This window comes from Erpetoichthys calabaricus, chromosome 7 (genome assembly GCF_900747795.2).
Source record: "Erpetoichthys calabaricus chromosome 7, fErpCal1.3, whole genome shotgun sequence".
Lineage (NCBI taxonomy): Eukaryota > Metazoa > Chordata > Cladistia > Polypteriformes > Polypteridae > Erpetoichthys > Erpetoichthys calabaricus.
Genome location: NC_041400.2, coordinates 151,258,648 through 151,835,363, shown reverse-complemented (window position 1 = coordinate 151,835,363; position 576,716 = coordinate 151,258,648). Strand labels below are relative to the sequence as shown.

At 38.1% G+C, this 576,716-nt stretch overlaps 1 protein-coding gene across 1 annotated transcript; it reads right to left on the bottom strand.

Annotated features, from left to right (window-relative positions):
- Positions 1–207,020: 207,020 nt before the first annotated feature.
- Positions 207,021–531,682, bottom strand: adamts3 (ADAM metallopeptidase with thrombospondin type 1 motif, 3). The gene is given in 23 exon segments (XM_028805559.2): positions 207,021–209,601; positions 209,603–209,631; positions 211,636–211,753; positions 215,761–215,968; positions 225,710–225,842; positions 237,512–237,677; positions 238,553–238,716; positions 262,836–262,916; positions 271,377–271,500; positions 291,831–291,964; positions 294,743–294,918; positions 296,888–297,033; positions 297,120–297,233; positions 311,038–311,170; positions 311,344–311,487; positions 321,384–321,489; positions 336,067–336,223; positions 337,011–337,094; positions 355,400–355,587; positions 423,992–424,148; positions 525,433–525,851; positions 530,906–530,930; positions 531,548–531,682. Coding segments are annotated over 23 exon segments (3,597 nt in total). The 5' UTR covers positions 531,617–531,682; the 3' UTR covers positions 207,021–209,079.
- Positions 531,683–576,716: the final 45,034 nt, after the last annotated feature.

The window sequence follows — 576,716 nt, the reverse complement described above, 5'->3', positions numbered from 1 at the left end:
CATTCAAAGATTTTTGTCCAGAGTGATGTTAATTTGGTGCACACTTGAGTGGCCCTGAACAATATCTTTCAATCGAAAGCAAAAAACGAGTGGCTGACACCACCTATCTTCGGTTGGTGTGGGCATGGGCACCTACCAACGTTATGTAACTCCTAATGGGTAAAAACTGTAACAGTGCTGGGACAAAGCAACCAAAATAAAACAGAACAATAATAACAAAGAAGAAAAAGTACAACGTGCAAGTGCACAAACTAAAAGTAAAGAAAAATTACCATTAAATTGCTTACCAAAGTGACTGGTGTTTCCCAAACTGAAATAGAAGAGTTGACATCTTCAAAGCCTGCTTCCACATAGAGGAAAATGTCTGACATGATTTGATAAAATAATTTATGTGATGAGGCCCCTGTGAGACTGAAAGAGAGGAGATTATCCTAAAACAGCTTTTTGTAATTTGTACAAAATGGAGGGTCTTTATAATCAAAATCACAACAGAACTTTAAATGCAGAACTTTCTTTTTGCATTTTTACTAAAATGTACTGTTCAGGACTTTTGTGAAAAAGCCTGTTGTACAATGAAAGCAGAAGAGAGATGTTATAAGGTTGGGGCACCAGAGAGAAGACCCATCTAGTTGGCGGTGAGAAAAATATGCCTTGACTGGATAGTCAAAGGTGGTGCCAGTTACCACCAGTAACAAGATAGGCAAACAATACAGCCATAGGAGGGTTGTCTGCTCGCTGTTGGGTCTGTTGGTCAAATAACAAACGTCTTCTTCATTGCAGGCTTTTTATTCTTTCTGTCCAGTGGGGTGGAGCCAGAGGTGGAGTGGAAGTGACATCAGTGTTCTTCTGGTTGCTGCTCCTGTTCCTTCGTTTTAAAAGGGAAACAGAAACTGCACGAATAATCCTTCAACTCAAGGTTTTCTCCCTTTCATAGCCCTCATCAGACCCCATAAGTGACTCACCAACCTTATATGTTCAACACTGTCAAACTAAATCAGTTGAGTATGTCAGGACTCATTGCCTCAGGCTGTGTGCCATTTGAGTGTGTATGAATGAAGGTGTTAGCCATGCTCAGAAATGGACAATTTGTTCTACACCTCTTAATGTTTGTAGTCTTTTCTGCATTGCAAATTTATGTAAATCTCTGAGTCTGGAGAGTGGGGGAGCTTTACTACAGTTTTTATAAACTTGTGGATGCATAGTACATTCAATGTTTCATATTTAACACTGTCTGATGAAATGTTTGAGTGAAAATTATATGTAGTGTGTAAAGCTATTGTATTTTTTCAAGAACTAGATTACTGTCAACATCTAAGATTTCCTTACACAGCCAGGATTGCAGGGTACATAAATTTAAAACCATAGTTACAAGAGAAAGAATGGCATACATGACATAGATGCACTATCTTTGCTACTTTTAAGATATTTTTATTTTTATTTTTTAATTTTATTTTTTATTTAGTTTTAGTTTTTCATCATTTTCTAATTTTTAGTTTTTATATGGTTTCTTTTTTTATTGTTTTTACTGAGTTTTAATTTTTCAGTAATTAACTTCCAGTTTTGGTAACATTTTATTAGTTTTGCATTATTCACCATCATGTTCACACAAATACATTTTTGCAAGCGTTAAAACACAGTTTTCTTTATAGTTTTCAAGTTGTGTACCATTCCTGCTATACCTGTCAAATCAACACATATAATTTTACTGCCTATGACAGAACTCCATTTTCTCATGATAATGTGACAGTTTAAGGCTTCCATTTTAATCAAAAAATGCAAGAATCAAATAACAGCTGTGCTCTGATGCCATTTTTTTACTTTAACTTGCAACAAGTTAAAGTAAATGGTTATTTAATTTCAATACATTCTTTTTCATTTTTAAGATTCCCTTTTTGAACAACACACACTTATACTCTTATTTTATATTTATTTGTGATATTTCCTAATGCTGTCTATATGTCATCTGCACATTTAGAAATATTGAAAGTGTGTTTTTTTCATGGAATTCCTAATACTTGACTCGTTATTAATAGCAATAACAGAAATAAAGTAGATATGAAAGTTTTCCATGCATATACTGCATTTCTACAAGCATACTGTATATATTATTTAAATTAAATACAGAACATCTGTTTTAGCAACATTTCAGATGATTCACTTAATAAGCAATATGCAAAACCTGGGTAGCTCCTTCTGAGACTAAACTGGGAGGATGTAATTTAACAACAAATGTAGGAATAAACATATTTTGGCAACTGAGAAAGCTTAATGATACACTTTCAGTACAGCTACGAAACAATAGTTGAAGTTATGCACACTCAGTCCACATAAACATGGGGAGAACATGCAAACACTATACAGACATAGACCAGGTTAGCATTCAAACCCCCCTCCTCGAACCGCCACCTTATCATGGTGGAGGGTTTTGCGTGTTCCAATGATCCTAGGAGTTCTGTTGTCCGGGGCTTTATGCCCCTGGTAGGGCCACCCAAGGCAAACTGGTCCTAGGTGAGGGATGAGACAAAGTGCGGTTCAACAAAACCTCCATGATGAATACAAAATTTGGACAGCGTTTTCCCTCGCCCGGACGCGGGTCACCGGGGCCCCCCTCTGGAGCCAGGCCTGGAGGTGGGGCTCGATGGCGTGCGCCTGGTGGCCGGGCTTGCACCCATGGGGCTCGGCCGGGCACAGCCCGAAGAGGCAACGTGGGTCCCCCTTCCCATGGGCTCACCACCTATGAGAGGGGCCATGGAGGTCGGGTACAGTGTGAGTTGGGTAGTGGCCGAAGGCGGGGACCTTGGCGGTCCGATCCTCGGCTACAGAAGCTGGCTCTTGGGACGTGGAATGTCACCTCTCTGAAGGGGAAGGAGCCTGAGCTAGTGCGCGAGGTGGAGAGGTTCCGGCTAGATATAGTCGGGCTCACCTCGACGCACAGCTTGGACTCTGGAACCAATCTCCTTGAGAGGGGCTGGATTCTCTACCACTCTGGAGTTGCCCCCGGTGAGAGGCGTCGAGCGGGTGTGGGCATACTTATTGCCTCCCGACTTGGAGCCTGTACATTGGGGTTTACCCCGGTGGACGAGAGGGTAGCCTCCCTCCGCCTTCGGGTGGGGGGACGGGTCCTAACTGTTTGTAGGTATGCACCAAACAGCAGTTCGGAGTACCCGCCCTTTTTGGAGTCCCTGGAGGGGGTGCTGGAGGGCACACCTTCTGGGGACTCCCTTGTACTGCTGGGAGACTTTAATGCTCACATGGGCAATGACAGTGAGACCTGGAAGGGCGTGATTAGGAGGAATGGCCCCCCGATCTGAACCCGAGTGGTGTTTTGTTATTGGACTTCTGTGCTCGTCACGGATTGTCCATAACGAACACCATGTTCAAGCATAGGGGTGTTCATATGTGCATTTGGCACCAGGACACCCTAGGCCTCAGTTCGATGATCGACTTTATGGTCGTGTCGTCGGACTTGCGGCCACATGTCTTGGACACTCGGGTGAAGAGAGGGGCGGAGCTGTCAACTGATCACCACCTGGTGGTGAGTTGGCTTCGATGGTGGGGGAGGATGCCGGTCAGGCCTGGTAGGCCCAAACGTGTTGTGAGGGTCTGCTGGGAATGTCTGGCAGAGCCCCCTGTCAGAAGTAGCTTCAACTCCCACCTCCGGCAGAACTTCGACCATGTCCTGAGGGAGGTGGGGGACATTGAGTCCGAATGGGCCATGTTCCGTGCCTCTATTGTTGAGGTGGCTGACCGGAGCTGTGGCCGTAAGGTAGTCGGTGCCTGTTGTGGCGGCAATCCCCGAACCCGTTGGTGGACACCAGCGGTGAAGGATGCCATCAAGCTGAAGAAGGAGTCCTACCGGTCCCTTTTGTCCTGTGGGACTCTGGAGGCAGCTGATAGGTACCGGCAGGCCAAGCGGAATGCGGCTTCGGTGGTTGCTGAGGCAAAAACTTGGGCATGGGAGGAGTTTGGGGAGGCCATGGAGAACGACTTTCGGACGGCTTCGAGGAGATTCTGGTCCACTGTCCGGCGTCTCAGGAGGGGGAAGCAGTGCAGTGTCAACACTGTGTATGGTGGGGATGGTGCGCTGCTGACCTCGACTCGGGACGTTGTGGGTCGGTGGGGGAAGTACTTCGAAGACCTCCTCAGTCCCACTAACATGCCTTCCAATGAGGAAGCAGAGCCTGGGCACTCGGAGGTGGGCTCCCCCATCTCTGGGACTGAGGTCACCGAGGTGATCAAAAAACTCCTTGGTGGCAGGGCCCCGGGGATGGATGAGATACGCCCGGAGTTCCTCAAGGCTCTGGATGTTGTAGGGCTGTCTTGGTTGACACGTCTCTGCAACATCGCATGGACATCAGGGACAGTGCCTCTGGATTGGCAGACTGGGGTGGTGTTCCCCCTCTTTAAGAAGGGGGACCGGAGGGTGTGTTCCAACTACAGAGGGATCACACTCCTCAGCCTCCCTGGAAAAGTCTATTTGGGGGTTCTGGAGAGGAGGGTCCGTCGGATAGTCGAACCTCGGATTCAGGAGGAACAGTGTGGTTTTCGTCCTGGTCGCGGAACAGTGGACCAGCTCTACACCCTTAGCAGGGTCCTGGAGGGTGCATGGGAGTTCGCCCAACCAGTCTACATGTGTTTTGTGGACTTGGAAAAGGCATTCGACCATGTCCCTCGGGGAATCCTGTGGGGGGTGCTCCGAGAGTATAGGGTACCGGACCCCCTGATAAGAGCTGTTCGGTCCCTGTACGATCGGTGTCAGAGCTTGGTCCGCATTGCCGGCAGTAAGTCGAACCCGTTTCCAGTGAGAGTTGGACTCCGCCAGGGCTGCCCTTTGTCACCAATTCTGTTCATAACTTTTATGGACAGAATTTCTAGGCGCAGCCAGGGTGTTGAGGGGGTCCGGCTTGGTGGACTCAGGATTGGGTCACTGCTTTTTGCAGATGATGTTGTCCTGTTTGCTTCATCAGGCCGTGATCTTCAGCTCTCTCTGGATCGGTTCGCAGCTGAGTGTGAAGCGGCTGGGATGGGAATCAGCACCTCCAAATCCGAAACCATGGTCCTCAGCCGGAAAAGGGTGGAGTGCCCTTTCAGGGTTGGGAGCGAGATCCTGCCCCAAGTGGAGGAGTTCAAGTATCTCAGGGTCTTGTTCACGAGTGAGGGAAGAATGGAGCGTGAGATCGACAGGCGGATCGGTGCGGCGTCTGCAGTGATGCGGGCTCTGCATCTGTCTGTCGTGGTGAAAAAGGAGCTGAGCCATAAGGCAAAGCTCTCAATTTACCAGTCGATCTATTTTCCTACCCTCACCTATGGTCATGAGCTATGGGTAGTGACCGAAAGAACGAGATTGCGAATACAAGCGGCTCAAATGAGTTTCCTCCGCAGGGTGTCTGGGCTTTCCCTTAAAGATAGGGTGAGAAGCTCAGTCATCCGGGAGGGGCTCAGAGTAGAGCCGCTGCTCCTCCGCATCGAGAGGAGTCAGATGAGGTGGCTCGGGCATCTGATCAGGATGCCTCCTGGATGCCTCCCTGGTGAGGTGTTCCGGGCACGTCCAACTGGGAGGAGGCCCCGGGGAAGACCCAGGACACGCTGGAGGGACTATGTCTCCTGGCTGGCCTGGGAACGCCTTGGGATTCTCCCAGAAGAGCTAGAAGAAGTGGCCAGGGAGATGGAAGTCTGGGCATCTCTGCTCAAGCTGCTGCCCCCGTGACCCGACCTCGGATAAGCGGAAGAGGATGGATGGATGGATGGATAGCATTCAAACCTGAACTCATGACATTGCAATCATAATCATAAAAAGAAAAATAATAATATAATACATTTTATTTATCTAATACCTTTCCTAAGCTCAAAGTGCTCCACAAATATTCAGAAATAGGAATAAAAGCGAAGAAGACATTATTAACATAGGATACAAACTAATATCAAAATTAAACACAATATAATAGGTAAATATTTGATTGTCAAATATCTGAATTAGATTATGAAGAAAGCAGGAAAGAAAGAAGAGAACCATGAATAAAATAACACAAGCTGTGTACATTTACATGTAGGGTTATAAATGTAGATGTTACAGCCACTCCCAGTGATAAATAACAATGAATAGGATTAAAGTGGATTTCAGTATTGGTGTTATAGACAAAGGATGGAAGGACATTGAGTATTCAATGGTTATTCATTTGCTGTTCAGTGCAAACAAGTTTAGCCAGACCTCCATGTCATCACAATAAAATACTTAGATAGAGTCACCTCATTTAGAGATGCAAACTTCTCAAATTCAAATTTTTTATTTCATTTTCACCTGACACACAGTATCAAGATTGCAGTCTGCAATGAATCCATAGTTGTAGAGCCTCACCAGTGATAAGCCATATGATGTGATAATGTTAGATAAAGTTTTTTACACACAGATCCATTGCCTGACTTAATTTCAATACAGAGCAGATTTGGTACATTAGTCTTGTTAAAATAAACCCAGAGTGGGATGGCTCCCAAGCACAGTCTGGTGTCTATTAAAAAAATTTGCAATGCTGTGCAATTCTAAATATATTAAGATAACTGTAGTCGAACCATTTCCTGTTGATGCAGCATTTAACATAGAGAAGATCATCACAATAGAGTGACAGGAACTCTATTTGAGTTGAAACATCAGTACCTGATTGAAACTGAATGAATACATGCATTGTCAGCTTGGTTGATAACACTGATTGCATGTTATACATCCATTTAACCTGTAACTGCACTGATAACATCAAGAGACAAGCAATATCAAAATTGCAGAAATTCATGCCTTCTTTGGCACATAAAGTCTAAATACAGATTGAATTTAAAGCATGGTTGTGGATTTTCAAGCTTAACAAATCCTCCATGACCCTAATTTTCAAATAACCTAGAACTGCCACCAATAAGCCTCCTCTGCATTGGGCTGCCTCTGCAAGCGAGGCATCTCTAAACAGAACCTCTGTACAGCAACCAGGGTCGTGGTCTGTCACACAGTGTGTGTATAAACACTTCTGTATGAATGTGAATCCTAGACTCCCTATCATAAGCAAATCCACATCCTAGAAGTGTTTCACATGTGCTGCCACCAGACGATCCTGGGCATCACTTAGGAGGACAGGATCCCAAACACTAAAATTTATCAACCAGAATTGAAACCGTGCTGCACAGCCTTGTCTTCAGCTGAATTGGGCTCAGTAAGCACATGAATGAGTCTTGGCTTTCCCAGAAGGTCCTGTAGGGTGAACTCCCCAAAGGATCCCAAGCTTGGGATGGCCCGAACAAATGCTGGATGTACCACTTGAAGTGTTCTCTCAAGGCCACATGCTGTAAATTGCACATAGGCAGCTCAAAACATTTGTTGGGAATTGTGCACACTGAAGATGGACCATCATTGAAGGAGTCTGTCATGTCAAACAGCCATGGACACATTAACAAGAGGAAAAGAAAGCAGCAACACATCTCTATCAACTCCAACCTACTGCGCCTGGGGGTGCAATTCCCCTTCCCATCAGTGGCGCAGTGGTAGTGCTGCTGCTTTGCAGTAAGGAAACTGTGGAAGATTGTGGGTTTGCTTCCCGGTTCCTCCCTGTGTGGATAGCGCTTTGAGTACTGAGAAAAGCGCTATATAAATGTAATGAATTATTATTAAGCCACAGGGTCTGCCTTTCCTGAATTGGGCTGCTTTCCCACCAAGGTATACACAGGAGAGGGAGTGTCAGAGATGGACAAATGGATGGACAGTGTCATCATCTGCTCAACAGGCAGCCATGATTGATGACTGATTATTGTTGTTTTTTATAATATTTTTAGACTTAATGACCTTCTATGAATGCTACATTTCCCCTTGAAACAAATAAAGATCTAACATTTCTGCTTGTTCTTTACACTAATTTGGAATCTATCTATCTATCTATCTATCTATCTATCTATCTATCTATCTATCTATCTATCTATCTATCTATCTATCTATCTATCTATCTATCTATCTATCTATCTATCTATCTATCTATCTATCTATCTATCTATCTATAAAATTTGTGCTCTGAGGCTGAAATAGCGTTTTGCTACAACTGCAACATAATAAGTTCAGGACATGACAACTAAATAGTTAAAAATCCATAAAACCGCTTGAGCAACTATTGCTTCAGCCTGCATCATTAAAACCTTTGCAGAGGAGATATCGCCTGCATTCACAGGTACTTTCAGCTTCTCACTTGCCTTATCTGTACTTCAAGGCTGCTTTATACCCAAGACTGTTCTGCCAAATACAGCATGAGATTTGCTGATAATAGCACAGTGATTGAGCTGATCAGCAATAAAGATTACAGGGCACTGGTTCAAACATGCATCATAGACCCAATTTTAAACCTCAGAACAGGCATGGTACTTTTCAAAAGTTATAAAAACTGTTTCAATTAAGATCATACTTTCTTTTCACAAATTAATGCATACAATAATTGAGAAAAATAACTTTGATTTGGAAAACACCAAAATGATCCTTCAAGTATCATGAGAAAAAGCATGTGCATACTGTATGTCCTTCTTTTGAAGAGTCTGAAGGAATAACATCTGCACTGTACAAACTGGGTTTACCAAAACTAGAAATGTGTGGAATAATAAAAGAAGTTACAAATAATTCATTCAGAGGAAGGCATCTGCCCAGATGTAAAAATCTACACAAAAGGCTGTGATAATAAAATAAAGTCACACCTTCATTTTTTTGCCTTTACTAAATGGGTCCACTTTGTATGCTCTCTTTTACCTAAATGTATTAATGGCAAATAATGCATTTCTACTGCAATACACAGGCTTTTCTATTCATTTTATTCCGGAAGATGCAATAAGGCAGTGCGCGTCTCCTGACTGCAAGAGCAATTTTACTGCAAGTCATTATCAATTGTAAAAGATGCTTTGAGGCCGCAGCTATCCTTTATTTTCAGAATTTTCATGTGCCTTTTTATTAAAGTTTTTGCATTTGGTAAACCAAGTCCTCAGCAAAATATAAGTTACATTGGTAGTTAGTATAACTTTTGCATCAATATATATTTTTACAGACCAATATTTAAACACTTGAAATTACTTGTTTAGTGTTATTTATTCATTACAGTATTGTGACACGTGAGTAGCTGTCTTGCACTCCAAAACACGAGACTGAGTCTCAGTACTTTACCAAAACCAGCTTTATTCAGCTTGTAACGGGAACAGCATGGTTATTTATTGTAGTGGAAACTACCACTCTCCTATACACAGACACAGCAGTCAGGCAGGGTCGTGGCATGTAATACTATTCCCTGCCTTTATAATGTTCCTTGCATCACCCATCAACGACAGGCACTTATAGCATGACAACGATTGGCTCGGATTTGCTTGGAGCCACTGCAGCGCTGTGAGCCTGCGGTTGCCCCGGTAACAGATAAGGAGTCTTTCACAGACATGCTGATCGTGCTTTGGGACACTCTTTGGTATGTTGGGGGAGTCCCAAAAGAGTTCAGGAATCTCACAGTATGCATCAATCATAAACAAATAGGATTTTTTTTTTATCTCATTGTTGACATTTATGCTTCAAAAATTATAACATGACCACATAGTTTTGTTTTTAAAAAGTGAATATAATATTTAGCTCTTAACAGTAAATCAAAAAGCCACTTTTAATGGATTTTTGTTCCCTGCAGAATGGTGCCTCTTGACATTAGTTTAATAAGTGCACAAATATATTGACTTCAGTGACATTAGAAGTGTATGGTGGACCAATCTATTATCTCAGATCAATAGCAATTCATTAGATTTGAAGTATGCTTATATAGAGGTATTTAGCAGTTATGCAGGAAAAGGAACACTCAAACTTAAAGTTTGCTCTCATGAAAAAATTGCCCAACATGAGTTGGGGGACATCTTTAATAAGGAAATTATTTTTAAAAAATCCACTTGCATATACTGTATATCCTTCTTCCTTAATATCAGACTGTGGCCACTATTTATTTTTAGGTTTGGATGTTTATTCTGTAAATTGATAGGTTTTGTCATTAATCATACATCTGGTTATCATCCAGATTCTAATGAACAGACAGAAAGGGTTAATAAGGACTTGGGGAAATTTTCCCATTGTGTGGTTGAGCCTTGCATTGAAGCTTATTCCTCCACTGAAAAAAAAATATATTGCATTATTTCGCAAAAGAATTGTGTTATTTTGCAAAAGCATTGTATTATTTCACAATAATGATTGTGTTAGTTCATAAAAGTATTGCATAATTGTGCAAAAGATATTGTCTAATGTGGTCAGCATCATCATGCACGTATGTGCTCTGAGACCTCTTTACAGAACGACAAAGTCATCACAGGTATTTAAAGCCATCAGTCACTAGAATATAATGAGCCAATTTTAGAAGACTGTGGCCTAAGGCTCAACCAAGGAGGTAAAGGACAGAGTTTAGAAATGACCTAACAACATGGCCTGTCCTTGTGTATTTTTGCAGCAAGACTGCTCGATTCTATTTCTAAGGCTTCAATGCTAGTCAACTTACTGCTTTATTTTTTATTAAAAGCAATGTGACATACAGTCAGGTTGGTAGATCAGTCACTGTTTCACGTATGACTCTAATCGAGACAATTAGCCTAAAGTGGTAAGTCTGAAGAATTGGATACAAAACAACTTCAGATTTTGAAGTTGCATTAGACAAAAGCATCAGCTGAAGAAGTTAACAAGGACAGACTACATTGGAATCATTCTACTTTGGTATAAGTGTTACTTTTTTGTATTTTTTCAAATTATTTCTTTTTTTCCTGTATTTCAAACACGTCTTGATACAATTAGAAATTTCTATATGCACCATCAAAATGAATTCTATGGGCCAAAATCACTGAGACTGCGGACAGCATAAAATGGTGAAATTATTAAATAAAATGTGTGGTTCAAATAAGACCAAAGGGCATAATGGTAGCAAAGTGGTTATAAATGATTTCTCATTAATCCACTGACCTGAGATTCAACTCTCTGCTTGGATTTCTAAAGTCTTTTGGATTCCACTCCTAGAACTTGCATCTTATATTATTTCATGGCTCTCCATTGTTCTGGTGTGGCAGTGTAACTGTTACTGACAAAGTCAATGTTATTGGGATATTTGTTTTGAACAACTGAATTGAAAAGGCAGTATGATGAGAGGGGTTCATGGTGTTCCAAATTTAAAAAAAATAATCTTGAGTCCCGGACCATGCAGGCTCCAAGAAGGTGCGGGTGTACATGTGAATATGCACAGATCGCTCCAAGGTTGATTGGGGTGCTTTGTTGATTACTCATTTACGTGCAAATGTTAGCTGGTTGGTCAAGTGCTTAATTTACACCTTGGAACAGGTGTAGGACAGTACCTGCACCCAACTGGGGCTATAAAGGGAAATCAGGAGGGAAGAACAAGAGAGAAAACAGAAATGGAGGTCATAGGAAAGAAGGACAGAGATAGCAGGATCAAGAGATGTCAGGGAACAGTAGAAAATGGGCATGGAGCCGGGTAGAGATCCTTGAGAAGGAGCATGTGGCCAAAGCTTGAGGGGTCTGAAGAGGGTCACTTCAGCTGAGCATTTTGTTGGAGCAGGAGTGATATGTTGCTAAGGTGGGCTCAAGTGTAAAGCTGGGGAATAGTAGTGGGAGTTGGAGGAGCGAGGCCCCCTTTGAGCCCAGTTAAGAGGTTGGCTGTGCCTATTGGAAAGGTGTTTCCTCTGACTGCAGGATCCCATCTGGGGTAACCAGAGGAGCCATTGACTTTTTAGAAGGTGGCACCTGGAATTGTGAGTTTTTCAAAGTGTTTCCTGCCTTGTGTTTTAACCTTGTTTTTGTGGATATGTTTACTGATATTAACCTCCGCCACAAACTTGATTTTTTTGGATTCCTTATTGAAGATTTGAAGCACTGCACTTTTGGACACTTTCTTGTTTTAAATAAAAGAAATTAATCACTTTGCACCAACACCTTTCTGACTGTATGCATCCTCATTTGCCCAGTTCATCTTCGGACACATTGACAGCTCCGGGTTCTAGAGGCTCCTGGAAACAACCCTACAGCATGGAACCAGCCTGGACCATCACAGATAGGATCAGACAATTTTATCTGTAATGCTTTAAACACATTTAAGATTTTCCAGAAATGCTCCAATGTTCTATTTATGTGTTATTTGTGTAATGCATTTTAGTAAGAGTGAAAGGAATGATTTCAGTGCTTTTTTTCGGCTCATTAAAATATTAAAAAATGATTTTTTAGTCAAAAGCCACTTCAAATCTCAAAGTATTACATCAAATGCTGTAGTTAATTATCTCTAAAGACTGCTGAATTATTGCTCTAATCTGTAATAAAATAGCAAGCTAGTAATCAAGTACATTTCCAACCTCTTGCTTTGCACTTTCCTGGAAACCTGAGGAGCATTGTTTTTTAAAATGTAGTTTTTACAGCTCTTATGAATGTTAACAAGTGATGTGGAGCTCTATGGTGCTATTTATTCAGCAATAGTTATAACCAGTTAGGTACTTTTCCAGTGTCAGTAATGCAGGTTCTGTTTAGTGGGAGCCAAAAAAAAATTCTGTTACTTTTCCCAAACTTATGAATGATTAGAAAGCCTGATGTCTGATTAGTCCTTGCCTCTTGTACAGGAGCACTTGAAAGAAGAACAGTTTTTACAATATATTCTTAATAGAGTTATACTCATTATAATACAGTATTTTTCATTGGGGTCAGGTTGCTTTACTTAATTTTTTAGTGCCATGTCAAGAGTACCCCATGGCTGCCACCAGTTCAATAATTTAAATGTATCATAAGCCTATCAAGTCAAATAAGTATGTATGTACTGTATATATATATATATATATATATATATATATATATATATATATATATATATATATATATATATATATATAGGCAAATACTGTTTCCTTGTATATATTGTCACAATAATTACAAAAAGACATTAAAGAAAGGTTTGGGACAGCCACCTGTATATTATGTCCTGGCTGCAAAAGGTTAATATATTGCACAGATCTTTACAGATCGGAGTCCACAACTGAACTGCTGGTATGAACACAAGATGGCCTCTTTAAAGGCCACTGTAGAAAATGATGTCATCGAGGCCGGAACCAGAAGTGACTTCATCAAAAGCGGGGACCAGAAGTGACATCATCGGAGGTGGGGGACTGGAACTGACATCATCAGAAGCGCTAGAACCCTGCAGGATTTCCTGAGAATGGTCTGCAAAGGATCGAGAAAGACAGTTAGTGCACCCCACCGCCCCCTGGTCGGATGTGGAATTACCATTATTCAGGCCCTTTAGTTGTCTTCTACTCACACGTGTGTGACAATATGTACCAGTACATGTGTGTTCTGTCTTAAAATATGTAAACAAAAAAAATGTTAAATATAGGTGCTAAACTGACACAAACAGAAAGCAGCTGTTTATACTGTACTACAATGAAACTGTTGTTTATGTTAAATGATTACGCCACTATATCTGGTTAAGATAAATGTGTTTTTAAAGTAGTGGAACACTTACTTTATACCAAAAGTACACTCATGACAGAATAAAGAAAAATGTACATGGTAACACTACCTTAAGGCTATTACTTTCCTTTTCATTTGTTTCATTTGCTTCATTTACCCCATTAATGGTCTGAGTGCAAGGCTGTTCCCTACGCACATTTTCCTGCGTCGCTTCTTGATAAAACAGAAGCACCATTATATATGCCAATAGGTTCCAAAATGCGATGTTATGCTGTTTAGGCAAAATATATAGAAAGGAGTGTGGCATTCAATAAAATATGTAATACCTGTAGTACTTACCTATACTTACGTGTGGCAAACTACAGTAAAGCAACAAGTGATTGTGGAAGTTAAAATTAGAGCCTAAATGTTACCGTGTTCACCAGAGGACAAGGTAAAGAAATGACAGTAGCCTCAGTCGTTTGCTAAGGCATTCCGTTTGCGTCTCAAATTACTTTGAGGTTTTGTTCTCTGGTTTTCTGTTCTAGATGTGTGGTTTTGTTGTTTAGGTTAGTGTGTTGGAATACTGATTTGTTTTTGATGTTTAGATTTACAGTTTTGTGCAAACCGACAGGAGCAGATTTTAATTAAAATTGGAATTGAGAGATGAATCGTAATCAAAATAACAAGCTGTGAGTCTGAGAAACAAGTAAACAAGGCTTGATATGTGTAACAAAAATCATAGTCAAGTAGCAGAGCAGAAATTCAAAAAACAGTAAACACACACATTATCAAATCCTAAACTTTATTCTTAATCGTATTCAAGAAGTGGAACCATAATTCATTAACCAGAATGTTTTTAAACAAGAAAGGGATAAATGTTTTAAGGTTTCAAGAGAAATTAATTTTGGACAACCAGGTAATGCACAACAGCATAACAAATATATTATAGTATATTATACATCATATTGATTGAAACAACAGGAGTTAAAGAGAATCAAAGGCTACAGCCTAGCAGAATTATTTTAGAATAATGTTAAATAAATCTTGCCAGATTTTAAAGAAGCTCTGCATAGATCCAAGGAAAGAAAACTAGATTTTTTCATTTTCCCATTGAATTTTATGAGGGTGCATTAGTCAATGTGCTAAAAACATCACGAGTTTATTGCTAGACAGTTTACTCCAGTATTTCTGAACCACTAGGTTGCGACTGTTGGTTGATGGTTCGCCATGTTTGGGTATGCGAATGGACACTCACTGTGGGTTGCCTGAGCAATCAACAGCACTGCATGGTTTTTGTCCATATTTGTAACTATGAAGGGGAACCCCCCCTCCACACACTTCTACAATATTCACTCTTATTTCACCAAGGGGACAAATGTTCTGATGTTCATAAAGATTAAGAAATACCGGTCTAATCCCACCTGACTTTACAGTAAACACTATTGTAAGATAATTTGGTAGATAAGGAAATATATTTCCCCTGAAAGCAATCAATTTAAGACATTAACAAAACAACATAATAAAGCCAAAGCTACATGGCACTATTCAACAATCAGGGAGTAATCCCTGACATATTTTTTATATTTTAATGGACAAATGTATCTGATGTATATTTTAAGATAAATTACAGCATGTTTGGCACAGATTGAAGAATATATGTTAATTGATTTCCACTTCATTACTTCTTTATTTATTTATCTGGTTTGTACAACGCTATATACTGTATACCCTGCCGTTCTTTCTTATATTCTGTAAGTGCCTTGAGCATGGGAAAGGTGCTATAAAAAATAAAATGTATTATTATTATTATTACTGGGATATTGATAGATAGGTGTGTTTCCCAGCACTGCTTCAGATCATCTAAGGGTGAGCACCATTACATTAATTCGTAAACTTGTGAAATACTACAAATATTCTCCTTATTAATATCTAAAATATTTCCAGGTGTGGACTTTTGTGGAGAATTAGGGATATTAGACAGATTCTTTTTAACATAGTTCCAGACATGTAAATAAAAATATAAGTGTTTTGAGTGAATTCCATATTTACAACCATGTTGATAACAAAGTGCAAGCACATTATCAAAATAAAGATCTTTGAAAGTCCACATATCTACCACAACACACTAATAAGGTTGTAACTTAAGTAGCACCATGCACTGGGGACCATGTTCTGTATGGTGAACTTAGTGTTAGCAGTACATCTGTATGTAATTATCAGGTAGCTGATGTTACTTGCCCAGCAAAAGTGTTTATTTGAGTTTTGATATACTGCTTAAAAACTTCACAACTGGTGCAGAAAAACACATCATCAAAAATTGAGTAAATATTTGCTTTAATGACCTCATGGGCACAACCATCAGCAGTGTGTCTGTCTGCGGAGAGAGTGTCGACCTTGTCGAGAGGTACTTACCTTGGCAGTGACATTCATGTCTCTGATGACTCTTCCTATGAAGACAGTAGACGGATTGGGAGAGCATGGGGGGTCATGAGGTCACTGGAAAGGGGTGAGTGGCACTCCCGATATCTATGCAAAAGGATGAGGGTCCAAGTCTTTAGAATCCTGGTGCTTCCTGTCTTGGTATAGGGTTGCGAGACATGGACGCTATCCAGTGACCTGAGACGAAGACTGGACTCCTTTGGTACTGCGTCTCTCCGGAAAATCCTTGGGTACCGTTGGTTTGACTTTGTGTCGAATGAGCGGTTGCTCATGGAGTCCCGAATGAGACCCATTATCTGCATTGTGAGGGAGCGTCAGTTATGGCACTATGGCCATGTGGTGCATTTACCTGTGGGTGATCCAGCTCATAAGATCCTCATTGTTGGGGACCCGAGTGGCTGGACCAGGCCAAGGGGTCACCAACGTAACACCTGGTTGTGGCAGATAGAGGGTAATTTCCGTAGGGTGGGACTGGACCGCGTGTCTGCCAGGGTGGTTGCCAACCGGGATCCCAAATTGTTTCATCATGTAGTGGGTGTGGCAATGCACTGTACCAGTGCATGCTCCCCGACTTGACTTGACTTGATAAACTACCGTATAATGCTGAAATATGTGCTTCCAAACTGCTGTGTAATTGTCTTTTTATGCTCCTTAAAACAGACATCAAAGCAAAGTAAAATGGCTAATGTTGCTATGAGAGGCACATTTTATCGACCACAGTTGAAAATTTCAGATAGATGTAAATTGAAATTTTACTTGAAATTTTTTAATTGTTTTTATTTATCTGTTTTCTCATGTGCGGTACAGGAAGACAGTCTGCAGTATCCTTTGTCACTATACATTACATGCGTGGAGAATCCAGCTTTTGTGAAGGGCTGTGGTTTCAAGTGTCATATTGGTTTGAGGACTGTAGTTTTCACCTATATCTTTTAGGCAGCTATACAGAACTTCATGCTTTGTAGACACACCATAAGCAAAAAAATACAAATATTAACAATAAAATATGTGTATCACCCAGAATATTTAACCTATCTATGAACATTTACATTTTAATTTTTGGCTAATTTGGCAGCCTATGTTAAAGCAAATAACTGTACACTAATAATGTTTGTGAGAAGTAGGCACATGACAAACTAGCAGTTCGCTTTAATGCCAGTTTTTAAAGGTTTTGTCAAGGGCTTTTCTAAATTCCATGTTTTAATAGATGATTTCTGGGAGGTATGAGGATTTCTTTGGAAAGTTGGTGTTATGATTGCAGGTATTTGTAATTGTTTTTTGTATATATATGTATATAGTCTATCGTTTTTATGACGCAGGAGTCACATGCTTACAATTTCAAGGACACATGTGTAACATTATCCTTAGTTCACTCATTCACTATCCGAGATTGTGAATATATTAAATAGTAATTTATGAAAGCTGCTGCTATTTTTTTTTCCTGATCACTTTTTCTGATTCTTAAGATTTCCATACTTTTTTTAGTGTTTTGTTACTTTTGAAGGACAGGACAGACTTTTGGTTTTTATCTTTGTGTGTCTCCTTGCATTTCCCTTTTGGTCACCTCCATTATTTTTTGCAGTTAATTCCTCTAATAAACTGTAACAGTTCGGGGTGGGATGATTTCTTGAGTTAGCTCTATACTGTCATGCATCAGTCTACATTTACAGTATACATTACAGTCTACATTTATATATTTAATTGTTGTTGTTTTTGAGATATTGTGCCTAATGTTTTTATGTATTTTCTATTATGTACTTTCCTCATAAATGTGCATCCATTCCTTGTGTTTTGTTGGTGGAACCCCCAGGAGTCAGGGCCATCCTGATATCACCATTGCTGTTTTTTAATGTTCTATGAGTGTTGATATTTTTCTTTGGATGTTTCTGGTGCTGCTGGCTTTCTTCTGTTTTACAGATTTTGTATTAGGACTTATTTACTGCATGACTACCTTTTAGGCAACTCCTTTTGTATTTTTTTATAATTGTGAATAATCCTTTATTTATAAAGATCATTTCTTTGCGGTTTTGTGCAAAAGCCAGAAGTTTAATGCCATCCTTCTCCTTGTGGAGCTATTTGCTATGTTTTGACTTTTCTAGCTATTTTGCCAACTCCCTTGGTGGTTGCCTGCTAGGCTGGAAGTCTCAGCTAGCAGTTGTGAGGCTAGTTGGATTTGGGATGAATCTCCTCGGGTAGTCTGGTTAGGTTGTTGCTCTTGCCTTATGTTCCTTTTAGGAGGCCTCACAGCCATGTTGTTATGTTTGAGACTTCACATTACAACATATGCATGCTAATGGAAAATGTTGTTAACACTCTCACACATGTGCACCTTTGAGGAAAAAGTGCCTCTGCTACTCTACTTCTCTTCTACTTTTCAAATTTACTACTGCTGTAGATGGAAGGAGACTAAACATGTACTGTCTCAATGAAAGATCTTAAACTTGAGAGTTTTTGTAATTGCACAGTTTAGCATGCAGTTATGAAATTATAAATTGAGACTGAAGAAGAATGTGTTGACTTGGCAAGCAAAAATGTGACGATGCATTTTACAAAATAACTGTGGATACTAAGGTGTTTATTTCCTGTAGGAAAGTTTTGAAATTGAGCTCTTGTTGCCGATTGACCACATCTCGATTATAACATTAACAGGAGCATATACTCACATGACTTTGTATTTTATGTAAATACCAAGACTGATTTTTGTTTTACTTTTTGTTTACCTTGATAAGAGTGTATATGCATGTAAAAGCTGTTTATATTTTTGAATTTGTGGAAATACTTTGAGTCTGTACTCAATGAAACGTGCTATGCAAAAATGAACTGATTTCAATATTTTGTTGGCAGCATAATGGCACAGTGGGTAGCTGCTACCTCACTGGATCCAGCCTCCTGAGTTTGAATCACACACTTCTTGTTATCTGTGTAGGGTTTGTACAGTCTCCCCAGTTTTCTCCAAATTTCCAAAAATACGCATTTTAGGTGAAGTCTTTTTTCTAAATTGGACCTGTGTGAGAAAGGATATCTGCATGAGTGCAAAATGCAATTGACTGGTCCGTCCAGAGGTGTTTCCTACCTTATATCAAGGGATGCTGGGATATGCTATAGCCCCCTAAGACTCTGAATTATACTAATTGGATTTAAGAATATTGTACTGTGTTTTGATATAGCAACTATTTCAACTATAGATAGGCAGAACCACAAAAGATGCTCAAAGCAAAGAAAAGGTGCTAAAAACAAATAAAGGGTGTAAAACAGAGACTAATAACAATAACAGAATAACAGCTAGTTTATAAAGGGCTTTAGTGCCTCAGCTGCCATAACTTACAGGTTGATAGATTTTGGAGACACTTTATTGATTCTAGAAGTGAACTTTTTTAAATTCTCATTTTCTAAATGGATTAAATTAAAAAAAAAAATGAAACAACCCAGTGTTGAGCAGTCCTCGGCTATAGGGATTTCCATTTAGATACAACAATGATTTTAGCAGCTACAGTGCCTAGTAAGTATACTCTCTCTTGATAATAATTGAAAGAAAGAGAAGAAGGAGAAAGACTGAAAGAAAAAAGGGAATTTTACTGTTTAGAATACAGGAAAGCAAATGGGTAACTGCAGACTAGAAGGCCGAGATACCTGGCCATTCCCAGAATACATGACATACAGTAAAGTACTAAGAATATCTAGTGAGCAGTAACATAACGGATCAGAAACAAAAGATTCTTGAGACATAAGACCAAATGAGTATTCCTCATTTTTATTGGCAGCTTTTTCCAAAAACTAAGGTTGGTTAATTCCAAAATGAATTGTGTATATTTTTGGAATTATACAACATGCTGTCCTAACCAATACAATTATATCCACAATTGCGTCAGTAATTCCCATTTAAATCCAATTTATCTACTAGTGGTTTTTGCATTACTTCCTTTCAGTTATTCACAACAGCTCGCTGCAATCACTCCACTATCCTTTCAGACTTATCTTTGGACATTTTGGATACCCTAGCTGAACAGCTTTCCCATGACAGATGGCTGATCTCCGCAGTAACCTCCCTATCCATCACAGTTCTCCAAACTGCCAAAACTGCTTGTACTGTGTCTCTGGGCTGCCTAACAGGGCTGTGTGTTTTTCTGCTGACTGGAACATAGCACATTTTTCTTAGTGTGGCATCACGCCTCAGTTATGATCTTATGATTTTTTTTTTACTCTGTACGATTAAACTGCAGAAAACACTGATAATTATTTTAAAGCCTTTAGTATTTATATGTGTACAAGTGGCAGAGCACATTATTTAACTAATTTCTTTATGAAATGAGGAAATGTTTTTAAAAATGCACAGATAACTGTATATTTAATAGGCCCACATTAGGCATGTCATAGTTCTGGTTAAGACAGTGTAAGAAGACACAATCACCACAAGAAAGAGTTGGGGATCCGCCCCATATAATGTAGTGCAGGAAAAAAGAAAAAACATTTGAAACAAACAAAAAAGAGTAATCTTTTCAGACAGAGCCAATACAAAATGTATTTTGATGCCGTAAGTGAGGTCATGAACAGAGGCGGAAGTAGTGCAGTCAGGTGGTTTTCCGTTCTGAAGGTCTGTGGGAAGAGAAGAAGAGGCATTAGTGCTCACCCAACACTCCGTCCATCTTGTCAACACCCCTATTTGAGCCTTTGACTGCCTCCCAAGTGCACATGCGTGGCAACAGGAACCAGAGCTCTCCAAAGAGGTACAGTGAGTTATACCTGAAGTGGAACAACAGAAAAGTATTAGTTACATTACAACTGCTAACATGTGAGGGATCATAAAAAGATTTTTAATCCTGTACCTTACAGGGGTATTCCACAGTGCTGATTCTACAGTATAAAGAAACCACAGATTAGTTCTGTGTACTAAAATGTGTGATTTGATAGAGGGTTACTTTGGAGGGCCTTCAAAAGTGCTGCACACTATTTCACTTTTCTGAACATCATTAAAATTCAATTTATAAATGTACATAATTAATAATCCCAAAGGACATACTATAGGTTTTTTTGTTTTCATAACTTCAAGTAAAGAATTTTTGAAGCCTAGCGCTTAATCATGTAAGTTTTCTTGTACATGGGGCTTTTAAGAGATATAACAAATGTCTGACTCTGTTTCTGTCTTCCTGGAATTAAAAGAATTAAAATATATCTAGCAAGTATCGGAGTCCCGGTGTCCACGTTTTGTTCAGTTTTGTGCATTTGTTGAGTAAATGAGCTATGAAAGGTCTGCAAGACACAAGAACCCCAGGAAGAACTGCTTGCATTAGTCAATCAATCACTCATAAAGGCTTTTATTACCGTGAGATCTGAGACTTATGTATGGCAACACCAATTCAGCATTTCTCTGACTACTGTCTATGTGAATAGGCGTTTTCTCTTTATCTGAACTAGCTCTAGAACGTGAAAGCACTGTTTTTTTTGCCTGAAACTTCACACCTTTCCCCTCAGCTCCGTTCACTTGTTTAATGAAGTTAATCTCTATCACCAGCTCCGAAAGTTAGAAAAAGATGTCTGTGTTATCTGGTTGTTTTCCATAATGGTGTTGAGCAGAAACAGGCTGCAATTGAATAAACCATCTAGTGACTCTTGAATTTGTGTCTGTTTGCCTATAAAGCCATGGCAGGGGCACATGATCGGATACCAATGTAAACCTGTAACCCCAAAGGTAAAAACAGAATCTCTCAATCTCCCACTTATCAGTGTACTTTCCTTGTTAATAGTGAAATAATTATGTTCTCTAGGTGCAATGTATGGCTTAAATACTGTTTTGTCTTGGTAGAGTATTATATTGCTCTGCTTTCCCCTTTTGTATTATTAATATGTAGCCTTTGTCAGAATGCCTCAAATCTCACAGACTTACCACTGTTTATAAGGTATTGTACCATATAACTCCCCACCTTCCCTTCTACATCTATAACCTCAGGCAATTAGGTGTAGTAAAAGACAAGCAGGAGTTAAGTTACAATGTAAACAATGTATTATTGATATTATTCATAATAATAACAATATGCAATGTACATTTGAATATTGGCAACCATACAACCTGATAAATGCTGATGTGTAGTTTCAGGCAGCACACAGACTTGTTAGTTACTTAAAATGTCTCTAGTTAAGGCATCTTTTGTGGTCAGCTTTCTTCAGAACAGGCCACATGCCTGTCTCAATATGGCTGCCGAGCTGTGCTCTTCATTGTGTTGTCCGTTCCAGTTCATGATGTGTGATGGTCTTTCATCAGTTTGGTAAGAGAGAGAGAGAGAGGTAAAGCAAGCAAATTTATAGGTTTTCTGTCCCACCCCTAGAGCCAATAGGGCGTCATGGTACTTAAAGGCTTTTGATACAAGTCAGTTCCAAACAGCCATACTTCAGACCAATTGGGGAATAGAACACCTTCACACCTGCCCTGCAAACTATATGTTAAGGTAAAGCTTGGCAGTTAGGCAGCCTGGCTTTCCTGTGGGGGTTGACTGAGAGTCCTGCAGAGAAATATTAGCTAAATTTGTTTGAGGCACTTCCCCCAACCCTTTCGTGAAATTACAAAGAGACTCAGTCTTAAAAGGGGGGAAGGGGTCCTTAAACCATCAAATCATTGCTGTTATTATCTATAATGTAACACTAATATTACATTGCTTTGTCTAAGTTACAAATAAAGACATATAAAAATATTTATCAACTTGTATGCAAAATTTCACATCACATTTTCGCAAGTATCAGTTCAAACATGCATGTTTGATTATTACGATCAGTTAAAGGGGGCAATGTGATTAATTAGACATAAACCCTCTGTAGTAGCCAGCCAATCCCAAAAATGCATATACTTGTTTCTGTGATTCTGGCTGAGGATATGCAAGTACTTCACCAATCGTTTTCATTTGTGGTTTTGACTAGATCCTTACCCTTGGAATAACTTTCTTTGAGTTAGCAGTTAAGCAAGCATCTTTCAAACTCTCTATTAGCAGCTGAAGGCATGTCAAATGGGAATTGAAGTCATTGCCGAAAACTACAACACTATTAAAATATGTAACTGAATGTTCACAATGAGAGTGAAAAATTTGATTCATATGTTGAAATGTTAGGGATGTACAATGAAGCCCAACGGGAGACTTACAAATTCAAACAACCCTTACAGGCTCCAATATGCTGTTTTGTCGCAGCTAGATTCTTCAAGAGGTACTTAGTTACAGTAGTTAGTCCCTTACTAAGATCCAAATTAGAGATATATGATGCTTGACCCAATTTTTCCAAAAGTTCATCTACACAGGGCATCGGGTATGCATCAAATTTAGAAACTTTATTCAGACATCTAAGATATATGCAGAACTGCATGGATCCATTTGGTTTTGGGACTAGTGTTTTTGGACTACTCCATTTGCTCTTGTTTTCACAAAGTACATCTAATTCTAGCATTTGTTTCGTCTCCTGACCACTGGCTGTTATTCTAGCTTCAGGAGTTCTGTTCAAACACATCTGAATCTTAACACTAGGCTCTGTTATTATTTTGTGTTCTGCCAGAGTTGTTTTCTCAGGTAAGGTTGAATATACACCCTGGTTCTTTTGTATTAGTAACACTAACTGACTTTATTTTACATCAGCTTAATCAATGCTTACTGAAACTCCAGAGTAATCAGAAACACTAGTTACTGCAACAAATGTCTCTTTCAGGTCATGCCATTCTTTTAACAGATTATCACGTAGTATTTGAACTGGGTTTGGATATCTTGATATCATAAATTTATAAATTACAGGATTTATTCATTCCTCAACAATGGCAGGCTTTTGCCACTTTGCCAAAAGCCTGTGAAGATCAGTCAGAATAAGAGCAAGTACATAGTCTCCTTTAAAGAATTCACAATTTACTCTCTTTTTAATACAAAGGTTTTTGCATTTCCTGCTCCCCCTCCAGATGCCGTTTTGTGATCTAATCATTTTTAATGTTTTATCTTGTGAACTGATGACTCGATTAGCTAATATAAACTTGCAATGATTTATATGACTGACTTCCAAGTCTTCTTTTAAACGATCTAATAGCCCCTGGGGCTATTGATTTTTTTTTAATTCAGTTTACAGGATTACTGTACAGGTATAACATTTGCTATGTGTTGATTTACACTCACAAAGCAAATTACTAGAAATGCTTGTAGATAGATAGATAGATAGATAGATAGATAGATAGATAGATAGATAGATAGATAGATAGATAGATAGATAGATAGATAGATAGATAGATAGATAGATAGATAGATACTTTATTAATCCCAAGGGGAAATTCACATAAGCACATGCTTATCCTTTTAATTATCTAAATCAGCCAATCATGTGGTTGTAGCACAATGCATTAAAATAATGCATTTATAGATCCGTTGTTTCAGTTGATATTAACATCAAACACCAAAACAGAGAAAAAATGTGATCTTGGAGATTTTGACTGTGGCATGATAGTTGGTGCCAGATGGGCATGAGTATTTCTCCTAGGATTTTCACGCTCAACATTCTCTAGAGTTTCTTCCAAAAGATGCAACAAGAAAAAAGCTCTAGTGAGCAGCATTTCTGAGAATTGAAGCACATTGTGGGTGAAAGAGGTCAGAGGAGAATGGCCAGACTGGTTTGAGCTGACAGAAAGGCTACGGTAACTTAGATAACCATTCTGTACAACTAAGGTGAGCAGAACAGCATTTCAGAATGTAAAACCGTCTGAACCTTGAGGAGTATGGGCTACAACAGCAGAAGACTACGTCAGGTTCCACTCCTGTCAGCGAAGAGCATAAATTTGAGCTGCAGTGGTCACGGGGTCAACAAAACTGGACAGTTGAAGACTGGAAAAATGTAGCCTGGTGTGATGAATCTTTATTTCTGCTGAGGTACACATATTGTTGGGTCAGAATTTGGTGTCAAAAGCAACAGCCTGAACCCATCCTGCCTTGTGTCAATGGTCCAAGCTGGTGGTTGTAGTGTATTGGTATGGGGAATGTTTACTTGGAACACTTGGCCCAATGAATACCAATGAATCATCACTTATATGCCACAGCCCATTTGAGTATTGTTGCCGACCACGTGTAACCCTTCATGTCCATGATTTACCCATTGTCTAATGGCTATTTCCAGCATGATAATGCATAATATCATAAGCAAAGGTTGTCTCAAACTGATTTCATGAACATTGCAATGAGTTCAGTGTTTTTCAGTGCCCTTCCCAGTCACCAGATCTGAATCTAATAGAACATCTTTGGGATGTGGTTGAATCGGAAGGACACGTGCAGCTGACAAATCTGCCAAAAGTACATGATGCAATAATGTCAACATGAACCAGAAGTTCAAAGGAATGTTTCCAACATTTTGTGGAACCCATGCCATGAAGAACTGAGGCTGTCTTGAGAGCAAAAGAAGGCCCTACCCTGTACTGCAGTGTTCCTAAGAATTTGCACAGTGAGAGAACATGTCAATTGTTTTTGTTTAAAAAATGTATAGCTATGGCATGTATGTAACATCCATTAAAAAGGAAGCACAAGGCATGATCAGACTACTAAAGGTACTGACACCTGATATTACCATATGTGCTGAGTGCTTCAGAAGGAGTCACCAATTTTATTAGGACAACCCAAAGCCTGGAAGGAGTATTTTGTACTGAAACATTAAACAATTCAATAATAAATCCTGCATGCTTGTTTCTTAATAAAATCCTGTTTCTTTGGGGGGGTTACACTTCATCAAGATCCCAGTTAGTCACATTGTTTATCCAAATCCTTCTCAACGACTGTCTATCTACTGAGAATTTTCTCATTAATCTGTAAGTAGCTGGATATCCGGCTTTTATTAATACTGCTCAAATATCATTACAGTAGGTAAATATTATGTTAACTGACTAAAAAGGATTTTAAGCAGTTTTATTCTAAATGCTAGTTTCAACTTAGTAGATACACATTTTAACACAAAACTGCATAATTTTGTTAAGATTATTTAGGTATAAAAAAGAACACTTAAACCAATGTGTCTTATCATTCAAAAGGTTACAGAGCTTATTTTCCTATGTGTTTACTAATCATCTCTATGAATCTTAAAATTGTGTTATGCTCAGTCCTATTTCAATCTTTGTTGGCACCCCTTATTTATATGCAAAGCCTGTTTAAAATGCTGGGGATTTTAAGATTTTCTGTTGCAAGCTTCTGACTTGCCAATAGTTAGGACAGATTTTCATGGATCAGTAAAGTGCCATCATTTATTCTATAGCATGATTTTACTTATTTATTATTTGTTTATTGTAATCCATTTTTATTGATGTCAAAAACAAATAATAAGGCAACAAAAAAGGAAAAGAAATTTTCCTATATAGTTTTTGAAAAAAAACCCAACTCCGGCACCAACCCCAAACCCACCCCAACCTGAAGCTAATTAAGAAGTGGATTAAATTTAGAAATGATGGAACACACAAGTCACTGACAGGTCCCGGAGGCACACATACCTTGTTGAGGAAAGAAATCTAATAGAGTAGTGTCTAATTTGAAATCAGGGGTTCGCTGTCAGCCATGACTTGATCAGGGAGATAGTGTTTTTCCATTTACTAATAGTATGTGCAGGTACTTTGATAATCTATGCAGTTGACAGTTCTAAAACCTGGAAAAAAGGTATTCCAGACTGAGAAAGTGACAAGTTCAGGATTCTTCCATTAAGAAACCATTAGACTGGCTGCTATGGTGGCCAATGAGATAATACTCTGGTAGTGGAGAGAATGAGAGAGACTAAAGAAATCTAACAGAAGTATATTGGAGAAAGAGCAAATAATAGAGATAGATAAGATGGAGACGAGGTCCATAGCCATTGAAGCACAAAGAACAGCCACAGTGAGACATTCCCAGAAAATGGGGAGAAAGGTGACCTGTACATAAAGGTGCACTGAGAGCAGATTGAATCAGGGAGAAAGTCCTTCAGGAAATGATGTCTAGGGTGATAATAAACTCTATGGACAATTTTATATTGGATGTGTTGGTGGTTAGAGTTCCTAGAGGAATTTTTAATGTTTTTAAAAATTGTGTTTCCAACGCAATGGGGTTGAAAGGGAAAGATCGCTGAACCATTTTTGAGTGACTGGGATAGGTGTAGTTATAGAATCACGAAGGTGGGCATACAAAGAAGAAATGTTTTTAGCAGAACATAAGGAAACGAAAGGAAAAAAAATGTAGTCAAATAATGGGTGGTTGGGAACGGGGGCAGAAAAAAATGGATTTAACCTGTAAATAGAAAAAAGGGGAAAAAGGAAGTATAGAATATTTGTCTTTCAGAAACTGAAAAGAGGCAAGCCCAGTTCCATCAAACAAACTGCCAATTGTGCTGACATCACACGAAGCCCAAAGTGGGTAAAGGATGGGTCGCCAACCAATGTAGAGAGAGCTATTGTGAAACAAGGGTGTGAGTGTAGTGTGCTTTTCTACTTTGTGCTAAACATGGAAAACATAATTTATAAGAGGATTATATTTGTTCATTCTCTTTTTTGGTATTGAATTTAATAAAGGGTAGGTGTTGCAGGTGTTGGGGGGAAGCAAGGTTTGTTTCTATAAGTAGCGAAGATGGAGGGGAAAGTGGGGGATTCAGCCATAAGGATAATGGGCGAAGAATATATGCCCAATGGTACATTTCAAAATCTGGAAGGGAGATACCTCCACCCGTCCTGGCTAGAATCAAAAAGGAGTGTTTGATAGCAGGGCTTTTACCGCTCCATAAAACATAGCTGATAGCTGACCTGACCTGGATCCAAATGGAGGAAGGTGGGAAGAGGGAGTATTGAGCTGACAAAGTTAAAGAAGGGACAATATTCATTTTAATGACTGCCAAATGAGTCTGAAAGGAGAGACAGAGGTTATTACGAGTGTGCATTGACCTTTTTACTTCATTAAAGATGGCATGGAAGTTTGCCTGTACTACAGTATATTAGTAATGGAAAGAGTGATGGTTATTCCTATGTATTTGAAAGATTTAACAACCAGAATGAAGGAAGGAAAAGAGAGAGATTAACAGGAATGATTTATAGGGAGCAGTGCAGATTGCTCCAATTGATTTTAAAGCTTGATAAGGATCGTAAGTACAAAATAATGTTAACATTTGAGGAATTTTGGAAGGGGTGTTTCCTAGAAACAGAATGTTGTCAGCATATAAAGATACCTTGTGGACTATGTTATGAGCTAGAATAGGCACACGAGCATCTAATGCAGGCAGAGCAACAGCTAGAGGCTCAAACAAGATAATGAAAGCAGCGGCAGACAGCCTTGCCTACCAACTCTGAACACAGGAAAGGAGCATGACAGAACAATTTAATCATGAAATAAAGTAATAAACCCCATTTCACTCATGACTCTCCACAAAAACTTCCAGTCCATCCTGTGAAAGGCCTTTTCCACGTCAAGTGAGAAGAGCACTTCAGGGGCAGAGAGTGAAGGAGCCACACTTAAAATGTACAAAACCTGGCACAAGCTGTCAGCTGCGTAACGAGATACCACAAATCCAGTCTGGTCGGAGCAAATCAGTTTTGGAATTATGGATTTGAGTCGGAGAGCCAAAACTTTAACTAACAGCTTAGCATCTGAGTTCATAAGTGACAAATGGACAAGTTTTGGAGCACAGTGTGGGATCTTTACCCTGTTTGAGGAGAAGCAATAAAAAGGAGGAATTTATATTAGAGTGTAGGTTAGATGAGTACAGAGATATGTTGATCATTTGAAACAGCAAGCTTGAATCTTGTAGCCAAAATGTGGAATATACTGTACGTCTGGGTGTGTAGCTTCTGGACCTGGAGCTTTGTTTTTTGCAAATGAACTTAAGGAAATGTATCTGAGGGGGTTCAGTGGAAGTGAAAAGTTCATAATAAAAGTCAAGGAAAGTGTTAATAATTTACTAAAAGGTGGTTAGTAATATTACCAGATTTTTGACTTAACTTGGGAAATAGAGGCTTATGAGTCACATCTGTGTAATCTAAGTGCTAACAACTTTCTTAGCTTTGCAATGGAGAGAAAGTAACGGGTGAATATGTTATGAATTTTAAACTCTGCATGCCTCATAAGGAGGACATTTAACTCAGCTCTGATTTTTATAATTTTAAGCTTGAGTAGAGAATCAGAAATATGCAGTCAGGCATTTTCCAAATTGTTCAGACTTTTCTCAAGATCGTCAATACTCCTGCAAGCCGTGCAGGATAAATTGGATGCAAAAGCAATAGTCAGGTCTCAAATGTGCCCCTTAATAGCCAGCCAAACATAAGTCGTATCCTGAACAGAGTCTTTGTTTAGAGCAAAAAACTCCTCAAGTTTAGTGGAGGTTTGTCCAATAAAGTTGGCATTTTGCAGTAGAGAGGTGTTAAAATGGGAAAGAAGGAAGGGGAAGAAAAAAACTAGGATTAATGCAGCAATGCCCAATTCATCATGCAGGGGCGAGAGATTTTGAAATTAGGATATAATCTATTCTAGAAAAAGACTTGTAACAGGGAGAGAAGGAAAATTCTTCTGTGGGGGGATTTAATAACCTAAAAGAGTCAACAAGGTTTAGAACCATAACAAATTTGGCAATGTATTTAGCCATTATATGGCCAATGTTTTATAGAGATGCTTAAACAGAAGTGGAGTAGCGTACATATAGCAAAGTGGCCAAGTACTAGTGGAAGAAAATAAGTCTAGGGCATTAAGCGCTTATTGATGGTCGTTGTACATCTGGTGCCCACCTGGAAAGGAGATCTGAAGCTTGATGGCATAAATCAGGAAAATGGAGAGGCCGAGTTGGAGAAAAGGCCTTGCATGCTTGTGTGGTGTGGGTCAAATAATTAACATAGAAATATATCTTCTGATCTTCATAGGTTCAACGTGAATAATGGAGCAGCATCACTATAACTGGACATGAACACGTAGTGTTGCTGTCTCTTGAATATAATTTAGGATAGATGGCAACCACAGAGGCCATTGCTTTTCCAGGAAATCAAACATATTCTCCTTCTTGGCATTTTCCAGGATTCCAATAATTCTATTGTTGTCTCTCCTAGCTCTGTATTCTTATTTGGAGAGTTTGTCTGGGGAGCTTGGGTTTCTGTACTTAGGGAGTGAATCTCAACAGCATGCTGCTTGACTTGAGCAGAAACCTACATAAAGATGGACAATATTTTCTGTTGCTCATTTCTGATTTGAACAATGTCTGCATGAAGATTCGAAAAAAAATGTTTGTATTGTCACATTCAAGGTAGCACTCAAAAGGACATTTTGCTCTGAGATATACGACCTCAATTGGTCGAAAACAGAAACTGCCCAGGTTTCTGCCGCCAATCCTGCCTGCATCGAAGTCCTCTGGGCTTTCTTCACTGGACTTAAGTATGAAGAATCAGAGTGATTCTTTCATTCTAAATGATTCATATCAAACAGCAACAAAGAAGAATGGTATGTAGAGGCTTAGGTAGAAACTTTTTTGAGGTTAATTCGGAGAAAAGAGTAACTGCGGTATTGGGATGTGGAGCTCGTCTAGAACACAACCATACTCCACCGAGAGCTATGTGATCTCTAAAGCCTGATTTTAAATAAGTCTTGCCTAATATTTTCAAACAGATTCCATTCGATGGAATTTGTTTCAGCGACATAATAAAAAAACAAAACAGATTTAGGCTTTGGAGTAAACACCTTAATCAAAATATACAGAATGAAACTAATTTAACACTGAAATATACACTGAAAGAAACATGAGCTTTAAGTAAATGTTTCTGGATTCCCTTGTTTACCTGTGTCTACTTTAATAAATTTGCTGATGATACCAACATTGTAGACCTGATCACCCACAATGATAAGATGCTTATGCTTTCTAAAAGGGTGGTGTCAATACAGCAGTTCCTCCTGTAGCCTCCTTAGCGTTAGACCTGAGTGTTACTTGGGCTGCAAAAACCATGCTAAAAGCGTTAGTCCCGAGTGTCACTCGGACAACTATACAGATGCATCTTGCGTAAGCGTTAGAACCGAGAATCACTCGGGCTGGAAAAGTACTGTCAGTGCTGCCATTCTTTGGAGAAATTATGTCTGAGTGTAGGTTTTCACTAATTATGAAATATCTGCACTTTACCAACAATGAAGACTTTGATCGGGAGCTGTGCCTCTAGAGTGGCAGACTGAGGTGGTGGTCCCCATTTTTAAAATAGGGGAGAGGAGGGTGTGTTCCAAGTATCGGGGGATCACACTTCTGGAAAAACAAATGCCAGAAGACTCTGCCCAGTTGTGGAATCTTAGATCCAGGAGGAGCAATGTGAACTCCTTCTGGGTCTTGGAACACTAGACCAGCTCTTTTCCCTCATTAGGTTTCTGGAGGGGGCATGGGAGTACACCCAATCAGTCTACATGTGTTTAGTGGACTTAGAAAAGGCGTATGTCTCTGTTCCTTGTGGGATTCTGTGAGGGGTGGTGGGAGAGTATGGGGTTCAGGGGTCCAAGGCGCACCCATGGAGGGGAGGCCTTAAAATCGCATCACTGCTTTTTTCAGATGACATGATCCTGCTGGCTTTATCGGGCTATGAACTCCAGCACGCATTGGAATGGTTTGCAACTGAGTGTGAAGTGGCAGGGATGAGGATCAGCACCCCCAGATCTGAGGCCATGGTCCTCAGTAGGAAAAAGATGGACTGTCCTCATCGAGTGGGAAGTGACTTACTGCTTCAAGTGGAGGAGTTTAAGTACCTTGGGGTCTTATTCTCGAGTGAGGGGAAAAGGAATGGTGAGATCAACAGACGGACTGGGGCAGCAAGCACAGCTATGCAGTTGCTATACCAATCTGTACTGGTGAAGAAGGAGCTGAGTCAGAAGAAGAGGCTCTAGATTTACCAGTCAATCTATGTCCCCACCCTCACCTATGGTCATGAGCTTTGACTAATGGCCGAAAGAATGAGATCATGGGTACAAGCGGGCAAAATGAGCTTTCTCTGCAAGGTGGTTGGGCTCTCCCCTAGAGATAGGGTGAAAAGTATAGACATCCAGGAGAGGCTCAGAGTAGAGTCACTTTCCCTCCACATCAAGAGGAACCAATTGAGGTTGTTCAGGCATCTGATATTGATGCCTCCTGAATACCTACCTCCCTGTGGAGCTTTTACAGAAATGACTAGCTGGGTGGTGACCCCAGGGAAGACCCAGAACTCACTTGGAGAATTATATATCCTAAATGGCCTGGGAGCAATCTGGGATCTCACAATATGAGTTGGCAAATGTGGCTAGGGAAAGGAACATATGGGCCTTACTGCTAAGATTGTTGCCCACGCGACCTAGCTTTGGATAAGCAGTGAAAAATGAATGAATGAATAATTCACCAAGGCTGTCTTTAGAGACTTTTATAGCCTAAATTACCACCAACCTGCCCACCATGATGGATGGACGTTTTTAATGCAAAAAGTACAGGCTAAATCTTCTGTATTTAAAAATTTAAAGTTGGAAAACACTATGTAAATAAAGTCTATTATTATTACTGTTATTCAAAGCAATATTTGGCATAGTCCAGTTGCCACTGCTTGTATGGGGCCTGGCCAAGACATTGGCATTTTTATATGGTGTGTATACGTGTATATGTTTTAGGAGATTTTATATGTGGTAAAATGGCTGCTTTCATGTATATGTCTTGGTTTATGTTATGTCTGTAGGCGTCTGTGTAGTGTATGTGGGATGAAGAGAGTAATGGATACATTAACAGACACATCTTGTTTGTAGTATGTGTCTACTAGTTTGTATTGTAGTGCACTTGTTGATGTCTATTTTTTCCCACCTGATTGTGTCTGTGCTTGTAATCTGTCTGTATCAGTAGTTTACAACCTGCTGTGATGTGTTGGACTATTCCTTGTGGCAGTATCTGTGCCATTTGTGTCTGTGTCTTGTTTTTTATTGATGTGTCTGTAGAATAATTTTTCATTGTTTTGGAATTGTGACTAGTATTGTTTCTATGCAATGTTGTGTGCTTTTTGTTTCCATAAATAATTGATCAATGTTTTTTTGCAGTTTTCCTGATGTGCTGTTCTTCTTGTGCTGTGTTAATCAGCCTAATTCATGTCTAATGAACTTAATCTGTGTTTGTAGTCAGTGTTCCCAGGCTGGTTTCTTGGACTGGTGTGAGGTTGTCGTGTTTAGTCTATTTTGTGTTTTCATTCCAATGTGGGTGATGGTGTTGAGTGCAGATAGTAGTATATACACATTTGTTAGTGTTTTATGTGAGATAAGGCAGTAGACAACAAAAAGGTTTGGGGATGACCACCCTGTATACTTGAAAAATGGAAAAAAAAGGAACAAGTCTTTACAGATCTATGACTCAGGTGCCACCGAGAGTGGCAGCCTTTTCAGCAGCTCCATGTACGACTTTATTTTTCTACCTTTTATTTTTCTCTTTATTATTTTTTTATTGATCACTCAAAGTTATTGTCTGTTTTTTACCTACATTTTTAATTTAATATTGCTTTTTTGTATCAGTATGCTGCTGCTGGAGTATGTGAATTTCCCCTTGGGATTAATAAAGTATCTATCTATCTATCTATCTATCTATCTATCTATCTATCTATCTATCTATCTATCTATCTATCTATCTATCTATCTATCTATCTATCTATCTATCTATCTATCTATCTATCTATCTATCTATCTATCTATCTATCTATCTATCTATCTATCTATCTAAAACAGAACTGAGCTAAAAGGATGAGTCTGGTCTATAAATATAGCTGAAAGAACAGGTGTGATCATAGGAATCTGGAACAGGAAGTGATGTTGTCTTAGTGGGTTCTGGATACCGGATGTGATGTCATCAGTGGGTGGGCCGGAGGTGATATCATTGAGGAGCTTGGTCTTTGGCTGGTCTGCAGAGGGACAGGAGGAGAAAGAATCAGACCAACCCCTGGTCCAACTGAGAAGCAACACTATTTGAGCCCATAAAATGACTCCCTTGTGCACGTATGTGACACTATATACTGAGGAAGTATGTTTTCATTAAAGAGGTTTGCTGTTACTGACAGTTTCTTTGTGTTCAGTGGTTTTAATATAAGGGGGCACTGAACGGGATCTGTTCCTCTGTATTTTATGTATGTTCTCTGAATGTCCTCTGTCAGTCTGTGTCCTCTTCCTCCTCTTCACCTTTTCCCACTTATATGTGAGGTAAATGTGCTTGATCAAAAAACGTTCTCCAAAAAGCTTGGCCCTGCACCTGCTTGCCAGTCACGTCCTTTTCCTTCAGATTTTCTTTTACTTTTTTCAGCCACCTCCACTTTGATCCCATGCACTTCCATTCCCATCACTCTTTTATCCACATATTCAGAGTCTCTCCTTATCACTTGTCTTTACTACTTCAACTTATTTTCTTCTGTACTTTCTTAGATATCTGTCCCACTTTTTGTTTTTCTTCTGATTGTCTTATTTCTTACACTGTCCTTTTTTGTAACTCCACACATCCTTCTCAACATTTTAATTTCTGCAACATTTACCTTATTTTCCTGTGCTCCCTTTACTGCCTATGTCTCAGCTCCATTCATCATTGCTGATATTGCTGGTCTTAAAAATCTTTAACCTTTGCCTACTCCTGATACCTTCTTCCAATTGTTCCATCTGCACTGCACTCTATGGGTTATATCTGCATCTAATTTTCCATCTCGGGCAACCACTGATCTTAGATATTTAAATTTATCCACTCTTTTAATAACTCTCCCTGCAGGCTAACTTCTGAATCCAGATTCAGGCGAGGTTTGTTGGGCTGAAAGGCCTGTTCTCATCTAGACTGTTCTAATGTTCTAAAATATTCTAATGATCACCATTAAACCTCATATATTATGTCTTTTTCATATTTACAGTATCTTCAACGTTCTGTCTTCCAAAGCCCTTCTCCATTCTTCCAGCTTCCTTTCCATTTTGCCCTTCTGGCACTGCACAACACAATGTCAACAGCAAAAAACATGCACCAGGGGGATTGGTCTTTTATCCCAAGAGTCAACACATCCATAACCAGATCAAAGAGGTAAGGACTTAAAGAAGATCCCTGGTGCAGACCTTTTCTAACTGGGATCTTGTCTGCTTTTAACCCAAGTGGTCATTCCCTCTTATTTATCCTGGACAATCCTGATATACTTCTCTGGTACACCAATCTCTCTCATGAACCTTCCAGATCCCTTGACATGGCACTTTATCATAAGCCTTCTCCAAATCAATAAACACCATATGCAAACCTTTCTGTATTTCTTACTGCTTCTCTTTCAGCTGTCTCAATTCAAGGACTGCATCAGTTGTTCCTCTCTCTGGCCTAAAACCAAACTGTCCCTTCCCTCAGGCAGTCTGCTTCCCTAAGCCTTCTCTCTAGATCCCTTTCCCAAATTACCATTATGTGTGATATCTGCTTTATCCATTGATAGTTTCCACAATCCTGAATATCACCCTTCTCCTTATAAGTGGTACAATCACAGTATTTCTCCAATCCTTGGTTATTCTCTCCTATACATAGATCTTATGTATTAGATCCCAAAGCACATCTACTGTCTTCTCCTAAACTCTTCCACACTTCTGCTGGTGCTTCATTCGATTCTTGTTGTCTTTTTCATTGTCAGTTTGTACAGTAGTATATAATCCTCAATGGACAGTGTCTTTGTGGGTTCATTGGTAACAATATCAGTTGTTTTAGTGTCCACTGTTCTTGGGTTGCATTGTTGAATGTGTTATCTGTCTGTGTGTCATATAAGAGTGTGTTGTCATTGGTATTTCGTGTTTGTTTCTATAAGTTGCCAGCAACTTCCTTTTTATTTCAAGCCTTGTTTGTAGGATAAGGTTATGTGTGAGGATGATTCATCGCTGATCTGTGATTCTTTGTCCTGTGATTTGTATTTTCAGGTATTTCTGTATAAGCACTATGTGTAATGTGTGTCTGTGATGTGCTCTGTCTATTCCTAATTCAGTAATTGTTTAATATCTATGTATCATGAACTCATTATTAATATCTTTTGTCCATTTTATTCCCTGTCTCATCTAATCTGCTTTGGTGGAGCGCAGCCCTTTTTATCCAGGATGAAGTCTGAACCACTATGAATTCCATTTTTTGTTACAACCATTTTTCATTTGATATTTAATATCACTGCTGAAGTGGGTGATGGTCTACCTTTAGTCTGGCCCCTTCCCCTTGACATTACTGGCATACAGTAGATGGTCCTTCCACCAGCATCACTCTAAAGATCATAAGGACTTGCAAGCCCTCCTACCACAACAAGGTGGTAGACCTTTATTTTTATTATTTCACAAGTTTAAAATAGTGCGACAGATTTCACAGAAAGTACTGATTCACATATAATTATTCAACTTAATAATGAACCGATTGAGTAATGTATCCACTGTTGAAAAATCTATAAATTGTTGTAATTAAGCAGGTTAACCGTGTTTGATTTGCAATTGACAATGCTTATTTTCTTTACATTCTCCCAAAACTGCTCTTTTGAATCCACCAGTGGTTTTATATTTCAGACATTGGCTCCAGTTCTGCATCCCTTCCAATATCCGAAATGACAGATGAAGGAAAATCTGTTTAAGTAGCTCTATAACAAACAACTGTGTTTCAGTTTTTGTGCCATACAATAGAAATTATGCATTTTCATTTTTTGAAAAGAAGCTACTTCTAGCATTTGTGTATTTTTAAATATAATTGTTAACTAGTATTTTAGAAAGCTGATTTATGTTTGTGCAAGTATTTAGTGTCTTTAATACCAATGTAGATTTCTTTAATCTTACTGAATAACAAATCCTACATTGAAAATTTATTCTCTGGGATACTTTTATTTCAAAACAAGGAAATGGAAAACTATTACTACTATTTTTAATGTTATGTTGATTTATGTTACTGCGGTGGGTTGGCACCCTGCCCGGGATTGGTTCCTGCCTTGTGCCCTGTGTTGGCTGGGATTGGCTCCAGCAGACCCCCGTGACCCTGTGTTCGGATTAAGTGGGTTGGAAAATGGATGGATGGATGGATGGTTTATGTTAGAACAGGGGTTCCCAACCTTTTTCTTCCCATTTACCCCGCTGCAAGTTTTCGAAAATAAACTTACACATATCCTGTTTTGGGCGGCACGGTGGCGCAGTGGGTAGCGCTGCTGCCTCGCAGTTGGGAGAACTGGGGACCCGGGTTCACTTCCCGGATCCTCCCTGCGTGGAGTTTGCATGTTCTCCCCGTGTCTGCATGGGTTTCCTCCGGGCGCTCCGGTTTCCTCCCACAGTCCAAAGACATGCAGGTTAGGTGGATTGGCGATTCTAAATTGGCCCTAGTGTGTGCTTGGTGTGTGGGTGTGTTTGTGTGTGTCCTGCGGTGGGTTGGCACCCTGCCCGGGATTGGTTCCTGCCTTGTGCCCTGTGTTGGCTGGGATTGGCTCCAGCAGACCCCCGTGACCTTGTGTTCGGATTCAGCGGGTTGGAAAATGGATGGATGGATATCCTGTTTTGTTCAGTACATTGAATGTATACTTCATATTATAATAAAGCAATCAACAAAGGGGAATTTTTATGATACTGTTTTAACATTTTTATTTTAAGTTCAAATAACAATAATTACAGCACATAATAATGCAATTTCACTTATTTAAAAACAACTAATGATGGACATATACCATAACTAAAATAACTGAATGGATGAGAACACATCAATCAATGAGATGGAGGTTTTTGCTCATCATATATGATTAAATGTATGAAAGAACAAGCCTCATGTTGTCTTTACTTCAACCTTTTATCTCAACCTCAAATAATTTGAGCAAAATTACCTACTGAGTAGGCAAAATTTACCTACGGTTGGGAAACCTCTATATTAGAATAAAATTTTTAGGAAAAGGGAGACTTTATCAGACTTTTTTGCAAGGCGCTGTATAAATCAACACAAAATCAACAAACAGATTTACAAGCATCCTTTGCCTGTGTATTTTCATCTACATCTTTAATTTTATATGTCTAGTCAAACACCTGCGTAATCTATTGTTCTGCCACCTATTGCTCCTTCTCCTCTTCTTGTTGATGGCGAACATTAATATTTAATAAAAAACGTTATTGACTTGCGGCGTGTTGGTTCTCAGGTTTAGCATCATCTGGAGATGACACTGGTGACATGACTCTCCCAAGGTGTGTGCACAATCTCTCCCTGCTATGTCTGTTTCATTAGAAGGTTCCTGCAAAACCTAATCGATTCATACAGTCTTCACCTTAGAAGGGAAGTTTAGTCAGAAATGAAAAGGAAACGTTAGCCTTTGCTTATAATTTTTTATTAAAATTACATTACATCGTGAAAAATAGTTTATTCAGTATTTTTATTTTCATAATTATTTTTGATTATCTTCATTTGAGGTGTAGAGTTATGATTTCATCAAATACTTCTATTTGGAAGCTTGGCTGCTATAATGCCATGTGTGGGTGATTTGTATACATGATGTCACTAGGGTGTGGCGACCTTATACAGTATAAAGGCAAGCCATATGTTCAATAATTACCTTCACTTTTGGAAAATAAATGAAAGTCTTGTTGGTGATAGAATATTATATTCTTAAGTAATTTCTTTTTGGTGCCATGTTTTATTAGTTTGGCTTCTAAATTTTATTTTGTACTGATTTTAAGTTTAATTATCTATCTTAGACCCCTTAGTCGTTTTTGAATTCTCAAATGTGAAATAATCTTGAACATGCACTGTAGCTGCATTTCTCCCAAATTATAAAAGTTTTGTAGGTTTTAGTTTGCTTCATAAGATGGTTCTGGCAAGAGTGTGACGCGTGTTCAATTAATTCCACAGACCAAGTATCTCTGTTTTAAAAGTTTTAGTAAAAATTCAAGGCAAAACAATTTATACAAAAATACAGAAAAAATTGGTATTAAAAAAAGATAAGTTCTTGTCTAAGAAAAGTTCTTTTTAAGGCTTATATATCTTGTTTCAATTATCTAAGTTTGATCATCTGCGGTGGGTTGGCACCCTGCCCAGGATTGGTTCCTGCCTTGTGCCCTGTGTTGGCTGGGATTGGCTCCAGCAGACCCCCGTGACCCTGTGTTCGGATTCAGCGGGTTGGAAAATGGATGGATGGAAGTTTGGTCATATAGTCATTAAGCACACTAAGCACGATCAGAAAACTGTATGCCATCTCCCATTTGCAAACATATCTAACAGTCTATGCTAGCAGTAAGTCTATTTCCTAACTGGCTTAATTAACACTCTGCTTTACAGATATAGCTAAGAAAGTTCTATTTCATTTTAATTTACAGAGAGTAAAAGGCTCTACCATATTCTAAGTAACTATGAGAAAATTATAATCAAAATTAAGCACTTATATGAATTTAACTTTAAATATTAACTTTCTAGGATTGGCTCTTACATGCATTAAACACTCAATATTTTCATGTATACTGTATGTATTTTAATTTCAGTGTTCGGGAATACTCTGATAAAAAGGACATATACAATCATGCAACCTCCTTCCTCCACGTGTGTTCATGTTTCTTTGCAATTATTACATCCCCAATATAACTCTCTCTTCTTATTTTTTACAGTATTGTTCTTCATCGTGAAGAGTGCAGCATTATGCCCATGGATATTAAAAATGCAACACTCCTGGGTTAGTTTAGCCTGAGTGTCACCTCAGTACTGGATTGGGAGTCTGTTGACACTAACATGGAACCAATAAGAATGGGACTAATGGGAACAGATTACTAAGGGTAAAATATATTCCATAAAAACTTAATTCATTACACAATAATAAGAACATGAACTGAATGTACATATTATTATATTTTAATATGCTGTTGAGCAATATTAAAAACTATTCGCTGCACTAACAATGGAAATGGAAAGCTATGGGAGTTGTCAGCTTGCTGTAAGGTTTGACAAGATTGGGTGAAATCTGAATTATACTTCTATTAGTTACTTTGCAAGATTTTTGCACATAAGTACAATGATAGAAACTTTAAAACATATGGATTACCAATCTGTGCCTTTTCAAATGATATTATATTATTTTTTCAAAATTTACTGATTTAGACAAAAAAAATGTAACTTGTCACATTATTCAGTTACAGCTTTGTTTGCAGCACTGCCATCCATTGCATTTACAAGCAGCTCACTCCACATTAACGATACAATAATTGACCTCATTCACAGGGGAGTAGTGATGCCATATTGGAGACTGCCTGCTGCGATCATGGCAAAATGTCATCCAGGTTAATGTATAATTCATTCAGTTTTATTGTAGGTTTTTTATTTCAAAAGATGGCAGACCAAACAGATGCAGGGAAGGCACTTATGAAAATGACATGCTGTAGTATGGTGATGTTTATGTGAACAAGTCAGCGGGTCCTGATGAGTTGTTTCCTTTTGAGCAATAAATTAAACCATCTGAGGATTAACTTGTTGGTGTTATTTATGTATATTCATTATGATCATACTGAGTGTTATGTATACTTTGTATGCAGATTCCAGATGTGTTTTCTCACAGATTTGCAGATGTGCTAATGTAATCAATTCACAAAGCGTTTGTCTCTCTCTCTCTCATTTTAGATGCTAATAACAATGATAGTTTAGTCTGTGTGTATGCAATTCATACATGACTGTTGCTATTTTGCAAGTTGGGTAATGTAAGTAAGCTCTCTAAAGCAGGAATCTCACTTTGATTTAACAGTGTTTATGTACACTTCACATAGGATTTTTTTTTTTTGGTTTGCTAAAGTAAAGACCTATCTGATTATGAGTATGTACAGTGAACCCTTGTTTATCACGGTTAATCTGTTCCAGACTCTACCGCGATAAATGAATTTTCGCGAAGTAGGATTCTTTATTTATAAATCGAATATTTTCGCAGTTAGAGTACAGAAAACCTGTTTACGACCTTCTAAACACGTTTTTTTAACATTATTAGAGCCCTCTAGACATGAAATAACACCCTTTAGTCACCATTACACTCGTATTACCCAATATATTAGACAAAATAACAGAAAATAAGACATATTAGACGTTACAAATATCATATTATTATTATTGTACTGTACATTTAATTACACACACACACAGTTCTTACACACAACCACTAACCTATGAAGGCACAAGCTCAGTAGGAGAGTCTTCAGGTGGTGCAGTATCTTCAGCAGGTGCGTCGTTGTCTTCTTCCACTGAAGGAGTACTAGGAGTAGGCAGTGGGTGTCTGGGTGCGCGGCTGAAGAACATCTTGATAGGCAGTTGCTGGCGCTGTCTTTTCATATGCATGAGGAGCCTTTTGTAGGGTATTGCCATCTTTGATCATATCCAAGAGTTTCACCTTTTCCTGGATGGTAAGCATCTTCCTCCGGTGCTTAGTTTCATTGTCAGAAGGCTTAGAAAAAGCAGCACATTTAGGAGCCATCGTGGGGCTTAGATAAAACTTCTCAGAAAGCGCATGTGTAGTGACGTAAGTGTGTATGAGAAAAAATTGCGATAGAGTGAAGCCGCGAAGGTCAAAGTGTGACATAGCGAGGGATCACTGTAGTCTGCAAATCAAGTGACTTGATCACTTTTGTGTGAGGTTGGTCTGTTTGTACCACTTGTCAATATGTGGCTGAATATTGCCTACAACCACAGGTGTTTGGAGAAACGGCAAAAACATAGGTAATACTGCAGGGCCGGCCTATTCAAATGGTGGCCCAGCCCGTGGTTCCATCAGAAACGCAGTGAAAAAGTGAGAAAAACACATTTCGCAAGCCTTCAGAAATCCCTACCTAAATTCCTATAGTAGTACAGACTGTGAATGTAACACTCCATATAGCCGAGCAACATTCAACCCGCAATGCAGCACATTGGTGTATGTCTGGAAGTGGTGGTAGTGTGTCATTGATACACTGATTTTTTTTTTTTTACCTTGGCCGTGACATCTGTTCACGGCATCTACTACTTACTAAATGATTCTATAATTAATTGTGTGCTGAGTCTTAGTTATATTCTGGTTTCATTGAGTGAGTGCAAACATGAGTTTTTGCAGTTTGCTACTCCAATGAGAGCCTTGTTACTGACAAGCACTGTCTCCGCACTTCTCTTCATACTACTGGTTGGCCCTTCACTCACACACTTCAATCCACGATTTACGACTCTTACAAGGACAACGATCGGCCATTGACACTCAAAGCAAGAAACGAATTAGAAAGACTGCATTTGATGAAAACGTACAAAAAGTTTGGAATTTTCTTTAAAACTCAACTAAATTAAGCACTCATAAACTTTTTTGTAGAATGCAGAGCTATTTATTATTATGCAGTTAATTTTCTTTGATTTCGGAAATTCTATGTTTGTAATTTTAAACTGTACAATATTATGTAACATGGTGGCGCAATGATAGTGTGGCTGCCTTGCATTAAGGAGATGTTGGGTTCATGTCCCAGATCCTCCCTGCACGAAATCGCTAAGTTGTTTGAGTAAAGTGCTATATAAATGTGAAGAATTGTTGTTATCATACTTGACGAATTTCAAATTTCAAAACGTTATGTTTTTCCATTAAATAAACAAAACGTGTGTGGGTGTGTGTGTGTGTGTGTGTGTGCCCTGCCTGGGGTTTTGTTTCCTGCCTTGCGCCCTGTGTTGGCTGGGATTGACTCCAGCAGACCCCCGTGACCCTGTAGTTAGAATATAGCAGATTGGATAATGGATGGATGGATGGATATAGCGCTAGAACTCTAGGCCTCTATATACCTTCACAGCACCTCAAACTTGATCCACATGCAAAGTATGTGTACCGCACTGCTGATCACACATGTGGTGACTTAAGACAAATCTATGTTACCTCAGTGTGCAGTAGACTTATATTCTTGTGAGTTAGCTATTGTTATCACTTGTTATGGGTTTGTAAACTGATAGCTTTGATAGTATTGATAGTTTCTTTTTTTATTCTGCTAAATGCATTTTGTGATGTGCTTGGGTCACATATGACCAAAATATTTATTTTATTTCAAAAAATTAACAAATGTTATTACCTTACAGTGCACTATTTTGGTTTTATGCACTTTGAGATGTGCCTAGATCAAATATGACCAAAATGTTTATTTTTCTATTTCAAAAGTGGAAAAAAAGTATTGCTGCTACCTCAGATTCTGTTTAGTTATAGCTTTTATATTGTTTTTTTATGCACTTTTCGATGTGCCGGTGTCAAAGCTGACCAAGTTTAAAAGGGAAACAATGAATAAACATTACTTGTTTTTCAATACATTCATTACATTCAATACATTTCGACTGGAAAAATAGTAGCTATCCAACTTCACACCCACTTATGTCATAATAATCTATATGAAAAGTTCCAGTCTGGTTTTCGCCCTCTTCATAGTACAGAAACGGCACTTGTTAAAATTACCAATGACCTCCTTATGGCTGCTGACTCCGGTCTAATTACTATTCTCGTCCTCCTTGATCTGAGTGCGGCCTTTGACACTATTTGTCACACTACTCTTCTCAATAGATTATCTTCGATTGGCATTACCCACACTCCACTAGATTGGTTCAGATCCTACCTCTCAGGCTGCACTCAGTTTGTTCAGCTTAAAACCTTCACATCCCAACCCACCGCTGTTACTGCAGGTGTGTCCCAGGGCTCTATACTGGGGCCTCTTCTTTTTGTTATTTGCCTTCTTCCCCTTGGCAATATTTTTCATAAATATAACATTAATTTTCAGTGTTATGCTGATGACACCCAGCTCTACCTTGCTAGTAAACCCACCTCCTCTTTTCTACCACCTTCGCTTATTGACTGCATTGCTGAAATTAAATCCTGGTTTTCTTCGAATTTTCTTAAATTAAACAGTGACAAAACTGAGGTTCTTCTCATTGGTTCAAAATCATCATTATCCAAAACCAATAGTCTTTCTCTTATTATTGATAACTCTGTTGTTTTCCCATCATCTCAGGTCAAGAATCTGGGTGTCATCCTCGACAGTACTCTATCTTTCCAATCTCACATTAATAACATCACCCAGTCTGCTTACTTCCACCTACGTAATATTAATCGCATTCGCCCCTCCCTCACTCCTCATACCACGTCCATTCTTGTTCATAGTCTTGTCACTTCTCGGCTGGACTGCTGCAATTCACTCCTTTTTGGTCTCCCTAATAAATCTCTTCATAAGCTTCAGTTAGTCCAGGATTCTGCAGCATGCATCATTACTCAAACCCCATCTATTCACCATATTACTCCGGTCTTGCAGCAGCTTCATTGGCTCCCGATTAAGTTTCGAACTGATTTTAAGATTCTGTTATTAACATTTAAGGCCATTCATAACCTTGCCCCTCCATATCTGTCTGACCTTCTTCATGTTGCCATTCCCTCCCGTAACCTTAGATCCTCTTCCTCCACCCATCTGACCGTCCCTCTCGCCCGTCTAACCACCATGGGGAGCAGAGCATTCAGCCGTTCTGCTCCCAAGCTCTGGAATTCATTACCTACTGAGTTCAGAAACATCAAATCATATTCATTCTTCAAATGTAAACTTAAAATGCATCTGTTTAAAATGGCTTTTTCTTTATGATTACAGTGGTTTTGTTTGGTTTTATTTTTTAGATTTTCTGATGTTTTAAGTTGTTTATAATGTGTCTTTTATTTATTTATTATTTGTTCGGTGTCCTTGAGTTCTCTGAAAGGCGCCTTGTATAAATAAAATGTATTATTATTATTATTATTATTATTTGTGTTGGTTTATGATTTGTCATTACCTGCTGCTTACCGGACACTGAAAATGTCTGACCCAGCTAAATTGCTTAGTTTGAAAATCTGGCCTAACTGAATTTGTAATTGAATAGCCTTACCAGGGGTACTCAATCACGGTCCTGGAGGTCCGCAGTGGCTGCAGGTTTTTGTTCTAACCCGGTTGCTTAATTAGAAAGCAATTCTTGCCAATAATTTAATTTCATGGCTCGTTAGTGCTTTAACTCTACTATGTCAGGTCATTCTCATATCCTGGATTTTCTTCCTCTTTCTAAGGATATCATCCGAATGATCTGAACGCTAAAATGGACAAGTGATTCTTAGTCCTTCACTTTTTTCTCTTCACTTTCCTTCCAAATATTTAATTAAACCAATTAGTGTATGATAAATACAGAGGTGTAAATGGTAACAAGCTAAATGGAGAAATGCTGGTCTCTTTTGTCATTTGCATGTTACTGCTAATAAGGAGCAAATAAAAACAAAGGCTACAGCTGTTTAAGACTAAAATAAGCAATAAGGGTTCAAAATCTTAATGAGCGAGACAACTAAAGTGAAGCAGAAGTGTTACTTGAGCAGTAAGTGCTTCTTATTAAGCAACTGGGTTGGAGCAAAAACCTGCAGCCACTGCGGACCTCCAGGACCGTGATTGAGTACCCCTGCTTGTAGGCTTTAAATCACATAAAATGTGATAGTGTCTGATAAAAAAAACCCTCTTAAGGTCTTGTGTAAATTGCATCTTCTGTTTATATAGCCTGCGGTGGGTTGGCACCCTGCCCAGGATTGGTTCCTGCCTTGTGCCCTGTGTTGGCTGGGATTGGCTCCAGCAGACCCCCGTGACCCTGTGTTAGGATTCAGCGGGTTGGAAAATGGATGGATGGATGGATGTTTATATAGCTAATATAGTATTTTCAATAAGCCGTCCAAAACAAACATAAAAAGTAGCTCCTCTTTCTTTTCTTTCCTCTCTAAACATGTCTAAGGTATTGTCCTGAACCTGGAGAGGTGTTGAAGTTAGACTGATACCTGGGCTCAGAGGTGAATAGTTTATGTGTAACCGTGGCTTAGAATAGCACATAAATATTAATAGGAGAAAGGACATCTCTGAAGAAAATAGTGACATAAATAGGCTTATAGCCATTTATTTATGCATTTGATTCGATTTGTTGAAATAGTTTGTCATCTTTTCATATCAAAGGCCTTTGCAAACAAGTTTCATTGACCAAAACAACTCATCACCTTTGATCAGTTTGCATTTCCATAATATTCCTGCACATTTCCAAAAAAAAGTTGATCCTGACCCCCCTGTCACTTTCATATTATTATATCTGAGTTTGTTCTGAAAACAAAAATATGAAACACTTTGAAATCACTGCACATGAAGTTGATGATATCTGCACAGATTTTAAAGACTGGTTTAGAGACAGTTTCTCAGCTCAGGCAGAGACCCCTAAGGTGTTAACTTTGTTTATTTTGGCTGTTCAATCATCACAAGATGATAGGTGTTCATGCTTGTGTGTAATTTTAGAGCAACCATTTCATTTACACTGAGGCACTTGCTTTTGTACTGTCAAACATTTTTGTCAAAAGGAAGCTAATTGTTGTCAAAAAGAAAGCTAATTTTTCTGGCAATTTCTTTCCAACGGTTTTTGCTTTGGTTTTGACTGTTGTTTGTTTCGGTCAGAGTGATTCTGTTCCATTGTTTTGACTGGAAATCTTAGAAAGCACAATTGAAGCACAAGGATTATTGAGTGTGAACTATTTACATTAAACAATTATAAAATTAAACACTTATAAATATGAAATTAAATATTTGTAATTAATTTAAACCAGTTTACAGAGATCTGTTTTTATTTTGAAATTAAAGTCTTTTTCCTGGAAGCAACTGTTTCAAGTGTATTGCATTTCAATCCGAGACCACGCACTAATTATTCTAAAACTGAATGCAATCAAATGACCAGGTGGGCAAGGAGCATCAACAGTCGGGGTAAGAAGCGTTCCCCTTCTAAACATTTCCATTTCTGGCGAAGAGGATAAGTTTCATCAATGTGCAGTGATTGACCAAAACAGTAAGAAGTAAATTTAAGAAACTGTCAAAATAATGTGTTATCCTTGCCTTATATCATATTATTCCATTCTTTTTCTGACCGATATGTAAAGAAGTTCAGCAATAGTCAGTACAGACATCTCTATCTACAGGCATTTACAAACCATATTTAGGAGAATATTGGTGTACGGAGGTCCTGTAATCTAATTATCTACATAATCATTTGCTGCAGCTCTTATGGACATTAACTCTTGAATGCATTCTAAGGATATTACTGTAGCAGTTGGAAATTGTTCTCCTGTTGCTGCTTCTATTACACTGGCCCTTTCCATCAACCATGTACACGGAAGAGAATAAAATCATCATTTACATCAAACAACTTCCACCTGTTCAGTGAGAACTCCCATTCTCCATCTTTAGCTATGCAGGAACACATTTGTGATTCAGATATCTCCTACTTCAACTGGTTGACTTGCTTTTGATGTTATTAGTCATTTGATAGATAGATAGATAGATAGATAGATACTTTATTAATCCCAATGGGAAATTTGATTGAGTTTTACACATTCAGTTTTGGCATGGTTAACATGGGGTCTTGAATTGAAATGTAATACCTTCAGAGACGCCACTAAGTGAAATGCAATAAGTTCACTTTTTTTTATGACCTACCATCAATGGACATGAATTAAAACCCAATATGCTTTTGAATTGCATTTTAAACTGGCACAAAAACTGTGTGGCAAAATGACACGCACCATATGTATATATGCATTGCATTGAAATCTAGTTAACACGTTTGATTCCATTTAATTTTGGCACAAATAATCTTCCATAATTAGCACATGCAAGTAAAAATTTTACTGTAGTCTGTATATTGATAATAATGGCCATATAAACCTATACTGTTTTGCACCTGGTACTGCCAAGGTACTCTGCAGTCCACAGTGGTTGTTTGTAATGCGGGGCGCCACCCCCCAAATATTTTCAAAACTCTTCTTAAATTAATTAGGTAATGTGAAATAATCATGAAATAAATTTGCTTATTTGCACAACATGCCTTGTGTTGGCATATGTCAAAAATTCTGTGTGAATACCTATATTTCCAGAGTGAAGGACGCTGGCCAAATGAGACTGTATGTCAGTCTTTGAACTTCTGGCAAGCAGATGACCTGAGGCTGCCCTTTAATTGGTTGCTTTCAGATTTTTCCAGGGATGCAGCTCTCTGTGCTCTGAACACTCCCACATTTATTGGCAGTGAATTAGTATTGTTTTAGGTTTTTTTAAATCTAATGTGATTAGACAATTGTCACTGCACTATGTCATGTTGATGTCAATGGTTCACAATTCACATCCTCCTTTAAACATTACATAACTACAGATGAGCATACACGACTTTGATGGCAACTTCAAGTGTAACTTCAGAAATTGAAGAAAAATTACAAAACATCCCTTCATAAATCATTCACTTGAAGAAAAAAAGAAGATAAAGGAGTTTGGACTGGACCGACCTGACTTAAGGACTTTTTCCAGCTCTTGTTATGACAAACAGAGTTGGCTAATGGGGTGTGGTGAAAGTAATGCCTTTTTTTTCTTGCTCTGTTTGCTGTTTCAAAGTGTTAGTACTGAAGTGTTGTGGACAGCAACAGGGATACAACTTCTAAAACATCTTGCAGAAAAATGCAAAGCTGTATGAAAGTAGCCGCAGTCATCTATAGTGAGACTAAATTTTTTTGTCAGGTTTAGTATTGCTGAACAGATAGAGATGTGCATTGACACTATGATGAGAACTACGAAATGTCCAGACAGATAAATAGATAGATATGAAAGGCACTATATGATAAATAGATGTGAAAAGCACTATATAATAGATAGATAGATAGATAGATAGATAGATAGATAGATAGATAGATAGATAGATAGATAGATAGATAGATAGATAGATAGATAGATAGATAGATAGATGTGAAATGCACTATATAATAGATAAGTGTTGCTACAGTTTGTTCCCCCAAATGCTGCACCCCCCCACTCAAACGTTTTTCACCAGCCACCACTGGTTCTATATTTGGTTTACGGTAAGCCGGTTTCAGAATAATGTATGGTAATTCAACTGAAGCATATTTTAACAATCTAGCTTTCACTACATGAAATGTCATAAGTTGTTTTTTTTTTCGAAAATAGTTTTAATGTGAAACCTTTCGTTATACAGTAGCACTTAATGTATGTCATGATATCTGTGGTTTAAGCAAGCTTATTCTTGCATGTGCATAAGCAACTAAACTGCCTTACATGGTTTGCTTATTGCTTCTAAAGTTTGATATATCTGACAAATTATAGATTTTATCATGTACCGGTATTTATTATCATAATATACCTGAACTTCTATTGTGTTGTTTTTTTTTTTTTTAAACGGCAGATTCACAGGGGGCCTACTTGCATTTAAAATGCCACTTTTCTACATTTGGCATGATTAGTATTCTGAGATTATTATTGGAGCTGAACGCAGCACTGATTTCAGAACAGTATAGTGAGTCATTAGACATGGTGACATGAACAGAGTAAGAACCTAAAATGAAAGGCTGCTTCTTTTTTAATGTAAAGCAGACTTCATCCTCCATTTAGCAGTGATTTTCTCCAGTAACAGATGGTGTTCCAGGTGTTATTGAAAAAGTGTTTGTCAAATGCTAGTTGTAAAATATTTCCAGTTGAGGTAAACACCCAGGTTATTAACACAGCACAAAGAATTCTTTCTCAAGATCAATAGTTTGTCTAAGCGACAACTAAAATAACTTGCTTGTTATGTATGTGCTGTATTGTAGAATGAATTACTTATACTATTTAAAAATGTGCTTAACGTTTTGATCCAGTATAAGACATTAATGTTAATCTAGCACATTCAGACTTGTATTTACAGTAACAGTAATACTTAAAACATACTTTTTTAATTATAAAAATGTTAAAATGTTGATGACAGGATCACCCATATATAGGTGAATCCCATGGTGTTCTTCTTTATTTCCATATTTGGTTTAATTTACTTCTTATTTCCTGGAGTTTCCTTATTTATTAAAATACTATTATTTATTTGTTTAGGTGACATGGTGCCCTCTGTGGCAGATGTGTTTGCTCGCTCCACTACATGCCATTTTTTGTTTTGCTTTGTGTTTTTGTTTTTCGCCTTCTCTACAGCGCACAAATGCCTTGCACTACTATCGTACAGCAGACAGGCATTGCTGGACATTGCTAACTCACACCGTCTCCTGGAATTTACTGGTTTTATACCATCTGAGCTACAGTTCATTGTTTGCTCCCGCAGTCGACACCACAACCACACCCAGGAAGACCCCATAGCACCAAGCTCAAGTGATCAAGCTGACCCCAGGTGAGTGCTCCGGAGATGGCGAAGCAAGCAAGGCAAGAGGAGAGGGCTCCATGCTAGGCTGAAAGCCCGCGCTAGCCGACCACCGCTACCCAGCCTCTTGGTAGCCAACGTGCGGTCTCTGGAAAAAAAACTGGATGAGCTAAGAGCCAGGATTACAGCGCAGTGGCAAATAAGAGTGCTGCACTCTAATTTTCACCGAGACCTGGCTTTCGGACAAAGTCCCAGAATGTGCTGTTCAGCTACAGACTCACTCCGTGCACTGAGAAGATCGTACCGCAGCCTCCGGTAAGGCTAAAAGGGTGTGTGTGTGTGTGTTTATTAACAACTCGTGGTGTGGAGATGTACGGACTGTTTATAAGCACTGCTCACAAGATGGGGAGTTTTTACTGCTGAAATGCCGAACCCTATTATCTACCAAGGGAATTCACTGCTGTGTTTTTGGCCGCTGTTTACATCCCCCCACGAGCTAACTCTGCGTCAGCGCTCAGCAAACTCCATGATGTCATCAGCGCCTTAGAGACAGATCATCCCGATGCTGTTTTTATTGCAGCTGGTGACTTTAATCAGAGCAATTTACAGACTGTACTTCCTAAATACCACCAACACGTGAACATTCCCACCTGTGAGAAGAACACACTGGATCATGTTTACAGCAACATACGTGGTGCATACAGGGCTGCACCGCACCCCCACTTCGGACACTTGGACCACATCTCTCTGTTCCTGTACCCAGCCTACAGACAAAGGCTGAAACAAACAAACTCTATCATTAAGCAAGTTAAACTTTGGACCCCAGAGACTGAGAGCACCCCACAGGACTGTTTTGCTCAGGCAGACTGGGATGTGTTTAGGGTTGCAGCCACTCTGGAGGATTCTTCTATCAGCATACAGGACTATGCTGAGTACGTGACTGGGTACATTAGCACCTATATTGACAACATCGTGCCCACAATACCAGTCAGGAAGTTCCCCAAACCGAAGCCCAGGATAAACAGTCAGGTACGCCACATGCTGCGTGCCTGCTCTCTTGCATTTAGATCAGGCACTGAGACGGAGTACAAAGCTGCAAAGTACAGACTAAGAAAAGCCATCACAGCAGCCAAGAGGCACTGCAGAGAGAAGCTGAAGGGCTTCTGTTCTACTGCTGACTCTGGACATATGTGGCAGGGCCTACAGCACATCACAGACTACAGGACCACCACCAGTACAATCAGCTCCACAGACAGTCTGCCGGATAATCTCAACACTTTCTACACCCACTTTGAGACATCCAGCAACAGCACAGAGTGGAGGCACACACACACCTGGACCACCCAACCCCCGCTCCTGTCCAACAATGGTCTCTTCAGGTCAGGTACACAGACAGCTGGACCAGACAACATCCCTGGGCGGGCTCTCAAAGCATGTGCCAACAAGCTGGCTGATGTTCTCTGCTCCATCTTCAATCTTTCCCCGAGTCAGCGCATCGTTCTGTCCTGCTTTAAGACTACGATCATCGTCCACCTTGCTAAAAAAAGCCCACCCACCTGTATGAATGATTACAGGCCAGTAGAACTCACTCCAATCATCATGAAGTTGTTTTGAGAGACTGGTGTTGGCCCACATTCAGAACAGCATAACAGACACTCTGGACCCCCTACAGTATGCCCACCGGCCCAACAGGTCCACCTCAGATGTCATCGCGGCCGTACTACATCATTCCCTCTCCCATCTGGAGAACAAAGACTCCTACATCAGGATGCTCTTTGTTGACTACAGCTCCGCCTTTAACACGGTTATCCCCCATAAACTCACCCGTAAACTGTCTGCACTTGGCCTGCACCCCACCCTCTGTGACTGGCTCCTAGACTTTCTGAATGGCAGGCCCCACTCTGTCAGGATTGGTAATAGGACTTCAGCCACCATTATCACAAACACAGGCACCCCAAAGGGATGCGTCCTCAGCCCCATCCTCTACACCCTGTTCACCCACAACTGTGTCGCCTCCCACAAAGACAACATCATCCTAATGTTTGCAGATGACACTGCAGTGATAGGATGCATCACTGGTGGGGATGAGGCAGCCTACAGGAGGGAGGTGGACAGTCTGGCGTCATGGTTTAAGTACAACAACCTCACCCTCAACACAGACAAGTCAAAGTTGATGATAGTGGACATGAGGAAGGAGAGGAGACCTCACCGGCCACTGTTCATCCGAGGGCTTGAAGTGGAGAGGGTGAGCAGCATTAAATACCTGGGCGTCTACATCAGTGAGGACCTCACTTGGACACTTAACACCACACAGCTGGTCAAGGGGGCTCAACAGCGGCTGTACTTTTTGAGGAGGCTGAGGAAGTTTGGTATGTCAACTAAAATCCTTGGCAACTTTTACACTGCATTGTTGAGAGCATCTTGAACAGCTGCATCACCGTGTGGTACGGCAACACTACTGCTATGGACTGCAAACGCCTGCAGAGAGTAGTAAAGACTGCTGAGAAGATCACCTGGACCCCACTGCTCTCTCTGCAGAGCATCTACAACTGCAGAGTCCACAGGAGAACTGCCTCGATCCTGTTCACACTGTTCACACTTCTACCCTCAGGCAGGAGGTATAGAAGTATGAAATGCAGGACTTCCAGACTAAAGAACTCTTTCTTTCCCAAGGCAATTGACTCCTAAATAACTGACTGGAGTTTATAACCATGGTTCATCTCATTCTGTCTACCTCACACAACTGTATTTGACTTGTCCATCACACACCTACCTGCACAATTACACTTTATACTTCTACTAGCAAAATACCCGCGCTTTGCAGCGGAGAAGTAGTGTGTTAAAGAGGTTATGTAAACATATATATATACATAAACATATATACATATATATACATATCTACATATACACATATCTACATATACAGTAATCCCTCGCTATATCGCGCTTCGCCTTTCGCGGCTTCACTCCATCGCGGATTTTATATGTAAGCATATTTAAATATATATCGCAGATTTTTTTGCTGGTTCACGGATTTCTGCGGACAATGGGTCTTTTAATTTCTGGTACATGCTTCCTCAGTTGGTTTGCCCAGTTGATTTCATACAAGGGACGCTATTGGCAGATGGCTGAGAAGCTACCCAGCTTACTTTTCTCTCTCTCTCTCTCTCTCTCTCTCTCTCTCTTGCGCTGACTTTTTCTGATCCTGACGTAGGGGGATTGAGCAGGGGGGCTGTTCGCACACCTAGACGATACGGACGCTCGTCTAAAAATGGTGAAAGATTATCTTCACGTTGCTGCCTTCTGTGCAGCTGCTTCCTGAAGTGACATGCTGCACGGTGCTTCACATACTTAAAAGCTCGAAGGGCACGTATTGATTTTTGATTGAAAAACAAACTCTGTCTCTCTCTCTCTCTTCTTTCTCTGCTCCTGACGGAGGGGGTGTGAGCTGCCGTCTTCAACAGCTTTGTGCCGCGGTGCTTCGCATACTTAAAAGCCAAACAGCCCTATTGATTTGTTTGCTTTCCTGTCTCTTTCTGACAGGCTTTGCTCCTGACGCGCACTCCTTTGAAGAGGAAGATATGTTTGCATTCTTTTAATTGTGAGACGGAACTGTCATCTCTGTCTTGTCATGGAGCACAGTTTAAACTTTTGAAAAAGAGACAAATGTTTGTTTGCAGTGTTTGAATAACGTTCCTGTCTCTCTACAACCTCCTGTGTTTCTGCGCAAATCTGTGACCCAAGCATGACAATATAAAAATAACCATATAAACATATGGTTTCTGCTTCGCGGATTTTCTTATTTCGCGGGTGGCTCTGGAACGCAACCCCCGCGATGGAGGAGGGATTACTGTATATACATATACACATCCACATATACATATATATATACATATACAAATTTACATATCTACATATATATATATACATATAAATATAGACATATATACATACATACATTCACATATATATATATATATATATATATATATATATATATATATATATATATATATATATATATATATACTGTATATATACATATCTACTTATTGGCTCCTGTATTTAGGATATAGCGGGTTGGATAATGGATGGATGGACATTTGTATGCATAGCCCTATTTGCCCGTTTTCGTTTTTTTTCTTTCTTCAGTAATATTTCAGCAAACCCGGAGCTTGTCAGTTCACATCCTGGTACTGACACCACTATGTGACCCTGAGGAAGTCACTTCACCTGCCTGTGCTGCAAAAAACAAAAGTAATGTAACAAATTGTACCTCAGATGTTGCAAGTTGCTGGAATAAAGGTATAAGTAAAATAGATAAATATGTATTATACACATAGGAAGTATTAATTTATTTTCAGTCAAGTCATCTGCAGCAAACCTTTATAAATGAGGGTTTCTCCTTTTTAGATAGTGCAAACTGTTTCTTCTTCATTGAGGTTTTCTCTTGGAGAGCTTTTTTCATTTCATTGAAAATTAAAGCCAGCAGCTGCCAAAATATGTAGCTTTCTTATTAATTTTTCAACATTGTGTAAAATAACTTTTTAAAGTAACATAAAAGGTTTAAGTACTGGTTATCCTTTATAAAAAAAAAGTAAAATGCATATGTTCTTTTTGTTTAAGGAGATTTAATATTACTGAAGAAAGAAAAAAAAAAACTAAAACAGCCAAATGGGGCTATGCATACAAACTTAAAAGGTTTAAATAAAACAGAAATATACACTTTTATTTTTACTTGCTTAACTTGTGGAGGGTGTATCCTGTAGCAAAGCCCTAACTTTTTTTGTGAAAGCCCGTTTCAGTCAATAAGTCTTAAAAACAGGTGTAAAGATATTGACAATAAGCTACGCAAACCCACCAAGACATGGAATCGTTTAAATCAAGTATCATTACATCTTCCTTTCTTAAAGAGAAGTAAGGCAGTACTTATAAGCTTACATATATATATATATATATATATATATATAGACATACATACATATACATATATAGATATATATATATATCTATATATATCTATATCTCTATATACATCTATATATATATATATATATATATATATATATATATATATATATATATATATATATATATACATACATAAATATATATATATATATATATATCTAAATCCCCGCGAAGTACTGCTTTTAAATTTTTATTAAGAAGAAAAGCTTTTTAAATTGAGGGAAAATATCCCAATAGCAATTTGTTAAGGATCTGTTTTTTTGTGAAGCAGCCTTAACACAGCTTTTCCGCTGTTTTATAAACGAACGCCATATAAGGTCTTCCTTTGAGCCTTTTTATTAAATCCAAGGGTTCTTCATTTTTTTTTTTTGTTTGTTTATTACAATTGTTATAGTTCTGTTTGTATACGACGTTGTCAGTTCAGCACTCAGGTTGTAATATGACCAAGCTGTGCAAGCTTACTGTTAAGAATGCAACGTATAGTTGTACATGAGTAAAGCAATCTTGCCTCAAATCAATGGCAACCTTTTGTAGGTCTATGAACTTAATTTAAAGTTTAGGTTTACACGGTGCTTTCTTTCTGAAGTACCTGCACTCATGAATATGTCTGTATGCGTCAGTCGCTCAAATCCCCACGCTTCGCACCGGCGAAGTACTGCTTTTAAATTTTTATTAAGAAGAAAAGAAAACCTTTTAAAATTGAGGGAAAATATACCAATAACAGTTTGTTAAGGATCTGTTTTTTTGTGAAGCTGCCTTCACTCGAGTGATCACTTCGAGCTGACTTGCTGGCTAACCATAAGCGTTACCTGGTAGGTAACCACCCATACAATCAGATTGTGAATCAGACTACGAATGCCGTGAATTTAATTACCCCGATGTACATGCTGTCAAATAAACGAACCACACGCCGTGGTGCAATTTTAGGGGCTTCGCCTCTAGCACTGACGTCCGAGGTTCGATTCCCGTAAGGGAGTGAAGTGAGTGGGTGGTTACCTACCAGGTAACGCTTATGGTTGGCCAGCAAGTCAGGTAACATCAGCCACGGTGCCTTCAGTTGTGAGAAGCAGATCATAGAATGGATGAAAATAGTTTATTGTCAAATAATGCAAAGAGTACGCGACACGTCTTTCCCCCTTATTCTTGGCTCATCAGGCGTACACACTCACTGCACTCGCTTACGGTAATCGAACCTTGGACGTCAGCGCTAGAAGGGCTTCGCAGCGGTGAAGTATTGCTTTTAAATTTTAATTAAGAAGAAAAGAAAACCTTTTTAAATTAAGTCTTAAAAAGAGGTGTAAAGATATTGACAATAAGCTACGCAAACCCACCAAGACATGCAATCGTTTAAATCAAGGCACGAGTCGAAAAACACCATCCCATAATATTAGTTAACGATTAACACATTTTATTATGTATTGTAAGCATACAATACAACTGATAATATGTTGCGCTTATTTATCTGGTGTACTGACATTTTTGCGCGTTTAACGGCTGAAATCCAGTTCCAGTTATGACCATTACATGTAGAATTTCGAAATGAAACCTGCCTAACTTTTGTAAGTAAGCTGTAAGGAATGAGCCTGCCAAATTTCAGCCTTCTACCTACACGGGAAGTTGGAGAATTAGTGATGAGTGAGTCAGTCAAACAGGTTCCAGTTATGACCATTACGCGTAGAATTTCGAAATGAAACCTGCCTAACTTTTGTAAGTAAGCTGTAAGGAATGAGCCTGCCAAATTTCAGCCTTCTACCTACACGGGAAGTTGGAGAATTAGTGATGAGTGAGTGAGTCAGTCAGTCAGTCAGTCAGTCAGTCAGTCAGTGAGTCAGTGAGGGCTTTGCCTTTTATTAGTATAGATTCTGTTTTTATACTTTATGCTGCCTCTGTTACTTATTATCTATCTGCTACTTATTATTTATGTTTATCTTTATACATTGGTTTTGTCATTTGGTGTGGACAGAAAAGAAAGAATTTCATTGTACAGGGAAAAATGTTTCCTTACTGTGCACATGACAATAAACTTTGAACTTGAACTTGTTTATTTATAAACATAACAGTAGGCGAGGGATCAGCATCATTAGAGTTGGAGTAGATCCATTGCTTTACAGCACCAAAGAACTGAGTAACTGTTGGGATGGGTCATCCAAACTTTTCATTTTGTAATTGTGCAATTGCCTGATCTTCATCTTCTTCTTCTTCCTCTTCATCTATTTCCACTTCTATGTGGGGTTCATGTGCTTGATCATCCTTCTGCATAAAGCTCATTCCTGCACCACCTCCCTAATCAGACCCTTTTTCTTTGTATCTTCTTTTACTTCTTCCATCTACCTCCACTTTGACCATCTTTGGTTTCTCTTCCCCTGTATTTCCAATTCCATCATTCTGTTGCCCACATACACATTATCTCTCTTCCTCACATATCTATAGTACTTCAACCTACTTTCCTGTACTTTCTTAGACATCTGTCCCACTTGTTGTACCCGTCATTGTCTCATTTCTTATTCTGTGCTTTTTTGTAACTCTACACATCCATCTCAACATGCTCATTTCTGCTACATGTAACTTATTCTCCTGGACTCCCTTTACTGTCCATGTCTCAGTTCCATAAATCATTACTGGCTGTACCACTGTCATAAAAACCTTACCTTTAACCTTCAACTTAATTATTCAATCTCACTGTTCATTAAGACTTATCATGCCATATTGCACTAGTAATAGTTCATGCCACTTTCCTCTTGATGTTTAATTCCTGTAGGCTTTTTAGTTTTCTTCTGTTTTAATGTATTTATTTTTTGTTGTTCTCATTAATTTGGATTTTTGCAGTAGAGTGCGGCACACAGAGTATCAGAAATTAAATTGGCCTTTTGAGACATCTATCTCAGTAAGAGTTAATTTTCAATAAATAGTAGTGGCAAAGAAGGATGGATCATACTGAGCAATTTAGCGTGGTGCTACAAAGGAATCATGACTTCAGTGAATAATTCCAGTTTTTTGTACAGCTCAAACAGAATAGCATTATATAGCCACATTGAAGAGTTTGACATAAAAAATCTGGCCCTAAGGGATTCTTCCTGGAAGCTAACAAATTAACAAACACTCACCAGAGCTGCTGAGTGTAATTTACAGTAAAACATTGAAAATCATGAGGCCGCTTTTCTCCCCTGCGAAACCCAGTGACTGCTCATATCAGGAAGTTGTAACATTGCCAAAGAAAATTGTGCATTCACCCTTTCAGAGAAGTTCAGCAATTTAATTTTAACGGAATGAATCAAAAGCCAGATGAAGCACTGCAGCTTACATCGCAGAACTGTGGATGCTATCTGAAAACTGAAATTATGCTAACAGTATGGATTCTCTACTGAGAGAGACATTTCTATGTGGGGTCAGATATGAGTCTGTAACAAAATCAAATTTAACCTTTGCCTTAACTCATGAAGAAGCACTTGCTTATGAGGCTGCGTCACTGTATTCAAATGAAGTATAGGAATCTTCTATTAAATTGTGCACATCAGACACCCATCAACTACAGAATAAAGATCCAAAAGCAAAATCTTATTCTTTGCACTCAGACACTACAGATCCTGCCTAAGGAAGTTGCGGCAGTTGTCAGGGAAATCATAAATGTGACAGTTGTCATTTTGGAGAGCGTGCCACCAAGAAGACTATCCAGTGAAGACAAGCCAGCAAAGGGAAGTTTATCTGACAAAGTTTAGCGGAGAAGTAATGCACCTATAAAGAGTTTTGTGTAAAGTACGTGCAGCCAAAGCAATTAATGCCACCACGTGTTACATCTTGAATCAGAAATTAACAGAGGTTTAACTGGGTTTTAAAAAGGTGTGCCTGAGTACAGGAGGGGATAGAGAGAGAGATGGGAAGAGATAAGATACAGTATAATTGAACGACTGAGGGACTGAAAGACGGATGCAAGTCAATTTAAAGGAGATCAGCATGAAAGCTTGCTGGTTGGGAGAAACACCCAATGTTAGAAGACAGAAAAGGAGCGTGGCTGAAGGGGTTGCATCTCTATTTAGACAGCTGTGCCTTTGGAGAGAGCACAGACAAATCTGGCCTGCTGCAGCAATAAGCAGGGATGACGGCAGGCTGTTATGCACATTTGAAGTGTCTAAGACCAACAGCTCATGAATTTGGGTTTGCTGGGGATGTCTTGGGTGCAAAGGAGGTGCAGGAAAGATAGGATGATGCCAGAGATGAATTTGAGAGCCAAGGAGGTTTGCTTGAAGAGAACTGCTCTGGAAAGAAGGACACGGATGTGTTTTGCAATTTGTTTTAAATAGTATTGTTTATTGCTTATGGCAGGCTGTCAGTGCCCTTGTCTGGCCAGGACACTTTCTTAATGGAAGGACAAGGGGAGAAAACATGCTTAGGGTATTATCTCTCCTGGATTGCTACATAGCAGTCCCCCTGGGTTGCTACAGTTCCCCGGATTTCCACAGGGCACAGTGGGTCTTAGAGTTTGGTGGCTCAGCTCTTTTGGGTTCTGGGGGTACCACCAGGGGATGCTGCAGATCCCTGCTTCATCAGGCTCCACCTTACCCAGAAGTGCTTCCAGACCATGTCTATAGGACACTGTAAGTGCTCCCAGTTATTACATAAAAGGAGCCAGCTGCTACTGCTCAGGGAGCCAGAATCAGGAGGGAGAACACAATGCCTCCTGGAGGAGGAGTGGAGCCGGAAAGAGAGAGAAGAATAAAAAAGACAAGTGCAGTGCGTTTATTGGGTCTTTATACTGTGTATTGCTGTTGTAGGAAACTATTGGGAAGAATTTCCCACAAAACAATAAAACCTGTGTATTGTGCTAGACTTGTGCCTATGTCTGTCTGTGTCAGGTTTGGGGAACTGGAGCGCCCCCTTCAGGCCACCAGCTTTTACATGAATGAACATTTATTTATTTGTTTGTTTGTATGTATTTATTTAATTATGGATTTTTCTATATGCACCTTTGCACAAAGACACTGTTGTGAATAAACACTGGCACTTATGTACAATCATATTCTCATGTGCCCTAGTCTGTCCTTGGTTTATGAACTTTCAGAGGAAGGAGGAAGGTACAGTGTTTGTGGGCAAGGTCCATGCCTTGTATTCTGGCTTCCAGTGTTGGGTGGAGCTTCTGTTGCGGCTGTGCAGCCATGTGCTGTGTGGGGATGTGTGTGACACTTCACATAGTGGTACTAGCTTTTATTTAAAAGGTGAGAGGCATAGTTACTAAGAGGGGATGAGAGCCGCGCTGAATATGAGAAGTAAAATGTGTAAGTAAGGCCATTGTTGCTGCCACACGTGTTATAGTTTGATTAGGGAATCAAGCATGGCTTAGCTGGGTTTTAAAACGGAGCACCTTATTTATTTATTATGAATTTTTCTTGCACAATGACACTGTTGTAAATAAACACTTGCACATATTTGCACACTTTAATCCTGTTTAATCTGTCAGTTTACAAACAACAGGTCCCCAACCAGAAATAGGAGCTGGTGGCCAAGGCTCCAGGCATCACATCTCTGTATGAAGATAGAAACAGAGCTCAATCACCTGGTGAAACAAGGTGCACTAGTTGAAGTAACACAACAAATTTGGATCAGTCCTTTTGTTTCTACTATATATTAAAACCCAATGTTAAGTTATTGATACGAGATAACTATTGCACAATTAAAAAGGCATTACAGATGCACCCATTCCATATTCCAACTATCAATCAGATACAGATCAGACCTAGCACAAGCGTATCAACAATTTCTGGGGCATGATACAGCTGCAGATGCACAGACAATCATTACACACAAATGAATGGACAGCCTTCTCTTAGGTCTCTTTGGATTATGCTATTATAATGATTTTTAAATTGGAGGAGATTACATTCAAGTGTTAGCTGAACAGCTGTGTGTAGTATTACAGTGATTTGCAGATGTGGGCTTCAGGCTGAAATAGACAAATGCATGTTCATTGTGCCAGTGTACAGTTCCTAGGATTCAACTTCAATGCAGATGTAATTCCTTCAACTGACACAAAGGTCAAAACTATTCATAAATATTCAAAACCAAAACAAAAACAGAAAAAACAAAAGCTGCAAGAATTCCTGCACCTGCTAAACTTTTATGATTCATTTCTGTAAAACAAAACCATGGCGAAAGAGACATTTCACAGTCTGCTGGATAAAAATGCCATCTGGAAATGGTCTGACATCCATTAATGAAGTAAAATTGCTATCATTAGACAGTATTTTAGTTCATTGTACGTTGGAGAAACCACTTAATTTTACTTGCAATGCACCCCCCCCCCCCCCCATTGAATAGTTGCAGTTTTGAATCACACAGTAAGCACTGCTCATGTCAACAACAACCTTTATTTATGTAGCGCATTTTCATATAACAATGTAGCTCAAAGTGCTTTACAAGTTGACAAAGAGAAATTTACAAGAAAAGAAAAACAATTAAGATTAGGCAATAATATTAAAGAATAAGTAACAAGAAAACAAAGAAAGGTCAGATGGCTGGGAGGACAGAAAAACAAAAAATCACTCCAGTTAGACTGGAGAAAAAAACAACATCTGCAGGGGTTCCAAGGCCATAAGGCTGCCCAGCTTCCACTGAGCATTCTACCTAACATACAGTAAATGTTCCTAAATCCAACCTCTTAGTTTTCATGCTTCACATGATATGATTTGATGAAGTTGGTCTTGAGGACAGCTGAGACACTCACCTTCATTCTATCATCTCAGGGGGCCGCATGGTGCCTTGATCAGGTGGTGGTGGTGCAGGTCACTATCACAGAAGAACCAGAAGAGACAGTAGAGAATAGTGGGGATTAGTACAAATTTTGGATCCTTGAAGAAAATCATATCAACTGTAAGAGCCAATCTTAGAGAGTTAAGGTTAATGTTAAATTTACAGTGTGTCTGCTTAATTTTAACAGACTATCAGTTTCTCATAGTTACTTAGAATATGGTATAGACTTTTACCTTCAGTAAGTTAACATTAAATAGAACTTTCTTTGCTATATCTGTATAACAGAGTGTTAATTAAGCCAGTTAGAAAATAGTCTCATTGCTAGCATGAACAGTTAAATAAGTTTGTAAATGGGAGATTGGCATACACTTTTTTCACTGTTTTTAATATGAACGAGCAAGATTATTTAAGGCTTTGTAAACCATTAGTAGTATCTGAAAGTCAGTTCTGAATGACGCAGGTAACCAATGTAATGACACTAAAACTGGTGACATGTGCTCAAATTTTCCTTTACTAGCTAAGATTCTGGCTGCTGCATTCTGCACTAATTTCCATTGATTTATGTCTTGCTTACTTAGTTAGTCCTGTTAGGAATGCATTACAGTAAGTAGTAAGTAAAAATAAAAGCATGAATTAATTTTTCAGTGTCTTGTAAAGTTATAAGAGGTCTAACTTTTGCTATGTTTCTTAAGTGAAAAAATGCAGTCCTCATAATCTGTCCCCCAGCACCATGTGTCATGCCACATTTTGAAATCATCACAGTGTCAGATATATACCTTGAGTTTTAATAGTGCATTCTAGCTAGCTATTCTCTTTTGTTGTACTGTAATGAATCTACTATACATTGTTATGGCAAATAAACGGAAGCATGTGGTGTTAGAATTTACACAAAAAACTGAAATTATTAAACTTTTTAGAAACAGTGATACACTGATTGCTTCAGTTTACGGAGTAGGAAGAACAACAGTGAACAAAATGAAGTGTGATGCTGACAAAATGGAAAAACATGATGAAAATGGAAAACACTGATGGTAATGTTAAAAATGACAAAACAATGAAACATACTAAAAATGAACAATTGGATATTGTCGTGCATCAGTGGTTTGTTCAAAAACAAAGCCAAGAAATTACATTATCGGGACCTATAATAATTGCAAAAGCTATTGAGATGAATAAAAAACATTTATTCAAAGCAGGCACTGGATGGGTGGAAAAATTTAAGTTCTACCATGGTATTCGACAAGTGTACTTTGAGGGAGAAAAGCTGAGTGCAGACAGTACAGTGATTGCTGATTACTGTGAGAAACTACCCAATGAAATAGCTAACTGAGGTCTGGTTAGAGACCAAGTTTATAACTGCAATAAGACTGGCCTTAATTGGAAGGCTCTTTGGCAAAAGACTTTGTCCTCAATGTCTGAAAAATTGGCACCTGGATTTAAGCTACGTAAAGATCGCATCACTGTAATGGAGTGTGCTGACACAAGGGGCAGTCATATATTTTCATTGCTTGTCATAAGAAAATCAGTAAAGCCTAGGTCATTTAAAAACTTAAACCTAAATGTCATTCCTGTAAGTACTATGCACAGAAAAACACATTAATGAGCCAAGAAATATTTCAAGATTTCAAGATTGGTTCCTTAAAATATTTGTACCAGGAGTAAAATCACACATGTTATCATTGGGTTTACTGCAAGACGTGGTGCTACTGATGAACACTGCTCATCCAGCCAATGGATCGAGGCATATATGAGAATATGAAATGCCATTATAGGAGAGGTTTTATTCAAAAACTCATTTTATTTGGACAATGAATCCAAAGATTTCTGGAAAAAGTACACCCTTAAAGGTGCACTTTTTAAAGTTGATGAAGCCTGGAACGAACTGCCAGTTAAAATTTTATAAAGAGGCTGGAATAAGTTATGGCCCATATCGGATTCAGCAGAAAGTGAACCAAAATGTGATTCGGTTAAAAATGAGACTGAAATGTTGAGTCTGTATTCAAAAGTTCCAGGTTGTGAAAACATTTCATTGGGTGTAGTGAACGATTGGTTCCAAATTGACAAAATGGATGCTGGTTGTGAAATCCTGGACAATAATGAAGTAATTTAAAATTCAACTGCCGTAGACTATGAATCCAAAGAAGAAGAAGAAGAAGAAGAAGAAGAGGAAGTTGCTACTGACGGAACATCAAAAATAATTAGCCACAGTGAAGCTGAAATGATTCTGTTAAAGTGTATAGAGCAGTTTGAGGTGCAAGAAGAAGCAGATGCCACACAAAATATTACTCTTAAAGAAAATCCAAAGCATTGATTTTTAAAAAAATAAATGTATATATTTAAATATCTATATATCATGTTTGTTATTTCTTTTTGTTTGCTTCTGTATTGTAATTTTCTTATTAAATTCTGTTATATTGTGTTTTGTTAATACAGTATATTATATGAATTAGTTTTGTTAATACTATGTTATATTTTGTTAATATAGTGATGCTTTGTAAATAAATATGACTATTCTATAAACTACTCTACTATATATACAGTATCATTATTAAAGTAGCTGTTCTGTTATCCGTCTTTTCTCTTATCCCTCACGGCCTCTGTCCCAATCCCTGATGGATAATAGAGGTTTTATTGTACATATTGTGTAATTACATGCAAACAATAAAAGAAAACCTATAGATATTTACAAAAGCAATTAAAAAATAACACACAGTTCCAACACCTTTATTTTACAGTCATAATGCCAGATAGATTTAGAATCCTTTAGAGAATCACAAGTTTAGTTTGAAAAGGGATACCAGAGGATACACACATGCTATAGTTTACCGACTTTAATCCTACCTCAGAGTATAAACTTCCATTTGTGTCCACAATAATGAACATTCAGAATGAAAGTATTCATCAAAGTGAAAGTAACCCCCAGTAGAAAAAGTATGATAGCACTTGGAACAAATCCCTAATGACTTTGACTCAAAGTTTCCAGCTGATTCAGTCCATGCCATATCAAGCCATTTTTCTTCCATTTCAAAAAGAAGCCTCTTCACTGTACTACTTATTCACTGTTTTATGCATTTTTTTCACGTAAAAGAAGCATAGCTGTTGAGGCCTCTTAGAGACATTCTTGGAGTCAAATGCCATTTTAATACTGTTTTATATTCTTCTATTTAAAAGCAGTATAAAATGAATATAGATGTAAACATTAGGGCAGGTCAGGTCAGGTCAGGTTGAGGAGCATGCACTGGTACAATGCATTGCTGCACCCACCACACAACAAAACAGCTCAAGATCTTGGTTGGCAACTCCCAAGGCAGACACGTAGTCCAGTCCTTCCCTCTGCAAATGACCATCTATGTATCTGCCGCAGCCAGGTGTTACGTGGGTGTCCCCTTGGCCTGGTCCAGCCACTTGGATCCTCAACAATGAGGATCCTGCGAGGCAAATCGTCCTTGGGGAATTGCGCCACATGGCTGTAGTGCTGTAACTGACGCTCCCTCACAATGCAGGTAATGTGCCTCATTCAGGACTCCATGAAGAACTGCTTGTTGAACACAAAGTCAAACCAACGGTACCTAAGGGTTCTCTGAAGAGACAAAGTACCTAAGGAGTCCAGTCTTCGTCTCAGGTCACTGCATAGCGTCCATATCTCACAGCCATATAGCAAAAGGGGAAACACCAGGGGCCTCATGCATAATGCCGTACGTAGAATTCACACTAAAACATGGTGTACGAACAAAAACAGAAATGTGTGTACGCACAAAAAAATCCAGGAGCATAAATCTGTGCGTACACCAACTTACACATTGTTCCACTCAATAAATCCCGGTTGACGTGAAATGTAACGCACATGTACGCACTTACCACCCCACCCCAACTCCTCCCAGAATTACACCTCTGAATATGGAAATCAATATTACCTTACATTCAGTATTTCAAGAAGACAGTGGCGAAAGCACGGGGAAAAAAAAACAACCTTAAGCGAAAGAGAAGTGGAGGTCATGCTAAGTGAAGTAGAGGCAAAGAAAAATGTACTATTTGTTGGCTTAGGCAGTAGAATAAGCAATAGAAGAAAATTGATGGAGTGGCATAGTGTGGTGGATGCACGCTGTCTTATGTGGCTGATCATTTGGTGAGTCAGGGTTAGGTTCATCATGCCGCATCTCTTCAGGTATGAGCAAGCCATGATTGTGTGCCATATTATGCAGAACGTTACATGCTTGCATGATGCAACATACTTTCTGTGGACTATAGAGCAGCACTCCACCAGTCTTATCCTGGCCCTTATGCTGCCTTATAGTATGTTCTACCAATGTCTGAGCCTGAGAGTGGAGGTCATTATAACGTTGCTCTTCTTCAGTCAATGGGTTGGCGAGCGGGGTGAGAAGCCACGTCTTCAGCGGGTACCCACTGTCACCTAAGTATTTGTGCTATATAGTTACATTGTACAGATAACATACAATTTTAACCAAAGGGGAAATATTAAATGTCTTATCTTACTGAGAAGCCAGCCATCACGCACAGCACCATTTTCAAGTTTGTTCCCCACACTCCTATTTCTCAGGATGAATGAATCATGAGTTGAGCCAGGCCATCTCGCAACAACATTAGTGAGGCACTTTTTCGCATCACAGATAATTTGCACATAAAAAAAATTAATTCTGTGAAAGCGCCTTTATAGCAATGTGTCTGCAGTCGACCGCTCCGATTACACTGGGAAAACCGGACGTTGCAGCAAATTGAGCTTTGATGTTTGCCTGTTCAACCACAGTGTATGGAAATCTTATATATCTGCTTGATAAGTGGATAATACCATCCCATACAGCTGGCATGGCACGACTCAGTGATGGCTGAGAAATACCTGATCGGTCAGCCAGTTCACACTGAAAAGCTCCTGTGGCTAAAAACCCGAGAATGGACAGAACTTGCAAAGAAGCAGATAGAGCACAATTCCTCACAGTTTGCCTTTGTACAGCCGGCGTCAGTTCAGCACAGAGCTCTAAGAGGATAGCTCTTGGAAATCTAAACCGACTTAGAAGCCAGTCATCATCATGTGCCAAGAAATCAGTATGATTTCTGAATCTCTTCTTTTTTTTTTTTTTTTTTTATATTTTTATTTTATTAATTTTCATTGTAATCATTCCATACAAACAGATCAATTTATAACCCAACAAATTTGAAAACAAATCAAACCCCACCCCTGAGAAGGAGAGCTTAGCTAAAGGAAAATTTCTTTAAGCTTTTTAATAAGGCAACATTAGACAAAAGAAGGGGAGAAGTAAATATCTATATAAATAAGAGATGGAGAAGGGAGTTAAATGCAATAATAGTTAATTCTCTTATTCTAAAATAATATTGATTAAATCCTGCCAAGTTTTGAAAAAATTTTGTACAGATCCTCTAACTGAAAATTTGATTTTTTCCAATTTCAAATAATATAAAACATCGGTTTCCCACTGACTTATAAGAGGAGAATTAGGATTCTTCCAATTTAACAAAATAAGTCTGCGTGCCAAGAGTGTAGTGAATGCAATCACCGTTTGTTTGTCCTTCTCCAATTCAAGTCCATCTGGAAGGACACCAAACACAGCTGTTAGTGGGTTAGGAGGAATTGTGATACCAAGGCTGTCTGAGAGGCACTTAAAAATTTTTGTCCAAAATGATGTTAGTTTGGTGCAGGCCCAGAACATGTGACCCAGTGAGGCAGGAGCTTGGTTGCAGCGCTCGCAGGTCGGATCCTGGCCTGGAAACATTTTGGACAGTTTTAAGCGAGACAGATGAGCTCGATATATAATTTTTAGTTGAATAATTCTATGCTTTGCGCATATAGAACTCGAGTGAATTCTCTGCTTTGCTATCTTCCACTCCTTTTCTGATATATTGATTAAGAGATCTTCTTCCCAATGTCCTCTTGGATCTTTGAAAGGTAGGGACTCTAATAAGATTTTATATATTGCGGAAATAGTGTTTGTTTCCTCGGAATTGAGCAGTATTTTTTCCAGCATTGTGGAGGGTGCAAGGTGGGCGAAATCGGGCAATTTCTGTTTAACAAAATTTCTAATTTGAAGATAGTAAAAGAAATGTGTAGCTGGGAGGTTAAATTTTGAACGTAATTGTTCAAAAGATGTAAATATGTTGTCTATATAAAGATCTCTGAGCATTTTAATCCCAAAACTTTTCCAGGTATTAAAAACTGGATATACTTGCGAAGGTTGAAAGAGGTGGTTCCCTTGCAGAGGTGCCACTGATAAAAGATTTTCCATCTTAAAATGCTTCCTAATTTGGTTCCATATTCTGAGTGAGTAAAGCACAATTGGGTTATTAGTATATTTGCGATAACTTTCATTTATTGTAGAGCAGAGCAGGGAATATAAAGAAGTACTACAGGATTTTACTTCTATTGCGGACCAAGCCTGTGTATGTGCATTTATTTGTGTCCAGGTTTTTATGGCTAGTATGTTTGCTGCCCAGTAATAAAACTGAAAATTAGGTAAAGCCATGCCACCTTCTGCCTGAGGTCTTTGTAGGGTCGCTCTTCGGATATGTGAGTGTTTTGAGTTCCAAATAAATGAGGTTATACTTGAATCTAATTGCTTAAAAAACGATTTATTGATATATATTGGAATGTTTTGAAATAAAAAAAGAAGTTTAGGAAGGATAGTCATCTTAACAACATTAATTCTTCCGGCTAGAGTGAGATGAAGGGTTGACCATCTATGCAAGTCTTGCTTAATTTTTTCCATACAGACGGCAAAATTTTGTTGATAAAGAGCTTTATGTTTACTTGTGATATTTACCCCTAGGTATTTAAACTGATCTGCTATGGTAAAAGGTAGGGTGTCCAATCTAATATTATATGCTTGTGAATTCACTGGAAAGAGTATACTTTTATTCAGATTAATTCTGAGACCAGATATCTTTTGAAATTCTGTTAGTGCTGTTAAAACAGTAGGGACAGTGTTTTCTGGGTCCGATATATATAAGACCATATCATCTGCATATAGAGAAATTTTCTGTTCCAGTCCTCTGATAATCCCCTTTATCTGATAAGAATTTCAACAGTGAACCGCCAGTGGTTCAATGGCGATTGCAAACAGCAGTGCTGACAAGGGGCATCCTTGTCTGGTGCCACATTCTAGCTTAAAGTAGTCTGAACAAATGTTGTTAATATAAACTAAAGCTTCTGGATTGGTATACAGTAGTTTGGTCCTTGCACAAATATTCGGGCCAAACCCAAATTTCTCCAATGCAGTGAAAAGGTAGTTCCATTCAATCATATCAAATGCTTTTTCTGCATCTAATGATAGTAATATCTCTGGGGTATTTGACTTTGCTGGTGAATATATAACATTAAACAAGCGTCGGAGATTGGAAGATAAGTGTCGGCCTTTAATAAATCCAGTTTGATCCTGTGATATTACCGAGGGCAGCACTTTCTCCATCCTTCTAGCTATAATTTTTGAGAGTATCTTAACCTTCATTATTCAGGAGTAAAATTGGTCTGTATGATGCACATTGTAACAAGTCCTTATTTTGTTTAGGAAAGACGGTGATTAATGCTTGACGAAAAGTTTGAGGTAGAATTTCATTGTCTCTAGCTTCTGTAAATGTTGCCAATAAGAGGGGAGCTAGCTGAGTGGAGAATTTCTTATAAAATTCTAAGGGGCCTGCTGATTTCCAAAATTCAATTTGGTACTAAATTTAACTTAATATTTCAGAAATATCCTAATTTTGAGTTAAAGACATGACAAATTCTAGAGATAAGATTAACTTCTTGTTCATCATTGTCACTGTCATCCCAAATTAAAGCCAATTAAATGCTCTCACCATCCATGAAAGATCTACAAATATATGTTAGCCACCTTGCATATTGGATCCTACAAAATTGTAAAAAAGGATGAATTGATTGCATATTAATTTTCTCTGCACATGCCTTTTTCATTTAATCCACTTTTCATGTTCTAAGCTTAAAACCTACTTATAAACATAATTTGCCAAATCCTTATTTACTTCTCAGTATACAAAGTGGAGTATTTCCAAGATTCGAGATATCCACTGTGGTCGTGTAAGGTGTGACAAGTCAAAAAGAATAAATGTTAGGGTGTCAACCCAGCCGTTCCCGTTTAATTCCAAAATTCTAAATGTAACCAAAAGGCACTGTATGGCGCAAACAAAGAAACAAAAGAATCAACAACAGCCTTTTTAGGGCTTAGGCGTAATGTTCTCTGAACTGTGATCAAAAGGGATGGGGCTCCATCCTGTGGGATGTACAGATCACAGAGTGACACCTCCTTCCAGTAGGCTTGAAAGGAGCAGGGCTAGTTGCCTTTGCTGGACACTGTCTCAGCACTGTGGAGGAAAAGGAAGCAGACATGATCAGTGCTAGTTCCACCTCTCATCCTGCAGTGGTATTGCGTACCTCAGATGAGCCCCAAAGGTGATTCTCTGATGTACATTCGTGACACCGTGCAATATTTATTATACTGAAAGTTATATGAACCCAAATAACAGTTTTGATTTTCTAATAAAAACTAACATATCTCCTGCATTATTTTGACTCACAGTTTCTTTGAAATCCAGATAGTCACGTACCCTAGTGACACTGAGTGCAAAGCAGAAAGCAACTTAAATAAGACTGCAGTACATCACAGGACATATTCACTCATACAGCCACACTCAGGTAGATGCAATTAAAATTCACAATTCAACTTAACATTTTTGTGATTTGATCCGAAATATGAGTACTGGACAAGAAAAAATAAAGATGTGGAAATGCACACAAATGGTTAGGGTTTGGATCCAGAAATCTAGAACTTATTAAAAGCACAATTGTAGGAAAATAAAATTGATTATCTTGCAAATAAAGAACAAAAATTTTGCTGTCTGTTGCATAAGCATGACAAATACCTAAATTGTAACATTCATACATATCCAGTACTTTTAAATCATAAAATCTACATGAAGAAGATAATAGCTTGTCATCATCTCATTTTAAAACAATGGATAGAAAGTGTAGAGACATTAGTACCACACACAGTCATTAATGTAATGTCCCTGCAATATCCTGATTTAAGCTACTTTGCATTCCCCCAGGCTTATTTGTGGTCTTGGAAAGCCTCCTTGTCAGATTTCAAGCTTCAATTTTATTTTCTTAATGCACAAGAAACAGCATGTTCATTGTGAATTCTGTATGTATCAGCTTGACACAGATACATCTCCAGCAATAATGCAACATCAACCCATTATCTCTATAGGAAATCAACTTTTCCAAAGGGATTTTAATGTCCCTGACATTTGAGACAAATCAACCGTGTCATAAATATTGAGAATGCAAGCAGAAAATGCCAAGTGTGACACAGTAAAATACTAATATGCCATTTTTGAGTAACAGTGCCTGCAATAGTGATAAAGTGACTGAACTAGCAAAATGATTTTTTTTATTAATTCCTGAAGTGAATCAATCTGTTAACTGTAACTAATGTGCCTTCCTTAGATTTCTTTATTATCAGTGTTATGATGTGGCCCATATAAAGTCATACTGTATATATGAAATAATTTCCCTTAAAAATAATGGAGAACTGGAATGGAAAATAAAAATATGTAACAACCAGAAAGCATAAAGGAAATTAAAAGTTATTTGTAGTGCCTAAAAGGAACAAGATATCCTTGGAAACAATTGAATCAGGCCATACTGATTCAGTTGCAGCTGTGCACTTTTCTAAGCGTGTTATGACTGTAATGCAAAAGATAAACTAAATGTCATTTGGTTCCAGCATGTTGAGATAACCTCCTTATGAAATTTCAGCCTATGCCATCACTTAATATTCACATTGTATGTGACAATAAACAAGTTTCCTGGACACTTGGATGACAATATCAAGGCACATCTTTTTTTTGTATTGTAGATTCTGTGAAATAGTACGGCCCGGACACACACAGGCAGACACGTTTTCAGCCATCACCACACGTTTATTCACACTATTATATTTACAAGTCACTAAGTGCACCGCCACCAAACACAAACCCCTACAGTCTCCCCAAAGTCCAGGCTTCAGTAAGCCACCTCTCTTTCTTCTTCTCTTTCAGTCTCTCTCTCTCAGGCCTCTCCTTGCCGCCTCCTCTTCGACCTCGTCCACCTCCTCACCCGACTCCAGCCTTGATTGCAGGGAGGCGGCCCCTTAAATAGGCAGGTGGCTGATGACCACACCCGGCCACCTGCCACAATACTCCCCCGCACGCTGAGACCCCACGGGGCCAGCAGCCCGTCCCGCGACGACAGATTTTCCTCGGCGGCAGGTCGATATATTTCATCCCAGGGCCCGGACCTATAAAATAAAAGGAAAAACACGGGTCAGAGACGTTGCCCTGATGCGGCGCCTCTGCGCGCTTTCTCTGTGCGTGGGCCAACGCTCTCTGCTCCGACCGGCACCCTGATGCTCTCATTCTCGGCCTCCCCATCTGAGATCTCCGTGGTCCCCGCCACGAGACTGCCAACTGGAGCACACTATCGTTTCGCCTCCCAGCCTGCGGGATCTCCCTCTACCTCAGCAGAGGGCGGCCCTTCGTGGGACGTGTGCACCCAGCAACACGTCCTCCCATATCGGAGGAGCCAGCTTTCTTTCTCCGACTCCTCCTCTTACTTTGGGACGCCGCGGCGGTTCGAGCCTGCCTAATGTAAAAGGACAGACCCTGCCCCACCGGCGTCCGTAGCTTTACGGGGGCGGTCCTACTCACCGTCCCCGCTGTGCTCCTCCGGTCAGAAGTTTCAGCACTGCACTGTTCCTCTCTCGCCAGCAGCACTGGTGCTGGCGCGCACGCCGTCCCTTCCTATCCTTGCGTCTCTGCCCGGAGGGAACATCGCTCGGGTGGCGGCAATCCGACCAGCAGAAGGCATTTCTCCAGCTGCTGCAGGATCGCTGCCAAGGAGAGAAAGTCAGTCGACAGTGTGCTTACCTGATCAGCAGCGCCACTCGCCGACTGCTTTCTATGGGCCCTTTCCTCCGGCCCATTCGTGTTTCTGGCTGGCACGGGATGGACATTCCCTGGTCCCGCCTCCATCCAATTGCTGGTGGGCACACAGGACACACTATCCAACCCCGTGCCTGTCGCAAGGAGGGACTTCCGGTTGGCGGCCATCTCGTCCTCCTTCCACACATGGAGACGAGATTCCGGGCATCTGCGTTCTTGAGCCGCCCCTGAAACATAAAGTCCAACAGCGGGCCACTAATGGTCCACAACATACTCTGTATCTGCGGGGTTGGGTGCACGCCGCCCCTGCGGCACGTGGGTGAGCTCCCCTGTTGTGCCGGGCCTTTCACAGACTTTTTCAACAATACAGGTCCCCACCTTGACCCAGGTGGAGCATCCTGCCGACTACGCCACTGTGAAATAGTACGACCTGGACACACACAGGCAGACACGTTTTCAGCCATCACCACACGTTTATTCACACTATTATATTTACAAGTCACTAAGTGCACCGCCACCAAACACAAACCCCACAGTCTCCCCAAAGTCCAGGCTTCAGTAAGCCACCTCTCTTTCTTCTTCTCTTTCAGTCTCTCTCTCCCTCAGGCCTCTCCTTGCCGCCTCCTCTTCGACCTCGTCCACCTCCTCACCCGACTCCAGCCTTGATTGCAGGGAGGCGGCCCCTTAAATAGGCAGGCGGCTGATGACCACACCCGGCCACCTGCCACAATTCTAAAGTGTCAAGGTCTCTCCAAGCTCCTACTCATTTATGAAATGACTGATACATAAAATTATAGTAATAAATAATAATAATTTATTACATTTATATAGCGCTTTTCTCAGTACTCAAAGCGCTATCCACACAGGGAGGAACCGGGAAGCGAACCCACAATCTTCCACAGTCTCCTTACTGCAAAGCAGCAGCACTACCACTGCGCCACCTGTGAGGACATAGTGATTAAGGAGTCTGGATTGTGAGAAACTGAGGACAGAGATTTGGCACCACTAAGTATGACAAAAGCAGACAATTTATGATAATCTATGACATTAATCAAATATACTTTGCAGAAATAACTAATATAAAATACTAATCTTAAATCAAACAGGTTTTGGGTGTATAGATTTATTGGTGTTGCTAAGCAACAATAGACATTGCTAAAATGAAAAGAGGCGTGGCTTTGGGGGAATCGCCATGAAAACATGAGAAGTCAGGACATCTGAAAACCTAGTTCAAGCTGTGATAAGACAATGATCTGGTTAGCATGTCATGTTCTATTTCCAATTGAAAATGCAGCCTCTGGGTGGGTTGCGCCTGTGATGCACAAACATATCTTATATATTTATACCCAGTTATGCTATCAGACAACCAAAAGTCTGTACCCAAATATCTAAAGAGGATGATTTTCGGAATTATGCAGGTTCTTTCTAGCAATTAATACCAACTGGAAGGTTACTCAGATCCTTCTTTTTAGTATTTTACATGAGCACCATCTCTAAGAATCCTGCTCTGTATAGTTAGTGTATTCTTCCTCTGGTTTGTGACACTTAAGCACGATCAGAATACCATCCACTATATGCCAGGTTAGGTAGCCGGGATTTTTGTAATTTCTCTAGTGTAATTTCTCTAGCTCTGTCAGGCTACAGACTAGCTTCCTTTTTCAATGCTAATTATTTACTAAATGCCTTGTTTGGTTATATGGTGATTAAGAACATATTTGGTTTTTAACGTGAAATGATCAATATAAGAACTTAGATCTGTATTTATTTTTAACAAGATTTTGCTGGGTTTGGTTAGCAGAATTCTTATAATAATATTTTAATACTCATGTTGATGCCATTGTATCTTTTTATTTAGTTGTAGAATATTAGTTCCACTATGAAGAAACTATAGAAATATGGTAACTCTAGAATAATGCCTATTTGACAAAATAATCCTCTCCACCCGGAAAAAGTTGTTAGCTAATGTAGTATTATTCTCATATCCACCCATTTTATGAAACCCACTTAGGCTAAATGGAGATCACAGGAAAAATTAATCCTGGCAGAAATTGACACAAGGAAGGCACCAACCCTAGACATGACACTAGCCCCTGACAGGGTATAATCAAGCACACTCCCAGTTTCACCTATGTATGTACAGGGGGTGCTACAGAGCCCTAAACCCCTGCCACAATTCTCAGACCACATTCAAACATTCAAAATACAAGGGTTTTTTTATTCACAGACTGTTTCTTTACAGACTTTTTCTTTTTAATACCACAATATCCTGCCATTCCTCCCAGGTGAGTGTTGTCCTGCTTCTGTCCCTGCTGTGACTCACCCAGATAAGGTTGAGTGGCTTCCTTTATGCCAGACATGGGAGAATTTCACTGTCACATGATTACACCTAGGAAGCACTTCCAGGTCAGGCATATAAGAGACCTCTCCCCACAACTCCCTCTGGTGGCATCCAAATACCCTAACAAGGCTATCCATCAGAACTACAGTCTCCAAGATACCCTGAGGATATCACCAGAAGGATGCTTCCACCTGGTGTACTGAGGAATTATATGGCCCCAAGATACAGTCCTTTCTTGTCTTTCTATGATCTTCTCCAACCAGGAAAGGTACGAGGAACCTGGCCGGGATGTCTGTTCATCCCACTCCTTCCATTTTGGCTTCCCGTCTGGGTAAAGGATCACCCTGGCACCTACAATATGTTTATCAAACTTGTATACCTTCAGAAACACAATATTTACACAGGTGCAAAAGGCAATGACAGGTCTCTAACTGGATGAAAACCCATGCAGATATGAGGAGAACATACAAACTCCATAAAGGCAGTCCCTGATCTAGAATTTGACACCAGAATTCTAAAACTCTGAACCAACAGTATTAACTACTCTGTCATTTTTTTCAGTGTGTTTGTTTCCAATTCAATATCAATCATCAACTTCAAAGGCTGTAGTCATTGCTAAAAGGGACGTTAAATATCACTATTTTTTACAGACCCCTTTCAAAGCAGTTTAATTCAGTTACAATGCACTTCTGTTACCTCTCATGACAACAGCTGGATGAATACCTGAAAAGCATCCTGTAGCACCTTTCTTCGGCCTCTATTGAATATATAGAAAGATCTTAAAAACACCAAAATGTCAACCATGAAGTGTACTTTTGAGATGAAAAAAAAAAAATTCTAAGGTGAAATATCTGGAGAGTATGCTGAATGTGGCAGTGCCATTTTTCCATACATTGGCAGCACCTGCTGAACAAAGACTAAGCAGTGTGTGAGGGTACTGCCATAGAGTAGCATTTGGGGCCCAGGTGACCTCAATGTCGTGGCTAAGTACTTGGAAACCATATGTCTGCTATAACATCTACATTGTTTCACTTTCATATTTACTAAGAAGATGGACAGACTTGGAGTTGGCTAGTTTGTAAAAAAAAAAGACTATTTTTGTGTTGCTGGTGTGCACCTTTCTTTCTTTCAACCTTAATAAAGAACTTCTGAGCATATGTGTGTGACAAAATCCTTGACACTAAAGATGTTATAGATAGATGTTATACCATTACATGGAACATGCATGTGCAGATGGTTTGCAACCTCAGAAGTGCCACAAAGTGGTCAGTGTTAGCACATATTTATTATCACAAATTAATTGAATTCCTTATATATAAACCATCACTTTTTCAAACTATTACAGTTTATTTAGGACCAGAGAAGGTAAAGTTTGAAAATCTAATTAATCTTTATCTTAATTTAAATACAGTTTCCCACATAGACTGTCAATGAGATCTTGACATCCATATGCCTTAACCTTGTGAGATAATACAGTGACCATTCTTAAATCATGTTTTATAATATGTAACTCCCTTTGTCAGTGCTCCTCATTAAAATGATGTAGCTGTCATGTGGTGTACCACATCTGTCTCACTTTCTCCTCTCCAGACACAACATAAAAAGAAGATGTGACCTGTGGATGTTCCTTCAGAATCAGGCCATGCCATTTAATGAACGTTTCTGTTAATTTTCTGAAATTCTATTATTTTTTGGTGAGATTTTTTTCTACAAGTAGCATTCAGGTTTTTTGTTTATGGCCTTCCATGGCAATATACAATTTTACTTTACTCACACACTTTCACCCATCCATTTTCTGGACATGCAAGTTATCTGAACTCGTGGGGAAACTGGAGGCTATTACAGCAGCAAAATAAGCAAGGTGGGGACATTTCATGGATGGGTTGCATTCTTTTATTTTTTATCGGATTATGTCAAAAATGCAACAAAAAGAGTGAGCACGAATGTTCCAGTAGTTCATAATGAATTGTATACTTACATGAAATTTAGATAGATGTGATTTGAATTTTAAGTATAACGTTGAATATCTGTTCTGTTACAAAAATGGCTTCTTTTGTAATTTAGTGCAGTGGGTGGTCTATATCCTTGTCCTTTTAAGATGCTGCCAAAGCTAAGTGATTCTTTAACTGATGATTACACTCATTTGCAAATTACTAAAAGTGATTTGTGAAATTCCAAATGTACTTTTGTGGCTGATCTCAGACTTTGTGCCGAGTACTAAAATTTTAAAAACGGAAGAGAAGTCTCGTTTTGCCTTTACATATACTCATCAGTTTGTGTAATGTCCCTTACACGGCACATTTCTACAACTAAAGAAAGAAGAGATTCTGTTCAAAAGAGAATTGTACATGTTACATTAGATTTCTTTTGGCTTTTATGATATTCCTTAAGAGTTAATTGTTTTATTATTTTATGGCAAATAAGCTACAGGCTTATTCAGTTTGCCTTGATAATTTCTTTACAGAACCATTATATATTGTGGCGAGCAGCTGGGAGCGGTACCCAACCGGGACGCCTGGAAGGACCGGAAAAGGGATTACGCCTCCTCCGGACAATGAGGGGGCAGCTGCCCTGGTTGGTATGGGGGCCACGGGAACAGAGCATGGAAGCTCAACCCTATAGGGGCCCGTGCTCAAGGCCAGGGGGCACCCGGATGTCTAAAGAGCCCTGAACGTCAGCACTTTCGCCACACCTGGAGGTGCTGGCGGAAGGAATACCAGGGACACCCGGAGTTCTTCCGGGTGCTCAACTGGCACTTCCACCACACCAGGAAGTGCTGGCGGAAGTTCATCAGGAGGCACTTGGAGCACATCTGGGTGAACATAAAAGGGGGCCGCCTCCCTTCATTCGATAGCTGGAGTCGGGTGGAAGAGAACAGAGCTCGGAGGAGAGGAGAGGAGTGTAGGCGGTCAGGAAAAGAGGCATTAGAGAGAGAGACCTGGACTGAGGGTGTTTGGTGCAGGGGCACTGAATTGTGTGCAACATTGTAAAGATGAATAAACGTGTGCTTGGGTGTAAACCATTGGTGTTTGCCTGTCTGTGTCCGGGCTGCTTTCCACAATATGTAGAATACAAGATATTAATTGAATGCAATGATTGGTACAAAGCATCTGACCCAGGGAATTTACTAACCAGATGTGAAGCATTAGGACTGCAAGTATTATTTATTGTTTGAAGGGCAGATTATTTCACATCATATTATAGGAACAGTTTCTAAAGCAACCTAACAGCAGTTGAGGAATAACAATTGATCTATTTTGTGCTCAGTGGAAATTCAATTTGCTAAAGTAGGTAAACATCAGACAATGAAGTGGTAGATGCACAAGAATCAGTTGAATAACAAATGTGTGTGCAGTAAGAGAGAACTGCATCTAATAAAATATTCTTATTACATACTCTTATGATAAGTGAAAGATAAAGCACTAGACCACTGAACTCCGAAATGCTAGTACTTCAGCAGCTTGTCAACTGCAGATTTATCCTCAATAGCCTACTACTCTCTTACAAAGCCTCGAAAATGAACAAACCGAAACACTATGCAATGTGTTAATCTTCTAGAAAAGTGGCGGCAACTGAGTTCTTGTGAAGTCAACCTGTCACTGTTTCAGAGTTTTGCTGTGTTACTTTCAGCCAATGGTCATTTCTTATCTATTGTCCAGAACTAATCATTCAGATGGTTTTCCAAACCCATCACTTTTCTGCTCCACTCCAGAAATATGGCACTTGTAGTTTCAGCCAGTGATGAACTTTATAATATTCTCCTTTCCTGTACAGTATGTATTCATGTTTCTTAGATTTTACTATTCTTTTACTCATTGTTTTATTGTATACTTAAACTGTGTTCCTGCATTTCATTGTTTCATTTTATTTTTTGTAATATCTTTAGATCATTTTCTCACTATGATGGACACTATATACTAAGTAAAGACCTCTTCATTAATGTCATAAATTGAATTAAGATGGAACATTGAATGGACCATCGCTATTCTCATGCAAAATTAGAATAAAAGGATTATGCCCGAAATACATAAATCAAAACTCCTCTACAAATGTTACTATTTCTGATATTTTTTTTTTAAAGAGAATTTTGAATGGTATAAATCAGTGAAGGAACAAGCCTTTGACTTTCATGATTTCTTTCCTACCGCAAAGCATAAAAATATTTTTTTTCTTCTACATTTTTCTTTCACCATAACAACATTAAACTTACTTGGAATGGTCTTCAAATTGACTTTTTCCTAACTTTCAATTAAAGGATTTATAAAATTTACAATGTTTTAAAATACAGGTACTGTGCAAGCAACGACCTTCAGGATGATGATTTCATAAATACAAAAATACTGCTTAAAAGCTATGGTGCTGTTAGTGTCCTTTGGTCCTTATTTTCCTCTGAATGCATAGCACTTATATACACAGACCACTGAAAATAAAACATTTTTAATTAATTAAATTCACCTTGGTCATATTTATGGTTGTGAATGCATTTTACATTGCCGTTACATTCTCTTTCACTGGATTCTGTCATATAGCGTCCACTTTTTGATCTAATAACTTCAGTTCTGTACATCTGATTGTGCACTTTCACCTCTTTAATATCAAACAGGCCCTCTTGTATTTTTCCTGTGATTTTCAGATGCTCTTAATCAACAGAATGAGGTAAAATACTGCTGTATGAGCAACAACTTGCTAATTTTATTTTGTGATTCTATGTAATTGGCAAGACTTAAAGAACTGTACAACATAAGTATTTAATGATTCATACAGTGTTTCTTCATGCCGGTCCCAAGCCCGGATAAATGGGGAGGGTTACGTCAGGAAAGGCATCTGGTGTAAAATTTTGCCAAATCAATATGCGGACAAGGTGATCCACTGTGGCAACCCCTAACAGGAGTAGCTGAAAGAAGAAGAAGAATAAGAAGATCATTGATAATACCTGTCAGGTTCTAAAAAAAAATCTTTCTTGTAGAGTGAATTTAAATCTTTCTAACTTTAAGTAAAAAATGAAATCCTTTTCCCATTGTATTTTGGTAGTTGCATTGGTATTTATCCAGTCAAGAAACATAAGACAGTGTGCAAAGACAGTGATGTAATTTCTCAGAGTGGATTATTCATTAATTAATAAAGCTCCATCGGGTGTTACTCCAAATACTGTACATTGTGATCCCAAGTCTGTCCAATAAATAAGTAAAGGTTTTATTCCAATAGGGTCTTGGCAAGGAATATTTCCAACAAGGCAGGTAATAGGTTAGAGGCAGTCTCACAAGAAGGATACTGACTGACTGTGAATAGTGAAAGTCCAGATAAGTAAGCAATGTACCATTTGTACCAGTTGAGTTAAACTGTATTTTTCACAGTTGGAGGAAAGGTAAGTTTTATTTATACTGTAGATATCTTTAGTTTGTGTTTTGTCTTGGTAGAGTTCTATATTACTATACTTTCCCCTTTTATAATATTAATGTGTAGCCTTTGTCAGAATGCCTCAAATCTCACAGACTTACCACTGTTTATAAGGTATTATAGTATATAACTTCTCCCCACCTTCCCTTTTACATTTATAACCTCAGGCAATTAGGTGTAGTAAAAGACAAACAGGAGTTAAGTTAGAACTTTAAATAATGTATTATTGGTAATATTCATAAAATAACAACAATAAGCAAAGTACAAGTGAACACTGGCAACCATACAACCTGATAAATACTGATGTGTAGCTTGAGGCAGCATATATTCCTTAATATATAAGGAATAATTTAAGTAACTTGTTTGTTACTTAAAATGTCTCTAGTTAAGGCATCATTTTTGGTCAGCTTTCTTCAAAACAGGACGCATGCCTGTCTCAATATGGCTGCCGAGTTGTGCTCCTCATGGCAATGGTGTGACAGAAAGATGCTTCTTCATTGTGATGTCTGTAAGAGAGATAGGGAAGAGTAAACCAACCAAATTTATGCATTCTTTCTCCAAACCTTTACACCAATAAGGAGTCGTGCTACAGAATGGCCTCTGATTCAAGCCAATCCCAAATAGCCATTCTTCAGACCAATGGGGCACACAATACCTTTCAAACCTGCCCCCAAAACCATTTGTTCAGCTGATGCTTGCCATCTCGGAAGATTGGCTTTCCTGTGGGGGTTGATTGAGAGAGTCCTGCAGAGAATCACTTGCCAAACTTGTTTTAGGCACTTTCCCCAACCCTGTCGTAAAATTACAAAGACTCAGTCCTAAAAGAGGGTGGGGGTTCTTAGCCATCAAACCATTGCTGTTCTTATCAGTGATCGACATTAGTGTTATAAATTACAAATAAAGACAAAATATTTATCAACTTATATGCAAAATTTCACACCACAACAGTTTGTTACCTTAAAATGTAACTAAAAGGTTCTTATCCCAGTGAATTCTGAGACTATTTAGAGGAGCACCCTAGTATAATTTAGAAATACTACCTGTATGTTTATAACAGCTATAAAGTGTAATTTCTACATTAGACTTTGGAAAATTAGAAACGTTAGCTTAGGATACATGAAGTAGAAAAAATCTTTGCAACAAGAGTTTTGATGAAAGGTTCAGTATTATTTGGGGCATACTGTATCTGTGTAAAGGATGCACATATATTGTCAATACAGAAATCTCTGTATTAATTGTAATACTATGTTTATTAACTATGCCGAATACTCTGTACTTTACCAACTGATGGCAGCAAAACAACCTTCATGTATTGCCTGTACTGGTGTCACATTCTACGTGAGTGCTCACCATCTGGATTTTAACTTTTTTTGGTGGAAATTAATAGCATTACATGTACATTTATTTACTTAGCAGACACTTTTATCCAAAGCAACCTACAAAATAGGTAGACAATCATAGTAACATTAGGCTAGGGCCTGTTTGTTCAGCAAGTGTAACAGGATGGCTAACAAAAGTTTATTGCCACAAGTGAAAAGCTTTAATAACTCATACATTTACAATTATAGATTATAGTCAACGTAATTAAACTTAAACAAATTAACCAAGACTATAAAGTATCGACAGATATTTACAGAACATATGGGTCTTCAATTGCTTCTTAAATACATTGAGAGAGTCAGCAGTATGAGTGGAGGTGGGTAGCCCCTTCCACCGACTTAGAACTACACAGACTTATTTTGTTATACTGGAAGAATCCTAATTCTCCTGTTTTAAGTCAGTGGGAAACCGATGTTTTATACTATTTGAATTTGGAAAAAAATCAAATATTCAGTTAGAGGATCTGTACAGAATTTTTTCAAAACCTGGCAAGATCTAATCAATAATATCTTAGAATAAGCTCTTAATGCACAGAGGAAGCAATTATCTCCACATTTCATTATCTTCTCCATTTACCTCTATTGCCCTATTAAACTCATCAATTTAGGAATGTCTACAAGCCTTAAGTTTTACTCTGTTGGCCATGCTCTCTCTCTCTCAGGGGTGGTGGGCGACTTGTTTTCAATCCTATCTTTTGTAAAAATTGATCTATTTGTATGGAATGATTACAATAACATTAATAAAATCAAAAAAAAAAGAACTACACAGGAAAAGAATCTGGATTGACACTTGATGCCACATAGAGGTGGCATCATCAGACACTATTCCCAGCAAACCTGAATGGGCAAGAAGGAGTATAGCCCTTCAACCATGTCTCCATATACTCTGTAGGCAAGCCTCAGGGTTTTAACTTAATGCATTTTTCTGCATGGAGCCAATATAGCGGCCTTAAGAGAGGAGTGACATGTACAGGTCTTGGCTGGTTAAATACAAAACAGGCCACTGCATTTTGGATCATCTGCAGCAGCTTGCTGGCACATGTGGGTACTTCTGCAAGACGTGAGTTGCAGCAGTCCAGACGCGACAAGACCAAAGACTGGACCAGATGTTGTGCTGCATACTCTTTCAGATAAGGTCTGATTTTGTGGATGTTGTGAATGAACATGAATGAAAAAGAAACAGTAGAGATGTGGTCAGAAAAAGGTAGCTGCTCATCAATTACCACCCCAAGGTTGCATACCGACTTGGTAGGTGTTAGCAACAGTAAGCCAAGCTGTACAGAGATGGGGAGATGAGCAGACTGGCTGGCTGGGATCACAAGAGGCACAGTTTTTCCAAGGTTGAGCTGTATATGATGGTTCTTCATATAGGTTCATATATCGGTAAGACATGCAAAGACTCTAGCTGATGCCGTATTGTCCTCCACAGGGAATGACAGGTACAGCTGTGTATCATCGGCATAGCACTGATAAGACAAACCTGGAAACACTTACCTCTTCCGAAACAGACGCCTAGAAACTCAGAAGTTACTCACCTGGCACACTACCTTGATGATATAGGCGTGTTTCTATCCAACTCCTTCCATAACCTCAGAATATACATTTAATCCAGTAGCAGCAGAACTAAATAACAGGGCAATGCCTAACTGCATTAGATCTCTGAAGGACTTGACTTCTTTGTAATGAAAATAAACAAATTTACAATTATGTCAAGTTGTTTAATGGGTAACTTGATATATATTGAAGTGCAATGAAAAAGACGACAGTTTTGGAAGAATATTAAGTTTAATAAAATTAAGTCTATCAGCTAATGCGAGGTGAAGACATAACTAATTAACAAGACCTAATTGAGAAGGTGTAAACTTGTTTCATCAGCCCGTCGAGGACATCCTTTTCCACAGCAATGTGAGTGCTAATGACCCTCAGAAGAATAGAACTGGTTTATGTGATTATCTTAATTTAACATTAAAATATACATGATCTGATTTAGTTGTACATATTTTAGCCTCTGATATATTATCTTATTTATATAGATGTATGCAGTTTATTTTAGTATATATACTTCAGAGCTATATTTCATTTAGTACAGCAAACAACAGAAACTGTACATGCCAAAGTGTGTCCTAATGCTATAAATGTGATAAAATAATTGAAAACAATAATACATGACATAGTTCTTGTTCATACCTGCAAAGTTTCAATTCATTCTGATTCCAATTACCAGCTCAGTGGTAGTTTCTGCAGAAGTGTTGTTATAAATTACACTTCTGAAGAATGGATTACATGGAACAAAGATCAATTTTCTCAGTAAAAAGTTTAAATCTTCTAGTACAGACTATCAGGGTGTGCTGCTGTAGAAGATGAAACACTTCTGCTTAGAACATCAGAAGGAAGGAGAAAATAAACAGCAGATGGCAAACAGAATCCACATTTCTATATGTGCACCAAAATCTGAAGAGATTTAAACCAAATGTTTTCATTTAGCATACAATTTAAAGCTTATTTATTGTTCAAACCTAATATAATAAGCCTTTTGTTCACCACTTTGTGCTTTTGTGGATGCTAATTTTTCCTGGCAACTCTATTAAAGCTGTAACAGCCTTAACACCACCAAATAACAGGAGTGAAAAGAAGACCTCATGGGCTTGTTTGATTCATCTGGCCAGGTGCGAGTAACCTGCCTCCACCAACCAGCCCCTAGTGAGTGCAATAAACACTACAGTTCTGGAAAAAGAAATGAAAATAAAACACACCAGAGTCACAAAATCTAAAGCACTGGTGATCTTCTGAGTCCTCCATTTATAAGGTGTGGCCCTCTAGGCGGGCACTGCCGCCTCAACCCAACACAGACAAGCGTGGGACATAAGTTCAAGGCACACATGGATTTTATTTTTGCCTTTTTCCCTCATGGGAAACACCTTCCACATTTCCCACAAGCCCAGCACAGTTCCCAAACACAGCACAACACAATTTTCTTTATTTTTTTACTTTCCTTTTTTTCTCCTCCATTCACCTTGGCAAGCTTCGTCTCCTTCCTCCTGAATCTGGCTCTCGGAGTAATGGCTGCTGTAGGACACCCCAGCAGCATACACTGATCCCAAACAGGGTTGTATCCAACTCCAAGTTCCATGGAGCCCTGCGGGAGTCTGAGGCACCACTGCAATCCAGGGGGACTGCCACCTAGCGTTCCGGGGGAGGTAATGCTCTGGATACACTCCCTCCCCTGGTCCTTGCAGCGTGGAGGCATCCCAGCTGGGCAAGGGTCCTGGCCGTCCACCACAAAGGATAAAGGGGAGCTGTGTTTTGCTCTCCTCTGTTGTCAACTGGCCACAGCTACACAATTATGTTAATGGACATATATTGTCAGATTCTGCTTATGTAAATCAAGCTTGGAATAGCTTTGTCCTAATATGTGTATTAATACATCATATGTTTATGTGCATGCATTAGTAATATGTAAATAGTAATTTTACTGGTGGACTTGTTACAGTGCTCTGAGCCTGCAGGCAGTAAAGAGTGCTATGCAAAAAATTAACTGAATTGAATTGGTGGTTCCATTTGTGTAACAATACAACTTGGCAGCCAGAGTGGAGACTGCCATGCAAATAAATTAACATAAAATCAATAATAAAAAATGCACAACAGTGCAGAAGAAAATTCTGTATTCACTCACCTGCATGCAGTGAAACTGCAGCACAATATTGTCTTAATCCTTAAACCGCCATATACTTGGGGGTCACAATTCACAAAGAAAATGTGAAATTTTAATGGAACACATTTTTTTTCATGCAAAGAGCATCAAAATGACTGCAACACTGATCATTTTACACACTGCCAATGAACTGTAAAAACTTAAAAAAAAAACTGTTGCAACAATCAATTATTACATGTACAAGGTGCAACTGACGCCATTGGTGAAATTCAGTAAATCACCGAGCCAACTGTGCTTGAACTGGCTGCACGCAAGCTCAAAGAGGTAAGCGCTGATGCTTGCAGGCTAGTCTACTGCAGCGGCTGAATACCGGGGACAGTGATGCTGCAGAGCTGCCGGAGCCGGCAGAGGTCATGAGCAGGCTGCTCAACGAATATACAGCACTGACTGATCAGCTCCGGCATGCTGGCAAATTGCTCTGTGAATCGACTATTGCTGGTTGCAGCGTTCAATGAATGTACGTCGCTGAATATACTCGGCTCCGGCATACTGGCAAATTGCATTGGGAACAGACTGTAGTCAGTTCCGGCAGTTTAAGGGTTAATATTAACAAAAAATTCATTTTTATATACCGCTCTTTAACACTAGAATTACCAAAGCATACAAAAAAACTTGAAAACAAGGCCTACCTTAAATCAGTTTGCACCTTTCTGTCAGCGTCTTTTGTGTTATAAATGTTGTGAAATAGGACGGCCCGGACACACACTGGAGGACACGTTTCCACTCATCACCACGTTTATTATACACAATTACTATTTACAGTCACTAAGTGCACCGCCACCAAGCCCCACAGTCTCCCAATGTCCAAGCTCTCACTAGCCTCTTCTCTTTCACTCTCTCATGTCAGGCCTCTCCTCGCCTCCTCTGCACCGACCTCGTCTTCCTCCTCACCCGACTCTGACCTTGATTGCAGAGAGGCGGCTCCTTAAATAGGCGGCTGATTGCTGACCGCACCCAGCCACCTGTGACAATGTGTCGATAAGTGCAAGCAGCCTACTATACCATCCCCCTACCACCGCAGAAACGGAAAAATCGCTCTCCCAGCACAAGCCTTGTTTATCTGTTAGTGAGGTACCGGGAGCTGTATAGTGTAAATAATATATCGTTATTTGGAACACATGCATTTCATGTGTGTTCTGTGACTACAAAGATCTATGTAAGTGTAGCATGACAGAAATGTTGAACACATACCTAAAAGCTTTTTTCATGTTTTAGTACTAATGACACCTTTTATTGGCTAACTAAAAAGATTACAATATGCAAGCTTTCATGGCAACTCAGGCCCCTTCTTCAGACAAGCCTGAAGAAGGGGCCTGAGTTGCCACGAAAGCTTGCATATTGTAATCTTTTTAGTTAGCCAATAAAAGGTGTCATATTGCTTGGCTTTTCTCTACATTCATAATGGCTAACACGGTACAACACCCTAGTACTACAGTACTAACGACTACATTTTGACATGAAGTGTATAATGTGTGAAGACTGATGTCCAAACATAAAATAAGCACTTTCTTTTCAAATAAGCTCCTGTCGCACTCTACGCAACTGTGTTTGATCTTATTCAGGAAAAGATCCCAGTTGCCCCACGGGAGAAAATGACTAAGGTCATAAAGCTTATGAAACCATTTCTGGACAAAGGCAGAACTATAACAACAGTTGCGTGGAGCTTCCACCTTCAGCTGAAGTCACTTCAGTACACGTGTACTTTGTGAGCATGCCCTTGTCGATCAAACACAGGAAGCTCTGCAGTCTACTTGTGACTTTACACTGTAGGAAGATTAGTAAATAAATCAAGGTAAATAACATTTGATCTGGCTTTTATACAGTATAAGTAACATATAAATGTTTTTATATAATGACCATCACAAAACATAATCAAAAACTGGACTTTGCTCCATACCTTGGCGAGCTCTGTAAGTCATGCTTTTTCTTTGAAGGACAGGTGTGGGGCAGACTGACTGGCAGGATGACACCGGACATCTTGCTGCATCCAAACGGTGCCATCATTTACCTTTATGCCTGGTGCAGCTGTGTTGTTGTTATATGAATGTACATTTCTTGCGGGGAGGGGAGGGCTTCTGCTCTCTTTCTCTGATGTAGAACCCTCATCCTCATCTGAGTTAACCTCTGTTATGCACGTCTTTATTTGAAAACTAACAGTGTCAGATTGGGGCGAGTGTGAACGCAAATGAAAGAATAAAACTGAATAAAAAAAAAAAACGCTAACCTTTACATGTACCATACATTTACACTGGCTGTTACAGACTCAAATCAAATGTATGTTTTTATTGTATAATAGTAACAATAAGAGCAGCTCACTACTCAAAATGTTTATTTAGTGATGCTGCAAGGCTCGAACCCACAACATGTTGATTATGAGTCAGTAGCTCTTACTACTGTACTACCAAAGCAGTCATAACAATGAACTACACTAACCTGATTTCTTTTTCTTCGGTTATAGTCTTGAATAAAAGCGTACTTGTTTTGTTATACTTGTACCTTTTGTGCTTATTTGATATTTGGACTTCAGTCTTCACACATTATATACACTTCATGTCAAATTTATGTTGTTAGTACTAAAACATGAAAAAGGTTGTCTTTTAGGTACAGCATGTGTTCAACATTTCTGTTTTGCTACACTTACATAGATATATGTAGACACGGAACACACATGAAATTAATGTGTTCCAAATAACGATTCTGTATATTATTTACACTATAGAGCTCCCGGTACCTCACTCCCAGATAAACAAGGCTTGAGCTGTGAGAGCTTTTTGCTGTTTCTGTGCTGGTGGGGGGGTGGAATAGTAGGCTGCTTGCACTTATTGACACATTCACAACACAAAAGACACTGACAGATAGGTGTGAACAGATTTAAGGTGAGCCGGGTGTATGAGTTTTTTCATAGGCTTTGGTAATTGTAGAGTTAATGAAGTTTGGCATGGACCACTGCAGCAGTCCAGTACAGAAACATCACTGAAGTTTAAAACTTCAGCTTGATATGAATTCTAAAGGACCCCAATTTTTTTGAATAATGTGAAATTTTGTTGGTTCTTCACTAGCTGATCTTGCAGTTTTTCTTGGTGCATATTAACAACAAAAACAAGTAACACTTTACAGACTACTATTCACAAGTATGGTGACATGAATAGCAAAAGAACAGACACTCCCTTGGATCAATATGTAATGATGCTTTTTCTCTGTTCTGCTCTGAAGGTGCTTGCAAAGGAAGGAACCAAAAATGTATAGGATAGCCATGTCTTTATACTAGACTTTTACACATGAAAAAATATCATAAACCAGGAGAGCTTATCAAAATCTAGTTGACTGGGAAAATAAAAAAGTTCTGGTCATTAGATGGTTTATTTTGTTTGGAGTGTGTGGGGAACAGCCCGGACACAGTCAGGCAGACAGCGATGGTTCTACAACCAACACATGTTTATTCATATTAACACCAATAAACAGCACACAACCCAGTGCCCCAGCACAAATCACCCACAAGTCCAGGCCTTTCCAACGCCTCTCTCTCTCTTCTGGTCCGCCTCCACTCCTCTCCTCCGAGCTCCATCCTCTTCCACCTGAGTCCAGCCATCGAATGGAGGGTGGTGGCCCCTTTTATACCCACCTGGATGTGCTCCACGTGGCTCTCAGGTCCGTGGTCTTCTTCCCCCAGCACTTCCGGGTGTGGTGGAAGTGCTGAGGGCCAGGGCTCCTCAGGCATCTGGGAACCCCCTGGCATTGACCACGGGCCCCTATAGGGTTGAGCTTCTAAGCTGTGTTCCTGTGGTCCTAAAAGCCACCAGGGCGGTTGTCCCTTCGTGGTTTGGAGGAGGCATAATCCTTCCTCCGGTCCTTCTGGGCATCCTGGTTGGGTACCACCCCCAGCTGCTGCCACAAGTGTTAGATGTTAAGCACCTAGGGAAGGCAAGGGCATGGCCAAAGGACAAAGCAATGCTTTTGACCAGTACATATTTCAAAAATACAAAGTAATACGGAAGAAACCAAAATTCATAATCAGGAATAGGTTAATGTGTTTCCAAAAACTCAAAATTCTTTAAGGGGAGAAATTCAGGAATGCCAAGCAGTCAGATTAGACATTTCTAATTTTCTGAAAACCATGTCATGTAAATTAATCAAGTAATGGTGATATCTCTTGTGCAATGTTTCTTTTTGATGCTTTGCACATCAAAGTTAACTTTGTGCTATACATGCTCAAACGTCTTTGTGACATATAAACCAATGCTGTATTTTTATTACCTCATAATTATAAGATTGTTGCTGGCCTGTGATTGCCAAATATACTGCTCTTGATAATCTGCCAATAGCCATAGCATCATAAGAACACCTTGGCACTGTGTTACAAGAGGACATCTGGGTGCTGAAGTGGCACAGTGTACAAGCACAATCTCATTCTTCCACTCCACAGTGAATGATCTGTGCAAGAATTTGAATTTCAAATGGGAATGATTGGCTATGGGCACTCGGCTTTATTATTACTCTAAACTGGTATGGCGTGTTCTTTTATCATTATTTTTACTATCAGTAGAGTTGTTTTCTTCACTAGTTCAAGGCAATACTTCAACAAGAGTAACTGGCGTATGGTAAATTAAATTATTACAAAAAAAAGTATTTACTCATCCTTTGGTTTGTGATTGCTATTAACCAGTAAACAGTATTTCATGTGCGAATGTATTCAATGAAAAAATACCCATGAATGTTTCTTTTTGGCTCCAGCAGACCCCCGTGACCCTGTGTTCAGATTCAGCTGGTTGGAAAATGGATGGATGGATAGATGTTTCTTTAGAAAAAGAGATCAATGTAACATTAACAAAGCATTTTATTGTAATGTTATGTCTGCTAAATAATAAAACACTAAGGTCTGTGTGTCCAGTCTCTCAGAGCAAACTGATTGGTCAGTCTTGCTTTGGTGACGTGAAAGAAGAGGATGTGTGAGCGTGAGACGCACAAGGAGGAATAAAGGTACATGTTCAGAGTGTTTACCTTCAAAGATGGAGATTATAAAAACAGACAGGAGGCAAGAAAAACACTTTGAAAGTAATGACAGTCTGAGAAACGGGAGTTATGGGAACATGCTCAAGAAAAGGCGTGCCGGTGAAGAGATGTTCAGACAAACATGAATGCAGAGGAAAGGCACTGAAAGTACACGTAGGGCAAGAGGTAGCAAATATTTTTAAATTATTCTATTACCTGTTTTTGACAGATACTGTGGATAGCAGGAAATCTCTATTATGTTAAAAATGTTTTCCATTGTGACAGCATTATTCAGCCTTGACCACTCCCCTCTACACCGCTCACCCAATCATTATTCCTACTGCGTACATCCTCTCTCCATTCCACCCCGTGACACTCTCAGTGCTAACTCCCCCTTCAACACAGTCGGTTATAATGGCAAGTTATCTATTCAAGAATGCTGATTTAAATAAAAAAAGAGCTAATATATAATAAAAATCAAGAACAAAGAGAATCATCCAATAAACAAAAAAGAGAAAAATATCTCGAACAATATGCAAATACAAATGAAAAAAGCAACATTTATAGAATGTAAGTTAGAGGATAAAGTAATTCATAATATTGTTTTTGACGAGGCATTAATGTAATTAAATTTTTTATTTACTTTTTATTACATTTTTGTTATGTTATACTTTTTTACTTCTACTTTTACTTTTATATTTTACTACATTTTATTATTCATTGGTATTTAAAGTAGACAGTTGTAGTGAAATACTCAAGTAACTGATTTTCTAAAAATCTATCTATAATAACCGTCTTCCTCCCCAGCACCTCATACTCTTCTATATACTATCTCTTTAAATACAATCGCTTTCTCTGACCCTTTGGCCAGCCCAGCCACAGGTACACGACCCCCCGGGGTTGGCGAGTGAAGCGAGCAGGGGCAGAGTCCCCCAGTAATTAATTACTTATAAATTCAGTTTATTCTCGCTATTGAATCTATAATCTATGAAAAGTCAGCTTACACATGTTTACACTAAAATATTTGATAAAAGAACAAAAAAACATCATAACATTTAACACTTATTTACTGTAAATGTTAATGAACAGTAAGGCAGATGTTAATCTCAGTGGTTAAATATTAACAAAGTGATGCTAATATAAATGTCTTCCATAAGGCTAGTTGACATTGATAAAGAAGAAAACAAAAACTGCAGTAATTGGCATTCCTAGATAAAAATAAACCTCTAGGATTTGCGTTTATTTGCAACAGGCGAAGTCACAATTTTGCTCACTAGGCCATCTTCTGCCACTTCGACCTTCATCCTCCAAGCATTCTATAATGTCTGACATCCACCACTGTGAAAGTGAAGGAAAACAACATGTACTGGGGTACTTGTTGAATCCTGTGTTTCCTCATAATTCTGATATCTTTTTTCTTGGATGGGCACAGTTGAATTAGACAAAACAGCAGTGGGCGCCAACTGGCATAACAGGATACCAAGAACACAAATCACTAAAAAATCCATAGTGATTTCCAAGTTGTTGTTTTTTTTTCTTATTGCTGAACAAATAAATGGCAAACATTGTTCCAGTATCAATGAGCCTAATTTGGGTGTGCTAGACAGGAATTCAATTTAGATTTTTAATGTTCTTATAGAAGGAGCATCGCTTACACTACAAGACAAATCATTTCCCAGTTAAAGGACAATATAGCTAAAGTTTCAGGCTCCTAAGGTTGTTTTAGTAAACTTTACAATTTTTAGATCATTTTTTATTAACCTTAGAATGTTATGAATGTAATGCCTGCTGTGGAAGGTATAAATGCATAATTTAGTACTCATCAGCATGAAAGCCTTTGGGTCCTTATTTTGCTTATTCGTTGATTTTTAAGGCAATGGATGTTTTTCCTGCTTTGTTTTTGTGGTGTTCGACCTGTGCTTATATTATTGACTTTATTTCCTGCTACTTATTTACGGTTTTCTTATTATAGGAATTATTTTTTACAGAAGCGTATTCCTGCCACTGAAAACAAATAAATAATATATTGTATTATTTTGCCAAAGTATTATTTTGCAAATATTATTAAATTATTTCTAAAATGTATTGTAATGTTTTGCAAAAAAGTATTGTGCAATTTCACAAAGATTGCCACTGCTGTCAGTAACATTGTGCACGCATGTGCTTTGATTGTCTAGTAGCAGCTATTGAGGAAAAGAATAAGCACTTATGCAGCGAAAAGTGTGACAAAAACTGAACAAAAGTTATAGGTATACTTCTAGTTTTAATCATTTTAAAGTTTAGTATACGTTTTTAAAACATTTAAAGTGGTAGTGCAGAGTTGTCATTTCTTTCTCATTGCACCAGAGTCTGCATGGACTTTGAATGCTTCTCCCCATGCATTGTTGATTGATTGGTATCATTGTGCTTAACTTCATATGATTAACTGTTTAAATACTGAATACTGGAAATGTGTTAGTAATATTTTTCAATTAACAAAATGTATTTAGTTCTTTATGTGCTGTGAAGAACATGCATTCCTTTTATCATTCCCCAACCCAAGCCCATAAAGGTTCAATGTATGAACACAAGCCACAGCGCAACCAGGTGACACTGTTTTTAAAATGTTTATAGTAAATAAGTGGATTAAATCTAAACAGATACTTTATTTATAAAGTTTCTGTTACTGGATTGCATGCAGCACACTCTGATTGGCTGTGCAATTGTGCCCTGCTAAGGACTGGCGTACCGTGCTTCATGTTTGCTTCTTGCCTTACACCTGGTTCTGCTGTGATAATCACTTGCTCCTTGTGATCCTAATCTGGACTGATTACATTTACCTCTCAGCACATACATTCTTCAGTTTATACCTATAAATTTTGTTCAGTTTTTTTATTTGATTGCATGCTATGCACATTCTTAATCTATCTCTCACTAACAGTCACAAGATGACCAGAGCATGACCATGCACAATGATGCCATCTACACCAGGCAATGTATTTATGAAATAATGCAAGACATTTGCAAAAAATGTATCATCATTGTGAAATAACATGATCCGTTTGTAAGATAATGTAATACTTTTGCAAAATAATGCAGTAATTTGAGTGGTGGGAATAACCTTCTGTAATTTTTTGCCTTTCTAAGTGCTTCATGTTTATGTTTTCCAGTATTTTTGGTTTATTAATAAACTGCTCACTCCATTAATGTATTTCATTTGGATTTAAAACATACAATTTACTGTGATTTCTAAATAAATGATGTACTACTTACATTAGTTTGATCCTCCATCCTTTTATTTTAAACCCATTTTATCCAGATGGGGAATGTGGGTGCCGGCAGCATCAGGATCAATTCAGAGACCAATCCCTAGACAGAGTGTTAGCTCATTACAGGCTATAAAAGAAAGTCAGTTCTACTTTATTTAATAAAAAATTGCAAATCATATATTAAAAAAAACCTGACATTTTTTAATACAAGTTCAAAAATGCTGTGATAAGGATTTCCAGTCCAGCAAACAACTCTTCATAAACAAACTTGGAAAACTGTTATTTGTCTCATTTCATAAATTTCACTGAACTTCACTCAATTTATGCTGCAGCACCTAAAGCTAGTTTCATTAAACTTGGTAGAATGAAGGATACTTCATAATCAGATTTGTGATATGCAGAGTTTGTCACATATCTGGGAATGCCTTTTGAAGTAATGGTATTGTTTTTGTATTTTTGCATTTGTGGCATAGTCCATTAATGACATTATCATTATCAGTTCACCACTGCAAAGTCACCAATTGTACTTCAGTTATTTATTTAATAGATTCTCTTACAATAAAATTTAAATGTTGACAAAAAGTATGAGGAATTCAGGAGTTAGCTAGAACATGGACTGTACTCAAATTTATAACAATTTATGAGAATGTAAGAAACTATAAAATTTAGCTCAAGCAACTAAAAGGAAAGTGTTCAGGAGAAAAGAAAAATATAGCATATCACTGCATAAATGTGTATGAAGCTGTGAAAAACCTAAGCCTTTGATGTTCTGTAAAAAAATAGGGACATATGTGTGATTTTTAGGAAAAGCTATTAACAATTTTTGGCATGTCTTAAAAGAGTTTTATATGTTTACATTGTGAGCCAAAAGACACTCAGCTTAAATGGTTTGACTGGAGAAGCTAAGCATTGCTGCAAATGCCCCTCCACCAGATAGTACAGAATTTTAATCAATATTTTTAATCAATACATGATATAACTTTACAATTTAATACAAGTATATAATTATATGAAGTTATAGCAATGAATTATTAAACATAAGGATAAGAATTGAATGTAACTAAAGAGTTAACTAAATATTGTTTTAACCTTTTGGCACATGAGGCTTTTGCCTCATCTTAGTGAAGCCACCATGATACTTGCTAAGGGTAAAATGAAGTAGGTGAGTAACAAACACCCCTCTAGAAAGAGGGAATAAACTAATAGGAAAGCTTAAACATCCCTCCTATGAAGCAAAGCTAAAATAAATAGAAGAGTCCACAGATCACCCCTATTACTAGGCAATATTCAGATTAATAGAAGAGTCAAAAGGAGTCAGAAAACACTGGTGGCACTCGTTGATTGGATGAAGCTATGCATATTTTGCATATTGAGAGTCAGATGATCTGTTGTATTGGATGAGGTAATGTCACAGAAAAACATAAAGACAGGTGTGCTGTTTTGTTGATTGTTCACTCCATGGACTGAGATATTTGTGCATACCTGTATACAAATAAAGAATTGTTCTGCATTTTCATCTGGTCTCCGTGAATGACTTCTTTGAAAACAGAAAACAAAGTTTTACCACTAAAGTAGTCCAATGCTTCTGCTAACGTATTTTTTATTAAAGCAGATATAGCTCTGATGTAGTCTATCATTTTGCATCTTCTAGCAGATCAAAAGTCACTGGAAAACATAAATTCTGTTAAAAGTTATGATTGGAAACAAAATGGCAGAGCAACAGAAACTTCTAGGCCTCTCCTCTCCAGAAGTAAAACCTTTAAGAGATGCTCCTTCATATTTTGAATAGCCCACCTTGTTGTGCCTAAGAAGTTTTAGGATCTCCTTAGAGACATTTTAATTTGTTTTACTTTCATTTTTTAAATTATTACTACGGTTATTTTTTAATTTTTATTTATATTTAATTGGTATTTTGGTGGTGCAATTGCATGACCGTTTTGAGATGTGTCATTATTTTGTGCATAGTTTTTATAGGTACCTGTTGTACTATAACCAGGATTCCATACCTTTCAAATATTTTGTAAATATTGTTCCTGAATGAGTTTTTTCTTTAAACTCACTATTTTATATTGTCCACAAACTCCAATATTTTCACTCTCCTTTGTTCATTGTTTGTCTGATTGTTGTTTTCTCATTTATTCCCTTTCCATTTCCGACTAGCCTTACTAGTCTAACAATGTGGTCTTTTGCTAGTAGTTAACATTTTTAATATTCTACTATAAAAAGAATAAATAATTTTTCAGCATTTCTTAGGCTAGTCAGATCTGGCAGAAAGAATACACCATTCACAAAAACACTAAAAGCATGCCAACAAAGGAGGCAAAGGAATCCATATGAGGTAATAACATACTGTAAACTGAGTAGGTGAATACCATGAATGGTAAGCCCAAATTCACTTATTACTTACTGGTTATTAATCTTTTCCTATGTTAACTATGTCTCTGTGTTCCCATATGTCCCATTCTCAAAAGATAGTTAATCATGAGTGCCGGAAAAAAGGTGCAATTGTATCACAGTATTCCCAATCACTCTAAAGTATTGTAAGTATTTTTGTGGGTATACGTATATTTGTATTATCATGGAGTCAGCAGCGAATATACCAAGTTCTTTATGGCTTAACATACATAGACACACACACACGTACATACACATACACACACAAAGACATACACTGACCTAATCCATTTAAGCACTGATTATCACTCCTCAGCACTCACTAGTTTTAGCATGAACAACACTTCAGTGCCCCTGGATATAACCAAGACCGAAAGGCTGAAAACAACCTAGACACTTGAAGCCTGATAAACCTTGGACAGTGCCACTTACCAATAAATGATGCCTTGCTCCCACAATGCTGTCCACTCTCCTGTCAACCCCTCCCCAACCTGCTAACCCTGGCCAGATGTACTATTTTACTAAAATAAATCTCAAATAAAAGGAAATTACAGTAAATAGACAAACAAGTTAAAGTAAAATCCTGTGTTCTGTTAATTATATATTAATGTACTTGTGTACTTTTTCATAGTTTGAAACTTTCACTTGTGTTAATATAAGTTTTACTTCATATTGTGAACTCTATATTTTGAACAAAGTATAACATTTAACTTGGCATCTGATGTAAATATGTAGCAGTATTGTTGTGATTGTAAATAATGCCATTATATTTTATATTTCATCTGCTCCCCCATACCTAAAATCAAACTCCATCCATATGAGAAAGAAAGATCTAATTTATTACTTCAGTCACTCAAGTTGTACAGACAAAGTCTACAATTTTAGACAGTTTTAAGATTCAGCAGTGGGCCTGATGCATGGAGGGCATCTTTAATGTCCAGGTGGATGGAGCATCTCTGATAGAATGGAGTCTGTCTCTTTGATGTCTCTGTTGTCTTCTCTCTCTCTTTCACACACACACTTGGATGGGCCGTTCTTTATGCCAAAAAACCTTGATATTGTACAAATATAACTGGTGAGCTACTATGGTGATTGACAGCTTGTCCCAGAGGCTTTGATCACAAAAAATCTATGCAAAACTTTCCTTTTCTCCCATCCAACATTTGAGTTATTGACTGACCAGTTATTCTAATCAAAGATTATAAAGTAAATTAAGCTCTTAGATGAAAAAGAAAGAAAATGTTTATAGACTAAGATGACACTAAAAGGAAAATATACAAAATACATAGGATTAAAATAGTGTTTTACACCATTCAACATTGCTTTTTATAGGATTTCACAGTGCTGCTCCTGATTGTCCAACTTTTTCAAATCATGTTAGACAAGATATCAACAAAAAAAAGAATAACAATAATAATAATAACATTAATACCATGAAATGTAAGCTATAGGTGTTGAAATTGCCTTTTAGGTTGAAATAATAAGCTACACTTTTACACTAACAATTCTATACAATCCTGGCAAAATGAAAAGTAATCTGAAGTGGTATGTCCAAAGACAATTCAATGGAAGAAAAGGTTGGCATCACACAGTTAACAGAAAGGTACAGTCTTTATGATATGTTCTTGCAGCAAACAAGTTAAAATGTTAAAAAATATAAATATTGTTATTAATGACAAAGTACGAGTGTATTATATTACCACAGTGTAAACCGAGTGGAGTGATGCTTGTTTTAATAACTGGGAAGGACAAAGTAAATGATGAGCCTTAAACAGAATAAACAGATCTAAGAAATCCAGTAATAGTGAAATTTTATATGCCAACATTGTCACATGAGAAAGATGATGTACGGGAAGTCTTCCAGGTAACTGAACAGTTAATTAACTCAGAAAAGGCAATTAAGCAGTTGGTGGTGATTAAGATTGGAATGCCATAGCTGGCAAAGGGAAACATGGCAAAAAATCAAGTGTTATGTTATTGCATGGTAGAATTCTTCAGGGAAAAAAATAATCAGTGACAATGAACTCTTGGAATTCTCCTTCTCAAAGAGAGAGAGAAGTACCAGTTTAGGCAGCAGGCGACAGCGAGAGTAGAAAATGTTTTTTCAGTTAATATACAATAAAAAAAAAACGCAATCATTATCATAACCTTATGCAGAATATACTAAAGCAGTTTGAGACAACAATGGAAAAATGTATACTTTAAAAATGTGTCAGTTTTTCTTATTTTTTAGTTTATTAAACTGAACTGTCTAAGTTTTGATCTTTATTAGTCAGGAGTCACAAAGTGTTACATTCAGTCAAGTCAACAGGTTTCTCTGTCTTTCCATCTTATTCTCCCTGTCAGTTTGTTTCCTTCTTAAACCAACTCTCCCTCCATGTTTAATGTGCTAGATAGATAGATAGATAGATAGATAGATAGATAGATAGATAGATAGATAGATAGATAGATAGATAGATAGATAGATAGATAGATAGATAGATAGATAGATAGATAGATAGATAGATAGATAGATAGAACTTTATTTGTCCCCATGGGGGAAGTTAGCTTTTTAAAGAAGCTCTTTAAATAAATAAATACATAAAATGATAAATAATTAAATATATATATATACACATGTACTCTGGTCTGAACACACACTAGAATGACTAAAAATGAAGAAAATTGAAAAAGAAAGAAAACTTCTGACTTGGTTGTCACAGTCATTGTGAGGTATTGTACAGACATATTGCTGTTGGTATAAAGGAGCCCCAGTAGTATTTCCTGACACTTGCTGAATAATTGGTTGATTGAGAGTAGACATGTTAGTGTGTCATAGAGAGGAAGTGCAGCATTGTTCATAATGGCACTCAGTTTTGTTTAAACTCTCTCCTTTGGTAGTACCTTCAGGGGGTCCAGAGTGCATCCTATAACTGAGCTTACCCTTTTAATTACAGTAATCCCTTGCTATATCGCGCTTCGACTTTCGCGGCTTCACTCCATCGCGGATTTTATATGTAAGCATATTTAAATATATACAGTAATCCCTTGCTATATCACGCTTCGCCTTTCGCGGCTTCACTCTATCGCGGATTTTATATGTAGGCATATTTAAATATATATCGCGGATTTTTTGCTGGTTCGCGGATTTCTGCGGACAATGGGTCTTTTAATTTCTGGTACATGCTTCCTCAGTTGGTTTGCCCAGTTGATTTCATACAAGGGACGCTATTGGCAGATGGCTGAGAAGCTACCCAACTTACTTTTCTCTCTCTCTCTCTTACGCTGACATTCTCTGATCCTGACGTAGGGGGATTGAGCAGGGGGGCTGTTCGCACACCTAGACGATACGGACGCTCGTCTAAAAATACTGAAAGATTATCTTCATGTTGCTCCCTTCTGTGCAGCTGCTTCGTGAAGTGACATGCTGAACGATGCTTTGCATACTTAAAAGCTCAAAGGGCACGTATCTATCTATTGATTTTTGATTGTTTGTTTTTCTCTCTCTCTCTCTCTCTCTCTCTCTCTTTCTCTGCTCCTGACGGAGGGGGTGTGAGCTGCCGCCTTCAACAGCTTTGTGCCGCGCAGTGCTTCGCATACTTAAAAGCCAAACAGCCCTATTGATTTGTTTGCTTTTCTCTCTCTGACATTCTGTGCCCCTGACGCGCACTCCTTTGAAGAGGAAGATATGTTTGCATTCTTTTAATTGTGAGACGGAACTGTCATCTCTGTCTTGTCATGGAGCACAGTTTAAACTTTTGAAAAAGAGACAAATGTTTGTTTGCAGTGTTTGAATAACGTTCCTGTCTCTCTACAACCTCCTGTGTTTCTGTGCAAATCTGTGACCCAAGCATGACAATATAAAAATAACCATATAAACATATGGTTTGTACTTTGCGGATTTTCACCTTTCGCGGGGGGTTCTGGAACGCAACCCCCGCGATGGAGGAGAGATTACTGTATCGCGGATATTTTGCTGGTTCGCGGATTTCTGCGAACAATGGGTCTTTCAATTTCTGGTACATGCTTCCTCAGTTGGTTTGCCCAGTTGATTTCATACAAGGGACGCTATTGGCAGATGGCTGAGAAGCTACCCAACCAGAGCGCGTATTACGTATTAAATAAAACTCCTCAAATATATTGTGAGCACGGGGGCTGTTAGCACCCCTAGAGGATACGGCTGCTCCTCAAAAAACGCTGAAAGATTACCTTCACTTTGCTAACATCCTTGCTGGGCTTACATGTGGCTGCTTTGTCAAGCGATATGCTTCCTGCAAGGTGCTTTGCATACCTAAAAGATCAAACAGCCCTATTGACTTTTGATTGTTTGCTTTTCTCTCTCTCTCTTGCTCTGACATTCTCTGCTCCTGACAGAGGGGGTGTGAGCAGGGGGGCTGTTCGCACCCCTAGACGATACGGACACTCGTCTAAAAATGCTGAAAGATTATCTTCACATTGCTCCCTTCCGGCTTTGTCAAGCGACATGCTTCCCGCACGGTGCTTCGCATACTTCAAAGCTCGAATGGCACGTATTGACATTTGATTGTTTGTTTTTCTCTCTCACTCTCTCTGACATTCTCTGCTCCTGACGGAGGGGGTGTGAGCAGAGGGGCTGTTCGCACACTGGCCTAGAGGATACGGACGCTCCTCTAAAAAATGCTGAAAGGCTACCTTCACATTGCTCTCTTCCTTGCAGCTGCTTTATACGGCGGTGCTTCGCATACTTAAAAGCCAAACAGCCCTATTGATTTTTGATTGTTTGCTTTTCTCTCTCTCTCTCTGACATTCTTTGATCCTGACATGCACTCCTTTGAAGAGGATGATATGTTTGCATTCTTTTAATTATGAGACGGAACTGTCATCTCGGTCATTTCATGGAGCACAGTTTAAACTTTTGAAAAAGAGACAAATGTTTGTTTGCAGTGTTTGAATAAAGTTTCTGTCTCTCTACAACCTCCTGTGTTTCTGTGCAAATCGGTGACCCAAGCATGACAATATAAAAATAACCATATATACATATGGTTTCTACTTCGCGGATTTTCACCTTTCGTGGGGGGTTCTGGAACGCAACCCCCGCGATCGAGGAGGGATTACTGTAGCTTGTTGTTTTGGTGGGCCTCTCAAGAAGTGATGTTACCAGCACAGAACACCACAGCGTATGAAAGAAAGGCCTGCTCTGCCCTTTCTTATATACAGTAGTTCCTCTGTGTTCCCAGGCCAGTCCAACCTGTCATTAATGTTGACCTTCAAGTACCTGTAGGAGCAGACTACCTCTACATCCACTCCTTGAATAGTGACTGCACACAGAGGGTCGTTGGTGCGGTGAAAGTCAATAACCAGTTCCTTGGTTTTGCTGATGTTAAGATGCAAACAATTCTCTTTGATGTGTTCAGTTAATGTCTTGAAACAGACAAACCCAAATACCTCTGCTATTAAAAAACAGTTTTCATGTGTTCATGCAGCAGGGATTGTTTCTCAAATCATTTGTCAGCCACGGTTTTGACTATTAGCATTACCTCTTTTGCACCATGTCTGCTATATTTGCTGATCTGAATGTCAACAGCTAACTACCTAAATTGCAGATTTTTGGTTCATTATTGTTGTTGATTTATATTTAAAATAAAAACATTAACATTCATTGGTGGACAGCACAGTTGCATAGTGGTAGTGCTGCTGCCTCGCAGTAATGAGACCAGGGTTTGCCTCCTGGGTCTTCCCTGCCTGTTGTCTGCATGGGTTTCCTCCCACTGTCTGAAGACATGCAGATTAGATGAATTGGGAATGCTACATTGACCCTAAATAGTGTGTGGGTGTGTGTGGTTGCTCTGTGAAGAACTGGCACCCTGTCCAAGGTTTGTTCCTGCCTTGTGCCCCACGGTAGCTGGGATAGGCACCTGCAACTCTAGTCTGGGTTAAGTGTGTTAGAAAATGTCATGTGTGAGAGCCAGCCCTACCACAGACAGACAGACAGACACCGTTCTTAAGTCCACCACACACGGTTTACTTACAATATTTACAGTGAAGCAAAGTCCCGCACAGCACACAGTGCTCCAGTACCAAACACCTTTTTCTTGGGCCTCTCTATGGTCCTCTTCGGGCCGCCTTCTCTTCCCACTCCAAAGCCTTGTCCTCTTCCTCCCAACTCTCACTCCTCGACTGCTGGAAGGTGGCCCCTTTTATGCTCACCCGGATATGCTCCAGGTGCCCCTTGATGAACCTCCGCCGGCACTTCCTGGTGTGGCAGAAGTGCCACATGAGCACCTGGAAGCATTCCGGGTGACCCTGGCTTCCAGGGCTCTAGGATCCACCGGGCGGCTTTCCTCTCTTGGGTCGGGTGAGGTATAATCCCTCTCCTGGTCCTTCCATGTGTCCCGGCTGGGTATGGCGCCCAGCCGCCTGCCACACATGATATGACTAACATTCATTTGTCCTCAAGGCTTACATCTGAAATGTGTTTAAGTTATTGGAAATATCTGACAAATTAATAGCAGACATTTTCTTTGTAACATTTACTTGTAACTACAGCATATTCAGATGAACAACACATTTTAATGATTATATTTTGTAATAACTAGCCCCCTACTCGCTTCGCTCACCAACTCCCCAGCCTGTGCTAAACGTGTCAGCCACTTCACGTCTCTGCCGCTCGTGTATGTGGATTTCACTTTCACCAGGTGGATAGGCCTCTTCATTGGGAAGAAACACTGCTTTTTCCTAATGGCAACACGAACTAGACGATCTACAAGTCTCTGACTTAAAGTTTGAAGCCAAACAATATCTACATACTTCTGTCATATCACCTATGTCCATATATTTGATCTCTTTTTGCTGTTTCATTATTTCACCGAGTAATAATTTCCATTTGTTAGCGCTAATGAGATCTTTACTAGCAGTTTTGTGAGCCTTTCAAATTTTAGTACTTTCATAATCTCTATCCTGCTCTGCATGTGTATCGCACCAACGTTTTTGAACCTCTTTACAACGTTCTACTTTGTCTTCTACTCTTTATCTTTTATTTCTGACCCCAGTTGGAGCTGAGAGCGCAGGAACTGTGTCTGACAATTGCATTCACACGAATGAGAAGTGATTGGACCATGGGCGTGGTTGTAAATTTTTGAGAGGAGGGCGGGGCTTGTCAAAATCTCTTGGTAAAAAGAGAGTTGAAATTATCTTGTGGGAGTTGAAATTATCTCCGAGAAAGTCTCGTCCCAGGATTTCCTTTTATAATAGAGAGATTTTATACTGTATCTCTATTCTGGCACACCTTATCTATTGTTAATACAGCCTTCACACCTTTAGTTAGTGCAAGGAAATCACTTGACTAACAAAGATCAGCCTTTTACTTCGAATAAGCAAACAGACAAAGAAGTCAGTAGAATTTCTTAGTACTATTAAGAGATCCATACAGTCTTCCTTCCAGGGAGTTAGGTGAAAGTTTGCTGGACTGGTTCTGGGCATTTAGTGATGAATGATGTGACAATCCTTCACTTACCATACCATTCTCCAACCTGCTGAATCTGAACACAGGGTCACGGGGGTCTGCTGGAGCCAATCGCAGCCAACACAGGGTGCAAGGCAGGAACCAATCCTGGGCAGGGGGCCAACTCACCGCAGGACACACACACACACACCCACACACCAAGCACACACACTAGGGACAATCGAGAATCGCCAATGCACCTTACCTGGATAGTGGGAGGAAACCGGAGCACCCGGAGGAAACCCACGCAGACACAGGATGAACATGCAAACTCCACGCAGGGAGGACCCGGGAAGTGAACAAATGTCTTCTTACTGCGAGGCAGCAGCGCTACCACTGCGCCACAGTGCCACCCCTTCACTTATGTCATGTAAATGAATATAACACAATTTGCATAAAATTCTGTTGACCTAGAGCAGAGGATTCTAGTGAGCGGCAAGATCATAAAAATCATACTTTAATATTTATTTCAGCAAATTCATCAACCAAATATGGACCAAGCAGAGGCTGATCAGAACAACTTACTATATGTTGATTGTGGCTGGGTGCAGGAATGACGGGTCAACCACATCATCCTTTTGATTGTCCATGGACAATGAAAAACAAAACAAAAGCAATACCACTGTCCAGTGTGCATCTCGTATGCAGAAATTTAGTAAAGAAGGGTAGAAGGTTGAAGTCGCTTCTAGCAGAGGTCTGTCCGGTGGGTTGCTCTAGCCAGGTCATTATGTTTAATGGCGGCTGGACCAGAAGAGTCAGGGTCATATGCCTTCACTGGGTGACTTCTCAGCACCGTGGGGAAAGAAAAAGATGACAAGGGTAATGGCAGCACCCCCTCTCGTCTTAGCGGTTTACAACATACCTCGACTGAGCCTGTGAGGAGGTCCTCCAACATGCATGCATGAAATGATATACGCTACTTCTGCAGAACCTGCTCCTGATATCCATCTATTATAAAATGTTCCTCATATTCATCTATCTATCCATACATTCTCAAGCTAGCTTCTGCAGTTCAGGGTTGAAGGTAACTTGTGTCTAATAAGTTCCTAACATTGGTGACATTAACGCAGGATATGATGTTGATGAAAAACTTTAACTTAATTCCACCCGTGTTTAACATCTAACGTGGTCTGAGAGAATAATTTTTCTTTGTTACAGCATTTGTACAATAAATTGTTTATACCAGCACCATTTTAGTAAAAGATGACAGGTTTTTAATTAGAATATTTAATTTTGTTTGAAACGTATGCAGTTTATCCAGTTGGCTGTGAATTGTGTCTTTATAATTGTAAAGGCATGGTGTATAAATTGTTGAAAACCTTCACAAACCACCAGGAAAAAAAAACTACAAATGTTTCTTTATATGCATTTGCCAGATGTTACTACTTTCTCAAAATCTGCTGAAGTATTCATGTTCTAAAAAAGGGGGTTACTTCTGAAAAAGAGGTGAAGGTCAGTTTTCAGTGGACTTGAGGAATGTGGAACCTTGACCCATATATGGTTGTGGCAAAATTGAAAGAACACAAAATAAGCTCTTTATGAATTTAAGCATTTCATGTTGTAAATACTGCATATTATACTTTAGTGTACAAACTGCCTTAATATTTATGATATCAAAACTTACTTTTAATTTAGTCAAGACTATAGAACCATTACAAGCTGAGATGCTGACAGAATATGTCTTAATAATCTGAAGAGAGTTACTATAACTGTAACAACTAATAAGACACAGCCCTTGTATTCCATGCATCAAGTTTCATAAGTTAGGCTGCTACATACTACACCTTAATAGATTCATCAGAAAGAACAATAATGTACAAATACTGTTTACTGTCAAAGCAGAACCCACTCAGCAAAAATCTATATCTTCTCTGGGCATGTAAATAGTGCACTCCCAAAATGCCTCAAAATAAATATCCACCTCTACAAAGGCAAAGTTAAATCCATTCTTTTGTATGGATGTGTGTGGTGATGGATCATCGACAATGATACAAAGACATTCACACCTTTCCACGGCAAATGCCTTAGGAGGATAGTCCTTCTCCAATTAAACAAGGACTTACAGTTAGAATATAACCTCACAATCGAAATATCATCCTTGTGCTTGCCAGACCATATACCTATTATTGGATTCTAAAAATGACTTAAGATGCACACTACCAGGTAAAAGAAAACCAGGAAGACCAAAAATCACTTTGAACAAAATATAGACTTAAATTTCAGCTAAGATAAATCTCTCTGGTGTGTTCTGTATGAGATGGAAAGGATTAAAGAAAAAGAAAAGAAAGATATTAAGAATAAAAGGGATACAGAAAACATTAAAGGGATAAAAAAGGTTTACATTGAGAATCTATACAAAAATGCAGGGCTGAAATTCTCAAGTCTAAACAAGAAGAATAGTAACGGTAGGTGGAATGTATACAATTTTGATGGAATTGATGAAGGTTTTGGGGGGAAAAGGCAGAAAGAAGCTGGTGGCTATGAAAAGAAATATATAAAATGAGGATTTTCCTAAATGTTTTGCCATAAGCAGCACTTGAAAAGAAATCAACTTAATTTCACACAAATCCAAGATTATGATCAAGATGGGACTGAAAAGGTCATAGAATAATACTATCAGTAAAGTACAATTGGAATTCAGTAAACACTTTCAAACATGACAAACAATGTCTGTATGAAGGATGTTGTGTATGTGAACCGTTATTTTTAATAAGGAGCTAAATGAAATGATGGGGATAAACTGAAAAAAAGAAGGATCAATGCTAGGCCATATGTAACACAGACACAGTGTTTAGACCATATGGAAAATGGCAGAAAAAATGAAAGATAAATTCCAGTTAACATTACTGGGGGAAGCAGAAGACAGCTGTATGTATTAATGCCCCTTCGGGTTGAACTTGTTCTTTTTTATGAATGGGCCAAGGTGACAGCAGGGATATTGGGAGCCACCAGGGGAGTTCTGGACAGACAAATCCAGCCTTTATGCAGTTACTCATGGCTTAGAAGTACTTCAAATGGGAGTGACTCTGGAAGTACTAAAGTGGAAAATTTTTTTTGTTTTCAAAGAAGTCATTCACGGAGACCAGATGAAAATGCAGAACAATTCTTTATTTGTACACAGGTGTGCACTAATTTCTCACTCCACTGACTGAGACATCAATAAAACAATTCATCTTTCTTTATGCTTTTCTGTTACATTACCTCATCCAATACATCACATCATTTGACTCTTAATATGCATAATATGCATAGCTTCATCCAATCAATGTGTGTCACCAGTGTTTTCTGACTCCTTTTGACTCTCCCATTAATCTGAATATTTCCTTGTAATAGGGGTGAGCTGTGGACTCTTCTATTGATTTTAGCACCGCTTAATAGGAGGGTTTTTTGAGCTTTACCATTAGTTTATTTCCGCTTTCTAGAGGGGTATTTGCTACTCACCTACTTCATTTTACCCTTCAGTTACATTCAATTCTTATCCTTATGTTTAATGATTGTTATAACTTCATATAAGTATATACTTGTATTAAACTGTAAAATGATATCATGTATTGATTAAAAATATTGATTAAAATTCTATATATTTCCCCTCCTTTGGGACATCTGAAGTCCCACTTAAGAACTGTAAAAAGGTCTAGTCTCCTACTTTAACTCTAATTCTGATCTGTATAGAACATGTGTGTATGCTAAATATGTTTTGCCCTTTGAGGCTAAAAGGAAGTACAGTAATCCCTCCTCGATCACGGGTGTTGCGTTCCAGAGCCCCCCCACGATAGGTGAAATTCCGCGAAGCAGAAACCATATGTTTAAATGGTTATTTCTATATTGTCACGCTTGGGTCACAGATTTGCACAGAAACACAGGAGGTTGTAGAGAGACAGGAACTTTATTTAAACACTGCAAACAAACATTTGTCTCTTTTTCAAAAGTTTAAACTGTGCTCCATGACAAGACAGAGATGACAGTTCTGTCTCACAATTAAAAGAATGCAAACATATCTTCCTCTTCAAAGGAGTGCGTGTCAGGAGCAGAGAATGTCAGAGAGAGAGAGAGAAAAAAAAGCAAACAATCAAAAATCAATAGGCGCTGTTTGAGCTTTTAAGTATGCGAAGCACCACCGGACAAAGCAGCTGCAAGGAAGGGAGCTATGTGAAGATAATCTTTCAGCATTTTTTAGTGGAGCGTCCGTATCCTCTAGGCCAGTGTGCGAACAGCCCCTCTGCTCACACCCCCTCCGTCAGGAGCAGAGAATGTCAGAGCAAGAGAGAGAAAAGCAAACAATCAAAAATCAATATGTGCTGTTTGATCTTTTAAGTATGCGAAGCACCGTGCGGGAAGCATATCGCTTGACAAAGCAACCATATGTAAGCCCAGCAAGGAAGGGAGTAATATGAAGATAGTCTTTCAGCGTTTTTTGAGGAGCGGCCATATCCTCTAGGGGTGTGAACAGCCCCCATGCTCACAATATATTTGAAGAGTTTTATTTAATACATAATACGCGCTCTGGTTGGGTAGCTTCTCAGCCATCTGCCAATAGCGTCCCTTGTATGAAATCAACTGGGCAAACCAACTGAGGAAGCATGTACCAGAAATTAAATGACCCATTGTCCACTGAAACCCACGAACCAGCGAAAAATCCGCAATATATATTTAAATATGCTTACATATAAAATCCGCGATAGAGTGAAGCCGCGAAAGTCGAAACGCGATATAGCGAGGGATTACTGTATAAGATCCCTGGCTAGCTAAATTCTGGGAATAATAGAAGTCAGTGTAAATCATTAATGCCTAATATAATCACATAAATCAATAAAAGCAAATAAAAGAAAAAACAATGAACAATGAAATTGAAAGTCAAACAGTAATATGTACCAAAGTTCTTTTTCTTCATTTGACTATGTTGGCATTACAGGCTCTCCTTTATAAATCTCAGACTTGTGTTACATTTTCTTATAACTTCTAAGTATGATGATAAATTATTGTCAACAACTGTTTGATCAAAGTCATACTGTCACTGTGTGTTAAGCATCTGTTTCATTTCCTTCCTATCCAACGAACATTAGCTATGTTAGTTCATAAAAATGTACCTAGTCTTGTATGTTCATTTATGATCAGATCATTTAATATTATCATTCGTGGCAACACAGACAGCACAAATATTTACTTCAAAAACTTTCAAAGTCTTTAGTTTATGGTGCAATGATGTGTACAACAATAACCAGAGATAGAATCCCTATACACACAACCATGCTCGCATCCTCATGCTGTCATCCGCAAAGTTGCCCCTAATTACCTACAGTTGTGGTCTTAAATAAGATGATCACCTTTGCACAACACAAACAGTATTTTGCTGACAAAATCGGACAACGTCAGCACTATTCTCATTAAAGCAAGCCATTGGTTATGTCAAGGTCACATTTAAATGGCAAGGGTTGTACCCAAGGTTCTTATTGATGTTAAAGTCTTCTGCCACCAGATGGGATCCTTGGTTTGTATCTGGACTTTCTGATTTCACAAACTGCACGTTCTCCACTCCATGCATAAGACACTCCATTTGTTTTGCTATCTTCTATAATACTTAGGCTCAAGAAGCCATTGCATTAATTATTTGTCTTATTTGTCTTGTATTGTCACCAACTATTTCTGTCTGTATGGCCTAAGTATCCTATTTCCTGAAAGCACTGTTAACACTATCCCACAACCTTAATTTCTCTTATACCTTGTTCTACAAACTTTAAAAGGTTTGTAATATACCCTGTATCTAATTTACCATGTTTTAGTCCAAATATTGTATCTAATCCTAATGCAAAATTCCTACTACATTAATATTAACATTTGTTCCGTCCTTCTGTTTCAATTGACATTCACCATAAAAAAGAATAGTTATTTAAATAAATGGTGCATTTTGCTTGTTTCAAGAGCAATTTACTTTAAACTGTATCTTCATCATATATTAATAGATTTGACCTTTTTTGTCCTGAGAGTCTCTATTTCCAAAACACTTGTTATTTAAGTTTACTAACATTCTTCATAGTTCACAAATTTAACTTTTTTATTCTATCATTAAAATCAATAACAAGAAAGCTTAAATTGGACTGATGTTTAACTTGTAATTCTACAAGTGCTAGCTAATTTGATAATTACTAATGTAATGTTATACATGCTAGTAATCACATGTTGAATTCTGATTAACAGTCCAAATTACATTTTCAAACACTTTCAAGATGTTCTAATCACCTGGAACATTTCACCCCAACATATCATAACTAAATCTTCATTTTTCAACTTTCATACATCCTCTCGATCACCCTTATTAACAAATCTCAGCCTCTCGCTTCAGATCTTTCCTCACTTGTGCAACTTCACAGTACATTTAATTCTTTTTACTTCAAGTATTTTAATCCATCCCCTCATTATAGTGTGTTAACTATATCTTCGATCTCGTCATGCTTCCTACTTCATTATCAGTCCACTTTCTCTCACGTTTTGAACACTTTCTGTCGCCATCGGTAACACCAGTCAAAAGAAAGACATCTTCTCCCTGTAGAACACCTTCACTTCCTAAACCTTCTTTTGGCCATTCCTTCCCAAATATAAGATCTGTCTTCTGTTCTGCATATTTATTATCAGTGTTAGACTTTTTACCATTTTTCCAGACCTACAACCTCAATTTACACACGCAATGTTATTTTCTTTCAATTCGCTGAACGTTAAGACATCTATGTATTTACAAATCAGTGCACCAAATCCTGGGTAAATGTTATTATAGCAGGTACCAAAATGTGCCAATTCACCGCAAGAATAATGGAACCCATCCTGAGTAACGGATTAATGCAAAATCCGTTACCAAAAGTACCTAAAGACTTCAGCAACTTTGATTGGAGCAGTATTCAATCGTATTTTTACCTGCTCTCCATTCACTCCACTGGAATTACCAAGTGTAATTAATTATGGTGGACTCCTGTTCAGCCAGCTCTGGGTCTATTCCAAAGTGATTGGTTCAACAATACCCTGCAGCTATGAACCAACGACCAAAGTAACCAACAAGGTCTTATAGCGTTGGCTTGGCATTGCTGGTGCATATATGATTACTTGATCATGTAGAAGGTTGTTCACCAATTCACCAATATCAACATTAAAAATAAAATGTAAATAATGACTAGTGTTGATCATTTAGTGTTGCTAAAGTATTTTTCATAGCGAATTTATTGGGTTTGCCTGTAACTTTCTTTGCCCAATTTTCTCCTGAAAATTCGGCATGCGGCCAGCTTAAGCAAACTTTTTTCTCAGCATCCTATTATGCCAGCTGTAGCAGCCAATGTTGGATTGAGATGTCACTACCTGATCTTCACTACCTGCCCAAATTGCATTGCACAACCACAGAATTTTCATACATGCATACTGTAAGTGTTCTCCACCTCACACTTTATAGCGCTGTCAGATCTGTTTTGCACATGCATTAGATGACCATAATGAGAGTATTATGAAAATACTTAGTTGTTCTGCATAGATGCATTGTACATTGTGTCTTCACTATGTAGCACAGATCGGGTGGTGACAGTGATAGCCACCTGTATATAAAATACTGAAGCCTTGCATCCCAGGCTCTGTGTGGTATTAGTTAGTTGTACCAATAGGAACTCAGGAAACACAGAGGCAGAGATATTCAAACTATAATTTTATGTCAGAGAGGCATAGTGGTACAATGGTTATCACTGCTGCTTTACAGCTCATGTAATACTTGTGACCACAATAATCAGCCCTGCATAGTTGACAGATGTATCCCTAGCATTTAGGGATGCTTAAAACACAATAGCATCATTATAATCCACTCAAAACTAGGTTATTTTCTCATTCCTCTTTAACTTCAATGCATTTTGCTGAGTTTGCTGAAATTCCCAAATTTTTTCATGTTTTTGACAAAGTCAATGCAGTGCGAATTCAGAAGGGTTCACACAATACTAATAATAATCATAATAACAGGATGTATATAATACAGAGTGTATCAATTTTCAAATCCTCCTAAATAACTATTAAACTATTCTCATCTAATCAGAAGAAAATTACTAGTGATATGCATTCATATTTTAGCTGTATACTTTCATTGAAGGAAATGTTCATTCCTTTGAGTTTTTTCTTTGAAACTCTGCCTCTTAGGCCAGGATCTCAGAGTTGTCTCTCTTTTTTGTTTCATTTTGACCATTTTTGAATCCTGAACTGAATTTTAGGAATGCCAACACCTTAAACACAAGTGAACAGAATATCAGGTTTCAGTGGTGCTATTGGCATCACAAAGGTTTCTCTAATAACCAAAGAGCATTTATGACTAATTAATGGCTGCTGAAAATGGGGCTTTGCAGTCATACTGTATATGAATTAGTCATTTCAAATAGCCATTAGCAACACTAGTAATGTCTTGAGGGCACTTTTAAAAAATGTTTAATGGTATCCTGATAAAAAAAGTATCAATTTGTATCAAAAAGATGAAAACGTCTGGCTGTGTCCAGATGTTTGGCTGGTACTGTATATACAAATAAACAAAAGCCCCGGAGTGTCCGTGCAGCCAAAATATTCTAATACATTCAACAAAATATCTGCTAACTAATGTCAATGAGAATGGTGTTATTTTGCTGTAAGTCCAATACTATTTTAGGAAACTTTGCAAGTTTCCTTGGAAACATATTTCTGTAGTTTCTTATGTGGGATTTACAGGATTAGTTTTATATAAAAATCGAGCTTATGTACAGTAGGTGTTTAATGATATGAGAAAAGTGTCTTAATAAATATATTTTTATTTGTACAAGAACAGCTTGTGCTAAAAATTCAGCTATACAAATCCAAACTATAAAAATAATCAATGAGTATTTTCTGGTCTAGCCTTTACTCATTCTGTATATTCACACAGGTGGGTATTCTAGTGAATAAGGCTAAAAGCAGATTTATAAAAATGACTATTGAACAAAATCTCCAGCTGAACAATATGCAATTAAACGCTAAGAATTATCACATTATATTCAGAAAAAAATCTTCAATATTTATGTCATTTTCTAAAACATACTATATACATGCAGAATAATTAAGGTTACATAAAATGAAATAACTAAACATCCATCTGGCACTAGTGTTCTTTTTTTAGTGAAGATTATTTGAAATCCTTGATCGTCATCCTTTTCAATTAAGGTCATTTAATATAGCTATGGTTCTGGGTGTCATAACTCTCTGGTTGCTAAGCAACAGCTGCCTCTTCTGGTACTTCCTGGTACTTTGATGTTGGTAGTTTAAAAACAGGCATTTTCTGTTTGAGCCTGCATCCTCAAAACTAATGAGACATGACAAGCCATTCAAAAATTATGATTCAGTGTGCAAAAGAAACATAGCATAAATCTAAATATGGAAAGGACTGGTATTATAATAAAAGTTACGCCATTTCTAAGAAATTATTCCAATATTAACATTTCACAGCAGAGATGCCAATGCAACAAATTGTGAATCATGAAATGTTTTCTTCACAGCACAGAAACATGCTGTCTCATGCATGACCTTCTTCAGTCTGTCGTCAGGCTGCTATAGATTTTTATATCCCTTTATGTGAGCATTGGGATTCAAATTTTCATGAACACCTGGGACTTTAGGTCTTTAGGAAGGATCTCAGAAGGTATCTAAAAACAGTTCTGACCTCAGAAATAGTTTGTTCCTACATTAATCCCTGAAGGAAGCATACAAGATTAACAAACATGGCGTTCAGTTTCGAGTGGTTGGCCAGGGCTCATATGGAAGGAAGAGTGGAGACAAGAGCAGTTATTAGAAGTAGAAGAGTAGGTAAGGAGTTTACTTTGAGATTAATAGTGTGCATAAGTAGGCCAGCCACCCACAGGACAGTAACCCAGTGTTTATTTTGTTACATTTGCTGTATGTATATATTTTTTTCTTAATATAATACCAACCCCTTGTGTATTTATTTTCATTAAACTCCAGGATCCTCCGTAATATTATTCTGGGTCAGGAATATCTCAAGTGTACCCCCTACACATCACAACAGAAAAAGTTAGAAAGTGCTTGATTACCCATTGTAGCTGATGATCTTGGACAGTTAGTGGTTTACCTTCACCCTGCAAAGTAAAATGTAAGATTAGAAAATGGACAGGGAAAGAACTTCTTGCATTATAATTTGCCAGTATACCAGGGTTGCCAGGCTCCCAAGAACAGCTGAAATATAGTGAATTTGCCCTAAAAAATAGCCCAATTCCTCAGGTAGACAAAATGACACACCGGCCAGTGTCAGAGTGAGAAGGTTAGGCACATACCCTCAGAGATATTATACAGGTGGGTGAATAGCAGGGGAAGGGGTGCTAGATGGATTAAAAACATGGTAAAATTTCATTGGGGGGGGGGGGTCAAAAATAGCCCAAAATATTATGTTGCTTTTTTAAAAAGTAGCCCCAAGAAACTGCAACCTGTGAAAGCCCTTTTTTTTCCCCGTGGACGATGATCAAAAATTGTCCAATTGGGCAAGAAAATTATGGACCTGGCAACACTGCACTACACTGTTATTTGACCTTGACTTAAATATGCAAAGCAAATGTGTTTTCTGAGGCAATAGTTAATCACTCCTAGACAAGACATATTTAATTAGAAAAAATCATTGTTTAATAAGTTTTATGTAAGCTTTAATTGAATGTATTTTCCTTCACTATGACAATTGAATGGAATTAAATTATTTTAACTAATACGTAATTTATGAAGCTGGGATGCAGTCACATTCTAAATTACTTTATCTGTGCATAGAAGTAATTATTTTCAAGGTTATACAATACTAATTTTCACAAAATGTGCATAACATGGGTGAATTAATTAATTACTTTAATACCCTTTCGTTAGCCAGTGCAGAAACAACCACTAAATGAGAAAATGGGAAATTGAATAATGTGTTTTTCCTGAAGATATAATTTGACCAATTGTTTTTGAGAACAAAATTATGTAGTTAAAATTATTTTTAGGATAGCATCCTTTGGAACTGAATATAGTAGTCATCACTGCTGAATAAGATCCAAAAAGTACATTATGTCATATACATAACAGAAAAAACAAGATTAGTGTCCTTCACTAAGTTTTCAAAATCAAATCAAATTTTATGTGGAACCATTAATTTTTGAATCTGCTTTTTCTCAGCTAACAAGAAGTCAGTCTATTGCAATGGTAATGGAGACCAACTTATGACATGGCACACTTGCAGAGATGCTTATTGTTTTAAAACAAGGTTATCGTACACATTCAACACTAAGAGAATTGATTTTTGTAATACTTTGTAATCTTACACTTTTAAGCTGTCCTTTGCTTTTCTGCCTTAATGTAAGCAGATACTCTTCTGGGATGTAGACCCCATTTTGCAGATTCTCCCTCTGGGTCAGCACCATCAATCTATTGCATGACTAAGCTTAAGCCAGTCCAAGTATTCCATATAAGGCTTGTATCTACCTACAGCAAATCTTGAACGATATACGTTATAGGTAAATGAAGTCTGTTTAATTAGAATATACTATAAAGCCTTTGCTTGCAGAAACATTGCTAGCACAGCAGCTATTGCAGCACAACACACATATTCATGTGTTCTGTGCTTCTGAGATGTGTCTTAATTAAATCAAATCTTTTACACATTGCTGGAGTCTGAAGAGAGCCTTTGTATTTTTTTTTACTTTTCAAAACTTTCTACTTGAAATTAATTTGTTCAGTGTAATGACACCATTAAGAAAATAGTGTAATAGATCAAATACATTTTAGTAATTAAATAATTAAATTAAGCTACAATTTTGATATGTAGTGTTAGATCAAGGGGTGGCATGGTGGTGTTTGTAGTTATATTGTGTGTGGATTTTCCATGTTCTCCCCATGCACTCCAGTTTTTATCTGTATATTCCAAAAATCTGGACATTGGGTTAATTGTCAGTCTTTTTCTAACCCACTTAGTCCTGAACAGGGTCATGGGGTGCAAGGCAGGTAAAGACCCTGGACAGGGCGCCAGACCATCACAGATATTGGGTTAATTGGTGACTCAAAATTTACCTGGAGTGCATGTGAGTGTGTTATGTGTCAGATAGTGGATGAAAGGATGGATGAAGGTCCAAAACAATTCCACTTTCTTGCTATGAAAACAGAATTATCAGTCAGTTGTGGATTTATGCCATACTCTGCTTTGAAAAGTCTGTTTCATACAGGTGGTTGTACACTAAAAATATTTTCTGATGCTCAGTCTTTTCTACACTCATCCTTCCATTAAGCTGCATGGTCAACTTTTTATTCTTCATGATGTTTAGCATCCAATTAATTTTAGGAAATTCTTTGGTCTTTCAGTAACAGAGACAAAAATGTAAAACAAATTCCAGTTGCATCTGTTCTCCAAGATTTCTATTTTTATTCTAGTTAGCAAAATAGATGTAATGTAACTTTAGGTTTTTGCCAATCAAATATAAAGCAAATCATTTGGATTTGTATGGCAGCTTGCCACAACAGTGGAACCTTCTGAGATATAGTTTGTCAGATTATAATGACACTAGGGGGTTCGCCCCCTGCTCGCTTTGCTTGCCAACTATTCGCCAGCCACTTTGTGTCTCTGCCGCTCACATTGTGAAGAGGGGGGCTGAACGTACCCTCTTAAACGGTGGTACAATGGGAAACAAATACAGTTTTTTTTACCTCCTTTTTGCTCGATCAACTGCTGGATCTGCATCTCACTCAGCGATTCAAACATTTAAAAGCCTGTATAGCAGCTGTCCTACTCTTTGTCTTTTATTTCCAGCCCCGAGCGTGGTTAATACTCTAGGCACAACGTCTCGTCTTGCGGGACATGAGTTTTTGATATTTTTTAGTTTATAATTTAAAAATGGAATAAGGATCTGAAAATCTAACAACATCACATTAAAGTTCAATAAATTCTGAAAAGAATGATACCAAACATATATATGTAGGTTTTAAAATAAGCCCAATTTAAAGCGTGACAGAAAACGTAACATAAAATCGTTACATAAAGTTGTTGCCTTTTTAGGCTTAGGATTTTATATATAGAGAGTAGATATTGTATGTATATTTTTAAGATATATTTTTTTATCTGTAGCTGCGTTTTTCCAAAATTACCAAAGTTCAGCAGCTCTAGCTTAAAAATGGGATTCAACAAAAGCCTGACGCGCCAAAATGATTTCACAGACAAATTATCTTTGTTTATAAAAGTTTTAGTTAAAATTCAAAGTAAAACAGTTCATACAAAAAAGAAAATTAAAATAGCAAAAAAAGGAAAAGTTCTTGTTAAGAAAAGTTCTGTTCAAAGCTTAAATCTTGTTACATTTCAAATCATTACAAATCACTTCAAAACGTTTCTGAACCATTTCTAGACGACAACGTTTCTGAACCATTTCTAGATGGTCAGAAAACTGTATGCCTATCCCATTTCTAAGCTGAAAATGGGTCTTTTAAGGTCCTGTGTCCTGGGACCTGTTCTAAACAACAACTGACTTAATTATCACACTGTATCTCAGTTATAGCAATCAGTATAGCTATCTCTTAACTAACTTATAGGGGGAAACGACTATACCATTGTCTATGACTATGGAAGAAATTCATATTCTATTCAAATTAGTCAAACATTAATATGAGTTTAACTCAAAACTTTAACTTTCTAAGATTGGCTCTTACATTATCATGTATTAATTAGTAGACCTTTCAAGATTAAATGAATTAAATCTCTTTAGTCTTTTATTTCACTACCAGTGAATTATAAAGCTCTGACTAGCTGGAAGTACGTTGCATCCAGTAGAAGCCTGGAAAAGCAAACTTTCTGCTCCTGGATATCTGTTGACAATACTTTTTAAAGTTCTTTAAATTGTCTACATTATTCTTTGAATGGTACATAAGAATTCTTCCATACTAAAAGAACAGACAGGCAAAGCAGCTTGTTAAGGGTCCCAGGTAATCACAAACAGCTGTTTGCACCTGCTACCATTTATTTTCAAGTCAGTTCCCTTAACATTCAATAAATATTTCCCTAATAGAACTAACATAAAGTGAAACATTTACACTATCCTGTGGCATGCCCTGAGTTTATGCCCAATGGATATCAGTTGAAAACATCAATGCACTATATAATAAAACACTGCTGTCTGTGCGTGTGTTTGTGTGTCTGGTCCTTCAGAGCAATCTAACTGGTCAGTTTGGTAGGGTTGATGATGTTATATATTAGGGGTATGTTATGGTGTATAAAATCTGTACATTTTTGTTTCCATTATATTTTGTTCGAGACAAGACAACAGATGAACTAAGACAGATCAAAGCAGGTTTCCTCACACCTCACTTTCAAACAGCTGTTTCCTACATTGAAAGGAAGACATTCTATTTTACAACCTGGGAAAGGATGCTGAGCTGACACCTCAAGCTATTGATTACTTTATGGATGGACATCTATGGCCTGGGAAAGGGAAACAGGCAATATCAAAGAACTTTATTATCTGGGAAAGAGTTTGAGCAAAATTCATCAATCACATTGACATCCAGCCAATCAGGTTCATGTGTTGTGTAACCAAGGCATGATATTTCATAATAAATATGCCTTGGTTTGGAAGAGGAGCAGAAGGAGGAGCAGGAGGGAGAAGGAGAACAGGAGGAGGAAGGAGAAGAAGCAAAGAGAAGGAGGAGAAGAAGAGGAACAGACGAAGACGACATTGGTCGTCAGAAAGGCATCATGAACATCCATTGCTAAATCAAACGCCTCCCTGGGACATTCATCCTTGTCATTTCAAACTTTTTCGTAAGCTTTTCCTAAAGACTATATATATTCAGACTTTCCTATCAGTACTTATTTTCTATTCTTTGTTCTAGTGGTATTATTATTACTCTTGTAATAAATACCATGCTGCTTTTAACTTTCTATGCTTTGTTTTAATGTGTAGAGTGATTGAAGTAATAAGGTAGATTTCTAAGCGCACCTGGCGTAGCTGGAGATTTTGCCATTAGCTCTGTGCTGCGGGGTTTTAAGGCTGAGAGTGAGGCGCCACTCAATAGTTAGGAACAGTATGAGAAGAAGGTATTCTTGGCTGATAAATGGCCTATAGTCAAGGATACTGAGTCTTTGTATGTTTTAATATTTTCTTGGAGACCAAAAGTAACATTTAGGTCTGAGGTCTATTTAAAACATCATATGTTGTCCGTGCCGATAATAAGTAAGTCTCTTGAAGTGCTGAGTGACAGGCTGATGTGTGGTATAAAGTGCAAAGGGTTAATCGGCGTGTGTGTGTCATTCATAGGGCACTGTTGTGGTTAGGGTCTGTGTGTGTGTTTATCTATGTGTGTGTGTGTTCATTTTAAAGTGCAACAGTAGACCAACCCGATAACGAACCTGATGAGAACATTTACCCTTGAGAAAACAGGTAAAGGGTAAATAGAGAGAAATACTACGATAATACAGGGTACAACTGCTAATTATGACCATGTTTTTTTCTTTTTTTTACAAAAATAAGATAAAATGGAACATTTCAATGACAACAAAGTGAATAACGTACTGCCCGACATTGGGTTGCTTTTCAAAGATGGGAAGTATTTGTATGAATGTGAATGATGTTTTCATAGTGGGTAATGTGGCCTGTCTGCGATTGGTGATAATCAACAAGTGGACAGAAGGCAAGCAAGGCACCTTGAAATGACATAGTATGAGATACAGGCTTTAAGGGAACTCACACAACAAAGGGTGCGCCAAGGAAGAAAGGTTCAGATACACGCTGATACCTAGGAAATGCATAAGAGGGTACACATGGGGCAAGAGTTAGCAAATATTTTAAAATTTATTCTATTACCAGTCTTTAACAAGTAATGTAGCTAGTTTTCAAATACATTTGAATATCACCTAGGTTGTGTGAGTAAAATATTAAGTCCACTATTTAAGACACAGTTATAGAAGTAGGTTGGTTAGAAAAAAAAACAAAACATGTTGCTGTATTGTAAAAGAGTTGCAGTTTATAGTTTTAGAAGCTACTCAGTATTGTCACATGTAAAGAGTACAATGAAATTCTTGCCTGCATGTGCTAATCAACATACAACATGTCACCACTCTCTGGCACCATTACTATGGCTTAGAACTACCTTACCTCATAATTCCTGTCTTCTATACCTCAATACCTTAGTCCTCCTTATTGAAAAAAACATTTGTTTACCTGAGTTTATGTGGCATATGACATTTAATATAAATAAATGTAAAGTATTATACATGGGAAGTAAATAAGGCTCATAGGATACTAAGTTAAAGAGCCCAATGTGTGGGGTGCAAATCAAGTCAAATTAGATTATGTTGAAGTTTTTCAACACACTTATAAGTCCTCATCTGGAGTACTGAGTGTAATTTTGGTCTCCACTTTGCAAAAAAGATATAGTAGTACTAGGAGAAGTCCATAGATGAGCAACTAGGCTGATTTCAGGAGCTAATAGTGAAGATTTAGATAGGTGAGCCTTTTCAGTTTAAGCAAATGGTAATTAAGATGTGATATGATAAAAAAAAAGTTTTCAAATTATAAAGAGAATTAGTATCGTTGATTGATCCTATTGCTTTAAAGTAACTTCTTAAACAAGGACACACTAACATAGATGGAAGCTATTCTGCCTAGAGGTAAAAAAAAAAGAAAAAAACTAATAGGTTATCTGAATGGGAACAGTGGAAAAATGGATCAGGAGATGACCTCGGGGAGAGTAACAAAAGGATTTTTAAATGAACAAATGTGAAAGGTTAGATGAATACTAGAATAAGTAGTAATTTACTGTGAACCTAGTTTAAGGAATGGAACCTTCAACTAGACATCTTTTGTTGGGAGACGCAACATCTGCCCAAACTTGTAATGCATTGCAATTCTCCGTTTGTGAAGATGAATCTTTACAGAGGCTCCTGCAATCAACAGGTTATCACTTATTAGTGACTGTTTCTTTTTCAAATCCCTTAAATAACGTACAAAGTTATATATAGCCAAAAAGGTGAGATTTCAGATTTTATTGGCATTCATCAGTTCATTAATCTGTCATTCATCCATCCATCCATTTCCCAACCCACTGAATCCGAACACAGGGTCACAGGGGTCTGCTGGAGCCAATCCCAGCCAGTACAGGGTGCAAGGCAGGAACAAATCCCGGGTAGGGCGCCAGCCCACCGCAGGGCACACACACCCCCACACACCAAGGACAATTTAGCATCGCCAGTGCACCTAACCTGCATGTGTTTGGACTGTGGGAGGAAACCAGAGCACCTGAAGGAAACCCACGCAGACACGGAGAGAACATGCAAACTCCACGCAGGGAGGACCCGGGAAGCGAACCCAGGTCTCCTTACTGCGAGGCAGCAGCGCCCCTGTCATTCAAGACATGATAAAAATTCTAATTAATCAGATTGAAAGGAGTTTCTTCCAAATACTGAGTTTTACTTTTACTCTTCCCAAAGCTTTTGGGATAGTAGCCAGATGTTAGATTTAGATGAGTGCTCAGATTTCCCCAAGATGATTTTAATAAACAAGATATGAAATATGGACTAAGATTTAAGTAAATCAATGAAAAGAAGGTAAGACTGTTCTGAAATCATCAGAGATTTCCTCTCAAGGATGGACAGATGGTAGTAGGGGCAGCAAAACACCCAAAGGATGCCCAGTGGGGATTGGATGTTTCACAAGCTGAATCATATTTAAAATATGTTGGTAAGAAAGGCCGTCAGAAGTATTTAAATATAAGTTGATTGAATTTTGTGAACTCAACATGGCAATGGGAAATTGTGGACACAATCTAGAATGTAGTTTTGAAGAAATTCTAGAAGAAAAGACACTCCTCCTGGAGTTTAAGGTGGGGTAGCACTGTACAAGAATGTCTAGCCCTTCCTCGAATCCCGTAAACGGCAAAAGTGACTCTACTTTGTTGGACCCTTGAGCAAGGCCCTTAACCTACAATTGTTCCATCCTGGGTATGACGTTAATCTGCATCCAGCTCTGCATGTAGGCCCTCCAACCTGCAGGGAAAAACCTTGGGGTTGGTGGCAGAATTGGCACTCCAGCCACCATAAAAAATCTCATACTGTTCCATTCCATCTGAACTTGTGTGGTGCTGAGGTGTCACCTGTCGCGTGGCTGACTTCGGGTCCTAATATGGGATCCTGAGTTGGTTTGTCATGTGATGGGTGCGGCAATGCGCTGTGTCTGTATTCTAACCTCCTCTTCCTCCTTCGAGATCAATAATATTATAAAATTTCATAATACATTTTTCACCAGGAGTAATTGTTCCAATATCTGACCATCATTACAGAGTTACAGGATATAACAATTACTTTTTGAATGTTGTTATCAGCCCTATTTGAGATTGCAGATCTACTTAAAAGCAAAGCCCAGTGTGATTGCCTGGCATTAAAGTGTTTCACCATTTTCAAGAAGATTAAGGTTTTATGATCCATGGAAATGATTAAATGTTGTTTAGTACTCCAACCAATATCACTATTCTTGAAGGGCAAGTTTTATGGCTAGCACTTCACCGTTACCCACATCACAAATCTTTGCTGTCAGAGTTAGCATTCAAGAAAAAAAGGAACAAGGATAGGAGTTTGTTGGTGTCTGGAAAGTGTTTATGCAGAATGACGCTAGCCCCAACATTTGACTTCTAATTTGATATCAAATTCTAATTTCATTTGTAGAAAACTATCAGGGTGTCTCAAAATAACTCTTAAGTTTTGTGAATCTGTCCTCAGTGTCTGGATTGCATTGACAATGCTTAGTATGTTTTTTAACGCAAGTAGAGCAATGAATGAAAATATTGAAAGTCTACAAGAGATTGTAAATCTATAAGGCACCATACCTGATATCCTGGCGAAAAATATTGTAACATTTATTTCTTTAGCATATTTTCATTTAAAGAATAAAGAACAAAAGTGTTTTACAAGATGTCAATGAAACAGTTATAACAATAAGAAAAACAAGCTAAATTATGCAAGAATAAAATGAAAATGAAGTAACAAAAAAATCAATACAGGCAATCATAATAAATCAGGAATACGACTGACATCTTATGAAACTCCTAGTTTTCAAGCTTGACAACTATACAGGTATATGATGCTTTCTTAGGCAGGTCAGTAATTCTTGGATGTGTGATATAAGTGATGGTAGATTTGGGAAAAAATCAAAATGTTATCAATACAGTATACAGAAAAACATCCATCCATCCATCCATTATCCAACCCGCTGAATCCGAATACAGGGTCACGGGGGTCTGCTGGAGCCAATCCCAGCCAACACAGGGCACAAGGCAGGGAACCAATCCTGGGCAGGGTGCCAACCCACCGCAGGACACACACAAACACACCAAGCACACACTAGGGCCAATTTAGAATCGCCAATCCATCTAACCTACATGTCTTTGGACTGTGGGAGGAAACCGGAGCGCCCGGAGGAAACCCACGCAGACACGGGGAGAACATGCAAACTCCACGCAGGGAGGACCCGGGAAGCGAACCCGGGTCTCCTAACTGCGAGGCAGCAGCGCTACGCACTGCACCACCGTGCCGCCCACAGAAAAACATACATTTTCAAAATATGTATAAAAACAGCTGGAGACTTAGCAAGCCCATATAGCAAAACAATAAATGTAAAGATTAGTACTACTATTAAAGGCTGTTTTCCATTTATTCCCCATTCTAATACAGGCAAGATTTGACAAATATTCTACCTCTAATTGTGTAGATATTGCCAAACTTGTATTTTGTATGATTGATTAGCAAGGGATGTAATTAAAGTAAAGGAATAATGTTTTTTAATGGTGACTTTATTTAACTCTTGACAATCAACACAGAGTGTTAAGGATCTGGCTTTCTCTTTTATGAAGCTTTCTTATAGAGTAATTCTAGCTACAATAGAGTTGGTTTAATAAACCCATCAGGTGAATTTTCTTTAATATAATTTATATCAGCAACTTTCAACCTGTGGTACAAGAGGGAACAAAGAAGAAAAAAGATGTAAAAAAGTGGACCTTAAAAGGCCACTTGGTAGCACAGCGGCCAATCCTGAGTCTGAACTTCACTTCCACTTCCATTTCACAGTGCTTCTACTGTAAGACCCCACTCCTAGCTTTTCCATTCAGCCTTGCTCTTCTCTTCCGTGAACATCACAAGCTACAATTTAAAGTCTCCCACTACTCACATGGGGTCAAAAGTAACAACTCCCTCTTGTTTCTCACTTCCTTGAGCCAATCCATGCCAGGATCAACTCTCCACACAAATTATTTGTAAAGGCCAATTAGTTTTTGTGAAAGAGAGCATCTTAACAGATAAGTGCCAATTTCCCTGACCACATGCTCTCTTTGTAATATCCAGTCCACCGACTTTGCAGTATTTTTAGTTTTGACAAACCTATTTGGTCTACCATTATTTTACAGTTCTAAAAATTAGCAGAACAATGCAGTAGAAACAAAGGAACAAAGATAAATCTTAATTTATTTTAAAATTTATTAATATTAATCAAAGTGAAGCTATTGAGTTGCTAAAGTTGGGTTACCATGGTCTTTAAAATAAAATAAAAAAAATACAGGAACATGGTGAACATAAAAGAAGAACTGCGCTTAAAGTTATCAAAACTGGAGCCTGACATAAAGACCATGAAGCAGGTTTAGTTTTCACATTAATTTGTAATAAGATTTATTTTCCTTTTTTTGCCAAAATTATAAGTAACATATTAGTTAATTTTCTCCTTCTTTTGATCAGAGTTTATATGTAAATAAACTTGTTGTAATACAAGTACTAAGGAAATGTAGGTTTTCTAATTTCTTTGTTATTTTGTATCTAATCAAACCTGTATTTTAAATGTTTTCTTACATTAAAGAATGTTTCACATATAAGAAAATTAAAAGATGTACACCAACACACACACAAAAAAAATTTAAATACCCAAACGCAATTTTTGGAGAAAAGAGAGTGGGTAGTAGCGTAAATAAAAATTATTTTTAGCTTTGCCTAATAAGTGTTCAGTACTTAACTTAAGACTGAAAAAAATGTTGTGTGGGGAACAGCCCGGACACAGGCAGGTAGACATGATGGTTTCACCACACACACATTTATTCATCGTAATATTTACAGTGGAAGTGCACAAACCCAGTGCCGCAGCACCAATCACCCCTCAAGTCCTTGGCCACACGCACAATGCCTTCTCTGTCTCTCTGGTCCGCTTCCCTTCCCTTCCCTTCCCCTCCCCTCCTCTCCTCTCCTCCAAGCTTCGTCCTTCTTCCACCCGACTCTCGCCCCTGACTGGAGGGAGGCGGCCCCTTTTATACACCCCGGAAGGACTCCAGGTGTATCCTAAGAGGCTTCCGTAGCCACACCCCTGTGCTCAATACTCTTCCCCCCAGCACTTCTGGGTATGGCGGAAGTGCTGAGGTCCAGGGCTCCCAAGGCATCGGGGAGCCCCCTGGCGGTGACCACGGGCTCCTACAGGGTAGAGCTTCAAAGCTCTGTACCCGTGGCCCCCAAAGCAACCAGGGCGGACGCCCCCTCGTGTTCTGGAGGAGGCATGAGCCCTCCTCCGGTCCTCCTGGGCATCCCGGCCGGGCGACAACCCCAGCCGGGTGCCACAGTTGCAACAGCAAAACCATATTCAAGTGGCTGACGATTTAACAAAATAATATTAAACAAGATGTTTGCCATTACATAGTAATTAATATTAGGCTGCATGTCAAAAATTCTCTTACACTGATTCAAAAACCACTGCAAGATGTGGGATCCACACTAAATCTTTCAGAGTAAGGGATCTAAAGTGGATCGTCCTGAAAAGGAGGGTAAAAATGGACTCGGGGATGACCCAAGAGAAAATACCAAAAGAATAGTCAAGATGCATATAACAAGATCATGAACAGAAGGTCAAGAGATTGTGTTGCAAAAACCAAAATTAGAAGCAATGGAGTTGGTCAGAAAACAGTGAATGAAACTGAAACCTGAGATTAAAATAAAATAAAAACACAAAATAACTGAATGGCTATGATTAAAAATTATCCAGATAAGCTGATACTAACTAAACAGCACCACCATTTTTATACTGGAAATGTCACTACTTCAGTCACCATGAAGGCACAGATTGCATGCTTAATAACATCTATTTCAGCAGTAAACAAGTAGCAACAAAAGAAAATTCAAAATTGTGACATGTAAAATGAGAGAATAATGATACATTAAATAAACAATATGTAAAAAATATGAAATTGATAAAAAAAAATAAGCTAAAGAGTCATGACAGGAACTTCTTAGGGATAAATTTTGCACAAATACAAGTCATTTTTTCCACACAGAGAACTATAGACATATGGAATAAGATTTGAACTTGTTTGGTGGAAATTACTACTTTAGACACCTGATTTGGGTCCCCTTGCACAATATGGTACACCTGTCATTACAAATCTGGGTTTTAGGATAGATGAGGATTTTAGACTGGACGGTCAGATCAGCGCGGTGGTGAAATCTTGTTTTTTTCAGCTGAGACGTTTGGCGAAGATAAAAAACATTCTTTCCAAAGATCAATTTACAACAGTAATCCACGCTTTCATTACAACCTGGTTGGACTATTGTAATTCGTTGTATGTTGGTGTTAGCCAGTCCACCCTGTCTCGGCTCCAGCTGGTGCAAAATGCTGCTGCATGCCTTTTAACTGGCACGCGGAAAAATGAGCACATTACACCTGTGTTATCCTCACTGCACTGGCTGCCTGTTCAGTTTAGAGTTCATTTTAAGATTCTTTTATTTGTTTTTAAGTCCTTAAATGGGCATGCTCCGCCCTACCTCGCTGAGCTGCTGCATATGCACTCTCCTTCCCGCTCACTCAGATCAGCTGGTCAGCTGCTTCTGGATGTGCCTAGGACTCAGCGAAAGCTCAGGGGGGATAGGGCTTTTTCCGTTGTGGCTCCAAGGCTCTGGAATTCACTGCCGATCCACATTAGACAGGCCTCCTCACTGCCCATTTTTAAGTCTGCTCTTAAGACTTACCTCTTTGGTTTGGCGTTTGATCCTGTGTGAGCAGTTGATTTTACTTTGTTTTAACTCTGTTTAGTTGTGTTTACTATGTTTTAATTAGTTTCATTTATTGTATTTTATTTTACTTATTTATTATTTTGTTTTTGTTTAAAATTTATTTTAGCCTATGTTCAGCACTTTGGTCAGCGGCTGTTGTATGTAAAGTGCTTTATAAATAAAGTTGACTTGACTTGACTTGACAGCTTGACTTGATGTTATTTTGCAGAGATTAGGTGAATAGAAGTGTTTTAATGTTCTAGCTAATTCCATTTACAGAGGTTTTGCTCTGTAAGATTTTGATGCTCTCTCTAGTATAAGCAAATTCAGAGTCTGTCTTTCATGCACGATGCACTATTCTATTGTCTTTATATGTACAGTAATACCATATTCCGCAGAGGCAAATCTAGGTGTTCTCCATTTGTTGATTCATTGCACAAATTCTGAAGTATTGCTCTGCTCTGCTATAAGAGTAATATTGGTAAGAAGATGAATAGGACAGATTTTTATTCTCAGCAGCAGTTCACATTTACTCTTCAGGAATCCCTAGCCCAGCTGACATTTATATTACCTTCAGCATCTGCCTATCTCCATCCAGCTGGCCATTCAAACTAAATTTCCAGTAGGAGAAAAGTTCATTAAAAGTGCTAAAATATCAAGTGACTCCTCTAACAACACTGTAAATGTAATTATTATTTATTTCCTTTATTGATTTTTTCTGAACCTGCTTATTTGAAACAAATACTTGTGGGAGGCCTGACAGTAGTGTCAAGTACAAGTTTTTTGTTTCTGTTAATATTTTTCCAACTAACAAACGTTTTAGTGTGGCATTGTGATATAGCTAATAGTCCAATAGCAATGTTACTTTACAGCTCCAGGAGGGTTTGAATCCTGATATCCATGTTTGCATATTCTTTTTGTGTCTCCAGGTTCTTTCCGCATTAGAAATTCGTTCAGGTTAAGTTGTTGTAATTTGATCTGAGATGTGTGAGTGTGGATGTGTCCACAGCAATTCCCTATGATGGACTGATATGTCATCCAGTGTTGATTATTGCATTGTGCTCCATGTTGCCATGACAATCTACACCACCTTATACCCTTAAAACTGGATCAAACAAGTGCAGTAATTACATTAATGGATAAATGTTTACTTGATTTCTCTTTCATCTAAAGCCCTTTTTAGCAAAAAGTATTTTTCTTTCCATTTTAAATTTTCCACAGATGGGCAGAACTTCACCTTGAATAAGCTGAACAAAGGCTGATGTATAAACTCAGCAAGGCACATGCTTTTATATGTAAATTTGAGTCTACGGTGCCACGAACTGGTCATGGTACTATTGGAACTATGAATAAGGTCACTGGATGATCTCATTGGTGCCAAACTCTGCAGATAATAAAATATAGACAAATCAAAGAAAATAGTCCAAGTTACCTTTTAAAATACCTAAAATGTTTGAGCATTAACCCAGAAACTCACAATACTTACACACATTCTGTGTTACTTTTGTATTGTTTTAGATTTTCAGCTGTTATCATTAACTTTACTAAATGTCAAAGAGCTTGATTTTGATTACATTCCTAATGCTTCACTCAATTTGACTTCTTCACCACGTGCTGTTTGAGCTTTTCCCTAATTTGTGTACTGGCCGCAGCTTATTCGATTATGTTAGTGCATCATTTAAGCGTTCCAATTCTATTACATATGGTTTCTTTTTTTCCTAACTATATTGTGAAAATGCTGAATAATTTATTACCTTGTGTTTGAGGATAAATGTATGTTTAGAGAGGAGTCATACAATGACTGTACATGCTGAGTCACAATGCTGACCATGGGATACTACATACATAATGCTCCTTAAACAGTTCAAGAATTCAAAATAATTCTTTGAGCAGTACATTTTCTCCTAGGTTTGAGTTTGTCTTAATATTAAAAGCAAAAAGAGTTTGAAGCAACTTTCATTGAAACGTGCATCCAAAATCTATGATAAATTCCTAACTGTATTTTGAAGCATCAATGAGCCATAAAAGAGAATGTGTGATAACTTTTAGTGAGAGCAAACCTACTCTGACTTTGAGGAAATGAACAAAAGTCATTCTTTTTATTAAGTATTCTACTGCTGTGTTGTCTCATACACACTTGGCCTAACTAAAAGGCTAAAAAAGTAAAATATCTGTATTGTAGAAAGTGGTGGGAACCAAAATAGTTGCTTTCTTAATTTTATAAAAAGTTATTTATATAGTACAGGTATAATTTATGAATTTGAAATTACTAAAAATAATACACAGAGATTGTTGCACAGAATCAGTTAAATGAGACAAATTAAAAATTATGTAATCTGCCAACACAATATTTAGGAATGGTTTGACATTATTATTATTGCCAAAATGTAATGTATGTAAACTATGGACAAGTAAACAATTTAAATAGCAAATTATACAGTTTGTTGACAAATAAAATTGTTGTAGGGTATTCTTAATTTGCAGTCATGTTAAATAACACTGGCATGCTATAAGCTTAAAATATACATTGTGAAAAAAAGTAAACCACATTAATTAATTATAAAACTACAGATGGTAGTCCTTACAACTCTGATTAAATAGCTATTATCTACAGTATCTTTCATACTTCCAGACCCTGGACTAGAATTGTAAACCGGACATTAGCTTGTCTCTTATAGGTGTTAAGAAAGTATGTTTCATCCTATGGTTGCAGTCTTTGAGATAATGGGTGAAATAACAAACCACAGAACGAATGATATTAATTAATATTATGAACTGCTAACCTAATCAAGCTCTACTTAAAAAGGGGCTAACATTTTAGAAATTAAAATATATATCTTGCATTAACTTTTAACCTGTAAAAATACATAGCTAAAGATAAAAGTATATTTCAGCACATCCTGTCCTCAAGATTCTAAACAAAATGCCTTGCAGGAACAGCTTTTTTGTCAATTTTCAGCTTATACAAATATTAATGTATAAAAAAAAAAATTCACAATATGCAGATACTGTATGTTGACAGCCTTGACCGCAAACAAACACACACCACACTAGACAGAAGAGACAAGCTCATTACTAGCAGAGCTTGTGCTCACAAAAAAAGTCAGAATAATTCAAAAGGTTCTGCTCAGTACTTAAAACCAAAGACAACACGGTTAATATGTGGTTCTTTTCTATCGAGTCCATTATTGTATCCCATTTTATGACCCAATTCTATGAACAACAACAACATTTATTTATATAGCACATTTTCATACAGATAATGTATCTCAAAGTGCTTTACATGATGAAGAAAAGAGAAACAAAAAGACAAAGCAAGAATTAAAATAAGACAACACTAATCAACATAGAATAAGAGTAAGGTTCGATGGCCAGGGAGGACAGAAAAAAACAAAAAACTCCAGACGGCTGGAGAAAAAAAATAAAATCTGCAGGGCTTCCAGACCATGAGACCACCCAGTCCCCTCTGGGCATTCTACCTAACATAAATGATCAGTTCTCTTTGTATTTAGGGTTCTCATGGAAGGACTTGATGATGATGGTCACGTAGACTTCTGGCTTTTGATCCATCAATGTAGAAACATCACGGTGCTTTGATTAGGTGGTGGAGGCGCAGGTCGCCACCACAGAAAACCAAGAAAAAAACAGAAGAGAGAGTTGGGGTTAGTACAGATTCTAGAGCCATCATGAATAGTTAAGAAAATTAATTGAATGTAGAGAGCATCAGGATTAAACTACAATGAAGTTATGAGAAAGCCATGTTAAAGTAATGTGTTTTCAGCAGTTTTTTTAAAGTGCTCCACTGTATTAGCCTGGCGAATTCCTATTGGCAGGCTATTCCAGATTTTAGGTGCATAACAGCAGAAGGCCGCCTCACCACTTCTTTTAAGTTTTGCTCTTGGAATTCTAAGGAGACACTCATTTGAGGATCTGAGGTTACGATTTGGAATATAGGAATATAGGGTGTCAGACATTCCGATATATAAGATGGAGCGAGATTATGTAAGGCTTTGTAAACCATAAGCAGTATTTTAAAGTCAATTCTGAATGACACAGGTAACCAGTGTAGTGACATCAAAACTGGAGAAATGTGCCGGATTTTCTTTTCCTAGTTAGGATTCTAGCAGCTGCATTCTGCACTAGTTGCAAACGATTTATGTCTTTTTTGGGTAGTCCATTACAGTAATCTGAAAACAAAAGAGTGAACTAATTTCTCAGCATCTTTCAATGATATACTGTAAGAGGTCTAACTTTTGCTAAGTTTCTTAAGTGAAAAAATGCTGTCCTAGTGATCTGATTTAATATGCGATTTAAAATTCAGGTTACAGTCAACAGTTACCCCTAAATTCTTTACCTCCGTCTTGACTTTTAATCCTAATGCATCAAGTTTGTTTCTAATAACCTCATTATATCCATTATTGACAATCACTAAAATTTCTGTTTTCTCTTTATTTAGCTTGAGAAAATTACTATTCATCCATTTAGAAACACAAGTAAGACATTGTGTTAGTGAAACAACAGTGTTGGGGTCGTCAGGCGCTATTGATAAAGAGAGCTGTGTGTCATCAGCATAGCTGTGGTAACTCACGTTATGCCCCAAGATAATCTGACCTAACGGAAGCATGTAGATTGAAAAGAGCAACGGACCCAGGATAGAGCCTTGAAGACTGAGAAAAAATGTGCAGATCATTATTTTCAAACATACATCTGAAAACATATGTTAGTTGAAAATATATTTTTATTATTGTAATTTCTGCAGTATATTAGTTTACTACTATAACTTCAAACCATGGAAGATGTGTTTGTAACATTGTGGGAAGCTCCATTGTCACTTTGACAAGCAGAGCTTAACAGGTGGACAGATAAATCATGCTACACAATACTGTAAATATACAGTAGTAGAAGTAGAAGAAAAGCCCAATAACAGGCTAAATTAGAGGGAAAGCTCAGTTATAGGATGTACTCTTGACCCCATGGAGGTCATAGCAAATGAGAGAACTAAAACAAAACTGAGTGACATTATGAACAATGCTGCACATCCATTCTCAGCCAACAAATTATTCAGCAGATGTGTGTCAAGAAATGCTACCGGGGCCCAATTATACCAACAGCAGTTCTACAGCAATACAATATATATAATACATACTACAGTAATCCCTCCTCCATCGCAGGGGTTGCGTTCCAGAGCCACCCGCGAAATAAGAAAATCCGCAAAGTAGAAACCATATGTTTATATGGTTATTTTTATATTGTCATGCTTGGGTCACAGATTTGCGCAGAAACACAGGAGGTTGTAGAGAGACAGGAACGTTATTCAAACACTGCAAACAAACATTTGTCTCTTTTTCAAAAGTTTAAACTGTGCTCCATGACAAGACAGAGATGACAGTTCTGTCTCACAATTAAAAGAATGCAAACATATCTTCCTCTTCAAAGGAAACAGAGAGGAAAGCAAACAAATCAATGGCTTTTAAGTATGCAAAGCACCGCCGGTACAAAGCTGTTGAAGGCGGTAGCTCACACCCCCTCCGTCAGGAGCAGAGAGAGAGAGAGAGAGAGACAAAGTCAAAAATCAATACGTGCCCTTTGAGCTTTTAAGTATGCGAAGCACCGTGCAGCATACTTAAAAGCTGCACACAGAAGGTAGCAACGTGAAGATAATCTTTCAGCATTTTTAGACGAGCATCCATATTGTCTAGGTGTGCGAACAGCCCCCCTGCTCACACCCCCTACGTCAGGATCACAGATAGTCAGCACAAGAGAGAGAGAAAGAAAAGTAAGTTGGGTAGCTTCTCAGCCATCTGCCAATAGCGTCCCTTGTATGAAATCAACTGGGCAAACCAACTGAGGAAGCATGTACCAGAAATTAAAAGACCCATTGTCCTCAGAAATCCGCGAACCAGCAAAAAATCCGCGATATATATTTAAATATGCTTACATATAAAATCCGCGATAGAGTGAAGCCGCGAAAGGCGAAGCGCGATATAGCGAGGGATCACTGTACTGCAGTGGCTCATCACGAAAGCAAATCCGAGGTGACCACAGTTGCGCTATAAACGCTGTCATCGATGGGTGATGCAAGTAACATTATAAATGCAAGGAACAGGATTCCTTGGCCAAAACCCTACCTGATTGCTGTGTCCGTGTATAGGAGAGCGGTAGATCCCGCTACAATAATTGACTGTGCTGTTCCTGTTTCAAGTTGAATAAAGTTGGTTTTGCTAAAGTACTGAGATTCAGCCTCATGTTGGGGTGCAAGACAGGGAGTCACACAGCATTCAGATGTGTGTTCAGACCATAGCATGTATACTGTATATATATATATATATATATATATATATATATATATATATATATATATATTGTAAGATGGGATGCTGTATATCGCCCAACCCGACACAGATTGGACACAGGAGGCACGTGTAAAATGAATAAACTGTTTATTATTCTTCAGCTGGAGGGCATGTCTTCCCCGTAATCCCTCCAGCCACAACACAGTCCCAAGCACAGTATACAAGTACCACCAAGCACTCTTCTTCTCTCTCTGGCACCACCACTCCTCCCAGGCAACCTTGTCCTCCACCACCCAACTTTGGCTGCAGAGTGGTGGTCACTGGCTCCTTTTTTAGTTCACCAGGAAGATCTCCAGGTGCTTGATCACGAGTTCCGGCTGCACTTCTGGGTGTGATGGATATGCTGCCCACACGGGCTTGGGAGTCCCAAGAACAGTACCCCCTGTGGGACCCAACAGTGCTGCACCCAACTCCAATTCCCATGGATCCCTGTGGGAAACCGAGGCATCGCTCCAACCCAGGGGGGCGGCCATCTAGCGTCCAGGGAGAGGTATTGCACTGTCCAGAGCTGCTCCCCCTGAATATAGTGTGCAAGGGCGTCAGCCACCTGCCACAATATATATATATATATATATATACTGAATTTCCCATTGGGATTAATAAAGTATCTATCTATCTATCTATCTCTATCTATCTATATATATATATACTGTATATATATATATATATATATATATATATATATATATATATATATATATATATATATAAATATAAATATATATACCCATTTATGCATTTATTTAAAAAGCTTCTGTAAAAAGCTTATTTCCCCTGGAAACAAATAAAGTTTTATCTATCTATCTATCTATCTATCTATCTATCTATCTATCTATCTATCTATCTATCTATCTATCTATCTACAGGTAGTATATTCAAAACTAAACATAAATTACAATAATATACAAAAAGTAACACTGTTGCTAAAACACATTTCTTGAAATCTCCACCCATTTTCTCAAAACCTTAAACACAAATCTGAAAATTCAAACTACATTTCCTATAAAAAACAAACAATCACCTCAAAAACATCATCCTGTGTTTAAAGCCAAACAATGTGTTCAGATCATACCCACAGCAAGTAGAAATATATTCACCACAGAGCATTCGTTAGACACTACATAAAATAATGTAGGACACGGCATCCAGGGCAAGTACGTAACAGAGAATGTTTATTGTAAATGCATTTAGCAAAAAATGATCGTAGGCAAAGTGATATCTACATTCAGCACTTTCGTAACAAAAAATAGAAAAAAAAAACTAAATGACAAGCACATTACTGCACAGTCACTGTCATTGAGATTCATTCTCCAACATCATGTTTTTGTTCGGGGTCTGACCAGAGGACTTCATTCACATTACAGGCAATATTTTCCCTTGTCCAGCAACGGGGGAAAAAACCTCTGGTGTGCCGAATCCAGCCTTGACATGACTCCACAGTTATATCATCACAGGCATGTTCCATGGTGTCCAATAAAGTTTCCCTGTTGTAGGGCCATTGGTCATATACCTTCCACAACCATGGAGAGAAGAACTCCTCTATTGGATTCAGGAAGGGGCTATAAGGTTCAAGGAAGACCTTTATGAAGTGCTGGTTGTCGGTGAACCACTAATGTATCAGGACAGCACGGTGAAAGCTCACATTGTCCCAAACTATGACATATACAGGATGCACTGCTTGCTGATCCAGCTGTTCACGCACAGCCATAACATCCTGTAGACCACCCAGAAATGTAAGGAGATGTTTGGTGTTAAATGGCCCCAGGTTTGCATGACGATGGAGAACCCCCCCGGTTACTTATGGCTGCACAAAGGGTAAAATTGCCAGCACGCCAGGCAGGGACTTCCACAATGGCACATTGACCAATTGTGTTCCTGTCTCTCCGCCTCCTTTTTGCCAGATTGAACCCTGCTTCATCTATGAAAATGTATTCATGGGTCCTTTCCATGGACTCCAGTGCAAACACTCTCTATAGAAATAGATAAGTAGTTTAGTACAGTAAGTGATGCAAAAAGACAAACCTCTGCAATAGTGTATTTACAGTATATGCACTCCAGATTTACGTACATTACAGTATAGTCCACAGTACTGTAAAGGTAGCAACTGCAACTACTAGCCTACAGTAACAGTAGGCCTATGAGCATAGAATTGTACTGGAAGCATCAGTGCTGAAAGTGTGTGAAGGTTACACTTATTTGCACATACTGATATGTTAGATCTTTGACTCTTGCAGAGTTGCGCTCAAAGGGTACTCTTTACATCTGTTTCATGCTAAGTCTGCTGTGTTGGAAGACACGGTCAATAGTTGACAGAGACACACAGTTGATTCCATCAAAGTTGACATTGTCTTCAGTTACTCTCTGCTTACAGTTTTTCACAATTGCTAACACACAAAAATGACATGCATAGCACAATTATTCAAACTGACACACAGAGAGCAAAACCTCTTCTCAAGTCTCTAAAACTCTAAACACATTTCCTGCTTTACACACATTTTGCAATTCAAAATGGCACTTTCTAAATGCACTGAACATGGTTCTCTGCATAAGACACAACAATCTGACATAAAGTCACATGTTTGCCATTACAACACACTGCCATTCAAAAGGACAGAACATGAGCTAATTGGCCAATATATGTGCCACCTGGCCAAACACCTCAATGGTTAATTGTTACCACTTCAATCAGGAAGTAAGCACTATAAAAAGACCACAGGTGAGCACCTTTTTTTCAAGAACAATGGAAGACATTGCAGAGAGAGGAAGAGGAAGAGGGAGGGTGAGGATGAGAGGGGGAGGAAGAGTGAGAGGTAGGGGTAGAGCTGGTATAGGAGGTCATGGGCGAAGAAGACAGCAACTGTCAAATGAAATCAGAGCAACCTTAGTTGATCATGTCATCAACGATGGGCTGACAATGCAAGAGGCTGGACGTAGAGTGCAGGCCAACTTGAGCCGTTTTACTGTCGCCTCTGTCATCCGGACATTTAGACTGGAGCATAGGTATGCAACCAAAATGTCTTTCACACTGTGTAGTACACCCCATGTCATAGTGTATCAGTTGGGTGACACCTGTGTACTTCATGAATGGCTAATGTCATACACTAACTGTACAAGTTTCCTGTCCAATTTACTCTACTGTGGGGGAATCTTTAGGCTGCATTGTCCAAGCCCTATATTTTTGTTTTTTGTTTTTGTAAAGGACTGAGAGACGCAACCATGGTGGAGGAAGGGGCGAAATGTTCACAGGGGTACAGGAAGCTGCCATTGTAAACTTGATCTTGGAGAATAATGAAATCAGATTAAGAGAAATTCAAAGCAACATCATCCAAGACAACACCATATTCACCAACATTCAACGAGTCAGTCTGTCCACATTGGCTCGCATTCTCAAGCGAAACCAAATCAGGCTGAAACAATTGTATAAGGTGCCTTTTGAGAGAAACTCTCAAAGAAACAAAGAGCTCAGACGAGTATATGTGGATGTAAGTACAATATTGACTGCAGCACATTACACGCAACATTGTTTCCCAGTGTACTGGATAACACCATATTGACTGATTTTAGTTCATTGTTTTCAGGGAGTACTGGAAATGGATGCTCATGCAATCCCACATGAGTTCATCTTCATAGATGAGGCTGGTTTCAACCTAGCAAAGACCAGAAGAAGGGGAAGAAACGTCATTGGCCAAAGAGCCATTATAGATGTTCCTGGCCAACGTGGTGGGAACATCACAATGTGCGCTGCCATCTCCAATATGCATGGTGTCCTCCACCGTCATGCCAACCTTGGACCATACAACACAGGCCATATTCTAACATTTCTGGACAGACTCCATAACATTCTCATTCCACCAGAGCGTATGAATGATGCAGACCATGCAAGAACCCGGTATGTTGTAGTATGGGACAACGTGAGCTTTCATCATGCAGCCCCAGTCCAAAATTGGTTTGCTGACCACCCACTGTTTCTCGTGCAATACCTCCCACCATTCTCACCATTTCTGAACCCCATAGAAGAGTTCTTTTCGGCATGGTGGTGGAAGGTATACGACCGGCAGCCCTATGTGCGCATGCCTCTTGTGCAGGCTATGGAAGAGGCATGTGATGAAATTGATGTGGGTGCGATTCAGGGATGGATAAGGCACTCAAGGCGCTTCTTCCCTCGATGTCTGGCAAGGGAAGATATTGCCTGTGATGTGGACGAGGCATTGTGGCCAGACCCAGCTGAGAGGCAAGATGCTGCCTAATTATTTTTCTTGCCTCTTTTTTTTCTATATATTTCTTCTGCACATTTTCTTTTTCAGTTTACTGTTTTTTCTGAGCATATTTTTGTTCGCTCCAATGTAAATATATCTACTGTGCATATGTTGCACTGACTTGTTTGGTGAAAAATAAAAAAATAAATACATGTGTGTGTATCTGCAAATATTTCTGTGCATGTGAACACTCTAATTTTCTACAATTTGGACTATTTTAGTATTGTGGCAGAGCATACTAAAGATGAGAGTGCTTTTCATTTTGCCCAACAGTGTGTAGTTGGTTAGACAAAAATCTGGTGATATAACTGACATGTGTGCCATTTAGTGCAGTAGTTTGATTATGATCATTATATATGTAGTTTCGGTTGCAGTGTTTCATTTTGCAGGATATGTGAGGTGTTTTGCTCTTTGGGTGAGGTGTTTTGTGAATTGTGCTAAATGATTTGCAACAATGAGCCTTGTTGTCAAAATTGTGTTTTAGCAATTGTAAAAAACTGTAATTTCACGGAGTCAGATAGCATTATTTTGAAGCACCATGTCAACAATGAGTGCTTCTTGTTGTTGGGAGAAAAGAGCAGCCCTTCCACCCTTATTTGGTCATGCTTCAATTCACTTACAAACATATTCAGCCAGTACAAACAGTTTTATAATGAACATTACAGTATTTACAGTATAGTATATTGTATGTCAAATGATGTACAGCAAGGAATAGTTATAGCTGTTTTCTTCTCTGAATGTCCAGATGATGCCGGCCACAAAAAACCTGCTCAAATTAGGTTGGACTCTTTGTCCAACTTCCCTCATTGCCATCCCATGAACAAGGACATGGTGTAGAACAGTTGCCCGAATTTCATCAGTAATGATTGTGCTTGGTCTTCCTCGTCCCCTTCGTCCTCATCCACCACTTCTCACATGATCTCCTCCCCCTCTGCCTCTCTGAATGTTTCTGTCCATTGTAGATGGATGCATATGTGCCACCTGTGCACTCTGAACTGACTTTTATCCTGCCTAACTGGTCATTAGAAACATGTGTGTTCAATTTTGAGTCATTGTGTGCAAGAGATGACAGCAATGTTGGATTTTGTAACACAAGTGTATCACAGTGTGGGATGTGTTTAGTGACTGGTAATGTGTTTAAGGTTTAGCAAAAAAGAGGGGATGAGTTTTGCAAATTGTGTCTAAGTACCCGAACTGTGTTTGAGCTTTGGCCAAAAGAGTGTTTGATTTGAAAAATTAGTTCAGGCCACCGAGAATTTGGTTCAGAGAATGGGGTTTAGTGTTTTAGCAACTGAGAAAAACTGTAATGGACTAAGAAGCACTTACTTTTAGAAAATATCATGATTGTTACATTTTCTTAACCATTCATACACTCAATACTTTGACACCGTTCTGCAGAAAATTAACAGTGCAGTCCACACAACCTCCTTGACTTTCCACTTTTATTTTGAATGGCGATAAGGATGCCTGCAGTGCAGGGGCGACCTGCCTTGGAATTATGAATAATTTGCTTTCTATATTACCGAATTAAGTTTGGCTTTTGTTCCAGCAAGATAATGGACACTTTCAGCTTTGGCCAAAAGCTCAATTTGGCTTGAAACATAAGCAAAAATGCATGTAAATATAACAGTGGCAGGCAAATTGATAGTGTAAATACCATGGGGAGGACTGCATGCCCTGTTTTATTGGTCTTCAGAAATTATCTTCTCTGCAAGGACTGCATTAGTTTCCTGAAACGATATTTTCCTGGACTTGGGTGCCCTATGGCAATGTCACAGATAATTTAAAATGAAATGCACCAAATGGAATGAGAGAGAGAGAGAGAGAAAGTGTAAAAGAGAGATCATTATCGTATAATAGCAGGAGAATGAAGAAGAAGAAAGAAAAGCTAGACAGCTGGATGGAGTGCTTATTATTTTGCTGCTTGGTAGGTGTTCCCTGTGGTCTAAACAGTTGACGACATGTGTCTAGAGGCTAGGGAACAGTTAGATTATAATAAAACAATAAATGTGCCTGAGGAAAGGAAAGGGTGAACTGGCAATTCTGTGTGGTGTTACTGTTTTCATATTAATCATCATTACTTTGTACAGCTGAAAACTGTTTTAACTACTAAGGTCAATTTTTTTGAATTATTCTTTAACAGTAACATCTAATGGCGTAATATTTAATGAGGTGGCACAGCAGAAGAAGAGTAGTCACTGACACCATATTCTTAATTTTGCTTTCTCTTTCGTTATGATTGCACATTTAGTGAATTTAGGTAATGCTCACTAGTTGGACAAGCACAAAACAAAAGTTTTTTAATCCTTTGATCAGTTGAGTTCTAAAGAATGAATCTTCATGCTAATACATTAATACCCACATAAATTCATAGAATTAATTTTATCTGTGATAATGTTAAAAATTACTTACTTTTAAGCAAATCAAATGTTAGTGTATCCAGGCAGCAGGAACTCTATCAAGAAATAAACAGGAAACTTGAATTTCACCTAGTATAGACTGGATAATTAAACCTTGCCTTTATTTCTTTATATTTTCATTGTGTGTTTCCCTACCCCTATTACTGTGAGACTAGTGAGACACTGGAGTGTCTGTCAAATAATGGCTCTCAAATTCATTTATAGTAAAATCATTAATCAGTTTTGATATATGTATTTACGTATAGGCTTAATTTGGTATAAAACATACAGTCACTGGCCACTTCATTAGGTACACCATGCTAGTACCGGGTTGGACCCCATATTGACTTTAGAACTGCTGCAGTTCTTTGTGGGATAGATTCAACAAGGTGCTGGAAACATTCCTTGGGGAGTTTGGTCCATATTGACATGACAGCATCATTCATTTGCTGCATTTTTGTTACTTGCACATCCATGATGTAAATCTCCCATTCCACCACATCCCAAAAGTGCTCTATTGGATTGAGATCTGGTGACTGTGGAGGCCATTTGAGTACATGTTGAGATGATCTGAGCTATGTGACATGGCGTGTTTTCTGCTGGAAGTAGCCATCAGAAGATGTTTACTCTCCGCATAGAGTCATGGGAAGGAAAGACCTACACTTTCAAGGGTTATAATGGTCTGTCTTTCTGTCCAAGTTGTCATTTTCTGACTGTTATGATGGCGCAATATTGTCCACATCAAGCTGCTGGTGGTGTAACAACACAATTTGTTCCAACACGGCTCTTATACAGACAGAGGGTTTGTAAGACATCTACAAAATGTGGAACACCGTTAGGAATTGTTTGCATCAGCTTTCAAGGTTTAATTCACTTGCATTGCTACAGAAAAGCTGCAAGTTTTTAACCCATTAAGTGTTCCCTGAAAGAGGCCTTTTTTGTATAACTCTGAAAATTAAACTATTTTTAAGTTTTTGGTGTGCAAAACTTTTTTTTTTCCTTTTTAACCTCCATTAAGCCATTTTACTCCTTATCTCTGTCTTTATTTCAATACAAAATTGGAAAAATGAAAGTATTCTAAAAGTTTTGACAAGCAGAGTATATTAAAAGGTGTCTAGTCTGTCAATCCTTTTATCTTTTTTGCATTAACTATGCTAATAGATTGTGCCCTCTGGCATGTTATTACTCACTTGGTAGTCTGTATTGTGAGATAATCCAAAAAAGAAGTACTCCTTTTTATCGCTACAGTAAATTGTAGACGTCTCTGTTAAATGTGGTAAACAGTATGTAATGCAATTGGTGACAGTAAGCATTGAGTTGCCAGAGTGAGAACAATACTAGAAGAACACTTGCTTGTGAACTGTTCAAGTACAGCGTACTAAGTTAAAATAGGAAGTGTAAAGAATACCACAGATAACCTTGAAGTCTTCGATCAAAATGTGGAGCAAAAGACAAACTACATTTGAGATCTGAGCACTTTGTTGCAACTAACAATGGTAATATTTAAAAAGTGTCTTTTTATAAAAACACTTCCCTTTTCTGTGCTGAAACAGTCTGTTATTAAAAAAATAAAAAAATCTTTTCACTTGGCTGCTGAAAATTCTACCTTGTCTGTTAATGCTTTTGTGTTGCCTTAAAAATCACCTGAAGATTTTGATAGCTATTTCAAGTAGAAAGTGTGATAGCTCTCTTGTTTTGTAAGTCTATATATATTATTGTTGATATGAAATAATCAAATATATTATGTAGAACTGCTACCATGGTTTCATAAGCTATTTCTATGTTATGCTGCGCTATTGATTCCCATTTATAATTTCAGCAGTGTGAGCTAAAGTAGCTGATTTTGGAAACACAATTTTAGTTTTATAAGCTTCAGATAATGGAAAAAGAATTATAAGATCAGTAAAAGATCAGAGAGAAGACAAGAAAGAATGAGAAGAAGAAAGAAAAGGTAAGAAAAGAGGAAGGGGAAGTCAAACCAAGAATGCTCCGAGTTACACTTCAAGTAACACAAGAAATGAGCCGCCTGGAGAAACTAAACATCTTCAGTACCAGGTTGTAGGATGTACTTTGCCACACTTTATTTTGCTTTAATTTATATCACTACCTGTTAATGCTTAAAGTTTAAAATTTTTATTTGTAGACTGAATCGTTTGCAACATTGTAGTTAGAATAAATCCAGAAAATGTATGTATATTTGGTTATTAGTATTACCATAACTGAAAGTAAATAATTTGTATGAAGGATAAGTATTTATCATTTATATGTTTTCCCTTCTAAACTTAACTTTCATTAAGCCACGCAGCAGTTTCAAACTGTGTGTGACACACACGCATAAACATACATCAAAGCATCATCACAGAGGATACTGTATATCCATCTTCTATTATTGATATTATTATGTATTATTTTGCTTACTGCTTCAAGGGTGCATGGGTTATATGTTGAAAATTCTTTAAAAAAACCCGAAAAACTCTTTTTAGTGAGTTTCAAGTTTTGTAATTCCACAAATGCATGCAAAATTTATTGTAGCATCAAGTCCACACAACTGTATGCAAAATGAAAATCAGCTCATCATTAATAACACTAGTGACATGATTTAAGTAATACATTCTGTTAAAACATGCAGTCATTTTGTGTAGAGTTCAGTTGGGAGCTATCTTGCGTATTAATAATCACTTTTGGAGATATCTAAGTTACATCCGGCGCCGCCGTGAGTGGCAGCCTTTTCAGCAGCTCCGTGTATGACTGTATATGTATGTGTACTTTTCTACTTTTATTTTTCTATTTTTATTTATTGATCACTCCTACCACTTTTTTTTATGTGGATTCCTTCCCTGGACACACTTACTTTTACAACGTGGGCATGGATTTTAACACGCCGAGACTCACCTATTCAAGTACTCAACTTCGGGCGCTGAGAACAAATGCCAGTGCCGGTGTGGTTCCATATTTACCCGACGAGGTAAGAAGGCGATATCGTGGCAGCAGAGCCGGCACTAAGCTAAAAATGAAGCGGCTTGCAAGAAAGTGGCGATTCAAGCCTTCGGTGCCTTCTGTGATTCTGGGGAATGTAAACTCAATCTCAAATAAGATCGACGAACTGGCTGCGCTGGTGAAAAATGTAAGGACCTACAGAGAATGCAGTTTGTTGTGTTTTTGCGAAACCTGGCTAAATAACACCATCCCAGATGCCAACGTGGAGCTAACCGGGTTTAGTACAGTTAGAGCGGACAGAGATGCAAGTACCTGTGGTAAGCACAAAGGAGGAGGACTCGCTCTCTATGTTAATACACGGTGGTGTCACTCTGGACATGTTAACGTCAAAGTCTCCACTTGCTGCAGGGATATCGAACTGTTGGCCGTAAGTTTACGTCCCTACTATTTGCCCAGAGAGTTTGGACATGTCATTGTTGTTATTGTATACATTCCTCCTCGGGCAGACGTGGAGTCAGCGAGTGACATCATCCATTCCGCTGTTGCTAAGTTACAAACGCAGCACCCTGAGGCGCTTGTGCTAATCGCTGGAGACTTTAACCATGTGACGCTGGACAAAACATTACCTGCATTCTCCCAGTATGTGCACTGTAACACCCGGGGAAATAAGACTATTGATTTACTTTATGGAAACGTTAAAGATGCATACAGCGCCACCCCGCTGCCTGCGCTTGGGAAAGCAGATCATAACCTGGTTCTGCTTCAGCCTCACTATAAACCAAAAGTTAGAGTCCTACCTGTAACCACACGATCATTCAGGAAGTGGACTCCGGAGGCTGAGAATACTCTGAGAGAATGTTTTGGAACTACAGACTGGGATATCCTGCAGGGATCTCATAGTGAGAACATTGAGGAAGTTGTTGACTGCACTACTGACTACATCAACTTCTGTATGGACATTGTAGTTCCAGTAAGAACAGTACGCTGCTATGCTAACAACAAGCCATGGATTACAAGTGACATCAGGGGCCTTTTGAATCAGAAGAAAAGGGCTTTTAAAGACGGTGATCAGCATGAGCACAAGCGCGTGCAGAAGGAACTCCGAGTCCAACTCAGGGCGGCGAAGGAGCAGTACAGGAGAAAGCTGGAGCAGAAGTTGCAGAATAACAGCATGAAGGAAGTGTGGGATGGGATGAAGATCATCACTGGCTGCAGCTCGAAGCGGGGGTACCACCATTGAGAGAGACGTGAAGAGAGCAAACCAAATGAACAACTTTTTTAACAGGTTTGACCACCCTAACCCACTCTCACTCTCACCTCGGAGTAGTGCACCCTCCACATATCCTTCTGCTGATACCAGCATAGGAAAGACATCCCCACCCATAATTACAACAGCGCAAGTGAGCAGAGAGCTGAGGAGACTTCGTGCCAGCAAAGCAGCGGGTCCAGATGGAGTATCGCCACGACTGCTGAAGGTCTGTGCATCGGAGCTGGGGGGTCCTCTACAGCGCATCTTCAACCTGAGCCTGGAACAGGGGAGAGTCCCGAGGCTTTGGAAAACATCTTGTATCACCCCAGTCCCAAAGGTATCACGTCCTAGTGAGCTGAATGACTTTCGGCCTGTTGCTCTGACATCACATGTGATGAAGACCATGGAGAGGCTGCTGCTTCACCACCTTAGGCCACAGGTTCAACACGCCCTTGACCCTCTGCAGTTTGCATATCAGGAGAAGGTGGGAGCGGAAGATGCCATCATCTATATGCTACACCGATCCCTCTCTCACTTGGACAGAGGCAGTGGTGCTGTAAGAATTATGTTTCTAGACTTCTCTAGCGCCTTCAACACAATCCAACCTCTGCTCCTTAGGGACAAGCTGACAGAGATGGGATTAGATTCATACCTAGTGGCATGGATCGTGGACTATCTTAAAGACAGACCTCAGTATGTGCGTCTTGGGAACTGCACGTCTGACATTGTGGTCAGCAACACAGGAGCGCCACAAGGGACTGTACTTTCTCCGGTCCTGTTCAGCCTATATACATCGGACTTCCAATACAACTCGGAGTCCTGCCATGTGCAAAAGTTCGCTGATGACACTGCTATCGTGGGCTGTATCAGGAATGGGCCGGAGGAGGAGTATAGGGACCTAATCAATGACTTTGTTAAATGGTCCGACTCAAACCACCTACACCTGAACACCAGCAAAACCAAGGAACTGGTGGTGGATTTTAGGAGGCCCAGACCCCTCATAGACCCAGTGATCATCAAAGGTGACTGTGTGCAGATGGTGCAGACCTATAAATATCTGGGAGTGCAGCTGGATGATAAATTAGACTGGACTGCCAATACTGATGCGCTGTGCAAGAAAGGACAAAGCCGGTTATACTTCCTTAGAAGGCTGGCTTCCTTCAACATCTGCAATAAGATGCTGCAGATGTTCTATCAAACAGTTGTGGCGAGCGCCCTCTTCTACGCAGTGGTGTGCTGGGGAGGCAGCATTAAGAGGAAAGACGCCTCACGCCTGGACAAACTGGTGAGGAAAGCAGGCTCTATTGTTGGCATGGAGCTGGACAGTTTAACATCTGTGGCAGAGCGAAGGGCGCTCAGCAGGCTCCTATCAATTATGGAGAATCCACTGCATCCACTAAATAATGTCATCTCCAGACAGAAGAGCAGCTTCAGTGACAGACTGCTGTCACTGTCCTGCTCCACAGACAGATTGAGGAGATCGTTCCTCCCCCAAACTATGCGACTCTTTAATTCCACCAGGGGGAGTAAACGTTAATATTTAACATTATACATAGTTATTGTCTGTTTTTTTCACCTGTATTATTATCATTCTTTAATTTAATATTATTTATTGTATCAGTATGCTCCTGCTGAAGAATGTGAATTTCCCATTGGGATTAATAAAGTATCTATCTATCTATCTATCTATCTATCTATCTATCTATCTATCTATCTATCTATCTATCTATCTATCTATCTATCTATCACACAACTGTATGCAAAATGAAAATCAGCTCATCATTAATAACACTAGTGACATGATTTAAGTAATACATTCTGTTAAAACATGCAGTCATTTTGTGTAGAGTTCAGCTGGGAGCTATCTTGCGTATTAATAATCACTTTTGGAGATATTAGTGACAAATTCTGGATCCTTTCTGGTTTTGCAATTTGTTTTTATGTGAAATAGATGACATTATTTGTTCCCTCAAATATGTTTTAAGGGTTCTATATGATATGTTATGATCCATATTTATATTAGTTTCAACAAAAATAGTGATTTCTTTAGAGTTAAATCTAATAAAAGCTTCATCTGATAGTAATCAAGGGTTAACTTGTCAATTGAAGGTTAAATCTGTAGTGCTTTATATTTTAAGTACTATAATAAGTGTAGTGTGACCACAAATGACAACATTAAAATCAAAAGATTTAATATAGTGAAGTAAGTTGTTCTCAACAAAAGTAGTAAGAAGCTCTTAAATAACTATGATGTACTGGTGAGGAAATAAAGCAAAGATTATTTTCTTGAAAATCAGTGGAGAAACCTTAAAGGACCCAGTAATTTATGGTATTTGATTAAATGTAAATTCTTGAGGCAGGTGTAGATAGTGATGGTAAGTCTGAAGATGAACAATCTAGAGCAGGAAGTAATACACTGTTAAAATTGCCTGCTGTTATAAATATATGACTGCATATATTAAGGATTAAAGAGAGAGCACATTATTAATAAATTCAATATTATCCCAGCGTGATGTGTTTATGTTAGCCAGCATTCATTTACTGTTGTTCAGTTCCTTCACTATTTTAATATAGCATCCCACAGAATCAGTGATTACCTCAGTAGCCCCAAAGGAGATTGCTACATGAATTAGTATTCTTACTTCTTTAGCATTAATGTAGAATCTGTAGCAAAATAACTTGTCCAACACATTCTGCACTAAAACTACCCCCCAAACACACATAAGACCTTCTGGCTTGGATAGTGAAGAGCTGCAGCTGTTAATAACCTGTAGGTGGCAGTAAAATAGTGAGACCAGTCCAGAAGTACCACAGGTTTACAATTAAAAGCATTAAAATTTGAATGCAGCAGGTCCAGCTTGCTGTGTTCACAAAAGGAACATGCTGTTAGATCCAAAGTTGCCTAGTTGAAACTTCCTAACATATATATATATATTATATATATATATACAGTACTGTGCAAAAGTTTTAGGCAGTTGTGAAAAAATGCTGTAAACTAAGAATGCTTTCAAAAATGGAAGTGTTAATCATTTATTTTCATCAATCAACAAAATGCAGTGAATGAACAAAAGAGAAATCTAAATTAAATCAATATTTGGTGTGACCACCCTTTGCCTTCAAAACAGCATCAATTCTTCTAGGTACACTTGCACACAGTTTTTGAAGGAACTCGGCTGGTAGGTTGTTCCAAACATCTTGGAGAACTAACCACAGATCTTCTGCGGATGTAGGCTTCCTCACTTCCTTCTGTCTCTTCATTTAATCCCAGACACACTCGATGATGTTGAGATCAGGGCTCTGTGGGGGCCATACCATCACTTCCAGGACTTCTTGTTCTTCTTTACGCTGAAGATAGTTCTTAATGACTTTGGCTGTATGTTTGGGGTCGTTGTCCTGCTGCAGAATAAATTTGGGGCCAATCATACGCCTCCCTGATGGTATTGCATGATGGATAAGTATCTGCCTGTATTTCTCAGCATTGAGAACACCATTAATCCTGACCAAATCTCCAACTCCATTTGCAGAAATGCAGCCCCAAACGTTCAAGGAACCTCCACCATGCTTCACTGTTGTCTGCAGACACTCATTATTGTACCACTCTCCAGCCCTTCAACAAACAAACTGCCTTCTGCTACAGCCAAATATTTCAAATTTTGACTCATCAGTCAGAGCACCTGCTGCCATTTTTCTCCACCCCAGTTCCTATATTTTTGTGCATACTTGAGTCGCTTGGCCTTGTTTCCACGTCGGAGGTATGGCTTTTTGGCTGCAACTCTTCCATGAAGACCACTTCTGGCCAGACTTCTCTGGACAGTAGATGGGTGTACCTGGGTCCCACTGGCTTCTGCCAGTTCTGAGCTGATGGCACTGCTGGACATCTTCGGATTTCGAAGGGTAATAAGCTTGATGTGTCTTTCATCTGCTGCACTAAGTTTCCTTGGCCAACCACTGCGTCTATGATCCTCAGCGTTGCCCGTTTCTTTGTGCTTCTTCAAAAGAGCTTGAACAGCACATCTTGAAACCCCAGTCTGCTTTGAAATCTTTGTCTGGGAGAGACCTTGCTGATGCAGTATAACTACCTTGTGTCTCGTTGCTGTGCTCAATCTTGCCATGACATGAAACTGTCTTCCACAACCTCACCTTGGTAGCAGAGTTTGGCTGTTCCTCACCCAGTTTTAAGCCTCCTACACAGCTGTTTCTGTTTCAGTTAATGACTGTGTTTCAACCTACGTCTGACATTGATGATCATTAGTACCTGTTTGGTAGAATTGGTTGATCATACACCTGACTATAATCCTACAAAATCCCTGACTTTGTGCAAGTGTACCTATAAGAATTGATCCTGGTTTGAAGGCAAAAGGTAGTAACACCAAATATTGATTTGATTTAGATTTTTCTTTTGTTTACTCACTTTGCATTTTGTAAATTGATAACAATAAACAATCATTATTTATATTTCTGAAAGCATTCTTTGTTTACAGCATTTTTTCACACCTGCCTAAAACTTTTGCACAGTACTGTATGTGTGTATATATATATATATATATATATATATATATATATATATATATATATATATATATATGTATAGTGAGGGATGGCCGGCCATTCATCCTGGCCAATACCCCCAGGCCGGTAGATGGAGCTCTCCTTGCAACGTGGAGATGCCCCAAATTCCAGCAGGGCCTCATGGACTATGGAGTTTTAATACACAGCCCTGCTTGATAACGTTGGGGCCACCAGGAGTCGCTGCAGAGAGGCTCAAGGACTTATACGTGCCCTATAACCCGGAAGCATGTCATAATCATATGACCAGAGGGAACGACGTGTTTCCGGGTTGAAAAGAAGGACTTTTTATCTGATCCGGAAGTGATAAGAAATCACATGGACTGTAAGATGGGAAACACTTCCGTGTCAGGGAATATAAAAGGATGATGGGAAATCCCAGACGTGGAGCTGAGCTGGGTAGAAGGGTGGCAACGCGTCTGGGAGTGTGGAGGATTATTGTTATTGCTATTATTAATTTATTATTGAGTATTGTGGAGAGGAGGGTGCTTTGTGCACTTTATTATTATAATAAATATTCATATTTGGACTTTTACCTGGTGTCTAACGTCTAGTCTGAGGGTTCAAGGGGTCACGGAGACCTTAATCTATCACAGTTGGCGTAGTCGGCAGGATTCTCTGGCCATCGGTTTGGCAGAGGACCTGAATTAAAATTGTTTTTACTGTGGACAGAACCCTAAGAAGGCAGCGTCACGACAGGCAGAGAAAAATCGCCAAACCTCACCTTTACCAAGGACGTCATGGAAAAGAAGAAGACAAAGCAGAGCACCAGCAACAGCGGAGGTCTAAGGCTCAACACGGAGCAGCTACGTGCTTCGGGAGAAGCATCCGGAAGAGGACGATGGAAATGAGGTATGTGCCGGGAGCGAATTTGAAAACTTATTTAAAATAATGCATTTTGTCCCGTGCGTATACCTCCCAGTGGTCCATCCGGAGGTTCTGCGGGAGGCAGGAGAGAATGCAGAAGGCAGTAGTGCACTCACATCAGTGGGGCAGTCGAGCGAGAAAGACTTCTGCATGTCGGGTGCCGGTGACGGACACGTTACCCACCCCGAAGGATTGTGAGAAGGAGAAGGTCCGTGTCCAGCTGTTTGCGTCTTCACCCCGGAAAAGACGGACTTGGTTTTTCTGAAAAGGAAAGGGGAGGCGAGTGAAGCACCACTCTCCCTCAGATGAAAAAAACTCCAAATCCCAGAAGCCTCCGCGAAGCCTGTCAGAGCAATTGATCCTGGTTTGAAGGCAAAAGGTAGTAACACCAAATATTGATCTGATTTAGATTTTTCTTTTGTTCGCTCACTTTGCATTTTGTAAATTGATAACATCCAGCCATCCATCCATTTTCCAACCCGCTGAATCCAAACACAGGGTCACGGGGGTCTGCTGGAGCCAATCCCAGCCAACACAGGGCACAAGGCAGGAACCAATCCCGAGCAGGGTGCCAACCCACCGCAGAAATTGATAACAATAAACAATCATTATTTATATTTCTGAAAGCATTCTTTGTTTACAGCATTTTTTCACACCTGCCTAAAACTTTTGCACAGTACTGTATGTGTGTGTATATATATATATATATATATATATATATATATATATATTGTGAGGGATGGCCGGCCATTCATCCCGCCAATACCCCCAGGCCGGTAGATGGAGCTCTCCTTGCAACGTGGAGATGCCCCGAATTCCAGCAGGGCCTCATGGACTATGGAGTTTTAATACACAGCCCTGCTGGATAACGTTGGGGCCGCCAGGAATCGCTGCAGGGAGGCTCAAGGACTTATACGTGCCCTATAACCCGGAAGCACGTCATAATCATATGACCAGAGGGAACGACGTGTTTCCGGGTTGAAAAGAAGGACTTTTTATCTGACCCGGAAGTGATAAGAAATCACATGGACTGTAAGATGGGAAACACTTCCGGGTCAGGAAATATAAAAGGACGATGGGAAATCCCAGTCGTGGAGCTGAGCTGGGTGGAAGGGTGGCAACGCGTCTGGGAGTGTGGAGGATTATTGTTATTGCTATTATTAATTTATTATTGAGCATTGTGGAGAGGAGGGTGCTTTGTGCACTTTATTATTATAATAAATATTCATATTTGGACTTTTACCTGGTGTCTAACGTCTAGTCTGAGGGTTCAAGGGGTCACGGAGACCTTAATCTATCACAATACATATATATATACAGAGTTGGGTAGAGTAGACAAAAATTGTACTCAAGTAAGAGTAGCATTACTTCAAAATAATATTACTCAAGTAGAAGTAAAAAGTAGTCCACCGAAAACTTACTCAAGTAAGAGTAAAGAAGTACTTGGTGAAAAGACTACTTAAGTACTGAGTAACTGTTTGAACATAAATGATTTATTTTTTAGAAATGTTGTAATAAGACAGAGAAAAATATAACATAATGTGCAAATTCTGCTACTTCCAAATAATAAAATTAAAAAATGAGTAAAAATAAATCACATCTTTACAAAATAAAGATGCACAAATAACACAAAGTTCCAAATCTCAGTTTTTCACAACAAAACTTTTGAAGCCGTAGGTAACATGTATGTTGGAACAGTGCAAACTGCTTACAGTGACAAGATATCCTGTACACTGACAGTATAATACTGCATATGCACTTTGTGGTGTAGCAGGTCCGTGGCTTCAAAAAAAAAAAAAGGCCAGTTTCAAATCCATAAAGCTGTGTCACTCTCTGTGGGCGCAATTGCATGACCACGGGGAGTTAATGAGGTAGTTGGAGCAAGTCACACCTGCATGTGTGGGTCCGATCATTCTCAATTGATTTATTGGCTTCCTGCGGCATGTGATTAAGGCCCATGGAGACAGGAATGTATATATACGGGTCAGCACAAAAAAGAAGGGGGAATCAAAGAAAAGGAGAAAAGACATGAGGTTAAAAGACATGAAAGGCAGGCTTGGGAACGACGATCTGGTTCTTGCAGTGAAGCTGTGACTGTTTAGCAGTGAACAGGAGCCCCACATGACTAAAAAGTCTCTCACAGGCTGCAAGACGCAGGAAGTTTGTGTGTGGTCATGTGACTGCATGACTACGTCTGATTGGAGAAACAGTCATACAGTAGATCCACTGGCAACTTCTCTCTTGCAAAAATATAGTTTAATGTATAAATGGAAAAACGTAATGAGTTGAGTGTTGCCCAATGTAGCGGAGTAAGAGTAGCGTTTCTTCTTCACAAGTAAATGTAACTCGTTACTACCTACTTCTGTATATATATATATATATATATATATATATAAACAATCTTTAATGTATGATGCACTACCTAGCAGCACACTAACAGATTAAGAAAACCTGGACTTAACCTGTTACTGTATGCAGCAAGAGTACTTTTAAAATGATATTTCACAAATCTGTTACCATTTATTTGTGATTATTCACTGTATGGAGCCTTTTCCAGATTTAAATAAATAAAGATTCTTTCTGGAACCTTCATGTGGATGGGTCTTTCGGGAAACAAAAATAGTTCACCTATGGCATTGATCTGAAAATCCACTCTGGCATCTTTATTTTTAAGAGTGTACATCTTCTAATATTTCACCTGTAAATTATTTTGCAGTGACACTTATCCATGCACAATGTGAAAGTCACAGGAAAATGAAGCTGGTCCTTGACAATGAAACCTACAGTAGCAGTGAATGTTGCAAAAAAGAACGCTAAGCTTGAAATCAATGTAAACATTTAGAAAAATAAATAAGCACAACGACATAAGCAAGTGCCTTAGAAAAGGATTTGGATGGATTCCTGTGCATGTTCCCAAGGAAAAAGCGAGAGATTACTTAAACACTGAGTTCTTCCTGAATGTTATTTCAGCCTCCTATTTAGATTACAATGATCCTCTAAATTGTGTTTCATTGAAGCTCCTGACCATATTTTTATAGGAAAGAATACATGTCGATAAAAATACAGCAACATACCAAAAAAAAAAACTGTAATTCTCCTTCTGCACTGCTACTCTACTCCTTGTTTTGTTTTTGTCTTTTTCTGACAATGATATTGTCAAGCACTTAACTCCTTCTACTCATATCAAGTTGTGCAGTAGACAGTAGCACTTTGGGAACTTTCAAAAGTTGACCTAATACTATTCTGGACAAATTACACAAATAGGATTGATGAGCTTTATTTGGTTGATGACTTCTTCTCATTAAAGCTGTTCTCATTTTCCACTTTACAAATTATATTTAAAACCCATATGACATAGAGGAAAGTATATTGATTTCTACCAAGCTGACTGGGCTGGGCCACTGTGGACACAAAAAGGTCACATCAAGGTGTGCATCACATCTTTCACTGAGAAAGATTTGGATGGTTGGAAAGAACTGCGGTCAGTAATACTGCTTATGGTCTACAAAGCCTTAAATAATCTTGCTTCATCTTATATTTCTGAATGTCTGACACCTTACACTCCAAATTGTAACCTTAGATCTTCAAATGAGTGTCTGCTTAGAATTCCAAGAGCTAAACTTAAAAGAAGTGGTGAGGTGTCCTTCTGCTGTTATGCACTTAAAATATGGAATAGCTTGCCAATAGGAATTTGCCATTTTAAAAAACTGCTAAAAACACATTACTTTAACGTGGTTTTCTCATAGCTTCATTTTAGTTTAATCCTGATGCTCTGTATATTCAATTAATTATCATTATTATTCATGGTGGCTCCAAAATCCATACTAACACCTACTCTCTCTTCTGTTCTTTTTCCGTTTTTCTGTGGTGGTGATCTGCGCCATCAGCACCTGATCAAAGCACCATGACATCCTTACACTGATGGATTACACGGCCAGAAGTCCACATGACCATCATCATCAAGTCCTTCCATGAGAACCCTAAATACAAAGAGGACTGATCATTTATGTTAGGTAGAATGCCCAGAGGAGGCTGGGTGGTCTTGTGGCCTGGAACCCCTGCAAATTTAATTTATTTCCAGCCGTCTGGAGTTTTTTAAATTTTTTCTGTCCTCCCTGGCCATCAGACCTTACTTTTATTCTATGTTAATTAGTGTTCTCTTATTTTAATTCTTATTTTGTCTTTTTTTCCACTTTCCTCATCATGTAAAGCACTTTGAGCTACATTATTTGTATGAAAATGTGTTATATAAATAAATGTTGTTGTTGTTGTTGTTGTAAAAAAGCTGCTTTCTGGTTGAGGAAAGAGTTTTTTCATTATATATATAAAGCCCTCAGTAAAGTCAGACAGCAAAGTGGATGTGTGAGTGTATGAAAATACTCTGTGATGTACAAGAGGATTTAACAAAATCCATCTGAATGTTATTGCACTGAAATCAGTAGCCTACAAAACAAAGAACATAGAGCATCAAAAATGCCAAAACTATTTGAAAAACATCTCAAAAACACATTGAAATAGTACAAAAATATCCTAATGCAGAGGAAAAAAACATTCTTTTGTGGGATCAACTGAATAGCTTGCTTTTGAAATGGCAACCAGAACTGAACAAAGAATTGCAGAAGCTTTACTTTTTCATGGTAGAGACTGTAAAAACACTCTTTATCATAAACATAAGACTACAGTATATAACTAATCATTTTATGTTCTTTTGCATAATTTACTTTTATGTACAGTTAAAACAGACTTGCCACAGACAAACAAAAATGTGTAGTGCATTTGTTGTATATGCAAAAAGAAAAAATCTGAACAAAAAATTGTTCCTTACAGTAAACACCTTATTTCACATAAAACTGCAGAAGAACAAGATCAAATCGAAAACTAGAAAGTACTTCAATTTTTTTTGCGTTGTTACCTAAGAGGGTTGTGCCATTATATATTTTTTCTGATTTCTCAGAATGTGCAGTCCAAATAACCTTTCAAGGCTCAGTGATTAGATGGAATTCATTATCTCAGATGGAATAATTAGATATAAATGGCGTTTCAGGTAAAATTGTCAATATTACAACCTTTTTGATGTACTACTGAGTTGGAGGAGGCTTCCAAAAGTGTTTCTCCAGCTTTTGCAAAATACTGTTTCCCTCCACTGTGGAAAGTAAATTTAGTAAGAAAGGGACATGAAATGGTCATTATTGTGGAACCTTGTCAAATAAGCAAGCTTTAAAATGAAAACAGATACTTAAGTAAATAAATAAATCAATTAACAATCTTGAACTAATGAGCCTTGGAGAAAGTAGAGGTAAATAACAAAAGGAAAAATAGTGCACTGATTTAAAGGCAAGTAATAATTGTTATTGCCTGAACAACTGCTTAAAAGGACCTGAATTGATTGTGTTGGGTGTTTTCTCATGCAATACAGTACCTAGTAGTGACAAACGTTTCCATCATTGCTAGGGATTAAATTATATGCTTTGATAAGAACCTATTTGTGGAACTATTTCTTTTTCCTTTTTCACCTCACTTTTTTTTTTTTTTTAACAGCAGTGCTAATTGAAAAGCTATGTCTTTTCTTCACATTTTAAAAATTGCTACTGCAGTTGAATTTTGTTTCTTTGTGACAGAACTAGAGAAACATCTGGCTTAGCAAAAGACCACATGAAATATGCAGTAGTTCTGGGGAATAAACAGAGGCAGTCCTTATGCTGAATGACAACAGATTTTAACTGTGAGTTAATGAGCCGTTCAATGCGCTTAATCAGCCTTTTTGATACATGTAAATTGTTGGCTTGTTTTTACAGAAATGGACAATAAAGTCAGCACAATATTGAGTTAAAGAAAAGTGTTGAAGGAAATGGTTTAAAATGCAGGAATTTACCTACTAGCTCAGTTGTCCATTTCAAGCACAACAAACCTGATACAACAATCATCAATAGATGTAAAGGTATGCCTGGGAGTAAATCAAAGGTTAACTTTAAAAAATGTCAGTTGTCTATAAATTTACACAGAACAAATTGCACTGAGTGATGTTCTGTGGGTTTAGATATAAAGTGTTTTAAGAGAGTAGTGAGCTCTGTTATGAATGAACAGTAAGCTAATATGAATATATTAACTATAGAGGTATATGTGGGCGGCACGGTGGCACAGTGGATAGCGCTGCTGCCTCGCAGTTGGGTGACCTGGGGACCTGAGTTCGCTTCCTGAGTCCTCCTTGCGTGGACTTTGCATGTTCTCCCCGTGTCTGTGTGGGTTTCCTCCGGGCGCTCCGGTTTCCTCCCACAGTCCAAAGACATGCAGGTTAGGTGGATTGGCGATTCTAAATTGGCCCTAGTGTGTGCCTGGTGTGTGGGTGTGTTTGTGTGTGTCCTGTGGTGGGTTGGCACCCTGCCCGGGATTGTTTCCTGCCTTGTGCCCTGTGTTGGCTGGGATTGGCTCCAGCAGACCCCCGTGACCCTGTGTTCGGATTCAGCGGGTTGGAAAATGGATGGATGGATGATATATGTTTGGTTGTTATGTATTCACTCTTCTTGCAGGGGAACAAACAAGGAAAAAATTAAGGTTGCATTCTATATATTGTGACATGTGTGGCCCTGTCTTGCACCCCAAAACATGAGGCTGAGTCTCAGCACTTTAGCAAAACCAGCTTTATTCAGCTTGAAACAGGAACAACACGGTTATTTATTGTAGCCAAATCTTCCGCTCTCCTATACACAGACACAGCAGTCAGGCAGGGTTGAGGCCAAATTAGTGGCCAAGTTATACTGTTCCCTGCATAATGTTCCGTGCATCACCCATTGATGACAGTCGCGTATAGCACGACCTTGATCGGTTTGTAGTTGCTTCTGTGGTGCTCTGCTGCAGAGCTGTTAGCCTGCGGTTGCCGATGAATAAACCGTCTTCCACAGACGCGGCAATCAGAATGTGCTTCAGGGTGTTGTCCCATTGGGGGAGGGGGGGTCCCAAAAGAGTTCAGAAACCTCACAATATAGAGTGTAATGAAGGTGTAACATTAGTTTTCTTTAGTCACTTAAGTAGTAGGGTGTGGTGTTTTAAATACGACAATAAATGATAGCATTTAAGATTCCCTTTTTACCCTTTTATGCTTTCCACCTGTTCCACTTTGTAAATCGTTTTGACTATTTAAATTTAGATTTTGTTTTTCATTGGCTCTAGTTTTCTAGTTTATCTTTATTCAGATGACCTTTTCTCTTTTATTCTCTTTTTTCTCATATTTATTTTTTTATTTTAGTTTTTTTTATTTAGATTTGTTTCTTGGAGTTTTGAATGTTTTGGAATTATTTTTATTTATTGGATTTTTAAATTTTATACATTATAAATGTTTTTTTCAGGCCCAAAGGTGTTGGTGGTATCTGCTTTATCTTTTTTGGTGCATTTGTGAGGTTGTAGGTCATTGGTCTTTTTTGAGTGTTTAGGCTTTGGGCCCTATTTGAGCCTTAACTCTTTCAGGTTAGATGTCGACTTTTGTCGAAGTGCAGAGGCAGAGGACACTAATCAGCTGTAAACTGCGACAAAACACGGCATTACATTTTAGCTCAGTCTATTGGCTTGAAGAAAAATTAGCTTCATTGGCTTGACCTCAGTTCCAGGCGTGTGAGCCTCTAAAATGGCATTGACATCAGGTGAGAGACCAAAGTGAATGCACAAAGCAAAATACTCTATGGACAATGTTCTGCGTATTGTTGCTGAATCTGACTCATTGGACTCCCGATTTTGATGCAAGTTGAGATGGAGAACAAAAACTAAAGTAAAGTACCAGCATCAGCAGATTGGTCCCCAGGTAATCATGGTGCTGAACACATTCGTGTGGCTGATGCGCCTACAGCGACGTTCACCTGGGAGGACTGTCACTTATGATGACAAGAGGTACAAACCAGATTGTGTCGCACTGCCACAGCTGCCCACCTTCCGCAGGAAGACAGCCAGGCAGCTGGCCCGCTGCGCATTCCCGCTGGCCATCAATTGCCTCCGTGTAGCCGTTGCTGCCAGAGACAATGAACAGCTGTCATCAGCAGCCATTGCACTCAAGAACAGATGTTTTATGATGATTAATGTGGGAAACCACTGCTTTGTGTGCTTTTCAGAAAACAGTTTTTTGGAAAAAATATTCAACCCTCAAAGAGTTAAGGATTTGAGATATAACAATACTAAATATTGATGACAAATACCAATATAAGACAAAAACTGAAAACTCTGATCCGATTATAAAATGGAAAAAAATGTTTATCACATCTTATTTCATTGAAGTGGATATATTACAGAGATCCACTTAAAGATCAGTATAGATTGAAGAGAGACTTGGATGGACTGGTGTTTCATTCCAGTCATGGCAATAAAACTAGAGGGGTGACAATATTAATTCACAAAACAATCTCTTATGACCTCTAAAGTGTTTTATGATTCTTAGTGGACTTATATTATAGTAAATAGCAAAGTCATACATAACTAAACTAGAACATTTGAACTGCTTATTAAACTGTTCAACAAAATACTCTTCAGCCATAATCACACTATCTAGAACTACCACAACATTTTTACAGTTCTTACAACAGTGGTTCTTAAACTTTTTTATTTTTCTCTCGAGACACTGTTTTTCCGGTTGAGTGTCTTTACAACCCTTGGTGAGTCACCCCTGATCATCGTTGGGGTTGTCCCCCTTCGAGAATCACTGACATTTGCCGTTTGGGGGATTGTTTTCCCCCTGCATGTGATGACCCGTTACAAAACTTTCCATAAAACTGGTCATGACTCTATGTCATTTACAGTAGTACTATTGAAATTTAAGACTCGGTGCAACCCAAGGTCAAACATTACACCACACAAATTGTGTTGCGCCCATAGTTTAAGAAGCTCTGTTTTAGATGATCATAAACCGCCACATTCATATCCTAGACAATAATTCTTTTTTTTCTCTTTAGTGCATCACAGTGATTTACATATTTTTTTAACTAATGATGATTTGCTGCCTTTGCCAAGTCTTGAAGTTATGATGCCTTTGTTATACCTGGCCATGCTCTACTAATATTGAAAGCTAGAATATTAAGCAATACTGGTTACTTAAGCTATTATTGTGTGAAGATGAAGGATTTATTAAATTTATCTCCAGACAAAATTATATTTTTATTAAAATAGTATTAAGTGAGCTATCTAGTCGAACTTTCTTGGGAACATTTAAAGATTGTCTGAGTGGTCCGTGGCAAAGGGCGTGTTTTAGGCGCACGCATGAACAAAATGGCGCCACTCTGGGGTTGATTGCGATAGTTTGGCTGATAGAACACACACACACGCAAAAGCAAATGGATTGGTCAGGTACCGCATTTGTGCCTTGGAGTGTGTGAAGGTTTGCAGCTATGCCCAATCTGCCCAATTAAGCAAATAAAAGAAACCCACATGGACGAAAGAGGGAAAAATACAAAAGCAAAGGTTAAAGGAAAGAATGGAGGGAATGAGAGGAGTGAGCAAGCAAACCAGCAAGAAAGAGCTGGTGCAAGACAGGAAGAAGCAGTTGGATGGGAAAGGAGTCCCGAGAATGGAGCCTGTGGCCGGTGCTCAAGAGGGGGTTGAGAGTTGCTCAATCTGAGCAGCCAGGCAGCAGTAATAATCAAAACTACTTGCAGACGACTCCTCCGCAAGGCCACGGAATGGCAGCAGGAGTCCGAAGGTGAAAGGCTCAGCAGCACCCTGTGGAACTCCATAGGATTGGCGGCGGGGACACAGGCAGTACTGGAGGTTGTCTGCACCTGTTGGTTGAAGTGTCTCCGTTCTGTAAGATCCAAAGAGGGTAAGCCAGTGAGATGTTGGTTTAGAAAGGGATACACCAGGGCTCGGGAATTTTAAAGGACAGTTTCCTGCTTAATTTTCACCTCGATTTTAAGGAATATTTATGGGATGATTTTAATCTCCAGATTTACTTCCTTTTTATGGATTATTTATTTATTGAAAACTTTAAAAGATGCTGCACTCTTTTATTTGAACACTGTTTTGTTTTGGGTTAATTTCAATAAAAACACTAATCATATGTGCACCTGCCCCTTGCTGCATATGAATGTCCTCATTTGCATGACTCATCTCATGACTATGGATGATCCGGGTTCACAAGGCACCCAGATGGAACAGCTAGCATGGAATCGACCCAGACAATCACACTTTGATATCTCTAAAATGGATGATAAATTCACATGGTTGCCCATCTTAGCACCACAAAAACAGATTACCTTTACAAACAGAAATAATTTATTAAGCAAAAGAGAAATGTAACAAATAGTATTTAAAACACATTTTTCTTCTCATATCATAAGAAAGATGCTCCATATACTACCACACAAATAAACAATAGAGCTAGAACCATAGTTACTGAACTTGCAAAAATAAAGAGCACATAACATTATTAGTTCATCAGTATATCATGAAAATTAAGCTTTTACTACAGATTACTTTAACAAAATGGAATGCCATAGCAGACATGTACACATAACGCATACAAAGGTGCAGGCCCATTTGGCCTAACAGCAGAATATTAAGGAAAACAGCCCTTTGTTAAATATGACTCATTAATTCTAATTATGTTTATGGGAACAGAAGCTCCTAAATAAAACATTATGCCAGGTGGCAATTTCTGTTTTTCTAATGAAAAATAAACACATGTTTATTTAGACTATTTTCCATACTGAGCAATGATGCTAAAATTCTCAACACATTTAGTGCAAACAGAATAATGGAGGTTCTTCGTTTTTTTTGCAAAATCAAACTGAACTTGTTAAAGGCAAACAATTATTGTCTCATTTTCTACAGAATCAACTTAATAGACACCTCAACAGTAACAGAGCTCTCTGAAGACTCCCTATCTTTGGACACACAAAACATTTGATAGGCTTTTTAGAACAGACTGACATTAACCATTTTCCTTTCCTTCTCTACACCACTCTTTTGCCTAAGAAGCAGCTGCCAGACCCTCTTAACTAGCTTAAGTCTTTTTTCTCCCAACAGGGCCTCATTCAAATGCCGTTTTTGGGTCTCATCTGATCAAGAGTGATCAATCTCAGGCAAAACTGAAATCCAGAGATGTTTCCATGATGCATCATTTATGATTTATACACTTGGTCAAGCAGCAAAGAGCCATAACTCAATAACTGGCAACCTCGATGGACAAAACTTTGCACCAATTTTCAGTCAAAATGGTGGGCTTATGTGCACTCAAGAATCTAATGGCAAAACATAACACTCCTTCAATTAGAGCCCATTGCACACACAAGATCTGTGCTCTCTATGGGCTCTTTGTATTCTGGGCCAGGCTGTAAGTTCTCCTCGATTGCAGGGCCCCATTGGCTAGTGTGTGTCTGTAAGAAAGACTGGAGTGTTGCCCATTACTCTGAAGGGTAACCTGGTGCTGGACTGTAAGAATGGAAGACCATCTGTGACAGAGTTGGATGAGGGTGGCACAAGTCCAAACCTTGCTAAAATAAAGCAAGGTGCACAGGCAAGAGAAACTGAATGTAAATCAATGCCCTCATCTTGCTGAAGAAAGGAGTGGGCTAATTGCCAACTACCCAGCAGATGTACATTTTATGCTAGAAAATGAGGACCACTGAGTGTGAAACTTCAGAGAAAACTGCAGTAACCAAAAGCTGTAACTAAAGCAAAGAAGGAGAAGAGCTCCTGAATGAAGAAAGAAAAAGCACAATAAACATCTTTCTGACTAGAACTGCTTAAAGCTGGCCTACAACTAATTATGTTTCCTGGGCAATTTTTAGATATGAATTAAGGAAGTAGAATTCATAAGGATGTACCTTTTTATAGCAGAAGAAAAGATCAACTTAGCTAGTGCAGATTTATGTTTGTGTTGTTTGTTATTGTTCTTTGTCTGTATATACTTGAATATACACAAAACCGAGTGCCATTATGAACAATGCTACACATCCTTTCTCTGGAGCTTGCCTTCTTAATCAGCATGGTAGATTCTAGTTCTAGTGATTGTGAAGCATGTGAAGGGGACAACTTTGCTCTACTGTGAGGTGTGACAGGTGTGTTATACAACTGTCAAGGCTGCCTTTTGCTGGATATCCAGGGTGCAAGACACATTTATTAGATACAGATGATCCTTTACAGTATTTCCATCTGTTCATGTTACTAGTTATTATTACTTTACCCAATAGACATGTACTTAAACTGATCCAATAGCACATACTGAAACCCAGTTACATTTTGCACATGTGGTCTGATGTCAGTTGTGACAAGTTTTTTTTTTGTTGCATTTATTGTTAATAACTTGAAAACCAAAAATGTACATGTATCAGTCAATATACCTTTTACTTGAAATGACTTATATACAGCAGATCAGGAGTTAAACCATTTGAGCTTACTGTTAAGGTGTTTCCATTTTGTTAATGACAATTTAACTGCCACTTTGCATAGTATTGAGGCATCCTTTGTGAACACAAAACCATTCCTTCTGATAGATTTCTTACAAATTACATACCTAAACAGAATGATGTTGCTTTTTACAAATCACTTATGCTTTGGAAATTTTGGCAATGAAGCAGACATTGGCAGTATCTCTGCTCAACAAAAGGTCAGATTATTGGCAGTCCGACTTAGCGGGTGAACAGCTAAGCCTAATGACATACTTTAATTTTTTATTTTATATTTCTTTGTTAGTTTTGCATTAAATACCGAAAATACCTGATATTGTGAAAATAATTTGGTGCTAGAATACTTTTTTGAAATATTTTTCCCTCCTTCTCTTTCCCTTCCTTCCACGCTCTGTCACAATTCTTGCAGGATCATACTCTCTTTCTTTTAACATTTTTTCTGCTGAGTGTCACTTGCCTTTCTTGTGTTCTGGCGTGATGGCTATCAAGTATGATTTTAAGCTTTCACACTTCATACTCTGTTTCTGTTGCTGTCTATTGCTCTCAGATGCCCTTTCTGGAGCTATCCATTCACAAATTGGCTGTTCACACTCTTTCCTCAAGGTCTACTTTCTGTTCTGCTTTTCCTGCGACACATTGCTCCCTTTTACCAATCACAACAGACGCAGGTGCTTTCTGCACAGGTGCTCCTCTCAACCTTTGCAAGGTATGTAATTAATAGGGCTAGCGCTCTCGTACATCCCAAAGCTCACCCTTGGAAGAGCTGATACACACTAAAAATATAAGTATTACTTGGGAATTCCCTCCTCACACTAATGCATGAATGCACATTCTTACCTAAAAATGCTTTGCACCTGTCTTTGCCAACAGCAAGAGAAAAGAGATGCTTGCCTTTATGATGGGGTATGCGCAGCGTCCTCCAGCAAGCGTGACCTGGAGGTGCGCCCGACCCATCGCAGGCATTCTGCTGCGTGAACCTGCCGAAGACAAAGTTAAAACAACCGTGAAAGCGCACCCTACACTTAATGACTTAAACAAGTAAGAGCTTTAATGTTTATTTTGAAGTCAACCAGTACCCTATTCATAGGACTTTCCTTTAAAGTGGTAATGCCTGGTAGGTGGTGTGATATGTGGCCGGCTTGGCATTCCGGCCAATACCCCCAGGCCGCCAGGTGGAGCTTTCCCTGCAGCATGGACATGCCCCGAGTTCCAGCAGGGACTCATGGACTATGTAGTTTTTATGCGCAGCCCTGCTGGATGCCTTGGGGACCACCAGGAGTCGCTGTAGGGAAACCTGGGGACTCCTATATGCCCTATGATCCGGAAGTACGTCATAATCCCAGGACAGGAGGAAACGGTGTGCTTCCGGGTTAAAGAAAAGGACTGTTTACCCTGACCCGGAAGGAATACGGACTTGTGGGTTGTGCCAGGAACCCCTTCCGGGTCAGGGAGTATAAAGGACTATGGGAAAGCCCAGTACGCCGAGCTGAGCTGGGAGGTAGGGTGGCAACGTGTCTGGGAGTGGTGGTATTGTGTATTGATTTATTGATTATTGATTACTTATATGAGTGTTGTAGTGTATAGGGTGCTTGGTGCACATATAAGTCTAAATAAAAGTTATATTTGGACTTTTATATGGTGTCTGACGTCTGCTCAGAGGGTTCAAGGGGTCACGGAGGCCTTAATCTCTCACAGTGGATTACCACATCCCCCTATAAAGCCAAGTTGGGGTTTGAGACAATGATTCTAGCCCTTGGGCAGGCCTAAATATATTCTAACCCTTAAGTTTAAGTTCTTATAAATATTATAAATTCTGGGCATTTTACTATAGAATAAGGAACAAGATGGAGTTACCGTCAATGACACGTTTTGTTTGATATAACCATCAAAATCCAAATATATACATATATGGCCTTTGGGTCAAAGATTATCCAAATGTCAAACACTTAAGAGGTTGAAAAATACACATGGCTTAAAGATAGTATTTCCAGGACTGGTTATTGATTATATTGATATCATTAAAACTATGGCATTTAGTATTTATGTTTTTATAGCTCTATTGACTGACCATTCATTAAGAAGCATACTGTACCTTTTACATTAGTAATGGAGAAAATCTCTTCACAATCTCAAAGTGACAGGTAAAAACTCCCAACCCTTCCACCAACTAAACAACTCTAATCAAGCAGACGTCTGTCTCTGTTGCAGGGGTTTATGAAGCAGTTTTCCCAGTAAGAACAGTGGCCACTTCAGGGCAAATCTCCTGCATTCTGTTTCTTCACTGGTTACTTATTTATAGAGTAGAAATTCAGAAACAACAGACGCAGACAATAACAAAAACTTACACAATAATAATATATAAATAATATATTTAATCTTGATGTATTCTTTATATCATTATGTGTAGATATAATAATAGCGCTGAGGTGGGTTGGCACCCTGCCCAGGATTGTTTCCTGCCTTGTGCCCTGTGTTGGCTGGGATTGGCTCCAGCAGACCCCCGTGACCCTGTGTTCGGATTCAGCAGGTTGGACAATGGATGGATGGATGGATGGATAATAATAGCAATCAATGTTCTTGGTATGCCAGTCTTACTCATTATTTTGGGGTGGCAGTTTTAAGCAGACAGTTGCTAGACTCGAGGATATTCCTGCACTACCATATTGTCTTCAAATTAAGAAGGCTGTCAAATTCCATGAGCTGTGCTGTTTAAAATAAGAGTGACTGAAGCAGTGATCATCCTATTGATTAGATGCAGCAGTTTAAGTTTCTGGAGTTTATTATTGAAGGTTATATACCTTGTATTTCTAGAAGGCTGAACTATGCAGTTTTCTTCACATGAACAAATTTAGCAGGGATAAAGAGTCCGATATTTTTCTAAATTTAACAGAAAGGCAGTGAATAGAATAAAATGTAACATACTTATTTTTATTAATGACACCTTTGTCTTTATGAATGTTCTAAAAATGTCCCTACTGACTGATACAAAATCATTTTATTTTAAATATTGCAATCAATTTAAAAGAAAAATAACTCTCTAGGACTCAGTAGGTAATGATAATGGTAAACGTGTAATGTGCAGTATAAACACAATCATTAAATACAATTCTTATATTAAACATCATTGTGACATTTCTTGTGATTAATGGAATCCTGAAACCATCCATCCATCCATTATCCAACCCACTATATCCTAACTACGGGGTCTCGGGGGTCTGCTGGAGCCAATCCCAGCCAACACAGGGCGCAAGGCAAGAATCAAACCCCGGGAAGGGTGCCAGCCCACCGCAGGCCGCACACACACACACACCAAGCACACACTAGGGACAATTTAGGATTGCCAATGCACCTAACCTGCATGTCTTTGGACTGTGGGAGGAAACCGGAGCACCCAGAGGAAACCCATGCAGGGTGGACCCGGGAAGCGAACCACTGCGCCACCGTGCCGCCCATCCTGAAACCAGTACCTCAGTTAATATTGACGTTTTTAACAGATAGTAAAAAATGTTAGTTTTAATGATAAATTATATTTAATCAGAATTCAATCTATGTTTAACTACTGTAAGTCATTATTAATGAAAAGACATATTATTTTGAAAAAATCAAACCGAGAATCCTTTCAAATGCAAGAGTTATGTTTCATTTGATTTGACATTTTGCACTAAGACTTTAATTTTCCCAATGGAACTGACATGTGGCACTCTAACAAACCCAACTTTGAGCCTCAAAAATAAAGAAGTGAACAGAAGAGCTACATTGAGTTTTCTTCACCCTCATTCTAATGCTCTCATCACAAACTTCTGAATGCTTAACAAACTCTGAAACAAGCATTAGGACACAGACAAAGTTTAAACCAGACAATAAAAACCTAAAAGTTGTCAAATGCAACTACGTACAGATGTGAAGTCATGTATGGAAAAAGTGCTCAGAAATATTGAAGAAACTGAATATCAAAACGACAATTTGGTTTAAAAAGAATATCAGAAGTAATAATGATTTGCCTGTGCTTCCAGATCAGCTCATACAGTGTCCCGGGATCATATGACCAGAGCCAGTGATATCATACACCCACTGCACCACAGTACCAAGTAATATATTCAAAGAATCATGTCCATCCATCCATCCATCTATCCATCCATCTTCCTAACCTGCCTATTCAGGACAATGTCGCAGAAAAACTTGAGCCTATCCCAGCAAGGATTTGTCACAAGGCAGGGAATAATCTCTGTACAGGACGCCAGTCCGTCACATAACGAGCACACACACAGACTAAGGCCAATTTAACAACACTAAATCACTTTACCAGCAAGGCTTCACTTGGTAAACATTTAATCCTGCAGTGATTTGCTTTACTGTATGTAATATATTAGGTCTTTAATTTAGTGGCAGATTACTATGAATAAATCAATCTACTCATATTTTAACCATCTTTAACTATTGCAGAATTTGTCCTTTGCTTAGGGCACTACTGCAGCTGCCACCTTCAGTTAGCTGCTGGTACCACTCATTTAAAGCTGGAAACACTTGTATCCCCTGTTTTGGGAGTAGAAATCTAAACCCAATAGGACCTAACAGACCCTTCAGTTTGTGAAACCCCATTCTGCTTCCTATGGATAAAACCTGCACAGTACTCAAAAACTGAACATATTTAATTGTACATGCTCAATTTATTTATGTCTGTATAAATTATTCATAGAACTTCTTACTGACAAACAATAATAATAAAAAAGTAGAGCTGCATTAAAAATCAAATCAGCCAGGCTGAGATACCATTGGGTCTTGGTTGGTGGAATGGTAAGGTTTTCAGCATATATTGAAATTTTCTGTAACATTCATTAACTGAAATCTGCAGGTTAAGCAGATCTGGACTTCTCTGACTAGGCTACATTCTGTAGTTTAAAAAGACAACTCTGATGAGGTTCTTCCATCCATCCATCCATTTTCCAACCCGCTGAATCCGAACACAGTGTCACGGGGGTCTGCTGCCACCAATCCCAGCCAACACAGGGCACAAGGCAGGAACCAATCCCAGGCAGGGTGCCAACCCACCACAGGACACACACAAACACACCTACACACCAAGCACACACTAGGGCCAATTTAGAATCGCCAATCCACCTAACCTGCATGTCTTTGGACTGTGGGAGGAAACCGGAGCGCCCGCCTAAATTCTCCTAAACAACATCAAAATGAGACTTGAAGATCCCTAAAGTCCTACTCTGCATCACACTACCTGGCAATTTATTCCATGTGTCTTTGGTTCTTTGTATTAAGAAAAACTTTCTAACATTTGTGCAAAATCTTTACTTGACAAGCTTCCAACCATGCCCCCATGTTCTTGTTGTAGAATTGATTTTAAAATAACACCTGGGATCCACTGTACTGATACCGTTTATAATTTTGCATATTTGATTATGTCCCCTTTTCATCTCCATTTGCTTGAACACTAAAGGTTCAGCTCCTTCAATCTCTCCTCATAGCTCATACCTCTTTATCCAGGAAGCTGCTTATTCCCTCTCTTCTGGACTTTCTTTAGCACTGTTACATTTTTTTTTTGTATTATGTAGACCAAAACTAAACATATACTCAAGATGCGGTCTCACTAGTGTGTTACATAATTTAAGCATAACCTCCTTGACTTGCATGTTACATATCGAGACATACTGTATAATATAACATCCTATTCAGGGACAGATTTTCCTATAGGCTAACTAGGCTTCAGCATAGGGCCTCAAGATCAAGAGGGGCCTACATTCAAATTGTTAGCAAAATTAAAATTACACTATTCTAAAAACAGTGAACACTAAAACACTGAACCAAAAATAAGGAGAAATTCTACGCATATGACTAATAAACAAACATAAAAATGTATTGGTTAAGATCAACGCGTATTACGTATTTTATTATCTCTCATGTAATTTACAAACTTAAAAATGGAAGGTGAAAGGGCCTCATAAGTGGAATAGCCTAGGGCCTCTTTTCATATAAATCCGGCCCTGATCCTATTAGTTTTGTTTATTGCTTCTGTACACTGGTTTGAAACAATGCAGTAAAGCTTACCTCCTCCTGTCCGACCTTGTGTTGTTTAATGACCAGCACTGGTACAAACCATTTTAAAGTTAAGCATTAAGAGAACGCATCTGAAGTATTGAAAAGAGGTTAAATGCTCATCTACTCCAAGTCAGTACTTGCATTCTGATTTTTTTTTTTGGTGCTCACTATCAAAAGAACCTTGCCTGGATTTTTAGAATATCATTTTTCTCCTTTACTTATTCTTTTAATGCTCCAAGGAGCATTGGAATGGGTTACAACCTAAAAACAGCAGCTTCCGTCTGGGTTAACCATCTTCCTTGGAGGTTATTGAACTAGGGCTTCTTTACTTGAGGTTTGCTAACCTCTGCACCAGTAGTCTTTAGCAAAGGGCCATTCCATATTCACCATAACTGTAATCTTAACCTGTAAATCCATTTTATCTGGAATGCTTCTTAAAATGTTGGCCAAACAAAGATTTGAAGCGCAGTTTCCTTTTTTGTTTTGCAGGGTGGCAACCTTATATAAAGAGAATGGCCTGTGTCGTTCGAAGCCCATTTGGAGCACTAGGTGAGGAGAGGGGACATTTTGGAGTCTATTGCGAGTAGTCAGTGTTAGACTTCGACGACTGGGGAACCCCATATGTGCCCCTTCAAGTTACATAATTGACACCCCTCTGTATATGCAGACTTAATGGAAAATATGACACTTGGGTCTGAAGCTCGTGTCTGTTCATTTATGTAAATGGTGTCCCTAATGGATTGAAAGGCTCAGGCTGTAATCACTATTCTGAATTTTTTGGTGCAGGTGTCCCATGCCACCCCAGGCAAGATGCGTCACTGGTTGGCTGCCCATGTCACTCATAACTAAATCTTCCACTGAAAATGGCAATAATAAGCAAACTCTCAAAGGGATTGAGATAGGAATTAGGTCATACACTAAAAATGATCTTCTAGCTTACACTGTAGCCTATGAAAATAAAAACTTCCAAGAATTCCTCTTTGAAACATACCCAGTAAGTGATTTTCATGCTCTAGCAGTTCTACTCATTCAGTGTTCCTAAGAGAACAATGACTCGCCGTATTTCACAAAGCTGATGACACTGACAGTGCCAAGTGCTCAGAAAACTCATAATAGTCTAATGTAACAATCTGAATTTGTTTGAATTGTTTCAGTTAACAGAGCTTTACTCTTTTAACACTTTTTTAGTGTCTTTAAGATTGCAGAGAGCTGATGTGTTTGATCTGCTTACAGTCCACAGATTAATGGCAGATGGTTCTCTGGCCATGGATTGAGGATCTCCTTTATTTCTAGTTTATTGACATAATACGGGCTTAGAGAACTAATATGTTGGCCTGACTTTCTTGTCCTTTACCAGTATTGGGGAAACTAACCTTCTAGTGCTCCTAATCCCTTTTATATTTTCTTAGGGATATGTGACTGGATGACATGGTGTCCCTCTTCACCTCCCTGGTGTGCCTGGCATGATAATCTTTCACCTCCCTCCTCATAGAAAAGCAGAACAGGTTCTGTGAGCTTCACTGAGGAGTGATAAATTAAGTACAACTTTAAGGGTACCAAAGGGGAATGGTAATCATATTTTACAATAATCAAGTTATCTGAGGAGGACATTGGGATTAACCTAAGCGATGGAATACGTAAAGAAAGCCTGAATGAGATATAATTGAGTTTTTCTCCATTTAAAACAAAGTAATATAAATCCAAAGTTCACTGTTTGTCATCTTCATTTGATATAAATCTGTATATTTTTTTCCCTAAGATAGATGTTTCATGACTTGGCAAAATCATTCAGACTTTGCAGAGCCACCCCTTCCTATACATACATAACACACTTGGGGCCTAGAATGGAAGGGGCCCACCTAATAGTGTTACTGCTGTTTCAAGAATCCTCACGTTAACGTTGTTAGTAGTCAAATACAAGCAGAAAGATGGCTTCAAGTCAACACCAGTCAGGAGGAGCACAGAAAAGAAACAAAAAAAAAAAGCGTGAAGAAGCAGCTTGTGCTGCTTGAGTTACAGGTGAGTTTAGAAATCTAAATTTGTCTAACTTCCAGTATGCTAGCTAATGTAACTACACTAAAGCTAGTGATTTACTGGAGAAACAATGGAAGTAACAATAGCCTTATCTGTAATAATTTTAATAGTGGGTGTTTAACAGATAGGGCGGCACGGTGGCGCAGTGGGTAGTGATGATGCCTCGCAGTTGGGAGACCTGGGGACCTGGGTTCGCTTCCTGGGTCCTCCCTGTGTGGAGTTTGCATGTTCTCCCCGTGTCTGCGTGGGTTTCCTCCCACAGTCCAAAGACATGCAGGTTAGGTGGACTGGTGATTCTAAATTGGCCCTAGTGTGTGCTTGGTGTGTGGGTGTGTTTGTGTGTTTCCTGCGGTGGGTTGGCACCCTGCCCGGGATTGGTTCCTGCCTTGTGCCCTGTGTTGGCTGGGATTGGCTCCAGCAGACCCCCGTGACCCTGTGTTCGGTGTGGTGCCCGGCGGGCATCCATGCCCGGCCGGGACGCCTAGGAGGAGTGGAGGAGGGCTTGTGCCTCCTCCAGGACACGAGGGGGCGTCCTCCCTGGTGGCTTTGGGGACCACGGGTACGGAGCTTGGAAGCTCAGCCCTGTAGGGGCCCGTGGTCACCGCCAGGGGGCGCCCCAATGCCTTGGGAGTGTTGGCCCTCAGTACTTCCGCCACACCGGGAAGTGCTGGGGGGAAGAAACTTGAGAGCACCCGGTGGACTTCCGGCAACACCTTGGGAGCTTCCGCCACACAGGGGTGTGGCTACGGAGGCCCTAATGATGCACCTGGAGCCCATCCAGGGCACATAAAAGGGGCCACCTCCCTCCAGTCAGGGCGAGAGTTGGGAGGAAGAAGACAAAGCATATTGGAGAGGAGTGGAGGCGGACCAGGAAGAGAAAAGGCATTGTGTTGTGGCCAGGACTTTGAAGGGGTGATTGGTGCTTTGGCACTGGATTGTGCACTATAACTGTAAATAACTTGTAAATAAACGTGTGTTGGGTGACATGAACGTGTCTGCCTGTCTGTGTCCGAGCCAATCTTCACATCGGATTCAGCGGGTTGGAAAATGGATGGATGGTGTTTAACAGATATTACATGATGTTGCAGTACCTATCAGACACATGGCTGGGGTTTATTTTTTACCACCATATAGACCTCAGGATTTCTAAACATTGTTAAAGGATGCTAACATTAGTCAACATATGAAGAGCTCTGAGTGTTAATGCAACTCCCAGGCTCTCATGCTTACTCGTTAGTAACTGGCTGAGTTGTAGGAATGTACCATGCAAGCAACTTCGGCATAAAAAAAGAGCAATTAGTTCAGGGAAACTTCAATTGTTCGCTCATTTTATTGGTAGCTACCATTACTGATTGACAATAGCTAATACTGTAATGCTAACTGCTGTCATTGGAAGCTCAAAATGAAGTTTTGATAAATGCATAAATTTAGGCAATCTGTTCAAATGTTCATCTTTTAAACATCTAAATATTTGACTTCTTTTTGACCCAGCTTAATAAAGTAAATTTATTGAACACGTTTAGTTGTAGTCGTTTATATTTTATCTTTTTTTTTTATAATTTTATTAGTTTTCTTGTAATCATTCATACAAATTGATCAATTTTTACAAAAAATAGGATTGAAAAACAAGTCGACCCCCACCCCTGGTTTATATTTTATCTTTATTATTAATAGTAGTAGATAGCATCAAGAGACCTGTACGTCTCTGAGGTTTGCTAACTTCTGCACCAGTAGTCTTCGGCAAAGGACCATTCCATATTCACCATGACTGTAATCTTAACCTGTAAATCCATTTTATCTGGAATGTTTCTTAAAATGTAGGCTAAACAACAGAATGCCTTTCACCTTACACTCCAAGTTCTAACCTTAGATTTTCAAATGAGTGTCTGCTTATAATTCCCAGAACTGAACTTAAAAGAAATGGTGAGGCAGCCTTCTGCTGTTATGCGCATAAAATCTGGAATAGCTTACTGATAGAAATTCGCCAGGCTAATAGGGTGGAGCAGTTTAAACAATTGCTAAAAACCCATTATTTTAACATGGCTTTCTTATAGCTACATTTTAGTGTAACCCTGCTGTATGTGAATTTAATTATCATTTTCAGCAAGGGCTCTGCAATCCATACTAACCCCTACTTTCTCTGCTGCTCTTTTTCCAGTTTTCTGTGGTGCTGTTCTGCACCACCACCACCTGATCAAAGCACCGTAATGTCCCTACATTGATGGATTAAAGGCCAGAGGTCCACATAACCATCATCATCAAATTCTTTCACATGAAGTCTGAAAACAATGAAAAATGTTTTAGATCAGGGGTTCTTAAACTGGGGTCCGTGGACCCCTAGGGGGTCCATCGATGGGTTTCAGGGGGTTCATGAGGGTCAGATAAAAATTAACATTTGTATTCACTATACACCCCAGTACTGTTGATTTAGAGTAGATGTAGTAGTAGTAGTAGTAATGGTAGTAGATTACCATTAGTAGTTGTAGATCTGTTCTAATTTGCACAAGAGGATTGTATTTCATAATTATAGTTTTTGCATAAAAATGAGTGTTTTTTTAGATTTTTACTTTAAAGTTTAATAATACTTTGTGTATTTCATATATGAATGAGACAATCAAATCTTGATAAATGAAATACATTCATTGCACGCAACGTTGTGTTTATGTGAATATTTATGGGGAAGGGGTCCATAGCTTTCATCAGATTCTTAAAGGGGTCTGTGATTCAAAAAAGGTTAAGAATCACTGATTTAGATCATTTATATTAGGTAGAATGCTCAGTGGGGGCTGAGCTGTCTCTTGGCATTGGAACCCCCTGCAGATTTTGTTTTTTCTCTCCGACCTATCTGGAGTTTTTTTTGTTTGTTTTTTCTGTCCTCCAGGCCAGCTGACCTAACCCTATTCTTTGTTACTTACTATCTTATTTTTTTTTTTCATATAAACATTACTTTCTTCATCTTTTAAAGCACTTTGGGCTACAGTGATCCCCCACTATATCATGGTTCAGCTATCGTGCCCCCGCTATATCGCGGAAATCTGTGGTTTTATAGTGATCGTTTTTTATGGGTTTTTGACAACTTTTTATGCTGAAATAAGCATTTTTCTATGCTAAACTATTAATAACAACAATATATTACTGTAATTATAACATATATATACCTGTACAGTATAGAAATAAAAATGGAGTAAAAATTCAAAAAGTACATCCTACCTGTAGTGTACTTTGCAGCCAATTCATAACAAAGCATATGGTTTTCAGCAGTCACTACGTGTGCTAGACAAAAGTTCGTCAGAACAATTTTATAATTTATAGTAATTAACTTATACGTAACATTTAAGCAATACACTAGTAAATCATAAAACATACTGCTACGTACAGGAATACGCAGACAGACTCGCAATTCATAACAAAATGTACATTCGCTTTTTATTTGTCATTTTGTGTGCTAGACAAGAGTTTGTTAGAACAATATGTATTATAATTTATAATAACTATAACATAACATGACTAAAATGCAGTAAAAAGTCAATATGTATATAAAATAATGAACATTTAAGCAATACAGTACAGTAAATCATTAAATATACGTACATTGTACACTACGGTAGACAAAGAGTTTCACGTCACAGTACCCAGGTGATTTCTAAAAAGGCCCGTTATTGGCTGAAAGAGGAGACTCAACCAATCAGAGCGGGATTCTCTTGGGCTCTGATTGGCTGCTGCTAATGTGGTGTAATCTCGTAAGAACAACGAGCGTGGGTCTCCAACGCATTTCAGTTCTCTGCGTATCGTGTACTTTGCACGTGGTCTAATTGTTGTGAGCAAACTTTTTGTGAACTTTTCGTTTTGTTTTAAGCCCTACGATGGCTCCCAAGCGTCGTGCATCTTCTAAGCCTTCTGGTAGTAGTGAGCCTAAGTGCCAGTGGAAGACCTTGACCATTCTGGAGAAAGTAAAACTCCTGGATATGCTTGGGGAAGAAAAGCGTTACGCGGATGTCACTTGCCATTACAACTTTACATGTGTTTAAAGTGTGTGGGAGGGGTATTTTAAGGCTTAAACTATAAAAAAAATGTTTATTTATATCCATCCATTATCCAACCCACTATATCCTAACTACAGGGTCATGGGGGTCTCCTGGAGCCAATCCCAGCCAACACAGGGTGCAAGGCAGGTAACAAACCCTGGGCAGGGTACCAGCCCACCGCAGGCCACACACACACACACACACTAAGCACACACTAGGGACAATTTAGGATCGACAATGCACCTAACCTGCATGTCTTTGGACTGTGGGAGGATACCGGAGCACCCAGAGGAAACCCACTCAGACATGGGGAGCACAGACAAACTCCACACAGGGAGGACCTGGGAAGTGAACCCAGGTCTCCTTACTGCGAGGCAGCAGTGCTACCACTGCGTTAACCGTGCTGCCCTGTTTATTTATTTGGTCTTTCTATATCGCAGATTTTCACCTATCGCTGATGGGTCTGGAACGTAACTTCCGCGATAGGTGGGGGATTACTGTACACCATTTGTATGAAAATGAGCTGCATAAATAAATGTTGTTGTTGTTGCTATATGTTGACACCAACAGTGGAAATACTCAAGGGGTGAACGTGAAGCTTTACAATGTGTTTTGTGCCTGGCGTACATGTAGGTACTCAAAGACTCAAGGTGACAAGCTGTTTACCCAAATCAGGGGCCACTAGAATCTCACCATCATGTTTGCTGGTACTGGCACTGACCTGCGATTTTGTTTTCTTTTTCAGGTGGGAGATCAACTACTCAATTGTAATGTTCATATAAAAGTCCACAGTGCGTCTCTCTGGAATGCGAGTAAGAAGTTCTACTGCAAAAGCCTAATCTTCACTAATGTGTCTGTTTATCAAGCCACAATGGCTAGCTTGTATAATGATGAGGATGCCCCATCAAAACAACAAATGATATTTTATTTGTTCTTAAAAACGATGTGTCATTTGTGACGATGTGGGTCCGCTCCATGCTCCCAACGCCTTTGGTAATGTCACCGAGATGAGCTGACAAATGAGGACAAATCTCACATGAAACCAGGGGATATATTCAAAAAGTGCTTTTATTAAAACAACAAACAGTATCCCAACAAAGTGCAGTGCCTCAGTTTCTTCAATAAATAAATCATCAAAACAAGTGTCCAGGGGGATAAAAATCATCAATAAATAAATCCTTTAAAATACGAGATTAAAATGCAGTCTCTCTCTCTCTTTACTCTCCGGCCAGCCTCTGTCTCGGCTCACCCATTGTTCCCTCAGCCGGCAGAGACCCAACAGCCACAAGCTCCTTCAGCCAGCCTCTGTCTTGGCCTCCTTACGCACATCACTGCCAGACTGTCCAAGGTAGGCTCTCCTCCCTTCATCTTTCGCGCTCCCGCAGTCGCTCCTCAGATCCCTCGGGAGGACACCTGCCCTGCTCACCCCACTCACTTGAGCTTTCAGTGGGGCGAACTAGCCCCCAGAGTGCCACCGGCTAACGCTCCTTTGTGGGGACCCAGCTCGTTCGGCTTCCCTTTTTCAGGTGGCCAGATCCTCCTGCTTAGACAGCTCTTTACTGACCATTAACCCCCCCCCCCCCTCTCTCTCTCTCTCTCTCTCTCTCTCTCTCTCTCTCTCTCTCTTTTTTTTTTTTTTTTTTTTCACCTTGATCTATCCCTACCTCCTTCCATTTATCTCTTTTTTCCCTCCTCCTGGTGTCGACCCGTATATATACACCCCCGCGCTTCTCCGTGGACGCAGCGCCTTAATCACATACTGCAGGAAGCCAATGAGGCAATCAAGAATGACCGCACCCACACATGCAGGTGCGACTCGCTCCAACTACCCCATTAACTCCCCGCGGTCATGCGATCGCGTCCACTGAGAACGGCACGGCTATACAGATTTAAAACCCGGCCTTTTTTATTGGAAGCCGCAGACCCGATATACCACATCATTCACCTTCTTGAACCAGGTTAGAGGACCATTTAAAATGGCATACCTTCTCTAAGTCTCAGGACTCACCACACCTCCTTTATATTTCCATATTCCAACAAGTATTTCTGCTGATTTAATTGTTGCTAACAAGTTTTACAATTGCTAAAATGACCAGAATTTCCTTTCACAGTGTGTTTTTCTCTTTCTTTTCCTCTATTTTCTTTCTCTGTGTCTTCCTCTCTTTCTTCTCCTTCAATCTTGAATTCATTACAACTACCTCAGCAAACATCTGTCTTCAAATAACAGCTAGCTTCTCAATTCCAGTGTCATCCTTCATATTTTAATGCCTTCATACTTCCCATATGGATTGGGAATTATAATTTGAGCTAGGAATGTTATACCTTTGTGGCTTTTGCCATTGCATCAACTCACAGGTGTCTGCTGGGTTAGCGCCATGGAATTTAGCCCTGCAATATGCTAAAAAAATGAAGACTAAGGAAAGGATTCTCAACACAGCAAGACAGTTTTGTGTGTTTTTTCACTTAACACCTCATACTATTGTAGATTTCACTGTCACCTTTTTTCCAGTGTGTAGACTCATAACATTAAACATTTGATTTATTACCTCAGTTATCCTCTTTTTTATCCTTTCTCTTGAGGTTGGACATGAGAATGTAAGTTTATGGCTTATAAGATATAATAATGTCTGGAAATATTAGCGCATGTGTGCACTGGGTTTGTATTTGGTAGCATCTGCTTTTGTTGAACTTGTCCTAGTTCTGAGCAAACAACTAAATTCATTACTGTGTAACGACATATTTTTTGTTTATATATATATTTTTATCATTTATCAGTTAAAACCTTTTACACTTTTATTAACATCTGCTAAGTTATTTATAGTGCTGGTTTAATGCAGCTAGAACTCCAACTATCAGAAAGCTCCAAGTGTAAAGAGCTAAACTAATTCATTTTTTTTTTGTTTTGCATTGGGCCATTGCAATTGGTCCGGCGCTTCAAGCACTGCAAATGCAAAAAAGCTGTGAATATGTTCACCAGAATAGGCTAATACACACACACACACACACACACATGCACATACACACACACATGCCCACTGACAGAGAGACCATACACATACAGCATGATTATAATATGAATCTATTTAGCATGCAGTAAAATGCAAAACTCAAGATGGTACTGTATATCTAGGCCTACCAGTAAACTGAAAAAAACATTAATATTGACTTTTCCTACTGGAACAGCTAAAACAATGGCTTCATGGATTTACTGCTTCTTTTTCTTGATTTACCTAACTGGCGAGCAACCACAGCAGCTGACTTCACAGAATGAACATATCCAACAATACAACCTTTTGTTGTAGTATCATCACTTTCTTCAGTCTGTTGGCAGCACATTCAGAACCACTAGAAGCACTCCATTTTGGGCTCATTGTTTATTGCACAGAATAAGATACAAAATGTTGTGAGAAATGTAAGATAGAATGATCCCTGCACAAGCAAATCACGTGTGAGACAAAGATGTGTGGTGTCCCCTGAAAAAGTGTGTAGATCCATAACGTTTTACAGAATTTAACTGATTATAATGCATACAGTATTTATGGTAGTAAACAAGAAAAATGATTAATATTACATATGCATTTATGACTTACTAGACCTTTTTAGTTTTCATTACATTTTTTAGCTTTTGCATGTCATCTGCAGTTTTCTGCAGTAGGTCACAACACTCTATCACACACGTGCACATGGGAGGCAACTAAATGGACCAAAAGAAGGTAATTCCACTCCAGGCCAGGGGGTGGCAGAGTGCACTAAACTTTCCTCTTTTATCTCTACAGACCAGACACGGGAAATGCTGCCTGATTCAGGCCCAATGACGTCACTTCCAGTTCTGGCCCAGAGGACATCACTTCCGGTCCCTCCCCCAAGAATATCACTTCCAATTCCGGGTCTCAATGACGTCATTTCCACTCTACCTGCCTTAAATACAAGACCACTTCTGCTGTAACTTCAGTTCTGTTTTGGACTCAACTCTGTACACATCTGTGCTACTTATTTGCCATTTTGCAGCCAGTCTTCAAGTACTGTATACGGGTGGTTGCCCCAAACCTTATTTTGTGTGTCGAGGCTATTTATTTCACAACTCAAAAATTAATTTCCTTAAAATTAGTGATGACAAACCCATGAATAGGTGGATCCATGAATCGTAAACCCACAAATAGCAAACCTGCAAATCACAAGGTACGACTGTATTTGAAAAGCTAATGGAACTTTACACATGTATGGGTACAAAACCCCATACTTAATATGACTTGATGTAATAAAAGTCCAAGTTCAATCTGTAGAACAGAAAAAAATTAGAATGTCAAATAAACTTAGCAGGTTAATCTGCACTATTACTGGAAAATGTGTACATTTTAGTGAAGAAAGAAGTCCTTGGGAAACTTATGGGTGTGTGAATTAAGGTTGTGGTAGGCCTAATAAAATAACATCTTCAAATTAAAGAAATCACACTGGAAAAAATCTTTTGTAAAATACATTAAGAAAGGCCAATCTAGAGTTCTAGCTAGCAAATAAAAGGAAATTGATTTTATCATGTTATTTATGGCAACATTAAAGTGTGTGAATTGTTTTTTTCCCTGGGTGTTATTTATTGCCCTTTTCCCCTCTTTGTATTTTTTTATTATATGAGTTCTTTAAGTGTAAAATATCACAATGGCAAAAATTAAAAAGAACTCCAACTGCCACACAATCCATATAACAATGAACTGGCAGACCTGAAGAAGTGATGTTATGACAACAACCTTTCTTTGTGCCAAAAGAACCCATTGTGGACTTTAGAAAAGACAAAGAGCACAAGATCCCCTTTAAAATCAAGAGAACAAGAAAGAACACCATTAGCTCCTTTAGATTCCTCACATTACCAATACCTAACGTCCTGGTTTGCACCCAAAACAGCAAGTGGATGAGGAGAAAGGCAGAAGGGTGGTTTCACTTGCTCAGGTGTCTCCAGAAAGGAATGAGAAGCCAATAAAACTCAAGAGTTATTTACCTGTGTATTGTAAAAGTGTTGCAGATTAATACAGTCACATTTGTACAAAAATCACAACCTCTTACTTATAACCAATGCCAGAAAAATATTCAAAATGCAGACAGCATGGTGACCCAGTGATTAGCACTGCTGCTTCAAGGCTCCACTTTTCGAGATTCAAATCCCATGCCTGATTGTTGTCTGTGCTGAGTTGTGTCTGCTGGATTTTCCTCTGGGTAGTCCAGTTTTTCTTTCCCCACAGCCGACTTTGGTTAGTTTAACTATTGACTCCAAATTGGCCCTTGTAAAGTGTGAGTATGTGGAGGTGAGTCCTGTGATTGAGTGGCATCCAGGCCAGCATTGGTTCCTGCCCCACCAAAGCTGATAGGATCAGCTCAATGTATGTTAGAAGTGCATTAAAGCTGTGTGTCAGACTCCTTGTTAAAACTGTTCCCACAGATACCCTGACCCCTTCTGTTCATTAGACAGTCACTTAAAACTTCTTAGCAGAAGGATACACCATAATGCCTCTAATAAGAATTAAGATTCTTATCGTAGGCATGTGCTTTCATATGAACAGATGTTTTCATTTACTGAAAGTGCTGCTTAGATTCAGATGCCAGGTTCCAATTTTTGTTTACTTTGGGTTGATATGGAAACTGAGTCTAAAACTCCAGTATGTTCATGATGAACGCACATGCATCAGTGACGTATAACAGTGTCCCTTATATAGAGTAACATCTGCTTTTCGGAACTGCTGGGATTTAAATAATAAACACAAAATATGCCAGGTTATACTTTGGTGTACATTTCTTTTAAAAGTATCGTTCATGTTTGGATATCAAATCTGATTTTTTTATGAATAAATATGATTTTCACATGGTTCTCTATTTTTTGATTGCATCATGCTAGAAGGAAACCCATCTTGTGTCTCTTCGAAGCACAAGCTGGTTTGGCATGACAACATTAAACACAGCATAGATCATTAACCTTCTTTCCTTTTGAATCTAAAATTACTGAAAGTCTGTTCCAATTGTCCGACTTTCCTGTCTTTTTTACTGTGTGATAGTAGTTGGTTTTGATTGCCCTTTGCACATTTGCCTGGTTATGTTTCTCAACTTGCTTTGAACAGAGATAGATAGTGTGGAACTTGACCCAGACACAGACAGGCAGACACGTTTGAATTACCCCACACACGTTTATTGAGGTCTTCCATATTTACAATTATGCTCACAAACCCCAATACCCCAAAGTCCTGGCCAACACACAATGCCTTTTCTTCAGGCCGCCTCCCTCTCTCCTCCAGAGACCTCGTCCTTTCTTCTCTCCCGACTCAAGTCATTCTATGAAGGGAGGCGGCCCCTTTTATAAGCACCCGGCTGTGCTCCAGGTGTGTTCTGGCAATCTCCTGCCGACACACCCCAGTGTGGTGGAAGTGCCGGCTGCATCCCCGGAAGCACTCCGGGTGTCCCTGCTCATCTTCCCCCCAGCACTTCTGGGTGCCCCCTGGCATTGGCCACGGGCCCCTACAGGGTAGAGCTTACCAGCTCCGTACCCGTGCCCCCAAAGGAACCAGGGCGGTCGCCCCCTCGTGGTCTGGAGGAGGCACAAGCCCTCCTCCGGTCTTCCTGGGCATCCCGGCTGGGTACCACCCCTATCCGGGTGCCACAGTGCCCCCACCGCCAGCAAAGACACATTGGTCGGAGCGACACATCCCGCGTGGGCAACTCATTCCCGAAGTGGGTCCTACTACCCGTCCAGGGTCCAATCTGGCACCCTGGGACTTGCCTCTTCGGCACCCCCTCCGAGGTTTTCGTGCCCCTCTGGTTTGAGCTGCTCGCGCCTCCATAGCCTCCGTCAGCTGTGGGAGCGTCCCATCGCCAGTGAAGAATCCTCCAGTGAAGCGGCCCGTCCTGTGAGGGCAGGTCCCCAACAAAGCAGGTCCTACTACACGTCTGGGGTCCGGTCCAGAACCCAGCGACTTTTCGGCACCTCCTCCACGGGTTCCGTGCCCATCTGATCGAAACTGACGGGTCCGCTCTCACTTTCATTTTCTCCGATGATTCTGGGGCTTCCCTCTGCCTCCTCTGTCTCACGTCCTCCCTTGTCGGAGGAACCGACATTCTCCCCTCGATTCCTCCCTTTTCTCTGGGACGCTATAACGGTTTGGGTCTGCCTATGGGAAAGGTACAGACCCTGTCCGGTTGGCGTCCCTACAGAGCAACGTGAGACCGCTGCAGGCTCGGGGTGTAGGGCGCTAGGACCCATGGCACTCATCAGCCCGCGTCCTGCCAGCCCTCTCGCTGTCTCTCTCCTCACCACGCGCACAGCACTCACTGAAATGCTGAGAGCTGTGGACCCGCTATACCACAGGGTAGCGTTGCTGCCTCGCAGTTAGGAGACCCGGGTTCGCTTCCCAGGTCCTCCCTGCGCGGAGTTTGCATGTTCTCCCCGTGTCTGTGTGGGTTTCCTTTGGGTGTTTTGGCCCTAGTGTGTGCTTGGTGTGTGGGTGTGTGTGTGTGTGTGTGTGTGTGTGTGCCCTGCGGTAATGGGTGGGTGGATGCATCATAGCAATACATAACCTTAGACCAGACAATGTCATCAACATGTTAGAACATAATCACAATAAAATACATAAAACAAGGAAAGCCACAAAGAAATAAAACAATCACCACAAAGACAAGTGGAAACAGCATTAAAATGTGCCTGACTTTATCTCTGTGTCTGCCTGGACACGCATCCATTCATAGGCTACTCCCCGGTCCAGGTTTTAATACTGGAAGAAGCACCTTATATGAAGATTCTTCTTCTTTTCCCTTCAGCACAAATGATGCCAGATCTCCTGTATACATGTAGCACCTTAATGCTGGTAAACATATTCTGGGCACCTTTGGGCAGTTGGTTGGTATTGTGAATTTGTTACATGCTTTGTAGAATGTTTCATAATGTTGTGTGCAATGAGAGATACTGTATATAACATGAATAAAGAACTCAACCTCCGTAACTTTGGCTGAAACAGTCCATCCATCCATCCATCCATTATCCATCCCGCTGAATCCGAACACAGGGTCACGGGGGTCTGCTGGAGCCAATCCCAGCCAACACAGGGCACAAGGCAGGAACCAATCCCAGGCAGGGTGCCAACCCACCGCAGGACACACACAAACACACACCAAGCACACACTAGGGCCAATTTAGAATCGCCAATCCACCTAACCTGCATGTCTTTGGACTGTGGGAGGAAACCGGAGCGCCCGGAGGAAACCCACGCAGACACGGGGAGAACATGCAAACTCCATGAAGGGAGGACCCAGGAAGCGAACCCAGGTCCCCAGGTCTCCCAACTGCGAGGCAGCAGTGCTACCCACTGCGCCACCGTGCCGCCCGGCTGAAACAGTCATACATTTTAATGTGTAATTTGTGGAATTGTTTTGTTTCCTATATTTAAAGTACATCTGTTATATTAATTTAGCTTAATATAAGTACATCTGTTATATTAATTTTCATCTTAGCTGAATTAACTAGGAAATTAAAAATAGTTAAGTGAAGAAGTTTACAATTAAGAACCATATTTAATACATGAGACACATGTCTTAATTATTTTAAACATGTCAGATTAGAACATGACTAATACTTGATAGCACTGCCGTCATCTCTCATGCAATGCTGCACTCCTACTGATGCTCATGGTGCAGACTGCCAAACCGCGATGAGCTCCTTGGCAAGGATAGCTAGGCAATTGCAGATTTCTGCTTCATCTGCTCAGTTTACTATTTTAAACTCCAAAGTCTTTATTTTGTGAACACACAATAAGTAGACTATTTCAGAAGAACCTCAAAATGCTTAAATGTATTTATTATAAACCTAAGTGGGCTTTAATAAAACTAAGTAGCTAAAGTGGAAGTGCTGAACCTTTATGTTACTTCCATTCCATTTCCTAAATTACTTGTAGGGCTATTTCAGTTAATGTCTTTGCACAAGTCCCCCATGTTTACATTTTTATGTTTCATTACTTTTTTTTCCCCATGGAAAGTCTCATTAGAAACAGAGTCGCTTGTTTCTGTAGTGATGAGAGCCAACATTATTTATAGGTAGATTTTTATCTGTCAAGTAGAAGTTCATCTTTGTGTCAACACTTTTCTAGTATACACAGCTGGGTGTGTTCAAACTTCCTTTGGTTAAGTTTTAATAAAACTAATGTGGTGCATTTTGGACATTGAGAAGGTCTTACTCCTGGCTGCTATGGTAATAACGTTTTGCAAGGTGCAGATTGCATTTTAAACATATTTAGTGCATTAAAATTTTGGTTTTTCTGCTAGTTATTTTATTTTGATGATTCCACTTTGTGCTCTTTTTGTTGCTTTTCTATTTTGTGCTGGTTTTGCAAGGCCGTAGCCATACTGTGTATGGTCTCTGTGCCTTTTGCCATAACTTGATGGTATGATGCAGAGAGTTCTCCTCCACAATCTGCACAGGGGTCTCCATACTGACAGAGGAGCAAGCCAGGATCCTCACTGGTGCATCCTGCAAAGACTCGGTTAGTTCCCAGGGGAAAGTCCCAAAGTACTTTAGCAAATGCCCTGACAGGAAAAGTGTAAGCACAAAACCTTTCCTGTACAACAAAAGGGCAGTTGTAGAATCTTTATAAAAATAAAGGTTACTTTTCAAAAGGCTCTGTAACCAGGGCCGTCTTAACAGCATTACAGGCTCCTGGGCAAAGCAGAGCACTGGGGCCCCTACCTACACAACCACTCAGCAAGCCACAACATACATATACTAGCATGGGGTCCCTATGCTCATGGCGCCCCCGGGCAACTTCCCAGCATGCCCATGCATTAAGACAGCCTTGCTTGTAATTCCAAAATGCCTAAAGAGTACAAAAATAGAAAATGGATTTGCCCAACGGCAATCTGATATCAAACAAAGTCCCAAAAACAGATCTAATAATTGTGGCCAAACAATGGAGCAGAGGTCTGAAATCCAGCAATTCAAAAGTCACAATAATATTCAAAAAACACAAGAGAACTCACCAACACCAAGGACAGACATATGATTCGCATTTATCCAGTGAGCCACCTCAACCTTTACAGCAGCGTTTCTCAACTTTTAAGTATTTTAAGTTTTCATAACAGTTTTAATCGCGCCCCCCCCCCAACATTTTTTTGAAAGGAGCCCACTAATACCAATTTGTTCTTTTTTAATTAATGATATATCATAGATGCATATTTTATTATACCTACTTAACTTTTATCGACATTTATCTAACTCTATATTTATTTTTCTAGTATCAGAATGTAGTTTAAGTTAATTTGTTTTGGTTTCAATAGGTGTATTTTTCATTTTTGATTCTTGTTTTCTTTTTTTCACATCTTCGCGCCCCCCTTTTTGTTACTTTGCGCCACCCTAGGGTGGCCTGCCCCACAGATTGAGAACCACTGCTTTACAGGGAGATGGACAGGTGGCCTTCCCCCTGGTGGGACCACCCGCCTGGCACAAAGGACATAACAGAACACATGACCACACACAGAAACTAAAATACAAGGTAATGAAATATTATACACAAAACATAAATACACATGGTAAAAATATGAAACTTACTTTAAATTACACAAAGAAGACATAAAAAAGGAACTTAAATGGAGAACAAAGGACACAATCAAACTGAACCATGACACGTGTAGTTGTGTCATCATTTCCCACCTGTATAAGCTGGTACCCCCAACAGCATCCAGCATTTTGGATTTGTGATTAAAAACCTTTGCAGTAAAATTCTGTTTGGGAAATTGCATGTTATTTTGATTTAGTTGTTCATTTTGAGCTTTGGTATTTATGGACTTACTGGTTATTAACCACTGCCCTGCTTAACAACACGTTTCTTTCTTCTCTTGTCCTGCTCTCTTCCTTGCCCTTCTGGTATGCCATTTTCCAGTTTTGGCAGTACACTGATAATTTCACTTTTAAAAGCTTATAAGATCTCATTTCAATGTATGCCTGATAAAGACAAACCTAATGTGATCAGAAATGTATTCATTCCTGTTACAAGACAAGTGAAGTGTCTGAGGATCAGTGCTGGAACTGAATACATGACAACAGGTGCTACTCCAGGTGTTCTGGCTTCTTCAACTCAATTGTTGCGAGGTCCTCTCCATACAAATGGATGTTTAAAATTGAACACCAAGAGGTGTGAAAACTCCCAGTATGTACTGATGGACCTCAAGCACTGCCAGTGGGCATGGAAATATTCCTAGTATTGAACCACCTCCATTTTTTAAGCCAGGGGTGGGCAAAGTCATTCCTGGAGGGCCGCAGTGGCTGCAGGTTTTTGTTCCAACCCAATTGCTTAATAAGAAGCACTTACTGCTCTAGAAACACTTCTGCTTCATTTTAGTTCTCTCCCTCGTTAAGATTTTGAACCCTTATTGCTTATTTTAGTCTTAAACAGCTGCATTCTCAATTTTTTATTGCTCCTTATTAGCAATAAAATGCAAATGACAAAAGAAACCAGCGGTTATCCATTTTGCTTGTTACCCTTTACACCTGTGTGTATTTATTGTGCACTATTTGGTTTAATTAAATACTTGGAAGGAAAGAGAAGAGAAAAAAGTGAAGGACTGAGAATTACCCATCCGTTTTACACTTCAAAGTATTTGGATGATATCCTTAGAATGGAAAAAAAAAATCTAGGATATGAGAATGACTTGACATAGCAGAGTTAAAACACTAACAAGCCATGAAATGTAATTATTGGCAAGGATTGTTTTCTAATTAAGCAACTGGGTTGGAACAAAAACCCGTGGCCACTGCAGCCCTCCAGGAATGACTTTGCCCACCCCTGCTTTAAGCACTTACTGAGGATTATTGAGAGTTCACCAAAAAAGACTAGGAGACGGTCTCTTTGACAGAGATGAAGACAGGAACAGAAGGGTGTCAAACCCAGGAGACTGAAAAAACCCTAACCAAACAGCCAGCAATCAAAAGACCAGTCATTAAACAGACGTCAAAAGCAAAGCAACAGTCAGAAACCAGAAATCAATCAATTGAAATCTTTTAAAAATACAATTACTTAGAAAGTAAGCATTATAAGAGCATGGACAGATGGACAGATAGTACTTTAGTTGTCCCAAGGGGAACATTTAACATAACAATCAGCAACAACATCAACAACAACCCCCCACAAATACACAAAAATATTACAAAAAGGGGGAAACTTTTTGACTTGGAAAAAGATAAGAGAGCAGTCCCAATGAGACATTGTATGGGCAACTTGTCGTAGGTATGAAGAAACTATGAACAACTTTTTGTATGTGAGGAAAAAAGGAAACACTAAAAATACCCACTAACTCCCATCCCCAGCCTTGAGAAGTGATACACGCATACATACAATTGTACAGTAGTGCAACAGTTGGCCACCAGGTAGAGGAGACTTATGCTCAGTGAAAACCAGCAGGGAAATGATATACTAGGCCCACCTCTACTCAGCTCCTGATCAAGTGAACAGCACTGAACCATCTCTGAACTGTAGAGCTTGATGAGAACCAAGAGAACTCAGTTAAAGAAGGACGCTAAAGAAAGACGAGGTGACAGAGTCAGGTGATCTCCTGTTGAATAATTTGTTGACTCAAAGTCCTCAGTTATAGTGTGTCAGAGAGAGATGTGCAGCACTGTCCACAATATCATATACTGTAGTATGTGCGCCATACTGTGAAGTTACCCATCGTTTTTTTCCTTCACTGCCGTTTGCTACAACTTGTGTCAACATTCAAATCTTAGCAAGGTGCTTTTCTTAACAAAGTATTTTGTTTCCTGCGCTCTGTTTTGAAGTGTCGGTGGGGGTCTTTGGGCTAACCTTGGGTGCTTATGGGTTAGACATCACACAAACTTTTAGATCAGCAGAGCTAAGCAAATAATTATAAGATAATTTTTAAAATGTCAGGCTTATTGTTTTAATTTGTTAATAACTGTAAATATATCTCAGTTTTATGTCAAATGAAATGTGCTTTCAGATATTGCATAAAATGGTGTGTACTTTCCATACAAAATAATTTTACTTTCATTTTAGTAGCAAATGTTCCACACAACTCACATTTTTACAAAATAATCTTCTTTTCCACAAACCAGATTTAATTAGAACATATTTTTCTTTACTTGTGTAGTTAGAATTTAAAGGGGCTATTTAAAGTTTTTTGATTTAAGGTATAAAATGTAGGAGCAGTTCATTAAATCTAATTAAAAGTAGGCTGTAACGGAAGGTGAAGTGTGTTGATGGAGTGGGAGGAAATTCTATGCTGAGGGCTTTTAAAAGTTGGGAATGAATTGCTAAATTATCAATGCCTTGTCAGCCTGCATGACTGCCAATTACACTTTTTTTTTTTAATATTTATGTTTTTGTTCAGACAGAAAACATAAAAAAGTTAACTCATTAAATCAAATAAAATGAAAGAAAAGGCAAATAGAGCAACTAGTACAAAAAAAAAAAAGGTTACATTTTTTTTTCTCCTTAATCAGTTAGTCATTCATCATTTTACTGTATATTACAATATTCACAATGAGACCCATTTCACATCTATTACCATTCAGCATAAGAAATTTGACAAACGAGAGGAAACCATTGTGCCTGTCAAACTTGTTTGTTTAGCTTACAGCTAAGCTGTCCCAAAATCTCATCCAGATTCTTCTTAAAGGTTGTCAAGGTTTCGGCTTTAACTACATGTTTATTCCAGAGTCCCACAATGCTTTGTGTAAATAGTGCTTCTTGGCTTCAGTCCTAAATTCACTTCCCTTAATTTCTTCTGGTGTTCCCAGAGTACGTGATTCACCTTTAATGATTCTCCTGGGTCTACTTTATTGATGCCTTCGAGGATTCTGAAGACCTGGATTAGATCCCATGCAGTCTCCTCCACACGAGACTAAACAGGTTTAATTCTCTGAGCCCGTCAGAGTACGACATGCCCTTAATTCCTGAGATGCACTTGTTTGCTCTCCTTTGCTTCTCTGTCTTTCTTGTAGCATGGTGGCTAGAACTGCACACAGTTCTCCAGATGCGTTACGTAGTCTAGGTACAATGTCTCTTGATTTATATTCAACAAGTGTTTACAATCTAACCTAACATTTTATTTGCCTTTTGAATTGCTTCTGCACATTTCTTAGAGAATGAAAACATCGTGCAAACAGAAATCCCAAATTCCTGATTGATGTTCCTTTTTCCCCACATGTGCCACTTTACACTTTTCTATATTAAACTGCATTTTCCACATGTTCGTTCAGTTCTGAAGCTTGTCTAGGTCTTTCTGATTTTTTTTTTTTTTTTTACTTCCTTCTCAGTGTCTACCATTTCTCCAGTTTTACTGTGAATTTCACAAGTTCCCTGTTTCAGAATCAATGTCATTAATATAAATCAGAAAAAGTCCAAGGACAGACCCCTGAGGGACTCCATTGATGACCTCACTCCACATGGAGCATTCTCCTCTTATTTGTACTCTTTGTCTCCTGTTTGTTACCTAACTTGAGATCCAGTTTTGTAGCTCACCTCTGAGGCCTACAGATTCTAATTTCAGAAACAATCTTCGGTATGAGACTATCAAAGGGTTTTTGAAAGTCTAGGTAAATTACGTCATATGCATGGTTTTTGCCAACCATTTCAAAAAAGGCTTGTTTCAGGTTGGCATGAATTGGCATGTAATTCAAACTGCATATCTTATGTGGGTTAGAAAGGGAAACTGGATTAGGAATTCATTAATTTAGACAATTTTTTCACAGGAAGCAGAGGGGAAAAAACTGGATATTTTTTACATGCAATAAAAGTGATTTGGGGTGGTTTAAACTCATGAACTCACCCCTTTGTTATGCCACAGTACTTTACAAAACAAGTAACGGAACTATCTAAAGCAGTGCAAGATAACAGTTGAGATTACAAGAAAATGTGCAAATGACTAAGACAGGGAGATGAAATTGGACATACCCACCCCTCGGAACATAAAACAGGATGGGCATTAATGTGGAATGAGAGGAGGACAGGCAGTGATCACAGAATATTTATCACCTGGATCAAATGTAATTATGAAACTACAGTATCAGTTTTCAAAGAATTGTATAAATAATAAATATAAACCACAGGAAACAAACTTAGTTTTTCATGTTTAATTTTCAGACATTTGCAAAAATCTCAACAAAGTGAAAGTAACAAAAGTTTCACCAATGGTTGTGTAGAATGATTTAATGGTAGCTAAAAGACCAGCATCAGAAGATCCACCTTTTCTTTAGAGTTTCTATATGATTGCTTTGTCTGTTTGAATTTACATCTTTGCAAGTATCCTCTTTAATAAAACCCCTGTGTGCGTCCATGTGTCCATGTGTGTGTGTCTTCTTGTGAAGTGCGCATGCGCGGGACACTCTTTAATAAAGGACATCATTGCTGGGGGGAATGCTGATTGGGTAGTCGCGGCCAAGGCAGAAGTACAGGGAAGGGCGGAATGAGTGGCAGAGTCACCGGCCTCTAGTAGATGCTTCAAAGGCCGCCTGACGCGAGGAAAATATCGTGCGGCCGATCCAATCGGATTTCGGTAAATGAGGTAAGCAACATCTCCTGGAAGAACGGTCAGCTCAGCAAGTAAACATCAACAAAAGAAAGGCTGAAAGACAAAGAAAAATACGAGCAAATAGATCGATTTAAGAAAAAGAAAATGAGCGTCAGAAAAACGCTAAAAGAGAAAGACTCAGAAGAGCAAATAGATCTATAGAAGAACAGAAAAATGAGCGTAAAAAAATTCTCAAAGAGAAAGACAAAGACAAGCAAACAGATCTATTGAAGAAGAGGAAAATGAGCGTCAGAAAAATGACAAAACACACAGAGCTAAAGCTAAAATAAAGAGAGGCAGGATAAGAGATCTTCAAACAGACACAACACATCAATCAACAGCCACAGAGGACAGGATAAATGTAATATTAATTGTACTTACTGTATTGTCATATACATATCTATTTTATTTTTATTATTATTTTACATTTAATATAGACTGTACCTACTAATGTTTATGCAGTACTGTTCTAGCGCCCGTTATTGTAACGGGCTTAATGTCTAGTTTAAAATAAGATGGATACGTGGTGACACGATCAGTAAGTTAGGTCTTCCATGAGGGTGTCATCGATCTGAGAGCCTCTACTTTGATTCATGTTGAGACACAGACTTAAGTGAGGCGTGTAAGAGAAATGACCTGAGATGTAGAAATGTTTGATCCAAGTAAAAAGGACAGTAAAATAAGAGATTACCTTAAAGAGATAAGACAAATCCTGAACTATGTATCTAAAGCCACAGATCTGGAAAAAATTATCCTTACCCACAGATCAGTGGCTTGGCTTGAAAGGCAGAGCTTTGAAATCGGGAATTCATTTTCAAAAACTTTATAATAAAGTCCTCATGCGTGAATATGCCTTCTTTTGTCGATATGGCAGCTGCAGTCACAGGGGGTCATCAAATTAGACAAGGAAAAGATCAAAATCCTCCAGCAATATTATGACTCCCTTCCTAAATGCTGTTTTGTGAGGAGATATTATGAAGGAATGGAATAAATTTTAAGATGATCTTATTGCACACCAATGTAGAGATGATGGACATTGTCGAAATAAGACATTTTGCCCAAACAGGTTGGGAAAGTAAACCAATTGGTTCCTGCTGTTCCACACATAGGAGTGAATGAAACCACACACCTGTTCATGGGGACAATTGACAACATGACCTTACATCCACTGTGCTCCCTAGACCCGCTGAAGTTTGCCAGCTCAGTTTTCCCCCACAGTGATTTGCTCCCATGTACTCTAATCCTAATTGATGAACAAATCAATGCCCAATTAGTGTCAGAATGAATAAAGGTTGAGGACCAAAAGGTGCAAGACATAATTGTTGTAGTAGGTCTAGAAAGGTCTTTCATGAGGAACACCCTTGTTGGGTAACAGTGCACCCTTTACACAGGTAACCTATGCCATGTATGTTCCTTTTCTCTGGGAACCTGTCAAAAGAATGGGAATTTGTGCCATCAAAATCCAAATATGCAAAAGAAAACTGTTTCACTAAATGTGGGGAGCTCCCTCCCTACCTCATGATGTGTTTCTAGGGACTGACTTGATGGTGAGACTTGGGAGTTCAGCTAGAAACCATTAACAGTGTGCTGTGGTCCCCACGCAGACCCACAAAGTCACCAGTTGGAAATTCACCCTGAGCACATGTGCACGGAGCAAACAATACCCCAGGCCTATAATTTAATTAGTGAATTTAATGCAGTTGTAATGTAGTAACTGCTGGCTTTCCAGTTCACCCCAACATGAAAAAGAGACTAAGTTCTAAACAGGCTTTCTTCTAGCCATCAAAGTGGTTTCATGAACAAAGACTTGCCCTCTGTGGAATGGCACTGGTAGAAATAATACAGAAGACTACCTACTTGCTAGTGCAAAACCTGACTAATCTGGGCATTAGGGTCCCAAAGCACTCCCATGTGGGATTCCTAATAGCTAGTGAGTTCTACGACTTTCAGCTGATGGTATCTTTCAATGGCCAGATCCCTGTTTCAGGGTGAAGGTGACCTTGCCACTACACAGTACACTTTCCCTAGTGGGATGATCGCACTCACCCCATCACACCTGTTTCCAGGAGGAACAGAAATGATGATGACAGTGACCCAGGGCAAATGTGACACTTGCGCTGTTATCAATTCAGACACAAGCACTAACTGGCCAAAACCAGGGTTTGAAAAACACATCCAAGAAAAGATTGTTAAAGCAGACACAGAAAGAATAGCTCTGACAAGTGTTCTCTGAATAAAGGACACTTTTTTCCAAAGATTGTTATGACTGTGGAGTCACCAATTTACATCCTGTTAGCATTCCTATACCACCTAATTCACCACCAGCATCACCTGTACAGTACAGAGGACATGAGTGTCCTAAATCCCATTACTGCAGATCAGTATGAAAATGATCTAAGGTTAGTATCTCCAACGAAACTTTGCCTTTACCCAAGGGAACCTAGATAGAAATTCAGTGGATAGTAAGTCTACTATGACCAAAATGTTTCACACAATGAGTTTCAAAAAGGAGCAAATGTATTCTACATTTGACTTCTATCACCCTTTAGGCGTGAAAAAGAAGTTCCTCCCCAGGTGGACAGAGCTACATGAAATAATCAATAAAGTATTTCCTGTTACCTATCGGATTCAGATAACATTGCCAACCTAGAAATGAAGAAGAACCTATGTGCACAGAATAAAGAAGTTTAAGGAGAAGCTCCCATCCTTCCTTTCCATTGTAAATTGTAGCTTAGAAGGCAATCCAGAAAAAAACACTACTTGTCCTTTATTTCCGGCCCCGGGCGTGGTTACATCTTTTTCTCACAGGATGTATAACGCTGCTCGGGTTGTGAAGGGGGTGCAGCTGAATGCACACTCAGGAGAAGCGGATGGATCATCTGCTGGCTTTCTGCAGCTGGTGAGCTGTGTGTTTTGCTTCTCGATTGTCATTGTTTTAAGAGCTGGGAATCACATGAACCGTGTCTGCCAAGAGCAATCCAACAACTGCTAGGTTAGATGTCCAGTCCAACAACTGCTAGGTTAGATGTCCATGGATTTGTTTTGAATGATGTCTCATTGCCTTGTCTCGCGTGACATTGTAAAAACAGTACTTGTCCTATATTTTCGGCTCCCGGCGAGGTTAAATCTCTTTCTCACAGGACATATAATGCTGTTCACGTTGTCAAGGGGGGAATGGGGAGGGCGTTGGATCATCTGCTGTCTTTCTGCTGCTGTTGCTGCTATCGCACTGCCCATCAATCATTTTAAAGCCTGTACAGCAGCTGTCCTTTTACCACTTTGCTTCTCTGCTGATCACAATGTGAAGGGGGGTGTTAGGGTGGCTGAACACATGCTAAGGAGATGCCGTCAGATCATTTGCTATTTTTCTGCTGCTGTTGCTGCTGTTGCACTGCCTGTTGATCATTTTAAAGCCTGTACAGCAGCTGTCTTTTGTCACTTTGTGTCTATGTCGCTCACGTGGTAGGGTGTGTTAGGGTGGCTGGACGCACACAAGGAGAAGTGGTCGGATCATCTGCTGGGTTTCTGCTGCTGGCAAGCTGCATGTTTTGCTTGTCGCTTGATTTTGTTTTAAGAGTTGGGAGCAATTTAAAGTATCTCTTGCAGGACTTCAAATTGTCTTCCGAGAAGATCATGTCTCGTCTCCCTAGTCTCCCTCCCAAAGATTTTTTTAATAATAGAGAGATATATATACATATGTATTGTATATATATTGTAAGAATTTTGAGACCCTGATAACCCCCAAACTATGCTGGGTGCTGAAACTCAGGATTTGCTGTCTGCCACTGGTGCAACTGCTCACCTTGTAATGTGTCTGTCGCCCGATGGTTGATGCGAGGAACATTTAAAACCAGCCACCGACCTGGCCTTGCACTCAGTTTCTGTCTTCTCTCCGAGGAAGGCTATCTGTTCTTTTAATCCAAAGAAGGGAGCTCGTGCAGGGTGATGTCAGTGCCACTGTTTGCTTGATGTGTTTGTGTGTGCTGAAGTAACAGCCCACATTTGGATAAATGCTTTGATAATGTTCTGGACTTGACAATAATAATGTTGATTTTTTATTATGCTTAGACTTGCCTCCTTGTCTCTTATGCAAATCTGTAACGCACACATCACAACATATACTGTATATGTCTATATTTATCTATCCATCTATTTATCTATCTATTTATATATACAGTTTGTCCGCTGTAGCAGCAGCACTACTTAAAATTGCTTACAAGTCCCAGCAACCCCAACATTTTTATGTTATTGGGCAGTTTCAAAGGGTGCAGGGGTTGCTAAAGAGAAGTTTAATTAAGAACATTCTTAAAAAATGTTGAGGAGTGTCATGATTATCTGTTTTTTTTTTTTTTGTTTCTACTTATCACACATGTCATTGGATTACAACTACTGTATAACTAACCTGGATGTCTGTTTCATCTGAATGTATGTGCTGTCCTGTACCTGATTGTTAGTGTGGATTTATGTTGGTTGGCTTCATCTTCATCTGGGGAGCACTCCTAATCAAATCTAATCTAATGCTGCAATGGGAACATGGTAGGAGCAAACTTTCATTTCCATCATAGAGAGCTATTCACAGAGATTTTCATTCCACTCTCCATCGTCATCTGCTTCAGCTGTACTGGACTATGTATGTAAATAGTTATCACAATTGAAGAACTGGGGGGGGGGGGGGGGGGTGGGGTAGTGGGGGGGGGGGGGGGGTTGGCGGTAATTGCATTTATGTTTTTATATAATATTGCTTTTTTTTTTTTTTTTAGTAATTGATTAATATATTCTTATTTATGAATTCTTTGTGCGTGCCAGGTCAAGGCTGGGTGTGTTCCTGGGGTTCCCACAATAAAATAAACAAATCATTGTGTATCGGTCAGGGGCCGCTAAGATTCACACCGTCAAAGATGACGGTGATTTATTTATTTTGATAGAAGAGATCCCAGGAATGTCCCCAGCCTTGGATCGACCCCCACACACTCACAACAGAGACAATAAAGCACACTGGGAAAGGCAAACAATTACAAATATAATGACCCAAAATAATTAATGAAAACCGTAATACCACCCCTGACCCCTTCGGCGATATTACATTTAACATATAAACACAAACACCACACAGCAAAGTCCATATAAACCAAACCGGATGAAGATGAAAGGTGACCAAGTTAAGTCCAGCGATCTGTATGTTGAAAGGGAGAAGGAAAAATACAGTCCTACCGGTAGTTACTGATGATGCAGATGAAATCAGATGGTTGATCCAGGAGCGCTCCACTCTTCCGGAAAACCAATGATCCAACACAGTTCTCAGTGCACAGGTAGACAGACAATCCAGACCCCAACAAACGAATACAGTCCAGGACACAAAGATTAGAGTTCCAATAACAGCAGGCAGTAATGACAGATAACTGCAACACACACCGCACCAAACAAAACAAACTTTTTTCCTCCTTTTGCCCTCTGCCCTCCTTTTAACTACCTGTGGCCACCTTTGACCCCAGCAGCCCCAGCAAGGACTGCTGGGAGATGCAGTTCTTATAAAGTAGCACTGCTACAATTGTCTTCGGACGGTGTGAATCTTAGCATCCTTGCTATGTTGGAACAAGGTTTTCTTGCATGAAGAATGACCAATCATGTGATGTTGTAATGGGCAGGATCCAATCAGGAAAGAGTCACGCACATAATAACTACAAACCAATTAGGTTGCTATCAGAGTCTGCAGTTTCAAAGCTCTCTGTTTTCACCCAGTCATGCTGCAACACTGAGGTGGCATTTTCATAAGTATAGCTCTTGAGAGACTTTTCAAAAGTTGAAAAATGTCAGAGTAGTGAGAACAAAAGGCAAAAATGAAGAGCAACATCTGCATTTTTAAATAGCAGTTTGGACAAAGACTACTTCTGACACTGGTGTTGTTTATAAAAGTGAGGATAAAACAGTAAAACATTTTAATAATATCATATCCAAAACCTCATTGTCAAATATGTCAAACGTACTAATATGTTTTTAACACAAATATCTAATCAGCCAATCAATCATATGGCAGCAACTCATGCATTTCGGCATGTAGACACTGTCAAGATGACCTGCTGAAGTTCAAACTAAGCATCAGAATAGGGAAGAAAGATGATTTAAGTGACTTTGAATGTGGCATGGTTGTTGGTGCCAGATGGACTGGTCTGCTGATCTACTGGGATTTTCATCCACAACTATCTCTAGAGTTTACAGGGAATGGCCTGAAAAAAGGAAATTATCCGGTGAGCAGCAGTTCTCAGGGCGAAAATGCCTTGCTGATGCTGGAGGTCAGAGGAGAATGGCCAGACTCAAACAACCAAGGTATGCAGAAGAGCATCTCTAAACGCACAACACGTCGAACCTTGAAGCAGATGGGCTACAGCAGCTGGAGACCACACCGGGTGTCACTTCTGTCAACTAAGAATAGGCAACTCAAGATACAATTTGCACAGGCTCACCAAAATTGGACAAGAGAAGATTGGAAAAAATGTTGCTTGGTCTAATGAGTCTCGGATTTCTGCTGTGACATTTGGATGATAGAGTCGGAATTTGGTGTTGACAACATGAAAGCATGGATCTATCCTGCCTTTTATCATTGGTTCAGGCAGGTGATAGCGGTGTAATGGTGTGGGGAATATATTCTTGGCACAATTTGGGCCCCTTAGTATTAACTGAGCATCACATAAGTGCCACAGCCTACCCTGCTGACCACGTCTGTCCCTTTATGACTGCAGTGTACCCATCTTCTGATGGTGATAATGCACTTTATCACAATGCTCAAATCATCTCCGACTGGTTTTTTTGAACATTATAATGAGTTCACGGTACACATATGGCCTGCACAGTCACTAGATCTCAATCCATTGAAGCACGTTCGGGATGTAGTAGAATGGAAAATTCACATCATAGCTATGCAGGCAAAAAATCTGTATTAATTACGTGATGCTATCATGTCAATATAGACTAAAATGTCTAACACCTTGCTGAATCTATGCCATGAAGAATTACAGCAGTTCTGAAAGCAAAAGGGGGTCCAACCCAGTACTAACAAGGTGTACCTAATAAAGTGACCGGTGAATGTATATTGCTTTTATTAGAACAACAGATTCATTTCTAAACATTTACATTTAGTGCATCTTTCCTAAGAACACATTCAAGTCCTGACTCTAAATTTATTTAGCACCCTTCAACTGTTCACATTCACAAAGTAAGAACATTCAGTTCTTTTCTCTATTCTATCAGTGAAAAAAACATCCTTCAGGCCAGGCAGCCATCTTTTTAAAGGTGCCTTTACTGCCAAACTCACTGCTTACATGCTAGAATTTCTAATAGTTTAATTGATGTCACTCATAAATAAAAGCCACACTAAAACAGTGAAATAAATAAACTGTTGATTTTGCAATAATTTAATAGTGCAACACTGCATCTCACAGACATGAAAAGCATTAAATGGGTTAAACACAGAATGTTATTTTAAATAAATTGCTTTCACACATTTGCTCATTACAAGCGAAATTTACTTTGTGTGAACATTCTTTTACAAAATCTGTCTTTTTTTGGCAGAATCCTTTACTGAACCATGCATTAAAATTCCCAGTACTATGTTTTTGACTTTGTCTTAAATTGAACCCTAAACTCTGCTTTTATGATTATAGAAGCCATTCAGCAAATCCCACCCTGATTATCGTTGCGACGACAAATGAAAAAGTGGCCTATTGTGCTATTTAAATTATACCTAAGCATGTTGCAGCAGCAAACAAATTCAACTAGGAAACTAAAAAAGTATATAAAATATATATAAATATATAAAAAAGGAAAATTAAACATAACTTTTTATCCATGTAGAAACAACAGAATTGTATGGAACACACAGGTTATACATGACGTAGGATTTCTAAATACTGAAGGATCTGCTGTCACTTTCTGATGACAAAGACTGAGAAGGTCCTGCAAAAAACACAAAGAATGCAAAAAAACAGCACAATACGAAGATATTAAATAATAAATAACCAGAACAATAATTTTCAGTTTGATTTGATAAACTTTATTAATTATTGAAAGGAAATTTTTGCATGACCTTTTTTTTTTAAGGGTTGGGGGTCAGTGCACAGGGTCAGCCATTTTGCAGGGCCCCTGGAGCAATTTTCAAGTTAAGGGCCTTGCTCAAGGGCCACACAGAGTAGGATCCCTTCTGACAGTAAGTGGATTTGAACGGACAACCTTCCAGATAACCAGCGGAGATCCTCAGAGCCACAAACAATATTAACAAAAATGCATAATTACAATAAATATGATAATTTCAGATGAATAAAGAAGGCACAAATAGGAAAATGAATACAAGCCAGGGAACAAAGCCTGCTGTAACAGAAGCAATACGCATGTGTGTCTCTCCCAGCTCAGTGCTCCTTACAGTGTTAAAACAGGCAAATGTTCATCAAAAGGAAACATTTACATTTTGTAAATAACTACTGTATGTTACTTTCACTAACAATTAAAGTGAAATCTGAGAAAACTTACTTGTACATGGACGTCTGCTTTATTTTTGCAGTAATGTTAAAGAAATGCAATTAAATTATTGAAATGCATGCTGGAATACAGCAAACCATTCTACAACATGTGGTGGTTATAGTGTTTTCCATTTAATTAGATTTGGAAGGCCTCTATAAATTGAACTTCATATGAGTTCTACAATTAACAGTCTGTACACAACAAGGAACAAAAACATTAATATACAGATCATACAATTAATTGTAAAGTTTCTGAACATACACCACTGTTCACTTTGCTCGGTCATTCTTAAACTACAGTTAAATTCTTTCCAGTAAACTGATTACAATAACAGGTTGTAAAACTGAAAGTTATTATCTTTCAAAGTAAAACTCCACACTACCGTTTGCATCCAGGGAGCCTCTTAAACCCGCAACACCTGTAACGTACCCGAGGGATGAGCAAAGCAAATGAGGACACACACAAAGCAAAGTGTTGGTGCAAAAGTGCTCCAGTGTTTTTATTAAAACAGTCCAAACAAAACTGTTCAACAACAATATTTATTTATTTTATATAGCACATTTTCATACAAAAAGTAGCTCAAAGTGCTTTACATAATGAAGAGAAGAAAAAATAAAAGACAAAATAAGAAATTAAAATAAGACAACATTAATTAACATAGAAAGGAGTAAGGTCCGATGGCCAGGGTGGACAGAAAAAACAAAAAAAAAAACTCCAGAAGGCTGGAGAAAAAAATAAAATCTGTAGGGGTTCCAGGCCACGAGACCGCCCAGTCCCCTTTGGGCATTCTACCTAACATAAATGAAATAGTCCTCTTTGTAGTTCGGGTTTTTCACGGAGTCACTTGATGCTGATGGTCATACAGACTTCTGGCTTTTAATCCATCCATCATTGTTGGAACATCATGGTGCTTTGGGTAGATGGTGGTGGCGTGCGCCACCACCAACAGGACACCGGAAAAGGAAACAGAAGAGAGAGTAGGGGTTAGTACAGATTTTGAATGAATAGTTATTATAATGAATTAGATATACAGAGTATCAGGATTAAATTACAGTGAAGTTGTGAGAAGGCCATGTTAAAGTAATGTGCTTTCAGTAGTTTTTTAAAGTGCTCCACTGTATTAGCCTGGCGAATTCCTACTGGCAGGCTATTCCAGATTTTAGGTGCATAACAGCAGAAGGCCGCCTCACCACTTCTTTTAAGTTTTGCTCTTGGAATTCTAAGGAGACACTCAGTTGAGGATCTGAGGTTACGATTTGGAATATAAGGTGTCAGACATTCCGATATATAAGCCGGGGCGAGATTATTTAAAGCTTTATAAACCATAAGCAGAATTTTAAAGTCAATTCTGAATGACACAAGTAACCAGTGTAGTGACATCAAAACTGGAGAAATGTGTTCGGATTTTCTTTTCCTGGTAAGGATTCTAGCAGCTGCATTCTGCACGAGTTGCAAACAATTGATGTCTTTTTTGGGTAGTCCTGAGAGGAGTGCGTTACAGTAATCTAGCCGACTGAAAACAAACGCATGAACTAATTTCTCTGCATCTTTCGATGATATAAGAGGTCTATCTTTTGCTATGTTTCTTAGGTGAAAAAATGCTGTCCTAGTGATCTGATTAATATGCGAATTAAAATTCAGATTACAATCAACGGTTACCCCTAAGCTTTTTACCTCCGATTTGACTTTTAATCCTAATGCATCCAGTTTATTTCTAATAGCCTCATTGTATCCATTATTGCCAATCACTAAGATTTCAGTTTTTTCTTTATTTAATTTGAGAAAGTTACTATTCATCCATTCTGAGATACAAGTTAGACATTGTGTTAGCGAATCAAGAGATTTGGGGTCATCAGGTGCTATTGATAAATACAGCTGTGTGTCATCAGCATAGCTGTGGTAGCTCACATTGTGCCCTGAGATAATCTGACCTAATGGAAGCATGTAGATTGAGAAGAGCAGTGGACCCAGGATAGAGCCTTGTGGAACACCATATAGAATATCATGTGTCTTTGAGTTATAATTACCACAACTAACAAAGAATTTTCTCCCTGCCAGGTAGGATTCAAACCAATTTAAGACACTGCCAGAGAGGCCCACCCATTGACTAAGGCGATTCTTAAGAATATTATGATCAATGGTGTCAAATGTGGCACTCAGATCTAAGAGGATGAGAACAGATAAATGGCCTCTGTCTGCATTTACCCGCAAGTCATTTACTACTTTAACGAGTGCAGTTTCTGTGCTGTGATTTGTTCTAAAACCTGACTGAAATTTATCAAGAATAGCATGTTTATTGAGGTGCTCATTTAACTGTATAATGACTGCCTTCTCTAGAATTTTACTTAAGAAAGGCAGGTTAGAGATGGGTCTATAATTTTCAAGAGCAGAGGGATCGAGATTATTTTTCTTAAGTAGGGGTTTAACTACCGCAGTCTTAAGACTGTCCGGGAAGACCCCCGTATCTAATGACGAATTTACTATGTCAAGAACATTATCACTAAGCACGCCCGATACTTCTTTGAAAAAATTTGTTGGTATTGGGTCAAGGGCACAGGTGGAGGGTTTCATTTGAGAAATTATTTTATGTAAATCAGGTAAATCTATCCTAGTGAAAGACTTTAATTTGTTTATTATGGGGTACTGGGGTTTAGGAGGATCCTTAGTGTTGGGGAGATATACTATGTTATTTCTAATATCATTAATTTTTTGATTGAAAAATACAGCGATAGCCTCACAGGTTTTACTGGAAGTACTTAGGAGGCATTCCTTTGAGTTACCTGGGTTTAACAGATGATCAATTGTCGAAAATAAGACTCTGGGATTACTAGCATTGTTATTTATAATCTTAGAGAAATAGCAGCGCCTCTCAAGACGGACTGTGTTATTGTATTCTGTTATTTTAACTTTTAATATTTCATAGTCAATAGTTAGTTTAGTTTTCCTCCATTTACGCTCAGCTCTACGGCATGTTCTCTTTAAATCAGACACTCTTTGAATCTTCCATGGTATAACAATGCTAGAAGATTTTTTAACTGTCTTTTCAGGTGCAACTAAGTCAACAGCAGCCCTCACTTTAGTATTAAATCTTTCCACCTTACTATTTACATTCTCCTCGCTATTATAGTTGGCACTATAAACGGACTGATTGGTTAGAATGTTTGAAAGTTTTAAAGCTGCTGATGAGTCAAAGAACTGTTTTTTAACAATATGCTTCTCATGAGTGTTTTCTATCATTATTTCTATATTTAAGAGTAGAAGAAAATAGTCTGATAGACAAATATCAATGACCTGCTTTATATCAACTTTTAGTCCTTTAGTAATTACTAAATCTAAGGTATGACCTGCTTTATGTGTAGGCTGATTAACGAGCTGTCTCAAATCAAAAGAGTCCAAGGAGGTTCATAAATTCTTTTACTTTCTGGTCACATTGATTATCTATATGAAAATTAAAGTCGCCGACTATTCAGAGTGTGTCATAGTTCGTAATTAAAATTGACATCAAGTCAGAGAATTCCTCAAAGAAAGACGCGTTGAATTTTGGAGGTCTATACACAGATAATACTAGAACGTGAGAATCTTTGTTCAAAACAAAGTGCAGTGCTCAAAAATGTCCAATGAATAAATAATCCAATAAAATAGTGAAAATTAAGTGAGTTTAAAAGCAAGACATAAAATTAGAATAAAATCCAACAGCCCTGCACAACTCCCTTCTCGTCTATCCAGCTCAACCATTGCTTACTCACTTGGCAGAGACTTCAGCAGCCACAGACCTCACCAACCCGACCCCCTGTCTTGGCTGCCATGAGCAGCCATCGGGAAGACCACTCTGGGTTGGTTGTCCTCTCATCTTCCTTCTCACTCGCTCTGGCGTACCTCGGATCCCTAGAGAGGATGCCACTTTGATTGCACCCACTCCAATACAACTATTCAGTGGGGACGATCTGCCCCTAGAGCAGCAATCTTTTACTCTTACGTGGGACCAACAAATGCTCTGCCTTCACCCCTAGCTGGCTTGCTTGCTTGCCACTCCACCCAAATGCTGTTCTGATGGCTCTACTTCTATTCTGTCTTTCTTCGCCCGTTCTATCACGTGTAGGCTCCACTTTTACTAATGCACCTCATGGGGCACAGGTGCGAACGTGCCGCACCCTCTGATTAGTGCAAAACAGATTGTGATCAGGCATGCACCTCCAGCTGTCCTCTGAGTGAAGCGCGGTTGTACCCAATTACAGCCTACACTCTTGTGAGGCACAATTATTTATTTAAAATGAGCACAGTGCCATGGACCACTTATCACATATGATCAAATTGTTTACAGTTATGAAAGGAAATAGTACGGTGGATCGCAGCTGTTAACTCTATAGAGAACTCTTCAATAAGTATACGGGAACACGACTGGAAAATGTTTAAGGGTAAATTTCACACAAATGTAAGAAAAATTTTTCACAAAAAATCATAAACGCATAGAATAAATTACCAGGTAGTATGATGGAATTGTTCTTAATGTACAATCAAATATTAACTGGATGATATTTTAGAGAAATTAAATGAATGGGATTGCAAGCTTACCGTATTGGACAAAATGGTCTGCTCTTTTTAAAATGTTCTAAAAAAAAAACTTAATACAACTAATGTGCCTGCTATCTATAATATATAATACTAGACATTTAGCCCATTACAATAACAGGCGCCTAGAACAGTAGTGCATAAACATTAGTAGAACAGTCTATATTAAATGGCAAGGGACTTTGACCTCATTCTTTTTGTTGGTCATATTTTTCTTTCTTTCAGCCTTTCTCTTTATTGATGTTTACTTGCTGAGCTGACCGTTCTTCGTGGGCTGCCCGCCGTGTATTGTGTGTCTTTAATTTTCTGTGACAGTAATACTGTCTTGTACGGCTCTATTCAATAAGGGCGCGCACAAAAAGGCGAGCTTCAAAAGGGCGACCTCACTTGAGCGCAGCGAATAAGGGCTCACCTTTTTGTGCGCGCCCTTATTGAAGGATACCGTCTTGTACGTCCGCTGGCTTGTACGTCCATAATATACCTTTAATTTTCTCTGGCGGTAATACAGGCGTGCGCGTCGGTAATATGCCTTTAATCTCCTCTGACAGTAATACTGGCTTGTATGTGGCTGTAATATGCGTCACTGTATTGTGTACCTTTAATTTCCTCTCGCAGTAATACTGGTTTGTATTTCCGTAAAACGCCAATAACTTTCTCCGACAGTAATATTCGGCATCGCACCGTGCCCCGCGCATGCGCACTTCACCAGAAGACACCCACACATGGACACCCTGGACGCACATAGGGATTTTATATATATAGATATTATATAAATGCCAAGTGTAACAGCCAGTCCTAGAAAATTAAAGCTTTGAGTTAAACTCATATTAGTGTTTGCTTAATTTGAATAGAATATAATTTTCTTTCATAGTTATAGACAATGGTACAGCCTTTACCCCCTGTAAGTTAATAAGAGATAACTTTCTTGCTATAACTAAGATACAGTGTGTTAAACTGAGTCAGTTGTTGTTTTTTAGAACAGGTCCCAGTGCTAGCAGGGACTGAAAGGGCCCATTTATAGCCAGCGAAATGGGATATCATACAGTTTTCTGACCATTTTGAAATGGTTCAGAAATGTTTAGAAATGATTTTATAATGTTTAGAAATGGTTCAACATGTTTAAGTGAACTTAAAGAAATGAAACAAGAATTTTAAGCTTTAAACGGAACATTTCTTAAACAAGAACTTTTCTTTTTTTTTGCTACACCAATTTTTCTCTATTTTGTGTGAACTGTTTTACTTTGAATTTTTACTAAAGCTTTTAAAAACGAAGATATTTTATCTGTGGAATCATTTTGATGCGTCAAGCTTTTGCAGAAATCCATTTTGAATACTAGAGCTGCTGAACTTTGGTAATTTTGGGAAAACACAGCTACATCAAGCCTCTTATTTATGTTCTGGGGCCCCTCACTACAGTTAGTCCTCCTGTTGGAAGTGGCTGTCCACTGCCAGGCCCAAGACTAAATACTCCTTGAAAACGGGGTGGCAAAAATCTAGCTTTCATCTGAGTAATAAGAAGTCCAAAACAAAGTCTACAACAACTAGCAGTATTCCCCTTTGTACATGGTTGTCCTCTTTGGGAATATTCTCATGACCCCAAGTCTCTCTACTCTAGTCTTTCATCCTTCTTTCAATTTCAAGTCATGTTTTTGGTTCTTGCTCTCCTTTTTAATTTTTTTTAACAGTGCAGCCCCTTACTCATGCTTCTCTGCTCCATTAGTCAGTCTCTTTTTCTTTCTGTTTCTTATATTTCCGTATCTCTTATTCCACCCACACACTGTTATCTGTCATATCAATGAGCCATAAAGCTGTGCGTCATATCAACTTTAACAGAAATTGCTCATGCTAATACTGTTTGAGTTGGTGGGCTTGAGGATATGAGATAAATCCGTCAATTTACTTCGGCATTTGGTGGTTGAAGATTTTGCAGCACACCTCAATTGTTGAGTTTGTATGACACGCACACACTAAATGAACACAGCTACTGGCAGGGTTTCCATTTGCCATTAGGACATCAAAGAAACTGTTGATATCAGGCTGTGCCACATTTTGCAATTCTGTTTGTTATTTTCAAAAAATAAAACATAAAAAGGGCTGTTTGTCAAGACATTGTTTATGTTTCTCTGGAATAAGACGTAGCCCAATGGTAAACTAGTGATAAATGACATGCAAACGAGTCGTTCTTTTTGAAAAACACTTTCCTGAGAATCATATAAATCAGTTCAGTTTAACTCACTGTGAGTGCTAAAGTAACTTCAACAAAACAAGTTATTTGTTGATAGCCTCATGTGTTTTGAGTGGCTGTGATTGACAACATTTCAAGTCAATCTTATTTTCTAAATATTGATATGCAGACATACGCTGTATAACTGCCCATCCATATATGTTCTTTCCAAATACTTTTTTAAGAGTTAAATTAACTCCTCTAGTGATCAAGTTAACACTGGTTATCTTGTTGTGTAAGTATAAAATCAACTGATATTTGAATCGGGGAGGTGTGTATTAAAATGCAAGTATACAGTACAGGCTAATTTTCATTTGAGGTTAAAAAAGCTAAGCTATTGGGTGGAACAATGAAAAGGCCCTAATACTGCTCTATCCCCAGTATTCCATGATTATCATGTATTGTCTTGTCTTAGCGGCACGTACAACAAAGCATGACCTGTCTGTCTGTCTATCTATCTATCTATCTATCTATCTATCTATCTATCTATCTATCTATCTATCTACTATCTATCTATCTATCTATCTATCTATCTATCTATCTATCTATCTATCTATCTATCTATCTATATCTATCTATCTATCTATCTATTATGGTGACCAGATTATGGTTTTCAAAAATGAAGAATGGGTGAAGGAGTGTAATGAACATCAAAAGTTACAGTCAGATGGAGCTTCTCCAGTTGATAAAATGGGAGGATGTCTGGGCTTTTATATTTATATATAAATATCCAGATTTAACTGTGACTTATGACTAGATTATGACTACAGACCAGTGGCACTTAAGTCTCACATCATGAAGACCTTTGAGAGACTAGTCCTGGACTATAGGAGTCTTCTTGTGGTAGACCACCAGGACCCACTGCAGTTTGACTATAGGACAAAGATTGGCAAGGAGGATACAAATATCTATCTGCTCCACAAGGCTTACTTTATGAAAAGCTGTTTTTTGATTTCTCCAGCACCTTCAATACCATCCATCACCTCTTTTAAGGGGGTAAATTCAGAGAAATGCAGGTGGATGAGCCTATGGTGTCCAGCAGTAATGAACTACCTGTCAGACCTGACTGTAGTTTGTAAGACTCAAGGACTGTGTTTTCTTCACTTTGTATACCTTTAGCTGTAAATATAACACAATGTCAAGCCACGCACAGAAATTCTCAGATGATTCTGCAGTTATGGGGGTGTGATAAAGGGGATGTGACAGAGTATAGCAAACATCAGCACTGGGCATGTAATATATGGGACTGAGCTTTTGAATTGATTAGTCAGGAGTCTTATCATCAATTCAAGCACTCAATCCCATGCAAATTTCATTTCCTGTTTATGCCTGTGCTGACTTTTTCGGAAGCATTTACTTAACAATATTTTAGCTAAAAGTGCTTTTGTTTTTGCATGTTGTGAGGATACGACTGCATGACTTCACTTGTGGATTATGCAACCACAAGTAACCGTGAGATTTGGTTTGCTTGCCGTAGTTCAGTGTTGGTCATCATAGATCAGAGTGAGCAAAGTCGGTCCTGGAGGGCCGTGGTTTTTCCTCAACCCATTTGCTTAATTAGAAAACAATACTTGCCAATAATTTAATTTCATGGCTTGTTAGTGCTTTAATGCTGCCATGTCAGGTCATTCTTTATATCCCTAGATTTTTGTTCTTTTTATAAGGATATCATCCAAATGATTTGAAGTCTAAAATGGACTCAATCTTTCACTTTTTTCCCTTCCACTTTCCTTCCAAATATTAAATTAAAACAACTAGTGCACAATCAATACACACAGATGTAAATGTAACAAGCTAAAAGAGAAATGCTGCCGTTTCTTTTGTCATTATTGCTAATAAGGAGCCCATTAAAAACCAAGAAAACAACTGTTTAAGACTAAAATAAGCAATAAAGGGCTCAAAAATCTTAACGACCGAGACTACTAAAATGAAGCAGAAGTGTTACTTGAGCAATAAGTACTTTTTATTAAGCAATTGAGTTGGAATAAAAACCTGCAGCCACTGCGGCCCTCCAGGAATGATTTTGCCCACCCCTGTCATAGATGATCATTCTATCATTTTTTAAAATCTCTCTTCTCCAAGAATAAAATTTTTTCTTGGTCATCACTACAAAAAACGAAGGGTAAGTAACATACAAAACGTTCATTTTTGGGAAGAGTATTCTTTTAACTACTCGTTGCTGCACTACAGTAAATATTCATTGTGTTCCTATCCATCATTGTAAAGCAATGTTTCAGGCACTCTGTACAATTTCTGTTTAGTTGGCATTGGATTAACTGGCTTGTGTCTGATCCTGAATTGGACAAAGCAGACACAGATGACGGAGGAATGAATGGATTAAGTGGGTTACAGAATGGATACACGGACAGATGTCATCAGGTGTACATTACGTGAAGCACAACCAAATGTGAAGCTTTACAAAAACAAACAAACAAACAAAAAACAGCAGGTGAATATTAAAAACTTTTTTTAATTGCTATGTGCTCCCCAATACAACAAACAGCATCAGTAGTGTACACTTGCATGAGAAAAAAAATACAAAACTTTAAAAATAAAAACAATAAAAATGAAATAAAAGGAGTATACAGAAGGTACTGAATAGACAGACATAAATAACATACTCATAGCTATCTGTTTGAGGCTCAGGGATTGTCAATAGAAAATCTACAAAATACTAGCTTTTATTTGACCAAAAAAATTCATTGCATGAATGTAGCAGCAATTCATTAGAGGCAATGAGTCAACACCATTTTATATTACAAAAAATAAACAACCTTCCATAGTGTAATACTATGTGCTTCAATGTTCTATTCGACAACTACATACTACAAAGTCTATTTTTGTATGAACTGGTTTTTACAGAGAACTTAATAAAAAATTAGATCCTCAGTATGTTTCTTAGAAGCCTAATTATAAAAATTTACTTTCAAGCTACATTTGCTGTTTTCAAACAGCTTTGTCAAGGAATTACGAATTTGCATATTAAAATTTTAGTCAGCTAGTTACTGTAAATTTCTACCGACAGTTGTTCCATCAGTTTGAAACTGTGCTCCCTCGCTGACAGTGTGCATAAAGCGAAGTGTGTAAAAAATCTGACCAGCGTATTCATTCTGGTTATGTATACGCATATTAAGAAGGTACTTTTAATAAATATTTGAAATTCTCAGTCCACTATACTGTACAAGTACTACAGCTCAACACACAGGAGAGACGATCTCTGACCGAACTGTGAAAAACAGGTTAACTGATTTAAATTTCGTGTCTCATTATTGCAGTCAAATGCATTATCATTGTGTGGAAACACTGAAGATTCCTATGAAAAAATAACTCCCTGCCCATGTTTCTTTAGTACAATCAAACAGACTGTAGCCAAATTAACTGGAAACTGCAAGGCAAAATGATCCTCGCACTTTCACATAAAACTCTCTTTAAATTGAATAGGCAAAATAATTACAATTTGCCCTGTTCCTTAATTATGAATTAAAATAAATGTTTGTTTTGAAAATGCACACCCATCTTGCCGCTATCTGTTGTTTCACATGTAGTAGAAAAAGCAACTTCCAAAAGGTTCTCACTTCACCGTAATGAAGCCTGATGATAAGACTGTAAAATGATCTTCCTGTTCTTTCTAAGGCAGCAGACGGAGAAGATGGCTAATGAGAGTGATTTCAAAGTGAAAAACTGCTAATACGCTGCAGTCTGTGCTGCTTTTGGTGTCATGGCTGTTATTTCAGAATCTCCCCCTTTAATACTCAGTTCCAAATGACCACACAGTAACTGTATGTTAGGCACCATTTGAATTATTTGAAGATGTGTAAGTGGTATATGTTTCACCTTTGAGCTACTTTGTGTGTGTGTGTGTATGCTGTATAAAAGAAGGTAGAGTTTTACTCCCTGTTCCATACATTTTAAATGATGAACCCTTGTAACAAGTTATACTGTCCTACTGTTCTCTATACAGGAATGTATATACTGCATTTCTAAATGTCAGACATGTAGTTTTATTGGTCAATAAGTTTTCAAACCCTTTTTGCCTTCTTAGAAATAATACTGATGTTTTGCATATACCTTATTTACACACACAGCTGCAAAGTATTATAAATATCTAACAGATAATACAAAAATAAACAAGTAAGTCCATATAAACGTTCTTATACTACAGTATTTTCTGTAATTAAAACTATAATCTTATTTTGACCTTTTTAAATCACATCAGCTGGTGTGCAAATATTTCTTGACTAAACTCTTTGATTTAAGTGACCTAATCCACCTTCACAGAGTGCATCTTTGGTGTATTTTCAGCCACTGGCGGTAAAGAACTCTGCCCACTGTGAGAGAAACAGGTGGAAGTCAAGAGCATAAAGTGAACCAGCACTTTCTATTGTGTACATTTTCATTTATTCATTACCGTTGTTCCTCTGAAAATAGTATATTTAAGTTACACCTCTTGAGATGCAGCATGCACCATTATGTCCGTAGTGTTTTGCACTTGCACAATAGAAATCACCTTCATCTCTCAACTGAAGTTGATCGTGACAGCCACTTCCTGTCTACGTATTTCTCTGACCTTCTCGCTGCAGCACCAGTACTATTATTTGCTGGTGGTGGTGGTGAATTACTTCCTACAAATGCATAAGTATGATTTGCATTCCTTCTAACTTGTAGCTGATGCTGAATTGCTAGAGGTTTGGAAGTCTTCCTGCTATAAGGATGCATAATTTGTGAAGAATTTGTAGACTGTGACTGGTTGTTAGCAGCAGATATGGTGCTAAAGGCGTTGTAGCTTCCCATGGCTGGCCTGTAGCCCTGAGTGATTTTTCGAGAGGACACAGATGTTGAATTGTTTTGTTCTACGGTGGATGGCATGGCTACAACTCCAGGAATATGAACAGAATCCAGACTTTCCTCTTCTTTGTTTTCAGATAGATAATGTGATGATACGGTTGTACTACGCTTGCTACAGGACTCGCAGCAAAGCTTGTTATATCCAGGAATGGAGCAGTATCTCGCAAGAACTTCCATCTGGCAAAAAAATTGACTTGTCTCCTAAACATGGCTCATCTGCAAGGAATAAACACATTTTTAACATGTTTTTCATGTTTACAATACTTCTTTTCATTTTTAGATTAAGCATAAAAGTAAACAGTAGGTTAGAAAAACACACATCTATATATCTGTTGGTAGCTTAGTGCAACACAAATAAAATCCAGGCAAGAGTTAATGGATGTGACTGTAACCCTTCACAAGAAAAATTAAAGTAAAACGTGTTTAATGGCTATCTATAGTAATTAGTAACTTCAACATCTATAGCAATATTCAACCTTCAACTGTCGCTTGCAGAAAAGACCTTTGGGGTCAGGTCAACTAAATCCCAGTGGTACCAATTACCATAATAAACTTCTTAATACACAGAAGTTGGAGTTTCATATCTTCTAATTTAGAGTACATTTCAAAACATTGCAGTTGCATAGGGAAATAAAAAATACATGTTTGGTCTGACAACTACAACGGAATGTGTAGACAACAGAATGAATAGTCTGCATTCAGTCAGAGGACTGCTGAACAAGTACAGACTGAAGAAATATGTACAGTAGGTAATTAAAAAGTTATAAAACATTACATTATTTGATCATAGCAGCAAGCATCATGTGAAAAGCTACATATTGTACATAACAACTGATCTGGATAACAAACACACAGTGCCTATATAGGATGTCATATATTAATTTGGGCTCTTGACTCACCCATATATGAAAATGGTAATAAACAACCGCTTTATGTTTAAATGTTTTTTTAAAAATGTTTTCTTTTGAAGTGGGATACTAAAACATTAAAGAAATGGCTATTTTTTGTTAGTGGTGAAAAATAAGAAACAAGATGTTGCTGTTATGCTCATAGTTGCAATGTCGAGTGTTTCCAATAAAAGCTGTGTGGTAGCGGCGGGTGTGTAACGAAACTTTGTGTGAGATGGACTAAAAAACCAGTCCTGCACAAACTGCTGGAGAAATGTCCACTATAGAGAGGATAATGCTCATGACGCTACAGAACTTGTAGCTCAGTGTCATTAAAGTAAGTCCTAGATATTCTGAAAATTTGGTATAAGTGATGACTAGAGTGTGACAAGGAGCTTTCGGTCTCATTATGCTTTTTTTTAACAGAGCTTCTCACAAAGTTACACAGAATAGGAAAGAAAACAATTGTAAACAAAAGCGACTAAATGGAGAACAAATTTTCAGAGCTTACCTAAATATCTGAATAAAGTTGGATTAAAACGTACTAAAATTTATATTGATCCATTCATTTTCTGAACCTGCTTATACTAAATTTAGAGTCAAGAGAAGCCACATTGTATCCTCTGAGGTATTCAAAAAGAGAAGTGATAACTAAATATATGTGATGTTACAATTGACTCCACCTTCTGCTCTTAGAACCTGCAGGAGGCACAGAAAATACTTCTGCAATAGATGTTGAGGAACCAAAGGTGTCTGTTGTTCTTTCGTGTTTATGAAGCAAACAAAACAGACCCATGAAGGTTCAGTGGGAGCTTCAAACGACAAGCTTGTGAGAGTCCTCCACATGCATGTATTGACCCCCAAGAGGACCTATAAAGGTAGGCCTGACAGAATGTGTTCAACATTGCTATCATCTTAAAAAGAAGCAACACCTCTACCCAGAAGACCACAATGGATACCTCAACTGAAACAATTAGACCAAAAGGCAGGCATAAATTCCTATCTGTTGATTGTTCGAGCCCACCTTTATGGCCAGGATGAACAAAGAACTAAAGGAAAAGATTAAGAAAGCAATATTAAACATATTATTATAGGGTTTTGACCTGGAAGATCAGAAACGAGACAAGTGGCAAGGACATAAGAATACATCATGCAAACCATAATTTAATATTTGTTTATGTTGTGCAAACAGGAGAGGATTATGTAAAAAAAACTAAGAACAGAGAACATGTACACTATAAATAGGCCACTGGAAGAACACCAGCCAACAAATAAAAATGTTATTTTTTTCTCAATTTGTATGTGCAATAAAATTCAAGATTTGGCCCAGTACCGTTACATGGCTGAAGCCTGCACATCCTAGTTGACTCTGGCTTTTCTCCATCACATCGATCACCAGTCCGGCATGTCACCTGTCTGCGTTCTGTTCCTTCACCGCAGGTTACTGAACACTGTAAATGCAAAAAATATATATATATATATTATTATAAGGCATTGCCAATAGTATACAATATTGTTTCATAATATTTTGCATGTAAACAAAGTAAACATTGTCTATCAAATTTTCCAGTTGAAGCATTCTGGTTTGTAGGTTTTGTCATTGTTTCTTAATTAGACCCTATTAAATATACATTTTCCTGTTTTTGTTCTTATTGCATATATTTTTCTCCTCATATCTGCATGTTTTTTTTTTCTCTTGTTTGGTGTCCTGTGGAGCGCGACTATTGAAAGTACAAATCACGGTCATTCTTGAGTGGAAAGAAATTTGGATGCTGCATTAGCAGACTGAAACTCTCTTCTGATTTGACAATGAAGATGTGTCAAAACGTCTCCTGAAAAGGGAAGGGTTTGGCCAGAGTTTCATAACTGGGGATGACCGCTATGAGTGAAGTAAAGGGAGAGAAACATAAAGACAGAAGGAGGTAATGGGATTAAATGAGTGTAAAAGGCAATTTAGGACATTTGTTTATCTATCATTGGAAAACTTCTTTTGCTTACCCAGATTTATGTTAATATGCTGTAATTTAAAACCATGCAAAACACTTCAGATGAAATTTAAGTCTGGTGTTGCTGTGACTATATCATGTTCAATATGAGGACATTTTACTATACCAAAGCTCTTAATTTGAATTACACCCAGAATGCGCTAATCTGAGCGCTTCAGAAGTATACATACGTAGGTTTGTCCATACAATATGAAGATCTCTAAAAAGAATGATAAAATGAGTAAACAGAAAATGCATTAACTCAATGGGTTATTGGCAAGAACAGGGTTCATTTGCTCAGTGAACTACACATATTGACTTTCATCATCTGACATTTAAACGGCTTTAGTAACCATGTATGGATATTATTGACATGTATTAGCTTTTCACTCTGTACAGTATGGATCTTTTTTTTTAATTGTCCAGAATGAGCTGTAAGATAAATGATGTGATGGTTTACAAGCAATACTGAAAACTGGAATTTAATGAATGGTTAAAGACAAACAGATGCATGAAAAATATCAGTGTCACCGCAAAGTTGGAAAAATACAATAGTTTGACAAGTTGATCAGCCATTTCACAGTTAAGAGGCAGATATGTTGCATAAACCCAGCTGGGCTGCCAAGGCAATTTTATCACCTTTGTCCTGTGTGTTCTTTCTGCAACATTTACTAAAACAAACCGGGATAACTTATATAGCTAGCAACAAACTCCTCTGTGTCTACTTTAGGGCTGCAGCGATTAGTCAACGTAATCGACAACAAAAAATCGTTGACGCGTATTTTTTATTGTCGACGCGTCATAAACAGAACCTTCAATAGAGGCTCCAGTCACAAAGAACCACATTGGTTTTTGTAACTGCAATGCACTACATGAACGTCTGGGGCAGTATCATTTGTTATTGTTTGTCAAGACTGCACACAGTCCTACCAACGAAGAAGAACATCTGAGGAGAAGAATAATATAGAGGAAAATAAACGTGGTTGCAATGGTGAGTCGGATAGAGGAGGGGGAAGGAGATGGAAAAAATTGAGACAGAAACTTTCTAAAGCGTGGGAGCACTTCACCGAAAACGAAAAAAAAGTTGAATGCAGATTATGCAAAGCGGAGCGTTCTTTTCACGGCAGCACCACCGCGATGCATGGGCATCTGAAACGCAAGCATCCTGGAACTTTGATGCTGCCGTCTCTTGAGAGGTAAGTTTTAGCAAGTAAAGTTAGTGTCACGTGTTAACGTTGATGTTTGTACTATAATGTGTATATCAAGGTTTCGACAATGATAATTAACCCTAAAACCGACACACACTTGGGGGTTAATGCACCCCTGGATGCCAAATACTTTTCAGCTGCACTTTTTAAGTAAATGTCACAATTCACAAAGAAAACGAAATGAAATTTTAATGGAACACATATTTTTTTTCATGCAAAGAGCAGCACAATTACTGCAACACTGATCATTTTACACACTGCAAATGAACTGTAAAAATTATAAAAAAAACTACTGCAACAATCTATTATTATATGTTCAAGGTGCAACTGAAGCCATTGATGAAATTCAGTAAATCACCGAGCTAACTGTGCTTGAACTGGCTGCACACAAACACACACAGGTAAACGCTGATGATTGCAGGCTCATCTAGTGCAGCGGCTGAATCCCAGAGACAGTGGTGCTGCAGTTCTGCCAGAGCCGGCAGTGGTAATGAGCTGGCTGCTCAACGAATATACGGCACTGACTGATCAGCTTCGTGAAGCAAATATAGCTGGTTGCGGGGTTCAATGAATATACGTCGCCGCATATACTCGGCTTCAGCGTGCTGGCAAATTGCACTGGAAACCGACTCTAGTTGGTTGTGGCGTTCAACGAATGTACTTTTCTGAATATACTCAGCTCCGGTGTGCTGGCAAATTCCATTGGGAACGGACTATAGCCGGTTTCGGCTGTTTAAGGGTTAAGTGAATATAATTTCAGTTATGTTTGCTAACATCTTTGGAGCTATAGTAAACGAGTGAATGGGAGTTGCTGAGCCATCCTAGTTTTTTTTCTTCTTTTTCATATAATATTTGAGTTCATATGAGTAGTAAACCATCTCTAATTAACGTTAGGTAACTTGTGTTTTGGAGTATATCAGTAATTAGCTTGTTACATATTTTAGTCTGTTATTGTTTTATTTTGGCATAATATAGTACATGATGTGATAAACTACAACACTTTTCCTTCAGAGTGTGATGATTAAAACATCTTTCTCTGTCTGCAAAATCATTCTTGTGTAATCCTGCTACCTCTACTCCCTCTGAGCATCTCTTCTCAGCAGCTGGGAACATTTTCTCAAAGAAGAGAGCCAGCCTCACACCACAGCATGTCGAAATGCTCACGTTCCTGCACTGCAATCAGGAATATATGAACTGAATCTGCTATAAACTGTACATTGTTTTATTTTATTTGAATTGAAGCTTTATTTAAACTTTTGGACTTTAAGACATACCAGTGGCCATTTTTGGTTAAGTTAAATGCACTTTTTTTGTTTAAAGACTGTGCACTTTAGTTTGCATTGTTTAATGTATTTCTTTTTTATTGTGACGGTCACACTAATATAAAACATCTGATTATTTTCAAATTCATATGTTTCACTGGTTGTTATTTTAATTTGATTATTATTAACTTTAATTGTGTTAATGCAGAGACATCAGGGTGACATTCACAGGTGGACAGACGTGAGCAGATGAGGTAAGACGTGCACTGGAGCCCAGAACAGGACATGCAACCACAGGGTCGCAGGCATCAAAATAGTCAGGCATGAAGTAATCATGACTAATTGAAAAAAAAATTGAACGATTAGTCGACTACCAAAATAATCATTAGTTGCAGTCCTAGTCTACTTTATGTTGGTGCAAAAGTTACCCAATGTGTTAATTTCCAGTTTTCTGTATATTCCTGATATTGTATGTCTATTTTTTGAACAACCTTAAATTACAAGATATTACTGTATGTTTATGATTCTTTTTATTTTTGATTGTTTCATTATTTTCAGCCAAAGAGACAAAAAGTGGACTGCTAGTTGGCCGAGGTCTCCAGGACAGTGGCAGTGTCTTACTTTGTCTTTCTCTTTTACAATTGACCGTGGACTTCCAAAGATTTACTTTCTCCAGGGATGCTGCTAACTGCAGTTTTTGGTTTCTTCACCTCTGTTTGCAACTGGCCATACTAGTTCAACAATTAATTAATAAACAGATATTCTTGTTTCCATTTATATTAATTAGTTTGTACATTGTTTTCTGTGTGTTTTAACAAACCTGTGTCTTTATGTGTACTAATTTTCATTATTAATATGTAAAATCTACACTTGCATTTTACCTGAGAACTTGTCTTACCTGTTGAACTAATGGGACCTGATAACTGATCCCCTCAAGATAATTTATTGTTGAGCCTCAGAAAAAAAAAATCTAGTTTTACATGACAAATTTGTCCATGCTCACCTCCGACCAAGAGCTGGTTTTCCACTGAGCAGGGCAGGGTGACCTATTACACGGTCTACGACTTTCTGGCTTGTCTCCAATGCAGTACTTAGTGTGAACTGACCGGTTCGTTCCATCATGAAGAGGCTGGACACAGCGCACACTACGAAGCTGATACCCCGAACTTCCACAGGTTCTTGTACAGTGTTCCCATTCTTCTGTTATCCAACTAAAAATAGAAAATACAGTAGAATTCAGACTACAGTATATTTTGGAATTCATGTTATAAAAATGTATGTATTAGTAGTAGTTGGCTGTGATTATATTCTGTAAACTTAACTTCTTTTACAAACACATACTCATTCCAAAAATCATAAACAATACAGAACAGAACACCGTGTATCTGTTTTCCAACTTTATATAAACCCTGAACACAATTTTGCATGATAGCACCGACCCACTCTTAACTCCAGGCCTGGTTGCTGGATGTTCCAAGTTTATATGTTCTTGAGCTCTATAAAGATCTGCATGTTAGGTTAACCGGTTTTTCTACGTTAACTGAACATAAATGAGTAAGTGTAGATGTACGTGTGCTGATGTGATATAGCAGGTCTGCGGCTCGAAAGAATGGGCAGTATTTAAATAAATAAATAATAGTGGTAGTGTGGCTGGAGTGATTCCTGGGCGTGATACGGGCACGGGCATTTCTGAAATGAAATACACAGGTGTGGAATCGCCCGTGTCCGTAATTGATGCCGGGAGCTACTAATCACAGACACCTGTACCACATCCCCATTATAATTAGGAGGAGCGTGAGTGCGGATGGGAGATCGAAAAAGAGAGCGGAGGTTAGAAGAGTGAGAAAAGAAGGCAGGAGGCGAAGGAGCCAGTGCGGGAGTGAGCGAGACTCACAGTAGTAACGGCAGGCAGCTAGGAAGTGAGCCCTGGCGGGGTGTTTGGCCGGCACTCAGGAATAGATGGATTGTGTCACTCCTGTGGAGTTTTTCAGAGGAGCAGGAGTGACCAGAATCAAGAACGACTTGCTACAAAAGGCAGTGAGGCTTGGTCGTTGGGGAGCCCGAGTTGGGGTCAGAAAGCTACCAGACAAGTCTAGAAGACAGCTGCACCTGCAGGTAGAGTGACTCCCCTGTTGCAGGGTCCGGATGGGAGAAGCAGGGGAGCCGCCAGCTAAAAGAAGGCACTGGGCTATTAAATGGGAACTGCTTCCAGACATTGTTGTTTTTAACCTCATTTTAACTGGATTTGTTTATTGAATTATTTTTAACCTCCACATTGCACCTGATATTATGGATTATTTATGGATATTCTTGAAGCACTGCACTTTTAGTTTGCAGTTTGTTTTTGGTTTTGTTTTGTAATAAAAGCACTTTTGCACTTTGCACCTTCCCCTTGCTTCATTTGGTGTCCTCATTGTCCAGTTCATTTGGTTACATTACCGACGATGTTGGGTTCAAGAGGCTTCCTAAAGGGAAGAGGGAGCATGAAGCAGGACCCACATCATCACGGCTGAATCTTTTCTAATAATACTGCCAAGCCCTGCTCACACTTCCCTGCAATGGACAAAAGCAGGTTCATGAAACAGACTGATAATTTTTCATTACAAATCAAAATAAAAATCTGTTTCATTACTTTAGGTCTAGGAAATGATTTGGATGTAAGGCAGAAACCAACCAGAGACAGACCATGTACCAGTCCTTCATATAAAATAAAGCATAACATAACATTTTCAGAACCAGTTTGGTGTTTTATGAAGCTTACAGTCTAACCCAGCAGGAAGGAGCACTTGGCAGGAATGAACCCCAGTCCACGGCAGAGCCCACTCACATGCCCGCCGTCACATGGGTCCGATTGAAAATCACCAATTAACCTAACACACACATATTCAAGGTGTCGGAGAAAGACTAAAACATCCAAAAGAAAACCTACATAGACATGGGTAGAAAGTGCAAAGTCACATAAAACATGTCTGTCTGGATTTCAAAAATAATCGCTAAGAAGAAAGCTAAAAGTGAAATTAAAGATTGAGAAAAGGCAAATCAGAAGAGTGCAGGGTTAATCACTTCAGCTTATGAAAGACTGCATCTCTTAATCAGATGTTCATCAGTAACAAGTACTGTATATTACTATACAGCACTCTTCACATAATTATATGTCAGGCAAGAGTGTTAGATCCTATTCCTTAGGCTGACTTACTGTTTCTGATTTCTATTTGTAAACTTATAATTAAAGCAAAGTAGTGAATTTCATAAGGCTATGGGTTAAATTTGTGGCACACAGGGTAAGAATAGTACATTTAGTCCAAGCTGTTTATTTAATATGTTGTTTTATGTTTTGTTTGTAAACTATACATTGCCATTTGCACTAACTGAAAGCAAAGAAAGATGGCAATAAGTAAGATACTCATCAGCAGTCTGAACATTCCGATTTAAAAAAATGCTAAGACTGAAACATTACAAGGCACATCATCACAGAAATGGAAAACAGTTCTGTGAATCAGAATTCTTAAACAGAATTGAGGTTTTTTAAATGTTGCAGAAAAGCAAAAGAACCTGCAAGTTCAAACTAAAAACCAGAAAATAAAATGTAATTTAGGTGATTAAGTGATGATTTTGGTAAATGCTATTTATGTTCTACATGGCAAGGTGGTGCAGTGCTTACTGATGCTGACTCAGAGCTCCAGAGTCCTGGATTCACATCACAGACTGGCTTCCTAAGGATACGCTGGCTTCCCTACCCACAATCTGTAGACGCGCAGGCTGATTAGAAACTCTGAATTGGTCAAGTGTGAATGAGTGGGCCCTATATGGGTTTGTTTCTGCCTTTTACCCTGAATTAGCTCCAGTACCCATGATGCTGCAATGAAATAAGAGGGTACCTTCATCATTTCAGGGTCAAAACATTTAAATTATACATTTCATTTAATTTATTAACTGTTTGTAATGAGTACAAGAAAAGCAATCTCAAACTGTAGCTGTGGATTCATTTATGATAACTTGGATTTTATGAAAGACTGTATTCTTACTGAAAAAAATATTTTTCCTGTTGAACCAGTAGCATAACTGTGTTGGAGTTCTGCATTTGGGCATGGTGGAAGATAAATCAAACAACCAAACCTGCCAGGGGAACAGGGGAAAAGGAGGATTTTCAAAACAAACAACTTAATATTTCTACTTTGCAAGACAGATTGACAAGATAATCCGCTAAAACAAATGGCATAAGAAGCAATAAGAGAGACTTTCATAAATTAATATTACCACTTCCAGCTGCCACATATACTTAAGAGGCACCTCTACAAAAAAGGTGTCCAGTTGGTAATACAGATAATTATTACATCAATTAAACTGTTTTAAGAGACACTGTTAGAAAGTAGGGTGGCACTGTGGCGCAGTGGGTAGCACTGCTGCCTCGCAGTTGGGAGACTTGAGGACCTGGGTTCGCTTCCCAGGTCCTCCCTGTGTGGATTTTGCATGTTCTTCCCGTGTCTGCGTGGGTTTCCTCCCACAGTCCAAAGACATGCAGGTTAGGTGGATTGGCGATTCTAAATTGGCCCTAGTGTGTGCTTGGTGTGTGGGTGTGTTTGTGTGTGTCCTGCGGTGGGTTGGCACCCTGCCTGGGATTGGTTCCTGCCTTGTGCCCTGTGTTGGCTGGGATTGGCTCCAGCGGGTTGGATAATGGATGGATGGATGGATGTTAGAAAGTATGCATAACAGTTAAAAAGGATTACCCAACAAATCCTAAAACTACTCTCACTTGTTTGTTTTTCCAAATAGGTAGCTCTGTTTGGGACTGATAAGGGGATTCCATTAAAACAGCTTTGTTCACAAATATTCACTCTATGAATCTCTAGTGTTTGATAGGAGAAGATATTCATACACCACTTCATAAAGTATACTGTCTGACTGGGATTCTTGCAGAGAAAGGAGAAGGAGCATCAGCAGGGTGTAAGGGATTTGTTATTTGTAGAATAGGCTTGTCATTTTTTCATGAGCCAAAGCGCAAAGCTAAAGCAGGATCTACTGTTGTAACATATGGTGTGGGCCTGTCGCAACATAAGAAGCAGCAGCAGAGAAGCAAGCTAACACGATACCTGCCATTACACAGCGGGGAAAACAGGTAACTATGCAGGGGAAAAAATGCTAATAACGGTATGTGGCAGCTAATTAAACATGTAGACCAAAAATGATAAAACAAGTGGACTGAGATCTGTAGAAAGACTGTCAAAAATGCTGAAAAAGAAACAAACTTCCAGTCTATGTGCTGATTAAGAGAAACTTACTTGATTTCCTGAATTCACATTTTACTCTGACATTAAGAATATTTTATTGGATAAGGTACTTGGCACACTTAGGTAAAAATGATCAATGGCCTCATGCTTTAATAACATAATAATTTCAAACCTGCATAATCCAATTGAGGGACACAGAAAGTTAAAGCTTCTCAGGTAATCCAATAGATATTAAATTGAGTGGTATAGGAAACAATCCTTCCCTGACAGAGAGGTAATGTTCCAAGATCCCAAAGTCAATCTTCACTACCAGTGTTTAGTCCGTCAGGGTCCTTCCTGCTGTAGGACAAAGTGGGCATTGCCCATTCAGCTAGGCTTTAGGAGCAAACCTGCTCTCTAAGGAGTAAGTGACTCAACTCTGGGATCTGCCTATACTTCATCTGACAACAAAGGTGTATATCAGACTTGAACTGAAATTTTTAAAGAGGTCCCCCTCTACATACTTGTTGAGCCAGAAGGTGTGAAATGGACAGAAGCAAGAACAAAGAGCTGTAAATCAATGAATGACAACTCTGATGGACAGAAGAACTTGCCTGCGAGGAGTATGATTTTGTAACTGGAAGTGACTTTAACCTAATTAGGAGAACTGATACATTTCCTTAAAACTGAAAATGATTTTTCTCTGGCTCTCTCAAGGCAACTCTGAGGAAACTCTCAAGGGGATTCTTTTGGATACTCTGCCCAGTGTCACTCCTGAGTACAAGTGTCCAAAAATGATTGAAAATCTCTGGAGCAACCTCTATCTCTTTTTACAACCAGAATACTGATGAGCCATTGTCTGTTTGAGGAGCTAAAAGCTGAGATCCAATCACAAAGCTGAGCATACCTCTGCAAAACTGGATATTGGACTTTCTAATGGATAGGCCACAGTATGTACGGGTAGGAAAGAATAAATCAGATACCATCTCCTTGAGCACAGGTTCTCCACAGGGGTGTGTTCTAAGTCCCCTCCTCTTCACACTCATGACCCATGATTGTTGTGCCAAGTTCAGCACAAACCAAATTATTAAGTATGCGGACGACACAACAGTGGTGGGTCTCATTCGAGGTGACGGGGAGGGGGATTACAGAGAGGAGGTGAAGTCATTTGTGGAATGGTGTGATAAAAACAATCTGATACTGAATGTCGAAAAAACAAAAGAACTGGTGATCGACTTTAGGAAGAAACAGCTGATACACATCCCGGTCTACATTAAGAACACTGCTGTGGAAATTGTGCAGTCTACTAAGTTCCTGGGAGTTAATATGACGAACAACCTCACCTGGTCCCTGCACACCTCCTCCGTCATCAAGAAAGCTCACCAGTGCTTGATCTTTCTGCGGAGGCTAAAGAGGGCCCATCTCAGTAAGTCAGTCCTCACCACTTTTTACAGAGGGACCATAGAGAGCGTGCTAACCAGCAGCAGCTCTCTGTGGCAGGAGAGCTGCAGCGCTTTGGACTGGAAAGCACTGAGGAAAGTGGTGAGGGCTGCGGAGAGGATCATTGGAGCCCCGTTGCCAAATGTACAAGATTTGGCAAAACAACACTGTCTGGCCAGAGTTGTGCGGATTTCTAGACACCCTACTTATCCTGCCTCTGAACTCTTTTCCCTCATGCCCTCAAGCAGAAGGTACCACAGCCTGAAATGTAGAACTACCAGGTTTAAAAACAGTTTTTTTTCCTACTGCCGTTCGTCTTTTAAATGAAGCATTTTAGTATTTTATTGTAGGCTGATTTTAACTATGTGTTTTTATTAATGTCTTGTGCATCGTATTTTCGTTCTGCAGCACATCTTGGATGTTCTGCTGAATGACAAATAAAATTGAATTGAATTGAATTGATTGAATTGAAAGCCCAGTCTAAAAAGGCCTGAAAAGCAAGAATTACTTCATGAAGGGAACTTCACTATGTAAACTCTTGTGCCAGATAGAGTAATGCTACTCCCTATGAAGGTGCAGACGGCACAACAAAGAGCTTTACTGAGAAAAGCTCAGCACACCTGAACAAGGACCACGTCGCAAATAGATACGAGTGCACTCCAAAGCAAACAGAATCCTTCACTTGAACCTGGAGCAGCAACAAAGTAACATCTACACACAACACAGAACATCATCTTTAAAGATCTGATATTTTAAAATTATTTATCTGTGCCGAGATAAATTAGAACTCTAAATAGCACATAAACAGCCAGCCTCTCTGTGTTATATGTTTGTCTGTCTAGTCTGTCTGTGTTCTGTCTTATATACCAATACACTGTATATATGTAGTTATCATAGTTCTATAATCCATGTGTTTACCAATAAATTGTACTATTCTGTCTCTTAAAGCGAGTGTGTTTGACTTACCTTGATGTAGGCTTAACTGGTAGGGACCCACCTCTTGCAACAAAGAAAATTAAGGTAAATAATGTAGAAGTCTTAACAAATCTTGTATCTAATTACCGGTATTGCCAAAGGCAAGACCAATAATCGATTTACTGAGTTAAATCTCTTCCCCTTTCCACATTATTATGACTGACGTTGGGTGGGCAAGTTAAAATTCATATTTAATCTTTCCCACACTGCCTATGCCCAAAATTAAACTGGCATAACACCTGACCCTCAATGATGATGTCCTCTTTGCCTCATCTAATGTGATTTTGTGCCATAATGTGAAGTGGCAGGGATGAGGATCTGTGCCTTCAAATCTGACACCATAGCTATGGAAAACAGAAGATTGCTCTCTTGTTGGGTGTAGGCAGTGCTGGATTAACCATATAAGCAAAGTAAGCATATGATTAGGGCATCTAGGGTAAAGGGGGCACCACAAAAAATTTTCATGGCCGAATTTATCACATAAATTATTAAATTAATTACATTTATAGCCATTTTCAAAATTTAATGAAAAATGAATAATGCCTCCCTGTACCTCCCTATGCCGTCACAGTCAAATAACATATTCTTTTTATTTCTGTATTTAACAGATCCCAAGAACTAAGAACTTTATACAGTATGTGCGCCATAAGTTCAGTACAACAGAAAATGTAAAAACAAGATTCAGTCATGCAGAACTTTATAAAATAATTTTACAAGACAATATTGAGTGTGCTTTTCCAAATGTAGACATTGCCTTTCGTATATTTTTAACATTAATGGTCACAAACTGCTCAGCTGAGCGCTCATTTTCTCGGTTGAAATATATTAAAAATCCCCTCAGAACAACTATGCATCAAGGCAGGCTGGATGCCTTATCTCTATTATGTATAGAAGCAGATGTGTTACGTAAGATTGATTATGAAGATCTAATCAAAGAGTTTGCAAGGAAAAAAAGTAGGAGAAAATTATTAAGATAAAAATAAAATGAAGCATACAAAAATAAATATTATTTTCTTTCTTACTATAACTATGTTTTGTTTAATTTTGAATTTTCGATAATAAAATAAAATTTTATTTTCTAGTTTGTTATTGTTTTAATATTTTGAATTACTAGTGTAAGGGGGCATCAAAATTACTTAGTGCTTAGGGCATCTAAGGGTCTTAATCCGGCCCTGGGTGTAGGGCTCCTCCTAATGGAGGAGTTCAGGTATCTCAGGATGTTCTTATTGAGTGATGGAAGAAAGGAATGCGACAAACCAGCTGGAGCATCATTATCTGTTTTGCAGGAGTTCTACCATTCTGCAGTAGTAAAGCTCCCGGTTTATCAGTCGATCCATATCCCTGTTCTTTTTTATGGTCATGAGCTTTGAATAATGAAGAATGAGATCAGAAATAATGAGTGGCTGAGTAAGAAGCTCAGCAATTTGGAAGAGCCTCAGAGTATAGTCGCTGCTCCTACAGAGCTAGCTGGGATGGTCTGAGTATGTCGTAAGGTGTCCTACTGGAGGGCTCCCTCTGGGAGCTGCAATGGGCATGTCCCACTAGATGCAGACCCAGGACATGCTGAAGAAACTGCCTAAAAAGAAGCTGGAATCAGTAGCTAATCAAGTCTGGGTTGACAAGCTTGGCCTGAAGCTTCCACAGCCATCACCAGGAAAAGCAGTTTGAACAGATGCGATGAGATGGTGAAATCATCCCTATACTTGAATGTAAACTATAAAGCCAAGCTATGGCATCTATCACTGTCTATTACATCCATGCAGCGCCCCCACAAATGTCAACGAGTGTTTTCCCTGGCTACTTCACAGCATGTTAAATTAGTAGGCAATTTAAATTTTTAATTTCAAATTAGCACTACATAAGTGAAAGTGTATGCATGAGTAAATACCGAGATGGATTTATTTTTATCCAAGATAAATTCCTGCTTTGCATTCTGTGACACCAGAATAAGCTTTGGCACACCTCAAGCATGTTTCCAAAAACAAATGAATACATCCAAGAATTTTTTATTTGCTTTATTATGTAAGTTTCCATAAAAATGCATTTTTTCCTGGTATCCTGGTTTTACCAAGACATTCATTTTTTTGAGCTTCTTATCCCAAAGTTGTAACAGTCTAGAGTAAAACTACAGACTGTTTCCAGGTTTTTGGGAAAACATGAATATCTAACCAGAGTGCATGTGTCAGCGATTAATTAGTCAATTAAAAATAAAGTGAATTTTATTATTTATGATGTCAAACTAAAGCGTTAACTTTATATATTACACTCAAATTAAAATGCTTTATTCATTCTGGGGTTAACATATGAACCTACAGACGCTTCCCTTGAGCTGATGATAATTAATGATACTTTGTGTTTAAATGTCACTAAGATTCAAGGCAATGCAAGCACCTCAAAAAACAGATCCAGAGTCCTGGCTTTAAATTCTGGACCCAGTTGTTGTCTGGGTCCTTTTTTGTGAGTTTTTTCTTGTCTTCTGAGAGAGTCAAGGCTGGGGGGCTGTGAAAAATCAGGTCCTGTTAAAGCCCCTTGAGGCATTCCTTGTGTGATTTTGGGCCATGTAAGAAATAAAATGTTGTTGTACACATTCTCTCTTCATCATGGGTTTTTTTCTCCAGGAATTCCGGTTGTCAAAGACGTGTATGGTAAGTAATTAGTGGTCTTAACTTCGCCCTCTATGTTCATGAGTGAGCCCTGCAATGGACTGGCACTCTGCCATGCACTGAATCTTGAGTAGGATTAGGCAGGCTTGAGCATGTTATGTTATATTTAACCCACTAGTTGACAGTGAGAAATAAATAGATAATCATATTAAGAAACCTCTGCTAAAGGGAGGATAAAAAAGATAAACGCTTGAAAAAATGAAATGTAAAAGTTATTTTTCCAAATAAGATCAAAAGATCTTGATTGTGTCACTATTTTAGAGTTAAAGACACTAAATAACGACTTTCACTTCTCTATGCCAATTTTACTTGCTGCACTGTTTTAGCAAAACAGTTGTGCCACCAACTCTTATAAAGAAAAGAAAAACATTTTTATTTTTTATAATTGTGAAAAGCGTCTTTGGAGTAAAAGTATAGATTTGGCAGTACATGCACGGAAATGTCAAGTGATCAATTGAGTTGGAATACTCAAGACTGAAAAAAAGAGAAATACACCTCGGGTTGTGCAGATATGAACCAAGCTAAATTAAAAGGAAAAAAGAGCCTGTGCTTTTATTAAATCTTTAAAATTTGATGAATTCATCTTTAGAACAAAAAGTAAGCAGTCTTCAATTGATTGCAAGTAAGGAAAAAAAAAAAACTAAGTGCTTTTCTAGCAAATACTTACAGGGGCTGAGTGCAGTCCTGGAGATTGCACATCCTGCGAATAGGTTTTGGCTTTTTGCTTGCCTCACAGTAACTACGATGAACCATCTTATTGTCACTTTTCCTTCTACAGCCATATTTAGTGTACTGAAAGCCTAGGAGAAATAAATCCATACAAAACATACTGTTACATAACTTTTAAAGCTGAAAAAGTTCATACTGTAGGCTAGCAATTTTTTTTTTTAAACTTTTGTCATCATTTTAAAATTTTTCCTGTAATCAATGATACAGCTATTAAGGAAAACTTTACCATAAACAAGCTGACAATTGTAAGCAAATGGAAATACAGAGTGCAAAACATTATATTAGAATACTTGAGGACTGAAGGGCATGTGATTTATTATAAATTAATCATTAAAATAAATAATGACAGTATATAGTCTTCCTTCATGATGTGTTTAAATTTAGTTTGGTCTAATATTAGATATTTTCCTACCAACTAAAAACAAGCAGACAAATCAGTAGAAAGAGCTGATTACATAATTAATTAAAAGATTACTTTAAAAGTGACAGTAACTATATTTCATTTAATTAGATTCTTTCTGATATAATAAATACATCTCTTTATATGTAAAGGTTATGAGAAGATGCTATATAGCGCCTCACCTGACACAGACTGGACACGGGAGGCACGTGTAAAATAAGTAGACTTTTATTTTTCTTTGTTTGTGGGTTACGCCCTCCCCGTATCCACAGACACAACACAGTCCCAAGCACATAAGTAACAAAGCACAAAAGCACTTTTCTTTTCCTCTCGATACCACCACTCCTCCCAGGCAACCTTGTCCTCCTCCACCCGACTCAGGCCCTGAGTGGTTGTTACCGGTCCTTTTTATTGCCCACCCGGAAGTGCTCCAAGTGCTTGATCACCTGTTCCTGATTGCACTGTCCAAGCTGGCTCCGGGATCCATGCAGCACCCCCTGGCGGCCACCCCAGATCCCCAGAGGGTTGTGGAGAACTCCATCTCCCATGGAACCCTGCAGGAAACTGAGGCACCATTGTCAGCCAGGGAGGCTGCCACCAAGCGTCCCGGGGGAGGTACTGAGGAGCTCATGGCTGCTCCCCTGGAACATAAGTAGAAGGGGCATCCCAGCCGGGCATGGGACCCGGTCGCCCGCCACAAGGTAATGCAGCCTAATTTAATGAGCTGGATTGTTAACCTTGCTGCCTTACAGATTTGTCATTCTGGGTTTAAATCCCACATCTGGTCATTGACTATGCTGAAACTGCTTGTTCTCTCTATGGCAGTGTTTTTTTTTCCTTTTTTCCCATATTCTCGAAGATGCAATTCACTTCAACTTTTTTATTATCCCAAGAGGGAAATTTGGTTTATTAGCAAGTTTTACAGAGAAACTATGATGTAACATTAAAAACACATTAACTAAGAACACAGCCATGAAACATAAACTTAGTATAAATAAATAATAAATAGCAATGTGCATAACACTTAAGGAAAATAATTTGGTCAAACATATTAGACTTACACAATAAACCAGCATTTAGAGTTGACTGATGACTGATACAAATGCTAACTATTCAACCTATGATTTAAGCCTGTGCATGTTTATTACTTTTAAACTAATTTACAAAATTAATGGCAGTTGGAATGAACAGTATTTGAACCAGTAGTTTTTTATCTTTGGAACCTGATGGCATCAACTGAAACTGAGAATGTAGTGGGTGAGTCCTGTCTGACAGAATACACTCTGCTTTCCTTAATACTTGCTTATTAAACAGATCTGTGAGATTGGACTGTTGAGACCAGCTCCTCCAATTTACAATTTTCTTTATTCTGTGCTGTTGCTGAGATTACGATTTCCAAACCAGGCCAGAAAAACATACTGCAAATAAAGACAAGATTTACAAAAGACTGACATAATGGTACTTCACACTAAAAACACTTTGCTTCCCTTTTTGCAGGTTGCTTCTGTGTTTTCATTAAAAGTCCCTTTCAAGTCAATAATTGCCCCTAGATCAGACCTGGGAATTGTACGGTGTGTGGGCTGAATGTGGCCCATGGTCTGGTTCTGTCTGGACCGTGGAAGGTGCAGAAGGCAAATACTTGTTTGGGCATCTCAGTCTGCATCACTGCTAGATATGACCATGCAGACGCAGATCAAAATTGATATATATATATAGGACATTGCGGGAGGTCATAAAAATCTGGAGCTAAACACTCTCAAAACTGTGGCAATGACAGTGGATTTTAGGAGAGGTCCCACAATATTACCCCCCCCCATATTTAAACACTGCTGTGAAAGTTGTGGAAACCTTCACGTTTATGGGATCTATAATCTCCTAGGACTTGAAATGGGAGGCAAATGTAGGATCCATCATAAAAAGGACACAACAACAAATGTACTTCCAGCAACAGCTGAGGAAGTTCAACCTTCCATAGGAGCTGCTGATACAGTTTTACACAGCGGTCATTGAGTCTGTTCTCAGCCCATCCATAACAGTATGGTTCGGATCAGTGACTAAACATGACAAAAACAGGCTACATTGAATAGTCAGGTCTGCCTAAAATATCATTGATGCTAGTCGGCCCACCTTACAGAACCTGTATTATTCCAGAGTCATGAGTCCGACTAGGAAAACCATTACTGAACCCTCACATACAGGCCATAACCATTTTGAACTTCTTCCATCAGCCAGGCATTACAGATTAATAAAACAAACAGATATAAGAACCATTTTTTCCTACAGGCCATCAAGTTCACAAATGGTTAATTTCATCCCCCTAGGCCTCCCAGGGTCTTGCAATACTGTTCACTTTGCATGCACATTTATATATTCACATTCTCTGTCTTGTGTCTTTTTTGTTTTAATCTAAGGTATGTGATTAACTGTTGCGTGTATGTCAATTATAAAACTTATAATTGGAGAGTCACCAAAACCGGAGTCAAATTCCTTGCATGCGTGCATACTTAGCCAATAAATCTGATTCTGATTTCATCAGAAAGGACAAGATATAAAACAGAGAAACTGTTGGAGATTGTATTACAGAAAGGGGCAGTTATAATGAATAAAGGAAGACGACACTTGTTGTTAATCTGCAAAGACACAACAAAAATGAGCGGTGAAAAATGAAAAGTTAATAAAACAGATCATTCAACAAATCCTAGACTCCTAAGTATTTTTTCACAGAGGTTAGTGGCAAAGCAATCTTTGGTTTTCCAGGAGATTTGAAGACTTCATAGCAGTGGAAACTGAAATATGTTCACCATCTCCTCTCCTTTTACATGTGACGTGAACAGTGCCCCCAAGTGAGGTAAAATTTTAACTTATAGACTTGCAGTCTGATGCATTGTTGGCAAAACACTTCAAGTCAGTGCCATTACTGACATTTTACAATTTTCTGTAAAAGGAAAATTTCCCTCACTTGAGAAAACTAGCTCACAGAATGCTTGTCCTCTTTGGATCAATATACATATGTGGACAGACATTCTCAGTAATGAAATTCCACAAATCCAGGTACAGATCTTCTCTCAGTGATGACCATCTCTCTGCTGTATTGCGAACAGCAACATCAGGAATTATACTTGACTTTAGTGCACTAGTTGAAACTCATCAAAGACTTAATTCTTCCCACTAAGTTGTGAAAGGTACAGAGACAGTAAAATATTTTATCAGTAATGAATGCAGTAAAATGCATTTCTTATTTTGTTTTTTTGTTTTACACAATCAGGAATTGTAGATTGTGTTAGAAAGCATGCTATATTGTGCGTATGTTCCATGGTTCAATAAATCAAACAAAATCTGTGAATGTGTGGTCTACATTAATTTTATCCATCCATCCATTTTCCAACCCGCTGAATCCGAACACAGGGTCACGGGGGTCTGCTGGAGCCAATCCCAGCCAACACAGGGCACAAGGCAGGAACCAATCCCGGGCAGAGTGCCAACCCACCACAGAACACACACAAACACCGGGGACAATTTAGAATCGCCAATCCACCTAACCTGCATGTCTTTGGACTGTGGGAGGAAACCGGAGCTCCCGGAGGAAACCCACGGAGACACGGGGAGAACATTCAAGCTCCACGCAGGGAGGACCCGGGAATCAAACCCGGGTCTCCTAACTGCGAGGCAGCAGCGCTACCACTGCGCCACCGTGCCGCCCATTAATTTTATTATGATGAAAAAAGAAATATAACATGTTTACTGTAATGTAACAGTTGGCAGAATATGTTCAGCCTTTCTCAACAAGCTGGTTTTCTCATGTGGCCCCACATTTAAATAATAGTTGCCCACTGCTGCCCTAGATACTTAAAACTGTTAACAATCACCACTGACTGGTCTTCAATGATTATTTCCTGTGGGTGAATTGTGTTTCTTCTAAAACTGATTATTAGTTTCTTAGTTTCTGTGACATTTAGGTGTAGAAAAGACTCATCAGACCAGGTAACAAAATCATCTGCCATAGGACCATGACTGGTTTCATTCTTTTAAAGTAGGCGTACAAACATTGAGTCTTCAGCAAACTTTAAGATGAACCTTCTTTCAAATTTACTGTGACATCCATTAGTGGAAAGAAAGTACAAAACAGGTGAAAGAACAGCCTTATGGGGACCCTGTGGATGAGGACAGCATGTCAGACAGACAACCATTTTGAGTCCTGTCTTTTACCAAGTCAATCAGCCAACCTACCAAACTGAAGTGTAAATTAAAATCTTTTATACGAGTCTCTCCTCATGAAGGTATGCCTGGATGCTGTTAAAAGCTGATGACAAGTCCATAAATAGGAGCCTCTCTTGAGATGTGATACACTCTTAAGTGTTTATACAACAGATGAGGCAAAGTGACAATGGCATCCTCTGTTCCTCTGTTAGACTGGTAGGCAAACTGAAATGGATCTAATAAATCCTGAGTTTTCTCTTTTAGCTTCTTTTTATTAAGTTTTGCAAATGATTTTTATAACCAGGGTTGCCAGAGCCACAGGTCTTAAGTCATTTAATGTTTTAGGGCTTTTGTTTTTACCTATTAGAATTACTGTGGCCTGTTTCCACAGCTTTATAACCTTTTGCTGTTCTAATGACAATCTAAAAATAAAATAAAACATGGAGATTTCAAGAGCCTTCCACAAAGATGGTCTGGTCCATGACGTTTATTTGTTTTTTTTTTATTTTCTAAAAATGTTATGTACATACTTTTGAACAAATGATATCTCTCCCTTGTCCAAACTGCTTTAATGATTGCACAGTAAAATCAAATTGCTGAAATCTCAAGTACTACTCATTAAACTCATTAGCTAAATCAGTTAAAAGTTAAAATCCAAAACCCTCACACAGTTATTTCTTTGATGGCCAGATAGGATTCTAATGCCTGATCACACAAATTTCAAATTTTGTATGAACAAATTCTGTTCAATTTTATCCTTTTATTCAAGTTTAGCTTTTTTAATATCATGTTTTAAATCCATCTATGCAGTGTTTGCCTCACTGATACTGCCTTGTCTGGATGCACTTTTTTATACAGTATACTGTAATAAAGACGTTACAGATTTTTTCGACCCAATGTTTGTCATTAGGATAGATCCTTATGCTTTAGGTTGGGTTAAACATGTTTTCACAAAAAGTAATATAGCTGCTAACACCTGAACTTCCAGGAAAGTGTCGAGGTTGCCACCAGATTTGTATAGAGATGAAGCCCCTAAATTTTTAAAATGACAGATGGATAGAAACAGGCCAACACTTAAGCCCTACAGTATTTACACCTTGACACCTGAATATTACCAACACACCAGAAAAAACATCCAAATCGACTAAATATATTCAGCAATATATATATATATATATTGTGGGAAATAAGGGCCCCTGTCGACCCCTGAACATGCAGACAACATGTTCTGACACCAGGTAAAATATCAGAATTAATTTTAATACTTCCAATAATGTGCACAAAGTACCTCCACAATACACAAAATACTCAATAATAAATTAATAAACAATCATAAATCCTCCACTCCACCCAGCAGCTCTATCGCACTCCCTCCCAACTCCGGCTCTCTCTGCTATGGTTTCCCACAGTCCTTTTATATTCCTTGACCCGGAAGTGCTTCTGTCCCTCAGTCCATGCGATTTCATAGCACTTCCGGGTCAGATGAAAACTTCTTCTTTTCTTCAGCCCGGAAGTACTTCATTCCTTCTGATTAGGGAGTACTTCCGGGCTATAATAAAAACATTCTTGCCTCCCTGCAGCGTCCCCTGGCGGCCCACATGGTATCCGGAAGGGCTGTGAAGCTGAACTCCATTGTCCATGATGCCCTGCTGGAATTCGGGCCACCGTCATGTTGCAGGGAGGACTCCATCTGGCGGCATGGGGGTCACCTTCTATGTACTCCCCCTCCCAATCTTTACACTGCTCCATACGTATCGTCCATTGATTGAAACAGTGCTGGAAGTCTTCTTCCTTGAGGTTGTTTAACAGGCTTGCCGTTTCTGTCTTCACTTCATCTATTGAAGAAAAATGTATTCCCCCTTCAGGTCAGTTTGGATTTTCAGGAACAAGTAAAAATCACAGGGAGCTAAATCGGGAGAATAGGGAGGATGATTGAGGACAGGAATGTTTTTGTTAGTCAAAAACTGCTTTACGGAAAAAGAGAAAATTTTGCACATTTACAGCCCCTTTGTGGATCTCCAGCTGCAAATATTTTATATATATATATATATATATATATATATATATATATATATATATATATATATATATATATCTCCACACATCCATTTTCCAACATGCTGAATCCAAACACAGGGTCACGGGGGTCCGCTGGAGCCAATCCCAGCCAACACAGGGCACAAGGCAGGAACCAATCCCGGGTAGGGTGCCAACCCACTGCAGGACACACACAAACACACCCACACACCAAGCACACACATTCGGGCCAATTTAGAATCGTCAATCCACCTAACCTGCATGTCTTTGGACTGTGGGAGGAAACCCACGCAGACACAGGGAGAACATGCAAACTCCACGCAGGGAGGACCCGGGAATCGAACCCAGGTCCCCAGGTCTCCCAACTGCGAGGCAGTAGCGCTACCCACTGGGCCACCGTGCCGCCCTATATATATATATATATATATATATATATACACACACACACACACACACACACACACACACACACGCACACACACACACACACACACACGCACGCACGCACGCACGCACACACACACACACACACACACACACACACACGACTGTTAGTCAAAAAGTTCCCGGAATTGTGATATAGAGGGAGAGTGAAAGATCAGATTATGCACACACTGCTGTGGAGTGGAGCGCAGCACGTCTGTATACCTGTTACAACAAGTCTGGATTGGTTTTGGCGTGTAGTATTGTTTTAATTACCATTTGAGTTAGACGTGCGCATATTAATTTGGCTCAATGTCGCAGTTCAAACAATGTGGTAACATCAAGTTCATTTGCAAATTTGGGAAATCAGCTTCAGATACGCTAGTGGCACTGCAGCACTTGCTCTGCCGCGAACAGCATTTGCACATTACTTGTACATTACTTACTATAATAACTAATTACAAACATGGCAAAGAAAGATGATGACGAAAGTACAAAACGAGCACCATGAATACACCCCCTGACAATATAAACAGTCCTGGAAAAGTCTTTACGGTAGATGGTGAAAGTGGGTCCTGAAGTAGAAACAAAGGATAAGGGATGGAAAGATGTGCTGGAATACTTCCCATTAGTAAACTACTACCCAAAACATGAATAGAGAACACAGTCTTACCAGCACAGTACAGAAAGTGAATGGTATTCCGAAAGCATGTCTCTTCACAAAGAGCATCTGTAGACTGGATTGAGAAAAAAGAACCCACCCCGTCCCTATATCCAGTGGCCATGCACAATCTTTCTCTGCTGCGAACGTCCAGTTAATAAATGGTTTTAGGTCCTGCTGATGATGAAGTCAGTCAAATAATGAAAGAGTCAAAAACTCCCACAACATCATTCTCTTCTGGTTTTATGTGTATAATGCCTACAAACCACAAACTACAAATCTCATAAGCCCCTTTGCATCCGTGCAAACCTGTTTAAAGAAACAGACCCCAAATTTACAACCAGGAATCTGAGTGTCCAGTGTTGTTATTAACATTTAACAGTCAGCAAACAGGACATACCTACAAATAAATGAAACCTCCTGTGTGGCAAAGCGACAGCCTAATATAACAGGAAATGTGCACCAAACAGCTTCTTGCAGAGGTATCATGACTATTAAACAGACCTCATTTTAAGACATTTTCAGTACTGCAAAACATTTTCATGGAAAAAATGAATACATTAATATTGCACAAGTTAATATTTACATTAGTAAATGTGTTGTCAGACACAGCCGCAACTCCATCATTAAATTGCTGATGACACTACCATCAATGGCCTGATCCCAAACAAAGATAAAACAGCTTACAGAGAAGACAGTTATGTGCTGACTGAATGGTCCCAGAAGAAAAATGTCACCCTTAATGTTAGTAAAACCAAGGGGCGGATAATAGACTTTAGGAAGCAGAAGGCAGACCACACTTCCATCTATATTGGACATGTTGCTGTTAAAAACAGTGAACAGCTTTAAGTTTCTTAGAGTGACTATTACAAACAAGCTCAAAAGGACACAGAACACTTAATCTCTTATTAAAGAGGTTCAACTCTCCTTCCTCACATTTCCCTATCTGTTCTAAGAAACTTCTACAAGTGCACAGAGCCCATCCTCAATAGCCGTATCACATACTGATATGGCACCTATTCAAGTTCAAGATTATAAAGCCCTGCAGAGAGTGGTGCAGGGCCATTGGTCTTCTGACTAGCAGATTCAGAGACAGTTTCTATCTACATTTTGTAACGTTCTGAAAGGGTAGTAATAAAAAGAAATATTGAAACTTAAAAACACTGCGTATGCATGTTTTTTTCTTGTGTATGTGTGTGTGTCTTTTTAGTGGTATTATTATCAACTGTTCCAAATAAGAATTCCATTGTTCTTTATACAAATGACAATAAAATTGAACTGTAAGAATACATACAGTATATACTATATATATTGTACTGTGTATATATATATATATATATATATATATATATATATATACTGCATATATATATATATATATATATATATATATATATATATATATATACTGTATATATATACTGCATATATATATATTCTTTAACAAATAGATAGATAGATAGATAGATAGATAGATAGATAGATAGATAGATAGATAGATAGATACTTTATTAATCCCAATGGGAAATTCACATTCTTCAGCAGCAGCATACTGATACAATAAATAATATTAAATTAAAGAATGATAACAATGCAGGTGAAAAACAGAAAAACAGACAATAACTATGTATAAAAGACATATCTTCTACCATACCTCTATGGAGTTATTTTCAGATGATCCTTAAAGCTAGCCCCTTCCTCATGGTGCTACTTAGGCATAACAGTTTAGTATTTCAATCTCTGACTTGTCATTTACATAAACAATCCAGTGCATCACTCTATGCTCGTGTGTGCCCTTCTGCTGTCTGCAGATGACAGGAAAAGAGTACTACACTGAGGTGCCAATTTATTTGGTACACCTGGTGTGTTGCATCTCACTGGTCTTCAGAAGCAGCACACATTGTTCTGGGCATTGCTGAAGCATGTTGTTCAAGATTCTGCACTGTGACACGTAGGAAAGGACTGGATTGCAGTTATTCTGCTAATTGGTCAAAGTCTTGATACAAAAAGCTCTTTCTGCCTCATGCCAAAAATCCTTGAAATAGTTGAGATCCGAGAATTGTGCAGGAACCAAAGCAATGAAAACTCACTGTCTTGCTCCATTCTGCGATGATTCATGCCTTATGACATGATGCACTATCATGCTGTACATGTCTGATCAAATGTGGATAATATGCAGCCATAAACTTATGCACTTTGGTCAACAATGATATTCAGACATTCATCAAAGGGTTTCAGGGGTCCTAATGTGTCACAGGAAAACATTTCTAGACCTTCACGCTGCCAACACTTGCTGGTATTGCTGACACCAGACAGAATGGCTCCATAAACTCACATTGCTTGCACCAATTTTTTTATTATTCCATCAGCATGATTCAAAAGGAACCTAGATTTGTCTAACCAAGAAACTTTGATCCTATTCCTCAGGGTTAAGTTTTTGATGCTATTATGCCCAGAGGAGACACACTTTTCTGTTTTTTTTGCTGACAGAATTACTATCTGATATGGTCTTAGGCTGTTGTAGTCCATTCAAGACAAAGTCTAATAAATGGTGCATTCTGAGATGACATGGTACACACCAATATTGATGTGATTTGCCTGGCTGTGGAACACCTGTTTGCTCGTGCAATTCTTGTCATTTTCCTTTGACACGCAAGCTGCCTTTGTTCACATGATTGCTTATGATAGGTAGTTTTTTTTTTTCTATTCCTAAAATACATGAAAAGCCCATGGGAGGTTCCTGAACTGACTGAAGTCAATGGGATGGCTTCTTTTGTCCATTCCAATGCTAAAATAAATACTAACTGATGCTGCAAATGATGGTCTGCTTAAATGTTTACCACATATCACTATTGTGTGATGAGTGACATACCCGAAACTGGAATGTAGAATTGATGGCGAGATATTAAGGGGGTACCTAATAAATGAGCAATTCAGTGGATATGTCTGATCTGGATGGTCCATCTCTTGCAGTGTTTGGAAGCTAGGGATGTTTTTTGAGTAGCTTAAAATACAAAAAACACCATACAGAAGATGAAATGAAACTAAACTTTTTAAATTTAAGGAGCTCGCAAGTTTGAAAGAAATAGGCTCAGGCACCTTTAGCGGATTTACACAAAACTTGTAGGAAATAAACTAAAATTAAAAATAAGAAAAGAAAATCAATGTCAAAGTAATAGGGTTCCTGAATACTTAATATGGTGTTTGCTTAATGAAGTTAGAGCACTTGTTTACTGAATTATTGAATTATTTATATACAATCTCCTATAGCCATAGAAACCTAATTTACTAATGGCATAGTTTATTTTCACATTATTTTTTCTGCAATCAGACATTTGTATGATTTTCGTAATCAGGATATTTTTAACCCTACTTACAGTACATTTAGCAACTCAAATTATGAAAAATGTATTTTTGCTTAAAGTGGTTAAGCAAAACACCAGTGTGGCAAATGGGGGGACTGTCTAGCAGTAAAATTAAGTTAACTGACAGTTCTCTGAATTTGTCCTGCCTAACACACAAATGTTGCATAGAAAAGAATAGGAAAAAAGAAGCAGAAATTATGGGGTAGAGTATGCAGACAGGTCAAGGGGTAGGCCCTTGTTAATTTTAAGTGTTTTCAAAAAGAAATATGTAGCATTGAGGGTAGCAGTGAAGTTTAGGTAAGGAAAAAATTAAAATACATTACCAACCAATGCAGGACTTTTTCACTTACTTAAGCATAAAGGAAAAGTAACATCTCTTAGTGAATTAAAAACAAGATAATAATTTTAGTATGTTTTGGAAGTTTTTAATTAGAAATAATAAAACATAAGTGAAAATCCATCTATTGCATTAACTGGCAAACCCCCTGTTCATTATCTCTTATTATTGTGATGAAAGTTAGTGCAAAGTTGATTAATATCTATACATCTTTTAATTTGCAATAAAGTCCTAGAATGCCACTTTATTAGAATTTCCTCCCTTTAAAGGCAGAATACAAATGTAATTGCAGTAAACACTAAATGAATGAAAAGAACTACCTCCTCCACAGGGCTTTGAACATGGTGACCAGCTTTTCAAAGCCCACTCAAAGGCGTCAGTCTCTTCCTGTAGCACATTGTTATTATTGATTGTAGGTACAGAATCCTCATGAATAATGTATTTGTATGTAAGGCTTGATCTTGTTTCATTGTCTTGTGGTATAATCTGCAACAAAATAGCAAATAGTAAAACCAAATAGTATAAAATAAATTCACAAATTCTTTTTGCTAGTTGGAAAGAAAGTTTATACAACACTGCTGAAATGATTCTCAGTCTTTTAAAATTTTTATACATTATATATACACACACACAATACATTACATCACACGCATGCACCTTGGGGACAGCTTAAAGGCTCTGGTGGTGGTAATTCAACACTGATCCGGAAGGTGGTGGTGTACACTAACGCCTCATCTCTTCCTCCATGTCTGGCATTTAGCCATCTTGGAGAGTCTAGTTGGAGGCTTACGTCCTAAGCAACATTATTTCTTTGCTGAAAAGCTTTATTTAATTGCCTTAAAATATGGGGTAGCAGTATCACCCCAACTTCTTTTCTTTTGTCCTTGTCATCTTTTACAATATACTGTATATACATGTATTTATTTATTTGTCTATTTATGTATTTATTTATTTAAAGACCATCTTTAAATTTTCCCCTAGGGATAAATATCTATCTAACTATCTATCTATGTCTATAAACTGTGTAACTGAATGAAGCTTGAGTAAGTGTAGCACAGAATAGTGCACACTTCTTCACACAGTAGGGTATTAACTTTTTAAACCAGAAAATGAAGAATTCATTACTCCAAAATTGTGCTACACAAAGGTTAACAAAAGTCCATATTCATCTCTCAGATACTCACTGTCACATCCTCCTCTTTTAAGTATTATTGACAATGAGAATATTGATTATACATTAAGAAGTCCAATAATGTGTCATGCCATCTTGAAAGTCCAAGTAAAATCATTGAATTATGTGAGTACAATACTAAAAGAAGTCAAAATTAAAAATAAAAATATACATCATCATTAGAACTTACCAAAACTAGAACTGCATCATGCAATGGACCATCTGTACGAACAGTTTCAATGTTGTCCTCAATGGTATATTCCCATTCTACACCAAGATCAATGAACCTCTTAGACACTACTCCTTCTCCTTTACCGTTTAGAATATAATGTCCTGTGGCTTGATTCTTGATGGCTGAGGATAGCAAACATAATTAGCTCACACAAACAGTTAAAATGCATAAATATTGTGATTACATAGTAATGCACACATTTCAAAGATCTTTCCTTCAGTAGTTTTTTTTTTTATGGCATAATAACTAGAGGAAAGGATAAGTAAATCTGAGGCTTTAGAATGATGAACACAGTAATACAATTTTTTTTTGGATGTTTTTAAATTATGTACTAGTTGTGTTACCTTGCTTTGCCCACAAAATTTTCATTGGGCCATAGCTACAGTGCCTTTGTTTAATCAGAAGTATCAGAAGTTTTTTTCTTTTTGTTTTTTTGTTTGTCGTAACAGAGACTAATATCATTTGAGCTGTTTACTATTGAACATGCTACATACAATTCTTTTTGGTGTTGGTGTAAAAGGGATTGCAGCAGCACTCCACTTTAAAGCAGTATTTGGTAATGTTACAAAGGTGACTTAAAGTTGATTAATTCAAACCTAAAAATTGTTAAAAATCTTTAATCTCCACTAGCATCAAAGCCCAAAATGAATATGCCTCAGTGTAAAGTAGATTAGAACACATATTTTCTTCTTCTTCATTCAGTTGCTACCTACCAACAAAAAAAACAAAAGTTACTAATTACTTTTACTCATTTAGCAGCACTGTCCTGTTCTCATCTTATCACATTCTGAAACACAGAATCTCGATCAGCTACAGAACAAATCTCGGTTCAGTGTGTTCCATCATGGCTTTTCTCCACTGTTTACAGCCTGTTCTTTTTTCATGTTCTCTTTTTTTAAGTTCAAAAAGTGGTTAACACTAACTGTTGATTGGTATTGCGAACTTAACCACATTATGTGGCAACAGTGTTGGCTTTTCCAAAACTATGTAATGTTAAAAAAAATTTAATCAGTTTATTTCAGAGTTATTGTCACACGTGACATCCCCCAGGTCTGCACAAGTAATAGACAACGCTGCCTGATATTATTTCCACCTTTACTTACTCTGCTAATTTCTCCAAGGGGACCACATCTACCCACTCTTATCACACTCTATTCATGATGGGGGGAACCCCCCTATTCAAATGTTGTCTCTGATCCTTCAACAAACATAAAAAGGTGAAACTGGGTCCCAGGGCCACAAAGTCTGAGAAACACTTCTTAAAGATAAATGCTGTAATCTAGTGAGACAATGAAACTGTTATTCCACGGTGGTCGAGCAGTTGCTACCTTCGATGACATGCCGTGTTTGTTGATGCTCTTATTTAAACTTTGTGAGATCTGATGAAATTGTCTGGATCAGTGAACTGGCTGATGGGAAAATGTTGGCATTTTCACAAGGTTGTTTTGGGGCTAATATATATTAAATAACTTTCTTACTGGATCAGCTGTACCAAATGGAGTATGCCCACATTCACAGTGGCTGTCAAGCATTTGCTAAAGCTTCTTTCAGCTCCACCAAACTTTGATGTTTTTAATTCACTTCTGCACATGGCCATCATTTGCATTAACTGTCATGACCCATTTCTCCATGTAATCACTGTCACCACTGTGGCAAAATGGGGGATGTGGTGAGTTAAAATGTCCAACTTGCCAAAACATTATTAATGACAAATATCAACAAATAAAAAAATGTGTTGGCTAGTTTTGTTTTTCCTACAACATCATCAAATTTCAATCAAATCCATCAAGGCATTTTTGAGCTTTTTAGGTATTTAGTTTTTCAGTTGTTGGGAAATATTACCCCTAAATATTGATATATCAAAATGTCCTTTCTTAGTGGAAACCTATTGCTCTAGATATACTGTACTATCCTGCCAAAGTTCAGCTTTTTAGCTAAACAAATAACAGTTCTTTTGTTGAAGAGCGAATGAGCGAGTCATTAAAACAGTCAGTCAATATACAGTATGTTAGGACTGGGACAGTCAATGCGCTAATTTTTGTGATTACTGTATCGTGTTTTACACATTAAAAAATATTGTTGCATCCAGGGCTGGCAATGAGGCAAATACCTCAGGCAGTGCTTTGGTTAAGGCAGCATTTTCATTTGTTTTTAACATTATGAAATAATAATACAAATAAGTTAAGTGTGTAGTAAAGAATTATATATAATACACCCCCAAAATACACAGGGGTTACGTTCCTAGGGCACCAGCGAGTTGTGAAAAACCACGAATTTTGGATGTAGTTAAAAAATGCCTATTTTTATAGTTTAAACCCTAAATATGCCCCCAAAACACTTTAATTTAATTTCAAACTCAGCTTAATACATTACCTAATAAAAGAATGTAAAGGTAAACCCGTATACTGTACAGTACTGTACTGCTATGTCTCCCGTGGTGCTAGAATGTAAAATACAGATGTTACCGCTATATGTACTGTAATTCGTGCAAGCGTGTTTTCATTGCCTAGATGCCTTAGAAGGAGCAGGGCACCTTGGGGCTTTAACTCTTACACTGCCACATACTTGGGGGTTAATGCACTTTAAGTAAATGTCACATTTTACAAAGAAAAAGTGAAATTTTAATGGAACACAATTTTTTTCATGCAAAGAGCATCACCATTACTGCAACACTGATCATTTTACACACTGCAAATGAACTGTAAAAACTATTTAAAAAACTACTGGAACAATATGTACAAGATGCAACCGACGCCATGGATGAAACTAAGGGTAAATCACCGAGCCAACTGCGCTTGAACTGGCAGCATGAAAGCACACAGAGGTAAACGCTGACGAAGGCAGGCTAGTCTAGTGCGGCGGCTCAATCCCAGAGACAGTAAGGCTGCAGGGTGTCACGCTTGAGTCACAGAATTGCACAGAAACACAGGAGATTGTACAGAGAGGAACTTTATTCAAACACTTCAAACAAACATGTCTCTTTCAGAAGTAAAATGAGCTCAGTATGCAGTTAGTTCTCGATTAAAGAATAGACAAACTTCATAGGGGAGCACAACGGGAGCGGGACCCCCAACAAGAGCAGAGGATGTCTGGGGGAGGAGAGAGAAACAAAGCAATCAGCCAAAAAAGACAGGTGCTGTTCAGGCTTTTAAGTATGTGTAGTGTTGCGCGAGAAGCATATCACATGACAGAGAAGCTGCAAGTAAGGGAGCAATGTGAAAGTAGTCTATCAGCATTTTGTAAGGAGCGTCCATATCTTCTAGGGGTGCGTTCAGCCCCCCTGCTCACAAGGGGCTGGCAGTGGTCATGAGCTGGCTGCTCAACGAATGTACGGCACTGACTGATCAGCTCCTGCGTGCTTGCAAATGGCACTGGGAAACAAGTATAGCTGGTTGTGGCAGTTTAAGTGTTAAGAGGAACAAAACGGAAAACATAAGAACACTCAGCTGAAGATATATCAATCAATCAATCAGCAGCCAGGAGAAATGAATAACGCTGTAGCGGTCCGGTGCCGCTAAGATTCACACCTTTGAGAAGATGGTCATTTATTTATTTTTATCGGGGAGATTCCAGGGACGCACCCAGCCTTGGCCCAACCCCACGCACTCAGAAACAGAGACAAAAACAAAGCAAACCAGTACTCAAACAGCAAATAAAGAATGTAATGAAAACAAATGAAATAAAAGAAAACAACGATACCACCCCTGTTCCCCTTACAGCGATTACACATTAAATACAACAAAGCACCAACAAAACACACACAGTAAATCATGAAAAACGTTCATGAAAAACGGCAACGGATGAAGGTGTTAGTTTATTCTGTGCGAGCAGGATCACGTGGGTGGACGGTTGCTTGTACTATAAAATGCTTGACCTGGCGGCGATCAACGCACATGTACTGTGCAAGGCATGTACGGGGTCCACTTATAGTTCACATTGATTTAGTTAAGTACTAGGATTAAGTACTGTTACAGGCTATACTATAGTTTCATTACATTTCAAAGAACTTGTTTAAATTCATGTAAACCAATTTGTGTTTCACATGTTCCTAGATTTATGGCATTATGCATATATATTTTGTATTTAATCCCCACTCTGGCCCTCTCATAGTGTGAAGGGCAGTGAGCTGGCCCCTTGATTAAAAAGTCTGTGGACCCGTACTCCACAGTGTATTCATTAGCTGCTCTTTGGGCTACAATAACACCAAATCAGGAGTGACATTGTGTGATTGTGGGTGTGTGAATAAGTGGGCCTTGTAATGGACTCATACAATGACTAGGTTTGTTTCCTACCTTGCACTCAATGCCACTTGGATGGGCTTCTGCCTGCTGTAACACTGAATTGTAGACAGGCAGCAGTCTAATGTGGCGGTTATGTGTGTGTTATGGAAGTATGAATTTGAGTATGGTTTCTCAAACTATGGGTCGTATGAGTCATAAATCATAACAGCACTGAATTGGAAACAGTCCCGAATGGTTTTCTTAATGTTTTGAAATGGGTCCCCATGGGCAGGTTAAGAAAACATCATGATAATCATTGGCAATTCTCTAAGAAACCATGGGCTGGCAATCGGAGGCAATTCTCCAAGAAGAACACTGCCACTCCGTGTGGGATGCTGCTCTGTGGTGATTGTGGGTTGTAAAGACATAAAAAAAGCAAAATTCGGTCATGAGAAAAAAATAAGTTTAAGAACCACTGATTTTAGAGAATCTAAACAGGCTCAGTGTGAGTGGGCACTGTGATGGTTTCTTGCCTTGTTCACAGAGGATTCCTTGTACCCCAGACTGCTGGGTAAGTTAATGCATGCTTGAAAGCATTTCTTAAATTATAGCTGTTGTTTATAATTTAACAGTAATTATGACACATGCATAACTCCTCCCACCCTCCCAAAAAACAGGCATCTATAAGCAGGTCTGTTTGGTGGTGGAATATTCAATGGAAAATTTCTCATGAACATGACCTCATCACAGTTGTGACTTAATAATTTTGGATATTACTTTAATTTTCTTTGAATGTATGTGAAAATGTGGAAATAATGTGAAAATCCCTATTTATTTCTGCATTATATAAATTGAAGCAATTAGTTAATTTCAAATTCTAAGCATACCATTTTGAAATACCTGTAATATTTAATGGTTTTAGTTATTTTCTTTTTTAAAAAGTGTACATTTTATGCACTCACTGTAAAAAGATATATATATAGAAAATTTTTATAAAAAAGTATTCTGAAGCATACTGTGCAATTATAGCATGATTATCCTAAAAATAAGCAACCGGCTCGGCTAAGTGTTGAAAAAAGCTGATCCTCTGCCTCATTCTGACATGCACGGCAGCATCTCTGCATCTCCCAGAAATCTCTGCTGCAAAATGATTCCTGTCTAAAATGATATTGCAAGCATTGAAGCGTATGTGCTTAAAGTTTATTTCAGTGTACATAAATATAAAGTAAGCAATTTCATTTGAAGTTATTCTAGGATGCAATGTGGTGGGTATGATAATTGTGTTGGCATGTCTGTTGAAGGGCAGTTTGATTGTTGTACTGAGGATTTGTTATGTTACGAGGTGCCCATTGTATGGTGATTTGATTAAGGCAGCACAATGGCAGTGAGGCATAGTGCTTAAGACTTGGGACTTCAAACTCAACAGTTGTGGTTTCAGATCCTGCTACTGAGACTGTGTGACCATAGCAAGTCACTTCACCTGCCTGTGCTCCAATCAGCAAGTCAAAAGAAATTGAACTAATTATATCTCAAATTCTGCAAGTCACCTTGGATAAAGGCATCAGGGAAATAAATAAATAAAATACACTGGATACTATTTAAGAGCAAGGAGTAGATGTTATTTCTTTATACACTATATATGACTAATGTTCTTTCATCAACTGAGCTTGATATTGTTATGCCACAATCAGCTTAATGTACTAAAAAAAAGTTAAGTTTTAACGGATCCAAGCAGGAACGTTTCAAACTAGACAAAGTGTCTCTCCTCCAAGCGATTTAGTAAGGCACTTTGTTGATGTGTTGCTGCCATCTAGTGGGTATGCAGTGCTATTAGTTTTTTATTATTTGTATTTGCACCATGACATAAGATCATTTATGAAAGTTAATTTCCTCATCTTTCAGAAAAACCATACACTATGCTTTACATGCAAATAATTAAAAGACTCATTTTCGTCAGTATCAAATGAGGTGTGAAAGGGTGGTAAAAATAAATAGGTTAATCTTAATCCGTTAAGAAGTCCCATCTCCACGACTCTCACCGGTCACCTGCAAAAAGTTCAATTTGTCTGACTCAGCAGTGCGTAATTGTGTAGGCTGCCCACAAAGCAATACCTTCTTTACAGGTACTATGCAGTAAAACTGTATTAAACCACTAATAAACCCTAAAACTGCTTTATATACAGTGCTTTTAACAAAATTTTGAGCACAAACAGTACTCTTTACAGATGTACAAATACATCCTTTTATCAATGCAAAAAATAATAAACTGATTATGTAAATAAAATGTACTGATATATTTACTGTGTACAGTGTATATCGTTAAGATTGGTTAGCTGGCTTTAGAGACAGTGTAAACAGAGGCAGCTGACAGAAACTGCAGCCTTTCAAGTGTTAAAATTGCCCAACTTCATTATAAAAATCACAAAAATACATAATATCTGTGACATAATTTAAATTTTTTATGTTACATTATAAAGAGGACTAAATTCAGTAAACATCTTTGATGTATGCAAGATGGTTTTCCTAAAGATAAATTGCATTAAGAAATATTCAGCATGCCAATAGCTTATTGTGGAATTTAAATTGATTACATTGTTTTAAACTGTTACAAGCTAAAGGCTTTTGATTGCAACATTGTAATGGGTTTTACTCATTACTGAAAGTTCAAGACACTCTAAGTGTTTTATGAGATATATGCACAGTATTTAGGTAATTGCAGTAAAGAACAAAGTGTTATGGCTTTCATAGAAAGAGTAGATTTAACTGCAGTTTCAAGCACATTTTAACACCTCAGTCTAGGAGAACGTTTGAAATAAATGTTCACCATAATCATAAAAATTTTTAATTGCCCTTTTTTGTGATGACAGTTAATTATATGAGGGTTACACTTCTGTAAAGTAGAAATAGAAATGTAAAAGGACACACAAAATTCACATTGCAGTTAAATATCCACATGCAAGCAAGTATACTAGCTAAGAAAATGTTTTTCAAGTACATGCATGCATATATATATATATCCATCCATCCATCCATTTTCCAACCCGCTGAATCCGAACACAGGGTCACGGGGGTCTACTGGAGCCAATCCCAGCCAACACAGGGCACAAGGCAGGAACCAATCCCGGGCAGGGTGCCAACCCACCGCAGGACGCACACAAACACATCCACATACCAAGCACACACTAGGGCCAATTTAGAATCGCCAATCCACCTAACCTGCATGTCTTTGGACTGTGGGAGGAAACCGGAGCGCCCGGAGGAAACCCACGCAGACACAGGGAGAACATGCAAACTCCACGCAGGGAGAACCCGGGAAGCGAACCCAGGTCCCCAGATCTCCCAACTGCGAGGCAGCAGCGCTACCCACTGCGCCACCGTGCCACCTATATATATATATATATATATATATATATATATATATATATATATATATATACACACAATGTATATACACATACATACATACACTACACACACACACACACACACATATATATAGGTTAAATTCCATTACAATGAACTCCGTTAAACTCATTACAACAAAGTAATTTTTCATTAAAAAAGCACTAAAACACACTGTGTGAGCCAGTAGCTAGACTCTATCAGTAAATCGAATGCGCCCCAAAAAGTCTGTGTATAATGAGGGGCATGATTTTCTGTAACTACTGTAAAGGGGAACATGAGACACTGAGAAGGACCCCCAACTAACCAAAAACCCTTTTATATATACACTTTCCACACTGTAAAATAATGCTAACATATGGTATATTTACACTGTCAGATTTTATAATTGCAAATAGTAGGTGATAAATAAGATAAACACTGCAGCTATAATTTACATGTATTGTCATGTGTATAGAATGGACTTCTTACTTGTATGATTGACCAACATGTAACACATTATCATTCTCTGGTGCCATGCTAAACAAGAATTTGTTTATTTATTTTATAATAAAGACACTTGCTTTTGATTACACAGTGTGTTAGAGGATGGGATTGAACCAGCAATATTGAGTTTTTACAGTACAGCTCCTTATCTTCTATGCCACACTACCTGCTATTATTTTTTATTGGGAGTGTTTCATTTACATTTTAATACATTCTCAAATTTTACTGGTTCAGATGTTCAGGTTCAGATGATAGGCAAAGAAATATCTTAAAACTGATCGTATTATCCTGTAATGTCATGAATGATGTATTAACATAACAAAAAGCGTTTAGTTGCTAACAGGATGTGTCAGGAAATGTTTATTATATTATGTGATTTTTCCAACAAAAAAAGTAATACATATTACTGCTATACCCTAAATGCATAAAAACATCACATCTAAAATTGATACACTAAGATGTAAAAGAATTTAGAAATACCAAAGGAATAATTTACAAATTAAACTCAAGATTAAAACTTTATGTTTTATACTCATCATAACCTACAATAACCTTTACTAAAATCCGCTATAGGCATAAAAAAGAAAATAGTCAAAAAGATATATATCATTTAGAAAGCAAGTTTAGATGCATAGGAGGTTATTTTAAATAATGTTTCAAAGGAGCCCAGCAGTACCTTGCGACTGAAAAAAGCATGAAGATACCTTATTTCTTAACGTTAAATTTCCCTTGGGGATTCTTCATAAATTATTTAATTGAATGGATATACAGATTAATAATTAGTAGTATTTCAATACTACTTTAATCTTTTCATGACACAAATAAAGCCTAACTAGAGTGTGAAGGTGTTACCACTTCTCTATGACATAATATCTGGGCCTTAAAATCTGTTTGTTCAGTGGCATGCCCACTTGTCCAAACTGTCCCAGAGCAGACTGTTTAAAGCGTAACACACTAAGAAATCCTTTGCTCTCCTTTCTCAAAGCTCTCTCCTACTCACACCTTACTCTAACTGCACTTACTTTCTGACAGGTTGATTTACAAGCTGGTATTTTAATAAATGTGCAAAACGTATTTCTTATTTGAAGGAAATCTGGAACAATTTGACTTCAGTTGAAAATATGATCCAAGTAAAACCCCACTTTACTGTTTAGACACTTAATCCACCATCCTTGCATACTCAGCTTAAGGCAGACCCATAATTGGAAATGTTGATGTTACTACCAGTGGATTATAATTTAGACTTCAGTGGCCTCATGTTTAAAAGGTGCTTATGCTCAGAAACATGCATAAGCCATTTCTAATACAAAAGTCGTGAATTATTAAAAAAAAACAAACTTGGCATGAAAACTGGCTTAATGTTATGGCAACTTTTGACCATCAGTAAGTCCTATGCAAACTTTTTGGTGCTGGAAAATGAAGTTAACAAAAATCTTGTATTGCACATTTCTAAGACCTGTTAGTCACATTCCAATGTTCTTAAACTAATTATATCACATTTAACTGCAATGTTCTCCCAGTACAGTAATCTTCAGTGTTGGTAATAGTGCCTAATGTATACACTTAATGTTAACTGTATTAGTGGCCTAGTTGTTTTGTCAATAAAAAGGGTGTGCTGTGTGATGTATGGCACAACTGACAATGGCAGCATTACCAAGTAGCCAACCATCACACACAGCATGACCGTAAAGTCTGCTTTCCACATTACTGTTTGACAAAATAAAGTAATCATGGCTTCAGCTCGCAACAGCATTAGTCAGATACATTTGAGCTTCACATATTAGCTGTATATAAATTGAATAAATGTGCCTTCTATTTAGAAAAATAAATTCATTCTGTGATGGTGCCCTTATCGCAACAAGTGTGCTGTCAGTTGTGCCAATTATATTTGGAAAGTCAGCAATCTCTGCAAATTACCCTTTGATCTTGTTTTGTTCATCATGTCCTTAAGGAAATTGTAGGTATCTGGGTAGCCTCTTAATTTTACTATCGCATACAGATTTTAATGACATGACTCAGAGATGGCTGCGAGACTCCTGGCCAGTCAACCAGTTCACACCAAAAAGCTCCCATTTCCAAATACCCTATGATTATGAAAAGCTGTAATGTAAGAGGGATCGCTTGATTTCTGGTCAGGTCAGGACAGGTGACGGGGTGCTGCAGAGAAGGAGCTGGAACCTACAAATCCCTAACAGTAAAGGGAAGTCTAACTGGAAAGATGTATTGTTGTCACTAAAATGGACAGACTACTGTTAACACTAGATTCCCTGAAGCCTAACACTAGATTCCCTGAAGCCTAACTTGTAATCTCAGGCCACCTTAAATTCCTTTGCACCTCTCCATCAGCGTCTTTTGTTTTGCAAATGTGTCAATCAGCACAAGTAGCAAGCAGCCTGCTATCCCATCCCCTACCGAAGCAGCTTTAGTCGTAGACCAAGTTCTCCCAGTTCAAGTCTGTTTATCTGGGTGTGAGGTGCCTTGAATTGTATAGGGTAAATAATATATTGTTATTTGGAACACAATTTCATGTGTGTTCTGTTTCTACAACGATCTGTGTAAATGTAGAAGGACAGGAAATGTGAGGCAAGAACACATAGCTAAAACAGAAACGTTTTTCATCTTATAGTACTAATGACAACATTGTGACATGAAGTATATAATGTGTGAAGACTAAAGTCCAATTATCAAATAAATACTTTCACAAAAGACACAGATATAATAAAACAAGTGCACTTTTTTTCAAGAATTTAACCAAGGTGAAAGGAATTTGGATTGGGTATGACACACACACTGTCTATAAGTTGAGAGGTGGGTTGTTCGATTCTGTGTCTTTCATGCATTGAGCTGTTTAAGTAGTGAACGACTGTTATTCTCTCCAGTTACAGGCCTATCTCTAATCTCCCCTTTTTGGCTAAGGTGATGGAACACGTGGTTGCTACACAACTCCATGCTTTTCTTCTAGATAACACACTCTATGAGCCTTTTCAGTCTGGCTTTCGTACACAGCACAGCACTGAGACAGATCTTCTCCAGTCTGCAGAGTGCGGTTCCCTTAATATTCTCCTCCTTCTTGACTTAAGTGCAGCATTTGACACTGTTAACCATGAAATCCTCCTGTCACATCTCTCTGCTGTAGGCATCTCTGGCTTAGCCCTTCAATGGCTCACATCATAAATCCTCCACTTCACCTGTGTCGCATGGTGTCCCTCAGGGTTCAGTCCTTGGGCCATTACTTTTTTTACATTATATCCTTCCTTTGGGTCAGATTATTTGCAGACATGGCCTTAACTTCCACTGTTATGCAGATGATATACAGTTTTATCTTAGTACAGACTCCCCTACAGATTCACCTCCCAGCACACTAACAATATGCATCACAGATCTTAAGCTATGGATGGAAAATAACTTTCTCAAACTTATATCAGGGCTTACAGAGCTTGCCAAGGTAGAGTGCAAAGTCCTGTTTGTGATTATGTTTTGTGATGGTCTTTATATAAAAAACTTTTATATGTTACTGATATAAAAGCCAGATTGAATGTTATTTACCTTGATTTATTTACTTATCTCCCTAAAGCGTAAAGTCAAAGCAGACTGCAGAGCTTCCTGTGTTTGATCGACATGGGCATTCTGACAAAGTACATGTGTACTGAAGTGACTTCAGCTGCAGGTGGAAGCTCCTGTTGCACTTTACGCAACTGTTGTTATGGTTCTGCCTTTGTTCAGATAAGCTATAATCCAAACTCTATAAGCTTTATGACCTTAGTCTCAGAAAGTCTTTCTCCTGTGGGATGATTGGAATATTTTCCTGAATAAAGAGTGGCATTGCACATGTACTTTGTCAGCACGGCAAATTATAATTTTGCTAACTCTGTTCTCCAAGGTAAGAGTCTACACTTAAGAGGACATACAAGGCTGAATGTAGATGGAGGAAAACTAAATTTACAGTTCTCTATGAAATATTGAAGGCGCATATTACTGAATACAACAAAGTAATTCGACTAGAGAGGCTGCCCAGTTTTTCTAAATTTATAAATGAAAATACAGGAAATCAAAGTGTTTTTTTTCTTTTCTGCTATTGATCATCTTCTAAACCTCACATCAGTGGATTGCCCCCTGAATACTTCAAGCAAAGCTTTTGCAGCATTCTTTAATCATAAAATAAATTACATTAGATGTGATAAAATACATCCCTCAAAATCCTATACCATTGACCCTAATCAAGCTCACGATAGTGAACTAAATTCCTTCAATAAAATAGGTTTACTTGAACTTCATAGACCAATTACTCAATTAAAACCTTCAATTTGTACCCTTGACCCAGTCCCAATGTGCTTTTTTAACACTAGAATCCCTGAAGCCTATGAAAAAACTCATAATCCCAGCCCACCTTAAATTCCTTCGCACCTCTCTATCAACGTCTTTTGTTTTGTAAATGTGTTGATCAGCACAAGCTGCAAGCAGCCTGCTGTCCCAGATACCCCCACCCACCCCTTGAAGGAGTTCAACTCGGGGAAATAAAGTTCTCCCAGCTCAAACCAATGCTCCTTATTCGCGTGTGAGGTGCCTGGAGTTGTAAAAGGTACTGTAAATAATACAGTATATTGCTATTTGGAACACATGCATTTCATATGTGTTCCATGTCTACACAGATCTGGGTAAGTGTAGGATGAAAGGGAATGCGAGACAAGAAATGCTGAACAAATTCCTAAATCAGAAACTTTTTCCATGTTATACTAATAATGACGTGAAGTATATAATGTGTGAAGACTTTAGTCTAAATATCAAAAAAACACTTGCGCTTTTATTCAAGAATATAACCAGAGTTAAAAAAAAAGTCATTCAGTTTACAAGTTGCTGTTAATGAGTTACAAACCCAAGCTCAAATGTCAATTGACAGAAAGCTAATACATATTCCTGGGTTGTGCTGGGTGGTGAAGAAGTTTGAGCTGCTGCCTTACAACTGAAAGGTTGCTGGTTTGAGCCCCGGCAGTCCATGTTTTAAATAGTGAGCTGATGCAAGAGTCCTTACACGAACCAGCAACAGCAAGCACATCACACACCTCTTGCTTTGTCTTCACCGGCTTCCTGTGTCTTACAGGATCAAGTATTATATTCTATTTATTATCCACACAGTTGTAAATGGCCTTGCACTGCACTACATCAGTGACCTTTGTCATCACTATGCTACTGTTTGCCCAATAAGGTCTTCTGATTCTGGCAATCTTGTTGAGCCCCACACTAATCTGCACTCTATGGGTGACAGGGCCTTCAGTTGTATAGCGCCCAGATTTTGGAATGCCCTCCCTAAATTAATTAGATGAGCTGACTTCATTTGTACTTTTGATAAACAACTTAAAACTCATAGGTTCAAGAAGGCTTTTTACTTAACCTTGCATTCTGCCCCTTCTTTCAGTTTACCTCTCTGTCCGGATGGTCAGGATAATTTGTGTGTGTGCTATATCACAAATTATGGGATTTGTTCAGACATTTATTTTAGTATTGAATTTAGTATTATACTCTGGTTTATTCATTCTTTTATTCTATTTAAAGCATTGTACATCCTGTATTTATTTGTTTATTGTTCTGTGCAGAAACTGTTTGTATCTTAAGAGCCTTGAGCATGGGAAAGGCGCTACATAAATGTATTATTATTACTATTATAACAGGACTACCTAAGAAAGACATCAACCAGTTGCAGTTAGTACAAAATGCAGCAGTTAGAATCTTAACCAACAAAAGAAAATCTGGGCACATCTCACCAGTTTTAGCATTGTTACATTGGTTATAGTTGTCCTTTAGAGTAGATTTTAAAATACTATATTATATATATATATATATATATATATATATATATATATATATATATATATATATATATATATAGCTTTGAATAATCTTGCTCCCTTGTATTGTTTGGATTGCCTGTCCCCTTACATTCACAGTCAAATCTTTAGATCGTCTAACACTGGTTTGCTTATTATACCAGCAGCTACACATAAAAGAAGTGGTAAGGTGGCCTTCTGCTGGTATGCACCAAAAAATTTCGAATACTTTACTGAAAGAGATATGTCAGGCTAATACCATTAACCGATTAAAAAAAATATATTAAAAAACACTTTTTCGATTTGGCATTTTCTTAATTCATGGTCTGCTTTTAATGGATCATATATGCGTTGCAATATCATATACTTCATGGATGTGTTATAATTATTACTCCATACTTTTCCAACCTTACCACAGTACTATGCAGCTACTTGTGATGATGGAATGAAAGTAGATACTCTAACTTTCTATAAGACTAACTGCATCAAATTGACTAATATGAAAATTACAAAATAATAAGACTTGACTTTAGCAACCAACTTTATGTTAGGTAGAATGTCCAGTGGGGGCTGGGCAGTCTTTTTGCCTGGAACCCCTGCAGATTTTATTTTCTTTTTCTCCAGAATTTTACCCCTGGAGTTTTTTTGTTTTTTTCTGCCCTCCCTGGCCATCTGTCCATAGGATCGGACTTATCTCAATGGATTTAAAGAACTTATCTTCAAATTAAGATTCTACCACTTGTATAACTGTGTTGTGTAAGTGCATATTGATTCTTTATAAATTATGTTTTATATACAGGTGGAATCCCATTGTAGTTAAATTCATGGGGCCATAAAAATATTTTGTTTGTTTGGGGAAAATATGTGTACAGCTCTTTAGCTGCTGTGCTGTGTTTGGTAAACAGCTAACCAAAGGCAAAGTAATTGGTTGTCCTCTGCAAGATCAGGCTTACCACGTAATGTGCTTGTCACACAATGTTTACAACATTTCACACCAGACTTTGAGCTTCTCTTCCTCACACTTTCCTGGTCTACCACTGCTGTGATTCTGAGCCACTGCTGTTCTTCAAATCTGAAGAAGGGAGCTAAAGAAGGACGACTGCTCATGTCATGGCTCCTATCTTGAGTGTTGAAGTAACAGCTCCTATTTTGAACAAAGTCTTGAGACTGTACAGGTACAGAAATAAAGTACCTGTATTTAATTTTATTTTAAAATGAGACATTGGATGTAACTTTTTTTTTTATAGAAAAACAGGTATGAATACAGAACAGTACAGTATCCACTCACTACACAACTACCCACTTAGATGCTTGGAGGATCACTGACTCAGAATTCTGCTATTAGTATGATGTTGTGCCAACACTCTGGCCGAGACAGCCCAAAACTGGAAATTTCTCAACAGATTGTCACTTTCTTTTGTTCTAACAAGAAAGAGACAGCCTGTTTCAGAGTTCCCAAGACTCGGCAAAAAGTATAAGTGCGGCATTAAGTATTTTTTACATTGCCTTACTATCTTCCATGGCCATTTCTGGCTGAAAAAATTCTTGATAGATAGATAGATAGATAGATAGATAGATAGATAGATAGATAGATAGATAGATAGATAGATAGATAGATAGATAGATAGATAGATAGATAGATAGATAGATAGATAGATAGATAGATAGATAGATATCTTATTAATCCCAAGGGGAAATTCACATCAATTTACATTTTGGTAAAAATAAATCTGTTAAACATGATGTTGCATGAATGTTTATCTGGGTCCACAAAAAATATTCATTATTCTCAAAATTTCGTTACTTCAGTATTTGCTATAATGGGATTTGACCAGTATTAATTATTCTGTCGTATATATATTGCTGTTTTTTCTCTTGTAACTCTTCTTTTATACTGTGTAAAATACTTTGATTGAAATTTACATGTAAACATAATGAGAACATTTAAACTTTACACAGTAGGTCAGTCAACTGGGACGTGCACCTGAGTTCAAGCACTATGCCATAAAAACGTCTTATAATATACCTATAACTAAGGCACATATTGTGTTGTAGATCTTAACCCTAAGCAATCTTTAACAAAGAAACTGAATTAACTCTCTAAAGATAATCAATGCTCATACCAAGAATGTAGAGACTACTGACCTTAAGCCCAATGAGCATCTATGTCAAGGCTTCAAAATGCCTAACTGACTAACTTGATATATAAAATGTAGATATAGCAATTTTGCACAAAAGACCTGACAAATAATTATCCATCAAATTAAAAAGAAATCAGGAAAGATTATGAGTCTTTATAGCTGACAAATGTGGCTCAGCAAAAATAGAGACAGCATTCATCACCCAGTTCTTGTTCATGTGGGGTTTGCATGTCCTCCATGCATTTTAAGTAAACTGTTTCTGTGCTACACCAAATGTGGATAATGTACGGAAGTAAGCCCTGCGATGGGCTGGTGTTTTATACAAAAGTTCTTCCTTCCTTGTGCCCATTGCTGCCACGATAGGCACCATCCCATTATGGCCATAAACTGGATAAAGCAGCTTTGAAAATGTTAAGATTTTTCATTTTATTTGTTTACTACTGTATATTCTTTATTTTGGGAGGTGCTGTCTGAAAAAGTATGTGTGCCTCACCAATAAAGTTTCCTAAATTGCTACATTAAAATCCCAGTCTGTGACAAACTTTATTGTAAGAAAGAGGATTAAGCTTACATAAATTTTCAAGAAACTATTAAAACAATTATGAAGGTGTAAATGTATTAAGTATATTTAAGGTGTAAATTTCTCTGTCACTCAGTTGACCTGAAGGAAGTGCTTGTATGACAGGCGAAACATCTCAAAGACTACATAGCAAGTATAGTTGCTTTTGAGTTACTACTAATTGATACATCTAGACCTGGATGAATGAAAGCCTTCATAAACATATAACTTAGGAAAATTCAAAATCTGTGTTGAAAATTGAGGAAACTAATAAAGAGGAGAATTTTAGCTATGGCAGAGAGATACATTACAGGGGCTTAAGTTTACCAGGTTAAAATCGGACATATCCAAGGAAGCACACAGATGTAGGAGACCAAAGAGGAATACGAAGATGTGTTCATTTAATTTAAATCCACATTTTCCACGGCGTGTATGCTGTAGTTGTGTGGAAAAATGCAAAAAGTGCCTTGTGAGATGTTGCTTGATTTTTTTAAACTTTAATTAGAGTGTGACAGTGATCTTAAGTAAAAGACATTACTCTTTGCTTACTTGCCAACTTAGTCATTGCACATTGATAAGTATCATTCTAAACTGAAAGTAACAATTTGTATAATATACAACATCTTATGCACACTTAACATAAGCAATGTTGAAAAGTATAATGAGTGAAAAATGGAAAGTTATTCTGACTTGACCTGAATTTTTCAGTTGTCTTGAACAAGAAACTATTACGACATTATGCTGTTATTATGTTTAAGTAAAGTAATATTTGGAAAAGTAATTATTTTATTAAATGTTTAAAAACATGCCGTTTTAGACTGGTATTTTTTTTTTCAAAAATAATGAATTGGTGCCAGCAGCTTGTGGACATACTTTAAACACCTACAGGTAGAATGGATAATTGTTAATTATATAGTCTGATTCTCAGCTGAGTAATAGAGAAGTTATTTTTCATACATCTACAGTTTTTTAGTTCTTTTGCTATTTCCTGAAAGCCACTATGCCTTTCCTTGTTTAACATTTTTTAAAAGGTGATATAAATTTGAAAAATTAAATGACAATTTAATTGCCTGCATTAATAATATTGTAATGAATTAAATCATTTTAATAATTTCTAATGTTTCTAGATATTCTGAAAGAAAGTGTAGATTATAAATTGGTTCTTTTATAATTTTATTCAAGAGGTATAATGAGTGAAAAGAGGGTTATAATATGGTTGTAAATTGCTTGAATAGACTCGAACAACATGGTTGTATTCTTGCTTCTACTTCAGTGCACCTGTTAAATGAGGTTAATATTATATTTACATTTATATGCTTAGCAGGCGCTTTTATCTAATATGACTAATACCTCATCATATACAAATGTAACAACAACAACATTAATTTATATAGCACATTTTCATAAAAATAATGTAGCTCAAAGTGCTTTACATGATGAAGAAAGAAAAAAAAAGACAAAATAAGAATTAAAATAAGAGAACACTAATTAACATAGAATAAAAGTAAGGTCCGATGGCCAGAGAGGACAGAAAAAACAAAAAAACTCCAGATGGCTGGAGAAAAAATAAAATCTGCAGGGGTTCCAGGCCATGAGACCACCCAGCCCCCTCTAGGCATTCTACCTAACATAAATGACATCAATCAGTCCTCATTGTATTCAGGGATCTCATGGAAGAACTTGATGATGATGGTCATGTGGACTTCTGATCTTTAATCCATCAGTGTAGCCAGATGAATCAGTACATCTATTTAACACAAGCTATAGTTTGTAAGCCACCTATTATTTCTTATTCAACAATATTGTTTGGAAAAGATTATCAAAAAACAGAACTGTGGCAACTGACTGTAACAACTGTAATATTTCAACAGGTGGCACAATGACATACCAATATGTGTGCAGCCAAGCAATCTCTTATCCACACTTCAGTTCTGCTAAAAAACAATTCAAGTTGGTGTGAAAGTAAAGCTAATTTATAATAAATTAAGGGTACAATTATCAAATACAAACTCCTGAAACTGATGCCTTAAATCCTAGACAGTGAATAACACAATTATAAATAAAAAAGTATATAAACAAATAAACAAAAATACTGAAAAACCCTAAATTAACAAAAGGTAAAGAAACATCAAAAGGGAAGAACACATCTATGCTAACATTATTGGCTTGAGCTTTAAGAGCTCTGAATTTGATACACTTTGCGTAGCATTTACAAATTATTTTTGTGGGTGTGTGTTGTTTCACTTCTTCCTTCATTCCATACTGTACAAGGTTACTGAGAATTGACCGTGTAGGAGTATGAGACTGTACGATGTCTAGCATCAAAACATTGTTTGTTTCTTCCTACTGCAACTTAATCTATCTATAATGGAAAAAGTAGACTCAGAAGGATAGAAAAGCCGCCAGAATATGATATGTGAAGAAAAAAAATCCTTCAAACTAAAAGAAATGGGAAATGTTAATCTCTTGTAATCATTTCATCTGTCATTTCAAATTAAAGCTATAAATTTTGTTTTTACTAAAATTTTAGATTGTTGCAGTAAAAAAAATGACATTGTGTTTTACATTATACCATTTAAACCTGCTTAACCATTTTATTCATCAATTGAATTCCCATAATTTGCACTTATAACTTTCTTTAAATTCATACAGTATGTTGTCTAAATGCTTTCATATGGAGAAGTTCACCTTTCATTTAATTGCAAGGAAGTAATAGGTGCTGTTGTGTTGAAAGCCAGGCTCTGTCTCTCTGTAACACAACATTTCTGTGCCTTTCACCGGATCTGTGATTCTTTACTTTTGCACTCTGCCAATCACCTTCAAAGCTGAGAATTTCATTTGTTTTTTGGTGAACATTTAAGTTGGAAGTAGAAGTAGGACCAAAACACTAGAATGTCACTCATTAGCATCATTCAGAATGTAGTTACAGTACATTTCCCTCAATTTATTTTCATTATTTGTACTAATTTTAAAAAGTAGTACACTATCCCTGACACTACAGACAAGTCATAACTGTGAACATGCACTCTCAGCTCACATTGTCTTTATGTTCTGCAGGCTGTTTAAAAGCTCCAGTAACTTGCAAGAAAATGGAAACGTTAAGCATTCTTTTAATGAGTTTAGTGTTCCAGGTCACTGTGTTCAAATCATCTCTTAAAATGAAAACATGAAATACAGTGATCCCTCGCAATATCGCGCTTCGCCTTTCGCGGCTTCACTCTATCGCGGATTTTATATGTAAGCATATTTAAATATATATCGCGGATTTTTTGCTGGTTCGCGGATTTCTGCGGACAATGGGTCTTTTAATTTCTGGTACATGCTTCCTCAGTTGGTTTGCCCAGTTGATTTCATACAAGGGACGCTATTGGCAGATGGCTGAGAAGCTACCCAGCTTACTTTCTCTCTGTCTCTTGCGCTGACTTTTTCTGATCCTGACGTAGGGGGTGTGAGCAGGGGGGCTGTTCGCACACCTAGACGATACGGACGCTCGTCTAAAAATGCTGAAAGATTATCTTCACGTTGGCTACCTTCTGTGCAGCTGCTTCGTGAAGCGACATGCTGCACAGTGCTTCGCATACTTAAAAGCACGAAGGGCACGTATTGATTTTTTTATCTGTCTCTCTCTCTGTGCTCCTGACGGAGGGGGTGTGAGCTGCTGCCTTCAACAGCTTTGTGCCGTGGTGCTTCGCATACTTAAAAGCCAAACAGCCCTATTGATTTGTTTGCTCCTTTGAAGAGGAAGATATGTTTGCATTCTTTTAATTGTGAGACTGAACTGTCTTGGAGCACAGTTTAAACTTTTGAAAAAGAGACAAATGTTTGTTTGCAGTGTTTGAATAACGTTCCTGTCTCTCTACAACCTCCTGTGTTTCTGCGCAAATCTGTGACCCAAGCATGACAATATAAAAATAACCATATAAACATATGGTTTCTACTTCGCGGATTTTCTTATTTCGCGGGTGGCTCTGGAACGCAACCCCCGCGATGGAGGAGGGATTACTGTAATAAAAATAGGTTGGCACATTCTTAAATAATATGCATCCAAATATCCATTTTAATCCTGATTTTTTCCATTCAGAATTGCAGGGAGATGGAGTCTATCTTGACAGCATTAGATGAACAAGCCAACTCTTGATGAATGGTACTACACCATGTAGTTAACTTATTTATGCTGGGCTACTCTGGACAAAACACTTAACTTGGCACTTAACAAATGGAATATGAAAGGAGAATGCATTGGCCAAGGAAAAGCTCACAAGCGGAAGGGAAGACACATGCAAACAGACAATGACTATGTGTGGAATTAAATCCATGTCCCTTGAGCTTTGTGTCTGCACTGTGCTACCTTACTTTTCATTTAAATAGTAGAATTAAAAAAACAAGAAAAAAAAGGTCTGCTACATTTGCATGTCTATTGCCTACATGTCAGGAACACAGTCAGGAATCTTGATGTGACTTTATGTGATCTCCTCTTGTTCAATTAACATTTTTCTTTAATAACCCTGTCTTATCTTTTCCTTACGCTTACACATTTTAACTCTAAGCTAATTGCTCTGTGCAGACTCATGTTCTCTTTTGGCTCAAATTCTACAACTGCCCTTGCCTTTCTATATCTTCAAGAATAAAACTGCATGACGGATGTTTGTCATTTTCTTCACACTACTCACTCTGTTTTGCTCTCCCCATTGATTTAACAAAAAGATGATCAACTTTTGCATTGCGCACAGTAAGGAGACAATAAAAAAATACTTAATCTTCTGGTCTTTCCATGGTTTTGATTTTGAATATTTTCAGCCTCTGGTTTCTCGATGTCGTTAATTTACTTTGCTTGTCTGCTGACTGACCCTCCTCTTGTCAAGTATGCTGAAACTTGATGAGACTTCTCAATTGTAAAAAACTAGAATAAGTCTCCCATAACCATCTGAAGTACACCCAATGTATGGATATTCGGGCACCTGTCTAAGATAATCTAGCTCTGTGATCTTCAACTCAATATCTGCAGCTCTACTGACTAAATCAAATGCCAAGCAATTTCTACATATTCCATCCATCCATCCATTTTCCAACTTGCTGAATCCAAACACAGGGTCACGGGGGTCTGCTGGAGCCAATTCCAGCCAACACAGGGCACAAGGCAAGAACCAATTCCGGGCAGGGTGCCAACCCACTGCAGGACACACACACACAAACACACCCACACACCAAGCACAAACTAGGGCCAATTTAGAATCACCAATCCACCTAACCTGCATGTCTTAGGACTGTGGGAGGAAACCGGAGCGCCCGGAGGAAACCCATGCAGACACGGGGAGAACATGCAAACTCCACGCAGGGAGGACCCGGGAAGCGAACCTAGGTCCCCAGGTCTCAGAACTGTGAGGCAGCAGCGCTACCCACTGCGCCACTGTGCCGCCCATTTCTACATATTTTACTTGTAATTTTTCATTCTTCCTTGAGACTAAATATAATACTGTACTTCTTGTGCTTAACTTTATTTTTCTCTCTACTACTTGTTAATAGTGTTTCTAAACATTCAGATTGTATGCATTATGGTTTAATACTGTAGGCTGCTTTGGATAAAGGTGTCTGCTAAAAAATGCCAGTGCCCTACCTTATGTTAAATTCATTTTATGTGTAATATTTTTTTCATGAAATCTTTAAAATGTTACTGTTTTTAAATATTTTGAGATGTTGATTAACACTTTGATAGAATAGCTTGATAGAAGATACAATTAAACTATTTATGATTCAATGGCAAAAAATTTTAAAAAGAAGAAAACAAAAAAATACTGTTAGAATTCAAATTCTTTTTCTCATATTGTAGGGTCTGTCTACTTAACCCTAAGACCAAGCACTTTTAAACAGCTCCATGTCAACTGTTTTTAAAGCTTTGATCCGGTGCAAGCGCAGCATTGTCTTGGATTGTGGTTATTTTTATGTACTACTGAAGGTCAGATGAGATCCCAAGCTTTCAGTAGTACATTCATTCACTCCAGCACAGATACTGAATAAAAAACATCAATAGGCAAAAGAAACATAAAGGTAAAAATGCCACTAAAAACCTACACAGAAATAATGGATAGCTGGGCCAACAAACAAAAGAATTTAAAAAGTGCACTGTTAAATCACTGATTTTGTAGGGTCGATCAAAATTAATCAAAAATAAGAAAACCTTTCGTTAAAAAAAAAAACAAACTCATGTTGTGGATAAAAATGCAGCATCAGTGGTCAGATGATCTCACTTAATATTCTGAAGGCTAATATTTGCATTTACACCAAAAATACTGTATGAGCTATGAGCATCTAGCTTATAATGTATTGCTACATAGGATTGGTAGAAGATAAATAAATAAATAAAAAGAACTCCTCTCCTAGATATTTTTGTATTTATCTCAGTAATTGGTAGACCAGACATGACTGAAACAACAGTGCAATAGTGTGTCTAATGCACAGGTCAGGCTGGAGCAGGAGTCTGTACTGTGTACTGTAGGAGTCACCAAATAACTGAGAGAACACCATGTACTTGACTGAGGTTATAAGGCATGGTACCTCTCTAACTGGTTTTAATTAAAAAAAAAAACATTAAACCAAGAATTTCAAAAGAAAAAGATGTAGCCTTCATTGTGATAATAACCCTTGGTGGCAAATGGTAATAACTGTGAGTTTTAGCTTGAATTGTGTCCTTTGTGGATGCACAAATATTTAATTTCTTCTGCTTGAAATGCTAACTCCCAACATTTACATCTTTTAAAAATAAGATTGAAAATGAGGGGTTTCAAACTCTGCTCTCAAAGAACCATAATGACTGCATGTTTTTATTATATCCACTCTGAAAATCCCAGGCAAACCCTTTCCTTAATTAGACTACTTGATTTGTTGCATCTATACATAAGGCATGGATGCAAAATTATCCCGCAGTGTAATAATTAATACATTAATCATTTTTTAACAAAGATTACATTTGACATTTAACATATCTGCTTAATATGGACATTCATTGCTTAATACATGGTTTTTAAAAGCCATATACTTTGTGATGAACAAGCAAAGGTGTGCCTCATGATTAATCAGTTGATCCTCTGCAGGACAAATTGACTTGCACCTGCACTTGCTATTCAAAACAAATTATCCTTTTAGAAATAATTTAGGCATAAAGTGCTTGCTTAGCAAGCATACAAATAAGCCGCAATGAAGTCATGTAAATAAAATATTGTGAAGCAGGCTCCTGTCCAAATTTCAATGAAACAGCAAAACATGCCCTTACAGATTTTACCAAAACAAGGAATTCAGTTTAAAAAAAATGGAAACAGTCTCTTATTGATTGGTTGATTGCAGCCAGCAGCCACTACAGTCCCTCGAGGTCCAGAGTTTGACACGCCACGGTTAAATGCTAAAGCACAGTAGAAAAAACTAGGGTTTGCATTAGCTAAGCAGCACATTCCCTCCTTTTTGGTTTACTTGCTTCTTTTTTTCTATAGACAATAATACTAAAAGGCTGCGTCTCTGAAGCTGGATTCATCTGCTACAGTCTTATTTTGCTTGGTGATATTTTTGCCTCTCAGGAAAATTCAAAAATCACTCATTTCCAGTTTTTTTGGCACAACTTACCAAGTATGTGAGGGGAGGTTTCATCCTCTTGAATGAACACATGTCTACCACCGGGTGGAATGTCAAACATCTTAAGGTAACCTTTGCACATTTTGATCAGTCATGAAGCAAGGATTTAAAAAACATAATAGTAGTGGTTAGTAGAGCATTGAACACAAATAAACCTTGCAGAAGTGGGCATCCTTTTCATTGAAGGCATTTTGGACTAATCATTAACTGGCTTTTAACTGACTAGAGTGTATTACCCCAAATGCTAGTTAAACATGCCTGCAAAAGAAGAACCTAACAATGTAAGCCAGACCAAAGTTTCAAAATGATTTATTTTTTGCTGTTTTTTGTCTTTTGATGCAGAATTCTGGTTATTAAGCCTATTTTATCATATCATACAACCATACATTTTTCTTCTTTTTAAGAAAACACAATTTTAGAGATTTATTATTTCTTAACTGTTGAAAGTGATTATAATCATCTTCACACTTTTTCTTCAATTTATCTTCTCTACCTGAATATTACCTTGTTAATGGCTCCCTGTCTCTGGGATAATTCCAGCCCTGTGTCCCTTAAATGGGTTAAGCTGGTTTTGGACAGGTTAGGTTATGTTTTTATTCTACAACAATTAAGAATTTCTGCAAATAATTATAAATCCAACTCTGTAGTTCATTATTGCAAACTTCCCTTTTATTTAACCTCATGAAGAACTAATACCAAATAAGTGTATAACAATATGCTCACATTGCAATGTTGTCTGAAATGGAGTATGATGAAGGTCTAAGAAATACATTTTGAAACTTTAGTTTGGTAACTACAGTTAGAAATACTACTTACATACAACAAAATGGCCTTCATTACACACAGGATGTCCCTTCTTCTGCAAATCGCTTTAACTTACCAAGAGTATTTTTGGATTCCTTTGTTTCAGAGAGATAAACATTTCGCGCTCTTTTGGGTAATGAAAATGCTCCTCTCGTCTTCCCTTAAATAAAATGTTTTTAATTAGTCAAAGATAATGAATTTGCCCCCATTGACCTCTACAGACTATAAAACTATAAAATATTATATAATATGTAATATTCACACTACTTTCATGTATTTCTTTCTTTAGGTAAGATTAAGTAAGCAGAGCAGATGACAGAAAACTATTATAGCAAAGAGAAATGTCCCATTCACAAAATTATGCAGATTTCCATATTGCAGTGGTGGAAAATAATGAAATACATTTACTTTTGCTGCTGTACTTGAGTAGACTGTATAAGGAATTGTACTTTTTAAAGTATTTTTAAATGCAAATGCTTTTACTCTTTACAAAGTGTATTTATTTAATAATAATTCTACTTCATTACATTTTTAAAATGGGTCATTACTAAGAACACTTGATTGCTTATGTTCCAAATACGAAATTTACAATGAAGAATCAAAATATAACTGCAAGCAAATATTTTTCGGGGTTGTAAGTCATCAAGATACTGGTGTGCTAGGTGCTATACGATACTAAATGACTTAAATGGCCGTGCCGTTCTCTCTAGCATGTATCAGTGCGTGGATCTCAGTATATTGCTTTATAAAGATGCAGTGTGTTGGTCAATGGCTGTTTAAGTCCTACAGGCCCTGCCTTAAATCTCATGTGATGTGACTTTACATTTTCTACATGAGGAGACTACCGGTGCCATGCCTGATATGGCGGATAGCTCTTGATATAGTGGCAGCACTCTTTATAAAGTACAGACCGGACACCCCTGGCCAGACTTAGTAAGGCTGTTCAGCCGCAAGGACATACTGTAAAACCAAGCAGCTTCATTATGCGGTGAAAACTCTGCTTTCCAAAAACCATGGAGTTGTATGTATACATGAACTCTTTCTCAAACTTATGAAAAATTAAATTTGTTGATTTTTTTAAACTAGCAGGGTATATATAATGATACAGTACAAATAATAATAATCATACTTGTTGGTGTTTGAAAGATACTGCAGTAAAATTCTGATAGTCAAACTGAGGCAAATATAAAGGTGCAGAAACAAAAGGTGCAACTGTAGTGATGGAAAAAGACGAGTCAGCCCATTATTGTTTTTAAAAATAAGGTGGTTTAGTGCACGTACAGTACAGTAAAAGAGTTGAAAATGACTTCAGTTCCTTTATAGCGCACCAATATTTAGTGATTCTAGCTACTGATTGCTATGCACTGAAAAATATAACTTTTGATATAGTAGTGCAATTTCAAACACAAGGGGTTTGTACTGTGTTTCTGATACAGGTAAAGACAGTAAGAAACAAGCGCCACATAATGATAAGTTGAATTTATTTTTATAATTACATCTCAGATATTAGAAATGCGGGTGGCACGGTGGCGCAGTGGGTAGCGCTGCTGCCTTGCAGTTGGGAGACCTGTGTTCTTCCTGCGTGGAGTTTGCATGTTCTCCTCTGGGTGCTCCGGTTTCCTCCCACAGTCCAAAGACATGCAGGTTAGGTGCATTAGCAATCCTAAATTGTCCCTAGTATGTGCTTGGTGTGTGGGGGTGTGTGCCCTGTGGTGGGCTGGCGCCCTACCCGGGGTTTGTTTCCTGCCTTGCACCCTGTGTTGGCTGTGATTGGCTCCAGCAGACCCCCGTGACCCTGTAGTTAGGATATAGCAGGTTGGATAATGGATGGATATTAGAAATTAATAGTTAGTGTGCTGAGATGTAATTAATGGGATATAATCAAAAATGTTATAAAATGTTTATTGATGTTTTATAGTTAAATTTACTGGCTACTAAGCCAATATTCTGGTCGCTAATTAAAATGGTTTTACCTAGTGGTAATAATGATAGAATTTTAATTGTGTACTGCATTAATTTTACTTTTATAAAACGTATAGGCGTCTGTGCTTCTTAAAGGCCGAATGGCAGCTCAGCTTGCAGTAACTATTTTTACTACAGTAATTTGAACTTCACATTTCATTCTAAATGTAACATTAACCTTGTTAGGTTACTGCCTTTAATCGACTCTGTGAAAATCAGTTTTAATATTTTGAAAAAAGAAATAGGGCTCCAACAAGATCTGTACACATTGGCCCCATTACCTGTAAATCCATCACTGTAGCCAAGCATTGTTGCAATCAATGCCCATTTGTCTAAAAGGATAAGATATGATAACAGGACTTACCATTTTAAAAAAGATGTTCTCCGTCGTTACATCATAGTGAGGTGCACATAGCATAAACAATAGCTGCCTTCCCTTACAAATGACTTTAAACTAGCAACCAACAGATATGGTTGTATTGTCTTAACACATATTTGAAGTAACAACTGACAAAATTCACATGGCCTGTACACGTTTAGTACTGTACACCAGGGGTCCCCAACCCCCGGTCCGCGGCCCACTACCGGGCCACCGCCGTCTGACAGCCGGGCCGCGAGAGAACTGCCGGCAACGGAGACTCACTGAGACTTTTCAGAACGCTTGGTGGGCGGGGCTTTGCAGCGGCGCAGAGAGAGGAGAGAGACGAGGTGACAGAGTATTATAACAAAGTTATTTTTATGGTCCCGACAGTTTCCCATATGACACAAGTCTATAGAAATCGCGTTACTACGAAGTACATTCAGCAGATGCTTTCATTACAACGAAGTGATCTTGAAATGCTTGAACGAATCATCTACAGAGCAGCTAGATCTGTGGTCACAGCTCAGTTGTGACGTTTGCACAACGATCCCCAAACAGAAACATTGTAAAAAACATCTCTTTCTTCGAACTTTCCTCGTACTGGTTTTTTTTTTTTTTTGCTGTGTTTGTTTTCTGTGGTTTTCAGTGATACCTTTTGCTTATTGCTTGTCAACATTTGAAAAACATCCATTGGAATTTAACTCATTGTTACCCTCCTATAGAAACGGCAGACACGAAAAAAAGATAGCAGTGTTAATGTTTGTGATGTGCAATCTGTTGGAATGACAAATGCAAAGCATATGTGTTTGTTATATGCAAAAAAAGAAGAAAAATCTCAGGTTGCAAACATATGCGAACTGCTTAATAACTTAATAACAATAGAAATGTTGTGTAAATTGTGTATAAAACTAGACCCAACCCCCCCACCCCGACCGGTCCGTGGAAAAATTTGCATCTAATAAAGTGGTCCTTGCTGTCAAAAAGGTTGGGGAGCACTGCTGTACACCATATCAACATCATTAAAAAATTCTGTTTGAGAAACTTTCTGTGCCAAATTCCTACATTTTTGTTGTTTTTTATTCAATACTTTCATATATATGAGGAAGAGCAGCACAACCACATGAATCTGAGTTTTAAAAAATACTTCAAAGTGCAGGTGCTGTGCTGATTCTACTTACTGAATATCAATGAGATTAAAAAGCTTTTAAATAACCTTTTTCACTTTTACTTCAGTAATTTACAAAGTATCTTACAGTAGTTGCTATTAGATACCTTTACTTTTACTTTAGCAACTTTTGTCTAAGTAACATTACTTCTACTCTTCCACCTTTGTCAAATTGTAATTTAAAGATGGAATTGTACCAAATTACTGTACATGCTGGCTTAACTTTAAACATATAGTAGGATGTAGTCTAATTATTTTATTGTTAAAATAAAATAAAGAATATTGACTGTACCTTTGCAATGGCTTTAGATGAAACCAAGCAAATAAACTACCGGAAGGCATAAAACTTGCAACTGCCCCTCACATTATTTCATAGCTCTTCATCACATATTAAACATTTATAAATATCACTTTTTTAACCAATAATGTATGAATATTAAAAATATATCTACCCACTTATTAAACACTGTTTAATCTAATTTTGGAAAACTGGATTCAAGACAGAAACCAACCCTGGACCATTCAGTACTCCATCGCTGGATAGTGTCCTTAAAACACTTACACTTACTCACACTGTGCTATTTCAGAGCTTAAGTGACACAACCTGCACATGTTTACTGTACAGTTACAAGGACCAAGAACAACTCCACACTGACAGAGGTTGGACTAGGATTCTAACTTGGTTATTACTTATTTATTATTTACTGTTTTACAGCACAACATGCATGCCACTACTACACATTTGTTTAATACAAGAGGACATCAAAAACTGTAGCAGCATCACACAGTACCTAACTGAATGCCATCTTTGGTAAAAAAAACATTAAAATAAATTAACATGTTATAATTTAAATTTAGTGGAAGGCTTCTGTCCTCGGTCAACTGACTATGTGAGAAAGAGGAAGATGTCTGTCCTTATTGAATAGACTAAATTGAAAAACACAACAGTAATTTGGCTTTTAAAATACCATTAAAAGGAAGGGTTTTTTTTTCAATAAAATATAACCCAAGTCTCATAATTTTCAAAAACGTAATTAATGCATGTTTCTATATCTACAAAGTATTGAAGAGTTTATAAAATTTCTGTATGAGTATTCTCAACATTAAGTGTATCTCAAACTATATTTAATGCATATTTTTGTTCTATCCATTTGAAACATTTATATTTAGTTAATCTTACACCTAAATATTTTGCTATTTTTAAAAACTTTAGTCCCATATGTTTGCTGAGATATTTTCAATGTTAAATTGTATTTGTATTTACCACATCACAGAAATTACCATCTGCAAAGGTCATTACATGTATGAATGCTTTCTGTAATTGAATTCAATGTAAAGATCTAAATCTGGTCTTTTATCATTTGGACATCTACATCTAATTTGTGAATAGGACTCATTAGAAAAGGTCAATGAAAGCAAATAACATTATTAAAAAAAAGGAAGGTCAGTTAGCACTGGATACTTGCAGGTTTTATTTTCCAGCAACTGGGTTTCTTTATGCCATCTCTTGCTTATTTGTTTTCCTGTTAAGAAAGTGTTATGCATTTTATATTTCAATTAAAAACAATGGTGAAAAATGCAGATTTTAAGGGAGAGTTATGACAAAAGTAATTATTTAAAGCAGCATATAAATTCTGACAAGCAGATGAAGAACATTATGCTATAAAATGTTTGCACAAACATTTTATCACTTTATGATAAAACTGAGGCAATAATTAAGCAAAATATTAAATAATCAATTACTCATTAATTTAATTTCAGTATTTTGTTACGTGATTTTGTGCTAAATAAATAACCTGAAAAGCAGACTAAATTACGAAATAAAATACAAAAATATGTTCAGTCCTGCATTTATCGTTTAATATTCTCAACATGCTTTACAGAAAATGCTTTTATGAATACTTTCAGTATAAACATTGTCTAGGAAATTATGACTCTTGATTACAAAAAAACAGAAATTAAAGTTATCAAATTGCAAGAGGCCATATGGAGAGAAAGCACAGCTGTAGCTTTGGGTGAAGTGCTGTAGAGGAAAGTGTTTTTTGGATTGCTAACATGATTGTATAAGATATCCCTAATCCAACCATAAGGAAGTTATTTCTGTGTTTATATGTTGAATCACGTAAGCACTAAGAGTGTTTCACAGGCTATGCTGAAGAAAAATATGGGGAAAGTCTTTAGGTGTTATACAGTCACTAACCACTGTGAGATATGGCCGGCCATTCATCCCGGCCAATACCCCCAGGCCGCTAGATGCAGCCCTCCTTGCAACGTGGAGATGCCCCGAATTCCAGCAGGGCATCATGGACTATGGAGATTTAATGCACAGCCCTGCTGGATAACGTCGGGGTCGCCAGGGGATGCTGCAGGGAGACACAGAGACGTTTATTTTCCATACAGCCCGGAAGTAAATCACAGCCACATGGTTGGAAGAAATAAAGTGCTTCCGGGCTGATGAAGAAAAGGAGAAGTTTTTACCTGACCCAGAAGTGATAGAAAGTCACATGGACTGAGGGACAGAAACACTTCCGGGTCACGGACTATAAAGGACTCTGGGAAATCCCAGACGGACGAGCTGAGTTGGGAGGCAGGGTGGCTAAGCGTCTGGGAGTGGAAGATTGTTTATTTGATTATTGTGATTGTTATTGTAGTATTGATTGTTTATTGAAGTATAGTGGAGGTGGAGGTGCTTTGTGCACATTTATTATTATAATAAATAACATTTTGGACTTTTATCTGGTGTCTGACGGCTGGTCTGAGGGTTCAAGGGGTCAACAGTGCCCTTATTGTCACACCTCAATCAGAATCTGCTTGAAGATGTCTGATGTCACTTCTGCTTCCATGTCACAAGCCCCACCCCTTGTGGTTTCCACGGGTATTTAAACAGACAGCTCATTGGATGTTGGTGTTTATTATTTATTCTAAGAAGGATTGAGCTGTCTACCAGAGAAACTATATTTAAATTTGTTAAACTGAATAAACCCCATAACTGTAAGTCAAGTAGAAATTCACAGGCTAATTCCTCTGTATAAGTGAATTTCTCATTGTATCTAATTGCTTTGTGCATCTCCCAACATTTAAGAAAAACGCAGCTCTATATTTACTGTATAGTGTTTAAGAATCAAATACATCATGGAATGCGCTAAAACAATTTTAGTCTTTGTGAACAGTTTAAAAATCTTTCATTACTTTAATTTCAAAATGGCTGATACATCTTTTGTACATAGGCGAATATTAAAAGTCTAGTTGTGCTACCCGTCAAAGACCTGTTGAAAGATAAGTAATTAATGCACACCTCAGCTTTTCTGATACATGGTTTGTCCATTAGGTCTGGTATAATAATATACACCTGATACTTTTCCCTTGTGGTAGCCTTTTCCTCTTTGGATAGGTCTGCCTGTTTTCGTTGCTTCCTCTCGACATCGCCTACTGAACTGACAACTCTTATAGTCTAAGCATTTTTGCAAAGAAAATGCGGAGCTGGTTGCTACCACATTGACCTGGTTTAGTAACTCTAGCCTAGTTATGTTGAGGCATTGGTTTCTAGTTGTGTACTTCGATTTACCATTATTTTCACTCTATAATTGCCAGTCGTGAAGTTATCAATCATTAGCGTTAAGGATTTAATCATATTATAGTAAGCAGTTTTTTCTTGCCCTCCTTTTCTCACTCTTTAGTACTTCTCATATTCTGTTCTCTTTCTCTGTCTAATGGCATAAGTACAGAACACAATACCCTGCTAACTGGATAGACATGCAAATAAACACACACACACACGCACACACGCACACACACACACACACACACACACACACACACAGACACTTCTCTTTATATTATGGTGGAAAAGATAATCAAGAGAGTAATTGATTATTGTAATATTTAACAGCCATAGCTCTCAAAAGAATTACAATCATTATTAATTGATGCTTTTCATCATTCAATACTTTTAATAGAAAAACTAGTAATGCATTTTTAATGACTGGAATCTTAGAAAGTGATTATACTGTTAATAATGGTCTGTTTTCCAAATGCAATACTAGAAGCATCTAAGGATATGCCTTAAAATACATTCACATTTGAAGAAATAGTTTAGTAGAAATGTTTATGGAATTCACCAAATCCAAAAAGGGATCTATACATTTCAGTAAACAGTCAAACCCATAAAACAGACTTGATAATATTACAATTTTCAAAAGCCAAAACATTTTGCTTTAAATTCAGATGATAACAACCCTACCAGGTTTCTTAGGTGTTCTCGTGAAGGTCCCTTTCACTGTTCTACAATGGGAGTTATCGCCTCCACAGACTCCACATTTATCTTCAACTTTACTGGACCCAATTTCTTTGTCACAGCCTACTTTCTGTGGAACAAAGGTAGAATATATTACATACTGCATTAAAAAGGTTGAATTTGGTACACAACCATTGTTTTCCTATTTCTATTTTCATTGTTATAACATTTTATCACACTAAATGTCAGTGTGCTTTACAAAAAATAAGACTAAAATCTTTCCAAGCTATTCAAAACACCAATATTCACATTTGATAATTATCAATGATTTTGTCAGTACTAATATTTCATGCGATGTAATCATCAATAAATTAACATTTTAATTTGAGAAAAGCAATTTGTCATCTGCATGGAAAAATGTAATACACAAGCTTCAACACAGTGATCTAATTTAAAAAAAAACTACTTGGTCAGCACATTTCTAATCCAGCATGGTTAGAGAAAGGTCAAACATATTGCTTTTATATTTTACATATGACACTATCAATGAAGTACTGCTTGTGGGTGAATTCTGTACCATAATCAGTCTGACTGTACAGTACAAAGAATGAACAGTTGATAAATATTCATTGTCATGATATTAACTGTAAAATATATCAAAACTATTTCTTTTGCATTTTTGCTACATAATGGAAGGAAATAAGTTTCATCATACATATGTTTAATGTGAAATTGGTGAAAACTGTGGGGACAATAATGATCAGGTTAACCAGAATCTGATAACAATGAGACATTTGGTGTAGTGGCGCACAAAATGTTAACAGAGAGACAGACTTTCCTCAGATTAAAGGAGTTGATCTTAACAGAGATTAACAGATAGTGGTCTCTTCTTATTGTAAATATTCCTTAAAAAGGAACACTGAAAAGCTGGTGGAAGACTGAAAACATGATCACTAAAGAATTACAATTTCAGTCTCAAATTTTCCAATGTTACCATGTGTGATTTTCACTTGTGTTGATCCATCTAAAGTGACTGAACCAATGGCCATCTTTTATATTTTAGCTAGCTAGTAACATAAAATGTTCCAGCCTTTGAAAATCTCAATTAAACATGTAAAACACTTTAAATCTATATTTACCTACTTGTAGACTATTTAAATCACAGAACAAAAGGAATGAAAGAGTTGCATAGGGCAGTGGTCTATTCATCACAGAGAAGAAGCCTTAAAAATAATAAGCAATACTAGAAACCACATTATGTTTTGCCCCAAACACTAATTCACTGTGTGATCATTGTCATGAGAGTAACCATTCTACTATGTTCAAAGTGACCAAAATACGTGGGTCATAAGAAAGGTGGTGCCTAAAAGGTTTAGGTGTTACATGGCTGTTTTTCCTAGTTCCAAGATGGATATCTTTAACTGAGCCAGCTCTGCTCATTGTTAGATGATTTCTAGACTAAATAACGGAGTCTGAAGCCCCAAGAGGTAAAAGGAATAGGCTCCACTCACAATAATAACGCTTAAAGAAAAAGCTTCTGATCATGCCATATTGGCTGCTGACTGTGCATTTATGCACTTTCCATCCTGAAAACAAAAGAACACAGAAATAAATGGAGAATCCTTACTGGATCCTCAAATGTTTTTCATTTGTCTGAAATGTGTTGTAATTATGTTCAAAAAGGGATATATAATAAAAAGTATTTATGGATTGTTCACAAAAATTGTTTAAAATTATGTTCATCAAAAGAGGAAAAGGTAATGATATGCAGCCTGCTAGTAACAGTTTTCAAAGCACATTTTCCTTACAGAGACTTTGTTCTTGACTTTATCTTGCAAAGCACAGTTGTGAAAGTTAAATTACAAAGTTCTACTTTCAATAGTCATCAATTGCAATTGTAAAAATGTAGAAACAATTGTGGTTTCTGGTATTTGTTTATATAATTGAGAAATAAACCAATGCTAGTCTCTTTGTTCAAGTGTTACTTGTCACAGTCACTATGATTTGATTTATCTATAGCTCTACCAATTGATGCATTTTCTGTACCCATTTCGTTTAGTTCAGGTTTGCAGAGCTATCCCATGTGGTTTATGATACAAAGCATACAAAAACACATCAGGTGGTACATTACTACATCACATTTTTTCTTCATAAGCATTTGTCTATTGATGTGGCTCTCACGTTCAGTACTGGGGTATCTCTGTGGCTACAGGTTTTTATTTTAGCCACTTTCACAAATCAATGGGTCAGCCTTGCAACTTGTTGATCTAATTGTTTAATTAACTAGTCTTTCTTCCTTTATCTTACATTCAGATAATGTAAAGCTGATGATATTTACATTGAGAAAGAAATAGAGATTTTTTTATTTTTTGCTAATAGCTTCAAATCCTTTATTTTACCACTAGCTGAAATTTAAGTAATGAATGTAGACCTCATGCTATTTATTTAAAACATTCATTTGTTCTGTTTGGTGGCATTTTCCTGTTCGAATACAGCCACTCTTCCTCTCACTATTGCTTTTCGAACTGACCGCTCTTATAGTATAATAAAGATAATAATTCTTTGTATTTATATGGGACTTTTGTCACTACCCTAAGCACTCTCCACATAGGGAGGACCCAGGACTTGAACATATGATCTACTTACTGCAAGGCAGTAGCACTACCACTTGTGTGGACTGAAGTACTTTATTGGAAGATGCGGCCTTTGTTACTATTTTCACTCATGCATTGTCCACCATGTGAAATTACTAGTCATTAACATAAAGTATAAACTTCATTTACATGGTCTAAGCAAGTGAAAAGAAAGTTGCAACCATTTCACTGACTCTAGCATACAACATCAGTGAACAGAATAGGACCAATTTTCTTATTTTTAGAACCTTATTTGGTATTTTTATCATTTTTGATTTTTCTGACAGTTCTACATGTGTTGTCAATTTTTGCATTTTTCTTCCTAATCCTAGACACTAGAAAGTCACACAGAAACAAGGCATGCACAAAAACACTTGTACTTTTATTGCATCCTATAGAAGTCTAGCTCTCTGGTTACACTGTATGGTAGAAATGTGTATGTGTGTGCATGCGAGTTGAAGAGGCAGAATTTGATGTACTCCTCTTGGCCTCATTTTATTTTGTGTATCTCTAACAAGTAAAATACTATATACCTTTAACTATAACAAACTTTTTAACACACATTTATATATGTTTCCTTTGATCATCCTTGAGATGTTTCTGCACCTTAATTGGAGTCCACCTGTGGTAAATTCAGTTGATTGGACAAGATTTAGAAAGGCACACACCTGTCTATATAAGGTTCCACAGTTGACAGTTCATGTCAGAGCACAAACCAAGCATGAAGTCAAAGGAATTGTCTGTAGACCTCCGAGACAGGATTGTCTCGAGGCACAAATCTGGGGAAGGTTACAGAAAAATTTCTGCTGCTTTGAAGGTCCCAATGAGCACAGTGACCTCCATCATCCGTAAGTGGAAGAAGTTTGAAACCACCAGGACTCTTCCTAGAGCTGACCGGCCACCTAAACTGAGCAATCGGGGGAGAAGGGCCTTAGTCAGGGAGATGACCAAGAACCTGATGATCACTCTGTCAGAGCTCCATAGGTCCTCTGTGGAGAAAGGAGAACCTTCCAGAAGGACAACCATCTCTGCAGCAATCCACCAATCAGGCCTGTGTGGTAGAGTGGCCAGACGGAAGCCACTCCTTAGTAAAAGGCACATGGCAGCCCGCCTGGAGTTTGCCAAAAGGCACCTGAAGGACTTTCAGACCATGAGAAAGAAAATTCTCTGGTCTTATGAGACAAAAATTGAACTCTTTGGTGTGAATGCCAGGCGTCACCTCTTTTGATTTGAGACAGCTCGTTAATCAGCCTACACATAAAGCAGGTCATACGTTAGACTTAGTGATTACTAAAGGACTAAAAGTTGATATAAAGCAGGTCATTGATATTGGTCTATCAGACCATTTTCTTCTTCTTTTTAATATAGAAATAATGATAGAAAACACTCATGAGAAGCATATTGTTAAAAAACGCTTCTTTGACTCATCAGCAGCTTTAAAACTTACAAATATTCTAAGCAATCAGTCCGTTTATAGTGCCAACTATAATAGCGAGGATAATGTAAATAGTAAGGTGGAAAGATTTAATACTAAAGTGAGAGCTGCTGTTGACATAGTTGCACCTGAAAAGACAGTTAAAAAATCTTCTAGCATTGTTATACCATGGAAGACCCAAAGAGTGTCTGATTTAAAGAGAACATGCCGTAGAGCGGAGTGTAAATGGAGGAAGACTAAACTAACTATCCACTATCAAATATTTAAAGTTAAATTAACAGAATACAATAACACAGTCCGTCTTGAGAGGTGCTGTTATTTCTCTAAGATTATAAATAACAATGCTAGTAATCCCAGAGTCTTATTCTCGACGATTGATCGTCTGTTAAACCCAGGTAACTCAAAGGAATGCCTCCTAAGTACTTCCAGTAAAACCTGTGAGGCTATTGCTGTATTATTCAATCAAAAAATTAATGATATTAGAAATAACATAGTATATCTCCCCAACACTAAGGATCCTCCTGAACCCCAGCATTCCGTTATAAACAAATTAAACTCTTTCACTAGGATAGATTTACCTGATTTACATAAAATAATTTCTCAACTGAAACCCTCCACCTGCGTCCTTGACCCAATACCAACAAATTTTTTCAAAGAAGCATCAGGCGTGTTAATTGATAATGTTCTTGACATAGTAAATTCGTCATTAGATACGGTGGTCTTCCCAGACTGTCTTAAGACTGCTGTAGTTAAGCCCCTACATAAGAAACATAATCTCGACCCCTTGGCTCTTGAAAATTTTAGACCCATCTCTAACCTGCCTTTCTTAAGTAAAATTCTGGAGAAGGCAGTCATTATGCAGTTAAATGACCACCTCAATAAACATGCTATTCTTGATAAATTTCAGTCAGGTTTTAGAACAAATCACACCACAGAAACTGCACTTGTTAAAGTAGTAAATGACTTGCAGGTAAATGCAGACAGAGGCCATTTATCTGTTCTCATCCTCCTAGATCTGAGTGCCACATTTGACACCATTGATCATAATATTCTTAGAAATCACCTTAGTCAATGGGTGGGCCTCTCTGGCAGTGTCTTAAATTGGTTTGAATCCTACCTGGCAGGGAGAAAATTCTTTGTTAGTTGTGGTAATTACAACTCAAAGACACATGATATCCTATATGGTGTTCCACAAGGCTCTATCCTGGGTCTGCTGCTCTTCTCAATCTACATGCTTCTGTTAGGTCAGATTATCTCAGGGCACAACGTGAGCTACCACAGCTATGCTGATGACACACAGCTGTATTTATCAATAGCACCTGATGACCCCGATTCTCTTGATTCACTAACACAATGTCTAACTTGAATCTCAGAATGGATGAATAGTAACTTTCTCAAGTTAAATAAAGAGAAAACCGAAATCTTAGTGATTGGCAATAATGGATACAATGAGGCTATTAGAAATAAACTGGATACATTAGGATTAAAAGTCAAGACGGAGGTAAAAAGCTTAGGGGTAACTGTTGACTGTAATCTAAATTTTAAATCGCATATTAATCAGATCACTAGGACAGCATTTTTTCACTTAAGAAACATAGCAAAAGTTAGACTTCTTATATCATTGAAAGATGCTGAGAAATTAGTTCACGCGTTTGTTTTCAGTCGACTAGATTACTGCAACGCACTCCTCTCAGGACTACCCAAAAAAGACATAAATCGTTTGCAACTAGTGCAGAATGCAGCTGCTAGAATCCTAACCAGGAAAAGAAAATCCGAGCACATTTCTTCAGTTTTGATGTCACTACACTGGTTACCTGTGTCATTCAGGATTGACTTTAAAATTCTGCTTATGGTTTATAAAGCCTTAAATAATCTCACCCCATCTTATATATCGGAATGTCTGACACCTTATATTCCAAATCGTAACCTCAGATCCTCAAATAAGTGTCTCCTTAGAATTCCAAGAGCAAAACCTAAAAGAAGTGGTGAGGTGGCCTTCTGCTGTTATGCACCTAAAATCTGGAATAGCATGCCAAAAGGAATTGGCCAGGCAAATACAGTGGAGCACTTTAAAAAACTGCTGAAAACACATTATTTTAACATGGCCTTCTCATAACTTCACTGTAATTTAAATCCTGATACTCTGTATATCCAATTCATTATAATAACTATTCATGGTGGCTCTAAAATCTGTACTAACCCCTACTCTCTCTTCTGTTTCCTTTTCCGGTGTCCTTTTGGTGGTGGCTACTCAAAGCACCGTGATGTTCCAACAATGATGGATGAATTACAAGCCAGAAGTCTGTATGACCATCAGCATCAAGTGACTCCGTGAGATCCCTAACTACAAAGAGGACTATTTCATTTATGTTAGGTAGAATGCCCAGAGGGGACTGGGCGGTCTCGTGGCCTGGAACCCCTGCAGATTTTATTTTTTTCTCCAGCCATCTGGAGTTTTTTTTGTTTTTTCTGTCCACCCTGGCCATCGGACCTTACTCCTTTTCTATGTTAACTAATGTTGTCTTATTTTAATTTCTTATTTTGTCTTTTATTTTTCTTTTCTTCATTATGTAAAGCACTTTGAGCTATTTTTTGTATGAAAATGTGCTATATAAATAAATGTTGTTGTTGTTGTAAACTGAGCGATCGGGGGAGAAGGGCCTTAGTCAGGGAGGTGACCAAGAACCCGATGGTCACTCTGTCAGAGCTCCATAGGTCCTCTGTGGAGAGAGGAGAACCTTCCAGAAGGACAACCATCTCTGTAGCAATCCACCAATTAGGCCTGTATGGTAGAGTGGCCAGACGGAAGCCACTCCTTAGTAAAAGGCACATGGCAGCCCGCCTGGAGTTTGCCAAAAGGCACCTGAAGGACTCTCAGACCATGAGAAAGAAAATTCTCTGGTCTGATGAGACAAAGATTGAACTCTTTGGTGTGAATGCCAGGCATCACGTTTGGAGGAAACCAGGCACCGCTCATCACCAGGCCAATACTATCCCTACAGTGAAGCATGGTGGTGGCAGCATCATGCTGTGGGATGTTTTTCAGCGGCAGGGACTGGGAGACTAGTCAGGATAAAGGGAAAAATGACTGCAGCGATGTACAGAGACATCCTGAATGAAAACCTTCTCCAGAGCGCTCTTGAGCTCAGACTGGGGCGACGGTTCATCTTTCAGCAGGACAACGACCCTAAGCACACAGCCAAGATATCAAAGGAGTGGCTTCAGGACAACTCTGTGAATGTCCTTGAGTGGCCCAGCCAGAGCCCAGACTTGAATCCGATTGAACATCTCTGGAGAGATCTTAAAATGGCTGTGCACCGACGCTTCCCATCCAACCTGATGGAGCTTGAGAGGTGCTGCAAAGAGGAATGGGCGAAACTGGCCAAGGATAGGTGTGCCAAGCTTGTGGCATCATATTCAAAATGACAGGAGGCTATAATTGCTGCCAAAGGTGCATCGACAAAGTATTGAGCAAAGGCTGTGAATACTTATGTACATGTGATTTCTCATTTTTTTTATTTTTAATAAATTTGCAAAAACCTCAAGTAAACTTTTTTCACGTTGTCATTATGGGGTGTTGTGTGTAGAATTCTGAGGAAAAAAATGTATTTAATCCATTTTGGAATAAGGCTGTAACATAACAAAATGTGGAAAAAACCCATCCGAAAAATTGCTATAATATTACTAGTGGCAAAATCTACAGTTTGGTACATCCTGAGAAAGAAACAAGCACTGGTGAACTCAGCAACACAAAAAGACCTGGACGTCCATGGAAGATAACAGTGGTGGATGATCGCAGAATCATTTCCATGGTGAAGAGAAACCCCTTCACAACAGCCAACTAAGTGAACAACATTCTCCAGGGGGTAGGCGTATCGATATCCAAGTCTACCATAAAGAGAAGACTGCGTGAAAGTAAATACAGAGGGTGCACTGCAAGGTGCAAGCCACTCATAAGCCTCAAGAATAGAAAGGCTAGATTGAACTTTGCTAAAGAATATCTAAAAAAGCCAGCACAGTTCTGGAAAAACATTCTTTGGACAGATGAAACCAAGAACAATCTCTACCAGAATGATGGCAAGAAAAAAGTATGGAGAAGGTGTGAAACAGCTCATAATCCAAAGCATACCACATCATCTGTAAAACACAGTGGAAGCAGTGTGATGGCTTGGGCGTGCATGGCTGCCAGTGGCACTGGGACAGTTGTGTTTATTGATGATGTGACACAGGACAGAAACAGTCGAATGAACTCTGAGGTGTTCAGAGACATACCGTCTGCTCAAATCCAGCTAAATGCGGTCAAATTGATTGGGCTGCGTTTCATGATACAGATGGACAATGACCCAAAACATATAGCCAAAGCAACCCAGGAGTTTATTAAAGCAAAGAAGTGGAAAATTCTTGAATGGCCAAGTCAGTCACCTGATCTTAACCCAATTGAGCATGCATTTCACTTGTTGAAGACTAAACTTCTGACAGAAAGGCCCACAAACAAACAGCAACTGAAAGTCGCTGCAGTAAAGGCCTGGCAGAGCATTAAAAAGGAGGAAACCCAGCATCTGGTGATGTCCATGAGTTCAAGACTTCAGGCTGTCATTGCCAGCAAAGGGTTTTCAACCAAGTATTAGAAATGAACATTTTATTTCCAGTTATTTAATTTGCCCAATTACTTTTGAGCCCCTGAAATGAAGGGATTGTATTAAAAAATGCTTTAGTTGCCTCATATTTTTATGCAATCGTTTTGTTCATCCCACTGAATTAAAGCTGAAAGTCTGCACTTCAACTGCATCTGAGTTGTTTAATTTAAAATTCATTGTGGTAATATACAGAACCAAAATTAGAAAAAAGTTGTCTTTTGTAGTTGTCCAAATATTTATGGACCTAACTGTATAATATATATATATCTATACTAATTAATAAAAGGCAAAGCCCTCACTGACTCACTGACTGTCTGACTGACTGACTCACTCATCACTAGATAGATAGATAGATACTAATTCTCCAACTTCCCGTGTAGGTGGAAGGCTGAAATTTGGCAGGCTCATTCCTTACAGCTTACTTACAAAAGTTAGTCAGGTTTCATTTCGAAATTCTACGCGTAACGGTCATAACTGGAACCTGTTTTTTGTCCATATACTCTAATGGAGGAGGCGGAATCACGTATCGCGTCATCACGCCTCCTACGTAATCACGTGAACTAAAAACAAGGAAGAGATGTACAGCACGAGTCAAATGTGGGAACGAAGGTAAATGACGTTAATTTTTGAGTGTCTTTTAATACTGTGTAAGCATACATATTAACACATGTGCAATTAAATGTGTGCATTTACGGGGTGATTTCTCAGGCTTAAAAGCTCGCCTTTTATCAAACGCGGGAACAAAGGTAAATGATGTTGTTGAGTGTCTTTTAACCCCTTCACCGCCCTCTGCCGGATATATCCGGCACTATTGTTTTAATGCTAACGCCATACTGCCGGAATTATCCGGCACATTTGCCTGTGGTTATATGAATGCCTGGCAAGTAGTATAACTGACGGTTTGGCGTGGGTATTATTACTACGTTGTATTTCGACAAGTCTGTGGTTGTTTTGGCCGGTCATGTGACGTGATTCGCATGTAACAGCTGTGAATATGGCGAAACGTAAACTGACTTCAAGTGAGGCTTTGCAGGCGATTTTGGACAGTTCTGATCATGATTGTAGCAGTTCTGAAGAAGATTTTAGTGACAGTGATGAGCAGCAACGTGCGCTGCATGATATTGTGAATGAAGACGCATCGGATGACGGCGCTGAGTGGGTGTATCCCCAGCATCTCAGCTGGGCTGCTGCCCGTGGTGAACTACCTTTTCTGCATTCGTTTGAGGCAACGTGTGGCTTTATTGTTGATGTAAACAATTACACTGCTGAGCAGTTTATGAGCTGTTTGTGTCACCTGATTTGATTAGACATTTTGTTCATCAGACAAATCTGTATGCAGCACAGTTTATTGAGAAAAATCCCAATTTACCTCCACATTCCCGTGTTCGTGCTTGGTTTGACACTGATGAAAACGAAATGAAAAAATTCATTGGGATTTTGATGTTGATGGGAATAATCAGAAAACCAGATATTGAGATGTACTGGTCTACAGATCCTATGTATGCAACACCTATTTTTGCAGCTGTCATGACACGTAACCGATTCTCTTTGCTGCTGAAATTCTTTCATTTGAATGACAACAGAAACGAGCCAGATAAGAAAGATCCAAACCGCGACCACTTGTTCAAGCTACGTCCTTTGATTGATCATTTATTTGAAGCATTTCAGTTGCCCTACATGCCAGGACCGTCAGTTGCAGTTGATGAAAGTTTATTGTCGTGGAAGGGCCGCTTACAGTTTCGACAGTATCTACCATTGAAAAGGGCACGGTTTGGTATCAAGATGTTTTGCTTAGCTGAGAATTCAGGTTACATTTATAGATTTCGTGTATACACTGGCAACTTGCACAACATTTAGTGGTCAATACTGCTTGAATAAATGTAAAAAATGTAAAAAAAATGTAAAAAAGTAAAAAAACAAAAATTGTTCAGATTTCGCCTGGCTTGGGGAATATTTAGGGAGTTGGCGGTTAAAGGGTTAATACTGTGTAAGCATACATATTAACACATGTGCAATTAAACGTGTGCATTTACGGGGTGATTTCTCAGGCTTAAAAGCTCGCCTTTTATTAAAAAGGTAAATGCAAACTGTTTTCATTCTGAAGGGCACAAACCACGTTAGATTTAAGACGTTAAACGCGCAAAAATGTCGGTACACCAGATAAATAAGCGCAACATATTATCAGTTGTATTGTATGCTTACAATACATATAGAAATGTGTTAATCGTTAACTAATATTATGGGATGGTGTTTTTCGAGTCGCGCCTTGATTTAAACGATTGCATTTCTTGGTGGGTTTGCATAGCTTATTGTCAATATCTTTACACGTCTTTTTAAGACTTAATTTAAAAAGGTTTTCTTTTCTTCCTAATTAAAATTTAAAAGCAATACTTCACCGCTGCGAAGCCCCTCTAGCGCTGACGTCCGAGGTTCGATTACTGTAAGCGAGTGCAGTGAGTGTGTACGCCTGATGAGCCAAGAATAAGGGGGAAAGACGTGTCGCGTACTCTTTGCATTATTTGACAGTAAACTATTTTCAACCATTCTATGATCTGTCGTTTAAATCAAGTATTGTTACATCTTCCTTTCTTAAAGAGAAGTAAGGAAGTACTTATAAGCTTACATATATATATATAGACATACATACATATATATATATATATCTATATCCGAAGCCGTGCAAGCACACTCTTGAGAATGCAACGTATAGTTGTACAGGAGAAAAGCAATCTTGCCTCAAATCAATGGCAACCTTTTGTAGGTCTATGAACTTAATTTAAACTTTAGGTTTACACGGTGCTTTCTTTCCGAAGTACCTGCACTCATGAATATGTCTGTATGTGTCAGTCGGTCAAATCCACGCGCTTCGCACCGGCGAAGTACCGCTTTTAAATTATTATTAAGAAGAAAAGAAAACCTTTTTAAATTGAGGGAAAATATACTAATAACAGTTTGTTAAGGATCTGTTTTTTTGTGAAGCTGCCTTCCCTCGAGTGATCACTTCGAGCTGACTTGCTGGCCAACTATAAGCGTTACCTGGTAGGTAACCACCCATACAATCAGATTGTGAATCAGACTACGAATGCCGTGAATGTAATTACCCCGATCTACATGTTGTCAAATAAACGAACCACACACCGTGGCGCAATTTTAGGGGCTTTGCCTGTAGCGCTGACGTCCGAGGCTCGAAAAACACCATCCCATAATATTAGTTAACGATTAACACATTTCTATATGTATTGTAAGCATACAATACAACTGATAATATGTTGCGCTTATTTATCTGGTGTACCGACATTTTTGCGCGTTTAAAGTCTGAAATCTAACGTGGTTTGTGCCCTTCAGAATGAAAACAGTTTGAATTTACCTTTTTAATAAAAGGCGAGCTTTTAAGCCTGAGAAATCACCCCATAAATGCACACGTTTAATTGCACATGTGTTAATATGTATGCTTACACAGTATTTTTAGGTTTTTTTTCTTTCTTCAGTAATATTTAAATCTCCTTAAAGAAAAATAACATATGCATTTTACTTTTTTTGTATCTCTTTAGTAATATTTTAGTGTAAAAGGATAACCAGTATTTAAACCTTTTATGTTACTTTATAAATTTATTTTACACAATGTTGAAAAATTAATAAGAAAGCTACATATTTTGGCAGCTGCTGCTTTAATTTTCAATGAAATGAAAAAAGCTCTCCAAGAGAAAACGTCAATGAAGAAGAAACAGTTTGCACTATCTAAAAAGGAGAAACCCTCATTTATAAAGGTTTGCTGCAGATGACTTAACTGAAAATAAATTAATAGTTCCTATGTGTATAATACATATTTATCTATTTTACTTGTGCCTTTATTCCAGCAACTTGCATCATCTGAGGTACAATTTGTTACATTACTTTTGTTTTTTGCAGCACAGGCAGGTGAAGTGACTTCCTCAGGGTCACACAGTGGTGTCAGTACCAGGATTTGAACTGACAAGCTCCGGGTTTACTGAAATATTACTGAAGAAAGAAAAAAAACGAAAACGGGCAAATAGGGCTATGCATACAGATGTCCATCCATCCATTATCCAACCCGCTATATCCTAAATACAGGAGCCAATAAGTAGATATGTATACATATATATATATATATATATATATATATATATATATATATATATATATATATATATATATATATATATATATATATATATATATATATATATATATATATATATATATATGTGTGAATGTATGTATATATGTATGTCTATATTTATATGTATATATATATATATGTAGATATGTAAATTTGTATATGTATATATATATATATGTATATGTAGATATGTGTATATGTAGATATGTATATATATATGTATATATGTTTATGTATATATATGGTTACATAACCTCTTTAATACACTACTTCTCCGCTGTGAAGCGCGGGTATTTTGCTAGTATATATATATATATTTATATCTATACTAATAAAAGGCAAAGCCCTCACTGACTCACTGACTGACTGACTCATCACTAATTCTCCAACTTCCTGTGTAGGTAGAAGGCTGAAATTTGGCAGGCTCATTCCTTACAGCTTACTTACAAAAGTTAGGCAGGTTTCATTTTGAAATTCAAAGCGTAACGGTCATAACTGGAACCTCTTTTTTATCCATATACTGTAATGGATTGCAGCTCGCTGGCTGTGGGAGGCGGAGTTGCGTATCGCATTATCACGCCTCCCACATAATCACGTGAACTGACTGTGAACGCAGTACGTAGAAAACAAGGAAGAGCCCCAAAGAGCACTGAAGAAAACATTCATTACACAATTGAGAAGGCAGCTCACGTGAACTGACTGTGAACGCAGTACGTAGAAAACAAGGAAGAGCCCCAAAGAGCACTGAAGAAAACATTCATTACACAATTGAGAAGGCAGCGAAACAATAAAAAGCGAGCGAGTGACACATACAAGCATATTCATAAGTGCAGCTGCTGAGGAAACAAAGTACGGTGTAAACCGTAAGTTTAAATTAAGTTTATAGAAACGCTCCCGCCGCCGTTTGCAATACCATATTCGCAACATACAAGTTTAATGAGAAGACACGAGGTATAAACGAGACTTTGGATCACTTTGTAACAGAGTTAAAATTGCTGTAGCGAGAAACTTTTAAGTGCCGGGTCTTAGCTAACATTAAATAAAGCCGTGGACATTGCAACATCACACAAGAGAGCGGCTCACGTGAACTGACTGAACGCAGCACATGTGATCACTCATTACACAATTGAGAAGGCAGCGAAACAATAAGAAGCGAGCGAGTGACGCATTCAAGCATATTCATAAGTGCAGCTACGGCGGAAACAAAGCACGTGTAAACCGTAAGTTTAAATTAAGTTTGGCAAGATTGCTTTTCTCCTGTACAACTATACGTTGCATTCTCAACAGTAAGCTTGCACGACTTGGTCATATTACAACCGGAGTGCTGAACTGACAACGTGGTATACAAAGAGAACTATAACAATCATAATAAACGAACAATAAAACAGCGGAGAACCCGTGGATTAAATGAAAAGGCTGCTTCCTTGGTGAAGCAAGGAAAAAGGATGGCATTATATGGCGTTCATTTATTTAACAGCGGAGAAGCTGTGCAAAGACTGCTTTACAAAAAAACAGCAGAGCACCTTATATGAGCAGGCAGTCAGCTAAAGAAGGGAATCAATAAATAACTATAATCGTAATAAACGAACAAAAAATAGCGGAGAATCCGCGGTTTACATAAAGGAAATGGGTACCTGAACAGAAAAGTGAGTCTCAAATACCTACACAATAACTATAACAATCGTAATAAACGAACAATAAAACAATACAGAACCACTAAGCAAGGAGAAAGGACGGCCTTATATGGCGTTCGTTTATAAAACAGCGGACAGGCTGTGTAAAGGCAGCTTCACAAAAAAACAGATCCTTAACAAATTGTCATTGGTATATTTTCCCTCAATTTAAAAAGGTTTTCTTTTCTTCTTAATTAAAATTTAAAAGCAATACTTCACCGCTGCGAAACGCGGGAATTTGGCTATATGCAGTGAGTGTGTATGCCTGATGAGCTCAGAATTAGGGCGAAACACATGTCGCGTACTCTTTGCATTATTTGACAGTAAACTATTTTCAACCATTCTATGATCTGCTTCTCACAACTGAGGGCACCGTGGCGGATGTTAGCTGACTTGCTGGCCAACCACAAGCGTTACCTGGTAGGTAACCACCCATACAATCAGATTGTGATTCAGACTACGAATGCCGTGAATGTAATTACCCCGATCTACATGCTGTCAAATAAACGAACCACACGCCGTGGCACAATGTTAGGGGCTTCGCCACTAGCGCTGACGTCCGAGGTTCGATTCCCGTAAGGGAGTGCAGTGAGTGTGTACGCCTGATGAGCCCAGAATTAGGGCGAAACACGTGTTGTGTACTCTTTGCATTATTTGACAGTAAACTATTTTCAACCATTCTATGATCTGCTTCTCACAACTGAGGGCACCGTGGCGGATGTTAGCTGACTTGCTGGCCAACCACAAGCGTTACCTGGTAGGTAACCACCCATACAATCAGATTGTGATTCAGACTACGAATGCCGTGAATATATATATATATATATATATATATATATATATATATATATATATGTGAATGTATGTATGTATGTATGTATATATGTATGTCTATATTTATATATATATATGTGCATATGTATATATATGTGTATTCAGTAATCCCTCCTCCATCGCGGGGGTTGCGTTCCAGAGCCACCCGCGAAATAACAAAATCCGCGAAGTAGAAACCATATGTTTATATGGTTATTTTTATATTGTCATGCTTGGGTCACAGATTTGCGCAGAAACACAGGAGGTTGTAGAGAGACAGGAACGTTATTCAAACACTGCAAACAAACATTTGTCTCTTTTTCAAAAGTTTAAACTGTGCTCCATGACAAGACAGAGATGACAGTTCCGTCTCACAATTAAAAGAATGCAAACATATCTACCTCTTCAAAGGAGTGCGTGTCAGGAGCAGTGACTGTCACAGAGATAGCCCTATTCATTTGTTTGCTTTTCTCTCTGTTTGGCTTTTAAGTATGCGAAGCACCGCGGCACAAAGCTGTTGAAGGCGGCAGCTCACACCCCCTCCGTCAGGAGCAGGGAGAGAGAGAGAGACAGAGTTTGTTTTTCAAGCACAAATCAATACGTGCCCTTCGAGCTTTTAAGTATGCGAAGCACTGTGCAGCATGTCGTTTCCGAAAGCAGCTGCACAAAAGATAGCAACGTGAAGATAATCTTTCAGCATTTTTAGACGAGCGTCCGTATCATCTAGGTGTGCGAACAGCCCCCCTGCTCACACCCCCTATGTCAGGATCAGAGAAAGTCAGCGCAAGAGAGAGAGAAAGAAAAGTAAGTTGGGTAGCTTCTCAGCCATCTGCCAATAGCGTCCCTTGTATGAAATCAACTGGGCAAACCAACTGAGGAAGCATGTACCAGAAATTAAAAGACCCATTGTCCGCAGAAATCCGCGAAGCAGCGAAAAATCCGCGATATATATTTAAATATGCTTACATATAAAATCTGCGATGGAGTGAAGCCGTGAAAGGTGAAGCGCGATATAGCGAGGGATTACTGTATATATGTAGATATGTAAATTTGTATATATATATATATATATATATATATATGTATATGTGGATGTGTATATGTATGTATATATATGTATATGTAGATATGTGTATATGTAGATATGTATATATATGTATATGTATATATATGTTGACATAACCTCTTTAACACACTACTTCTCCGCTGCGAAGCATGGGTATTTTGCTAGTATATATATCATTTAAAGCGCATATCACAAAGTTGTCCAAAACATGTTTCTTCCATCTTAAAAATGTTAGGAAATTAAGGCGCTTTTTAAATAAACAGGATTCTGAGAAAATAATTCATGCATTTATCTCTAGTAGGATTGACTACTGCAATGCGGTGTTCACTGGATGTTCAAACTGTTCTTTATACAGCCTTCAGTTAATCCAAAATGCGGCTGCAAGAATTATTACAAGAACAAGAAAATACGAACACATAACTCCAGTTCTTAAATCCTTACACTGGCTCCCGGTTAAGTTTAGGGCAGATTTCAAAATCCTTCTTTTAACATATAAAGCATTAAATGGTCGAGGTCCGGCTTACTTGTCTGAACTTATCATGACTTACAAACCTGAGCGCACATTAAGATCTCAAGATGCCGGTCTGCTTATGATTCCAAGGATTAATAAAATAACAGTGGGAGGTCGAGCTTTTAGTTACAGGGCCCCTAAACTGTGGAATGGTCTGCCTGCTACTATAAGAGATGCCCCTTCGGTCTCAGCTTTTAAATCCCGGCTGAAGACTGACTATTTCAGTTTAGCATATTCTGACTAGAGCTGCTGATTAACTGTACAGACTGTATCTCTGTTGTTAGTCATTAGCACTTAAACATAAGTAACATGACAGTTATAATTGTATAATAACCCTCACTTATTCTGTTTTTCTTCTCGGTACTCAAATGTGGCACTTGGTGCCACGGCCCACCTGCCAAGTTGTTTTGCCTGCCTAAGGAAAAGTCATCCCAGATGGAGGATCGCAGGAATCGTGGGAAAGAGGGGTCCTTTCATCAGATTGGCTGGCCCAGCACTGTTTCAGCCGTGGAATGGCCAAATGGGGGAGGCAGCTTGAAGGATGAGGTCTCCAGGACTCTACACAAATCCAAATCTTATTATGGGATATATCATCTACTGTTAAATTCTGCTCTGTACTTCTAAAATTTATATTTTTTATTTCTTACTATATTGAGAAATTGTTCTGTTCTGTGTACTGCGTTGTATTGTATTGTATTGACCCCCTTCTTTTGACACCCACTGCACGCCCAACCTACCTGGAAAGGGGTCTCTCTTTGAACTACCTTTCCCTAGGTTTCTTCCATTTTTTCCCTACAAGGTTTTTTTGGGAGTTTTTCCTTGTCTTCTTAGAGAGTCAAGGCTGGGGGGCTGTCAAGAGGCAGGGCCTGTTAAAGCCCATTGCAGCACTTCCTGTGTGATTTTGGGCTATACAAAAATAAACTGTATTGTATATATATATATATATATATATATATATATATATATATATATATATATATATATATATATATATATATATATATATATATTATACACACAGTGGAATTTCAGATCACGACTGTAATTCGTTCCAAAACTCTAGTCGCAACCCGATTTGGTCGTGACCCGAAGTAATTTCCCCCATAAGATTGTATGTAAATACAATTAATCTGTTCCAGACTGTACAAGCTGTATGTAAATATATATTTTTTTTAAAGATTTTTAAGCACAAAAATAGTTAATTATACCATAGAATGCACAGTATAATAGTAAACTAAATGTTTACTTACTTCTTTTGTAATGTTTACTTCTTTTGCTTGGGCTCTCTCGATCGCTCTCTCTCTCACACTCTCTCTCTCTCGTTCACTCGTGCTCTCTCGCATGCTGCACAGGGAATGCACAGGGAGAGACTGAACATGTGCGGAAATCATCGGTGCAGAAAGAACCAGAAGGGAAACTGGCTTGTTCGTCACCCGAGTGTGTGGTTGTGAACAGATGCAAAAGTTTGGCAAACTTTTTAGTCGTAATCCGATTTGTACGTGGTCCGAGATGTTCGTGACCTGAGGTTCCACTGTATATACTGTATGTATATATATATATATTTTTTATCTGAATTCTCATACATTAGTATTACACACACCTATGTTATTTTATCAAGTCTTATGCATTGCTGCACTTTAAGCTCCTGTGTCTTTCATTAATTTGGACAGACAGGACTCTTAAAAGATTTTTTTTGTGATATTACTACATTTGTGTTAATTTCCCACTTGGTCAGTACTCCTTGTGAAAGCCTGCTGGAAAGAGGCAAAAAAGCTTTTTGAGTACCTACCATAAAAAAGCTGCAAGATGTCTCTTTCACCTTACTGGTTCAACTTTTTGCTCTCAAAGTCATGTTTTATGAAAATGGGAAGTTTAGGAATTATTTAATTCATTTAACCCAGGAAATTAAAAATCTGAACCATTTCATCTAATGTTAAAAATGATTCTGCTGCTTTTCTTTAACTACAAAGCTGGAACAACTATGAGCTTCCCAATTTCTTCACAGTCTAAGACTTCAGGAAAATATGATTTGACAGCATTTTCAGTTTCTTTTCTGTATATTTCATTTCCCTCTTACTATTCTCAATACACTTCATCATCTCTTTAACCGCTTTCCTGTTGAAATACTGAAAGAACCTCTCAGACTGTACTTCTGCATGTTCACATACATTTTCTCTAACTGCATTTTGGCATGTCTGTTTTCCTTTATCAGTGATTCACTTGCACTTACAAGCTCTATGGATAGGGTTAGAGTTTGTTCAACTTATATTAAATGTAGATATTTTTTCTTCTGTGATTTATTTCTCGCATGCTTTTTCATCCACTGGGGATGTGTTTTAATTTTTTTCTCTCTACATTTTAAAATAAGCATTCCTGCTTTATATACTTTATATTGACTATACCTGTCTTCAGCTGTGTCCAAATATAAAATTTCATCCTAGTTTAATTTTGTAAGACTTTGTTGCATCAGCTCAAAGGTGGCCTTATTGAAATTAATTTAACATTTTAGTGTGTTCATACATACTCTTCCAAAACAATGTGAAACAAAGGCAGTCATCAGACCAGATACATGGGTATGGTTTGCCTTGTCACTGGGTGTTTCTAATGGTTAGGCTCATTAGGGGCTAGAAAATGGCCCAGTGTGGTATATGGGGGGTGTTTATGTCAGTCAGTGTGTTATGGCCTCTTTTCTCCTCCAAGCCTAATCTCTGTCTGCAGCAAAGACTACCTCTGACTTTGACCAATAAAAGAGTGTCAGTGGAGATGTATATTAAGAGGCAAAAGACAACAACAAAATAGTAAAGCATCAAAATAAATTTCCAAGCAAATAATTTTGTTCAAATGCAATACAACATATAATTGTCTCTTGCATAGAGAAAGAAATAAATGTATTAGATTTTGTAATGCAGTTCAATACATTAAGTAAAAAGAAAGCCTGCAAATGCCGTTTTGATGGAAATACAATTACATTGATACTAAGCACCTCCAAGCAAAGCGGTGTGATATTATAACAGCATTACCCATGCAGGAAATAGATGTTGTGCCTTTGAGGTGTACCAGAAGTCACTCTGTGACTAATTACTTAAACCTATCATGAAGACAAACAGCTACTTATATATCACATACTACAACTAAACATGACTTAAGGGCTGATACATTTTCAGGAGTGTACACAGACTCTTCATAACAGTATTCAAGAACATTTCATCATTTGGTCGCCTTTGTATGCATTTTACAATAGTGAATTTTGCATATATCATTTTATACTGAGGCATACAATAAGTGAACAAGGTGAATTGTTTTTGAACACTTTCACTCTCTCAACATAACATTTCCCAACAATTTGTTTAAAACTTATATGTTCATTATTACATTTTCCACAGTCAATAAAACATATTAAGAAAGAAAGACAGGCTAGGGCTACAGATCGCCATACAATACAGTTTTGTTTCACATTCAGAAAAAAAGACACAAAGATCCCAACTTCACTTAATGTACAGACACTATTCTTTTTCAATAAATAATTAAATGTATATTTCACTTTCACTTACCACACATTCACCCCGTACACATATGCTATGTGGATCTTTATATGAGCAACGAGTTCCGTCATGGACTAATTGCTTCATGTAAGCCACATCTCCAGTTGCTTTTGATTGACAATAGAGGTGACATCTTTTATTTGCTGTGAGATAAAGAAAAGAAAAATCAGCCATCAATCAATCATCATATCATCCAATACAAGTAGCTTTCTTTCCAATAAATAAAAATTACTCTGCAGTGTGCTATTGAGAAGGTTATGTAATGTAAACCACCCTCTCTTTCATTTAAAACACTAATGTTAAAAGTTGAGCCAAAGAAAAAATACTTATGTGAAAGAAGCAAAAAGTAAATTTTAAAAACAATGTTTACTTAATGAGATGGAAGATTTGGTGCATTCCAAAATATAAAAAAAATGAGGAAGGAAGATTGCATATTAATAATAAAGCAACAGTGAAAGGATGTTGTAATGGACAACAACAAAGATGGACACTTGGAACTCTTCAGTTTGGTACAAATAGTTTATCTTGAAGAAATGCAAAGAACATATAAGCATAAGAGCATCATTTAAATTGTAAAAGGCTTAGTGTTTCAAAGGGGCCATGTAATCTGGGCTAAGTAAACTGGTGCTAACCTAAGATGATGCTTTACTTGTGGATATTTTAATTTAATGTTATTTTAAGTGTTGCCAAGAATTATACAACACTTTAAAGAAAAGTGTCATGGGTTTTAATTTCAACAACTGATTTATTGTGTGACTTTCAGCAAACTACTGAAACTATGTAGGCTACAACTGGTGGATTTTGTAAATGTGCAGCATTTCCACAGTTGTTGGAATGGCGCTCACTCGGAAACTGAAGTATATAAAATGCATTTTATTACTAATACATAATCAAATAATGTACTGGGGGATTCTTTACACTAACTGGTTATATTTTAGTCCCACATCTACACTGTGAATTAGAAGCTCTTTCAAAAAGTCTCGTATATTAAATTTAACAGGATTTGCTTTAAATGGCTGTCTTAGAGTAGTGTATAGTTTAAACTCGGTTTCAGCACTGTGTGAGGTTTCTTGTAGATTTAATCATACAATAAAAGTAATAAAAATATTAGTACTGATGTATATGGTATGCTTTGAGCTTGCTACATAATGAGATGATAAACATCTGGATTAATCAAATAATGTTAAACTCAGTCATTTCACTTATAGAGATGAGAAAACATCCCTCATTATCCCTACTGATATTCTACTACACTCTGTAGTACAGCTGATGTTAATATTTTGCAAGTAGTTCACAATGCTTATAATTCCAGGGGTCATTTTCAGAATCCTGATTAATGGGTTAGCTAATTGCAATCCAATAAGGCATTCTTTTAACTTGTCTTTACTTTACAATCTGTAATTAGAAGTGATTCATCTGATGGCAGCTTTAATTTTATAGTTTAATAATGTTAGTTCTGGACATTGTAGCAATTTCATGCATGACTGCCCATAATGAAACACATAGACACTTAAAGGCCTAGTGTAAACAGACACGCAACCTATTTTTTTCACAAACTTTATTTTTAAACATTTTGCCAAAGGCATATATAATATACAAATCAAAGTCATCATAAATTCCTGCAGTTGATGCTTATTCTACGACATGTAAAAAGATGCTATTTAATATATATATTTTTGATATACTGTAAGATTACTGAATACGCAATATTCACTATTAATTCACTAGAAAACATTTCAGCTGAGTTTAACAACAAAAAACTGTCTTTTTTTTCTAAAATGATGACTTTTGATTTAACAGTTGACTGGTAAGTGAACCCATATTACAGATTTTATGAAAAAATAAAGACTATTATAATTTTAAAAATATGCCATAACACACAAAAAACAGACTAGGCTTTGTAAAGGAATACTCTGCACAAATGATATTTTTTGAATATTCTGTACAAATGATATTTTTTTAATATGTTATTTACCTCATGTATTTTGTGCTAATAACCAAAAATTGAATCTCATGTTTTTATAGAGTATGGAGATAATGTTTCTAATAAAATGGGAGCCTATGGTGACCAAGGCTCGGCAACAGCAAACAATTTTTTAAAATGTCTATAAAAAATCTTTTGTTACTCATGTTGCATAATCCACATATCAAGTCATTCAGTCATATGCTCTCTACATGCAAAAGGCACGCATCTTTCGCTAAAACATTGGTAAATAAGTACCTCTGGAAAATGGAAGTAAAAGTAGTACAATAACACATAGGGTCACACTTTCGAATTGAATGAAGGACTATTGACCAATATATTAGGGTGTGTTTTCAATTCAGTGTTAGCATCTAGGAAGTAATTGAGTAGTGTGATTTTGTTGCTCAGGTTCAGAAACAGGGGTTGTATTTATTGCACTAAATACTCGTTGGGTGGTTGTTGGAGTTTTTACCATTTTTGTACTGCTTTTGTTTTTTAAAAAAAAAAAAATACAGGGCTTGGACCTTTCACAACTATGAACAGCACATCAATTGATGCTGTTTTAATATCACTTGAATCTGCTGTGTATGAAAGCCATTCAGCCACCATAAACGTATTTGTGGTCCATTTTTCATGACATGATATTGCAAACTGCTCTTAAGTAACAGGTATTTAATGTAGTCGGTTACTAATGTTTGACATTGTTACAAAACTATTTACAAAAATTTGATAGCCGACTCATTAATGAAGTAACCAAAAAATATCATATCAGTTTACTTAGTCCCCAAAGGCATCTGAATGTTATGGCAACCATACATTTTCTAATTTGTATAATAATATCCTAATAAAATCTAAGGTGCAAAAATAGGTTTTACAATATTACAAAAAGTGAGCACAGGCAATTTTACCATTTCGAAAATATAGTACAATGTGAATGCAGATACACACTTGCACTTACAATCTGGATGTTCATAAGGGAGCCAGTGATGTTTCATATTCTGATACTCAAAGTAGGAATTTCTCTGCTGGCACTGCTGTGCCCTGAAATCTTCAAAGTGTTTTGGACATTCATCGGTATTGCAAAGCTGATACTCATAGTTTAACCCAGGACAGTCACTTCCACCATTTGATGGTCTGCCATAGGCAAAAAAAAAAAGAATGTATTACTGGTAGTTAATATGCAAAGATGAATAGCACTAACCAGTGACATACACAGAGCTTTTGGTGGACAGTGGTTCAAAAGGGCATACAATTTGTTACATTTCAATCCTGGACAATTTCACACCGCAGTTAGATTTAACTTGGATGTAATATTCATAACCTTAGTAAATAATATTTTTTCAATAATTGCAGATTATGTTACATTATTGGAAAGACACTACACTTGCTATACTCTGCATATGCTTTATTTTCCTAATATAACACATCTAAACAAGATACACATAAAAGAATTCCCTTTACATTTACGTCACAGCACATCAAATCAAATTTTTCTTTCCCCTCCATACAGCCAAATATTTAGGAAGGCACTATAATTGGTTATGTGGTACCACAGATCACCACTAGGATTCCAGCAAGGAAGAGTAAAATTATCAACGTAAAATGATTTTATATATACTATATATTAAGATCTCTCATTAAAAAAAAGAAAACAAACATCATAATACTCTTCTGGTTTCTAGATTTTGTTTGATTTTGGGGTTTATAGCAAATTCACCCTTTTGGATCACAGGTTTTGACAGATTATTGTGACTTCCTCTTTGTTTATAGTTACTGTATTTCTTTCTCAGAAGAATCTGCCCAAAGAGGTGTCCTTGTACACATACATTTCTGAGTTTGGACTTGCATGAACAGAGTTTAGAAAAAAAATTCTTTTAGCACTTTTAGCTATTGACACATTGAATGTGACAGAAATTTTCAGCAATTGAAATAGTACTGGAAACAGCAAATTCACATCAAACCCAGCACAGCTTAGGCACCATTGTTTGGGTAAGTGTATGCAGAATGAAATAGTCTCAGCACTGTCAGTATACCTCAGCCACCTGAGTGTGAATGGTACTGACAACATCAGAAACCCAAAACTAAAACTGCTCCCTCTGTTCTCCTCTTAGACAGAACAGATACACAGATGCGCTCTCACAGATTCACATGCACTTTTACTAAGATTTGCTTGGTTGCATATGAATGGTAGCTTGTGAGCAGACATAGCTTCTTTCCACATCATAACATAATACAAATTAACACAACCAGTACACAGATTTCAATTATATATATATATATATATATATATATATATATATATATATATATATATATATATATATATATATATATATATATATATATATTGTAATTAATGGCAAGAATTATCAAAGACTACACTTTATTTCCATATGAGATACAAAACAGTAGAATATCTAGCTTTAACAAAGCATGCTGATTATAGCTGCTTTTTCTCTATTTCTTACAACAAAAATGCCTAACTGGAACTAATTTGAAACGAGGGCACTTAGCTTAACTGGGGGATAGGGGAGGGGGTTTGGACTTTGATGGTAAGGGGCCTGAGGTACTGTAGCCATCTCTTTATGCAAGTCTCTGATACTAACCTTATTAAATAAAAATGCTTACTATATTAACCTGAGTATGTGAAAAAGAACAAAATAAAAATGGCAGATAAATGAATTAAACACATTACATCTGCTTAATTAAAATCAGAGTCATAAGGGGCTGGAGCCCCTCCAGACAGCTTCAGGTACAAGTCAGGAACTACCCCTGGACATATAACCAGTTTGACACAGGACCCATACATGCACACAACCATAAGAGACCAATTTGAAGTCATTCAGAAAACTGCAATGGACAAATTCAGAATTTGAAAGGATAATAATAGGACCTGGGGAAAAACCCACACACAAATAGGGAGAACACACAAAGTCCGACACTAAGAGTGACCAGGCACAGGATTTGAACTCAGGATATTGGATCCATAATGTATGAATGCTAACCACTGTGCCACCATCAAATCTTACATATTCTGCTAATTATTTAAGAAAAGAAAATAATAAGGAAAGAAAAGAAAAGAATTATATTAAAAGCAGCTTACGATGGATTGTTGCACTGACGAGTTCTAAATCGTACTCCTATTCCACAGCTACGAGAACAAGTTCCAAACTTAGTCCAGGTTCCCCAACTTCCATCCTGTCTCATTTGGTTTGCATTTTTCCACATACAGTGACCTTTATAACACCACTAAAAGTCAAAAATGTCATTTGCAAAATTTATGAAAAAGAGATCAATAATAAATTATTATAACTAGACTAAGAGAAGAGACTTACTTTTCCAGGTGCACATTCAGTCCCGTCCAGAGGTGGACCTTTCTTTGTCTTACAGAAGTATGGATTATCAGGGTGACTACACCAGAGCTGCTTGCAAGGATCAAAAGTACGAAACTTTAAAGAAAAGAAAAAAAAAACAATAAAAATAAACAATGAACAAACTACTGCATAAACTTTCTTACTGGATCAACCATATTGCATTTTTGGAACAAAGAAAAAGGTTAAAATACTTTTGTGTGTCCAATTTGGCCATGAAAGAAACAAAAACTTTGTACTGAACAAGCAGGAGGGAAACTCAGTCAATGAACCTTCAGTGCTGAACAAAAGTGAATGAAAGGAATTACATTAACATTTCATAATGGCAACAGTAAATAATTGTATAAAGTAGATTTCCATCCATCCATCCATTTCCCAACCTGCTGAATCCGAACACAGGGTCACGGGGGTCTGCTGGAGACAATCCCAGCCAACACAGGGCACAAGGCAGGAACCAATCCAGGGCAGGGTGCCAACCCACCGCAGGACACACACAAACACACCCACACACCAAGCAAACACTAGGGCCAATTTAGAATCGCCAATCCACCTAACCTGCATGTCTTTGGACTGTGGGAGGAAACCGGAGCACCCGGAGGAAACCCACGCAGACACGGGGAGAACATGCAAACTCCACGCAGGGAGGACCCGGGAAGCGAACCCAGGTCCCCAGATCTCTCAACTGCGAGGCAGCAGCGCTACCCACTGCGCCACCGTGCCGCCCAAAGTAGATTTCTTTATGTGAAAATTAACAATTTAAAATAGCAGACAGATGTCTTTTTCCTCTCATTCACACTACTTCTTGTTTTTAGAGGGCTGATTTAAAGGGTGCACAGAAGAGGGGTACTTAAGCAAGACATGTGACCCTCACCTGTCTCTGCCCACCAGGACAGCCTTTAAACCCCTTCATCCTGCCTCACCTATCCATTTTTGAACCTGGATGGAAACACCCAAAGAATTCAGCACTACTACAAATAAAGAAAACATAAAGCTGACAGTGTGCTTGCTCTTTTCCCTCCACATCAATCAACAAATAAATGTTAATTACCAATGGAGTCCCAGCAAATTCACCTGTTCTGTTATTCTATTTTCCTTATTTTAATCATTATTTTTTTCCCCTCAGAGAAAGTTAGTAACTTATAAATTCACCAATGAGATGTGATTAATTGATATTGCACAGCAATTACATTATTTGACTTTAGGCTCAGGATAATTATTTTACAATTTTAAGTTATTTTACCAGGCAGTACTGTTTACCTACATTTAGATTAACTTTTAGAAAAAAATACTTTGGGGAAGAAAAAGCCGAGGCGGGGCCCAAAAACAGCGATTGTCCAACTGCCTGCCACTGTAAGCAGTACCCGGGTCAGCGTGACAGAAGAGGAGGCCAGCCAGAGAAGATGTGTTCCAGACCACAGGATCCTAGAGGTAGGTGTGGGGTCCCAGGAAGGATTGCCTGGGGAAAGTTGTTTCTCGGTCTTGTACACTTGCCTCATAGACAGAGAAAGAGTGGATCTGCTTTTCTGGCCTAAACACGCCGATCTGTGGAGCAATGGCAACATGACGTTGGAGACGACTAAAGACGACCCAAGCCCACCGTTCTCCAAAAGGCAAACATTGGAGGACGATCACCTCGACTCTCCTGTCTGCACTGGGACTCATTCAAGGGAGGACAGGGTGGTGGAGGGCTGGACTGCCCTCCATGAGGCAGGTAAGGGAATGGTTGGTGTGTGTCGGAATCCCTGTGGATTGTTGGCTGCAAGCTGGGCTGACGAATGTCCATTCCCATGGATGTACATGCTTAATGGCTTCCGGTCAACAGACAAGAACGAGGGAAGTCTGACTCCACCGCAGCCCGAGACTGATAAACTGCTTTTGGCTGTACGGGAGCTGGAGATTGTTCTCCGACCCATACAGTCTCTTTTACAGGCAGGCGGTTGAAATGGTGGATAGGATAGCCGAGGTGCCACTGAAGGTAGCGCACAAATGGCTCAGGTGACACGGCGCAGGACTCTTCATTCAACTTCATGAGGTGGTACTGGTGAGTGACTGGTGAGCACCCCACCCTATTCGATGGAGGTCACCAAGTCCAAGTCGAAAAGAGTGCATGCCAGAGAGACTCAGACTGTTGCTGCTCTCCTGAGTATAAGGAGGACCTGGAAGGGAAAAACTGGGTCTCCAAACAGTGCAACACGTGAGCCTATGTGCTATGATGGCAGAGGGACAGCCCGACCTCAAATGGACATAAGGCAGAGTGGGTGTTCCTGCAGTGTTTCCAGGCCGAGAGCGCATGGACGTGAGGTGGGGAGCTGCAATGTTATGAGTGCCACTGAGTTGGCCACGGGTGGAGGCGCTGTCCTGTTAGGGTCTCCATAGATGCCTGGAGAGGGCGTTGGTGTGGCACCTTCCCGTCCCCTCTTTTGTCTTTGTTTTCCGGGATGGAACCGTGGTCTAGATGAGATCGACTCCCCATCCAGAAGAACAGGACGCTCTGCCTCACAAGGCTCAGGAGTTTGGTACAGCCCTGTTGGGTTCCATGGGGGCTGCCAGAGGGAGCTGCAGAACCCTATAGTGCAGGCATGTCAAACTCACTACAATTGGTGGGCCGCTTCGACTGCCATACATGCATCAGTGGGCCGCACTGTAACAAATACTATTATACTGTTATGCAAAGTTACTGTAGCTTTCTTTCCAATACTGAAAACTTTAAAAAAATGTAACACTTAAAGTTTAAAGAAAAGCAATTTATTTCCATATAATCTCCGTACAACAGCATACAATTAGAGTCTTAGCCTCTTAGCTAGGTCCTATTATAGGAGTCTTACAGTCTGAGATCTACAGTATTTCTTTTGTCCTGACACTCGGCATCTCTTGTTAGTAACCAGTTCGTCAATATCAGGCTTGAAATCTTGTGCAGCTGCAACTTTTATGAGGGATGAAAGGTGCTCGACAGTAAGTCTTGAGCAATGTGGGGTTTTGGTAGCTTTCATTAACGAAAATAATTGCTCACAAAAGTAAGCGCTTCTGAACATAGACAGTACTCTCAATGCCAACTTACGGATCTGCACATACGAGGGTGGCAGGTAAGCATACAAGCCTGGCACACCAACTTTGTTGTATTTTGCCTTCAGAATAGAATCTGACTGCACTTCAATCAATTCCATTTGGATATTCTCAGGCACATTCTCAACGTTATAAGAGTATGGTGACGTAAACAGCACAAAGTCCTGTTCGTATAAACTGAAATCACAAAAACGCTCACTGAATTCATTGCTCAGTAATTCAAGTTGGAAAACAAATCCTCCAAAAATCAAATTTTATTTTACTAAGCTTACTTCAAAGTTTATATTGTAAAATAAGCCTATAGGCAAAAAGCCCCCTGACCTGCACTAATTATACAACCTCAAAATCACAAAAATTTGTTAATAAACAACTCACCAACTTCTCGCGTCCACTTCAGATCTTCAGCTGTAGTCTGCACTAACTGTTTGTTACAGTACTAGCACTAAATTACATAAAACTAGAGCAAAAAAAACATGAAAATATGCGAGCCATTACTACTCGTGATGGTCAGTTCTGCCCAGTGGCCAGTCTCAGCAGCCCAGACAGTAGTGTAGCCTTCCAGGCTGCTGCAGCCTAGCACTTCAGTTGCGACGTCGCGGCTCATTAACTTTGTTCAATGCTCGTGAGTCAGTATCATGCCTAGGGTATCAAGGAGCTGACGCCGCAGCTGCAACTATACTAACAGATGACGTTTCTGGTATCGTAATGCCATGGGGAAATGCATTTTTGTCAGAAGGCGGAAGTAAGAAAAGTCAATAAGTAACGCCGAAGATGCAGAATGATTCAATCACAAATGATAGTAATCATTTTGTACAAGTTTAGTGCTAACTAGGATCTGTGATGTGGGCCACACAGATTTCTGTTGCGGGCCGCATGTTTGACATGCCTGCTATAGTGGACTTCCACCACACCTGGGAGTGATTCCAGGTAGTACTGTTGAGCCACCTTGAGCACTCCCAGGAGCTGAATAAAAGGAGCAGCCTCACTCTATTTGGGGAGCAAGAATTGGGAGGAGGTGGATGAAGCTTGCCTGGAGGAGTGGAGGGGAAGAACAAAGAGAGGAAGAGAAAGAAGAGAGCTGTGCTTTATGTACTGTGTTATGGGTAGCAGAGAAAAGCGCTCTGCAGCTGTAAATAAACGTGTGCGCTGGACTGGAACTCGTGTCCTGCCTGTCTGTGTCGAGATTAGGGCAGCTGTACAGTATGCTCCCCAGTGGTCCACAACTGCCCATACCAAATGTCATGTACAAAGACATATGCATTACATGGTGAGCTGCACATTGTTTTTCTTAGGTTAATGTGATATTACTCTCAAATCCCAAAGAGGTGCTAATTAAGTTGATTACAGAATTTTAATTGGTCCTGTATGAGTGTTTGTGCGTGTTTGTGTGCTCTTTGATTACTGGCACTGGGAATGGTCGCTGCTGTGTACCAATCACTTTTTGGGTATTCTGACATTCTACAATTAGATTAAGGTTTTTGAAGAAATGGATGGATTGATGAATTATTCCAGGTACTATTGAAAGCTGTAAAAGTATTATATTAGGAACCCAAATCATTTTCTTCAAGCTAAACCACACACAAGTTTTGTAAACTCACTTTGTAAACACATCTGTTGGACTTTTTTCTCCAATAATGGCTAGTTTCTCACATTAAACTAACATTTTACAAATTCAGGGAGTGTTCCAACACAATCTGGGACGGTATTATGCAAAGACATTAAAGGTGCATTTTGATAATAGATAACAGCATAACAAAGCAGCATCTTGTGACCAGGTTAGTCTTTTGGAGGCACAGAAGCCTAACAATGACTTCTGAATGATCAAATGTGTTAAGATTTTTTTTTATAAACGTGAAGGTTGGCAATGAATGTGAATGCCTTTAGCAATGTCTGAGATTCACATAATGAAAAGTAAAAGATGTGCTCCACGGCTGGACATAAATATATGTACTAGGCAACAGTAACACATTTCATTTATTCAAAGGAGGCATCTCAGATACACCAAGTTGTTTTTTTTTTAATAAGTGTGCTCCAGATAAGAACTTACAAATGTGGTACAATTTGCACCTGCCTGCAGTGTATGTTGCTATGGAAACTGTGGCCAAGTGTCACATCATATATAAAGCCATCCAAAGAAAAACACTGATTCATGCAAGTCATTGGTTACCTTAGAAATAAATGGCACACAACTACACTCACATTTAAGTATCATCAGTACTGCAGCCTGTGTGTTAGACCAACTACCAAAAATGTGATTCAACCCTAAGAATACTGTTTATAGCTAAGTCACATTGGATTCCTGTTCAAAGGAAAAGATGTGTCAAAGGTATAGTATGCTGTATGCACACAGTGCACCAAGATCAGGGGTTTTGGCAACTGTAACAAGATTAGTTGGCGAGCACCATGAACACTACTCGTTAATTTCTATTTGTTTGTATGTTTGCTAATTCTAAACAACCTTCTAAACAGCCAAATTTCATTGAGTGAACCCAGGTATGATACAAAAAGTAATAAAGACAACATACAATATATATATATATAAATATAGAAACAAGAAAAGAAAAACAAAAAAAGTTGAAATAATACGACTGGATTCCTAGAAAAAAATGTAACAGCATGACAGTGAAATAAAGTGCCAACATGACATTTTCTTTGAAACCAAATGTGAAGTTACTAAATCGTCTAGTCATATAAAACCCATCCGTTGCTTTTTGTCTCTTTCCATAAGAATGTTTGTGTATTAGACTAAATTGCAATGCTTTTGCTCCCATTTCAAAATAATTTCAAATGTTACAAATATGTTAGCTTTTGAGAGGATCTGCTTACTGAATTTCTTCAATTAATTGTGGCACTGTTCCATAGATGAGCTGTGAATAAACACAAACAGTGAAGCTCAGATTTCATTTATGGCTCTGTGTGTGGTCCTATGCAAGTCACTTCGTAATAAAAGGTGCTATATGAAATAAACAACTAGAAAAAAAAATAATACTTGGCCACAAAATGTAGAATTCATTTAGTATAACATAATAATAAAGAAGAATCACAGTGATTTGGATTGTCAACTTACATATACACTTCTTCACCATGGCCCGTCTCCCATCTCCTATTACTTTTTTTCTACCTTTCTCCAACTAGAAAACTTTTGCTTCTGCCTCCATTTTAAACTTAATTCACAATTTTGCCTATGGCAGATTTAAAGACTAAACTGGTCCAAGTTCCATAATTAGTTATGGGATCAGAGGGGCCCAATTTGGATACAGGGACAACACAATAGCACTTCCTGTAGCAGGTGATGCATTCCTGCATTCTTGAGCCCTTAGTAGCCTTTAAAAAGCTGGACTGAGGAACATGGTCAATGTTCTCTTGAAAGCCACCCATGGTCTTACTTTCTCCACCTGAGGGTCAATCACTCTTCACAGAAACAGATTACTCACTCTCTGTATTCAGCAGAGGGCCCCTAAGCTTTTATTCCTGAGGCACTGCTCACAGTGACGAGTCACACCCTGCTCCCTGATGGCATTCAACATTGCTTGTTCTAGCTAACAACACTCTTCCCCAGTCTTACTCAAGCCACACTGAAGGCACATATCCACACAGAGAAAACACTGCAAAACTACAAAAACTTAACAAAATGAGGAGTAATTGGAACAGCCAACACAATCTGAATGTAAGGTAAGAACATAAAGGGGAAATGGTAGAGATATTTATGGGAGTAAATGGACAAGCGTCTTAGGACGTTCAACCAGTTACTAAATCCAAGGGTTCATTTAGTGCCCCAAATCAAAATGGTCCCCCCATCGTATGTCATCATTGGGATATATTAATGTTACTATGCTGTGCCCTTTTTATCCCATATGTATTATTGCCTATTCTTCTCAAACAATTCAATTTTAGTTTCGTCAGTTCACAAAACATTTTCCCAATAACACTGTGGAGTATCAAACTAGTCTTTGGCAAACTTTAGGCATGCAACAAATTTTCTTTTTTTTTTGAGAGCAGTGGCTTCGTTTTTGATGTCCTGCCATGGACACTATGCCTGTTCAAAATTTTGTGTAAGGTTGACTCATGAACAGAGATACTAACCCAGGGGTCAGCAACATTTTGAAGAAAAGGCCGATTTTATTCTAAACTAGCTGTCCCCCACAGCTCCACCCGTGTAGTAGTAGTAGCTGGAAAAATCTTGTGCTACTAACCAACAAAAAGGTGCACATATTGAGGGTCAGTGATAGCTTGGCGACTTCACTCCAGAATTAAGGCACATATCCACCTTGTTGGCATGAGTTGCTCTTGGGATGACGGACAAAGTCTGATCAGCCGTGTGGTGCGATGCATGCTCTTCAGACATCTCATGTTCTCTATGACAGGAGTGCCACTGTTGATCCGCCCTGAGATGCAATGCACGCTCTTCAGACGTCTCACATTCTCTGTGAGAAATATTCCTCTCTCGATTAGCCCTGAGGTGTGATGCCCGCTCTTCAGTTGACACATACTCTCGCTGAAATGCGTCCCGTTGTTGATCCGGTGAGGAGTTTGCTCTTCTGAGGTTTCTCTTTGTCTAAATAAATGCTTTCTCTTTGCATCAGTAAGTGAACATATATCCATCCATCCATCCAATTTTCAACCCGCTATATCCTAACTACAGGGTCACGGGGTTCCGCTGGAGCCAATCCCAGGCAACACAGGGTGCAAGGCAGGAAACAAACCCTGGGCAGGGCACCAGCCCACCGCAGGGTGTAAGTGAACATCCAATTGAAAAACTTTGACGTCGCAGTATATTTTTTTTTCTTGATAAGTGAATAGTATCAATGTAGTTGTGATCACTTTGCCAAAAATGTAAAAAGTTCGCAAGATATCTCTGTTGGCACTGTATCTGATTGTGTTCAACTCTGGTGGGACAGTGTTCCTCACATGGGGAGAAGAGCATGTGGTCATGATATTTCTGCCAATAAGCAGCTACCCTCTAAAACACACGTAGCTGTGATCTCTCTCTCAAAAACGTCCAACACTACGCATTAGCAATCTCTAGATGATGTCTGCAGAACAAACAGGTATCACTAGGTAAGCGGAGGCAAGGTACACTCAAATATGTGGCAACAGGTATACTGACTCAAAAGGAGGCTGAAGTGTGAGTGAGGATTGCCTCACCCGGCTCCCTACTCCTGAGGTCCCACCTTCCCCCCCCCCCCCCAATAAATTGCTAATAAATTGCTGCCGCTGCTGAACTATGATAGTTAGCGCGATGAGAGAAGTCACTAAATCAACCAGAATGTTCAAGCAAATTATAAAAAAAATCCATTAGGTAGTTCTCTGGTGAAAAGCGGACAGACATACAGACAGGCACACAGACAGACAGATGTTGGATTTTATATATATAGAAATGTTTCGCCCGAGATTTAGAAAGAGCCACAATGAATATAGAAGGTGGTTTGAGATGCAATTTTTAACGCAATATGAGACCTCAGTATGAAAAAAAAGAAAAACAATGTAATGAGACTTTTGACACTGCATTTCTGCATTGAGTTGTTTTATGTTCGGTGATTAGTTGGAAGTCTTCAACTTCAAACAGAATTCCAACCTTACATCATTAAGCTGACTTCTCAGCTAGATTTTGATATCATTCATGTTGGAGAACGACTGCTCACAATAATAAGTGGACCCAAAAATTATCAAAATTCCATATGATACTACTTTGTGTTGACAATAATAATCTAGAAGCTGTTACACATTTTGAAAATCAGTGGGTCCTCCTTTTGACAGATGGAAAGTTCCGTCCATTTGTGATTCATGTCTAAAGTCGACTTTTCTCTTTCCAGGTTCTCTAGTTCCACTTGTAAAGATATAAATTTTGAAGACCACAAATACATACGGCATAGTGGCGATTTACCCCAAAAAGTATATGAAAGAATTAGGAATCCCAATAAACGTTGAAGCGTGCATCCAATCTCGAGTACTAAAGAAAACTCTGGACAGCGTATCATTTGAATGAAGACGTAATCTCAGATGGTCCATCACACGACACAGGCATGCAATTGACTACCTGATTCACATATAGCTAAAGAAATATCTAAATGAAAAATAATAATATTAACCCATAAATAAATCGTTACGAATAATATCTTAAAACTTGAAAATGTGAATGCATCTATTGCTCTGAGAAGAGCCGCAGCCATGTGCTTAAACAGCTGCTAGTGGCCAATCCCTGTACTAACTTCTTCCAATGATTCTTTTAAGTGGGTCTTTAGCTGTTTAGCTTCTTCACCTCATTTAGCATTCTGTATTGTGCCTTTCAAGCCATCTTGGCTGGGTGCCCATTTCTATGGAGAGTAGCTACAGCACTAAATCATCTCCATTTGACCACAGTTTGTCTAACTATGGACTGATGAATATCATAACTGTTTGAAATTACTTTGTAAAGTTTTCCAGCTTTATGTAAACAACAATTCTTAAGCATATATCTCTTTTTTTGTGAAATATTCTTGTGAATAAAACACTCAAGATGTTTGAAAATGTTTTATGTGTCATATTAACCATAAATTACACCTCCGATTTCATTTCATTGACTCAACTTCAGGATTTACAATTCTAGTCTAGGGTGTTCACATAATTTTTCATAATTATATTGTGAATGTTTGAATAATGGTTTTAAAGTGCACAAGTGCAACACAATAATGTGTGTGTTATTAGTTAAATCATATTGTATTTGTTAATTTATGCAACTTAGATGAATATCAGACCATATTTTAAGACAAATTTATACATATAGTTATTTCCAAAGGTTTCGCACATTTTTTCTTGCTGCTTTGGGCTAGTATCCATCCATCCATCCATTTTCCAACCCGCTGAATCCAAACACAGGGTCACGGGGGTCTGCTGGAGCCAATCCCAGCCAACACAGGGCCCAAGGCAGGAAACAATCCTGGGCAGGGTGCCAACCCACCGCAGGACACACACAAACACACCAAGCACACACTAGGGCCAATTTAGAATCGCCAATCCACCTAACCTGCATGTCTTTGGACTGTGGGAGGAAACCGGAGCGCCCGGAGGAAACCCACGGAGACACGGGGAGAACATGCAAACTCCACATAGGGAGGACCCGGGAATCAAACCCAGGTCCCCAGATCTCCCAACTGCGAGGCAGCAGCGCTACCCACTGCGCCCCCGTGCCGCCCGCTTTGGGCTAGTATTCCAAATTTTAATCTTTGCAAATGTGTGAACTCTGACAGGAATACATTTTGGATGGATAAAGGCCTACTGCAGTGTATCTGCAAAGCTACTGTTTTGAACCTGTGTCCCAAGCGCTGAAAAGCAACAAAGCTATCATCTGCTACACCCTACTGCCTCATCCTTAAAGAAAAAATGTTTTGTTTTACAAATGATCTGGTATTTAAAAACATTAACTGTGTTTTAGTAGAGCTGGTATTTTTTTGAAGACTTTGTGATCATCAAGTATATTTAGCTTTATTTTAGTGTTTTATTATAAGGTGTCCCTGAAGGTATGTTATGTTTAGTAAACACTGGATAATGAACTAGACTGATGACACATAAATAATTAAAAAGCACATATTTAAAAGCTAATTACATTGTAGTGTAATTTGATTCTAAGTTGTCTAAACATGAAAAACACCTGTATCAGTGGTCTCAAGTGTAACTGATTACTAAGCACAAACTGCGCGAGTAAGGCGCCAGGTGCAACAGACACTTAATGTATTATAACGTAATGAGAAAAAAACTGGATAAACTGTTGGCTTTCCTTTTGGTATGAAATGGAATTTCATTCTTGAAGAATTTTCTTGCCATTCAAAACAATAAAAACTGGCTGTTATAGATAAACGATCTACACATATGATAGGCCAAATTAACTCCCTAAATGAGTTAAAAAACATCCTGAAACATTTAAAAATATTATTAAACCATTTAGATGGGGTAAGAGAAAGACTTTGGGTAGAAGTGCTGTATGGAGGAGAAATGGGCTAAGGTGGTTTGGCAATGTGGAGCAAAAAGGCAGTGAAAGATGTGGTGTAGAGGTGCAATAAGATTGAGGTTACAGGTATGAGGTGTAGAGGGAGGTCAAAGGAGACAGTGTAGGAGGTAGTGATATAATAAGAATGGGTCTCACTTAAAAAGATATTCAGGAATGGGGAAAGTGGAGGAAAAAGATTTGGGGGGGTGACTTGTTAAACCAGGTAAACACAGAAAATGATCACCAAACTAATGATGATGATGATAATGGTAACTAAACCATTAAGACATATTATTAAAGTGAAATAAAGTATCTGTGAATCAGGTTAAGATATTCTAATAAACTTGGAATCTTCAAAACATTTAAATATATATTCAGATGATTTTAAGCCACATCAGAATGGCAATTTAACTTAACAGGTTTTATAAAATCCTTAAGGTGCACAAGCCCCAGAAGTATGTTACCCAGTCTACATGTATTTTGTTGATTTGAAAGGAATCATATGACGGTGAGCTGTGGAAGGTACTGCAGGGGTAACCAACCCGTCGTTGTGTGCTTTTCATTCCTATATGAATGCAGTGACAGTTGTGTCTGAATACTTCATGTTACATTAAATCAAATTTGGTCACTGTGGGTGTTAGGCTCCACCAAGGCTGTGTCTTGTCTGCACTCCTATTTGTGGTTTTCATGGACAGAACATCAAGGAGCAGCGAATGACTTAACGACGTGTCCAGTAGTGGAAACTAGAGGTAGCAGGTCTGCTTTACACAGATGATGCTGTCCTCTTTGCCTCATCTAACTGTGAACATTTTGCATGCACTCAAGTGATTCACTGCCGAGTTTGAAGCGACTGGAATGAGGATGAGCACATCTAAGTCTGAGGTCATAGTTCACTGTCAAAAAAGAGTGGTTTGCTCTCTCCAAAAGATGGGGGACAACTACTATTAGTGGAGGAGTTTGAGTACTTGGGATCTTGTTCTTGTGATGGAAAAAGGGAATATTGGGGCGATGGCAGATGTTCTACGAGTGTTGTACTGGTCAGCAGTGCTAAAGCGGGAGCTGAGTGTAAAGAGAAGGCTCTCAGTTTATAAGCCAATCTATATCCCTGTCCTCACCTGTGGTCATGACCTGTGGGTAATGACTGAAAGTATCACGAGTACTAATGGCAGAAATGAGGTTTCTTTGCAGGGTGGCTGGGCTGACTCTTCATGATAGGGTGAGAAGCTCAGTGATTCAGGAGAACCTCAGGGTACAGTCACTGCTCCCCTGCATCAAGAGGAGCCAGATGAGGTATTTTGGGCATGTTCCCTACTGGGCAACGGGCAGCCCCCCACTACAGCTGCTCCAGTCACATCCCACTGGGATCCAGAACACGCTGGAGGGATTATATCTCTTAGCTGACTTAAGAATGCCTGGGAATTTCCTAGGAAGAGCTGAAATCTCTAGCTAGAGACAGGGAAGTCTGGGCAGAACTGCAGATGCCACAACCCTCTCCAGAAAAGTGGTTTCAAAAAATGAAATGAGCACATTAATGCTTTCATGATCACACTTACTCATTTCAGTCACAAATGAACCAAACAGGCACAACTCTGACATTTTGAGGAAAACTGGAATTCTCAAGAAAGTTTATTTAGACATAGGGAAACACAAGATAACTCTACAGAGTAACTAGGCTAGGAATTAAGCATTGATTCTTGGAGATATTAGGGTGAAATACTAAGTACTTCTTAATCGTAACAGGCCAGTATGTTTGGAAATGGGAATCTATGTCACTGCTCCATCTTAAATACTTTCTGTAATTACTGTATCCTTTTCACTATAAAGTTGATAATATCCATTATAATAAAAGATATCATTAGAACATTACAACAGTCTACACAAGAACAGGTCATTCAGCCCAATAAAACTCACCAGTCCTAGCCACTTAATTCTTCTAAAAAAACATTAAGTCAAGTTTTGAAAGTCATTAAATTCCTACTGTCTACCATGCTACTTGGTAGCTTATTCCAAGTGTCTATGGTTCTCTGTGTAAAGAAAAACTTCCTAATGTTTGTGTGAAATTTACCCTTAACAAGTTTCCAACTGTGTCCCAGTGTTCTTGATGAACTCATTTTAAAATATCAGTCTCGATCCACTGTACTAATTCCCTTCATAATTTTAAACATTTCAATCATGTCACCTCTTAATCTTTTTTTGTTTAAACTGAAAAGGCTCAGCTCTTTTAATCTTTCTTCATAATTAATTCTCTGCAGCCATAGAATGAGCCAAGCTGTTCTTCGCTGGACTTTTTCTAGCGCTGCTAAGTCCTTTTTGTAACCTGGATACCAAAACTGTACACGGTACTCTAGATGAGGCCTCAACAGTTCATTAAGCATAATCTCCTTGAACTTTGTACTTTACACATTGTGCTATATAACCTAACTTTCTGTTTGCCTTCTTAATGGTTTCTAAACACTGTCTAGAAGTCGATAGCTTACAGTCCACCATATCTCCTAAATCCTTCTCATAAGGTGTACTCTCGATTTCCAGACCTCCCACTGTGTATTCAAACCTAACATTTTTACATCCTATGTGTAATATTTTAGATTTACTGACAATAAACTTCATCTGCCACAAATCTGCACAAGCCTGTATGCTGTCTAAATCCCTCTGTAACGATTTAACAGATTCCACATCATACTAAATATCACATACAGTTTGTTTTTCTCAATTAAGCGTGGTCTTTTTAATTACCCGATTCTACATGACATGAAAGGCGGACATGACATCTATAACCTAATAACATAAAATTTAATGAGAGTTTAATGATAGTTAAATTCTTTCAATTGAAAATGATAGTGAAAATGAAAGACTTACAGCTGTGCACATCTTATATCCAACTCCAAAGTCAAATCGGCATTGTTCATCCATTGAATAGTTAATTCCAGGGAGTTCTGGCAGTTTTGGCCAATCATGTTCAAAAGGGTCATCCAAAAGACAGTCATATGAACTAAAAGGTGATAAACAATGCTTCACATAAAGTTCAGAAACACTAAAACAACCCATAAGTTTGAGGTAAAAATCTGTTCATAAATAAGATCTGAACTGCCAAAATCTGATTTCTTTGAATGTGATAAACTAAATCTCTGAAGTAAATTATAAAAAGTAGTGTAAAAAACTCACTGAATATATCGTTTGAGCTCTTGTCCACTACACCTTGACCAGTGATAACGGTGAAAAGCAGCCTGCACCAGAGGTGCCATCACACTGCCCATTGCGGTTTCATCTCCACAGCGATTTCCTTGGCCATCATGCTCCATCCCCAAACTGAAGCACAAACACAAAAAATACGGTGGTATAAAAGACATAATCATAAAATCACAATGTTCTAGAATGAGTCTAGTCTGAAATGTTTGTAAACTGAAAAGACTTCAAGGCTTAGGCAAGGTATAAATAGCTGGCTATTAAATGATACAGTACTTTAACGGTTAACACTACAAATGTGCAACAAGATTACTTCAAACAAAAATGCCTGTGTCATTATCTTTAAAATAATAAACAAACAAAAAATATCAATAAGACTGTGAAATGCTCTACGGAGTACAAATTATATTGCAAAAACATTTAGAATTGTTTGATGAAGTAGAATAACATTAGAACCAATTATTAGAACTATAAGACTAAAAAAAATTTTATTATTTTTTTATGCTTTTATAAAAAAAAATTTATTTTTTTTATAAAAGCATAAAACTAAAATGGAAAATTCATCCCCACATTACTCCTCCATTCTTGTACATCTATTTTTTGCAAAATATTGTCATCAAGATTTTACAATCTTCCCAAAGTTTGACTATTAACAACAATACATTAAGTTTCTTTTCTGTATCTTATCGTTTTCTCTGTGTAGAAATACTACACTAATAATTACACATTTTAGTCTTAGCCAGCATCAATCTTGCTGAAGAAATAATACTAAATCAAAAACTCATAAAATCATATTTCCTATATAGGGTGGTCCAGATCTAATTATGCAATTTTCATTACGCTATAACTTATTAAGTTTATTACATAGAGAATTCACAGCACCTGCCCTGCACATAGAGATTTCAATTAAAATTCTTGTTGCCGATAGATGGCGGCACTCCCCCTGCATTCCAAAATGGCGGAGAGATGGTTGTCAGTCAAACAGTTGCATAACTAGATCTGGACCACCCTGGTACTTTTAACAAATTGTTTTATTTCATTCCTTGATCTCCACTGTTTATGCAAAAATATTAAATTCCTGCATGTATTTCTTAAAAGTCCACATAGTCACGACTCCATTCTGAATATTCTGGGCATTCTCTAGCAAAGGATAATTAAACTGCATCAAGCTTTCTAGTTGTGACCTCCCCAACTTTTAATCCAGTTAAAACACACCCTTAATTGACCTGCACTTTACGCTGTGTACTATGTTACTTTCTATTTCTGCATTATTTTTTCTGTATATTGTCAGAATTATAAACAAGGATCAGATCACTGTATAAAAGTTTACTTTTATTTATAATAAAATATATTTACAGTATCTAACTGAATGTTCAGGTCGATCTGTAATAATTAACCCGACTCTCAGGTATTTCCCAAACTACCTCACCTAGTGTCAAGTTGTTACATACAATTTTATCTAATTATTCATATGGATTAAAATGAACATCACTTCCAACATTGATGTCTGTGGGGTTACATATTTAATATTGCCTAAAAACACATCTCACCATACTCTAGTGTTTTGTAGACTTTAGCCAATTCTGCACCTCTCAAGATAGCCTATCAAAACCTTTTTTAAATTAATAGAATATGCACCACAATTATTTAATAGTCACTTACAAACAAGTATCAATGGAAATGAAGCAAAGAGGCCTTCAAATAAGTCCATGCATCTTTTTTTTCCTTATACCAGTAGTAAATGACAATGGGGACAAAATTTGCAGGTTGAATTTTTAATGGGTTTACATGTTTTAAGCACTCCTGAATTCAATTTGGCCATGTGAGATTTTTTCAGTTGCGAAATATTAATTGTATTTCAAAGTATGTTAAGTCTTTTTAAAAATAAACACTTCCATTAATATATATGTTTAACAATTACTACTTTGACTGGGGAAATGTATATCGGAGACACTGTTCTACTCTGTGATATGTGAATTCTCTATCAGTTATAGTTGTACTTTAACCTTAAATGTAACAAAAATAAACAAGGAGTATTTGAGAGTCAGATAGGCAGAATATGGCTACTAAGCTGTGATATGAACTCTTTCACCTGTTGTTACAATTGAGCATTTGTAATTTACAGATTCTCTGTCTCTGAGGGTTTCTACCCTAACCTTACAGCTTTAGTAAACTAAAAGAATGTATACTTAAAATACCTTTGTTCATGTGAATTCATTATTGCAGTCTTGGTACTCCATTGGGACCAAAAATACATTTCTGGTGTGATGTCAGTCTGTGTGTATTATATGTGTTTGTGGAAGGCAAAAGTTGTTTGTGATCAAATGTGTCTGTCATTAAACAATGTTATAATGTTAAAATCATATTGGGTCACACAGTATGAACTTTGTAGTTCGTGAAAACATGTTTATTTATTTGATTTCTCTCCTGTTTTTAAGCAGTATTAAAAAAAATCAAATCAACAGTGAGAAAACCAGTCTTGTCCATTCAGCAACATCATTCTGCTGTACTAATGAGTGCTTATACTAGGTTTATTTCTGTCAAGTAAGCACTGATGATGATTTCATTATTTATACATTTTATCCACCTATCTATCTATATATATGCAGCTATGACTCAGTTAACATCATCAAGACTAACCCACCATCATGCATTAACGATGAAGCTTCCAAAGAGATACAATAAATTAAATCAAATAACATCGAAACACCATTTTAAGTGGTCAAATTACAGTATTAATATTGTTATTAATTGTGGCTGTCCAGCCGGGATGCCCTTTCTACATATGTTCTGGGGAAGCAACCGTGGGCTACTCAGTACCTCCCCTGTGACACGTGGTGGCAGTCTTCCTGGCTGACGATGGTGCCTCAGTTTCCCGCAGGGCTCCATGGGAGATGGAGTTCTCCACAGTCATATTGGGATCTGGGGTGGCTGCATGGGTCCCTGAGCCTACATGGACGACTCTGCAGCCCTTCCTCGAAGTGCAATCAGAAACAGGTGATCAAGCACCTGGAGCACTTCCAGGTGGGCTATAAAAGGGGCCAGCAACCACCACTCAGGAGCCAGAATCGGGAGGAAGAGGACAAGGTTGCCAGGGAGGAGTGGTGGAGGAAAAGAAAGTGCTTTGTGTGAACTGTGAGTGCTTCTGGGACTGTGTATTGCTTGTGGGGTTCACGGGGAAGACGTGCCCCACACGTGAAGAAAAATAAAGTCTTTGTGTGTTTTTACACGTGCCTCAGTGTGAGAAGGCATCTTTTTCAGGAATCTGCCTCCCCAGGATGCTAGGTGGCAGCTCCCCTGGACAGTAAATGTATCCCGGATTCCCACAGGGCATAATGGGACATGGAGTTCATTTTCGCAGCCCTGTTGGGTGCCGTGGGTGCTGCCAGGGGGAGTACCTAAAGGACCTGGGGACTCTTATTTTTCATACAACCCAGAAGTACTTCAGAGTCATGAGGACGGAAGCCCACAGTACTTCCGGGATATTTGAGGACTGATGATGTGGCATTTGACCCGGGAAAAGAGAAGGAGCACTTCCGGGTCAAGGAATATAAAAAGGACTGGTGAAGACCCAGCAAGGAGAGCTGGAGTTGGGTGGTTGGGTAACGAAGCTGCTGGGAGTGGAGGATTATTCATTATTGTTATTAATTATTGAATATTGTGGAATTGTGGTGAGTGTGGTGCTTTGTGAACTTTATTTGAAGAAAATATTAAAATTCTTCTTGATGCTTTTAAAAGTGTGTCCTGGACGTCTGTCTGTTGGGTTTCATGGGGCAACAGCGGCCCCAAGCGTCCACAATAGATAGATAGATAGATAGATAGATACTTTATTAATCCCAAGGGGAAATTCACATACTCCAGCAGCAGCATACTGATAAAAAACAATATTAAATTAAAGAGTGATAAAAATGAAGGTATAACAGACAATAACTTCGTATAATGTTAACGTTTACCCCCCCGGGTGGAACTGAAGAGTTGCATAGTGTGGGGGAGGAAAGATCTCCTTAGTCTGTCAGTGGAGCAGGACAGTGACAGCAGTCTGTCTTGAACAGTATATATAATAATCTTATAACAATAATAATTAATAATCTTATAACAATTATCTTGAACAGTCCTATATTTTGGAATGTCTCCCTACACTTCAAGTCTTAATCTCAGATCCTCGAATGGTGGTCTACTTATTAATCCTAGAACTAAGCTTAAAAGAGGTGGTGAGGCAGCCTTTTGCTGTTATGCACCTAAAATCTGGAATACTTTACCTATAGATATTCACCACACTAATTCTATGGAAAATAAAATACTGCTAAAAACTTACTATTTTAATGTGGCTTATTTGTAGCTACATTTTAGTTGTTTTCCCAATAGAATGAATAAAATAGAATGGGCATAGAATAATCATATTCCTCAGGGATCTGCAATCTGTACTAATATCCACTATTCTTTTCTTTTCTCTAGTTCTTCTGTTGTGGTGATCTGTGCCACCACCACCTGATCATGGCACTATGCAGCCCCCTGAGATGATGGAATGAAGGTGAATGTCTCAGCTGTCTACAAGACCAATCTTCAAGGTTTGATTTAGGAATAATTATGTTAGGTAGAATGCCCAGTGGGGGCTGGGCAGACTATTGGTCTTGGAACCCCTGCAGATTTTATTTTTGTTCTCCATTCTGTTTGTTCATTCACTATGCTGGCCTCCCAGCTAGGTAAAAGAGTTTCATCCATTGCTGCTTCTAGCTTCACAAGATAAGCCATTACATGGAAACCCCTGGGAAAGAGGAAAAAATGCCAGCCACAAAACATTTGACAATGTGACATGGAGGCAGATGCTAACAGGATGGGGACAGCTGGAGTGACTAACTCAGGACTGAAATGCCTAGAGAACTATGGTTGCAGCTTATGCCCCAGGAAAGTGGGGTGATGAAAGTGGTAATTACTATAAAACATACAATAAGAGTTAAACATAAAATTTGATGAAAAGTAAAATCTTGACTGGATTATTATTTTACTTGAATATTAAGTTTTTAATTAAGAGACATACTTAAAAGAAACAATGTTAAAGTTCACTAAAATTAATGGAAACAAAATAAGTAAGTGCATACATTGACTGTAATTTAGTATATATTTGAAGAAAAACACAGAATTCACTGTAATGATGACTCTATTTCCAAATATTACAAAGGTAGTGGCTTATCAGACCTTTCTGAGTACTAAAGAGGAAAAAGAAAATAACTTTATGATAGAGAATTTATCCTAACAGAATGGATAAATTAGTTTAAAAACTGAATAACATCATTTAATTTTGCTTCAGTCCCATCACTTTATCATGAAGGGTTGATTGTCTGCCTAGTCTCTTGTTACTTTCTGTTCAAAATACAGCCTTCTTTGAGGCTGACAAGGCTGTTTTGTTTCTGACTTTTCTGACATTTTACCAGCTGGAAATCAATGCCTCATTTACCGCTTTTCTATTGTTGTGTTTCAAAACAGCTCATATTTACAGTAGTTGCTGATGTTTTAGCTTGTTTCACATTTCTTTCAAAGTGGTGATACTTTCTGTTTCTGGGGTATTCTTTTTCTTTGAGCTCTGTTGGCTTTCTCTGGTTATTTATCTCTGTGCATTTCAACAAGAATTTAATAAACTTTATTTTACCTCTGTGGTTAGACTTATGCTAAAATCGATTGTCTGCAGTATCAATTTTATTTAATTTAGATTTAAGGTACACTTTTCTTCTGTACTTTTAATTTACAACAAGCATAATTATAATAATATTGCAGTAGTATATTATTTACAGCAGAACCCGTTACAATTTTTACTTAATCTATTCTGTTTTAATCAAAATACATCTGAATATATTATATAATATATATATTTATGTACATACATTCAATTTTGATTAATTCAAGAGTGATTCTACCAGATACATTTCAGTTCACTGGATATTTAATATGTGGTTGAAACAAGATCTATAAAGGACTGAATGTGTATTCCAACATCCTTTGCAGTTTCTTTACAGAGAAGATTCATTTAACTTGACACTTTCATATAATGACATGGGTATTAATTCACTAAGAAATAATTTATCTGAAGTTGACAACTTTGTTGCGACTTATAGTTAAAGCTCTGAAACACGTACCAAGCAAAAAATACAGACAGAAGAAAATTTTGTTTGCAGTTACTGCTGTGAAATCTGATTATGAACTTGGTACTTTCCAAAATTTATCACATTAATTCAGAAACAGACTGATAAGCCTTACTCTCTTTCCTCACTACATTAGTAAATGCAATGCCACAGTTGGCCAAGGACCATAACTTAAAAAAAAAAAAAGTTATTAATCCCTAAGCTCAGAAAATCAAAGTTTAGGAAATCTGAAATAAACAAAAACAAGTGCTATAGATAAATATTGAGCATTAATCACTAAAGTTAGATCTTTATTTGAGTGTTACTTTTCTGATTCAAGACCTACTTCTTACAGATGTAAAAATTGAAGCTGTGTTGTTCCATGCCAACAGACATAAACCATAGACATAGACACTGCTTAATTCATTTATCTAATTGTGTCACTTGGCCAGGCAGAAGTAGCCTAGGAAATTGGGTCTAAAGGGCTGGGCCAGACAAAAACTAATTTAAAGCCATCTCATGATGATACCCATTGAAGCCAAGTAAACTTTGTTTGGAACTGGGGTAGCTGAAGAGACCTTCACATGCAAATGTTTTCTTATGTGGCTGGTAAGTACTGTTCCAATGCAAATGTTGCAATATCTGATTAGAATATAATAAAGGGTCAGGCATTTTAGGTAACATATGTGAACACTGTGAAGCAAGCATAACATGATACTGACAACATATTAAGACTAAAGTTGTTCAATACATAGCATTAGCAAATAGTGAATTACAAATGTAACATCAGAGACTTGTAGAGTTTACTTTTGTGAAACCAAGCTTCTAATAATTTAAGACTAACCTACAAACATTATACCTTCAAGCTTACATAGTTTGTGCAGATTTGCTGTGAATGGATGTGATGATGCTACTAAACAGAGAGAAAAGGAAGGAAACAGAGTTTGATTAGCCAATAACAAATGTGGTGCACATATGAGTTCCAACTTTCCTTTTAAAAGATACTGTCTCTGCCATTGCTAGTCCTTCTGTGGAATATGAGAAGTATACAGTACCATATCAATATAAATGCTCTTCTTCGGCTATTTTCAACCAGTCTTGAACAGTGTCACTTATAGTTTGTCAGTTGTTAAGTCTGCATACTGTCTGGCTCTACCTTTTGGTTCCAATATTTTATTTTTTAATTTATTTATTTTTTTATATTTTTTATTAAGAGAGGGTTGTAATTCCAATATTGGTATTGTCAAGTTTCGTTAAATTTGAGTAGAGTCATGTGTGCATCTTGCCTATATGTGACCTAATGGACAAAGTAACAAAGAACAAACACGTTTAAGAAACTATTCACGTTGGCAATGTACAGTAAGAGATTTTTTTCCTGCCTGTTAACAATTATTCTTCTTCTTTAAGGTCTTTTAGGTGTTTTGCATGTGAGTGAAACTCACAATAAGCATTTTCAAATCTGAGGTCTTTCTCTCCCACATAAAAGTGTTTTTCTCTCTAAACTTAAGTGAGGAGCAGCTGCCCCAAATGGAGGTGTTTAACTGCCATAAGTGATGGCAGAGGAAATTGTAAGATTAACAAAATGACTGAAATCTGATGGAAATTATATCAGAAACTAGTAGTGAAATGATGGGTTAGTCACCAGACAAAGTACAGTATACATTTTCTGATTAATCTGGTAATGAGCTCAACATGGTGATTGAAAAATCTGATTGTAAGCATAAGCATTCAACATGATGTTGCTCAGCATGGGTTGTATGACTCAATTTCAATGACATGTTAAGCAGCTCAGTATTCTGGGACAGTCTCCAAAAATTAATGAAAACCAAGAATATAGGGTTTATAGTGTCAATACTGGCTCAAGTATAGAATACAGTGAAATTATTTCTTGCATGTCCTAAGGTACTTGCAATACTTTACCACTCTTTAGTTGTCAAGCCGAGTAAGTATAACTACCTTACCTCAAACATCCATTTTCCTTATCTGAAATAACTACTTTATGTTGAAGTTAGAATTACAGTCTGATTAGGGAAGACCCATCTCAGTATCAAAAATAGTTGCTATAATCCAAAACCATAATGAATATTGTGCTCTACAAGGGATCAGATGAATTATTTTGAGGAAAGCAAGAGAAGCTACTTAATGTCGATATACAGAGGGAAGACAGTGGTGTTGTATCGTACCTAGTTTCTGTTTTTTCCACAATAACACAGCATTCTGCCTGACAGAACTGGCAGGAAAAACAGAATTTGAAATGGACTAGTAAATGGGAAAGACAGTAATCAGACGTCTAAAGAAGAAAAAACTCAGAGATGTAAACTGTGATGGTTCGGACATGTATGCAGGATAGCTGACAACACTGGCTGCTATGGCAGCAAAGCCTGTCACAGTGGAAAGTGCAGAAGTCAGCACTGAAAAAAACCTGGATCAATCAAATGGAAGCCAGCATCAGTGAAGCTAAGACCATCACACTCGACCCACAGGAGTGGAAGCACATCATGAACGAAATCCGGGGCCCAATGGCACCCTCAGCCACATACTGGCTCCAAGGTCACCCTCGTCCAGCTGTTTGCTAGGTACCAAAGAAGAAGAGGAAGAAAGAAGATGTGAAGCAAACTGACATATAAATAGAAAAATTCACAGAGAAAAGACTAAAGAATGCCAGGTTAATTGTTTTTTGTATGAATATAGTACAAATTGTGTGTAGTGGAAAATAAGAAAAAAAAATGGTGATAAAAATATAAAATCATACTCATTTTAAAGTAAAATATTTCAATCTTGCTTACTGTACATATCAATAGTAATACAATGTGCAGTATGAAATACAGTATTGCAGTAATATATGTTGTGCCTAACAGAGTAGCTTTTATTGAAGGGTAAAAAACTGTAAAAAATGATAGATTTGCTTTAAGTTATGTTAGTGCAGCTTCAAAAATCATGTATAACAGGGTCCTTGGGAGTTATAACTACTGCTATGATGAAATCAGTGCCTCCTTGGCCAACAACTACAGGTACTTAATTTTCTACAATGCTCAAGTGTGTACTAGATCTGGTTCAAATTGCACAGAAGGATGCTTACTCTGTCTGAGAGGAATTAAAAATATATAAGCTACTTTAAACATTTTCTTTTCATTCATATTCCCTTGTATGTCAACACCTGTTACGCATTTACAACGTTCTGCAAAGGAGTAAAATTAAAAATTCTCAAATCATGTTTGCGTTAAAAAAATGACATAGTTACCAGTTTTCAAACAATGAAAAATTATTATAAAATATGGTTTAGGACTGGTATATACAAAAGCAATTTTAAGACTGGGCATCAAAACGTACACATCTTGTGCCCATTTAGCAGGACCATTTTCTCCACCACAGTAAGAAAAATACATGAGCTTCAATAGCCTCAAATACTGCAAATGTATAAAATAATAACATCGGTGTTAACACTTTTGGGAAATCCTACTAGCATCACTTTCGTTATCCAGTGTACAGCACTCCTGCATAGTTTTATTAGTCAAGTGCAGATATACAAACAATGACAGACTCTTCTTCTATTGGGCAAGTCAATTGTCAGGCAGCTTCTAAATGGATCAACAATGGATGCAGCAAACTATAATAGAAACACCTTGAAGGATGCCTTATTACAGTAGTATTGTCTGTTTCTGGGTATTACATATATTTAGAGAGAAGCTAATGGTTTTTTCTGCATCAAACACATCTACATATCTGTTTTAGTTTCCTACAGTATGGATATTTATTCAGAAAATCATACCATCATATCATAGATGTTTTCTTACTGTAACACCAGTACTTCATTTGAAGAAGTGTATGGGTTAAAGTATTTTGTTGATAGATTGACTGATATGGTGTATGAAATTGATGTTGAACGCACTGTGAAATACTTACACGTGTCCTGTTTCATGGGCAACAACAAATGCTGAGGAAAATCCATCTTCATGATTTAGGGTGCAGCTACGCACAGGATGGCACATACCAGTGACTGGAGCATATCCTAAAAATCAACAATAAAATTAAAAGCTAGTACAAGAAACACTGAATGTTTCAATAGCTTGCCAAATAAAATGATGACAAAAAAATATGCAAAAAGATGTCAGTTAAAAAAATAAAAACACCATTCAGCAGAAGCCGGAAAAGGAAATATGAACTTACAGCATTTTAAACCTAAATAATGTTTCATAAATTTAATAATTAATAAAAAGTTCCATGATACACTGTTATTTTTTCTTTTGGCTTGCAGCTATTTAATCTAATCTTTCAAACATTGGGTGCTTCAATTAAATAAAATATCTTCATTTTATACTTCTTGTAGGAATTGACCTGAATTGATGAAACAGGAAGACAAGTTATAAGTCATTTCATGGACCATGTCGGAGCTGTTAGGATAGAGTATCTTTATGGAGCACAATTCATGTTTCTTCACCACACTCACATTGATCCAGTGCTGTATTTTGTCACAAAGATTCATAGACATCTATCAGAAAAAAACTTATTCTTAAACTTGCTTTACATCTTATTCTGGCACTTAAGGACTTACTGTACTTACCACTTTACTGTTCTTTTTTCTCTCAGTAGGCTCCCTTTCACACCTACTGTTGCCTTCTACAATTTTCATTTCCTTGTTTCCCCATTTCTTCTAACTCTCCAACTTACAGAACTCCACAGATTACTCCACTTTGGTCACACTCCAAATTAAGGCAAACAATTTTTATTTTAAAATGGTCTAACTGATCTATTTTCATTCATTTTCAGGAATAGAAACCCATTCATTCATTTTTCTGCAGGTGTATTACAGGTGAGAGATTGCCATCTTCTCTTACTGACTTGCTTAAGTTTTAGTAATTTCAATTTTATCTAGAGAATTTCACAGTGTCTCTTTATTACTTTGCATGTCAACAATATACGCCTATTTTTAAACAGTATCAAGCACAATTACTGACAGTTCTTGATTATGACAACCCTGAACAGTAACCTATAATGAAAATAATGTGTGGAGAAACATGTTTTATGGAGGAAACAACATCTGGAGCAACTTTTTAAGTAATCCGACATCAGCACTACATTAGGTTTATGCAGATGAAAACTGCAATGCCAAGAGGCAACTCATTTATATACTGGTGCTTTTGAGTTAAATTCATGTTTTGCATCACTTGAAAAAGCTTATAAAGATTAACTCTATTTCAAACTAGAATATCTGTCAGAAAATCAATTCATAATACTCTTGAAGCTTAGATTACAGCAGCATTATGTAGACTGCATTCTTATTGTACATGGAGTACCTTCAGGTTTCAAAAATAAACTGATATGGAAACTCTGATTATAAGATTAATCAGGTTTATCATTAACCAGTTATTTTTACAACTTTTGGGTCTCTTTATTGCTGGGTCAAAATAGTACTTTTAGCGGGGCTTTCTCAGTTCATCTCACTATCATATTATAACTTTCCACAAATAAATTCAATTTACACTTAGAATGTGGGCGCTGCTGCCTCGCAGTAAGGAGACCTGGGTTCGCTTCCAGGGTCCTCCCTGCGTGGAGTTTGCATGTTCTCCCTGTGTCTGCGTGGGTTTCCTCCCACAGTCCAAAGACATGCAGGTTAGGTGCATTGGTGTTTCTATATTATCCCTAGTGTGTGCTTGGTGTGTGTGTGTGTGCGGCCTGCCCAGGATTGATTCCTGCCTTGCGCCCTGTGTTGGCTGGGATTGGCTCCAGCCGACCCCTGTGACCCTGTGTTGGGATATAGCAGGTTGGGATACAGCATGACTGACTTAGAATGCAGATACTACTTTTTTACAAAAACATGATAGCTCATATTGCTGAACTGCAAAAAAAAATGTGCAATCTACACAAAGAGATGTACATGTACAGTAAATATATACACAATGGATTTGGAAAGTATTTACTCCCTTTCATTTTACTATGTTGCAGCCTTAAGCCAAAACTATTTAAATTCATTTTTTCACAAATCTCAATTCTAAAATCCTGTTTTTGCTATGTTATTCAGGGGTATTGAGTTTTGCTTGATGTGGAATATTTAAATGGCTTTAACACAAGACTGCAACACTGCAAAATGTGAAAAAAGAGAAGGGGTCTGAGTACTTTCCGAATTCACTGTATGAACTTATACAGGGCATTGGGCCCAAAAATTCCTGGAATTGGTTAATAGTACAGGAATAAGGTGTAGTTATCATCTATGCCATTGGGTATCACATGCCAAAAGTCTTGTTAATCAATCTGCCAAGTGGCATCATGCAGAGTTGATTGTGATGCACATTTTTGTCATTTATTTTACAATTGTGCACATGACTTTGGCAATTTGTTTTCTCCAAGCCAGAAAAAGCACATCAGTTTATACTGAACATCAAGACAATGATGATTGCCTTTCTCAACATCAACTGGCTTGTTAATAAAGAGTACACTGAACTGCTGATGTGTCTGTGGGAAAGAAAGCATGAGAAAAAAAAAAACAACCAGAAGAGTGGCGTATGCAAAACTGCATTTTGCCCCATGACAGCGCTCCTCCACAAACTGCATTATTAGTCAAGGAGTTTTTGACCAAAAACCAGGTGGTTGTTGCTTAACACGTCCAGTATTTGCCATATTTTGCTTCCTGTGACTTTTGTTGTCCTCATAATTAAAACTGAGACTAAAGGTAAGAAGATTTCCTACCATGTTAGAAATCCTGGGGTAAATAATAAAACAAAATACTGTAGGCTCTGGACACGGTAACAAAAGATGAGTACAGGAAATGTTTCCAGGAATGGAAGAAGTGCTAGGACAAGTATATTGCATCTCAAGGGGAGTATTTTAATAGTGACTAAAAGGGAATTGCTTTAAGTTGCATACTCAAGTTCTGGGAATTTCCAGGAATTTTTGGTCTCCCTCATACATTTAGCTATATTTAATAATGTTCTAAATTCATTTACAAGAAAAAAAAGAAAATCACAATTCTACTTCCACATCCAGAATTTCTTACACTGGCTGCATTAGCTAGGTATTAAAAGTATAATAACAATAAAAATAAGGTATACCATATGTGTAGAAAAAAAATTCACCATTGTGTATGTGTATGTATAATTTTGTAACCCAAAGTGTAAATAGTAAGTTGTGTTTATTTCCACAGATCCAGGACCGGAGTTTACATCTCACTCACGGTCACTGTTGGAGTGGACTTTGTGTGTTCTCCAAATATTAGAGATGGGTTTCTTCTGGGTACTACAGTTTTCCTCACAAATTCGCAAAGATGTGCAGGTTATAGTAACTGGTGATTCCAAAGTGACACTGTGTGAGTGTAAGTGGGTGTGAGTAGGCCCTGTGAGAGACATGTGCGCTTCTTCAGTTTAACATATGTTGATCTTGTAAGCTGCCTTGGATAAAGTCTTGTGACAAATGTAAAACAATAACAATACTTAGATGGCATATATGTATATTATTCTTTACATCAGAGCTACGAATAATAACTATGGAAATCCACCAATCCATTTTCTAAACGTGCTTAACCTTAGCAGGGCCATGGGAAATCTGGAGACTCTCCCAGCAAGCACTGGGCACAAGGCAGTAACAATCCCTGGAGAGAGTGCCAGTCCATTACAGGCCAGTATGGAAATCATAAATTAAAAGTAAAACATTTTATGAGAATGAAGGTGAAAATTTATTGTTAAGAAGGAACAAAAGCAGAACTTGAATTTCTGTTATTGCTTTTAACCGCAGACAATTTGGTGACCATCTTAAGACCCTCAGTAATGTGAATGAACAGTGTCTTAACTTATTATATTAGCTCATAGCTTAATTTAATGTTTACCAAGTCACAAGTCAAATTTTGTCAGTATTATAAATGTAATCTGTGAAGCTGTTTCATGTTAAATTTGCAAAAGTGAAATTGTACTCACATGTTCTGCTATATTGTATATAACAACAAAAACACATTCAAAATGGAATAACAATGTTAATATACCACCCAAATAAACATATAACATAGAATGCAGTATCATAGCAATGGTTAAGAAAGCTGAGCTTGTCAATAATATGATTCTATTCTAGTAGAGCACAAATCTCCATTATGTTTATATGTTGAAAAAGCCTTCAGAATTCCCACCATGATGTGGAGATTGGGCAAGATAAAAAAAAAAAAAAACAAACACGGTCACAGACTACAACCACATGAAGGTATGCTAATGAAAAAAATATTAGTGTGACGAAGTATTCTGGTGCTCTTCTGGTGATAAAATGATTTCTTCAAAATGTCACATATATTTGTCTTTCTTTTTTCCCCAGCGTGGCGTTGACATCATGGACCAGACGGCGCGTGCTTGTTCAGTGCGCACAGGAACACGCAGGTGGCCGGTTGCTGTGTTGTACAACATCCTTGACCTAGCAGCGATGAACGCACACGTACTGTATAAGGCATGCACGGGGTCCGCTGAGAAAAGAAGAGTGTTCATGGCTCACCTTGCAGAGGAACTTCGTCGTCGCTTCTTACAGGAAAAGGCGATGGAAAAAGAAAAGATGATACAGCGTCAACAAACTTCCGTTCTAAGACCTCAGCTTCCCCCAGGGAAGAAAGTACAGTGTCAGGTGCTCATTCACTGTAATAGGAACCATAGCACAGAGAGGTGTGTACACTGCAACAAGTACACATGTTGTAAATGTAGGAATGGCGGACCTTGGGTGTGTGGGAACTGTTAATATTTGAATGTGATGATTTTATATAGCACGGATCGGAAATCAGCAGTTCTTAACATTGCACCACGCAAGCTGTTGTATCAACCACCAACTGTAACTTGCTTTCTTTATTCTTCGGTTATAGTCTTGAATAAAAGCACACTTTTATTTATGTGAAACCAGCTGTGTCAGATGGGGTTGTATGGATTGATTCTGAATGCGACTGCGAGAATGAAAAGTGAATTAAAAAAAAAAAAAAAAAAGCTAACCTTTACCAGTATCATAAGTTACACCGCCTGTTACAGACTGAAATCAAATTTATATTGTTATTCTAAAATTGTAAGAATAAGAGCAGTTAATTTTTCGAAGTGGAGCCGTGCGGAATCGAACTCACCACCCTCTGATTCCCAGTCAGGGGCTGATACCATTACTTTTAATGCGTGTCAGGATAATTTAGATGTCACAAGCTGACTTTTGTCTTTATTTTACTTGTAGTTTAATACCCGAATCACGTTGAGAAGCAGAAAACAATTAAACCAAAGAAAGCCAATGTTCCTATTTAAATCTTTAAAATAATTTACATAAGCATTAAAAATAATGAAAATAGCATTTCCCCCTTCTTTTAACATATTACTGACAATCTTCATGAGATCTGTTTGCTGTGATTGCACAATAATTGAATGAGAATGGTATAAACATTAAATTTTACAAACAACCTTCTGTGATTTCCTGTCCTTTAATTATCCTATACCTTTCAAGACACTTCTCTGTGTGGCATCTGGAAAATGGAAACATGCATCCCTTTGTTTGGTGACACCCATAACCAGTGTCATATGTACACAAGGTAGACAGATACTCAATAATTGAGACAGAAACTGTCAAACACAGGATCTATTCCATTTATGACTAAAGTGATCCAGAAGATCTTAAGCATTTTGAAGTAGGATGGAGAATGGTCAAACTTGCTGCAGAAACATTTTATTGGAGTGCCCCCTACTTCCCAATAATTTTTGATCTGAAAAGGCTAATGCATCACCCAGAAGTTGTCCAGCTCAGTAGTTAAGATTACCATTGACATAAAAGCTTACGAAAGTAAAGAAATTTCACTGAAGGAAAAACAGTGTGTTTTATACACACACACACAAACATACACACAAAAGCCTTGCACACTAACAGTATTATCTTAGCAGCAAATTTACTTCAGGTGACACTATCAGAAGTCCCTGTGCACAATTTGCTTCTTTTTATAATTTCTGATATATGTGTGTGTGTCAGAGAGAAGACATGCCATAATGATTGGAATCATTTGACTGTGGAGCTTTAAATTCTTACAGGCTTCTTAAAGTTGACATGTGAGAGATTTGTGAAACAATATCACAGCTGGCAGGTGTGTCATAAAGGGCATGTCATCATGGACTCTATGATTTGTGGTCTACTTGTGGAATACTTTGTAAAATAAGCAGGAGCTACAATAACGTTTGACTTTCTATTCACAGTGTCACCCAATAACTCCCTATACATGTACAAGTGTACTTCAACATATTTTAGAATTCTAAAGATCTGAGTTATTGCAAGTCCCTGCATAAGCATTGCTGTTCAAGAATAACGAAATTCAATTTTTTTTGCATACATACATACATACATACACACACACACACACACACACACACACACACACACACATATATATCTATATATACAGTGCATCCGGAAAGTATTCACAGCGCATCACTTTTTCCACATTTTGTTATGTTACAGCCTTATTCCAAAATGGATTAAATTCATTTTTTTCCTCAGAATTCTACACACAACACCCCATAATGACTTTGCAGCACCTCTCAAGCTTCATCAGGTTGGATGGGAAGCGTCTGTGCACAGCCATTTTAAGATCTCTCCAGAGATGTTCAACCGCATTCAAGTCTGGGCTCTGGCTGGGCCACTCAAGGCTATTTACAGAGTTGTCCTGAAGCCACTCCTTTGATATCTTGGCTGTGTGCTTAGGGTCATTGTCCTGCTGAAAGATGAACCGTCGCCCCAGTCTGAGATCAAGAGCGCTCTGGAGAAGATTTTCATCCAGGATGTCTCTGTACATTGCTGCAGTCATCTTTCCCTTTATCCTGACTAGTCTCCCAGTCCCTGCCGCTGAAAAACATCCCCACAGCATGATGCTGCCACCACCACGCTTCACTGTAGGGATGGTATTGGCTTGGTGATGAGCGGTGCTTGGTTTCCTCCAAACGTGACACCTGGCATTCACACCAAAGAATTCAATCTTTGTCTCATCAGACCAGAGAATTTTCTTTCTCATGGTCTAAGAGTCCTTCAGGTGCCTTTTGGCAAACTCCAGGCGGGCTGCCATGTGCCTTTTACTAAGGAGTGGCTTCCGTCTGGCCACTGTACCATACAGGCCTGATTGGTGGATTGCGGCAGAGATGGTTGTCCTTCTGGAAGGTTCTCCTCTCTCCACAGAGGACCTCTGGAGCTCTGACAGAGTGACCATTGGGTTCTTGGTCACCTCCCTGACTAAGGCCCTTCTCCCCCGATCGCTCAGTTTAGATGGCCGGCCAGTTCTAGGTAGAGTCCTGGTGGTTTCGAACATCTTCCACTTACGGATGATGGAGGCCACTGTACTCATTGGGACCTTCAAAGCAGCAGAATTTTTTCTGTAACCTTCCCCAGATTTGTGCCTCGAGACAATCCTATCTCGGAGGTCTACAGACAGTTCCTTTGACTTCATGCTTGGTTTGTGCTCTGACATGAACTGTCAACTGTGGGACCTTATATAGACAGGTGTGTGCCTTTCCAAATCATGTCCCATCAACTGAATTTACCACAGGTGGACTCCAATTAAGCTGCAAAAACATCTCAAGGATGATCAGGGGAAACAGGATGCACCTGAGCTCAATTTTGAGCTTCATGGCAAAGGCTGTGATTACTTATATACACGTGCTTTCTCAATTTTTTTATTTTTAATAAATTTGCAAAAATCTCAAATAAACTTTTTTCACGTTGTCATTATGGGGTGTTGCGTGTAGAATTCTGAGGAAAAAAATGAATTTTATCCATTTTGGAATAAGGCTGTAACATAACAAAATGTGGAAAAAGTGATGCGCTGTAAATACTTTCTGGATGCACTGTATATGCTAGTTGTGTAGCCCATGCTTTAAAAAGCCCGGGGTCTTAGAAACTATTGAAATCATCAGAAAAAAATTTAAATGTAGAGATGCCAGGTAATTGAAAGGTACTACTCTGGGCGTCTCTCTCCTAGGAGGATTCAATTTGCCAACGTGCTCACATCGCTTGTGTATTAGCAGCAGGAGGAAAAGTAAAAGGGATACTGGTTTGCCGATGTACTCATCTCGCTTGCGTAAGAGTTTCTCTCTTTTCTCTGCGGTTTTACTTTGGCAACAGAGTCGCTTTCTGCTTCCGACTCGTTAACTTCGGGCCACCTTGCCTGCTCTCTGAGCTTCATGCTCTAGTAGCCTCGCACTTCCGGGACAGACAAACAGACACACACACTTCCACGCGTAGACGTTTAGTTTTCTGTTTCCTCGGAGGTGGAGCCCTTACCCCAACTCTACTTCTCACTTCTGGGCCGGACAGACACACACACTTCCACACGTAGACGTTTATATATATATATATATATATATATATATACACACACATACAGTCATATGAAAAACTTTGGGAACACCTCTCAGCCTGCATAATAATTTACTCTACTTTCAACAAAAAACATAACAGTGGTATGTCTTTCATTTCCTAGGAACACCTGAGTACTGGGGTGTTTTCTGAACAAAGATTTTTAGTGAAGCAGTATTTAGTTGTATGAAATTAAATCAAATGTGAAAAACTGGCTGTGCAAAAATTTGGGTACCCTTGTAATTTTGCTCATTTGAATGTATTTAACTGCTCAATACTGATTACTTGCAAGACCAAATTGGCTGGATTAGCTCGTTAAGCCTTGAACTTCATAGACAGGTGTGTCCAATTATGAGAAAAGGTATTTAAGTTGGTCAATTGCAAGTTGTGCTTCCCTTTGACTCTCCTCTGAAGAGTGACAGCATGGGATTCTCAAAGCAACTCTCAAAAGATCTGAAAACAGTATCATGGTTTAGGGGAAGGCTACAAAAAGCTGTCTCAGAGGTTTAAACTGTCAGTTTCAACTGTAAGGAATGTAATCAGGAAATGGAAGACCACAGGCACAGTTGCTGTTAATCCCAGGTCTGGCAGGCCAAGAAAAATACAGGAGCGGCATATTGCGCAGGTTTGTGAGAATGGTTACAGACAACCCACAGATCACCTCCAAAGACCTGCAAGAAAATCTTGCTGCAGATGGTGTATCTGTACATTGTTCTACAATTCAGCGCAATTTGCACAAAGAACATGGCAGGATGATGAGAAAGAAGCCCTTTCTGCACTCACGCCACAGAGTCGCTTGTTGTATGCAAATGCTCATTTAGACAAGCCAGATTCATTTTGGAACAAAGTGCTTTGGACTGATGAGACAAAAATTGAGTTATTTGGTCATTACAAAAAGCGCTTTGCATGACGGAAGAACAACACCGCATTCCAAGAAAAAAACCGGCTACCTTGTGACGATGCGCGCTCCACTCCATGCTCCCATCCGGCTTCTGGGAGCTCTGAACCCGACACCGTCGGCAATGTCACCGATGAGCTAGGCAGTGAGGAACAACAATGAAGCAAGGGGATGGTGCAAAAAGTGCAAAGTGATTTTATTATAATCCGCAAAATTAAAAGTGTTCAAATAAATAGTGCAGTCAGTCAAATAAATAATCCAATAAAAGCTGGGGAAAAACGTGGAGGTTAAAAATCCAATAAATAAATCCTTTTAAAACACGAGGTTGAAACAATGGCTGGAAGCTGTCCTTTTAAACACAAAGCCCAGTGCATTCTTCTACTGGTGACTCCCCTGCTTCTCCCATCAACGCTATGCACCAGGGGAGCCACCCTACCTGCAGCTGACCTTCTTCACTTGGCTGGTCTAGAAGCTTTTCGGTCCCTGGCTCCGTTCAGCTTTCACTAGGCCGAGACTTGGGCTCCCCAGCGACCAGGACACTCACGCTGGGGCTTCCACTTCCCAAGTCCCTGACTCCCACTGCCTTCACTGCAGCGAGCCAACCTTCTCCCAGTCACTCCTGCTCCCAACAAATGCTCAGCAGATATGACCACTACCATCGGCCCCGGGTGTTGGCCATACACCTGCTAGGTATCATCTCTCCCAGCTGCCTGCTTACATCTGCAAGACTGCGCTCACTCACTCGCTCTCACCAGCTTTCTCCGTCCTGCTTCCTGCCACCTTCCTCACTCTTAACCTCTGTTCACATTCTTTCTTGTCTCTTCTCCCCTCTTGTTTCCTTTTACCTCCCCCTTCCTAGCTGCCTTGCGCTTCTATTTATTACGGGGACGAGGTTTCAGAGTGGTGGCAATTAGCAGCACGCCCGGCACCAATACGGATGCATACGACTCCTATACCTGTGCACTTAAGTGAGGGACACGTCCGCATCACGTATCACCCAGAACACGCTCGGCCCATACATACACACACCCCCTCGCTAAGCCACGAGTGCGGCGACTATTTATTTAAAAAGTGGCCCTGTTGACTTGAGCTGTGGACTCGCTACACCACATTCCTCCCCCTATAAGCCCCAGTTGCACAGGAAGGCTCCATGTCACTGCCAACCCTGTGCAACTGGCGGCCCAGGTCCACAGCTCGGCCACACTACCACTGCACTAAAACAATCATAAAAGCACTAAAAATAACCCCGCACTAAAACCGACCCAAGCCCCCCTTGTAAAAACAGGATATAAAAGAATAAGAACTCTTAAAATGACAATAAAAACAATCAAATAAATAAATGTCCATTAAAAAGCTCTGTCCTTTAAAATGTCCTCCTCCGGCTTGGGTCCATGGTTTCTTTAAAAAAAAAAGTATGGCACCAATCCCACTTGCTGCTCTGTCTCCTGCTCTTCTGTCCCCACTGCCATCTCATCCCACCGCTGCCACCAAATGTGACGATACGGGTTCCACTCCATGTTCCCATCCAGGCTATGCACCTAGGGGAGCCACCCTACCTGCAGCTGAGCTTCTTCACTTGACTGGTCTAGAAGCTTTTCTCGGTCCCTGGCTCCCGTCAGCTCTCATTAGGCCGAGACTTGGGCTCCCCAGTGACCAGGATGCTCATGCTAGGGCTTCCACTTCCCAAGTCCCTGACTCCCACTGCCTTCGCTTCGGTGAGGCCAACCTTCTGTCCGGTCATCTTGCTCCCACATAATCGCCTCAGCAGATATGACCGACTACCATCGGCCATGGGTGATGGCCAGTACACCTGCATAGGGCTCGTCTCTCCCAGCTGCCGCTCTACATCCGCAAAGATTTACGTCTCGCTCACTGTGTCACAGCTTTCTCCGTGCGTGCTTCCTGCTGCCTTCCTCACCCTTAAGCTCTGTTCACGTTTCTTTTCTGTCGCTCGCTTCTCCCCTGTTTCCTCTTTCCTCCCCATTCCTAGCCACCTGTTCGCTGCTATATACTATGGGGATGTGGATCAGATGGGCAATTAGCAGCTCCCGGCATCAATTACGGATGAGGATGACTCCTCACCTGTGCACTTAAGTGAGGACCGTCCGCATCAAGCATCACCTGGGAACCGCTTGGCCACACATACCATGCCCCCTCACTAAGCCGCGAGTGCGGCGACTATTTATTTAAAAAGTGGCCCTGTTGACTTGAGCTGTGGACCCGCTACACCACATACCTACTGTCAAATTTGGTGGAGGTTCCATCATGTTGTGGGGCTGTGTGGCTAGTTCAGGGACTGGGGCCCTTGTTAAAGTCAAGGGTCGGATGAATTCAACCCAATATCAACAAATTCTTCAGGATAACATTCAAGCATCAGTCACAAAGATGAAGTTACGCAGGGGTTAGATATTCCAACAAGACAATGACCCAAAACACAGTTCGAAATCTACAAACGCATTCATGCAGAGGGAGAAGTACAATGTTCTGGAGTGGCCGTCACAGTCCCCTGACTTGAGTATCATCGAAAATCTATGGGATGATCTGAAGCAGGCTGTCCATGCTCGGCAGCCTTCAAATTTAACTGAAGTGAAGAGATTTTGTATGGAAGAATGGTCAAAAATACCTCGATCCAGAATCCAGACACTCATCAAAGGCTATAGGAGGCGTCTAGATAGAGGCTGTTATATTTGCAAAAGGAGGCTCAACTAAGTATTGATGTAATATCTCTGTTGGGGTGCCCAAATTTATGTACCTGTCTAATTTTGTTATGATGCATATTGCATATTTTCTGTTAATCCAATAAACTTAATGTCACTGCTGAAATACTACTGTTTCCATAACGCATGTCATATAAGTCATATATATATCATTTAAAATGCATGATAACATATGTGTGGAATTTCAAAAGTGCTGACTTTTGCCTTAATGGAATGTCACTGCTTAGAGTAAACAAAAGAGGCTTCATTCTCGCTAGATATCCTTATCACAATAAAGTGTAGTAAATTGCTCTGATTATGTTAGAAAAACTGGACACTGCTGGAAATTGCCTTTTTATATTGGCTAAAACCTGTTATTTTTTAAGTATGTACAACCACACCGTACAAAAACTTAATGTAGTGTTTTATCAGTAGGGTAATGACACTTAGCACCGTGAAAATGATGGAGTGGAGCTTAGCTGAGTTTTCCTAACTGTTGGCCAGTTCCTGAGAACTGACAAAGGCCTATACTGTAGCTTATATAAACTGATGAAAAAGACAAAACCGTTCTTCAGTGCAAATACACTGCATAGCCCTCTTAAAAGAGAATTAAAGTAGAGCTTATATGTCATTTTCATCATTTCTGAGGTCTAATATTTTTGCCACATCAACGTACATTCTAATAATGCCTCAGTGATATAAATTATATAATATGTGTGAGCCATCATTTAGCTGGATTGCATACATTTCCCTACGTGATCAAGGGTGTCCCCAAACATATCTCTTTATGTATATTCAAATATTCAAAATCAGAAATACTTCTAGTTCTAAGCATTTTGGATTAGGGATAACTCAACCTGTATATCTTAGCATTTCATTAGCCATTTTAACTTGTGTAGATTTCCTTTTAATGTCAAAAAAAATTCAAAATTCTTTTCTTAGATCACTGGCTTGCAATTATAAGTCATATTATGTTTTGCCTGCATGTAACAATTTACACTTTTTTAAACTGCATTGGCTAAGTGTTAATCATTTTAAAATAAGCAGTAAAGAGTCCTTGGGGACTCCCACTGATGACTGCAATCCACTTATAGAGCATATTTTGTGCAGCTCTTGTCTCTTGACCATTATACCAGATTGTAATGAATAGTGGATGTACCACTGAGGCGTTTAACATTTAGATTATTCTTTAGTGTGAAATTACAATGACTTTTAAGAACTTGACTTTTGTTTTGTGTAGCAATACTGTTTGCTCTGAAAAAATACAGCAGACCAATTATCTTGTATTGTATTTTCTTTTCTTTTGCAAAAAGCTAGTGAGGATTTTACTTAATGAGCTACTTCTAGTTCATTTTGAGATACTTTTCATCTATAAGGCGGCTTTACTTTCAAAAGGCTACTGGTTTTGCTGTCCATTACTAGCACTTCCTATTGTTGCCCAACACCTCTAATGAGCTATGTCCACTTTACTGAAGGGGACGTGCTGGTGTCCAGGGATAGCTACTTGGGAGCACACTGGAATGACAAACTGACTTGACTCTCCTGCACTGGTCACCTACACCCAAGATAACAAGGTTTATAGTCTCAGCTGCAAGGTAAGAAACCTCATGACAATACATATTTTACATATTAGGCACTTACTGTCAGAATACATTTGTGAAGCTGCTTTCAGGTTTAGCTGACTCCAACGAGTCTTTTACTTTTCATATAAAAACACAGATAATCCATATCAATACACCAGAAAAATTGTTTAAAGCAGGAAGTCTCCAGTTCATTTCAATTCAATTTATTTTGTATGGCATTCCTCATTGAGTATGGATTTAGAGCACTTACACAATTTTTTTATAATATACTAACAGTAATATACAAAATCTTACAATACAAGCACAAACACACATATACATTGTTAAACATAACAACATAACAATGCATTTCAGTATAAAGTCCTATTAGCATAAGAACTGTGATATGATCTTCTTGACAAAGGGACAATTGTCTAAGAGAGACAGAGGTTGGGAGCATGCGCTGATAGCACATTGCTGCATCCATCACACAACGAACCACCTGGATTGGGAGCCAAGTGCAGCAGGTGACACCTCAGCACTACACTGCAACAGTGTGAGTTTTTTTTTACTGTGGCTGAAGTGCCAATCCTGCCACCAAACCCAAGGTTTTCCTGTAAGTTGGAGGACCTGCTTGCAGGGCTGGATGCAGATTAATGTCAATACCCAGGACTAAACAATTGCAAATGAAGGGCCCAATGGGATAGAGTTACTTCTGGTATTTATGGGATTCAAACCAGCAGCACTTTTGACTTGCCACCACAAATCCCTTGCCTACCACCATTTTCTGCTGAGTAGAGGAATAAAAGAGGAATAAAAAGAGGAATAAAACTCCAGCTGAGAGTATTCCTGAAAAAAAATAATAAAACTCTTGGTGACCACTGATCTTTAAAATAGGTTCATTGTTTTGATCAACTATGTCAATATAATTTTATAAACAAATATGTAAGTCCACAACAGAAGTAAAACGAGAAGGTCTGACAGAAAGCATCTCAGTAAAAGTTAAGACTTGAGGTGTCTTTGTGAGAACTGCAGGAGAGAAGTTTCACTGTGACTAATATTAAGGAAAAAGGAGAAATATTAAATTGACTGTTTCAACATCACTGTACCTTGCATTCCAGCTGGTCCAAAGTCTTGTCTTGTCAAAAAAATGGCATGATCGTGGTGTTCAGAATGATCAGGGTCGGACTTTTGCTGTGAAAATGCCCATCGACATACATTCTCCAGACTTCTAGAAGGATTTCCTCTTTCAATCAAGCTAATAGACTGATTAAAAATAGAATTCATTTTAAAATGTTTTATACTTCATCAATGCAATGTTAAAAATAACCTTATTGGATATTTAAACAATGATTACAATATCATATAATGCTTTAATTACTTGTAATGCTAAAATTGGACTAATAAGCTGTTAACATTACTAGATTCAGGATTTTTCTAAATATATTCAAGTGTTTACTTTTGTATTGAATTTCTACATATTCATTCTTTTGTCTATTTTAGGCAATCAAATCTCCACTAATTTCCAGAAAAATGAATTCATCTCTTTATTAATCTATTTTCTCCATTTTTCTTTCTAGCAAGTACTATGGAAGCAATAAATGATGATTAATAATATAAAAATAGGAAAAAAAACACGCTTAGAATATTATGAAGAAAGTTGAATTTATCATATTTCACTTATTTTTATTTTTTAATTACTGTTTTTACAAGCAGCATTCCTAAATGTAATTTAAATTTCTACCATACCTAAATATTAAAATGCTCATTATTATATAAGACATTCTTTTCATTTGTCTCTCTGTAATTTACACAGCACAGGACCATTTTCCCCCAACTTACCTGTACTATGTTAAGTTAATGTAGTCTCCTTTTTTCTGCAGTGTAAAATCTCTAAACATTTCAATACTTCAAATAATTTTTATTAGTTTGTATGCCTTTGTAAAAGTCAGAAGATTACATTGAATACTGTTTATATAATAGCATAACTTCAGAATGTGATTTATTATTTACATTACAGTGTTAAAAGTATTTATATTTTGATTTCTCTTACCTTTGCATAACCAAGCATAATCATTCGCACAAGTACAACATTTATGTGTGCGCCTAGGGATTCATCATGATAAATCTCATTCACCTTAAACGACACAAAACAACATGTTCAATTATGCACATAAAGAATGATTTTTAAATTCTGAAAATAAGACTGAGCTTGTTTAAAAAATGATTAAAGAGGGTTTGACAGTGTAAGCAATATAATCTACATATTAACAATAAAATCCTCTTGTGGATGCTTGTACTGAATAGCTGTATACTAAGAAAAATGCAGACTTGGTTATTCTCCCAGGTAAACTCAGCAAAATGCAAAAAACAGATAAGAAACTATTGTAAAATGCCACATTACCTCCATTTAACCTTTAGGCCTTGAAAGGTCAGGTAGCATTCTGGTTTGGCCAATTATCTAAGCAAAATCATATTAGGAATGAAACTGTGAAACAGACAGACTGAGAAGTGGTGAAACAGTAATATTTTATGCGACAAAATATTGAATATAAAAAAAGTAAGATGATTAATGGCATTTGCAAAGTGCAGATATGTTATCACTTGTGGTTATGCAAAGACACAGAAAGATGTCATATCTGAAAATTGTTTTATAAGGAATAAGCTGAAATAGCTTACAAGCCGCAAGATTAAGATAAGATGACTGTCTTTTAGTGGTCAAAACAAAATGTACCAATTGCCTTTGGGGTTTATCCCTCAGAAACTATTTTTCTTCTCTTTAAAAGTTTAAACAGACATCTTGTACATTTGAAATGGCTACTTAGCTCTCTGTGCTCTCAGTAACCATAGCGGAATGTAAATAAAAAAAGAAAAATTGATCCAAGTGGATGTACAAATTTGAGTGTTCTTAATTTATTGGCATTCAATGCAGCTTCATGAAACATGAAGACTATATGAAAGGGTTTGCTGAAAACAAGCTCATTTCATAATTAACAAAATATAATTTAAGTCAAAACCTGAAGACTTCAAAGATGCTACTTTTAACTATTATACATTCATCCATCTATCCATTTTCCAACCCGCTAAATCTGAACACAGGGTCACGGGGGTCTGCTGGAGCCAATCCCAGCCAACACAGGTTAGGTGCATTGGCGATCCTAAATTGTCCCTAGTGTGTGCTTGGTGTGTGTGTGTGTGTGTGTGTGTGTGTGTGCGTGCCCTGCGGTGGGCTGGTGCCCTGCCCGGGGTTTGTTTCCTGCCTTATGCCCTGTGTTGGCTGCGATTGGCTCCAGCAGACCCCCCATGACCCTGTGTTCGGATTTAGCGGGATGGAAAATGGATTCTTGCTCAAGGCAGGAACCAATCTTGGGCAGGGCACCAACCCACCGCAGACTATTATACACTACTTAATAATTTAGTCTATCAATCTAATTATTTTTTGTGCAGAAATATTTAATAACCACTGTGTAAAGTTCACTCTTGCCATTAATCTAATTTCATCTGTGCCCTCTTACTGAAGAAGTGATGATTAAATAATTACTAGAATACACCCTGCTATTCTGGAAGAATGTAGTAGCTCTCTGGATTTTCTCTAGAGTTGTTAAATCTTATTGTAATATCCGAAGTAAAACACAGGTATAGTGAAGTGGTGTCATACAGTACATATATTACTTATTGCATGCCACACAGTGTGCTACTTAAGCCAAATAGTATTAGCCCTTTTTGGTCACTCCTGTATAATGTATGTTGCCTACTTTGTTGTACTCTGTCTCTCCCCAAGGTTGCTTAGGCTATAAGGAAGCAAGCCAGCTAGAGCATATCTGAGAGTATGTACAGTTTGCTTAATCACACTGATAATAACCTGTTTTATTTAATATATGTTTGCTAATAACTACATCTTACTTCATTTAGTTGCAAAAATCCTGTATCAAATTTCAGTACCATTGTTCACATTATACTTCTCACAAGCATGCATGAACATATAGGAGCTACACACGTGACTCTTGAGACAAAAGAGACTTCATGTTGATGAAGCTTTGTAGAAAAAAAATGTTCAAATGACAACTCATGTTCAAATAGCATAGTGTTTTCAAATAGTGACATTTACATGTATGAATGTGTGTGTGCATGTGCGAGAGAGACAGAGACAGATTTGATCTCATTCAAGTGGTCACTGGAATATAAAATAAACACTTTAGCAGGCTGCTTGCTGCTTGTACAACACAGAAGAGGTGTGACAGAATTTAAGGCAGCCTGGGATTATGAGTTTTTTCATAGGCTTTAGGGATTCTAGTTTTAAAGACTTGGTACCATAAAACTATTAGTTTTATTATACCAAATAGTGCCAAGATAAATTAGAACTCTAAACAGCAAGTAAGCAGCCAGCCCATTCTATGTCATATGGTTGTCTATCTCAGTGGTCCCCAACCTTTTTGACAGCCAAGGACCACTTTATTAGATGCAAATTTTTACACGAACCGGTTGGGGGGGGGGGGGGCAGTTTTATACACAATTTACATAACATTCTATTATTATTAAGTTATTAAGCAGTTTGCATAAGTTTACAACCCGAGATTTTTCTTCTTTTTTTGCATATAACAAAGACATATGCTTTGCATTTGCCAATCCAACAGATTGCACATCACAAACGTCAACACTGCTATCGTGTCTGCCGTTTCTATAGGGGGGTGACAATGAGTTAAATTCCAATGGATGTTTTTCAAATGTTGACAAGCAATAAGCAAAAGGTATCACTGAAAACCACAGAAAACAAAAACAGCAACAAAAAAAAAACAGTACGAGGAAAGTTCGAAGAAAGATATTTTTTTTTACAATGTTTCTGTTTGGGGATCGTTGTGCAAACGTCACAACTGAGCTGTGACCACAGATCTAACTGCTCTGTGGATGATTCGTTCAAGCATTTCAAGGTCACTTCGCTGTAATGAAAGCACCTGCTGAATGTACTTCGTAGTAACGCGATTTCTATAGACTCGTGTCATATGGGAAACTGTCGGGACCATAAAAATAACTTTGTTGTAATACTCTCTCACCTCGGTCTCGCTCCTCTCTCTGCGCCGCTGCAAAGCCCCGCCCACCAAGCGTTCTGAAAAGTCTGGGTGAGTCTCCATTGCCGGCAGTTCTCTTGCGGCCCGGTAGTGGGCCGCGGACCGGGGTTGGGGACCCCTGGTCTATCTGGTCTGTCTTATATATTTGAGCATTACCCCCAAACCCCCCCCCCCCCCCCCAACCAGGACGTTAGAGGGCAGCCTCTCTGGTATGCTGTGGCTGCATGGATTCCCACAGGGCATGCTGGGAGTTGGAGTTTGCTGCAGCCCTGTTGGGTTCCATGGATGCTGCCAGGGGGAGCTGTAGAGCCCTTTATGGCAGGAATGCCGCCACACCTGGAACACCTGGAGCAGAGTTGGGAGGGAAGGGGAATAAGAGAGACAGAGAGAGAATGAAAGAAGTACTTTATTGGTGCTTTGTACCGTGCAGCTCTGGGGAGCAAGGAAGAACTGCTTCCTCACTTATAACAAACATATGATGTGTGCAAAACTTGTGCTTCATGTTTGTCTGTGTCAGGTTTAGGCCTCTGGTGCCCCCCCCCCCCTCACCTTCAGGCCACAATATATATGCAGTTTTCATATTTCTGTAATCCTTGTGTTTATCAATAAATTGTATTATTATATTTCTTAAAATGAGTGTGCTTCAGTTTCCTTGAAGTAAATCTAAAGGCTTGAGACCCACCTCCTGCAACAGAGGATGGTAAAGTAAATAAAGTAGGAGCCTTTACCAAATTGTTAAATTAATTACCGGCATCGCTGAAGGAAACATGTACAATTAACTGACCAAGTTAAATCTCTCCTCCTGTCCTACATTATTATGTCTCTGAGTGGGCAAGGTAAAATTAAATTTCACCTTACCTGCAGTCCCATAACCAAAGTCAAAACAAGAAACAAAATCATGTTCAAAAACTAATCAAGGAACTAGCTAGTTTGAAAAATGGTTTTATTACCTGCAAATTCTAAAAAGTGTTTCGAATGGTAACGTTTTAGCCCGTTGCATTGATATCGGAATGTCACGATCTCTGAAGACATGCCCCTAACAGTATGGGTCACTGTGCTAACAACGGGAGAGACATAACAATGGTACACATAAACAACCAAAATGGATGTCTACCCAAAAATTATGACTGCAATTAAAGTATGCATCAATTCAAAAAACTAATTTCAGAATGGGATTCCTAGTCTAGAAATTCCGCATAACAAGTGTAAAAACTAATGATCTGTGCTAATGAAAGACAGGATGTACTGAAAAATAGCCCCCTAACACTTTGTGAATATGAATAAAGACAAAATAAAGGACATTTTCATCTCAATTCACTGAATATTGCATCATGAGAGGGCTATTAAAACAAGTTCTACAATCCAGTCTGTTAAAGCAAGTTTTCACACTTGTCACACTACTGAAATGAAGTGATTTTGAGAATATACAATTCAATTTTCAAAATCCTCTTTCCACAGAATCTGATGTTGGTTGACAGTTTTTAAAAATGATATTCTAATGAAGAAATATCATTGTTTGTATGAAACAAAAGGTCCTCAATGCCACTGCTTTCTAATTTTGAGGATATATATAATTTCAACATACATTTATAACAAAAGATATAAAAATGATGCTTATTGTTATCTACTTATAACTTTATTTATATTTAAAAGTTTCCTTCTACATTTTTTAAAAACTCTGTGGTACCCCTTGCACCTTGGTGCCCCATGCATATAACTTATTTTGCTAAACAGTTAATCTAGAGCTACCTTATTATCATTCTCATAGACTGTAGAAAGTGTCTACCTGCATGAATTAAATCACATCACACATGTATTTTCTTCTGGCAGCACTCTGTCCTAAAAACTGTTTGTTAAGTAAACAAATAATCGATAACTGGATTTGTCCTTTTTTATTCATCAACGGCCCCATTTCTCTGCAAGAATAAATCCTCATTTTGTACAGTGGTGTTGTTCTGCTTGTGGTGTTCACTTGCATGAACAACATGCCTCATTTCTCCACGAAATTGCAGTTGAGGCAAAAAAAAAGTCATAGAGACACGGAACTGAACACGGTTTACAGCATCCATGTGATTCCTGTCCAGCTGTATATGTGGGGCAGACATCAAAGACACTCACCACATGTATACAGGAACATTGCAATGTGGTCAGAAGAAAGGACCCATGGGCTCTGATTTACACACATACAAGACCAGACACACATATTAAATGGGAGTCAGTGTAGAAAAATTCATGTCTAATACTAAAAGTGCCAGAGAACTGGCTGAAACATGGCTATCCAGTGAAAACACCATTAACAGACATTTGGACATGAACCCAGCATATGCAGGCTTGAAAAGAAGAACATGCACAAATAAATAAGATTTTATGACCAACACAAATCCCCCCCCCCCCCCCCCCCATTCCAATCCACCTACCCTTCCCTCTTTATTTGCTACATATTGCCTTGGATTCCTGTAAGTCTAATCATGTTTCTCCTTTTTTGAATTTCTAGCTATGAATATATACAAATCAGTCAACTTTACATTATATATACAGTATATATTGATATCATGTGCATCAGGGCTTCATATCAAACAATGTAATGCAATTAAGGGTTGTTGGCAACTCAGAATTGTAAATATGGGATTAGTATCAACTGATACCCAATTCTAGTCCTAGAGAGTTGCAAATGTACTTCTGTTTCAATTAAACCAGCAGGTATTTGCCAATATCAATGATTATCACATCAAGCCACAAATTACCACCATTGCTTCTTAAATGCCAATTAATAAAGAGCACTTACCTGTTCAAATGATGACAAAAATTAAAGATGAACATCTACTTCAGAGTTGTTTCTGTGTTCGGTGATTAGTAAGTAAAGAATGAAAGACATTTCAAAAGAAATAAAGAAAAAAATCTTAGCACCAACCTACTCTCTATATATACTGTAAAATCCTAAGCCTAAAAGTGCAACGATTTTATGTGACATTTTTATGTCACGTTTTTTGTCACGCTTTAAATCAGGCTTATTTTAAAACCTACATATATATGTTTGGTTGTTCAAATGTCTTGTTCACGAGTGAGGGAAGAATGGAGCGTGAGATCGACAGGCGGATCGGTGCGGCGTCTGCAGTGATGCGGGCTCTGCGTCGGTCTGTCGTGGAGAAAAAGGAGCTGAGCCATAAGGCAAAGCTCTCAATTTACCAGTCGATTTATGTTCCTACCCTCACCTATGGTCATGAGCTATGGGTAGTGACCGAAAGAACGAGATCGCGAATACAAGCGGCTGAAATGAGTTTCTTCCGCAGGGTGTCTGGGCTCTCCCTTAAAAATAGGGTGAGAAGGTCAGTCATCCGGGAGGGGCTCAGAGTAGAGCCGCTGCTCCTCCGCATCGAGAGGAGTCAGATGAGGTGGCTCGGGCATTTGATCAGGATGCCTCCTGGACGCCACCCTGGTGAGGTGTTCCAGGCACGTCCAACCGGGAGGAGACCCCGGGGATGACCCAGGACACGCTGGAGGGACTATGTTTCCCGGCTGGCCTGGGAACAACTCAGGATTCTCCCAGAAGAACTAGAAGAAGTGGCCGGGGAGAGGGAAGTCTGGGTATCTCTGCTCAAGCTGCTGCCCCCGCAACCCGACCTCGGATAAGCGGAAGAGGATGGATGGATGGATGGATGGATGGATGGATGGATGGATGGATATATGTTTGGTATCATTCTTTTCAGAGTTTATCGAACTTTAATGTGATGTTGTTAGATTTTCAGATTCTTATTCCGTTTTTAAATTATAAACTAAAAAAATATGAAGAACTCACGTCCCGTGAGACAAGACTTTGTGCCAAGAGATTTAACCACGTCCGGGGTCGGAAATAAAAGACAAAGAGTAGATGTCAAAGCTGCTGTTCAGGCTTTTTAAATGTTCAAAGTGCCGCGCTAGATGCAGATCACAAGGCATGGCAGCAGCATCAGCAGCTGATCGAGCAAAGAGGAGGTAAAAAACAAAAAACCTGTATTTGTTTCCCATTGTATCAACATTTAAGAGGGGGTTTTGGAAGAGTGACCGTGTCTCCTTGGGGTGTGTTCAGCCCCCATCTTCACAACACGAGCGGCAGAAATGCAAAGTGGGTGGTGCGTAGCACAGAAAAGCAGAGCTGGCGAGCGAAGTGAGCAGGGGGTAAGCCCCCTAGTATCCTATACAAATTCTTGAGCAGTTACAGGTTATAGTCCGATTCAAACTATATTATTATGTTTGAACCATGAACTTGTGCTTGTTAACCTCTATTCATTATAAGTCAAAATTTTAACTTATGCCTTTTTTTAATTACAGAAAATCAAGGATTTGATAATGTAGTTACAGTAATTACATTAAATAAGCAATATACTGCCATCATTAGTTAGTTATATAATGTGTCTGAAAGGCATAAAAACTAATTTCAGGCTTAAATGAATTTAAATCAACTATTTAATGCTCTTGAATCAATAGTGTTCTCAAATTGGAGAAACAGATTCATATAGTTAAATTTTTAGGATAAAACAGCAGTGACTGGAATTGACTATAATCTTCCTGAACACAGCAACTCAGTGTTTTTCCTGTACTACAGTACATTTCTTAGAAGTTATGACTTTAAAAGAACATTATACTCTTAAAATGATCATTCTTACACGTTACCCTCTGTTTTTTGTAGTAAAGGGGATACACATTTTTAATCTCATGTTTCCTTAAAGAATAAGAATAACAAAGTTTCTGATACAACTGAAACCAATAGTAGATAGATAGATAGATAGATAGATAGATAGATAGATAGATAGATAGATAGATAGATAGATAGATAGATAGATAGATAGATAGATAGATAGATACTTTATTAATCCCAATGGGAAATTCACATTCTTCAGCAGCAGCATACTGATACAATAAATAATATTAAATTAAAGAATGATAATAATACAGGTGAAAAAAACAGACAATAACTATGTATAATGTTAAATATTAACGTTTACCCCCCCTGGTGGAATTAAAGAGTCGCATAGTTTGGGGGAGGAACGATCTCCTCAATCTGTCTGTGGAGCAGGACAGTGACAGCAGTCTGTCGCTGAAGCTGCTCTTCTGTCTGGAGATGACATTATTTAGTGGATGCAGTGGATTCTCCATAATTGATAGGAGCCTGCTGAGCGCCCTTCGCTCTGCCACAGATGTTAAACTGTCCAGCTCCATGCCAACAATAGAGCCTGCCTTCCTCACCAGTTTGTCCAGGCGTGAGGCGTCTTTCCTCTTAATGCTGCCTCCCCAGCACACCACTGCGTAGAAGAGGGCGCTCGCCACAACTGTTTGATAGAACATCTGCAGCATCTTATTGCAGATGTTGAAGGAAGCCAGCCTTCTAAGGAAGTATAACCGGCTTTGTCCTTTCTTGCACAGCGCATCAGTATTGGCAGTCCAGTCTAATTTATCATCCAGCTGCACTCCCAGATATTTATAGGTCTGCACCATCTGCACACAGTCACCTTTGATGATCACTGGGTCTATGAGGGGTCTGGGCCTCCTAAAATCCACCACCAGCTCCTTGGTTTTGCTGGTGTTCAGGTGTAGGTGGTTTGAGTCGGACCATTTAACAAAGTCATTGATTAGGTCCCTATACTCCTCCTCCAGCCCATTCCTGATACAGCCCACGATAGCAGTGTCATCAGCGAACTTTTGCACATGGCAGGACTCCGAGTTGTATTGGAAGTCTGATGTATATAGGCTGAACAGGACCGGAGAAAGTACAGTCCCTTGTGGCGCTCCTGTGTTGCTGACCACAATGTCAGACGTGCAGTTCCCAAGACGCACATACTGAGGTCTGTCTTTAAGATAGTCCACGATCCATGCCACTAGGTATGAATCTAATCCCATCTCTGTCAGCTTGTCCCTAAGGAGCAGAGGTTGGATTGTGTTGAAGGCGCTAGAGAAGTCTAGAAACATAATTCTTACAGCACCACTGCCTCTGTCCAAGTGAGAGAGGGATCGGTGTAGCATATAGATGATGGCATCTTCCGCTCCCACCTTCTCCTGATATGCAAACTGCAGAGGGTCAAGGGCGTGTTGAACCTGTGGCCTAAGGTGGTGAAGCAGCAGCCTCTCCATGGTTTTCATCACATGTGATGTCAGAGCAACAGGCCGAAAGTCATTCAGCTCACTAGGACGTGATACCTTTGGGACTGGGGTGATACAAGATGTTTTCCAAAGCCTCGGGACTCTCCCCTGTTCCAGGCTCAGGTTGAAGATGCGCTGTAGAGGACCCCCCAGCTCCGATGCACAGACCTTCAGCAGTCGTGGCGATACTCCATCTGGACCCGCTGCTTTGCTGGCACGAAGTCTCCTCAGCTCTCTGCTCACTTGCGCTGTTGTAATTATGGGTGGGGATGTTTTTCCTATGCTGGTATCAGCAGAAGGATGTGTGGAGGGTGCAGTACTCCGAGGTGAGAGTGAGAGTGGGTTAGGGTGGTCAAACCTGTTAAAAAAGTTGTTCATTTGGTTTGCTCTCTTCACGTCTCTCTCAATGGTGGTACCCCGCTTCGAGCTGCAGCCAGTGATGATCTTCATCCCATCCCACACTTCCTTCATGCTGTTATTCTGCAACTTCTGCTCCAGCTTTCTCCTGTACTGCTCCTTCGCCGCCCTGAGTTGGACTCGGAGTTCCTTCTGCACGCGCTTGTGCTCATGCTGATCACCGTCTTTAAAAGCCCTTTTCTTCTGATTCAAAAGGCCCTTGATGTCACTTGTAATCCATGGCTTGTTGTTAGCATAGCAGCGTACAGTTCTTACTGGAACTACAATGTCCATACAGAAGTTGATGTAGTCAGTAGTGCAGTCAACAACTTCCTCAATGTTCTCATTATGAGATCCTGCAGGATATCCCAGTCTGTAGTTCCAAAAAGTTCTCTCAGAGTATTCTCAGCCTCCGGGGTCCACTTCCTGAATGATCGTGTGGTTACAGGTAGGACTCTAACTTTTGGTTTATAGTGAGGCTGAAGCTGAACCAGGTTATGATCTCCTTTCCCAAGCGCAGGCAGCGGGGGTGGCGCTGTATGCGTCTTTAACGTTTGCATAAAGTAAATCAATAGTCTTATTTCCCCGGGTGTTACAGTCCACATACTGGGAGAATGCAGGCAATGTTTTGTCCAGCGTCACATGGTTAAAGTCTCCAGCGATTAGCACAAGCGCCTCAGGGTGCTGCGTTTGTAACTTAGCAACAGCGGAATGGATGATGTCACTCGCTGACTCCACGTCTGCCCGAGGAGGAATGTATACAATAACAACAATGACATGTCCAAACTCTCTGGGCAAATAGTAGGGACGTAAACTTACGGCCAACAGTTCGATATCCCTGCAGCAAGTGACCAAGGCTGGACTACAGCAAACAATATCAAAAATGTCCATGAAAATATCTAATGTTACTAGTGCCGTACATTACTGTCCATACTTGTAATCAATAAGACAATAAACCATTGCATTGTATCCTTCAGTAAATGTTATGCAAAATACTAACCAGGTTTCTGTACTTAGAATAAATATTTATAGTAATTACCTAAAGTGTTTCTAACAAAACTAAAATTTATAGGATGCAAAACAAATACAGACAAAAAAGATAACAAACACTATAACAGAGATTATTATTAAATTTCCATACTTATATTTCTTGAACTAAACATTGTCAGTATGAAGGATTGACAAGTTACTCTGAGTTTTTTTTGATGGGTCTATGAAAATATTTTAGTATATTATTACACCTTAATAAAATGGAGAAAACCTCCAATTAGTTACATTGCAAAGTGCCCTTGCTTCAGATCATCAGGAGCTTTTTTCCAAAGAGTGAGTTGTGGGAAAGTGAAAGCCTTTAGAGATTACTAAAGACAGCTCATAATACTTTCTGAAAATACTGTTAAAGAGATTTAAATATATATATAAAATACACATTTAATATACACTATATATAGATGTATATGCAGTCATATGAAAAAATTTGGGAACCCCTCTCAGCTTGCATAATAATTTACTTTCAACAAAAAAGATAACAGTGGTGTGTCTTTCATTTCCTAGGAATATCTGAGTACTGGTGTGTTTTCCGAACAAAGAATTTTAGTGAAGCAGTATTTAGTTATATGAAATTAAATCAAATGTGAAAAACTGGCTGTGCAAAAATTTGGGTCCCCTTGTAATTTTGCTGATTTGAATGCATGTCACTGCTCAATACTGATTACTTGCAACACCAAATTGGTCGGATTAGCTCATTAAGCCTTGAACTTCATAGACAGGTGTGTCCAATCATGAGAAAAAGTATTTAAGGTGGTCAATTGTAAGTTGTGCGTCCCTTTGACTCTCCTCTGAAGAGTGACAGCATGGGATCCTCAAAGCAACTCTCAAAAAATCTGAAAACAAAGATTGTTCAGTATCATGGTTAAGGGAAGGGCTGCAAAAAGCTATCTCAGAGGTTTAAACTGTCAGTTTCAACTGTAAGGAATGTAATCAGGAAATGGAAGGCCACAGGCACAGTTGCTGTTAAACCCAACAGGTCTGGCAGGCCAAGAAAAATACAGGAGCGGCATATGCGCAGGATTGTGAGAATGGTTACAGACAACCCACAGATCACCTCCAAAGACCTGCAAAGATATCTTTTTGCAGATGGTGTATCTGTACATCGTTCTATAATTCAGCGCAATTTGAACAAAGAACATCTGTATGGCAGGGTGATGAGAAAGAAGCCCTTTCTGCACTCACACCACAAAGAGAGTCACTTGTTGTATGCAAATGCTCATTTAGACAAGCCAGATTCATTTTGGAACAAAGTACTTTGGACTGATGAGACAAAAATTGAGTTATTCGGTCATAACAAAAAGCGCTTTGCATGGTGGAAGAAGAACACCGCATTCCAAGAAAAACACCTGCTACCTACTGTCAAATTTGGTGGCGGTTCCATCATGCTGTGGGGCTGTGTGGCTAGTTCAGGGACTGGGGCCCTTGTTAAAGTCGAGGGTCGGATGAATTCAACCCAATATCAACAAATTCTTCAGGATGATTTTCAAGCATCAGTCACAAAGTTGAAGTTACGCAGGGGTTGGATATTCCAACAAGACAATGACCCAAAACACAGTTCGAAATCTACAAAGGCATTCATGCAGAGGGAGAAGTACAATGTTCTGGAATGGCTGTCACGGTCTGCTGACTTGAATATCATAGAAAATCTATGGGATGATTTGAAGCAGGCTGTCCATGCTCGGCAGCCATCAAATTTAACTGAACTGGAGAGATTTTGTATGGAAGAATGGTCAAAAATACCTCCATCCAGAAATCACACACTCATCAAAGGCTATAGGAGGCATCTAGAGGCTGTTATATTTGCAAAAGGAGGCTCAACTAAGTATTGATGTAATATCTCTGTTGGGATGCCGAAATTTATGCACCTGTCTAATTTTGTTATGATGCATATTGCATATTTTCTGTTAATCCAATAAACTTAATGTCACTGCTGAAATACTACTGTTTCCATAAGGCATGTCATATATTAAAAGGAAGTTGCTACTTTGAAAGCTCAGCCAATGATAAACAAAAATCCAAAGAATTAAGAGGGGTTCCCAAACTTTTTCATATGACTGTACTGTATATATTGTAAAATGGATACTATATAGCGCCCGACCCAAGACAGATTCACACTGAGGCATGTGTAATATAAAATATTTATTTTTTCTTCACCTGTGCGGCATGTCTTCTCCGTGAACCCCACAGGCAATACACAGTCCCAAACACGCAACAGTCACCAAGCACTTTCTCTTCTGGCACCACCACTCCTTCCAGGCAACCTTGTCATCCTCCACTCGACTCCGGCCGCTGAGTGGTGGTCACTGGCTCCTTTTATAGTTCACCCGGAAGTGCTCCAGGTGCTTGATCACCGAGTTGCGGCTGCACGTCTGGGTGTGATGTATAGGCTGCCCACATGGGCTCAGGAGTCCCAAACACAGCACCCCTTGGCGGTGCCTGCGGGACCCAACAGGGATGCACCCAACTCCAATTCCCAGGGAGCCCTGTGGGAAACCGAGGCACTGCTCCACCCCAGGGGGTCGACCATCTAGCGTCCAGGGGGAGGTTTTGCAATGTCCAGGGCTGCTCCCCCGGAATATAGTGTGCAGGGGCGTCCCGGCTGGGCATGGATGTCAGCCGCCTGCCACAATAGATAGATAGATAGATAGATAGATAGATAGATAGATAGATAGATAGATAGATAGATAGATAGATAGATAGATAGATAGATAGATAGAATTTTAAAGATCCCAATGATCACTGGATAACAGAGTATTTTACAATATCAAGCAGTCCCACAGTGACACCTGCAGAGGAATGTTGGAATTGAACACTGAAAATTTCTATGGTGATCTCTTTCCATTAATGTGGCAACAGACAGGATCCATCTCTTTATTTTTTGTGACCATTGACATTAATAATGTCTCTAAGATATCCTGCACATTTAAATTTAATTTTCAATCGGACAATTCATATCATTTCCATAACCTTAGTGACTTAAAAAACAAAAAATCATAATAATTATTATTACTGTTCCAGCCTATGAAACACATGACTGAGAAAAAACAATAAAACAGACAAGAAAAGTATGATTTCCAGGCAATCTTACATGGTCTGTGGCTTTTATGGCAGCAGTAAATCATGCTGGTATATAACAGTAGATTGTGAGTTACAGCATTCATACTGGAAATGTATTTTAAAGTGATAAATGATAACACTCACTTTGTTGTTTCTTACCACTATAAGGATTTATGTTTAATCTCTTACATCTCCCTGCTTTCTATTAAAGAGATCCCCAGATTTCAAATCTTCTGTAAATTCAGCAATGTATTACTTCCGTGGAAAATATACAAGAAATAAAATAATTTGTAAAAATATAATTTACCATGTATTTAATCAAGATAAACTATTTGTCTATTCTTAGTCTTATGGAAGAAGATAATCCACTGTGGCAACCCCTAACGGGAGCAGCTAAAAGAAGAAGAATTTGCCTATTCTTAGTTTATGATCTGAATCTTCCACTGTAATAAACATAAAAATGCATAGTAAGATGTCTCTAAGATGCCAGTATTTTTGACATCAAGGAACACACTACTTTCTTTAAATTACAAAATAAACCTAACACTGCACTAAAGCCTAATGTTGCAAAAACAGATTGGGTGAAGTAACTTTTGAAGGTTTTGGTCAAAGAAATTAAATTATGAGACCCGCTCTTCAAAGAGCTGATTTTATACTAAATAAATCTGAGCAAATGACTGAGCATTATTTAATAAGCGGAATACTACTTAACTAGAACAAGCACTGTCCAGCAACAACATATTTCAAGGCACTTTTCAAGAATTTATAAGGTAGTAGTAAATCCATAAAAAAGATTACACCTGGCCTCAAACCTTCAAATTACAGGGCTACTTCCTGTGTTCTTGACTTAAAAAGGAAAGTTAACAAGGTGTATACAGTAGCCTCATGGGCGTGTGAATGTTCTGTTTTGAAGAAAAACAAAATTAAAAGCAGCTGTCAACCTTGAAAAGCAAAGAGTGAAATGTAGTATACAGTTAACCCTTTCACAACTAGTACTAGACATGCTCTTTTTGTGATTTATAGTAATTGGTAATTAAAATTAGGGCAGCATCTAATCTTTTGCTTTCCTGTTTGCTTCTTTGTTACCAAATCAACCTTAAAAATGAAAACAAGAAAAAATCAATGTTCTTTTTGAGATGTCACAAACATAGTGAATGTTCATATGACTAAGAAAGGTAAATTACTGCATAATTATAAACAGCCATTTAATCATTCATCATCAAACCTGATTTACTCAGTTCATTTGGAAGCAATCCTGGAACTACTGTGTGCAAGTCAGGAGAGACCAGTCACATTTATGGAGCTAATATAAAAATATGTCAGGTAATTGTATTACTACTAACAGCCGTGCTGAGTATGGTATTGATATTATAAGGAAATGAGGGGAACAGAAGTGTTAAGTATGGTGAAAGTCCTCCAGTAGATCTGCGGCTATGTCTTTGTGTAGGTTCTTACTGGGCATCACAAGTTGGTGTCATGTTGTGATCCATTAAAAAGTCCAAAGAGAACCTCCCGTTAGTAGTGATGGTTGATGGGAGGTAATTTGTGGGTGAAAGTGCTACCTGAAACCAAATCAAGGTATGATTAACCACAACTGGGTCTGCTGGGTAAGGATGTCTAACATTTTCTACTGAAACTGTTTCACTATGGCCTGGTCTGAAAAAAAAACACATAATAAAATACTAAATATTTGAGATTTGTACTATTAAGAGGAAAGAGATGACTATCCAAAGTAGAATAACCAAATGAACAAATCAATCACTGCAAGCACAGAATGCGGCCTTCATTTAATGTGTAGCTGTGCTTCCAAAACTGTATACTTACTTAGATGGGAAAAGTTCAAGCACTAAGTATGGCACGCAACACAAGAAATTTAGACATGTGACTAACTCTCAAAAATTGAAGAGAGAATGTCATAATACACACAAAAAGCGGTTTCTGTATGACATTACAGTTATACGCTTCTGTATATATATGTTGCACCTGTTTTATTTTCATCACAGGTACAGTACATGGTTCCTGTTAAAAAGATTGGGTCTCACTTCAAATAATGCTCAGGACCACATAGGGGAAAAAGATTTAATGGCAACTGGCCAAACCTGGATAAAAAAACAGGAAAATGATGTTGAGACCTAAGATGATGGATGATAAATGGTGAGGCACAGAATGTGGGTATGGAAACCTGGAGTCATTGCAAAGTCCTGGGGACCTCCTGGTCTTGCATGTTAAATGGTATACTGGAAGTTGAAGCAGCCATAATGCAGTATAAGGAAAAATAAGTGGGAAAATTTGACTAAGAAACAGTTATGCTCCTTGAACTCTTGAACCAGAAGATAAGTGAATGCTGATGGACAACTCCAGTCCATGAATGCAATTGCAGTATTATTGGCCTTGTTGCAGTGAGATCTGGAACAGGGAAAAAGAAATTTTCTAGAATTACTTACAAGGAGCTGCAAAGCATAAGCTGAGGATATTGATATATGAATTCAAGAATGTCGTGTGATGTGCTAAGACAGGACTCGTCCCAATGGGGCTTAATCCCAACTCCAGTCACCTGCCTCAGTCTTTGTAGGCCCAAAAGGGATTTTAACCTCAGAACAATTGTAAATGTCTCAAAATCTGGCCAAAAACCCCATATGAAGAAGAATGACTGTTAACCTTCCACAAAATCTTTATAAATAAAGGACATATTAGAAAAAATAGAAAAATACCTGCAAATTGCTCAAAAGAGCAAAAATAGGTAAAAAGGAGTTGCCTAAAAGGCAATCCTAAGCAAACAAGATCCAATACAGAATCCAAAAGAGAAATGCAATAACAGAGCAAAAATGAATAAAACAAACAGACAATCCAGAGGAAAAGCAATACTTTCAATAAGACTCAAACAACTACAATACTCAACCATTGGCTCTCACTTCGAACTGGAAAAAATAACCAGAAGGAGGGGCCAGCAACCATAACATTATGGTGGTCCCACCTGCTGAAGCCCCACCCACAAAGCGCCAGGAATGAAGACACATTTAAGGGGACCGAACACAAATTACAAACAGGTAAAATCAGCTGAGATACCAAACACAAGAAAATTAATAACTGTAAAATAAATTGTCAAAAACAGCAATAAAAATTAAATACACATAATCTGAAAATGAAACATAACAAAGAAAACAAGAGAGAAAGAAACAGAACCAAAAGACACATTGTACCATAGCAATCAGATAAAAAAATGCAGGGGAGTCTTAGGTTTCAAACAACAACATAAAAACCCCATGACTTTATTTTTTTTACTTATGAATGAAAGTAACTGCTTATGATGGGGATTAATAGTTAGCAGCTTTCAGTAACATTTAAATATAGTACAATACTACATGTACTCTGTCACCATTTTCATTTTCTGCATTTGTGTGCGCATCACCAAATATAACTGACATAACACAGCCACACAATAAACCAGGTCATTGATAAAATACTAAAGCAGCAGGTATTCCTAGAACTCGGGTCTTGTAATTGCAAGCATCACAAGTGCGCTTCACAGCCATGTTGTCTATGGGAGTACAGATACTGGGAGGGGGACTTGACACTCTGAGCAATTCCCCAGCAAAGACAACACATCCCTACTTAGAGATCAGTTGTCAGTTAGTAGTGGGTTTTAATGCCACTGTTATGCCTTTTCACAGGTACTGCACCATTGTCAAAAATTTTAGGATGTTTAAGCATAACATTAACATACTGTATACACCCATGTTTCAGTTTAGCTTAAATTATTACTGTATTTTAAATTACTAAACACAAATAAATAATGCTTTACTCTGGTTTTATTAAAATATTTTAAATGTTTTCTTGAAAGGTAAATAATAAAGTATTATGCTTTTGTTGATTTTTTTGTTAATGGACATTTTCATTCCAAGCTCCAACTAACACAGAAATTTTATTTACAGACCTCTGCAGGAATGAAACTTGTTCATAATCTGAGGCCCATCCAAAGTCATAATTCATGCAAAGCAAAGAGTGGCAGTTGTTATACAACCAAACAACATGCTTGTGGACTGTGTAAGGAAACCCATGGGACAACAGAAAATAAAATAGCTTCCCAGAGCAGGCACTCCAGCTGAGAATCTTCAAAGTGTTCATGTGTTGTGAGACAGCAATCCTACTCCCTATCTAAAATGTACCTGACAAAAATAAATGCAAAAAATGTGTAATTTATAAGCAGTCTTTTTGCACACCTATTTTTCCTATGTATACAAATATAACAGTTTGAGTAAATTGTAATTATACAAAATATACAATAAAACTAAACATATAACAGAAAATTAGAAGTCAGAAAAAAGTGCTAATAGTCAATGGGTCACAGAACTATGCAACCATAATCATTTTGGAGGAAGATCTGAAAGTAGACAGGCTATTCACTCATATTGAGGCACTTAAGAATTTTTGAAGCCAAACTGTACCTATCAACCAAGAATAACTCTTGCCAGCTTTTGCTGCTCACAAAGTTCTTTTGCCACTGCAGCTGTCAATATTCATGTATGGAACTGTATTGTGAAGCAACTGTCCACAAAATGAAAGTAGAATAAATAGTGTGCAGGTGAACACATTGAAATTTAGGACACATTAGAAACCAGTCCAGAAACTGAAAAACTGCCCTACCATTACAGCCTACTGTATTTAACTTTTTGGGTTCTCCAAAAACAAAATCGAGAAATATTAATAGTAAAAACTCTGGTTAGATAAAATACTTTCATGGTATGTTCCAAGTAATACTTACTATATTCATCAAAGTAAGTAGGTAATTCTGAACATGTTCCTTTCCATGGAATCGTACAACAGAATCATCCACTCCCAAAAGAACCTCAATATTGTAATCATCTGTTCCAGCATGTCTGCGCCTCCTGAGAGTGTCATTCATTTGTTCAGCAAGACTGTCCACAGCTTCTGCAACATGAAGTTCTGGATCTAAAACAAAGTTATTAATACTGTATGAATATTAATAAAATATTTAAAGTGTAAATAAAAAACTTTTCAATTTTATCTGCAGTAACATAACAGATTATTTGTATTTCTTACATAAAATCAGGACACTGTTTTAAGAAACAAACTGGAATAATTTAGAACTTGTATATTTTCTTTACTCTCTTGTCATTCACAGTAATAGATTTACTGTATGCTCCTTTGCTTCTTGTAGCCTTTGATGCGCAGTAAGCTATAGCAATGTGTCCAAGTCATTAGGGGTAAACCACAATACTAGTAAATTATACAGAACAGTAATTTGTTAAAAGAGTTAAACAAAAACCCTAAACCAGTCAAAAGACAGAAATCCTTTTTAGCCACAAATTTATATAAATTAATCATTTCATATACCACATAAAAGAGGTTTCTTTAAAGCAGTAATAAAACTTGCCTGGATCTAAGCCTTACCAAGAATCACAAATCAAAACCAAGGTCTTCTCTTTAGTAACTGCAGTTTTAGCACATTATAACCTAGAAATGCAAGCTGCATAAAAAAATTCATTTTTAATTCCACTTACAGTATATTGTAGCTATACCAAAAAGTTGTAACATTGGAGACATCAGCAAAAAATGTCACAAAAGCTCTACGGTCAATGCAGCTGTGTGTGAACATCACTGCCAATATAAAGCAGCCTTAAACGAGTAGGTACATAAAGCACTAAGCAGTAATGTCCATAAAATATATTTTAAGAATGTGGATTAAAAAAGTGTACTGGAAAACAGGAACAATACCCAAAATTCAAATAAGTAAAAGCAGTCCAATCCAGCCATGTTGCATAGCATTGTTTTAATTAAAATACTGAATCCACAGATGTAAATTCAAAGGCTCTAATACACATAAAGCCATTTACGTAAATCCAACAGCTTTGGTACTTTTGTATCCTTTTATGTAAATCCAAACATTGTTACACACTTAACATCTGATGGCATTCTGCAGTGATTTTCGAATTTACCCTCCTGGGTTAGATATTTGGCAACAGTATTTTTGTTGATTATTCATTCTGTTTCTTCTGACATCATTTCTTTTCTGTGTCAAATAACACAGACGCATTCAGCATTTGGCTTATTGTAGAAGTTTAATGTTTAAAATAAAAAACTAAAATATGGAAAGAAATTAACACAATTACTTTTTTGTCTTTTTGTTTAATTGTTTAAGGTCTCTACCTGGTCAAAGCTTCAGGTGTCAGTTCACATAACTGGCATTGTAATGGAACATTCTAGTTTGTGTTTTAGTTTTTCATTGGTTTAGCTTTTGGCTTTTTATTTTGAAAAACATATTTTTTATTACTGTGGGGCTCATTGTGTGTTCCATTGAACAGAAAAATATATTGCTTCTCAAAGAGTCATCTTTGACAAATGGTATAATGGGTGTCTATAAATAAAACATTCACAGTTGATATCAAACACTTTTCTTTACAGACCACACAGGTTTAATATAAAATAGTTTAGAATCACTAACTAACCTACCATGCATGTCTTTTCAATGTGGGAGAAAAACTGGTACACCTGGATCAAACCTCTACATAGTGGGAGCACAGGCAAATTCACACTGTCAGTGACCGGGTACAGGAGTTGAACCTTACTGCTGAATCCATTAGGCCACCAAGGTTCCCTACCCAGGCATTCTATAGCTTAATTTACTTAGACTGTCATGACTATTTGTCTTTATCAAGTACTAGCTGAAATACCCAGTGCTGCCTGGGAGGAAAAAAATGTGTTTTTTTTTTTAAAGAGAGAAAAATATAATAAAAAAAAACCACAACTTTAAAAATAAAAATAAACTAACAAACAATGAAGACTCACTAATGTGCTTGTCTTGTGGTCTTGTATGAATGTTATTATCCAGTTGATGCTTGGAACTGGCCAACTCTATTTAATTTCAAAAGCAACAGGGGTGCGGTGGTGCTCAAACATAAAGAATGCTGCAGTCGCCTCCAGTTCTCCCTCTGGTGGTCGTTCAGAGTGTCAACTGGATGATAACATGCATACAAGACCGTAAGATCACCCCCCTCCCTACCCAGAAGGGTGTGGGTTAGGGTTGATTTCACCCTACAGTGTTTTTAGTCGACCAATGAGAAACATGTGTACCAAGTTTCATGAAAATTGCTCCAGCCGCTCGGAAGTGATGCTGGAAAATACACACATACATACATTGACTTTTATATATAAGAGAGAGAGTTATTTTATATTTGGTTGACACTGTACAAGGACAGGATACATTACAACAGCCACTAGATATTTTTGACAGCAAGAGCACAGACTGGTTAATTCACTCACTCAGAACCACACAAAGTGAGTCGGAATTTACCTGACAACTGAGTTTTTTTTAAGTACAAAGCTTTAACTAATATATAAACACTGTCCAGAATATATATTACTGTTTGTTTCAAAAAAGCAGCTTACATTTATGTTACAAAATACTGAAGTTTGTTCCAATAAGTAAGAATACGATCATTTAAACTTGCAGCCCAAGTGCATTAACCACTAGAATGAAACACTATGTTGTGAACTAGAGAGTTCCCAAAAATAACTCAAGATACCCGGCTAGTCACAAAAGGGCAAACGTAAAATCTTTATAAATAAAAAGATTTATATTTCAGAAGCTCTGTTAAACAAAAATAAGCTCCAAAGTGCATAAACTCAAAAGGAGTTGCCTGACAAAGAAAGGCAATCCAAAGCAAGCAAGGGTTTAAAATCCAATACAACAAATGAGAGCTAAGCAAATGACTAAAACTAACACACACCATGGGCACATTCAATGAACCGCAAGGGACTGCGGGCTTTCCTTTGCCTTTAAATGGCTGAGGTTTGTCCCTTAATAGTGATGGGCAGTTGCCCCCAACTCTGGCAGAACAACCCACAAAATACAAGGGTACATAGCACAAAGTTAAAAGAAGTTGCATGGGAAATCAAAGTAATCCAGAGCAAACAAACCCCAATACACAATTCAGAAGGTGGCGTGAAAAAAACAGAGCAAGAGTTCATAATTCAGTACAATAAATCAAAGCTAAGAAAAAGGCACTAGAACTAACCAACACCAAGAGTGCATTCAATGAACTGCAAGGGACTGAGAGTTTTCCTTAGCCTTTAAAGGGCTGAGGTTATTCCCTTGATGGTAATAGGCAGGTGGAACCTACATCTGGGGGAATGATCTACAAAATACAAGGTACATAACACAACAAGCATAGACACAAAGAAATTATATACAAAACTAATAAGAAACACAGATAATGCAAATAATTAACAAAAGTAACACTATTAACATAAGAAATAGACAAAAAGTATTATCAAAAAGAATCTGAATCCCAGCCATGGTATGAGCTCTGGCTAAAATATTCTGTATTTATTGTACAATCCTGAAGCCAAAAGAGCTTGATATCTGCATTGCTAGTCTAGCAATCGTTTACGCTATTACAGGTCTAAATGTTTAACTTAAATATTTATACTTTACTTGAATGTATAAAATATGAAAAAGATTATCTAGGTGTTTAAAGTTTTTTTTGTTATCCTTCCCTTTTCACTGCATATGATTTTCAAATAGCAGCAGTTGCTGTATAAAGCTATTGACACTCATTTATTTCTTGCAATGCTATATAGTATACAGAACGCAGTGTTTCTAAATATTTTTGAAGGGATAAAAGGTGACACCTCAGCTCAAGTATTTCACTTTACCACATTTTAAAAATCACAGCAGGAATGACACCATATTGAATTTAATATATGCCTACTGATCTGTCTATCCTTGTCTCCATTGTGAAGGACAAGGAAACAAAGCACTGATACCAAAAAAAAAAAGTTTCAGTATGATTTGTATTTAATGTAGGAGAATTCCTTAAACACTAAGCACTGAACATAACACTGCTAGATACTCCTACACAAACTACAACAATAAACTTGTCTTGCCAGCATGTTTGTATATTACATACAGTTTAAGTAAAATCCTACAAATGGCAGAAAAAATGACTGCACTCAAATTCACTTCTGTGGAACTTCATGAAACTTTATTATTCATTTTTTTGCCCACCATTTCATTTCATCAAAAATAAATAAACTACTTATGTTAATATCTATGTCACTATGTTAATTTCATTTAAAATGTACAGAGCTGAACCTTATGTTGAAAAGAAGAATTAATGTGTACGGAAAGCACCCAGAGTTCCCTACAGCAGAATTCTCTGTGTTTCAGGGCTAAGTAAAGCAACTTAATTCAGGCACAGTTTATTTCAGGAAAACTTTAAAAACCACCCAATAATAGCTGTCATATGCAAGAGGCTGACACAAGACTGACATTAACTAATCTGAAGGAAGGATTTGTAAGCTGCATTGCAGTTCTCCTGCCTTTCTTTTGTTTGAGAAACATGGAGGACAATGACCTGGAAGAACTCCACTGAGCCCATGTCCAGCCCTGCGCCAAATCTTCTGCTGAAGGTACATATATGGCAAGAGATATCAAAAATCAAGTATTTTAAAATATCCATCCATCCATCCATCCATTGTCCAACCCGCTGAATCCGAACACAGGGTCACGGGGGTCAGCTGGAGCCAATCCCAGCCAACACAGGGCACAAGGCAGGAACCAATCCCGGGCAGGGTGCCAACCCACCGCAGGACACACACAAACACACCCACACACCAAGCACACACTAGGGACAATTTAGAATCGCCAATCCACCTAACCTGCATGTCTTTGGACTGTGGGAGGAAACCGGAGCGCCCGGAGGAAACCCACGCAGACACGGGGAGAACATGCAAACTCCACGCAGGGAGGACCTGGGAAGCGAACCCAGGTCCCCAGATCACCCAACTGCGAGGCAGCAGCGCTACCCACTGCGCCACCGTGCCGCCATTTTAAAATATATTATATAATAATAATAATTCATTACATATGAATAATACCTTTCAAGGTACTCAAAGGGCTGTATACAGTGAGTGTGGAGCCACCTTTACCACCACTAATGTGCAGCATCCACATGGCTGATGCAAAGGCAGCTATTTTGTGCCAGTACTCTCACCACACATTAGCTGTTAGGTGGTGTAGGCGTTAGAGATAGTTAGCCAATCAGTGACAGGGTTTGATTAGGGGGCCAGAATGACCAGGCTGTGGTGGGAAATTTAGCCTGGACATTGGGATACACCCTACTCTTTATGAATGATGCCCAGGGATCTTTAATGGCCACAGAGGGTCAGGACCTTGGTTTTGTCTCATCTGAAAGATGGTGTAATTTTTACAGCACAGTGTCCCCATCACTGCACTGGGGCATTGGGATCCACATTCAGACCACAGGGTAAATGCCCCATGCTGACCTCACCATTAGTAGCTAGTAAAAAATAAAATCCAGAAACCAAAACCCTAAGACTTTTAATGAATAAATAAACTAAAGTTCCAGACTTAATTGAATAATTTGCAATAAATGCTCAACAAAATATTTAATATTTTTTAATATCACCCACATTTAAAAAAATGTATATGACTTATTGACTTTTGTCTAAAGTAGGATTTCCAAGTTCCAGCAGTGATAGTAGTCACTTTGGACCAAAGTTTGCAACCATTATCCTGTACTGTTTTTTGAGCTCCGTGCATACAATAAGTATTTTCAATAAATAATGCATTTTCAAAAGACTGAATGGAATATCAAACTATGTACTCTCTGGATGTGATGGACAGAAGCTCAGAACGTGGGCTAATACTGAACACAAAGTGAGCATCACCAATGTTTAAAGTTAAATCTGTTCTTACATCAACGATTAAAACATCACATCAGAATATATTTGTAATAATTTCCCTTTGCATTATTTTGGGACACAAACACATGGGAAATGCATAATAATTTAATTTAAAACAGCTACAGTTGTACAAAGCTAAACTGTATGTTCATTAATGATAATTTTAAGAAATCTACTGTAATTTAAGTACTTTCACTGCTAATCACAGACTCATCATGGGTCAATGATTAATTCTACAGAAAGAACACAATGCCCCAAATACAGACAAAAATCACAGAGGTGGTAAAGTATCTTGGGGGGGAAAAAAAGTCTCTGTGCAATGCACAAATAATATACAGCATACTGTTTAAATTTAGTAAATGCTAACTGGATTAGGCAATATGGATAATGCCTGCCAAAGTATGTCATACATAATCTGGAGTGACATTCTATTTACAGTAGCTTTTAACTATGTCATGGAGAATTTCCAAGTAAGGATGCAGCCTTAAAGTCTCCATAAAAATGAGTGCCTTGCTCAGCTACTCCTGCTATCTGATCCATCGTAGTTCAGTACCAATAAAAATAATTTCAGGAAGCTCTAAATAATAACATTCCAGATGTAGCAATAGTACTCAGAATAATAACATTCTTCATGCCAACTACTGAAACTATAAATCTTATCCATAAGTGCTTAATTTTGATATGACATCCTGTATACACACAAAGCATATATACACATTAAAGATGGGATATGAAATACTTTAATAGACTGCTTTTAGAATAAATGTTGTAAACAGATGGTGAATTTACACCCAGAACACAAAAAGCATGCAGGAAAGAAAAGGAAGCTAAGACAAATATTGGAAAAAGGCCACGTTAAGGAAGAACGGCTTTAACTGTTAGTTACCACTGTAACAATGGAAAACACACGTGTAATGCCATTGCAATAAACATCCTCACAAAAACATTTTTCTGGTAAATACTTATTACAACTAATGCAAAGTGTGTTATTAATGCTTCAAGCAGACACCTTCAGGATTTAAATATTTGCCGTCACAGCTCTTTGGTCCACGATGCACGAGAGCTAGTTTTTTTTTTTCCCCAATTACATACGTCTTTCCAGAATCCAGGAGTTAAATCACTGAATTCTAATCTTTAAAAAAAGCACAACACCTACGAAAAATATTGTAAACAAGAAATTAATAGAATATTGCCACTAAGACTGAAAGAAAAGTATATGTTGCGTTCATTAAAATAGAGTGCACTTGAAATTACCAGTAATGCATTTATTTTGTCTTCTGGTTTTATATATATGGTACTAACTTCTTATGTGCAAATCTTTAGAAGACAACACAATTTTTATAAAGATCTCAGGTTATTTTAGTGAAACAATTTAGGCATAAAATATTGAAGGGTTTGATCTTTTTATACCTTGTATGTGACTGCTATTCTAACCAAGCACAACTGGACAGGTTCTTCACAATTTAAGGTCAGAACCATTTCACAGCAGGCACAGTGGCACCAGTAGAAAAAACATTTACACAGTATGAGTCCTCATTTTTACCATTTAAAAAGACTAAAAAAACTGTCTATCATCTAAAAATAAAAAAATATTTCTAAAAAGAAAAGCATGATTTATGTCAAAGTTTAAAGCCTCTTAATGGACATACACCATATACAAACTGCATTGATTATGGTGGGGTGCCACAGTAAGCAAATCCATGGCTATTGCTGATGGAAAAATGCCCATTCCCCTTCAGTGATCACAGAGTTGATCTTATAGATAGAGATTACAGTTTGGGTGAGGTCCTGCATTTCCTGCTTATGTAACACAGAAAACGAAATAACAAATTACTTGGGCAAATGTATATCATATTTATTAAGTAGTCTTTGTTCTAATCTGTGATAAAAAAATAATAATTTCTTCATTTCCTCAGGTTATTTATAAAAGGCACACCAGGTACTGGCAAACATTTTATTTTACCATCAAATACACTGGGAACAGCAGATATGAAAGCTATTTAACTGCTTACTAACATGTTTAAAACACTTTAAGAGCACATTAGGTAGGAAATCAGTCATAACCAGAACACAATGAAATCTAATTTAGGCAACTGTTCCTTTACTCGGTAAAATATATGTTAAAAAATAATTACTAGTTTTATTGTTTCAGATTTTGACAGCTCAATAATCATTTTGTTTATATAATTAAGATAACTTCACCTTCAAAAATGTAAATTGTTTTGTTAACTTTTAATTAAAAGCTGTGCATCAATGGGATTTAGAAGCATTATTATTGCTCACTGTAATTTCTGCCTACACTTACCATAAAAATGAAACTGTTTTTTCATTTAATGTGACTGCACTTATTGTCTCAGATTTTACTGTAATTGTTTTATGTATCTGCTTGCATATTACAATTACTGTAATGTTATTAATACACTGTTCTTTTCAATTAAAAAAATGAGGTTAACCATGTATACCAATAAACAAAAGTTATTTTTTGTACAAAAACTTAAAAACTTCTATTTAAAATATAATATAATATATATAAACTGCTAAAAAAAAATTAAAGTAACACTTTGAAAACACATCAGATCTCAATGGGAAAAAAATCACGCTGGATATTTCTACTGGATATGGACTTGGTAATGTGTTAGGAATAAAAGGATGCCACATCGTTTGATGGAAATGAAAATTATCAACCTACAGAGGGCTGAATTCAAAGATACCCCGAAAATCAAAGTGAAAAAATGATGCAGCAGGCTAGTCCATTTTGCCGAAATTTCATTTCAGCAATTCAAAATCGCACTCAGTAGTTTGTATGGCCCCCACATGTTTGTATGCATGCCTGGCAACGTCCTAATGAGTTCCTAATGAGGCGATGGATGGTGTCCTGGGGGATCTCCTCTCAGATCTGGACCAGGGCATCACTAGTCTGTAGAGGTCTGTGCATCCCTCCATGCATATGCCTCCCCAGACAATCACTGACCCATCAACGAACTGGTCATGCTGAATGATATTACAGGCAGCATAATGTTCTCTACGGCTTCTCCAGACCCTTTCACGTCTGTCACATGCTCAGGGTGAACCTACTCTTGTATATGGCTTATGACAAGTTCCACAGTGCCGAGAAGTGAGCACAGGGCCCACTAGAGGGCGTTGGGCCCTAAGGCCACCCTCATGTAGTCTGTTTCTGATTGTTTGGTCAGGGACATTCACACCAGTGGCCTGTTGGAGGTCATTTTGTAGGGCTCTGGCAGTGCTCATCCTGTTCCCCCTTGCCCAAAGGAGCAGATACCGGTCCTGCTGATGGGTTAACGGACCTTCTATGGCCCTGTCCAGCTCTCCTAGAGTAATTGCCTGTCTCCTGGAATCTCCTCCATGCTCTTGAGGCTATGCTGGGAGACACAGCAAACATTCTGGCAATGGCACCTATTGATGTGTCATCCAGGAGAAGTTGGACTACCTGTGCAACCTCTGAAGGGTCCAGGTATCATCTCATGCTACCAGTAGTGACACTGACCGTAGCCAAATGCAAAACTAGTGAAAAAACAGTCAAAAAAGATGAGGAGGGAAAAATGTCAGTGCCCTCCCACCTTTTAAACCATTCCTGTTTTGGGGGTCATCTCATTGTTACCCCTCTGGTGCACCAGTTGTTAATTACATTAACACCAAAGCAGCTGAAACTGATTAACAACCCCTTTGCTACTTAACTGACCAGATCAATATCCCAGAAGTTTCGCTGACGTGATGCTCTACACTGATTAAAAAGTGCTCCTTTTATTTTTAATTTTTAAAGGTGAGGTTTACTGGTGTCCTATATGTTCACGTTGTCCTATATGTGTGTGTGCCTTGAGATGGAATGGCTCTGTGCCACCACAAGCCTGAAATGTTTTTGACAGATTAAATATCAACAAGCATAACATTATTAATGTTATGTTTTTTCTATATTATTATTATTCTATATTACTATATTACTATTATTTATATTACATATATCATTATTTGAATATTATTATGCATGACAATTACTAAGACTATACATGCGTAAGAGTAGATTTCAATACCTATATATATATATTAAGGAGAGTTGGGATCCGAGAGGCTGAGCTCCACAGCTGGCGCAATCTTGCCGTTCTTTTCCCTTAGTGTTTAGTCCTTTCTCCTTTACTGATTTACTGTTTAGTAGAAGCTTTAGTGTTTCTACTTAGTGTTTCTTAGTGTTTAGTAGACGTGGTGTGTGAAAGGAGAGTTGGGATCCGAGAGACTGTGTTTGTGTGTTTGTGGAGGGATGGAGAGTTAAGGCGGGTGTTGGAGTCACGTGATCATCTCCCCTCCCAGTCACCTCATTTCATTCACTTCATTTCACTCCGAGCTGAGCTCTGCAGCTGACGCGGTCTTGCCGTTCTTGATTTGCTTTTCACATGGCCAACTATACGTTGCATGCTCAAGAGTAAGCTCAGCGCACAGCTTGGTCATATTACAACCGGAGGGGAGAACTGACAACATGGTATACAAAGAGATCCTTAACAAATAATTATTGGTATATTTTCCCTCAGTTTATTATTTAAAATTTTAAAGCAGTACTTCGCCGCTGCGAAGTGTGGGTATTTTGCTAGTTATTATTTATAACATTCATTTGATTTAAAATGGCATGCTATGGTAAAGGAGAATATTACACAGTAATTATGAATTGCTTTAAAATTTAGACCAAAAGCCCATATGTTCTTGCTATGAACATTTCAATGAATTAATTTTCACACTCTCCTCTTTCAAACTGTATACTATCAGCCTCAGAACATACTTTTCTTCATGCTTTTGGCTGAAAGGCCCGCTACATTCAAGCAATGTTGTGATATGTTAACTCATCCAGGTATCACCTCCATTTTTTTTCATAACCGCTATCCTCACCAACAAACATTCTGTGCTCCTTACACCATCATTCTTCTTAAACATGGTGTTACACACAACAATTTTTATTGCATTACCAAAATCTAGAATCCTCTTGCCCTTAACCTTCCTGGAAAAAAATATGAAGCCCTCATGGACTCTTTCATAACTATCAACACTTGTTCCAATATGCTCTTTAAAGTTATCAACACTTCATTAGGCATCACAGATATCACCTGCCCCAGAACTCTTCTTTCTCTTCTGCCAAATTATAGGACATACTTTTTATTATTTAGGTGTCAAGACTTTATGACCAAAACCCTCCAAACCCCATCTTATCGATCCCTTTGCTCCCCCTCAACCTCTCTCCATTTGCAATAAACTGCCGTTGATTCCTGTATGTTTAATAATTTTCCTCTGATGATGACACCTGGTAGGTGTAGCTTAGAAAATAAAACACTTTTAAGATACGTAATTCATTTTCTCCCTTTGTGGATTACTAGCTACAAATATGTATATATATATATATGTATATACTGTATATATTGTCAAGCATGAGCACTTGGGGAGCAGCTTAAGGACCCGATTTGCACCGCAACAAGTCCTGCCGGGGAACAACGGCAGTGTACTAACCTCTCTTTCTTTGTTTCTTCAGAAAGACCAAGACACCGCCGCTGTAAGACCGCCCGGACGACTCAAAGAGCTGCAACGCTTCCGGGTTCCTTTCTTCCCTCTGCTTCCCCATCGATGACATCAGACTCCCATACACCACCATGATTTTCCCAGCATCCCACATTCTAATTTCCGGTCCTCCAATATAAACTGTCTGTCTTCCTACCCTTTGATGTCTTTTGAGTTTTGTGAAATGACTAACCAAGATTTTGTTACAGTATACGGTGCTAAAACCCCAAACCTTTATGTGTGTCTCTTTCTCGTTATTACAGTGGCGTAGTCAGCAGGATTGGAGTCCGTAAAATGAGTGAAGGACAAGACCTGAACACAGTCCTCAATACCCTGGCAACTGAGCTCCAAGCCGTCAAGATGGAGCAGGTGGCTACTAAGGTGGAGCTCACTGAAACCAAGAGGCGGCTGGCAGCAGCAGAAGCGGTAAGGCCGGAGCCCGCGAGGCCTCCTCCACCTCTGATCATCCCTCTTACAGAGGCAGACGACATTGAGTCATACCTCTCCATACCTGAGAGGACGGCAACCCGGAACCAATGGCCGCGGGCAGAGTGGGCGTCCATCTTGGCTCCGTATCTAAAGGGGCCTGCACAGCAGGCCTATCATAATCTCCCCGAGGAGGAAGCCGCCCAATACGACCTCCTGAGGGCCGAGATATATCAATGCTACGGCGTAACCTCCGGCCAGCAGGCGAGGGTATGGCAGCACTGGAGATTCAACCCTAAACTCCTGGCTAGGGCCCAAGCATTTGAATATTGGGGCAAGCTCGGGCGCTGGCTATGGCCAGATAAACACCAGGCTCGCCAGGTGGTTGAGCAAGTGGCTTGTGAGGGGTTGATATATATATATATATAGTGGCAGAGGGCCAGGACACCCCTTTGATGGGTATTCAGTGCAGTACCTCACCCTGGACGCTGGATGGCTGCCCCCCTGGGTTGGAGCGGTGCTTCAGTCTCTCGCAGAGCTTCATGGGAGATGGAGTTCTCCACAGCCCTGTTGGGATCTGGGGTGGCAGCCAGGGGGGCCGCAGCATGGGTCCCTGAGTCCAGCTCGACGAATCTTCAGCCCCACTCGGGAGTGCAACCAGAAACAAGTGATCAAGCACCTGGAGCACTTCTGGGTGGGTTACAAAAGGAGCCAGCAACCACCACTCAATGGCCAGAGTTGGGAGACGGAGGACAAAGCTTGTGGAGTAGTGGTGGTGGAAGAGAGAAAAGGAGTGTTAGTGTGGTTTTTGTGCTTGGGACTATGTTGTGGTTGGGGGGATTACATGGAAGACGTGCCCTCCAGCTGAAGAACATAAAAGTTTATTTATTTTTATACGTGCCTCCCGTGTCCAATCAGTCGGGTCGGGCGCAATATAGCGCCTTTCTTACAATATATAGGTTTGTCTATTAAATAACGAGACTGATTAAATAACTCACCTTTATTTGTATGTATACATTGCTGCAGTCTTGTTTTCCACTGTTCGAAGGCATGGAGCAAATCAATTTCTGTCAGCTGTTTTAACACATCCGCCGTTTTCTTCTTTACAGCATCAACTGACTCAAAGCATGTCCCTTTAAGAACTGATTTAACTTTTGGGAAAAGATAAAAGTCGCACGGTGCTAAATTGGGCGAATATGGAGGATGTTCAAGTGTAGTAATGTGCTTGTCGGTCAAAAACTGCTTTACAGAAAGTGCTGTGGGAGCAGGTGCATTGTCCTGGTGAAGAATGAAACCATTTTCCCACAGTTGCAGCTGTTTTTTCTGACTTTTTCTCTCAGCTTTATCAAAACTTCCTTATAATAATGCTAGTTAACTGTTGTGCCTTCTGGAACCCATTCTTGATATTGAAAAACACAATGAGCCTGGCTTTGAATATTGACTTACTTTGACGAGCTTTTTTCATTCTTGGTGATGACGGTGTTTTCCAATACATTGACTGTCTTTTGGTTTCAGGATCATACTGGAAGATCCAGGTTCCGTCACAAGTGATTATTTTATGAAACAGATTTGGATCTGCATCAAGCTGCTGCAGAATGTCAACACAACATTCCTTGTGACGTTCTTTTTGCTCTGGTGTGAGAACCCTTGGGACCATCTTTGCACAACTTTTAAACTTAGCATTTTTTCAGCACACTACAGAAAACACAACCAAACTAAATGGTGACTCACAATCAAGTGAACGTCATAGAGTGTTGCTGCTTGTCATGCAGGTTCAGATATGTTCAAGGTCACCACACATGCAGTTATAACCGGTTCTGACTGCTTTGTTTACTAGGTGGAATCACAATCTCGTTATTTAATAGACACACCTCGTATGTATATATATATCCAATCTTTGGGGCACTGACTGGTCGTCCCACAACATCAGTACCACAAAACCAATCTTGAGTCCTGGGGGGTGCATGCCAGTACAATATAAAAGAACGGGGTGCAACTTGGTGCTGAGTCAAAATAAACCTTGAACTCTGTGGAATAATAATAATAATAATAATGAAAGATGTATTACTATTTACAAAGGGTTTCTATCTTTTAAAGTATGAGGCTTCTCCACAGATTGGACACAGCTGGCACAAGACGTGTGCAGATGTTTCATACTTTAAAAGATAGAAACCCCTTGTAAACAGTAATAAATCTTCAGTTATTATGATTGTTTCACAGGGTCTCAGCTGTTTTCTGACATGGGAGGGGAGGGGGAAACTCATTTAAGATTTTTTTAACTAGGCGCCACACTTCATGTTTTACGTATGCATTCAGCCTGCAACCCCTTCCCTTATATGGACTTGGAAGATGGCCGCCTGGAATTGAAGAATTGTTTGCACTCCATTCTGGGACTTCCCTGTTTCAGCTTCAGACTACTGACAGATAAAATATGCATACTGGTGTACACTAGCAGACCTAGAGAGCCCGTGATGCTAGAGATCAGCATTACATACTCTGGGCTTTGGGTGGTGGTGGGGTTGGTTGGGGGGGCTGCTGTGCCTGTCATTATCTGATGTTGGCTTCATAGTGAGAAACAGTACATGTTTAATCCAGCAATGAAGACCCAACATGTAATCAATCTATGCAGAATAACTACATAGAATCAATTTATCAGAGTATGATTACCATATGCAAGCATGAAAGTTCTATGCATGTTTGCTACAGCTTTGTGATATCACGCTGGCCTCACAAATGTTAGTTTAAGCTGGCCAGACTACAAACAAGTTCACAAGCAAACACAGCATATTTTTTGCAAGAAACTTTAGGCAAATTTCGTTGATCTTCACTACTAGTTGGGGTTACTTCTTTTAAAGAAACAGAACAGGGCAGCTTTAGACAATGCAAACGACTTGCTTTTCCTTTCAGACATAACCACTAATTAATGAAATTCCACTTTGCCTAATTATAGTTTCAGCGTTGCTCCAAGACTAGTACAGCTTTAGGTATGTCATTGTCGTGGATACAGCTTCAGTCACTATTCAGTTGTAGATACATTTTGTTATTAGTTTTTCTAAACACAAGGCAATTTACATATTATTTCTCAATAAAGTTTAATATACTACTATAATCAGGAACAGATTTTCTCATTTAAAGTTTTGAATTTTTTCTGTCACATCTAAATATGGAAGAGTTTCACTACTTTGTAAAGATACTACTTTAATCCACACTTTATTTTATCTAATGGAAATATCAAGTAAACACCATTCATACAGTAACTGTGTGTTTTGTAAACTGCTCAGTGTAGCTTTGCAGACGGAACACAAGGTGCAGTTGAATGGCTGCTTTGATTTTTGAGTATTTTTTTGAAAATTAAACTTTTGGATGCTCAGGAATCAGTTTCTGTCCTTTTTTCATCAAAATAATTAATATTTATTGAGCACAAATATGTACATAACAATACCCAGATGTGAAGAAATAAACGGCCTATAATTAAACTTACACACATGGACTGGCTTTGGTATTTCAGATACTGAGCTTCCATAACACATTAAGCAGATATGTAATGCAAATGAATATGCCATTTTTCGGAAAAGCAGACAAAAATACCATAATACAAATATGGAGTACAGTACAAAGATTAAATCTGATAAATATACTTTTCTTTAACGCAGCCAAGACTTATAGATACATAAGAGAAAAAAAGCTGTAACTTTTGCCATATAAAGGGTGTGTTGTGGATATGTATCTTGATTGACTTCTGCCTTTACAAGCTCAAAAAGCTGGAATGTAAGTGATTGTTACACTTTACATGTCCACAACTGGGCTTCAAATGAAAGACGAAGACTACTCTGTGAGAAAAAATAAGGCTGTTTTCTTTCTCAGCATCTACTTTGTCCACCAGTTCTCTGCTGTGTTTTTTTACTTCATTGTGTTCAGATTTAACAGATATAGTATTTCTTGGTCTAAACCTCTGTTACATATGCAGGTTAGAAAGTGTGCATCACATCTGTAAAAACTAATCTTATCTGAAATGTGCATGGTCAATGTGAATAATGTAAACCTTCTCTTTTGCTAAGGTTACATCTGTGGTGGACCACTAACCTGTGTATCACTTTCACCGAGCTCTGCATGAGCAGTTGATGATGAAATTCTTATCTAATTAACTAACTAATTAACAGTGCACAAACAGGTAAATTAAATTTATAAAAGCAACCAAAAACATTACGAGACAGAGCGCTACCCAGGTTTCACATGCTATTTCCTAAGTAAATGATTTGATGTTTAGTATTTGATCTACCATATATACTCGCGTTTAAGTTTTCCCGCTTATAAGTCAGGGCTTGATTTTACCGTATAATATAAATGTCAATCATATAAATCAAATGCGGAAAAGTCACGAATAAAAAGGTACAAAAGGAAATAAAAGTAAGGGGAGAAATTAAAAAAGTGACTTGTCATTTTTAAATCAATGTTTTTTTGCATTAGATAACACAACAAAGTATATACCTAGTCTGTTAGAACTGTCTTTAGGAGAGGTTGAAGTACCTGGCATCAGATCTTGAAAGTCAAAGTAAATAATCAGGACTGCTGATTTTCTTTTATTACATAGCAAAAGCACAGTAAGCCCTTAATGGTTTTAACTGAACAGAGTTTTGAAAAGATTCATGAAATTAAAGGCAAGAAAAGTGGAGCTTTCAGAATGCATTTGTCCTTTTAAAATTATGTCTACCTGGAGTGTGACTATACAATAGAATGTTTGACACATCTGTCATTTGCCACAGGTGTATATAGATATTTAATTATGTTTTTCCATCAATGAAGCAACAATTTTATTTCCAAAGGCACATATCCTGTCAAATATCTCTACATGCTGCAATTAATGTCATCAAACATTTGCCTAAATTTTATTTAGCCTGACCTTTTACAATTTATTTTCTGATTCATATTTGGGAAATATCAGATAGCCGGTACATCAAAGTAAGTTGTCATTTTGAGAAGATGCATTTTTCTTGGTGTACAAAAACCTATCTTGAATTTTGTCACATCACTATAATTTCTTCACTAATTCAAAATGATCAATAACCCGTCAATGCTAATTTCAGCTGGTTTCCCTTATAACACAGAAAAAGATCCTGAGAAACTTGAGATGATACAAGTAGCCAAAGATACAGTGATGAGCGATCAACCATTTATTTATGTTAATGAGGAATAATTAGTGCCTAGACTAAACGTGAATTCGGAGATCAAAATCATCCCATGCAGCTATTTACCTATTTACCTCTGGACTTATTTGTGTTCTGAGACAGTACACATGAAAGCCAACTGACCCATCAATGAAAACTAGTGAGTTTGTCAGCGTATTTATATATTTTTTTAGCTTTTAATAAAAATAAAATAACATAGTAACAATAAATAAATGAAATTAATTTATCAGGTTTTGCAGTTGATTAAGCTCCTTTTTCACTGATTTTCCCTCTACCTTTCATTTTGTTTTTTGCAATTGTTTAGTGAGTTACTATACATCTTTCTTAAAGAATTTGCACTGCTTTGCTTGACTGCACCTCACCATTCTCCTATCACTCTGTTTTAGACACATCTCCTAAGTTCTATAGGAAATGCACATGCATTACAGTATTTGACCTCTGATTTGGTTTGACTAAACATGGCCACTTGTAGCAGTGCTACTATGAGTTAAAACTTCATCTCCCAGCAGTCCCTGCAGGAGCTGTTAGGGCCAAAGGTGGTCAGAGGGGTTTAAAAGGAGGGCAGGTGTCCAAGGGGAAGACAGGTGTTTTTTGTTGTTGTATTTTGTGTTGCGTTTACCTGTCGGACTGCCTTCTGTTAAGCTATATTTAATCGCTGTGTCCTGGATTATATTCGTTGTTGGGTTCTGGATCGTCTGTCTACCTGTGTGCTGAGGACTGATTGTGGATTCACGGCTTTCCCGCAAGTATAGGAGCGCTCCTGAACCATCCATCTGTCTTCACTCTTACAGTGTCTACCGGTAGGACTGTTTTTTCGTTCCCTTACAACATACAGATCTCTGGACTTACTCTCGTCATCCTTCATTACATCTGGTGTGATATTCCATGGACTTTGCTGTGTGGTGTTTGTGTTTATATGTTTAATGTAATATCACTGTAGGGGTACTGGGGTGGTATTATTTATATTATTTAATTTCATTACATTCTTTAATTGTTGTTATTCCCCAGTGTGCTTTATTTTGTCTCGGTTTTTGAGTGTGTGTGGGCGGGCCAAGGCTGAGAGCGTCCCTGGGATCCTGTACAAAAAATAAATAAATCACTGTCATCTTGACGGTGTGAATCTTAGTGGCACCGGACCGCTACACACTTGTTCTATGGTATGTCATCAAAACTCCACTTTTGGTAGCATGAAGAACTTTAAAAGGCTAATTTTAATTCTCTAGTGTTATCCTGGAAGTTCAGTATTTTCAACTGTCTTGCTACATTATTTTCATCGCCCTGAACCTTTTTCTTTCACAAGTAGCTTACTGTACTGTTCAGGTAGGTAGATAGGTAGGTAGGTAGGTAGGTGCACACTTCCCACTTCCACAGGCATTGTTGGGTGAAGTAAGTGTTTGCAACCTCTCTAACAGATTATGTGCTAAGCTCCAGTGTTTCATCAGAATGTTTATGGTCCTATTAGGGTACAGCACCACCTGTTCACCATTATTTTTTTTTTCTTCCCTCCCATTAAGCAGTTTCCTCTCATTCATCCCGTTACAATTCAGCTAATCCCTTACTGCTGTGTATATTGTGGGGACTTTTATCCTAAAACTTGAATACTCATAATATCATAAATAAAGTTTCTTTCAAAAACTGAATTTGCTGCATGTGCTTGTTTATAACATTGCATATTATAAGACACTGGATGATACATACCTCATACTGTGAAGAACAGCACACTGCTGATATCTCTGTATGCCCAAGCAATGACAAATTGTAAAATATACAGTATATCAAAAACTGTGTGCTTATTTCGGATGCAATGCCCTGTCACCTTTCTTTGCCTGAATTCAAAAATAGTTACACAATATGTCTTGTGAGATGGCTTGCCATATCACCATCTACAAAGTGCCACAGTAAAACACTCTCTCCCACCTCTGGCCCTTCTTACTATCTCCTTCTGTCTCACTCACTTTCTCTCAAGACTTTCCTTGAAATTCCCCTCCTAAATATTTTTGTCAGTGACCTTAAACTCTATCCAGGTTCACTTCAGAGTCAGGGTCAGGGATACTAAATTAAAGCTCCTTATAGTGTTCAAAAATGTTCTTGGACTCCTAATGCTTAATAGACCAGACTGTATGCATAACTGTGATATCTTGGTGGTGCCCTTGCTTCCTGGAAATTTTTGATCTGCTAGGAATCCATTCACAGTACAAACTACCTACTATTTGTAGCTTAAATTGTTGTTCTCAAGACCATATCCTTATGTTATACAAGCTTAAAATGTATCTGGATTGTTTAATATTTATAGTATATTAACCACATCATTTCAGAACCAACAGCAACATTTCAATGGGGTTTAGATTTGCATTAAAAACTAGGTAGATCCAAATCTGAGCATTTCTTTTAATTTCTATTATGATGATGTAAATTTGCTAGTGTTTTTTTCTTACTGTACAACCTATCTGCACTGATTCTGCAAATTGTGAACTAATAACATTAAATTCTCCTGAACAGCTCTCTAATAAAGAGAACAATTCATGATTCCCTAACCAAAGGAAGTAATCCAGATCCTGATACAGCAACTCAGCAAGTCACGTAACCACTGTCACAGGTGTGAGGACCATCAAAGTGTACTTTTTTTAAACTATTATTAACAGCCTACTCTGTTTTTATGTTGATTACTGACTACAGCCAAGAATAGAGAAAGGGGGTCATAGATCCCTTAATATAGTTGTAAGTTTCTTTGTAGCATCACAGAAATTGTTCATCTTTCTCTTAAGTCGGATTCTGGAAGGATTACATTTACATTACATTTACTTATTTGGCTGATGCCTTTATCCAAGGTGACTTACAACATTTATGATAGTAGAGAAAAGCCAAGCAAAATGACACCTTTTATTGGCTAACTAAAAAGATTACAATATGCAAGCTTTCGAGGCAACTCAGGCCCCTTCTTCAGGCAAGATGTAATGCAAGAAGGGGCCTGAGTTGCCTCGAAAGCTTGCATATTGTAATCTTTTTAGCTAGCCAATAAAAGGTGTCATTTTGCTTGGCTTTTCTCTACATTCATAATGGCTAACACGGTACAACACCCTAGTACTACAAACATTTATGATATAATTGGTTACATTTCTTTTTGGTTTTCCAATTGGAGCACAGGCAGGTCAAATGACTTGCTCATAATCACACCACTCTTGCAAAAACTGACGACCATCTCAAAAGTTTTCAAGTTTTTGAACAATATGGCTTGATAACTGTACAGGTCAAATTCCATTACAACAAAGTAGGGGACCTAAAAAAATTTTCGTTGTAATGAAAATTCTGTATTTGTCGATATAGCGCTTTCTTTAACTTGCATCCAGGCATTTGTAATCATTTCAGTAGCTTCTTCATGTTAATTTTCATCTCCTCCTGTCTACTAGTTATGTTCATAAGAATTTCTCTCAGCATTTCCTTTGCAATAATACATTTTCAGTGCGTGAATGATGCCCAAATCCAATGGCTGAAGCACTGCTGTGTAACTGGGTGGGAGGAACTCAACTCGAACATTATCTAAATGTAGAAGCATGCTGTGAGCAGCACAGTTACCAATCAAAAGCAGAATCTTCCTTTTCTTCTTCTTCATATTGTGAGGTTTCTGAACTCTTTTCAGAGCGCCGCAGAAGCAAGTCCGAGCTGATTGCGGTCGCAGTATCGTCGATGGGTGATGCATTATAAATGCAGGGCACAGTATTACTTGGCCACTAACCTGGCCATGACCCTGCCTGACTGCTGTGTCTGTGTATAGGAGAGTGGCAGATCCGGCTACAATAAATAACCGTGCTGTTCCTGTTTCAAGCTGAATAAAGCTGGTTTTGCTAAAGTACTGAGACTCAGCCTCATGTTTTGGGGTGCAAGACAGGGACTCACATGTCACAATATCCTTGTCAAGTTGTCACAGCCAGTTTCCCAAAATGTCTTGAGTCATCCAAGCTCGCTGGTTTGCTTTATACTCGCAGGGAAGGAATGTAACACGCTTAAAACATCGAGGACTGGTCGACTTGCCAATGATGAGGGGAATAACTGCTTTTTCAACATCTTCAAATGCAGCAGTTCACATATGTTTGTGCTGAGGCCCAAGGTTTGCAACCCAAGATTTTTCTTCCGTTTTTGATCAGTCTTTCAAGAAAGTTGACAATGTGATTCACTGGCAACATCTTTTTTCTTTTTGCTGGAATCAAGAGCCACAAAAATGTCAAATTTTTTTCTTTCTAATGTGAACTGTTGTCATTTTTTCATTTCTGCCATTTCTATAGGAGGGGGACAATGAGTTAAATTCCAATGGATGTTTTCAAATGTTGAGAAAAATTTACAATGTTTCTGTCTGGGGACAACTGAGCTGCGACTAAAGAACTAACTGCTCCGTGGATGATTCATTCTCTTGACTGCTCTGTGGATGATTCATTCAGGCATTTCAAGGTCTTTTGGGCACTTCATTGTAACGAAAATATCTGCTGAATGTATTTCGTAGTAACAAGATTTTTATAGACACTGTCTTATGGAGACCCTAAAATACTTCGTTGAAATGAAAATTTCGTTGTGAAGATGTTGTAACAGAATTTGACCTGTAGTTCACTGGAGTCACAAAGAATTACAAAATCATTTGTTATCCTGTCTCAGCTGATAAACGTCAACTGTGATTTTAGGAGATTTTTCATTAATTTCTTTTTTAGGTGTTTTAGTGTGTATGAATGTCTGTCTATGTATGGCTTTCTTTGTATATGAAACAACTTAATTCCCAATTAACTGCTTTTGTTAAAATTTGGTCCACTTATTCTTTAAGGGAGATTTTGATGAGCATTCAATTTTCATATCTCAAATAGAGTGTTCCAATTTAAAAAAAAAATATATTGATGAATTTTTAAAATCATTTATCTTAAAATAGTTCAATCCACAGTACACCTTTGCATACTTTCAACAAATAGATCTGCATAGCTCCTGTAATCTGGCAAAGTTTTAGATAAAATCATCAAGAACATTACTAAGGAAAAAATAATGAAATATACAATTCAATACTTTATATAGTTTGATTAACAACAAACAAAAACAGAATGATAATACCAACAGTCATCAAGCTTTACCAGTAAATGTAATACTTTTTGAAACCTGCAGGGAAACACTATTAAAAACTCCATAGGAAATTCTCTTTGGCTTAATTAATCTTTTTTTTTTACTGTTCTATATAACCAAATCCATTAAAAATTTAATTTTATGTCACCAGTTTTTTTTTTAATCCATGTAAATCTTACAATATGCATTACAACAAACATGCAAATTTATAATTTGCTTTACATAAATAATTCAAAAGTAGATATTCAGTCCTGGTACTGGAGGGCTATAGTGGTGATGCACTTTTTCTAACCAGTTTTTAAATTAGAATCTAATCCTTGGGGTTAACAAAACTTGTCTTTTAATTAAACTTTCTTCTCATTATTCGTTTACTCAGTGTGCTGTGTCAGAAATGCCTGTATGTGTACATTCTGCTTTTCTGGAACAAAAAACATTGTATTTTAGGAACCAATGAGCATTACAACACCTCAACTGATATTTGCTATTTAGGGAAAAAAGAAAAAAAAAGTAAAGAAGTTAAAATTCTTAAATGACACAAGTGCTAAAATTAAACAGAAAATATAGAGAGTGATGGCATTCCAGCACCCAAGAAACTAAAAATAAATTTGCATTTTTATTAATTTCTTAAATCATAGATAGACAACAGCGCTGAGCTGTAAAATTAAATTAGAAGTTCAGATATCAACAAAAATGACTTTATGTTATAAATTTGCTTGGAATAAAAGCCTGTAGCCACTGCATGCCTCCAGGACACTAGTCACCCCATAACTGAAGTATGGCATAGTATAGGCAAACTGTACAGATTATAAATGCACACAGGTTTTGTAACTTTTTCATTTATTTTGCTTATTCATCTTGTGTTTATCAACTGACTAAATATATTCATTTTTGCATATTATTATTACAAATATTAAATGATATTTGTAATTTTTTTAGGAAATTTATGAATGAAGACTTTTTTTTATTTCACAGGCACACAAACAGGATACTCATTATTATTTGTTGTTACTGGTTGTTTCTAATTGGGTTCTACTCTCCTATACTGCAGGTATCAGTAAAGTGAAAGCAAGAGAAATGGGCATTGGATATAAGACTTGAGAAAGCTCAAAGGCATCATGGGTGCCCTCATGCAAATGGGGGGGTTGCCTGTAAGGAGAAATCAGCATTTGTGTGACTGAGAAGCTCCAGAACCTGTTTATTTCTATTGGAATTTTACATACAGTATATTGACAATATATAAATATGACAATAAAATTAATTTCACATTGTAAATGCATATGAACCTTATGGATCAGATTAATGAACATATACAAAAATATAGTGGCCTTGAAAGCTTTGAAAGTCTGTGTTTATTTAAAAACCATTAACACACAAACTCATAGAACACAAACATAAAGAACATCTTAAAAGTTTACATTGCTAAAAGTAGGCACTTACTAACTATAGTGAGTTTTAAGCAGGCATATAAAAAGAAATAGCCACTGTTATAGGGTATAGTGTCCTAAGAACTACATAATAATACAGGTGGAGTGGTGGCTCTGAGGCTAGGGATCTGCACTGGCAATCGGAAGGTTGCCGGTTCGAATCCTGTAAATGCCAAAAGGGACTCTGCTCTGTTGGGCTCTTGAGTAAGGCCCTTAACCTGCAATTGCTGAGTGCTTTGAGTAGTGAGAAAAGCGCTATATAAATGCAAAGAATTATTATTATTATAATACTAAGAGATCATTGACAGAGACTGACTGAAACTGCGGTCAATACATTTGGCACATACCGTACATATTATTGCTGTGTATGTTTCTTACTTTTGTTTTTTCTCTTTTTGCCAGGATGTTTGTCACATAATGAACAAAAATATGGAATACTAAAGTGAAACCATTGTAGTCACCTATTAACAAATTCAGGCCTGCGACTAACACAGCTTACAGTAAATGGTCTCACACAATATACTGTTCTCTAACTTGCAACTGCCATCATTATCACAAACTGCTCTATTTATTGTTTAGCCTTACAGTAATGTTAAGCGAACCATGATAGCAGTTATGAGATCATTCATTTTCTAATCTGTTATTTTAAAAAAATCAATGATTTCCTAGATGTGATGAGGCAATAGCCTCCTTACAGAACCACCTACTGCTAGGAAAAACAGTACATGGATGAATGAAAAGCAATCATTGCAGGACTGGTGGGAAATGCTAATGTTTCTGTGCTTGAACTCTGCATATTTAAATTCCAAGTAAGGTAAAGTTTAAGCTCTTTTTAATGAAAGAAGAAAAAAAAAACACAGAAATATAACATACGCAATGTGGTATTCATATAGCACAAGTTAATTTTTTTAAAATGATTAGATTTGTTTTATGACAAACTAAATAGAATCTATTTCCTACTAAACTGAAATTTGAGCAAAGTATGATTAGTTTTAATTTGTATGTAACTTCATTCTCAAAATAGTTTTAAAAAATTTTAACAGATATTAAAATGAATTTTGCTCCAACTGTCAAAATGAAAGTAAATGTCAGTATTTTAGCAATATACAGTACTGTGCAAAACGTCTTAGGCCACCAAAGAAAATTATTTTGAAAATTATATCAAGGCATTAAGTGTTTTATTTACTTGTGAAAACACTGTTATAAAAACATAAATTAGCATTGATACATAAAAAAGTATCAAGGATTTCTTATGTTTTTCAAGAATGTGTTGATATTTTGTGAGATAGCTACAACAACAAAGGTTTGTTTCCCAAACCTTCCTTTAGGCCTATCCATGCCATGCATTTTTTAAATTCAAGGTGGTGATTAGCCACACCAGGCATGCTTGTGATAGGGCAAGTAGTAGAACAAGTAAATTGGTGTACTGGACATAACCACAAATACTGCATCTGTATATGCAAAAGAGGTTCAGAAATGACTAAGCTAACTCACTTTGACAGATGTAAAATCATTGTCTTCTATTAACATGGCTATAGGCAGCAAACAAAAGGGCACCACTGGTGATTGTACATACAAGTAAACTAAATGGCTGAGTTTAAGAAGAAATTACCTAGCCCAAGTGGGAGATGGTATCATAACTGCACTTTAACAGTCTCATGGGTTGACACACATTTCAAGAGCTAACAGTGAACACTGCTTGTATCTGTATGCACATACATTTTGTTCACATCTTGTAGTATAGGAAGGGCAGTTTAGTTAGCGTGACTGTACTTACATAACTGTGTAAGCATTATCACTTATGATAGATGACACATAAGGAGATTGCTATTGCCTAGGTGTTGCATCATGGAAAGGTTTTGGACTGGCCCTATCCTAACCTTGATATGAGGACCCACAGCTATGTCCTCCACCCCAACTCTTGTTCTCTTATCCTTGCACTCATCTGGTTAAGAAGGAGACAGAACCCACTGCCATAACACTCTTGCACCTGTGACTAATGGATCCTTCTGTACCCAGAACTGTCTACTACTTTGCTTCACTAATCCTATTTAAAGGACATTTTCTCTTTATTCATATATGTCCAGGTGGCAAGACACAGTGACTAAATGCTAGCAAGGGGAGCAGGCATTAAACTTTTACTCAGTCATTACAGTCTTTAATATTCGTGAATATTCCTTATGTGCCTAAGAGCGAAATAAAAAAAAAATGGGGGTGGCAAATCACCATACAACCTGGAATATTTCAGGAGGTTTCATAGACGATGCTGGCCGATACACTCAATATGAGTGGCTTTGATTCTCTTAAGGTTACACTGCTGAGCGGCTCTGTTCTTCCTGCTTCTCCACCTTGTTGGTTCTCTTCTCTCTTCCTGCTTCAAGTTGAGTGTATAAAGCTTGCCAGGACCAAGGTGAACACACCTAGCCACTCTCTGTCCATTGTCATTTAAACAGACAATATCAGCTTATGTTCATGAAGTGTACATGTACGAAGATAACCAATGATTTGAGAGCTTCACTTTTATACATGTGGAAAATCAAGAAAATGACCAGTTTACCATATAAGGATTTGGTCTTTCTCTTGCTAATCTGCCATTTTTACAGTGGTTGCTTTTATTTTTTTTTACTTTAGCCGGCTGTCTATTGTCTCTACTAACACCTCCTCTTTTAAGTTCAAGTAAAGGTACAGTGTACTTATATTTTATGCATACAGTTTTACATATCATAAAATAGTGTCTATAATCCTTTTTACAGTTTAAAGAATATGAAATATAACTTAATAAAATCAGATTCCTCTATAGATGGCCAAGTTCAGGGATTGAGGTTTATGCATTAAATAATTTATTTGGTATTGCTGGAGCATGTTCTGCATAATAATAATAATAAAAAAATGGAGGTATATAAAATGGAAAAAATGTGAAGTTACAGATTCATAATTGCCTATATCATTCCGAATGGACTGGGTTTGATACATGACCTGGTGAGTCTGGTTGGAGGTTACATGTTCTCCTTGTGGCCACATGGGCTTTTTCAAGGTACACTAGTTAATCGCTTGTAGTGTAGCCCAAAGAAGAGTGTGTTAGGTTAGATGGTAACTGTAAAGTAACCTGGTCTAAATTTATGATGAGGATGTGCATAAGTGTACCCTGCACTGGACTGGTGCTCCTTTCAGGGTTGACACCTGCATTGTACCCATTGTTAAAAGCATAGGATCCAGGTCTTTTATGTATGGATGGAGAGATCAGGCAAATATACCTTGATAATTATGCATATTCTATAATTCATATATTATGCATATTCTGTAATTCCTGCAGTGGGCTGGCGCCCTGCCCGGGGTTTGTTTCCTGCCTTGCGCCCTGTGCTGGCTGGGATTGGCTCTAGAAGACCCCCGTGACCCTGTAGTTAGGATATAGCGGGTTGGATAATGGATGGATGGATGGATATTCTATAATTCATGTATCTGTGCATAAATTAGAATGAACAATGCATTTGCTTGAATGCAGTGTGTAGATTTTTCTCTCCAAAGAATGACAATATAAATCTTTATGCAACACTTTTTGGATGAGTTATATAAATAGGAACTGTTAGTCTGTGCCGAAATGAAAGACCTGCATTTTCCACAAAATTGTCAAATTCTGTTATGATTATGAAAATCTCTCTTTCTGCAAAAGGCATATGATTTATAGCACTGTTTTATTGATTAAAAATAGATTTTGTAATCATTCTGTCTTGACTACTTCTAAAATTAAGACAGTGGAAAAATTCAGACACTGTGTATTTCTAATATATAACACAATAATACAGACCTCTGACATTTCTGATTATTAAAACATCAAAACCTTCATTAATACCATTTCCAGACTTGTCTTGATTAGCCCATGGAAAGAATGCATTCTCTATAGAAATCATAATGACCTTACCAGCCAAGGTACACTCTGATAATCTAAAAATGGGAAGAGAGCCAGTTCTCTCAACAGCATTTATTCATACAAAAGGACTACAAAGCACTCTGCACACAATGTGGGAAATATTGATTTCAAGCATTGTTAGCTAAACAATGAAGTAGTTCAGATGTCGCATTACAGATACCATGACTTTTAAGTTTGATTTGTGCTCAGAATGGCTTGTTTCATTACAATGTACCACTACAGAGATAATCTCTAAAGTTAGAGGAAAAATGATTGTCCCAAATTGTTCAGTTGTCACTAAAAGGATTGCAACCTTCTTGCATTCCACAGTGTAAAAAATGATTTTAGACAGTGACCTCTGGGAGTCCTCCACACACCTGCACAGATACTTGCAAAGTTCTGAAGTGTGTGTCCTTTTGTTCTGTTAACAAACTGTCATCTAATAACAGAATTCAAAATCAAACTAATTGTGCTATAGTGAGCTACAATATATCTGTGAAGATAAGGATGTCTGCTAAGCACTATGGAGGATGGCAGATGGTAGTGGAAACCGATTCCAAGCTGTTAATTAATCAGGAAACCACAAATATTCAAGCTAAGGTACAGACACATTGGATATTGAATTTAATATCTGACTTGAGATAAGCTTTCATTAGAGAAAATGAACTTTTCAATATATCATCCGTCAATAAATTTGTTATCTAACCCATTTAATTCTGTTTAAGGAAGCAGTGGCAGGAGTTGCATCATATACCCACTAGTGTCTGATGTATCTTTTCCACTGTCTGTATACTTCTAATCAAATCAGTTTAAATGACATTAAAAGAAATTTGAGGCACTGAGGGCATAATAGTAAAATACAGAGCTCTTAGAATAAGCCAAGAAACACTGAAACAATATAACTATTGCTGAATATTTATAATATATATTTAGTAAATATATTTAGTAAATATTATATATATATATATATATATATATATATATATAGTATAGAATATATAGTATATTTATAATATTGCTGTATATTTAAGTACATTATTGTATTACATAAAAAGTACATATAACAGTGTGGGCTGGCAGAAGCAATGTTATACTAAGCATTAAAGCACTAGCGTGTATGGAGTAGTTTTTTACATCCCAATCAGCTCTTTGCTCACAGGAAATGTAAATTTCTGATGAAGTGTTTTGAGAAATTTGTGACTATTGCAGATAGTCGTGATCAATTCCAGGTTAAAAGTTAAAACTTGTCCATTCAGTATCTTTTGCACATCCTAGTCCATCTGAATAATGAAAACAGTTATGCTAGGGACATGTTTATAAAGTAAAGCTCACTGTTTAAGATTCAACTTGGGACTTGGTGTCTGTCACTCACTGCAATTGGATGTTGGACTTCTTAACTGACAGATCTCAGCATCCTCCACGCTGATCCTCAACACAGACACAACAGTGTACTGTGCCGATTCCTCTTTTGTGCTCCTTGTTAAATGACTGAGTAGCCCAAACACAGCTCCAAATCTTGTCATGAAATTTGTTGATGATACCACCATGACGAGACAGTTTATATATAAGAGGTTTACCTGCTGCCTCACTAGTGATGGTACAAAAATCTCATTCATAATAACTAGCAGGAAGAATAAATGACACCTTACTTTCATCTACATCAGAAGGGAAGCTACTGAGAGCATAAGATGAACTAAAATGGGCATACCACATTTTGGCTCTTATCAAGAAGGTGCACCAGTGCTTTTAACTTGTCTGAAGAAAGTTCACATTTCTCCATCTGTTCTCAGTAACTTGTATAAGTACACACTGCAGTCCATCCTCATTGGCTGTGTAAGATCTTGGCTTGCCTCCTGCTATACTCAACATCATAAAGCATTACAGACCAAAGTAAATGCAGCACAAAATGTTACCTGCACCTATCTGCCTTCTGTTCAAGATGTACATTATACTAGCTGCTTTAGAATGGCAGACAGTATAATAAAAGACCTCAGCCATCCTAGACAGCCATTTTTTTCTCACTCCTCCCTTCTGACAAATAGTAGAGGACCATTGACACTAGCAACAGTAGATTCAGGAACTGTTTCTATCCACAGAACTTAAGGTTACTGAACAGCTAGTCATAATAACAGATACGGCACATGTTTTTGCGTGCAAAATTAATGAACAGCTACTCATAATAATAATATTGCACGTGTTCGAGTACATATATTGTGTGCAACTGTATACATTATATGTTTAATTCTACAGTATTTGTGTATGTGTTTTTGTGTTTGTTATTTTGCTGCTATTGTATTACTGTTACTGTTCTGAGCAGATATGCAAGGATGAATTTCATTGATCTATGTACACATGAAAATAAACTATAACTTGAAATAATAATAACTATAATGTATTTTATTTATATAGCACTGTGCTCAAAGTGCTTGACAAACATTTAAAAAAGTGCAAAGCAACAGCAGGACATAAAAGGCTCAATAAATAACATAGGATAGATAGTTGTCACAAATGAAATAAAAATATTATAATAGAAACATTATCGCAGATAAAAAGGAATTCATTTTCTTAAAATGGGCTTTGGGGCCAATTAGAATAACCTCTATCTTGTTGTGGTTTAACTTAAGGAAGTTGATCTCCACAAAGCATTTGTTGTTCTGAGGACAAGTTGTAAGGTGGCATATACCTGATGAACATCCACTTTTACCATAAATTTAAAATAAATCTGAGTACCATCTGCTTAAAAATGATAACCTGGCCCAAAGTTTACAAATAATTGGCCATGTAATCGCCATGTAGATACAGAAAGGCAGATGGCCAAGGATAACTTGTATGATTAATGCTAACCTAGAGTTTCTGATGCCAAAACACACAAACACTTGCCTGTCAGTCAGGTAGGACTAAAATGGGGATTACAGCCAGATGCTGTCTCTTCTAGACAGCAAAATATTGTTTGACTGATGGCATAAAATGCTGCAATATGGTTTAATAGAATTGATATGATTTTTTCAGAGTTTGCTGCTATAAGAAAATGGTCAGTTTCACAGTTGTACTTTGCTCTGAAGTTGGACTGAAATGGTTGTATCAGGTCATTAGATGGGTAAGTGGAGATGCCACAAAACCCTCAAACTGTTCAGATTGTCTTAGTCAAGGCCAGATTTCTTATGTAAATATGTTACAGAATCAGCTAGAACAGTGTCAGTATATACTGTACAGGGACGTATTTATTATTTGGTGACAGCTGGGACTACTAGATGTAGATGGGCTTTAATAAGTGCAGTGGGGACGGGGTCCAGTACACAACAGGGAGGTCTCATTTTATACTGCAGGACACTGACAGATAAAGATAAACTTATTAAAACATTATTTAGAAGAGGGATGGACAGAGAAGACAGGGAGGAATGTAAAATGATGATGAAATACATTAGGAAAATTATGAAGGCTTTTAATTTTATTACAAAAGTTGCTTGTAAAATGAGCAAGGTGCAGGATGAAATATCTTATTAGCTAAACAAAACAAATCCATGGGTATTCATGGTCACTCTCAATTACTCCCAATGCCATAATGAACATTCTGGGCTGCTGTTAGTGCAACTCTAAATCTTCCCATAGCCAGAAAAAGCTTTGGCATGCACAGCCAAGACCTTTGCAGCAGTATCTCAAAGTATCAACTACCTCGTATAACAGAATTAATCTATCGATAAAGGCACTTAAAGGAGTCTTCTCTGTGATTTATGGGGACTGTTATACAGTATCTATAAGTGAGTACTGGGCTGAGTTATAATGATTAAAAAGATTTGATAATGAGGTTGTCTAGGTCAGGGACAGAACAATTAAAAATGGAGGCAGAAAAATGATAAGAGTCGGTTATTTTTAAGGTTTCTGTAACAAATTTGACATTGGAGTTTAAAAACAGAAGGAAGGAAAATTAGAAAATTCTATGCTTTAAGGTGTGAGAGGCCCAAATTAGAGCTTTGAGTGGTGTCAAAAATTAAGTCAATCATAAATACCAGTTTTAACATATGAGTGTGACAGCGGTGGTGGAAGATGAATATACTGCACTAGGACAAAACAGCCAAACAGCGACAGAAATTCAGTCATGAGTTTACGTGTAGGAATACAGCTGCTACATCAATAAAATGTATTATTATTAATAAGGTTTCAGTTATTACAACAGCCTGTGATGGATGGCCGGGGCCCATGCCTGGCCGGGACGCCCAGTATCTCCCCCTGGACGCTAGATGGCAGCCTCCCTGGGTTGCAGCGGTGCCTCGGACTCCACCAGGGCTTTATGGGGGTTGGAGTTCTGTGCAGCTCTGTGGGGTTCCACTGGCGCCGCCAGGGGGTGCTGCAGTAATTATTGCTGAACAAAGAGATTATTCATATCACAATTTAGTGATGGACCTGCAAGTTAGGAAGAGTTTTTCCTAAATGTCCTATGTTATTCCACAGATATCCCTTTCTGCAGCTCAGAAAAAATAGCTTTTTATACTTGATCGCTTCTCATTTACATAAATCAGACAGTGATAGATAGATAGATAGATAGATAGATAGATAGATAGATAGATAGATAGATAGATAGATAGATAGATAGCCTAATGGCTTAAGGATTGGACTATGAACTATAAGACTGCTGACTTGCATCTCACCAGTCAAACACTTTATGATAGCATGATCTTGACCAAGTTACTTAATCCATGCATGCTTTAGCTTAAAATTAATTATTTACTGTAGAGAATCAGGTCATTTATAATTATTTCAGTTTATTTTTATTCTCATCTCTTCCTTACCAACTCCCCCGGTTTAAAACTGAATGCTATTCCTGAAAATTCTGAAAATTTTCTAAATCTATACTAGCTAGTCAGCCAAGTCTGAGCCTCACACAGATGTGTCAAGAATGTAAATCAAAGTTCTCAATGCACATTTTCAACTTTTCTTAGTCTTCAAGCCCTGTACAGCAATAAATTCCACTAGGCCTGAGTTCCATTTTTTGTCTGGATGGAAATAAAAAAATTAAAACTTCAATATTTCATAATACATCAGACTCACCTCGCAGAGTTTTTTTTGTGTGAATCCTACCATCTCAGTAAAAATAATATAAAATAGTGTAACCTAAAATTGTGCATGTAACCTACATAGTTGGGTATTTTTAATTATCTTCCATGAGTATACATAAATATTTATTTTCATTTTGCTGACCTTTATTCAGGGAATTTTCAAAGACACATAGGCGGAATACAGTTGATCCTATAATCCTACATAGGCATGCTAAATTACCTGGTAAAAGTCACACAGTGAGCCAGTGCTTTAATGATTAGATATGTGTTGAAAAAAGGCTTCAAAAATAATTAATGAAAAACCTGAAAAAGAAGACAAAATTTATCTAGTCTTATTACTATTAAGACTATTACAAAATGAAAAATGTTCTTTTTGATAAAGTAATAAACTCACATTCTAAAACAAAAAATAACAGGTTTATAAAGCCTAAATACTAAAGCAACATGAAATAATCATACTATAGCAAAAATGACTAGAATTTATTTTAATTACTATAAAAACAAAACGGTGCTACATAAGGAAGCACTTTACCAAAATCCAGCTTTCCTGAACTTTTTCCCCAATTATGAATCTTTCATTTTCGTGTCATAATGTAACATTTCATTTTTGACAGATTTGTAAAATTAATAGCTTGTTTGACTCACAGCTCCGTGTGTGATAGTTTTTTTGACAGATTTACAAAACTACTTGGCCATAAACATCTGTTTAGTTATCTATTACAGGTGAACTTCATCCTTTGGAAAAGTATGTCTGAGGGTAACCAAACAGTGAAATGAAACTGTGCCAATAAGCACAGTCCTCCAATCATATAAATAATCCCAGAGTTCTATCTGATCAAGCCAAGATATTATTTTTTAAAGTTTATTTCAAAACGCCAAGTCCAATTGGTGAGTTTTTGAAAAAAAAAAATATCTCGAACTAGTATGATGTGTTACTTTTTATTAAATAGAAAGAATGTTTAGCATAATGTGGCATCAGAGTAAGCAATCTGTCCTATACTGTGTTTTATCTCTCTATGCTCTTCACTACAATCTATGAAGAATTCCAGTTTCAGTGGGGACACAGGAAACCCTGGTTCAAGGTGGGATGAATTGGTTTTTGAATTTCATTCTTGTGTTCATTCTGCGTTTTGCAGAATCGCATAATGGAGAGTTGAACTCTTCCACTCTCACAAGCAAACTTAACTTTTTTTTTTTTTAATTAGAATGAAAATGTACAAGACTCAAAATTTAAGTTACTGTGATGTAATGTTCAGAATGATACTAAGTACCAGATATATAACCTACTAGAATTTTTATCAATGACATTGCTAAGGGGGGCTTCAAGAATGAGCCAGAACGAAAAAAAAAAAATCAGCATGACAAAAGGAAGCATGGGACTCGTTACATGTGGTGAATGCAGTTTTGGGCATTCCTCACTCAATTTGTTTCTGTTTTAGAATTTTTGTATATTTATTTCAATTGATTTGTTACTTTTATCATCATGTTGTCATGCAGAATCTTGTTGTCTGAGCACTGGATAAATTTTAAAAAGAAAGAAAGTAACAAAGAACATTAATGATAGTTGGGGTATAGAAACCATGTTAATGTGGGGACCTTTGATTGTTTAATTCATTTTGGCTTTAGTTTGGTGTTTCAAGTTCTGATGATTGACGTCAATTTGCTTTTTATGGTTTAATGACCACAGCCCATTTAAAGACTATGCGTTTGCCAGTTATGTTTTGCCACCTCTATTTAGCAGACATCTTTCTTGGTCACAAAATAACAATTTTGAAAACCCTGAGCTGCCTGATGTTCATAACATCAAGATTGTCAGTTCTTCTAATATTTTTTGGGGAAAAAAAACCCATTTATTTTTCCACTTTCTTCTGTTAGATTTCTCATGTGTAAACCTTTGCATGTGCTTTGGTACACTGTGTTATGTTTCAGCCAGGGTTCCCCCAGCTTGTGTTCAAATTACTGTTTTATGTGTTTTTTATTCATTTTTGATTGTTTTGTTTATGTTAACACTGTTTTTTGTTATTTTTTTTGTTTTGTGTATAATTTTATTTCTATGCTTGTGTTACCATGTTCCTTGTGTTTTGTGGGTGTCCATCACCATCACAAGACAGACCTCACCTGAAGCATATAGTCCCTTGTGGTTCACTGACTGCACTGGTGGTTTGTTGATTCTCTGGATTTTGTAACCTCAATGCACTGTTTATGACTTTGATTTAAAAAAAAATACTCTGCAGAAACCAATCTATTTTATAAAGATTTGTCATCTGTCCTTTATGTTTTACAAGCTGAAAGTTGGTGGATCCTTACACTTGTGAGGCTTTCTGCTACAGTTTTTGGAACTTTGTGCTAAGGAAATCCCAAGTTCATAACAAACTGCATTTTGGTTATTTTATGTGAATACTCATGCTGACCATGTAGGTTGAGGGATCAAAGAACATCCTTGCTGACTTAGCCATTAGACAATAAAGCCTTCAGGAATGAACTTTTTTGTTTTAGCCTTGCATCCTCACTGGTAGGGACATACTCTATGTACACCTTGTAAACTTCATCTTAGTTATGTTAGTATTTCCGCTAATATACAAGGCAACTCTGGGGTATGTAAAGTGTCACCCTCATATATATTTTTTAATTTTGTAAAAGTCAGAAAGTTAGTTAAACTTCTTTAAGCTGCCGCTACCTTTTTGGAAAGACAAAAAAATAAAATATCAGCAATGATGGCATATTTTCTCATTTTTTATGTGATATGGTTCCTGTTGAAACTAAAAGACTTATGCTACAGTGAACAGGTAAATATAAATGTTTTGAGGATGAATTATATAGGACTATTCATGAATAAGAGGAACCACAAACCAAACTTGAAATATTTCCAGGACATAATTTATTGAAAAAGAGTAAAATCATAAAAAAAGTTTAAAATTATTTACGGTAAGTCAAAATGCGTGCTTTATACAAGATTATCAATTATCTACCTTTAAACTGCCACACATACACAGCGTGTATAAAAAACTCTTAAGTGTTAACAGATAGACTGGCTAAAGCTGTATATTAATTACAACAGGACAAAACTATTTTAAAAATAATATTAAAAAAAAAGACAATTTGTCAAATTTTGACATAAATCATTGTTTTCATTATAAACAAAACCCTCAACCAAAATATATTAGAACTTTACTTTAAAAATGTAAATCTTATTGTGGTATTCTAAGTGTGTGTCCGAAATTCTTTTAACAAAAGTGGTATGGAAAAAATTGTGCAGTAGCATATGATCTACACAGATCTACAAAGCCAGAAAATTCTTGGTACAATTACAAAGTACCTAATGATGAGAAAGGAATACCCAGCACTGAGCTCATCTGTTATTTTACGGAGACCAATATGAGATATATACAAGTGAAGGCAAATATTTAAACAATCCAATCCAAGCTGGAAAAGAATTTAGCACCGTGTTGATGTCAAACTGCCTTTTGATTTTCATTTCAGTACCGCAGCTTTCAGGTCATCATACATACACATCAGCTGGAAATGTGACTAAATGCATTTTTTGCACTGCAGAATGCACTTGATGCTATGAATACAATGATAGTTTTTAAAAACGTGACTTATTTTACAGATATTGCAACAGCACTAAAATAAACTTTTCAGAAAGATGTAATTAATTACCAAAGTGAGAGGCAAGATAAAAAACTTAATACTAAGCAACAACCACACACACACACTTTAAAAGGGTGAGGGGTTCTTCACAAGTATGAAAAAATAACTTTTTAAAGGCTCAGCAGTGCTTAAATAAACTTTCCAAGGGCTATCAAAACTTTACAAACTATTTATCTTTGGACACATTTAAGTATATTTGTTTTATAAATATATCACATATGCAGTCAACACTGTATGACAAAAACCATACATGTATAAATGGTACGCAGAGAACATACATTATCATCTTATAGTCATGGGTGTGTGCATTTGACATGCTCAAGACTATGGTCATATCACTGGTGTGCACATCCACACTTAATTATAGGGGGCAATAAAGACTTGCTAATTAAGGTAACATACTTGTCCCTGAGCAAGGAAATCTGCAAAAGAACTATCATGAGAATGTTCACACTTCTCACAGATATACAAGGTGAGACACAAAAATAACTTGGTAAAAATATATATATATATATGTATTGCTGATTGGTGATTCTAAATTGGCCCTAGTGTGTGCTTGGTGTGTGGGTGTGTTTGTGTGTGTCCTGCGGTGGGTTGGCACCCTGCCCAGGATTGGTTCCCTGCCTTGTGCCCTGTGTTGGCTGGGATTGGCTCCAGCAGACCCCCGTGACCCTGTGTTTGGATTCAGCGGGTTGGAAAATGGATGGATGGATGTATTGCTGAATTACAAAATTCTAAACATTGTCACCTTCTATATACTCCCCCTTCTGATCTCTACACCACTCCATACGTGTCTTCCATTGATTGAAACAGTACTGGAAGTCTTCTTGCTATAGGTGCTTCAACAGGCTTGCTGTTTTTGTCTTCACTTCATCCATTGAAGAAAAATGTGTTCCCTTCAGGTCACTTTTGATTTTCGGGAACAAGTAAAAATCACAGGGAGCTAAATTGGGCGAATAGGGAGGATGATCGTGGACAGGAGTGTTTATGTCAGTTAAAAACTGCTTTACAGAAAAAGCATTCTGCACGGGAGCACTGTCTTGTCTTGTCTCGCTGTTCGCTTTTTTCATCCGACATTGTCGTGGCAACTCATGTAGTGATTGTTGTGCAGATACTGACAGGGCTATTTACAGGATATACCTAGCTGGTCAGCAGTTTGAGAGGGCGTGTAGGAGGGGATATAGGTCTATAATTCATGTCCGGCAGACCTCCAGACGGTTTTCCAGGAAAGCCCCAAGCCCAGCCCGGTTATTTTTGTGTCTCACCTCGTATGTATGAACATACAGTGGTCACTTTATTAAGTACAGCTGAATGATAACACAAATAGCCTTCTCCCAGCACAGAATCAGGTGGCCACACACATGTTCAAAAGGTATAGGTGGTGTTTGACTATCCATTAGAATGAGTAAGATGTGTGATCTAATTGACTTTGACAGAGTTGCAGTTCTGTGGGTAACAACAACCTGTAAATGCAGTGGCATACCAAGAATTTGACTAACCCTAATGCAAAAAAAAAAAAAGTAAATTAGGTCCCCTCATGGGAATTAAATTAAATCCATTTAAAAAATAACAACCACAATGAGATACGGCAATCATATAAACAACATAAAATGTCAAAAGTTATAATTAAGCTTTAAGAAATTGTTGGAATGACAGCACTAACATTTTTTCATCCTCTTGACAAGTAGGCAAGCAAGTTTATAATAAAGCCTTGAGAAACACCAACCAAGCTGTTACCTGCCCCGGTGCAACTACCAATAGTTACTCCACTGCATCAAAGGATGAGCTTATAGGAGAATGTTCAGGGTCTCTCATGTTAAAAGAAAGGTTGATAATTCTCAAATCACAGCTCTTTATAAGACTGATGTGTGCTCAAGGTCATCTCTGAATGAACAGTGTGTCAGACCTTGAATCAGATGACCTTTCTGTGCGCCACTCTTGCCAGCTAATAACAGGAAGACGAGGCTATAGTGGGCACATGATTCACAAATACTAGACAACTGAAGTTGTAAAAAATATCTCCTGGGCTGACAAATCTCCAATTCTCCAGCAACATGCTGAAGGTATGGTCTACTTTTGCATAAACTACATAAATCCATCCTACATTGTGTCAACAGGACAAGCTGATGGCAACAGTATGAAAGTGTGAGAAGTGTTTTCTTGGCATACATTAGGGTTTAATACCAGTTGAATGTCACCTGAATGTCAGACCACACTAAAGCATTGTTGCTTACTGTGTGCATTTTTTAAGTCTACAGTCTACCCTTTTTCAAATAGACACTTTCTTGTCACAAAGCACACATCATCTCACTGTGGACTAAATTCCCTTAAAATGCTTCCAATATGTTGGTGAATCCAGGCCTCAAATAATTCAGGCTGTTCTCCAGAAAAAAGTGGTCCTATCTAAAATTAAAGAGGTGTACCTGAGTTGAGAGCAAGAACATCAAACCCTTTTAGCACCTGCTAAAATCAGTTGAGGGCTGTGGTGACTACAGCATATCATATTCACAACATCAGGTTGTAGCAGGGCCACATAGCGGGTTTTGTTTCTATGTAAGTATGTCCTGTTGATGTGTTTGTTAAATGTGAATGACAACACTGGGTGCAACGATTTCTGTTTGTGAACTGGTGTTGGTTTCTTTAAACAGGTTTGCACTGATGCGGAGGGGCTTGTGGGATGTGTACTTTGTGGTTTGTATGCACTGATGTGGCAGGACTTTTCGAGTGGACCATTTTCTAATCAACATCATCTCCAGCAGCTCCTAAACATTTGCAGTTACTGGACATTTGTAGCGGAGAAGGATGGTGCATGGCCATCAGATGTAAGGACGGTGGTGGGTTCTCTTCCTCCCAATCCAGTCCTTCGCTGCTCTTGGATAAGAGGTGCGTCTCTGAAGACTATTACTCTGGACTCTGATGGTAGGACAGAATTTCACTTTCCATGTTCCGGGAAGCAGTTTATTGAGTAGGAGCGTTCCGCACTTCTTTCCATCATTTTAACCCTAGTTTCCATTTCCAGAGTCACTTACATCATTTACAGTAAGGACTATTTTTTCGGGACTGTAAACATCGTCATGTGGGGGTTTGTTTGGGGGGGGGGGGGTGTTTAGTATTTTTTATGTTTGTAAATAGTTATTCTAACTAATAAGGATCATTTTTTATAATTTGTGTGTTTGGTATGTTTAATCTTAAGGGGCTTTTTCCTGGGAGTTGTGGCAGGGTGGAAATTTGGTAGGACTTAGGTGTTGGCCTGATTGTATATGTCCCTCATTTTAAAAGCGTAGCAGCTTCCATGCTAAGTAAATCCGGTAACACCCTCTGTACAAACTATAAGGGGGGGTGCGCTACAAGGTCCAAAACAGTAACCAACCTTGAAACCAGTTCATTGTTGTGGGTACCAAAGCGCATTCCCACATTCATTTATAAAGGGCCAATAGCACCTGAAGACATGAGCAGAAGCAGTTAAAAAAATAAACAAAGATAAAGATGACAGATCTAAACAAATGAAGTAATTAATACCATATTAACTCATCTTATATTTGAGTAAAGGTAAATGGTTATACCAGCCTGAATGGTGTTGACCCCTAGTGGAAGTGCAGAGATGGTTAAAAAAATAATAATACAATATTCAGAAATGTGTCATTCGAGTTTAAAAGTGTCAAGTATTTCTACAAAAGATTATGCTTATACTGGGGATGTATTCGTTATTTTATCTAAAATATTCGTGCATTTCAAGTAATGGTCCTTTTCTCTATCTCAACTATTCAATTTTCAGTTTCACACCAAGGTCCTTTAGAGGGCACACACTTACAACCCCTAAAAGTTTTGGACACAATTTTATTGGCCAAAAGGCCTGCATCATACACTATACTTTTTAAATACACTATCCATGTTAGGATGCGGAACACTTTACAGAGACAGCTGATAGTTTTTTAATTACAACAATTAGATTGTTATTACACTGAATAGTATAGCACATATGAAACACTGAAGGTTCTGCCAATTACGTTAGTGACATGCCAGCCACCACGTACAACACCTTCAGCAAATCATCTGCCAACGTTACTTTGTCTCAAAATAAATGAATAATGGGTTGGCCCAAACCATCGAGCCACGATGTGTGACAGTCTCGTCTTGGCATCACAGATGATTAATGTGTTAGTAGAATGTCACTCCTTATAGTTAGCAATAACAGCTTCATTCTCATGAAATCTTCTTATTGTAATATGAGTGCTGTCAACCATGCCAATTAGTTTACGAAAAATGGACATTGATGCAAATTGCCTTTTTATTTATCGCCTATACACCCACTATATACGGAAATTGAACATAGCACCTCCTCAATCAGTGTATGGCTTCCAGCACAGCGGGCATGATGGAGCTGAAGGTTGGCTGAGATATTCCCGGCCTGTAAGTCAGTTCACAGTTGTCAGGTGCCTGTTCCCAGAAACCTGCATGTGAACAGGTAAAGCCTAATTTTGGGCAGGTTGTCTTTCTATTGTTGGGCTAAATCTAGAACAGAGTTCCAAAAGAATGGCTTTTGAGAGTCTAAACTGGCCTATAAGCCAGTCATCATTATGGACAAAGAAATCCTATCAGTATTCAAAAACTTGTTCTTTTCAAATATGACCACTTGCATAGTGTTCAAGCAACACCAAACAAGTCATGTTGTGTCAAAGGAGTCCATACGTCATATCATCACTTTTGATATTTAATATGTTTGTCATGTCAATGCACATTATAATAATGGCAATATTCATAATAATATGAATTTTGATACATGTGAGTTGTATTTGGCTGGTTTGGCTGCATCTCCCTACTCGATCAAGAGTGTCATCACTTCCCACTTATTCCAAAAAGCTGTGTACACATAGGTCAAAGCTGCGCTAAATAAAAGTTTTCGCATTAAGTTTATGTGGAAAATTTCATACACACATTTTGGTCTTATTTTTGTCCATACACAAGTTTTATAAATGTCTTAAATTATGTGTAATGATTCCTGCCTTATAGTACAGATGTTTGCCCATAAAACACCCCTCTTTCACTCATGTAATTATAGTAACCCTTCCTGTACACCTTTTATAACAAAATTACATGAAGCTTGGCCTGACGTAAAATGACCCAGCCAATGTCACATGCATGTATACAAATATACCCACTTTTCCTATCTACGTGCAGCATAATAAAAATTAAAATCCAAAATGGAGGAATAATGACATCATTGATACACAAACCAAAATGGGAGAAAATAACTAAGAAAACAAAAATACAAACTAAATGTTATGATTTTCAAGTAAATAGTGAAAGAATGATTAAAACAATGCACAGGCAAAGAACCTGGAAACAGGCAGAAAGGTCATAAACAGAAATCAAAACCAGAACAAAATTGCCTGGATGGAGCAAAGGTCAAAAATGCTAAAACATTAGCAATAAAAATCACAAAATCAAAGGAAGCCCAGAATAGTGGCTGTTACAAAGGCAATAATGCATAATTAAAGTGGGTGGAACACCCAGTCCACTCCTGACATCATTGTTAATAAGGCTGTCAGTTAATAGATGGCAAAATAAATAAAATGGGCCAAGCCTTATATTTTCAATTATTTTCTGAAAAGAAAAAAGAAAAAATATGAACATACAAAAACTGCATTTGAGGGGAGGAAAGATAAAATCACTCATCTAAATAAAATACTGTATCTAACTTGTGTACCTGTGCTCTGTTCATCATTTAAAATTTTCTACAGGAAAGTGGTTGTTAAAAGGAAAATCACACATGGAATCTGTAATTTTTAGACTGTATGGAGCAAAAGAGAAAGCTTTTAAATCATCCCAGGTCCTGAATGGTTCTACAAAGCCAAGCAACAATATAACCACTTGACTAAGAGCCTCATTCACATTTTCTCTTCAGGTTTTTTTGGAAGCTTCAATAAGTTCAATTAAATCTCCTTTCCCAGGCTGCAGACCAAGAAAAAGCATATCAGAAGCAGCAGCTGTTAATATACTGTAAAAAAAAAACTAACCAAAGCCCATTCACCCACCATGAATACAATTTCTGCAAGTGCCCTTTCCATCGTATGCTTAACCATAATTATTACAGCACTTAAAAACATAATTCAAGTTAAATAAAAGAGTCGATCATGGCAACATTAGGTAGTACAGTGAATTACAGAATGAGGCCTTCACGAAAACGTCTACAGTATTTAAAAAAAAAAATTTGATTTTCTTAAAAACATTTGATTAATCAGACTAATACAGAAATGCTTATACAATGAAATACAACACACATTTTGGCTGGAAAATAATAAAAAGTTTATGAAAATAAATACCTAAAATGAGGCATGCTAGAACTGCATATTTGAAGGAATCTGCTCATCCTTCTGTAACTGATTCATTTCTCGAGTAGACATGGTTCTCTGCCTGTGGCACCTGGAGAGCTTCTGTGTTTTTTATTTATTTATATTTTTTGTGTAAGTTTTTTCATGGGAACAATTGCTACATTTATGAAGCAGAAAAGAAAGGGGATTATTTAAAATAATTATAAGGTTCTTTAACACAGTTAGTGGAGACTTCATGCACAATGGTATGTTACAGGGCATTGACAAATCTGCCATTAAATATGAGTTAGTACAATAAAAGTTTATGGTGCAGTCAATTATTTGGTTAACCTAAAACATAAAAAAAATGTACTTGACTGGACAATATGTTACTCATTATTTATTGGTCATTCAACTGAACAAAAACACTTGTTTTCCTGCCACAAAGAACTATCTCATTCATATTTTGGACATGGTTTTGCAGATGAAGACAGTATAAAATGCTCCCACCTGCTGGTTTGAACAGTCACTGCAATTTATCTTCATTAAAGGAATACTCCACCAAAAATAATTTCGTTTTTTTATCTATTATCACCCTGAGGTGTTTGTAAAAATGGCTAGATATCAAAATTATTAATAAAATATTTTTGAATGTGGACCCAAACCGAGCAAACAGCAAAAAATATATACACGTCCATAAAAAAATTCAAATTATTTGTGTTACATAATTCAGATGACAGGTATTCAATCATAGCCACTCTTACACTGCCTCTAACTCTATTATACCTGACAAAGGGTGTCTAGATATATTTTGCCTGCCTAAAACTGACATTGTGAGCTAAGAGCTTTTTTATAATTCACACGACTTATCAAGCTTCCTGAAACAGCACACTGACTAAAGAAGTCAAGCACAAAGAAGAAGCTAAAAGAAGAAAATTCCAGAGGAATTCACTAGAAAAAAGTAAAGATTACCCATAGAAGTTATTATGAAGCCCAGTTGAAAGTACTTTTCACAAAAGTCTTAACTCAACATTTCACAGAGATGACTGACGTATAAGCCCACCAAATAGTTAATTTTTACTGAAGAGAAACTTCCATCCATCCATTTTCCAACCCGCTGAATCCGAACACAGGGTCACGGGGGTCTGCTGGAGCCAATCCCAGCCAACACAGGGCACAAGGCAGGAACCAATCCCGGGCAGGGTGCCAACCCACCGCAGGACACACACAAACACACCCACACACCAAGCACACACTAGGGACAATTTAGAATTGCCAGTCCACCTAACCTGCATGTCTTTGGACTGTGGGAGGAAACCGGAGCGCCCGGAGGAAACCCACGTAGACACGGGGAGAACATGCAAACTCCACGCAGGGAGGACCCGGGAAGCGAATCCGGGTCTCCTAACTGCGAGGCAGCAGAGCTACCACTGCGCCACCATGCCAACCTGAAGAGAAACTTTTAAACTCAAAAACTTAATTTTGGGATATACACTCTTTGATGAGAAATTGTGGTACCCAGAAGCTCTGGAATGTAAAACATTATGTTTGCATAAATGTTACATATTAAAATTACCACTAGAGGGAGCTTATCAGCCTTGCCATAAGCAAGCAATAATCATAGAGGTATTGTTCTTAGGTCTGGCCTCATTAGCATGTTTTCGTTTAAAAATGCAAACATTTGTCTCTGTTTTTGCTTTTCATCCACACTACAGTAATCCCTCCTCCATCGCGGGGGTTGCGTTCCAGAGCCACCCGCGAAATAAGAAAATCCGCGAAGTAGAAACCATATGTTTATATGGTTATTTTTATATTGTCATGCTTGGGTCACAGATTTGCGCAGAAACACAGGAGGTTGTAGAGAGACAGGAACGTTATTCAAACACTGCAAACAAACATTTGTCTCTTTTTCAAAAGTTTAAACTGTGCTCCATGACAAGACAGAGATGACAGTTCAGTCTCACAATTAAAAGAATGCAAACATATCTTCCTCTTCAAAGGAGCAAACTAATCAATAGGGCTGTTTGGCTTGTAAGTATGCGAAGCACCGCGGCACAAAGCTGTTGAAGGCGGCAGCTCACACCCCCTCCGTCAGGAGCACAGAGAGAGAGAGAGAGATAGAGAGAGACAGATAAAAAAATCAATACGTGCCCTTTGAGCTTTTAAGTATGCGAAGCACCGTGCAGCATACTTAAAAGCTGCACACAGAAGGTAGCAACATGAAGATAATCTTTCAGCATTTTTAGACGAGCGTCCGTATCGTCTAGGTGTGCGAACAGCCCCCCTGCTCACACCCCCTACGTCAGGATCACAGATAGTCAGCGCAAGAGAGAGAGAAAGAAAAGTAAGTTGGGTAGCTTCTCAGCCATCTGCCAATAGCGTCCCTTGTATGAAATCAACTGGGCAAACCAACTGAGGAAGCATGTACCAGAAATTAAAACACCCATTGTCCTCAGAAACCCGCGAAGCAGCGAAAAATCCGCGATATATATTTAAATATGCTTACATATAAAATCCGCGATGGAGTGAAGCCGCGAAAGGCGAAGCGCGATATAGCGAGGGATTACTGTACTCTGATGTTTTCAACCGACGAAAACAAATATTTTTGAAAATACTTTCCAGAGTCGGAGACTTTTGAAAACACACTGCATTTCAGTATGGAAATCGGAAATTGGATCCTAGTCATTACAACATCTCATTCCCTAACTGGTCACCCTTCATGGAATAAAAACATATACTAACATAGCGGGTATATAAGAGTTGCTTTCCATTTTTGCTCTTTTTAGAAATCATTATTTGCAGTTTTTAGAAATCAAGATCAAGCGACTACTCACACTGCACAATAGAGTTGCCAGTTGTGTATGTTCTTAAACTGAACAAGCACATTTGGTCTAATTGTACATACCAGGACATGGTACTCAGACTATACATGGATGACATACACTTGCTGCGGTCACAGCACAATGAATTCTGGGAAATTTCATGGCAACATCAGGAAATCAGCCTGTGAGACTGCTCACATGACAGAAATACTTCCAAGTGTGTGACAGTAAAATTACGACATGCAATCAGGCATCGCACCCACCCTGAAATTAGGGCTGACTTACAAAAGTCAGTCATCAACTAAAAATTGGGCTTAAAATTGTGCCAAAATCTCACAGTGTATGCCCAGTTTAAGATGTCTATACTGTGTGTATGCCCACAGTAGGTGGACAATTACATCATATATGTTTTTGGTTGTTTTAGTGTAGACAAAAATACTTTCGTAAGCAATGTGAACATTGTGACTTTATGACATGCAAATTGCAGCTAGAGTACATCAAAATGTCTTGATAATAAATCTGTCAATAATAAACACAAAATAAATTACTTTGGTCTTCAATAGACTGATTAGTCACCAATACGTCTATTATACTTATGTGTCAGCGAGATAATAATGATAACAGTGTTTACAGATGGCTCATGCCCCTACAGTAAGGAGACTGTGGAAGATTGTGGCTTCGCTTCCCGGTTCCTCCCTGTGTGGATAGCGCTTTGAGTACTGAGAAAAGTGCTATATAAATGTAATGAATTATTATTATTATTATTACTAAAAATAACTTAGCAGATACGAAGCTATTTAAAATACTTTTTTCCACCTATAGAGATTGTTGAGACAGGACATTATCTACAACATTCATTATGATGTTTACCATCATCCACTAGCCCCCAGCCACTGGCATTAAGTAATTTTCTGAGATGAGCCTTTTGTCTTGGTACCATCAAATTCTAAGTAGATTATGCAGAAAATGATGGAACATGAACAACATTTAATAACGCAACACTTGAAAAATGGGTGTCATGGCGAAGGGCACCATCATCTATATTTGATGGTCACCTCTGATTTTTTTTATAAGAAGCTGACTGATTTTACAATATGATTAAAAATAATGACATATTGTATAACCTTCCCTGGAAGGTCTGCCTAGCGCCATTTTCCAAAACGGGAAGACATAACCTGGCAAAGTGCAAATTATGCTGTGGCATGTGGGGAGTCCTGTGTATTTCAAAGTGGGATGAGGGTAAGGATGAAAAAGTACATTGTCCACATCCTTTTAAGCAATTTTAACCTACATATACTGTACAATGTGATAAGCACATCCATGTTTTAGACTTTCATCAAAAGTGACGCCTACTTTTACTACTGCACCCCTTTGCACGTTGCCATGTTGCCTCTTCAGGTTCATGTTTTGTGTCCTTTTATGTTTTGTTCAAATCAGACATGCTTTTTTGTTGCAATATAGTCTATGATTTCAGCACAGGCATGGCAATATTTATGAACAATACCAACATTTTCACTTTTAAGATTCTGTAACACCATTAAATGAATGATATTTTAATCAGATAACTTCTACTTGGCCACCATATACTAAGATCTGAAGGAAACAGACATTTCTTAGCATTTCTTCCTCTTTGGCAACAGCAACATTCCCTGACTAACCATGTACCTGGAAGTGTTGTCAACAGATGTGCAAGTACAGCCTTTCACAAAGGACATTATATGACTTTAAAATTATTAATGTATGGTGACAGAGAGGCAAAAAAGTGGCACAGTGCTTAGCACTGCTGCTTTACCATTTCAATGACATGGGTTCAGTTCTCAAATCAGCCCTTTAAGATACGTATAATTACATTAGGTTACCAGGCATCTACAGATTGACCCACGTTTCCGACTTTGACTATGTGTAGGCTCTGGCTATGGAACAACTGAGTTAAAATGCATGAATTAATACTGATGATAAATAAACTTTTAAAATGATTAGAACAGATACTTGGATAAGTTCTAACAGCCAAGCAATATCTAAATTATTTTAAAGTGAGTTCATTATTTACATTGATGCTGAGAACTACCTACCATACATTCAATATATCTAATCTGTCCATAAATGAAAAAAAAGACAAATGATTTGCTTTTATTTATTTGACTGGTTGAGTTAAATCACCAAGAAATGAAGCAAGGATGCTGTTGCTTTTTGTTTTAATAGGCAACATTCAAAACCAACACATCTACATTTGTTGTGTACATCAAACACATATAAAACAAAAATTTAAAAATATTTCAAGCAATCTAAGGTTAATTTCCCAAAAGTCTTTCTCATGAAATGACCTCTACAAAGAATCTTCAAAAGAATGAGTAGCCTTCCCTTTCTGCAAAATTCAGACAAATGCAAACATGCTGCTTCCTCTATGGTGACGTCAGTGCCAAATGCTGACATTTGTGCAGATGTGTTCAGCAACGCCAACCCTGCCTTATGAAACAAGCACCACAAACCCAAAAGGCAATTATCTACACACTTAAAAATAAAGGTGCCAGAATGGTTCTACAGAGCGATGCCAAAGAAGAAACAATTTATGGTTTCCAAAAGAACCACCCATGTGAAGGTTTCAATAAGAATCTATTTTATTATCAAAGATTCTAACAGATTTGAGAAATGTCAATGGGGTTATAATTCTAAAGGGCTCTTGCTGCATACAATAACACGGGCCAAGTTCACATTTCCTTTATCTGTTAGTATCCTGTTTGGTAGCCTATGACTTCTGTTTAATTCACATTTTAGGAACCTTTTCATAGTGCAAAGATCCAATTTCAATTGTAGAAAACCCTTCCCTGAATGAAATGGTTCTTTATCAAGTAATAATTCCACAAGGAAGCACAAAGCCCAATAAAGTGCCATTAAATAACTGTTATTTTTACGAGTATAATTAGTAGCACCATTCAAAAAGCAATATGCGAACAAAAGTTAAACTGAAATTAGGTTTGAAACCGTTGAAATTCCCTTGCGAGTCTGCATGGTTCCGGTGCCTCTTCAGATTATGGAATACACCAAAAGGGTAAACCTGCAGATCCTAAAGGAATACTAATGCCTGGAGCTAACAAGTGAAATGTAGCAATTTAATTGCAAGGTAACTATTTTGCATTTTTATTTTTCTGAAGATTTATAATTTGAGTTTACAGAACAGAGAGTAATCATCCCAGGGAAGTAACAAACACAGACTGGACCTGTGGTTTACTTTAGCTCAGTAGCTGTAGTCTTTTAAAGGAGTACCAATTAGTACGGATTATGCAGACACTTTACCCACCACTCATGCTTTGTGACTATTCTGAATTTACTGTGGGTTACCCACCACTGGATAACTGAACAGTTCTTTATTAACTGTTTTTAAACCCTTAAGATAAAATGTCCTGCCCCATAGTAGCTCCATACACGATAAAGCTGCGAGAGGCTTTGACTCTTAAAAGTCAAAAGATTTACAGATTACTTGACTGAGAAATTGTGTTGTATGAAATTTTAAACACATTTTAAACCATTCATCATGAACTCAGTGCAAAATCAATATAAGTCCATGTAGTTCACAACTGAGGGGAGCCAGTGCCTCACCTTGCAACACTCTGAAAAATCAAACGAATTCTTGTTTTATTTTCATCTTACATGTGATGATGGCTAAAACAACACAAAAATAGTCTGAATGGTTTTCCTTCTATTTAAAGTTCAATAGATACAAATAACCCAGTTAGGTGACTGTACATGTAAATGTATATTCTCATGATCAATGATTTTTTATTTATATTCCCTTTCTATCACAAGTAATGTTCTCTGGCATATATCTCTGACCGTGCATTTGATGCTATGTCCTAAATAGTGACAGAATTTATCCAGGGTTGCTAGAATACTGACAAGCAATAATTCTTTTACAGATTGGATGTTGATTAAAAAAAAGAAAGAAAGAAAGCTCTAATGTTATAAAATTAGCATATAATAAGCCCTCTGGTATGCTGTTTAACTATCTGCTCTGCTTTGTGCAAGCACAATTCCTTCACATAAAGGCTGAACGATACCTGCAAATAAATGTACACATCAGAGAATAGTGTGACGTCTGGGAAATCTTTGGGCACTCCTCAGTGGATGACAGTCCATTCATTGTTGTGGTTGCTGTTTCTTTGCTTGTATTTCCTAGCAACAAGGAGTAACTCCCAAATCATTTCCCACTTCTGTGTGGTTCCCACCTGGGAAAAGGACACTCAAAAGAATTGCTATGGTGACCAAAACAACCACACAAGCACTTGCCTCTTTCAGGAGGAAAAAAAGTCTTGAAAGGGAACTTCCAGAAAAAGGGTCTTCCTAACCCAAGTTTCCCACTGTTAGACCGCAATTACTAAATTACTAAACACAAAGCTCTTTCTGAATGAATGTCAACCACCCCGGGAAGCGTTTTGTCATTGAGACTTTTTGGTCTCAAACTGCAAAGGGGCGAACAAAATCTGGTGATTAAAATAAAAAGGTAGCCAGCCTATAGTGACTGAGATGTAACAAAGCTGGCCACCTACTTCAATTTAGCATATTTATCTGGAAAAACAGTGTTAGCAATAAGCATATTTTCAGCAAGTAAATTGGTAAGTACCTGAAGAACCTAAAAAAAAAGAAATGGTCTCTTTCACTACAAATATGTGCATCTGTCATTTTATGAGTATCTGCCTATCTCTATCTCTTTTTTGAGAATATGCCAATTTTAGTTCCTTTACACAAAAACAGTTCACATAAAAAGAAAGTTTTGACATAAGACAGAGCAGCAGACAAATAGACAGAGAGAGACAGATAGCATAAAAGAGATACATGCCATACATGAAGGATAAACGGCTACATACCAACACATACATGTGTATTTTATAATCCATACAGCTGGTTAATGGTTATGGAGATAGACAAACATATTCCTATTTTTATCAATCTATTCATCTATTTACTGAACCTGATTAATCCAATTTAGCATCATTCTGAGCTGGAGCCTGGCAGGACTGAATATCACAGATTGAGAGGAAGGCAAATGCAGAGTTAAGACAAAAAATTGCTGTGAAGGCAATAGATGTAACGCTGAGGGGAAACAGACGAATGTGGTTTAGGCACGTGGAATGAATGGCTGAGACAATTGGGTGGAGAGGTGTACCATGCTGTGAAGGGAAAGATGCCAAGAGGGAGGTGAAAGAAGACATGTTTGAAGGTTGTGTCAATCATATGAAAAGAATGGATCTCACCGCATAAGATATCCAGGATTTGGGCCGGGGCAACCAGCTAACCTGTGTAAACCAAGAAATGTTTCTACATTTCATTTTAGTATTTACATAGCATAAAACACTGGAAAATAAATATGCTGCTTCCTGAACACTTTTGGTTCGATCTAATGGATTTTAGCCCGCTGAGAGACCCCTAGATAGTCTGCTTCGGAAACACCATCTCCAGGACCATCACGCTAAACACTGGCACTCCCCTGTGCTGCATACTCAGCCCACTACTGTTCACTCTGCTGATTCACAATAATACGGCTGTTTACGGCTCTAACACCATCATTACGTTTGCTTATAACACAACAGTTGTGGATCTCATCAGTAGTGGGGATATGTCAGCTTACAGAATGGAGATACAGTGATTAGTGGACTAGTGTAAGTACAACAATCTGTCCCTTAATGTCGACAAGATGAAAGAGATGATCGTTGACTTCAGGAGGCTCATGCTGTCCACATCCCACTGTACATCAAGGGCTCTGCGGTAGAACTGGTCAAGAGCACCAAATTCCTTGGTGTGCATCTGGCAGCTGACCTTTCTTGGTCAACACCACCTTCATAGCCAACAAGCATACTCAACACAATCTACATGGGCTCCATCAAGAGTGTTCTAACCTGCTGCATCACTGTCTGCTTTGGGAACTGCAGTGTCTCTGATAGCAAGGTCCTACCATGGATAGTGTACACAGTGAAAAATATCATTGGAACCTCTCTGCCCTCCATTAAAGACATCTTTAAATAGCATTGCATCTGCAAAGCCCACGGCATTGTGAAGGCCCACTTTCACCCCTCTCATGGTCTTTGTCCCACTTCAATCTGGCAGAAGGTACTGTAATATCTAAACCAGCTCTGCCAGGTTCTGCAACAGTGTCTACCCCTTAGCTGTTTGGACACTGAACTGTCTGCTGCCCGCTGCCCTCAGATCTGCTGCTAGTGGTTAATTTATACGCAGTACATTTGTAACATCTGTTAATACTATTGTCCTTTATTAGTAGCTGTTGTATTATTTATTTATTACTATCTATTGCAAATTATTACTATCTGTTCACTTACATATTGTTTATTATTTGACCTTTTTTAGTATAGAATAGTTCTATACCTGTCTTGCACTTGTCCTGTGTTCATATTACACCGCAGTCCTGGGAAACGTTATTTTGTGCCACTGTATGCTGCAATATTGTGCTGTGATTGTATGAAATAAAACCACTTGACTTGACTTAATCAATAAAATTACCCTTATATCACGTACTGTTTTATTGTAATCACCTACATTTGTGATTTCCTGTTATATTATAAGTATACATATACAGTACAACAACTACAATTGGAACATCTGTGGTGATCTCAAAAATAGTGTCACTGCTCATACAAGTGCATTTCAGATATCCCAAGTACTGTTGATGACTGGCCACTCTGTAAGCATTTGGTTCCAGGGTAGAAAAGTGTGTCACATAAACCACTTGTCGAAACAACAGAATACTTGTATTTCTTTCTCCTCTTTTTAGAAAACCTGGACCGATAAAAAAATTTCATGAAAGCGATGAACAAGGAAGGCAAAGAATTTTGATATTTGAAACAGATATTTGCACAAGTAACTGTTCTCAACATTAAGGAAGGCATTTTTGTTGGTCCACAAATCAGACATGTCATCAATGATAAGTAATTCAAAGATCTGCTAGTGGATCCAGAGGAAACCACACAGAAGCATTAAAGCATATTTTTAATTTTTTTCTTGGCAACTACAGAGCACCAAGCTACATCCAGCTTATTGACAACATGCTTCAGGCATACAAAACCAGGAAGTGCAACATGCTGCTAAAGATTCATTTTTTGCATCCACATTTGGACTTGTTCCCTGCCAATCTTGATGCAATCAGTGACAATCAGGGTAAAAATATTTCACCAAGACATTACAATGATAGAAAAGAGGTATCAGGGCAAGTGCAACCCATCAATGTTGGCCGACTATTCTTGGACACGGAAACAAGAAGTATCAGATGCTAAAAATGAAAATCAGCAACAAAACACTTCTACTTCAGTTGAACTAATGCATTGTGTCATCATCATTATGCGATTAAACATGCTACATTCAAATAAAATTCATTTTAAGTTTCTCCAAATTCCTTTGTGATACAGTCAATCTGAAAATACATTTAAATTTAGGTTAAAGCTGTCTATAATAATCACCATTTTTAAAGAAGCATAATCATTGAAAAAAATTTGTGTCCAGTGTAATTTATATGGGTTCACACATAAGTGTGTGGGTGTGTTTGTGTGTGTGTGTGTGAATTTAAAAAGGAATCAAATCTTGTCAAGTGCCATATATCTCTCCCACTCATTGGTGTAAAAGAGTAACCAGGGACAGAGCAGGGATCTCAAGTTCAGGAACAGGTCATCTCTATGCCTCACTACATTCTCTTGAAAGTTGCCACTCAGTTTCACAGCTTGAATGCACTCTGGCAGAAATCCACGCAGACACAGAGGAGTGAATGTGCTATACCAACATCAGTAAGAAGTGAAAAGGAATCATACGGGTTATGGGAGACTGATTCAGCATAGAGAAGCCAGTTTAAATAAAAGACAGACTGTAACATATGAAAGGCACTGCAACAGAGACAGAGAGACTGATGCATGCATGAAATTCCTAACAGCCTCTGCAGTAGGGTAGAGAAGCAGCTTAGGAATGGTAAATGTTTCTTAAGTATAACAAACTAATACAGTAGTATGATTATAAAACCAAAGCAAGACAATCCAGTTCACAACTAGATTATTGATATCACATTATAAGGTGGATATGATGGATTATGCCTTTTGAAAGATTCCAAAAAATGATTTATCAGGGAGTTAATTTTGCAATTGCAATAATTATAATGAAAAACATTCATGCTACCAGAAGGCCTTATGACAAAATAGTTAGAATTGTTGCCTCTCAGTTCCTGAATTAGTCACTACGGGAATTGTGTTCATTTTCTTGTTCATGTGGGTCTTCTCTTAGTTCCTCTGTTTCATCCTGTATCGTGAAGATATGCATATTACATCAACTGCCAGCTCTTAACTGGACTAGCTTGAACAAGTACTCAGAATCGACTGTAATCTAGAACCTGCTGCTGCCATGATAGGTTTTGTCTACTGATGTCTGAAGAAAGTGAGTTAAAAAATGAATGAATAGAAAGAATGGTGACCCTTGATGACACTTTTTGACTTGTATATTTTACATGCATATAGTACATCATCAAAAAACACAACGTTAGCACTATACAAATTCAAGCAACATTTTTCTGATAGTCAGTCTGCTGTTTAAGCATACTTACTGGTAACATCTGATTCTAGCTAGGGCAGAATGCATTTATTTTGTCATTTGAACAAAGCACAACAGTTGTCTCTATTCTGAAGAAGACAGAATTTTCAAGCAAAAGTCAATTTAATCATTTTTCATTATGCACAAGGCACTATTCAAAAGAAAGCAACATGCCTGCATAGCATTTATATCAATAGTCTGTCACACACATGCGCATGGGAGGCAGCTAAAGGGCTTGAGTAAAGGCAATTCCAAATCAGACCAGGATGTGACAGAGTGCACTGACTCTTTTTCTCCCTTTCCTGCAGACCATTCACGGGAGATTCCACCTGGCCCTCTTGACGTCACGTCCGGGTCCGAGCCTATGGAAGAAGACCTTGCTGGCTCCAGCCTCTGTGATATCACGTCCGGGCTCGAGCCTATGGTTGAAGACCCTCATGAGCCCGACCCCTTTGACCTCACTTCCTGTCTTCCCCTTTAAAAGCCTCCACCTTTTCCCTATTCCCTCAGTTCTGTTTTGGACTCGGTTTTCTGCACAGCAGTGCTATCATTTAAACCTCAATTTGCAGCCAGGAAACCAAATATACGGGTGGCTGCCCCAAACCTTGCTAAATCATATGCTAAAAATGATGAAAGAGATAGGGAGACAGATTATTCATTTTAATTACCAACTGAAAAAGTATAAATTATATTAAAACCCAGCAATCATGCAGATTTTTAAAATCACCTAGAGATATAAAATGACTCAACTACAGACACATATTACAGTATATACAATACGCTTATCTTTTAAACACACAATAATGTCAAACATGTGACACCTTGAATACAACCTTGACTACATATGGGAGAAGCATATGAGTCACATTGGTCACATAAACCCTGAAAGAGACCTGCTGCTCCATTTGTGATAATGGAGTTATTCTGAGGATAAGGATACAAGACATCACTTTCTAAAACAAACAAATCTGTCATCATTTTATGAAATCTACATTGAATTCTAAATATACAGTATACAATCCAAAAATCTTTTGGTTGGACGTAATGTCTTTTGAAAGTGTGCCTTTGTGGAAACTGCCAGATACTTAATGGCTTCAGATTCGCTCCACTGTACACTCATTGTCCACCACGCCCTTTTCACAGCAAAATGCTGAAAAAGGAGTGATGTCGATTTCCCGGTATGCAGCAACTTATATTCAGACAGTTAGTGTGTTTTGAAAAGCATTTGCTGCTTGGTTGAACCATTTTGCATTCCCCTATTAAGCAACAAAGTGTTGAAACGGGGAAGCTCCATGCCGAACGTCCATACAGAAAAAAATCGAATACAGAAAAACTAATATTCACTAATTTATTGCCTGTGGACAGAAAATCAGTGGTAAACTTTTCCAAGTACTGAGTTAAAAGAAAATGAAAAGGAACTTTAGGACTATAACAAGAATATCACAGGGGAAAAAAGGTACTATTTTTGTTTCAAAAAGACTTTGGAGACAACAGGCTTTCCATACAGTTAAGACTGTCTCATATAAAACTGCTACTGAAATTCATTTTACCATCAGCATCCACCATGATTTGTTCCTCAGGAAGGTTCAACTGAACCTGTACCCTTCTAATCACAATAAAACATTGGGCAAGCATGAAAGTCCTAATCAGCTGTGGTAGAGAAGATCACTTATGGTGTGTCTCCTTCAGTGGGCCATCCCATTTAAACGTGATAACATTGTTACAGTGGTTTCTACTAAAATCTTGTCATCGACTTGGGTAATCCACATGTCTGAAGCCATGGCAAGCCAAAATGCATTAACCTTTAGCATTTGTCACACTGTTAGGACCAAGTCCAGGTATTGAGCTTTAACTTACAACCGAGGACACAAATAAGTAAAACCAATCCACTTAAACAGTTACTGGTTGCATAAGCCACTGCTATCTGTGACAGAACTATAGTCTGGATGCACATTATATGTACACTGACACACTCTATCTTCAGGTGCATTCCGCTTCTCATAATACTGAGTGGCTAGGTAGTACATGTTGGTCAGTTATGCAAGTAAGAATTTCACTGTGTTATCTAAAATTGACAATACTACTACCAATACTACTACTTCAATAGTCAGAATCCAATTCATCCTTAGTGCCCAACACAACACAGCTCCCAACTCCCACCATAAGGCATTCAGCCCTTCCACAAATTGACACTTTAGATATCTATATCTAAAAAGGAATTGCTCTGGTGCATACAGCTAACCTTGCTCTTATTAGTATGGAGTGGGACCATCATTAGGGTAGAAGAGGCCTACACCTCAAAGACTGTTAGAAAATGTTTTGGGAGAAGCACACAAGAAGTACATAGTTAAAAAAGTTAATACTTTTGCTGAAGTCCATCCATTCATCTGTTTTTAAAACCACTTAATCCAAAGTAATGTAAAACCTATACTTAATTTTATTGATGACCTATCCAAATATATGCAAGTCAGACAAGTTCAGTGGTATTTAAAACAAGTCTCTGGGGTGTCGGGCAAAAAACAGAACTCTTCTTTTGACACTTGCAACAAGTATGTTGAAAATTCTGAAATTCCTCTCTGTAAAAGCACTATTACATAGAAAACTTGTTAAACCCTACTTTACCACCCTTACCCGACAAACTTAAAAATGACTATCCATTAAATATAGAATGCTCTACGCCCATGATTTTACATCAAGAAAAATGTGCATTTGGGCTGCAAATTATCTCTACTAGGGTTTAAATGCTTTCTCACATGACAAGATTTGTAGGCCATCACAAATTCTACAGGCTTAAGCTCACAAGAAGTTGTGACCGCCAGATCCACTAAGTCAAAAAGCTTCCTTAATCCTTAACTGGTAATGGGTTATAAAGAACAAGGGTACTTGAATAACAATGTCTAAAGTTCAACTAGCAGTAAAGATTTAGCTGCCTGCCATCTCTTAGGCGGAGCAAATATTTCTAAGTCCTTAAATAAATTAAATTTTAAGCAGTACGTAGACCCCTCATGCTTTAAATATTAAAATAGCCCCAAACTCTTTTCAGCTGATCTTTACACTTAAGGGAATTAATGCAAGACTGGAGCACAATGCATTATATAGTGCTTGGAAAGAACATTGACATGTATAACAGCTGCTAATCTGACAATTTTTAAAGTATTTTTATCAGACAGATAGTAACAATGAAAAATGTAGCTTTTTTGTAATCTATGAAAAAGCAAACTACAGCTCACCATCGCTTTTCTTATTTTGTAAATAAACAAAAATAAACCTTAGTGTCTTTATGATGTTTCTCATTTTTTTGAGTGATAATGTAAGTTCAATAATTTTAGAAATATACTGGTCATTCACTAAGCATTAAGGAAACATTCTTGAAAACCACGGTGTTAAGAAGAGCAATGCTACGTAAAGGCATTGTTTTCTCAGAAATTCATACAACTGCGTTTCTATAGAATCACTAATAATGATAGCTCTGTAAAGAAAACACTTCAGCATAAAACGTACCATTTTTCCAGTAATTTCAAAAGATGCAAAAAGCATTGCCACGAAGAACACTTTCTTAACATTTCCACAGTGTTCTTTTTATAGAGAACTACGACTGATAATGGATTGGTCAGGAAGTAGCTTCAATAGCTACCTAGAGTTAAAATGGTGCACATGCTCAGACTGCGGAGCCCCTGAAGTTATGGCAGAATGCACACAACAGGTGGCAACTGCATACATGTCTGCAACATTGTCATGCAACGTCAGTGACTCAATTACTTTCCTCATTTCTCAAAGTACACCTTTATGATATATTCGTGTTGATTTCCATTAACAAGCCCAGTGTGCTTTAATGTTTTATATACTGTATAAAAATTAAAATAGTCATTGCTGCTCAAGAAGTTTTGTTTGAAAATGATAACCGGGACTGGATTCATTCAAAAATGACTTTCAGTAAAAAAAAAAACAACAGTCATATACATTGCGCAGTTTTATCCTCTGGTACATCAAGCTTATAAAATGTAACTGTGATATTATAACACATTTTGCATGTGTATATTGGTCTCTTTTTCTTTTCTTTTTTTTTGCTACCAAAATTATGTTTCTAAAGTTTAATTTTAGTTTTGATTAATTGTGACAGTTTTATTTTTATACAGTCTTGTTTTTCACTATTTATCTGACATGTTTTGGATGCATCACGTGATTGTGTTGGTAATACTGTCCGGGAGTGACGCTATAAATATGACAGCAGTTTGAGTATGCACTACCCCTCAGTGTATAGACAATGTTGTTAAAATGCTGATCTTTATTCCCAAGCAGAACTTAGTGCTAGGTTTGGTTATGACTTTGCTTCTGGATTTGACTCACAATTCTCATTTTTCTGTTCCTGATTACCTGTTACTATTGAACTCTTTAGACCTCTGCCTGTCCTGACATTGTTCAAATTACACTTTTCCTCCCCTGGTCCCATTGCTGTCTCATAATAGTCCTGTGTCACTGCCATATATGTTACTAGTAACATGTTTAACAAACTATTAGTAAAACCTTTAAAGGTCATTATTCAGGAGTTGAATATCTTTGTCACAACAAAACATTTGCTGTGTTCCCTCTGCCATTTTCCTCTCATTCTGTTTTCTGTTTCACAAAATTTTCTTTACACAAGAGCAACACTGCAGACTGCTTAATTCTTCAATTGACATTGCAATGTGACAAAAACTGTTTGCTGATATTGCCAGTGAAAAGCTTTTACAGCAAATACTTTTTGCCTCTGTGTGTAAAATGAAATCCTGAAACTGCTAAATTTAAAAAAAAAAAATCAGAAAAGCATGTAAAACAGCTGAGACACTGAAATAATAAATATCCTCTACGTGGAATTGTACGTTTTAAAACATATGAACACATTATCAAATAAGGAAATCAAATGACTAGTTTATAATTACCAATGCAGTAGCCAAAAAGATAATCACTATTAAGTAGTTCCAGGAAAAGTCTTCAATTACTGTAAGTGTTTTAAACCACTTTTTCCTCCAAGCACAGTAAAATGTTTTAAATGTGTGACATAGTAAATTAATTCAACATTTACAAAATATTGCGATTATCAAAGATCTAAATTGGGTAAGTGGGTGAGTGGGTGAGTAAAACATTAATCAAAATGACGTACAAAACTATTTGTCAATATTCGAGAAGAATGGCATCAAATGTGATTGTTATCAAGAAGATTTGCTTCCTAAGGATTTTATAAGGGAACTTCTATAAATTCTATGAAAAGTGGCTCTACAATCCAGAAAGAGCTGAATAAAAACAATATTTGAAAAACTGCCAATTATTAATTTATGAAAGGAAAATGTGGCCAGGTTAGTTCAGTGAACTTGAACCTCAGCAGAGTCTTCATATTGATTTAGCAATCTTGTCAATTCAAGTGGTAATGCCAGAATGCACTGAATGTTCATATGGTGGTGTTGGTGTGATCTCTTAATGCCTTTTCTCGGTTTAATTACTGCCTTGCATCTGTTGCTGCACATGATGGTTCCTGCTTCCCATTTTAAAAAAGTACTATAAAATAGGGTCTCTGCCCTCTGCTTGCTTTGCTCGCCAACCCCCGTGTGGGCGCTACGCGCTAGCCACTTTGCGGCTCTGCTGCTCGCGTATGGGGAAGCGGATGTACAATTTAAACAGATTTTAATGGGAATTGTTACATATGCATAATACACCTAACTATTTTACATTACAGTGAGTAATTATCCATAGTAAAAAATAGTAAAACATAATAAATTGAAAGAAAATTGTTTCATGTTGCGTTAGAGGTATTTGTTGCATTATACGTTTTCATTCTGTTTGGATTTGAAATTAACATGCAGATACTTTTAAACTTACACTTTTACTATAAAACTTCAGTAAAACAATATTTGGAATTAACTTTTCGTCAATATCGCACTGAATTTTGATTTGCGTTTGGAGTTACATTGTGACAACGCAACGTATAACTGCCCATGAGTGAATATCGTTTCTTTCTCTCTAATAAATAAACCAACTTTTTTTTAATGTTTGTCCCTGTGATTTGTTAATTGTCATAGCAAAAGCTATTCTAACGGGAAACTGTAAACGTTTTAATATGAATGGCATATCAAGATCTCCTTTGGTGTCTAATGTTATCAGCGGAAGATGAATTACATTACCTTTCTTGTCACCTGTTAAAATTTTACATGCAATAACATTACGATACATCATTCTTTCAACAGTAATTCGGCCGGTGAAAGACCGGACAGTGTTAATGGTTGTAGATATTCTATAGGATATTGTAAGTTGATGTTTTCATCTTCCGCACCATCACCACCAACTGTTTCAGCATAGTCTATTGATACGCATTTAACCAATAAAACATTAGGTAAATAGACAAAAAAAAAAAACAAGTCAAATAAAACTGTTACAATTTTATAAACTTGTTATACTTTTTAAAACATATATATAAAAAAATACTGTTTAAAAACCACGCTTATATTAAGTTAAAAAGTGTACTAAAAAGTAAAAAATAAGTCTCTCATCCATCACTCGTAAAATAAAAGGTGGCCGCTTTTGCTAAGATTTTAAGAAGTGCTTTTTGAATGTTGATTGATGAAAAGCACCCACCTTTTATTTTATGAGTGATGTATGAGAGACTTATTTTTTACTTTTTAGTACACTTTTTAACTTTAATATAAGTGTGGTTTTCAAAAAGTATTTTTTTATATATATTATTTTCAACTTTTTAGTCTTGGGTTTGTTTTAGTATAATTTTGTAATCAATATTTTAACACTTCCTTTAATATTCTATCCGTTACTAGCGCCATCTATTGGTGAAATCTTTAACTATTCTTCATATGAAAATTTCATTTCTTAATTAACATGGATTAATTGATCAATTAGTCAAACTGATTATTGATTCATGTATTGTCATCAGAATAGAGTAAGTGTGCAAAATTTCAAGTCATTTGGACAATAGGAAGTGGGTTTAATATCGAATACAAGATTTGTACCAGACAACAAACAGGTGAAGTTAAAATAAGTGAGGTAATAATAATAAAAAGATAAAATGAGATTGTGGAATGAGTCAATTATAGTTAAATTATGCTGGATATTTCAAAAACTGTCTGAAAACCTAAATTCAAAAAAACATTCATTCTCAGGAAAGGTATAGCAAAGAGGAATTACCACAATGGACAGATTCTGTCCACGACATCTGCGTGTAATATTGCAGTATTCAAAGCCATACCAGCAGACTTGGAAACAGTTTTTACCTCTGTGCTATTAAACTGTTAACACACACAAAGTCATTTGTTTAATGAGCCAGCAACACTCTATTACAGAAAACAAGGCACCTTCTCTACCAGGCAGTCTATACTACTGATTCAATGTTACTGGTTATTCTGCTCAGTTACAGTACACGTATAAACTGCTTGTTAAGTTGTACAACCTGCTATGTGCTTATATCTGGAATCTAGATTTATTTAATTTGATACTGTCCCATATTTATTGATATTTATTTAGTCCTGTTTTAATGACATTTTAATTTTTGCTGCAGTTCTTACAATTTGTTTTTAATGTAGTCATTTTTGTGAGATCATCACTTTGCCATTTTGTATTTTTTTTTGGTTGTGCCCATTGCCATTTTGAGAGTTTTCTCTTTGCCACAGCAATTCTGTTGTTAGTGATGACATCTGGTTACTACCACATGACATTAGAATGTTCTATGCATGACGTCATTGAGACAACATTATTTTGAGACAGCAACATTCTATGAGTAGTGGTCAAGTTTCTTGATAAACATCTGACCTTTGCAAAGCGTTCAGCTAGTTCAAAATCATTCTAGAGTTTTTTTTTTTTTGTTTTTTTACAAATACTTTCAGCTACGACTTTTGGTTTACACTCTGTCTAGCATCTCAGGATTATCTTAATTCTCTTTTTTTCACCCTGCTTGTTCCAGAGAAGATGTTTGCCTCCACGTTCAATCTTTAACCTTTACCTTGTGACCTGAATTGTTTCCATCTCCAGCAGTATATGGTAACTATACTGTTGTACAAGGTACTGTTTTGCTGCTACTTTTTTTCTGCACTATCAAGATTAGCAGCAACTGTAAGGTATAATGGCAATAAAGGGAATTGAATTATCAAGAATGAGGCAGCCAGGCTTGGTTTAAAGCAGACTTAAAAAAAGTGAGATGAGAGGATGAAGAAAATAGATCTTGCCAGAAGATTAAAGGTAAGTAATCTGATTCGGAAAGAACAAAAGAACCAGGTCAAGGACACACAAATAATAAAAGAAGGTGAACGCAACCCCATGAACACAGATATAAGCAAGAAAAAAGTCGATGGCAAAAGTTTGAAAAAACGAGAAACAAGGAGCTCACTTATATAAGATGAAAACATTGCTGAGCATCTCTACTTGATAAAGTAATAACTGCCAAGAAAATAGCTGAAGGTATGCAGAAACTCTTAATCTAAATATTCAAAATCCTCAGAAGCTTTGAAATTTGTTGAATCCAGTTGAATGCTGAAACATGCATTTGACAGCATTCAGAGCATATAAGTGCATTTTATAGGAATTTTTTTGAAATGTAGAAAAAGCAGTCATAGTGTTTAAAAGAGATCCAGACATGTCTATGTACAAAAGATCCAGTCTTTGTATCTTTCTTAAAATTTATATCAGTTTTTATATGATCTGCTACACATGATGGGAAGGAATAGTTTTCATTCTACAAATTTAAAACTTGGTTCTCTTTAACTGTTCAATCAAAAAAAAAGTAAATCAGCTAAAACTCAATCTGAGCACTGTGATACGTGCCTTATAATCACACCCATCCATTATTTTCCAATAACACTTAAACCAAAGTGATGCAAGTCTAGCTTTAAAGGGCACAGAGCTCCTATCAAATAGGAAAGCAGACTGTAGTAATGCCAGAGGAGATAAAAACAAAACATATCAATTAACATTACAGATTTACTCTAATTTAAAGTGTGCCAGATGACGGAGAGAAATGCTTTAGTGTTTGATGTCTTTTTAATTCCAAGTACATGTGTCACACACATACACACTCTTCAAAATCATAAAAGCACTTTTTATTCTAAAAAAATGGACTGATCAGCGGGCAATAAAGCTTTTTTTTTTGAGGCAGACAAAATTCCTTATGCGCACAATTAGAGTCGATGGCAGCAAGACAAAATGAAAAATAGAGGCAGACTCAGCACAGTCCACATGAATTACGGCAAAATTTCATTTAAATGATTAAAACATGTGCAGATATAGCTGCACAAGTATGTCTATATAAAGCATATTTTTAAATTTGTGAGTGAAGTTACAGCAAGGACCATTTTTACCAAACAGTATTTTCATTTTGCATAAAAGATATGAAAAATTGCATAACATCCTTTATTAATCCACATTTTTGCACAGTAATGCTGCTAACATTCAAAAAAATAAAGCATTTTCCAATAGTATGTACTGTGGGGTCTTTTTTAGTGTCAAACCTTCAGTACTACATTAACTTATAAAGAAGAAAAAAATCAAGTTATTTTGAACAAAAACATTTTTAGACAGTGGCTATAAACCTTTTGCTGCTGAACCAAAATTACACATTTAAAAAAGAAGGATAACAAACAAGTTGCTAAATAAGGGAAACATCCTTTTGGTATCTTTTCTGTTTAGGAAAAATAGTAAAATTTGTGGTTTGTATTGTAGATGAAACTAAAAATAACTAATAAATTATTACAGGGACAAGCTGAAAATCAATTAGTTAATTTTAATGCTTTTGGCAATATATAATTATTTTTTGCTTAATTTGTTCTTTTTGCATTACACTCTGTACTGCTGTATCTGCCGCAGTAGCTCTGCTAGCTAACAGTTTACCTGCTATTTTCCCAATTCCATTTTCATAATAACTTTTTTATAGCCAGCGGTCACATTTCATTGTCACAATCCAAACTGGACTGAAAAAAATGAAAAAGCTAGTTTGCAAATAGGAAGTGGGCACACAAAGGATTTGGTAGTATAGAGGTCAAGTAACAGGCAATGCCAAAAACCAAAAGACTATGTAAATAAGGCCAGAGAAGAAACCAGAATCACAACCAAAGCAAGAAATCCTAAAAATAAAGTCTTCAGGAGGTGTCTTTTAGCTTATACTGATACAAGCAAAGGCTGAAGATTATTTAGAAAGACATCTAATATAGGAACTGTGTTTCACCATCTTTTATTGGAAGGACACAATGAGTTAAGCTGTTATGTGACCTTCGTTTCAGATTGAGTGACAACAGGCATAGTAATTGTAAACAATATGGCCTTGAAGAAATAAGTACAAAGTGCCGACAACCATCCAGCAAACAAAACACAAAATTATGTCATGAAAATGATGATAAAATAATACAAGCAATACAAAATAAAAAAAAACAAGTATACACAAAATCCAAAACAGAATAAGTGGTTCCAAAAATACAACTGCAGGAGTTTCCTATCAAAGCTGCTAGCATGAATTATCATGAGGCATAAACAACCAATCATTGCTTTCTGCATGTATATCAATATTTTTAACCCAATAATGGATGATATTCTAGGATATTCACTAGCTAACATAACATTCTCTTACTCCAATTCATGGTCACAGGAAAAGACAAAGGCCTAAGCTGGCAGCACTGGCTGCAAGGCAGAAATCATTCCTGACAATCCTTCACAGTGCCCACAAAGGCACCCACACACACTCACGTGGGACTAATTCATAATTGACAGTCAACCTTAGACACGTGTCTAATAGGACTAAGAGAAAAGCCATAGTTTGCACAGAAAAAGCCATAAACTAGGCAGTGAATTAAAATGAAGGACAACAGAAAGGCCAGTCAGCAGGAGTAACCATTGTGCCACCACGCCACCCAAGTTCAGTGACTAGTAACTCATAATTTACTTGTTTAATTGAAATTTACTGAAACTCAGGGAGCTATACTTGCATCAGGGAATAGCTCGATAACGAAAAACCCTCAGGCTGACCATGGTTTTAGGAATAAATAATTATAAGCATTTAGAAATTATCTGTGGACTATCCATCCATCTATCCATTTTCCAACCCGCTGAATCCGAACACAGGGTCACGGGGGTCTGCTGGAGCCAATCCCAGCCAACACAGGGCACAAGGCAGGAACCAATCCCTGGCAGGGTGCCAACCCACCACAGGACACACACAAACACACCCATACACCAAGCACATATGGAGTCATGGAAACAGAAATTTTCCAATACTAAAAAAAGTAACTTTAATGATGTGCACAAGCAGAAGAGTAAGAGACTGTGTAACAAAAAATTATTTCAGTCTTCTTAAATGTATTTGTGTGCTCCATTACAAAAGTAATAAATGATTATAACATTATTGATTGAGTCTATCTAACCTACCTAATCTGAAGTCCTTATGAAAAGTCATTATAATTAACAAAAGTATGTGGACTAGAAAACCAAAACCTGCAAAGGCAACTTGTCCTTTAGTTTAGCATCTAAGTGATTATAATGTACCAGTAACAGCGCACTGCACGATAACGTGCAATGAATACACTTGACTTGAGCATTCATAGTTTTCATACTCTTTCTCTGTACATTTAGCATTCATTTGCTCAGAGGTTGATGCGCTTGCTGCTTCCTGAGCAGCTCTTCTTTTCTCCACCCTAGCGGCCTACTTCTTCTATTCTTTCGTTGGCATCTTTTCGCGTTAAAACTGATTAAGTCAGTGTTTGCGTTACAATTACTTAGTACATTTTCTTTCATTTTTCACTTAAGCTGGCACTTAAGTCTTCAATCTGCCTCAAGAATGATTTAAGATATGAAGAGGTAGGGGAAGTGACGGCGAAGATGGGCGGGAATGAGAATGGCGCCCGTACGCATGCGCCACATGGCCACTGCTGAGAGTTGATTCTACAATAAAATAAAATAAAAATAAAAAGAGGAATAACCTTGGAGGTCAATCATCACCACAAAAGCGGATAGTATATGTCACATAGTATATGTGTACCAAATTTCAGGTCAATAGGTCAAACGGTTTGCGAGCTACAGGTGATTTAAAATCCTGGACTGACAAACGAACAGCCATGGTAGCGTATTATACAGTATATAAAGATTACTTTCAGGCAATGTGTATGAGGTGTATATGAAACATAAATAAATTTTGTGTTAAGAAAACAGCATCTCATTATGTATAAGCGAATGTTCCAAAATCTGAAAATATCTGAAATGCTTCGTCCCAATCATTTCTGATTAGAGATACTTAACCTATTCTTGACCTAGTTTGAAATGCTATCCTAAACCGCCAAATAAAAACATCAGGAATCCCAAGCAACAGCATGAAATCTCAATATTTTGTGTCTTAGAAATAAAATAAGGATTGAAATGAAAAAGACAAAGATAGTAAGGGCCATGAGATGAACAAAACTAGCCATAAAGGTTAAAAAAGGTTAAAACAAAAATCAAAGGTCAAAAGTATTAAGCCAAACATCACAGGTATATAGGATAGTTAGGACTACTTCTTTGTCTCTCGATACATAAGTTTTGTTTTGCATAGTGGGTTTTTTTTGCACTGTTTGTCTTCTAAGTTTACATCAGTACCTGATATTTCTCCTGGGTCTGTTCATTTCCTGGTCCGTGATCAATTTCCATTACTAGTGAGTTCCTTACTCAAAATACCTGCTTCCCTCCTGCCTATACTCTCATCATGTTAAGTGTCAGGTTCATGCTTAAGCTGCTAAAATAACACATTTTATGGTGTAATAAATATATTAGGCTATCACATACATGTTCTATATATATTGTGGACGCTAGAGGCGCTGTTGCCCCACTAAACCCACCAGACAGACGTTCAGGACACACGTGTAAAAGCACCAAGAAGGTTTCTTTTAATATTTTTCTTCAGTACTAGTGCACAAAGCACCATACACTCCACAATTATCCAATACTCAATAATAATCACAACAATAATCAATAAACACAATCCTCCTCTCCACCCAGCAGCTCCGTCACTCTACCACCCAACTCCGGCTCTCTTTGCTGGGTCTTCCAAAGTCCTTTAAATAGTCCATGACCCGGAAGTGTTCCTTCTCCGGGTCAAACGCCACATCATCCTTCCTTAAGTAGCCCGGAAGTACTGCGGGCTTCTGTTCTCGTGCCTCCGAAATACTTCTGAGTTGTTATAACAGTAGGAGTCCCCAGGTTCCTTGTGAGCTCCCCCTGGCAGCACCCACAGCACCCAACAGGGCTGAGGAAATGGACTCCATGTTCCATGATGCCCTGAGGGAATCCGGGGAACCATTTCCGTCCAAGGGAGCTGCCAACTAGTGTCCCGGGGAGGCTGTGTCCTAAACAGCCTGCTCTTCCTCCTTCTTTTTGTTCAGGGACGTCCCGGCCGGACTGAAACGCCGGCTGTCCTTCACAATATATAGGTTGAACAATATGTCACTAATAATACATTTAAATAATCATAAAGGAAATAATCTGAAACAAAAAAAACCTGAAGAAAGTGGAAGAAAACCATTCTCTGTCTGCAAAAAGGTCCACTGATCTTCACCATACCAGCTTTACCCCGCATACTCTGTTAGTTTAAAATACTTTGGGTAACTGTAAAACTATTCTAGGCAAAATATACAGAAACATGAAACATATGGTAAATCATCACTGACCCTGTCTGCAAAAGCTAAACTTTGGAACAACAGCACATTTATTGATTAGTGATATGCCTCGGCGACTGCCCTACTACCGTCATCTTTAAAGACTTTTGTCTTAAATTCACTTACAGTATCCTTATTGTACCACAAAAGCCTCAAAAGGGAGTCACCCAATGGCATCTCCAGGAGATTTCATTAACTTTGAGGCTCCCTAGCAGGTAAGAAAACTCCAGTATCCTGAACCTCTGCGAATACCGTACTTAATACAGGAAGAATAGAAGTAAAACAGACTGCGATGTGTGGTTTAAAAAGTCTTATGATTGAAATGAAAGTTATTTTCAAGTACGTATCATTGTGAACAGGTTATATGAAAGGTTAGCTAAAAGTCTTGTGCCACTGAATGATCCATTTGGAGATACTCTACTTGCAGCTCACAGTTATTAGATTCTGTGTACATTTAGTTCAACCAAGTATGATATCCCCAGAAAGCTTCTAGCCACTAAAGGCTTTCAACTTTTTTTACATTCAGGTTATCATTGTTGAAAGTAGTGTAATTAAATTCAACACATACGGTACATTTCAACATTTATGAAATTAAACCTGATTAACTTTGGAAGCAGCAATATCTTGCCTTGCAATTAAATGTGTGGCATGTTTTTATTGTTACAGGTTGTAAAACCTTTATATCAGGACCACAATGATTACAGTAAAATGCTATAACATGTGTACATTAATCATTTTCTTAATTATGAGGTCAGTTATTTAATTCTTATTTCTATAATGATATAATAATGATATAAATTCAATTAGCATACACATATAATGGGATCTCACAATGAATACCAGGTAATTACCCTGTTACTGCTAACAAATTTACATATTTAGAATATAAACCTAAAATAATAAAACAAGTATTAGCAAAATGTGAAGAGTGGCTATTACATTGCTGCTCACAATAAGGCCGGCTGTCTCCATGGTGATGCTTACCATTGTCACGGACATTTGCGGGCACCTCAGGAACTGCTAGATGCACAGCTGACCTCTTGTAAACTACATGGACTCTCCCTTTTTCTTCCTGTTCCACCACTCCTTGGACCAGAGGTTCAATAAAATACTCATCCGAATGAATCCGAATCAAGCCAGCCTAAAATACACAAAGACAAAAAGGATTAAATTCCTTAATGTATGTAAATCCACCAAAAGTAAAACATCCCTGCAAGTTAATGAATAACCACATCAGTGACTCAAGTGGAATGTTAAAGTCCATTTAAAGTAAATGTACCAGTTGTAATAGTTAGACGTTAACAAACATTTCTAATTATGACCCTGGTAAAACATTCATAAAATAATTTTGCCAGTCTTCCAGACAGCTTGAGTAATACTCAGTAAAATGGTGATGGACTTGTTCTTCACATACTGTCAAGACACCTTTTCACCCAAAATGACAAAACTATTACCCTCATGTTTCAGTCTTTTGTTTTTTAATATAAAAGCAACAACACTGACTCAATAATAAACTGAACTTCAAGCACAATTTTCATAAACGTCTTGATAACTAATTATCCGTGAACAAGCTTATGATAAGGGTTTTAGAGTTAATCATGTCCTATTTATTTATACAAGCACACTAATAGCGTTCAATATGTTGGAAGTATTGTAAGTATTATTATTACTTTCAAACACTATCTGAGCTACAAGAGAGCCATCGGTGTCTGTTCGACTGTAACATTCGAACAAAACTGTCATTTTCTGCAAACAGCTAAGCTGAGCCCCAGTTGAGGCCTCAAGTGCTCATGACAAGGCTGGACTACAGTCAAGAATGAGTTCCCATTTCTCATCATACCTTGTTGAGGCCTCACTAAGATGATTTCTGCCTGTGTGTCAAGCAGATCTGTATTATTTTATGGAGTAGAGGGTGGGGGTTGAGCGCTAAACAAGATAATGATATTTCCAGTCAACATTTTCTAATCTGCAAATAATCTTATAATGTCAATTCTGTTCTGATACTGAATACAGACCTCACACACTGAACAGCACCTCAACAGTTTATCCTCTGAGAGGAGAAAATAAATGTGCAGGTATTGTTGCTAGGTAACATAAATAATAAAAACATATTAATTATGATTAATTATTATGATAGCAGAAGATTAAAAGTCTAACCATACGTCATAGTAATTGACATGAAATGCTTTTTTAATAATCCCTGAAGTGTTTTAAAATATTTAAAGAGTGCAGTTTCCATAGCTCACATCACAAATCTACTTAGGAGTTCTCATCCGTAAGCCCCACTTCACTAATTAAGTAGAGAAGGGCAAAGTTTAAACAAACCTACATTAGTGGCAGACAGTGTTAATAATACAGTAGTAACCTGCATTGATCTCTGGACATGAACCTACTTCTTTGCATAAAAATAAGCTGATTAATACTAATGTTTTCATGTTTCACTATGCACCCTATGTTGCTATGTGACAGCATTGAACTCCCATCAAAAAAGTGCTTCAAAAAAGGTCATTTACGTGAAGCTCAAAAACAGTCCTTGCTTCAATCCGGTGTGTGCTAAAGCAATTCAGCTGTCTCCCAAAAGGCTTGTATACTATTTACAGCCACTTCAAATCACCTTTTTAGCACTGGAATTATCCAAAGATTTAAACATTCCAGCCACAACAGCAAATGAATCAACAGTTAAGGTTGAATTTCCTGGTTGCATGGCATGACATTTGAGATCCTGTAAAAATTTCTCTAAATGTGCCTAAAGTAACAGTGCCCTACAGTGAAGCATGTTTCTAAATATCTTAACAGTTTCCGCTGGCTTTACTGCAGCATTAGTCAGTCACTTAATGTTCTTCTTCTCAGAAAGACCCCACAGCAGGCTACCTTTACCTTTATCTGTAGACTTCCTGACATGACTCTAAAAGCGAACAAATGATAATAAGTACAAAAACTTTTGTCTCAAACACAAATCCAATAAAAATGGCATCCAATTAAAATGACAATTAAAAATGCTCTTGCTGATAAGGGACAATCATAGTAGAAAAAAATGAGCAGGATAATGTTCTGTAAGTGCAAACAGAAAGGTCGGAGCCCTTAAGGCAATCCAACTTCAAAGGAAGCGCCATGTTGAAGGGAACACAAATTACCACCATTGGACTGATGCAACAAAACTGTAAAAACGACAAAAAGAAAGTAAATACTTACTTTTTTCTCAACTAATCACCCGGAAGTAATAATCATAAGCTATTGCATTTACAGAATGTTGTTCAGCTCTTCTGTAACTTGTGATGGACAGGGTTGTTGAATTAAGTCCAGTGCTGCTGGGACACATTCATGACACTGACCCTGACCCTGAATCTAATAGGTCAGGCTATAGATTTGATGGACAGCTGGGCACAGCGTCAGAAAATTACAAAAATGTGAGTCTGATTTGAAAAATTTCCAGTTGAGTATGTAAAATCATACAGACGCACAAATTCATGGTACCAGTTCATGTATCATTATGTGATTGACCATCTAGCAGCTTAAAAAAGTTGAGAAAACTATGTCAAATAAGGGCTAATATGAAATAACCAAAAATAATAATGTCTATAATTTTTAAGAAACTCTGTGAATTGAAGTATAGCATAAGCCTGTGAGGGGTGGTAGATGGCAGGGGCAATCATAATATTTTTTTAAACTGTCAATCAACACTGTGTCCTGAAGACTCCAGTACAAACCATGAATAAAACATTTTGCTCTAAACTAATCTTTTCCTTGCCAAATGTGAACACTCCCCGAAATAAAAAAGCACCCTGTTCAGAATCAGATGCAAATCTACAACGCAATAACACTGCAGCTTCTTGACCTGTATTACATTTATCTTAATGCACATACATTAGCCTTTTGATAAAGACAAAAATCATTGCAAGCTCTGTTATGTGTCAATCTATGTATCTAAAAACATAGCATTCAAAGTATAAATCATTATATATAATGTAATTCAAATTCTTCTGGGAGAAAGAACACAAATCTTACAAAAAGATAAAAAAGTGCAAATGACAGGAAATAAAAATTTCCATAGCTGTATGTACTATAACTCAAAGTAAATCAATTACATATTGCTATGGCAAGAGGGCACAGCGGTTGGTACTACTTCCTCATGAATGTGAATCCTGTGCCTGGTCACTGTCTCTATGGCATTTGTACATTCTTCCCAAGTCAAGATGTGTCTAGTTAGCTTCCATAAGCCCTGCAGGTTAGCTTAACTGGTGATTCCTGATTGTTATGGGTGTGACCGTGAGTGTCAAAGAGCTCTGCGATGGACTGGGGCCCTGTCCAGTGCTGTTTGCTGCCTTGCATGGAGTGCGGCCAGAACAATGCTCTGGTCTCCTGCAACTCTGAACTGAATTTAGCTAGTTTCAAGCTAGTTACATAACATTACCTTATTAAGTTTGTTTTTTTTTTTTTTTTGCATTCTAAGGAATCAGTAGGTAGTGTGCATTATTTCTGATTTCAAAAGCTGCAAGGCCACATCCCAAGTTGACTGGAACTTTCAACATACTGTATGAAACTCTGAAATGAACATCCACTCCAGATACTTAATTTATCAAGCCATTATGATCTCAGTAGTGTTTTTAAAGGACATGGTGACATCAGAACAAGTCTAGACAAGACCACTACAGGATGGAGGAGTTATCAAGTAAAGTAAATCTGGCTAATCATCTCTGCCTAAGCAAAAAGAATAAAAGATGGCTTCAAATAAGTATTTTGTTGAGAGTACTTTGTCCATGTACTTTGAGAGTGGAACCCCAGGAGGTGGGGACACCCTGACATCATCACTGCTGTGTTCTCCTCATGACAGTGGAGTGGAACATCAGCAGTGGAACATTATGGTTGTTTTGTGGAGTTTGTGGTTGTATTGTATTATTTTAATATTTCCCTTCTGGTATTTGGATATTTGGCTTCTGTTTTGGGATTACTGTTACTGGATCATTTATTGTTTTCTGTGGATTTCCTTTTTAGGCAAATCCTTTTGCCTGTTTTTTTTTTTTTTTTTTTTTTTTTGCTCAGCTAAGTATTTTTGCTTTCTGTTCTATCATTTTCAGGGCTGAATTTTAGGGTCCAACTGCTATTTCTGTATTAGATGGCATTTTCCGTAATGGTCTTTAGGGTCGCATCCTGCATTTCTAGGAGCACGGTCTCCACGATTATTACATCAAGTTCATCAACATGACGTAATAAAAGGTCATGGACTGCACAAAAGCTGAAATAACATCTGAAAATTAATGTGGAGCACCAAATAAGAAAGACGTGTGTAATACACTTAAAAAAACAAAAACGGCAAAGCACCAAGTGAGTGCATTATGACTGGAGAGGTAAAGACTGGAGACATGGCATTAACCTTCCTTTTTTCAAGTGTAAAAGGAGAACAGATCAGACTGAAAGATTTAAAGAGGAATTACTCTGCTCTCACTATTAGGAAAGGTATTGCATGGGTGTTTCTGATTAAAGTATGAAACATGCTACTGAATTCAAGGCAGTGAGCGCAAAGTGGGTTTAAATTAGCAAGGTCCACTACTAACAACTTCACACTGAATACCACCATTTACACACATTGTGATTTCCAGTTGACTCTGTGGACTGAATTTCTTGATATGAACACAGTCCTTGATTCAGTAAACAAATACATTATCACAAAACCAGCCAAAGTCATCAGTGTAGGCAATGTGCTTTATAGTAATATGTTGAGCTGCATAAGAGTTGTTGATCAGTGCAGAGAGTAGTTTGAAATTGGTATTTGTATTAGGCAAGCATACAACGTGACACAAGCTTTACTGTTGGTCTCACACCATGTACAGCTCATTTTGTATTCCTGGATTCAACAACACATTGAGATATCCAGATCAAGAATGACAGACTTGTAAAATAAATCTGGCAGTCAAGCAACAGTCTCCAAAGCAAGCTAATGTTGTACAGTGTGTGTTCTACCCACTCTTCCATGCAAGTGTGAAATATGAGTACCAACAGGGATTGACGAAAAAAGCATCACATTCTCTGAAAAACAGAATGGTTATCCAAAATGTCTAAATGGGGTAAGAGTTTGTGCTTCACAGGTTTAATAATAATAATATTACTTTATATTTATGCAGTGCTTTTCTCACTACTCAAAGCACTTTCCAAGCAGGGAGGACCCAGCAAGCAAACCCTCAATCTCCTTAATGCAAGCAGCGCTACCACTGCGCCACAAGAAAGCCCAAGGTAGGAGATAGATGCTGTCACATAGTAAACATGGTAACACTATATAAGGAGTACACCACAAGAGAAACACTGTTAGTGTTTCATTCAGATTAGATGATATCAACAACAGACAAAAATAGATATAGTTTTCACTTTTTGAAAAACCAGAAAGGATACTGTTATACTGGTAACAATACTGCAATGCAGTATTCAGGTAGAATTATTTTAAACTCCATTAAGTTTCACTTGGTACTGATTGTGTATCCATAGTCTTTCACTGATCTATAGACACGCAGCATCCAAAATTTCCAAGGCATCAGTTCTCTTCTCTCCAATGATAACCACTTCACCAATAATAAAATGACACAAACCAGTGTGTTTCTTCTTGCCAGTCCTAAGCCTGGATAAATGGGGAGGGTTACGTCAGGAAGGGCATCTGGTGTAAAATTCTGGCAGATCAACATGCAGACAACAATACAGATTTCCATACCAGATCGGTTGAGTCCTAGGTTAACAACGACTGCCACCAGTACTGTTAGCCAACAGGGTGCTGGTGGAAATTAGGCTACTGTTGACCGAAGAAAGAGAAGAAGAGAGGGGAAACATGTCTGGAGACAGGAGGAGAGGAGGAAGGTAAAGAGTGGAACTGAGGGTAGGAACTTTGAATTTTGCCAGTATGACTGGTAAGGGGTGAGAGTTACCTGATATGATGGAGAGAAGGAAGGCTGACATATTGTGCATGCATGAGACTAAATGGAAGGGGAGTAAGGTCAGGTGGATCGGAGGTGGATTCAAATTGTTCTGTCATGGTGTGGATGGGAGGAGAATGGAGTAGGAGTTATTCTGAGAGAAAAGTATGTCAAGAGGGTTTTGGCAGTAAAAAGAGTTTCAGACAGAGTAATGATTATGAAGCTGGAAATTGAAGGTGTGATGCTGAATGTTGTTAGTGCATATGCCCCGCAAGTTGGGTGTGTGATGGATCAGAAAGAAAATTTCTGGAGTGAGTTGTATGAAGTGAAGGACAGTGTACCCAAGGGACAGAAAGTGGTGATTGGAGCGGAGGGAGCAGAGGAGACGAGGAGGTGATGGGTAGGTACGGTGTCAAGGAGGCGAATGAAGAATGTCAGATGATAGTGCAGTTTGCAAAAAGGATGGACTTGGCTGTAGTGAATATGTATTTTAAGAAGAGGGAGGAACATAAGGTGACGTACAAGAGTGGTGGAAGATGCACACAGGTAGATTATATCCTATGCAGAAGAGTCAATCTGAAGGAGATTAAAGACTGCAAAGTGGTAGCAGGGGAAAGTGTAGTTAGACAGCATAGGATGGTGTTCTGTAGGAAGACGGAGATCAAGAACAGGAGGAGAGTCAAGGCAGAGCCAAGAAAGAGCACAACAGATACAATCTTTGTTCTGTGGGTGTTGATGGAGAAGTATAGATAAAGCTAGAAGGTGTTGCATTGTGTCTTTGTGGACCAGGAGAAAGCATATAACTGGGTGAGGAATTGTGGTATTGTATGAGGAAGTCGGGAGTGGCAGAGAAGTATGTAAGAGTTGCACAGGATATGTACGAGGGAAGTGTGACAGTGTTGAGGTCTGCGGTAGGAGTGACGGATGCATTTAACATGGAGGTGGGATTACATCAGGGATCGGCTCTGAGCCATTTCTTATTTGCAATGGTGATGCACAGGTTAACAGATGAGATTAGACAGGAGTCCCCGTGAACTATGATGTTTGCTGATGACATTGTGGAACCCTGGAGAGGTGGAGATATGCTCTAGAGAGGAGAGGAATGAAGGTCAGTAGGAACAAGACAGAATACATGTGTGTAAATGAGAAGAAGGTCAGTGGAATGGTGAGGATACAGGGAATAGAGTTGGTGAAGGTGGATGAGTTTAAATACTTGGGATCAACAATACAGAGTAACAGGGATTGTGGAAGAGAAGTGAAGAAGAGAGTGCAGGCAGGGTGGAATGGGTGGAGAAGAGTGTCAGGAGTAATTTGTGACAGACGGTGATCAGCAAGAGTGAAAGGGAAGATCTATAGGATGGTAGTGAGACCAGCTTTGTTATGTGGGTTGGAGACAGTGGCACTGACCAGAAAGCAGGAGACAGAGCTGGAGGTAGCAGAGTTAAAGATGTTAAGATTTGCATTGGGTGTGACGAGGATGGATAGGATTAGAAATGAGTACATTAGAGGGTCAGCTCAGGTTGGACGGTTGGGAGACAAAGTCTGAGAGGTGAGATTGCATTGGTTTGGACATGTACAGAGGAGAGATGCTGGGTATATTGGGAAAAGGATGTTAAGGATGGCAAGAGGAAAACAGGAAGGCCTAAGAGAAGGTTTATGGATGATGTGAGAGAGGACATGCAGGTGATGGGTGTAACAGAGCAAGATGAAGACGACATGAAGATATGGAACAAAATGATCCGCTGTGGCAACTCCTAACGGGAGCAGCCAAAAGAAGAAGAAGAAGAAGAAGAAGATGTAGCATCTGTTTTGAACTTTTTATTGGGATTTTGAGGTGCCACATTTTAAAAAAATATATTCATAACCCACTGTGATTATGATTATTATACTGAAAATTTACAGGATTGCTATTACAAACCCTCAATGGGACATGACAGAAATATACATATTGACAAAATATGATGGAAATTACAGCTAAGAAGATGATATTCCGTCATTCAAATCCAATGTGAAATTGGAGTTCTAGACAAAAATATTTACTAGAGAGTCATTGGTCTTAAACCAAAAGAAAAAAAAAATCCTTTTTCCAATCACTGCCATTGTTGGACAGTGTAACTCAAATAAAACAGCCAGTCTAGTCCAAACAATGGCTAAATAAACTTTAAGGCACCAAAATGAGAAAGGAAGAGTAGCCTGGAACAACCTTGAAACAGCCACTTTCAACTAATATAATATAATATAATATAATATAATATAATATAATATAATATAATATAATATAATATAATATAATATAATATCTTAATACGTAATTCGCCTGCCTCCTCACTCACTCACTCACGTCCGTCCGAAGCCGAATGCACAGTCGCCTTCTGCGCACGTCCGAAGCCGAATGCGCAATCGCCTTCTGCGCAGCTCTCCCAAAAACCTTACGAGACTGACATCCAACAACAACATCGTGGCAGTCGGCGGATTTACGGCCGCAAAAATTCAAAGAGAAAAGCGACTTCGATTAAAGCTCTAGAGGCCTGAAAGGCGATTTTGACTACAGCTCGAGGCCTAATTACGCATTCTGATTCAATTACGCATTCATTCAATACACCTATATCAGGTTTGTGGTGCTTATACTTATTACTATTCCATATTGTACTGGAACATTCATCATTCAATATTATACTATAGGCCTGGGAAATTCATCAACTAACAGTACAAGCCTGTACAGTAATGAGTAAAGCGGACTACAATCATTACAAAACAACTTCTTCGTTACTTATCATTTGTTCTTCATACACTGCTGACACAAACTCGTGCCCGTTTCATCTTACATTGTCGAAACGGGCTCTTTGTCTAGTAATATAATATAATATAATATAATATAATATAATATAATATAATATAATATAATATAATATAATATAATAAAATATAATATAATGGTAAAAATGACAAATGGCAGGAATGTACGGTTGCCAACTTTTTTTACTCATAGTAAACAGTAGTTTGTCTAAGAGAAATTTTCAATTAATTACTCCTTTCACAGTTAGAAATAAGTAAGAACTTCTCTTTTTACCTTATGTACAAACAAGTTCAGATATTTGCACTACAAGTTTATTAATATGTGAATGTACCATAGTTAGTAATATTAATATTTTAGGAAGTGCCTTGTAATCAGATACCATGAAAATGTCATCAGAAAATTCTGTGAATGTCTCTTTTGAGTGAAATGGCACACAGCTACAGCAATACGCATGATGCCTCCACTCTTACTTTCATGTCGTGCCAAGGCCATAGTCAGCCAAGTGTAGTGGTTTTTTACCCTGTAAATTGAACCATTTCATTGCAGGCCTTGTTGAACTTTTCTGCTCTCCCATGAAAATTAGAAATTTGGCCTGCAGCATCAAAATAACAAACAGAAAAAAAGAACTTTTACCAAAACTTCAACGTGACATGCAGGAAAGAAATGTGGTGTCACAATGTAAAAATTAAAATTTACTTTAATCTTACTTTCCCACTACAGAAAAAAATCTTTCTTTTCTAGCATACTAAAGAAAATCTTGCAGTAGGCAGGTCTCATTTGTGATGAATGGAACATCAGGAAGAAGGCAAGTGTCAGCCCTGGACTGGGTGTCAGGTAATCAGGGGCACAGATTCATAACCATCTATGTGTATTCCTATAGGGTTTGACAGCTAAAACCATGCAAAATGTCTTTCAGATATACAAGTGAATTTCCCATTGGGATTAATAAAGTATCTATCTATCTATCTATCTATCTATCTATCTATCTATCTATCTATCTATCTATCTATCTATCTATCTATCTATCTATCTATCTATCTATCTATCTATCTATCTATCTATCTATCTATCTATCTATCTATCTATCTATCTATCTATCTATCTATCTATCTATCTATCTAAGTAAAATTAGAGTACCCTCAGAACAGACCAGGCAGACATGGAAAGAATGTGAAGCCCCCTCACTGGCAGTGCCTAGGTCAGAATTTTGAATCAGACTCTTGCATCTCTTTAACTTTAAAGATGCAGTTCATCTTGAATTCCCCTGGAAATATTCTTTTGAAATTCCCTGTGCATAGAAATGTGCAATTTTGTCATCTCTCACAGCCAGGCATAATGCTAAAACATGATGGTATATCAAACCGGTGTCTGTTCATTTTAAATATTAAGCACACAAGGGATGGACGATCACTGAGAGAATACTAGGTACAAAGCATGAAACAAAGTAAAATTCTGCAGATACTGCGGACCTTTCTTTACAGAACCCGTTCCTCTCTCTCAGGTGGGACTGCTTGCTCATTTGACCACCTCGTAAGTATCACACTAAACTATTCTCTGCCTCGCTTCTTTCTCTCTTATGATCCTGGCCACAGTTCCTCCCAACAACAACAAGATCCGTTAACCCAACCGTACTTCTAACAATAGACATTGCGTTGGATTGGCTAGAAACTCCATCCTATGCCATTTTGGACCAGGTCCTGGAATCATATCAGATGTCAAAAATGGCCAGCAATGACTAAGGGGACACCAGTGCAGAACTCCAAGTAGCATTCTTATTCTTCCTGAATCTCTAAGTCTGTGCAACTCTTAAAAAAAGGCCACTTCTGAAATAGCTCCATGTCTGTCTGACCTCTCTACTATGCAGCACAGTTATACCTGCTTCAGAGGTGAGCTGCCTGTTGCCACCCAGCAACTTTTAGTAATATTGCACTCACCACCATGGGCCCATCATTTCTCTTTTCATTGATATGAGATGATTTCGGGAATAAGGTAAGGCAGTAAGAGAGAGATGAATAATGGATAAGTGGAAAAATTAAAAAGATTAAATAAGAGTAATTACAAGTAGAGGAAAAAGAAACATAAGAAAACCAAAAAACATTTCCATTTTACTCCAGTAAAAATACATTAAAAGAACTGCAAAAGCCTCAAGAGACTCACATGAAGAAACCCAACTTAATAACCAGGAAATAAAAAAATTAGTAAATAGTTCACCCACATTTTTATAAAAGAAAAATAAATGGAGTGCCTCAGGCAGAGTCAAAAGCAAACTTTGTGTTTAAAGATTTTAAAAAGTCAGAAATGCTTCAGGCAAAAAGGGCATTGAGGACTAACAAAACTCTTGGCTTTGATGTGATTTTACCAGTTACACTGAAAAAAATAAGACATGTTATTTAAAAACAGCAACTGATGGGAAAAAGACCTATGGTGTGAAAAGTTGGAAATGTGACCCCAATGCACTGGGAAGGTGACAAATTGGATTCCAGTAATTCTAATCCAATATACTTCTCACAATATACCTCACTGTATGAGATACTTCAGAGTAAAGTCAGAAATAAATCAGAAACCCACATGTACAAAAACAATACTATAAAAGAAAGCCATTTTCAGATACCAGAATAACTGATGGCAGGTACCGAAAGGCCAGTAAACACAATTTAATTTGACCTGTAAAAACTTTGAAACTGGGCAATCATTTTGAAAGTGCAATTTAATATACACAAGAACAAAGCACTACACGTTGGTAGAAGGAACACTATAGAACACTTGGCAGTTTATTGTTTAGCAGTGTTCACCGATTCAGCATCCTGGGTTCAAATCCCACGACTGGACGCTGTCCATAAGGAATCTGCACATTCTCCCCATTGTGTGAGTGTGAGTATGCATGTACATGTGGGGGCTTGCATGAAGGGTCTTGTGATGTACTGGCATCTTATCTATGGTTGTTCCTGCCTTGTCCAGAGTGCTGATGGAAAAGTCTCTGGTCAGACACTGCTGATTTTGCTTAAATTAATTTGGTAAAGGTATCTGTTGTTAAAGGGTGGAATATACACTAGTACGTCCCTCATGGAGATTGATTTTAGAAGTGCATGGTAGAAGGATTTCAATGTGACACAGTCACTTACTGTATATCCCCACCCTCCCAGAACTTGAAGACTGCAATCCAGATGAAGCAGAACAATAACCCCTCTGGTCAAGTGTCTTCTAGTGGTTCTCCTTAAATTTCCAAGGAATTGGAATTGGAATTAAGCTTCAAATTGCCCTAATCACTCTAGCATTTTATTTTGGCCTCTCCCTTTTCCATTAGCAATTATAAAGGGTTATAAAGTGCCAGCTTAAGTGAAAAATTAGGGAAAATGTACTAAGTAATTGCAAAAACTGATTTATTTAGTTTTATCATGAAAAGATGCAGACGAAAGAAGAGAAGAAGCAGGCAAACTAGGGTGGAGAAAAGAAGAGCTGCTCAGGAAGCAGCAAGTGCATCAACCTCTGAGGAAACGAATGCTAAACATACAGAGAAAGAGGATGAAAACTATGAACAGCGCACTCAGCATTTACGACAGGTTGATGCAGCATGAAAGAGAATTGTTTGTGCAACTGACAGCAAAGAACAGACCATACAACAAAGACAGGCCGACACTGAACAAAAGTGAATCTCAAGAGCAAATGAGACTAAGGAAGAGGCTAATCGATGTCGGGAATCAGTGGTCAGTCAAGGTCAAGGGTCAACGTAGTATGGTTAATTCAAGTGTATTTACTGCACGTTATCGTGCAGTACGCCATTACTGGTCTTAAATAATGATCATGCTGTGCAGGCAAACAGCATTACAACTACAAACAACATGGCTGCGGCCATACAACGACAAATAAAAAACAAAAGTCAAAAAATAATATCATAATGACATAATAACATTATATTTATATAACAATAAAAAATATGTAATAAAACTACATATAATGTGTCTAGAATGAGTCTATGACTAAGGAATGTCTGATTTATGACAGCCTGGAATCTAGAACTGGTCAGAAGCTCCAAAAAGTTCACAAAGTCTGTACAGAGTGTTTGAATTCCCCATCAAAAAACAGTGTTTACAAGATTTTTTTGCCCATTCTGCTACAAGGATATCAAAAGTCTAAATAATGTGTTTTCATGGCATCTCCCATTGTTCACCTTCATCACACCTTGTGAAATTTTACAATTTGCAATAAATCCTGTGCTTTTTTACCCTGTGAAGCTACAAAGGAAATGTGATACCTATGTAGCAAACAGAGTTCCTGGTTCACTACGTGAAACTACCTATTACAATTCACAATGTGCAATGGTTAAATATTTCTTGAACCTATGTCTGACAAGTATTTATTCCATTACAGTCAATCTTCTCCAACAGATCAAAAGGCATGTCCCAATTGGATCTCACAATACCAGACTGCAAGACCAGGGAAACTGTATTAATGTTCAGCCTGTTTTCCAATATGCACAGTCCAAAAACATTAGGCACTTGGATAATATGAAAACTAAAACAAGCGTCTACAAGTCTTACTGTCTTATTATGCAGCTTGACGAATATTGCTGTTGATTATCTGAATGGTAACTGAAAAACACTCACACCAAGATGTGCATGCTAAACAGATATTTTATTTCCACTTTTGCTTCCAGATTCTAAGCATATCCTGTTCAAGCCCCATTATACATTTGCTGGCATAGGATTTGAGGCAAGTTTTTCCAGTCTCTCTCTCTTCAAGTGCTTCTGACATGCCTGACAGGGTACAGTGCATTAAGAAATCCCTTTCATCTTCCCCCTTGTACTAGAGCATCCAATTTGGCACTGCCTTGATACTCAGTGTCTTCATGTTGCCAAGGACATAGATTAGGTACAAAGCTACAAATTCAGTGCCTTTGTGTTTTACGAGCCTAGAATCTTTGAAATGCATCGAGTTTTCAAATCAAAGTTTATAAGCTGGTTAATACAAATGAGATACAAATGCCCCTGATACCAGTTGTTTTGAGTTTCTTCAATATAGGATTTTTCTATTCCTTATACAATATTTGTACAATATTTTTCTTTTGAGGTTACTTTTTATGTACAACATTTTTACAATATGTTATCAAAAATATAATAAATATATAAAAATCTTAGGTTTCTATAAATGCAAAACAAATCTTTTTTTTTAATAAAAGTGAGTGATAGTCCTTGATGTTAGCATCCTTCTGTATTTTCACAAGAACTGGGACTGCGAGACAACATGAATGACTGCTACATATTCTTGATGCTGCACAACAATGCGTTTCATGGTGGTAGAGTTTAGTGTTGGCATAGCGAGTAACTGACAGTGCTGTTCCACCTTTAACTTTCCACAGAGAAATAAAAATATTTTATTAGTTAACAGCTGCTTCACCTTGCACGTGTGCAACTTTTGACGTTTAAAAGACGATGAGTACATCTTATCCAGTCCCTTTGCTCCTGCTTCTAGGAGGTGTCAGAAACCTGAACTACCTCACCTCATAAGTGCAGATTTCTTCCAAATGTGGAATTTAACCTGCAAAATAGCTGAAGGATCAAATCTGTCCATTCTTTCATAGCTACCACTACGTCTCATTCCAATTGCCCTCCTCAGCACTACTTCCAAATAAAGATTGATTGGTCAACTTTATTGTCTGCAGACCATTAAATACAGCATGTATTAGATCTATTACAATACAACAATAAAATTTCTGATAGTTTTGTTTCACATTTAAGGAAATACAAAATTTTATAAACTTTTTCATTGACCCAGTGTAGTTACTGTCAACAAAACAATGCTGGTCAATCCAGCTGATAAAAAACTGCATGGATGTTCATATTGATAAAACAGTACATCCATCCATCCATTTTCCAACCCACTGAATCCGAACACAGGGTCAGTACAATATCACCAAAATTACTATCCATTGTATTAAATGAAAACAAACATATACTGTAATGACAACAGGAAAAGATTAAAGCAACAACCATACAATATATAAATAACAACACCAGGCCCATGCTGATGCTTGTCAGTAATTTGATCTGGGGTACGTCTCCCAAAAGCATTTCACAGCTAAGAACACCATAAACTCAATTGTTAATTTTCAGTTTCTCCAAAACCATCGAAACTAAAGTCAGTCAGTCATTTTCCAACCAGCTTATTAAATCCTTCATAATCAGCGTGCTCCCCAACCCACTTATTAAGTGCTTTAAACTGGCTTCCTCTTGAGGCACCTGAAGCGATTGTGAGCAGTCACTAAAGAAAGTACATGAAGTACACACCAGGAAAGTTCTCCGAACATTTACAATTATAAGATCTTGATTATACAGTATCATTTTCATGATAAATTTATTAATGCAAAGAATTTAAATGATTTCTACTGTTAACAAAAATTCAGAAGTTGATAATATTTCTTTATTCTTTAAACTTTTTGAGGAATATTTGTTCTAAGGTTGTAGCTATCTTTACTTTGGCAAAGATGCTTTCTATATTGTAAATAGTTATGGGGAGATGTGCAAAGAACAAAAAGGAAAGGAATTTGCCTTCTCAGAAGAATAGTCATTGAATTCTGTGTCTGTGTCTCCAACTGCCATCTCACAAACTCAAAATTTAAACATTATTTAAACTAAATCAACGGGTTGCAGTGGATTTCTATTCATAAACCCAGCCTCTTGGAGACGATTTAAACCTGCTGTAAAGGTTCTTTGCTTTGAACGTACATGTGATTTGCAATCATTATGCACTTTTCAAAGATAATGTGGCCAAGTGGCCTGGGAGTAACCAGGTTGTCTTTAAGTGAGGCAAATGCCAGTATGACAGAAAGCAAGAAACAACAACTTTGATGGAATGTGGCAGTTTTGGTGGTGCTGCTGGGTGATAGCGTGAATACCTATTGACACCTGTAACTTCACTTGGATGGTGGCTGAAGAACAACAGAATCCGCACCCTGATGACACCCATTGAACTTACACAGACAAAGAATAGGGAGGTGGGGTTAATTTTGGAAATGTGAAAATAGCTGATTTTACAGCAGAGAGTGTATACCCGACTGTTGTGGAAGTGAGGCAGGCCATCACATTTTCAAATGATCAATTAGTTCTGTTAACCTGTTTCTTATTAAGAAAATGTTAATAATACTTGAGGTATTCTCAATATATTTGAGAAATAAACACAGCATGCACTGCCTGAGGGGAGTGCTGGAATTGCTAATACTTAACAGAATTTATGTATTCATCCTCATGATTAGTAACAAGTTATATACTGTACATTAAATATACAGTATATACAAACAATTAACAAAGTTTCACAAGGATGTACAGGTGGTGTTTCTATGTTTAGAAGGGAGTGATATGCAGACACTGACTCACTTCACTCTCATCTGACTTTTATTTTTCTTTACTCTGTAGAAAATGTTGTTGTGTGCCTTAGTAACAGAAACCTCTCATTAACTCAAATATCAAACTCTTCATTAGAAAAGCAAAGTTGTACTTTACAATTTCTGTCCATCCTTTCTTTCATGTTCTTTTTGAAACAAAAGGTGTCTGACTTGTTCTTATTTATACAATTTGTGTTACTTCATTATTAAATTATGACGTTATGTTTAATTTATATTACTTTTGACAAATTATTTTATCCAGCTAAAGAACTAAAACCATCACTATGTAATAAAAATATTGTCAATCAACTCTTTTTTAATTGACTTATGATGTTTTTTTGTAGGCAACTTCAGGGATGAAGATAACAGTGTAGTATTTTGTCTTCACTTGTAAATTGGCCAATTAAGAGAGAAATGGGGAAAACCATGAAAAGTAGCTCATGTGTTACATACTTGCATCATAATGTTGCTTGTTAATCTGTAAGATTTATTGTTGTCGGGAAAAACATCCCTAATTTGTCTAATTTCATGTGAGAAACTGATCAATGGGCAAGAAAACTTGAGGAAATCCAAATGTAATATCTATAGCTATGCACTAAATCTTACAACAGAACATCTATGTCTTGTGTTACAATCAAACACTATTGTCCATAATTATATAGAACCTGCCAGTTCGCTCAGTATTTTGGGTGTTACAATGGTCTGTTATTTTTGTAATTGTTGCTGTATTATTTGATTGCTAAAGTCAGAGTTAAACTAAACCATATATGCATACTATACAGTATTTGCTAGCCATATGGTTGCGAGACATGGACACTATCCAGTGACCTGTGACGATGACTGGACTCCTTTGGTACTGTGTGTCCCTTCATAGAATCCTTGGGTACTGCTGGTATGACTTTGTGTCGAATGAGCAGTTGCTCATGGAGTCCCGAATGAAGCACATTACCTAAATTGTGAGAAAGCATCATTTACAGCAGTATGGCGATGTGGCGCGATTCCCCAAGGGTGATCCAGCTTGCAGGATGGACCCAAGTGGCTGGACTGGTTATGTCCGAAGGGTGGGACTGGGCCGCGTGTCTGCCTGGAGGGTTGCCAACCAGGATTCTGAGCTGTTTCATCGTGTGGTGGGTACAGCAACGCACTGTACCAGTGCATGCTCCCCAACCTGACCTGACCTGTCAGAGTTAAAAACAGTGTACAACACTTGATGCATTACTGTATGATGAGGGCAGCAATAGTTTATGTTCTTAGGTTTCACTTTGGTTTGGAGGTGTTAACATGGTAATTGTATGCCTACTGGGACAATGTCTGATATACTGCAGTAAAATTTAAAACAACAGTTAAAATATTAATATACTGTTACAATCATATTTGTACAAAAAAAAAACTGGTTTGTTTCCTAAATGTTGCTAGGACATTTTCATGAAAATCTACATAAATAGGTTAAGTTTAAGCAAACTGTTACAAAGACTATGCTACAAAAGAAAACCCATGTACTTTTACATGAAAGTGTGCAGGTGTACATCTGAGGAAAGACAGAAACCCATCAACAATGTAAAACAAGTTAGACAATGTAAGTATGGTGTATCCTTCCGGTGCACTCGGTGAGTAAGAACATTTTACATTTTATATTTATATCATCCAAAGAGTCAGTTATTACATTTTTGTTAATTAAATAATTTTGTAACTATGTGTTAAGTATGTGTTAAGTAATACGAAAAAATAATGCAATTACATATACTGTACTAGTAGACTACATTAAATATGTGCTTTTTACACAATGGAGTTTAAAACAGAGCACAAACAGGCTTGTGGTGGCTCAATAGCTTTCATACACAGCAGACTGCAATTCAAGTGATATGAAAATTCCATCGATTGATGTGTGTTAGTGCTGGAGGGTCTGAGACTAATTCTTTTTCAATTTTCTTAATCATAACATTTTTGAAAGTATACCCAAAAGAGTAATATCCAATAAATATTAATTGAAAAGCATCTAACAATACAAGCATAAAATCAGTATTGATATTATCTTATGAAAGGAGAAAAGGAACTGAAATAAATTCTCTGTGTAGGTATTAAACAAAGTAATTTGTTAAAATTATATAGATAAATGACAACTTGGAACTAATCTGATTTATTGTATATAGGGAATATAAATAGTACATGATGGGCATGAAGATCAGGGGTTTACCACAACTGATCATGTATATCATTGCCACTGTCACTACCTACCTTCCTGATGCCACTATCCATTTCTAAACCCATCCTATGTTTATACCAGTTAGGGCAGCTGCACCCTTCCCATGTTATTAATTAGTTCAAACACCATTTTGCTGGGAGTGGCGCATAAGTAGTGCTGCTGCCTTGCAGTCAGGAGACCAAAGTTCATGTGCTTGGTTTTCTATGTGTGGAGTTTGCATGTTTTGCCCGTGTCTGCGTGAGTTTCATCCCACTGTCCAAAGACATGCATTCTAGGTGAATAGGCAATGCTAAGGTGGTGCATGTGCATGCGTGTGTGTTTGCCCTGCCATTAACTGGTGCCCTGTCCAGGGTTTTTTCCTGCTTTGTGCCCAGTGCTAGCTGGGATAGGCTTTAGCACCCCAGCAACCCTGGCCTGGATTAAGTGGGTTACAAAATGACATGACATGACATAACCATTTAGTGGCAGGTTGATAATGTTGGATCTTCAGATAATATTGTTCAATCAATTCAGTCTTATGTATGTCAACATAATTGTTTCAACTTCCATTTATTCCCAGAGAAGTGCATTTTTATACTCTGTTAGTAAATTTATCTAAAGCAGCAGGAGAAGGATATTGCTGAATGTGCTGTTTGTGTGTGCGGGCCTGCCCAGTGTTTGGTTTACTTGCATTGGGCATTTGAGTGGCTGTCTGACAAGTAAAAGAGGAAAATATACAAAATATACAAGTTCAAGCAACCACTCCCAAGGTATAATGAACACTAAACTAATTCCTGGTTGAAGTTGCACAGAGCATTTCTCCATTTTAAGATGGATGAGCTTGCAGAGATTTGCCAATGCTTTTTAATGAAAATTTTAAAGTTTTAATACTTCATACAGTGCAATCTGTTCAAGATATCTGAACAAAAAATTGAACTGTCTCAACAAATTTCTTTGAAGTATGCTATTTCTCAGCAATCCATGGGGGGGCCAAGTTGTTTCATTTGGATAAACAGATGGACAGACAGACAGACAGACAGACAGGCAGACATGGGCTTTTGCAGTAGGTGGATTATACAATATATACAAATGTACTTAAAAAGGTCACCACCTGGAAATAAAGAAGGTAGACACTTCATTACAGGTACAGTACAGTATCTTACTTTGCTTTTTTCTTTTCTTTTCTAAGTTTACAGTCTCTCTTCCACTATAGTCCATTTTAAGATGTTAAGGAAAACCATGGCTTTATTTATCAGGGTATGTAAGCAGTCAACACAAAAACATGTTAACTTTAATCTTCCATTTTAGTTTTAAAAAGTTATATTTCTCTTTACATTTCTCTTCTTGCCATGAGGCTGGTGTTCGCCGTTTAGCATTTCGACACTGTTCTTACAAAGAACCTAATTACACGAGACTAGCACTCACTGCTGATGACTGAAAACAAATAAGTAGTTCTTGGGCAGAATTTTTGGAATAGCATTTTTTATAACTATGTTAAAAGTATGTTCAATGTTAGTAAAAGTGTCCGTGGGAGTCTTCATGGAAGGAGTGGTATCCCATACATAGCTGGGTTCCTATTTAACATTTAGGGCTACACTCAAAGAACCTGAAACCTAAAAGAATAGATAGATAGATAGATAGATAGATAGATAGATAGATAGATAGATAGATAGATAGATAGATAGATAGATAGATAGATAGATAGATAGATAGATAGATAGATAGATAGATAGATAGATAGATAGATAGATAGATAGATAGATAGATAGATAGATAGATAGATAGATATGCAAAGTCTTATATGCTTTAAACATGATCCCCATAGCTGATCCAAAGTAAATACAGTCAGGGGTGCAAATTTATTGCTATTGTTTCCAGCTTCAACCAAAGACAACAAACAACTTTTGGATAAAATACTGGTCCACTACAGAACACACTCAGCACACACCCACTCTTATTCACAACAGGTCAATTTAGCTTTACTAATCAACCTTATAGCACAGTCTTTGTAATGTGGGGGGAAAAAATGGAACATCTGTAGTAAACTCATGTGAACAGCTGCACAGCATGTCAACTCTGCCGAACTGGAAAACCTGAACAAGTGTCCAAGTAATGTGGCAACACTACCTAACACTTTACACATGTTTAGAAATGTAAATTTCATTTTACATCTTTTTTAATCAACCTGCTATGTTACATTTATACTGTGTTTAATTTTTTTTTTCCTTCACAATTTATTTACATATTACGGCTCAAGAAATACTACTTTACAATCAAAAAAGAAATTAAATAAATGAATGAAGAAACACACAGCATAATTATAGGGGTCATCTCCCTAAAACTGAAGTGCTAAATCATAGAACTGGCTTCTCATTGTGCAAAGTAGTTACAAGAAATAAAAAAACAAAAGAATTGTAAACATAATAAAATGGAAAAAATATATTTTTCTTCAAAGCAACACAGCATGCTGCCATATCCTGTATATAGCAGTCAGAAAGTCTAGTTAATGAGTTAGGTTACAAACCATAGGCCTACTGGCTATAGAAATTGTTATGTTCTGTATTGTACATGTACTGAAAAACCCTTGAAATGCTGTTCTCAAGGAAGATGAAATAAACATTTAATTTTCATCTATCACATATAAAAGCTCATTCAGCTTCTGCTCAGAGCAAAAGATCAAGTAACTTCTCTCAATTTATTTTGGGCTGTGCCTTTTATTAAACTGGCATCATTCAGTAAACAAAAAAAATGAAAAGATTGTGATTTCATCTACTGTATCTATTTCTTTATTTGCAGTAGTAAAGGAAACATTTGCTAAGTGTACAAATACATCTTTTCCCCCACAAATGCAAAGAATAAAGGGATGGTAATAATAATGGCACATTTTGAGTTATCTGCTATAAAAGCAAAAAAGGCACTTAGTTGTAAGCAATGAACAAAGAACAAAGAAAGAGAAAAAACACAGCCCAAATCCATTCTTCAACATCTTTGATTCAGAAGGTATATTTCAATGTTAAGCTCCACAGTAACAGAAATACATCCATCCATCCATCCATTTTCCAACCCGCTGAATCTGAACACAGGGTCACGGGGGTCTGCTGGAGCCAATCCCAGCCAACACAGGGCACAAGGCAGGAACCAATCCCGGGCAGGGTGCCAACCCACCGCAGGACACACACAAACACATCCACACACATCAAGCACACACTAGGGCCAATTTAGAATCGCCAATCCACCTAACCTGCATGTCTTTGGACTGTGGGAGGAAACCCACGCAGACACGGGGAGAACATGCAAACTCCATGCAGGGAGCACCTTGGAAGCGAACCCAGGTCCCCAGGTCTCCCAACTGCGAGGCAGCAGCGCTACCCACTGCGCCACTGTGCCACCCACAGAAATACATGCGCTTTTTTTTTCCTCAAATCAACATGGCCGCATTCTTAGAAAACAACTACAGTATTTGCCATTCAACCAAATATACATTAATAGTAAAGAGCAGAAACTTAAAAGAGAGTAAAAAGTAAAATACCTGTTGCAGAATGTCAACAAATCTCAAATCGTGTTAAATCCTTTCTTATGAATTTAATCCATAATGATTTATAGTATAAAACCAAACAAACCAACAAGATGTTGTACAGTCCAAGGAATGTTCTGAATATTAAATTAAATTAACACATTACGTATTTGGCCATGTGTGTTGTGGGTTGGGAGCATGCGCCGATAGCATGTTGCCGCATTTATCACCCGATGAACCACTTGGATTGGGACCCAAGTGCAGCAGGTGACACCTCAGCACCACACTGGAACAGTGTGAGGTTTTTTGCAGTGGCTGTTGTGCCAATCCTGCCACGAACCCCAACATTTTCCCTGTAAGTTGGGGGACCTGCATGCTGGGCTGGATGCAGATTAACGTCATAACCAAGACGACGCAATTAAAGGTTAAGAGCCTTTCTCAAGGGCCCAAAGGAGTAGAGTCACTGGCAAATAACAAAAAAAAAATACATTATTTGTAAGACTGTGCTTTATAGTAATTTCTGTTTTTGGGCAGTTGTCCATTGGTAAGTTTTCAGTGATCGGACTTTGTTTCCCTTTATGTATTTTATCCAACTTAGAACAAACCATGTGTGTGTTTTTTTTAATAAACTGTTTATGAATGGTCTTGTTTTTTTTTTTTTGTGGGCTACAAAGGTGAACAAGTAAAGACAATTTGTGTACAAAATGAACATCCCATCAAGAATCACTCCCAGGGTTATCATACCTACTACGTTGTTAGGCATGTCTGCACACTTCTCACCAAATTATAAGCAACAAATCATGAATAATGCATATTAGCCATTTTGCTAAATACAGTACATAAACTCTCCAGCATCTTTTCTTTTCAGATTTTTGTAAGAAACTGCTTATGATCGTTCTGAATAATAATTATTCTTTTGGGTTTTATCAGTCTGATCACCACATCAGAACATGTTCAAATGGTTATCATACCTACTACACTGTTAGGCTTATCTGGACATGCCTCACCAGCAGCAGGCACTCAGTGTGCATTACACAGGCGACAAAAAATTATGTCAGGTCTGATTTTCAATTACTTCCTTAGAATGCAGCATGCCATGATCAGATTCTTGAAGCAATAAGGGAGAAAACCCTTCACAGAAGAATGTTAGCACAATAAGGAACAATTTCAACAAATAGACAATAATATATTAAGGAGTGACAGAACAAATAACTTTTTTTTCCAAGACAGTGGTCCAAGTGTCATGTGTCAGGACTGTGTCAAAGAACTTGAGTCAGAGGAAGAATTCCACATTTGTAATACTTCTCATAATAAAGGACACCACTATTCTTAGCTTACTAGCAGTGGTCACTGCAATCAGTTTCCAAAAAATACACATTTGTGGACATATTAAATTAAATCAATGACACAAATTTCTCTATGATGGCATTAAGGGGCATATGAGTTTAAAGAAGAAGCAATGCTGAAGATCCTCAAAGTATAGTAATTTTTCTCTGTTTACAAATAATAAAATTTTTTTTTTTTTTGCATTTAACAACCCTGCTCGCTTTGCTCACCAACCCCCATGTGGGCTCTATGCGCTAGCCATGAATGGCATGTCAAGATCTTCTTTGGTGTCTAATGTTACTACATCACCTGTCTTGTCGACTGTTAACATTTTACATGTCAGAATTGTTTGACAAATTTTGAATACAACTAATCTTGTCCTATTGCATAGCCCATTACTCATACATAAATTACACAATAACATTACGATACATCCTTCTTTCAACAGTAATTCGGCCGATGTTAACAGTTATATATATTCTACGGGAAATTGTAAGTTGATGTTTTCATCTTCCACACCATCACCATCAACTGTTTCAGCATAGTCTAATGATACGCATTTAACCAATTTGCCATGTAACCGATCGACAATTTTTGTGTTAATTCGTTTTGACTTCATTGTTTCTCAGTGTTAGGATTGCCCGTGTACTCATTTCATCTGTTCGGGATGAAATTCTTCAATAAGATTTGGACATAATAAGTCTTCTTTTATTGGGAACTTAAAGTGAGGAAAACGTAAAAATTTATAAGAGCTGACAGTGCAGGAACTGTGTCTGACAAAAGCATTCACACGAATGAGAGGTGAGAGGACCATGGGCATGGGCTGTTAAATAGAAATGGTTGAGAGGAGGGCGGGACATGAAAAAAATCTCTTGGCAATAGTCTTGTCTCATCTCAAGATTTTCTTTTATAATAGAGAGATATAAAATGCCTAACCTTTTGATTTACTTGTATAATGGGATTATCTGTGGGTCTCAGAATGACTTAAACTAAGAAATGTTTATTAGTTAAAGTAAAACGACCATGTTTAAAAAATGTTTTCAAAGGCTTACTCTGTATTTTATGCTGTCATTACTTCTTGAAACATGTACACCTTTAAACACGAAGTTCAACTGTGTTAACCTGAAATATTATTAAAGAATGCCAATGAATTGTGCAAATAAGGAGTGTGATGCTTTCATTTTGAAGCACAATGGGTAAATGTTTGTTATAATAATCTCCAATTTGAAACTGCAGTTAGAAAATATTATAATTATTTTCAAATGACTGCTAAAGTTTCTTGAGTTTAAAATGTTTTGAGCATTCCATTATCTGACATCCAACTATTTGCATGTCCAACTAGTCATTAGCAAAAGACAAACACACAAAAGAAAATTCTGCTTTGGATGCACCATAATTTCCATACTGAAAATGCCATTATGATCTATAATCACTATCATGTTTGGATACCAAACAAAAATGTGGTATCTGTCTTTCTGATGAACTAAATGTACTAAGTTAACTAAGAACCAGAAAACTTTTAACGGTCACACCATGCATACATTTTCTAACATGTTTATCTTGATATTAACTACATTATATATAAAACAATATATGCAGAAGATCAACATTATGTAATATCAAAAATGAATTAGATTAGATTAAATACATTTTATTTATCACTATCAATTATCTCTTACTGTATCATAGAAAAAAATTTCACCCACCCTGTTTTAACAACTAGTTCAGTGTTTATGTTTATGAATTAGGATATGCATCTTTAATATTATTTTACTGCCTGGAACAATAATAACATCTTTTCATTTCCTTTGAATTTTTCATTACCATCTTCTATATTGTATAATTTAAACTGATTACATTTCCATTGTCCCATAAGAAATCACAAATGTCGCCATCGTCTATATCTATCTTGAATTGTTGTTTATTAATTCATATGTCTAACTTGCGTCTACACAATATTTTAGCTAACAGTTTAAAATTAATACTCTAAGAAAGAAGTACTGTACGGCATTAGTAATCTACAATATTCTATGTTCCTATACTGTATGTATGGATCATGATAACTGTGTTAATCATTCCACAAGAAGAAGAAGAAAATGGCTTGTAGAATGTATATATAATGTGACACCAGATGCAGAAAATGCTGCATTTCTGCTTTCTATGGATGATTTAGTTAGAAAGAAACATACGTTGTTAAAAACATAAGTTAGGGCAGTTGACGTTCATCTAATACCACATATTTCTAACACACAAGTTTTGTATCTCAGGTTAATATATATCTTCATGCTTGTTTTTCTAATACAAGAATTCTACTAACCTAGATATGCCCCAGTCTTTCAAATCCATGTGGAAGGCAGTACTCTCATTGTCCACATGGAAGCTCTGAAGAAAATATCTGGTAATTTTATTGTAGAGAGAGAGACCAAGTGAATTTGTGGATGAAGATTTTTTTTGTGCTTTTATGTTTGTTTTTGAATAGTATAATGTACTTTGGAAAAAGAGTGCTTGATAGTTTTATCTTTGCAACATAGAACCCAGAATGCAACAAAGTGCTTATTATCAATCACGTGAGTGTGTAAGTCTTTTACAGTGGTTAATTTTAAGGTGCATTGGGGAAAATATCGACAGACAGACAGACAGACAGACAGAGATAGATAGATAGATAGATAGATAGAGAGATAGATAGAGAGATAGATAGATAGATAGATAGATAGATAGATAGATAGATAGATAGATAGATAGATAGATAGATAGATACTTTATTAATCCCAAGGGGAAATTCACATACTCCAGCAGCAGCATACTGATACAAAAAAAACAATATTAAATTAAAAATTGATAACAATGCAGGTAAAAATAGACAATAACTTTGTATAATGTTAATGTTTACCCCACCGGGTGGAATTGTAGAGTCGCATAGTTTGCGGGAGGAACGATCTCCTCAGTCTGTCAGTGGAGCAGGACAGTGACAGCAGTCTGTCGCTGAAGCTGCTCCTCTGTCTGGAGATGATTCTGTTTAGTGGATGCAGTGGATTCTCCATAATTGATAGAAGCCTGCTGAGCGACCATCGCTCTGCCACAGATATCAAGCTGTCCAGCTCCATGCCAACAATAGAGCCTGCCTTCCTCGTCAGTTTGTCCAGGCGTGAGGCGTCCTTCTTCTTAATGCTGCCTCCCCAGCACACCACCGCGTAGAAGAGGGCACTCGTCACAACCGTCTGATAGAACATCTGCAGCATCTTATTGCAGATGTTGAAGGACACCAGCCTTCTAAGGAAGTATAACCGGCTCTGTCCTTTTTTACACAGAGCATCAGTATTGGATATGGGATATGGGACAGTTACTAATGTAATATCCACCTACCTCCTCAGAATGAAAGAGAAATTGGCTAAGAAAGATAACCAACTTCACTTCTGTGTCGACTCTGGCTTCATCAGTTTTGGCTGGACTACATAAAAGCATGACAGTAGACGTCACTTGACCGGCAGCAGTCAGAAGAGCAAAATATCTAAAGAGTAATGTTTTTTTGGATTTTTTTTCTCATTTTTTCTTTCTTTTCTCTTTTTTCTTTCTCTTTTTTCCTCACTTTTTCTCTCTCTTCATATAAATTCAATGGAGTATACAAGCTGAAACCAAAACATTTTTTATGCCTGCATTTGTCTATTTTACTATATACTGTGATGGATGGCCGGGGATCATGCCCTGTCGGGAAGTCTGGAAGAGCAGGGGACCAAGAAAAGGGCAAGCCATTCCCTGGAAATGGACAGCCACCTTGGGTTGCATCGGGGCCGCTGGCATGTTGCTTTGAAGCTCAAACCTGTTGGGGTCCGTGGCCACCACCAGGAAGTGCATGGACAATTCCGGAGCCATGGTCTGCAACACTTCCGCCTCACCCAGGAGTGCTGCAAGAAGAGGAGCCGGATTCCAATGCAGCACTTCCACCACACCCGGAAGTGCTGCCGGAACTTGATTGACAAACACCTGGAGTACTTCCGGGTGTGGTATAAAAGTGTCCGCCTCACTCTACTCAGGGAGCAAGAGTCGGGTGGAAAAGGATGGAACTTGCAGGAGAGGAGTGGAGGCGATGAAGGAAAGAAATGAAAGACAAAAAGATAAGGACTAAGTTATTGAGGAGATTTATGTTGGTGTTGTGTGTGCAGAAAAGAAAATAAAACGTGTGTGTTTGGGGATATTCTGAGTCATTCTGTCTGTGTCTGGGGGCATCCTTCCACAATACATATATTATACACGCAGCCAAAAATAATGTTGAAGTAAAAATGAAATTTAAACAGCCATCAGGGAGCACAATAATTTGCAGCATCTTGAAAAAAGAAGAAGTGACTTTGCACAAGAGTAAATGAAGGCAGGTATACAGTCGAAATGGAAACAAGCATACACTAGATTATCTGTAACCTACTGGATGCAATTGCACTAAAGACTATGTGAATTTCAACCAGTACACAGACATTTACACACAACTTCTTTAGAATCTTAATACTACTATTATAGGAAATACAAATACAAGTTTGGAATCTAAATAATACTATTATATGATATAATATAAATACTGTACAAGTTAACTGTAGTTTTTATGAGAACATGTTAACATGTATTTTTCTCTGCTTTACATATTAGTCAGAAAATCAATGTACTCGAGTCATCCTCAGACTCATAGGCCTTTACTCATAGATGAAAATCAGGCTAACGAAACCTATGGCACAAGCCACACTTTAAATGGACCAATACCCTATCATTCTAAGACTCTCAGTTGACAGTCATTCATGGAAAATAGAGAATTTTATTTCTCTGTTTTATTTTTTATTTTTTATTGGTCCAAAAGGGACACAGAAATGATTTTGAAAGATAAAGCACAGAAGTGAAAATGAATACAGAGGCAGAAGAACTAGATTACAATAAATAAAGAAAATAAAATAACAAACTTTACAAATGTATAGTACTATACTCCTACATATTTTCAGCAGATTATTATTTGAATGCACTGTCATTGACTCTGAAAGCATGAAGTAGTTTCTCAGACGGTATTGTTTGATTTTTTTGTGACCAGAATGTATACTGAGTCAAAATGTGGCAACAGAAGCTAGGGGTCAGCTTGCTAAGCTGATTGGCAGTTCAGAAATACAACCACAGCATCAAAGGTTAATGTCAAATAAGTTAATATGATAAGCTACAACAACATTTTATATGTTTTTTACCCAATTGTTCCACGTATCTCCAACAGTAGTTAAATAGACAACTGTGTATCTGAAACACCATTCTAAGGAGCTGAATAACAAAGAAAGTTCTCAGAAAGATTTTAGAGTCACACTGAATGTTTCAACTGCAAGAACATAATGAGGGGCACACATTTATTTAGGTAAAGTAGAGCTTATTGTCCATAGAGAATGGCAATGCAACATTATTCCACTGATACAGATGAGACTAGGCCTCCCCCAAACAAGAATATTACATTCTAATATTTTACTGAAATAATTTTGGGTTCAGCTCCCACCTAAGAGTTATAAACCAAACATATTTAAAATGACATACTTCAAATAAGTAAACTAAACCAAATGCTGTTTAATTCAAACCTTGGAACTAGCTTATTTTGGTGAAAAAACCATCAGGACTGTTAAGCTGTATCATTAGGTAGCACTGGTGTAAGAATTACAAATAAAATTTTTATGAAGGCCCTTTATACACTGGTATATTATCTATACTTTTTTTAGAAAAACAATAGCATGAAAGGTGAGGGTGAACTGAATTATACACAGCAACTGAAGCCGCTACGTGTGGTTCAAGCTTACCAAGTGTAATTGGATTATAACACTTCTCTCAGCTTTGCTTCAGGTTATTTTATGTTATCAGCCCTGAAAAGGTAATTCAGAAAACTTTGATATTAAAGACAAAATATAATTTAAAAAGAGTTACTTTTATTTTTAAATATGAAAAGTTTAACTGAAAAGGAAAAATGTTATTCTGCATAATTATAAAAACCTTAAAAGGACAGAGGAGTACAGAATAGAAGAAGCCATTTAATTCACATATCGGTTCACATGAGGGAGCGAGCTGATATTTATTTCACATACCTCAACCAGTCTTGAAATATTTCAGAGCATTTTCAAGAATGTGACCTAGTCACCTGTTTTGTAAATTAATTTTTCATGTTTTGTTCAAAGGTGAACAACAAAGCTTCAGTACTTAACCTATCCAGTTTGAAGATGTGAAAAGGTATAGTGGTGCACATGTCTCACTAGGTACTGGGTAACATCTGTTTCATGCATTCTGTGTCATAGATAAATCTTGTACCATGATAAAACACATAAAACAACTAGTCCTCAGCACATGGCTGGCAAATGCTGAAAACTGTTTGACGCTTTCGCCAACTGATCTAAACTCTGCACCCGACTCTGTTGTTATTGTCTGCCATTTCCCAACATTCAATACTTCCTCTGTTAGGGCATGAATGACGGCATTGAAAGCTTTAGCATTGGAGCATTCAAGATGACTTATAGGTCAATGTGTTTTATAAAATGGGGTTAAATTCTTGTGAGCAAATCATAAAGAGATGCAAGTGTTTCAACAAAACTGCCAGTTGTTGCTGCAATATCTGGAATGAAGTGCTACAAAATTCCACATAAAGGATTTACATGCAACTACAATTATTTTCCAGTTAAAGAAAGCATTGAACATTTATTGCTGTATTGTTAGCTACATACATGCCATTCATTTAATACAGTAAGTATGATGAAATGAATGGTTTAAGAAGAAAAAAACCCACTGCAGTAAGTTTAATAAGCTAACCCTGTAGCACCATATTTCTGCTGGCCTGAAGTATTTTTTAGGTTCGAAACAATTGCAGGTGGCTGACACAGCACTAGCCTGCTGTTACCTAAATAGAAGCCCTATGAAAGGGATCAAGAGCTCTGTGTTCTATCAATTTAATATCCCAGCATCAGCGCCAGCCAAGTAGACACTACATCTCTGCCAAGACAAACATATGGGATTCAGCTGAAGGGATCCAGTTTTCTGAGACGGCCCTCCAGTCTAAACTTCTTAAGGAGGCGGTATGAACGTGCCTTATTTAAAAAGGTGCTGCTGCGGTTTAAAAAACTTTGATTCAGCTGGAACACTGGTACCTTTCACCTTCAGTGTTGTTCAAAGGTGTGTTTAGCTTAAAAATGTGTGCAAACCTTCGTCATCATTACCTACCCGTGTAAAGGGAACTGTTAGGGGCAGCACACAGTTTGATTTATTTAAGGACGTTGAAGTGATCTTCTTCAAACTAAAGGAATGGTGTGTGCAACATTATTCTAATTCCTTTACTGCAGCTGACTCTCCATTTACTTTTCTAAGCCTTAATAACTCAACACTTCTATGCAGTATTTAATAAATTAAGATCAATAAATCAATTCAGTTACTGCAAACTTATTCCTGTTATTGAGTTTATGCACAAAACTCCATGCATTTCCAGTCAAATGCGGAGCTAATAAAAAGTAAAGATGCTGGAAAAATACAAGAACACCTAAGTACTGATCGACATAAACTGTAATCTTCATTTCAGTTGCCCCTTTAGAATTCTCTGTCCGCACAACCAGGGTAAGCAAAACTGCCTTAACACATTCACTAACGTAATGATTTGTAAAATGTAGGATTTCACAGAACGCTTGACTGCGTTTTTAAGGGTCATCATCTTTGCAAAGACAATGTGAAAACATGTCTCCATCAGCACACACCTGAAGACACAATAAAAAATAAAAAAAACAACATGCCTCACATAAATGAGGAGAACAGGACATTAAATATCTCCAAATAACCCTTCACATTCAGCTTAGGTAATAAAGTAAAACACCAAACAGTAACATATTGCTCACCTAATGTACTACACGATATTAAATCTGTTTTCCTAAAACATGCTGTCAGATTAACCTAGGTCATATAAATGTGCACGAAGATGGTGTCTGACAGTGGTGTGCTCCTGTTTTTCACCCTTTAATCTCAACATTGTAAAATGCTTAGCATTGGCAATACACACTGTTTCATCTTAAACTTTGCACATGGTACTAAGCTTTTGGGAATATTGTCTTCAATTAAAAAAACAATTAGGGAGTTAACTCTTATCACTAAAGTCATTTCCTAACCAGCTTAGTCCCAAACAGGGTTGCAGGGGTCTGATGGAGCCTATCCCAGCTAGCATAGGGTGCAAAGCGGAAACAAACCCTGGATAGGACGCCAGTCCATCGCTGGGACTAACCATTGTCCTTGCCAGAATACAGCAGTCATTGAAAACAAGTAACAGAAATGGAAAATTGATTTCAGCAGTTCTAATAGGAAAGCACAAAATATTTCATAATAGAATAAAAGCATGAAAGAAAAGTACTTAAAATACCCTACTGTTTATAAATTATTTGAAAGTTTAAGATATAGCAGGAATGCAATTTCAATTACAAAAAAGGCAGAGTCTCTTTAACAGTTTGCTTTTTCAGTTGGATTCCCTACATCACTGAAAAATACATCATTTTTTGCTTAATGTAGAGTTTCTATAGAATACTGCATTTTGAATTCATGGGGAAAACAGACACTTGTTCTTGTTGTATAACTTCTAATGCATTTATAAGGTGTGTTTCAACAAAAAGATTTGTCTCCTACAGGTTATTATAACTAAACGAGGCATTAGAAGTTCAGGAAAATTATTCCAACTGCTGCTTGTCAAAGAGGTAATTGTAATTGTCCAAGCTGAACAATGCAAGATGTAAAAAAGAAAGTTACAGTATGGAAAGATGCTTATCCTTGTTCAATTTGATATTATCAGAGAGAGGGAGATCACCATTAAAACTAGGATAAAATGATCCTTTTCTTGTACAAATGGCAACATCCTATCAGTTTTTTAGCATTTTAAATTGTTTCAAAAGAACCAGAATTGCACATACACAGTAGATGCAAAAAAAAAAAAATTAAAAACTGTAAGGGTAGTTGTTTAAGTAACAATGAAAAAAGGTATTTTAGAACAGCACTTTATATTATTGGTAAAACGGGAGCTAGAGCTACCACAAATCTGGTGGCTGTATCATGCTCCCTGAGTCTGCAGAATTCTCTCCTCTGCTTCATCCACCTTGTGAGTGGAAGGTTAAGTCGTCAAAAAGTAAAGACAGGTCAGACTACAGCTCATGATAAAAGTTTCCTATTTGATATTTGGTAATAGCTAGCCATGTATAGCAAGTAGCATTGCCACTTCACACAGCAGCTTGGATCCTCTTTCATTCCATAGCCAGGAAACCAGCTGTGCAGAGTTCTCACAATGCTCCTTATGGGTTCCCTTTGGGAACTTTGATATTCAGTACTAAGTCCTGATATATACTGTATATTGGCCTTGGTGTGAGTGAGGGTACCATGTCATACCATCTCCGGTTAGTTTTTGCCATACATTAATTGCTTTTGAGATAACCACCAACAGCCACATGTCCTGCACTGAACAAGGCAGGCTCTGATGAATGGCTTGGCTGACTGATAGACAATTATCATGACCAAAATCCTAGTCTAGACTAAACAAGAAAGAAATCAAGTCAGAAGACCTGGGTTTCTCATTTATAAAACTTTTTGTGGCTTTCAGAGTGAAATTATACCAACACCAAAAAACAGGAAAATGCGCTGCCCTACTAAAAATCTGATTAATAAAATCTGGTATAAGCACATTTCTATGTGATCTACCCTTCATAAATCACAATAATTTTGTAAATGTGCAAAAATTAACACGCCCTTGAACCCCCGCCTGGTTGCTACCCCCAAACAACCATATATGGACTACACCAGTCAACCATGTACATATACAATCACTATGCTGCAGACCTTTTTTGGCTAGTAGAGCAACTCTCCACCTGATACATCCAGATACTACTCTCTCCATTTGAGGAGATTAGAGAAAATAGTAAGGCACCACTGCTCAAGCAGGTAGCTACTATCACATGGCACAAGTAATGACATGATTACTGTTACCATGAACAGTAAAGGCTATATGAAAATGCCACTGAAGGCATGACATTTTTCTGTCTCATTTTGGCATCACAGATGACTCGTGGTTTAATGGAATGTCACTGTTTATGGTTAACAAATGCAGCTTCATTCTCGCTAGGTGTCCTTATTGCAATATGAATACATAGACCAATTGTTCTGATTACGTTAGGAAAACCTGACACTACTTCTAATTGCCTTTTTAAGTTGGCAATTTTTTATGTTGTCAAAAACATAAAACCATACAGAAAATGAATATAACACCTCGTCAGTCGGTTAAAGGCTTCCTGCACAGAGGGCATGATAGAGCTGAAGCTTGGCTGAGATATTGCTAATGAAAAACCAAAAAAAAAAAGGTGCAAATACACAGCATTGACCCTCTTAAAGGAAACTAACATAGAGCCTGTACATCACATTCATTGCATTTGAGGTTTAATGTGTTTGAAATGTCAATGCTAATAATGGCATGGTGATATGAATTATTGTGCAAGAATCATCATTTAGCTGGTTTGGCTGCATTTCCCTAAAGCAGGGGTCCTCAAAGTCGGTCCTGGGGGACCACTGTGGCTTCAGGTTTTTGCTTCAACCAGATTCATAATCAGTTACAACTGTTAACACTGATCTCAATTAATTAGCTCGTACTTTTTTCTATTCTCTTATTCTACATTAAGAAAGCACAGCGGCATGATTTTTACATTTACTATAAGACATTTACTGCGGTGGGTTGGCACCCTGCCCAGGATTGGTTCCTGCCTTGTGCCCTGTGTTGGCTGGGATTGGCTCCAGCAGACCCCCGTGACCCTGTGTTTGGATTCAGCGGGTTGGAAAATGGATGGATGGATGGATAAGACATTTAGAACTATTTCCATTTTTGAAATAGATTTAAATGCTTAACTCACTTTGTTGCATTCATTATATTTTGCCCTTTCTCTGTGCAATTTGCTCCCTTCATTGTATCTTAACAATGACAATTAAAAATGAGCAGAGCAGACACCCAGGCAAACAATTTGAATCATGAAAAGCTGCAACTACTTTAGCGTCAGACTCACTAATTAGAAAACAATGGATTAATTAAACAATTTGAACATCCGGAAAAATAGAATGAAAATCAAGATGAAAATATTGTTAAAAAGAAAAAAAATACATTATTCCCATATAACTGCTTAGTACATTATTTTATTTTTTAAACAAACTTAGTATTCTAATTGCTATATTGTTCCCAAAACACAGAATCTGGGCAATAGCAGTTCTTTTAACTAGCCCAGGATTCTAATTAAAAATAGAAGCTGGTTGGAACAAAAACCCGCAGCCACAGGGGGTCCCCAGGAGAACCCCTGCCCTAAGGGGTGTTGTCATTTCCCAGTTTTTCCAAACTGTTGCATATAAATGGGCCAGAGCTACCTAAATGTATACAAGTTCGTCCATCAAGTTTTCTTTTATAAATCCCGACTATTGCACAATTATCCATGCATGTACATCTCAGGCCTCATTCTGTGTGTACACAAGTTTTATAAATCTGCCCCCTGCTGTGTTTAACTCTGTTGTATAGATAGTATCTTTTTTTATTTTTCTTTACACAAAAAAAACAAACTGCATTTGTTGATCAAATGGTCAGGGAAGGTCAAGTTCTGAGCATCAATGTTATTTTTGTTTGTTTTTCACCTGTAGTATGTAGTTATGTATTTGTTTAGATGACATTTACTTATATTCGCCATATCTCCTCCCATAAAAAACACAGAATCTTATTTTTTTCCATGTTTGTCTTCAAAATGCCCTTGAAAAAAGGCGGACTGTTATACCTATAAAATATTTCTTTCAGAAGCCAAACACTAATCCAAAATATCAGATAATTTATGGTTTTCTTTGTTGGAAACCAGAAAAGCCCAGAAGATTCGAAGACGATAGACAGTTTGAAGATTATACTAAATTATGTACATAAAAATATACTGTGATATTGTTAACATTTATGTATATAATATAATATGAGAGCAGCAGTACAGTATATACCAGTGACAGGCTGGATAACAATCAGAAATAAATACTCTGTACTATATACAAAAAATCCTGGAAGGATGTTAAATGCTTCAAGTGAAAATTCATTATATTGCATTGTATGACAGGTTAAAGGTTTATGATAACACTAGAACTGTGACCTTGGAGTGATGAAGGAGTATGTAGCTTCTATGACCCTTGATAATTATGTTTGTCAGGGCATTTAGACCAAAAAAGCAATTGGAAAATTTTGACTCCTCATACTATTTCAATACATCCTGCCTTGAGAAGGACAATTAAGGTCCATCTCAAAAAATAATTCTGATGAGTGAGTGATCTATGAAGATTAGTGAGACTTGGCACAAAGAAGCCACATGAACCAATTATTCAGTGTGAACTGAAATGCCAGTTAGTCAGCAGTCACGTGTGCAATGGATTTAGATGAATTAGAACTGGTTGATGTGATTTGTAACATAATTTCTCCGGCAGCCAAAAAAGAAAAAAATGGAGTTGTAACTATTGAAAGAGGCCAAAAAATACTACATACAGATAACTGGCATACCTGTACAGATATTGGCTTTGGAACCAATTTTGAATGTTGTTGTTGTTACTCAGGTATGTGTACAACAATCGCAAGCACCAGCTGGGTGCAGTCTGATTTGAATTTGTGCTAGTGGACAGTCAATATTTTACCAATATGACACTTGCCCAATTCGTCACAACTGAGTGCTTGATCAATGCTTTGGGAACATCAAAGTCGCTTATGAATCAAGAGCAAAATCACCGCTGGGTTCATCAGATCATTACTGTGTCCAGCTTATTCCAATCTATCTTTAACTATTCTAATCTATCATTAACAGAGAAGAGCCAGAAAACAAACAAATGAATGTCTGGGACAACGACTGTTGAGTGTCTGTTTGGCTGTTTTGAGCACACTGACTGGTCAGTGTTTGAAAAATCCTGTGCTGACATTGACAAACTGACAGACACTGCAAAATGTTACAATTCTGTGAAGACACCATAATACCCACAAAATCAGCCAAAATATACCCTAACAACAAACCGTGAATTAGGACTGGAGGCAGGAGTCAGCCCTTCTTTGACTGGAATGATGTCAGAAAGGTCCTTAAACAAACAAAAATCAAAAAAAGCTCAGGTCCAGATGGAATAAGTGGCCATCTGCTTCATTACTATACAGAGGAACTCTCTCCAATATCCCACTCCATATTTGAATTGTCCTTGGATTTATATCAATTGCCCAGCCTATGGAAACATCCATCCATCCATCCATCATCCAACCCGCTATATCCTAACTACAGGGTCACTTAGGTCTGCTGGAGCCAATCCCAGCCAACACAGGGTGCAAGGCAGGAAACAAACCCCGGGCAAGGCGCCAGCCCACCACAGGGTGTGCGCTCACACACACACATACACACACACCAAGCACACACTAGGAACAATTTAGTATCACCAATACAGACACGGGGAGAACATGCAAACTCCATGCAGGGAGTCTCCTAACTGTGAGGCAGCAGCACTATCCACTGCGCCACTGTGCCACCCTATGGAAACAGGCAAATGTTATTCCACTGGCAAACACTGCACACCCCAAAGCATTCAGTGACTTTGGACCAGTGGCATTAACTTCTCATATCAAGAAATCCTTTGAGAAGTTAATTAAGAGACAACTAATTAACAAAATTGTGGCTCTTCTGGACCCTCACCAATTTGTATACAGAGCAAAGAGGGTTGTGGAGGATGCCACAATAACACTTTTGAATTTATTATATCATCACTTAGAAGGAAAAAAAAACATGCAAGATTGCTGTTTATAGACTTTTTGTCAGCTTTTAACAAGATCCAGCCCCATATTTCAGTTGAGAAACTGATTGATCAAATCTGATTGGACCCTACCTTGATGGGGTAGATTCTGGACTTTTTAACAAACAGATCACATAGAGTGAGTGTTAATGGCTGTTTCTCTGATAGCCTAAGTACATCTGTTGGCACTCTGCAAGGTTGTTGTTTATCTCTTTTGCTTATCCCTTATAAAAATGACTGCAGGATTTTACACAAAGATAGACATATCCTGAAATTTACAGACGACACGTCAATTGTGAGTCTTTTACAAAATAAGGAAGACAGTCTTGGACCTAGTGGCTAGTGACAATGGTGTGATTACTCTAATTTATGATTTAGAATTTCTAAGATAAAAGATATGGTTGTAGATTCCAGGTGCTCTGCACTTTCCATTGTCTCAAGTTTAATTAAAGGGGAGACAGTGGAAATGGTAGAGCAATACAAATATCTGGGAACAATCATTGATAACAAACTTAATTTTGATCTTAACACCATGCAAATCTGTAAGAAAGGGCAGTCACAAGTTTTCTTTCTGAGAAAACCCAACTCTTTCAAAGTGGACAAAACCACAATGACACATTTTTGCAAGTTCTTTATTAAATCCATTGTGACATTTGCTTTTATCTGTTGGTTTGGCAACCTCAGCAATAACAGCATAAATCATCATAGTAATATTATAAAAATTAGTGGTAAAGTTATTGGTTCACAGCAGACTTCTGTCACTGAAATGTACTGCAAACAGGTTAGAAAGAAAGCCAGCTCAATTCTATCAGACAGTAGCCATCCTCCTTTGTTTAAATTCCAGCTGTTGCCATCAGGCTGCAGATTTATGTTTCCAAAGGTAAAGAGTAAAGAGCAAAAGGTTTAAGAACTCTTTTTTTCCTAGACTATTAAGGATTTTAAATTCTGTAACTTAGGGATGCTGCTAAATGTTAACTTCTGCATTATTATTTTGTGTACTGTTAAAAGTAATTATTCTTCTTTGTATTGATCTTGAGTGTGTGTTTATGCAATAACATCAGTTGTCAAATGTTGTGTCTCTGTTTATTTTTTGGATCTCTGTAACAATGTCTTCTGTTTTTGTACTTTCCTGTTGAAAGAAATTTCCCTCTAACCTAACCTAACCTAATGAGATTTATGAGTTTCATAATGAAAATCATTAATTGTTGCTTATGCATAAAATCCTATGAATGAGATTTATGAGTTTCATAATGAAAATCATTAATTGTTGCTTGTGCATAAATTCCTATGGACTAATCAGAGTTGCACTTTCAATAACAGTGGGTATATCATCCAAAAAAGTCATACCCTAACCCAATTTCTTTTTCTTTGGTTATATTCTTGAATAAAAGCGCACTTGTTTTGTTATACGTGTACCTTTTGTGAAAGTGTTTATTTGATATTTGGACAAATTATACACTTCATGTCAAAATTTTGTCGTTAGTACTATAATATGCAAAAAGTTTTAGGTATGTGTACAACATTTCTTGCACTTCTCACATTTCCTGTCAAGGAATTTAAGGTGGCCTGGGATTACAAGTTTTTTCGTAGGCTTCAGGGAATCTAGTGCTAAATAAAAGAAAAATGTTCCAACAGAATATTTTTAAGAATTATTCCTTGAACTACAAAGTAAATTGGCCTAAATCTAAACATCTAACTATAAAATCATGTCATTTTAATTGAGGCAGTATATTCTGGGTACTCTGGTACAAAATGTGATGAGCTGTGAGCTATACTCAAACTGAAGGCAAAATGGCTTAAGTAGACATAGTACAGTTGAACACTAACAAGAAGTAAGGATACCCTGGGAATGGCATAATGGTGTGTTGGTTAATGAATCTCTTTATCAGAAGGTGCTGAAGATACATAGAGATTGGCAGGAATGAATGGTGGTCCCATTAAAAGAATAAAAGAATAAACCCAAATGATTACATAACTACTACTTCTACCATTAATAAATCATAGATCAATCTCCTTGGCCTTTACAGGAAAGCCTATGCCAGGGTACTGGAATGTAGACTCCAATCATTAGGCGATGCAAAAGAAGGACTCATTTGAATTTGGTAATCATATCCACACCACAAGTATCACATGGTGTTTAACAGGAGGAGCAATTCCAAAATGGAAACTTTGGGCTTCTCTTTTTTGGTTCATGTATTTGCGGTGCAAAAATTTTGCTTGCTGTAGATTCAATAATTTTCAACTCAGCTTTGAACTTCACTACCCTGCACTTTGGAATCATAACAGATTTTTAAGTTTGGATCAGAAGGAGTACCTCCAAATTAAAATTCTGATGTCATTTTTGTAGCTCGGCAGGATTCTCTGGCCGTCGGTTTGGCAGTGGACCTGGAAAAAATTTCTGTGGACAGAAACCCCAAAAGACAGCATCACGACACGCAGAGAAAAATCGCCAAAACCCACGATTACCAAGTCCGTCATGGGAAAGAAGAAGAATAAGCAGAGCTGCAGCCCAAGCGGAGGTCCCATGCTCGTCATGGCCGACGCTCAAGAGGAACTACAGAGCAACTACAGAGCAACTAGACGGATCGGGAAAGACCTTCGGAGGAAAACCACTACCACGAGGTATGTGCCAGGGATGTAATCGATAACATCTTTAAAATAACACATTTTGTCCCATGAACATACCTCAGAGCAGCCCATCCGGAGGTTCTGCAGGAGGCAGAAGAAAAACCCGAAGGTGATGGGGCGCTCTCATTCAAGCAGATGAGCCAAAAGCACTTCCGCATGTCAGGTGCCAGTGAGGGACACGTGACCTACCCCGAGGGATTCTGGGAAGGAGAAGGTCCACGTCCCACTGCTTTCTACTTCGACCAAGAAGCGACGGATTTGGTCTTTCCGAAGTGGAAGGGGGAGGCGCAGTCAGCCAAAGGTGGCACCACGGGCCTCCAAAGAGAACTACAACTCCCAGAAGCCTTTGTGTAACCCAAACGAGCACGTACCTAAAGCAGACATGCTCATTGGCTCCCGGCCGGGAGGTTGGGCTGATGATCGCTCGTGCCCACCTCCGGCCAATTTAAATAATGTAAACGTGCGGGACCTAGAGAAATTAATAGAGCCCGTACGTAGTTTCTTTCAGATGGTGACTACAATCAAGAAGATTATCGAGGAACTGGGAGCAACGGCTGAAGCGCCTTTAAGAAAGGTAGAAGAGTACCTACGGCGGTTGGGTCAGGAGTCTCCCGTATTGATCAATTCTGCGGTACAGGTAAGGGTTACCGGTACTGTACAGAATAGTGGGACGCAGAGTGAAATGGGCCCATGATTAATTAGTAGCGGGTGCTAGGTCACCGCGAGCCCTACAAGAGAGTTGGGAACGATGACCGAGTGTGCGAGGGAAGGATCAATCGAGCCAGAGCAGCTGAATAGTGCTGTCTCCCAGAGCAATACGGTTCTGAAGGCGCCGCCACCGGTCATCTATAAATCGAAAGGGGTACAAACAGTAAAGTGGCTCTCTCCTACACATAGAGAGACCCAGACTGTGGACAAGCCCCAGATTAAAAAGGTGATCCCAAAAGAGAAACGGGGGTCTCCTGATAAAATAGTGAAGGGAGCTGAGAGCTCAGGTGCAGCTGTGGAACCCTCCTCAGCAGATAAAGGGGCGGAGCCAAAATTTCCAAGCTGTTTCCAGTCTCACAGAGGGAAAATACCAGGAGGATGGTGACTGTGCTATGAATGCCGCCATACGTGGTGAAATTGTCCCAGGAGACCCGGAGTAGAAGGGAAGTGTTTGTACAATGTCTCCCCACGGTTCTCCTATAATTATTTTACAAGATGGAGTCACGAAACGGCCACAACAAATCCCTCCTGGAGGAAGACGACCCTCGCGGATGCTACACCCCATGGTGCTTTGCTGAGGGGGGAGTACTGTGGTATATGGCAGGCAGTTCATCCCGGCCAATACCCCCACGCCGCCAGGGGGAGCCCTTCTTGCAACATGGAGGGGCATCATGGACAGTGGAGTTTTACATCACAGCCCTGCTAGATACCATGGGGGCCTCCAGGGGACGCTGCAGGAAGGCACAAGGATTTCTATTATAGCCCGGAAGTACTTTCTAGTCACGGGAATGGAATTAACGAAGTACTTCCGGGATGAAGGAGTTTTCACCTGACCCGGAAGTGTTATGAAATCACGTGGACTGAGAGAAAGAAGTACTTCCGGGTCAAGGCCTATAAAGGACTCTGGGAAAACCCAGCAAGTTGAGCTGAGTTAGGAGGAAGGGTGACGAAGCATCTGGGAGTGGAGGATTGTTATTATTGTATTGATTATTGTTGATTTATTGTTAATATTGAGGATTGTGGAGGTGGAGGTGCTTTGTGCACATTATTAGAATTATTAAATTAAATTCTTGGACCTTTATCTGGTGTCTGGCGTGTGGTCTGAGGGTTCAAGGGGACAACAACGCCCCTATCTGTCACAGTAGGTATAATAAAATATGCATTTATGATAAATCATTAATTAAAAAAGAACAAATTGGTATTCGTGGGATCCTTTCAAAAAAACGTTTGGGGGGCGCGATTAAAACTGTTATGAAAACTCGGGTCGCAAATACTTAAAGGTTGAGAAACGCTGAACTACTCTTTCCTAAGGTCCTCACAGATTTTTAATCTCTTTACCATATTATGGGAAACTACACTAGCAACCCTTTTTTAGGAATTCATTTTTGTTATTTGGGCCTGCTACCTCATTCTTTCTTTTACTATGCATGGTTTCTGGATTGTTCAGTGTCCTGGTCACTTATTTGATTTTTCAACATGACTCAGAGGTCCTTAAATTTCTATATTAACAATATGGCAGTTGTTTCTTATTACATTCAGTTGTATGATGAGCAAAAATGGGTGCCATTTTAAAATTGGGTAAATCTGTTTGAGTCCCTTCTATTGTATATTGATTTGAATGAAGGATTTCACAGTTTTGGAAGTATTTTACTCTCTCTTAAAGGAAAACAGGTGGTGCGTCGTGTGGATGGTGTAGCAACACTCTATCAGTGCATGCTCCCAATTCCCTCCTCCTTAAAGGAAAGCATAAACCTTGACATATTTATTTAAAATGATAAAAAGGTAGCATATTTCTAGTAACTACTGTGGATTTTGATTTTCTGCTTGTTGAACAGATCTAAATAAAAAAGACATATCTGACTCCCAAATCAAATAAAGCAAAAATAGATTAAGTCTATTTTTCTAATTGCACCTCAATTCTACAAGAAAACTGAAAATTAAATTGCTGTTAGAATACGTTTGGCCTATATTTTGTGAGAAATCATAAACTGAAAATATAGCCCAAGAGATCACATAACGTTCACTATACTTTGAGCACTCTTGCTGGAAGCTACCTACGCTCCATGGTCTGAATTTATAAACAAAAAAGTCAATATCAGTGCCAACTTGACAGAAATAAATATGGTATAATGATCTGGGGGGTGTAATATGTAAAATAAATATTGTATAATGAACAGGGATCTGTCCAGGTGGCAATTTGCCCCCTCTTGCTAGAGACTGGACAATTTCTGCCATTGCACAAAATCAGTTTAAAATATAAAAAACATTTAAAACAAATACTTTAGAAATTTCCAGAGAACAGCCCACACAATTTTTATTTGAAATATTTTCTTGAAAATGGAGTTGCAGTGCCATAGACAGCACAACATTTAAACATAAGGTAAGTCTATAGAGCATATGAAAGAAAACATTGAAAATGTTTTGAATGAAACTTTGACCTTTTCATTTTTTTGAGCATTTTTAATTCAGAAAGTTCTATGTTCTGTCTATCGCACAGGAATAAAAAGGCTACTTTAAAAATGTGTTTGAAAGAGACTGTCTGTTCAAAGCACTTTTTTGATAAACAATTCCCTATGCTATCAGTGGATCATCAAATGCAAACCTTTGTTGCAATGAATACCCTTCAGATAAATATGAAAAATAGTGAAAATGTTAGCCAGTTGCATTGAACATAAAAGTCACTTTCATTATCACAAGAAACATTTTACATGACTGTCCAAGTTTGTACAAAACCCTCAAACTGAAAGCATGAAACTGCTCTGCTCTGAAGAGCTACTGATTTACTTATGGTGGTTGTTACTGTGAATTACAACATTCAACTGCAAAGACAACCTGGCATCTCCGACACTGCTCTCCAGTGGCTTTATGTTTGTCTGTTTTAGTACCATTCGTACAAGTTTTCCTTGGGCCTCTGTTTTTCTGTATCTACATGCTTCCAGCTGACCATATTGTTTGAAGCTTTAGGCAGGGTTATCATATTAATGCAGAAGCAGCTTGTATTTATTTTAGTGTTAAAAGTGGGTGTGCATCAGATATCTCTCACCTTACAATATCCCAAACTTGCCATGTAAAAATGCTGGATGGAGTATTAAACTGCAACAAAACAGAACTATTCATCCATTCATGCACCCATCTTCCAAGCCAGCTTTTTTCCTGAGCAGGGTCACAGGGAAGTCGAGGCCTATCCCGGCAAGCATAGGATGCAAGGCGATAACCATCCCTGGACAGGGAGCCATAGTTCAGCTACAGAAAATGAACTACTTTGCATTTGCTGTAGAAAGCTTTTCATCATTTTAATTCTTTCGTCTCTAATTTTACTCAAATACATTACAAGAATGTTTTTGACTTCCATCACCTCTGTAAATCCTGTGTCTGCTCATTATTATTGTTTTCTTATACTGAGAAGCTTCACTGCCTACTATAATTTGTTTTTGCAAGTTGCCCCTTCTAATTTATTTTCTCATATAGAGCTGGTTCAAAACTGTACAGTAATCCCTCCTCCATCGCGGGGGTTGCGTTCCAGAGCCACCGGCGAAATAAGAAAATCCGCGAAGTAGAAACCATATGTTTATATGGTTATTTTTATATTGTCATGCTTGGGTCACAGATTTGCGCAGAAACACAGGAGGTTGTAGAGAGACAGGAACGTTATTCAAACACTGCAAACAAACATTTGTCTCTTTTTCAAAAGTTTAAACTGTGCTCCATGACAAGACAGAGATGACAGTTCCGTCTCACAATTAAAAGAATGCAAACATATTTTCCTCTTCAAAGGAGTGCGCGTCAGGAGCAGAGTCTGTCAGAAAGACAGAGGAAAGCAAACAAATCAATAGGGCTGTTTGCTTTTAAGTATGCGAAGCACCGCGGCACAAAGCTGTTGAAGGCGGCAGCTCACACCCCCTCCGTCAGGAGCAGGAAGAGAGAGAGAGAGAGAGAGACAGAGTTTGTTTTTCAATCAAAAATCAATACGTGCCCTTCGAGCTTTTAAGTATGCAAAGCACCGTGCAGCATGTCCTTTCAGGAAGCAGCTGCACAAAAGATAGCAACGTGAAGATAATCTTTCAGCATTTTTAGACGAGCGTCCTTATCGTCTAGGTGTGCGAACAGCCCCCCTGCTCAATCCCCCTACATCAGGATCAGAGAAAGTCAGCGCAAGAGAGACAGAAAAGTAAGCCGGGTAGCTTCTCAGCCATCTGCCAATAGCATCCCTTGTATGAAATCAACTGGGCAAACCAACTGAGGAAGCATGTACCAGAAATTAAAAGACCCATTGTCCGCAGAAATCCGTGAACCAGCAAAAAATCCGCGATATATATTTAAATATGCTTACATATAAAATCCGCGATGGAGTGAAGCCGCGAAAGGCGAAGCGCGATATAGCGAGGGATTACTGTACTGCTAGAGTCCATACTCAAACTTACAACATAGTGCACGTTCTACTCTGTCTTCCCTTTGTCTTCTAGAACTGAACGTAAAATCCTGAGGGTAACCTTTAATGTCTGAAATTGCCTTGTACCAGACTATCATCAGTAATTTGCTGCCTTACTCAAGTTGTGCGCACCAGCTCCAGTCCACTGATGTTGCCAATCTTGTCATGTCCCAAACTAACCAATGTTCTATGTTTGACAGAGTCTTCAGCGCTACTGTATTTAAAGATTAAATGATCTTCCTAAAATAATTAGTTCTGCTGAATAAATTCTTTTAAAGAAGTTTACATTTAATACATGAAACTACACTATCTGAAATTTGTTTTTTTTAAATGTCAGAACAGGCGGGTTTTTTAAAATGTTCTGCAGGGTTGCTAAAAATCTAAAAAAAAAGTCCAAAAAGAAAATAAAAATTTACATGTATGTCATGCTCATTAGACTATAAAATGAAAAGTGATGGCAATATGTTTATAGGCTTATAAGATCATTATTGCCACATGTACAGCACACAGTGAAATTCTTACTTGCACATGCCAATCAACATGCAACATGCTGCTGATATACACCAATATGTGTATATTGTGACAAGTTATATGGCTAGCAAAGCACAACCAGAGCAGAAGTCACCTAGAGAAGAGACAAAACATAGAATGAGTCTGGCAGGGTCGGAGCCTCTTCAAATTTCAGTGTGGCTAAATGACCACCAGAAGGTAATACGACCATATACAGTATACTCCATGGGCATTAAGAAATGAGAGGAGGTCCTCTGAACTGTCATATTCCATATATAATGTGCAGAAGCCAGTATATTATGGAGGGAAGGCAATGACAGACCCACCAAAGCAGCCTGACCATTCAAATGATCTCGTAAGTCACATTCGATAAAGGTGTTAGCCAACTAAACAATAATAATTCAAACACTAAGCCAAATATACAACAATAATTCAATAAGTATTCATTGGAGAACAGGAATATCTGATGCTGTCAGGAGGCGCTTTAGTAGAACAGACCCCAAAATTTTAGAAGACATTACAAAACTTGAAAGTGATGGTAAGGATTGCCTCAGAAGTAACCCAACTTAGTTTTTAAGGAGCAGTCTGTAAATGAGGCTCTCTGAACTCTAAGTTGGGAAGCATGTTGGGGTGTGGGCTCAACTGAAATAAAAAGTGGACACAGAAAGAAGTACAGAGAGTTTAGGGGTAGGCAGGTGAGCAGTACACAAGATATGGTGACACTTTTAGTAAATGGACAAGATACCCTGCTTTATATTTAGGGACATTGGAGCAGACAGGGTCCATTTGTTTAGTTTGTTTCTTTTAACATTCTTTGCACATTCTTATTTGCACAGTACAAAATACAAAACCATTTCAGCACATATGTCATTTCCATCATCAAAAACAAAACAAAATACACATGCAATATAATAAAAATACTATAAAGTTTCAAATCAATACATACTCTTCCTCAAATACTAGACTAAAGCCATTTTTTAAATACTTCTATCCCAATTTAAAAGACAATTTCTAGTAAAACAGCTATTTCCCATTCCCCAATATCAAGAAGCCCTTCCATTTTCCTTTCATCTTCCCTAACTTCTATGTTTTTTGGCCGCTCATGGACCCTGTGATCATCAGAGGTGACTGTATGCAGAGGGTGCAGACCTATAAATACCTGGGAGTGCAGCTGGATGATAAATTGGACTGGACTGTCAATACTGATGCTCTGTGTAAGAAAGGACAGAGCCGACTATACTTCCTTAGAAGGCTGGCATCCTTCAACATCTGCAATAAGATGCTGCAGATGTTCTATCAGACGGTTGTGGCGAGCGCCCAATTCTACGTGGTGGTGTGCTGGGGAGGCAGCATAAAGAAGAAGGACGCCTCACGCCTGGACAAACTGGTGAGGAAGGCAGGCTCTATTGTAGGCATGGAGCTGGACAGTTTGACATATGTGGCGGAGCAACGGGCACTGAGCAGGCTCCTGTCAATCATGGAGAATCCACTGCATCCACTAAACAGTATCATCTCAAGACAGAGGAGCAGCTTCAGCGACAGACTGCTGTCACTGTCCTGCTCCACTGACAGACTGAGGAGATCGTTCCTCCCCCACACTATGCGACTCTTCAATTCCACATTGGGGGTAAACATTAACATTATACAAAGATATTGTCTATCTGTGTACCTGCACTGTTATCACTCTTTAATATTTTCTTTACCAGTATGCTGCTGTTGGAGTATGTGAATTTCCCCTTGGGATTAATAAAGCATCTATCTACATCTATCTAATAAACTACCAGTTGTGTAAAAGTCTTATCTTTGGTGCCATTTATTCTGTGTTAGGGTGACACACAGAGCTCCCCCCATCACTAAACCCATAAATCATTCTCTGGTCAGTTCACCATCAGTTTGTTCAGTTTGCTCCCCTTCACACTACTTGTGAAACAAAGAATAGTGGTATATTACTCTAAACCCCTTATTTCATAATACAGCTGTTCACATGAAACCGGATGCAGTCATCTGAACAGCTTTTGGAAAAAAGTCTGATTATTAAACACTAATTATATGTTAGTATGCTTTAATGCAGTGGAATAACACAAAAGTCAGCCATGAGATGACTCATATAATGCAAGACGATGTGAGTTTGAACATGACCTGGTTAACAGGAAATATGTAATGAGAGACAAGAGTAATGATATTTTTCTTTGCTATTTTTTAAATTAATTTTACCCAGTACATTTTAAGATGCCAATATAAGTAAAAGTATGTTTAAATTTGAGCATTAAAATACAATATTGTATGCCAATCTTAATATAGTGTACATGTTTGTATATTAAGTGTATATTAAGTGTGGTATTAAGTCTTTTTAACATTTTACTCTTTTTGGTGGTTGATGGACAGGATTTACAATTGCTAAACTATATTTCTCAAGAGGTTCTCAAGGGCAACCACATCCCTTGCACTCTATTTCATGAACATTTTAACTGTTTTAGTTGCAAGAACATTTATTACATTTATTCATGAAAGCAACTATTACTTAGTCACTCGGAAAAAACACATAAAGTAATATTATTGGGCAAATTATACCTATTAATCTATTCTGTAAACCCAGTTTATCCAATTTCAGGTTCATGGGAATCACAGCTGCATCAGGCACGATGCAGGAACTAATACTGGATGGAGCAGAGCAGACTCATGTACAACACCATGCTCACCTAAACAAAAATATCTTTGGGATAATGGAGACAGACTGGAATAGTCGGTGAAAAATTCATGCAAAAACTAGGAGAACATGTAAACTCAACAAAGACAGCAAGCACAACAGGACCTGAACCAAACTGGCAACAGTTGTATGGCAGCAGTGCTAATCACTGTCCCACCATGTCATTCTCTGAAATCCAAATGTCTGCATTAATATAACGGGTCCCGTTAACAGTGTCCTAAATAGTATTATAATGGTTAATGAGTGATCTGAGACCAAACATTATTTAAAAAAAAACTAACTAAAAGCCATACATATGAGAATTTGTCCAAAATATATTACAGACTTAAAATGACATGTTACAGTAAGGTCAAATTTTCTAAATAAAGATCAACTTATACCTTACATTTTAGCCATTCTAATCAAAACTTGGGAATTTTCTCCAGCCATTAAAATACCGAATTGTCAAAAAGTGTCTTGTTTCAGTAAGAAGTGGTTGTGTAAAGGTCCTTCTTTTTATGAAGCCAACATGTAAAAAAAACATAAAATAATTGCACTGCACATTTACTGTATACTGTAAATATTAACTGTAGTGCAATGCACCTCCTTGCACCATCCAACACACAACCATCCACATTAACCCAACATCACTTTGGCCACGTAAAGTCTGAAGGTAATTCAATTTCTGACACTATCAGGTTGGGTTTTTGCAGTCTTACACTTAAATCTCACAAATGTAATTATTTACAGCTTCACAGTGAAGCTTGTTGAGCTTAAGGAATATTAGCCTGGTGTCTGCTTTCAATGCAGGGAGGGAATGTCATTATATTTCTAACTATCTTATATTATACTGAAACAAAAAAGGAAGAACAGTTTAAAAGAAAAGTGCTTTTTGAAAGGAAAACATAATTTGAATAAAACTTAAGAGTTATATTATCAACATTACAGTTAAAACTTGCACATGGGAGAGACAAAAAAGACAACTACTTAATTACATGAATTAACTATTCCAGCCATATTTTCAGTGAGCCCATTAATTAATTTAGAAAATCTTAATATTATAAATACTATACAGTATTAAATCACTTTATTTTAATAATAAACCTGTATTTTAGAAAAAAGTAACAAACAGTGTGCTCCTTTCCAGTAATAATATGTTTAAAACACTTGTAATAATAATTTAATTAAGCCACAAACACTAGGATGGCATGGTGGTGCAGGTTCCAGAACCCCCCTCAACAAGGCCTGTATTATGTGGGTAAGAAAATGACATGACAATAGGTACCAAGTGCCTTGCGGTACACTACTTAAAAAAATAAGTCGTTTCTTTTGTACACACAATCTAACAAAATCACTGGTAGCCTGCATTTGTCCACACTGATTTTTGGAGATGCTATTCAGTTACTGCTGTACATTTCCCTCTTTTTCTAATCGTTAACAGTTTTTTCAAAAGTCCACTGCCACCTGTTTTGTCTCATCATATTTGTCAACCAAGCAGGACATTGTTATATGTAGATTACACTTCCAGAAAGAGTGCATAGGCTATAAAAACAATACAGTACTGTGCAAAAGTCTTCAGTCACATAAGCAAACTATTTTTAAAGGTATTTCTCTGAGAGATTAGTGTTTATTTACTCCTGAAAAACACTATACAGTATACTGTAAAATTCAAAACAAAAAAAAACACTGATGCAATAAAATGTAACATCAAGTCAGCATTTTGTTTAACCTCCCTTAGAATGTAAAATGGCAGCAATCAACTGCTGTATCATTTTTTCCAGTAATACTGTGGCAAGTTCTTCGATGTTTCTTGCAGAACTGACCGGTTTATTGGCTGCTTTTGCTCTTTTCCCCATCCAAGTGATCGCACACAGGTTCAGCTATGCGAAGGTCAAGACTCTGAACTGGCGGATCTGATACTGTTGGGGTTCTACAGATTTATACTACACGCAGGTATCAGTTGTATTTTCAGTGTGTTTTGATTTAGGTTCATTATCATGCTAACACATTTAACTTTTTTCCAATAGGTTCTGTTCTCATAGATGCAGCATGCTGAATAAAGTCTGTTCAAACTATGAAACAGTCACCATTGATCAATTTTGGCTACATCCTCTGATTAAAATGCCACCGAGAACATAACAGAGCTGTCATCATGCTACAGGGAGACTGCAGACAGGCCTCAATGTTTTTTTTTGTCAACTCCTCTTCTGACATACTTTTGTCTTTATGAAACAAAACTATCAGATTTGGGCTCATCCCTCCATAAGACCTTCTGTCGCTGGTTGTCCCTCTATAGGTTTTCATTGACTATAGTCTCTTCTGCTTGTTGCCTTTCTGCATGAATTGCTTCTTAGCTGCAATATGCCCTATAAGACCATTTATTTTAAGGCCTCCTAAAGGCAAAGCATGTACTTTGGTGCTAGATGACTCTGACATGTGTTGAGCAAAAACTTCTCGGGATTTCCTTTCTTTTTTCTCCCCTTAAGGAAATGATCTTTTGAGTACTGTTTAAGGCTGTTATGTTAGCCAGTTTTAGGCATGAATATTCATATTAATAAGAAGTATGTATCATTCTGAGTGTCATTTACACAATTGACTATTATTAGTCTTATGTTTTTGGTCACAGTACGTCGCTATAGTATGAAGTTTAAGAACTGCTATTTAAAAGATGTACAAAACTACAACTTTCAAACTAATGAGATCCTTGAAATCATTGCCCTTCACAAAAAAACATTGCTCACTGCCGTTACAAACTGAAGTAATTAAAGTGAAAGTAGAGCTGAGCATGCTGCCTTTTTCTATCTGTAATGCACAAAAGAAATCATGACAAAATTCCTTGAGATTGCTGAAATACTCATACATTAAACACAGTTAATCAATTTTTCTTTTCTCTATTCTTGCTTCTTTTTGCTCCTAGGAGTCTGAAAACCTAGTGTAAATTAGTAAGACTTATATAAATTAAGGCACTGTCTTTGCTTGGTTTACAAATTAAACAATTGAATGTAATAAGTGTTGCTTTTTAATGATTTTAAGTATTTCCTTTTAATTATTATAATTTATTTAGAAGATCACCTTATTCAAAGCACCTGACCAAAAAAATCTTCAAACTGATTCTGAGATTTTATTGGGAAACTACAAAGTCAACAAACAATGCCAAACAAAATATTAAAGTAAAGTAATGCACAAGAAGCATATGTTACAGTTAGTTCTGAGAGAAGATAAAAAGCTGAAGCTTCTTTGTTTTAATAATGATGAAACGAGCTAACTCAAAAATAAAATTAGACTGATCTTGGAAGTGATGTGATATTGCACAAATCTGTTTTGCACAGTATTGTAGAGGGCACCTGGAGCAATATGATGCCAAAATCATTGAAAGGAAAGGCAACTTTAGTTGACATATGAATGTCCATTTTTGCTTCTGAATTAGATTTTTTTATATACATTTGAATTATACTCAAATGGTGACATCTGGCAGCTCTTGTACTGTTTTCAGATGTTAGTCAATTTTTGTGTCTTTCACTGCATTTTCTGTCTTCACCTTGACCAGTTTATTCAAACTTCTTTTGAGAACTTGAAAATCCATTTGGGTGTGCTACTGCTTGCTGACTTTAGTCTTGTAGATAAACAATTATGATTTCATCAAATTGTGCTAACTTCACCATTTCCAAACCTCTCCTCTATGAAACCCTGTGGTTTGTGGTTATCATCCAATACACCCACTTACTGTACTTGTTAAACTGCACACCACTAGCACACCTGATATGGCTCATCACTACCTTAATAATTTGAACCAGGTGGAATTTAACAAATACATGAAATGGCTGAAGCTCTGGAAGGAAACGTCTGGGAAACAAACCTGCCTTTATCTAGCTATCTCAATATAAAAACACAAGAAATTCAGGTTAGTTTTTATTGTATCAGTGTTTATTTCTAATTATTATAAAATTATAAAGTGTTTTCATAAGCAAATATACATTTACTGCCCAGATACTTTGGTTTAAAAATAATCTTCTTGGATGGCCTATGACTTTTGCACAATTGTATTTACAGTACACATACCTGGTAATGAATGCATCAAATAACTAAAAAAAGTAAAAGTATGAGACACTTATCATGATTAGCATGGACTGATTTTTAGAGGAAAGCATTCTTGAAGAACTACTATAATTTAAAGATGCATTTCTTTAAGTAACAGTCATTGAGAGATCCTGGCAAACTAAACAGCAATGGAGACCACAAGTGTTCCCAGGATCAGGGTTTGTGCCTGGTGCCCTACTGTGCCACATTTAAATAAAAAACTGCAGCAAGAGTACTAGACATATGTTAGAGAAATGAGCGATTATCTCAAATTTTGAGGGGTAGCACAAAGTCACAAAGCAACATGTACTATGCAACAAAACTGCAACACTTGATTGATTTAACATCACAAAGTGCAAAGCTATGAATATGGCCTGTAGCTTATGTCTGACCTTCAATTAAAATTAATTGAGAAGAATTTATAATGGTATCAAAAGAGTTATTAGCAGTGACAAGCAAGTCTTTTGCAGGTAGGCACTGAAGTGTAGTATCTACAAAATACAGGAACGAGAATCAGAGGACATCATGGTTAGATATTCTCATAGGAAATATAAACTGGTAATGATATTTTTTACAAGATCACAAAAATGAAAAGCTTACTTTAAAGGCAGATATACAGTACATGAACAATGAGCCTAATAAAACCAGGGGTCTTACTACAGTGCAGTATAACATACAAGAACCCACAGGAACAAAATGTTTATCTAACAATACACACTTTTAGGCTCCTAAATTTAAAAGAATTAAACATGTTCAGTTAAACCATCAGAAATTATTTGACGCAAGGCATATGTTATTATGATTATTATCTTTTTAGAAAAATAGGAATGGGTGTTTTTTAATAAATAAACATTTAATACAATTCATGTTATAGATACATTGTTTTCTCTTAAAGATAAATAAATATCAAAACATATATAAATATCTTTTTAAATAGTTAAATGTTTTGGTACATGGATAGTGCATATAGCTTTACTGAGATAATAAATAAGAGTAATAGTATGTAAATCAGACCTTTTATAGCAATGTAATGCAGGTGACGTAAACTTAAAAAACCTGGGACTTAAGTCTGACTAACTTGCATGGCAAGAAAATTTACATTTTATTAACATAATTAAATCTGGTGTAATGACATCTGACTCACTGGCAAAGAAATATGATACTAGGGTAATTGATTATATTTAGAAATACAATGGAACCTCGGTTCACGACCATCATTCATTCCAAAACTCTGGTCGTAACCCGAACCGAAGTAATTTCCCCAATAGGATTGTATGTAAATATATTTTTTTTTTAAGTTTTTAAGCACAAATACAGTTAATTAAACCATAGAATGCACAGCGTAATAGTAAACTAAATGTAAAAACATTGAATAACACTGAGAAAACCTTGAACAACAGAGAAAACTAACACTGCAATATTTTTCGATATAGCGATACCAACCGCTGGCTAAAAACACTTTTTTTTTTTTAATGAGTTTTATGCACAAGGAAAAAATGAACATTTGAAAAAATCCGTAATTTAATAAACCACCAAGAAAAGTAACATTGCAACAATGCACGCTACGAACTGATTGCTGTAAACAGAAGTGAAAACAAAAACAAGCCCAGTTCTTTAACTGCCTTCTCTACCTTATGCGTCCAGCCCTCTCTCTCGCTCGCCTGTGTGTGTGTCACTCTCGTGCTGCCTGTGTGTGTGTGTGTGTGTGTCTCTCTCGTGTGTGTGTGTGTGTGTGTGTGTCTCTCTCGCGCGCGCGCCTGTGTGTGTGGGTGTGTGTGTGTCTCTCTCACGCGCCTGTGTGTATGTGTGTGTGTGTGTGTCTCTCTCACGCGCCTGTGTGTGTGTGTGTGTGTGTCTCTCTCTCACCTGTGTGTGTGTGTGTGTCTCGCTCTCTCTCATGTGTGTGTGTGTCTCTCTCTCGCACGCCTGTGTGTGTGTCTGTGTGTGTGTGTGTGTGTGTGTCTCTCTCGCGCGCGCGCCTGTGTGTGTGGGTGTGTGTGTGTCTCTCTCACGCGCCTGTGTGTATGTGTGTGTGTGTGTGTCTCTCTCACCCGCCTGTGTGTGTGTGTGTGTGTGTCTCTCTCTCGCCTGTGTGTGTGTGTGTGTCTCGCTCTCTCTCATGTGTGTGTGTGTCTCTCTCTCGCACGCCTGTGTGTGTGTCTGTGTGTGTGTGTGTGTGTGTGTGTCTCTGTCTCGTGTGTCTCTCTCTCGTGTGTGTGTGTGTCACGCTCTCTCTCTCTCTCTCTCTTGCTTGCTGCACAGGGAGAGACTGAACACGTACAAACCGAAAGGGAAACTGGCTTGTTCGTATACTGAGTGTGTGGTCGTGAACAGATGCAAAAGTTTGGCAAACTTTTTGGTCGTAAACCGATTTGTACGTGTTCCGAGACATTCATGAACCGAGGTTCCACTGTACCTTAGATTAATATTCATTAAAAAGTCTGTTAACACTTTAACGTTTAATAAATGTTAGATTTGATTCTCAAATTTATATTAAATACATTGTATTGAATGATTTAACATAAACGTTTAAAACAATTGCACCTCATTACTCAACTCTCTTCTTTCACCACAAACCATATGTGCCAAGTCAGAACCTGGCAAACAATCACATAAATGAACAAGAAACATCAAAAGCAAAAGTGACTAAAACTATTCTGTTATTTCTCAGTTATTCATAAAGTTAAGAAGAAAAACTAAGTACTTCCCCACATCCAAAATCACTGACAGACAGACAGACACCTCACAGGGATGAAAACTAAGATTTCCTGGTAACATCATGAACCATTATTTGAATACATGATCAGTTTGCAGATCTTTTTGAGGATATAAAATTCAGTTTGTGTTCATCGTATACCTTTTACCGATTCACTGTAGTCATCAAAATATTATTTTAAAATGTACTAGCATTTAAATACTGCACAAAATTAAAAAATAATACTAGATTACAAGCAGATTTTTTGTTGTTTTTGTTTTTTAATAACTAAGGTGCACAGTCCTCATGTTAATATAATGCCAATACCTCTGTAGTCTTAGACTGCAAAAAAATAAGGTTGCAGCTTCAACGTTGTCTTATTTGTCAAATAAATAAATAATAAAGCAAAGCACACTAAGCCATCAGTCTCACGTATTACTTAAAATTAAGTAAAATATAAATTACTTAAAATCGAAGAGATTTAAAAAAATCTATTAGGAAGCATTCTTTACAAACTTTATCTGGTCCTAAACTTCTTGATCCCTTTTTTTGAGGAGGCTGACAATGTTTTTAACTGGTTGAGTGAATGAAGCATGCATGTTCTGCAGAAAGTACTGAAGATTTGAAGTCAACTGTGTAATATACTGTAACGAAAAACTACACTGAACTTCTGTCCTATTAAACAGAAAGTTGAAAAGTAAATTATCCATATATAGAAGGGAATTTGATGCAGCCTAGCCTAGGCCACATAAATAAAGCAATACACAAGGTTTGGGAAGAATAAAGCTAACAAATAAAAACAGCAGCGGCAGTGTACGGGATTAAAATGAATTCAGAACAGCACACTGGAAAACAAAAATAAATGTCTTTGGAGCTTCTTTCTATAGGAAACCTTCTTTTCTTCCATGTTATTTGATAAGGATAAATTCATATCCTAGAAAAATATTTTCAAAAACAGACTACTGCATAGTCTCCTTTGTGAAAAAAACAAATGTATAGTGCCATTGCACAATATACACTGTCTAAAAATTATTTTATATACAATACACATTTTTCTCTTTTTTTTCTTAATTTCAGAGCAGTAAGGAGTTAAATGACTTGGTCAGAGTCACAAAGTGAGTCAGCAGTGGGGACTGAACTAGTAACCTTGTGGTTTTACAATTCAACACCTCAGCCACTAGGCCACACTGCCTGCCAATAGTAAAGCAATTAAAACTGCTTCACCAAAATCCTCAAATACATCTGCATAGAAATGTTCCAGAAAGCAGTCACGGGGTGCTTAGGGAATTCAGGTAATGGATCAAAAACTACCTCACCTAATATTTAAATTGAGCAAATAAAATGGCTTTGCTGCTTTAGGAAGTTTATGAATAACTTTGAATGAATCTACCAGTTGATGTACATGATAAGAAACTATAAGAAACATCCATCCATCTCCTGAGCCACTTATCCATTTCAAGTTCATCGCAGGGCATACTCATGCATCCAACCAAGCACATTAACACCAGGCCAATTTAGAGACACCATTTTATTTAACACACATTTGGGATGTGGAAGGAAAACAAAATATCTGCAGAAAAAGCACAGATGCAGAGAGATTAAAAAAATGAACACAAGACAATGCTCGGGCAAGGATTTCTCCCCCAATATTCTGTAACTCATTTTTATAACGTGCAACTTTAACCATGCAGAACAGAATATAAGCCAAGCTATAAGTGTTGTGCCCATCTTAACTGTTTACAGTGCACAATGAAAAAATAGAATATAATGAATGTAATATGATAGAACTGAGTATATTTGCATCAAAGCACTGTAAACATTTAAGGAATCTGCAGAGCGCGTCTTTAAATCTAACTTTGCATGGAAAGTACAAGAATCTTGTTTATTGAAAAAAGGTATTTAGTCTGATAGGAATGACAGAAAAAGCTTTAATAACCAGTACAGGCAACCTGAAATGTCTATAAACAAACAACAAAGTCTAAGGAACCTTTTCAGCATACCCACCAAGCTGTGCAACAGGAATTAAAGACAAGATCCCTATCCATGCAAATACTGTATTATTAAAATTGGAATAGCAGGCAAAAATAAAGACCCCAACAATAAGAAAACAGAACTTGAGCTGGTATTTGGCAGCAGTATGTTAACATTACTGATATCATTAGAAGTATTAATCCACAGACAATGTTTCTGCAGATTATGTATGAAAACCCTGGCAACAGTTTCTGTGAAGCTGAGCCAACTATGCCACATACATTTAAACAAAATGTGTCACAAGCTGTTTTCTTCCTTCTTTATTTGACACAGACAAGTTTACTTATCCATCCTACTTCTAAATCATTACTTCTCATAATTGAAAAAAAAAAATCTAAAAAAGCACCACAAAGGAAATGCTAGCCATTTGTGAAAATATATTTTATGTGCTGAACTTTTCAATTTTGACAATCCGAACATACATGGCAAAAATGTAAAGTATTCTTCCATTTATGCAGGAAAGAAAGCATCTTTGAAATAATCATGCACTGACCTCTTTCTTTGCTTAGGCTGCTGCAAAATTAATTAAACATAAATAACCTTTTGTAATGTTTAATAATTTCATAGCCTTTTACTATAATAGAAATACACACAATGAACATACTGTAGGTACATATTGTACATAGCAGTGGAACAGGAAGCAAAAGGCAGTGAAACACAAAGCTGTAAAGCAGCAAGGTAATTGCTAGACCACCTTGTGTCTTACCTAATATAAGAATCACACACTCCAGTAAAACTAACAAGAAAAGTCTACACTGCGACCTCATAGTTCTGTATTTCTATACCACAAGTTGGCACTTCGCCCAGCTTTCCCCTTTCAAGAAAAAAAGCTTAGGTTTCAGAAAATAAGTCAAAGAATCATTAGAACATCCACCACTGCAGGACTCATTAAAGCAAGCCAACCAATATCTAGTTGTTTCGACAACATTAACCAAGCTAGTTCATCTGTGACCATTCAGCAAGTTACTTCATATGCACAGGAATATTTAAAATAGCACTGACCTCCATTAGACATTCCTACATTGTATGTATTGCCAATGGGATATGGGGCAATCCCAATTGAATAATTTATATCATTAAAAGTAGTATGGTATAAACACAATGAATAATGTAATTTGAGAAAACAAACATGAAATCACAAGATTTAAATAAATAAATAGAAGTGCAGTGCTTAATGTTTTGCCTTAATTCTCTAGATTCCTAGGTTTAAATTATTTGCCCAGGCATTTCCAATGGAGGGCATACATATTCCCAGTTTCTGTTTTGGACATTTCTCCGAGTTCTTTATATACAGAAGTGTCAGTGATATACTGATATCCCAAGCAGAACTGAATCCTGTGCCAGATCCTACAGGGCCAGGTGACTGTAAAAGCTGCACACATCTCTAACACCATCGTTAAGTTTACTAACAACTCAATAGTAGGGGGTCTCATCAGCAACAAGGATGAGTCAACTTACAGAATAGGAATACAATGAGTGGTGGACTGGTGCAAGTGCAACAATCTATCTTTTAACATGGATAAGATGAAAGAGATGATTGTTGACTTCAGGAGGTCCTATGCTGTCCACACCCACTGCACATTGAGGGCTTTACGGTGGAACTCGTCAAGAGCACCAAATTCCTCATTGTGCACCTGGCTGCTGTCCTTTCTTGGTCAATTAACACCACCTCCATGGCCAAGAAGCACAGCAGTGTCCCCACTTTCTTTGGTGGCTAAGAAAGGTATGCCTACCTCCTCCCATTCTCACCACATTCTACAGGGTATCATTGAGAGTGTTTTGTTCAGCTGTATCACCATCTGGTTTGAGAACAGAAATGTCTCTGACAGGAAGGTCCTACAACGAAAAGATCATTGGAACCTCTCTACCTTCCATTAAACATATCTTTATCAAGCGTTGCATCCGCAAAGCCTGCAAAATTGTGGAGGACTGCACCCACCCCTTCCACGGTCTATTTGTCCCACTTCCATCTGGCAGAAAGTTCTGTAGTTTCTGAACCAATTCTGACAGGTTCTACAATAGTTTCTGCCCATTGGCTGTCCAGACTCTGAACTCTGTGCTGCCCCCCACCCTCAGCTCTGCCCCAGTTGCAAATTTATATGCAGTACACTTGTTACACTTGCTACTACAGCATTTTTATTATTAGTTGTTGCGGTTATCATTTATTTATTTATTACTATCTATCTATTCATTTACCTATTATTAATTCATTTTTTATCTGTTTATAGTATAGAATAGTATAGTTACCGGTAGTTCATTATTTGTCTTGCACTTGTTCTGTGTTTATTTATATGTTGTACTGGAGTCCTGGGGAACATTATTTCGTACCACTGTATGCTGCAATACTGTGTATGGATGGTATGACAAAAAGGCCACTTGACTCAGCTTGATTTGACTTGAAAAAATTAAGCTATTTCAAAACAGCTGCAATTTTAAAGGCATATTTTTCATCTCATTCCAGACTGTATCAAATAGGCCAACTGGTATAAATATGACAATGGCAATACAGACAGATGCTTCAAAAGAAAGTAACTCCACAAACAGCAGCAGCAATCTATCCTTCTGTCCATTTTCTTAACTGGCTTTATCCAGTTCAGGGTCTCAAGGGAATTTCATTCCTCTGCAGAACGCATTTGTTCACACTGGACCAATTTAGTGTTGCAAATTAACCTAACAAGTGTTTGGACTCTGGGAAAAAACAAAATCCCCAGAGAAAAACCATGCAAGAATGAAGGGGATCTATCAGATTTTTACAACTGGTTGCAGCAATTCAAATCAGCAAAAAAACAGTTCAGAAAATGATTGGATATAAAACAGTATTGTAGAAAGACGATATGTGGAATATCCTAACATGTGGTGACTGCTATCAAGTACTTCTGCATGATTTACATGAGTAAGGCTTTTATATGGATGCTTTCTACACCTTAAATATATTGGGTTATTCTGAAAGTAAAAGAAAAAACAATTAAGATCAGATTTTTAAGTGGAAAATAAAGTCTTATCTAATTTATTAACTTCGACCTTCTACTGTCCTTTGATATTTTTTTTTTTTTTTTAAGAGTACACTAATTGAAATGCAGGTTGTGCTTGTATGTTTCCTCCCAGGGTTAAAGGATATGCTCTCAGATTTACTGCCGATTCTAAACTGGCTTTGGTTTATAGTGCTGATGTGCATGGCTGCCCCTGCAATGAACTAACATCACATTAAGAGCCGCTTCCATATTTACACAAATTGTCTCTGGGAATAGTTCACTGTAATCCTGTATTGGAAAAGTGAGTTGAAAGAAACTGATAGATTTTTTTTTTTACATATTAGCTAAGCCATCAGGTAAGAGTTAGAAAATTGCTGGTGGCTCCACATGAGTTACTTTTTTTCTTTCATATTTTATGAAAAATATTTTCAGTGTAGAGTAATGAATGCAAAAATATCTGTTTCCGTCTAATTACTTCAAGAGAGACCCACCAAATCAACAAGCTAATTAAAAGGGCAGGCTCAGTTATAAGATGCACTCTAGACCCCTGCCCCAACCCCGCATGTAGTAACAAAGGAGGGAATTTAAAAAATATATATATGAACAATGCTGCACATGCTCTGACACATTACCACTGAGGACTTTTAGCCAATGAATTATTCAGCAGAACAGTGTCAAGAAACACTGCTGAGGCTCCTCTATACCAACAGCAATACAGTACGTCTGCATAATCCCTCACTGGGATGGGGATGGTAATAGCCAAGTCAGAACTTTTCTTTCTTTTTATTTTTTTGCTCTGTAGTCATTCTAGTGTGTTCAGACTGAAGTGTGTGTGTAAATTTATTCATTAACTTACCTACTTATTTATCTACCTATTTATGTATTTATTTATTTAAATTGCTTCTGTAAAAAAGCCAAATTTCCCCCTTGGGACAAATAAAGTTCTATCTATTTAATTTATGGTTGTGGGTAAGAGGAGGTTTTCAAAAGCAGAAGCAGCCTTCGAGGAGGGACCAAAAAAGCCCATTGAGAGTTCAGCCACAGAACCTTTCTCACGCATTCCAGCCTTATTTACATTTGCTTGTTAATGTAACTAAACACACACATCTTTGAAAGACAGGAAAGAAAACCACACTATCCATCCATCCATCCATTATCCAACCCGCTATATCCTAACTACAAGGTCATGGGGGTCTGCTGGAGCCAATCCCAGCCAACACAGGGGTGCAAGGCAGGAAACAAACCCCAGGCAGGGTGCCAGCCCACCGCAGGGCACACACACACACACCAAGCACAAACTAGGGACAATTTAGAACCGCCAATGCACCTGACCTGCATGTCTTTGGACTGTGGGAGGAAACCAGAGTACCTGGAGGAAACCCACGCAGACACGGGGAGAGCATGCAAACTTCATGCAGGGAGGACCCGGGAAGCAAACCCAGGTCTTCTAACTGCGAGGCAGCAGCGCTACCACTGTGCCACCATGTCACCCGAGTACCACACTAGCACAGTGAAAACATGTAAACTCTGCATCATCATTCACTGATCCTAAACTTTCCCACAGTTTCCCGGAGCTTTAAGACTTGATTTGTGCATGCAAAAATAATGAATGATGAATGACGATGTTAAAAGACAATATATATATACAGTATATATTGTGAAGGACAGTCGGGTCCCATGCCCGGCAGGGACGCCCCTACTGCATCTGTTCCGGGGGAGCTACCATGGACAGCTCAATACCTCCCCCGGGACGCTTGGTGGCAGCCTCCCTGGCGGACGATGATTCCCCAGCCTGGCGCATGGCTCCATGGGAGATGGAGTCCTCCACAGCCTGGTTGGGGGCTCGGATGGCCGCCAGGGGGAGCTGCATGGAGTCAGCAGCCTGGCTAGTCATATCTTCAGCCCCACCCCGAAGGGCAATTAGGACCAGGTGGCCAAACACCTGGAACGCTTCCGGGTGGGGTATAAAAAGGGCCAGCCACCATCACTCGAGAGAGCCAGAGTCGGGAGAAGGAGGACTAAGCCTGAGGAGGAGTGGTGGTAAAGAAAGAAAGAAAGGAAGAGAAGAGAAGAGAAGAATGTTGTGGTTAGTGGGTGTTTTGGGACTGTGTTGGGCCTGTGGGACACGGGGAAGGCGTGCCCCACGGCTGAAGAAGAATAAAAGTGTGCTTTGTTTAAGTACGTGCCTCTGTCTGAGTCTGTGCCGGGTCGGGCGCAATATAGCGCCGTTCACAATATATATATATTTGACACAATAAGAGTTCCTATAATTTAATGAAAACCTAAAAGGAAGAAGCAAAAATTGAGACAAACATAAAATTAACATGCTCATAATTAATCAATATTTAATTCTGAACATTTGTATTACATCTAGTGACACGGGAATAGATTTGAATTCTAAAACGGCAAAATTAGATATGCATATTCAGTAGATGGATGAAAAGATGGACATTTTAAGTAAATACAAGATATTTGTTGTAATTAACTGCTAAATAAAAACTTGCCATGTTGACCTATCAGTGACCAGCTTTAAGTCACAAAGTTCAAGAAATAATTATCAAATGTCATAAACAAGGGAGGAAAAACATAAAATGAGCATACCTGCTTAATTTTTCTTCATGACAGTTAATGTTATCTAAAGGCTAAGGAGAAGAAATCTCTACAATGATTAACCCTGAGTGAACCTCTTGACTTGCTATAGTTAAAACAGTATAAGTGCTTAGGCAATTGTGCAGGTAACATACATTAATAGTGTTCAGTATGGAAGGATCCTCAAAAAGTAAAGTTTGTTTTAATATTTGTAAAAAAATATACCTGATGAAAATACTTTTGGCATTCTAGCCCTTAATATAAATCATTAATACATTTACTTATCCAGACAAGCAGTGTAGTGTATTGGCTAAGGCACTAAAAACTTGACAACCCATGGCTTCTGGTTCAGTTCCCGTCTGTGACTCACTGTATGGCCCTAAGTGAGTCACTTAATGTGCCTGTGACTCAACTGTAAAAAATATCACTAAATAGTTGCAATGTATCCTGACCTTGTAAATTATCTTGAATATAGTCATCAGCCAAATACTTATGTAATAATAACAGTTTATCTGCCTAACTGTCAGTGAAAAACTGACACCAGTAACCACAGAAACCAGATTTTCACAGAGCTGTTAATGAGGTCTCCAAATCTTCCCTTTTTACATTTGCCTAACTTTCTTCAGTTTCATAACGTAACAGGTCTGTTGATTCTTTCTCTTTTTCACAGTTTTAACAGGCCACATCTATCTTGGATCTGTCTAAGCTATAGTTTTCCAAAGTAACTATATTATTTCTAATATACTGTATTCAATAATTATGCTCCTGTAATCAACAGGCTGCTCATGCTTTTGCATTCCTTCCCATGGTTTTCTCCAGAACTTAGGGAAATAAAAACAATTGGTTGGATCATGAATGATGTTGCAAGAAAACCGGTCTCACTGTCTACTCTCTATCTATCTATCTATCTACTCTGGATTTCTACACCAAGTATATGCTCAAGTATAGGGATCTCCTGAACAAGGCCTGTTCTCCTTACTACTCCTCTACTAAAAACGAGGGTAGCGATAATCCTAACACCCTTTCCACAACAATAAACACTTATATAATAACCTACTTCATCTGCTCCAAGCACTGTGGGGTGTAGCACAGAATTACACATAAGCAGTCTCTGTGAGCACCTTTCTCTCGAACACAAACTTTTCATTCCAAGCTTCAAGGCCTAGTGTGGGCCCTGGATAATCATTACCCTTTTCACCCCCACTACAATGCCCATGGTACACTGTTTGGCTTTCCTACATATTTTAAGGACAGAATTATTTTAAATATACCAGCAGTTCTCTGCAGTTTCTCGCTCCCTTGTTTTACATTAAACCCTCCCTAAATTATCTAACCAGATGCTATCAATCTGCCCTCAGAGCCTTCGCAGCCATCCTTCTCAGTTCCCAGTACAGACCGGAGTTGACATCAAGCCTTGAGCTGCGACTCCTCTCGATGATATCCAGGGTGCCCTGCGAGATGAAACACCTCCTTCTGGTAACACTGGTAACACCAACACCAACACAACCCTCAGCAGCCTTCAGGGTCTTTTCACAGAAAGCAAGTGAGCAAGTGATACACCATCTGTGATCTAGTGACCCATGTCCTGCTTACAGAGGAATCAAAGCATTACACACATCCAAATCTGTTCCTCAGAGAGTTGCAGTCAGGGTATCTGATGACACTGCAGTTGTGACCCTCTGGGCTGTCTACTTTGAGCAGCTGTTTAAAACTGATCTTTTGCCTAGGATGTTGGACATCTCTGGGTCCATGGTTCTTGAGGCTGATCCTCCAATTAGCTGTGAACCACCCAATCTCACTGAGATTACACAGGTGAACCAGCTGAGGGTAGGGAAGGCTGCAGGGATCTGTGGTATCTGTGGGTGAACTTCTGCAGGCTGGTGGTAAGGCTATCCTCCTTGCATTGCAAGCAATCTTTCCTTCCATTTGGAAGATGGGCATCATCCCAATTTACTGGAAAACGGGACTTGTCATACCTATGTGGAAAGAGAAGGGTGATCGCCTGGATTGTGGCAACTACAGGAGAATAACACTGCTCTCGGTGTTGGGTAAGGCCCTTGCTAGGGTCATCCTCAATAGGATCAGTGATCACTTGCTCACCTACCAGCGACTGGAGCAGTCTGGTTTTACACCTAAGAAGTCCACCATCGACAACATCCTGGCCCGGAGTGTTCTCATGGAGCGCAAACACGAATAACAGCAGAGTTTCTTTGCAACCTTTGTCGATTTTCATAAAGCATTCGACTCAGCTGCCCTGTGAGGCATCCTGAGACTTTACGGGATCCCCTCAAAGTTGCTGGACATCATGGCTGGCCAGTACAGTGGTACTGTGAGTGGGGTTCCTCAGGGGTGTGTTCTTGCTCCTACTCTTTTCAAAGCTTGTATGGACTGAGTGTTGGGCAGGGTCATGGGGTCCAGCGGCTATGGGGTATCTGTTGGTGAAGAGAGTTATTGATCTTGATTTTGCCGACAATGCTGTGATGTTCACAGAATCAATGGAGGCTCTTGAAAGACTGAGTAAGGAGTCTGAGTGACAGGGCTTGCAAGTGTCCTGGATAAAAACCAAGTTCCAGTCTGTACCGGGAACTGAGAAAGACAGATGTGAGGGCTCTACGAGCAGATAAGGAAGCGTTTGTTAGTGGAATCTGTGAGCATGTGACACACAAGTGACCTGAGACTGGACTCCTTTAGTATTGTGTACTGCTGGTTTGAGTTTGTGTCAAATGAGTGGTTGCACGTGGAGTCCCGAATAAGACACATTACCTGCATTGTGAGGGAGCGTCAGTTATGGCACTACGCCCATGTGGTGAGATTCCCCGAGGGTGATCCGGGTCACAGGATCCTCATTGTTGAGGTTCCGAGCAGCTGGACCAGGTCTAGGGAACTCCCATGTAATACCTGGCTGTGGCAGATAGATGGTATTTCCGGAGGGTGGGACTGGACCGTGTGTCTGCCTGGGGAGTTGCTAACCAGGATCTCAAGCTGTTTCGTGATGTGGTGGGTGGGGCAACGTGCTGTACCAGTACATACTCCCCAATCTGACCTGGCCTGACTGCTATCAATCTTTCCCTTAAATGATTATGTTTCTGTTTCTAAACAAATTACAAAATCCTTGTCGTCCTCACGACTTGTTTGAGTCCCTTCCTCTGTTAATAATGCCTGTGCATCAGTTATCTCCAATTCTATTTCCCACCTATTCAATACATTGTAATATTTAAGAATTCATATATTTTAATGTTGATATTGTACAAATTAAAGTTAATTTTTTTAATAAAATGTGCTATTTAAAAATTATTTTAGTTCTTTAGTACATAAAAGTTTCAATGAGCGAATATATTGGAAAACTCATTGCTCTTTTGATATTTTGATTGCTAAGACACTTTGATAGAAATCAGTTATCATTTAGAACATTTATAAGCTTTGTTCAACATAGGGCAGGATTTTTCTTGATTAACCCCGCTAAAGATGGTAATCTCATTACAACGCCCTCACGTTTGTAATTAAACAATGCTGGGACAATGATGAGAAACTTTATTGAGTAGTTTTTGCAGAGGTTTGTTAACAATTGCTTCTCTTTCCTGAACATGAAGCTTCAAGCTTGCTTTGGTAGCACAAGATTCTGTGGTCATTCCACACATACAGTTCTCTTTTTCAGTGCAAAATGCCATAAAAAGTGTACATGTACAGTGTATGGTCACGATAGGAGGGTAACCATGTTTATTTGTGTAAGTGTTTAGAACCCTGGAGAGATCGAAAGCTAAAAAAAAAGAAATTCATTTCTTTAGATAATGCAAGATGGTTATAATCATCATGGCTTCACACACTTCTGAGTCACAGAACTGGGTACTTGGACATTATTATTTTATTATTATTCTCACCTAGACAAATCTGGCAGCACTGTGAGGATTTCGTTTTTTCGATTTCTTCAGTGGTTTCAATACCACACAGCCATCCCTGTTAATGAGTAAGCCGAGAGAGCGGATGTGCCCATGGTGTAAAATAATGGACTCTCTGTCGCGCAGGCTGCAATTTGTGGGACTCAAGGACTGTGTTTCTGATACGGAAGTGAGCAACAAAGGAGCACCACAAGGTAACAGTCCTGTCCCCTTTTTCCTTTACACTGAACACCTCCAACAATAATATAACAACAGGGCGTGTCATTTGCACAAATTCTCAGAGGATTCTGCACTTATGGGGTGTATTAATAAGAGGGATGAGACAGAGTATAGGAGTCAGGAGAAGAATTGTCTGTAATTGTGTGCACTCCTACTTGTACTTTGGGAGTCCGCATCAATGACAAGTTAGACTGGCCTCAGAACACAGAGGAAATACATAAGATTGGGCAGAATATGCTCTTCTTCCTTAGTTTAGGAAATGACATCCTTCACATTTTCTACAACTATGTGACGGCCAATGTGATTTTCTACACTGGGCTAGGCTGCTAACATCGCTTCAAGAGAGGCTCACTGAAACAAGCAACTATTTAAAAGGGCAGCTCAGTTATGGGACACAATCTGGAAGTAGTAGCAAAGGAAAAAATTAAAACAAAACTGAATGTCATTATGAACAATGCTGCACTTCCTCTATCTGACACACTAACACTAAGAACTTTCAGCAAACAAATTATTTAGCAGAAGTGAGTCATGAAACACTAATGGGGCTCCTTTATACCAACAGCAATATGTCTGCATAATGCCTCAATGGGTCTGTGACAGCCAAATCAGAAGTTTTCTTTTCTTTCATTTTAAATTTTTATTCCTCTTTCGTCATTCTGGTGTGTGTTCAGACTAGTGCTGGGCGGTATATCAGTTCACACCGAAAACCGTTTTTTACTTTTGTTATGATATGGATTTTTCTTATACTGCAACACCAGTTTAAATTGCCTAAACAACTTTCGGAACGTGGCGCAGCAGAGACCTTTTTCACTGCTACACTGCTAAACACATGCAACGGAGTAAATGTGTTCATAGACATAGAATTACTAGACACCAGCAGCATCGTACGTCAACGTCGCGGCAATATTGTAAGTGGCACTGCTGTGGAGTGAAGTAATGGATAAAGATGCCTCATGCATGTGCTGCTTGGGATTGTACAAACCGCTGTACGCTCCAAACCACATCACAGGGATTACATTTCATAGGTAAAGCTGAACAATTGTTTTGGTTATACGCATATTTGGCCATTACAAAATCCCGTTTTATAATCATAACTTTAGTTACGCCAGGCTAAGCTAGCAAAGTTATGCATTTATGTGCTCAAGTGAGCCTCCAAACAACGTTTTGGCTAAACATATTTAGTCATTAACTATATAGATTGTTGTTAGCTGTTAACATTTCTCAAACTTTGAAGGTTTCCCAAAGAAACCCACCTCAGGAAGCAGAGGGAGGTAGCCCTTAGATGGGATTTTGAGAAAGCTGTCCTGTGATGTGTGCCGTGCTAGTTTGGTAACAGATGCTATACCGGCATCATATGATCAAAGCTACCTCTTGCTCACATTAAACAAACAAAGGAGGCTTGATGATTCCTTCTGAGGGTACAGTCAAGTTGGTAAAAGTAGCTGAGCATGTTATCCGACAGTCAACATTAGGGCAAGCTGTCAGTGTATCTTTGATCAATCAGTTTGTTCGGGATGAGATTGGTTCAGATGATGTGTTTTTTCTCAAGGAGCACATTGAGGAAACACAGTTTGAAATTGACAACCATCATTTTATGCTCATGTCTTTAGTTGTGTATGTCTTCCACAAACTAAGGCTGCATCATATTGCCAGACTGAATACTCTCAAATTACAGAGTGGCAACACACGGAAAAAGCTCTGTAAGACAGTTCTGTTTCATGGATTAAATGTTTTCAGAAATTAAGAAATTATTAAGCCAGTTTGTATGCAATAAAATTGTTTATTTTTGCCATTGAGTGTATCATTTCACTGTTAAAAAAAAGACAAACAAAGATAGCTGGCAGTAACAGTGCAAAATTCACAATTGGTATGCCAGTTTGAAAAGATAAATTTTGAGGGTAGTTTTAAAATGTGTTATTGAATCGAGCTGACGTATATGAGAGGGAAGAGAATTCCAGAGTTGAGGAGCACTATGAAAGACGCTCGAGCTCCCATAGAACAGAGTTTGATGTGCGGTACAGAAAGTAGAGCTGCAGATGAGGATCTGAGTGAGCAAGAGGGAGTGTAAGTCTGTTGGAGATCAGCGAGGTTGTGGAGAGCTTTAAATGTTAAGAGCAGTATTTTGTATTGTATTCTGTAGTTAACAGGGAGCCAGTGAAGTTGAGAAAGAATAGGTGTAATATGTTCAGTGGATTTAGAACAACAGGTTATTATCCTGGCAGCAGAATTTTGAAGAAGTTGTAAGCGATTGATAAGTTTTTGTGGGATGCCAGATAGAATAGCATTACAGTAATCTATATGTGAGGTGACTAGGGCATTAACCAATATTTCAGTACTGTGTTGCATAAGAACAGGACGAAGTCTAGAAATGTATCGGAGATGGAAGAAGGCAGTCCGAGAAATGTTACTTATATGGGAAAAATTATTTAATAATAATAATTATTATTATTTAATAATTGCCATTATTAGTGTATACATGGATATAAATAATTGCATTTAAATGATTTGGCAAAATCTGTTGTATGTAAACGTTATTGTTTTTTCATCGGAAAACCCAGTTTCCACATCTACCTGTATTAGTTTAAATGGCACTTTTGCCACTCGCAATATGGCGGATGCGCTGACGTAGCGTGTCGAGTGGGCAACACAGTGAATGCGGCGTCTATCTATATATGTCTATGCATGCGTTAGTGGAGGTGCTGCGCGGTGGCTCTTTTTCACTGCTACAACGCTAAACACGCATACAACGGAGTACATGCAGTAGTGGAGGTATTGCGTGGTGAAAATGGACAGAGAACATTCCGAAACTGAAGCAGTAGCAGACGATAAAGTTGAACATAATGATACAGAAGAACTTTTGCTGGAAAAAGGTGTCACGTCTGTTGTCTGGAGATACTTTAGATTTAAAAGGTCGGATGTGGACCATTATTTTCAAATGTGTGAATACTGTTTCTATACTACTGGATAATACTGCAAGCCAAGTTGTACTTGTTTTATTTTTTTCAATACTGTGTAATGTACCGGGGTACTGCGTAATAGTGTGACGACATGTTGACTTTATTCTCAACATTTCCACTTTAATCTCGATGCTTACGACGAGAATGAAGTCGACATGTTGACTTTATTCTTGACATTTCTACTTTATTCTCGCCGTTTGTCGAGATTAAAGTTGACATGTTGACTTTGTTCTCGTAATTTGTCATTAAAGTAGAACATCGTAAACTAAACTTCATCTTAAAATGAGTAGTTAATTTACTAAATTTCTCAATCCCCGTCATAAGTTATGTAGCACATTAAATGCTTTGTGTTAAGTGTTCCCAGAGCCATGTTAATCTCTACGTGCTTCTTAAACTGACTTCCTCTTGCACTAAGAGTAGGCGTTGGCAGCACACAGAATACATTAATTTCATGATATTCCTGCTCCCTGAACATTTAGAATGCTAAGATAAATACTTGATATCATTTTCATGATGAAATGCATTAAAGCAGGTATTAAACATGTAGGGGCATGGTGGAGGTTGCATTGCTGCCTCGCAGCAAAGGGATCCCGGGTGTTCCCTGCTTTGAATTTGCATGTTTTTCTGGTGGGTTTACTCAGCGTGCTTCAGTTTCCTTTCAAGGTCATGTAGAATGTGGGGTTTTGTTATACTATACTAACCTTGCTAGTGTGTGTATTGCTCGTATTCACCCTGCGATGTGCTGGCGCCCCCGTTCATGATTTGCTCCTGCCTCTCACGCAATGCTTGCTGGGATGGGCACAACCCTGAATGGATGGCATAATTAAACATGTATAACGAAGTTCTGAAGGTCTAAGTTTATAACTAGTTTTAATTTCACAAAGCTATTTATCGTGTGGTGATTGGTTATGTGGAGAAAGAAAAAGGAAGGATAGGAACTGGGGGTTTGGTATGTCAGACAGAGACAGCATGCATGCAATAAAGAAAGCCTGCTCAGAAGAACATCCATTGAATTCTGTGTTCGTGTCTCTGACCACCAGATCACAAACCCAACATTTACACAATATTTAAGTTAAACCTTTGCGATACCCATTCATTCATCCAGTTTTTTGGAGCCTCATCACACCTGCCATAAAGTTCTCTACACTGAACGTACACCTTACTGCGAGGGAGCAGCACTACCGCCTCACTACCGTGCATGTTTATTACCTGCTTTAATGCATTTCATCCTGAAAATGATATCAAGTATTTATCTTAGCATTCTAAATTTCCAAAGAGCAAGAATATCATGAAGTGAATGTATTCTGTGCGGCAATTGCTGCCTGCGCCTCCTCTTAGTGCGGAGGAAGTCAGTTTATGAAGCGCGTATCGATTAACAACTGGGTCGGGGAACACTTAACACAAAGCATTTAATGTGCTACATTAACTTATGACGGGGTTGAAGAAAATCTAGTAAATTAAACATTGATTTTAGGATGAAGTTTAGTTTACAACATTCTACTTTAATTACAAAATAAACTATGAGAATAAAGTGGAAATGTTGACTTTAATCTCGACATAAACGGCGAGAATAAAGTGGAAATGTCGAGATTAAAGTGGAAATGTCGAGAATAAAGTCAACATGTCGACTTTATTCTCAACATATAGTTTTTTTTTTCTTCCCTGTGTCCATATTTTGTTTTCTTCACTGTGGCCCTAATACACTTCCATAGGTCTATATCACAAAGTTGCAGTTTTATTATTTATGTATATAGCTTAACTTGAAGCAAGGTCCATATTAATGCAATTTGCCTTAATGATGGTTCAGTTGGTAAAGATGTCATCACCAAGTTGCACTTGTTTTATTTTATTTTATTTTTATTTGGTGAATACTGTGTAATGCACCTGGGCTTGAAGTCTTGAAGTAATAGTATTATTACTGAAGTTGCACTATTATTTATTTTAATGTAAATTTTTATTAGTTTAAATATTATGCAGTTTAATGATGGTAAAGTTGTTTAAAAAGTCACTTTAATGTGTCAGTGGACAGAGATTGTTAACATTAATAGAAAGTGTAGTTGGTTTACAAAAAATATTTACTATTTATTCCTTTTCTAAGACATGTTCATTGCAATACAACTTTTGACAAGCACCTCTGGATATTTTACTAAGTCTAAATGCCTCTTTGGATGGTTGAAAATATGTTGTCAAAACTTTAGTTTAAGTTGTTTGCAAAATGTATTTAATAAAAAGGTTCTATATTTTGACTGCAACTGTCATGCAATGTGATTCCTTCTCTTCATTAGTGCCACCCCCTTGAAAACTATCACTTTATGGGGCCATGCAAACCTGTATTAATACTTGTGTACACATTAAAATGTTTTTTTTGTACAATGTACAATTCTCATGACAGTGGAATAAGTTATTCTTAGCCAGTCTACTGCAATAATTGCAGTGGAAAATGTGCTTAACATCCATTTATGCATGGGAAAAAAATACAGTTGAATACCGTGAAACCGGTATAATTTTGAAAAATACCATGATATAGAATTTTGGTCATACCGCCCAGCACTAGTTCAGACCATAGTGTGTGTGTGTATATTCTGTAAAAATCCAAACTTCCCCATGGGTCAAATAAAATTCTATCAATCAATCAATCTATCTATTTGTTGCGAACTTCTTTCTTTAGTGGAACCCAAATCATAAGGGTGCAAGAGTGTCCTGAATTTTGCTCAGCCCTGCTCATTCCCAGGTTTCACTTACTGGCTGAATAGGTCTTGGTTGCCTATACCCTGATCATGAAAAGGTGGCTGTGAAAATCAAAATAATTATGGAAAAAATAAAGATTTTTATATGATGCTAGAAATGTTAATTTTTAAACAGAAGACAAAATGTCTTCAAAAAGTAACCCACCATCAATATTTAAAAGATATTCTGAATAAACTGTTCTTAAACCAAAGAAGAGTGCTACTATTAGTCCTGGGAGTGTTTTTGTAGAATTTCCACTTTCTCTGGCTGCACTCGGGTCTTAATCTGGGATCCTGAGGTGGTTTATCGTGTGGTGGGTGTGGCAATGTGCTATATCAGTACGTGCTCCTAACCTTCTCTTCCCATGTTGGCATGCTTTTTTAATTCCTGGTATTCTGGTTTTCCTCAAAGATCCCAAACACCTTTATAGTTTGTCTCTAAAGTGAACTAGCATCTTATCTAAGGTTGGCTTCTGTTTTGTACCCAGTGCTGCCAAGGTAAGCCTCTTCAAAACCAAAAATTGAACTAAGCTGTCTCAGAAAAAAGCTTGCATGAATAGGTCCATTTTCAAACACATTTTCCTGGTTTTCATAGCCCAATTTTTCAAAGATGGCAGATCTTATTCAAGCCACAACATACTGTATGTAAAGCCAACATCAGTCATAGACAGGGAGCCAGCACAAATGCACAAGACTAATTATCCAGAATGACAAATTATTCATTGACTATACAGTATATCAGTAAATGCAACAAGTGCTCTTGGATAAGCAGATGCATTCAAATCTTACTGAAATAAACACTGCTCAGCACAACACAAAAGAGAAACAATTTTTCTCTGCCTACTTTCATTCTACCTGCAAAAATTTTTTTATTAAAAACAAAACTGAAAAACCTTCAAGTGACTACTTTAGATTTCATGTAAGGTATACATTGTTTTATAATAAATGTTCACTCATTGAAATTTTTTGCATTTTAATGAATAACAATAATGAATCCGAATGCATTTAATTTTGATTCTTGGCTATTGAGCAACACAAAAAGATTTATGATATAAAAGGAGAAACACATTTCTAAATGTATTTCTAATTTAAATTAACAACTAATTTATTGATTACATAAATATTTGCACATTTTTCTATTAATCTATAAATTTTTTAAACTCAGACACAGAGTAATAGGTGACTGGAGCTTATTCTGGCTACAAAGGATGCAAGGCAACGAACCATCCCTGGATAAGGTACCAGTGTATTCCAGGCTATACACATGCACAACTCACCCTCGCTTATATAGCTCCTGTTAAGACTTACTAAATAACTTATAACACAATCCTTAGAAAACTCATATGAACCACAGCAGCTCCACACCAAGAAGTGAAAGATCATTAATTGAACCAATGTCTACAAAACCATACTTTTCAAATAGATGCTGGTTTTGTAAAAAGGATGTACAAGGCAAGTACAACAGTTTTTATACCTAGAGCAGGATAGAACATCTTTTAGCTTTTTGCAGATACCTTTTTTCTTAGTAGTTCAATGACACAAATCTCGCTTTATTCTTACAGAATTGTCTTGGCTATTAATTAGTACAAAAGGTATAAACATTTGAACAATTTGTCTTACAGCTACATTAACAGTGGCTCTCTCATCACCAATAACTAAAATCACTTAATTTCATTTACTGTACACCAGTCTGGTGTGTGGCCTGTACAGCTCTTAGATATTACTTCTTTAAGTGTTGTACAGAAACTGCCTTCTGACTGTCTGGCAGGGCCAACATGGTAAAAAAAAAAAAAAAAAAAAAAACCTTAACAGTTTCCCTGTATTCAAATCCCACACCCAGCTGCTGATTTTGCACTGACTGTGTGGAGTTTACACATCCTCCATGTGTCTGCTCAGGTTTTATTAAAGGTACTTTGACTGTCTTCCTACATTCCAAACTTCTGCAAGTCTGGTTAACTGGCAATTCTAAATTTGTCCAGTGCTAGTGTGTATGTTAATGGACACTGTGAGAGATTGTTTCCTGCTTTGCTCCTGGTGCTGCACAAATAGACTTCTGAGCCCAATACAGTCAGAAAATGCTTCAGTCTCTTGCAACCCTTAATTTAATAAAGCAGATCTCTGATTGTTAGCCTGCATTCTTAATCTGGTCTTTTTACCAAGAACTCCTTTCACTAACATTATCCCGCGACTTAAATTTTTAATCATCCCTCAAACAAATACACTGAAAAACCTTCATTTCAGGTGATTGCCATGAATTTCTTTTATTTGCATTGTTCTTGTCCCTCCCCGTTTCCCAAATCCTCAAACATCTTTCAAAACCCCAAACATCTCTCCTGTTCCTTTTGTACTTTCTCGTATACAAAGTATAGGGTTAGTATTTCAATCGTCCAAAGATTCGATGTCAAGATTTTGATGAATTTTGGCTAAGCAATTGCATCGACAATATCTACCCCTAACAAAAAGAAGACAAAAAATACATGTAGACAAAATCTAAATTAACATTTTGCCCTTTGTGGTAGTACTAAGGAACTGTTTTGAGGGTACATGAAGATTCACAAGTGATTCCAGTGACAAATTCATTTTATTTAACAAAACACTTGACAGACATCGGAATTCTTGTGACTCTTGCCATAGATTAAGGCAAGTAATATAAAAAAGAAAATAAGGGCAGTACAAATATATAACACATACAATTCAACACACATTACTGAATAAAATGAAACATAAATAGCAACTTACAATAAAAAGTAAAATAATGTAGTAAACACATCCTTATTAAGCAAGAGTAGCTTCATCCCTTGATCTCCATCTTGGTGCACCTCTTCACTCCTTCACTCATCCCCTGCCTTTCACTCCACTTGCCCAAACACCCTTAGTCTGTTTCTCCTCAACACAATACCTATTGCTTCTACATCAAGTCTTTCTCTTAATTATCCATTTGTCTTCCTTGGACTTCATGACACTCCACAACACTCCACACACCCATGTGATCATTCACATCCTTTGTCTTTCCAGATTTGCTTCATGTTCCATCTTACTGGATAACTTGTATATAAATAGTATGCTCTATGAGAATGACAAGTGTGTGTCTTGGTCCTGGGTATGGTGTTAAACTGCATCCGGCCCTGCAAGCGGCCCTCAAACTTGCAGGGTAATCATGGGAATTGGTGGCAGGATTGGTACTCCAGCCACCGTAAAAAAAAAAAAAAAAACTTCACACAACTCTGAGACAACAGACAGGACTTCTTTCTGCTCTCTATGGGAGTAGCTCTGCTGTAGCTGCCCATAGGAAGACTGCTCGCATTATGCAGGGGATGAGGGGGAAGCCCTCGGGAGCTTCATCCTCGTAAGAGTCAAAACCATTGGAGAGCCAATGGGGTCAGGCCTGTTGGGGATCGGAATTGGTGCAGTGCTGAGGCGTTACCCACTGCACGGCAGCATTCAGGTCTCAATTTGAGGTAGCCCATCTGGGTAGGCACGTGGAACGTCTTGTCTCTTCAGCACGATGATCATCTTCCTCTGCTGTTGGAGGAGCTTTGTAAACTTCGCATTTCAGTGGCAGCACCCTCCAAGGTGCTCAGACCTGGAACTGGTCAGATCGCTGTAGGTGGGTACACCTTTTATTGGTCTCGTCACTCTAAGGTCTATCATACTCAGGGATCAGCTGTTGTTGTGGTTGATCGGCTACTTTCTAGCGTATTATGAGACTCAGTATAAGGCACTCTCTGGGTGTCTGTTGTCTCAGTGTATGCTCTGACCATGGTAAGTGATGTCTCAGTGATGGAGACATTTTATTTGCAAATTCAATTGGTGGTTGATGGGTGCCCTTGAGTTGACACTCCTCCTTTCATGGGTGACTTCAATGCGAACACTGGCACTGACAGGGATGGCTATGACGATTGTGTCGGTCCCCATGTGGCGACCTTGATGAAAGTGGCTCCATGTTCCTTGACTCTGCAAAAGGTCGGGGCCTAGAGATCGCTGGGCTGCATTGATGGTACTCCAGTACTGGTGGTCTGGTGAAGGAGATCGATCACATCCTCGTGGGCAGACTCTGAAGTCTCTTACAAAACTGCAGGGTCTACAGAAGTGCCCAGTTTGTGAATTCAGACCAAAGATTTGTTGTTGCTACTTTGAAGGTCCAACTTAGGTCCAGCAGTACTAGGAAAATGAGGCTGGACCTGGCCAGTCTCCAAGATCAGGCTGTTCTAACGAGTTTGCACACAGTTTGACTTGGGTACAACTTCTGATCCTAATGTGATGTGGGAGACCTTCCGTGGCAAGACCCTGAAGGTTGCTGAGGGTTGAGTTGGTGATATAAGTGTTCCCAGAAGGAGGTGTTTCATCTCGCAGGGCACCCTGGATATCATCGAGAGGAGTCACAGCACATGGCTTGATGGCAACTCTGGTCTGTACCAGGAACTAAAGACAGCTGCAAGGGCACTACAGGCAGATAAGAAGGCATTTGTTAGAGGAATCTGTGAGTGACAAACCATCTATGGTCTAGTGACCCACGTCCTGCTTACAGAGGAATCGAAGCATTATGCACATCCCCAAATCTGTTCCACGGGGAGTGGCAGTCAGGGCAGCAGTTGGAACGGTCCTTACGGATGACACTGCAGTTGTGACCCGCTGGGCTGGCTACTTTGAGCAGCTGTTTAAAGCTGATCCTCCAGCTAGGATGTTGGACAACTCTGGGTACACGATTCTTGAGGCTGATCCTCCAATTAGCTGTGAGCCACCCAAACTCACGGAGATTACACAGGTGGTGAACCAGCTGAGGTTAGGGAAGGCTACAGGGATCTCTAGTATCCAGAGTGAACTTCTTCAGGCTGGTGGTAAGACTGTCCTCCTGGCATTGCAAGCAATCTTTCCTTCAATTTGGGAGATGGGTGTCATCCCAACTGACTGGAAAATGGGACTTGTCATCTACTGTACAGAGTGGCGGCAGAACCTTTGTGTTTTTCCCACTTGATTCTGGGGTTCATCAAGGGTGTGTTCTTGCTCCTACTCTGTTCAGAGCTTGCATGGACTGCGTGCTGGGCAGGGTCGTGAGTCCTGAGGATGTGGGGCGTCTGTTGGTGAAGAGAGATTCACTGATCTTGACTTTGCCGACAATGTTGTTATGTTCACTGAGTCAATTGAGGCTCTGATCGGGGCTCTTGAGTGTCTGGGCTTGCAAGTGTCCTGGACAAAACCCAAGACTCATGCCTTTATTTACCTCTTGGGCACAGGCATCAGCAGTGTGTCTGTCTGAGGAGGGAGTGTCAAACTTGTCGAGACATTTACTTACCTCAGCAGCGACATTCATGTCCTTGTTGACTATTTCTATAAAGTCAGTAGATGGATTGGGAGGAAATGGGGGGTCATGAGGTCGCTGGAAAGGGTTGTGTGGTGTTTCCAATATCTTTGCAAAAGGATGAAGGTTCAAGTCTTCAGAGTCCTGTTGCTTCCTGTTTTGTTATATGGTTGCGAAACATGGACACTATGCAGTGACCTGAGATGAAGACTGGACTCCTTTGGTACTATGTCTCTTCGGAGAATCCTTCGGTACTGCTGGTTTGACTTTGTGTTGAATGAGCAGTTGCTCATGGAGTCTAGAATGTGGCACATTATCTGCATTGTGAGGAAGTGTCAATTACGGCACTATGGCCATGTGGGCCGATTCTCAGTGTGTGATCCGGCTTAAAGGATCCTGATTGTTGAGGACCCAAGCAGCTGCACCAGGACAAGGGGTTGCCCACTAAACACCTAGTTGCAGCAGATAGATGGTTACTTCTGGAGGGTGGGACTGGACCACGTATCTGCCTGGGCGGTTGCCAACCAGGATCCCAAGCTGTTTTGCCATGTGGTGGGTGTGACAACACACTCTAAAAGTGCATGCTCCACAACCTGACCTGACCTGTGTGTTCGTAGCTATTAACAGTATGCTTTCACATGTATATTTATTTACATTATGAGAAAGATGTTTTTGTTCAAAGATGCAGTACTGACAAATCACAGATGAATGAATCACGCCTTCTTAGGTGCTAGCTTTGACCAGTAGGCAATTTCTGCAATGTTCCTATTAGGTATGCTTCACTATACTTTGCTAATGTAGAGGTTTTTGGTTTACTGTTAATCTCCTTCATGTTCTGCGTATATCACCAAGTCACAACAGGTTAATATTCTATACCAGGGGTAGTCAACCTTTTTATACCTACCGCCCACTTGTGTATCTCTGTTAGTAGTAAAATTTTCTAACCGCCCACCGGTTCCACAGTAATGGTGATTTATAAAGTAGGGAAGTAACTTTACTTTATAAAATTTATAAAGCAGAGTTACAGCAAGTTAAAGCATATAATAATAATTACTTACCAAGTACTTTATGTCGGATTTTCGCTAAGTTTGGCAGAATAAATCTTTATAAAACAACTTACTATAGTTAAATCTATCTTTTTATTTATACTTTGCATACATAGAAATTACATTAGTTAATTGAATTATTAGTGGGATCCCTGAAGCTGATGCTGGGAAACTAAATATTGAATATCCGGTTCAATTTTTGTGAGGAATAAACGAAGGTCTCCCCTTTCGGAAATATTCAGGCGGTTTCTTTCTTTGGTCATAATATGATTAACAGCACTAAATCCTAATTCCACAAGATATGAGGTAGGGAAAGGCATCAATAAACTGAATACCATTTTCCACATATTTGGATATAAGACCGGCATTTTTTTATTTTGCCATAGGTTTTCATATCCACCACTGTCGAATTTATGTTTACTTTCTTCATCATATCTAATTTCGAACAGTTCTTCTTGGCAAGTTGTATCAGCCTCTTCAATATTTGCGGTAAAAGGATTTTTCAGCAAGTCATATACCTTCAATTTCAAAATATCTTCAAATCGTTTTTCCATGTCCAATTTAAGTTCGTTGAGGTAGCTACTGAATCTGTCAATGTCCTCTGGAGTTACATCATCTTTTATAGATGATAATTGAGGAAACTGATGAAATTCTCTCTTCAATAGATTATGACGAAGTAGTTCAAGTTTGTCAATAAATAATAGCACAATACTTTGGCAATCTATAAGAGTTTTATTAGCTCCTTGAAGCTGCAAATTGACATCGTTAAATCTCTTGAAAATATCTGCCAAGTAAAAGGCATCATTCTTTACTGTTTTTAACTGTTGACACAGATTGGTCTCATTATTACTTTCAAAAAATTGTATGACACTACCATATAATGCTACAAATCTAGCCAAAGATGTACCCTTTGACAGCCACTGAACTTCTGTGTGCAAAAGTAACTTAATAAAATCTTCATTATTGTCCTGGCAAAGCTGCCGAAACATTCTATCATTCTTTGCATTGGATTTGATCTTGTTTACGGCTCAAATTATTATAGTTAATGATGAATGGAGACTTGTACTTAGATGTTTTCCTACAAGATGTTGTCTGTGCACCACACAATGAATACATAAAACATTTGGCACTTCCTGCTTCAAATAAGCAACAAATCCATGATAGCGACCTACCATTGATGGTGCTCCATCAGTAGCGCATGCAACAATATTATTCAAAGGAATATTATTTTTTGGTAAGTATGTTCTCACAGTATTAAATATAGATAATCCTTTTGTATCTGTGATGAGATTTATTGCGAATAGCATTTCTTCACGTAATATATTGCTTTCATCAAAATAGCATACATATGCCATCAATAAAGCATCATTATCTGCAATGGTAGATTCATCCAGTTGCATGGAAAATGAAGAGTTTTGGAGAATACTTATAAGTTTGTTTTCAACATTAACTGCCATTTCATCAATTCGTCGCTTTACTGTGCTATCGCTTAGGGGCAACTTTTTTAAAATTTGAGGTATATCCTGATGCATTACTGTTGAGATAAATTCTTTTATAGAGGGTATTATTATAGTTTCTCCAATATTATAGCTTTTACCACTTTTTGCAATTAATTGTGAAATGCGATATGTGGCAATTAATCTATCTTCGTTTGTTGTATGTTGTTTCTTAAATGATGCAACGATAGTTGAACGATTTTGAAATTTTTTATATATTTCCTGAAAATATTCAATGGGCTTGTCCTTGTCATTTGGATGCTTTGTAGAAAGATGTTCTCGCAATCGACTTGGCTTCATTGCCTCATTGGATAATGTTTTATGGCACAATAAACACATTGGATGTTGTTTATTTGCAACAGATTCTATGAAACCCATCTTCAGATACTCTGGTGAATAGCCGCGTGCGTATTTCTTTTTTTTGAGACATGGGCTCACGATATTTCACAATATTTTGTTTGAAGCTGTAAGCATGTGCTTGCTCTCAGAAATCTAACTACGTACTGACTTTAGTTTTGATTACGTAATGATTTAGCTTCACTTACATAATGTGAACAAAACTTATGCGCTTGAAGTCTGTTGTGTGGTCGCGACTTTTGGAAGGCTGTGCGCTTTTCCGATCCGGTATGCGAGACGTCCTTCTTGTCTCCTGGCGTTGGTCAGGCAGGATCAGGCGTTCCGGTCGCTGGACAGCACAGCGTACATTGGACGTGGATGGTCAGTCAAGGCGCTGGCTATCACGATCCCGCGAGGTTTTCGTCAGACCGTAATGTTGAAAGATATGTGGATCCAACAACAGCCGTTGGGAGTCAGGATCGGGATGTAGTAATCGTAGCTCCTCGTACGTTGAAATGATGAATGTGTTGACAGAGTAACAAATGCTGGGTACCTCTAAGTTGAGGATTGCCGGACGTTACAAGTGTCGTGGTTGAGCGAGAGTTTGTCGAGACGAGACTAAGTTAGTGAGTATCCATGGTTGTGCGTTTTATAAAATTTTATGTAGCTGGTGTTGGCCAATGGCATCACTTCTTTGCGATCGGGGAGAAGTAGCGAGACATCGGCTAGTTTTGGCAGTCCAGGGGGGGGTTCCTAGAATGTCACCCTATTACCCTAAAATCCGGGAATCGAGACGAAAATATGAGTTAATTGGTGTCTCCATTGTCCGGCAGTTTCTGTCATAGAAAGAAGCGTTGAACCATAATAAAACGACGAACTACTAGTTTTTGGGCAACAATAGTATGTAATCGCAGCACCATTTGGTTGCTCCGCTACCGCCCACTGTGAAAGCTGGAACGCCCACTAGTGGGCGGTAGGGACCAGGTTGACTACCACTGTTCTATACTGTCAGGTTCCATGCTATTAACAAAATGTAGTATAAAGACAAAAATGCACAAAACACATACACTGTAAAACATTTAAAGAAAATGAAATCCATCATAAATTAGCAAGCAGAATCAGGATATAATGGAAAAGGTCTTTGAATTTTTCATATTCTCATTGCATTTCCCATAGGTTCCTCTCTAGGGTTTTCTCCATAGACGTGCACTGTAATTGGGTAAATGGGGAAATTACTGGGTAGGAATGTGTACAGAAGATTTTCCCAAAAGTAAATTGGTATCTCATTCAGTTGCTTGGCTACAAAACATAAAGATACCAAAATAGATTCAGCATTGGAAACAGACTACTGTACACAGAAATGTCTGCAAAAAATGATCTCTTTGGAATATACAGTACTTTACTGTTATGTGAGAGCGTAACTACCAAATTAGATGTCACAAATACCAAATATCTGCAATTCATATCTCCTTTACTGTTTAAACCAGTCCTTAAAATGAGTTTGCATGTACCCTATCTGACCATCTTCCAGTCTGTATCAGCATATTCTAGGTTCACTCAATTAAAGGTAAAGATTATGACTTAGATTGGAAGGCAAATGTGAAAAAAGGAATCCTGGCATAATGAGGTCCCTTTGAGAAAAAAATTAAAGGGCTTCTAATGTCAATATTATGAAGCCAAACAAAAGAAGAACAATCCAGTTCACAATTTCAAAGAACATGGGTGGCCTTTAAATCTCACAATCCATAAGAAGATCTTAAATATTAACTTTAGAGAATATAAGTAAGCAATTATTCCTGTAACTGCAAAAATTCACATGAAATCAACAAAGGCCAGTCTAATTGAATTCTGCCTTTCAAGATTGCTGATCTATGTCCTCACAAAGAAATCAAAATAAGCATACTACGCCACTGTTTTCCAGTCTTGATCTGCAATTCATTCAAATTTGCCTGAATGTTGCTATTACAAATGAGCACTTAAATAGGTAACAATATACCAAATTAAATGACTGTAGTTGAATGCAACTTGCATACTGAAAAATATAAAAAATGTAACATCTGACAGTAGATTGCAATCTCATAATATCCTTAACCCAAAATGCACCAATGGAGCCAAATAATAGTAATACTGAGGACACTATAGTTAAACTACAGGTAAACACTCAACAGAACATTTTACAATATAGTATAAATGATTACACTATACAATAATTCAAAATTAAGTACATTAACATATGTAATATTTATTATGTAGACAAATAAATTTAGAATAAAATAAACAGGAGACTGAATCAAATGAACAACTTAACTAATATTGAATTTGAAAACTAAACACACAGGATCAATTGAAGTGAACAAGCTGCATAGATAGAGAGATTGGTCCAGGGTGGCTTAATGCCTCCATGCACATGTATTTATGTGCGTTCGTCTCTTTCTGTTCATCATCAAGCACATACTCTGGTAGGGCAAACAAAATGTCACTTATAAATTTCTTTAAGCTTGTGTGTGTGTGTGCGTGCGCGTGTGTGCAAGCTTTTGTGTCTCTGTGTGTGCATACATGTATATTTTAATAAATAATGCATCTTAAAAACTACTTGTGAACATATTTAAGTCAATAGGTTTGGTTCCATGACTAAACAGAGCCGGCTACAAAAGTCATGGTTAAATTAAACAATTTCTATGGCAGTTATTGCTGGACATAAGTCAAACTGTTTTTAAAGGATATGGGAATAAGCACTTCACCAAACTGCACCAAATATAATAGCCCTAGGGCCTGTAACAGGACAAAAATGATGTAATTTATCTGAAGAAGATACAATGGGTTAATTCTTTAGAAGTTATCATCTATCTTACTAAACCACAGTTAATATATGCACGGCGGACGCACTGCGGACGCACCGAGGTACATGCGCACTGCGGCCTTGGCGCCCGCCCCAGAGTCCAGAGTCAAACACAGCGGCTTTCCAAAGCGTGGCGGCTTCCCAGAGTCAGTAGGTGGCGCCCGAACAACACAACCTCTGAGCGCCCCAAACAACACAACCTGTACAGTCAAACGCAGCGGCTTCCCAAAACGCGGCAGATTCCCAGAGTCAGTAGGTGGCGCCCAAACAACACAACCTGTAAGCGCCCAAACAACACCACCTGTAAACTAGACTTGCTCTAATCCACTGTGCCAGTAATGTAGATCACATAACGGTCATTCAGTTTGGCGCCCGCCTCAGAGTCCAGAGTCAAACACAGCAGCTTCCCAAAACGCGGCGGCGCCTGCCCCAGAGTCAAACGCAGCGACTTCCCAAAACACGACGGCTTCCCAGAGGCAGTAGGTGGCGCCCAAATAACACAACGTAATGCGCCGTGGCGCCCGCCCCAGAGTCAAACACAGCGGCTTCCCAAAACGCAGCAGCTTCCCAGAGTCAGTAGGTGGCACCCAAACAACACAACCTGTGAGCTACACTTGCTCTAATCCACTGTGCCAGTAATATAGATCACATAACGGTCACAGACTCTAACCCAGCGGCTTCCCAGACTCAGTGGCTGGCACACGAACACCACAACCTGTAAACTAAACTTGCTGTGCTCCACTCTGCCAGCAGTCGGTGTCAGCAAAGGCAATGGAATCACGTCTCCACAAAACAAAACCGCTTTAGTACAGATATGCTTATGTAATTAAATGACATTTCCCCAGACGCACCCACCTTCCATGATATGTCATCCATCCAGATATCGGACGGAACAGACACTAATTGCCATTCTTGGATTTCCGATTCGCTAGCGAATCGCGGGCTTACTTGTTATACATAGATCTCGGCTTACAGGGTGAATATTTTGGAATCCACTTGTTCTAAATCGTTTCATCTTTACTGGGATGTAGTCATCCAAGTGCTCTACACAATGCAAAATACTGCATAATTTTCCAATGAAAATTATAATTTTAAAATATTAAAATCAATTTTGATTTTCCACAGACACAAATTCAGAGGCTATGATAAAATTCAGTGTTTCTTGATATGTTGAATATCGTAAAATTAGAACCTGATCTAACTCTTCTTCTGCCATCCAAGAAAAGATACTGCAGCATCAAAGCCAGATCTGCCAGGCTGCAGGAGAGTTTTTACCCCCAAGCTGTTAGACTCCTTAACACCAGGCTGCCCCCTGGGACCTTCCACATGGCCTCAACCACCTCTAAAAGCAGAACTTTTATACATGCGAGCCACTGTCCTGCAAAGATGAGTGTGCAGGTAGAAAAGAACTGAAAATCTTCTACTGACCTTTAAGTGTTTTGACACTCTTGTTATCCTTCTGCTGTGAAACATTCTGACCTGTCATTGTTTACACATGTCTTAAACAACTATTATCATACACTGATAATTTCTGTATTATCTATTATTTATTATTTATTTATTATATTACATATCTTACACATCAATATTGTTGCTACTTCTTTGTCTTGTCTTTACACAAGGTCTTGTCTTGTTTGTGTTTTAATTTTAAATTTTAATTTTAATTCTATTTTTAATTTATTATTTGCTTCGCAATTTAATTGTGTCTATCTGTATACTTGTATATGGTTGAGATGACAATAAAGTTCACTTTGACTTTGAACTCGTTGGCAAGTTTTTGAAACCATCACCAAACGTTCATTTTGGTAGTGAAAAATGGGTTAAACATAGTACCAAGTATCAACTCTCTTTTTCCTCATTATTCTCACCGTTTCCACTCTAAACTCTTACTACCTCCTGCCCATCAAGCACTTGCCTCAATTTACACTCTGATAGTGGTGCTGAAGTAACTTTATAACACAACTTGGGGCCTTCAGCCAAGGTAAACCTCTGAACCCCTTCCAGAGTCAGCAATAACCCAGGAATATCCTAAGGCTTTCTCACCCAAACTACCTCTTTTAGCCCCAGTTTTCCCCAAATCTCTGAGCCACAATGTTTATTGAATAGACCATGAACATATTGTTTCCCTGACCTCCTGTGTTCCTCATAACAGAACTGAAAATCATTTTGAGTACCTTGCACTCCCATATACAAGTTTGGGGACATCCACAATAATATGAAAATGTCAATCAGCTGACTGTTCAAGCAAGTGTCACATGCATTATGTTTGAACTGAGAGTAAAAATGCTATTTCTGCTAATCTGAATGGTAATTAACATATCAAATAAGACTGTAATTAATAAACCTGTTAAGAGAGCTAACAGCTAATGGCTATTGAGGGGAAAGGCTTTCAAAGGCTCATCTTACTTCTGTACTGCTTTCTCTGTTGAAATAAAATGAGGAAACCTAGTGCTTCTATTTACTGTTTTAGTTTGTTTCTGAAGCAATCAGCACAATAGCTAAATGTTGCTTTCTAGCTGTTTCTTTTTGCATCCTTTAAATACATAACTGGCGAAACAGTAACTGCTACATACACATTCATTGATTAGTTGATGGTAACAGGTAAACAGAATTAATGCAACCACTATGGTTCACGTTCATAATTAGGTGACGGCAGTCTAACAAACAGTGCTGATTCCCATATTCCAAATGACTGTGCCAATGTAGGCAAAATATAAACACTAAGTGCTTACCAAAAAAAAAACTGTAAACTTTTGTCCAGACTGCACATAGTCTAAGTGCTGAAGAAAATTGCAGAACACTGAAACAAACCATCAGATTACAATTTAAAGCATTCTTCCATTATATTTTGCATTACTGAAAACAGCGGGGCAGATTAGAGATCTTTTTCTTTTAACTTGCTTTCTACTTAATCCCCTCTCTAACTTTTGGTTACAATTTTAAGACAAGTAATCGTCTTATAAATTCAAAGTAGGCCAAGCACAACTAGTGTGATGGATGGCATGCATGGACAGACGTCACAGCCAGGATAGGGCAAGATTCCTTGCCTAGATGGGAGGCCAGCCCTGCAAAGGCACAAAAAACTGAGAAGATTCTCCTGCTTTAATCAGGAGACAAGCAGAAGTGTGACAGTAGGTATACTGGCCTCCCGGCAGGGTTGAACCAAGGAACAATACCCAGCCAGGAGGCCAGTGTAATTGAAGGACATGGAGAGAAAACCTGGCAGAATTACATCCCTCCCCAACACGTTAGGTGGTAAACTCCCTGGGCGACGACACCTGTATGGACACCCGCTAGTCACGCTGGAAAATGTAGTCCCGAAGGATAGCCTTGTTTTGGAGGGTGCTGCAAGGATTTATCCTCCCTAATTTTTAGGACTTCCAATTGACCCAGAAATACTTCCATCGGGCTATGCCCTAGCACCAGAAGTACTCCTGGGTCCAAGGTAAAAGAGACCACTCAAACTCATCCAGATGAGTTGGAGTCATTTGGAAGAAGGACAAAGATCGCCTAGAGGTGTGGAAGCAAAGAGGGAAAAGAGAAGGAGAAGAATTGTTAGAGTTATGTGGATTTTGGTGCCTTTTGTACAAGGTATTTGTGCTAATAAACCTTTTATTTATACTGGAGCTGGTGTCTGTGAAGTTGTGTCTGAGGTTTGGAGTGCTGTAACGCCACCTGCTGGACATACCAGGTTCTGTTACAGTTCAAATTCAATTTTGAATTTCATCTAATCTTCTCTAACCGCTTTTCCTGGGGATGGTCCCATTCAAATATTGAATTTCTTCAAACAATAAACATGCAGATTTGATAAAAGCATATTATGTTAGTTTTACTTAGCATTAAGACCTCTAGGCATGGCTAAATTTTAAATGGCCGCAAAACGCAAACAAAAAAAATATTTTCACATTTCAGGCAAGCTGATTAGAGGTATCAGAATGTATAAAACATAAGGCCATATGTATCTTTTGTTGCAGGATTCTTTTTAGCTTTAGCAGCACATTTCTGTGACACAAGAGCAAGTCTAGGGATGAATCTAATAACTCTGAATCAAATAAGCAATCCCTGGGCATAAGAAACTGATCAATACTCTCAGAAATGCAAGCACTAGTATGGACACAACTTATACTGTTATCTCTGAAAATCTTTAACTGGGGGGATAATACATAAAGCAGAGCTACTTTGTGGCTGAGAATTTATTTCAGAATTTATTTATCAAATAGAATCACTGCAAAGTAGCCTGTCTCTGTTAAAATCGTAGACAATGTTAATTGGCAACAATCTTGCGGTCAGAGTTTCAGTGTTACTCTGAACTCACGGCAAAAGGTTAGTGATGTGACAGATTTTGTAGTTGCTGCCAGGTGTTGCAAATCCCTTGGGACACAACAAGATTTATGTTACCAAATACTTACGTATGGCTCAATAAGAGGCAACGGCATTGCTAAATCCTTCACTGAATATTATGATATTGAAAAAAACAATTTCAGAAATCTGAAAGTGGGAAACACTGGTCTGATGGCATTTTAGTGAAAAGGAACTGAGGTCTTAGAAATACAAATGTTAGACCTGCAAAGTTTTACATCATTTCCAATTACATTAAAAACGCTGACTTTATTTAACATGTCAGACAATACTTTGAATAAAATTAAACTTTTTAAAAAGGTACGTTTGGCTTTGTAATCAGTGCTTAGATTTATAATAGCAATATGTGTTTATATTGCATATTTTCATATGTAAGTGTGGCTTAAAGAGCTTCACAAACTGTAAAACAAAAAAGAGTTACAAAAGAAGTAATTGGAAGAATTCTTAGTTTTCAGTCTGTAAGGGTTAAAATGGTAAAAGTCATTTAGACAACATATAATATAGTCGGATGACCAGAGAGTAGAAGAATACAAAAACCAAAACAGGCAAAGATGCAGGAGAAAATAAACCTCTAGGGTTCAAAGACCAAAAAGACCACCCAACCCCATCTGGGGCTTCAACTGTACATAAATGTAATAAAGTAATTCAACATTATCCAAGTATGATGAAGAATGCAAGAAGATTCAGTCATCACAGCAGTATTAACCTTTAACGTTTCTGGCATCAAAGGTGACTGCAATGCACTCTGGGCAGGTGGCACTGGGGCAAAGTTGCACCACAAGACATTAGGAAGGGAAAACAAATACACAATAAATTATTAAACATCAATGCTATGACATTTATTCTTAGCACCCCTTGAAAGCTTGCTCATCATGGACCACATATCTTCAAGGTCACCAGATAGAAAGGCTGTGAGCTTTTAATTACACTATAAATTGTATTTAGAATAACATCATTTGAGATTGAAACTGAACTTGATATTTGGCCTTCACAGCAATTCAAACTCTGTAAATAATTAGAAATTGGCATACTGCACAATAAAGTTGCCAAATCCTGTTCTACATCTACTACATGTTGCTGTAATGCTTTTTTCTTACAATCAGTCTTCTGTTCTGGTAAGAAGGAAAACTCCAGGCATTTGCTGTGACTATCTTCGATTTGTCTGTCTACTCTCCCACATCAGTGTAATTGTAACATCTAGAGGCATAATTTCAGCTCTGCTGCTGCAATACATAATTAATATTGATCAGGTGATTCTTTATAGTATGTACTTTATTCTCTCTACCCATGGAACTAAAAACACAATCCCTCTACTAAAGCAGTTAACGGTTAATGGCCCAAGCCCACAGTCCTCTCATTCGTGTGAATGCTTTTGTCAGACACAGTTTCTGTGCTCTCAGCTCTTATTTTTACGTTTTCCTCACTTCAAGTTCCCAATAAAAGAAGACTTGTTATGTCCAAATCTTAATGAAGAATTTCATTCCAAAGGGTTATTAACAGAAGAAATGAGTACATGGGCAATCCTAGCACCGAGAAACGATGAAGTCAACCAAATTAACGCGAAAATTGTCGATTGGTTACATGGCAAATTGGTTAAATGCGTATAAATAGACTATGCTGAAACAATTGGTGGTGATTGTGCGGAAGATGAAAACACCATCTTACAATATCCCGTAGAATATCTACAACCGTTAACACCATCCGGTCTTCCACTGGCCGAATTAGTGTTGAAAGCAGGATGTATCGTAATGTTATTGTGTAATTTATGTATGAGTGATGGGCTATGCAATAGGATAAGATTAGTTGTATTCAAACTTGGTCGAACAATTCTGACGTAAAATTTTAACAGGCGACAAGAAGAGTAATGTAGTACATCTCCATGGAAAACATTACACACCAAAGAAGATCTTGACATGCCATTCGTATTAAAACGTTTACAGTTTTCCACTAGAGTTTTTTTGCTATGACAATTGACAAATCACAGGGATAAACATTCGAAAAAGGTTTATTTATTAGAGCGAAAGAAACGATATTCACTTACTACCAATTATACTTGTGTTGTCACGATGTAACTCCAAACACAGAATCAAAATTCAAAGCGAAATTGATGAAAAGTTAATTCCAAATATTGTTTTTAGTGAAGTTTTACAGTAAACATGTAAGTTTAAAAAGTATTTGCGTGTTAATTTCAAAGCCAAACAGAACAAAAACGCATAACACAATGAATACCTCTAAAGCAGGGGTGCCCAACTCCAGTCCTCAAGGGCCGCAGTGGTTGCACGTTTTCATTCTAACCCTTTTCTTAATTAGTGATCTGTTTTTGCTGCTAATTAACTTCTTTTGAATTAATTTTAATTGACTTGGTTTTTAAGAAATGTTCCCTGAATTTCTTCATCATTCCTCTGAATTGTTTCATTTCTTTCCTTAATGGCACCCAAACAGAAGTGAAATGTGAAGTGAGTGAGCCAACAGGAGACCAACTAAGTCAGGGCCTCAAACTCCAACCAATTTAACTCCAACCAGTTGCTTAATGAGGCTCTGATTCTTGTCATTAATTAAACCCGTTCTTTAACTCCATGGCTGGTTGCTCCTTTTATTGTGCAATAGTAGACATTTCCGAAATTGTGGATTTTCTCTTTTCTAAGAGCAGATCAGCATTCCTGAGACCTTCACCTTTCTTTATTTTCAGATATTGTATGATGGTCACAGTTTCCTTGTCCTGTTTTGGCTCATTGTGTATCTCATTATTGTTTGGCTGCTAATTAAGGAAAAAGAAACAATTGAAGGGTCTAAGTCTTCAAAAGCAAGTCAAATAAAATGAATTCAAAAGAAGTTAATGAGCAGCAAAAACAGGTAACTAATTAAGAAAAGGGTTAGAATGAAAACCTGCAGCCACTGCGGCCCTCCAGGACTGGAGTTGGGCACCCCTGCTCTAAAGCAACACGAAACACAATTTTCTTTCAATTTATTATGCTTTACTATTTTTTACTATGGTTAATTACTCTCTGTAATGAAAAATAGTTAGGTCTATTATGTATATGTAGCAGTTCCCATGAAAATAACAATCTGTTTAAATTGTACATCTATTTCCCCATACGCGAGTGGCAGAGCCACAAAGTGGCTAGCATGTAGCACCCAAACAGGGGTTGGAGCAAAGCGAGCAAGGGCCAGAGCCCCCTAGTAAAAGATCTTAAGTTTGCCAGTGAGCATCTGGGCCTGTAATGTACTTTCTTGAGCAGGGGGACCTTCTGGGCTCTGCAAGATTTCAATCCATTATGGAATAGTATGTTACCAAAGGCGTTCTTGGTGACTGTGATCCCAACTGCCTTCAGATCATTAACAATCTCCTCCTGTGTAGTTTTGTGCGGATCCCTCACCTTTCTCATGATCATCTTCACCCCATGAGGCAAGATCTTGAATGGAGCCCAGACCGAGAGCGATTGATGGTCATTTTATATTTCTTCCATTTCCGAATAATCACACCAACAGTTGTCACCTTCTCACCAAGCTTTTTGCTGAAGGTCTTGTAGCCCATTCCAGCCTTGTGCATGTCTACAATCTTATCCCTGACGTCCTTTGACAGCTCTTTGGTATTCCCTATGGTTGTGGAGAGGTTGGAATGGAAAAAATTGATTCTGTGGACAGCTATGCTTTATACACATAACGAGTTGATATCAGGAGTATCTGTAATTGATTGATTGATTGATTGTAATCTGTGTGCCACGTGGGAACACGGCCAATCTGTGGGAGCCGGAATTCTGGCTAGGTTGTACGGGATCCAATACTTATTTCTCTCAATGATATGCAAATCAATTTATAACTTTTATGTAATGTGTTTTTTCTGGATTTTTGGTTGATATTCTGTCTCTCTCCATTAAAATGAAACTACCATAAAAATTACATACTGTTCATTTCTTTGTAAGTGAGCAAACTTACAAATTCAGCAGGGGATCAAATACTTGTTTCCACCACTATATATAATTATTATATATTTGTTTACAGCATTTTTTCCACACCTGCCTGTACTGTATATTTATATGTATATATATATATATATATATATGTATATATATATGTATATATATATATATATATATATATATATATATATATATATATATATATATATATATATAAGCAACCTGGCGGCATCTGATGGACCAAAACATAATGTCCCAGAGATGTTCTATTGGATTTAGGTCAGGCGAGCATGGGCGCCAGTCAATGGTATCAATTCCTTCCTCCTCCAGGAACTGCCTGCATTTTCGCCACATTAGGCCGGACGTTGCCATGCACCTGGAGGAACCCAGGACCCACTGCACCAGCATAGGGTCTGACAATGGGTCCAAGGATTTCATCCCGATACCTAATGGCAGCCAAGGTGCTGTTGTCTAGCCTGTAGAGGTCTGTGCGTCCCGCCATGGATATCACTGACCCACCACCAAACCGGTCATGCTGAACGATGTTACAGGCAGCATAACGTTCACCACGGCTTCTCCAGACCCTTTCACGTCTGTTACATGTGCTCAGGGTGAACGTGCTCTCATCTGTGAAAAGCACAGAGCACTAGTGGTGGACCTGCCAATTCTGGTATTCTATGGCAAATGTCATTCAAGCTCTAAAGTGCCAAGAAGTGAGCATAGTGCCCACTAGAGGACGTTGGGCCATCAGGCCACCCTTATGGAGTCTGTTTCTGATTGTTTTGTCAGAGATATTCACACCAGTGGCCTGCTGGAGGTCATTTTGTAGGGCTCTGGCAGTGCTCATCCTGTTCCTCCTTGCCCAAGGAGCAGATACCGGTCCTGCTGATGGGTTAAGGACCTTCTACGGCCCTGTCCAGCTCTCCTAGGGTAACTGCCGGTCTCCTGGAATCTCCTCCATGCCCTTGAGACTGTGCTGGGAGACACAGCAAACCTTCTGGCAATGGCACATATTGATGTGCCATCCTGGAAAAGTTGGACTACCTGTGCAACCTCTACAGGGTCCAGGTATCGCCTCATGCTACCAGTAGTGACACTGACCCTAGCCAAATGCAAAACTAGTGAATAAACAGTCAGAAAAGATGAGGAGGGAAAAAATGTCAGTGACCTCCACCTGGTAAACCATTCCTGTTTTGAGGGTGGTCTCATTGTTGCCCCTCTAGTGTACCTGTTGTTAATTTCATTAACACCAAAGCAGCTGAAACTGATTAACAACCCCCTCTGCTACTTAACTGACCAGATCAACAGCCCAGAATTTTCATCGACTTGATGTTATACTCGGATTAAAAAGTGTTCCTTTAATTTTTAATCACTGAGTCTCAAAACATAAAGGTTCATTTATCAGACAAAAATAGTCAATAACATGCATTTAATTAGAATGTGGAAAAAGGTGGAAATGAGAGCTGACAACATATATATGTTATCTTCAACTGAAATTAACTAATAACATCCAGTTGGTATGACACACTGAACATCACATTTAAAACACAAGTGTGTTACACACATAGACAAGCAATATGTTATAATATTTTATGTTAGTATGGTAGATACACTACAGGACATATTTTACAAACGCAGTGTCCGCAAGGCCTGCAGCATTGTGCAGGACCCCTTACACCCCTCACATGGACTTTTCACACTTCTGCCATTCAAGAGAAGATACTGGAGCATCAAAGCCAAATCTGCCAGGCTGCAGGACAGTTTTTACCCCCAAGCTGTTAGACTCCTTAACACCAGGCTGCCCCCTGGGACCTTCCACACGGCCTCAACCACCTCTAAAAACAGAACTTTTATACATGTGAACCACTGTCCTGCAAAGACGAGTGTGCATGTAGAGAAGAACTGAAAATCTCCTACTGACCTTTAAGTATTTTTGACACACTTGTTATCCTTCTGCTGTGAAACATTCTGACCTGTCATTGTTTACACATGTCTTAAACAACTATTATCATACACTGATAATTTCTGTATTATTTATATCTATTATTTATTTATTACATTACATATCTTACACATCAATATTGCTGCTACTTCTTTGTCTTTGTCTTGTCTTTGCGCAATGTCTTGTCTTGTTTGTGTTTTAATTTTAATTTAAATTTTAATTCTAGTCCTGCGGTGGGTTGGCACCCTGCCCAGGATTGGTTCCTGCCTTGTGCCCTGTGTTGGCTGGGATTGGCTCCAGCAGACCCCCGTGACCCTGTGTTCGGATTCAGCGGGTTGGAAAATGGATGGATGGATGGATTTTAATTCTATTTTTAAATTATTATTTGCACATCATGTTGTTACACTGTGGACGCTGAGCTTCGCAATTTTGTCTATCTGTATACTTGTATATGGTTGAGAGTTCACTTTGACTTTGACTAGATTTTTCTTCACGCTACAGTGCCCAAACAAAATAAAGCTGTCCTATCTAATAAGCCAGTCTGGTAAAAAAAAAAGAGAAAATCCTAATACAACTTTATTAGCATTTAGTTTTTTTTTTTTTCATTTTTCATTTTAACTGTTATATGGTGAATTGATTTAAAAACTAACCACATCCTAGGTTAATGGATGTACAATAAGTACTTTGTAGCTTCCTTGGTGATTCTCCATAAAATGAAGACAGCAAGTGATGAAGCTACAGAAGCTTGAATGGCTGACATAAAGGGAAATTCATTATGCTTTCCACATTGTTTTTTTGTGATATTCCCTGTCAACAGTAATTGATTTGGTCTGAAAACAGACCTGTACACATTTGAATTGTATACATACTTCATTTTAAGGCAACACAGTGGCACAGTAAGGAGACAAGGGTTCACGTCCTGGGTAATCCCTGCATGAAGATTGCATGTTCTCCCCATGTCTGCACAAGATTCCTCCGGGTTCTCCAGTTCCCTCCCACTGTTCAAAGACATACAGGTTAGGAGAATTGGGAAAGCCAAATTGGCCTTGGTGTGTGTGTTCACCAGTGCAATGGACTGGTGCCTTGTCCATGGTTTGTTTCTGCCTTGCACCCTATGCTAGATGCGATGGGCTTCAGCCCTCTTGACCCACAACCCTAGTCTGGATCAAGCAGGTTAGAAAATGACATGAAATACTTCACTTTATCCAGGACAAGGTTGTCAGTACTTGTGACCTGCTTCAGTACAATTGAGAACAAACCTGCAACGAGCCTGTGAAAAGACTCCAGTCCTGAACTAGTTTAAGTGGAATTTAATATTCTTATATTATGTTATGTTACTATATATTACACAAAATTAAATTAAACTCTACCAGGCCTAAAATTAGGAAAATAAACCTACTCTGTGTACTGAAATCTTTTGTTTTTCATTAAGTGAAATTTCTGAGGTGCTTTTATGTAAATAACTATACACGTTTAATTACTATTATTATTACAATTTTCATAAGCTCTCTTTTTAAAAAGTTTGAGTTGCATTGTAAAAGAAATGTTCAGTACCGTAGGTTTGTCTCTGAGAAAGTAGGAAACATTAGTTCCTTGATTTTAAGAAACAAGATACCTGGGCAATTGCTGTTATGTCATTTTATATTTTGCTAATGCTTTTGGTTAAATACTCCTGGTAAGAAGTATATCAGAAGTCTTAAAAGTGTTACAGTATTTATAAGGCAATAAATAAGGCTTTCAGTAGGTTAGTGCACATGAGATACACAAAGTAAAACAAAAGGGACTACCTAATAAAAAATAAAAAGGGGAAAACAGATTGTAATGCATTAAAAATCTTAAAACCTTGGAGAAAGTTCCAATTTCCTAAATCCAGAAACCACAGAGAATAAAACAGTTATGCTTTTTCCCTTTCGTCAATAAACCTGAGCCAACTAACGAAAACTCAGGGTGGGCTGGTTCATTAACAGGTCAATCTTAGATCTTGGTGGCTTTGGGGAAAGGCAAGGGAGATAAAAAAAGGGTTAGGGTTAGAAAGTGAGGCAAGTTAGTTAAGATAATTAGAAAGTTTACTTTCTGTAGTCTTTAGACACCTTTAGTGATAGTGTAAATGTGAATGAATTCACAGTGTAGTGAATGGTTATACGAGTTGGCCAGGATTTCAAGTTTATTATTAGAAACAAACAGAGCATATACTGAATGGTATTAATGTGACAGGATCAATGAGGAATTATAAACCACTGGACCACAAGGATGTGCAGGAATATAAAATGCAAAGAGAAAGCACAAATAGAAATATGACAGAATGCTTCAAGTATGCACATATGTAACACGTTTACAGAGCTTCAAACATAATTCAGCTAGGCCATTCTAATATAATCAAATTTCAAGTTAGCCAAAATGATTCTCTACAGGCAGAATGATTCCAGTATGGTTCTTAAACAACAAATACAAAGATTTACCAAACTCCAGTAGTATTTGTTGAGCTGTTTCAAAAATATGACTACTGAAAGATTTTCAATAAAGAAATGAAGTGCAAAATAATAATTACAAAAAACATATCTACTCAACTTCCCCTTTCTGAACCCATCTTTCCAGCATGCACTTCAGGGAGTTGGAGCTTATTAGCATCAATGTCAACAGAATTCAAACTATACTACTCTATTAGAACTTGCTAGAACTACCACAGTTGCATACACTCAACATAGTATACAATTCAAAAATGGATGTATTGTTTAATACAAAAAACTACAAAGAGGACAAAAATTGATCCAAATATTATTTCTAGCAAAATGCATTGTATTCTAAAATCATTATCTACATTATCATTATAATGGAAACGGTTATAGAGAGAAAGCTTAGGGAAGAGACCACCATATGGGATGAGATGATGATTGTTTTTTTTTTTTTACCAGAGTGAGGAACAGATGATGAAGTCTGTGCATTGAGACAACTCATAGAGAAAGAAAAACAGAAAGGATTGCATATGGTGTTTATTGACTTGGAGAAGGCTTATGATAGAGTGCTACGTTAAGAGGTCTGGAGGTGCAGAAAGGAGAAAGGGGTACCACAGAAGTATGAGAATTGTGGAGAATATGTATGAGGGAGTGAGGACTCAGGTTAAAAGCACTGTAGGGGTAACACATAAGATCCCAGTTAGAATAGATCTGTACCAGGGATCTTCTTTAAGTCCTTACCTCTTTGATCTGGTTATGGATGTGTTGAGTCATGGGATAACAGACCAATCCCCTTTGTACCTGCTATTTGCTGATGACATTGTGTTGTGTAGCAACAGAAAAGAGGAAGTGGTGAGGACGTTAGAAGAATGGAGAAGAATTTTGTAGGATAGAAGATTGAATATACATAGGAAGAAGACAGAATATACTGTATGAGACTTAATGATGATCAGGATTTAGATGTTAGCCTGCAAGGAGATCTGCTGAAAAGAGCAGATAAGTAAATATTGAAGATCAGACTTGGCCCAAGATGGAAAATTCGATGCAGAGATAACCCATAGAGTCCAAAGTGGATGGAACAATTGGAAGAATGTATCAGGAGTAACACAAAGGTTAAATGTTTTTAAGACAGTGGTAGGGCCAGCAGTAATAAATGGAGCCGAGACATGGGCAGTAAAGGGAGCACAACTGACAGTGGAGGTTTTAGCATACTACAAAAATAAAAAGAAATAGACAAAGTGTTCATGAACATCACTAATAAAATAAGGTGAAAACTTTTGAATTTAACACGCAAATCTCCTTGTGGACTTTGTACACATTCCTCCAAAGTAATGTGCTGTATGTTTGGGTAATTGGCAAGAGTACAATTGGTCCCATGCAAATGAGAATTTGTGTGTAAATGGGCATGCAATTAAGACACACTTCGCCCAGGGTTGGGTGCTGTTTTCTGCCAATCACTACCAGAATAGCCCCTTCCCACCCCAAACTGGATTAAACAATTTCTATACAAACCTGAAATTTGCATCGTTGATAAAAAGAACGGAATTACATTATGAAAATGTACTGCATTTCAATTTTAAAAGAGTTTTCCATTTTTGAATGGAAATCAAATGCTTTAAATATATCCCTGATTATATAATAGAGTTTTTTGTAAATGGTTTTGTTCACATGCACAACAGACCATAAGTCATTTGAGTTCTTCCCCCAAAGTGTATTTAATAACAGTTAGGAAAAGTGACAGTCTTGACAAGTTTATCATGAAAGGAGATATGGCTTACCTTGAGTGCCTTTAAGAATAAGTACAAAAGAAATTAAATTAAAAAGACACTATTTTCAAATGATTTTTTAACCATGCATTTAAAATTTGAAGTCCGTAATGCTGAGTGATTGCAGAGAATTTTAACTCATTCATAATATACTGTATGCTTAACACATAAACACAGTAATAAACAACAGAACCAACTGTATTTTTTTCTTGTTTGTCATTACCCCTGGCAATAATGTTAATAATGTTAATATATGGCTATCCTTTTCTAGTCAGATTGGCCTTGCCCCCTTATTGCCTGCACTAGCTTTGCTTGTCTTCAACATTCCCCATTACTCAATCTCACCGTAACACCTCTTGTACACCTCACTCTTTACACATGTCTGTTGAAGAATTCAATTGTTATATCTAGCTTTTTATTTTCTATTTAACATGTTTCTTTTGTTTCATTGTGCAAATGAACAATGATATAATTCAGCTACCAGCCTAGGGGACATGGACTGACCACATATAAGATCTCAATGCAATGTTCCTCATCTTAACACCTCTGGTATGATAGCTGAAGATTATAAAGCTACAGACCCCTAGTGGCAAAAAAGAAAAGGTCAGCTACCTTGGATTTCTACCCTTGGCCTGATACAACAGAACTTGCACTAAATCAACCAGTGGCAAACAGGATAGTTAATGACACTGTAACCTCCCATACATGATCTTTGTTGTTAACCTCTGTCTCTCTCTCTCTCTCTATTACAAACACAATATATACACATATACAGCACTATAACACATTTTTGAAACATGGTACAATACTGTTGATGTTATGAGTACTGTCTCCCAGTTGAGACCAGTATTGCAGGCAGAAAGAAGTGCTACAGAACAAAGTAGAGCCTTATAAGAATCTGAAAGTGTTTTCCTAGGACAGAAAATGGAATAGTGACATACAGCAGTAAGTCCTCTATTCAAAGTGAATGCTCTAGAACTAACTAAAATAAGAAAATAAATGGAGTGGAACAGTAGTCATGGACATTGGGCAGCTTAGTAGACATCTCTATATTTATAAAATCCAACATCTGTCTGTCTGTCTGTTTGTATGTCTGTCCTCTTTTCATGAGCAAACTACTTAACGGATTTAGATTGGGTTTTTTTCTATAATCTGCTTGAACATTCCAGTTGATTTTGCGACTTCTCTCATTGCGCTATGTATCATAGTTCGCTTGCAGTACCAATTTATTTGCACAAATCTGAGAGACATGCAGCGGTTCCGAGGGGATGAAAGCGGGGACCTCCTCACTCACGCGCCAGCCTTGGGGCATGTACCTTACCTCCGCTTAGCTAGTGAACGAGAGAACTACTTAACGGATTTAGATTGGGTATTTTTCTTTTGCTTAAACATTCCGGTTGATTTTGTGACTTCTCTCATCGCGCTAAGAATCATAGTTCACTTGCAGTAATGATATAGTCATGCTAATCCGAGATAGAGGCTGCAGGACAAGGCAAGGAGGAAGCATGGCGCCAGGAGTAGGGAGCCGCATGGGGCCCTCCTCACTGTTCTGTTTCACTACGATGTGGACAGAGCCACAGGGGACAGCTAGTATTTGATAAATCACAGCAGTGTGGTGCTTTGCAACATCAGTGGTCAACTCCCCCCAGCACATGTTAAAAAAGGCAGACTATCATCAGTTTGCCCAGCCCATAAAAAGACTGCTTAAACTCAGGGCTATAGGAAAAGGGAGTACCAGAACACACTTATGACCAAAGAAATTGTTATGGGGATTAACCTAGAAGTTATCCCATGTTGAGACTTTCCATATTAAACAGTGAGCTTGGATTTAGAGCTGAGTTGGGGCCAATTGTTCGACTTGCATGAGGAAGAGAGGCCAGAGAATCAAACCAAGAGGTATAGGAGGTAAGAAAAGGGGGAGCGAATGTTGTGGTACTGAGATGGGAAGTGGGCCACAGTCTGCATCGACAGGGTGAATGACCGTTGTAAAAAGTCCCACAGAAGTTAATAGGGTTTTCTTTTCATTTTGTTTGTGTAGTTTTCATTGCATCTCTTGTTCACCCTTCTTTTTCTGTGTTTTAAAGGCATTCTCTTGAAAGAAAATTATCATCCTTAGCATTCATTCTAGGTTTAAAGACAGTTCAAAAGTGCTCAGTAACATCCAGGCTGTGCATGTTTATTCAACAATGAAGGAAAATAATGTTCAACCAACCTAAAACGTCTATATTTAACATAAAGTATTTACCATTACTTTAAACTCAAATCACTGCATTAAAAACAGCCTCTAAATAATTATAATAATGACTACCTCACATGTGGATAATAATCTACATAAAATATTAAAACCATATTCTGTCTAAATGCTTTCTTCAAATAAAAAATGCATCAACTAAGAGTTTAATTGTATATGTTTTCCTATTTCAAGAAATGAATTGGAAATGTAAAAATTTACATAGAAAATTAAGATATTAGAAATTATAAAAAGCTCATTAAAACAAAATATTTCAGTCATTATTTGTTATGGCGTGAGATGCTAGTACAATGGTTAGTGGTGTTGCCTCATTAAGCCAGCATCCTGGGTTCAAATTGTGTGTCCTGTGGCTGTATGTGTGAAGTTTGTAAATTCTCCCATTGTCTGCATGGGCCTTTTTACTGGTACTGCAATTTTTCTTCCATATGAATTTTACATTAATATGCAATTCTACCTTGGTCCATTCTGAGTTTATGTGTGCGCATATGTGTGTGAACTGGCCTTGAAATGGGCTGACACCTTAAACAGTTTGGCTACCTGTGCCTTTAAAACACTGCTGAAAACACATTAATTTAACATGGCTTTTTCATAGCTTCATCTTAGTTTAATCCTGATGCTCTGTATATTTAATTAATTATTATTATTCATGGTGGTTCCAAAATCCGTACTAACCCCTACTGTCTTTTTCCGTTTTTCTGTGGTGGCGATCTGCACCATCACCACCTAATCAAAGCACCGTGATATCCCTATATTGATGGATTAAAGACCAGAAGTCCACATGACCGTCATCATCAAATACTTCCATGAGAACCCAGAATACAATGAGGACTGATGGAGGTAATTTATGTTAGGTAGAATGCCTACAGGGAGCTGGGCGGTCTTAGGAACCCCTGCAGATTTTTTTTTTTTTTTTCTCCAGCCATCTGAAGGTTTTTTTTGTTTTTTTCTGTCCTCCCTGACCATCAGACCTTACTTTTTTTCTATGTTAATTAGTGTTCCTTAATTTTAATTCTTATTTATTTTGTCTTTTTTTCTTTCTTCATCATGTAAAGCACTTTGAGCTACATTGTTTGTATGAAAATGTGCTATATAAATAAATGTTGTTGTTGTTGTTGTCAAGATAGGCTCTGTCTCCCTCATCATTGCATTGAATTAAGTTGGTTTCACAATGTTGTTGTGCTGCTTTTTTAACTTATTATGTCACATACGTCTACCAAAAGCGTTTAGCGTTGTAATATTACAATATTTGGTGTAATGCCATTTGTCTTCAAATGGTAACTTTTTTAAAACTTTGTCATTATGCTTACCAATTGAATTAGCTTTTCAGATCAATATTAAGCCAAACTACCTGCTTGGTCGTAACATTTGAACATCACAACACAAATGCTACTATTTCACTAAGTTGAAGAACAATGGCTCCAATTTATCAGGCAATCTGTTCTGTCTTTTCAACCCCTTGATACCTTGTTGCTTATGTACCCAGATTTAAGTATACTCTGAATACAATAATGCATTATATAAGTGTTGTAAATAACTTGTATTTTGCTCTTTGTTTTACCCCTCCAGTATGTACTGTACTTCTAGATACTCACAAAATATACAATGGAAAATGCATCTGTAACTGTAAATATACAGTAATGCTTGAATAAAACATAAAATATGTACAGTATTAAAAATGACATACCAATCCGTCACAGTTGCTAATGGCTACTGAAGCGCCAGGGATGTCCGTTATATCACCAGTGTAAGTGCAGTCCGTCCTCAGACGCTCTATCTTTTGGATCCTATCAAAGCTGTCACTTGTGTGATTTTGACTTTCCACTTTGATTTCATCCTTAAAATCTCCAGTCTCTTCATGCCACTCTATGACAGCTCCAGGAGCAACCAACTTGCTATTAGGTCTAAGACGCAGATGAAATTCTCTCCCAAAAGCCGATATATTGAAATAGAGCTTCTCGTCCCCAAGGTCTGAAATTTGGGAGACATCTCTTTTGATTCGTTGCTTGTGAGTAGCTGAGAGAAGATGTGACACGTAATTGCCTTTCAAGTCAGTGCTGAAAGGAGTAACCAGCCCATACTCTCTTAGTCGTTTTCTTAAGAAAGCTAAAAAGTGAAAAAGATGAGAGCACAGGATTAGTGGAGCATGAATGTAAAAAATCGAGTGAACAGGTTATATGTGCAATATGAAGGCACATGTGCTACTAATTATGTTTTTTCAATAAATGTGTATATTTTAAGTTTTGAAAACATTGCAAAGGATCGCTAAATCACTATGCATTTGGGTGTTTTGCCTACCTTCTGACAGAGAAGCAACTTTATCTGTCTATTCCATTCTTTAAACGGTTTGCAGATTCCAGTCCTAACATAATTTAACATTGGCCACACCAAAATGAGTCTAGGAAAACTGTATGCGCTACACATTTTTGAATGTAAAAAGAAATATCTGAAATATTCAACAAATTAGTAGATTCCTACCACACAACAGATATTGATATAAAATACAGATTAATATCCATGCTTATTTTTAAAAAGATAATATTGGCAATAGAAACGATTTGGAACCCGTTATAAGCCAACTTGACTTTGAACAGACAACGAGTGTACACAGTCCTTTAAGATTATTTGAAAAAGGAATTACTTTCTACAAATCTGTCATTTTTTTCTGTAACTCCTTTCCCCAAAGGATTTGCAGCTGAAAGTCTAAAATACATATCCAAGTAGCATTAGGTACACATCCAAGACAATTCTGTCTATTGCAGAGCACACACATGCACACAAGTACACATTTACTGACACCAGGCCAATTTACAGGCACTTTAATTAACCTACCCTTAACATCTTTAATACGTGCCAAACTGGAGAAAACCAGACAAAGACCAGGCTGAAATATTAACTCAGAATGTTAGAGCTACCTGCTGTCCAACCATACTACCCTAAAATATACCTGCACAATACATAACTCTAATGAAATCTACCTGTCTCTTGAATTTTACACCCTAGTCTGTAATGGTTAAGGAAACAACAGATACTATCTTCATGTAGGTAATCACATATCATACAGCTTATTAACCATTAATATACTTCTGAATGATGCAATAAGTATTTTTAATTAACAGCAGCTTATAAAAGATTATCAAAAAATCTGGCTGTGATTTCAGTCAATACTGATAGGGTCCTAAGGAGTGGTGTGAAAGTGTTACTGGTCCCCCTATGAGACCATGAATGTATTCAAACAACATTGATCTAACCTTCCTTCATAGAGTAAATTAAAATATCTGGGTAAAATGAAGAGAACCCGCAATGTTTTTCATCTTACGTACTGATAATTCATATCATGTCTTTTTTTCTTCCTGACTTTAAAAGCAAATTCAAAGACTCAAGTACAATAAATTAAACACATGTAACAGTTTTGTTTACACAAGAGTAAATCACCTGCCTCAAATAAAGTTAGGGTGGCAGTGATTGTTGATTAACTTTATGAGCTATGTAATGATATTAATGTTCCATGCCTGACCCCTGTCAGTGTGATCTCACCCAGTCAGTTGCCAGTTCCCAGGCACGGGAAAAAATCACAGACAAGCAATAAAAAGTCATTAAACACTGAAAATAGGCATTTTCTTTGAAAAATGTTGAAAGAGAACTAGCACCTCCAAGATTAGTACATCTTTATGTAAGTGAAAGACATAGAATCAACTGAAATATTTATATGTACACTTGTAAATCAAATTTAAATCAAGGCCCACTCAAACTCACGTTTATTTTAATAGATGGACGGAGACTTCCAGTACCAAACATTAGCATTCTTAGTAATCACCTGTTTGATTAATTTTAATTTTGCAAGTTTGGTTTTAAATTGTATTGTAAATACCATACTCTACTACATGTGATTTGTTTGAAATTGAGAGATGTTTGGTAGCTATGTTTTGTCTGCTGTCATTTTATGCAACATTTTGCTGCAAAACTAAATTTCCAAAATGAGACAATAAATATATGGAATGAATTTAATGTTTTCAGTTACTATGAATTGGGATCAAATAGTTACATATACACACACTCTTGGGCAGTTTAAAGTTATATAGTAGTTAATCTAACCACTTTTCCTTGATGATGCAATAGATGTAGTTAGACATGATGTGCATTTTCCTTCCGTACGTGTCATTTTCAGTGTCACAACAAATAAAAATTAGTTAAAATATCTGACAACTAGGGGGTTCCCCCCTGCTCGCTTTGCTCATACCAGCCTGTGCTACACGCCAGCCACTTCACGTCTCTGCCACTTGCGTTGTGAAGAGGGGGGCTGAACGCACCCCAAGGAGACGCTGTCGCTCCTCCAAAACCCCCTCTTAAACAGTGATACAATGGGAAACAAGTACAGTTTTTTTTTACCTCCTCTTTGCTCGATCAGCTGCTGCTGCTGCCGTGCCGCGTGATCTGCATCTCATATGGCACTTCGAACATTTAAAAGCCTGTACAGCAGCTGTCCTACTATTTTCTTTTGTCTTTCTTCTCATCTTTTATTTCTGGCGCCAGGCGTGATTAAATCTTTTGGCACAAAATCTCGTCTCGCAGAATGTGAGTTCTTTATATTTTTTAGTTTATAATTTAAAAACGGAATAAGAATATGAAAATCTAACAACATCACATTAAAGTTCGAATTAATTCTGAAAAGAATTATACCAATCATATGTATATATGTTTTAAAATATGCCAAATTTAAAGCATGACATAAAAAGTCACATACAATCGTTGCACAAAATCGTTGCACTTTAAGGCTTAGGATTTTATATAGAGAGAGAGAGTAGATTTGTATAAATGGCAACAACTTTTTTTCCAGTAGCAAGTGCTAAAGAGGGCAGTAACACCACCAAACCTGCACTAAATACCAGTTGAAACCTTTTCTATACTTAAAAAAGAAAACTGCTTAAAATTCACAAAGGGCAATCCTTAACAAGTCACACCACTCCACTGTTTTGCTATAGTAAAATCGCATACTAACATGTCTTGGTGACATTTCCTAATGGTGCATAGTATAAGTTACTGAACCTGTATGAAAGAGAAACATTAAAAAACAGCTAACCTGAGGGTAACCACATCAATAGTTATGTCAAAAGAGAAAAGAGATCAGTCCAACCAGTATCTGCTTAATTATAATACTGGTTGTGCTTGGACCTCTCACCTAGTGTTCTTTAGCCTAGCCCATGTCGTCTGCCTGATGAGCTAAAGTACCTTGCCTCTATTCCAGGTCATAGAGAGTTTAATATGTATACAGGAATGACTTATTCACCATTACTACTGATAATGTTACTGATTTATTGATATACTGTATAAGAAGTAATTACGTTTGAACTTCTTTTTAAGTTGAGAATATACTGTTGATGTCTGACAGCCAGCACTCTAATGCCAATCAAATTTTCTTCAACAATTTGATATCACAGAAAGAAAAAGATACAAAATATAATAATTTTAAAGGTAGAGCAAACATACTGGCCACTATAAGGTATAAAGATGTTCCTTTTACAGATTAAGTCTTCTCTGTTTTCTTCTGATACATACTATACCTAATAATAAAATAACTTGTCATGGCAAAAAACAATCACCTGTATGTTGCCCCCTTTGTATTTATGACAAAAAGGCTCCATAAAAGATGGGCTGGATGGTAGTAGAATTGAAAGCATCACTGTCTAACCATTCAATTCTCATGGGTGGGTGGGTTAATTAGATGAATTCCGGGTCTATCCCCGCATTCTAAAAACATGCTGCTAGTTTAGGTTGATGCTTCTAAACTGGCCTTGCTTACACTAATACTGGTCTGTGCTATGAGTGTACCCTGCAAAGGACTGACATGCCATATAGAAATGGATCCGTCTGTTGCTTAGGTGGTCCTCGCTTACATCAACCCTAACTAAAAAAGAAAAAATCACATACAGAAGCAACATGGCTGAATGTATGGTTTATATGATACTAGTTGGAATTAAATTTTCTGCAAACAGTTATCATGAAGGTACAGGAACAGAAATGTTTACAGAAGTGTAATGACACTCTTATGAACTGGAATGATAAAACTGTATTAAAAACCATGCTTAAAATCAGACATATAAACTAATAAAGAACATTACACCATACATAGAGATGACAACAGTGCTGATTACTTAAGGGATACTAGTAATGTAATCAGTTTCATTTACAGACACAGATGACAGGCTATGTAAAACTCAAAGGAAATCAAAAGATGTTATGATTTCAGACAAAATATAATATGAAATAAATGCATACCTTAATACACAAGAAACAAATAGAAGAAAAGACTAAAAGGTGTGGTTATATTTTCTAGAACAATGTGGGACATTATTTTTTCTGTAATAAGAGGTAATTTTATAGCAACATACAATTTTTGATTTTTATTGTCACTTACAGTATGTAGCAGAGAATGTTATTCTTCCCCATATACAATATTAAGATAAAGTTCAAGATAATAAGATAAAGATAAATAAAAAAAAGATTCAGGTGGAGTTCAAACCAGGATTCCGCTGATTTGCACTTGGCCATGCTACAATCTGCGCTATTAAATGAGAAACATTGTCACCATATAAACTCTTTCTTTATGATTAATGTTTCAGTGAGGTTGGATTTTTATAGTCCTCAGGCCGATGATATTGATCCATCAGCAATAAATAAGTTTTTCTTTGGGTTGTCTACAAATAGCCAAGAACATCTTGTCGGTTTGTCAGTGAGTCAGTCAAGGACATGTAGGATTATACATATAAACATACATTCATATATAAGTATTACACAAACTTCTAATCTAACGGTATATTTTAGAATACCAGGTTATATCTACAAAGTTTCTTTACAAAAAGCTGCCATAAGTAGTAATCACAATAAATTTGTCATCTGCTGCTGAAGAAAAAAAAAAACAATTCTCAAAAAAAGTTGAAGTAACCGGTGCCTCTGAATTGTCCTAGCGTACAGGCATTCCTACCCTGTACCAATTGTTATCAAATTACCCGTAGAAGAAGAAAGTGGGTATTGAGAATGCATGAATGTAACTGTAAAAGATAGTGCGGGCTTATTAAATAGATTTATGAATGAAACAATTGTTTCATTTTAGCTATCTGTCAGACATGACGCTACAAAGGCTATTATCCCATAGTTCTTACCTGTTTTGTCTCCTACTTCACCAGCCTGTGATCAGAAAAGAAAAAACAAAGTTAATACGTGGACAAATACGCAAAGCAGTAAGCAGCTCAGGCACATTTCCAACTCACTGACACAAGACCGAAAGCGCAAGACTCCTGTGTACCCAGCCACCCACCCCCACCTCTCCCTGCCATAGAAGAACTTGCTCAATTAAAAAGTTACACGATGTGTCTGTCATTACAGTGTGGGTCACGCTGGGATTCAAACAGCACTAAGAAGTTAACAGCAATGAGATGTCAACGAAGAGATCTGAATGCCTAAGTGTCAGATGAGTGTGCTGAAGTGCGCGATCTGCACAATTACACTAGAAAACCGCGCTAGAGGTAAGCAAACGCAGCGGGCCACTGAGCAGCAGCGCTGCTAGCAGCCAAACCTGGCTTCACTACTTTCCCTCAACTGTGTTTTCCATTCATCCAAGTCGAGTTGCAAAAAGCCCCCAACTTCTAATCAGACAGGCGCCTTTTCTTGTTCCGTTTTGTTTCCCAAGATTTTTCACTTTGCCCGGTTATTCCTGTTTTTAAGCCACTTTGCAAATCATCTCCTTGGAGTATCTACGCTCTTCACTTGTGACGGGTGAAAGGCAGACAGTAGCGCTTTTTTACCTGGTCGGCTGAAGTCAAAGTCACTACAAGAGTTGCCGCTACAACACACCACTGTGACAGGAAAACCATCACGAGTCGATTTCACTTAAAACAGGCACAAACCAAAGAAAAACAATTTTTTTTCTCCTTAATCTTCAGCAGCGACTGCCTTTTTAGCTTCTACAAGATTCTATACTGCATTCTTCAACAGGAGTTTCTTTCCGCTGATTCACAGTACTTTCGTCGCTATTTTACTTTTTTTTTAAACTTAAAAAAAGTTAGTCAAAATATCCCTAGAAGTCTACAAGCCCTGTTTAATTCACAGAGCCGTGTCTGAATCCTAACTTAGCCTGCTCTCTCTCTCTAAAAAGCCGCAGAACAACCCATGAAACCCACCCCCTCGTTGACCACGCCCCTTTTCTTTACGCACACATGGTAGCATTTTTCCAGCAAGACAAAATGCAGGCGGCGGCTTTGAAAGGTAGTGTTCTCAGCATGATCGTCAGCTTTAAAGTTTGCACAGTATGAAATTCAGTGGGCAGATGATCAATTAGTCCCAAACTCCCTTGTTTGTACAGATATCCACGTGGGGGTAGAAAGAAACCGCTGTGAGGACTGTACGGTACAAATGACCTGAAATCGTAAGCTGGCAAAGTTAATCTTTCTTTTTGTTAATTTTCATGTGTAATTTAACTATTGATAGTACTTATTCAACCATAATAACTATTATTTCATTACACTAGTAATAGCCAGTATTGCAATTAATGAAGTCATCATATCCATACATGTTCTAATCCTATATACTTCTATTACTAATTCTGATTTTCAGAAAATGAAGATGTGGACAACTACTACTATCACTACTAATAACATCTTCTTTAGTGGTAGTAGCAGAAGTAGTGTTTTATTAATAACAATTATTTTTCACAAGAAAGAATAGTATTATTACCAATAAAATTATCAGTACAATAAGTTCTAGTATAATTGGGTATTAGAAATAATACATTATAGTAGTACTGCAGGAATTGATATTATTAATAGCAATAATAATAATATTAACAATAAGTTATAAAGGGGAATCAGATTCTCCATTTCACATGCCCCATATATTTTGGTTAGTTTTCTTCAGGTACTTCAGCTTCCTTCCACAAACAAATGACAAATGAGATCAGGTTTATTGTCACCTGTGAATTAGCCCAATTAGTGTTTGGCCTGTAATGAGAAGCTGTATCTCTCCAGAAATATGTATTAGAATAACATGTATTGGTCGACACTGGTAGAAAAGTTAATTATTAATAGAGTAATAATAATAGTACAATACAATACAATACACTATTTTTGTAAAGCCCAAAATCATGCAAGGAGTGCCGCAATGGGCTTTAACAGGCCCTACCTTTGACATCCCCCGAGCCTTGACTCTCTAAGAAGACAAGGAAAAACTCCCAAAAAAAAAAAAACTCTTGTAGGGAAAAAATGGAAGAAACCTTGGGAAATGCAGTTCAGTACTTATACTTCACATTATTTTTACTAATTGCATTATATTGTATTGGTTGTACCCTCCCCACTCTGGAACAAATCTACACCTCCCGAAGCCGCAAAAAAGCAATAGACATTTCACAGGACTCATCACATCCCGGTCATTGCCTCTTCCAGCTTTTGCCATCGGGCAAGAGATACAGAGCTATGAAAACTAGGACAAACCGCCTTAAAAACAGCTTTTATCCAAAAGCAATCATGGCCCTGAACTCAGAATAAAACTGCTCCATATTATACTTCCAATGTGCAATATAGATCTTAAGTCAACAAGTGCAATTTGTATATTTATTACTATTCGGTTTGTTATTATTTTCTCTCTTCTTGTCTTTTTGTCTTTTTAACTCTTATTCCTCACACTGATTCGATTGCACCTTCAATTTCGTTGTTCCTTTGTAAAAGTGACAATGACAATAAAGATCTATCTATCTATCTATCTATCTATCTATCTATCTATCTATCTATCTATCTATCTATCTATCTATCTATCTATCTATCTATCTATCAGTATTATTTTAATATTGATATTATTAATTAGTTTTAATATTAATCTGTATTCTTATAGTGATAGTTCTGTATTTAGTGAGAGGTATAATCTATTCTTGTATTTTGCCTTGTAGTTTGTACTATTGTATTGTATTGTATTTCTGAGGTGGCCATGTTAGATTGGCCTTCTAGCTCTGTGAAGAGGATTACTTGTATTCTGTTTTGTGTTTTGTATTTAAATAATTTTTTGACATCCATTGCACCTCCAACCACCTTGAAGTTGATATTTCTCTGAATTGCGTTTCTCAAGATTTCTTCCTTTTTTTCCCAACAAGTGTCTTTTTTTGGGAGTTTCTTCTTGTCCTCTTAGGTAGTCAAGGCTGGAGGGCTGCCAATAGCCGTGCCTCTTAATGTCATTGTGGAATTCCTTGTGTGATTTTGGACTATACAAGAAATAAATTGTTGTTGTTGTTATTAGTAATGTTTCTAATAATAGTTACCGCTATTAATTATTATAATTATCTTTGTTAGCAGTAGTTTCTGTGACTGTTCTGGACAATGACTCTCACCCCAAACTTTGAAGCTTTGGCTAAACAGAGGATCACCTTCAGTAACAGACAGAGACAAGTGTGTTGCACCAAGGAACACTACATGAGATCATTTCTACCATTATCCATCAGGCTGCATAATGAGTCACTCCTTGGCCAAGATGGTATTGCCCCCCGTGTACCTAATAGTACTGAGCTGGTCTAGCAAACATCCTAACAGACAATGATGCCAAGTGCAATATACTGTGCCATTATGCTCTGCTAATGAGTGACATCCTGTACTTTGAAATTGTAACTGTTATGTATGTTCAGTTCTAATCATTTTGTACTTAGTAAGTACCTACAGTTTCTTAATCTACTTATACATAATTCTTGTCATATATGTATTTATACCTTGTGAGCATTTGTAACTTTCCAATAATTCTTACTATATGTACATTTGTGTGTTTTTATGTTTGCTGCTGTAATGCTGCAGTTTCCTTTTTGGTTAATAAAGTTTCTATCTATCTATCTATCTATCTATCTATCTATCTATCTATCTATCTATCTATCTATCTATCTATCTATCTATCTATCTATCTATCTATCTATCTATATGCCAAACATGTTTATAATAGATTTACTGACTCTAAATCTACCCAGTATAATTGGGAATGGGAGTCTGCTTTACAGTGGTCTAGCTTTCCTCCGTGGCTGCTTGTGGTTCTCCATTTGGTGATGGAAGGATAGGTTCTAGAATCTCATAGATGAGAAATAGAACAAGCACTTTCAGAAAATGGATGGATTTATATAGCAGCATTATTATGCTGGCATGTATTTCTTTCAGAAATTATTATTAGTCCCAGCAGAATTCAGAACAGAAGCTAACGCAAGAACTGTGCTGCCTATCTATCATTATGCACAGTGATAGTAAGATCATAGGTTAAATTAGCCTTCCTTCAGGTATTTCATTTGATCAAAAAGAGTAACAAAGTGTTAATGTCTGCCTTACATAAGTTATGTTATGTTCATTGCAGTCCCAATTTATTTTGCTTTGCAAAAAATGTGTTGTGAACTTCCTTTGTTAACGTTCGATTAATCCAAATGAACACACAAACATTGCTGCTGTCCTGAAAGGTCAGTACAAGTATCTGGATAGTGTAGCAGTTCTGATAACAGGTTTATGTACATTAAGGGTCATATGATAAAGAAAATGAGGCAGGATGAGGGTTCACACAGTGGCAGATAGTTAATCACCAACAAGGAAACATGTTAACAATTTTCAAGGAGAAAAATCAGTGCACTAGCGGTGCTGATCCTATACTCAATAGTTCAGGATGTTTGATGGTGCAGGGAATAGTATGTTTGACACTCCACTCAACTCCACAAGTCATTTTGACATTATGAAAGAGTAAATGGATAAAATGATTAGACTGTCAAACAATAAAAATAAACAAAAGTAATAACAGTAATATTATTTCTGTTTTACAGTAGATGTCCTGGGCACCTCCCACATATTAGACTTAGCCTTCTGGGAGAAGGCACAAAGATAGACCCAGATCACCCTGGAGTGAGTATACCTCTTGGCTGGTCTGCAGCATGGGAGTTCTTCTCAGGAAGAGCAAAAGACAGATTTTCGGGGGTAGGGTGGGCTGGTCTATTCAACTCTGTGCTACCTCAACTTTCACCATGACAAGCAAGTGGGAAGTAATGTGTTTCTATTGTAAGCAGAAGTCAGGCATGCTGCCCCTGATCCAAAGACACAACTCATTTGTAATCATAATGACTTGCCTCACAACAAAGAAAACAAATGAGAACTGTGCATTAAAGCCTTTGTATAAGTATAAGACAAAAGTGGGAATCTGTAGGAAAATTATAAAGACAAAGCACCCTTTCCCCAAAGTGACCCCTTTAATATCATTTATATCAGTTTTACTATATATCTACTGTTTGTTTCAAAACTTTGTATGAAAAAGCAAAGATACGCATTTTTCGTGGACAGTTTTAAAAGAACTGGTGATCAAACTGTGAATGTTTACAATAAAACAGTTTAACTACCATTTTATTCTTCACTATGTATCACTGTAGTTTTAGTGTACAGAAACTGCAAGCATATACACAGTATCATGAGCAAAAAATGTAACAGAATTTTTTTTTGTTTGTGAATTTTTTTGTAATACCTCAAAAAACAGAAGATTGCAGGCAATATTACAAAATAATTCTAACAAAATACTAGTGTTAATTTAAAAAAGATCATTTTGGAAATGTTCTACTAATGGTATAAAAAAATGTCACATAGATATTTGTAAATGTGATCACATTCATAAAATCTCCTCACACCATACTTAAATTAACTACTTTAAATATTTTGCATTTGTTGCAATTATTCTGGGTGAGGGGCTTTTCATCATACAGTACTAAGCTGAACATTGAGATGATTGTGTAAGAGTGTAATTCCATTCAGATCCATTTATTTCCTATGTAGTGCATTTTAGGATGGTAAGGTCAATGTGCAAGAATAAAATATTAAAAGTATAAAACTATACATTGTCTACATACTCGTGATATACAAATAATTATCTAAACAGAAAATAAAAATCTGTTAAAAGTTAAGATCTATATATTGTCGTATTGATTGTTTCCAGGGGTAAATATTAGGGAAAGTATAATGTATTTAGAATAAAGAAGATTAATTTTTTAAACAAAAGAGAAATTAAGTCTAATAAAAATGTGACCAGGTGGCAACTGAATAGATAAAAATAAAAGCTCCATTTGGCATTATTCCTGGAAGTTAACCTTTGTAATTAATGAGAAAATCAGGGCATCTTAGGCCGAGTGACCACCCAGGAGTATTCTATGCATCCTACATTATAATATGACATATGATTCATTCCATAAATATGATATCATTGACTCATTCCATGCCTAGGATGGCTACCTTGATGGCACAGAGTGCAGAAGGAAACAAAGTGTCACAACAGCCATTATGATAATTACCATAAATTTTATTAAGATAATTAACAATCCTTTTTTTGTGCATATGATTTACTTTTTCGTGAACATAATACATTTTTTTATTGATGACTTGCTATTTTTTCTTGGGGTTTTGGAGTATGTAGATTTTAGTTTCACTTACTTTTCATACTCATTTTGATTTGGAATGATTTGTTTTGTTTTATGGTTTTTATTTTGTTTATGTCACCTTTCTAACATGTTACCACAGTCATTATGGGCTTTGAAGTCACCATTAGCTTGAGATTGATACTAGAATTTTGACTTTAGTACCAATACCAGTTTTGCACCTCAGTACTGGTACCAGAATGACACCAAAGCAAATAAAAGATCACCACCACCCAGCTTCTATTAGCTTGGCCAGGGATGACACAACTGCAACATTATCCCCTAGTTCTGGTCATGGTCCATCTGAGGATTGCCAGCAAACAGGCTTACAGGCCTCAGCAACAGGGAGACTCGTAATAAAGAGCTTCTTACAGTGCTGAATCTGCAACCCCCTCTGCAGTCTGTGGCTTCCTGGAGAACATGTCCTTGTCAGGTTTTGAGCACACTGTTATTTGTATATTTTATGAAAGGTTGGGGGGTTGAGGGTACCCCCTGGAGTTTTGAGCATGCCTATATACACACATTATAGCAGTGACCACCTTTGGAGTTTTGAGCATGGTAATATACAGTTATTCCTTTAAATAATTGGGACTGGAGTTCTCCCATGGAAATCAGAGCTTAGGTGTGCTGAAACTGAAAACCTTGGTAGGAAGAAAACCAAAGTTTGTATAATGCTGGTATTGTACCGTTTTTAAAAACTGGGTAATTTGGTACTGCACTAGTTATTATCATACCTCTCACTATTAATATGGTGGGGTTCGGCATGATTATAAACCATCTGTAGATAAAACTCTTTTAAAGGTTTCATACCAGGTTTCGTTTTTGATCTTCACACTCCTCTGAACACTTTTGGCTTGCCCCTTTGAATTATCATCTGTTCTTTTTCTCTCATTCACGGTACTTCTGGACATCTCCTCAGTGCCCATCACAATCACAGACATAATGTGTATTGTTCTTATGGGCACTACCATTTTGTAGTTAGCGATGACACACTTTTTTCATGTGGTTTGCAATCTTCACACTTCCACTATATGAGATGGTAATACACTGAGACTCTAAGCCTTGAACTCTTACCAAAAACTATGAACTCTTTGCAAAATATACAATAAGTTTAGTTAAGAAAAATTTCCTCTAGAGTGGTATTGCAATATTTCTTTAGTCTTTTTTATTTTTGAACATCATTTTTGTATCGTTGCTAGAATTTCTTAACATCTCTCTGGCTCTGACCTTAGCTCTGCCCCCTGACAATTCATTGCATGTGCCCTAAAGGTTACACTTTCATCTCCCAGTCCTTAGCTACAAATACCCTGTCCGTTTGGAAAAGTCTTTTTCCGCTTAGCCATAATATTATATAATCATGCTTCCTAGTGAAAGCATTTTCAGTCTCAGAATAGAGCAATTTGAGCAGCCTGTAAGTAAAGCATCACAGTAATCAATTCTACAAGAAAAAATATACTGTTAATATGAACACTACAAATAATAAGTGGGCCTTATATTTTTTCATAATTTAGGAAAACCCATCCTATTTAGGAAGAAAAGAAACTGAACGTGTGTATGTTCATGTTCATGTATGTGTCAATGTTAAAATCACTTATCAAGGTGATTTTGCCACAATTTATAGGAGGAGGGGTTGGGAGCATGCGCTGATTACAGCGCGTTGCCGCACCCACCACACGGCGAACGACCTGGATTGAGATCCAAGTGCAGCTGTGCAATGGTTGACACCTCAACACCACACTGAACAGTGTGAGGTTTTTTACAGTGGCTGGAGTGCCAATCCTGCCACCAACCCCTGAGTTTTCCCTGTAAGTTGGAGGACATGCTTGCTGGGCTGGATGCAGATTAACGTCATACCCAGGACAGAGCAATTGCAGATTAAGGGCCTTGCTCAGGGACCCAACAGAGTAGACTCTCTTCTGGCTTTTATGATTTATAGCTAAGTGAAAAAGCTACTTTAATTCATTTGTGGATGAGAACTTCAGTCTAGAAGATATAATTGTACTTGAGTTGATTTTAATATCTAAATTTAGATGCTTAGGAATGTAAAATTCACCAGATGTTGACATACAAATGTAAATAGTGCTGGGAAGGAAAGAAACATTTTGCTAAAACTTGCTTGTTGAAATCACCTATCAAGACCACTTTACCATAGTTTTTAGCTCATCAACAAGGTTCAGATCAGTAGGAGACTCTGGCCTCTCTTCCCACTATTGAGTCTTCATGACATGCCCTTATCCCAAATGTGCACTCAACTGTATTTTGGTTCAAGTCAGGTTTTAAGGCCCATCTTTTGTTCTTTTCAGGTCAAACACCAGAATAACTAGAAGAGAATGCTGCTAAAAGTCCTTCTAGCAACCCCTGATGCCCCTTAATCCATAGCAGCCAATAAAAGGTTAAGTGGTATAACCAGGTTTTTTTTTGACAATTACTTTGAAAGAACGCCATACCCCAATTTATTTCAGGAATCATGCAGACAAAACAAGTAAGGAGCCTCTCATGGTCTCAGTAAAATACTCTCTCTGGAATTCGTGCTACTTTAGATTTATGACGTATCTGCAAAACGAGAAGTATAAAAATATAACACAACCCTAGGAAACAGAAAGCCTGGGAACTGGTGTTGAGATGGCACTGTACATACTGAATGATTGGAAATTCTAAATTGTATCTGTATAAGTGAGTTCAGATGTGTGATTCAGTATGTCCTGTGATTGACACATTGTCAGTATTGCAGTGATATTATTTTTATTTAGTCTCATTCATGTCTGTTTTATTATTTTTTACCCTTATATGGTATTCTCATTTTTTTGCCATTTTATGTGTTTGTTTGAGTGGCCACTACCACTTTTATGTGTCTAATTACTGCGATGCTAAATAGTGGCCATATGCCATGTGACCCTTAACATAACTGTAGCCATTTTGTAAAAGACCACTGCTTGCACTTAGACATCCATCCATTTTCCAACCCGCTGAATCCGAACACAGGGTCACGGGGGTCTGCTGGAGCCAATCCCAGCCAACACAGGGCACAAGGCAGGAAACAATCCTGGGCAGGGTGCCAACCCACCGCAGCACTTAGACATTTAAGATTTATTCTTAAGTAAAGGAATGAATTTCTCAAGGTACTGTTGTTGATCAATTTATTTAGTGTGAATTTCTGGTTACAAGCTTCGTTGGGGTTAATGACTTTCAGTATACTGATTTCCTTAGAATTTGACAAATGAACTATGACTAATGTTTCTGACTATCATAAAGGATGTTTATTCTTTTATTACTTTCTTACACACTTAATTGTCTTTCTACTCTATCTAAATATGTATGGGAGGCCTTTGATGGTAAACTCCTGATTGACTCAACTTTCAGAATTAGTTCTAGACTTGCACCTGGTGCTGGAAAGAATAGATTTGGAATATGGATAAATGAATGAATGCACACATTAGTCTTGTCATTTCAGACCTCGTTGTCAGTAATAGATCATCATAGCTGCTACTCTTACCACATACATCAAAGAAGAGAAGAATGTTGTTGTATTTTCTCAACTTAAAGTACAATTGGTGCAGTCACTAAATGATGACTATAAACAAAGCACAGGGAAAACATGTTACCACAGCAAAAACATTTCTAAGTATTGTCACCTTCAGAAATTTCAAGACAAGTGTCAGCGTTCCAACTTATACTGAATAATGAAAGAAACATTATACATTTTCTGTATACAAGCTCATGCCAATTGACAGTGAATCGGCACGTTCACTTAAGATAAGCCACAGTTTTGCTTATATTGCTATGCTACACAAATACCACCTATCCAAAAACATTTGTTTTCTAATTACGCAAAGCTTCTGTTATGCTCAAGTAAATGATTTTAAAAATAGAGAAACCATGTTAACAAAGGATGTATGTATGAGGTCTGTATTTCTATTGTATAAGTTTTAATTAAATGATTGTGCATATTTCTAGATGATCATCACCTTGCTCTCCTAACTGATTGATGTTAGAAGAATAAGAAATTTGTCTTTGGGGCTTTAAATGTTCACTGTCCAAGAGATACTGATTTACTTATATTTTTATTTCTTGCTGCAAATGAAAAAAGTTGTAAAGTGCCATAATGTAGTGTTTAGTTTCACAGCTTCAGAACTCTTAGTTCAAACCCCAGTCCAGCTGCTGTCTGTGTTCAGATTGTATATGCACTATTAAAAATAAAGTTGCCAGAGTGGTTCTCCAAATCAATGCCATAGACAAATCGTTTTTTGTTCCTAAAAGACCTGTCCTCATAAAGGTTCCAGAAAGAACCTTAATTTATTTAGATCATTAACAGGCTCCATACAGTAAGTAACCAACATTAAATGGTAACAGTTTTCTGAAACACCAATGGCTCATGATTTCAAATGGACTCTTGTTGCATATGTACAGTAACACAGGTTAAATCCAGATTTTCTTAATCTGTTAGTGTCCTGCTAAGTAGTTTACCATACATTAAATATCCATCCATCCATCCATTATCCAACCCGCTGAATCCGAACACAGGGTCATGGGGGTCTGCTGGAGCCAATCCCAGCCAACACAAGGCACAAGGCAGGAACCAATCCCGGGCAGGGTGCCAACCCACTGCAGGTTTTACAAGGAACCACATAGCCCAACAAAGAACAATATATAGTGCCATTAAAGAACCATTATTTTGAAGAGTGTGCTTCCAGATCTGTGTGCATTTTTGTTCTTCATATTCTAGGTTTTCCACTTCACAAAAACCTGCATGTTGGGGTAAATTCAGACTTTAAATTGGCCAGATTCAAGTGTCTTTGGGCATGTGCATAAAGTTTCTGCTTTGCACCTAAAGCTGTAGAGGTAGATTATAGCCGCCACCACCATTAACTGGATTAAATAGGTTTAGTGATGCGTTTGTGAACTTTTAAAACAGGAATTTGTGTTGAGTGAATAACTAATTGTACAATTTATTATGTTTCAAATTAAATGGATTGTAATTTTTAAATTATTATTCTTCAGAGACACAATAAATTACTTCTCTCTGTTCAATTTTAGGAATGTATTACTATAAAATTTATATGGCCATTAAAACAGTTTATAAGAAAGTCTTGCTCATGTTGTACAAAAAATGTGAAATAATAAAAAAAGAAAGCAATAAAAATGGAAAACTATTAATTATCTGGCTACAGTTTTAAAGTAAATTACACAGAATACTACTTACCTTTGCTATAATTATTCATAATGACTGACACAAGGGAGCGGCTTCAAAGATTTTCAGACTGTTTTAGCTTTAACAATATACGTTTTAAAAGCACATCTTGTACACTAATAAAATCAGTAGCTGTGGTGAATTATAACTTCCTATTGCACAATGGAACATTGGTCCTAATGCAAGCAATTTAGAAAATAGTTTATCTCCACTGTGGTAAGAAATGTACAGCATATGTGAAGGATACCCTTGGATCATAGGTTTACTACACACATGGATCAAGCAAAATTCATACTATTAAAAAGTTGTTTTTTTGTTTTTTTTTTTTGCTGCCAATAATTTTTTAATGAAATAATATATGTTAATCCATGAATACATAATGGAAGGTCTGAAGTACACCTTATGAAAAGAATCTAGGAGTCGTAGTGGACTTGACACTATCAATTTCCAGACAGTGTTCAGAAGCCATTAAAAAGGCAAAGAGAATGTTAGGTTATATAGCACGATGTGAAGAGTACAAGTCCAAGGAGGTTATGCCCAGGCTTTACAATTCACTGGTTAGGCCTTACCTGGAAAAGTGTGTATATTATTGGTCTCCAGGTTACAAAAAGGATATAGCAGTGCTGAAACAACTCGAGAAGAGCAAACAGGCTGATTCCAGGTCTACAGGGGTTAAACTATGAGGAAAAGTTTAAAGAGCAGAATCTTTTCAGTTTAAGTAAAAGGAAATTAAGAGGTGACATGATTGAAGTGTTTAAAATTATGAAGGAAATTAGTGCAGTGGATTGAGACTGTTATTATATAATGAGTTCAGCAAGAACACAGAGACAACAGTTGGAAAAGTGTTAGGGTAAATTTCACATAAACATTAGGAGTTTTTTCTTTACACAGGGAACCATAGACACTTGGAATAAGCTACCAAGTAGTGTGGTAGATAGTAGGAGTTTAAGGTCTTTAAAAACTCTACTTGATATTATTTTGGAAGAATGAAGAGAATAGGATTGGCAAGTTTTATTGGGCGGAATAGGCTTTTCTCATCTAGATTGTTCTAATTTTCAATGAGTTGACATATCTTCAAGTAGTTGCTGTCATTAAAATCATTTCAATAAATTGTATAATATAGTCCCAATTTTAAAAAGATCAATATATAGTTATGACTTATTATAAGAACACAGGATTTCTTTCAGTAAAGTGTGCACCAATGTCCGATTTTAAGAGTGGGATCTTTGTTGTCTTTTCCTAATGTGCCTTTTTTCCATGCCCTTACAGTACCATTTTGACAGGATATAGCTCAGCTATAGTTAGACTCACTTTTTTGGTTGTGTTATTTCTCTTCTGAATTTGGTAATATCCATAAGTAGGTAGCAACCATACAGCTGGCCACAACATTACAAAGACACAGTAGTTTGTGTTTTGGCCACAAAGAGAGAGATCGTACATGTGCCAGACAATTAATATCAGAGCAAGCATGACCTGGAGTTAAAGAAAAGGAGTCAAGGATGGAGGCAGAACAACAGAAGTGGGAGCTAATGCCTCATCACTAGACTAATGGTTACCTCGGCAGTTCAAGGGGACCCTGTCCACTCAGATACATTAAATGAAAATAGCAAACAGGAATGAACAAAAACAGTAACATAGAAAAATAACCAAATGAACAAATAAATAAAGGGTAATTAAAATAACTTAACAAAAGGAGCAAGAGGCCAGGGACAGAGCCCTGGTTTAACTGTAACACAGAGAATAAACTGAGTCTAATGTTTCAAGAACAGTTAGGGTGTTGGGATGAAAAGGGCAGTGTCAAAAGGAAGTGAGGTAGAAGGTGAGAAAAGGAGTGCTCTATTGTACTTTTATGCTGGGCAATTGAGTTAGCCATCCCCAGACCCAAAGACGCTCTGAGTTTAACTTATGTTCAGTTTGTGTAGTACATTATGTTTTCCCTGTGCTCACCCCTTCTTTGTGTTTAATTTAATAGTAAAGGGATATTTTTTCTTTACTTTTGACCCCTCCTGTAAAGTCTGCAAAAATTGAAATAAAAAAATGAATACATTTGGAATTAGCTGGTACTTACTGATATAATATGCTGTCCTTGCAGTTACCATCTCTTTGACAATGGGACTTTCTCAAATGCTAGTGAGCCTTTTGATATTTGTAGAAGACAGAGTGGCTACTTGTGAAGTTCTTCCTGATACAAGACAGGGAGTCATACTTATGACATTTAACAAAGATAAAATCTCACAAATGAGTAGAACAAACACAGTAAATGAAGAAAATGAGGTTGTGAGTAAGGAGCAGCAAAAGGGGACCTAAAGAGAGTTTTTCATTTTTTTAGTAGTAAAATGAATGGCTGAGGAGGATGTGAGGTGTATCAGGAACACAAATTTACATTTTTCTGAGGATATCACATGTGTGGAAGTGGATAACCACCCAGGAGTAACAGGGATTAATGAGGAGGTACTTAGTGATTTGGAAATTGTAGAGGGAGAAGTACTGCTTAGATCAAATAGGCTGAAATCTAACAAATCACCAGGACCAGTTAACATTTATCCCAGAGTACTTACAATGGTTAGTGTTGTGAACTGGGGAGCTCTTCCAAATGAAATCCTAAAATGAGACATACAAAGTACCAGGGAAACAGGCCCGCAAAATGGGTAACTGACTAATACACTTTAAAATCCCCAAAATTGTTGCAAACAGACCCACAAGAAGAAAGGTCACCATCAGCCTTTGGCTTGTATAACGCAAAAGGCAAATTAAGAATGTTTATAAAATATATATATATTCTATTACAATAAAATGTTCTGTAGCACAAGGAGTTCCGAGGAGCACAAAAGAAATAGGAGATGTTGGTTAAAAGAGGCAATCCAGTGGCAAATGAGTTTCAATACACAAATCTAGACAGAGAGGTCAAAAAATAGTGCAAAGAGGTGAAATGCAAAGCAATAATCAAAGGGAAAATACCAACATCAGTGCATACAATGTACTGCAAGGAACTGTGTGTTCCCTCAACCTTTATAGGGATGTTGGTAGTCCCTTGACGGAGATTAAAAAATATCTTGCCTGTACTGGTGCTTTACAACGTAAAAACTTACCAAATCTGTCCATTTTTCAAGCCATGATAGTTGTCGAGTAGTTGTCATGAAGCTTGCAATTACACACACATTTCAATGTAGTTTATACATGTAATTTCTGAACAAAAAACAGCAATATTATGGGTCATTTTAAAAGAAGACCAGCTGTGCATGATAGCTTAGCACTTTGTTTTCCTGCTCAACAACCTTTCACATAAGATGTGGTTTCTTCTCAAAAGACTTAATCTAGGTGAACTCTTTGTGCAATGTGGTTGGTTTTGTTTTGATTTACTTCCAGATATATGTGAGGACTCATGCAAGTGAATAGAAAACGTATCCATACCACGAGAAAAATAATTATTTGTTAGACCCATTTTGTTGTCACAAACATTATGCTGCTTCATCTGGAATTTTTCAGGCGTTTATTTTCCAGTGGTGCCCCATGCCATGCCCCATAGTTTCCATTGTAAGGCACCAGTGTGAGTAAGATATCTTTTTAAATTTATAGAAAATGCTTAACTTAATAACACAATTTTGTGTGACAAATGCGTATACAGTATACTATGTTTGTGAAGAAACAACTTCGACCTGAAAAAGACCAAAATTAAAATGCAAAGAAAGTAAAACTGTCCAGAAATACATCCCTCAAAAATTAGCCAATTAGCTATTTCATTTAGTGGGCATGACAATACAGCATTGTGCAATTAGAGTTCAAAGTAACTTCTGTAATCTTTTTAAAATAAAATCATTATTTGTTCATTGTATGAAATAGTTTTGTTTTGTGAAGCTGTTATTACATTTACTCTTAATTAAATAAAATTGTTTCACTTATCTTTTAAACTTTAAACTTCTGCTAGGCCAACAGCAGTATTTGCAAGACAGAGTCTAGTTCTAGACTGGATGCCATTTCATCAAAGGATGCTGTTAAACACATAAACTCACATCAGCGTTTTTACGAGTCACCTGAAAATAATAGTCTCTAGGTGAAAGTACTCAAACATACAGGGAATATGCAATCATTGGTGGATTTTAGGAGGACCATGCCAATCATCAGTGGTGACTGTGTGCAGAGGGTGCAGACCTATAAATACCTGGGAGTGCAGCTGGATGATAAATTGGACTGGACTGCCAATACTGATGCTCTGTGCAAGAGAGGCCAGAGCCAACTATATTTCCTTAGAAGGCTGGCGTCCTTCAACATCTGCAATAAGATGCTGCAGATGTTCTATCAGACGGTTGTGGTGAGCACCCTCTTCTACGCGGTGGTGTGCTGGGGAGGCAGCATAAAGAAGAGGGACACCTCACACCTGAACAAACTGGTGAGGAAGGCAGGCTCTATTGTAGGCACGGAGCTCAACAGTTTGACATCTGTGGTAGAGCAACGGGCGCTGAGCAGGTTCCTGTCAATCATGGAGAATCCACTGCATCCACTGAACAGTATCATCTCCAGACAGAGACTGCTGTCACTGTCCTGCTCTACTGACAGACTGAGGAGATTTTTCCTCCACCACACTATGCGACTCTTCAATTCCACCCGGGGGGGGGGGTAAACGTTAACATTATTCAAAGTTATTGTCTGTTTTTACCTGCATTTTTATTACTCTTTAATTTAATATTGTTTTTTATCAATATGCTGCTGCTGGAGTATGTGAATTTCCCCTTGGGATTAATAAAGTATCTATCAATCTATCAAGGCTCTGCATTTAATGTAAAGAAATATAAACAGCATCACTCATTTCAAATTATTTGGTTAAAGCGTACAACACAGCATTTGTTTGTATATTCGGTCATAGCTAAAAACACCTTTCACATGTAATGTTTACCGTGATAATGAAAAAGTCCAGTTTAGCAAGAAGACTTGATTTTTGCAACCTTACAGAGTTGTCATAGCAATTGATACTGTCAGAATTAACTTCCTCAAAGGAGGTTGTGCTCGCAACAGTAAAGAAATATTGCTGTCAGAAAAATACTCTCTTACTGGTGCTGTGATAAAGATTCAACATATCGATACAGACTCACTGTAGAGTTATTCGCCATTATGGACGAAAACCAAGATGCCAAGGGCTCAAATAAGTAAAACTTGTTAATACAGTACCATATACACATGTCGTCATGAACAAACAGTCAGGACCTCTACAATGAGGAAATTTTCCCTTATTTCTACTGGCTGTCAAAGCTCCATTTTTTATTTTCTGTTTTCATAGAGAGTACATCGTCACTTTTAGTACCTGTTTTTGCCCTCTTAGAAGTACATGCTTACAGCTGCCGCAAAAATATAAAATAAAAAGGAAATAGTAAAAGTATTTCTACAGTGAAGGTTAAATAACAGATTTTCACTTCTGGTAAACTGTTCTATAATTTAGCTGTTCTTATACAGCACTTTAATAAAAATAAAACAATATATAATCTTGCCTTATGTCCCTGGCATGCCATGTTACAGCCCTTATTTTATTGTCGAATGATTAATTCCAGGTGTCTAATAAAGAACATCATGCTGCCTGACGTTTGTGTAAATGATGTGTCCCAAAGCTGCCTTCTTCTTGCAATTTCCACTTTAAAGTATTGTTACACTGTGAACATTAAACAAAGCTAGTTAAAGCACTGTGCAATTTAGACACTTCAATGATTGTTGAAATTGTTTTAGAAGTTTCTGTCTTTCAATGTTAATAAACATTGTCCTATAAAAGAAACTAATAAAAGGGAAACACAGGATTCACATGGCACTCCAGCAAAATAACTCGGAGCTGTATTACAAATGCAGCATCCTAGCCTATGATAGTGCATCTCTGTAAATATGTAGATTTATACATTTCCCCACTGCTTCATGTGCTGGTTTTCCTGGAGTTGTTGGTGTGACTGATGACACACACATAAAGGTCATTACTCAAAGTGTGAATGAGCACACATATGTGAATCACAAGAGATATCACAGTATCAACACACAGATGGTTATGGATGCCAACTGTATTGTAGTAGCCAGCACATTACCCTGAAGATAGGCAGGGTGGGATCTGTGACTGACATCAAAATGTCACACAGGTACACTGAGCTTTGCATTCCACAAATCCCTGGAACATTACAATGTAATCATATAATAATAGTCTATCATCTGGACCTACCCTGTGACACGTCTGTCAGCAAACACATAGACTTATATGGTAATACTTAGATATCTAAGCCCACCTACATCTGACACTACCCTATCCGGTGTTTCGCAGCTAGGACCCTCCCTGCATTTTAAGTGGACATGGCAAATAACTGAAGTACCGTGTAGCATGTTTACATTTAAAAAACATTTACAATTTGGGCTTCTGTAGTTTGCTAGTTTTTCTAACTTTATTAGCTTAGGTGTTGGGCACTTCTTTAACCCAACCCCATGAGGTACCCAACCCACATAACCCTATTCTACACTTAGAATGTCAACTGTCCACCCAATGTTTAAGCCTGCTGATCATGGTAACACAAACTGGAAACCCACTTTGAAATGGATTCCAGTACATCAGTCTTACAATTTCAATATATCATTATTTTTTTCAGGGTTGGTCTCTTGATATCAAAGAGAATATGAATATGGTGGTAGACACGAGCAGAGCGACAATACAGATCTACCAATTGAAACTAAACTGCTTGAACTTGACTTGTCACAAATTCATTAAATTAAGCAAGCAGTTTAGTGCTGACACACTTTTGTTGTGCATAGTCTTCCTATAATTCATAAATATTATTCAGAATGACTTGTGTTTGTTTGGTGTTTTTCTAAACTGTTTATTTGTGTCTGGTTGTATGTTTTTGATTGTCTAAGACAAGCAGACTTTATGTGGCCAAAAGATCATTCAATCCTCAATCCAGTGCCAAACCTATCTTGGCATAAATCTGAACACAAGATGAATCTATGCATAAATTTAGTGCTAAAGTTAATAAAAAATCACATCATCCGATTTAATCTTACAACTGTTTGAGGGATAATAAATCACACCAGTTGTATGCAACATGTGCATGCTCATATCTTCAGAATTAAAATAAAATCATGCCCTGAAGGACACTTCTACAAACATTTTCTGTCAGCAAGTTTGCCTTACCAAGTCTGACACTGAAATCCTTATTAATGACACACACAAGTTAGATAAGATGTTCATTTCTTCTTTATGTCTTTTTATCTACGGTAATTTTGCTGTAGCATTTTGTGGACACTTTTTGTGACTGAAGACAGAGAAGAAAATTAAAATTAGTCAAAACCTTTTATTGATACATACCAGACAAAGGTAAAATGTCAGAGAAACACAGTCCTAGGACACCGCGCTTCATCTGCCTCGAGCGCAGATGTCCTTGCTCTTTTATACCTTTCTAATCTCCTGATCGTTGACCACGTAAGCAAAAAATAGCGTCCTGACTCATTGTACTTTTCCAATTTTGTAAAGTCATTACCCTAAAGGTATATTTTCTTGTCACACACATCAAAAGAAAACTTCCAGAAAGTATACATGCTTCTTGTCACGTACGCAAAACACAAACAAGTTTCATCATTCTGTCCTATTTTCTGTACACACATACATTTTGTTCAATTACATCATTTTATGTTTTTACACTCCTCCCTTTTTGAACAAAATGATGTGGGCAATATAATTCTATCTTGAAATGGTTGATGAAGGGGAAGGGGGAGAGAAAATGGAAGAAGCTATACGAGACATGCGCTCCTCATGTAGCATATATGCCCTTTCCATAGAGGCGGTAAAGTACTTAGATATTATATAGCGAAACAAAGGGATAATACAACAACCAACCAGGAGGAGGAGGCAAATTGCCACAACCAAAGAAATGAAAACAGATCTTATCCATTGTCCCCAGGATCCGAAGGAGGATGTAAACCACTGATCCCAGGGATTTGTAATGCCAGAATTAGTGGAAAGTTCTTTAGAGAGAGCAGTGAGGCCTGCCAATGCACGAGTTATTGATCCATCTGGCGCGGTATTATTTGGAATATATGTACAACAAGCATCACCAAACATAGCACAGACACCTCCCTTTTATGATAGAAAACCGATTTTTCAAACCGTATTTTTGGGCCTCAAAAGGTTGATAACCCCAGTCCTCAGTTCCAGTGTTAGCAAAAACCCATTGCCAGTTGTCGCAGTCACTTCCCCTCATACACACGTATTTGTCAGATCCGGTCCACTGGGCTTGTCGACCAGTTCCACAGTTGATAATAGAGCAGAAATCAAACTGCACTGATGTGGTAATTCCTAACGGGAAAGTCAAGGTGACCAGGGCAGTAGACAAGGGAAAAGAAAAGCATAGTAGCACAGCAATCAAGGGTGCCATCTCTTGCAATGTGAGGCGTGAATCCAGGCAGGCAGTCCTTCAACTTTCACGGCGTGTGGTGTGGATAGAAGAATTTGGAATGGTCCTCTCCACCTAGGCTGATGCCAGTGTTTCCTCCGAGTATCTCGAACCAGGATCCAGGTGCCCAAGGAAATTGGTAAATCCTTGGAAAGGGGGCTGGTCCTCCAGGCTTGATGAACCTGCTGGTGGATTTCCTTCAACGAGGTTCGTAAACCTGCAAGACTAGAGAGAAGATCATTGTCCACAGTATGCAAATTCACATTTCCTACAACCATGCCAACGGGCATGGGACGTCCGGTCAGAATCTCAAACGGCGATAGTCCCAGTTGTCGGTGTGTCCGTCCCCTTAGTCCCATTAAAGCTAAGGGTAGTGCATCCGGCCATGATAAATTAGTTTGTTCACAAATTTTTGCGAGTTTAGCTTTTAAGTGCCATTGCATCGTTCTACGATGCCTCCGCTTTGAGGATGGTATTTACAATAATGGTGCACATTAATTTGGAGCCAGGTGGTTAATTCATTTATAACTGAGTTCACAAAATGAGTGCCATTATCTGTTTGTAACTTTTGAGGGATACCCCATCTTGGAATAATCTCTTTAATTAGTGCTTTAGCTACTGTTTTGGCATCGTTGTGTTTTGAAGGGAAAGCCTCTACCCATCGGGAGAACACATCGACAATCACAAGACAATATCGGTACCCTTTAGACGGGGTTAGTTCAATGAAATCCATTTGGAGGTGTTCAAACGGACCCATTGGATTAGGGGGTAACGGCGGGACTTACCTGGGTACCTTTTCCCACATTAAACTTTTGACATATTGCACAGCATCTGCAAAATTGCTCTGCATATGTAGAGAAACCTACAGCTTCCCAATGTTTTTCAACATCTCGAACCATGGCATCTCTACCTGCGTGATCGAGGCCATGGGCGATTTTTGCCATTCCTGGGAAAGAGGCTTTTGGGAGAAAAGGTTTGTTAGTGTGTTTATGAGTCCAGACTCCATCAGAGAGGGACCCTTCTTTGGACCATTTTCTCCTTTCGATATCCGTGGCTGCACTCTGTAAAGAAATAATTTGATTATCAGGGTCCTGGTCATTTCTCTGTTGGAATAAAGAAATTGGTGTGTTATTATATGCAGCCTCTTTAGCAAAGTGGTCAGCTAATTCATTTCCTTTGCTAACAGGATCCTGTGTGAGCTATCATTTAACAATCGCTAGCTTCGATGGTTTGGTTATAGCTTCTAAAAGGGATTCGATCAATTTCTGATGTTGGATGGGTTTGCCAGTACTGGTCTTAAATCCCCTTAGTTTCCATAGTGCTCCATGATCATGGCAGACTCCAAAAGCATACCTGGAATCTGTATAAATTGTTACGATCTTCCCTTCGGACAGCTGACATGCTCGAGTGAGTGCTACGAGTTCAGCTGTTTTGTGCACTTAAGCTTGATGAAATTCGATTTGCTTCCAGCAGGCGGTCCCCTTGGACCACTGCGTAACTAGTTGAGATGTGAAGTTTTGGCTTGTACTAGGATAGAATGTACAGCGTGAGGCACTTTAACTGTTAGGGGGCTCATGAGAACTACATCCGTGCTTGCTAATACAGCTTCTGTTGTTGCAGCCACAGCACGAAGACACGGAGGAAGTGCTGCGGCCACTGGATCCAGTTTTTTAGAAAAATAAGCCACCGGTCTTTGTTTATCTCCATGTTGTTGCGTCAGTACTGCATTCATAAATCCCTGCTTTTCGTCCACGAACAAAGTGAATGGACGAGAATGATCAGGCAAACCTAGCGCGGGCGCAGATAGAAGAGCAGTTTTGAGGGTACAGAGAGCCTTCTCAGCCAGTTGTTGCAACGGCTGTGCTCTTTCAGTAAAATTTAGAACCCACTGTCTGCAGTAGCCCAGAATACCTAAAACAGACATAACCTGTTGTTTTGTGACCGGTCTAGGAAGATTTTGGATGGCTGTAATGCGATCGCTAGAGAGAGCTCTTGTTCCATACGTAATGTCATGACCTAGATATTTTACAGTTGTTTTGATTAGCTGCAGCTTAACTTTAGAAACTTTATGGCCATTTTCCCCCAGAAACAGCAACAATTTCTGGGTATCTATTGTACAATCTTCTTCCGTAGCGCTACATATCATTTCCATCTACATACTGTATCAATGTACTACTTCTTTCCGGCCAAACGCCGTCTAAATTTACTACTTCCGGCCAAACGCCGTCTAAATTTTGGGCAAGAGCTTGTCCATATACACAAGGGGCTTCTCTGTATCCCTGAGGCATGACGGTCTATGTCTAACGGCGGTACCGCGTTTGACGAGATCGGGATGTACGGCGGAGATGCCAGCCTCTGCTTCGGGAGACAAAGGATATTGGGCACGGTGCGGGCGGAAGGAGGATTTCGGGTGGATCACCAGAGGCTCACAATGGGCTATCCTTAAACGGTCAGGAGTATCAAAAATACCTGGAGTAACTTGTAACCAGTCTGTTCTTTCAAGGCATCTTTCCACCCATGGTCCTATTTTCTCCCATTTAACAGTGCGTGATTTTGCTAAGGAAATATGAGGCACTATGCTGCCAAGATAATATATGTGCTGTGAGCATGTAAGATGAACAGAAGCAGCTACCTTTGTGGATGAAATAAAAAAACACAGGAGATGTGAAGGGTTTCGGGGCAAATACCAGAAGTAAGGAAAGATTCTAGCCAGGTGGTGTCTGCTTCTATAGGGAAGTATTGGGCAGTACAGTGTAAAATGTCAGGGGCCTGTAAATTGGGAAAAAGACAAGGGGAAAAAGAGTGTAGGGCTTTGAGGAGAATGGTGTGTGGGGAAATATCTAAAGTCCATGCTGCAAAAGAGGGTTTGGGGTAAGGGGTAATTTGACACAACAACTTGGGGGTTGAACAAGGTATGTCCGCCAGGACGTAACTGGACTTGAAGAGGTTTTGATACTTGAAGAAGGTGAGGTTGTCCAGAAGCAGTAAGCACAGTAACAGTTTCGTTTGAGGCAGGGACCTTTGCCAGCAAGAGGGTAGATCGAGTGGCACCAGTGTCGATTAAGAAAACAGTCTCAGTGCCATCAACGAACAATGTTAGTAAAGGATCAGTCTCAGAATTATGGGTGAGCAAAGGTAGTTGAAAAGAGTGGCTGGAGGTCCCAGCGTTTTCCTATGGCCAGTATTGTTGGTCAGGGGTGTCAGAAAAAACAGGTGGAATAAGGGGAGGTGGGGGCTGTTGCTGTCTGTGAGGGCACTCCCGACGAAAATGTCCAGTTTCACCACAAGCGTAGCAAGAGAAGGAATTAGCATTGGAATTTAAGGGAGAGGGAATAAAAGGATTCTTAGTGTGGTCAACAGGAGGAGCTCTAAAACCACCTCGTCCTCTTCCTCGTCCTCGTCCCCTTCCTCTAAAGCCATATCCTCGACCTTGGTCAGGAGCATTCCTGGTATAATAGTTCATCTGTGCTGCCAATAATTTGGCATGAGAGTTCGATTCGGCATGTTCAGCATGTCGTTTGACTTCATCAAACGTGGCACTTTCCCACTCAATACAGGAAGTGCGGACTTTGTTTTGTATATCAAAGCGCAAACCGGAAACAAAAGGTGGAACTGCAGCTCGGGTGCGGTCATCAGCATTTCCCAAGCCCGAGTGATTAGCCATAAGGTCTTGAATCCTATGTGCCCATTCATCAACCGTCTCGTCTCTCTTTTGTTTTGCAGCAGAAATAAGGGACCAGTCCGTTCCTTTTTTATATTTTTCTGCAATATTTTGTCTCAACGCCTCCCATTGTGGGTTAAATTCGCCTTCTCCACCTATCCCCTGTCCTCGAGTTAAAGCTGGGTTCCATACCCATGGAACGTCATTGCGGACACCCCTGCTAACAGTGGCCCATGTGGTCCCAAGCTTTCGACGAAGTACCTGGGTCCATTCAGCAGCATTAGGCTTATACATGCTATCTAACTGATCAAGTTGTTCAACAAATTTTAGTCCTCCTACTTCCTTTGGATCTGGAAGTGCATTCACGACATCTTTTAGTTCTTGGATGTCCCAATTCCGATTTATCATAACTGTTGTGGGATTTTGGGGTCCAGCTGGATGGGCAGGGTTATAATGGGGATTGGGAACTTCTATTAAAGGGCAAGTAAGTGAAAGTGAAGGATCAGAAGAGAAAAAAGTTGGAGCTGGTTTGTGAGTGGAGGTTTGACTTCGAGTGCATTTGGAGACGGGGGTTTGTCTAGTACAGGGTGGGTCATCACGATGGGTTGAGGGGTCATAGTGATCTGTGCCTGGGGAATCATCAGGGGAAACTTCTGCTAGTTGTAGTGCAGGGGGGGGCAGTCGGAATGGGGGATAGAGGAGGGGATAATAGAGGTGCCTGAGGTTGGTTCTGAGGAGGGGAAAAAAATAATAGGATAAAGGGGGTACTGCTTCTAAATTTCTATCGATCATATCCATTCGATACGGTCCACTATTATAACAACCCTGCTTATTCCTACACAGGATCTTCCTAGTTTCCTGTATTTCACTTACATCTCCTGTCCCCTCTATCGGCCAACGCCCACCACTCTGTCTATTCCATTTCTTACATGCCTTCTTGAAATCTAAACCTGTCTTCTTTTCTATAAATTTTCTAGGAGACCCATTTTTACGGGGCGTCTGTTGATCCTCCGAAAATAATTCTTCCAGCATTAATGATTTTGATCCCCCTGTGCGGCGATTAACAGGCTTACTGTTATAAGTTCCCATTATGTTCCCTTGCTCTCCCGGGTTCTGTATTTAATTTTCCAACTATATACTGATTCGCCTAATCCCTTGTGTACGTATGAATCAGCGAGGTATTAAGTGTGCCACTCACTATTCCCTTACTGTTCCCTTCTTTAGTTCCAAGGGGAGACACCTAACTATCGGTAATTTTCCAACTCCCAGGAGAACACGGTATTGTTGCTTATTCCGTATGTAGATTTATTTATTTTTCCATAGCGCTACATGTCTTCCATAGCGCTACATATCATTCCGTTCCTAACAGCAATCCTGCAATCTGTGCTCTTTTCGGTTTATATTTCCATACCACCCCGTTACTCGTCCCGTTAGCCTGTCCGCTCACATCCCCGGATTCCAGCTCAGGTGACTTCGTGTCCGATTCGGTTCAGCAGAATACTACATCAATACGTCCAGCCGAGTCTAGGATATGGGTGAGGCCAGTATCCTTTCGTCAGACCTTTCGTATGCGTCAAACTGCTTGGGTCAAGTCTCCATCACCTTAAGCAACCCGTTGAGATATGAGTATGACTAGACGGTCAACAGGAAACTCGCCCTCCCGTTATTTAGAAAATAAAAAAAATGTTCGGAAATCCCCCGGTGCTTACCCCAGTCTGGAAGTGTGCAAGCTCTGTCTGGAAATCCGTTCAGTCACTGTGGATGTAGCAAAGAGGAGACCAGGGACTCCTCACGCAAGAACTGTTTCAGGACAGGGCAGTCCTAACTTTTGCCGGAGCTGCATGCTCTGCTGCCGGAGTACTCAAGTTGACGGCAGTCCGCTGGTAAGACGGATCACTGAAATGGTCTCGCTGGAGGAGTCGACCGGCCGTCTCTTGCCCCACGTCCGGGCGCCAAAAACTGTGGACACTTTTTGTGACTGAAGACAGAGAAGAAAATTAAAATTAGTCAAAACCTTTTATTGATACATACCAGACAAAGGTAAAATGTCAGAGAAACACAGTCCTAGGACACCGCGCTTCATCTGCCTCGAGCGCAGATGTCCTTGCTCTTTTATACCTTTCTAATCTCCTGATCGTTGACCACGTAAGCAAAAAATAGCGTCCTGACTCATTGTACTTTTCCAATTTTGTAAAGTCATTACCCTAAAGGTATATTTTCTTGTCACACACATCAAAAGAAAACTTCCAGAAAGTATACATGCTTCTTGTCACGTACGCAAAACACAAACAAGTTTCATCATTCTGTCCTATTTTCTGTACACACATACATTTTGTTCAATTACATCATTTTATGTTTTTACAATTTTTATCTAGGGTGACTCATAAATCACGAGATACAGTTGTGGTGGACTGAACCCTTTGGAGTCTAATTCTTTAGTGACAGGGCTACAATGCTTACCACATCACCAGGCCAGCATCAGATAGACATAAAACATGGGAGTGGCAATAAAAAGATGTTGCTTCGTGTACTTTGCAAGAGATACATAAATGGCAGCTAACCAAAGATGTACATTTCCTAAAGCAGCCAGTAATTAACTAGGTGAATGAGTGAAACAATACACACAAATTTAAGTATTATAATCTACAAATAAAAGCAACTTTGGCAGTGCTCACCATCACAAAGCAGTTTATAATTATTGTGACTTTAAGTGTAATATTCTAGTGATGTGAAGTCAATTTTTTGCTCTGGACTAATTACCCATTTACTATAATCCTGTTAATAATGTCTCCCCATAGTGTAGCTCAAGCATAAAGTCATTGCCTGCTTAAAGGCTGCAATCTCATATGAAGGCCATTCACTGTGCATATTTCTAAACATGCTTCAACCAGCGTTAAACCACCCTTTCAACTAAAATACAATAACTCACTTTAAGACAATAAGATAACTTAATTCAGTTTTGTACATGAAGAAACATGAATCCACTCAAAATTCATTCTCAAATTATATTATACCTGACCAAAAGAGACAAATATTTCCATCTTAAAGGTTAAGACACAAAATGAAACCGGTGGCATAAGGCATTGGGCACTTTCACTGTTAGTCACTATTACGTATTGCCTGTTGATGCCCATATAGACCACTAGGCGGAGTTGGGGAGGAGGGGTCCCCTTTCAGTGTCCAGAGTGCATGCCCCTTTTACAAAAACAGTGTCGCTCGGTATGCATTATGTGGCTGGGGTTATTTCCTCCTTAACTCTCCCTTCAGGTGACTGCACTTTAAGCGGCTTCCTATTTTGCCTAATGGATTGACTGGCTCTGCAGTTACTGGCTGTTTGTTAGTAAAGGAAATATGTTGTGGTTTGTTGCTTTTAGTACCTCAGAGTGATTTTCTGTAGCTTTTCATACTACAGTAACATCTGTACCTTTCCATGGCTCTGTTAGGTTATGGATTGTGAACACTGAAAGGAGACAGATTTCAATTAAGGAGCTTTGTTAGTTTCTAGGCACTATTGGTTAAACTTCCATAAACTCCTTTATGGGGGGGAATGCAGATGCCAGTAAATTATTAGCTCTTCACACCCAAGAACAGCACTGACAGCAGCTGACTACACACAGAAAATGTATAATAGGATCTAGAAAGGCCAAGGACACAGTGCTTGATGCTAATGCCAGAAGCAGGAGTAGGATTTTTAGAAGCAGCACTAATACGATTTACAAAAAGAAGAATGTTAGCATGAACTGCACATACCTCATCACCAGTACTGTTTCAGGGTTGGGCAAAATTTCAGAATACTCCAGTATATTATTATATATATGAGCCTGAGTTTTCCATTACTGAATCAAAGGGAATTGGAGTGTGTCCAGTATCAGTGGCAAGGGAAGAATCATTTTACAGGCAAGATGCAATTACGTTACAGAGTACATTCCTACAAACACCCAGCCACATTCAGGCAAATTTAGAATTTCCAGTTAACTTAATATTCACATCTGAATACAGAATGGCGTCAATTCAGTTATAGAAAAACTTTCTATAAACATGGGGTTGATGTGCACACTTCACACGGACACTGTCTCAGGTGAGAAACCTGGCAACATGTGACATAAAAAGCAGAGCGCCTTTCTGACACCCATCTCTATATATAATTAAAATGACAAAACATGTGCCTAAATGTAGTGTCATTTTTTTGTCCGAAAAGGGCTAGAATCTCTAATGAAAAAAGGCAGCAAGATCACAAAGAAAGAGGGACGTAAGGGCTAGAATGCTCAATGAAGAAAGGCAGGAAGATCCACAGAGAAGAGTGGGACATGAGGCCTAGCATATCCAGTGAACAGAGGTTAATCAATGCATGCCCTGATCGAAACAAACAGACTTCCCATTATACCATTGTGCCTGTTTTACTAAATGGGCATTTTGCTGCTCTAATCATTACTATTATTATTAATAGTAACAATAATCATATCTGTGAATGGCACAGTGCTTAATTCTGTTGACTTATGGATTCAGTCTTCTGAGTTTTAATCCCAGGACCCATCAGAGTCTGTCTGGAATCTGTATTTTCTTCTCATTACTGCATTGGTTTTCCTTCCACACTCCATACATGTGCATACTAGTTTAACTGCTACCTCTAAGTTGGCACTTTGTGTGGGTGTGTTTGTGTGTGAGAATGCCCTGCAATACTCCAGTGCCCAGTCCTGGGATGGTTGCTGCCTTACACCCAACCCAAGTAGAAAAGATCCTGAGCCCACAATACCCTGATTTACAATTACAAATTGGATGAACAGATTATGACAATGCATGCCATGAATTAATAATAATAATAATAATAATGTGTACAATGATCTGCGGTGGGTTGGCACCCTGCCCGGGATTGGTTCCCTGCCTTGTGCCCTGTGTTGGCTGGGATTGGCTCCAGCAGACCCCCGTGACCCTGTGTTCGGATTCAGCGGGTTGGAAAATGGATGGATGGATGGATGTACAATGATAAAATATACATTGGTAGCTAGGAAGCATCACAAGATAATTAAGAAAAATTGGGTTATACACATTGTATATGTTTAAATTCTACTGCATAGTCTTAAGTTATAAGGTGTTAGATCTCCATCCAAAAAAAGATCTGCATGGAAAAATATATAAAAAATTAAAATTCATTGTTGCTGTTTTCACTGAGATCACTCAATCTCATATTCCTCTTACCATTCACATCATGCTAAGCCTCAGGCTACTAGTGTGAAGTAATGCTGTGGTTTATTTTAAGAACAGTCATGCCTTTTGTCTGTTTTGTTTTATTCATATGAAAAAATCTTACAATAAGTGCAGAGTGAGGAAAGTATAGACTTCCTAAAAATAATATAAGATAATGTGTGTTTCTTCTAAAATATGAAGTACAAATATAAATGTAGCATTTTAGATTTATGATTACAATAAATGATTACTTCTTTTTAAAACAAAATCTGTGTCCACATCTATTAAGCATCTCACAACAGGAAAACAGTCCTAACTGGCTCAAAAATCTCAGAGTGACGCAAATTTGGTCTTACTCTTGCGAGCAGAAGGAAAGCATATTACTTCTAGAAGTAAAAGTCAAGCAATTTTCATAATGTAGGTAACTACTCCTAACTTCACCAGGGTTTCAGAGAGCCAATGAGCTGTCCTAACTTGCTAGGAGCTGGCAGAAGATGGCATTAAAGCAGAAATCAGCATGCATATTTATGGAAAGGCAGAATATTTTGGTAACACTGGACAACAATGAATTCAAAAAAAGATATTGATTTGACAGTAATAAAATCCATCCATTTTCCAACCAGCTGAATCCGAACAATATTAGTAATAAGTTTTTTATGTTATGTGATTGGGCGGCATGGTGGCGCATTGGGTAGCACTGCTGCCTCGCAGTTAGGAGACCTGGGTTCGCTTTCTGGGTCCTCCCTGCGTGGAGTTTGCATGATCTCCCCTTGTCTGCGTGGGTTTCCTCCCACAGTTCAAAGACATGCAGGTTAGTTGCATTGGCGATCCTAAATTGTCCCTAGTGTGGGTTTGGTGTGTGTGTGTGTTTGCGCACCCTGCGGTGGGCTGGTGCCCTGCCCGGGGTTTGTTTCCTGCCTTGTGCCCTGTGTTGGCTGGGATTGGCTCCAGCAGACCCCTGTGACCTTGTAGTTAGGATATAGCGGGTTGGATAATGGATGGATGTTATGTGATTGCTCCATCCTACGAGAAGAAGTCATGTGCTGCTAGTTGAAATTAAAGTGTTGGTAACATTACATGTTTTGGCAATGAGGAAAATTCAGCTTCACAATAGCAACCATTTCTCAAAATTTACACCAAACTTCGAATGTCCTTACAATGTGTGAGTAATTATGTAGATTTATACATTTCCCCAAAGCTTCACGTAAGGTAATGTTAAAGCTAGCATTCATGTAAATTGTTGCTTTTCCTGGAGTTGTTGGTGTGACTGATGACACACACATAAAGGTCATTACCCAAAGTGTGGATGAGCATGCATATGTGAATCACAAGAGATATCGCAGTATTAGCACACAGATGGTCATGGATGCCAACTGTATTGTAGTAGCCTGCACATTACCCTGAATATAGGCAGGGTGGGATCTGTGACCGACATCAAAATGTCACACAGGTACACTGAGCTTTGCATTCCACAAATCCCTGGAATATTACAATGTCACAAAATAATAATAGTCTATCATCTGGACCCACCCTGTCACATGTCTGTCAGCAAACACCTAGACTTATATAGTAATACTTAGATATCTAAGCCCACCTACATCTGACACTACCCTATTCAGTGTTCCACAGATTGGACCCTTGCTGTATTTTAAGTAGGCATAGCAAATAACTGAAGTACCGTGTAGCATGTTTATATTTAAAAACATTTACAATTTCTGCTTCTATAGTTTGCTAGTTTTTCTAATTTTATTAGCTTAGGTGTTGGGCAATTCTTTAACATCATGTGACTCTCTGGAAGCCGATCAAAAACACTGGGAGAGTGAACGCGAAACAGCAGCAAGCACAGATTTGTCTGTTTTAAGCAACTGTTACAAGGCTTTGTCCATGGCCTAAACAGCGGGAAGGTGATCATTCCTCAGCTGTGAATACACTTTTTTACAATATTATTTTTGATACTGTTGTGAAGTGGCCTGACTATGCATGACTCTAGATTAGTTCATGATAGTGTCAGAAACCTTTTTATTTGAACATAATCAGTCCCTTTGAATATTATTATTACTATTTTTGTGGAAAAGCTTTAGTGTTAGAATTAGAAAACTAAAAAATGTCATCACATTCATGAGTGCCATTTTGTGGCTCTGGGTGCTATAAAATTCTGACTGGAAAATCCTTGCTGGGAGTAGGTGTAGGACACTTCATAACTACTTGTCATGTTCTACTCTGGGGTAGAATAAATTCTTATTCTAGTCAGCCTTTCAGTGCAATTCCTAGGAGTACATATTATTTTTGAGAATCAGATTTATTTTCTTTTTAAAACCATTAACTATGTAGGATACTAGAATCCAGCTTTGCAGAAGGAAAATTTTACTTCAGTCTTGCATTCGGGTTCATTGAAAGCTGAATCTGAAAACTGAAGTTGTGGCCTGTCCATTGTATGTGCCTATGTCCACTGATACATAGTCTTCACTCCATTCATCAGCTTCCTCACTCAGTGTCTACCCTCCCTCGAGTTGTAATGATGCTTAGATAAAATAGTAGAACAATTAGCTAGACTAACATTCCCACACACCTTGCAAACTCCATGCACAATGCACATAAGTAATTAGTGACTGGTGAGGTAAAGCACAATTTTCCAAATTTAAAATTCTTTGAAGGTGTTCTGTTTAACAGCTGCTTATATGTAAAGTCTATAATCATTGCTAATGAAGGTTAGGCCACAGTTTGAATCTGGAATAAAGAATCACAGCTTGTATTAGGAACTTGTGTGGTCTAGCGTTACCATCCAGCATGTAAAAGCAGAGGTTGCCCAGTTCAGATCTCACCTCAGTCTATCATTCTACTGAAAAAGATTTTGGGTTGAATGCTTCAAAAGAGACATTAAAGCTTAAACTTTTTTGTTATCTTATTTCAAAACCAAGATAATGGAAGACTGGATATGAGAGTAAAGATATTTTTATGAGAAAACAAGATGAGAAAATTCCAACTAGATCATATAAATGGAAACTACTTAGATTTGAACTAATGAGATTAACAAAATGAAAGGAGGGATGGATATGAGAAAAAAAAACACATTTCTGATGGATGCTGTCCTCCAAGGGACCTTTGCAATAGATGGATTCCTAAATATTTAAACAAAGTATTTATACAATACAATACAATACAACTTATTTTTGTATAGCACTCTTCACTGAGTGCAGGTACAGAGAGCTGTGAGTAATTCGCACTTGAAATACAAGTATAGATTTTACTAATTATTAAATGCAGAACTGGTATACATTTAAATACTGATTTGTTAAAACACAGAGAACAAGGTAGAAATTGATTAAAAAGAAAAGGAAACCAACAATATCTGTTCATTAATTAAATGATGAACTATGGCCAGTTGACAACGAAAGAAATTAAAATAAAGAATTATAATTACCATGATAATTCTTTATATTTTTCTCACTGCTCAAAGCACTTATTATTAGGAGAGGGGAGCCACTTCAACCACCACTACTTTGCAACATTCATCTAGATCAGGGGTGGGCAAAGTCAGTCCTGAAGGGCCGCAGTGGCTGCAGGTTTTTGCAACAACCCAGTTGCTTAATTAGAAAACAATCCTTGCCAATAATTCAATTTCATGGCTTGTTAGTGTTTTAACTCTGCCATGTCAGGCCATTCTCATATCCTAGATTTGTATTTCCTTTCTAATGATATCATCTAAATGATATGAAGTCTAAAATGTATGAATAATACTCAATCTTTCACTTTTTTCTCTTCACCTTCCTCCCAAGTTTTTAATTAAACCAAATAGTGCACAATACACACAGGTGTAAATGGAAACAAGCAAAATGGAGAAATGCTGCTTTCTTTTGTCATTTGAATCTTATTGCTAATAAAAAAAATTAAAAACCAAGAGAACAGCTGTAAAATAAGCAGTAAGGGTTCAAAATCTTAATGAGTGAGACAACTAAAATGAAGCAGAAGAGTTACTTGAGCAATAAATGCTTCTTAATAAGCAACTGGGTTGGAACAAAAACCTGCAGCCACTGCGGCCCTCCGGGAATGACTTTGCCCACCCCTGATCTAGATGATGCAAAAGCAGTCATTTTGCTCCAGCACGTTCACCACACATTAGCTGTTAGGTGGTAAGAGAGAGAATGAGCCAGTTAGAGACAGGGGATAATTAGAGGGCCAGAATGACTAGCCCATGTTGGGCAATTTAGCCGGAACATCAAGAGATACCCTGCTCTTTACAAAGGATGCCCAGAGACCTTTTACGACAATGGAGAGTCAGTACCCCAATTTTACGTCTCTTCAGTTGGAGGGCGCCATTTTTACAGTATGGTGTCCCCATCACAGCACTGGGATCCACATTTAGAGCACAGGGTAAGCAACCCCTGTTGGCTTCACCAACATGTCTTCCAGTAGCAACCCAGTTTTCTCCAGGTTGGTCTCCCATCCAAGTACTGGCTGGGACCAAACATGCTTAGCTTCAGGGGGATTACCCACTCTGAAGTGCAGGTGGTATGGCTGCTGGCTAAAATTATAAAAGAGAAAGTCAGAAAATGTCACAGTCCTGGAGACCTATTTATGAACAGTAACCACATAATGTGTTTCATTTAGGATTGATTTGTTAAAAAGGAGATACAACCTGCTGTTGATTTACTTCTTTTATCCAACATTCTTTATTTTTTCTTACTGCTGCCATCAGTGTGGCCTAAGAAGAGAACGAGAAAGCAGTTCTTATTAAATGGTGACAATTCATCCACCAGTTGAACAGCATATTTAATAGATGGGTACCCATTAGTTTTAGCTATCACACTGTAAGCCACACAGGTAAAGAGCTAAGCAGCAGTAAAAGAAATGCCCTTCATGTGCCTGAGGTTCAAAAACATTTTGATAGCATAAGCTTTTTTGGTCACCATGTACCATGACTATGAGAATATTTACCATAGAGTTTCAGATGATGAGCTAATTGCAGATGGAATGAAAGTATATATTTTGATCTGTAGTGTAAATTTTGTGTTCATGCATCTAGGTGTTATATTTTATATTCACACAATATGTATTACTTCATCAATAACTAGGGCATGAAGATGACTGGTTCAGATGGCTTGAAAATATGTGGGCCCTCCCATAATATTATTAACAATTGGTTGGCTGGCCCTATGTTAAGATCATGAGCATGAATACAATTTAGAAGAAAACTTATTTTTTTATCAGTCATTGAGAAATATTACACTGTCTGCTTCAAGAGTGCAGACACAACGCATGGAGTGGGACTGCACAACACATGGAACAGCAAGCCCAGAGTGCAGCATGGCCATCAATTTACAGTGAATATGTCACGCTGCATTGCCTGGGTCATTTTAGTTAGAAATCCAGTGTCTTCTGCTAATGGGAAAGAATGAACAGAATAATCAAGTTTCACACCGGAATGTGTAAATAATTAATTTGAAGCAGATTTTTGTTTCTTTTTCACTCCTGCAAATTTTTCTGACATGCACTTTGAAATAAGTAGTTCAGTTTTCAATGGTTTAGAAAGAATTAATGGAAAAATGACCGTTAATTATGATGAAGATTAAGTGACTGTTTCATTTTGTTGTAAGACTACAGGAAGAGACACATAATTTAGTTTAAGTTTCACTTTTTGATCTATTGTTAAGAGACCTTAGAATGTAGCATCTGCATATTTATGTAGCATAACGGTATTTAGAATTTGGAATATGTATGGTTTGCCATTATGATCTGATGGGTACTGATGTCTACATGAAGTTGTATTTTTCCTGTATATTTGCTTTCATTGTTTGCATGAGAATTCTTTGTAAATTTGAATAGTTCACTGAAATTTAATTAAATGAACAAACTTCTGAGAAATAAATATTGGGAGAGTTTTAAGTTTCCACTGAATCAACTGACTTAAATATAGAGTCAGATCTCCAATTCACTCCTGTGGATGCAGTGGAAGAACAAAAAATTGATTTATTTTTGTCAGAATTATGGCTGGATCAATTGTTCTTTAGCATTTCTGCTATTAAACAAGCATGAGTGCTCCTAAATGGCTATTGCACTTAAAACTCTGGCTATGTATGCAAGAATTAGCAAAGAAGCAGCTCAAGAATTTATTGGTTCTGAATGCTAAAAGAGTTGTTTCCCACAACAACACATAACTATGCTACCTTTAATCTTAAGAAAAGTGAATGGCCTTTGTGTGCTGCAAGACTGTAATTGTCAGGTATGAACACTCACTGTGTTGTAAATGTGAAGTCGTTGGGAAAACTATTGTCATGGTATATCTGGCACTGAAGACTTTCCAGAAATCTTTCTTTTTCCAAAATGCTGACCACATGGAGTTCCTTTCTAGTCGCACAGCAACCCAAGGGGCAGTCACAAAAATTTAAATCATTTCAATCAAAATAATTTAGTGCATAATTTCAAAACAGAAGTATTCCACTGGGACATTATTTTTTTCATTAGCTGAAAGCCAATTGAATGTACTCCATGACCTTAGCGTTGAAAGGCATGTTTTAGTTCTTACTGCATTCTAACCAATGGGTGCAGCATTTCAATAAATCACCTTAAATATGAAATATATGCACAAAAATGGCAAAACATATAAACATATGCATGATATAACTATAATAAATATCAAGTCATGTTTATTATCATGTGTACATAGTCCATAGAGTACAAAGTACAATGAAATTACGACCCATATGTGTCCTCAGAAGAGTTGTCAATAATACAAAACACACCCACACACAAAACAACAACAGTGTTTGTTTTTCTTACAGTCTGTATTCTTTAGACTACACATCAGTAAGTAATGTACACTTAGCTGAAGTCAGTGCAAAAGATCACTCTGTGTATCCTGTTTGCATGTTCTCTGTGTCTAACTAGGTTTTTCTTGGGTGTTCCTTTATCTTAACACTCATTAAAGATGTTCACGTTATATTACTTGCTGACTGTAACATGACCCTTCTTTACTTAGTCCCATTATTCAGAAGTAGGGAGCCTTGACAGTTAGTGCCGCTGTCTCACACTCCCAGGGGTAAGTCTGACAAAGTGGAGTTTACGCATTTGGCTTGTGTACTCCAATAACTTCTGGTGTATGTATGGATTTCATTCCAGGCATTCAGATGTTCTCAGATATGATCAAGCTGGGTTCATTAGTGTCTGTAAATCAGCACCATATACTGTAGGTATGTGTGAACCCTATGATGTTATGGCACCTGTTTTGCAGTGGTTTTCTACTTTGTGTCTGGAGCTCCAAGAGCATAATGGGCCCAAAATAGGAATAAGATAATAAAATAAATGAAAAAGTGGAGAAATAGTGTGCACTTAAGAATCTTAAAAAAAATTCAGAAATGTGTGAATGGTCTTCATAACTGGTCTAACACTTGCAAAATACATTTTAAGGAGCATTAATTGCAAATACTATATAGATGCTAGTGCCATAACATTGTCATCCTCCAAGAATTGTGCAAAAGCAATTAAATGACAAATAAAATGTTTGGTTATATTGTAAAAAAAACTGGTGAACATAAATCAATGGGCGTCATCCTCAAACTTTATAACGCACCAGCAAAGAGTTAATCTGGTGTACTATGTGTAACTTTGGTTATTGTGCTGTGAACCAGATACAGTATCTGTAGAAGCTGAGCAGAGAAGATCATATAAGTGTTCATGGAGTAGAGACCACGTCCTGCTTTGGCAAAGTAAGGAAATCAAATCTCTTTAGTCTTGAGCATAGAAATCTGTGTGGAGGCCTAATCCAGACCCACAAAATTGTCAAAGGCATTCATCAAGCAGAATTCTAACATTTAAAAAGTGAATGAAATACAGTACTACCAGACACTGGTAGGAAATACAGCGAGGTGCAGTCAAAAACAAAAAGTTTGTGGAATGTAAAATAAACTAATGAGAAGTAGAGCCTTTCAAAAATGTCTGGATGAGGTATTGCGACAACTTATGTATTGCTAATGACTCATGGTTGATGGATTCAGTTACTTATCTTGTCTGTAAACTTTCACATGCTGTTATGTAAAAAAACCCAAAAACTATAATATAATGGCATTGCAGTTTTGACATTGCAAAACCCTACAGCAGGAAGCTGGGCAGTTTTCTTAGATAAGCAAACATCAGCCTGTGTGCTTTCGGTGTGATTTTCCTTGGAGAGATCCGATTACCAAGTGCTGCTTGTCTTGTGATGCATGATATTTTAAATCCAGGAACAGTAATTAAAATAAACATATGTTTTCTACTTTTTTTGATGACAAAAACAAATTTGTTTTCCTTTTTCTTATTGTTTTGTGTTCAATTTAAAAATGTTATACTGTATATTGAGCTTTTATTGCTGTCTAGTATGAAGACTTTCAAGAAGCTACAGCATTTTTCTGTAAAATCTTTAGTTAGATTTTGATTGAGACATTTTCATTATGAATTAAAGTTTATTAAGCTTAAAATTATACCACAGCAAGCAAAGCACAATTCAAGCAAATATAGAAAATATAACATTCTGGAAATTACTGTACAGCATGTAAACACATAGAAAACACTCAACACTCCACACCTACCCATTACAAGAAGCCATACAGACCAAAAATTAGATAGTTTCTCATGTACGTATGTGAAAACATCAAATGACCCAGAAGGTCATTTTAGAACAGTTTATTGAATTCTTGTCACATTTTGCAGAACCATCTTGCCATTCCTCATGAAGAAAATCAGATTTTTTCTAGTGTTAAATAATATAACATATCAATACCCCATCCAGTTATAGCAGGCTATGATACACAGGCTTAGAAATTGAAGGAAGCTTGTCAAATGGAACTCGTTCAACTTCTCCAAAGTGTCTAACTTATACATATCTTGTGCTGTGTTGCTTAATGTCTCTAGTCTACCTGTAGACGATCAAAGAATATTCACGCCCTTGGACATTTTCACACTTTATTATTAAGTGTTAACATCGAATCCCAATGGATTTAATTTGTTTGTTTTTTTTTTGACACTGATCAACAGAAAAACATTCTTTAAAGTTTTTAAAAACAGATCTCTGCAAAGTTGTCTAAATTAATTACGAATATAAAAAACAAAATGATTGGAAAAGTATTTTGTCCCCTTCAAGCCAATATTTAGTAGATGCCCCTTTGGTGGCTATGAAAACCCTGAATCTGTGTGTACAGGTCTCTGTCAGCTTTGCACATCTGGAAAGTACGATTTTTACCCATTCTTGCTCTGCTAGGTGGTATGGTAACTGTGAATGAACAGACGTTTTGAAGTCTAGCCACTAATTCTCAGAGAAGCATCCCCACAGCTTAATACTGCCACCGCCGTGCTTCATGGTGAAGCTGGTGTGTTTTTGATAATGTGCAGTGACTTCTAGCTGACTGCTGAGTCTCCTGTTTGCCTTCTGGAAAACTCTAGTTGAATGCTTAGATGTCATGAGCATTTTTGTTTGTTCTCTTAGCCACTCTTTCATAAAGCTGTAGCTGGTGAAACACCCCGGCAACAGTTGTTTTATGCAGTCTCCCCAATTCTAATCACTGTAGCTTGTAACTCATTCAGAAATCTCATAGGTTCTTGGTGGCCTCCCTCACTTATCTTTTTCTTGTATGGTCTCTCAGTTTTTGTAGATGGCCTGCTCTAGGCAGATTTACCTCTGTGCCATACTCTTTCCATTTCTTCATGATTGATTTAACTGGACTTCAAGGGATAGTTACTGATTTGAATATTTTCATGTCTCCTTCTCCTGAATTATGCTTTTCAATCACTTTTTTGCAGAGTGCCTTTGATTGTTCTTTTGTCTTCATTGTGTAGGTTAGGCCGCCATTTTAAAAACACTAGTTGATCTTCCACTTACAGGTGCAGTTATACTACAATAAACCAAAACCCCTTGACTGGTGATCTCCATGTAACTAATTCTGTGACATCTAAAACCAATTGGTTACACCAGTGATGATTTAGGTGTGTTATATTAAAGAGGGTTAATATTTATGTAATCAACTATTTTGTGTTTTATATTTATAATAATTAATTTATACCACTTTGCGTACATCTATTTACACTTTAACATTAAAGAATCTTTGTCTGTCCACCTGTGTCCAAAATAAATAAATGAACTGTTATTCAATGTTGTATAACAATAAAATGTGAAATCTTACAAGGGGGTAAATACTTCCACAAATCGACAGTATAGAGGTTCCTAAATGTGTGTGGATACCCAATGACCTCCATGACTTGAATACTGTGTAAGTTAAAGAAGGCCAAAATATATGAATGTTGTGCACCAGAATAAAAAAGATAATAGCAAAGAACAGAATTGTAGCATATTTGAAGCAAGTAATGCACAAAGAAATGGCTAGTAATTTGGCAACAGCTATTGATGGCTGGAGAATGAAACAGATTATAGAAAAATGAGTTTGAACAAGATGTCTAGTCCAAAGCCAAATAGATAGGTGATTTTTTTTGTGTGTTTCTTTCATAGTGTCAAATTATGAATATTCTCAACCCTGTATTAAAACTGGAGCTTAGGTATGCCACCTTGCTGATTTTGTCTTTTAAATATGAGTTTGAATTACTTTCCAAGTGAAAGAGGCTATAATTGCATATCATCAATTGTAATAAAAGCAAGGGCATAGATGCAGTGTTGCAGTATGACCCAGTGAACCCTGTTTAATTGGAAGAGGGGAAAAAAGTCAATAAATAAAGAAGAATTGAAAAAGGTATCAGGCGGAGTGATGAATGCTATGGCATCTTATTCAGACATGAGTTTTGATCTGAATGGTGACTCTCAGCTGTCGTTGGGGCTGGTGTTATATACCCCAGGATCAGAAGGGCAGAGCTTGTAATGGAAATAGAAGTGACGTCATTGGCCAGCAAGCATCCAGCCTTTATTCTAAGGGGCAAAGAGGTAAGCACATAAATGACAGCACCAACCTACGATCTTGGAGGGAATTACATCTAACGTAGAAGCCCTGAAGATGCCAGCTACTCATACTGTACATGTATGGCACACTACCACAGTGGTTTAAAATGGTTTAAGCAGGTCCCCAAAATGAACTGATGAGTGATGTTGCAGTGGAAATGTTATAAAATAAAACATGCTTCCAAGCCTACACTTTATATTTTGTGATGACACTGTGTTGATCAGTGAATTTCGTCAAAGAGTTATTTGCCGCAAAATTGCTACATTCGCATTCTCCCTTTTTTGTCAGATTATTTACTGATAATTCAGTCAGTTTAGGAGAATTTTTTTCCACAGCGCCGCGTAATGCTTTGCGAGACCAGCACGACATCCCCCAGTGCTGTAACAGCCAACATTGAATGGGCTGCCGCCTGAGTATATAATGCTGATCATTTGTATTACAGACTGTGGCACTTAGTTAGTGATAGAACAGATAAGTAAATAATACAGGTTCTTAATATTTTATTTTTATTTCTGCTTGCCGCCAAATGTGCAGATCGACCTTCAAGTTCCATGTCAGTATAAGACAAGGAGGCGCATGCCCTGTGCATGAATAATTAGCCATGTGGAGATATAAAACAAACCTTGAAGGAGCCTGACTCATAAACACAGGAGACTCTATAAAATAATAATAATAACAAAAGATTTATTACTATTACAAGACGCTTCTATCTTTTTGATAGAAGAAAAAGTGCAAAGCATCCGCACAGACAGTTTGGAGAGCATTCAGTGTGACATTAAAAAATAGAACGGGCCAGTGGCTTCAATCATGACACGACACTTTGAATTTTCTGCCTTTAAAAGACCTGTTTTTTTTCTGACTTTTGGCTATGGTTTCAGCATTTCCGCTTTGTTTTGACAAAATATATGATTGTGTATCTCTGACTGCGTTCTTTCTTCTTTGATCTCACAGGGGCACAGTGGTGCAGTGGTTGCCACTGGAGCTGCACATCTCAGGTCACCTTTTTGGCCACAATAATTGGTCCAGTATAGCAGGCAAATGTTTCCCTAGCCCACAGGGACACTTTAAAGATGATCGCAGCATTATAATCCAATCAAGTGTAGTTCACTTAGTCCTTCCCCTTTGACTTCAATGCATTTCGCCAAGTTTGGTGATATTCACAAACACTTCCATGATTTCTCCGAACTCAAGGTGACATGAACACCATGGAGTTCACTCTCCAGTATTTACCAAATAAGCATTCCTTTGCCCCAGTTAAAAATATCTTTGGATTTATGAAGCACCTTTGGATAGTTTTAAATTTAGAAATGAAACAATAATAAACAAATGTTGTTTGGTTGATCATAAATAGGATTTGTAAATTGATTTAAATTTGAATATGCTCAGACTCATACTAATAATAATATATTCATTATGAAGGTTTTCAACGTCTGGAAAAAGGCTGATCATTTTGAGTGCCAACTCTTTGTTTAATGCTTATAGTATTTAGAAACACCTATTTTTTGACAAGTTTTCAAATAAGAAAGTGAAACCCTCAAGCTCTGTCCCTTAGGTGCCAATGTAAAGAGAAGAATGTTTGTAGCATACCATACCAGCAAGCATTTTTCCTTTATGGATAGCATGGCCCATTCCTGGAGTCACTAGGAGAACACCTTAGGGCTTAGTTCTGATTTGCAAAGAGTGAATTCAACTGTTACGTTTCCTGTTCCTTCTCAAAACTGATTGAAAAACAAAGAGTGATTTCGTTGTATACTTCATGAAAACATCAACTGTACACCATTCTCCAGACAATGCAGCTTTTATGTGTCATTTATCCTGATTTTGTTTTTTTAGAGAGCCACAGAAGAAAAATGTGCAAACTAAACTAAAATAATTAGCAGAATATTTGATGAAGATATTCATATTAAACACCTCTGGCTACTATTATTAATTAGAAATTTTATATAAAAATATATTAATAAGTCCAGAAATATTTCATAATATAATCAGCTATAATTATTGTCACACATGTGTGACTAGGGGGCAGCCAAAGGACTCGATGCGTCGCATGAACCCACAAGACAGGGGAGAAAGCCAGTGTACTAACCAATCTCTCAGTTCTATCACAGGAAGGACGAGCCACAAAAGAGCCCAACACCGTGAATTCACCTCCAGTCTAACATTCAGACAGCCGGGCCACTTCTGTATTCCTCAGTCATGTGTCGTCCCTTCCTGATGACATCACGAACCTCCCAGGATTCCCTGCTGTTCCCGACATCCTTTTCGCCGTCCCCTCCTCCAAAAATACGGCATCTTGTCCACCTGAAAGACATCTTGTACCGATGTTTACAGTTGTCTGTAATGCATATAACTTGACCTGCATTTTCCTACACTATACGGGGATGGATCCCCAACCCTTTAACGTTGTTTCAGTGTGCTTCTTTTACAGTGGCGTAGCCGGCAGGATCGTGTCAGAAGAATGTCTGAAGGACAGGACCTTGCTACTGTGTTGAACACCTTTATGAACGAGCTCCAAATTCTGAGGGCAGAGATGGCAAGCACCCGGATGGAGCTCACAGAAACCAAGACCCAGTTGGATGCAGTGGAAGTAGTGCAAACGGACCCGGTATGGCCTCCACCCTCACAGTTGGTGGCCCTGACCGACTCGGGTGACATTGAGTCATTTTTGGTAGTCTTTGAGAGGACAGTCTCTTATAATCATTGGCCGAGGGGGAATTGGGCCCACATTCTGGCGCCGTACTTGAAGGGGGACACATAGCGGGCCCATCATTATCTCCCTGAGGAGGAGGCCGCCAATTATGACCTCCTATAGGCCGAAATCTATAAGCGCTACGGTGTAACCTCCGGCCAGCAGGCGAGGGAGTGGCACCAGAGGAAGTTCAACCCAGAGCACTCCGCTAGTACTCAGGCTTTCGAGTACTGGGGCAAACTAGTCCGTTGGCTAAGGCCTGATATTAACAATCCGCAGCACATAGTCGAACAAGTGGCCTGTGAAGGCCTGGTCCACGCATTGCCAGATTACCTCGCCCAGCAGGTCCGGAGACATCCTTACAAGGATATGGATGGCCTGTTGGAGGTGTTAGATCGCCAGCTGGCGGTCACCCAACTCAGGGGATCGGAGCGGTCCGCTCACGGAGCTCAACAGGGATGCGTCACCACTCCTGAGCCCGCTCATCGTGCTGCCGAAGCTCCCGGAAGACCCAAAGAAAAAGGTCCCAGTCTTCCCCACTGTTTCAAGTGTGGGGAAGTGGGACATATCCTCACTGCTTGCCCATTGAACACTGAACCTATGGACTACACCTGGCTGAAGGGGGAAAGGTATTGTGCACTGGTTAATCCTCTGTCTGTTCTGAATACGGGAGTGGTGTTGGTAAATGGGCACAGGGTGATGTCTTTGTTCGATTCCGGGAGTAACATCTCCATTGTTGCTCACAGTTTTGTCTTACTGCAACAGTGGTTGGCTCAAGAAACGAGTGTAACATGTTTTCAAGGGGAGATCAGGTACTATAAGTCCTCCAAATGCTTTATAATTTGGGAGGGTGAACCCAAACAGTTGATAGTGGCTGTCTTGCCTGAACCCCCCTATTTGGTTATATTGGGGGAGACTGGTCAGAAAATATACGCGGTAAGCTCTACATCCCTCCCGTCCTGGCTGCCCTCACGCCATGTTATCCGGCCACTAGTGATGACGTTGCCTCCCTGGGGACAGTCTTTCAAATGCCGGACCTTGACACCTCCGGCCGAGAGTTCACAAGGGGAGAACCCGCCTCCAGGGGGCGGCATTGACTATTTATGTGGCCTAGACTTCCAATTTTGGTCTACGCCGGCCTCCTTTAAACGCGAACAGTGGAATGATGATTCCCTGAAGTTTGCCTGGAACGCGATTGACTCCACTGAGGAAACTTCCCTGGATTCTCCCACACCACAGGACCCCTAGTTTGTTTTAAAAAGTGATCCAGGTCCAGATGCTATTGTTAGTGCCACGAACTTACTGGCGGGAAGTCTGTGAACTGGCACACGCCCACCTCATGGGCGCCCACTTGGGAGCCAAGAAAACGTTGGAGAGAGTGAAGCCCCGGTTCTTTTGGCCTGGGATAAACAAGGAGGTCAGGTGGTTTTGTCAGTCCTGCCCAGAATGCCAACTCCGCCAGATACCCCAGATGGACTGTGCTCCTCTTGTCCCTCTTCCCCTCATTGACACCCCCTTTGAGAGAATCATTGTCGATCTCATTGGCCCCTTAGAGCCCTCCACAAGAGGTCATACTTATAGTTTGGTGATGGTCAATTATGATACCTGGTTCCCAGAGGCTGATCCTTTGCGCTCAGCCAATATGAAGAGCATTGCACGGGAATTAGTAGGGCTTTTTTCATGGGTAGGTATACTTAAAGAAGTCCTCATAGACCAAGGTACACCTTTCGCTTCGGATACATTCAGGGAGGTTGCCAGATTACTCCGTATTACACATCTCAAGACGTCTGTATACCATCCACAGACAGACGGACTGGTCGAATGGTTTAGCCAGACCCTTAAGCAGATGCTTCGGAAAGTAGTCAGTGCGGATGGTAGAAACTGGGACCAGCTCCTCCCCCTTGTCCATTTTGCTTATCGGGTGGTCCCACAAGCCTCAACGGGGTTTTCCTCTTTTGAATTATTGTACGGGTGACAATCCTGGGGGATTTTGAATATACTAAAAGAAGGCTGGGAAGGTGAGGCCCTTCCCTCCACTATCATTTTGGAATACATCTCGCATATTACGCGACTAATTGGCAAAGATTTGGCCCCTGCTAAAGGAACTCATGGCGAAGGCTCAATCAGCGCAGGCGCGAAATTACAACAGAAAGACATCCCTGCTGGAGATCAGAGTTATGGTCCTTGTGCCCACTTCCCACTCTAAACTGTTGGGCCATTGGCAAGGCCCATATGAGGTTAAAAAAAGAAAAGGGCTCATCAACTATTTGGTCAAACAACCAAATCGCCGGCAGAGCAAGCAGGTTTACCACGTCAACTTATTGAAGCTGTGGAAGGAAAGGGAAGAACACCCTCACTCTGGCCAAACCCACTCCCTTTTCTTGTTAACACCCACCTGGGAGAAGCATGTGCTGTAGGTTTATACCGTCCCCCTGACTCTAGCGACAGCCGGTCTACGCATTAATCCCAAGAAATGTTTCTTCGGGTTAGATGAAGCTAGATATTTAGGCTACCTGGTGGGAGGAAGAACGGTTAAACCACAGTGCTCAAAAATCGAAGTCATTCTGGACTGGCCCCGTCCGATAACTAAGCAGCAAGTACAAGCTTTCCTGGGATTAGCGAGTTACTACTGCCAGTTTGTACCTTGTTTTTCAGAGAGAGCTGTGCCCATGATGAATCTCACAAAGAAGTGGGCCTCACTACTGTGGTGTGGGATGAGATAACGGAGCGTTCATTCAGTGACTTAAAATGGCCCTGACTTGGCACCTATATTGAAAACCCCTGATTTCTCTTTTCGATGCTTCGGACACAGGCTTGGGAGCCGTGTTGAGCCAAAGCGTTGATGGTCTCGAGTACCCAGTGATGTACCTGAACAGGAAACTGCTTGACTGGGAGACAAGGTATACAGCGGTAGAACGTGAGGCCCTGGTGATAAAATGGGAGGTGACCCAGCTGCAGTACTACCTGTTGGGTTGGGAGTCCACCCTCGTTACGGACCACTCTACTCTTCAGTGGATGGTGGTACATAAAGAGTCTAACCCTCGGGTCACCAGGTGGTTTTTGGATCTGCAGCTTTAAAGATTCACAGTCATTTATTGTTAGTGGTCTCTCCAGGCTAACGCCGATGCTCTCTCTCGATATACAACCTCTCGGTTTGGGTTGCCTGACCCGACGGGTCTGGGCTGAGGGGGGGGGGTCATGTCACACACACATGACTAGGGGGCAGCCAAAGGACCTGATGTGTCGTGTGGACCCACAAGACAGGGGAGAAGGCCAGTGTACTAACCAATCTCTCTGTTATATTACAGGAAGGACGAGCCACAAAAGAGCCTAGCACCGTGAATTCACCTCCATTCATACCGCCGGGCCATTTCCGTATTCCTCAGTTATGTGTTGTCCCTTCCAGGTGCCATCATGAACCTCCCAGGATTCCCTGCTGTTCCCGACATCCTTTTCGCCGTACCTTCCTCCATAAATTCGCCAT